The 576716-nt window shown below is 37.9% G+C and overlaps 5 protein-coding genes, 2 long non-coding RNA genes, 2 other non-coding genes and 2 pseudogenes across 19 annotated transcripts; 6 read left to right on the forward strand and 5 right to left on the reverse strand.

Annotated features, from left to right (window-relative positions):
- Positions 1–2387: 2387 nt before the first annotated feature.
- KCTD12 (potassium channel tetramerization domain containing 12) lies at positions 2388–4518 on the reverse strand. Its single transcript, XM_059995642.1, has one exon. The coding sequence runs from the start codon at positions 4315–4317 to the stop codon at positions 3337–3339; it is 981 nt and encodes a 326-aa protein (XP_059851625.1). The 5' UTR covers positions 4318–4518; the 3' UTR covers positions 2388–3336.
- An 11299-nt stretch (positions 4519–15817) lies between these two features.
- LOC132413989 (U6 spliceosomal RNA) lies at positions 15818–15922 on the forward strand. The gene has a single exon (XR_009516870.1). It is a non-coding gene; the product is annotated as a U6 spliceosomal RNA (small nuclear RNA).
- Positions 15923–39592: 23670 nt separating this feature from the next.
- ACOD1 (aconitate decarboxylase 1) lies at positions 39593–60051 on the forward strand. The gene is made up of 7 exons (XM_059995695.1): positions 39593–39730; positions 47704–47851; positions 54429–54637; positions 55539–55700; positions 56476–56565; positions 57986–58191; positions 59106–60051. Exons 1-7 carry the CDS (start codon positions 39593–39595, stop codon positions 60049–60051), a joined length of 1899 nt encoding a protein of 632 aa, XP_059851678.1.
- A 9019-nt stretch (positions 60052–69070) lies between these two features.
- Positions 69071–89786, reverse strand: LOC132413547 (uncharacterized). Its single transcript, XR_009516758.1, has 4 exons — positions 89673–89786; positions 73157–73267; positions 71815–71986; positions 69071–69176 (listed from the first exon to the last, which is right to left on the reverse strand). It is a non-coding gene; the product is annotated as an uncharacterized lncRNA (long non-coding RNA).
- A 1114-nt stretch (positions 89787–90900) lies between these two features.
- Positions 90901–99621, forward strand: CLN5 (CLN5 intracellular trafficking protein). Its single transcript, XM_059995643.1, has 4 exons — positions 90901–91088; positions 94296–94461; positions 95011–95236; positions 97506–99621. The coding sequence occupies exons 1-4, from the start codon at positions 90916–90918 to the stop codon at positions 98015–98017; spliced, it is 1077 nt and encodes a 358-aa protein (XP_059851626.1). The 5' UTR covers positions 90901–90915; the 3' UTR covers positions 98018–99621.
- A 2112-nt stretch (positions 99622–101733) lies between these two features.
- Positions 101734–121714, reverse strand: FBXL3 (F-box and leucine rich repeat protein 3). The gene is made up of 5 exons (XM_059995696.2): positions 121583–121714; positions 116856–117207; positions 113886–114008; positions 110500–110671; positions 101734–104278 (listed from the first exon to the last, which is right to left on the reverse strand). Exons 2-5 carry the CDS (start codon positions 117204–117206, stop codon positions 103635–103637), a joined length of 1290 nt encoding a protein of 429 aa, XP_059851679.2. The 5' UTR covers position 117207; positions 121583–121714; the 3' UTR covers positions 101734–103634.
- Positions 121715–133054: 11340 nt separating this feature from the next.
- On the reverse strand, positions 133055–405038 carry MYCBP2 (MYC binding protein 2). 10 transcript variants are annotated; one of them, XM_059995646.1, is made up of 85 exons: positions 404438–405038; positions 370333–370408; positions 361779–361994; positions 354319–354472; positions 351447–351643; positions 345036–345278; positions 344732–344803; positions 343226–343322; positions 339359–339432; positions 339081–339219; positions 337707–337783; positions 336640–336844; positions 334962–335126; positions 332486–332644; positions 327163–327367; positions 317075–317220; positions 316702–316803; positions 305499–305606; positions 299162–299281; positions 297509–297590; positions 289763–289880; positions 283981–284185; positions 283175–283328; positions 278955–279127; positions 277934–278059; positions 277719–277846; positions 274569–274660; positions 272439–272573; positions 270758–270841; positions 269239–269335; positions 265794–265986; positions 264993–265267; positions 263441–263662; positions 259843–260034; positions 257508–257714; positions 256509–256640; positions 254706–254884; positions 251928–252070; positions 250373–250473; positions 249459–249677; positions 243677–243902; positions 242600–242718; positions 241874–241961; positions 239533–239582; positions 232081–232253; positions 230507–230651; positions 226019–226234; positions 220924–220979; positions 217544–217659; positions 215421–215518; positions 214355–214471; positions 213482–213622; positions 204672–204746; positions 201812–202036; positions 200826–200958; positions 198408–198530; positions 195527–195682; positions 179051–180694; positions 177906–178075; positions 176663–176907; positions 174511–174678; positions 172297–172454; positions 170933–171132; positions 169935–170084; positions 168490–168650; positions 167279–167435; positions 166885–167109; positions 164746–164811; positions 163405–163644; positions 162997–163086; positions 153696–153776; positions 152373–152639; positions 151380–151663; positions 149178–149274; positions 147742–147861; positions 145906–146007; positions 144504–144632; positions 143984–144116; positions 142601–142704; positions 141623–141811; positions 140696–140803; positions 139371–139580; positions 136721–136828; positions 135909–136074; positions 133055–134016 (listed from the first exon to the last, which is right to left on the reverse strand). In XM_059995646.1, exons 1-85 carry the CDS (start codon positions 404737–404739, stop codon positions 133901–133903), a joined length of 14259 nt encoding a protein of 4752 aa, XP_059851629.1. In that variant the 5' UTR covers positions 404740–405038; the 3' UTR covers positions 133055–133900. The 10 variants fall into 10 exon arrangements, with proteins under 10 accessions (XP_059851629.1, XP_059851627.1, XP_059851630.1 ...); XM_059995644.1 differs by having other exon boundaries at positions 162988–163086; XM_059995647.1 differs by lacking the exon at positions 344732–344803 and having other exon boundaries at positions 162988–163086.
- TRNAG-GCC (transfer RNA glycine (anticodon GCC)) lies at positions 215083–215155 on the reverse strand. The gene has a single exon. It is a non-coding gene; the product is annotated as a tRNA-Gly (tRNA).
- LOC132413580 (chromosome transmission fidelity protein 8 homolog pseudogene) lies at positions 305937–308792 on the forward strand (annotated as a pseudogene).
- Positions 308789–310358, forward strand: LOC132413890 (decreased expression in renal and prostate cancer protein pseudogene; annotated as a pseudogene).
- A 134-nt stretch (positions 405039–405172) lies between the features above and the next one.
- On the forward strand, positions 405173–485026 carry LOC132413861 (uncharacterized). Of its 2 annotated transcripts, XR_009516836.1 has the most exons (4): positions 405173–405292; positions 463896–464034; positions 469104–469351; positions 484263–485026. It is a non-coding gene; the product is annotated as an uncharacterized lncRNA (long non-coding RNA). The 2 variants fall into 2 exon arrangements; XR_009516835.1 differs by lacking the exon at positions 405173–405292 and having other exon boundaries at positions 463731–464034.
- Positions 485027–576716: the final 91690 nt, after the last annotated feature.

The following is a 576716-nucleotide window of genomic DNA, read 5'->3' on the forward strand; positions in this document are numbered from 1 at the left end:
TTTTAAAAAACAGACAATATGTCAAACACTTGGTGCAAAAGCACTGAACATGGTACCTGTTTTTTAACCACCACTGTCAACCATTCTTTTTTAAAAAGTTAAATTTGTTATTAAAATCTAATGTCACTCAGTTGTATTTATGAACCAAATGGTAATTAGAGCCATTACATATGTAAATGCATGCTACACTGAGTCAGATTAATGCAGTCATAATTTCTGAATAATTTATGACACCCTCCCAGGTTACTGAATGTCTTTGGAGAGCTTACTCAAATGGACGCTCAATATCTCATCCAAGCTCACAGATGACAACCAACACTCCAGCCCACTTTGTAGACCACTAAGGGTCCTTCTGTGGCTCAGAACACATGGTGAATAAGGGACCCAAAAGTGCAGAGGCCAAGTCATCTTATCTCAGTTATAGTATCCACCCAATGTAAAAATGAGTTTCCTACCCAGCCTTTACTTTGGGCTAAGGTAGAATTTGTCACGTATCAACTTCCAACTTTAGAGGGGATAGTCATCATAGAAAAAAGGTTGGTTTACCATCTCTAACCATTCAATTCCCAGTCCTTGAGATAATGAAAGGGGTTAGGGAGTACTGCGGGGCAGCAAGGATGTGTGGAGGAGTGAGACGTGCATGCACAAAGCTGTGAAACAGTTCAACTCAAAGTTTTACAAGATAAAACTTTTAAGACTTGGGTGGCAGAGACAAAACTTGAGCAATTTCCCGTGACTCCTGGAGCTGAGCAGATTTAACAAGGCAAATCAGAAATCTCTGAGTCTTGCCATACGTCAGTGGCTTTGATCTGTCCCAAGATGTTCTCAATTATGTGCTTTTTGTTGCACAATCTAACAGAATACCACATAGGGTGCAGAAGTCTCCGTGACACTTACTTTTGGCCAGTGAGTGACATTCCCAAATCACTTCAGGCTTGAAACAGGGGTAAGTTCTGATGTGTTACCTAGCCCGAGAATACACCCAACACATAAGCAAGTGTGACTTCCTGAATGTTTCTGCTTCCCTTACAATTACAGTCTTTGTAATTGTAAAGCTAACTTTACTTTTCTAAACAGGCACCTCCAACAAAAGACCTCAAATCTTTCTCTTCCCCAATTAAAAAAAAAAAAAAAGAATTGGTGGATTAAAAATACAGGCACCGTGGTTTATGTAGACAATTAATCGACATATTAGTATACAACTAATATCCAAGCAAAAAGTATGGGGCAAACTCAGCTTTATGTATTTTTTTCCTAACCCAATTTCCCAATAGACAAGGATATAAGAAACTCATTGAAACATGTTGCTTTAGTATATACACCATCTGATGCAAGTTACTGGGGGTAAAGACAGGAACGTTTATAGCATTAGTAAATTAATTAAAAAACTAAGTGATTCATGTAAAATGTTTATATATGGTATATACAGATTGGATCACGTGAGTCTAATAATAAAACTGTTCCAATTCTTAACATCTGTTATGGACATATAGTAAGATACAGTACAAGATTCATTTTTAGAAAGAAGAAAAAATAGCGCTAATTTAAACACTGAAAACGACTCTTACAAAATCTTTTAAAAACCTACTTCAAGAGAATGATGCTGAAACAAATGAAAAAGGACAGGCTTCTCCATCATCACAGAATATCCAAAGGAGCCTCACAGCATGAGAGACAAGGATTCATTTCCCTTCACTTACAGTGTAGATACGATATACAGTGGGGATTTATTCCATGTTAGAGTAAAGATATAAGGCAACCAGGTCTCCTTCTGTTTCAGTTGCATTTACATGGAACACAATTTTATTGCTCAGCTCACTTTTAAGTACTTATTTGCCTTCATTTAAAAATATTCCACTTTACAGCTGTCTACAGATGGCAGCCCTTGGCGATTCTATTTTCTGCAGCTCTGTCATTCGAAAAGATTCCACCTTAACTTCAAACAACCTGCATCAAAGTGGCATTTTTCAGGTTTGCCCAGAAGTCAACATTGGCTGGGCTTGCAGACAGTTAGGATTTTTAATAAGAGAACTTAAGTCTAAGTAACCTAAATCAACATATTTTGTTCAAGGAAATAGATTTTAAAATCAGGACTTATAATCAACAAGAAAATAAAGTTCAAAAACTAAAACCCTACTGGGTAACTCTTTGGTTAGGTTATATAAGTATCAGCAAAACAGTTAGTTCAATAAACTGCCAGGTGAGAGTAGATCTGTGATTCACCTTTACAAAATGCTTTGCATGTTTTCGTGTGCTATTTTGCTAATGTGCATGTACTCAGACGGACGGTACAAACTTCCAACTTTCAAATAATAAATGAGTATATCCGCTCCTCCCTTCCCACCCCTCCTACCCTCCTTCCTCCCTCCCCACCCCACCCCCCAAGGCTTAAGAGCTAAGGTCCTACTGACAGTCACTGCAATAATACAGGTTTTCTTAATACCCACGACGTGCATTACTACCCCGCTCCGTTCACAGTCACAGCCAGGTGACCTCCCGCAATGCTCGGCGACCTGAGCTGTCATTCTCTCTTTCCCCCTCTTGCCAATAACGGGTGCCATGTCAAGCAGTCGAACCAAGGGCTTCTGGCGGTGAGCCCAGGAGAAAGGGTGCCTCTTCAGGCAGGAGGGGAACTTTCTACAAGTATAAACCACAGGCGAAGACCTTTAAATCTGCACAGAAACCAAACGCTCCTTCATTATGCCATCACCATATTCTTCTCCTACTTCTACCTGTAACTTTTCAAAACTTTGTTCATTTATAGTCCCTGAACGGCCTCCGCGGGATCCTAATTCCAGCTCTGGAGTCTTCCAATCAGCCTCCTAAAACTTCACCTTTAAAGAGGGTCAAAAGACTACGCAATAAATGACCTTTCAAAACTATTCCCACACACTGCTACCAACTCTCTCTCTTAAACCGCGAATGAGTCATCAGGGCTTGAGAAGATTTCAAGGAATCTTCTATACACTGGACAGGGTCCAGTTAGGTTCGGAACAATTCAGTCATTCCCAGGTACTAGGTGACTTTGTAGCCACACTGCCCCACTACATCCAGACTGAAGGACAATCCGGGGGAGGGGTGGTTTGAGGCCGGGGGCAGAGGAAGCATGGGGTGGAGAGGTACGTCTGGGCGCTCTCTTTTAGTGGGGTCCAGAGAAGACGAAGAAGCCGAGAGGATCTGTGGCTGCAGGTACTAAAGTGAGGGGTCAGTGGGTCTACCGCAGGTGGGGAACAGGGGAATGGGAGAACGTGGGGTGGGAGGGGAAATCTATAGCCCTTTCCCCGGCAAGAAGGAGAGGGAATGGGCGCGCTGGAGTCGCAAGAGGGTGTGGGGAGTTCACTCCCTGCAGAAGACGTACTCGGTGTAGCTGGTCCAGATCTTGTCCTCGTTCTGATCGGTGCTGCTGGCGAAGGCGCAGGTGCCCGTGGAACTGCACGCCACCATGTGGAAGCCCGACTCGGACAGCTTGTCGAAGGCCTGCTCCAGGAAGTTGAACTTGAGGTAATAGCGCGAGGTGTAGCGCTCCGGAGGCCGGTCGGGGTCCCGGCTCTCGTTCAGGGTATCCCCGAACACCTCCTTGGCCAGCGATGTCTTGCCGCACACGGTGATGCGCGCCACTCGCCGGAACTTGGCGTCCGCCTGCGCGTCCCGCCCGATGGTGTAGGAGCCGCGGTAGCCGATGGTGATGTAGCCCGAGCGTCGGCTGCCGTCCAACGACTGGGACGGCGTGAGCAGCGGGCCGGCCGCGCCCCCCGACGGGCTGCGGCTAGCCACCTCCAGGGTGGGCGACGGCGCCCCAGCCGAGGCGCCCTCCTGCTGCTCAGGCTCCGCGTAGCCGAGCGGCAGCAGCTCGTCGCCCAGCGAGCCCTCCTTCTGCACCCCGCGCCGCGAGTGCGGCGGCGGCGGCCCGGGGCCGGGCTGCTGGGGCTCCCCGAGGCGGCGCACGAGCTCCGGCAGCTCGAAGTACTCGGCCTCGCGCTGCAGCCGGCTGCGCTCGGGGAAGTAGTCAGGCAGCACGAGCTGCAAGTCCCGCAGGTAATCCAAGATGTAGCGGAAGAGGAAGCCGTCTCGGTCTAGAAAGAAGCGGCCTTTGCTGTCCCGGGCCAGCTCCTGCGGCTGCTGCTGCGTGAACATGCGCCAGAGCAACGAGTCGGGAACCGACACCACCGTGCAGCGCCGGGTCACATACACCTGGCCCCCCACGTTCAGCTCCACGATGTCGGGAAAGAGCGGCGGCTCAGCCGAAGACGACGAGGAGCCGCTGCCGCCGCCACCACCCCCGTTGGGTAGTCCACGAGTGCTGTCCGCCAGAGCCATGGCCAGGAGGTGGCCGGGCTAGGGCAGTGGCCGAGAGCCGGGCCGCGCGCCGGATCAGCCGCCGCCGCCTTTCTCGGACGCTCGTTCAGCCCTGCGCCCCGGCCCGCCGCTGCCACCGAGAGCCGCGCGGAGCCGAGCGCACGACGCGAGCGCGCCTCTGTGCGCCCCCGCGAGCGCCGCTGTACTCCTCCCGCCTCGCCCGCGCGCTTCAGGGGAGTGCCGGGTGGCGACCAGCGCGCTGCTTAAGTAGAGCCGGGCGCCGCGGCGCGCAGAAGGCGGGGGCGGCTGCGGAGCGGCGGAGCCTCGCTCCCAGGGCGGGAGGGGGTGGTGGGGCGGGGAATCGATCTGCATCTGAAACGCTGACGCCGCGGCCGGCTGCTGGCTCCACCCCGGCTCGCGCGCCACCGGGACACCCCGACTTCCCTACCGCCTCCTCGCCCGGTGCTCTAGCCCCTTCCCGCTCCTGCCCAACTTTCTTCCTCTTCCAAAGCGGACAGAACCTGGGCTTGGCCGCTTCGGAAGACGAACCTTCTTTGGAGGGGCAGTCACTGCGCCCCCTCTCCTCCTAACTGCAGCCGGAGACTGTGGAAGGAGCACGTGAACTTTCGGGCTCCCCCCACCCGGGGAGTGGAAGGGCCTGGCTGCCCCCGGAGACTAGCCGCTTTAAACACGCGGCTCGTCTCGTTGCTGAAAGTTCTAGAGAGAGCCCAAAAAATCTGGAGAGGCGGTGGGGCCGCCCCGGCCTGGAGGCAGCTAGATTTTGTTCGCGCGTACGAGTAGCCTCGTAAAAACCCTAGAAACAAAAAGCTAACCTCGGTATCCTGCTGTAGAACGCTCTCCCATAGTTTATTTTCTGGGTAAAAAGGCAAACTCATTAGTTGGGAGGCCTCAAAATTGGAGGAAATGGCAAAAGGGGAACTTGGGTGAGTTCAAGGAATGACTTCGGGGCGTGTTCCCCTCCCGGTGGCGGACGCGACCTTCCCCCACTCCCGCTTTTTGGCCAAGCTGAAGGGGCATGTACTGTGAGGCCTAAGGGAAAGCTACGTGTCCGCGGCCCTATCAGCCCCGGGTGAATCGCGCTATGGAACTCGGAGGGTTTGAAGATCAAATATAATTTAGAAAACCTACCTTTCAAACCCTGCGTCTTTATCCTCCCAAAGGTCCAGGCTCACCCGCGGGCCTGGGTCACTCTGTTCAGCCCTTTCCGAGTACCCTCTAGCCTAAGGGTCCTTGTACACTTGAAGGCCCGCTCTAGATCCCTTCCGGTCCTCTCCCTTCGCACTCGTATTCGCCCTTCACAATGCAGCACCCAGGTCTCCTCCGCCGCGAAAGCTTCCCTGACTTCTCGGGTGGGTGGGGCTTCGGATGGCCCCTTCCACGTGCCCTAACGCCCAACACATTCTGACATTACGCGTCTGTGAGTGATTATCTAATCTCTGACTTTGGTAAATAGCTTCCTGAGCACTGCAGAATGAGGACGGAAGAGAGGGTAGTGACGAATGTTTAGCAATCATCAAGTCAATGGTTATTTGTTGTGCACCAGCTATTCATTCGGCCGCGCCGGGTAGAAGAACAATGTAAGACGGAATAGGCTCCACAGAGCTTTCCGTGTAGCCTGGTAGGCAAGGGTCAGAAGTCTGAGCAGTTATCAGATCGGTTTGAAGTACAGACTGTCAATCAGTATAAATCAGGCGAGATCTTTGTTCTTGATAATAATGTTTCACCTTTTGTTTAACTACCCGATGAGCTTTACAGTCTCCTCATGGATGTGTGTCATTTTTACTTTGAAATGTTTATGTCTGCTGAACAGTTATCCATGTCAGTGTACTGAAATAAGATCAAGTAAGACCAGCTCACTTAACTGCAAGTACAGATTGTGATACTGAATATATTTGACCACTCTTTTTTTGTTTGTTCTTTGGTATAAATAATAGCTGACACAAAAGTTCCAAGTTCCAAAGCTTAATTTCTAGGCGGCTGGGCTACTACTTGTAATATCAGTGTCAAAGCCCTAAAGAAACCAGTCTCTTTTTTTGTAAATCCAAGAAAAGCCTTTTTCATATCAATTCCGTACATATTTTTGTATCATTACTTTGTTCATCATATCAGCAAATCCTGTCAGTTCTGCCTTCAGAATTCTTCCAGGCTATTAACATGTTTCACCACCTTCCTGCCATCACCTAGGACCAAGCCACCCATCACCTCTTGCACTGGCCTCCTAACTGCTTCCACCTTTACCTCCTACAGTCTTTTATCACCAGAACAAAAAGAGAGATCCTATTATAACCTAAGTCAGATCATGTCACTGTGTCCAAAGCCCCTCACTGGCTTCCCATCTCACCAAAAGTAAAAACCGAAGTACTTTCATTGCTTACAATACTCTACAAGATTGGAGCTGTCCCACCAGAACCTCTTAGACCCGTCCCCTGCCACTCTCCCAGGAGCTCCATGCTTTAACCACATTGCCCCCACCCCCTACTGTTTGCTCAGGGCCTTTGCACTCCCTGCTCCCTGTGCTAAAAGACTCACTTCCCCTCCCCCTCTTATGGTCCTCATCTTGTTCAGGTGTCTCCCTTCTCACCTTCAGGCCTCTGCAGCAAGACCTTCCCTTGATCACCCTATTGAATATAGCACAACTCCGCCCAAGCAGCATCCACTTCCCTGCTTTAGTTGTTTACTGTTTGTTTCCCTGCATTAGAATAGAAAGTCCAAGAGAGCATAGATTTGGGTTCGCTTGATTCATCACCACATCCCCAGTGCCTAGAACAGAACTGTCATATAATAGACATTGGATAAATATCTGTTTCCCACTTGTTTATTCCACCAATATTTATTAAAGGTCTACTACTATGTTCTAGGCAACATGTTAAAAAAAAAATAATCTCTGCTTTCTTGGAGCTTCCAGGCTTGTGAGGGAGACAGATAATAAATATACAGATGAGTAAGTCTACTTCAGGTAGAGATAAATGCCATGAAGAAAATAAAATTATGAAATGAGATAGAGGGACTGAGTACAGGGATACTAGTTTATATAGACTGGCTGGGAGCCTCTCCACGAAAGTGGCATTTGAGCTGAATAATAAGCAAGAAAGCCATGAGAAGTTCTGGAGGAAGAACATTCCAGGCAGAGGGCAAAGCAAGTGAAAGGAGTCTGGGTTAGGAATGATTTGGGTACATCTCACAGTAGAAGTCTGTCTATTGTACCATCTGCTTGTATCTCCAGAGTGCCCTTGAAGAGATCAGCACAAGCTCAAATGTGAGCCATACTGCAGGCCTAGACACTACCTTCATTCTCCATCACTTAACACATTCATCCTCCATAGGCTGGTCTACTGCAGGAAGCCATCAGGATTTCCTTACAGAAGTCTCAGTTGTGCATGAGAGGAATAATAATGAATGAAACAGGTGATGTGAGACTGAAGGAATAATTTTCTGGTTAATTTGTATGTTCTATTTCCTGCCTACTGGTTGGTGTCATGAAATTCAAGAGGAAATAAAATAGGGAACTTTAATGCTGGGAGTTAAAGGCCTGAGTGTTTATAGAGGAAGGGAGGGGCCATAACTCTTCAGCTTCTTCAATAGGTTAAATATGCTTAATTGTCAGAGGATAAGGGAGGATTTGGGAAGCCACTAGCTCTGTGTCTCATCTCAATCCAGCTTCTAGTGATGGATACGTTGATGGTCATTGTTTCTTTTCAAGTGACTGTGTACTTTCCTCCATAACAGACAGCTGTCCTTTTATCCTAAAGTGTAGGGTATTGGAAACATCTCTGGACCTACATTCTCATCTGATTTGTATCTCTTCCCCACCTATTGCCTTCCAATCAGCTTCCCACCCTACCTCCACTGCACGTAGTAAATATTCTGAACACGAAAGATTTAAGAAAAGAATGAGGAAGACCACAAGAAATATAAAGTTAAAAGGGGAGGAAGAACTGGGGTGAAATGAAGTGAGTGCCTCTGAGGACTGAATAAATTTAATGTATGTGAAAACGGTCTGTAAGCTGTAAAACACCATTCAAGTGTCAGAATCAGTATTTTCTACTGTCTATCATGCTTGACAAGTCTACTCAGTAAATACTGAATGAATAAATGAATGGCAGAAACATTCAAATGAATGCTGTGAGGAAAGGGGAGAAGAGACAGAATCAGAAATTGTCCCAAACAAGTGTTTAGCTCATTCATCTTCCTCCCAATATGTGTGAATCTTATCTGTATGCAGGCTTTAAAAAGCATTGACTTTTTGCATTCAGGGAGAGAAAAGAATTAGATACAGAGAGATTAAATAACATTAAGCTTAAATGAACCAGGGGGTAAAATGATCTTAATGAAGATCTGGTAAAAGATATGCCAATAACTAATCTTTAAAAAAGAGAGTGAAAATGTTATGTGAGGGACATTGCCGAAATACTAGGTCTACAAAGTAAATTCCAACATCACTATTATATGATTTTTATACCTAAGAGAACCAAAAATTAATAATGTTGGAAATTTTTAGTTCCATATCCTTATAAACAGTATCTGAAGCTTTTCCAGGAAACAGGTAATAATATGATAGCAAGCGTTTATATAGCACTTACTATGTGCCAGCCCAGTTAATAGAACTATACGAGTATTAGCACGTTTAATCTTCACAATAACTCCATGGGGTTGGTACTGTTATTACCTGATTTTTAGAAGAGCAAATGAGTGGTGGAGCTGGGATTTGAACCCAGGCGGTCTAACTTTAAAATTTGTGCTTTTAAATACTGTGTGTGTGTATGTAACTATGTATATAAAAACACTTCTATGAATGCTTTATATGTAGGAAAGAAATAGGTTCTATGATTTTCCCCACTTTACAGATGATGAGCCCAAGGCAAAGAGAGGTTAGGTAATGTGACCAAGATAATACAGCCATTTAGCCCTGCTAAGCACAAGAATGGTGTCCTAACGTCCATGGACTTCTGATCTACAGGATTGGTAACCAGAAACTCAAAGTAGCTACTGTGAAAGAATTAGGATTAGGAAGGAGTTAAATCCTTGGCTCTCATTTCTCCTTCCATCGATGGCACAATCCTGCCTCAAGTAAGAATCTCCAAGGACATACTAAGCCCACAGACAGAATGGACACGTTGTTGTCCTACACACAATTAATACATGATTTTACTTCTGGCTCTCTAAAATACCATGATGCTTTACAAAGCACCAGGTTTGTGGTATGTTTACTCAGTTTTATTCTGATCTCATTTACTGTGGACTAGGATAAAGTGAGTCCATGGAAACTGTTGAGACCTAGGTTCTAGTATTCAAAAGCAAGTAGTATCTACTCGTCTTCTGGAGCTTGTAAAATTGAACAAATGTATTCTACTGTGGCGTTAGATGTCACACTGAGCACAAAAATAACTGGCCCTCATGCACGTGGGTGATTCTGGAATTTCTGACAGAGGCTAATTATTAACATCACTGATGTTTCATGTGAATCTGAGGGTTTTGGTTTCAAATTGTGATATTAAACCTAGAGGTTAATTATAAATGAGTTATCACATGGTATTCTAGTGCTTCGCTGTTTTGAGGGCTTTCATATTGTCAGGTTCACTTGATGATCACAACTTTGGAGGATGTTATTCAACAGTGTCACAAATGAAGAAAGAATCTCAGAAAGGTTAGTGACTGACATTGCCTCTCAGGTAGCACCAGAATGCAAATGGTGCCTTTCAGGTAGCTGGGATGCAGTGCTGGGATGCAAATGGATGCTTCCTGACTCCTCATTCAGTGCTCTTCAAACTCCTTAGCAGCCCTATCAAATCTGCTCCATTAATACCCCCAATGAGGGCTGGCACTCAGAATAATCACCTTGGGGACTCTAGGCTTATTTGAGAGATGTCAGAATCACCCACCACTTTCGGCATATCTGTTTAGGAATTTTCTTCAGGGCTAGTTTACACAAGAATATTATTTCATTAATTTACACCTATGCCAAATTTTGGGTTGATCACTTTTTACAAGGCTGTAATACAGGGCACCACACTGCAGGACACACCCACATGCCTGAGAATAATTAGGACAAAGCCAGTTTTCATGAGTGTGAAACTAAAGTAATGATTATCAGACAGTCAGTAAAGACTAGACTATCACCTTTTGACATTGGGTTTTAAAGATCTCATCCCTGGAATTCCCTAATCAGCTGAATGGCATTGAGTTTAGGTTACTCAGAAAGAAGAAAGGCTGATTCAACTTCAAAGATTTTAATATGTGGTTCCAGAAAGTCTGCATATTTCACTGTGTGTATGTATGTAACTATGTACATAAACATTTTCACATAATGGGCAACTACTTGTGTAATTGTAAGATCATTTGTTTGATATAATTAAGGGGGGGAAAAACACCTTTCCCCAGTTTGCTTTCCAGAAATATGCATAATATTTCACAGTAGGGAAATGGCCTCAAACTATGCTAAACTTTAAATTTATATTACATAATAGGATTTGTTTTTAGAAGATAGGTTTCTTTTCCTACAGTAAAGTATAGATGAGAAAATCATACACATTGGAGTTGGATGAACCTACGTTCTTCTTCTGGCCTTAAAATCTAAGATACTGGGTGAAGTTATTTAAATATTCTGAACTTTAGATCTTTATCTTATAATGGAGCAAAAACACCTGTTTCATCAGACTCCTGTGAAGTTAAATGAGATGATATAAAGCATTTCATTTCACACTGTCCAGCACATAACGGACACATCATAAACATAAGTTTCTGCCTCTACCCTCCCACTCCCCCGTTTCCATTGACTTCTGTAACCCAAACAGTTTCTTGTTGAGTGTGCTTTCCTTGCTCTCCTCCTAGCTTTATTTCTTTTTCTTGGATGACATCTCTTCAGTAGTATCTATAGTGGACCAGGGTCAATAGCATTTCGTCTGCAGTTCTCACTCTTCCCAGGAGTCAGTCATTTCTCACAAATTTGCTCTTTGGTTGGAAGATGTAATCAAAATCTAGATAGCTTGGGACTCCCCATTTCAGAGCTTATTTCTCATCCTAGTCTTTGCATCTCAAGTGACAGTTACTAACATAGCTTAGTTTTATCTCTAACTAAAAACTCAGCGTGCCATTGGCAACACCTGGGAGAGAAAGTCTAGGTAGAAATGGGCAGAGGTGCTGTAAGGAGGGGCCTAAAAAACTCCAGATGTCCTCAGAATCCTGAGAGTGACTTCCTCCAGGAACTGATGAAGATCCAAGACTAAAGAGGGCGGAGCAGCAAGAATGCCATCCCCAAGGGCAACTGTGGTGGTTCCCCATATCTCCCAGGCTGTGATGAGGCACAGGAGGAAGACACAAATGCAGACTGCATCACTGTAGCAGATATTACTGGAAGGAATATCAACAGTGCAGGGGATGTTTAGCTCCTCCTTACGTTGTATTCAACATCCCTTCAAGTATTTACGAAGTGGCTGCTATGTGCCTGATCTTCCTGGAAGTCATGGATGGTCCATGATTTATAAGAAAGTATGAAATATCAAAGTGAGTGGCCAGTAATGGCAGGAGCCATCAGGAGTTCCACATGTCACATATGCAGATCATAGGGAGGGAAGTTACCTTCCTTGTCACTCAGTATTCTCTAAAGAAGCAGAACCGGGCCTCCCTGGTGGTGCAGTGGTTGGGAGTCCGCCTGCCAATGCAGGGGATGCAGGTTTGTGCCCCGGTCCAGGAGGGTCCTGCATGCCATGGAGCGGCTGGGCCCGTGAGCCATGGCCGCTGAGCCTGTGCGTCCGGAGCCTGTGCTCCGCAACAGGAGAGGCCACGACAGTGAGAGGCCCGCGTACCGCAAAAAAATAATAATAATAATAATAAAAAGAAACAGAACAAATAGGATAGATGTCTGTATATACAGTTGTATCTATATCTATGAAATGATAGATATACAGAGAGAGAGGTTGATTGATTTTAAAGAATTGTCTCACATAATTGTGGAGGCTGGTAAGTCTTATGTCTGTAGGGAAAACCAGTTGGCTGCAAATTCAGGCAAGAGTTGAAGTTGCAGTCTTAAGTCTAAAATCTGTAGGGCAGGCAGGGAAGATGGAAACTCAGGCAGGATTTCTATGCTACATTGACGTGGAATTCCTTCTTCTCTGAGAATCATCAGTTTTTTGTTCTTATGGCCTTCAGTTGACTGGATGAGGCCCACCTGCATTATCAAGGATAATCTACTTAAAGCTAACTAATTGTAAGTATTAATCATGTCTTCAAAATACCATTGCAGCAACATCTAGACTAGTGTTTGACCAGACAGCTGGGCACCATCATCTAGCTAAGCTGACACGTAACATTAACCATCATGATTTCCAAGCAGTGTTTTATTGGAAGTGAGACTGAGCTTCTTTTGAGGAAAGATGCCTATTCATCAGCAAGAAGCCACAGCTTCATAAGCTATAAAAAACTGATACTATACTCGTGTTTAGTGTAACAGCATCTGTGGTTTAGTCTTCTTAGTCCCCCTGTACTTATGATTAAGTTTCAGACAGACTTGTGGAGTCCAAGCTGTTTTTAACAGAGGAACTATAGTAGTTCCACTCTCAGCTTTATTAGTTTGGGAGTGGAGGAGACCCTCTACTGTATTTATAGTACCATGAGTAGACATAAACTAGGTGTTTTGGATACACTGCATAAGGTACATAAATGCTCAATCATTGATGAAGATATTCTCTATTATTTATTAATCTATTATGTATCATTTATTATGCCTCTATTCAAAAGGCATGAAGTGATCACAGAGGAAGGAAGCATTTTGTAACTAAACTGACAATGCCCAAATTCCCTCCGAAAATCACTTTTCCCACCCCCTACAGATCTTTCTATGTCTTCCATCTATATGAACAGCATGTCAAAGGGTTGACCTTTCCTACTCATGAATGAGACAATCAAATGTTCTGCTTTCCAAGAAGAGAGAAAAGATGGTTCCCAGAAAATAGAGACTAGAAAACCTAACATTCCTCCCCATAAAAATTCCATAATGGATGATTAAATAGACTGTTTTTGACCTTTTGAGAGAGAGGGAGAGAGAGAGAGAGAGGGAGAGAGAGAGAGAGAGAGAGAGAGAAAGAGAGAGAGCGAGAATTGCCTTCTGGAGACAATATGAGCTCACCCTGAGTAAGTCAGGTCAAACAAAATACTTTCCCTTCTTGGACAGCATTATTAATCTCATGAACTGTAGTAATACTGTAGACACAGTATATTATATTTTTGCAAGGATTTCCCAGCTCATTCATGATATCTTTTTGGACAATGAGAAATGTAAGCTAGATAATAGTTTCAATTAGATGGACACATTGTTGATAAGACAGGTCTATTCAAAGATTGTTGATGAATGGAACAATGGCAAACTGAAGAGAAAAGCTAGAAATAAGATTTTGTTTTAGCCCTTTTCTACTGAACTTTTAATTTATCAACAACTAAGTTAATCAAAACTAAATGAATCGGGCTTCCCTGGTGGCGCAGTGGTTGAGAGTCCACCTGCCGATGCAGGGGACGCGGGTTCGTGCCCCGGTCCGGGAAGATCCCACATGCCGCGGAGCAGCTGGGCCCATGGGCCATGGCTGCTGAGCCTGTGCGTCCGGAGCCTGTGCTCTGCAATGGGAGAGGCCGCAACAGTGAGAGGCCCGCATACCTCAAAACACAAACAAACAAACAAAAACTAAATGAATCAAAATAAAAAATTAAGTGCATATGTGGGAATCATGCTAAAAAATATTTATAGATGACATGGATCTTGGTGGGCTAACCAATCCAACAAATAGGGAACTGACATTCAAAATCATTCACATGGGTTTCAGTAACAAAGAGAAACAAACAAGAGAGGATATAATAAGGATAAATGTAAAGTTATGCAGCTGATTAAGATATAGCTTAGCAGAACTTCATGTGAAAAATTATCTGGGACTCTGCATCAGCTGCAAGTTCAAGAAGCCAATAAGATGGCATGGCTGTAACACACACATGCACACACACCCAAATACAATAGCTTTTAAAAGTTGGAAAGGACCTTAGAAATTATTCAAGTCAAATCTCCCATGTTTCAGAGAAAAGCTGAGCATGCAATAATAAAAACACAAGTGATAGTAAAACTACATCTGGTATTTATGTATGTTTTATTGTAGACATCGTACTCTTTAAAGTTACTTTATTGTGTTCTTGATTTGCATGTCTCTAATGATTAGTGATGTTGAGCACCTTTTCATATATTTCTTGTCCATCTGGATGTCTTCTTTGTAGAAATATCTATTCAATTCCTTTGCCCATTTTTTAGTTGGGTTACTTGTTTTTTTGCTCTTGAGGTAAAGGAGTTCCTCATATATTTTGGATATTAACCTCTTATCAGATATATGGTTTGCAAATATGCTCTCCATTTCTGTTGGTAGCCTTTTCTTTTTTGACTTTTTCCTTTGCTGTGCAGTAGTTTTTTACTTTGATGTAGTCCCATTTGTCTATTTTTGCTTTTATTGCCTAAATCTATTCATCGACAGATAAATAGATTAAGAAAAGGTGGTATATATACATACAATGGAATATTATTCGGCCTTAAAAAAAAAGAAGGAAATCATGCCATTTGGGGGACAACATGGATGAGTCTGGAGGACACTAGGCTATGCGAAATAATCCAGACACAGAAGGACAAATACTACATAATATCACTTATATAAGGAATCTAAAATAGTCAAACTCATAGAAGCAGAGAGCAGAATGTGGTTGCCAGGGGCTGGGAGAAGAGAGGAACAGGGAGGTACTAGTAAAATGACACAATATTTCAGTTGATAGAATGATGAAATGATGAATATGTCCTAGAGAAGTACAGCACATCATAGTGCCTATAGTTCACAACACTGTACTGTATAGTTAAAATTTTGCTACAACAGTAGGTCTTATGTTAAGTGTTCTTATCGCAAATGATAATAACAGTAAGTAAAGAAAAAGAGTTACTTTAATAGCCATGAAGGTATTTTCATAGAGTGTAAGGTTGTGAGGAACCTAAAAACCATATAACAAATATAAAATGTCAAGAGTTTTTTTGTGGTTTTTTTTTAGCCTAGAATATAGTAAAATAGCATAGAAGGGAGTACTATTAGAGGCAGCATGGCAGGTGTATTCTTTACAAAATGAAAGGGCGAAACTAGAGCCTACAGATAGAAGTTCTTAAAAGGAAAAGTTCAGGTTTAGCTTAAGGAAAGCTTTTTGAACAACTAGTGCCACCCATTGATGGGAAAGGCCACTTCAACAAGAGCTGGTTTCCTATTCCCACCGTAGATCTAAGCTATAGACCCACCAAAGACAGGCAACAGAGAAGGGATTCATGATTTGAGTTAAGAAGCTGTACTAAGTGATCTCTATTCCTTTCTATTTCTAAGATTCTACAATTTCAGAGCACAACAGGTGCTGTTTCTTTCTAACTTTGTCTCCCATTTTCAGGGACCTATACTTTCTATTCAATTTTTCTTTACACTTAAAATTTTCTAAGAAATAAATTCTAGGGCTCACTTCGGCAGCACATATACTAAAAATTAGAACACAGAGAAGATTAGCATGGCCCCTGAACAAAGATGACACGAAAATTTGTGAAGCATTCCATGTCTGAGGGGGATTAGCAGATACAGATTACTATATATAAAACAGATAAACAACAAGGTCCTGTTGTATAACACAGGGAACTATATTCAATATCCTGTAATGAACCATAATGGAAAAGAATATGAAAAAGAATATATGTGTGTGTGTGTGTGTGTGTGTGTATCTGAATCACTTTGCTGTCCACCAGAAACTAACACAACATTGTAAATCAACTACACTTCAATTTAAAAAAATGCATTCCCTTTACCCCAGCAATTTCACTTCCAGAAACCCAGCTTGAAGAAATATTGGCCCATGTGCAAAAGATATACATACAATGATAGTTGTTGTAGCTTGGTTTGTAATAGCAAAACCACAAGGGGTTGGGGAATTCATAAATGTACATCAATAGGAGAACGGCTAAATAAATTATGGAACAACAGAAAAAAAAGAAATAAAGTCTATTAATTTTTTTAAATGAATCAGTCAAAAGTTCATCCGCCCTCTGATTATTTACCCTTGGTCCATGCCCTAAAAGGGTCTACCACCCTGCATTCATAATTGTTTACAAATATCTCATCCATAGAGATACTAAAAATAGAAAGAAACAGCTTTCATTTATCTCAGGAACAGTTCCAATGAGTGACACTGTCATAATCTGGAATTTTAACTTAACCTTACCCAATTTAATATAAAACCAGGTGTCCTTAATATATATCCCAAGGACAGTGGGATAGTTTTTCCACGGTTAAGAATTTTATACATATTTGGATTATCTGATCCCTTTTCCTGAAACAGTCTTCATCACCCTTCTGACTCTTCTAGCCGTCTAAGTAGAAGTTACACTGACCCATCCTATGCCACCTAAGTACTCAGGGATGCTGTTTTGGGCAGTGGAAGTAGCTGTTGAGTGCCTATCACACATAAAGCACTGTGTTGAGTTCTGGGTCTACAGCTCTGTCTAAGGCAGGCAGAATTCCTATCCTCAGCAGCGAATTCAGACAGAGGACAAACTCATTTTACAATAAATAAACAACTCTATGTTTATTACATTCATAACGTGCACTCAATAAATATTGGTTGAATGAATGAATGAACTCAACTGATGAAGAAAATAACTTGGACTTAATTTAAATTTTCCTTTATACCACCTAGAGTTTACTAAGAAAAAAGAAATCAAATAATGTATGCATATTCAACCTCCTTAAAACTGAACATCTTTTAAAAACATTGGAATAACCACTTACTTGATAAGTTTCAAATAAGCTGTATTTTTTATTTAATATGTTTCCTGAGTTATACAGCAATTTTAACCAAACAAATGATTATCCCTGAATGCTTTGTCAGAGCACTTTAGGAAAGCTAAATATATACTAATATGTGTTAGGTATTTAAGTATTCTGATCAAACCTTCAGATACTCAATCCGAGAAGTAATGAGTAACTCTTTTTTTTTTTTCTGCCCTACCAGCAGGTTAAGGCAATAACAATGCACCCTGTACAGCACCATCAAAAGGCATATGTTTTCTTCCTCCAGCTACTCAGGTGAAGCTAAGAGTTGGATTTACCCAGGGAGAGAGTTGAAGGTGTAGTCAAGGGAGTGATTAAAATGATGGAATGAATCCAACCTGTGCAAGGAGGAAAATGAGGTCACGAGTAGGGCCTGCTAAAAATAGCACTAAAAGACACGGGATTACTCTTCAATATTCTTTTCTCCTCAAAGGAGGAGTTCAGGGAGCCACCATAGCATATAATGGGATTTCCAACCAAGAGGGGATAAAGGGAAGATGGTTCCCCACCTCTCGCCTTTGCAGTCTCTCATTATCTCTTTAGCCTCCTTTTTACACATCATGTGTCTGAAGCCCGCAGCTCGAGTCCGTGAGAGCAGAGCCTTTCCAGCTTCTCCTGGATTCATCAATATTTCCTTCACTTAAATTCTCTTTCGACCTTCAAATATAACCTTTGTTGGTGACTTGCACTCTTGCTTGTATGAAAGAGGTTGAATTGCTAGATTTGATCATTATGTTGTTTCTCTTTATTTGTCTGGCTGAAAACTTGATCCCATTACAGTCAATGGGAGTAGATCTCACCACTCCTGACCTTGGCACGTGCTGGTGGTGGCGGAGAGGAAGGCAGACAACACCTGGCAGCTCAGCTGTCCCAGAGGTGCCGTCCAACACTTTCACATCAATCTCTTTGGCCAAAACTTAGTCATGTGGCCTCATCCAGGGCAGTGACATAACAGGGGTGGGCAGGTGGGAGCACCTGCAGGACTGTCAGGCGATGGGACAGCAGGCCACCAGCAGGGCCAGCAACACATCTGTCCAGTCAGTGAAACATTTTCATCCACTTAGTCTCAAGATGTGTTAGAGTCACCAAAAGGCCCTTATATTCATATTTTGTTGTTATGCCCAAATAAAAGATGATCTCGTGAGCTGTCACTGTGCCACTTTTCTGTTTACAAATCTGACTCCTTCTCCTCCTTACCAGCCCCACTTCACCCTAATCTTTAAGCCTCCACAAAATAGAGGCCATTTTACTTCATTTTTGTACCTGAAATATATGAGCTCGCCCACTAAAAGTTTGTTCAATGAATAAATGAATGAATGAGACAGTGAATGAACAACTAAACCGGATGGGTGAATCTGAGGGAAGAAGTGACTAAATATGTTCCAAGTATCTAATTTGCCGGGTTGGCTCGTTCTAATTTAGTTTCTAATTATTTCAGTGTATTTAGCAGTGTATTTAGCTTCTAATTATTTCCTGCCTCATACTTTTTTATCCATTGGGGAGAGAAATTTTTAAAATTTCAATAGTTAGAATTGGTGGATTTAAAATCAGATGCCTTGGTAAAACGTATGACCCTTTTCTCGAAAGGGCCTAGTAGACATAAATATGAGGGTGGTTTATGTCCTCTTTATCTTCAAAAATGTTCACTGTGCATTCACAGGCAGAGGGTGGGAGAGATGCTTCCAAGAAAGTTAAACAAAAAGTTACCTTCCAGCTCAAAATATTTAGCAGGACACTATAAACAGATGCTATACATTTCCCTCTTTCATGGATGTACAGTGTATCAATAATAATACCTTTGGTTGATTAATAATACATAATTCATAGCTCAGAATTTTCTATTTTTAATCATCTCACATGTAAAATTGTTTAGATACTACAATATATCACCTTTTCAGGGAGAAGTCATGGGTAAGTCAGCTATCTTTTTAAACCCTGTAGCTTCCTTCCATTATTAACAGCAACTAGAGGTATTGATCGTCTTTAGTTTTCTGACACCTGGTGTGGGATGATACTACAGAAAGCAGAAATAAACTTCACTGTCTACGGTGCTGAGTGCTCAGATGGTTATGACGATAAGTAAGTATTCGAGGTAAAGCTGTATCTTGGGTTCAAACAGTAGCCAGGAGATAGAGAAGTTTGTTGCTTTTGGATGCACAACATTCTTTTGAGACTAGATTCATATGTGATGGAGGAAGAGTAGCACCTAGTGGTAAAAAGTATCAGCTGCACCCACCGGGGAGCTGACTGCAAGTCTTCCAGGAAGTATTTCAGCCACATTTTAAAAAAACACATTTCAGGCATCTTAAATGCTGGTATCTTTAATTCCCAAGATGGTGTTTGTCATGTATGTCAGTTACAGATTTGAGTCAACTTAATGTGTTTGAATATTTTCAAATAAACTGTATAGATGATCAATATATCCAAGAATTTAGAAAAAGACCCTAAACTTTTCACAGATACCCAAAGCATATATAGTAAAATGTACAGGTTAAAATAGTATATTTCTTAGATGATCTGAAAGTTTATTTAATTATTACTTATGTAAGTCTACTAACATATTTGAGCGAAAGAGTGCTGCTTTCTTAAGCAAGACGTTGTATTTCAGTGAGATTATTTCGAGAACTTGGAGGTACCTGTAAATAGCTACTCTGAAATTCTCTTTTCTTCCAGGGATGGATATTGTAAACATAATGCAGTATTTCACACACTTTGGACACACAATAAATTAATAATTGAACACTTAAAAACTTATATAGTGGAAACTAGTTTTAATTATATAGCTTATAGTTTGGTTGACAATGATAGTGGTAAGGAGAAATAATTGGAAAAATTATGAATAAGCATTTGTGCATACTTCAATTCCTAAATTAAATGGAAACTCAACTAAAATTTTATTCCCTTGGTGGGAGTGTAATCATATGAATGTGTCATCTGTCCTTGAGACCCTGACATAAAAACAAAGAATTGTGAAATTCAAATCACACCTATTTTTTTAAAGATGCTCACTCTGTATCTTTTCTTTTTTAAATTAATTAATTAATTTTTATTTTTGGCCGTGTTGGGTCTTCCTTGCTCCCACGGGCTTTCTCTAGTTGCAGCGAAGGGGGGCTACTCTTTGCTGCAGTGTGTGGGCGTCTCATTGTGGTGGCTTCTCTTGTTGTGGAGCACGTGGGCTTCAGTAGTTGCAGCACACAGGCTCAGTAGTTGTGGCACATGGGCTTAGTTGCTCCGCAGCACATGGGATCTTGCTGGACCAGGGTTCGAACCCGTGTCCCCTGCACTGGCAGGCAGATTCTTAACCACTGCGCCACTTGGGAAGTCCCACCTATTTTGTTTTTATTCCCCAAACTCCTTTTTCTAGTAGCAGACATCACACAGGCGTGCACACACACACAGGCCAGGCCAATCATCATACCCCACCCCTTGGCCTTTGGGAGTTATTCCAAGATTGTCCAATCAAAGTGCAGCTTCCAGAAGTGATGTCTTGAACCACAGCAGGCAGAGAGGTCCACTCCTTCCCTTTTAATGGGCAGCTGTAAGAGGTGATGCTCCAGCCATAAGAAACTTAGCAAAGCAGAGAATGAAGTCAAATAGAGAGGAGAGGAGAGGAGAAAGACCCCTTAGGACAGGAGTCTCTTGTTGTGGTTGCTGATGTCCGTGGTTCCTCTTTCCTGTTCCTGCTTCTCTCCCCCAGTTTCCCTTCCCATAAATGTCTTTGAGACAAAATTTACTTTGAGATAAGTTTCTGCAACATAAAGATAACTGACTTATACTGCATTTTAAAAATAAGGCACAGGGCTTCCCTGGTGGCGCAGTGGTTGAGAGTCCGCCTGCCGATGCAGGGGACACGGGTTCGTGCCCCAGTCCGGGAAGATCCCACATGCTGCGGAGCGGCTGGGCCCATGAGCCATAGCCGCTGAGCCTGTGCGTCCGGAGCCTGTGCTCCGCAACGGGAGAGAACACAGCAGTGAGAGGCCCGCGTACCGCAAAAATAAATAAATAAAAATAAGGCATAACTATGGAAAAGAGTATAGAGGCTCCTTTAAAAACTAAAAATAGAGGGGCTTTCCTGGTGGCGCAGTGGTTGGGAGTCCGCCTGCCGATGCAGGGGACGCGGCTTCATGCCCTGGTCCCGGAGGATCCCACATGCCGTGGAGCAGCTGGGCCCGTGAGCAATGGCCGCTGAGCCTGCGAGTCCGGAGCCTGTGCTCCACAACAGGAGAGGCCACGGCAGAAAGAGGTCCGCATACCACACACACACACACACACACACACAAAAAACTAAAAATAGAGTTACCATATGGTCCAGCAATCCTACTCCTGGGCATTTATCCAGAAAATACTAAAACTCTAATTCAAAACGATACATGCACCCCAGTGATCATTGTAGCACTATTTACAATAGCCAGAACATAGAAGCAAAATAAACAAAATCTCAAATAAACAACCTAACCTTATACCTAAAGCAATTAGAGAAAGAAGAAAGAAAAAAAACCCCAAAGTTAGCTGAAGGGAAGAAAACATAAAGATCAGATCAGAAATAAATGAAAAAGAAATGAAGGAAATGATAGCAAGGATCAATAAAACTAAAAGCTGGTTCTTCGAGAAGATAAACAAAATTGATAAAACATTAGCAAGACTCATCAAGAAAAAGAGGGAGAGGACTCAAATCAATAAAATTAGAAATGAAAAAGATGTTACAACGGACACCGCAGAAATACAAAGCATCATAAGAGACTACTACAAGCAACTCTATTCCAATAAAATGGACAACCTGGAAGAAATGGACACATTCTTAGAAAAGCACAACCTTCCGAGACTGAACCAGGAAGAAATAGAAAATATGAACAGACCAATCACAAGTAATGAAATTGCAACTGTGGTTAAAATCTTCCAACAAAGAAAAGTCCAGGGCCAGATGGCTTCAGAGGTGAATTCTATCAAACAGTTAGAGAAGAGCTAACACCCATCCTTCTCATACTCTTCCAAAAGATTGCAGAGGAAGGAACACTCCCAAATTCATTCTACAAGGCCACACTCACCCTGATACTATAACCAGACAAAGATACTACAAAAAAAGAAAATTACAGATCAATATCACTGATGAATATAGATGCAAAAATCCTCAACAAAATACTAGCAAACAGAATCCAGCAGCACATTAAAAGGATCATACACCATGATCAAGTGGGGTTTATCCCAGGAATGCAAGGATTCTTCAATATGCACAAATCAGTCAATGTGATTCACCATATTAACAAACTGAAGGATAAAAACCTTATGATAATCTCAATAGATGCAGAAAAAGCTTTCAACAAAACTGAACACCCATTTATGATAAAAAAATTTATGAGTGTAGGCATAGAGGGAACTTACCTTAACATAAGAAAGGCCATATATGACAAACCCACAGCCAACATCACTCTCAATGGTGAAAAACTGAAACCATTTCCACTAAGATTAGGAACAAGACAAGGTTGCCCACTCTCACCATTATTATTCAACATAGTTTTGGAAGTTTTAGCCACAGCAGTCAGAGAAGAAAAAGAAATAAAAGGAATCCAAATCGGAAAAGATGAAGTAAAATTGTCACTATTTGCAGACGACATGATACTACACATAGAGAATCCTAAAGATGTTACCAGAAAACTGCTAGAACTAATCAATGAATTTGGTAAAGTAGCAGGATAAAAAATAAATGCACAAAAAGCTCTTGCATTCCTATACACTAATGATGAAAAATCTGAAAGAGAAATTAAGGAAACACTCTCATTTACCATTGCAACAAAAAGAATAAAATACCTGGGAATAAATCTACCTAAGGAGACAAAAGACCTGTATGCAGAAAACTATAAGACACTGATGAAAGAAATTAAACATGATACAAACAGATGGAGAGATATGTACCATATGTACCATGTTCTTGGACTGGAAGAATCAACATTGTTAAAAGCACTGTACTACAGAAAGCAATCTACTGATTCAATGCAATCCCTATCAAATTACAATAGCATTTTTACAATAGCATATTTCACAGAACCAGAACAAAAAATTTCACAATTTGTATGGAAACACAAAAGACCCTGAATAGCCAAAGCAATCTTGAGAAAGAAAATCAGAGCTGGAGGAATCAGGCTCCCTGACTTCAGACTATACTACAAAGCTACAGTAATCAAGACAGTATGGTATTGGCACAAAAACAGGAATATAGATCAATGGAACAGTATAGAAATCCCAGAGATAAACCCACGCACATATGGTCACCTTATCTTTGATAAAGGGGGCAAGAATATACAATGGAGAAAAGACAGCCTCTTCAATAAGTGGTGTGGGGAATACTGGACAGCTATATGTAAAAGAATGAAATTAAAACACTCCTGAACACCATACACAAAAATTTATTCAAAATGGACTAAAGACCTAAATGTAAGGCCAGACAGTATCAAACTCTTAGAGGAAAACATAGGCAGAACACTCCATGACATAAATCACAGCAAGATCTTTTTTGACCCACCTCCTAGAGAAATGGAAATAAAAACAAAAATAAACAAATGGGACCTAATTAAACTTAAAAGCTTTTACACAGCAAAGGAAACCATAAACAAGACGAAAAGACACACCTCAGAATGAGAGAAAAATATTTGCAAACGAAGCAACTGACAAAGGATTAATCTCCAAAATACACAAGCAGCGCATGCAGCTCAATATCAAAAAAACAAACAATGCAATCCAAAAGTGGGCAGAAGACCTAAATAGACATTTCTCCAGAGAAGATATACAGATTGCCAACAAACACACAAAAGGATGCTCAACATCACTAATCATTAGAGAAATGCAAATCAAAACTACAATGAGTTATCACCTCACACCGCTCAGAATGGCCATCATCAGAAAATCTACAAACAATAAATCCTGGAGAGGGTGTGGAGAAAAGGGAAGCCTCTGGCACTGTTGGTGGGAATGTAAATTGATACAGCCACTATGGAGAATAGTATGGAGGTTCCTTAAAAACTAAAAATAGAACTACCATATGACCCAGCAATCCCACTATTGGGCATATACCCTGAGAAAACCATAATTCAAAAAGAGTCATGTACCACAATGTTCATTGCAGCACTATTTACAATAGTCAGGACATGGAAGCAACCTAAGTGTCCATCAACAGATGAATGGATAAAGAAGATGTGGCACATATATACAATGGAATATTACTCAACCATGAAAAGAAACAAAATTGATTTATTTGTAGTGAGGTGGATGGACCTAGAGTCTGTCATACAGAGTGAAGTAAGTCAGAAAGAGAAAAACAAATACCGTATGCTAACACATATATATGGAATCTAAAAAAAAAAAAAAAAGGTTCTGAAGAACCTAGGGGCAGGACAGGAATAAAGACACAGACGTAGAGAATGGACTTGAGGACAAGGGGAGGGGGAAGGGTAAGCTGGGACAAAGTGAGAGTGGCATTGACATATATACACTACCAAACGTAAAATAGATAGCTAGTGGGAAGCAGCCACATACCACAGGGAGATCAGCTCGGTGCTCTGTGACCACCTAGAAGGGTGGGATACGGAGGGTGGGAGGGAGATGCAAGAGGGAGGGGATATGGGGATATATGTATATGTATAGCTGATTCACTCTGTTATACAGCAGAAACTAACACAACAATGTAAAGCAATTATACTCCAATAAAGATGTTAAAAAAAAAAGAAGAGAACTGACTCATACTGCATTGTAAAAATAAGGCATAACTGTGGAGAACAGTATGGAGGTTCCTTTAAAAACAAAATATAGAGCTACCATATGATCCAGCAATCTCACTCCTGGGCATATATCCAGAAAGGACTAAAACTCTAATTCAAAAAGATACATGCACTCCAATGTTCATTGTAGCACTATTTACAATAGCCAGGACATGGAAGCAACGTAAATGTTCATCAACAGAGGAATGGATAAAGAAGATGTGGTAAATATATACAATGGAATATTACACAGCCATAAAAAAGAACAAAATTATGCCATTTGTAGCAACATGGATGGACCTAGAGATTATCACACTAAGTGAAGTAAGTCAGACAAAGACAGACAAATATCATATGATATCACTCATATGTGGAATCTAAATTTTAAAAATGATACAAATGATCTTATTAACAAAACAGAAACAGACTCACAGATTTCAGAAACAAAATTCTGGTTATCAAAGGGGAAACATGGGTGGGAAGGATAAATTAGGAGCTTAGGATTAACATACATACACTGCTATATATAAAATAGATAACCAACACAAGGACCTACTGTATAGCATAGGGAACTCTATTCAATATTCTATAATGATGTGTATGGGTAAAGAATCTGAAAAAGGATGAATATATGTATATGTATAACTGAATCACTTTGCTATACACCTGAAACTAACACAACATTGTAAACCAACTATACTCCAATAAAATTTTTAAATTAATTAATTAATTAATTGAAAAACAGTTGAATGGATAAAGAAGATATTATATATGTACATACACATATATACATACACATACATAGAGTGGAATATTACTCAGCTCCCATGTTTATATTACATTGTATGGCATATTGCTCAGACATAAAAGAGAATGAAATATTGCCATTTGAAGCAACATGGATAGGACTAGAGATTATCATACTAAGTGAAGTAAGTCAGACAGAGAAAGATAAATATCCTATGATATCACTTATATGTAGAATCTAAAAAAAACGATGCAAATGAACTTATTTACAAAACAGAAACAGAGTCACCAACATAGAAAATAAACTTAGAGTTACCAAAGGGGAAAGGGCAGGAAGTGGAAAAATTTGGAGTTTGTGATTAACAGATACACACTACTATATATAAAATAAATAAACAACAAGGATTTACTGTATAGTGCAGGGAACTATATTCACTATCTTGTAATAATCTATAATGAAGAGAATCTGAAAAAGAATATACGTACATATTTGTATAACTGAATCACTCTGCTGTACAACTGAAACTAACACAATGTTGTAAATAAACATACTTCTATTTTTAAAATAATAAATAAATAAATAAACAAATAATAAATAACTAAATGAAAATAAGTCATAGTTCTGATCATGTTACTACCTTGGTCAGAGAATCTCCATGTTCTCCAGTGCTTGAAAAATAATCCCCAAACCCATCTGGATTTGTGACTTGGCTCTAATCTACCTTTTTATCCTCACCTCACTCAATCTAGTGAAACTGAATTATTCTTTTTTTCTTCAAAATACCTACTACTCTACTTTATTCATTCTGTCCCATGAAAATGATTTTCTACGTCCAGCCACCCAGTTTCCACCTTCTAAAACTGTATTCATTTTTCAAGGTCAACCACAAATGATTGATCTTCCATAAGTCCTTCCTCATTGCTCAATGAATCAGTTAAATTTAGGTTAAGATGCCTAATGAAAATCTAAAATCACAATGGCTTAAAGAAGGAAGAAATTTAATTCTTGCTCATGTAAAACAAGCCTGGAGGTAGGCATCCCTGGGCTGTTACAGTAACAACATGGACATCGATGTATTAGTGTTCTATGCTGCATAAGAAATTAGCCCAAACTTAAAAGCTTTAAACAACACACATTGATTATCTCACAATTTCCATGGGTCAGGAGTCTGGTTATGTCTTAGTTGGGGCTGTTCTCACAAGACTGAAATCAAGGTGTTGGCTTGGCTGCATTCCCTTCTGAAAACAAGGGAAAAATCCCTTAGGTTTTTGGCAGAATTTATTGCCTTGTAGCTGTAAGATTCCTGGAGCATTACTTCTTCAAGGCCAGCAACAAAGGAAAAGTCTCTCTGCTGGTTGTGGTCTCTGAATGCAGGGAAGGCATAGGCCTTCTTTTAAAGGGCTCACATGATTAGGTCAGGCCTACCTGGAATAATCTCCCTTTTGACAAATTAAAAGACAACTGATGAGGGACCTTAATTACATGTGCAAAATTCCTTCACCCTTGCCATACAATGTAATATAAACATGGGAGCAATATCCCATCTCCCTTGCCATATTCAACTGATTAGAAGAAGCAAGTCCTGGGTTTCATCCTAACTCAATGAAAGGGCATTACACTTTCATTGAGGGTGTGACTCATTGGTGGTCACCTTAGTGTGTGTCCGCACAATCAAGGACCCAGGTCCTCTATTTTTCCTGGTCTACCCTATCACTAGCTTCCATCCTCAAATTCCCCTCATGGTTCAAAAAAGCATGCTAGATCTCTAATCACCACATTCACCTAACGCACTTTAGAGAGGAGGAAAGAAATAGAACAAGAAGGAGTATTCCTTCCTGCAGTCAGCTTGACTCCAGCAGAGAACAGGCCAGTGGGGCAAAAGTAGAGGAGGTGGAGCCTGGTGGCTCTGCCTCAAAACTCCTGTTCCTTCCAGGATTTCTCAAAATGGTCTTCTGTGGCTCATAAGATATTTGCCCTTCCAGACACCACCTAAAGCCTAAGTCAGTAAATGATTCTGGGACAGATGCTCCCAAGATTACAATTTGAGAAACTCTGACCTTTTAAACAAACTGAGCTTGAGATCGTTTTAATACTACAGAGTAAAACAATGCTTTAATGGTAGGATTTAGCTTATTGAATATATAAGACCAATGTTTTTTAACTTAACACAGAAATTAGCGGGAAAGGCAAGAAGAAAAAGCATCAGAGACAAACCAGTGAGGTTGGGTGGGGATGTTTGTGGGCTCCAGCAAAGTGCAGCCCTGAAAGGAAATACACGAGGTACAAACTAATGAGAATCTGAAGCCCCAAAATGCAGATTAAAAAGGTTTACTCCATGAGAAAAAGAATGCCCTGAGGTGGAAAAACCAATCTTGGAAAATTGTGAATAAGGCCTCATAAAACCAAATGCAAAGGAGACTCAAAGAATAAATTACAGCAAAAAAAGTTTTTTTAAGCACACAGAATTTTTTAATGTATTATTCAGCACCCCTACACACACACACACACACACACACACACACACACACACACACACACACACACACACGGTTTTCTACTTTGCAATAGTAACCTTCAGTGTCAGCAGAGATTTTTCTAAGCAGATGTTCTTTCTCCTTTAGGGGCCAAATTGTAAAATTGACATCCAACAGTTTGCCCTGGGCTGGGATGCTAAGTCTGCACCCCGTCCAGCTACTACCTTCCCAGCTTTTCTCCCTCGTTCCATCTTTCTCTTGCTACCCCTGCTGGTGATCCCCTGCCCTTGTGCCCCATTTGCTATTCTCTGTCTTCTGTAATCTCCGACATTCCTTCTCTACTGACTTCTTGTCTGGCCATAAATATATACCCTGTCTCCTTTCATAAAAGATACCCTCAAGTGCCCCTGTATCCCCCTCTATTTCGCTTCATAATGGAGCCCTACCAAACAATCATATGCAAACTGTCATCTCCACTCTTCCACTCCCACTCTCTTCACCACTGTACACTGTTCCTGCCCCCATTAATGCGCTGAAAATGACAAAGATCCCCAGAGGCCTCCTCATTGCCAAATCTAATTTCTTTTCAATCCTCAGCTTCCCGCAAACTCTCTGTGACACGTGATTCTCTTGATCACTCCATGTCTTTGAAACTTTTCCCTCCTTTGGGTTCTGACAAAACACTCTTAATTCTGCTGCCTTCCTTATATTCCTGCTCAGATTCTTCTCCTGGTTAAATGCTGGTATTGCCCATGGCTCTGCACTCATGCTTGTCCAAACTGCGGTGTCCAGACCAGCAACCAGAGTCCTTGCTAGAAATGCAAATCTAGTTGCCAGATAGAATACAGGACACCCAGACGAACTGGAATTTCAGATAAGCAATGAATAAATTTTATGATAAAAAAATTCAGGATAAGTATGTTCCGTGCAATATTTGGGATATACTTATCCTTTAAAAATTTGTTATTTACCTGAAATTCAAATTTAGTTGGGATATTGTATTTTTATTTGCTAAATCCTGCCATCCTGAATGCAAAATACTGGCCCCTCTTGCAGTCCTATTGAAATCCATGTTTTAACAAGCCCTCCAGGTGATTCTTTTTTTTTAACATCTTTATTGGAGTATAATTGCTTTACAATGTTGTGTTAGCTGCTGCTGTATAACAAAGTGAATCAGCTATACGTATACATACATCCCCATATCCCCTCCCTCTTGCGTCTGCCTCCCACCCTCCCTATCCCACCCCTCTAGGTGGTCACAAAGCACCGAGCTGATCTCCCTGTGCCATGCAGCTGCTCTTTAAAGTTAGAGGGGCCAGGCCCTACATCACACCCTCAAGTGACCTGATCTGCTCCCATGATGCTTCTCATAAGTGTGGGATGTTCTCAAACTGCTACCTGATGTGGGTTTTCCTGAAATGGATTTAACCGCTTGACCCACCCTTATATGGAGAACCAGGAGGAATGCAAGAAAAAATTTATCACATTCTTGACTTTAGAGCAATTTTGACCTGTATGGTGCGAGACAGAAAGATTTGGGGGTAGACATAATGAGGGAGCATTTGTTTTTTCTGCTACTACCTGCATAGAGTTACGAAAAAATATTTTTAAAAAAAGAAAAAGTATTTAGTCATTGGAAACAGGTTTCCTGTTTCCCACCTCTTCAGTCAAGGGAAGACGACAGAGGGCTCCATGTGAGTTTGGGGATCTGAGAGTAGAGGAGCCACTGCCCTGCGATCTACCTCTAAGCCACCACGGAGAGGGAGAGGAGAGATGGAAGTGTGGGAAACAATGGGAGATGGGCTTGGGCAGTGCCACAGTCCTCGTGAGCCCAGAAGGAAAGGGAGGTAGATGGGACCTTGAGAGCTGGTGGTCTCCAAAGGGTCCCATAGACATGACAAGGGGATTTAGCCCCAGACGGCAGTGTGGCCTATGCCACAGAGGCCAGGTGGATTAGGGACAGCTCAGCAGGTGCAGTCTGAAGGGGTGGCCATTCCCAAGAGCAGCTGAGTCTGCACATCAACGCGTGTCAGCACAAGACGGCCACAGACAAGATCCTGCTCTCACCACACTGCGGCTCTCGGCAGCTTCAGCTGCTAAAGGCAGTGTGTATGAGAAATCACTGACACGACTGAGCTGACCTGGAAGAGACTAGATTAAGTGCCCATTGGGCATTTAATATACATTAATATACATTGTGAAATGATTACCACAATCACGTTAATAACACATCTGTCACCTCACATAGTTATTTGTGTGTGTGTATGGTAAGAACACTTAAGATCTACTCTCTTAGCAAATTTCAAGTATACAATATGGTATTGTTAACGACAGTCACCTTGACGTACATTAGATCTCCAGAAATTATTCATCTTGGAACTGCAGGTTTGTATCATTTGATCAGCATCTCCCCATTTCTCCCACCCAATCCCCCACCCCTGGCATCCACCATTCTACTCTCTGCTTCTATAAGTAGTTTATAATATACAATGGGGTATGATTCAGTCATTAAAATAAGATGGAAATCCTGGTATTTGTGACAACATGGATGAATTTGGAGGACATTGTGCTAAGTGAATAAGCCAGACAGAGAAATACCATATGATCTCACTTATATGTGGAATCTAAAGAACTCTAACTCTTAGAACCAACTCATTTTAACAAATGAATGGAAATAGAAAAGAAGGGATGCCCTCAGGAACCTCTGATCTGCGGAAAGACTCAGACAGTGAATTGCGCTTCACAGTTGCCTGTTTTTCCCTCCAGAATAGGCTTTAAGGACTTTAAGGACCTCTGAAATTTTGGAGGAAAAAGTAGCCTTACATAGAAATAGCACCATGCAAACACTGGTAGATCGCAAGATCAAATTGACTGAAAGCAATGCTTTCTTGCTACTCACTGCAGCTTATCAAGCACCCCACGAGGTGCTTAGAACTGTGTCAGATACAATACAGCTTGTAACCATTTTAACTCTGGGCATTACTGATAAAACAAGGAATACTGAAAGAGCTGGATTCCAATTAACTTTACCAATAATTGTGGTATCATTCTTGGCGTGTCACTGTTTTACGGAAATAAAAATCTCAACAGTGAAAGAAGGTTACTAAAAGTAGGAGCAGTGATTATAAGCCTCCAATACTTACATAACTTTAGAATGAAAACATCAAGAAAGGGAAAGGGAAAATCACACAAGCAAATGAGATACGTTCCATAGAATAATGAAAGACAGGGACTTTTTTAAAATGCTGAATGCAAGAAAATGTCACAAGCAAGGTAATGCTTATCATCACGTGGTGAATGTGTTCTATACTTCACACACATGGCTTTTCTAGTCTACGAGAGGTTTTAACTTAAACTTGCGCTGTGCTGACCAGAAAATGAGTGACTTACTAGCTTCTGCCCAGGCACGGGGCTGGGAAAGCAATTTGCCACAATAGGGGCCACTGCCTCCCCGGGTTTCTCAGTCAGCGTCACGTGGCTGCCCCAGAGCTCTCCCCAGGGGGCCTTGTGATCCGTGGTCCTGCTGCAAGCTTCCTCCCAGCTCACCCGCTGCCACTCCCCTTGGGTCACCCTGGGCCCAGCCGTGCCAAAGTGCCCACCTCGCCCTGAAAGTCCCCTCTGCCAGCAATCCCCTTTTCCCTTTTGCTCTACTAGCAAGTGTCTCCTTATCCTTTTCCCTAAGGCCTTAATGAAATATCACCTTGCCTGTGATAGCTGCTTGGGTCTTCCAAGCCGAATCTGTAATCCCTACTTCAGTGGTTCCTCAGCGCTCTATCCATGCCCTCTGCTTTGCTGCACTAACACCCTACATTCATCCATTTATTTCTTCAACAAATATTTATTGAGCATCTGGCGCGGATCAGACATTGTTATCTATCCCTGGAAATGGAGAGATGAATGGTCCCCTGTCAAGAAGCTGGCAAACTAGACAGGGGACAGGAGCATACTTACAGGATGGTACACTGAGGCTGGACCAGGATTTGCAACAGTGGGAGAGGTGGCGTTAGGGAAACACAGGGGGGGCACAGTTATTGAGCCTGCAGTGGCATGCTTGGGGAAGTCAAGAGACTTCACAAGAGGAAAGGGTACCTGAGACGGGCAGTGGAGGAGCAACCAACAGCTTGAAGGAAGGAAAAGGCATCCTGGGCACAGGGGACACTGGGAAGTCCAGTGAGTGAGTTGTGTGTGCGTGGAGTTGGGTAGAACACATAAACTGCTGGGTATTTGGGGAAACTCTGAGAGACTGGTAAGAGAGAAGGTTGGAGAGAGGAATAGAGATCAGAACATTCACGTCCTTTTAGGGTGCTTAGATTTTATCCAGGTGGCAAACTAGGAATCACCCTGGTAGCATCATGAAAGTACACATCCCTACGCAGCCCCAGAGATGATGACATAGCAGGTCTGGGCAAGGGCCAGAAATCTTCCATTTTAACAAACTCTCACGTGGCTCTGATACATCTTACCCAAGAACCACATTTTTAAGAAACACTTCTGTAAATGATGGGAAGCCTTTGAGGGATTTCCACAAACAAATAACAAAGAGTTGTATTTTAGACAGAACACTCTTTGGGTTTAAAGGAGGATACATTGAAGAGGACGATACTGGAAGCAGAGAGACCACCTAGGAGGCCTTCTCAGCTGTCAAAGTAAGAACCGATAAGGGCTCCAACCAGAGCAACAGTCAAGGGGAAAATGAAAGTCCCCAAACTTGGTGATTATATAGACTGGAGGATGAGGGGGAAAGCCCAGGTGACTCCTGCTTCTCCAGCGTGGATGGGCCCACTGAGATCTGGAGCACACAGGAGAAGTCACTTAAGGGGGAAAGATGATGCATTAGGTGCCTAAGGACATCCAGGTGGAGGTAGCTGAGAGACAGCGGAACGTCTGAGCCTGAAGCTTGGGGTGGCAGAACAAGCCAAGGAGACAGATCAAGGAGTCAGGGCCCACGAGACCTACAGAGAGCCCCTGGCGAGAGAGCTCAGCATGAGAAGAAGGAAGCCAAGGCGGAGCTCAGACAGCACCAGGGGAAGTGGGCTGGCTGAGGAAGAGGAACCATGGGGGACACAGGGAAGCATGCTTAGAGGGGCTGGAGGAGAATCAGGACAGCCTGGTGTGATGGCGTCCAAAGGAAGGGTGTTTCAGGAGGGAGCACAGCGCTGGGATTAAGGGCATAGGTTCTGACTTTAGTCTGCCTCCGTGCTGGTCCCAGCTCCAGCACTTACTAATTGGGTGAGAGAGTAAATTATTTTTCACTCTCCGTGTCTCAGTTGCCTCAGTTGTAAAAATGGGCACACTGACGGGTACCCATCTCATAAGGTCTATTGTGATAGTGCAATAAGTTAACATAAAAAGCATTTAGACCACTACCTGCCACATATTATGTTCTTTTTTTAAACAGCTTTTTAAAAAGAGTCGTATATCAACTGAGGTACAGTTGACACACAAAAACCTGCACATATTTTATGTATGTAATTTGATGAGTTTGGACATATGCATACACACATGAAACGATCACCCCAATCAAGGTAACAGAAATACTCAGCACCTCCAAAAGTCTCCTTGTACCCTTTTGTATGTGTGTGTGAAGAACATCTGACAGGACATCTTTGCTCAACCAATTTTTAAGTGCACACTACAGTTTTGTTAACTAGAGACACGATGTTGTGCAGCACATCGCTAGGCTTAGGTGGGCCAGAGACCACAGGCCAGAAGGAGCAGGGGTGTCTCCACTGAAGCCAGTTTAGACAGATGATGACAACGCCGCCCCGACAGCTGACACCTGGTGTCTCCTACCCAATCCCTTGAGACAGCGCCACCCCACCTCCCCACACGGTACAGGAAGATGAGGGAGGGGGACATCCTGGCACCAACTGAGATTTAACTTCTGACATTCAGCAGAATAAAGATTCAGTGAGAAAAGATATTCAGTTATAGAAATTTTACAGAAGATATGCTCCTTAAACACCTGTGTTTATGGATGGAGATGCATGCCCGCCCCAGAAATCATGAGAAACTCTGACAAACGTCCTGCTGAAATCACACAGTACTGTGCTAGTGTCTATGGTGTCACCCTGGTTCACACAGGGTGACAGCTTTCCATGAAGGAAGTGACAGGACTATGTGGCAGGCCTTTTCCCAAACCCAGTGCTGATCTACACCAAATGCCCACCACCCTTCCATTTAATGAGCCAGGAATGGCCTGTCAGGTCCTTATCTGGCTGAAGCAGTCCATAATCAAAGGCTCTTAAAATGTTCAGACACAAATCATCTTTTACAGGATGTGTTTTATGATGCTAAATGCTGGTCTCTTAAATAGCTAATGAAGTATTTAAGGAAATTTAATGTTCCTTTTTGAAGAAAATATCGATCCTTCCCACAGTCCCATGGGACTGACAGATGACAGACGACAGAAATCAGGCTCTTGAACTTCTACAACACGTTGGCATTTCTGCCTCCTTACGGCCTCTAAATTGAATGGATAGATGGATTCTTCTTGCCAACAACACAGAACATAATTTAAGGTTAGGTTTGGGTTGAAAAATCCCAAACACCCACCACTTCGAAAACAACCCCTTCCATAGGCTCATGTGAGGCCGCTGATATGAGAGTTCCAAGGGTCATCTAACGACATACGCTTCCTTGTCCCTCTTCCAGCAGTGCCGTTCCCTCCCCCACCCACCCCTGCCATGGGTTAGACAGCACAAAGCAATCAATCTGGCTTATATTACCTAACTCCCTGCAGAAATGCCTTCCCTTAATTAAGATTTTTGTTTTCAGTTTTTATAGATAGTTTATACCAGGAATCTCCATTTAAACAATGTTCCCATGACTTCTGCAAGGCCAAATTTAGAGTTATTGCCTGTTAAGTTGTGAAATGCCTTTCATATGAAGACCCAGTTGATAAATTGCTTCTCTTTTTTTTTTTTTTTACTGGTACGCAGGCCTCTCATTGCTGTGGCCTCTCCCGTTGCGGAGCACAGGCTCCGGACGCGCAGGCTCAGCGGCCACGGCTCACGAGCCCAGCCGCTCCGCGGCATGTGGGATCTTCCCGGACTGGGGCACGAACCCGTGTCCCCTGCATCGGCAGGCGGACTCTCAACTACTGTGCCACCAGGGAAGCCCGATAAATTGCTTCTTGATTCAGGGCAGGAAAAAGTTCATTTCCTCAAAGATCTAGCCTGCATCCTGCTGTCAAACAATAAGAACTGTATTACCCAACTATCTCCCTTTTTGCCTTAGCTCCAGAAAGTAGAAATAATTATTGTGCCCTACTGCAGTAACTGGTTTATCTCACGGCCCTATGACATTGATTCCTCTGCCATATTAATGTGTCTCTTGTCTAAGTTCTACATTGTGTTTGATTTTGCAAACAGCTTCAGGCTTTTCTGGAAATAGGTGGGGTATCATTTTAAAGAAATGCATGTTAATTTTACCAAGAATTGGTTTCCTTCAAAACTTTCACTTTTACGTTTTCTGTTTGATTAATTTTTGTCACTTCCCTTAGAACCTAAGTTCCCTGAGGGGAAAGACCACACCTAATCAGCTCACTGTTGCATCTTCAGTGCCTGGCTTCGTGCCTGAGGACCGATGGTATCTGTGTCAGTCAAGATAGACCAAGTTGTGCTGCAGTAACAAACAGCCTGAAAACCCCAGTGGCTTAAAAGAACAAAGGGCTTTTTCTTGCTCAGGCTATATATCCATCATAGAGGTTGGCTATATATAGCCCAGTCTACCTCATATCTGCTAGAAGATTGCCATGGCAGAGAGAAAAGAGATATGACAAACCACAAATCACTCCCTAGCACTTCTGCTTCCCTAGCCAAACCCCAGTCACATGGCCTGGAAGCGGGTGTGTGGGGTGTGTACCCCTCCCAGGGAGGGGCACTACAAGGAGGGAACCGAATACTTGGTGACCCATAATACCATCTGTTTATAACACTACCCTAGGAGCTGAGTCACCTGGACTTACAAATTACATGTTCTTAAATTAGTTAGGTGCTCTTTTAATTACTTCTTCCCATGTATCTTTAATCCTTGGTACATTTGAAATTGTTTGTTTTATAATAACCTGACTTCAAAGTATGTCACCATACCACTGACTTGGTTATACTTTGGTCAAATATAATTTATCATGCATAACATCTCCCTCCTATTAATAGCTCAGAAAGCCTGGAGACTTTTAACAGCATGTTAACTTTCCCAACACCAATATAATATCAGAGAACTTAGTTGACTGTTTCAGAACCTATGTCCTAATTTCCATCTTCTGTGATAGGGCAGACCAGATAACCTGAAACCCTTTCACTTCAAAACATCTGAAAATCCTGGACAAAACGTAACAAACATTCTCTTCAAGGCATGCTTGGACTTGGAAGAAAATAAGACAACTCCAAGGGGCCGAAACTGAAACTGAAAACTGCAGCAGGAATCCAGAGAACCAAGAGTGCAGCCGTCAAGTGGGTTGACTCAACCCAGGGCTGAAGTTTCCAAGGCTTCATGGAAGCAGGAGACCCACCCCCATCATGTTGGGGAGTTACCACTGAGACCCTGTATAAAGCTAGACTTCCCAAAGGACCTCAGCTTCATAAAAGGTATACCCAGGGCGGCCAGATTTAGCAAGAAAATACAAGACATCCAGTTAAACTGGTGTTGTAGATGAACAACAACTAAACATTTAAAACAAGCATGTCCTGTGCAGTATTTGTGATACACTTATACTAGAAAATTATTTGTTGTTTACCTGAAATTCAGATTTAACTGGGAGCTCTATATTTCACCTGGTCACCCTAGGTACCCGAGAAAAATTACTCAGCAGTATAGGAAGTCAACAGGAATACATGTGCATCTCCATATGGGCTCTCAGTTGGGGGCAGTGGGGAGAGTATCCTCCCAAGAATTAAGTCATAGGCCTGCCCTTACGTGGATTTATGATTCAACTTTTTTTTTTTTTTTTTTGCGGTACGCAGGCCTCTCACTGTTGTGGCCTCTCCTGTTGTGGAGCACAGGCTCCGGACACGCAGGCTCAGTGGCCATGGCTCACGGGCCCAGCTGCTCCACGGCATGTGGGATCTTCGCGGACCGGGGCATGAACCCGTGTCCCCTGCATCGGCAGGTGGACTCTCAACCACTGCACCACCAGGGAAGCCCATGATTCACCTTTTTATCCTACCTTCATGACCCTCACCTACCAGGCCAGAAATTAGTATAAGAAATGTTCAGACCATGATACCCCAGGATTCCCAATACAAGCAAATACAAACCCACTCTGGGTGGGGAGGGGTCACACCCTCAACTCAGGCCACTGTAGAAGTTCACAGACTAAGCCTCACTAAAGATAAGCTCACAACCCCAAATTACAAAACACAGGTGGGAGTGGGAGTGCTTGTGTAGCAAGCAAGGTAGGCTTTTTCACTTGCCAGCTAGAAAAGTCCAAGGGCACAAAGTCTTGGAGACATATCCAGAGTGAGGGTCCTTCAAAGCTGAGTTCTTCCCTGTGTTCCCTTAGGTCGGGCAAATCACAGTATCTATGACTTCAGAATATGATTCTCATCTGGCCATCCATCACTACCCCTGAGAATAACAAAGCAAAACCAAAAAAAAGCCAGTTCTAGTGACAAGCAGGTTCAGCATTCTTTAATCCATTCAGCATAGACCTTCAGTGCTTTTAGTTCGCTTTTATCATAAGAACTGCTTGTTAACTAAAACTCGAGAAAAGTTCAAGCAATCTGCTTTTATAGGCTTGGCTCCAATGCTTCACTTCCCTGAAATCCCAATAGGCTGATCAACTGTCCCAATTTGCCTGAGACTTTCTGGTTTTAGCACTGGAAAAAAAAAACAAGACAGCTGGTCACAGGAAGCATTCTTCATCCTAATTAAAGGCAAATTAAGTAAATCTGTGAAGGTATTCCTCTTTATCCTCCTACCAGCAACATTCAGGCAACATAAGCTAATAATTATTTTTCGGGAGGTAGGTTATGCAGAGTGTAACTGCAGTGTACATGTATTAACATGCATACATACATACTCACTCTTAAGCCTCCTTGAGCTTCGGTTTCCTCATCTGTAAAATACAAATCACTGTAGAACCCAAAGGTTTTGGCAAGGATTAATGAGATCATGTAGAACATATAGATAAAGCACTTAGCTTAACTCCTGGCTCACAGTAAGCACCCAAGACAGACAGCTATTTTGAGTATTAAGTTTCAGACTGTTGTAGCACTTAGACTTTATACTTCAGAAACATTTCAAATGCTTCCATTTCCCACACTTTCTGGTTTGAAGCAGTAGCTTTGCTGATATTGCTTGTTGTTCTCACCCAGCTTGTCAGAATCTATTGACAGAGGCAAGTTATTTTCTCTTACTGTGTTGGAGACTTATCTGATTGTTCATCCTTTGACTTCCAAAATCCAAAAATCTTTATCAAGACAGGGAAAATAACAGTAATCTCAGTAACTATTTTCTTCATGTTTTAAAGAACTTGGACTTCCCTGGTGGCGCAGTGGTTAACAGTCCGCCTGCCAATGCAGGAGACACGGGTTTGAGCCCTGGTCCGGGAAGATCCCACATGCTGCAGAGCAACTAAGCTGGTGCACCACAACTACTGAGCCTGAGCTCTAGAGCCCGCGAGCCACAACTACTGAGCCCTCATGCCACAACTACTGAAGCCCTCGAGCCTAAAGCCCATGCTCCGCAACAAGAGAGGCCACTGCAATGAGAAGCCCGTGCACTGCAACGAAGAGTAGCCCCCGCTCGCCACAGCTAAAGCCCACGTGCAGCAATGTAGACCCAACGCAGCCAAAAATAATTAAATAAATGTATTTTTTAAAAAAAGAGCTCGATGTTTATTTTGTCTGCCTATCTATTTTTCCAAAATATAAAAGAAACAGTGAAAATAGCTTTCCCTTTTCCCCACCTCTTAACCTCAGTGACCCAAAATTAGCAGTTTTCATTTCTGACTGACGGATTTTCAAAGTATTCGAACTCTAAATAACCTTTAAATGGAGTGTATACTTTATGCCATTGTTTTACTGATAGAAAAGGAGCTAAAAATCTCTTTCCCCCACCCCCCAGCATTAGGCTGCATTGAGCATGTGCATATTAACAATCTTTTAAATTGCTATCACTTTGAACACATCATCCTGCCTCTGGTAGAAAGACATGACGCTGAGCCATTTGGAGCTTGGAACGACTTGTGATAGATTTGTCCCAAATCACCCATATAATCTTATTTGGTCTTTTTTGTGGCCAGAATATAGTTTAATGTGGTAACTATTTTGGATATTGCTGCCAAATAAGGTTTATCTTTGTTTGACATTAAAAGTCCCAGAAGGAATCAAGACAGGCGACCTAAAGCCGTGCCTCGTTCAGACTGTAATGTGCATACATAGCACATTTTGAGAAACTTGTTAAACACAGATGCTGAGTCTAGAGGTTTGAGCTATGGCCTGCAATTCTACGTTTCTAGTAAGCTCCCAGGTGATGCCGAGCTGTGGACCACACAGCAGCAGCCCGGGTCTAAGGCAGTGGCTCTCAGAGTGTGGTCATGGGACCAGCAGCATGGGCATCGCCTGGGAACTTGTCAGAAATGCCAATTCTCTGGTCCCATCCTAGACCAGAATAAGTCTGGGTTTGAGAAAGCCCTCCAGGTGACTCTGACACACAGAAAGTTTGAAAACCACTGCTCTAAACAAGTAATCTCCTTGCCTAAAGGGACCAGGTATTGCATTGTTTCCCGTAAGGAAGGGAACCGAGGCTGTCTAGGGGCTGAGACAACCAGGACAGACAAGCCAGTGCTCAGTTAGCTGCAGGAAAGGAGTTTGTAACGGATCTGCCTACGTTGGCGAGTGGGCTTTGGGGAGACAGGCCCTGCCAGGGACTGGCCGAAGCCTCATCAAGTGGGGGCATTCTCTGCATGCAAATATCCGGGGTTGGTGGGGGGCACTGACGCAAGCTTTCAACATCAGGGAAGCCTGACATGGGTTAACCGAGCAGCGGTGGATCATCTGACAGTAGGAATAGGCATGTGCTTAAGGTATCTGCTAAGCAGGGACACCAAAAGGATGAGAAAAATATTTTTGAAAGAATTTGACATTTCCAAAAAAAGAGCATCAAAGTAGACCCAATGGGAAAATCACATCATTCGCCTCCTTTAAGCTCATTTTACTGTTTGGCATGGCTTAGTGTAGTCTCTGGAGCCAGACTGTCTGTCAAAGTCCTGGCTGTACCGTGTACCAGCTGTGTTGTCCTGGGCTGGTTACTTGTCTCTCACTGCCTCAGTTGCCTCATCTATAAAATGGGGATAATGATGTTTTGTGGAAATTAAACATTGCTTTAATACAGCATAAGTAAAACTTTTAGAATAGTGCATGATATACAGGAAGTGCTTCATCAATATTAAATTTTTATTATAAGTTGGGGCAAGAGCAGAAGGGCCCTACATTGTTTTTTTCAATGCTTGGGGTCTTCAAAGAATTCATTTGTTCCCCACTGGAGCCTGACACAGCTTGTAAGAAATCAGACAAAAGTCAGAAATGCAAGGAGACAGAGACAGCATCTGGAGGGTTCTGTGGGTCCTGGGGAAAGACGCAGCAAAAGCAGGGTAGAATCAGAGGAACAGTGGGGCTCTGCACAAAGTCAGGCGCGTATCAGGAACAGAACAAGCCTGAAATCCTGGAGTATAAGCCAGGACATTTGTGAGTGCTGAGCACCCATGAGGGGGTAACAGCAGCAGTAAGCCCCAGAACTTTAGGCTGGACCACTACTGGCTCACACCTTGGCTGCAAACAGAATCACCTGGGAGCCTTCAAAATTACTGATGCGTGGGGCTCCCCCCAGGAGTCTGGTTCATTGGTCTGGGCATCAGATTTCTGAAATCTCCCTAAGTGAGTTTATTAAATAGCCAGGGTTGAGCATCTTACACTCCTTTACACTTGTCAGCACTGATCCTGGAAGTTGCGATGGGCCCAAACATAGGTAAATGAGAAACAAAATGGCTAGAAACACACAATCCCTGTGTATTTATCTCCTCCTTCTCTCCTTCATAGTTATGCTCTGGGCTTACCTCCTTCCCCAGCCACTGCTAGTCTATATAGTGTCTTTTGTGATTCAGAAAAATGTTTCCCTTCTTTAAGACACTGTGTTAATAATTGAGAAGGGTCTGAGGTGTCAGACCTACGTGAAAGCTAACATGTTAGCCAGCCAGTTTCATGTATGGTGGCAGAAGACCATCCATGAAACTCCTGGGCCAGAGACAAAGGACTTTATTACTCACAGAAATAGCTGTAGCCAGAGTATCTGCTTTTTCTTGCACCAATTCCCCAAGCTCCTTTTCTCACAACAATGCACAGAGGGCCAGGTGACATCTGCACATGCGTGGGTTTTGTTACAGGAGAAGACCCCTGAACTTAGGGAACCTAAATCTTTTATAATGACCAGTAAGCCTGCCTACCCTTTACTCCAGAGAGGTAATATTTCTACTTTCCATGGCTGTTTGCTCCATACATCCTTGAAAAGACAATCCAGAATAAACAGTCCGTGCCTCTGCTAGCAAAATGTGAAGATACATGTGAGACCCATGAGGAACTATCTCCCAGCACACTTGCACTGTCAGAAAAATTGTTACAATATACTGATTTTATTAGAATTAAAAAATGTTATGTCCTCTCTTCTGCAATTATAATAAATATGCAAAACTACAAATGCCTATGGTGTGAATGGAGCCCTCTTATGTATGGCATCATTGAACAGTTCACAACCTGCACAACTGTACCCTGGGGCATTGTATCTCAGCTCTTATTTTTTTATCTCACTCTCCTACTCTATCCTTATTGGTCCTTATGCAACCTTGCATTTAGACTTATTTTTTCAGTCATCTCATTCCTAATCATTTTCTTTCTTCCACCCCAACTTTCCACTAATTATTTACCTTAAGACTTTGAGACTTTCAGACATGATTAGTCTCATACACTCATGGGTCTAATCCTTATTATTAGCACATTGGAGCAATATAAGGTGCCCCCCAGACTGGGACTGATTCTACAGATTACCACTCGAAGTTACACTAGCAAAATCTGCATATAATGACTGAGTTCTACACAAATGACCTGTGCTAAGGAAGGGAGGAAAGGAGAGATTTCTAAGAGTTATGACAGGAACTCAGGACACGAGGATACTTCAGGGACACATGATTTTCCAAAGTAAGCTGCCAATTTCCCAGTTACGAGAACTCAGTTTTAACTCCTTATTAGAACTACACGGTGGCCAAACAATGTGCTGTCACGTGCTGTGTGTTGCAGCAACGGGAAGATGATCAATATGGAATTTCAAAAGAGGAACAGAGTAAAAAAAGCAAACAAAGGCAAGATCTTACATTTGGTGAAGACCAAAGAGAAGTATCCATCGTGTGGAACAGGGATGTCTAGATTTTCCAAAGTCCTGGTAAATGTCCCTCAAATTTCTGCCACTGCTTACTCCAGTTTCACACTCAGCAAGCAACATCCTATTACTCATCTGACGTCCCAGCCACAGTGCCATAGGGAAGGACCCTACACAGTGAATACATCCAGCCTTGCAATGTAAAGGAACATCCAAAGTGTAAAATGATACACTGGCCTACTGGTCCATGCCTCAGCCTCCTGTGAGGGGTGAGATCCCTCACCAGAGGAGCTCAGCACTCAGGGCTGGATCCAGCCCACTCACTCACGTAACCCCATGGAGATATTTTCCCAGAGGGACCTGCTGGAGTGGCCAGCTTGCCTCTCTAAACTCTCCCTCTTTACTCCCTGATGGTAACTGGTCCCACTGTCAGCTTTCATCCTTCCCCCAGGTGAGTTCCCGAACTGAAACTGGTCCCTGACATTCCAGAAGTCCATGGATGCAGAGCAATTCCAGAGCCTTTCAGGAAAGCCCCACTGTCCATTGTGGGATATACAGGTGGAATGTCACTCCCAGCACTAAAATGCGATTTCTCAGCTGGTCAAAAAACAGAACAAGGTAGGGACTTGGAACCACCATACTCACCTAGGGTCCAGATGTATGCACTCCCTCACACATTCATTCACACAGCACCCAGAATGGCGCAGAGACTGCTGATAGGTACTGGAGCCTAACTTTGGTGGGTGCCTTGCTCCAAACTGCAAAGCTACTTCCTTTCATGACAGATGAGAAGTGTGTTTTTCCTCTGGATAAAGTCAATTAGCCAACAGTCACCTCAATTACCAGGTAAATTTAGAATGAAGTATGTATGACAAAAGGTGCTATCAAGTCCTCTGACTTGAGGACTAGTTATTGTTTATCTCGAGAACATGTATGCAATGCATAGTGTCTGCTTGGCTATAGAAGGGGGTGAGATTCTTTTCTGTCTTTGCAGTCTCTTTGGGGATTGCCTGCGATGGGCATCACATTCTGGTTTAATGCTTATTCAATAATTAAAGTGTTTTCTTTAATAATTAAAGTGTTTTCTTTCCAATAATTTCTATTAATAATTTTCAATAATTTCAATAATTTCTAATAATTTCTATTAATAATTTTCAATAATTTCTATTAATAATTTCCAATAATTTCTATTCCAATAATTAAAGTGTTTTCTTTCTCTGTTACCTCTGTGGAGCAGATTTCAGAAACAGAAAAAAAGGATTATTTTTTTAAATTTTAAAGTAATTTTCTTCAGATTTCAGAGAAGATTTTGATTTTAATTACATCTTCCCACCATCTTATTATTCTGTTGCAGGAAAATGGGATGAGAGAGGATGGTCATGTCCCAGGTCTCGGGTGAGTCCCTGGGATGGGACCACCAAGTGAGGGTCCTTGGCTTTGTGCCATAGTAAAGTGAAAGCAAGTTTCTTCAGGTAGATACACACTACATAGACAGAGTTTGGGCCATCTCAGAAGGAGAGAGGCAGCCCCAAAACATGGGGTGGTTAGTTTTTATGGGCTGGGTAATTTCATAGGCTAACGAGTAGGTGGATTATTCCAGCTATTTTGGGGAAGGGGTGGTGATTTCCAGGAATTGGGCCACTGCCCACTTTTTGGCCTTTTATGCTCAGCCTTGGTACTGTCGTGGCACATGCTAATGTATCACAACGAGTGTATGATGAGGCTCAAGGTCTGCTGGAAGTCAAATCTTGGGCCATCTTGGGCCAAATCGGTTCTGACCAGTTTTTGTTTTATCCTCAGCAGTAATGGTTGTGCCCTGCCCCCTTCCCTCCTGTCTCACTTCCACATCCACAGTCCTTAGCGCAGTGTTCTCCCACATACAGAAGATTCTTGTTGATTTTGACCATTCCTTTTCCCATTTTTCACACATCTGAGACCAAGATAGATTTTTTTTTTTTTTTACTTGCTGGAAAAAAGAATAACACTGATTCAAGGAATGAAACCAGTCAGAAATTTTAAAAATCTTTGCAAACTACATTCTGTTATGTTTGTTAAACTGCAGAAAAAGAAGAATGTTCTCTGTGAGTTATAGAGGGAGGAAAGGAGCAGGGCTAAGTAGAAATTTCAGAAGGCAGAACCCAAGTAGTCATATAAAAAAAAAAAAAATCAGAAGACGCCACATTAATTTTAAGTGTTTTTCTAAAATTTTGAGGAAATACTAAGATGTTGAAATGCATGGCTAATTCTGTATACTTTGAATGAATCATGACAGACATTTCAACTGACAGGAATTTTTCTCTTATTGAAACATGACAACAGTGAGTTTTACCTATTAGTTTTCATGCTGTTGCTACCCAGAGACTGTGTTTTATTGTGTAGTAAATGAAGAGGGTATAGAGCTCACCCAGCATGTCAACAGACAAGGCTGATGTGTTTGGGGCGTAAGTTAGTACCATGTCTTCACAGAGCAAAGACTAAAAGGCTAACAACATAAAGGTAATTTATGGAGAGCAAAGTAAGAATCTGGCTAAATGTATCTAGCAGAGAATCTGGTGGACGCATGTGTCTGGGCACCAGGGAGGTGGGAGATTTCATGGGGCAAGGACAGCAGTTCTTCCACGGCCTAGACAGGCAGCTCTTAGCACCCGCTCCTCTGCTACTGACCAAGTGAACATTGCTAACTTAACTTCTTGGGGACCCTGATACAGAAAAGGGCTTAAATGGAAGACCCTATGGAATTCTGATCAATGTAAATTAACCAATTGGCATTCTGATTAACTCTCTGTTCTCAAATAATTTGGGTTAGTGTGAGTGAGCCCCCAAGACTCAAGTCAGTCATGGGTGCACTGATAAAAAAAAGACCTGCGAAACTGATAACCAGTCCTGTGAATGTGCTCACGTACCAAGGTGGGTCCATAGCTGATGTTTCCATGGGGCCCAGCCCCAGCTGTCACGTGACGTCTCTTTGTTCTCTCTCTTTCTCTCTGTCTCTCCCCCTGCTCTAATTTCATGAAGCAAGTTTTAGAACTCTAGTTTATCAACCATAAGGAAAATACGCAAATGGAGGACAAGGGGATAAAATCACTGAGACATCAGCAAAATATCCTGCTTAATGGCCTACGCTGAGCTGAATGGGGGCAGTCAAAGCCACATGTAAGGTAAGAAAAGAATATGAAAAGTAGACAATGACAATTATTGGAAGAAGATCATCACACCTGAGAAGACAAGCCAAATGTACGGCACACCCATGGTCCCCCTCTGATGACTAAGTGACCACACAGGTCCCACAAGACCCCAGCACCCCTGCCATGACTGACTGGCCAAGCAGCAGACACTGACCTACCTAGAGAAATCTAGAGACTACCAGTGGTCTGGTGGTGGTTTGATCCAAAATTTCTACCAAAGTGAGATGGCATTGAGTAAACGTGAAGTTCTCTCTGTAGGTTCTGTGGTCTGCAGATTTTTTTTTCTTTTTGTGAGTTAAAACTGTAATATGCAAGCATGGCTGACCATGTTAGCCCTCATATATATTTTTTGTTATTTTGCGGTACGCGGGCCTCTCACTGTTGCGGCGTCTCCCGTTGCGGAGCACAGGCTCCGGACGCGCAGGCTCAGCGGCCATGGCTCACGGGCCCAGCCACTCCGCGGCATGTGGGATCTTCCCGAACCGGGGCACGAACCCGTGTCCCCTGCATCGGCAAGCAGACTCTCAACCACTGCGCCACCAGGGAAGCCCAGCCCTCATATTTTTGTATCCTGACCAGTACCTCTCACCTTAGCTAAGTTTGAAAACTACCTTAAGATCTGGCCCCATGGTCTCCAAGCCCAGGAGTCATCATTCTAGATCGGGGGACTGAAGGGATGGAAGAGCATCCACCATAGACAGAGTGATGCTGCAGTCAAGAGTCACGTCCCAACACTGGTGAGCTGTCTGACTCATGTGGGACTCATCATGAATAAACAGGAGGAAAACCAACAGCCTGAAAGAGAGGTACCAGATGAAGAAGTATTGTGAGTGACCCCAGAAGAAACAGAAAAAAAGGATTATTTTTTTAAATTTTAAAGTAATTTTCTCAAGGAGATTAACTTACAGTAGCCAGAAAATGATGCTATGTAAAATGTTAGAGAACAATAAGAGTTCTTATAAAATAAAATTTAAAAAAATTATTGCCAAACTAAGAAACTCATTAAAAGAGCTGAATAGCAGAAGGGCACAAATGAAGACTAAATTAGTGATTGGAAGACCAGGCCATGCAGTCCTATCAGAACATTAGACAGAAGTGTAAAAATATGGAAATTACAAGAATCAAGTGGAGATATGTAGGATAAAGGCAAGAGAAACAGTATCTACCTAATACATATTCAGAAGGAGAACAGACAGGGAACTGAGTCAAGAAAACAACAGAAGAAAATTTCCTGGAGCTGAAGAAAGACTTGATCGTCTGAAAAAGAGTCTCCGGTGTGAAATGGGAATATCAAAAGGAAATAACTAGACTTTTGCTGCTGAAATGCTTAACCACATTTCTTTTGAGGTCCACAACAATTCTAGCTTCAAAAGTGGAGGAAGTACTTAGAATCTATTCTGCCTGGTAAATGTGCATACACAATTTCCGAAGGAATATTTTTTAAATGTCTGCCAGATTTCTTCAGATAAGGCATCCATCCATTTTATTCTTCTTTTTGCCAACATCTGATGCAGAGCAATACAGCCTGTGGATAATCATTCAGCATTTACGAGTTAACTAAGAAATATTAACAAGCTATTTTGTGCTTATGAGAAAAGCTACGAACAATACTTTTCTTTGAGGTAGAGTGCTTTAGAGGATAAATTATAACCACCCTCAGCTTCCACAAATGGAAAAATGTTTTCACAAAAACTTATGCTGAGTCAATTATATTGAAGTGATGATTTTACAGCCACACATTCCTTTGCTATTTTAAGGTCCTCACTTCATAGGAACCTAATTCCTTCCTGAGCACTTTCAAAATTCCATCCAAAATTTAATAAGTTGGTAAAAAGTTCACATACACACACAGAGAGAGAACATATAAAGAACATATACACAAGGTAACCATTGACTCTGTGAGACATTCTTTTAAATATTGCTTTAAAACATTCTCTCTTGATGTCTTACTGAAGTTTTCACGTTAAAATTTGGTTTTATCTTATTGTCTAGGGCCTGGGGAAAATGGAACCAGAACAATGGCAGATAGATAATGGTGTAAGGCTTGGAGATTTTGATGGCTGTTATCACTGTGTTGCTGTTTTAAGGAAATTAAATACACTTTACCCCAAAGTTTTCTCCTTTACAAAACGTTCTTATGGTAAGTATGTTTCAATATCCCAAAGGAACTAACAAAGAACTAATCAGGGGAAGGAACCCTGGTTGCTACCACTGTGCTCTCTGATAAAACATAAGCGTTCCCCAGAAATGAAACTTAGTAATTACAGTCTGGAGATTGACTCATCAGACTACACAGGAAGGGCAAGGCAGAAAAAGGAAAACCGAAATTCAAATATGCGAAATCAGCTATTCCGGGCAAAGTTGACTGTATTAAATGGTTTTTCCTTTTTAGAAATAGTCTAAATTCTCACATTTCTCATTTGTTGTTTCAAATATTCCTGATTTACTCTGATAGCTCATGTTCACAAGCCATCCCGAATAGGTGGACCTGCTGTTGTCAAGAGAAACAGAAAGATCTGTTCATTGTATTCTACTTGCTGGCAGACCAGCACTCCACAGTAGTATAAAACCACAGACATTAAAAAGAATACCTTCCTGACACATTTCCACTGGGAATAAAGAAGGATTAAATGTCATTCATGTGTTAGTATGATTGACTTACAGAAAGCATTGGGTTTCCATTAATTCATTCAACAAAAATTTATTGAGCACCTATTATGTGTGAGACTCTGGAGGTAGTGATCAATGGGGTATATCAGTTCCCTTCCTAAACAGAACTCCCCTATCTAATAAGGAATATAAAGAGGGGAACTTTGTGCCCTATAGGTACATGCAGGTGAGCGTGTTGACCTAAACTTGGCATGTTTTGGAGGCCTCCTAGATGTAACCTCTACACTTAGGTTGGGGTTTCTCAACTTCGATACCATTAACATTTTGGACCAATCAATTTGTTGTTGTAGGGGGCTGTTCTCCACATCGTAGGATGTTTAGCAGCATCCCTGGGCCCTACCCACTAGATGCCACAACTTGGTGAATGTCTCCAGACATTGCCAAATGTCCCTTGGGGGACAACTCACCTCCGGCTAAGAACCACTGACTTAGATGGAAGATGAGGAGAAGAAAGTTGTGGGGTGAGGGGAGAAGAAAGGAGTATGATGTGGGGAGAAGACACAGGAAGTAGGAGGGAATCACTGGTACAAAGGTCCCTAAGGCATGAAGATCTTTGCCCCTTGGGTGGCCCAATGTGAGAATGAAGAGAGAACTCAGGTCCGATCCTCAGGTCCCGTGTAAGGCATATTAACAGGTTGGAGTTTGTATTGTCTATTACTGTGTAACAAATTACCCCCAAGACTTTTCCCCTTAAAAGAACAAATCTTTATCATCTTAACAGTTTCCGAGGGTCAGGATTCCTAGAGCAGCTTACCTGGGAGGCATAGCTTTGGGTCTCTCAGGAGGTTGCAGTTAAGTTGCCAGCCAGGTCTCTGAAGACTGGGCTTGCTATGGAAAGATGCTCACCCAAACCCACCATTAGCAGGAGGTTTCAGTTCCGCCCCACGTGGGCCTTCATGGGGCTGCTCTCTACACTGTTTCCCCTCCAGACAGTGATGGAAGATCAAATTTGCTTTTAAAAATAATCTGGCTTCTACTTAGAGCTAGGAGCAAGGAGGCAACTGGAAGCCATCAATTGTTTTTGATTAGAGAGGTGTCGGTCAATCTACAATTTATCATTTAAGCCCCTAGATAGTTAGAAAGTGATTCTAATTACAGAGGGCTTTAGTCTTTAAATTGGTCACAGTTCCATAAAAGTACGAAGTATTTAAGCAAGCAAATAATTGAACTAAAGCGCCTTCGAATTCAATAGTGACAAAAAGTGAGAGCCCAGAGACGCTATGTGACAGCACTTCCATCAAAGCTCATCAGAGTTGATGAAGCTCATCATCACTTTATAAAGTTTTTCCATGGTGAGACGGTTGAAGCCAGCATAGCCCATTCTTCACTTTCATGTAGAAGTGGTCTTAGGAGTCTCTAAATATCTAAGTAAGCTGAAAACTCCAGAACTCCCAACTGAGATAATTCTTAGAGAGTTCTATTTTGAGTGTTTTTCAAACTAGATGTCTGTTTCCTTTCAACTCAATGAGATTACTCTTAACACCAATTTATGTAAACTATCCAGCAATAAATCACAAAATCTTATAGTACGATTGTTCTTACTTGCTGGAGTCTATCCAAATGGCCCCAAATACCCAACTTGCTCCCTATTCCCAAATATTCATTTTACTTTTGGATACAGAAATTCACCCGTCCACTGGAACCTGGGTTTGGAGTCCACTGATCTAAAACAGATTGTCTGAAACAGTATCCTGTTGCCCACAACCAATGTGGGTGCCAATACTGAGCCTGGCTCTGGGTTTCCCCAATCTGGACCATGGTTGGGAAGCCCGCCTCAGGCCACAGTCGGCTTAAGAAGAGAATCCAAACATCCCCCAGTGTCATCCTTTCAAGTCCCTCTTTCTTGTATCATTCAACTAGATACAATCAGACCCCCTTCTTTTGACTTTTCTACTACTTAGGATAACCAAAAAGTACCTCCACCCCCAGTCTGCTGCCGGTCACTTCTCCCTCTGACTGGTACCCCCAGCCTTCTTTATGCACAAACAACCGCCCTGCCATCACTCCCCAGAGCATGGCTGACACTAGGTTGTAGTATGTAACAAACTTTCCTGAGGATGACAAACAATTATTATATTGCAAAGAAAAAGTTCAAAGTAGATATTTGATTCCACTGCTCCTTAAATCTGTCTGCCTAAGTCCTTCCACATGGGGGTCCCCACTGACCACCTCCCCACCTCCAGCCTCACCCCTCACCTGTGTGTAGTTCTGACTTATAACCAGGGTATCACCCCCAACAATCCATGGGGATTCCCACTGACCCTACCCTTGACCCTGTCTCCAGAGCCCCAGACTCTTTCTTCACAGGCTCCAACCAAGAGAAGCAAACCATCTAACCTCTTCTCCTAGAGGTACTGTCTGACCACAAGAAAGACAGCCTTTTGCATGTTTATGCAGAGCCATTTAGTTTCTTTTTGTCTCAAACTCTCCCTGTAACAGGATGGGGGTAGAGCCACAAGGCTCCTGGAGACTTCCTCTAAAATTAAAATACAATCCCCCCTCAAAGAAGAATTCCGCCACTACACCTGGAACAACAAGCTCAAATTTTAAATAACCTGATTGTTGGTACCCACTGTAAGTACAAACCAGTTGGCCAGGACTAGACAGCCCAAGGGCAATCACAATTCCCTAGAGGACCAGAGCTGCATTCAGACTAGCCAACCCACAGTGACTGATTATAAACAAAAAGGCTTGGACAAGCTGTGTTGAAGCCCACTTGGGCAACAGCAGGGTGGCAGGCAATAGATCCCAGAAGCCCGGAGAGGACCAGCAACCACAGATCTGCATATACTGAAAAAATGCAGTTCAGGAACAAGTCAAGGAACACCTGAGAAGAAGTGTGATTAATGCCCAATGCCCTTCTAAGTTCTCAGTCGCAAGCTACCAGGAACTTCTGGTACTTTTGTCCCTTGACAAATGGTGACTAGCAGATGTGAAATGGAAGGGAAAAATGAGAGTGTACCTTAAATACCGCACATGCCGTATTTTACTCTACCAAGCCACTATTGGGGGGGCATTTGATTTTTTCCAATTTTTAATATTGTAAGTAAGTCTATGAATTTTATTTTATTTCATTTGCTAATTTTTCCCCATAAATCCATGTCCATTTCCTTAGGATAAATTTTTAGAAGTAGAATACCTAGATAAAAGAGTGTGAATATTTTTCTGATTTTGACATATGGCGTCTAGGCACAAGATGCAAGCCTAGTTTTTTTGTTTTTGTTTTTTAAATTTATTTATTTTATTTACTTTATTTTTGGCTTTGTTGGGTCTTTGTTGCTGCACGCCGGCTTTCTCTAGCTGCGGTGAGCGGGGGCTACTCTTCGTTGCGGTGTGCGGGCTTCTCATGGGGGTGGCTTCTCTTGTTGTGGAGCACAGGCTCTGGGTGCACAGGCTTCAGTAGTTGTGGCTCGCGGGTTCTAGAGCACAGGCTCAGTAGTTGTGGCGGTCGAGCTTAAGCTGCTCCACGTCATGTGGGAATCTTCCTGGACCAGGGCTTGAACCTATGTCCCCTGCATTGGCAGGCGGATTCTTAACCACTGCGCCACCAGGGAAGCCCACAAGATGCAAGCCTAGTTTTGCCATCAATGTACTTTTCTTATATCTGTGAGGAATCATATGATCATCGCTCCTGTGCTTCTTAGGTTTATTTATTTATTTATTTTTTTGCGGTACGCGGGCCTCTCACTGTTGTGGCCTCTCCCGTTGCGGAGCACAGGCTCCGGACGCACAGGCTCAGCGGCCATGGCTCACGGGCCCAGCCGCTCCGCGGCATGTGGGATCTTCCCGGACTGGGGCACAAACCTGTGTCCCCTGCATCGGCAGGCGGACCCCCAACCGCTGCGCCACCAGGGAAGCCCAGGTTTATTTATTTAGTTTACTGGTAAGTTAAACAACTCATGGAAGAGGAAGTTGAAGTAAGTTTAACTGGGAGGTGTTGAAATGGTGGAAATTTTCAAGTTAAAACAAAGTGAAAGAGTGAGTTTGAGGGAAGAGAGGAGTATAAAGACAGACAGCAACCAAATTTCTCCCCAGTTCACTCCTGAGACAGACCTCCTCTTTAGAACAACATGATGCTCAAGGTATTGTTTCCTTTTATGTGGCTTATTTAAATTGGTTTTTCTAGCTTTCCTTTTCTTCTCGATTTCCTCAGTTGCCCTCTCCTTTTAAGAGCTACCTGCTTCTACTTTAAAAATGTGATTTTAATATTTCTCATAGCCTCTGGGTGGTCTAATTAACTGCATCTTGTTTTTTATCAATGTTTTACCAAGAATAGACATAATTCTCTAGTATAAAATCAGGAAGAAAATGAATCATTATAAGTTCATAGGATTTTAACCTTCTCATTTGGCATGTATCCATTATGGCATTGTCAGATTGATTTTCTAATTATCTGTCTACTGTCCTTAGTCCCCTGGGGAAGATAAGCCTTTTGTGGTGGGAGCCATAACATCTGGTTTGGTATTCTAGAGTGCTTAGCACAGGGCAGACTCATAACAAGAACTCCTGAAATATTTATTAAATAACTGCATATTTCACCTTAATTTATACATTAATCATAGTATTTTACTAAGAACAGATGTAAATGCCAGGAGAAAATCAAGAAGACCAAAAAGATATTTTAGAAATAGATGGGCACAAGGCTAAAGACAGCGGAGCAGCTGCAGGCTTATTTCCTACTGTTCCCTTCCTCAGGGGCCAGAAGGAGGCTGTCTGCTCTTTGGCACATGGGGTGGTGTGCAGGACTTGTCAGGGGGTCCATTGGGGCCCTACTTTCAGAAGTCACTAGCACCGTGGGATCGTGTGGATGGATGCCCCAATCACCTCTCGCGCTCCATGGTGGCGCCCTGAAAATACATGCTCCCCAGGCATACACGTTGCCCCAGAAGGCACTCCCAGGTCAGATCTAACCCTGAAGAGATGAACAGTCCATCATTAATTGCCTCCACTGTGGGAACTGTGGGGATGGGAAGAGAGGTCAAAAACAGGTAGTTTTGCTTATAAGAAAGGACCCAACCAGTGCTTGAATCTCTAAGTTTTAGTTGGCAAATCATCAAGCCAGTTCTTTTCCCTCCTTCCCTTCTCTGTCCCTAAAATGTTTACCCAGATTTCTAGCCACATGAAAATCCAAGTTACTGTTATTCTCCACCCTAACCTGAAACTTGAATCCCACACCCCTTTCTCTGTTCCAGCCATCTCCTCTCCTGCTTCCTCCCATGTCAGCCCCCTCTCATTGTTCTAGCAAAGCTTCAGAGACATAAAAAGCAACCCATTGTTTCGCAAATGGCAAGGTTTCCCTGGCTTGACAGCCTAGGGGTTGAAAATATAGGACAAGTCGACAAGTCGGTGGCCAGGTTGAAGGACTTTCAGCTGGGAACTGGTTCTATCTTTGCACCTCTGCTCTTGCACTGAGCTTAGCGTCAGAGAGCCCCAGACACCCCAGATCCTCTATCCAACAAGCCCCCACCTCCATCCTATAGCTCACGCTTTAAAATTAGTTATCTGATGTTCACAGAGACAAAGAAGTTGTATAATGATGCAATAATCAGAGCAGGGAAGGGAAGCGACCTAACATTTACTAAGTGGTACCAAGTGCTAGGCATATAGTGAAACATGAAAGGGTGTTTTTAACTACGTAACAGACATGCTCTTTATCTGGTTTGTGGGTAGAAACATAAGGTCTTCTCGATTAGGATGACCACACGCACGTCACATTCAACAAGTTCACGATGAGCCCAGCATCGTTGCCCAGAAGTCTGCTCCTCTTTCTGTGTTACCTCTCACGGCAAATGGCACTGCCATTTCCCCATCCAGAACCTGTGGCGTCGGTCTCTTACCTGCCCTGTCTACCCCTCCCCATCCATTCTCTACATGAGTACCTACAGAGATCTTTGCAAAACACAGTTGTGATCACGCCTCTTCCTCTCTTAAGACAGCACTACTATGGCTCCCTGATGATGTCACAGTCTTTGGCATAATATCACTTTCACCATTGGGCCCTGGCCTGCAAATCCATTCTCCCTGTCATCTCTGCCCCTTGCGGGCAGCCCTGCGGCTGGAGTTTGCCCAGTTCACGGCACCGCCCCGCACCAACACCCCCAAGGCCCAGCCCATGCTGCTACCTCTGGCTTTAACCTCCATCTTCATTCTCAGCACCTTCGCCTGGCTGACTCCCAGAAGTTTTCATAAGCAGCTCAGGTATCTACTGCTCCAGCAAGTCTCCACCAACAGAAAGAGCAGGCAGTGGTTCTCGAGTGTAATTTTAAAGTTTCCAGTAGCCATATTGTAAAAAAGTAAGAAGAAACTGATGGGGCTTCCCTGGGGCTTCCCTGGTGGCGCAGTGGTTGAGAGTCCACCTGCCGATGCAGGGGACACGGGTTCGTGCCCCGGTCCGGGAAGATCCCACATGCCGCGGAGCGGCTGGGCCCGTGAGCCATGGCCGCTGAGCCTGTGCGTCCGGAGCCTGTGCTCCACAACGGGAGAGGCCGCAACAGTGAGAGGCCCGCGTACCGCAAAAAAAAAAAAAAAAGAAGAAACTGATGAAATGAATTTTAATCATATATTTTATTTAACCAATATACCCCAAATATTATCAATTTCAGCATGTAATTAATATTTTAAAATTATTAATGAAATGCTTTATATTCCTTTGTTTTCCTACTAAGTCTTCAAAACCCAGTGTTTATTCTCCTCTGATGACACGTCTCAGTTTGGACTAGTCACATGTAGCGCTCCATCACCAGATGTGGAGAGTAGCTACCACATTGGACATGACAGCACTACAGCTATCTTAGGAATCACTTAGGGATCACCTAGAGAGCTTAATGGAAACCTAGAACCCTGTACTAAGCTTCCAAATGTTCTGGTTCTGAGAAGGGTCTAATTCTGGAGGTGTGGGATGGAGAACCAGAAATGTTCATTCTCAGCAAGAAATCCAGGTTTCTGATGTATGTGTTCCTCAGGAAATGGGGGCTTAAGAGCTAGATGCATCGATTTTGGAGTTAGACCTACAGGGGTTTGTGTCCAGACTAAGTTACAGCTGTGTGACTTGGGGACTTCACCTTTCTGGGTCTTGGTCTCCTCACCTCCTCATGTAGAAAGGAAGTGTGTGAATACAGAGTGAGTGAAGCATTGTTCTAACACTCTTCCCTTTAAAGTCTGTCACAGAAAGCTTTGCCAAAGTGATCCATGGCTTGAAAGTGGGACACCTGACAGATCGCGTTATCCAGAGGAGCAAGAGGATGATTCTGGATACCCTGGGTGTTGGGTTCCTGGGAACCAGTACAGAAGTGTTCCAAAAAGCCAGGGAATACAGTAAAGTAAGAAGCTCAATGTCTACTTTGGAGCTAAAAACCAAGTGTGCACATGCGCCTTTTTGTGAGGTGTACCCAGAAGCGCGCCCAGGGACGTGCGTTTGTGTTCTACTGCCCTACTCTTCATTTTAGAGATAGTGCTTTGTGTATACAGCATCGTTGTATATAGTTTTATGCTTTTCTATGCTTTATTACCTGAGTCTTAATATTCACCCACATCCTTTACTAAGTCACTATCTTAAGACCAGTCTTAATCTTAAGGCTAGCAAAATCTCAAAGTTGATTACTAGTCTGACTGAAAGCACATTTTTACCTGAGAGTCTTAGCGGCCATAGCCCCAGCCCATTTGTTCATGCAAAGACTTCAAGACTCTCTGGAGAAAAGCCTGGGCCAGCACCCTGAGCAGAGAGTAGGTGATTACGTGAGAGATGTAGCATCCACTCTCCAAAGAATATGCCTGGTCTATAGACGATGAGTCCACCTTTCCTAGTATTTATCCTCAAGGAGTAAATCAGAGTAAATTCAGACTTCATTCCTTGGTGCACTTATGGATCACGGTCTGGGACTGAGCAACAGCTTCTCCTCTCCCTTCCACAGAAAAAGTTATATATTCTTCTACAAGGAAGAAAGAAATCCAATGACTAGGGCTTCAGTCTAGCACAAAGGGCTCAATAAGAAGTATTAAAGTAATGCTTCTAAACATGAAGAACAACTCTTGAAATAGTGACTTGGCATGTTGGGTTCACACTCTGTATCACTGACTGATACTCTTTTGTTTCAGATCTATAGTTCCAACGTATCCAGCACTGTTTGGGGCCAGCCAGACTTCAGGCTACCACCAACATATGCTGCTTTCGTTAACGGTGTGGCTGTAAGGAGATTTCCATGTCTTTGTAACTGTTCAACAATCAGAACAATTTCAGGGCCAGAAAATATCTCAGAAATTGCCCAGTTTCCACATCTTACTAATGAGATCACTGAAGTTCAGAGAAGTGAAGTGGCCTGCCCTCTCTCCTTGTAGTAATTTCAGTTTTCACGTTTTTACAGTGAATTGATGTTTTTCAAACAAATTGTGAAGTAGAGGAAATAAGATGGATGTATTTAGATAAAAATGCCCCTAAGGTATCTCAACTCTAAACTAAATATCCAGACTCAGTTCCTTGTCAGTTCTTTCTGTGGTGGGCAGTATCAGCTTCTATCCAGTAACCAGCCTTTCATTCATTCATTCATTCAACAGATACTTATTGAGAAAGAAACAATGGCCATAAGGTGTCTACATTTTCTGAACCGAAAATCAGCACTTCTCATCTGACAATTTTTATGCTTTTTCTGTGTGTCACGGGCAGTCTAAAAGATATAATTTGGACATGAATCTGTTGGGATTTCTGAGATACTTTTATGGTTTATGGGACAGTAGTTCAGAATATTGAAAGTCAAACCTAATGGTGCATCCCGAAGTAAGCATCCAGTAAGTAAGCGGTGGGAAAGGCACCAGCCACAACTAGTAGACAAAAATCTATCTTTAAATGAACTTCTGGTTATTACTATTTCGTATAAGGAAAACCCAAATGATTTTAAAATATAGCTTAATAGTTAAACTGGGTTCAAGAGTTCTTGCAACTTCTCCATAAGTTTGAAATTATTTATAATAAAAGGGTTCAAAAAATATGGCCTGATGTGGAATAAATGACATTAAACTTTTCATGTGACTTGTTTGAAAGGTGGAAGAGGGAGGGAGGGAGGAACAGCCACCTAATTCTACAGCTTTGTTTGTAAGGTAGATAAAGATCTTTCCAAGGGCTGTGGCACCTGAGTAAGAGCCAAGCTCCCTGCGGTTCACTAGCTGCTCCCAAGGTCGCACCTGATCTGGACAGAGGACAGCCTGTCTAGTGCCAAGTCATGTGATTAAGAATCGCAGCCAGGGCTTCCCTGGTGGTGCAGTGGTTGGGAGTCCGCCTGCCAATGCAGGGGATGCGGCTTTGTGCCCCAGTCCGGGAGGATCCCACATGCCGCGGAGCGGCTGGGCCCGTGAGCCGTGGCCGCTGAGCCTGCGTGTCCGGAGCCTGTGCTCCGCAACGGGAGAGGCCACAACAGTGAGAGGCCCGTGTACTGCAAAAAAAAAAAAAAAAGAATCGCTGCCAGTTCATAGATTTAATTTTCAGAGAATCAGATCTAAAAATCTCACATCAAACAAGGTTATTATTGAACTAAACCCTGACTGGTCCAAAAGTCATTGCATTTGGGGAAATACATTTAGGTTTTGGTTGTTGTTTATGTGTCTGTTCACATAGGTTCACTCAATGGATTTTGATGACACGTGGTACCCTGCCACCCACCCTTCTGGAGCTGTCCTTCCTGTCCTCATGGCTTTGTCAGAAGCCCTGCCTCCAAGTCCAAAGTGTTCTGGCCTTGACCTGCTGCTGGCTTTCAACGTTGGTATTGAAGTGCAAGGCCGATTAATGCATTTCTCCAAGGAAGCCAAGGACATACCAAAGAGGTATGGAGAAACTGTGCCTCATCGTGAGGCGGCCACATTCCCCTTCATCTGTTAGTCGTTATCTCTGTAGATCTTTCTGACATAGAGGTTGGCTCAGTTGAAGATGTTGACGTTAGTGCTGGCAGATAAGTCAACTCAACCAGTCACATATCAAACTGTACATCCATATACAAAGGTGTGACCTCAGAAGTACTAGTGAAAAGTCTCCTCTGGGTTTAGAGAGCCTATCAAGCAACGAGGACCATGCACTAAATTGGAGCCTCTCACCCCAGGATGATCATGTCATTCTGGCCTCTGTGGGTACTCTGAATATCCCTCATCTCATCTCAAAGCGGAGTCTACTTTGGTATTTGCTAGGGTCCTTCAGACTAATGGGAACATTCAGAATATCCTAAACCCGACTGCTCAATCCACAGATCAAAAATGGTCAAACGCTGACTGTATCATATGGTTCAATCGAATATTTATTTTGCCCCGTGGTCCAGCCTGCTGGGGGAGGAATAAATCGGAATACTGAGTGAACTTTCACGGTTTCTACAAGGCCCTCAATTGTTACAGTTATTTACATAGGCTTTCAGCACTCAACAACTTTTGCCTTTTGGCAATAATTGCAGAAGTACCATTTATAAATAATTTACTATGTCGGGCACTGTTGTAATCATGCGAATTCGTTCAAAACTCACAAAACCCTATGAAGTAGATACTATTATTATGACCATTTTATATAAGAGAAAACAGATACAGGGAAGTCGAATAACTTTTCCAAAACTCACACAGCTAATAAGAGGAAGAGCTGAGATTTGAACCTAGGCATTAGGGCTGCTCCATTAGCTAAGCTCCTGACCACTGTGCTATACTGCCCCCTGGGGGCTGAGGTTTGTAAGTCTCCAACTCTTGTGTTTTTTGTTTTTCAGATTCCATCCCCCCTCAGTGGTGGGAACTTTGGGTAGTGCTGCTGCGGCATCTAAGTTTTTGGGGCTCAGCATGACAGAGTGCCAAGAGGCCCTGGCTATTGCTGTTTCTCATGCTGGGGCACCCATGGCGAATGCCGCCACTCAGACCAAGCCTCTTCACGTCGGCAATGCCGCCAGGCATGGGCTAGAAGCTGCTTTTCTGGCAATGCTGGGTCTCCAGGGAAACAAACAGGTCTTGGACATGGAGTCAGGGTTTGGGGCCTTCTATGCCAACTATGCCCCCAAAATCCTTCCAGACGTAGATTCACACACTTGGCTGCTGGACCAGCAGGATGTGGCCTTCAAGCTTTTCCCTGCCCATCTGGCCACGCACTGGGTGGCAGACGCAGCTGCATCTGTGAGAAAACAGCTTGTAAGAGACAGAGGTCTGCTTCCCACTGACCACATGGAGAGAATTGTGCTTAGAATTCCAGATGTCCAGTATGTGAACAGGCCCTTCCCAGACTCGGAGCCTGAGGCCCGACACTCCTTCCAGTACGTGGCCTGTGCCATGCTGCTGGATGGTGCCATCACTGCCTCATCATTCCACAAACACCAGGTCAACAGGCCACGGGTAAGAGAGCTGCTCGGTAAGGTAGAGCTGGAGCACCCTCAGGACAACCTACCAAATTTCAACACCCTCTACTGCGAGATAAGTGTTGCCCTCAAGGATGGAGCCATCTTCACAGAGCGCTCTGATACCTTCTACGGTCACTGGAGGAAGCCTCTGAGCCAGAAAGACCTACAGGAAAAGTTCAGAGCCAATGCCTGCAGGATGCTGTCCTGCCACACTGTAGAAAGGCTTATAGAGATAGTAGAAAACCTAGAAGACCTGGAAGACTGCTCTGTGTTAACCGCACTTCTGAAAGAACCCTCTCCACCAGAGATAGTTTCAAAATCTCTCTAGCATTTAACAGTTCCATCATGCAACCTCTCCTGAGGCTTAACAACATCTAAATGACTTTATATTGGGGAAAATTCAATGCTTTGCTTTACAGAGCAAGGGTCTGTTCTTGGTCTGCCTGGGAATAAATGCAGCATGCTGAAGAGAGTCCAGACACAGAACTGGATATACATGGAAGAAGTCTTGTCCTGTAAATTTTGCAAGACAGTTCCAGTTACCTATAGCAAGATAATGGTGCAAGAAACACAGAGAAATTTATTTTATAAGCATTCATAAGGCTGAAATTCAGGTCACCTGTGATTTGCTTAATCTTTTCAGAGGAGTTATTTATGAACTTCAAGAGCCTCAAGGCTTGAGAGGGATTTGAACTTCTGCATACAACTTGCTGACAGAAGAAGGGCTCTGGTCTGTTGTGCCACCGATGGATTTCTTACACTATGGCTTATCAGAAGCCCTTCACAATGGAGGGGATGCCACTGGGTTTAAAATAAGGTCTTCATGGGTTCAAATCCTGCCTCTGCCATTGACTAGATGTGACCCTGGCCATGGTTCTGGATAACCCTCTACTTAAGTTTCTCTATCTTTAAAGCATAAATTAAAAACAGTCTAAAAAATAAAGCAGTTTGGCTCTAGAAGTCATGCTCTTAATCACTACAATAGATCACCTTTCATTACAAAAAAATTTTTGAGACAAATATCATGGATGTAGAGTCTGAGATGTAATAAAGAATGACAGCCAAAACATAGTATATATGTGGGTAGTCAGATATATATTAAACTGTATAAAGTAATAAAAATGTCTTGTGGGGTTAAAAACTGCAACATTAGCATTAAATATATATTTTATATATATATATATATATATATATATATATAAGCAGGGAGTTATTATAGTTAATGTATTCTAAATTCCTCATGTTGTTCAAGAAAAGGGCAACACTATTAACTCTAGACTTTGATTTGTAAGTATGTATGTTGACATTTCTAGGGTGACTTATAAAACAGCAGTGGAACGTATCACTTCAGGTTAATAGAGAGAGAAATATGGAATTAGGAAAAAAAATAATCCAAAGAAAGGTAAGAAAGGAGGGGGAAAAGAAATATAGAAAAGGCAGGACAGAAAGCACAATATAAAATGATAGGAGGGACTTCCCTGGTTGCTCAGTGGTTAAGAATCCACCTGCCAATGCAGGGGACATGGGTTCGATCCCTGGTCCGGGAATATCCCACATGCCGCAGAACAACTAAGCCCATGCACCACAGCTGCTGAGCCTGTGCTCTAGAGCCTGCGAGCCACGACTACTGAGCCTATGTGTCACAACTACTGAGGCCCACGTGCCTAGAGCCCGTGCTCCACAAGAGAAGCCACTGCAATGAGAAGCCTGCGCACTGCAATGAAGAGTGGGCCCCACTTGCCACAACTAGAGGGAGCCCGCACGCAGCAGCAAAGACCAAACACAGCCAAAAAATAATAAATTAATTAAATAAGTAAATTTATTTAAAAATAAATAAACTTTAAAAATGATAGGAAAAATCCAAATATATATATATAATTATGAAGAGAGTAAATGAACTAAATGCTCCAGTTAAAAAACACAAAGACTATGAACACATTTTTAAATGTTTGTTTTATTAACACCTACTGTACATATCATTAATTCATCCATTTTACATTTTATGAGTTTTAGTAAATGTATAGAGTTGTGCAAATATCACTGAAATCCAGTTTCAGAATACTTCTATCACTTCCAAACATTCCTCAGGCCTGTTTGCAATCAATTCCCAATCTCCAGCCCTCAGCAGCCAATGATCTGCTTTCTATCTCTATAGTTTTGTCTTTTCCAACATTTCATATAAATGGAATCATTCAATATATAGTCTTATGTGTCTGGCTCTTTCACTTAGCATAATAGTTTTAAGATTTTTCCACATATGTATCAGTACTTTATTCCCTTTCATTGCCAAGTAGCATTCCATTGTATGGATATACCACATTTGTTTACCCATTAATTAGTTAAAGAGCGGCTGGATTGTTTCCAGTTTGGGGCTATTACGAATAATGCTTCTATGAACACACACAAACATGTCCTTCCATGGACGTATCTTTCCCTTTCTCTCGGGTTGATTCCTAGGAATGGGAATGCTGAGTCATTTGGTAAGTACATGTTTAATTTTAGTAAAACCTGTTTTCTATAAAGTAGTTCTATCATGTTACATTTCCACCAGCAATGTACAATGGTTCCAGTTTCTCCTTATCCTCACCAACCTTTGGAATTATCAGTCTTTATAATTTTAGCCAGTCAAGTGTGTGTATAATGGTATCTCATTTTGGTTTTAATTTGCATTTCCCTAATGACTAACTCTTGCCCATTTTTGCCTATTATTATAATTAGGTTGTCTTCTTATTGAGTTGTATGAGTTCATTTTATATTCTGGCCATAAGTTCTTGAACAGATATCTCTTTTGCAAATATTTTCTCCTAGTCTGTGGCTTGTCTTACTGTGATTTTAATGGTCTCTCTCTCTCTCTTTTTTTTTTTTTTTTTTGCAGTACGCCGGCCTCTCACTGTCGTGGCCTCTCCCGTTGCGGAGCACAGGCTCCGGACGCGCAGGCTCAGCGGCCATGGCTCACGGGCCCAGCTGCTCCGCGGCATGTGGGATCTTCCCAGACCGGGGCACGAACCCGTGTCCCCTGCCTTGGCAGGTGGACTCTCAACCACTGCACCACCAGGGAAGCCCTAATGGTCTCTTTTGAAGAACAGAAGTTTTAAATTTTGTTCAAGTCCATTTTGCTATTTTTTAAAAAAAATTATTGTTCCTACTTCTGGTGTTATTAGAAGGATTTTTTTTTTTTGGTCGTGCCATGCAGCATGTGGGATATTAGTCTCCCAACCAGGGATTGAACCCGCACCTGCTGTATTGGAAGATTGGAGATTTAACCACTGGACAGCCAGGGAAGTCCCTAGAAGGCATTTTTAAAATCCAGTTATATACTTTATTCAAGACACACAAGGATGTAGAAAAGTTGAAAGTAAAAAATACAGGGGAAATGTGGATGGAATATTAACAAAAGAAAGCTAGAATAAATAAATGTTAATATTAAACAAAAAAGAATTATTAGAAAAGAGATAATAATTAAAAATTCAAGTCACTAGGTAACTAAAATAATTCTAAACTTCCATGCATCTAAATACTATTAAACTGCAAGGAGAAACAGATAAATCCAACACTATAGTGAGAGAATTTTAACATTTCTCTCTTAGTAATTTATATTTCAAGGAAACCAAAAATAAATAGACTATATAAGATTTAAACACAATCAACATGTCTTATCTAATGGACATATAGAGGACTCTGTACTCAAAAACTAGAGAATTCACAATAATTTAAAAATCTCACAGAACATTTACAAAAATTGACCATATACTTAGGCATAAAGCAAGTCTCAACTTTTCAAAGCACTGGATCATCCAGATCATTTTCTCTAATCACAATGTAATCAAGTTAAAAATCAAAATTAAAAAGACAATTAGAAAAGCCTGAAGTGCTCAGTAATAAACATTCCTCTAAATAACTCTTGGGTCACAAAAGAAATTACAGAGAAAATTATAAAACATTTAGAACTAACCAATAACAAAAATACCACATATCAAAATATATAGAATGTAGCAGAAGCACTACTTAGAAATGGGTAGAATTTTTTACTGCTGGCTCTGTATTACATGGATTATATTGTTCCATAGGACACATCATGGTAACACTTATAAATTTGAACAAGGTTGATAAAAGAGGAGATAGAAGAGGTGGTTTCTACCGTGACCTTGAGATTAAATTTAATTATCCTATCTTGATACATTTCAGAAGTTTCTAGGGTCAAGATCTGAGGGCCATTAATAATATCCTCAGATAACCCCTGTTATAAACAAGACAACAAATCCCAAATAGAGTTATGCTAAGCCCATATCCACCAAATCGAGATTAACTGAATTACACTTTTGGCTTTTCCAAAAATGGAATCTTGAACCAGCAAATCAGGAATCTCTGATCAGCACTAGTTAGGTAATCTGCCTGATAGACCCCTGCCATCCCCTAAGGAAAGGAACCTTGCAATAACCAATTTGTTGTTTGTTTGTTTCTTTGTTTTGCCTAGTGTAACTTCCTTGTTTCCACTCCCTTCTGCCTATAAAAGTCTTTCATTTTGCACAGCTCTTTAGATCCCCTTTCTACCTGCTAGATTGGGTACTGCATGATTCAAATTGATTTGTGCTCAACTAAACTCTTTAAAAAAAACCTTAAGCCTCAGTTTAACTTGTAACACCCCCAAAGCTTGCTTCGGACCAACAGCAGGTGTTGGGGAAGACAGTCTCTCCTGAGGGGGACAACAGCACTCAAGGTGACCTTGATATTGGCTATTATGCCCACTGAGTTAACTGAAGGCAGGAGAAAATATGGGGGGCTATGGGTCTGTAGAGAGAGCTCAAGGGTCCTCTTCACTGACAACCCTGCACACCACCCACCCCATCTTACCACATACAAATGATAGAGGAGAGAGAGAGAGAGAGAGATTGGCTCCCCACGTTCTTTTCTAGATGATTCCTTTCAAAAAGCTAGGGCCACAGTGCTGGTGGAGACTTTGGATGGAATGAGAGAGTTAAAGCTGAGCTAGCATCTCTTCCTTCCACGAGGCTGGGGAGCAAGGACAGCTTGTGAGCTATTCTATCCTGAGAAAGCCCAAGATGGGACTCCGGCAGCTCTGATCTGATGTCTAGGCATTGTGGCAAATGCTTGTTTCTTCCCTTCCTTTCCCTTGGGTACAACAATGAAGGATGCAGCTCAGCCCACTGTTAGTGTGATAGGCCCTGTGTGTAGGCAAATGAGTCCTCCACATGGATCAGGCCAGACGGCCAAGGAGAAGATCCACCATGAGACTCAGACAAAGGCTCTAGCTCACAGAGAGAGGTTTATTCCAGTTCCCTCTCTGTATTTCTGCATCCTCAGCACATACTCATGACCTTGAGCCAAAGTGCCTCAGTCTCCAGGAATACCTTTGCCCACTCTGGGGACCCCTGGTGCTCTAGCATATATCTGGGGGACCCCCAAGACCAGGCACATATTCGGGTGCATGCCAAAAGAACTCATGGGGCTCTGCATATAGCTGTGCTCATGGTTAAGATTTACTATAGTGAAAGGATACAGGATCCACAAGAGAATAAGATACAGGCAGAGTCTGGAGAAACTCCTGCATAGGCTTTCAACGCTCCCTCCCTCCAGGTTGAGGAGGGAGGTGAATGTGTTCCTTTCTCCAAGAGAGAAAAGTTCAGTAAAATGTGTTCAATGCAAACACAGGAGAGAATGCTCAACATCATAAATCATTAGAGAAATGCAAATCAAAACTACAATGAGATATCATCTCACACCAGTCAGAATGGCCATCATCGAAAAATCTAGAAACAATAAATGCTGGAGAGGGTGTGGAGAAAAGGGAACTCTCTTGCACTGCTGGTGAGAATGTGAATTGATACAGCCACTATGGAGAACAGTATGGAGGTTCCTTAAAAAACTACAAATAGAACTACCATATGACCCAGCAATCCCACTACTGGGCATATACCCTGAGAAAACCATAATTCAAAAAGAGTCATGTACCAAAATGTTCATTGCAGCTCTATTTACAATAGCCAGGAGATGGAAACTACCTAAGTGTCCATCATCAGATGAATGTTTAAAGAAGATGTGGCACATATATACAATGGAATATTACTCAGCCATAAAAAGAAACGAAATTGAGCTATTTGTAGTGAGGTGGATGGACCTAGAGTCTGTCATACAGAGTGAAGTAAGTCAGAAAGAGAAAGACAAATACCGTATGCTAACACATATATATGGAATTTAAGTAAAAAAGAAAAAATGTCATGAAGAACCTAGGGGTAAGACAGGAATAAAGGCACAGACCTACTAGAGGATGGACTTGAGGATATGGGGAGGGGGAAGGGTAAGCTGGGACGAAGTGAGAGAGTGGCATGGACATATATACACTACCAAACGTAAAACAGATAGCTAGTGGGAAGCAGCCGCATAGCACAGGGAGATCAGCTCGGTGCTTTGTGACCACCTAAAGGGGTAGGATAGGGAGGGTGGGAGGGAGGGAGACACAAGAGGGAAGAGATATGGGAACATATGTATGTGTATAACTGATTCACTTTGTTATAAAGCAGAAACTAACACACCATTGTAAAGCAATTATACTCCAATGAAGATGTTAAAAAAAAAAGAAAGTGTTCAATGTTCCTGCCCTGGGAAGAGACTTACCACCCAAGGTTTTTATAAGCAGCTGGTCAGGAAGGCACCCTCTGCCCAGCAACAATGATAATTCCAAACTCCAAGAAGGAAAGCAGGTGTTCAGCATAATTCACATTGTTTGCACCGTCTAGGCAAAGTGGATCATTTTTATCAGTTAGGGAGTGGGTCAAGTGCCAAGTTCCCAGATGCCAGCCAAGTACCACCCCTGTAAAGCGGTCCTAATTAAGATAGTAGCCTCCAGCCTGCTATGTTCTCTCTTGTCTGCACAACTTGTCCCATCCTGAAATGCCTTCCATTCCTGTTCGTGTGGCTTTGTAGGGTAGAATAATGATACAGAAAAACTGGACATTGCCTCCACTTGAAGAACTGTCTCTGCCCTGTAGCACTTGAGGTCTATAAACAGTGTGTTTTATCATTGCATTAACTAAAACTGATATCTCCAGTAGGCTTAGAGCTGCCACAGACCAAAGAGCTGTAATCATTTTAACCCAGGCATTTAAAATGAGAATGTGAGTTTAAAGGGAACTTTTATATGTTATAACAAATTTACTTTGAAGTCCTATCTAAAAAATATCTCAGACAGACAGATAAGTCCCGTATGAAAACTGGGCCCGCCTTAAGGTCTGTGATAGTTTATGTAGGGGAACCTCTTTGGGGATGTGAAGTGAATGGTGGGTGTCCATTCAATTCAACAAATGTGTACTGAAGGCTTAATATGTGCCAGAGGATGTTCTTGGCGCAGGTGATTAGAGCAGTGAACAAAATAGGCAAAAACCCCTTACAACCGTGAGCTTACAACCTAGAGTGAGTACAGAGACAAGCAACAGGACAAAGAAAGTGCTCTGTACCTCTTCTGGGCCAGCTGTGCTTCCTTCGTTCCTCCCCTGGTGGGAATGTGAGTTTCTGGAGCCTGAGTTGGGTTCAGGGACCAGGGAGTCCAATGCATGTGAGTGAATAGCCCCAGTTCTTCCTGGGAGAATATAGTCTGTGACAACAAAGGAACTGTAGGGGTGTATCTTCCTTGTCAATTCTGGTAGGACTGCCCTGCATGGAGCAAAGCTACAGGGAACTGAAGGAAGGAGGAAACATCACGACCAGATGCACTGTTTTCCTTCCAGGAGAGCTGCACACGTGTGTGCAGGCACCCACCATGGTGTGGGGTCTCTTCCCACCACTGAAATCTATCTGCAGCACTGCAGTTTTTATTATGCACTAGTGAAATTGCCCTATTATTCCTCTCTTCTCCTACCCTACATTTTAAAAAGTAGCTTAGTGATAGTTCACAGAAAGTGACCATTCAGAAGGCATCCAAAGCAGGTGTTTCAGAAGCCACTACTCTGGCTCCTGATGAAACCCTGCCCAGCAGTTGACAGCTGCACAGCACATTAAAAGAATGTATGATGCTTCAAGTGTCATGGCTTTATCTGAATCAGACAGAACAGAATAAATACCTTCACAGAAATAATGAAAATTTGTCTAGTCGCCAAGTTCAGTTGCTAATGCAGATATCTACACTCAGATATCGTTGTCTCACTTAAAAAATTCTCCCTGCTCTTTGTTGTAGTTAATTCTAAAAGCAAGTCAACCCACTCCAGTTACGGCTGGTGCCCATATAGAAGCCAACCTGGAGGTTCAGTAAAAAGCCTTTGCGATGGCCCAATGCCCAACTGTTTAAAACACAGCATGAAAGTATTGCTTCCGACTTTAACAAATGAAAAATAAAAATGACAAGGTGCTTGTCTAGAAACCACGGATATCTGGATAATTCAATGACAGTTATTTCATCATTGAGTCACGATCCCATTGAAAGCACCTATCATCAAGTGGTAAAATGTGTAATTCAATTCGTTGGAGCTCAACTATTTTTACTTGAACAATTTCTTCCAAAGACTGTGAAGTATCACTTTTCAAATACATTATAAAGCACTCCCCACATCATTTTCCCCATTCCATCACGATTTTCACGCGAGGGGCCATGCCACGAAGGCACATGTCTGCACCATCTCATTGGTAGTATCCTGGCAGGATTCCCTCACATCCCCATAGCTGTGTTTGCATCTAGGCTTCTGGGTGGCAGTGGCTGGGTCTGCATCAGCAAACCTATCAGAAGAGGAGCTCTAACTGAGGGGGAGAAAATGTTTCTTAGGCACCTGACAGCATGACTGTGAAGAGAGTTAAAATTATCAGCTCACACCAGCCTCTCAAACACTACAATATTTGGAACAAAAGCTCACAAGCACTGTGCACATAAGAAATCTGTTCCAACATGAGGCTTCATTGAAATACCCAGTTAGTAAGAGAAAGGAAGGCTATATGGACTAGGGTCAAGAGGAAATAATTCAAGTAAGCACAATTGGATCCATGTAGCTGAATGACATCATACAAGAGAACTGCTACATTGAAACTGTTTCCTTACAGACTAAGCCAGAGTATTTTGTAAGAATACATCTTCTCGATGGTTCAATGCCACCTGGTCTTATCACTTGAAACCACAGCCCCTTGCCATGGCCGCCCCGACCTTAAGGCCAATCACCAAATACTGCAGCCCCATCATGAAAGATACTTTGTTAAGCTATTAGAAAAGCAGTCACACATATTCATCTGGAAGGAGGGAAACAGGAGAGTGCTTACCTGACAGGAAGCTTTTCATCCTTTTCTTCTCTATCCACAATATTATCCTGACCCACTGTGACTTCACAAGCAGGAAGGTTTCAGCTGCCAGCACAGGGAAAGGCAGCACCAGCTTATGGGCTTCTTAGCGCAGCAGAAGGGTTGAAATGTCCTTTACAGAACTGTTGACAGTGCAGCTCTGGGTCACCCCAAAACCACCTGCAAAGACAGGGGGCCTGGGATTATTTGAGGCAGAACCTATGATCAATTAATTTTTAAGCAAAGAATTAAGGCATATAAGAGCAATAACACGTGAATCAAATGGCAGAAGAGCATTTCCTTAAAGTCTTCTGGAGTTGGTAATGACTTTGATTAATTCATTAACTTAGTTTTTAAAAAAATATTTATTTATGTATTTATTTGGCTGCACTGGGTCTCAGTTGCGGCATGCAGGATCTTCGTTGCAGCATGCAAACTCTTAGTTGTGGCATGTGGGATCTAGTTCCCTGACCAGGGATCGAAGCCGGGCCACCTGCATTGGGAGCCCAGAGTCTTAGCCACTGGACCACCAGGGGGGTCCCTCATTAACTTGGTTTTAAAGTCAGGATAGCAATCTATATTTGTCAAAGTGGCTCAGAGATGTTTTTGTAAAAGTTGGTGCAAAATGCTAGAACACAGACCTAATCATTATGGCTTCAGTGTAGCCCTTGTAGCAAGTGGACTTTATAGACAGACATAAAGGGTTTATATTAACCTAATAATAATAAAAATAATAAACATTTTGCATCAACAGTATGAAATTCTGAATCGCAAGCTGGAATACCCATCATGATGCTAATTTTTGCTAAATATTTCAAGTTTGGTACAAAGTAGAACTATATATATTTTTAAAGCATTTGAGATAATTTCATTTCTCCTAAAAACAAAAACCTCTTTTTATGTGCTAGAATAAAAGTGTTTTTTTAAAAATAGCAGTAATTTTTTTATTGATTTACAAGCAATACTGTCTTAGATATGAATATACTAATTTTAGCATCAGACCTGCCAGGCAGTAATCTTTATAAAGTTGTCTTAGGGCAAACCTATTTGCAATGGAAGAAAAGAATAAATTGTCAAAACACCAGCAGCTCAAATACGATAATTTCCCTCACCCTCCTTGGGGTTTTGTAAATAGATATTTAAATTTGTTTATACATAATAAACTTGGTGTACACATAATGTGTAGCAAGTCTCCAAAGATGGCGTCCCAGTATCCATGCCTCCCAATGTTCATGCCCTTTTATAGTCTCCCCTCCTTGAACCTGGTCTCACTTTTAATCAATAGAATGTAGCAGAAATGATGCTGAGGAACTCCTGTGGTTAGATAGTAAAAGGAAAGCCTGGTTCTCTTGGAACGTTTGTTCTGAGCGATGCCAGCTCTCACATGAGCAACTTAAGCACCTGAGGTCTATGGGTTATAAGGAAGCCCAAGACTGCCACGTGGCCACACGCCAGCCAATCCCAGCTCAGGCACCAGACATGGGAGTGAAGACACCATTGTGGTGTTTTGCAGCCCCAGCTACTACCCGACTGCAGCTGCGTGAGAGATCTTAAGCAAACCCAGCTAAGCCCAGTCAACCTACAGAAACAGGAAAGATGATAAATTACTGTTTAAGCCACTCAATTTTGGTGCTGCTTTTTACACAGCAATAGATATCTGGAATACTGTATATGTAAAGGAGCAGTAAGCAACCAATTTAGATAGATAAGTATCCACATATTAGGGTTAGGAGCAACACACTCCTAATCTAAAACAATGACCCCTAGTTCTCACTGTGGGACATCTCCAAATTGCCTCCCAAAATATCAAGAATATTGTGAACGTTTAAAATAATCTTAGGGGCTTCCCTGGTGGCGCAGTGGTTGAGAGTCTGCCTGCCGATGCAGGGGACGCGGGTTCGTGCCCCGGTCCGGGAAGATCCCACATGCCGCGGAGCAGCTGGGCCCGTGAGCCATGGCCGCTGAGCCTGCGCGTCCGGAGCCTGTGCTCCGCAACGAGAGAGGCCACAACGGTAAGAGGCCCGCGTATCGCAAAAAAAAAAAAAAAAAAAAAAAATCTTAAAACTGATTTTAGCTGTTGAGTTTGAAAAAGAAGTATATAACATATAGCTCCTTATGAAGGGGACTCAATTAAAAGAAATCAAAAATATCTAAGACAGTTATAGTTGTAAATCAATCTTTTATTTTAAAAGACGGAGTCACCTATTTATAAATGATTCCTGCACAGAAAAGGTCCAGAAACAGACAGTCCTCCACTGTGATTCCCAGAGCCCAACTGTCAGCCGCACTCCTCGTGCCACCTGTCACCTAGGAGCTGAATCAGAATTGCAGTGTACCAGGATCTCCAGGTGATTCGTATACTCATTAGGTCTAGATTGGTGGCTCCCAAACTTGCTTGCATATAAAAATCATCCAGGAATCTTAATTCCAAAATCCAGGCCCTAAGGCCACAGGCCTTGATGGTTTTGAAGCCCACCAGGTAAGTTCAGGTGCAGCCATGCCTGAGAACCACTGGCCCCTCTAGGTAGAGCACTGGTTCTCAAACTCAGCCACATAGTAGAATCACCTGGGGAGCATCAAAAACCACTAATGTCTGTTTCTACCCTCAGAGTCCTATGTAACTGGTCTCAGGTGTTACCTGGGCATTGGGAGGTTTTAAAAATTCTCCAAGTGTTTCTCATGTGCTGCAGACCCAGAGCCTGGAACAGAGGTTCAAAATGGTAGCTGAACGTGCACCACTCTTTCAGGCAGACGGTTTGGAAGTCAGGGAGCATTAATAAAAATGAACAGTTGGCCTCACAGTTTTCAGCTCACTCACCAGGTATCCTGACTGCATCAAGCTTGCTGAAGTTCAGGTCTGCCAAGTCTTGTACATCCCCATGGGCCCTCCTGGCACTTTCCTCTGGCATATTTCTCTGCTCTTCTGTTGGGCTCTCTTTCAAGTGATTAATAATGTGCATCTGCTCAACATTAGGAGCAAATATCTTCACCTTCAAAAATAGAAATAAAAACAAATGATGTCATTACCTCTATGAAAACAATCAAGCAAATCAATCTCAGATCCTAAACCAGAAAGGAAAGTCAGAAAACTACTAAGTAATTCTGTGTGTCTTCACGGCCAACACCAACTGCAAATATTACAGGCCAACTGCAAGGGAGAAATTGCAGGGGATTTCTAGAGGAAAAAAAAAATAGCGCTATAAATTAGCTTCCAGAAAGGAAGCCGAACAGAAAGAGGTTGGTTGCCTGTATTGTGTGTGAGTGTGTGTGTGTAGTTAAAGCATATATATATGCTTTTTTTAAAAATTAATTCATTTATTTTTGGCTGTGTTGGGTCTTCGTTTCTGTGCGAGGGCTTTCTCCAGTTGCGGCGAGCAGAGGCCACTCTTTATCACGGTGCGTGGGCCTCTCACTGTCACGGCCTCTCCCTTTGTGGAGCGCAGGCTCCAGACGCGCAGGCTCAGTAGTTGTGGCTCACGGGCTTAGTTGCTCCGCGGCATGTGGGATCCCACATCTTGAACCCGTGTCCCCTGCATTGGCAGGCAGACTCTCAACCACTGCGCCACCAGGGAAGCCCTACGTTTTTTAAACAGATGGATGAAAATATCCAATTTGACAGACAGGAACATATAGGGCTGCAAAACATGGGAGAATTGATTAAATCAGCCCTTGAAATATTTCCAAAGCAGTGATTCTAAACCCTGGTTGCATATTAGAATCCCCTGGGGTGTTTGAGGCCAAATAGACCATTTACATGGGAATCTTTGGGAGTAAAGCACTAGCCTGGGCAATGGTATGTCTTAAACCTCCCCAGGTGATTCCATCATTTGCCAGGTTGGCAATCCAGGATCTAAAGCAAGTGAGATATAAAACTCACAACCTCAGGGCTCTGAGTTAAAATCCCAGGGCTTTTAATACCAAGAGCCCAAAGCAGATTTGGAAGTTCTCACTTGCCCCACTTCTATCCATCTAGCCTCACCAAACTCTGGATTAACACCCACCCTGGCCTGCCATCAGAAACGCTTGGACGGGGAGGGAATCACTGCAGTTCCCTTGCCCCCAACCCTTAAGTCCTGCAGGGGCACTGATGTGGGGAGACATGAGAATTTGGAGGTTCAGGGCAGGCATCTGTATACTGGGGGACAGCCTTTGAGTCATACCTTCTTCACTGCCTTCTTCTCTACTCTCAAGCTTGAGGTCCAGTTCTTCTGGAGGTGGACAGGGCTGGTCTGAGTCAAATGTCCCCTGACTCTGAGAAGGCATCACTAGGGCTAGAAAGCATAAGGTCATGAGTCTCAGCCTTCTGTTACTAAACTTTGTATTTGATTAAAATTTATATTAATATTCTAAACATGCTCTCTGCTCCATAGTTTTGTTTTTACAAAATTGAGTAATATCTCCTACCTTTGATATATGTGAGAGAGATTCTAAACACATACATATCCCATTATTTGTGAAAAGACTTAGAACATTCTGAAGGGAAAGACAGATGCAAACAAACATGAAGTGGTTTTTAAACCAATAATCTGGAAACAGATTGGCCCGCAGTTGCTTCATGGAATTAATTGGATCCACCAGCCCAAGGTGGAGGTGAAGGTCAAACATACTTCTACCACTAGGGTGTCCCTTGGACCCTTTAACAACGTGTTGCATTGTAATCAAGAGTAAACAAGTCCCCAAAACCAAACAACCCAATCCAAAAATGGGAAGAAGACCTAAGTAGACATTTCTCCAAAGCAGACATACAGATGGCCAAATGGCACATGGAAAGATGTTTGACATCACTAATTATTAGAGAAATGCAAATCAAAACTACAAGGGGGTATCACCTCACACCAGTCAGAATGGCCATCATTAAAAAGTCTACAGAGAAAGCTTCAAAATGGAGGAGTATGACATGGAGACCACCTTCCTCCCCACAGCTACATCAAAAATACATCTAAATGTGGAACAGCTCCTACAGAACACCTACTGAACGCTGGCAGAAGACCTCAGACCTCCCAAAAGGCAAGAAACTCCCTCACGTACCTGCGTAGGGCAAAAGAAAAAAGGAAAAACAGAGACAAAAGAATAGGGACGGAACCTGCACCAGTGGGAGGGAGCTGTGAAGAAGGAAAGGTTTCCACACACTAGGAAGCCCCTTTGCGGGCGGAGACTGCGGGAGGCGGAGGGGGAAGCTTCGGAGCCACGGAGGACAGCACAACAATAGGGGTGTAGAGGGCAAAGCACAGAGATTCCCGCACAGAAGATCGGTGCCGACCAGCACTCACCAGCCCGAGAGGCTTGTTTGCTCACCCGCGGGGCCGGGCTGGGGGAGGGGGCGGTGCTGGGAGCTGAGGCTCGGGCTTCGGAGATCAGATCCCAGGGAGAGGACTGGCGGCGTGAACACAGCCTGAAGGGGGCTAGTACGCCACAGTTAGCCGGGAGGGAGTCCAGGAAAAAGTCTGGAACTGCCTAAGAGGCAAGAGACCATTGTTTTGGAGTGTGCAAAGAGAGGGGATTCAGAACACTGCCGCGAGCCATGGCTATCAGCGCAGACAACAGAGACGGGCATGAGACGCTAAGGCTGCTGCTGCAGCCACCAAGAAGCCTGTGTGAAACACAGGTCACTCTCTACACCTCCCCTCCCGGGAGCCTGTGCAGCCCGCCACTGCCAGGGTCCCATGATCCAGGAACAACTTCCCGGGAGAACACACGGCACGCCTCAGGCTGGTGCGACGTCATGCCGGCCTCTGCAGCTACAGGCTCGCCCCGCATTCCGTACCCCTCCCTCCCCCCGGCCTGAGTGCGCCAGAGCCCCCGAAGCAGCTGCTCCTTTAACTCCGTCCTGTATGCGTGAAAAACAGACGCCCTCAGGCGACCTACAAACAGACGCAGGGTCAAATACAAAGCTGAACCCCAGGAGCTGTAAGAACAAAGAAGAGAAAGAGGAATCTCTCCCAGCAGCCTCAGGAGCAGCGGATTAAATCTCCACAATCAACTTGATGTGCCTGCATCTGTGGAATACCTGAGTAGACAACAAATCATCCCAAAATTGAGGCAGTGGACTTTGGGAGCAACTGTAGACATGGGGTTTGCTTTCTGCCTCTAATGTTTTCCTGGTTTTATGTTTACCTTAGTATAGTAGTTAGAGCTTATTCACACTGGTAGATTTGTTTATTGATTTGGTTGCTCTCTTCCTTTTTTTTTATACGTATATATTTTTTTCTTTTTCTCCCTTTGTGTGTGTGTGTATGTGTATGCTTCCTTGTGTGATTTTGTCTGTATAGCTTTGCTTTTACCATTTGTCCTAGGGTTCTGTCTGTCCGTGTTTTTTGTTTGTTTTTAGTATAATTCTTAGAACTTTTTATCATTGGTGGATTTGTTTTGGTTTGGTTGCTGTCTTTCTTTTATTTCTTATTACTTTCTTATTGTTAATTATTTTCTTTTTTTTTAAATTATTTTATTTTTTTCTTTCTTTCTTTCTTTTTCCTCCCTTTTCTTCTGAGCCATGTGGCTGACACAGCCTTGGTGCTCCAGCTGGGTGTCAGGCCTGAGCCTCTGAGGTGGGAGAGCCGAGTTCAGGACATTGGTCCACCAGAGACCTCCCGGCTCCACATAATATCAAATGGTGAAAGCTCTCCCAGAGATCTCCATATCAACACTAAGACCCAGCTCCACTCAACAACAGCAAGCTACAGTGCTGGACACCCTATGGCAAACAACTAGCAAGACAGGAACACAACCCCACCCATTAGCAGAGACGCTGCCTAAGACAATAATAAGTTCACAGACACCCAAAAACACAGCACTAGACACGGTACTGCCCACCAAAAAGACAAGATTCAGCCTCATCCAGCAGAACACAGGCACCAGTCCCCTCCATCAGGAAGCCTACACAACCCACTGAACCAACCTTACCCACTGGGGGCAGATACCAAAAACAACGGCAACTATGAACCTGCAACCTGCAGAAAGGAGACTCCAAACACAGTAAGTTTAACAAAATGAGAAGACAGAGAAGTACACAGCAGATGAAGGAGCATGGTAAAAACCCACCAGACCAAATAAAGAAAGAGGAAACAGTGGGTCTACCTGAAAAAGAACTCAGAGTAATGATAGTAAAGATGACCCAACATCTTGGAAATAGAATGGAGAAAATACAAGAAATGTTTAACAAGGACCTAGAAGAACTAAAGAGCAAACAAACAATGATGAACAACACAATAAATGAAATTAAAAATTCTCTAGGGCTTCCCTGGTGGCACAGTGGTTGAGAGTCTGCCTGCCGATGCAGGGGACATGGGTTCATGACCCAGTCCGGGAGGATCCCACATGCTGTGGAGCGGCTAGGCCCATGAACCATGGCCGCTGAGCCTGTGCTCCACAACGGGAGAGGCCACAACAGTGAGAGGCCTGCATACCATAAAAAAAAAGAAAATTCTCTAGAAGGAATCAATAGCAGAATAACTGAGGCAGAGGAACGGATAAGTGACCTGGAAAATAAAATAGTGGAAATGACTACTACAGAGCAGAATAAAGAAAAAAGAATGAAAAGAATTGAGGACAGTCTCAGAGACCTCTGGGACAACATTAAACGCACCAACATTCGAATTATAGGGGTCTCAGAAGAAGAAGAGAAAAAGAAAGGGTCTGAGAAAATATTTGAAGAGATTATAGTTGAAAACTTCCCTAATATGGGAAAGGAAATTGTCAGTCAAGTCCAGGAAGCACAGAGAGTCCCATACAGGATAAATCCAAGGAAAAACACACCAAAACACATATTAATCAAACTATCAAAAATTAAATACAGAGAAAAAAAATTAAAAGCAGCAAGGGAAAAGCAACAAATAACATACAAGGGAATCTCCATAAGGTTAACAGCTGATCTTTCAGCAGAAACTCTGCAAGCCAGAAGGGAGTGGCAGGACATATTTAAAGTGATGAGAAAGAAAAACCTACAACCAAGATTACTCTAACCAGTAAGAATCTCATTCATATTTGATGGAGAACTTAAAACCTTTACAGACAAGCAAAACCTAAGAGAATTCAGCACCACCAAACCAGCTTTACAACAAATACTAAAGGAACATCTCTAGGCAGGAAACACAGGAGAAAGAAAAGACCTACAATAACAAACGCAAAACTAAGAAATTAAGAAAATGGTAATAGGAACACACATATCGATAATCACCTTATATGTAAATGGATTAAATGCTCTAACCAAAAGGCATAGACTGGCTGAATGGATACAAAAGGAAGACCCATATATATGCTGTCTACAAGAGACCCACTTCAGACCTAGGGACACATACAGACTGAAAGTGAGGGGATGGAAATAGATATTCCATGCAAATGGAAATCAAAAGAAAGCTGGCGTAGCAATTTTCATATCAGACAAAATAGACTTTAAAATAAAGACTATTACAAGACACAAAGAAGGACACTACATAATGATCAAGGGATCAATCCAAGAAGAAGATATAACAATTGCAAATATTTATGCACCCAACATAGAAGCACCTCAGTACTTAAGGCAAATGCTAACAGCCATAAAAGGGGAAATCGACAGTAACACAATCATAGTAGGGGACTTTAACATCCCACTTTCACCAATGGAAAGATCATCCAAAATGAAAATAAATAAGGAAACACAAGCTTTAAATGATACATTAAACACATGGACTTAATTGATATTTATAGGACATACAATCCAAAAACAACAGAATACACTTTCTTCTCAAGTGCTCATGGAACATTCTCCAGGATAGATCATATCTTGGGTCACAAATCAAGCCTTGGTAAATTTAAGAACATTGAAATTGTATCAAGTATCTTTTCCGACCACAACACTATGAGACTAGATATCAATTATAGGAGAAAATCTGTAAAAAATACAAACACATGGAGGCTAAACAATACACTACTAAATAACCAAGAGATCACTGAAGAAATCAAGGAGGAAATCAAAAAATACCTAGAAACAAATAATGAAAACAGGGTGACCCAAAACCTACGGGATGCAGCAAAAGCAGTTCTAGGAGGGAAGTTTATAGCAATACAATCCTACCTCAAGAAACAAGAAACATCTCAAATAACAACCTAACATAACACCGAAAGCAATTAGAGAAAGAAGAACAAAGAACACCCAAAGTGAGCAGAAAGAAAGAAATCAAAAAGATCAGATCAGAAATAAATGAAAAAGAAAGGAAGGAAATGAGAGCTAAAATCAATAAAACTAAAAGCTGGTTCTTTGAGAAGATAAACAGAATTGGTAAACCACTAGCCAGACTCATCAGGAAGAAAAGGGAGAAGACTCAAATCAGTAGAATTAGATATGAAAAAGTAGAAGTAACAACTGACACTGGAGAAATACAAAAGATCATGAGAGATTACCATATGATAATCTCAATAGATGCAGAAAAAGCTTTTGACAAAATTCAACACCCATTTATGATAAAAACTCTCCAGAAAGTAGGCATAGAGGGAACTTACCTCAACATAATAAAGGCCATATATGACAAACCCACAGCCAACATCATTCTCAATGGTGAAAAACTGAAACATTTCCTCTAAGATCAGGAAAAAGACAAGGTTGCCCACTCTCACCACTATTATTCAACAGAGTTTTGGAAGTTTTAGCCACAGCAATCAGAGAAGAAAAAGAAATAAAAGGAATCCAAATCGGAAAAGAAGAAGTAAAACTGTCACTGTTTCCAGATGACATGATACTATACATAGAGAATTCCAAAGATGCTACCAGGAAACTACTAGAGCTATGAATTTGGTAAAGTAGCAGGATACAAAGTTAATGCACACAAATCTCTTGCATTCCTATACACTAATGATGAAAAAGCTGAAAGAGAAATTAAGGAAACACTCCCATTTACCTCTGCAACAAAAAAAAATAAAATACGTAGGATTAAACCTACCAAAGGAGACAAAAGACCTGTATGCAGAAAACTATAAGACACTGATGAAAGAAATTAAACATGATACAAACAGATAGAGAGATATACCATGTTCTTCGATTGGAAGAATCAACATTGTGAAAATGACTATACTACCCAAAGCAATCCACAGATTCAATGCAATCCCTATCAAACTACCAATGGCATTTTCACAGAACTAGAACAAAAAAATTCACAATGTGTATGGAAACACAAAAGAACCCAAATAGCCAAAGCAATTGTGAGAAAAAAAAACGGAGCTGGCGGAATCAGGCTCCCTGACTTCAGACTCTACTACAAAGCTACAGTAATCAAGACAGTATGGTACTGGACAAAAACAGAAATATACATCAATGGAACAGGATAGAAAGCCCAGAGATAAACCCACACACATATGGTCACCGTATTTTTGATAAAGGAGGCAAGAATATACAATGGAGAAAAGACAGTCTCTTCAATAAGTGGTGCTGGGAAAACTGGAGAGCTACATGTAAAAGAATGAAATTAGAACACTCCCTAACTCCATACACAAAAATAAACTCGAAATGGATTAAAGACCTAAATGTAAGACCAGACACCATAAAACTCTTAGAGGAAAATATAGGCAGAACATTCTATGACATAAATCACAGCAAGATCCTTTTTGACCCACCTCCTAGAGAAATAGAAATAAAAACAAAAAGCAACAAATGGGACCTAATGCAACTTAGAAGCTTTTGCACAGCAAAGGAAACCATAAATAAGATGAAAAAACAACTTCAGGATGGGAGAAAATATTTGCAAATGAAGCAACTGACAAAGGATTAATCTCCAATATATACAAGCAGTGCATGCAGCTCAATATCAAAAAAACAAACAGCCTAATCCAAAATGGGCAGAAGACCTAAATAGACATTTCTCCAAAGAAGATACACAGATTGCCAACAAACACGTGAAAGGATGCTCAACATCACTAATTACTAGATAAATGCAAATCAAAACTACAATGAGGTATCACCTCACACCAGTCAGAATGGCCATCATCTAAAATCTACAAACAATAAATGCTGGAGATGGTGTAGAGAAGAGGGAACCCTCTTGAACTCTTGGTGGGAATGTAAATTGATACAGCCACTATGGAGAACAGTATGGAGGTTCCTTAAAAAACTAAAAATAGAACTGCCATATGACCCAGCAATCCCACTACTGGGCATATACCCTGAGAAAACCATAATTCAAAAAGAGTCATGTACCAAAATGTTCATTGCAGCTCTATTTACAATAGCCAGGACATGGAAGCAACCTAAGTGTCCATTGACAGATGAATGGATAAAGAAGATGTGGCACATATATACAATGGAATATACTCAGCCATAAAAAGAAACGAAGCTGAGTTATTTGTACTGAGGTGGATGGAACTAGAGACTGTCATACAGAGTGAAGTAAGTCAGAAAGAGAAAAAGAAATACCGTGTACTAACACATATATATGGAATCTAAAAAAAAAAAAAAAGGTTCTGAAGAACATAGGGGCAGGACAGGAATAAAGACGCAGACGTAGAAAATGGACTTGAGGACATGGGGAAGGGGAAGGGGAAGCCGGGATGAAGTGAGAGAATGGCATGGACATACATACACTACCAAATATAAAAAAGACAGCTACTGGGAAGCAGCCACATAGCACAGGGAGATCAACTCTGTGCTTTGTGTCCACCTAGAGGGGTGGAATAAGGAGGGTGGGAGGGAGACACAAAAGGGAGGGGATATGGGGATATATGTATACACATAGCTGATTCACTTTGTTATACAGCAGAAACTAACACACCATTGTAAAGCAATTATACTCCAATAAAGATGTTAAAAAAAAAAATGCCTACAAACAACATGCTAGAGAGGGTGTAGAGAAAAGGAACCCTCCTACACTGGTGGTGAGAATGTAAGTTGGTACAGCTACTGTGGAAAACAGTATGAAGCTTCCTCAGAAAACTAAAAATAGAATTACCATATGATCCAGCAACCCAGCAACCCACTCCTGGTCATATATCTGCACAAATCTATAATTCAAAAAGGTATATGCACCCCTATGTTTATAGCAGCACTATTCACAATAGCCAAACCATGGAAACAACCTAAATGTCCATCAATAGTTGAATGGATAAAGAAGATGTGGTACACACATGCAACGGAATACTACTCAGCTACAAAAAAGAACAAAATAATGCCATTTGTGGCAACATGGGTGCAACTAGAGATTATCATACTAAGTGAAGTCATAAAGAAAAAGACAAATTCCATATGATATCACTTATATGTGGAATCTAAAATGACACAAATGAACCTATCTATGAAGCAGAAACAGAATCATGGACATAGAAAACAGACTGGTGGTTGCCAAGGGGGGAGGCTTGGGGAAGGGATGGAGTGGGGGTTTGGTGTTAGCAGATGTGAGCTTTTATATATAGGATGGATAGACAACAAGGTTCTACTGTATAGCACAGAGAACTGTATGAAATATCCTATGATAAACCATATTGGAAAAGAATATTTTTTAAAAAGAATGTATATATATGTATAACAAAATCACTTTGCTGTACAGCAATAATTAACACAACACTGTAAATCAACTATACTTCAATAAAAAACGAGTAAACAAGTCCCTCTACTTCTGAGGAACTTCACCTCAAGGACAGACACCTGGCTTCATTAAACAACAGCAACAACCCAGAGCTGGTAGGACGTTGCCCTCCACCCTCTAGGAAGTCAATAACACCCTGTTGAACAAATGAATGAATAACAGCCACATAAATTTTAATACCCTTCAAGGTAAATAGGTGCTAGGTTTAAATGGTTTCTTTTCCTAAGTTTTAGAAGCAGGAGACCTGTTTTCTAAAAGGAGGAGCTTTGTCACTACCTAGTAATGACTTTAAGCAAGTCATTTTTCCTCCTGGGGAAACTCAGTGAGTTCCTCATGAATAGACATGTTCTCTGACTTCAAACTTCAAGTCTTGCAGTCAAAAAAATGAACGGGTAGCATATCTTAAACTATTATTTAAAAGAATGGTGTAGCCACTGTGGAAATCAGTATGGTGGTTCCTCAAAAAGTTAAACATAGGATTACCATATGATCCAATGATTCCACATATAGGTATGTACCCAAAAGAATTAAAAGAAGGTACTCAGCAGATACTTGTACACCAATGTTCATAGCAGCATTATTCACTATAGCCAAAAGATAAAAACAACCCAAATGTCTTGGACAGGTGAACAGATCAATTAATGTGATATATGCATACAGTGGAATATTATTCATCATTAAAAAGGAATGAAATTCTGATACACACTACAACCTGGATGAGCCTTGAAGACATTATGCTAAGTGAAATAAGCCAGCCACAAAAGGACAAATATCGTATGATTCCATTTACATGAGGTACCTAGAGTAGTCAAATCCATGGAGACAGAAAGTAGAGTAGAGGTTAGCAGAGGCTGGGAGAGGGGGTAATGGGGAATTATTGTTCAATGGTAAGATTCCACACCCAACTCCAGCCTGTCCAGGTTTTCTCCACCTGAACTGACAAGCAATTTTCATAACACCTGCTGGGTGTCCTACAATTCAACTCAATTCTGACACTATCTACCTGGAGATAGCTTCAGATCCCACAGGGTAAGGACTCACCCTACAACACTGCCCCAACTTCAGACACTAGTCTCAAGTCCAGGTTGTCACCTGTGCTTCTGACCAACCAGCTATAGATCAGAGACTCCAATGACCGCCCCCCACCCCCGGATTTGCTTAATGTGCTAGAGCAGCTCACAGAACTCGGAGAAACATTTTACTTCCTAGATGACCAGTTTATTATAAAAAGATATAACTCAGGAACAGCCAGACAGAAGAGAACGTAGGGCAAGGTATGGGAAAGGGTGTAGACTTTCCAAGCACTCTCTGAACCTTCCAGTCTTCCCAAATTGCCACGTGTTCACCAACCCAGAAGCTCTCCCAATTCTGTCCTTCTGGGTATTTAAGGAGGCGTCATTTATAGGGATGATTGATTAAATCACTGGTCGTTGACAATTGAGTCAACTTCCAGCCCTTCTCCTCTAACGTGGACATCAGGGGATGTGGGACAGGAAGTTCCAATCCTCTAATCATCTGGTTCGTTCCCCTGGCAACCAGTCCCCTTAGGTGCATCCAAAAGTCACCTTATAAACATAACAAAAGACAACTTTAAAGTTCATTTCACTTAGGAATTTTCTTGGGTTTTAGGTGCTTTGAGCCAGAAACCGGAGGATGACCATATGTATATTTATAAAAAACCACAATATCAAAAACGGGTACAGAGTTTCAGTTTGCCATGATGAAAATGTTCTGGAAATGGATAGCGGTATGGTGGTACAGCATTGTGGATGTACTTAATGGCACTGAATTGCACACTTAAAAATGCTTAAGATGGGGCTTCCCTGGTGGCGCAGAGGTTGAGAGTACACCTGCCGATGCAGGGGACACGGGTTCTTGCCCCGGTCCGGGAAGATCCCACATGCCGCGGAGCGGCTGGTCCCGTGAGCCACGGCCGCTGAGCCTGCGCGTCCGGAGCCTGTGCTCCGCAACGGGAGAGGCCACAACAGTGAGAGGCCCGCATACTGCCAAAAAAAAAAAAAAAAAAAAGCTTAAGATGATAAAATTTGTTATGTATTTTTTACTGCAAGAAAACCCAAACCAAACCAGAAACACGCTGTTGGCCATGGGCAACCACGTGGAGGTGCCTGTCAGGCTGCTGCAGATGAACGATAGGCCTCTTAGGCCGAAGCCCTGCCTTCACACTAGGATGGTTAACATTCCCAGGGGGCCCGCTTTTCTTTGTCTAAAGCGCAGTTCAGTAGCTGGCGACCGAGTGGAGGGGACAAAGGGGGAGAGTTGAATACAGTTCAAAATTAGAAAGAAGTAAACCGCACGAAAGGAAAAAGTCCTCGGATGCGTCTGCCCCGCAACTCCTCAGAGGGAAAGCGCGCCCTCCTCCTGCCCTCGGGCTGTCCTGACCTTGCCCTGGTGTCTCAGGTGCACCAGCCTCGCCAAAGTTTGATGGGTTGCCATAGAAACGGGCTGCCAGGGCTGCCATAGAAACGCCACATCCGCCAGGATGAAGGTGAGACAGCTGAGCCTTGCTGCGTGATGGGACTGAAGCGGGCTGCACTCGATCGCTGCCTGGCGGCGGATTGGTCTCGCGCACAGCCTGATGGAGAGGGTGTTGGCCAGGGGTCACCAGTCAGGCGGGAGAGAGAGCGCGCCTGATGAAACTGCACATCCGGACTAGGGGAAGCTGCAGCTATTGTCCTTTGTGCTGGCAAGGAAGAAAAGGTGTGCCAGGCAGCCGTAACCCAGATTTTATTAACCAGAATGTTTCATTTCAAAATTAAATTTAAGAGGGAAAAAAATACGTAATCTACCTTTACCTGGACTAAAGTAACTTCCATGCAATTTATTCCAAAAGAGAACATCAATATTTATATACGATAATTGTTTAATTAAAAAAATTTCAATAATACAAATGAATCTATATACAAAACAGAAATAGACTCACAGGCATAGAAAACAAACTTACGGTTACCAAAGTGGAAAACGGGGGAGAGGGATAAATTACGAGTATGGGCTTAACAGACACAAAGTACTATACATAAAATAGATAAGCAACAAGGTTTTACTGCATAGCACAGGGAACTATATGCAACATCTTGTAATAACCTATAGTGGAAAATAATCTGAAATACATATATATATATGTATAACTGAATCACTTTGCTCTACACCTGAAACTAATACAATATTGTAAGTCAACTATATTTCAATTGAAACAATTTTTTTCATCGTGTTCAATAGATTTTTTAACTGCTCAGCTCCAAAGGCAGAAGTTGAAGTGGTGTTTTTGACAGAAAAAAACTGAACAAGAAGTGCGACTGCATCCTTTCATCTGCATCAGAGCTGAAGGACAAATAATTTCTTAGGTCACTTAAAATGGAAAGGTTGATGACCAGATACAGTGTGGACTGTAACTGAGAGCGGTGAAAGGAGGCAGTCTTGGCTAGGATGCAGTGCTCCTCGTGATATTTTGCGTTTCACAAATGTAGCAAGCATTTAGAAAGTCCAGTAACCATATCTGTAACCTAGTTTTCTTCTACGATCACAGGAAAGAAACAGCGAAGAATGTGTTTACCTTGTTTAGCTAGTATGCCCCCCGAGTTTCTTTTGTATGACCTCATATATTGACCAGATATCTGAAAGAAATTTAGTCTTGTATTATTAAAGGGTGAAATCTACAATCTCCATCAATTACATCTCTACTTCCCCTGTTAGATCTTTAAATTACTAACCCTATCTTCCTCCAACAAAAATTTACTAAGCCCTTGTTATGTGCGGTGTTATAAATAAAGGACTACATCTACTTTCAAGAAGAAACCTACCTTTCTTGGCCTGGAGATAGATGCTGGTCATAAGTCATAGATGGAAGATTGCAAACCCATGAGGCTGATTCTAACTCTTGACCCAGAAGGACATTTTCATAGCCTAAGACTGTCAGTGATGCCTAAATTTAGAAAGAAGAAGTGTACATGGTACCGACATCAGGCAGGGGAAAGAGCAGCTGCCTATGAAAATGCATAGGCATCCGCCCACATCACTGAGGATACGGAGGAACAGGAGAAGAAGGAGGAGAAGATATTAGTCAACTCGAGAAGCAGGATAACCTGGTGGCCGGAGCAAGTTCCATGTCTGCCTGTTGGGGATCTACCTTGAGTGATGTTGCGAAAGTTACTAATATCTCTGTGTCAACACTTCCGCAATCTGCAAGAGGGAAGTAGCACCTTTTTCACAGGGCTGTTGGGAGGATTAAACATAGTAAATGTCAAGTGTGTCAAAACCTTAACAACGGGCTTCCCTGGTGGCGCAGTGGTTGAGAGTCCACCTGCCGATGCAGGGGACACGGGTTCGTGCCCTGGTCCGGGAAGATCCCACATACCGCGGCGGCTGGGCCCGTGAGCCATGGCCGCTGAGCCTGCGCGTCCGGAGCCTGTGCTCCGCAACGGGAGAGACCACAACAGTGAGAGGCCCGCGTACTGCCAAAAAAAAAAAAATTACAAAGAAAAAGAAAAAAAACAAAAAACCTTAATAATCATGTATTTCTGCTCACTGAATGGTAGGTACTGCTTCCTTTTGCTTGATATACATGAAAGCAAAGAGATATTTTTGTTCTGAAGCTGGCTTTCTTGACAATATTAGTAAACTGTTCACAACAAAAGTAAAAATATATGCAATAAATAACTAGAAGATTGTAAAGAATTGTTTAAAAGATTTAATGTAACAAGTAAAAGAGTATAAATCCAGAATTACTTGATTTAGGATTAGGGTAGAGGGTTAACTATAGCTCCACAGTCGTTTGTTTTAAAGTATCACATATTAAGTATGTGACACTAATTCCTTCATGTGGATATAATGTGTAACTTTATTAAATTCACACTAAATTATACTGTTAACTTATTTTTGACCTAAAATAAGTTATGCTGTAGGTAAGTGAAATGCCAATAAAAATCTGAAAATAGGGCCTATATATTGCTATATAGTTGATTGTATTTGTTTAAGCCAGTTAAGCACCTGTAAAACAGGTACGTGTACCCAAGTTTCATAGCTTTTGGGGGAGGGGGGCTGTTAATGAATTGATTAACATCAAGATACTATTAACCTCTTGCATTAAAATTAGTACAGCCCCAGCCCTAGGGCAAGGGCTCTTAACCTTTCTTCATGTTCCATGGATCTCTTTGGCAGCCTGGTTAAACCCCTTCTCAGACTAATGTTTTTTAGTAAGTAAAATAATATTAACACTGGATTTATAATATTGACAGTGCATTATAAGTGTCAATGAAGAAACTAATCAACAGTCTAAGAAAGAAATGGAAAATCTCATTCAAGTCAAACTGAGGATTATAACCCAGGAGACAGTCTCTCAGAGAGCTCTGAGAACTGTTCCAAAGAGTGAAGAGGGGAGGTCAGTATATATGTGATTCTGGGGAAGCCGGTGTGTGCAGTCAAGCACACAGCTTGGCAGAAGTTTGTTGCTAGTCACGAGGAACAGATATCTTAGTTAATGGGTTTTTTTTTTTTAAATGTTTTTCTAAGTATGGGAAGATGTAAGAATCCAGGTTCATAAAATTTTTTCTTCTGAACATATCTAACTCTCTGAAGGCCAGTTCTGTCAGTTTTCCCAGAGCACAGAGTGCCTTATCCTATCTTCACCCTTAATTCCTTTTAGGGTGTATTGTAGGTCAGGGACTGCAGTGGCTAATGAAATGATTCTTGTAGAACTGGATGGTGGGCAACATTCTTTGTTTTCCAATCCCTTCCCTTACAGTCTTAATTTCAGCCAAGGTCTGGGAGGCATTTCATGACCAGTTTGTCCCAAGGTGCTAGGAATGTGCATTCTCAGGTTAGGCAAGGATTTCCTTGGTAGGCCACTCAGTGCGTTGTCACTAAACTAGGCCCTGTTAACATAGGCGAAAGCTTCTGTACCACCTGTTTTATTAGTCTGTTATGGTCCAGGACATGGTCCCCTCTTGTTGCTTCTTCCCATATCTACAGTTACACTATTACAATCATTGATCTTACAGAACTGTATATTTGGCCAATCATTTCAAGTCGCATAATCATCATTAACTTTATCTGAGGCTCATCACACATTTGGTAATGCAAGAAACAATAATCTTGTAAAAGAGGCAGAATATTTACTAACATAGCCAGTAACATTAATAGGTCATACGTAAGTATTTAAGCTAAGAACTTCCATTAGGTGCGGCCCAGGATCTCCCTAGGTCCTCTGACCAGTCTGTTCTGTACCAATCCCTATCTTTAAGGGAAATGATATATTGGCATTGTACATAAAGTTCATTAAAGATGTCTGCCCATACAAGGCCAGTGGTGAGTCATCGTGACCTCTTACAGGACTGAGAAATGAATGATATCTTCTAAGGAGTTACAACATGGCTGGTGCCAGAAGGAGAAAAATTGATCTTTATGTTGAGTAGGTATTTCTCCCACTGGAGAGGTCTCGTTAACACATAATGCAGATGCACAGTGCACACTAGAGGGGAGCGAGGAAGCCCAGATGGAGAGAGAAAATATTTACATTTAAAATTTTCTTGTCTTGCCTTAAAATATGAATTTTTATTTCATCATAAGTGAGAAAGTAAAATTAGCTTGGACTGTAAAAATCTGCCTGCCATCCAGGAGCCTGGAATAAAAGGCTGATAAAATCAGTTGCAAAATTAACATAAAACAATATTTCTCCCCAAACAGAGCTGTAAAGTGTCATAACCACCTCCTGCTTTCTGACTCACTGAGAAAATTTGTTCTCTAAAGTTAGACTTAGAGAGTTTTTGCTGTTGGAAATTACATCAGTAAGAATGAAATATCTCACCTTTACCTGGAGATTCTCAGCCCCTTGACACAGATAAGCAGCTTCAATTTACAACCTTTACAACCCAGGTGCAGAGCTCGCAATAAGGGGTTTCTAGACACAAAAATTCCATCTCTATTTAAACTTCATAGTATCCAAGGAAATAGGACCCCAGGTCCACTTTGTCATCTAAGCTGCACATTGACTCTGTGTGTTGACACACAGCCTTGCTTTGAGCCTACCAAAATACTGCTCACTTAAATTTCACTTAAACTCCACCCTATCTCAGAATCCTATAACTCTATATTTTCCTTTGCTTGGGGAGATGCCACGCAGTTCCTCTGTGCGCAACCTCCCACGATGCAATGGTTAATAAACCTGATTTTACTAGACTACAGCATTGTTCCACTATTGTGGTCTTAGGCTAATTGGAAAAGCCTGCAAAATAAACCAATTGGATTAAAATTCAGTCTATTTGTTGGGTCCTCAAAGTTTAAAAACGTCGGACTAGAGAGAAGTAGCAAGTATGATGAGGGATCAGGCAACAAAAGTCTGGAAGCATTCTTAGCCCGGGGTGCTAGGGTCATAGCCAAGAAGAACAGAAGGCAGACCAGAGCAGAGCAGATGGGAGCTACCGAGAGACTGAGTCAGGGCTAATATGAGGAAACGCTTTGTTAACCGTGAGAGCTCCTTGCACACAGAGTGGAGAGACTGCACACCCAAGAGGGGAGATCCCCACCACTAACCAAGGTCGATCTGAAGCTTGGTTTTGTAGCTCTGGGAAATCCTGAGCAGGATAGAAAGTTCCACTGTGGCCCTCTAGCGTCTGGTCTCTTTATTTGTAAAATCTATAATGTTTCTTCCGAGAGCTGCTTCTTTTAGCTTTAAGCCATGCTCAAGTGCGGGCCCACTCAGAATCCTACAGGTGCCCTTCAGATCAAGCAGTACCCGTCTGCTGTCAACGCTAGGATGAGTTTCCCTCTCATCTTGGGTGGGTCTTTGGAGAAGCCAGCTTAGGTTTGGTGATTTTGAACTGGGTGGTGGTATACGGAGGAGGGCTAGGGTTGGAGCCATCTAAATGCTTAGGTAAGTGAGGGTTAAAATGAAGCCCTGCCTGAACCTCCCCAGAATCCCCAACCTGCTGTAGCAAGTGGGCAAAGGCGTGTGTGCATAGAGGGGAACAATTCCCATCGACCCTCAGAAGGCCTGGCAGGCGTGGGGAAGCCAATGACGCTCCCACCTCTCACCGTGCCCTCACCCCCGACCCCCCGCCCACCGGGTCACAACAGTCCCCTCTGGCCACTGCAGTCACCCTGCTCATTCCAACATACTTACAAATACTATGCTGGTTCACTCATGTTGTGGGTGACGTGAAAGCGTTGGAAAGCCCTGGTCTGAGTCCTGCAGGCCGCCCTCTTGTGAAACGAGTGACTGTAAGTGACCATAAGTGACTATAAATGATTATGTGTCTTTAATACACTATTTATTTATTTATTTTTGGCCGCATTGGGTCTTCGTTGCTGTGCGCGGGCTTTCTCTAGTTGCTGTGAGCGGGGGCTCCTCTTCCTTGCAGTGCTCGGGCTTCTCATTGCAGTGGCTTCTCTTGTTGTGGAGCACGGGCTCTAGGCGTGTGGGCTTCAGTAGTTGTGACACGCGGGCTCAGTAGTTGTGGCTCGCGGGTTCTAGAGTGCAGGCTCAGTAGTTGTGGCCCATGGGCTTAGCTGCTCTGCAGCATGTGGGATCTTCTCGGACCAGGGCTCGAACCCTTGTCCCCTGCATTGGCAGGCGGATTCTTAACTGCTGCGCCACCAGGGAAGTCCATAATGCACTATTTATAGACATACGTCAACCTCTGTCTATGAGAGCAGGGCAGGCCATGAATGCCTCATCAGAAGCAGGGCAGCTGATCCCATTGTTTTCTTCAGGTGGCTGAAGGGTCAAAGAAGAGTGTAATGCAGAATCTCCTTCGCAACTGAAGCGGTAGATCCAACAAGGATGAACATTGACGGGGGGAGGTGGGTGGATGTGAGCTACTTGTTAGTGTGGCCACTGTCATCACCGGCTTAGTCAGGTGAGGGCCAGTCACTCCCCCATCATTGTCTTCCTCAGTGCACTCACCTCCCCCGTATATTCTCCTTCACTCAAATGTCTGTTGTCTCCTAGTCTGGGCCCTGAGGGATGAGGTAAGAGTTCGGTGCTAGAGAATCCAAACGAGACCAAAGCTGGACTTTCTGTTTGCTTGCTTGTGGTGACTGTAGCTGGGGGAACGTCAGCAGAAGCTCCAAAGAAGTGGTGACCTTTAAACTGAGACGTGAGGCCGAAAGAACTCGTCATTAAGAGTCAGAGAAAAAGAAGGCCCACGGCCTGTTTGGGCTGCTCGGGGGAACTGGACCAAAGCGCCTTCCGGGTCGGCCTAGTCCAGAAGCCGCCCGCGCTCGGGACAGGCGCGCCGGACGCGCCAGACGCGCCGGACAGGGGGTGGAGCCGCCGTCGAGGGCGTGGCTCTGCGCATGCTCTGCTCGCTGGCCCTCCGCCGTCGCGGGGCGCGGGAGGCGCTGCAAGCAGCGGGAATCCCCTCATGGCGCAGGCGGGGAGAGTTGGTCCGGGGGCCTGGGGGCGGCGGTGCGTGGGCGGGGATGTGGCTCCGGTCTGCGCGCCTTGGCGCTGGGCCTCCGCGCTGCTCTGGCTGGCGGCGGCGGCAGCGGTGGCGGCGAGCGGCCCCTCCCGGCGCCAGTGGCCGGTGCCTTACAAGTGAGTGCGCTGGCGCGGCGGGGCGGGCGCTCGCGCGCGCGGCCGAAGTTCGCGGGTCAAAGGCGGGGGGGCGGGGAGGGGATTGTGTCCTGGTCGCGCAGTTGTGCGGGGGCGGCGCTCGGCGACCCTGAGGGCGCGGCGTTGAATGAAGTAAGAGAGCTGTTGAGTCGCGGCTGTTTGCTGCGCGCCGCCCTGGGGTCACCTCCTCCCGGGACCCTTGAGCCAGTTACGAGGTGACCTAGACTCAGGGCTGCCCCGAATCGTGGATGAAAAGGGAGTAATGTTATTTCGTCGCGTGACTGTCGGGTACAAGTCACTGACAGTTTGAATAGTTTGGGGAGACCTTTAATATCGCGTTTATTACCGTGCCATGCCCTGTCATTTAGTTATCTTGAGTGCATAACATTTGCACGTCAAGTGTCCAGTTTACCCAGCTTGCCTGGGTTTGCCTGGGACTTCCCGTTTTTAGCACTAGAAGTCCGGCGACCCGGGAATCCGCTCGGCCCCTCGGTTGGCGACCTCGTTTGTCCACAGTCTTCAGCCTGGAGGTAGGACGCTGGTCATAAGCTGAGGACACGGAGACTGCAGATATGCGAAGCATATTTGAGCCTTTGAACTAGAAGAGTATTTACATGGCCTAATTGTCAGAGATGGCTAAGCAGAGAGAAAGAAAGAAAACATGGTGTCAACATCAGGCAGGGGAAGGGCCAGCAGCTTTTGGAAATGCACAACTATTCTGGATGACGAAATGGTGAGTTGGGAGACAGGATAACCTAGAGGTCGCGAGTGAGTTCTGGGCTCCGACCACTGCGGATCAAGTCAGGCTCCACCATCACTAGCTGTGTGATCTTGGGAAAGTTGCTCAGTATCTCAGTGTCCACATGTCCTGAGTCAAAAAGTAGGAACAGTAGTTACTTCAGGTTTGTTGGGGGGATTAAATCTAGTAAATGCTAGCCAGCTATTTTCAAACCTGAATACAGTATTGGTGTATTCTGCTCACTAAATGGCTCGCAGTACTTCCTTGTTTTGCTTGATATACATGAAAAGAGAAATTTGAGTTTGAAGCTGGTTTTCTTGAAAGTGTTAATAAAATGTTCAAAAGAAGTAAAAATTTAATATTCAATAAAACAAGGAAGAGATTGGAAATCCAAAACTACTTGATTTAAGGACAAGATATTGACTATGACTTCTTATGTTTCTTTAAAAGTTTGAAGTGTTAAGTACATGCCTTCATCTAATCCCCATCATAAAATTTTAACTTTATTAAGTTCACACTTAAATCATACTTTTGAAATTACCTTTGACCTAAAATAGATTTTGCTGTGGGTCAGTGAAGCCTATATGTAGTTGCCCATTTGCTTAAACCAGGTAAGCACCTATAAAACAGTTAAGTATATCCAAGACTCGTAAGCTTTTAGGAGGGGTTGTCAATATTTTTGTCTAAATAAAGGTGTTTTTTTTTTGGCTGTACCGCAGGGCTTGCGGGAACTTAGTTCCCTGACCAGGGATTGAACCCAGGCCAAGGCAGTGCAAGAACCGAATCCTAACCACTAGACCACCAGGGAACTCCCTAAATCAAGATTTTAACTCTTTAAATTAGAATAGACATTTTTGTTGATGTGTTAGGATTGTAAAACAATAGATTGGGCTAGAACCTGAGGGAATCTAGGATTCTTAGAGGATAGAGGCAGCTACTTTCTCTTTCATCTTTCTCTCCAGTGAAAGGTGTGTAGTGAGTGTCTGCTGATTTGAAATCACCACAGTCCCTCCTCCCCAGTCCTACTGCCGTGGCCTTCTCAGGCTGCTTCCTTGCTTGTTGTATTATTGCTGTGACCTCCTCACTGCCCTCTCAGCCTTAATTTGGCCTTTCTCCCCACCCTTTTCTAATTCATAAAATGAGGCTTATTTAGAGCAAATTCAGTTATATCACATCTGCTACTTCAGATCCTTTAACTGATCTCCCTCCCGGGCTCAGCCCTCCCCAGCTGTGGCACTCGAGAGGGTGCCCTTCACATTGTCCAGACATACCTCTCGTTTTATTGCACTTCTCAGATACCGCATTTTTTACCAACTGAAGATTTGTGGCAACCTTGTGTGGTCAGATGGTAGTTAGCATTTTTTAGCAGTAAAGTATTTTTTAATTGAGGCACATACAATATGTTGGGGTTTTTAAGACATAATATTATTGCACGCTGAATAGACCACGGTATGATTTAAACATAACTTTTATATGCACTGGGAAACTAAAAAGCTCGGATGACTCCCTTCCCTTTACAGCATCATCCGACATATGTGGTGGTCTGGAAGTGACCCACGCTGTCTCCGAGGTGCACCTGAATTAGGGCGAAGTGACAGTCCCTGCCTCCCTCTCCTCTCACCGCTGCTGCCTTGAAGCCTGAACTCCAGTCTTCCTTACCCACTTGAGACTCTTCCAGCGTGTCATGCCTGTCTTAGAGTATTTAGTGTTTTGTTTCCTTTTCCGTACTGACTTCCTAAAGTATTTTAAAAACCTAGGCTAGGCCTTCATCTCTTCCTTTGCCTCCTTACCCCCAGGCATCCCGCAGCAGGTAAAAATGATTTCTCCCTCTTTTGCACCCTCAGGCCTTTGTGTATTTCTTTGTAAGCACTCACCGTGCTGCGCTTCATCACTTGTTTAATGTCTTACCAGCCCTCACCCACAGCTCCTTGAGGGGAGGAACAGCATTTTAACTTTTGTTTCCCTCCTTTCTAGTATAGTCGTAGATCCTCGATAATATTGGTTGAAGGGGATGTCGGCTAATCCTCAAGAAAATAGAAAATGTGTTCTATTTAATTATGATTATCTTTGAATAATCTTAACATATGGATTGTTTGGGAAGTTCAATATCATTTGAAAGCTATTCCTTTATTCAGTAAATATCTGTCTACTAAATAAGGTGTGGAGCTATAAACATTTTCACGTGTGGTCCGTCTTCAGCATTCTCACAATGGGAGCGGGGAACCAGGAAGCATGCAATTATCAGTTGCTTTCAATGTATCATTTGCTATTAAAGACATCATTGGAGTTTGTTCACAGGATAACATATAAAATGTATATGTATACACTATGGCTGAGCTTTGGGTGTTTTTTCTAAAAATGTGATTGACAGTGAAATTAAAATCTGGATTCTACGATGTGCGAGAACCAAATTCCTATTAGAATCTAAGTTGATGATTTTTTTTTGTTAGACGCTTTTCCTTCCGTCCGGAACCAGATCCTTACTGTCAAGCTAAATACACTTTCTGTCCCACTGGCTCCCCTGTCCCAGTGATGAAGGATGATGATGTCATTGAAGTCTTTCGTTTACAAGCCCCAGTGTGGGAATTTAAATATGGAGACCTCCTGGGACACTTGGTAAGGCTGCATCTTGATCTTGTGGCTGGTTAATTAAGTGATTTGATTAAGTGGATTTGAGGGAATAATCTCTATTCAGTCACTAGTTTTAGATTATGTTTATTGGTGTTCCTCTTAGCACATTTTAAATAAGTAGTCCAAAAAAATAATCAGGTTTTATGATCCTGACAATAATCAATGCAATTGCTTTAATCCATTTTAATATTATGGATCCAAATGCAATTCCTATACCCAGATCCTGGAAAGAAAGAAAGGAGGCGGCCCCGAGCAAGGGGCAAGGCAGGTGGGAATCACCTCTTCACATCCAGTTCCTACTGTGCACACTTTTCCTAGGTTAGCTCACCATTTGAGCCTCTCATCACCTGAGAGGTACACAGACTTCCTTCCTGTGTCTGGGGCATGGAGGCTGCTCAACGTGAGAATAGCAACAGGGAAGGGGAATAACTGGTCTACTCTATATGCAGCTGCGGTATCGCACTTTCTCCCATCTGGCTCCTGAACCAGCGGTTACTTCACAGATGCTTTGATACATGTATGATCTTTACACAGAAAATTATGCACGACGCCATTGGATTCAGGAGTACTTTAACTGAAAAGAACTACACAATGGAATGGTATGAACTTTTCCAGCTTGGAAACTGCACATTTCCCCATCTCCGACCTGAAATGAATGCCCCTTTCTGGTGTAATCAAGGAGCTGCCTGCTTTTTTGAAGGAATTGATGATATTCACTGGAAGGAAAATGGGACGTTAGTTCTAGTAGCAACCATATCAGGTAAGTTTCAAAACTATGGCAGCATTTGATGATTGCATCAATATCCAAAAATGACAGAAATTACTTTCATTGAGGCCTCTCAGTAACCGTCTGCTCTTCAGAGATCAACGTATAAAATACACTTCTGGAATCACTAACCTTTGATCCAAACTATTACTCATGCAAAACTTCACCTTATTTACAGATTATCTTTTCTATTTTCATAATAAAAATAAATGATATAAAGCTGTACAATTAAATTGGACTTTCTAAATAAAATAATAGAGGTAAATCTCTATTTTAGAGGTGACCACCAGTTTGTTCTCTGTATCTGTGGGTCTGTTTCTGTTTTCTTTTGTTTGTTCATTTGTTTTATTTTTTAGATTCTACATACCATATGAAATCATATGGTAATTTGCCTTTCTCTGTCTGACTTACTAAACATAATATCCTCTAGGTCCATCCATGTTGTCACAAATGGCAAGATTTCATTCCTTTTTACGGCTGAATAATATTCCATTGTATGTACATGCCACATTTTCCTTATTCATTCATCCCTCGATGGAAACTTGGGTCATTTCCATGTCTTGGCTATTGTAAATAATGCTGCAGGAAACTTAGGGGTGCTTATATCTTTTCAAGTTAGTGTTTTCTCTTCCTTTGGATAAATGCCCAGGAGTGGAATTGCTGGATCATATGGTAGTTCTATGTTTAATTTTTTGAGGAACCTCCATACTGTTCTCCATAGTGGCTGCACCAATTTACATTCCCATCAATAGTGCACGAGGGTTCCCTTTTCTCCACACCCTCACCAACACTTGTTATTTGGTGTCTTTTTGATGATGGCCATTCTGACAGGTGTGAGGTAATATCTCATTGGGGTTTTGATTTGCAGAATTGGTATCTTTTAAATGTAATCTGGGAATCTTTTAACTATTTATCATGCTGTTTTCTATATTTCTTCCTATTTTCTAATTGATGTGCCCCAAACCATCCAACAATATAAAAGTCCATTTCTCTTTTAGCAATGCTCATTGTGGTAAATAGCTATCCTTCTTTCATTCCAGGCCAGTTCACATCTCTCTTTTCTCCATTTCCACCTACCTCATTATCTACAAAATCTTCCTTCTGACATCAAAGTATGATCATATGAACAAGTGATCACTATTTTCTGTAGAAGAGTTTGCAATATGCTGGTACTTAAATCTTTTAAGTTATCCATCTGCCTTGTGATTAATCCTGTTCATTGACCTTTTTTCACATTACAGAATAGGGTTTTGAAGCATTCATATCTCTTCATTACAAGCAGTGGCTTTTCAAAGTTGAACACTATGAACAGTATCCCCAGCTCTAAGAAAACAGGATTTATATTATTTCACCATTTTAATACCATAAAATTGATAAAAGCAGCTACTCTGTTCATTCTGTAGGGCTTTAAATATTGATTTTATGGACTCAAGCTGGAGTAACCTAAGAAAGATTCACACACAGTGACAAAGTGAAATGTTGGGGCCATGCTGTTTTAGGCCCAGATGTGGTTGCAGCCATGCAGAGTATTTTGTTAACATTTGGAGAGATTCCTCTGGTCTGGTACAAGGTGGTAAGAGAGAGTGTTAGCCATCCTGGAGTCTGTATAATCCATGAACTTGGTCAAAAACATTTCCAGTTTAGTTGATTCACTGGAAGAATTTGTGTAGTGGGTAGAAAGGTTGTAAGCAGTAGCCACAAGTACAGGGAGCAAAGGGAGATACCAGATATTGAAGGTGAATGGGGCACGGTGCTTCCTTCTCAAGTCAAGTAGCTGTTCCTCAGGCAGCCATTCATACCTTGCTTTGCACAGAAAAGCTTCATGTTTCACCTTCCTCAGTTCTTCTTACACTGTCTTTGCCTCATTCACTTTTTCCTCTTCCACAATTTTTCCCTTGCTTCTTTTTTCTCTTTTGCCTCTGAATCCAAGATTTGTTGAGTGGAGTAGAGAAAGAGGGCTTTGGCACATGTACAATTTAGCTTTTGACTGTAGCTTAAATGATTACAGAATTTGTATGTAAGACTCCTCTTTATACACCTATTATATCTAATGTTTAGTTCAGAAATACCTTGTGCCTTGAAAAATGGAACAGTAATTGGCTGAGCTTGGATTCCTTTTGTGAGATGCAGGTTTGGAAATTCAAAAACTGTTGTTTAATCATGTAGTCATGGCCTTGATCTGGTTAGAGCATTTTACTTAAAACTAACATGATTAGCTTTGATGTTCACATAGTGTTGTGTTTTTTTGTTTGTTTTTAACTAGGAGACATATTTAACAAAATGGCAAAGTGGGTAAAACAGGACAATGAAACGGGGATTTATTATGAGACATGGACTGTCCAAGCCAGCCCAGAAAAAGGGGCAGAGACATGGTTTGAATCCTACGACTGTTCCAAATTTGTGTTAAGGACATATAAGAAGTTGGCTGAACTTGGAGCAGACTTCAAGAAGATAGAAACCAACTATACAAGAATATTTCTTTACAGTGGAGAACCTACTTACTTGGGAAATGAAATATCTGTTTTTGGGCCAACAGGAGACAAGACTCTTGCTTTAGCCATAAAAAGATTTTATTGTCCTTTCAAACCACATTTGTCAACTAAAGAGTTTCTTTTGAGTCTCTTGCAAATTTTTGATGCTGTGATTATACACAGACAGTTCTATTTGTTTTATAATTTTGAATATTGGTTTTTACCTATGAAATTCCCTTTTATTAAAATAACATATGAAGAAATCCCTTTACCTAACAGAAACAGAACACTCTCTGGTTTATAAAACCTTAATTCTACTGCTTTTTTTTCCTACTAGCTCATCAGTTTTTCAGGGAGTGGTTTTACATGTGTGGATTTCTTAGGCCTTTCTTCCTTGGGACAGAAAGGTAAAATACACATGGGCAGAATTGCTGCATAATAATATCTCGGGAATTTTTTTGGAAAGAAGCTGAAAACTCTTATTGTGTTGGCCAAAGTGAACCCATTAGGTGATCTTGATTTCAATCTCCAAGGCTTTGTTAATATGGAGAATTATATCATGTCATCAGATATACAGGATCTTTGGACTCAGAATGTGAAATTGTGGATATGGTGTGCCAAAACTAAGAATACTGTCAGTGACATTGTCATGGTGGGAGCTACTTTTTGCAGATATGGTAATTACACTTTCTCATTTAGGTACTTTCTGGTAGTTTTGACTGACTTTACAGCCTTTGTAACTTCTAGAGCCAGTCCTAGTAGTTTGATTTTGTTCTATTCACTTAACCTTAAAGAGTAATTGGGACACCACAGCTGGAGTGGTCATGCTTCCAGATGTGGTAAAATCAGTGATAAAGAGCATAAGTTTCTGGCTAGCATTTTAGAACTAGCCAGTAACTGGTATTTTGTGATTTAAGCAACTTATCATTTCCAAACCTTAGTTTCCTTATCTCGAAAATGATTCATCTGTCACGATTGTTGTAAAGACTGAAGCCATGTATAGTTTGGCCTAGTAAGGTCACAGTAAGTGGTAACTATGACGATTAATCAGAGAACAAACTGCCATCATTGATCTTGCCTAATGTGGTTTACAGGCCAGCCTTTCCTGGCTTTGTAATAATCACCCAGACTCTGAGCAGGCAGCATAGTGCTTCTGCGGTTCTTCACACATACGGAACATGGAAGTATCTGACTGCAGGTACATCTGGGTGAACGGGCACCCTTTAACTAACTCCTTCACTGCTTCACACAGTCCCTCCGCCGCCCACTAAAGCTGCCAGCAGTGGAAGAAGGTACACTTCCCAGAGAGAGGGCAGGTTTTTGTCAAGGATCGCCAAGTAGCCGTGCTTCCATTAGGGCCATCAAACAAGGTTTCAAGGTCCTTTAAGTGTCTGATAACTGAACACCTTGTTTCTATTCATGGAAAAAATACCTACCAGTCAGGAAAATGATGAGGCAGAGATCAGAGAAAACAGTCTGTATTTAATATGTAAATGTACCAATTCTATTCAGTTTCTGCCCACATTTGAGTGCTTCCTAAGAGGTTAGTACATTGAGTTCTCATAAAAAGCCTAAGCGTAGGTACTCTTCACGTGACTCAAATGAGGAAATTGAGACTTAGAAAGGTTACGTGACCTTTCCACAGCTACCCACCTAGTGGTAATGGAGCCTCATTTTGAACCAGGTTCTGCTGACTGAATGGGATGCACCAGCAAGCAGGTTTTTTGGCGCTGCTCAAAGTGTGGTCCTCAGACCAGTGCCTGGACCATAAGTTACTAACACCATATGTTCTGGTCTGTGAGGAGGAACTCTTAAAGCAACTTGTTGGACTAATTTTGTTTCTGTTGAATCCAATTAAAAAAAAAAAAAACGGGGGCTTGTACTTTGCTTTTATTTCGTCTAGGAATTTATCACTGTCTTCAAAACTATAGGCACTAAAACTCAGTCTAAAAATAAAAACCCAGTCCTTCAGCACAGATAGCATAAGAAGCACTGCATCATTATGATGCCTGCTGCACAGAGGATGTCTCACCCTCAAGCACAGGGAGAAGTGGCTTTCACTGCCTACAGTTTAGCCTTGTCTACTCATGTTAATAGCGCCAAACATTCCTGATTACTTTAACCTCTTTAACCTGCTAGTTGTCTTCAGAATATGTCACAAGAAAACTTGGATCTTTGCACTGGCACCATCTAGCGGCTAAAATCGGGCAATGTCAGCCTCTACGGATTCAGGAAAATTGCTCTGGAAAAAGTGTTTGGATTTCCAGACCTACATTGGGGTAACAAGCAGAAACTCCTATGCCAAGTTTGTATTAACTGTAAATCACAGAACTTGGTTCCATGGCAACAACAAATGAGGACATCCGTACATGGAACTTGAATATTAAAGCAAGAATCTACTAGTTACATTAAAAAGCGTTCATGATTTTCCACTGTTCCTAAGAATACTGATGTGAAGAAATTCTGAGAATTTGACATACAGACTCAGGATACTATAACAGAGTGTGTAGCATTCATATAAGTAAGTACTTCTTAAGAACTTATCAAGCCTATCAGCTATACTTACAAGTTGAAGTAGGGCTTTGAAGCAGACATGATTCAGGAAAAAGCTTTTAAAATGGTAGCTGGAAAACCAAGACACAAGCCAGGCAGGAATCTGCCAATTAAATTTTGCTGTCCTTTGAACTTCTGTATAACTAACTTAAATGTGATTTCTGTTTTTCTCGTTAAGTTGTAAATGTATAAAATTTCCTCTACAAGAAACCATTAGTTGAAGCCTTAAGTTATATTAGGGCTTTAGAATAATCTTATTAATAACTTATTAATTCTGGCTCCATATTAGGTAAGTATACCCACAGTGTGTCATCAGTTGTAGGTACAGGAAAATAGGCAAAAGGTGAAAATAAACTGTAAATATTTGGAACCCTCACTCAATATTGGCTCCTTATTAGAAATCAGAAAAATAAAATAAAAAATCTTAAGACATCTCATCCAGTTTTATAATCTGCTCTGGTGGCACTTAACAAATTCCCTAGGACTGTATTTCCTTTAAGATGACTTTTTTTTTTTAAAAGAAATTACTGGTATGTTAAAAAAACAGCAACGTTCCCAAACCCCACACACGCTTTTCCCCTCACAGCAAATGAGTTGGCCAAAGTTTGTTTCCAGCATCTTCCTCGTATTTACCCTTTGTTGTCCAAATAGCATCCTGCTTCTTAAACCTTCTACATTTTCTTTCCCCTATTTAAAACAAAACAGCATGGTAATCATATATTCTTTTACTGGACTGATTATTCTAAGGATAAGCTCTTAATTCACTTTGGAGTAAAAGGCTTTGTGTTCTTTTTTATATATCATATGATATGTCCTTTTTTTTAAAGGAAAATTGGGTATCAGCAAGTAGGTAAAATTTTTCTGGCTGCTTGGTAACATTTAAAAACCAGCCCCACAGATAAACTGAGCTGGAATCTGTGCAAAGATTGTGCCCAGCTGTGTATGGGGTAGAGATTACTTTACAGCTTATTAAAGGACCTAGTTCAGGCCTGAGCCTTCTTCATACCAACCCTTGCCTTCTATCCTAAGCTTTTCCATAAATATAAAGAATTCTCCTTTGATTGCAGTAAATTGACTTATCTTTAGTCATGCCTTTTTACTGATAATATTGTTAATAAAATAGCCCAGATTAAGATTACCAAGGTAAACCGAAGTTATTTTATGGAAGCTGGAGATGAAAATAATTTCAATAGTTTAAAAACTATTCTGATTGTATGGATTTATATAAAGGTGTTTCTCTCTAAAAATGCTAGCTGGTTTCAAGGATCCTGACTAAGATTTCTATTCCTGAACAATCTGTTTTTTAAATTCTTATTCTAAATGCCTAATCTTGTATCTCAAAAAAGCCACTCTACCATAAATATTTAATATTAAACATTACATCCATCAGATATGGATTTGAAACTAAAACTATAAATCTGTAAGCTTAACTTGTTTTAAAATCAAATAAGTACATTTGTTAGGGTAGTTTTAAAAAATAATACAACAGCATTAATAACTATCTTTATTCTAAAATTGATAAAAGCATTTAACATATACTTTACAGTATAAACAAGTGCTATGCATTTTGCTTAAGAAGTGACTTAAAGTTTTTCAAGCATTATATAATTCAATTTGTACAGAAAGTAAATTTCCAAATAAAGCTTTGGTTAGTAGAACTGATTACATACTGTCAAATCCATTTTCCAAAGCTGTTCAAAGAAAAAAGTTTCATCCACTAACACAGGTATTTCTTGTACAAAGTTTTTCACTGTTTAGTAAGAGGGAGGAATATTACAATAATTGCTTTTGATTTCCATGTCTGGACCAGCCTTTTTTCTTCTCATTTATATGCGCTCAGAATACCATCACTTTTGGAAGCATAAATTATGCAGAAAATCACCTTTTTACTTGATTCTTAGGAAGGTAATCTATTTTAAAAATAGATCCGTAAGACTGTTAGCTTCCATATCTACCAAGATGCCTTCTAAGTTTCAAGCACTAATACATCCCACTGGGGGTAAATCACTTCTAATTTCCCTTAGGAGGGTAATATCTACTAGCACTAGTGCTCAGAATCAAGTTTATGTAATATCTAAAAAAAACTAAATATAGCCCCAAACAATATTTTTACAGTTTCTACAATGTATGGATTACCTTTATTCATATGAAAGTAATAAAAATGCTGCCTAACTTAAATAATATAAAATATCAGTTTAACCAAATTAACTATCACAAAACTGCAGACATTTTTCTATTAAAATTTTCCAGTCCACTGAGCAATATTTACTCAAAAATATGATTATGAACTTAAATATATGCTCTTTTAAATTTACTGTTTATGCTGAACTGTACATTGGTGCTTTTATGATTTTTGAAAATTCTACTTACATAACTATATAATTCCAAAATGTAAAAATAAGCCATCACTAAAATTCACTGGAGACGAATATTCTTTCATGGAAACAATTTATAAACATTTTAAAGTTCTACCTTTAATTATTTCAATTTGGCTTTTTAAAATAAACTTCTCATTTCAATTATTGTGTAATACTTCAAAACTAAGTTTAAACAAAGATAAACCCAAGAAGAACTAGTAAAAGCATTCCTTACTTTACATATGATGCCCCAAGTGCCACATACATAGTAATGTATCACAGAAAAGAATTTATATAGTTTAGCAGATTACAGAGCAATCCTAAAAGTTTATACAAAGCTAAACACTGCCTCCCTTTTATTCCACTCATTTTCTTTTAATTTGATCTTGGCTCTATTTATTATTATCTTTCTACAGTAACCACTGTGTGACATTTATCAGTTTTTCTAAGTGTTCCAATTAATTGTATATACTTCTTTCAACAGCTTTGTAACATTTTAGAACATTCAACCAAACTTTTTCATTAGATACAATATATCCTACATTTTTCTCACAAAATGCTCACTTTCCTGAGCTATATTAAACACCTTATAACAGGTGTATGTATAACTGAAGACCCTAAAATGTCAAGTTTACATTTTTAAAAAATGCATAGAGAACAAAACATTTTGGAAAACCTATTAGTACTCACTTATTAGATATTACAATATATATGTTTTGTTTCCTTCAGACTGTAAAATGTTTAATCTTTACTACTTTCAGATCTGAATCACTTTTCTAATTTTTTGAGATTTAACTGCTATTAGGCTAAAGAAATAGATGAAGTTTTCTGACCAAAACTGGTCCATGAGTCTTCCAAAAAACAATCCTTATATACTCAATGAAGATATCAAATTTCTGTGCCACAAAATAGTAGAATTATATCAGACCTACAGGAAATAAACTTTTATTATAATACAATATGCTTAACATTAAGGTGCTATTATTCATCATGCCCTATGTCACCTGGTCTTTACCAAGTGGGCATCATGTCTGGAAACCACACTCTACCAAGATGCTTAGACACTTCCCAGTGAATCTGCTCCAAACTATACTTTTGGTCAGGAATTAATACTTCTTCCATAATGGATAATTGAGACAGGCGGCCACCACACATCTTCACAAACTCAACAAAGGCACTGCATGAGACTTCGCATTCCCCTAGTCCAATAGCCGACAGATTTTTGCAACGTTCTGCAATGCGAATTAACTCTTCATCAAGTGGCCGTAATCCATTAGCACACACTACTAGCTCAACTAGTCTAGGACATGTCATTCCGACACGGCCAAGCACATCTTTGCTTACTGATCTCCCAAAGTAAAGATGGGTGGCAGGTATTTCATACCGAAAGAACGGATCAAATTCCTCTTCATATAAAAAAAAATACATTACTAAGTTCACTTTGGGTGAATGTCTGATGAAAGCATCCCAGCTGCTCTTCTGAATAGCATGGAAGTGTGTCTGTCCAGGATTCTCACTGACCACGTCAATGCGCAAATGTTCTAATCGAACGTGTTTTTCAGAAGATAGAGCAAGCAGCAACTCATCGCTTAGCAAGTGGTAATTCAGGGCCAGTTCACGTAAGCCATGACACCGATCTGCCACACAAAGGACACCTTGGAAGAAAGAAGACCCAATTACTTATAAAGTTTTCTACAAGTCCACCATCTCCAAGAATTTGATCAAGTACATGGCCTACAATAAAGTTTTACCACATTTCGTTACCACAGAGCTATACAATTTACAATCTAGTTGTACTGACTGAACCAGCAGGAAGTCACACATACTTAAAAATCTATTACCAATTCTGTCCGTAAGAAAATGAGACCAATTCTAAATCTGATACCTTAAAAGAAATGAAGCTCACTTACCAACTCAGAAAAATCTTAAATTATTCACTATCATTTAAAAATATACCATGACTAAATAAGACTTATCCCAGTAATGCACAGTGTCATATTTTTTTTAAAAACTGATGACTAACACTAAGTTTATAGGTTAAGCAAGAAAAATCACATGATCATTGTGACAGGCTAAAAGACATTTTTTTGAAATTCAAAATCTAATCTTAATGAAAAAAATAAGGTAAAACCAGATAAAATGAGATTTATGTAACTAAATAAGACATTTGAAAAATTTTAAAAAAAGACTTCCATCAAATGAACAAGAAGTTTAACTGCTAAGAGTAACGTAACAAGCCTGTCAAATTTCTAAGAAAAAAATACCAAGATATCAACTAGATAGATGAATCAAAAGATAACTGCTCAATTCACATTAATGGAAATATACATCATGACTTTTAAAGCTCTAACGTTCTCAGAAAGCAACTCCTTATATGGTTCCTTATACTTCGGGCACTATGCTTCAAAAACTGCCCAAAACCCCTAGCACAGGAGCAGGTTTTACCAAAGGTCAGTATCTGATCTCTGAAGTGGTCTAGTGTAAGAACTCTGCCGCAAAGAGACACACCCTGATACTACTTGATAAATGACCCACTCAAACCATTTCTTTTCTGTGTTTAGAAACAAGGATAGGAACAACAAAACAGACAACATATTATCTACTATTTATTGTACAAGTATGATATGTTAGGTTCTAGATATGTTATCCCACAAATACTCAAAAAAAATCTAGAAAAATAAGTGTCTTTTTTAGTTTGAAGTTGAGTCAGCTAGCTAAAGATAGCAAAGCTGGAATTCAAACACAGACTGAGCGACTCTTAAGTGCATGTGTTCACCTCCTGCCTAAGAAGCAACAAGACGGAGGTCACCAATAAGCCAAAGCTTTATACAGCTGTGGGAGGAGAATACAGGCAACAGAGTCAATGACGTGATAAACTGAACCACCAGTATAAGAGAGTCACCAGAAGAGGGAGTAAAAGACATCTGTGCTTCACTATTCAGCCACTGCAAAACTTCTGTTCTCCACAAGGTATGGATATACTTTGAAATAAACCCTGATCATCCAAGGTAACCTGGACACATCTCTGTTCTCCGCAATCTCATAAAGCCTGATATAAAAAGAAATAAACACATGGGAAATGGTAACCAAAGACGCAAATAAAAGAAACTTTGAGGTATCATTTAATGACTACTAAAACATTTGTGGCAGGCATAATTCTAAAAGTTGTCCTCAAGATTCCATGCCCTAACCTCCAGAACCTGTGAATGTGGTAAGATGATCACTCCCATGATTTTTGTTATGCTATAGACAGCACAGTTAGCTTTAAAGTAAGATTAGCCAGGCGATCCTAATCTAATCACATGAGCCCTATAAACAGTTTTCTCTGGCTGGTTGCAGAAGAGGAAGTCAGATTCAGAGCTTCTCTAGCTAAACAGAGAAGCCTGCTGAGCCATGCCTCTAGCTCTGACCTACAGAACTGGGATGCTAATAAATGGGTGATGCTTAAAGCTGCTATATTTGCAGCTGTTGGTTATGCAGCAATAGAAAACACACAGTTACAAGTGCTTAAATACTTAACACGAAATAGTGACAAAGATAAAACTGGTAAACTATTACAACTCAATAATACAAAGACAAGTAACCTAACTGAAACATAGGCAAAGGATCTGAATAGACATCTCTCCAAGGAAGATATACACGTGATCAATAAGCACATGAAAAGACATCTGAGTCATCAAGAAAATACAAATCAAAACCACAAGATACCAGTTTACATTCACTAGGATGGCTATACTCAAAAAGACCAATAAGTGTTGATGAGGGTGTGAAAAAGTTGGAGCCCTCGTACACTGCTAGTGGAAATGTAAAATGATGCAGCTGCTTTGGAAAACAGTCTAGCAGTTCCTCAAATGGTTAAACAGAGTTACTACATGATTCAGCAATTCTAATTCTTGTTATACACCCAAGAGAAATTAAAGTGTCCACACAAAAACTTGCATATACATTTTCACAGCATTATTCATAATAGCCAAAAGGTAGAAACAACCCAAATATCCATCAACTGATCAACAGAAAAATGTGGTATTATCCATAAATGCAATATTATTTGGCAATAAGAAGAGAAATACTGATACATGCTACAACATGGATGAACCTTGAAAACATCACACTAAGTGAAAGAAGCCAGTCACAAAGGACCACATACGGTTCCATGTACATGAAATGTCCAAAACAGGTACATCTACAGAGACAGAAAGTAGATTAGTGATTGCGTAGGGCTGGTTGGAATGAGGGTTTTGGGGAGTGACAGCTAAGAGGTACTTTTGGGGATAGTAAAAGTTTTTTTAAAATTCACTGTAGTGATGGATGCACTACTCTGTCAATACACTAAAAGTCAATACATTGTAAACTGTACGATATATGAATTATATCTCAATAAAGCTGTTATAAAACTGGTACAGAAATCCATTGGTGGTGGTGTATAAACTTATACAACTCATGTTGGAAAAAAACACAGCAAGAAGCATTAAAAAAATCTAAACCCTTTGACCTAGCTCTTCCACTTCTAAATAATTTGTCCAAAAGAAGAAATTAAAAGAAGCAGACTATATGCTAAAACAGTTCATTTTTTAAATCACAGCAAATAGCAGAAACAAGTTAAGTGATCAACTGTAAAAGAACTATGAGGCAAATGTTGGCCTATCAACAAGACAGAAAACTAAGTAGCTAAATGTTCATTAGTTCAGCTGATAATTAATGAGTGTCTTATATGTTAACAACTGGTGCTAGGATGGTAAAGAGTCAACAGAAACAAGACATCCTTATCCTAACAGAAGCCAGCAGATAATTAAACAAGAATGCTCTGGGAGTCACAGCAAGGAAATCAGGGAAGAATTTCCGGAACTAACACAGACCTACAGAATTTAGAAGGATCAAGCTAGGGCAAAAGGCGAGTAAAGAAGGAAAGAGAATAGTATTTCTGTGCGAATACTCAGACATGGACGAAAACACAAGCACTGTAAGAAATGAAGGGAGCTCAACATACAGTATGTAAGTAAGAGAATATCTTAAAGGCCGAAATCCAATAGACAGGCAAGGACCAGATCATATGGGACCTTGTCAGCCTCAGTAAGGAGTTTGGAACTTACCTAAAGTATAGTGAGAAGTTTTGAAGGAAACTGGAGGGAAAAAAATCAGATGTATATATTAGAAAGATTACTCTGGCTATACCATGGAAATCAAATTAGAGAAGAGCAAGACTGCAAGTTAGGAAATCAGTTAAGAGGGTACTCACAAAGCTTACAGGGCTAGATTAGAGTGGACATGAAGAAAGGTAGAGTGTATTAGTTTCAGCTGCTTAACAGAACACCACAGACTGGGTGGCTTAAACAATAAACATTTATTTCTCACAGTTCTGGAGGCTGGAAGTCCAAGATCGGGTGCCAGCGAGGCTGGGTTCTGGTGAGGCCAGAACTCTTTCTGGCTTCTTGCTGTGTCTTCACATGGCAGAAAGAGAGATCAGATCATCTTTCCTATCCCTTCTTAGAAGGGCACTAATCCCATTTATGAGGATTTCTTCCTTATGACCTAAATACCTCCCAACCCACTTTCAAACACTGGGGAGTAGGGCTTCAACATGTGAACTGGGGCAGTGAGTGAGGGGTGGAGGAGAACACCACAAACATTCAGTAAATAGCATAGAGATTCAAAGCATATATCAGTGATGGAGTCACTAGACCTCAGTGACTAAAGGGATGTAGAAAGTAAGGGTAGAAGAAATCAAGGATATCTGTTCGGTCCCTGACAACCAAACAAGCAGTACCATTCACTGAGACAGTAAAAAGGGAGAAGCAAGAGATTTCAATAGGGGGAAAAGGAAGTTCATTAATCTGACGTACCAGTGAGACATTCTAGAGGCACTAGGCCATCAGCAGCTCAACACATAGCTCTGGAGTTCCAGAAACACTAAAAGTAGGAGGTGTTAACATACAGAACATAACTGAAGCCACTGATGAAGCTGACACAGCCCAGAGTTTACAGAATAAAACAATAAAGGGCCCAGTACGGAACACAGTGAAACACCAAAATTTAAGGAATGAAAAGAGAAACTAGCAAAGGAAACACAGTAGGAACTATCAGAGAGGAAGGAGGAAAATCAAGTCACTAGTGTCAAATGGTGCTTAGAGGTCCAGTAATAGACAATTATAAGGACTATATGAAATGGGAAATATTTTTTGATAAAAATTGAACTGAAAAACTGTTCAGTGAAGAAAAAGGCATAGAAAATTGCCCTTAATTACAACTTAGAGAAAGAAACTATCTAAATATACAAAATATGGATAGAAAAAAAATACATAAGTGTTAAATTTTATATTAAATCCTGTGTTTATACTCTTAAAGTATTACAGGTGCTCTTTCTCTCCCCTTCCCAACAACTAATCCAAATGCCATTAAAGCTCAGTAAGACCAAGCAAGCTTATACTATATTATGAGCACTGATCTGTATATTTAATAAAAATAAATGAGCATGAGATGTACCAGGATAAAGAGAATAATGAGCTCAGTTTCACAGAGAAACCAGAGACCCAAAGGTTCTCGTACAGTGTGGTAAGTGCTACAAGCTATGTTGAGAGTGCTATGGAAACAGCAAGTGGGGCTTCTAAACCAGACGGGAGGAGGAAGAAACTGGAACAGCTGAACTAAATTTTGAAGGCTGGACTGGAGTTAGCCAGGTGAAGAAGTAAAAAAAAATTTTTTTATAGAGGCATTCTCCAAGGTACAGTGTACTGGCCACACACACATACAAAGAACTGTTGTTACATAGGGCTCAAATAAAAGCTACACATGAGTAAAAAGCAAACAAGATTAAAGAGAGAGGTGGGGGTCAGGATACAAAGATCTTTGTACACTATGAAGTATGGACTGTACTCTCACAGGAACCTATATACGGTAGACAGTAAAATGTGACCATGGTCACATAAGGAGCTGCCAATGCCCGATCTTCTTAACTTCTATTTTATTTAGATTATCACCTTCAATGATAATCTAGAAGCGGCAGAAAAAGATAGGAAAACACTGCAATAGACCTCACCATTCCCATCACCACACCCTCCGTATGGGAGACATGGGAGGATAGAAAGTAATCTCCATCCAAGAGGGAATCATTTTCTTGGGGGAAGGCCAGGCTTTAGTTATGGCAAAAAGGTGGGAGGTGTTCTGTAAAGAGATCAAAACAGGTTTTCCAAAGTAACACAGCAAAATGGTTGGGAGAGATGTCAACAGTTGGAGGGTGAGTCAGGAATGAAGCATCAGACTAACACAAAGTGTAGGTTTATAACTGCTTTATAATACAAACCATTTGGAATTTAAATGCTCTCAAAGTGAATAATCTAGTAATGCTTAGTCTATACAAGAAAAGCTGGGAAGAGCATTAATAATGCTGCTCCTCCATTTGATGCACTCGGCTCTAAAACTCAACTTAGGAAAAGGACTATTTTGCAAAATGTAGGGTGATAACTTCAGCACAACTCCTCTCCCTCCACATAGTGAGACAAAAGCAACTGTGAGATTTCTATGACTCAAAACCTACCCTGTTAGCTCAACCACAATTAGAGAAAATTCTACTTTACCTAAAGGGCCATCTCAGGCTGACCTCGCAGTGTCCTTTCATTTTTTTAATTTATCCATTTTCTAGCACAGGTTGGACACAAATTGCCAAATAAAAAGATTAGAAAATAAGTTGAAAGTAAGTGGCTACACTAGGAATGCTACAGAATTTATGCTACTGTATTATAACAATAAAAATATTTTTATTCAATAGAGAGGAAATAATCATATGAACTCACCTTCAAGGTTAATGATCATAATTCTCCTTAATTTGATAAACACATCAATACATTTTACTAAAATATTATCTGGCAAAAGCCACACATACCTGCTGGAGAGACGTGAGGACAGCTGCTCATTTTTAGCAACTTGAGTGTATCACTGTTGTTGGCCACTAGTACTTTGAGGGAGGGATCATCTACTGGGGTGTCATCTATCTTAAGGGAGGACAAAGACTTGGAGTTTACAAACACAACCGTCAGTGCAGAGATAAAGTGAGACTGAAAAACAAAAAAATTGAAACACTGTTTCAATTTTTACAAATGAGAATTGAGGGGTTTTCATATAATACACACATAGTTCATCTGAACCCTAATGTATTTCACAACTGTTTTGGGGTAGCAGCCCCTCACTCTGTTGTGGGAATACGGTAAAAAAGAGAGGTGACTTCCCACCATCTTTGAGAACGACCTTTTTACGTGGGGGAAAAAAGATTTCAAACCTCAGGATGGGTGTCTCTGAATCACAACAGTCACTGGTAAGTAAAAAGAGGAACTCTGGAACCCAGAATGAGAATACCTCTCAGACACTTCACATCACCTTATCTGGAAATCCTACTCCAGTGTATTAACACTGAACTGCATTCTTTTTTGGTGATAGTAATGACCACTAAAATAGTTAATAACTATTAGCAAAATCATCAAAAATTAAAACAACAGTCAATCAACTTAGAAGCTATGAAAGACTTATTTGGAATATGGAAGCTCATACAAAATTTGATTCTAAAATAATAAAAATCATAACTAAATAAAATTCCAAACTTAAAACTCCTTTAGGGACTTCCCTGGTGGTCCAGTGGCTAAGACTATGTGTTCCCAATGCAGGGGGCCCAGGTTTGATCCCGGGTCAGGGAACTAGAGCCCACATGCCACAACTAAGAGTTTGCATGTCGCAGCTAAAGATCCTGTGTGCCGCAGCTAAGGGCTGGAGCACCCAAATAAATAAATATTAAAAAAAAAAAAAAACTCCTTTAAATTTGCTAAATTATCTACAATTATCTATATATGTAATATTCTGTTGGACACAGAATCTGACCTAAAGACCACTGTAGGAAACCATTTCCTAACCATTGTAGGAAATAGGAATTAAAGCACAAAGTATGGGACTCTGGATCAGAGCTAATAAGCCATAACCAATGGACTCACTACAGCAGTGAAAGGGAGGGATGAGGGCCAAGTAGTACAAGTAGTAGCCAAGAAAGTACAACGAAACATCTTCTTGGTCACATTCCCTAAATTACTTTTTTCCTACTGTGATTAAATAACTACTTAAATTTTGATTAAGTATCTGTTTAACAACTTAAATGTTAACATCTTTCTCCTAATATTTCCATATTAAATTCAACTATATATGTATTAGTATATGCATGACTCCATCACTGACTTTTTCCCATTTCCCTCAGAGTTAGCTCTGGTCAAATACAGTTGTTTCACGTTCTCTTCAGTTCTCCCAGGATTTCCAAGATATAGCAATATAGGCTTTCAATATTCTACGAAAGCCATAATAAGAAAAGAAAGAAAAACAGCATAAACATCCTAGGCCCATTTAATAAGGAAGGAAGAGTCCCAGATGCACCCATAGTTCCCAAAACCAAAATGACTGCATGTAAGTATAATACTAGTACTAGATATGCATAATGATCATCCTGAGTAATAAAAAAAGAAGGAAATTATGTTCAACATACTTTTTACTATGGTATCTTTTACATACTGTATGTGTACTTATATTTTAACTACAATATGTACACAGAAAAATCAATTCAAAATAATTCATTTCCCATATGAAGCTTGAACAAGGCATTACTATACCACATAACTCAGTGCTTCTTAGAGGGCCATGAACCATCTTAATCAGAACCACCTGGACTGCTCTTAGGAAAAGGAAATTTGGAAGGATACCCAAAACTTAGAAGTTCCTCAGATGATTGTTATGCATATTAAGTTTGAGAACCACAGTGATTGAACTCCTATACTTAGAACCTTAAAATGTTGACATGAACAGACTCTTGCTGATTTCCCTCATGTTACACATGAGGAAAACAATTTATCTCAAATGTACATATTCAATGAACCTTTTAAAAAATTAATTAAGACTTTGAAATCAACTGGTGATACATTTGTTACTGATATTCCATTGAACAGCCTGGGTTATAATATAAATTCAATTTAGTAATACAGACGTACCTCGGAGATAGGGCAGGAATTGGTTCCAGACTACCACAATAAAGCGACTGTTACAATAAAGCTAGTCACACAAGTTTTCTAGTTTCCCAGTTTATATAAAAGTAATGTTTACACTACACTGTAGTCTATTAAGTATGCAATAGCGTTATATTTAAAAACACAATGTATATACATTAAAAAATACTTTATTGCTAAAATATGCTAATCATCACCTGAGGCTTCAGCAAGCTGTCATCTTTTTGCAATAGTAACGTCAAAGATCACTGATCACAGATCACTATAACCAGTAAAACAATAATGAAAAAGTCTGAAATACTGCAAGAATTACCAAAATGTGACATAGAGACATGAAGTGAGCGAATGCTGTTGGAAAAATGGTGCCAAGTGACTTGCCTGCACGCCACAAACCTTCAATTTGTTAAAAATGCATTATTTGTGAAGTGCTGCAATAAAGTGAAGTGCAATAAAAGGAGGCATATTTCTTTCTGAATCATCCTAGTAAATTAAACGATTAGGTGTTTAAAGGGGTGTCTATATTTTAGTTTGTGGCGTATTCTGATAAAATCTTACAGATTACTGCTGGATACTAACCTAACTGAACATGAGCTAACTTACACAGGGATTTTATCAGTTGCCTTTCTAAAAATGCACACTTATTTTTCTATTTTAAGAGAATAGTTATTAAAGAGACTATCTCGAATTACATGCAGGACCATGTCAGAACATATATATGAATATAAAATTTATATAAATTTCGCCAAAAAAAAGTTTTCTTTAAGTAAAGTCTGTAAATTAATCTAAGCTGTACTTATACTAACTCTGCTCAAGAACAAATCTTTACACACTTACCAGAAGACTTCCTAGGCGAGCTCTACCTGCTCTTAATACTGGCACTGTCTACTTTTCTTTGATTATAATCTCACCAATCTGCTCTGAAAGTCCAAAAGGGAGCATCTGTATGTCTCTTTTTTTCTAATACGCTTATTTCTCAGTTTTACTTAGTCTCTTTCAGTGCTTCCTATAGAATACTCTGCAAATTCACTCACTCTTTAATATTACCCATAAGGAAACACAAAGTTTTTAAAAAAGGAAAAGTGCTCTAAAAAAAAATCTTAATACTTAACATTCTAAATAGTAACTGGTTTTCCATTTTACATACCACTTTTCTTACATTCTCATTATCAGTACAAGAAATGGGTAGGATTTCACTGGATTTCTCAGTAAAAGCTAATAAAACAAAACCAGCAGATACCTTTGGTAAATCCATAAAGCTTGGCCGAGCAGTTGAAATAAGTCCAAGTGTTTTTAAAGAGCAATTCACAAGTTGTGATAATATATCACAAGCTGCTTCAGCTGATTCTTTGCTGCTGTCCACCTGGGAAAAGAAAACATCCTTTACACATGAATATGGTCACATTTCTCCGTGCATATTTTAACTTTACAAAAGCAAGAAATACAGTTATTAGTTTATTGCATTATAATTTAAAGAATTAATATTTATCCTTTCAATCATCTACCCTCACATACAATGTCAAGCTTCTCTGAATCTCCCTGAAAAACTGTAAGGGCAACTGTCAAGGCTTAACTTTCACTATGATAAGATATCTATTTAATGTTAAAAAGACCTGGCTTTTAAGTTGACTTATTACAAACAGACTATATAACCTAATGGAAATATGAACTTACAATCTTTGAAAAATAATTATATATTTGGCAGTGGATCAGATCATACATGTAAATACAGTGGCTATGGTACAAATGCTTCAAAACAAACTGAATGAGTATTTACTCAGAAGGTTCCAGTGAATCACAACCTGGGATTTACCATTAATGTTATTAATTGAAAGATGAATGTGAAGTAAAATGAGGGTGTCCAACTAGTCAAGCATGAAAATCTGAACCAAACAAGAAGTGGCTGCTCCCATGCACTCTTTTGCATAGACATTTCCTGGGGGAAGGAAAATATGGCCAAAAAACTCCTTAAGGATATAAGAAGGAGCTCATCTATCAAAAAGGAAGCTGTTCCCTGGGCTAAAAAGCATCTCAGAGTAGTTAAAAGTAATATTCCTTTAATTTCCAGATTGACGTAAATTACCTTAACCCAAAAATGTCCTGAAGAGCTCGTTGTAAAACTGATATACCAATTTACATTACACAGTTTCAGAACTATTTTCAATCCCACCCTTTGGCTACGTTTCTCTACACCAGCGGTTCTTTTGAGAACTGCTCTGGTTCTGGACCAGCAGCAGCAGCTGGGGACTTGCTAGAAATGCACATTCTCACGCCCAATACAGACTATCCGAATCAGTAATGGAGCGCTGGAACCCAGCAAACTTTGTCTCAGTAAGCACTCCAGGCATTTCCGATGCACATCGAATCTGAGAACCACTGTTCTACATTAATAACTCTGACTATAAGACTCTGGCCTATGGTCAGTGAAGAATTAAACACAAATATTATCAGGAGAGCTCAGAAGAATCCTGGGATGTGGCTCTTTCTACAAATCAGAAATTTCCTCAGAAAAATAAACAATCCCTAATAAAAATGTTTAAGCTTATAGGACAAATGGTTTTGTCAAGGTTACACATGTTGGATACAGCTGAATTGTGTCACAGGATTGACCCAGCCAATCCACTGGATGGCACTGGTCTTTAGACCTAGGAGATTAATGTATTATACTCATCTTTTTATAGGATTTACTATTATAACACTTTTAGACAACTCAAAGATGACTGAAACCGAGGGGAAGGCTCTTCAGGTTTCCTCATGGGCAGGCGGAGAGGGACAACACATAAGGAGTTCCTGGATTTTTGTTTGTTCTATCCTCCCACTATTCCCCCACCCTTGTCCTCAGTTAGGATGCAACATAACATCCAGGACATCCAATTAAATAAGTATTAAGTATGTCCCAAATAATGCCAGGGATACTTACACTAAAAATTATCCGCTGATTATCTGAAATTCAAATTTAACTAGGCATCCCCTATTTTTATTTGCTAAATCTAGCAATCCTACACTTGGTGGCCTAAGTGCCTTTGTGCATTTTTCTGGAAAGACAGCCGTAATACACCCAACCATTCCCAACACCAGGTCTCTCTCCTCTTGTGACACATATGGGAGAATAAACAGGTAATCCCCATTTTAAAAGGAATGACAGGGCTTCACTGGTGGCGCAGTGGTTGAGAGTCCGCCTGCCGATGCAGGGGACACGGGTTCGTGCCCCGGTCCGGGAGGATCCCACATGCCACGGAGCGGCTGGGCCTGTGAGCCACGGCCACTGAGCCTGCGCGTCTGGAGCCTGTGCTCTGCAACGGGAGAGGCCACAGCAGTGAGAGGCCCGCGTACCACAGAAAAAAAAAAAAAAAAAAAAGGAATGACAGTCTTGGAAGCAGATAAGACTTTAGTTTTGGCAAGGGATCTCTGGGTTAAGAACCATTGCTATATATGGGTTAAAGTGACCTGTTTAACAACAGCTGCATATGGCAAATCAGGTATTCATGTGTTGCTTTTCAACAATAATTATCAGGTGTATTAAGGATTTAGTGAACGTACCCACATTTCATTACTCAACCCCAAAACAAAACACTACAAGCCTCTGTACTCATACAAACCACTATGATTCCTTAAACTATTCTGGACATCTCAAAAAGCCACCCCTCTTCATTTATCTCATCACTACCTAATTTCCAGTACGTCCCTGCTGGCAATGAAAAGAAACAAACAGTTCTGTCTGGCATTCTTCCATGTACCTTTGTCTATTTCTCTCTAAAATATACTCATCCAAACCTTTTACAGAGAGTTTCTGTATCTCTTTTTTCTTTAAAAACTCCATATCACAAAGCCATCAATAAGCAAAACTCAGTCCTATTAAATAAAAATAACAATTAAGTTTTAGTGAAAATTTCCACATCTTTTATTTATTTTACTGTATTATTTCTTTTGGTTCAAATTTGTTCACAATAATTCAATGTGACAGCTTTGGTATATGTTTATTTAATGGTTGCTTCCACTCTTTTAAGAAATTAGTAACATTTATAATAAAATGGAATAATTTAGCTCAATATAGTTATTTATGATAGCCTCTAAGGTACACGATTACTCTAAATCTTTCAGCACTTTCCCTAAAAAGGCAATAGTTTAAAGACATGAGAAGATGTATTGGTTTAGGACACAAAAGCCACTAAATATGCTTTATTTTTAAAAGAAGGATTTAAAGTATTACCTTGAAGCTGACATATTGTAGATGGTTTGAATGTCTTTTAATAATCTGTTTGATCAGCTCTGGATGTGTTGCTTTCAAATAAGATGTAGCTGGCTGATTCAGTTCAAATTCAAAACATCTCCACAGGTCAGGCATGTGAAATACCTGGTTCCAGTTGCGGCAAACTTGTGAAGCATGAGCCCGGTCAAGAAGAGGCAGATACTTAAACACTTGGAGAATAATGTCCTGAAGGAGATTACCCCAATCGCAAGTCTGAGAATGCTCATTTGTAGTCCTCAGTTTCTTGGATTTCTCTGCAGTACCTTCTTCTGATGAATTATGGTCACTATCTCTTCCTCCTCCTCGTTTCATCCTATTCAGAAAAAATGCATCATTTTTTTTTATACTTTTCAATAGAAATAAATCCAAAATTCATTCTTCTGTCACTGAGATGTGTGTACATGTGCTTACAAATACCAACAGAAACATGCAGGAAGAAGTGGATCAGGAATTCAAGGAGAAGAATGTCAAAACAAAATATAATGAAAAACGCCAGCAGAGACCAACTGTCGTTTTACAAACTTATGTCTTTGGTAGGTGCTTTTAAACATTTGTACTGTACTACCTGGGGGGAGAAGTTGATCATAATTTTGAAGCTAAACCAAGAATTTATATTTCAAAAGTTGCAGTCAACTAGAAGGAATATAAAAGAGAACCTACAGTGACACTTTCTCAAGATTTCTTAAAAGTCATCTAAGGGTACCTACTATATTTGAATTCCTGAATTCATGGCAGAGTCCCAGGAACCTCCAGAGAAGACCTGAATTAAGTAATCAACAGATCTCTCCACACTGGGTAGCCTGTGATATGTGTTACTGCCAGACCCAATCTCTGCTTAAAATGAGCAAACTCATCCCCACTGTGCGTATTTGGTCTGGAATGTGGCTGCTTCTTCCAACACATCACTTGCTGTTGCAATGTTTTATCCAAGTTGTATTTTTGAATGAGAGTTAAGTGTTTATTCTATCTGTTTGTATGACCTGCATTCCATTTGATTTTTTGACAGTAGTTTTGTTGTTGTTGTGTAAAACAGTAGTACGGTTAAAGAGAATGGGTTCTGGAATCAAGCTCCCTGGTTTAATTCCTGGCTCTGCCTCTCACTGGTTATGTGGCCTTGAACAAATTACTTGACTTGCCTGTGCTTCAGTTTGTGAAATGGGAATAACAGAAATACGCAGGGTTCTTGTTAGGAATTAAACAGTTATTAGGGCTTTTGAAAGGAGATATCGATGATTGCTGAACTCAGGTATAGGAAAGCAGTCTAGTATTAAGGACATTAAAGTGCAACACAAGAAACAGAGGTTACCAACCAGAGGGCAAAGAATGATCCTAGATTTGTTTTAAAATGAAGTGTGTATGAGAGAGAATGAGAACGCAAGCTTATGTATGAGAAAGATACACTGGAAGTAGATTACCACATTAATATAGTAACTATAATAGTGGGATCATATAATAATAGTGGGACAATAATAGTGGTGGGATTACAGGTGATTTTTTCTTTTGCCAGTATGCTTCCCTATATTTTACACGTTTCTTTTAATGTCAGTGAATTAAACTGTATCAGATAAAAGGTCTCGTTTTGATTTATTTGGAAAAATAAATATTGCAGGCTCTAACTAAATGGGGGTAACTGCAGACCACTCACTGGTATCCCTATTTAGTTTAGAGCCTGCAATACTTTTGTCTCTAGGGAGCAGTTCTGGCAGGGTATGGTTTGGATTTAGAGTCACAACTTTTTCACAAAGGATGGCTTGTAGCTCTAGCTCCCTTCGTCTGGCACATCAGTATGTAAGAATTCTGACTCCTGTGTGGGACAAATGTACACAAGCATGGCTCTTAACCAAATATGTCTCTGCAGACTCTCTCTCTAGTAGCTAGTTAAAATTGTGAAGGAGGATTAGGGCCTGGAGGAAAATGGCAGAGGACCCTGACTTTCATGCCATTAAAATCAGCCCAGGAGGTCTTAGTACATGTGCAGTAAACCACCTATTCCTCATTACTCCTACTTCCAACTCTAAGTTAAGTAAATTAAATTATGTATATAATATTGTGCAGGGGGAGAGGAAGGGAGAAAACAATGACAGAGGTGATAGCAAGAGGGTAGTTTTATAGAAGACTAAAACTTACATCTGAATCTAAGAATACATTTTTAAAATGTGTTGAGAGACAAGGCAGTATAATCTACAATGTCATATTTAATATTAAAAAAGGTCTCTCCTAGGAATAATTCTCACTAGAGGTTGAGATAACAGTGTCATTATGACCCATTTTTCTGCTTTAACTTATCCTGAAGGCTTACTTTAGTTTTAGCATATAAAATCTGGGTCAAAGAACAAAGAGTTTGCTACTCAGGGCTTATAATTTCTCTTCTGACTACCTAAAACTACTCAGAATTTTGAGAAACAGATTAAAAACATAATGAAGTTATCTTTATAATTTCTACTCCTTATTAAAGAATGCTGATCTATTTCTGGAGAAAAGTCTTCTAAAACCAGAACTATTCAACTTAAAGACAGAATGATTCAGGCTTCCCTAGTGGCGCAGTGGTTGAGAGTCTGCCTGCCGATGCATGGACACGGGTTCGTGCCCAGGTCCAGGAGGATCCCACATGCCGCAGAGCGGCTGGGCCCTTGAGCCATGGCCGCTGAGTCTGCGCATCCGGAGCCTGTGCTCCGCAATGGGAGAGATCACAACAGTGAGAGGCCCGTGTACCGCAAAAAAAAAAAAAGACAGAATGATTCATTTTACTTTAAAGTATATGGCCATATAAACAAAAATGACAGCCTTTTTTACACAGTTATCTTTGCTGATCCTAACAAATACCTTCTTTTGTCTGTTGCAGTCTTGTTTTTAAATAAAGTATATTTCAATACCTTTCCAAATTGAGGGGAGAAAAAAGTTGACATATCAAAAAAAAGTATGCAACATTGAGGAAAAGTATCTCTTGGTCTAGATATATAACACTATATGATCACCAAAGTATATTTTAAGCACTTACTAGTCTATGACTAGTCTGTAAATTATCAATATATGACGGTAATATGTCAGAATTACAGTATACTAAGCAATAGAAAAAATGTAAGACCAAATGCCAATATAAATGTCTCTGTATTATCCTCATGTATGCATAAAAATGTGAGCTCATAGTGGGCACCTAAGAAAAAATTTTAATGTCTAATTTTTTCCACGATGATCTCATTTATTCATGCAAAAATTTACATTGCTTTCAAAAGTATTTTATTAAATCTATTTACACACGAAGCTGTTATACAGAAAGTTAAACAATTTTGAGCATCCACCAGTCTGCAAAGAATTTACTTCAATGGATTATCTTATCTCCTACTTTTAGTCAAAGTGAAAATACCTCTCACACTTGAACAGGAGTGCAGAGGAGAAGCTGGATGATCAACATCTCTTAGATTTTGTAGAGCACCCGAACTAGGCCTCTTCATGCCTCCGGCAGTTCAGTTCAAACTGTAACTTTTCCAGGCCCCAAATAATCGATGCAACTTAGGCCCCTAAAAGCATCTGGTGAGGGACTTATACTGCTACGAAGCATCAAAAAGCAAACTAATGAGGAAAGACTCCAGCCTCGTTGAGCAGCACAGGGAATTATGCAATTTACTCTTCACATTTCCATACACTCTGAAAGAAGCAGTCCACTTGAACATCAGTTGAAGAGCAGCAGAGGAAAACACTTAGCCGCGTGCCCCTCGTTGTATTTTTAGTACATTGCACTGGTAGTAATTTTAAAAGCCCATTTGTAGTTAGCTCTAAAAAGCCTGTTTTGGGCAACACACTTCCTTTCCATTTATGTTCTTCTTTGACTAATACCACAATTAATATGCATTCTTTGGCTGGAACACAAGACTAAAACAGCGCAAAGAGCTTAACTCAGGACTAGATGGTATCAGAGAGTGTGGTGGTGCGATCATTTGTAGATACTAGAAGTTGATGGCGTGTTTATAAAGATTTCAGGAGTAGAAGGAAGACGACTCTAATTAAAAGATCTGGGCCGTTCCATTGGACATGATCAGCAACAAAATAGCTCATCTCTTAGCCTGGAAATACAGGCCAATCATTTAACAGGCTGTTTTCCCGATCCCTGCACGCAACCCCATCTGAAAGGGGTGCTCTTGCTCAAAGCAGGCGCGAAGCTGCTAATCACAAGTTGACCAACTTTTCCACGTGGCTACGAGCGGCCCGGGCGTCCCCTCCTCCCGCGCCACCTCCACGGATTGGCTTTCCCTGACATTTCTGCTGCGCCCTACCCCGGGCAGTCTGTTTTGACATCTTAATGCCCCTCATTTCTCAAGCTACAAGCACGGCCTTAGCCGACACCGGGAAGAGCCGGACAGAGCGCAAGCTCAACCGTGTCGGTCACCAGCCCCCGCCGAGGGTTAACAAAGCCGGGCGACAGGCTCGGAGGTGTCGCGGGGAGACTGCTGCAGGCCGCCGCCGCGCACGCACCACGCCTTGTTGACTTGTTTTGAAGCAGGCTCTGCGGGGAAATGCCCCGGGGCAGGGTCCGCTGTCGGGCCGCTGCGCCGCGCCCCGCCCCGCGCTCCCGAGGAGCCGCGCGAGCGCACCCGGGGCCCCGCGCCCCCCGGCCCGCCCAGCCGCCCTCCCACGTCGGCGACCCTCCCCGGCCCCGCCCACGCCCCGGGGCTCGGGCCCTCAGCAGTTACCTGCTGCCGGGGGCGGCTTCCCCCACACTCCACCCCGGGCTCCGCGGGCGGCTTGGCTCGCGACTCTCACATGAGGCCCCGCGCCTTGCGCTCCCGCTGCCGCGGCGCCCCGCGCTCCACCCGCATCCGAAGCGCTGCTCCCGGGGCGGGCGCCAACGCGGCTCCGCCTTTGCGGCTCTGGCTGCCCAGGGAGAAGCCGCCCTTCTCAGTCCCGCGCCGTCCGCGTCCTTCTCCCAGGTCTCTCGTCGCCGCGCGAGAGACGCCTTCAGCGAGCCGTAGCCACCATCACCGTGTAGGTCCTCTGCGCCGCGGGCCAGACACTGAGTCCAAAATGGCGCCCGCGTTCGCGGCCGCCCGCTTCCCCTGGCGCGTCTCCGCTGAGGGGGGCGGGCGCGTCTCCGCCGCGGCGCGTCCGCGGAGGGCGAGGCGGGGGGCGGGAGGAGGCCGCGCCCATTCGGGAGCGCGCCCCGCCCCGCGCGGCCGCGGGCCTCAGTCACCTGGTTCAGGCTGGAGTGTCTGCCGCTTTCCTCCCGGATACGTGACTGCGGCTTTTCGGGGTTTTTCGTCTTGAAACCGACGGTGGGAGGGCTGGAGCCAGCTAGATGCCTAAGAGACTCTCTGCGGTGGAAACTGTAAGTTTAGGGAGGTAGAGCAGCGAGAAGAAAGAAGGGCGAGTCTCTGGAACCGGCTGTAACCCAGCAGCTGGCTCGGGCCGAAGGATAAACGGTAGCTGCTGCAGCGGACACACCTCCGCGCGCGAGGCGGGAACTCCGATGGCCACACCTGCGCCGCGTAACCCGAGGGGGTAGAATACAGCTTGTAATAATACACACCATATAGACCATGACAGGTATAGCATAATAATATTCATCATGTATGCATAAGGTGTCTTTTAAAACTGCGGGGAATTAAAGCCGAATGGTGACAGTGTTAACTCTGGGATTACAGGTGATTTTTTAAAAATCGCCTTTATAAAGTAGACTCCTGAAATTTGTAAGTTGCTTTCTGAAACACAATGAGGAAAGTGTAAGGGAGTAGATGGCTATTTAAAAGAAAACTCTGGTGAAGCCTTTTGTAAGTGGAGGCATCTTTTTAACTGCTACCTGGTTAGCTTGTTTTAAAAGTTTGGATTTTGGGGATACTGGGTTTTCTTAAAGTTAGAACTGTCCTTAGGTGCAAAATCATAACTTGAATCATGCACCTTCCCTCCCTCAAAAATAAAAAGAAAGTAATTTTTCATCCAAACATAGATGTCTTTTCAAGGATCTGACCCATGTGTAAGAGACTAGAAGGCAGTGAAGCCCAGGCAGCCCTCCACAAAACTGAGCTAGGAAGCCGTGTGTAAGATGATAGCAAGATTCAACGCGGGAAGATGCCACTGTTCTTCGTTAGGGCCTGGCTCTCTGATCATCAGGTCACAAGGAACAAAGTCTCTAGCAACATAATAATGTGTACCTGCACTGCAACATTTTTTAGGTTCCTCCGTGACTGGCTGCTGAAGGACAATAGGAAGACAGCCTGTGATAATTATAAGAGGAAGAAGATAATTATAAGAGAGGACCTTGCTGAAGAGCAACAGCCCCCTTGACCTCTTTTTCCTTTATCACAGCACGTTATCACCTCCTAGCATATTACATATTGTATGTCTGTTATGTAATGTCCCAAGCCCATTTATTGAAAGCTAGGTTAACAATAAATGATCAGCAAAACACATTAAACCAAATCAGCAAACATAACTAGTATATATTACATCACACTAAAATTTTCACGCTCTAATTGTAGTCCCCTTTTAATTCCTCATTACAGTCTATCCTCTCCCTAAAGAAGGCAAGCATGGGATCTTGGCACACCTTGCCTATCTAACGCTTCCTTTTCTTTTCTGTTTTTGTTATTGAAAGATTTTATTTCACATTTTTGAAAAAAGAAACTTGTGCTTATTTTAAAATCATTCAATACCTATTTAAGTTTTCCCGTTGTGTTAGTCAATATCAGTCTGGAGGGAAGGGAGAGGGTGGCGGTGGAGTAGTGTGGTACAACAGCGAAGAATATTTTGTTACCAACCCTGTTGGACAGGGTTGCCAGAATTGCCAGTGCAGAGATTAAGAAAATTTTTGTTGTATGATAATGAAAATACCATATATATCAGTATTTGTGAAAAACATCTATGCTAACTCTTAGAGTGAAATTCATAATTTTAAATATAGTTACTCAGAAACAAGTACAATTCAACAGAAGCCAAATATTTAACTCAATAAATCACAAGAAAAAGCAACAGAAAAAATCCAAAGCATCAAGGATAGTATAATGTTGTTTACAACATGGCTACCACCTGTTCTTCCCTTGCGTATGGTCAAATGCTGCTTCTCACATTAAGAGATGAAGTCCAGGGAATTCCCTGGCGGTCCGGTGGTTAGGACTCTGCGCTTACACTGCAGAGGGTGTGGGTTCGATCCCTGGTTGGGGAACTAAGATCCTGCAAGCCACATGGCACGGCCAAAAAAAAAAAAAAAGGAGAGATGAAGTCCAGTTCCCTTGCCCTTGAACCTGGGCTTGCCCTGGTGATTTGTTTCACCAGTAGCATGAGGCAGAAGTGACATTTTAAAACTTGTGAGGCTAAGTCTTAAGAAACCTTACAGCTTTGATTTGGGTCTCTTGGGATGCTTACTCTTCAGACAGTGTGCCAGAAGAACCAGTCACCATACCAGAAGAAAACGAAGCAGCACAGTGCAATGCTCAGTGAACTCCAAGAGACAATGATAAATACCCGTTTCAGTCCAGTAAGGCATTAAGTGGTTTGTCACGCAGTCGTAGATAACTGGAAGAGAATTAAATAATAAAGACAAGGACAGGAATCAACAAAATAGGAAAAAAATAATAGGGAAGATTATCAAAAACAAAAGCTGGTTCAAATAAAAGTGAATAAGGTAGATACAGCTCTAGTCAGATTGATTAGGAAAAAGTTGCAAATTAACAAAATACAAAATTTTTTGAAGGGGGAACAAATATAGCCACCATAGGTATTTAAAACAATAAAAGTATGTTGTAAATAATTATTAGCTAATAAAATTGAAAGCGTAGATAAAACAAGTAAGTCCTAGAAAAATATAAAATGCCAAAATTGGCAGGAAGAAGTAGAGAATTTGAAGAGATCAATAAACATTGATGTAATTGCCAAAGCCCTTTCCTCCCATATAACCCTAGACCCGGAGGGAATTATAAGTGAGCCCTACCAGACTCCCAAGTAAGAGTTAATCCTTTCTTCTACAAGTTGTTTGAGAAAAAGGTTGAAGAAGAAAAGCTGCCCAGGTCATTTTATGAAGCTAGTATAATCATCGCTCCCAAACCAAATATGGAAAAGAAAGGAAAACCGAAGCCCCATTTCTCTTATGAAAATAGGTGCAAAAATTCAAAAAGAAATATTAGGTAATCAAATTCAACAATGTACTACCAAAACCAAAAAATAAACAAAACCAGGACAAAACAGTGACAATGACACTCCGGAGCCCCCTTGACCTCTTTTTCCTTTATCACAGCACGTTATCACCTCCTAGCATATTACATATTGTATGTCTGTTATGTAATGTCCCAACTCGGATATAATAAGCACCATGAAAACCTGAGTCTTAGTTTGGTTTGTTTGCAGATCCTAGGCTCCCGGAACAGTTCCTGGCTTGGTAAGTGTTTCTCTGAAGAGTGAAAGAACATGACAGGATGGGGCTTCTGTTTGTATTACATGGTGTAGTGTCCCGGATTTGAGCCACGTTGCAACTAAAATAAGTCCGTCGTGGGGAGTACATGGGCAGATAGATGTTGCGGGAGAGGGAGAATCCTAAAAGGTAAATGGGGATAAGCAAGTTTGATTATGGACCAGAGGCTCCAAATCGTACAAGGAACCCTGTGCTTTTGTGATTCACCAGTATCACAAGTCCCACAAGGAACGGGGAGCCCCCTCACAGAAAACAGGAAATCTGTTAATAGAACAGGAGAAAGAAACTCTAACTATCGTTGTCCTCCTTCCTCCTCCACTGTCTACAAGGTGCTTGGTGTAACAGAGGAGGAAAGGGACAAGGTCTGTGTCCTTCTATAGCTGTCTAAAGGGATAACATCCACCAATGAAACAGAAAACACTTGTACAGTGATGTATTAATAAGTTCCTAATAAGGTAGTATACAAGAGTGCTGAGGGCACGAGATGCAGAGTAGAATAGGGATAGATGGGCAGAGCTCATTCGTTGATCAAGGTCAGTTTTGAATCGAATCTCGAAGAAAATAATGGAATTAAAGAGAAGAGAGGCAGGCAGTCTATCCAACTGGCAAGGGAAGCACAAGGCCAGGATTTGGTAAGATTATAGAATCATAATTAGAAGGTCATTGTGTTCAACTACTGCCCAAGACTGAAATCTGTAGTGAACACTTAGTTGTCGCCTAGTAGCTCTTTTGGGGAGAAGCCCCTCCCCATCTGCTTGGTTTTAGTAGTGGTTTCCTGTAGCACGGGAACCTAGGCCCCGTCCACAGTTGATTGGTCCAGAAATGGACACGTCATTCAAGTTAAGACAGTCCTCCCCGCTGGGAATTTGGAATTAATACGGAAGGAAAGAGAGTATTCCCTTCCTTGGGTGTTTGGACTGGGAACATACAGACACAGGGGTTATAGGTGGTCACTTTCTACCACATGGTCTGGAAAGCAGACAGGCGTGGTCTGCAGTGAGAAGGAAGGAGAGCAAGATGGATGCAGAGAGAGGACCTAGAGGAGAGACGAAACCACGGCCCGAGCGCTGGTCCTACCCTGTTCTCAAGCCCCGGCGGTATCCCAGCGATTGCCTTTTTTCTGGCTTGCTGAAGATACTCTGCATTTGCTTTCTTTTGCTTGCAACCCAAACTCCTTACCAGTGCAAACTTGACCTGGAAAGGCTCCTCCTTAGTTCTTCAATGTTTCCTTTTAACTGAAGGGTGATCATGGAATTTGTTCCCGCTGTGTCCTGTGTCTGGGAGTGGGGCTAGGGGTGGCATCTCTCCATAGCTGCCGTTAACCAAGCATGAGTCTGCCGAGTAACACAGGGGTGGCGGCTGGGGGTACACTCCTCTCGGATGGAGTTCTAGGAAAATGAGCGGGCCTGACGACTGCCTCTTTTTGCAGGATTTCCTGCCTTCCATGTGGGCAGCTCAGCCACAGATCTTGTATGAGAAAGATGCATGGAGTTCTCTTCTGAGGTCAGGTAGCTCTCCGAGGAGCACTTGAGTTGGGGAGGGACAGAACCTTTAGCGTTAACGTAGTCATCCCTTTGAATCACACAAGGGACGGGCCTTGTAGATGTATGGTTTTATAAGGAGGATGCTCACAGGTTCTTTCCCACTCTTTGACCTCTTTTTCTCTTTCCCCAATTCCTCTCCTTTCTCTGAAGCTCTTTCCTTTCAGGTCCCCCAGTTTGGCATTTCCCCACAAGAGGAGGAACTCGCATCTCCTCAGGCCTTTCTGGGGTCCTGCAAACTTGAGAGCTGTAAGTCTCCACTGCTCAGTCGAAGCTGCTCCAGAGTGGGATGGAGAAGGTCTGGCACCTGGGTCGGGGGCTTAGGTTTTGATCCTTGTTCTGCCTTTACGGGATATGCAAGCGTGGACAAGTTACTGAATTTCTTTGTGCTTCAGTTTCCTCATCTGTAAAATGGAATAATAATAATAATAATGTTATTATTTTATATCTACCACAGAGTTGCCATTAGAATTGAATGAGTTAACGGTACGTGAAGCACGTCTGTCAGTCGCAGGCACATAGTCAATGCCCAGTGAGTGTTAGCTACATTGCTCTTATTATCACCACTCCAACTCCGCATATGAGGACACTCACGCCTCTGTGGCGTCTTACCTCAGCAACCCCACTTCTCTCCTCTGAGTTAAGCCAGCATACCTCTCCCTCTCAGGCATATTAGCCCAATGAAACTACTTCATTTTAGGCTGTCTCTTGGAATTTTAACTCTATCTAGGACTAGACTGTAGACACCTCAAAGGAAAGAAGTCTGTTTTAAGAACCTGTGACAAGAACCTTTATCAACTCTTCCTGAGACTTCTCCAAGGGCAGTGTCTTTCAGACCACCTAACCTGCTTCTTGCGTTACCTTCCTAAAGCCCCTGCCTTTTTCTCAAAAAAATCCAAAGATGCGTGATAAAATCCAAACAGTTGAGAAGGAGATTCTAGGCCAGGATAGTTCATTTAGAAATATATGCAAGCCATATACATATAACTTAAAATTTCTAGACTCCACATTTTAAAAAAGCTAAAAAGGAATAGGTGAAATTAATTTTAATATTAAATATTTTATTTAACTCAGTATATCCAAAATATCACCAGTTCAATATGTAAGCAATTTAAAAAATTACTGAGATATCTTAAATACTTTGTCTTTTGATACCAAGTCTTTACAAAGCCTTGGGCTAGTTATTTAACCTCTGTGAGACTGGAATTGCCCCATCTGCAAAGGGAAAATAAGAGTTAATAGGTTTGTGGGAAGATGAAAATGTCATAATGCATGTGAAGCCCATTGTGTTTGTTTCTTATTACCTCAGACTTAGTGGCTTGAAATAACACAACTTTATTATTGCACAGTTCAGGGGGTCAGAAGTCCAAATGGGCTCCAGTCAAGGTGATGGCAGAGCTGCATTCCTTCTGGAGGCTCTGCGTGAAAATGTTTCCTTGTCTTTTCCAGCTTCTAGAGGCTGCCTGCATTCCCTGGTTGCTGGCCCCTTCCTCCGTCTTCAAAGCCAACAGTGTAGGGTCTTCAAGTCTCTTTCTCTGAGCTCTGCTTCTGTCACCACATCTCCTTCCGTGACTTTGACCTTCTTGCCTCCTGTTTCCCATGTTAGGACTCTTGTGATCCCATCGGGCCCACCAGGTTAATCCAGGAAAATCTCCCCATCTCAAAGTCTGTACCCTTAATTACATCTGCAAAGTCCCTTTCACCATATAAGGTGACATAATTACACCCGCTGGGGATTAGGATGTGGCCATATTTGGGGGGCTGTTATTCTGCCTACCATACCCAGGCATTACACAGAGATCGGCCACTGTAAGCCCTCAACAAATGCTCTCTCTTATTTTTAGAAAACTTTGATTATAGTTCTTAATAACATTGTGTTACTTACATGGTTCTGTATTTGTGTTCTGTGGCCGTCTCATCCGTAGCACCTGGCCCAGTGCTGCATGTATTTACTAACTTGTACAGTTCACTTCTCAGGCAACTTCTGTGTGTAACTCATGGTTACTAAGCAAGTGGGAACACAGTTCCCATCCTTGTGAGCATGTACTGTCAAGTGGAAATAGAACAGGTGCTCAACTATTTATTAAATGAATTGATGAAGCAAAACAGCTTACTTCCACTTTGGAGGAACACACCAACACCTTAGTTTTCACCACACTCTCTCCCTGGAATGCCTTTTTCACTTGTGCCTCTCAAAACTTATCCGTCCTGCAAGACTGGGCTGAAATACCAGCTTTGTTCTTTTTGGGGAAATGGACATTGTAAGTCCTAACCGAACATGTTTCTTGTCCTGCTTTGTTAACTAACATATTGTGAAGTTGATGGCCTTCTCTCTAGAGACTATGTAAGACTGTGTAACCATAGTTTATACAGTCACTTACTGGATGCTCTCCTCCAACCTCGGCTTTGATTTTGTTTCATAATTTTTCTTCACTGTAACTCCCTCCAGTACTTTTATAGCCTATGCATTTTTTTTCTTAGCTCCCTTATGTCGCTTGTGAAATGAAGCAGCCGTTAAGTCAGTCATTTAAAACTTATTATCCTGTTTCACTCAGCCAAGTCCTCTATGCCAAGATAAAGTTAGAAGTGCAAGAAATCTGTTGGGAGTGGTGCCTCTGAAAGAGCCAGGTGTGAGGGGGCAGGAGTGGGCGAGGGGGCGTTCAGACTGCCACGCAGGTTTGGCATCTACCCCAGGACAGGGGGAAGGAGTGCTGGGCAGGAAAAGGCTCTGACTGCAGCACAGCTCCAAGGAACCTCTCTCGGCTGGGCTAGCCCGCGTCCTGGTGTACAGATGGCCCACAAAGGAGCGCTTCTTTGGGCAGACATGGCCAGGCCCTGGTACCCTGCCATGCTCTGTCACTGGCCAGGGCTGCAGGGGAAGAGTGTGGCTTTGGATCAAGTGCCGTGGCGGATTGCCTAGGTGGGGCGGGTGCAGGCTGGCAGCTGACCCCTTGCCCACACCCGCCATGAAGAAGGTGGGCGCCGGGTCCCTCTGGATCTACCCTGCACAGTCCTTGAGGCAAAGCCTGTCTTGTTCCCTTGGCAATCTTGCCCATATTACTGGTGTCCAGTTTCCATTTCATGAGTTACATCTTTTCATAGGACCAGTTGGTAATGTAATAGTAATAGCATGATGGGGTAGGAAGAACTTGGGTTTGAGACACAGAAAGATCTGGATTCACATCGCAGGTTTTTTCCAGCCAAATCTGTATTAGATCAGCTGGCATCTAATGCAAGTTCTTTTAACTTCTTTAAGCAGCTGAAATGAGATTAAAGTCATCTGCTGAAATGAGATTAATAACTGTTTTACCTACTGAGTTGTCTGCCTAGCAGCTCTTTTGGGGGAAGCAACAGAGTTGCTGGGAGGATTAAATAAAATGCTTATAATTCAGTGGCAGCTGTTGAGGAGGCGTTGAATACATGTTCTTCTCTTCTTTACTCTTCACTTTCAAATAATGCTTTACGTGAGATAAAGCACTTTTGTAAATGCTTCCTCAACTGATTTAGATTAGGTATTATTATTTCCAAGAAGTTGTGACCGAAAGGAATTAGTGGCTGACTCAAGGTCACACAGCCAAAACCGAGGCAGAATCAGGGCTTGAACCCAAGTCCCCAGGCGTCTGTTTCAGCACCGTTTATGTACTGTTGGCAGTTTTCAGGAAAACAAGAGGCGGTGTTCCATCTGTCAGAAACACGTGTGGCTAGGTACTGGTGGAATTCAGTGACAAAGTGGCCAGGGAGAAATGTTGGGCTGAAAAAGAAGGTGAATAAGTAATTGTTATATATGAGAAGTTAACAGTGAACTGTGTATATTTTTCAAATACGCTTACTGATGGAGTAAGGAGGTTTTAGACCTAAACACACTGTCCAGAAAACTGCTTAAGAAAAATGGCTTTTTCCAGGCCTGAAAATATAACAGGAAAAGAGTTTGTTTCCAGATTCCCCGACACCTGCTCTCATGATTTTGCTTTCTGTTTCCTGCCTGGTGTCCTGCACAGCATTTGAAACCTTCGTGCACAGTATGCTTGAGCCAGAAGTATGCCAAAGCCATCTGCCTTCTGTGCTTTGTCAGAACGTATTTATCCATAAAATGCTTTTCTGGTTTTGAGATGCTTGGAATATGACTAAAAATAGCTTCCTCATAAACGAAGATAAGCTGGAGTCATTGTGAGAATGTGTTAGGACTTTGTTTTTATCCCTATTACCAGCGTATTAATTTGAGACGGCTCATGGCTGTCAAGCAACCTCCATAGTTTCCCTTTCTTTTTCCTTCCCATTTACACACTGCAGCTTACATTTCTCAAGTGTCCATGACGCCTCCGATCTGCATGGCATTCTCAAGGTTAGTTTCATTACTGTGGCCGATGAATTTAAGTCAGATATGTTCACAATGGCCTCATCACATCTGGTTTTCTGGGGTAAACCTACGAACTGCTTCTGTCTCTGACCTACTTTGTGTTTTTGGGAAACACTGAAAGCCAATCCTGAATCTGTGCCCTCAGTGTTCTCCCACAGGCTTGGGCATGAAACGAGATTACGAGATTACTGTGAAAGGCAGAGCTTTGCGAGCAGGTGCTGAGAGGTAGAAGCTGGGGCTGAGGGGTTGTCTGGGAGCAGTGTCGCCATCCCTTCCTGATGCCTGTTGCCCAACATCCTCATGGTAGAATGATCGTTTTGAAGAAAACAACTGTGTTGCCCTGAAGGTTCTGGAACCTCTTTTGAACATGGGTAGAGGATCCCAGCTAGCCCTTTGTCAGAAAATGTGTGTGTGTTCGGGGGGCGGGGGGGAGGATATAAACACGCGAGTGCCTTTAGGACCCTTTTCTGTTTCTTCCCGAATCATAAATCCAAAGTATTCTGGAGGTTGAAATTGAACTAGCCCTGCCTGCAACCCTTTCAGCTTGACTTGGGACCACCCAGAAGTGCCCTCAGTAACAACAAATGACTCTCCTGGCTTTTGAATCCATTGGGCAGTTAAAAATTCCTTGTAATTCTGGGGCATTGTCACTAATAACGAAGGAAGTTTGCATAATGTCCTTCTCCTGAGAGATTTTAAAAGAAAAGTGTTATCATTACTTTTTCAGTGATCGTTCAGATGTATCTTATTTAGATGAAGAGGGACCTCTGTACTGTTTCAAAGTCCTTTCTTGCTCAGGAAGGCCCCGCGCCTGTACATACAGTGGATCCACAAATTATATCATGAAGACATCAGTCTTTGTGATCTTCAGATTTTTTTGTTTTTTTGCAGTAAGCTGTCCAACACAAGAAAAGTTGGACTATTCACACTGTTCTATCACATTCTAGAATTTTCTACACACATACCTTTTTCCTCCTGCCTTTCTCTACATCTCCACGCTTGAAATGCTACTTATTTTTCAAGGGGAAGCTTAAGGGGCCTCTTAGCTAACCGCCCCCCTCCCAACAACAATAACAAAAACAAAAAAAACACTAATAACCATCTTTCCTAAACCCTGAAGCATTTGGTGTGGACATTTTTATGCAATTTATTAGAAGATTCTGTAAATAGTTACCTGTGGTCAGGCTAGATCTTTTCTTTATATTTTAAGTTCCTTCAAGGCAAAGATTATTTTAAAATTCTCACAAATGCTTAACAAAGTCATTAAAATAATGGTTATTGGGGCTTCCCTGGTGGCGCAGTGGTTGAGAGTCCGCCTGCCGATGCAGGGGACACGGGTTCGTGCCCTGGTCCGGGAAGATCCCCCATGCCGCGGAGCGGCTGGGCTCGTGAGCCATGGCTGCTGAGCCTGCACGTCTGGAGCCTGTGCTCCGCAACGGGAGAGGCCACAACAGTGAGAGGCCCGCGTACCGAAAAAATAAATAAATAAATAATGGTTATTGACAAATGATCTATTTTCAACAGTGGGAATTTAGAACAAAACTGATCAGAACTTTTGATCAGTCTGCCTCATGAAATAAATATAATCTGATTTATGACTCATCATAAGTCAACAGTGCGTCAATTTCATGAGTTAACTGTAAAAAACATCTACTAAAACACACAGTCTATAATAGATAAAGAAAAGACTAGTGATTCTGTTGATTGTTATACACGTTGAGAAAGGAGCTGGTTAATAAGGTGGAGGTTGTTGAATTTCCTAAATATTTTCTTCTATCTTTCGCATATGTCTGTTTATGAATACCTATCTATCCATCTCTCCAGTGTTAAGATTCCAACATTGTACCTCATTACTACTCCTATTTTCCCTAACAAACAGTTTTGAAGGTTATGATTGTGCTATGTTAGTAAATTTCTTTCCAAGGAAAACTGGATGGAGTTTTAGACCTTAGGTATTTAAATTTTGTTTCTCAAGCCAACACCTTACACACTTGTTAGACTTTATCACTGTATAAAAATGTACAGTGGTTTATTGACATGTACATTCCAATATGTTTACAGCTGCAAGATAATGAGGCACACTCAGTATTGCACTTCATTAAAATTTCAGGCTCAAACTTAACCTAGAAGTTTAAATGAAACTGCATTTGTAATTTAGTAATTCTTATACAGGACAAACATTGATATGTTTATATACAGTGTGATACTTATTACATTTATATGCCGTCCTAACACATTTTTTTTTTTTTTAAATAACAGTCTAGGAAATAAACCAGAATATTCCTCTTTTTATCCCCACCCGTGATGCAATTGTACAGGATTACAAAAAGGCAGTATACAATAAACAATGATAATTTTTCTCTTTTGCTTGAAAGCCAGCATCATTCTTAGTCCATGGGCATGGCAATTCTTTGATATCAATTATCTATAAATGTCCAATGCTTCACAGGCCAATGACGATAATGGCCACATGCAAACACCTCACAAGTTTGATGTCTTGGTTCAAAAGAAGATAAACTGAAATAATAGGGAAACTTTCCATAGCAAGAATTATGTACATGGTATTTGGCATCCTTCTTGCACTGTGAATGGTTCATTTTCATGGATGTAAAAATGGTCCCGTCTTTATCCTGAGCAGAGTTTAAACTTCACCACATCCGCCTGGGGGGATGAAGGTAACTTTTCTCTCTGTAGACAAAGGAATCTGAGTGTTCTAAAAAGTGTGAGCATTTCTGCACACTCCACAACCCAGGGCAAACTCTTCTCCAGTGGGTGGATGCACAACATGGAGAGGACATTCAGTTCCTTCTAATTGTTTGCCTTTGGGACCTGTATAAATTTTGAAGGAGGCAAAAAACTATAATTAAAACACACACACACATACAAACCTAATGTAAATATTAATCACCTGTAAGTTACTTAGAGAAATAATGTGACTGTAGTTATGCAAATATAAAATTAAAAAATTATTTTCTTCTAACCACAAAAACAAAAACATTCACTATAAAAAATTCAACGTACCACATACATGCAGCAGGAAGGGATAGGGTCCCTATCCCGGGCCAGAAGGATTATCTCCTTCAGCTTCTTAATCTGGACTCTTGTCCTCATCCATACAACACCGCCCCCTTTTCGCTCCCTTCCTTCGCTGGCCTCCAGCTCACCACCCTCCTCCTGCTCGTCCTGGCTCACGCCTCTATTCTGGCCATCTTCCTAAACACTCTAGCCTCACGTTATTCTCATCTTGCTTCTTTAAAGCTTCTTGAAAAGTCCTAAAGTACTTCTACTGTAAAGGAAGTGGAGGAAGAATAGTATAACAAATTTTACTTGAGATGAGCAAATAGAAAAGAGTAGCCGTACTTAAAAAAAAAACCTATGCATCTTAGTATCCTTGTTTTTGAATAGATAATATACTTTACACGGTTTAAAAATCAAAATGTTAAAAAAAATTACATACAAAAAGAAGTCACCTTCCCCCCATTTTTATCCCATTTTTCCCTGTTTTCCCCAATAGTTAATCAGTTTTATTAGTTTCTTGTCAATCTCCCCAGTGGTTTTTTAAATGCATATGAGTATATATTCTCATTTCCCCCTTTCTTACAAAAGGTGGCATACTACACACACTGTTCAGTAACTTGATTTTTCATTTAACAGTATCTGCTATAGATCTTTCCATATTAGTACACAGAAACTCCATCCTCAGTCACCTTCCTTTTTAATAGTGTGTAGTACTGAGTGTTTAACCAAGCTCTTACTGGATGCTTGCATTGTTTACAAACTTGTATTATTATAAACAATGATGCAATGAATAACCTTCATATCTGCTCTTTTTTATTTTTCTCACATATGTGGGTATATCCCCGGAAGTGGGATCGTTGAAGGGTAGGTATATTGGCAATTTCGAGAGGCACCACAGGGTTCTGCCATTTGCACTCTGGTAAGCAATGGATGAGACTGTGTGTCTCCCAGCTTTAACAACGTTGTACACTGTGGTGTATGTGCTCTTGCGTGTATTTCCACTCGTTTCAGATCTGTCTCTTCTGTGGTCACATTTACCTCCCCTTCCACTCTTCTCACTTCTGTTAAGCCTGGTATGCCACCCCACGGTGATCACCAGCCTCCTGACCTCTTCCAGTTTTCTGTCTCTTTTTGGTTTCATATTCACTTTTTCTCAGCCTGACCTCCATAGACAATCATCTCTCCTGTATTCTCAGTGGCTTCTTTAATTCCCTTGGCTTTCTGATGCTCACTATGCCGCCCATTCCCAGCCATTCTAGATCAAATCACTTGTCCATTTTATGGTGCTGGTTCCAGGCTTCTTAAAAAATATCATAGCTGCTCACAATAAAGGCAGATGTGTGACCAAAAAAAAAAAATCACGAAATCCTTTTAAATGGTTCTATTATCAATTTATAATTTCAAACTTCTCAGGGCCCTTTAGTGCTGAGCAGCTATCCTTCTACTAATCCTTAGCTGACTTCCTTCTCAGTCCCCACACAATTGCTTCTTACAGCTTTGAGCCCCTCGTTCATGATGGTCATCTTACTTTTTACTCCACTCAGAAAGTCAGACGCTTACAAGGGCCGAGGAATTCCCTTTGTTTCTTTAGGATAGTTTGAACTGGGTTTCTGCCACTTGAAACAAAGTGTTCTCATGTGATCATTAAACAAAACGAGATACCATATACATTATAACCATATTTATGAATATTAAAAGCATACCTGCAGGACAGTGTGGTAGTTCTTCCTTAGGAATGCTAGTCATTCTCTGAAAATCATCATGACAAGCATTACAAAAATGTGTTGTTCCAAAACAGAAAAAGACTGCCACTGAACAGCAGTAGCGACATTTATATTCCAAAAAGTCTGTGCCATGTTTCGGACACATCTACAGCAAAAGAAAATAAATACAAGATTATGGCGAGTCTATTTCAACGATACCTAAGAAAACCATACACTTAACTCAGTGATTCATATTTTGAGAGTACACACAGCTCTCAAAACTGACTGAAAAACTGATGATACACACATTAAAATATTGAATAAATGTGTGGCTTGGCCCAAAAGGTTTGGACGAAGCCCCAAATTTAAATCCCAGCTCCATAATAACCAATATTATTTAATAAGCTAGCCATTTAATTTCCTTGTGAATGTTTCTTGGTCAGCCAAATTGAAAAATTAATAATATTTCTTCTATCTCTCAATCTCATAGATGTATTATTAAGATTTCACTGAAGACGGGAAAACCTAAAAGTGTGACTGCAGGTTTAAGAAAATGAAGTAAGTAAATTTATTACTTGTTGAAATATGGTGATTATCTTATGGGAGACAAAATTATAAAATGCAAATACCATCGAAAAGAAATAATATATACAAAATGATCTGGAAAATTATACACTGCCCTACAAACATCAGAAAGCACTGGGGAAAAAAACGTACTATACTATCCCCATCATATTCGTTATATTATTATTTTAAAAACACAGAAGCTTAACATTTCTAAACTGTCCTTTCTAATAAAATGTTCTGCCCACCTGAGCCCTGGACACATCAGAACAGGCACCGCAAATGAGCTCTCTGGGATCATAATCATCTCCCTGTCCAGCCTCAGCATCGCAACGAGCTTCACCACCGAAATATGCCTAAGGAGGGAATGCATTCAGATCACAGCAGGAAACAGAAAACTCTGCCATGGGAGGTTCAGTGTGGGTGCAATGGAAGTGAGATCGAGAGGTCTCAGGAAATACTATTGTCTATTGACATTCCCTTGTAATGCCAAGTGGATACCCATATTGCTGCCTGTAAGAAATAGATCAGGGTATGAAATAAAGCTACTTCAGTTCTGGAATGCATTCATACTTACAGTAGAAAGTTCAGACATTGTACTGTCAAAGCAAAATAACAAAAGAATGTATAATATTCCAAATAAATATCAAGAATAGGATATTAAGTAGTAAAGAGAAGCTATGATTTTCCAGGGCCAAGTTTGAATAGTTTTTCTCTTTTTGAAATATGAAATAACATATTCCCTTCTACTATTCTAAATAAATGCCTAAAATAAATATTAGTATAAAATTATAATCCTGAGGCTAATGGGAAAGAAAAAAAAATCAATTTTGATCATATAAAAATGTTTAAAAAGGAAAGGCAAATTTGGATATTCTGTTCAGGACATTGCTCATACTTACAGAGCTGCACTACATGTAGGAACTCAACAGTATCTAATACAGATACTTGAATATATGAAGTTATCATCATGGGTAATTCCTCTCTATTTGCTCTGGGCACAAAATAAATTAAACCAATTATAACTGGGGCATTCTGCATATATAACATGTCTCATGGACAAAAAAACTATATCCATAATTGGGTATAAATAAGATGAGTCAATAGAAATCTACTATTTGTACTGGAAAAACAAGATGAAAGACAGGCTTCACTGATAAAGAGGCTATAAATGGTCATCCAGCAGCTAAATCAGGCCTCAGAAGTATTTCATTTGTCCTGGGGGCCTATTCCAGCTGTCTTACTTTTCTAGATTCCCTGCGTGGCTTCCTGGACATCTGACTGTCATCTGTGTGGTAGCGCAGTATCATTTGTGAGGTTCAGTACATTAAACACACAGAAGAAATAGTATTTTATTATTTGTAACAATTCAAGTTTCACAAATGTACACCATTGGTCTTTCCTTGGGTGTGTGTATTTGTCTGCCTTTCTGGCTACCATCTATCTACTTAGCCTTCCATTCATTATCTGTATTTTCTGTCTGTTACTTCGGGAGACTATGCATCTTTCATATATTGATTCCTTCATTTATTCATTCTCCAATTAACTTAGTGTCTAATAAGTGCCAAGTACTAGAGATAGAGAACTTAAGAAACATAGTCTTCGTCCTCATGGAACTTATCAAGGGGGACAGAGACATGTGAACCAGTCACCGTTAATGCAGAATAATGAGCGCTTAGACGGACGTATGCGAGATGTCAAAATGGCGTGGCGGTGGTGGGGAGGTCGGGGCACGCTGCAGAGGAGGCGAAACTGGAGCCGAATCCGGAAGTGTGATTGCACAGATCTGGCCGTGCCTATGAGCGTGTGCGTGTGCGTGGGTGGCAAGTGAGAGTAAGATGCAGAGTAGGAGGCAGAGAAGAGCATTCCATGGACAGAAGAGCCTGGGCGATGGCGTGGAGGTGTGGGTGAGTGAGCCAACACGGCCCAGTTTGGGGCACTGCAAGTTGTTCCGTGTTCCGTTGCACGGGGCACAAGTGGTGGCATGCTGGGAGATGAGACTAGAGAGGTGGAGGGGCCACAGGATTAGAAGCTGAACAGTGACACGATCAGATCTGGGATCTAGAAATGTTCATCTGCTAGTGGAATTGTAAGTGTAAAGCACGGAATGGAGCGGTTAGGGGCTCCACACAAGAAGCCCAGTAAGAAGGCTACTAATAATTACCAAAGAAAACGATTAGGGTTGCTAAAGATATAATAATAGAAAGAAAAAAGAACTCAAGAGAGATCTGGAGATAGAATTGACTTTGTTCATTTGTTAATACAGACTGGAGATTGAGAGAGTCAGAAGTATCTGTGAGAAATCTAAATGTCTGGTAGACAGTTGGGTATTTGTATCCAAATCTCAAAAATTTTGGAGGGTCGGAACAATACAGGTGGTAGGCAAAGGCATGGGTATACAGGTCACCAAAGGTGAGGAGGTATGATCAGGCAAGAATGGAGGGCTGGGGAAACAAATATGTAAGGAGTAGATGAATAAAACGGAACTCTGTGAGGGGGGTAAAGACAAGTGACCAGAAAGGAAGGAAGATACCAAAGAGAGTCTTGTCCTGGGAGCCAAGGAGGTAAGAATTTTAAGAAGGGAATGGTCAAAAGAGTTAAGCAAAAGAAGTTTATTCCAGAGCCAACTGGATTTGGAAAACAAGAGGGGATTGCTGATAGGAAACAGCTTGTGTAGTGAAACACCTCATGTTTGTTTTGGAAATAGTCTGTATATGTTAAAAAAAAAAAGCGCCCCAAAACAAATTAAGGAAATAAATTCTACTTGAAGCACAGCACCAAACTTTCTCATTTTTAACTTTAGACTTAAAACGTAAGAATAATTAGACATCACTATACTATTCAACTTCTTAATCACACAGGTAATCTTAATAATTCGTAGTATGATTAACAGCATACCTTTCTGCATTTGTAGCAGACATAATATGCATATCTATTCATGGCATAGCCAGCGGGGTCATTATAAAATCTCACACCAGGGGTTGTGATAGCTTCGCTCTTATGCAGACCTTCATATTCCAATCTCATTAGGGCTTTTCTTCTGACATCCTCATAGAGCTCTTTTATAGGATCAAGCAGGTCTTTTAACACAATATGATTTATTTTGTTCTGCAATTTTGAAAAATGAACATTCTTTAACAGAATCATTTATTTATTAATTCAACAAACACTTAGCATTCACCTAAGTGCCAAGCACTGCGCTAGGACAGGAGATAACCAAACATTTCCTAAATAAAATGCCATTTAAAAATAATCCTGTAAAGTCCTCACAAGCCTATAGTTTCCCAAGAGCAGGGAAAGTGGCGGCAAGTGGGGCACAGAACACGAAAATTCCATTTGATTAGCTTCATATTCCTGAGTATGACATATATCTCCTGCTGCCTTAGCTGTTCTGGGAATAAAGGGTTACCCTGCTGCCACAAATATCCCTCTGTGTGTGTTTTTGGTTCCTTGGGGGTGGGGCAGAATGTTAGATAATAGAAATGAACAAGTAGTATTTTCTATATCACTCTCATCCATCATTTCCTGAATGTGACTTTTCTTTGTGGCAACAAATGAGAAGGGAGAGAAAATCCTATCATCTTTTTGGATATTGCTCAGTCTAAGCAATGACTGTGCTAAGTCCATGTTATACCCTAAACACCAGTCTGGCAGTACATTCTTAAACAAAAGTTTTTTGTTAAACATCATTAGCTTGCCAAAATAACCTGCTGCCTTGGTTCCTATCTTTGCAGGGACGTGTCAAAATGTCAAGAATTTTCTCCTTATTTTACCTGAGCTCTAAAGAATCTGTCCTAATAGCACTTTAAAAAGTTCAGGTTTCACTCTTTCACGGCAGGTATCAGTACCTACAAGCACCACAGGCTCATTCTTCTTTTTGGTAGTCACCCACTGACAAGTCACATGGACTGAACTCTCAGCGGGTCTGAAAGCAGTGATGCGTGCCCTTCAATGCACGATGATATCTAAATGAATTTTCTGATGCAACAGTTTAATTTAATCAGCTTTTAATGGACAATTAATGTCTTGAAATGTAGTATAATAGAAAGATCTTATTCTCAGGTACTACCTGGGTGAAGAGAGCAGAAACTGATGGGGGCTGGTGGTAAAAAGTAGACTAAGAAGGACACTGAGAGATGCTGCCATGTTTATTTTGAAAGATGAAAGATGAAGACAAAGATGAAAATTAATAGAAAGCAGATAATTTCCGATTCTTTCCATACCTTGCAAATGGGACAAGATATAAATCCAAATGTTATCCTTGGACCAAGCCATCTGTTTTCCAAAACTCGTCGACAGCACTGTAAGTGGAATATGTGACTACAATCCAGCTTAAATAAAGAAAAGAGAAGGATATAAGCAAATGTAGTAACAATAAACACGAGTAACTGGCAGATTAGTCAATGTAAGGTGCTACTTAGGGCAGGTAAGAGAAAAATCTAGAAATTCAGTACACTGAAACTTCGGCACTTCTCTATTATTCATGTGACATTATGAACGAGATCTTCAGCTTCTCCCAATTTTTACCATTCATGTATTAACGCCACCTTATAGAGAGTAAGCTGGGCTAGGGAGAAATGTGAAATTATTCAATTTTGTATCTCACAGGAAGAAGAGGAAACTACTGATTTAAAGATTTAAAATTTATTTTTGAGAATATTTATTGTCTTGGAATCACAAGAACTGGAAATATAAACAAACAGCCAGTAAATGTTAAAAAAAACTTATTTAGCAAATTGTAACTTCTATAATATTACTAACATTATAGATATATGTATATATATTATATAGAGAGGTATGTATCATGCATAGATTAATTACATAATGCTATAAAAGGCCATGCTGGATTCTGGAAATTAAGAAGAGAGAAGCTACTGGATAATCTAATTATTTTTTTTCTCCCTTATGAACATTTTATACTTTCAATTGATTATACAGGCTTACACAAATCACAGATTAAAGCTCACTGCACAAAATGGAGACAGAACATAAAGAGACAGCATTTGCTCTGTAATAAACTGGGGGATATTAGTGGGATATTTTCTCCCAATGGTATAAGAAAGATTCAGTCGTTTGTTTATTTGACATGTATATTTATATTTCCTATTGAAAAATCTAGGCACACTTAACACGTTAAAAGCGGAGACAACCTGAATGGCCGGTGCTGCGGAGAGCGCTTCTGTGAAACAGATCATGCACATGTCGTCAGCGTCCTGCTTCAGGGTTACGGCATTTTTATCACAGCCGTGTAGACAGGGCAGACAGCGCTCTTCGTTTTTAACACCTCCGCATGGATGGCCACAAGGATGCGTCTTGCTACAGGCTATCTTAGCATATTCCTGTTAAAGATGAATTACAACAGCACAGAAAATATCAAAAAAGGCACACATCCTGGTAATTACATCCATTATATTAATTTTCCAAGGTACTTTCCCCCGGGAAATAGATATAAGGCTAAGTAACCATAAAGTAGTTATTTTTATTCTTTGTTTGCATATAACTTAGGATTATTAACAAAGTCTAATGTGATTTAAAAAAATTTCACTCCACATTAAAGGGAATGCTGATTAAAAAGTGAGCTGCAATTTTCATCTATTTGTTATCATGCATAGCCATGAAGCAAAAAAAATTCCTGACATATAATCATCCAATCACCACCTACCTCTCACCAAAATGGGGATTAAAAAAAATACAGGTACCCTTCACTATCTGGACACTGTCCAAATTCTTGTTAACTAAATTGAGGAATCAAAAATATTTGGATAGCACGGAATGTGTACAGATGTTCATGCATAAACAACTTTAAGGAAACAAGTGAATAAAAAATGTGTAACAAGCAAAGGAAAGGCAGCCCACAGATTTTTATCTGCTTCTAGCACAGAAGTAAATGTTAAATATATATGATGGTGGTAGTTGGGAAACACACACAAGAGACTGATTTGGGTTTGAGAGCTTTAACTGATCCATTCTCCAGCTTTGATAAAGCATTTAACTCTTGACATGGGTAATACACTAATGTAGAAAACAAAAGTGATGCTGAGCTCAGAGTCCTATTTATATGAAGTGAAGCTGTCATGAGGGAACACGTGCTACTCCTTACATGATGGCCTAACTAACTATACACGCACCTGGCAATCTGCATCAGAACAAACACTGCCAACAGCAGACAACTCTGTTCCACTCCTGGAACCACAGAAACGGCATGCTTCCGAGCTACTTGTGGTGGGTTTACCTAGGTTCAGGCAGAAAAGGAAAGTCCTCCTTAAGTATATGCTTTCTACATATTTTAATATAACTAACGGAAGAAAACAAATCAAGCAAGCAGGGATATGTATCAGGTGCTATCACTGAGAAATCAGCCCGGCAGTTTTGCAGCTGAAGGGTTGTAAGCTGCCCTAAGTAGAAAGTAAATAATCACACACAAAAAAGGATAAGAGACTAAAGAGCTACCTGAAGCCAAATAAATTATTAACTGATTTATTTATACTTCTTCAGTACACAGAAACCGACTAGGCTTCTAGTCAAGACAGCAGGTCGAGCAGCTATGGTAAGCCCCCTCATTACAAAAGCACAATGCCAGACAAAATATAACAACAAAAATTAAATAAAGATACATAGAAGAAAGGGAAATCATTAGGTACCTTTCCCAATGACAACATTACAAGGTATGGGAGAAAACCTATCAGCAGAGAATATGAAACGTGAATAACAGAAGAATTCCCACCCAGGGAACTAAAGATAATAGAAACATTTGAAAAGGAATTTAAATATGTTTGAAATAGTTAAAGGAGGAATGGAATCAATAAAACAAAGAACAAAAGGAAAAAGAACAAGATTTGAAAAACACAGACCAAGCTCATTTTAAAACACAGGTACAAAATTCTAAATATGATAAGTGAACTTAGCAATATTTACAGAAAATGTTTTTTAAAAAGGATAGTTTAGGTCATAAATACAATGATGGTTCAAACACTAGAATATTCATTAATGTAATATGGTATGGAGGGAAAATAGGAGAAAAAAAAATCAGCTGTGAGAAAAGAAAAGACCATGCTCTTGCAGCATGAAAAGTTATTCATATTTAAATTTGTCAGATTTACATCTAACACCAAAATCAGAAATTTGTGTCAGATAAACGGCAGACTACAGAGGTGCTGAAAATTGAGAATCTGTAAGATTCAATGCACCTTTAAGCTGGGAATACACCAGACTTTAGGAAAAAAATCAAAATGAAAAATGCGTATTTTGGAGATAAAATGACTTGCCCAAGGTCACACAGCTAGTTCATGGCAAACCAACTTTCCCGACTTTTAATCTAATGTTCTACAATAGAACACTGAATACTGTCTAGTAAATATAAAAATACAGTGATCAATGATCTCATCATCACTTAATAGAAAACACTCAAAATTATTCACATTAAATAATTAAATTAAACATCTAGTTTAATCGTAATCAGTAGGATGGTTCAATCTATTTGTCAGGCACGGTTCACTCTTAAATCCTTTTACCTGTGTGTTCTCGGAATTCCACCATTGCCTTCATGGTTTTAGAATCTGCTAGTGCCATCAACCAAAACAATTTGGTTCTACCACAGCCTTCATGAAGGTCAACCTTTATAGCTTCTTCTTCTTCTTTGAAGACCTATTGTATCATTAAAGAAAAGGGGAAAATATATCACTCTGAAAGAAGTATACATTTTAATTATTCAATAATGAAAACAGCTTTTATTAAGCAGTCTAAGAAATTCCAGATATTTCTAGTCTTCTCTTTAATCTTCACAACAGCCCCATTTTTATAAATGTGGAAACCAAGTCTCAGAGGTTAAACAACATGCTTGATTTACACAGCTGGTAAATGAGACAGCTGGGAACTCCAGCTGGAGGAGTGGAGCTGGAACTCCACCCTTGGTCTTTGATTCCAAGGTTCATTTTTCTCCCATTACGCCAAGTCTCCTTCCCACATTCATTTCTTACCGAATATATTTTATGTTACAGATACTATTCTGCATGTAAATGCAGAAATTTTCACCTGTCTTTGATGAGTTTTGGTTCGCCGATGAAGATGAAGGAATCTGTCACAGTCAGTACATAAGTTTCCACATACGTTGCACAAAATGATTGCTGCAGTTTCACCGTCATCATGGTTATCACACATAGGCTAGAACAGGACATTTCCATACGTTACAAAAGGTTAACAAGAAAGTCTTAAATACTCATACAAATTTAATGTGATTTATTTACAACAGGAACAGACTGTTACTCTGAACTCAAATAAGAATTTAAAATCTGAACATTAAACAGAATTATGGCAAGTGTACTTAACTATAAAAGCCCTCGGGCTTCCCTGGTGGTGGCGCAGTGGTTAAGAGCCCGCCTGCCAATGCAGTGGACACGGGTTTGAGCCCTGGTCCGGGGAGATCCCGCATGCCACAGAGCAACTAAGCCCGTGTGCCACACAACTACTGAAGCCCACACACCTAGAGCCCGTGCTCCGCAACAAGAGAAGCCACCGCAGTGAGAAGCCTGCGCACCGCAACGAAGACCCAACGCAGCCAAAAATAAATAAAATAAAATAAATTTATATATATTTAAAAAAAGGCCTCAGAATCCCCAAATCAATGATTAAATGCGCTATGGGCACTCAATGATTAACAAAATAAACATGTATACTTTTCTTAGCGACTTACGAAAATTTCTTCCATTATATTCAAACATTCTGTTTGCTAAATTAATAAATAATGCATTTTTGAAACTTGGATGTTAAAAAGAAAATGCTGAAAGGGCCTGTATAAAGTTTTTCCTTCCAGTGAAGCGAGGGATACTTATCAAACCCACTTTAAGTACATCTGTGAATAAATGGTATATCATGTTGTTCTCTTACTACTTTATTTCCTTCTTATCATAAAACCGATTACATTTTAGTACAAAATCTAGATATAGAATCAGAGTCTGGCTAAAACCAAACTTTGATATGATGCAAACATGACTCAGAGAAGAAGGGAACAGTTTTTTAATGTAATTAAATCCCCTAATATACTATGAAGAGGGAACCCTAAGTGAAATAGACTTGTGAGATGAACTTGGGCAGTGTGACACAATTTTTCAAGAGTTCCACTAACTGTGTATTTTGACACGTGAAGTCCTTTTTTTTTTTGGCGGTACACGGGCCTCTCACTGTTGCAGCCTCTCCCGTTGCGGAGCACAGGCTCCGGACGCGCAGGCTCAGTGGCCATGGCTCACGGGCCCAGCCGCTCCGCAGCATGTGGGATCTTCCCGGACCGGGGCACGAACCCGCGTCCCCTGCAACAGCAGGCGGACTCTCAACCGCTGTGCCACCAGGGAAGCCCCTAGAGTCCTTTTTTTTAAAGCTAAGCCAAAGCTTACTGTAAAGAAAAACAAGCTAAATTTTTATAAAATAACTCTGATCTTACCATTTGTTTTTGTTGTCCATCCTTTCCCATCCATCTCCCTGAGGAGAGGCGATCCACGTGGTCCTGGTCGAGAACACACAACGACGCCAGAGCAAGCCAGAGCTGCCGAAGGGAAAGGCTGTTACACTACAGAGCGTGGGGTTACGCCTTACAGAGCACCCACCGCCACAGCTCAGTGAAGGCTAGCTGGACTTGAAAAGACGCAGATCCCCAGTGGCACTCAAGTCTTCCTGGTGTGGTACCAGGTAGCCACGCCCTCTACTGTGTGTGCCATGCACAGAGTAGGCACTCAAACACATACTGAGTAAATGACTGTTGCTCTGATGAACCATTCTGTTGTCTACCTGACATATAAAATTAACCTTTATTATTCTGATATGTAAACAACATATCAATACATAAATTTACATATTTAATAAACCAATGCCTTCTACACATTTTCCAACTAATATCTGCTTGAGGCATTAAATTCCAAGGAAATCTCTATGCCTCTAACAGTCTAGCACTATGCTGGGTACACTTTGTCAGAAATAAGTAAACGTCTTACAAGCGTTAGAAAATTGCCCTCAAAAATACTTTAAAACTTTCTGAGGCTTAAAGAGCAAGCTTCATTTTTACATAGAATAACGTATTTCTTCATTACTGAAAAACAGAAAATAATACTTAACTGTCTCAACTCTGAGAAGTGCATGTGAGCATCACTGGACATGAAGAGTAAGGGGGAAATAAAATAGGGAAAGAGAAGCCAGAAGAAAAAGTTATGCAAGGAGAAAGGGGAGAGCCGACTGAAGAACGAGTGCAGCGTATACGTGGTGGGAAAGGTGACTGTCAGAGCAGCTGCTTCAGAGGCACAGTCACTGGAAACATGGCATAAACTGGCTTTGTCTGCCCAAGGGAGATAAAATGTATCTTCTTTTTCAGACTTCTGAGGATTAACTTAAGCAATTTCTACCAGCTTTGACTTCTTCCTAACCCTGTCACAACTGCCCTGCTTCAAGGAAATCTCAAATCTCTTTTGGAAGTATATGGGACATAAAATTTGGTAGATTACAATTTACAATAGATTACATCTCATCTGAAGGATGCAATCTCACTTCCTAAGAGATTCTGCCCCATTGTGCCCTGGGCACACACTTTCTGCTTTTGAAAAGTAAGGCCTACACATTCAGTAAGTAGGCTACAGGACTCTATTTTAGGACAACTGAGTTATTACAGAAGGAGTAGGCAGGGGCCTTGTCTTTAAAGGACCTTCAGTCTATCACAACGTCATGCTGACACTAAAATTAACAGTAAACACATCATCAGAAAGGCAGTACACTGACATATAGGTAATTTAGCTTTTTTTTAATGAGTATATCCTTAGCTCCCTAAATAATAACAAAAACAAGTGATAAAGAACACGTAACAGTGAACATTAAAAATTACCAGGCTTAGCTTATAATTCAAAAAAGCCCTTCATACTTTTTCAATAAATACAATATTTGGTAAGAAAAAAGAGTGAGGTGGGTAGGGGAGGGATGGATTGGTAGTTTGAGATTAGCAGATACAAACTATTATACAGAGAACTGACAAACAACAAGGTCCTACCGTATAGCACAGGGAACTACATTCAATGTCCTGGGATGAACCATTATGGAAAAGAATGTATAGATAGATAGATAGATAACTGAATCACTTTGCTGTACAATAGGAATTAACACATTATAAATCAACTATACTTCAATAAAATAAATTTTTTAGAAAAGTAAATTAAGCTGGCTTATTGATTTAAATTTGTTCAAATCTGTTACTGAAAAAGAACATGCAGCAATATAGACCAAATGAAAGGAAACCTACCCTAGTTGTTGCAATACATCTCACTGGAGATCTAAATTCTTCCTCCATCTTGGTCAAGGCAATGATGGTTTCTGCAATGGCATTTTTTGTCACTCGGGACCACGCTTCTGACAAATGACCCTAATGAGCAGGACAGAATAATTTAATAAACAACCAGAGAGGTATAATCAAAGGAGCAGATTCTGTTCTCTGAACATCTTTCACCAAAAAGGAAAATTTATTTGCTAGTGGAATCTTAGATCAAGGGGCATACTTTAATATAAAAATCCTTCACAACTATATGAACAATTCAACTTCTACTTACTATTTTGATGATTCAAAAGAAAAGTAAATAAAAATTTAAGTTCTCAATACTCTTCTCTTACAGAGTTCAAGGGCATTTCATCTTACATGTAGATAAAAACATAACAAATACTAGGTTGTCTATGACTGAGAAATTCTGATCATGAAACCCTGTTATTTGACACGGAGCTCATACAGCTAAGCTAAGTGCTTTAGAAGAATATTACTGGAACCTGAGAGCATAAATGGGTTTAAATTACAACTACCTTAATTTGCTAATGTGATTTTTACTGAACACCAACATGTTACTCCTAGAGAGTTTCAGTGTTCCTAAACATCTTTCATAAATATTTTCATCCAATGAAAAGCCTATTTACTCAGAAAGCCTATTTGAGAATGGAAAAAATTCTCCATTTCTCTGATTGAGGAAATATCCAAACTGTTGGGAAAAGTGACAGAACTTCATATTTCCCCAGAATATCCTTACTCGTCTCATATCTACACACTATCAATCTTTAAAGGGACAGTTCACATTCCAATTCCTCCTCTTCCAAAATGCTTGCCGTCTACTCTACCTCTCAGGAACCTATCGTCCACAGTGTCCTGCCCTCCTCGGGCTGAACTCCTGGAAATACAATGGAATGTGAGGAAACTAACATGGAGCAACCAGTGAGAGCCAGGCACTCTGAGAAGTAATTCCCTTTCCTCCGCACTCCGGGATCTCCCTGCAAAAGCAACACCTAAAGACAGCAGTACAGGACGTTCATAAACTGTGAGAACTAAAAGACAGCGAGAAACCTTTGCTCTGAAAAGCCCTTTTTTTCCTTTAGGCTCTTGTGCTCAGGCTGTTTTTTTAGGGTTCAAAGAGTATACTTTTTTTTTTTTTAAGTTTTAAAGTCTTAGAAGACTTATGTGATAATTCTCAAGTAAATTAATTGGGAAGCTTGAAATGAACATAGTTTACACAAAGGGAAAATTTATCACCAGCTGGAAAGACAGATCGTGAGATAGTGAACCTACTAAATGGACCTTGTGAGTAAAGCAAAATAACATGAATGTTCTCTCAATTCAGCAGAATGATTATGCTACTCGTTTTGTTAATCAGGTTCCTACTGTACTTCACTGACATAATGATCAGGAGGATGGGAACTTACTGCCGCCATATCCTTAACGAGTTTAATGATGATCTCTGAGATCTGGGTAGGAGTTGAGCCCTTCATCCACCAGTGACTCTCACCTCGTCGGATATAACTACAAGAAAAGTCAGCGTTTGTAAACCAATCAGTGAGAGTTACAAATGAATAAGATGAAAACTGTTATTTCAGCATGCAGCATTTTAATTTTTAAAATGATTCAACCAGTCAGGACATTTTAAAAGAAAATTAATGACAACATTATTTGTAATCCACCTCTTCAACCCCAAGGGAGTAGCTATTCTGATATGTGTTCCCTTTCAAATATTTCACTGTTTACATATTATTTTTGTATGCATCTTTTAGAACAGTACTATTCAAACTATATCAATAGAACACAAACTATTTGTTACCAGTCCACATAAAGATAAGAGCTTGCACCAGAACATGTCAACTATATCACTGAGCATACAGCAAGTCCCCTACATACAAGCCTTCAAGTGACAAACTCTGAAAGATGCAAACGTGCATCTGGTTCCAGCAAGGAGCCAGAACCTGTGCCATCAGCATCAGGCGTGAGTGAAATTGCAGCTCGCCCTCCGTCTCCTGTTGCTGACGATCCTTCAGCTCTGCCACCTCCCACCTCCTCTCCCTCCTCCTGTCGGTAACTCTTCTTGTCTGTTCACTCGATGCCAGCCCCTGTAGGCCTGCCAGCTGTTGTACTATAGTACTGTACTTTTCAGGGTACTGTACCCAGTAAGATTAAAAATGTTTATTTTTTTGTGTTTGTTTTTTATGTATTATTTGTGTGAAAAGTATTGTAAACCTATTACAGTACAGTACTATATAGCCGCTTGTGTTAGTTGGGTACCTAGGCTAACTTTGTTGGACTTAATGAACAAACTGGACTTACAAACGCGCTCTTGGAATGGAACTCATTTGTATGTAGGGGACTTACTGTACTACTGTTTAGTTCAGTTCACATTTTTTTCCCCTAGGAAGACTATCCAGATGAAGGAAGCAATATACTTATTTACATTCTAGTGCTATTTGCTTAATGTTATGAATTGGCTCTTTGACTAGCATCTGGAATACCAGATGTAATACCAGATGACTAGCATCTGGAATACCAGATGTCTCTAATCTGCTGCTGTTACACACAATTCTATAACAAACAGCCCTGTATATATACCCTTCTGCACATGTATGAACATGTTTGAGAGAAACAGTTCTACAGAAGTAGAATTGGTAGGTCAAAGGATATACACATTTTAAATACAGTGATATGTTATCGAACTGGCATCCAAAAAGGTTATGGCAATTTACACTAGATGTCATAAAAACTGTCTATTTCTTCATAATTATGCCAATGCAAAGATATTTTACTATTGTTTTAATCTACATTTCTCTGAATACCAGTGAGGTATCTTTTCATTTACTTATTGGCATTTGTAACTTTTCTTCTCTGAAGTGACTACTCTTGGCATTTATTTTTGTATCAGTTGTTTGTCTTTTGTTTTCATTGATTTATAGACATTCTTCTAATATTATGACTAATAATTCATTGCCTACTATATAAGTGTTAAATATTTTTTTCCAAGTCAGTTGTTTGTATTTTAAAAGTATTGTCGATCAATTAAGTTTCACTTTTATGTAGCCAAATCTCTGAGTCTTTTCCCCTGTTACTTTTGGGTTCTGTGTTTTATTTAAGGACGTCTTCCCAAATTGAAGATTACAAAAATATTCTTCTATAATTTGTCCTACTAGAGTGTAAAAACAAAAATATACAAACCTTTAATTGATCTCAAGTTTATTTTGTAATGGTGTGAGGGCCTACAGTTTGGTTTTTTTTTCTTTTGTATTTGGGAAGTACTCTAACATCATATACTCAGCAGATTTTCCTTTCCCCACTAATTTTTTAAAAAATTTTTTGGCTGTGCTGCACAGCATGTGGGATCTTAGTTCTCAGACCAGAGATGGAACCCATGCCCCATGCATTGGAAGGCGGAGTCTTAAACCACTGGACCACCTGGGAAATCCCTCCTCCTTAATTTGAAAAGACACTTTTATTATACACAGCATTCTCTTTCATACATGGGCCAGTCATTTATGGCTTCTATTTCTGGTAAATAAGCAAATAAGAGGGAATTTGAAAGGTCTGGATTCTTCAAACAGTAGCTTACTCTGTTCTATTTTTGTACCAAAACATATGCAATGACCAACCTGGAATTGAAAATCATTGGAAGGGTAACTGTTGTAACTCCTTTGCCCACGGAGGTACCAGCTGTTCCTGTGATGGTGGTTCCTTTGGCTTTTAGCTGTACTGTGAGTGCTTTGGCAATGCATCCTAGAAACATGTCCAAGATACCTAGCTTATTCCAATCTCCTTTCTCTGTTGAATGAATAATATCACTGATATCTGCTGGGGGGAGGGATTTCACTCCTATAATGCTGGCCAGACGATTAGGGGTGACTTCAGGCAAAACTCGTCTTAGTAAGGAGGTCACCTGGTAAGAAAAATAAAAGAATCCTATTTAAAGATTTGGGATTGACATGTACACACTGATATATTTAAAACAGATAACCAACAAGAACCTACTGTACAGCACAGGGAACTCTCCTCAATATTCTATAATCATCTAAATGGGAAAAGAACTTGAAAAAGAATAGATAACGTATATATGTATAAGTGAATCACTTTGCTGTATACCTGAAACTAACACAACATTGTTAATCAACTATACACCAATATAAAATAAAAATTAAAAAAAAAAGATTGGTGTTTTAAAGTTTTCATCTTTTTTAATGAGTCTAGCTGCTGTTCTATGACTTCAAAAGCTTTGAGAAGGACAGAGAAATGATTTAAACATGATTTAATTTCTCAAGTGGTAACTACCACTCCAGAGCAGCAAGAAAAAAAAACGTCGCTTACTTGGTCATTATATACATTATATATCTCATGAATAACATATTCAGTAGCAGAATACTCTTTTATCACAATAACACATTACTAAAATGGAACATATTATGTTCTTCCATATTCTCATTACAATGAGTCAAAAACAAAAAACATGGGGTTAAAATACAATCCAAAAACCAAAACATAACAACAAAAAATAACCAAACAAAAACCCCTGATTCTCTTTGCTAGAGTAATTTTTTAACAATGTTTCAAGTAACAAAATAAGCCTACAGGTAAGTGGTGTGATCAGTCACCTGTCTCTGGACGCGTGGAGAGGCGGTGTGGAGCAGTGAAAAGAGGTCCTGGAGCAGAGTCAGCTGCTGGGCCAGATACTGCCGGCCCACGTTGGAGCCACTCAAGGCTAACACCATGGAGAGCAGCTCAAAGCAGTAGGCATCGGAGGAGGCATCTTCATCGTTGGGCTGCGAGTTGGCATTTTCTTTGCTTGATATGGCATGTTCCCATTCTTCACGAACTCTGGTGGCTTCCATGCGAATAGCCTGGACGATGTGAGCACACACCTATTTGAGGGCAACATAAAGAAAATGTAACAACATTATTTGTAAGGCCTAGTTAAAACCAAAACAAAACAAGAATACTAGTTGATAATTTAATACTCTTCCTCCCAGTTAATTCTCCATCATACCATTCTCTTAACTCATCTTAAAAACAATTAAGGAAAACTAGGCAAACCATGATTAAAAATCTGAGTATTTAAATCAACTAGTATAGAAACAAATTATATACTAGTTACCAATTCCCCTGCCTGTGGTTTAAGACATGAAATGAAAACAAATCACCATATTTAATCACTTCTAAGACACATTTCCCCCCACACGCTAACATTTCTATTCATAATGTGCTTTATAATTGATGCAATTCATAACTTAATTGGCTGCAAATTTTTTTAGCGATACATAAAATAACAGCACATTTTACAATTGGTAGCTTCTAAGATTCAATAAAATGCTGTTAAAAAGATAAAGCACACATAAATTTATGTGATTTATTTAAAAGATTTAATGGTGTTGAAAGTTAAAATAATGGCCAATTTAAAACCTAATTCAAAAGTCAATATTTTATTTGACTTCTGAAGGGCTAATTTTGTTATGTAGGCACCCCTAAACGAACCCCCATTATATGAATGATCTAGGCTACTCCCCCATCTCCTGAGAGTTAAAAATATTAACACTGGTTTAGTTAACATTATAATTGCTCAGCAAAATAATTAAAAAAAAAATCAACCAACAAACAAAAAAACAGGGGGGGAAAGGAACACAGGAAATGTAAATGAAATCTGATATAGCTGGGTACTTGACACCAAAATTTAACAAGCTACCTGAAAATGAGAAAAACAAAGAGCAGCAAGGTAAGAAAGTTAACATTCATAACAAAATCTTTAAAGTGATGCAGGTATGCTAATATGCTCCTTCCTCTCTAGAAAAAGGCAGACACATTCTGCAGGACCTAAGAAAGAGTCAGCATAGAATTGCCTCCATAAAGTTTGGAAAATGCTTTACACCCTAAAAACAAACAAACAAAAATTGATGAAGACAATGAAATGGCTGTTAACCAACCTGTTTTTGTAGGTTAGTCAGTTTACTCCTGCTGAATATGATTCCAACCATATGTTCTTTCAGGTCAGCATCTGAAGTTGCCTTTATACAGCAAAAAGGAAAAAAAGGAAGCGGGCTCTTTCAATAAAATATGTATATTTGACATTTTGAAGCATCTTGAGAAATAATTATGCAGGTATTTTTACAAGGTGGATTTATTTTAAATGGAGATCTGTAATACTAGGACAAAGGATAAAAAGCTTGAAGAAATCACTGTTGGCTAAGGTGGCTATAAAAAGGGCAAAATTTCTGAATTTAAGAAATCCAGAGAAGTATACTTCACGGATTTCTTTAATCTAGTCAATCTGTGTCAGTTTGATTGAATCTATTTCTCAACTCTGAACATTATTAGTTCATATCCTACATTTGGTTATGAGAAGAGCAACTCAGGAAAATGACATTTGGTTAAAAGGAAAGTGTCTTTAGAAAACTCTCTGACAATGGTGGCCTTAAACCAAGCTACTCCAACACCAACAGTAAACAAAGAAGCATATCATAAGAAGAAAAATGAAGGCTGACGTTTTATAGTGCTTAGCATGTGTATGGCACTCTCTCAAGTGGTGGATAAATATGAAACACATAAACACAAAATCTTATTTAATCCTCACAAAAACCCCATAAGGTAAGATCTGATGTTTTGCCTGTTTTACAGGTAAGAAAACTGAGGCAAACCACCCTTGTATTAGAATTAAAAATAACTCTTGGTTTCACTTTTCCGAGGATCGAGAAAGCCACAAGAGAATATCACTCCCACCTTAACAATGAGAAAAGCTGATAATCTACAAAACCATAACTTTTTGGGTGCCCATCAGAGAGCTGAGATGGGCAACCAGGTAAACTAAAATCTAAAAAGACAAATCCATATAGTCGGACACTTCAAAATTCTTTCTGTATCTGACAGAACAAGAAAATGAGCAAAGAAACAAAAATCGGCAAGGTTCTTACAGACCTGAACAAAACTATCAGCCAAATGAATAAATCAATATTTATAGAACCCTTCACAGAACAACAGCAGAGTTCATATTCTTTTCCAGTGTACATGGATATTCACTAAACTATACCATACTATGAGTCAGAATTCAGGTCTTAACAGTTTTAAAAGGGATGAAATTATACGAAATTTATATATATTTTTTACTGTGATAGAATTAAACTAGAAATCAGTAATACAAAGATATCAGGAAATCTCCCAAATATTTAGAAATTAATTACCCAGGGGTCAAGGAAGAAATCAAAATAGAAGTCAGAAAATATTTTAAATTTAATGAAATGAAAAAAACAATGCACCCAAATGTGTGACACTAAAGCAGTGCTTAGAAGAAGATTACAGCATTACTTATATGAGAAAAGAAAGGTCTCGAGTCATCATATTAGGACCTTAGGAAACCAGAAAAAGAACGAATCAAAGCCAGAGCAAACAGATGGAAAGATATAATAAAAGAAGATACATCACTATAGAGTCTAAGGATAATAAGAGTATATTATGAACAACTTATGCCAATAAATTCAGCAACTTAGATGAAATGGGCAAATTACTTGGAAGACACAACTACCAAAGCTCACTCAAAAAGAATGGGTAACTGCAATATCCCTGTATCTACTAAGGAGAGTAAATTTGTAGAATAATTTTTTTTTTTTTTGCTACTTAAAATACTAGTAGATTATACATTAACAAATGAATTCCTTTTAGATAGGATGGCCTTTTAACTTCTTTCATAATTCATTTTGCTTTTTTGACATACCATACTATTCATTCATTCAAAGTGTACAGTTCAATGGTTTATATATTATACATGCACAGATCAGTGCAACCATCACCACAGTCAATTTTAGAGCATTTTCATCACCCCAAAAAGAAACACTGTGTCACTCAGCTATCACGCCTCTAGTTCATCTTCTTTTTTATTAAAGAAAAATAAACTGCATATAAGCAAATACAGCATATCCATTAACAAACATAGCAATATATGGATTATTTTACTTAATAAAAGAAAATGAAAAAAGAAAAATACATAAGAAATCCATTCTGATAAAAATTCTCAGCAAACTAGAAACAGAAGGAACCTCCTCAAACTGATTAAGAGCAGTTACAAAAAATCTATGGTGAAAGACTGAATACTTTCTTTTTACGATCTAGAAAAGGAAGACTAATCTCACTACTTTTATTCGACATGGTAGTGAAGGTCTTAGCCAGTGCAGTAACATAAGATTGGAAAGGAAGAAGTAAAACTGACTTTCTTTGAAGATTACATGATTATCTATGAAGAAAATCCCAAAGATACTACAAAAAAGCTTCCAGAACCAATAAATGAATTTAAGGGGACCAGAGGATATAGGTTTAATACAAAAAGTCAACTGTATCTTTATACACTAGAAATGAATAACTGGAAAGTGAAATTAAAAATATCATTTACAATAGCATCAAAACCATGAAATGTTTAGGGATCAATTTAATAAAATGTGTAAGACAGGTACACAGAACTGAACTATAAAATACTGCTGGCAGAAATTAAAGAAGATCTAAATAAATGGACAGACGTAAATAAATATCATATTCATGGACAGGAAGACTCAATATTAAGATGTCAATTCTCCCCAAACCGACTCAGCACTTTGGTGCAATTCCAATCAATATTCCAGTAGGTTTCTTTTTATTTATTTATTTGTTGGGGAGGAAGAAATTGACAATCTGATTTTAAGCTTTCTATGGAAATGGAAAGGACCTGGAATAGGCAAAACAACTTTGAAAAAGACTTGGTTGGAATCTTATCTCATGATTCTCTATAAAGCTACAGTAATCAAGACAGCCTGATGCTGGTGTAAGAATATATGTGTAGATTAAAGAAACAGAATAGGGTTCAGAAAGAGACCTACATATTTACAGTGAACTGATTATTGATAAAAGATAGTCTTTTCATCAAATGGTAGTAGAAGAATTGAACATCTACATGCCAAAAAAATGAACCTCAACTGTATAGCTCATACTGTATAGAAAAACTTGAAATGTATATAGCTCTAAATAAAAGAACTAAAGTTCTAAGGTTTCTAGAAGAAAACAGGAGAAAATCTTTGTGACCTTAATTAGATAAGACACAAAAATCATGAGTCACTTAAAAAAATAGATAAATTGGACTTTACCAAAATTAAAAACTACCTCAGAACAGAATAAAGAAAAAAAATGAAGAGAATTGAGGACAGTCTCACAGACCTCTGGGACAACATTAAACACACAAACATTTGAATTATAGGGGTCCCAGAAGAAAACAAAAAGAAAGGGACTGAGAAAATCTCTGAAGAGATTATAGTTGAAAACTTCCCTAATATGGAAAAGGAAATCGTCAATCAAGCCCAGGAAGCGCAGACAGTCCCACACAGGATAAATCCAAGGAGAAATACGCCAAGACACATATTAATCAAACTATCAAAAATTAAATACAAAGAAAAAATAAAGAAAGCAGAAAGGGAAAAGCAACAAATAACATACAAGGGAATCCCCATAAGCTTAACATTTGATCTTTCAGCAGAAACTCTGCAAGCCAGAAGGAAGTGGCAGGACAGATTTAAAGTGATGAAAGGGAAAAACCTACAACCAAGATTATTCTCACCAGCAAGGATCTCATTCACATTCGATGGAGAAATTAAAACCTTTACAGACAAGCAAAAGCTAAGAGAATTCAGCACCACAAAACCAGCTTTACAACAAACGCTAAAGGAACTTCTCTAGGCAGGAAACACAAGAGAAGGAAAAGACCTACAATAACAAACACAAAACAATTAAGAAAATGGTAATAGGAACATACATATCGATAACTACCTTAAATGTAAATGGATTAAGTGCTCCAGCCAAAACATATAGACTGGCTGAATGGATACAAAAACAAGGCCCATATATATGCTGTCTACAAGAGACCCACTTCAGACCCAGGGACACATACAGACTGAAAGTGAGGGGATGGAAAAAGATATTCTCCATGCAAATGGAAATCAAAGGAAAGTTGGAGTAGCAATTCTCATATCAGACAAAATAGACTTTAAAATAAAGACTATTACAAGAGACAAAGAAGGACACTACACAACGATCAAGGGATCAATCCAAGAAGAAGATGTAGCAATTGTAAGTATTTAGGCATCCAACATAGGAGCACCTCAATACATAAGGCAAATGCTAACAGCCATAAAAGGGGAAATTGACAGTAACACAATCATAACATCCCACTTTCACCAACGGACACATCACCCAAAATGAAAATAAATAAGGAAACACAAGCTTTAAATGATACATTAAACAAGAAGGACTTAATTGATACTTATAGGATATTCCATCCGAAAACAACAGAATACACTTTCTTCTCAAGTGCTCATGGACACTCTCCAGGATAGATCATATCTTGGGTCGCAAATCAAGCCTTGGTAAATTTAAGAAAACTGAAATCGTATCAAGTATCTTTTCTGACCACAACACTATGAAACCAGATATCAATTACAGGAAAAAATCTGTAAAAATACAAACACATGGAGGCTACACAACACGCTACTAAATAACCAAAAGATCACTGAAGAAATCAAAAAATACCTAGAAACAAATGACAATGAAAACATGACAATCCAAAACCTGTGGGATGCAGCAAAAGCAGTTTAAGAGGGAAGTTTATAGCAATACAATCCTACCTCAAGAAACAAGAAACATCTCAAATAAACAACGTAACCTTATACCTAAAGCAATTAGAGAAAGAAGAACAAAAAAAACCCAAAATTAGCAGAAGGAAAGAAATCATAAAGATCAGATCAGAAATAAACGAAAAGGAAATGAAGGAAACGATTGCAAAGATCAATAAAACTAAAAGCTGGTTCTTTGAGAAGATAACCAAAACTGATAAACCATTAGCCAGACTCATCAAGAAAAAAAGGGAGAAAACTCAAATCAACAGAATTAGAAATGAAAAAGGAGAAGTTACGACAGACACCGCAGAAATACAAAGGATCATGAGAGATTACTCAAAGCAACTATATGCTAATAAAATGGACAACTTGGAAGAAATGGACAAATTCTTAGAAAAGTACAACCTTCCAAGACTGAACCAGGAAGAAATAGAAAATATAAACAGACCAATCACAAGCACTGAAATTGAAACTGTGATTAAAAGTCTTCCAACAAACAAAAGCCCAGGACCAGATGGCTTCTTCACAGGCGAATTCTATCAAACATGTAGAGAAGAGCTAACATCTACCCTTCTCAAACTCTTCCAAAATATAGCAGAGGGAGGAACACTCCCAAACTCATTCTACGCGGCCACCATCACCCTGATACCAAAACCGGACAAAGATGTCACAAAAAAAGAAAACTACAGGCCAATATCTCTGATGAACATAGATGCAAAAATCCTCAACAAAATACTAGCAAACAGAATCCAAAAGCATCTTAAAAGGATCACACATCATGACCAAGTGGGGTTCAGCCCAGGGATGCAAGGATTCTGCAATATATGCATATCAATCAATGTGATACACCATATCAACCAGCTGAAGGATAAAACCATATGATTATCTCAATAGATGCAGAGAAAGCTTTTGACAAAATTCAACACCCATTTATGATAAAAACTCTCCAGAAAGTAGGCATAGAGAATTTACCTCAACATAATAAAGGCCATATATGACAAACCCACAGCCAACATCGTTCTCAATGGTGAAAAACTAAAACCATTTCCACTAAGATCAGGAACAAGACAAGGTCACCCACTCTCACCACTATTATTCAACAGTGTTTTGGAAGTTTTAGCTACAGCAATCAGAGACAAAAAAGAAATAAAAGGAATCAAAATCGGAAAAGAAGTAAAACTGTCACTATTTGCAGATGACGTGATACTATACATAGAGAATCCTAAAGATGCCACCAGAAAACTACTAGAGCTAATCAATGCATTTGGTAAAGTAACAGGATACCAAATTAATGCACAGAATTCTCTCGCATTCCTATACACTAACGATGAAAAATCTGAAAGAGAAATTAAGGAAACACTCCCATTTACCACCGCAACAAAAAGAATGAAAATACCTAGGAATAAACCATCTAAGGAGACAAAAGACTTGTATGCAGAAAACTATAAGACACTGATGAAAGAAATTAAAGAGGACACCAACAGATGGAGAGATATACCATGTTCTTGGACTGGAAGAATCAACATTGTGAAAATGACTATACTACCCAAAGCAATCCACAGATTCAATGCAATCCCTATCAAACTACCAACGGAATTTTTCACAGAACTAGAACAAAAAAATTCACAATTTGTATGGAAACACAAAAGACCCCGAATAGCCAAAGCAATCTTGAGAAAGAAAAACAGAGCTGGACATCAGGCTCCCGGACTTCAGACTATACTACAAAGCTACTACAGTAATCAAGACAGTATGGTACTGGCACAAAAAACAGAAATCTAGATCAATGGAAGAGGACAGAAAGCCCAGAGGTAAACTCACGCACATATGGTCACCTTATCTTTGATAAAGGAGGCAAGAATATGAAATAGAGAAAAGACAGCCTGTTCAATAAGTGGTGCTGGGAAAACTGGACAGCTACAGATAAAAGAATGAAATTAGAACACTCCCTAACACCACACACAAAAATACACTCAAAATGGATTAAAGATGTAAATGTAAGGCCAGACACTATAAAAGTCTTTGAAGAAAACATAGGCAGAACAGTCTTAGGACATAACTCACAGCAAGATCCTTGTTGACCCACCTCCTAGAGAAATGGAAATAGAAACAAAAATAAACAAATGGGACCTAATGAAACTTAAAAGCTTTTGCACAGCAAAGGAAACCATAAACAAGATGAAAAGACGGCCCTCAGAATGGGAGAGAATATTTGCAAACAAAGCAACTGACAAAGGATTAATCTCCAAAATTTAAAAGCAGCTCATGCAGGTCAATATCAAAAAAAAAAAAAAAACAAAAAACAAACATCCCAGTCCAGAAGACCTAAATAGACATTTCTCCAAAGAAGATACAGATTGCCAGCAAACACATGAAATTGAGTTATTTGTAGTGAGGTGGATGGACCCAGAGACTGTCATACAGAGGGAAGTCAGTCATAAAGAGAAAAACAAATACTGTACGCTAACACATATATATATGGAATCTAAAAAAAAAAAAAAAGAGTTCTGAAGAACCTAGCGGCAGGACAGGAATAAAGACATAGACGTAGAGAATGGACTTGAGGACACAGGGAGGGGGAAGGGTAAGCTGGGACAAAGTGAGAGAGTGGCATGGACATATATACACTACCAAATGTAAAACAGATAGCTAGTGGGAAGCAGCTGCATAGCATAGGGAGATCAGCTCGGTGCTTTGTGACCACCTAGAGGGGTGAGATAGGGAGGGTGGGAGGGAGACGCAAGAGGGAGGAGATATGGGGATATATGTATACGTATAGCTGATTCACTTTGTTATAAAGCAGAAACTAACACACCATTGTAAAGCAATTATACTCCAATAAAGATGTTAAAAAAAAGACCATATTTAAAAAATAATAAAAAAATAAAAAGGCTACTTTCTACAGGGTTCCATTGAATAACACCTGGGAAAAGGCAACATTACAGGGGCAGAAAATATCTCAGTGGTTGCCAGGGGCTAGGAATGAGATGAGGGGATTGAATGCAAAGGAACAACGAGGAAATTCTGGGAGAGATGTGTTTTAAAACTTGCTTGTAATGATTTCACCACTGTATACATTGGTCAAAATTTGAAACGATGCAGTTTAAAAAGATGAATTTTTTGTATGTAAATTTTACTTCAAAAACCTGACTTATAAAATGATTCCCTTAAAAGTTATGTTATCTCACCACCATCGAACCACTAGCATAACCTTTCCTATTCAATCTTAATGTCTCAGCATACACTCTCCTAGAGTTAGGCCAGCCTCTTCAAGGCGCCCTTGCTCCCATCCTATTAATCTGACTTTCATCCATTCTCTTTCAGGTCTAACACTAAGTCTAATATCCCCCAAGAAGCCTTCTCTGACCACTCCAGGGCACAAACAATAACCTCAATGTACTCTGAAATCCTGATGTGCAACTGATGTGCAATTTTTCACACATTTAGTAAGCAGATTATATACTGTAGAGTATTCCTGTTGATCTGTTTTTGGGAGGGAGGGGATGGACTGTTCACATCTAAGAACAGAAGGTAAGCTTTTTGAGGGCTTGTAAGGTTATTTAGCAAAGAACTGACATTTGTTAAGATTCAGCTTATTTAATGAGTAGTTACTCAGTCTTGCAGTCGTGCAAATATCTCCTAAAGATGCTGAAAAAAATCACCAGAGTTTATGAAATCCCATTTTTTTTTTTTTTTTTACAGAACCCAAACAGAAAAATGTGGATGATTTAGATGCTACTGTATCAGAAGGCACAGGGTTAGCCTAGGTAAGTCCTTGAAATTATCTTTCAAAGGGCTGTCAAGTTGATTATTTACAGCATCTAAAGACACAAGGATATGAAGACTAGTCAGGGTTGACCTCTCTTTTTGAAAATGGATGAGGTTCTCCTCTTAGATCTAGTGCTTTAGTTTAGACCAAATAAGTTAGGCAAATGAATTTTAGAAGAAATTTCAAGAACAGTATAAAGAACAGGTTATTCCAATAAAAATTTACTGAACACATGTGTGTTTATGCCATGGTGGATATAAAGACAAACCAAACATGTACTCGGTCTTTAAGAAGGTATAATTAAGTAGAAGATATAAAACATGTATACAAATAAACCTAACAAGAGAGAAACCAAGAAGAGACACAGAAATTACTATGAAGCTTAGCAGAGGACATACTACTTTGTGTCTTCTCCGCGACCTTCTTTATGATTTCCCCTGAACAATCATAAAGGAGGCTCATGGAGAAGACAGTATTTTTGAGCTGAACCGTGAAGGACAGAGAAGATGGCGGAAGGCGCACAGCACAGTCAATGACGAAGCTGATTTTACAAGTGCCAACATTAAAACACAACAGCCCAAGGTTTAGAGCAAATTTTGTTGTTACTTAAAATACCAGCTAGATCATACATGAACAAAGAGTGAATATCTTCTGGTAGTTCCTTCATCTTCTTTCTAATTAAAGTAAAAACTATTAACTTTAGTTTTAGTTAAAGATACAGAAACTAGTATCCCATATACATTAAAATACACAGCAGTACATGGATTATTTCAGTGAACAAAAGTAACAAAGTGAAATAAATATTTTTAGAATATAAATAAATACATTGTATACTTTTTCTTCTCCTTCAGGTGATGACAATAGTGCTTTTTCCTCTTGTTCTGGTGTGGGTTCAGCATCTCCAGAGATGAGCTTTCCAAATACCTGGTGCAGAAGAGAAGGAGGTGAGAACAACTCAATGGCAGAATCTCCTCTGAGAAGGCTAGAGAGGAGTCAGTAGCTGGCTCTGTGGGCTTTATGCTACCAGGCTATTCCTACTGCACACCTCTACTCTTCAGGAGATGAATGCAAAGTGAATTACAAGAATTCAGGGCTATGAGAAGAAAAAAACGGGCCACGTTTGTAGCCAGCAATCTCTAACAAGCTTTCCAAAATACTTTTTTAACCTCTTGATATTCCTGTTGAAGTAGTATATTATTTCAATTTATCCTGTGCTAGAAAATGTGTAGTAAGGACACTCACCTGTGATGTAATAAGTCTGAACACTCGTAGAGTCTCAGCTTCACAGTTCCTTTGCTGGGCCACACTGGCTGAAATCTGGCCAGCAATTTTTGTGCTTTCGCCATCCTTCCAGCCCAGAACCTTAACTTGTCGAACTCTCAGTGTATTTTCTGGGCCCTTTAATTCAATTTTGATGATGTGATTATCCCCTCCTGGAAGTTCACTTGTTACCCAACCAATGTGCCTGGAATCCAGATCGACCTAGGAGAGCAGAAAAGGGACAGAAACCTGATACAGGTGTACTACTATTTTATCACTGTCCCAGACTTTGCAGTAATAACGGCAAGCTCAAATAACAAATAATTGTAGCCACAGAAAAGCTAATTAGATTATTTCACACTGATTATCTTATTTAAACCTTGTGAGGATAATACAATACTATAGTAGCTACAGATGAAGACAGTGAGGTTAATTGACACAGATGGCAGATGTCTAGTAAGTGATGGAGTTGAGAATTAAAATGCAGGTCTGCTTACCATATGGCTTCCGAGCACAAGTTACGTAAGTGAAACCACTGCAAACAATTTACATGACTGTACCTACACTGACTGTAAGCAGAAATACTCACATGATCAAGCAATGAAGTCCTGTTTTGTGCATCTTCACATGAAAGCACATTTAAAGCAAGGATTTTTGCTGTGCAGTTACTTAATATATTTTACTTTTGAAGAAAAATTATATAATATGTAAATTCACATTGGTCATTACTTATTTCAGTATATTTCATTGAGAATACAACTTTTTTTCAGGATTAAATTTCAGTGTACTGTAAAATGGTTTCTGACACTATTCACTCACAAGTAAGTGAGTTTATACAGAATCTCGGTCACATGCCCAAATAGAACTTAACTTGTTTCTAGAGTTGGTTTGTAAATTGATTTTCAACCTGGATATAGTCACAGTGTTGTAACTGAAAGATTTTCAAGCTACAAGACAACAACCTAAATTTCAACCTGAAGTGTGGGTGAATCAAGGTGACAGTTGTGAAGCGGATCTATGATGAATTTTAAGGCACCCTGAGTCTCCGCAGGGGAGCAGGAGTCAGGGTGGAGGGCTATAGCACGGTGTACCTGCTCGTCACTAGAGAGATTTAGGGAGATAATGGCTAAGATGTTTAGAACAGAGATGGTTGTAACTATTCCTATACATGGACCATTTGCCAATTGAGTGTTTTGTAAATAGACGATTTCCTATAATACTTGTACTTGGGTGGCATGCCAAAATTAGAACTCAACAGTGGATACTGAGAAGAAGAAATTTCTCCCTGGGCAGTAAAACATTTAATGACAAAGTTTTAATTACCTGCTTTATTCTGCACAAATCTTCTACTGCTTTGCCAGTTAAGAAGGTCATCGAGGTAACTTTATTCTAAAATAAACGATTCAAAATAGTTACTATGCCATGTTCCTGGCTCCAGAACTGACAGTGATTTCTTACAGCCTATCAATATAACATCAACTCTTCTGCCTGTCTTTTACGGTCCTTCCGAACTGACTTCATTCCATCTGTCCAACCAACGACAGTTCCTACAACTCCACTCTTTTCTTATTCTCACAAACTCCATCTTGAATCTCACATTTCAGCCCTTCTCTATGGGCTCTGAGAGAGGAGGTTGGCATTCCCTCTTTTCATCCAAAGTCTAATCATTTAAATTCTATCTTTATCATGAAGCCTTTCAGCAACTTGCCTTGCTACTCATGTGCCATTTTTATCACATTATTCTCATTGTTTCCGGCTGTAAAAAGGAGGAAGACAGGTAGCTTAGGCAACAAATACTTGTGAGTATCACGATGGACCCAGATGGCCTTAGGGACTTGGAGAAGGATATATGAGAGGGATGGGTTCTATCCCCTCGAGATCCTTGTCAAACTAGGGAAGGAACATTAACACACAAAGTAAAATATCAAAAGAAATTCAATACCTTTAAGTACTGAAAAGAGTCACACTGGTAACTAGAGCCAGAGACCTTAAGTTTGAGTAAGTTTTATGCCAAGCACATCAAGAAAGAGACAGACATACTAATTCCTTGGAGAGCTGCATACTTTAAGTGCTATAGGCTGATGCAATTCAAATCAACAAGTGCTGTGTTTATGGCAGTGTGGTGGGCAGGCTGCGGGGACACAGAGGTATGTAAGTCTTAATGATGCATATAAATTAGAGGAGGTTTCCTAAAAGAAAAGCTGATGTCAGCATACATACTGGGGCTTTAAAAATGAATATTATCATGATTATCTCTCATAAAAGACAAAAATGTCAAATTGAGTGCAACCATTGTTTTGAGGGAAAGTGTGTCCTAGCTTACAACATGCATCAAAGATAACACACTGCATTGAGCAGTGAGTTCCTGACAGAAAAATGTTTTGATTTGTTATATCTGACTTTCAAGTAAGATAAAGTAGTTGTACCAACTGGACTGTTGTGTCTCAAGAGGAGGTAAGCTAGTGATATATTAGCTAAGCCTTTATTCCTTATTGAATCTGAGCTGATGGACAGAAGTTGGGGTGACCGTGGATGGCAAGGAGTGCTCTGACTGCACACTGAACTTCTGTGGTTGGCGTTCTCCATACAGGAGACCCAAACCCATCACTTTGGCTGTCCCTGGGAAAGGAAATACACAAATGGGATCAGAGCAGCTTAGCAATGGCCCAAGGGGACTTATTAATACTATATCTGCTAGCAAGCCACTTCCATTCAGAGGGAAAAAAATCCCAAGAAGTATTCTTCCCCAGGAATGGGGTAAAAGCGTGGGAGTTTGGTAGTTGGTGCTACTTTTTTCTCGGCTCTGAACACTCAAGTAAATAGGATGCTTTTTCCTCTTCAGTGCTTTTTGTAGAAGAGTGCTCAATTCAGTGGAAACATGTAGACAAGCTAGAGCTAGGGAGAACATAAAGTATGATTACTTAGGTTAGTCCAGGAACTTCCCCCAATTCCCTCATGATGGCCGGGGGTGAGGATTAAAAACTGAAAGCTAATTACACTATCGGTCAAAGTGAATTAAGTGTCATCAGAGTAATATAAAAAAGAACCCAGAGGAGAGAAAGAGTAATTTTTATAGATGAGGTACTGGGAGAGGATGTGTCTATCGGGTCTTAGATTTGGGAAGGTTATGAAAAGCAGAGTTTAAGGAGAGGACTTCCAGGCCAAGGAAATAGCCTGAACAGGGGGCATGGAGGTAAAAAATCATGGAACGGATATTTATATTGCTTAGCTATAGCCATGGTATATTTGTAATCAGACCTTTTCTTAGAAGTGGTATTCCACAGTGCTCCCAGTCATATTCATCTGTTTTTAGACTTAAGATTTATTTTAGAACTATAAAAATATAGTTTGGTTGGTGAATTCCAGATGAAAATCTCTTTACTAAAACTCAGAAATGAGACTGCATGATAAATAAAGGTCTGAAAAGAACTAACGAACCACAAATTAAGTTTCCTTTCTTACCCCAAGATCTCGGGAATTGTCCACATGAACAGATACATAGCGGGCATTGATTCCTTTCACACAGTTGATGGTGACGTTCTTGGTTTTGTTTTTATCCTCATCTCCTGATTCCCAGAAGGTTTCTGTGGAACCATCTGTCAAACTGCCAATCATGGCAGGTCGGCTAGAAGTTTTTATGTCAACAATGCTGGTTAAGTCCTTTAAGCACATTACAATGCATAATTCCTACCAGAAACAAATATACATAATTATAACACTCAAATGGACATCTCCCATGATAATAAAACGAACTGACATGAGATAAGAAATAGCAGCAAGAATCAAATTATTTAGAAGTAATTTTCAGTTTCTCCTTCAATACATCGTTGAGTATTAACAATGCTGAATTACTGACCTGACTCATAGCCTCAAAGCCAGACTGTATGCTGATGCTGAAACTCTCTTCACTGTCTCCATCATCTGATTTTGACAAAATATTGTTAATGTGATGAAAGACATTGCTCTGATGGAGGAACTGGTGATCAGATTGCTTGAATTTCAGACTCCAGCATCTAAAAAGGCATAAGTAATACATTAAAAAATTCTTTTTCGGGAACCTCTAAGGGATTCCTGGAAAAAAGCACTCTGTAGCTAACATTTCAAGAAATCTTAATGCTCTAGGTACAAAAAATACAAATTTTAAAAATTCAAGAAATAAAATTATTTCTACTGGCTTTTATTCATTCCTTTTTTTTTTTTTTGAGAAATAAAGGTCATTTCTTTCGAACAATATAAATTCTAAGGGAAGTTCACCCATTTTCAAACTGGATACATGAAGGTCAAGGCTACAGAAGCAAAAAAGGTAACAAATCAGTTTTGTAGACAAGTGTTACCCCAACTATAAGAGCCTCTTAAATGTATTAGTCTTACAATTCCATACTAATCCCACATAGTATAACACACTTTGTACTTCAAAAATCTTGTGAGGAGGAAACAAAATCTCCTCTCTGCTGGTCTTATCGTTAGGCATGTGGGTAGCCAAAATCAGTCCTTCACCCTATTTCTTATAAAAATCAGTGGAGGATTTATTTATATGTGTAGTCTAGTACCTGGCTCTACTGACAAGGTCCACAATGTAAAAGTAATGTTGAATCTCAGCAGGTCTGGACTTAAAAGGAGGCGATGCTCTTCAATGTAGTTTTAGGATTGGCTGCATATGACTAGGCTCTATTTCTCTTGATATTCTTTTCAATTCAAAATCCTATTTTGATTTCTGTTTTTGAGATTTCATTCCCTCTCCCTTTTTGTGACATTTAAGACTGTACTGTTGAGTAGCACTGAGACACGTGACTTCGGGTAGAAGAGGGGAAAGTGAGGAAGACTGTTACAGACTATGATAATTTAGAGGACTAAGTAGTATATTATCCACATTTTACAGAGGGGCCAACAGGCACGAACTAAGAAGGACAATTCTAAATTATGAGAGTCATGAGGGGGGCACCATTCACATAATGCAGGTATTCTTTCTATCTTACTATTTAAAGAGGTCTTTCAAGCATTTTGTGCTTTGACTACTCCACAAAATCCCTCTTCCAGGGTACCAACAATACTTAGATATAAGATTACCTCAGGGCCATTTGCTGTAACGAACTGCCGCTGGGAAGAGACATCATAAGATCAGAGATCGTTTGAAGTAAGCGGTGAAATGTATGTGGTAAAGGATGAGCAGCTTCCCCTGCAATCACTATATCTGAGAGTGGATGTTCACATACTCTTGTATCTTTCTCCTAAGACAGAAATTGAAAGCAAGTTGATCCATTTGTCTGCTGGAAGGAATTTTCCCCCCATACAAAAAATGTATAATTTAAGGATATTCATGTAACAGAAATGTAAACAAAATCAAACCATACCCAAGGCATCCGTTAAGATTAACTAATTATGTTTGTATTATTTTAAAGGAAAAAATGATAGGGTCACCTATAAATAAAATCACCAAACAAATAAATGCCACATATGAGTATCAAGTCCAGTGTACTCACTAGTCTACTAGCAGAAACGAGCCGTTCCCTTCAGTTGAGCCTCACCCAAATTGCTGACCCACAGAGCTGTAAGCCAATAAGCAAGCGTTTTCATCCACTGGGTTTTGGGGCGGTTTGTTACACAGGAGTAGACAGCTCTCGTGAATGCGTGATAATCTCACATTGTAATTGTGGTTTTTTTCTGTTTTTACTTGCAGCTCTGTTGATTTTTACTTCTTTAAAGGCTATATTATTAACTACAAACCTACATTAACTACACAGAGCTACTCTTATCATTTTGTAGAAAGCCTCTTTATCCCTGCTAATAATTATGTCTTGAAGTCTGTATTTTTCTGATGTTCAACTAGCTAATTTTGGTTGATATTTACCCAGTATATCTTTTTCTACTTTTAATCTTCCTCTATCCTTATGTTTTAGATGTGATGCTTATAAACAGTATCTAGCTTTTGTTTTTTTCTGCCTATTCTGACAGTCTTTTAAATGGAGGATTTAGTCCTCTACTTTTTTATTCTAGAAATAGAAATGAGGCCCACAAGTCACAGCTACAGAGGTGGAAATGGGGCTAGAATCCAGGCTTCCAGGGTCCAAGTTCAATGCTTTTCCATGATACAGCCTGCCTCCTATAAAATACAAGTCCCTTCTAGCCAAAGGTTTTTGAATTTCATGTCCCTACACAGTATCATTTTCACTCTCTGTACTGTACAGTAATGTTGTAAAGTAGACTGATCTTCTCTGTAATAATGTTGCCCTGTTTATCTGTCTTATACTGCACTGTGACAGTGTTTATCTTGCAGTTGACTGCTTCGAGACAGTGATGGCTAGGGAGAAATCAGAATTGACTGACAGCGTTTTTGGAGACAGAAGACTTTCACTCAGCATAGTTAATATGTTGCTCATAGCACTGAAATTTTATTCCTGCCTTTAGGTTATATAATCTGTGAATGACCTCATGAAAATTACTGCACTATCTGAAAGTAGTTCTACTCTTCTATAAAAATATGGACAATTAAAAAAACCAAGAACCTCACTTACTTGTTCTGCATTTTCTTTGTTTGTTTTATTTTCCTCATCCTCTTCTTCTTCTGGTTCCACTGGAGCAGGAGTCAGTGATGCCACAAAATGCCACAGAATATCATGGAGAGAAGTTGTTTGGATGACATTACACAGAAGCCAGTTGAAAGCCTGAATAAATGATGGTTAAATAAGTCCAAGATAAAAAGAAAATATACGAGTGAACATAGCAGAACTTTTCTTGTTCGGAAACAAAGAAACTTCCTGGACTAAGTCTTTTAAGGAAAGATACTAGGAAGTCTGATCTTCATTTCACTGAAAGTACACTGAACTTACACAGTCAATAATTTTGGGCCTAATTAAAAAATTAATAATAATAGGGAAAATAATACCTATGAAATGCAATACCAAAATACTTTCCCAAAATACTTTTTATTTCAAAAATTTGTCTTCATATTAATTTACCCATGCACATTTTTTTTCCAACTTGCATTCAGGATCAACACAGAATGTTTCTTAAGTTCTACACAAGCTACCATTTACTTAAATATACTCATATTGCTCCCACTGATGAAATGGCAGGTTACCTCCTACCCATGATAAAGAAAAAAATTTATTATATACAAGTCTATGATATATAGTAGTCCATTTCCAGAGACTCAAATAAGTTATTACTGTTAAATTTACAACTCAAAAGCGCACTTTTCATCCCCTTTGCAGGATTATTCTAACTGAAAAGACTCTGTGATTACAAAAAGCTTTTTTAAAAAGATATTATCAGGATTCAAATAATGAAGCAATGCGGAAATAAAGTTTTTTAGAGCACTTAACTATGAAACTCTAAATTCATTTCTATTCATAAACTTGAGTTTAATTTTATTGTGAACATGGTATTTTCTATTCACTGAAGTCTCTTAACTTGTCACAATTTCTGTTTGGTAGAAAAGTACATCATTAAATAGAATTATCACATGAACTGTATGATGAATGAATCAATAATCCTATTAATGTATTCTTACCTCCATAGCAAAAACTCGACAAGCAGATTTCCTTAAGGCCTGTTTCATTGCTATTTCAAGACCTTCCAGATCATGATGCTGTATAACAAAGGCTAAAACTGGCCACTGGAAATTTCGTTCTCCTTTGGAAAGAGAGCTGTGGGCTGAGATTAGCCGGGAAAGCTCAGGAGATGGATGTCGCAAGAGGGAAGAACCAACTTCTATTTAAAGGAAAAAAAAAAGAAAATTATTAACTTTTATAGGTAATACATATGATAAACGTATTTAAGGTGATATTAATGAATAGTATCTAGCTTATTCACTTTAGAGTCTTTGCAGTTTTTTTGTTTTTATTTTTGCAGGTCTGAATCTAAAGTCCACACGAAGTGATTTATTTTCTCCCTAAATGGAATCTACATCTTATCCCCATCATTTTCTACAGGACTGCTTTATAACAAATGTTACTTCAATAAGAGCTCAAAAATACTTGTTGAATGAACCTATAAATCATTAATATTTGATTTAGCCTCAATAATATTTTCCTTGAAGATCTTCAATAAGATACATAATTATTTACCTATAAATGTTAGGTCAGATCTTCATTTAGTAAGTGGTCGGCCTGATAAATCATTAACACCTTATCCTTTTTTTCCTCTTTATTCTTGAGACAGAATCAATCAGCCCTAGTTTGAGGCTGTTGATACCAATTGGTCCAGATTATCTAACATTTTTACTGATTAAGAGCTAGCCATATCCCCAGTTTTTATTATCTATTGGAGTGGTAGTAGCTACAGGAGTTAAAAGCTTCTATTGCGAGTGGGAAGATCACTGTGAAAGTGTTAAGTCATTGAAACTGCTGGTTCACTGAAGCTTAGTGGAAGGGAGAATGGTAGCAATATTTGGCTTAGATATCTAACAAGTAATGTACTGTAAAGGTCAATTTATTCTTAAATAACACTGGATGATCTCTGGGTGTCTCTTCCAACTGAGATGTGAAATTTAGAGAGGCACATTTATGGCTAAGTCACATAAAAGGAATGTCTACCACAATTTAAAATTAATCCATTCCTCTGCCTTCAAAAATTAGATTTTAGGGCTTCCCTGGTGGCGCAGTGGTTGAGAGTCTGCCTGCTGATGCAGGGGACGCGGGTTCGTGCCCCGGTCCAGGAAGATCCCACATGCCGCAGAGCGGCTAGGCCTGTAAACCATGGCCGCTGAGCCTGCGCGTCCGGAGCCTGTGCTCCGCAACAGGAGAGGGCACAACAGTGAGAGGCCCGCGTACCACAAAAATAAATAAATAAAATAAATTAAAAAAAATAGATTTTAAAAAATATCTACAAATAAAACCATTTGGATCACTCAACCTTTTTTTATTTTATACTTACCAGTGTCTCCACTGTTAACTCTTCTTCTAGGAATGGCTTTAACTCGTGCAGGTAAAATGGAGTGTTGTTTATCATATTCAGAAGCAACAACTGAGTATGATCTTTGGAAGACAGTTCTCTTGGCAAGATCAGTATCAGTTATGGGACTGGTTTCCAAACTGCAGATAGAACAGATGACAGATAAAAACTCAAGAGAAAAAGTGAATGACGTGACAACTATATTTATTTAGTTTTTAACAGTGTAGTCAAATACGGGAACCCGTATTTCATGTGGAAGAATACAAATTCAAAGCCAACTTGATAATCCCTCTCTAAATCATAATTTGATCTTTCCAAATGTAGCCACATTTTGACTGATTTCAGAACTGCATCTTAAAACTTTTCGTTTTCTTAAATCTACTTTGCATTTCAAATGAAAAAGAAGAAAAGGCTTCAAATGTTCTAAGCTCCTTTCAGAATCAAAAGCACCGTGGTGGAAGACGTGTGTCATGATATTCAGGGAAATCAGGCAGATATATTCATAACAGCACTGAAGAGAAAGAAAATGGATATGTACATACAGAGACCTAATAAAATGGAAAGTGAAAGGACGCAATTTTCCTTTGGCGCTGAGTGTTCTATGAGGTTTCTCATTCTTTGGGGGTGCTGCCCAAAGCCCTATCCAGAGCACGGCTGCACCAAAGTGTACTGAGAGGTGACAAACTGAATTCCAGTGTCAGTTATATTATACTTACATCCATATGAGAACTCAATGGTTTTCATGTGGGCTTTAGGAAACCAACAATTTTCTATTTACTATAGCAGCATTAAAAAACACTTGAAAAAGTATTAAGATGGTTATATAATTTCCTTTATTGAGACATTTTATAAAAAAGAGAAATACCTTTCTTTACTTTCTAAGGCAAATTTATAAACTATTCTTTTCATGTATTCTTTTCTCTGTCACCTCATTCCATATTGGGCTATTTTCGCTCTCACCCTGAGTTCTAGAATTGTTTCTTTTCCATCATTCAAGCCAGGTTTAAAATCCTATGTCCCTCAGTAAAGCTTATATACTTTCTAGTAAGTGGCTAACGCCCTGGCCATTTTCTTTCCTCACTGCTGAAGTGTGTGCACATCTCGTTTGAACAGATGATAAATGTTGCACATAACTAACTGGGGTAAAGGTGCCTGGATGTCAGTTTCCGCTGTTTGGCTCCAGAATGACCAGAATATAGGGATATGTTAATTTAATTCACTTTCTATATGGTGTTACTATAAAGCACAAGACATCTTTTCTGCTTTTAGAGGAAGTTTTATCTATCAATGTAAAAAATTGTTGTACAACCTAAAAAATAATGACTTATTCTTATAAAATTTTTGATCAAGCTTGTGAAGAAACTGAAGCAACACAAGAAAACCCAAAGGTTTCCTTTCTACTGACATCATGTTCACAGTTACTCATGCCTGAACTCTTGATTCTATCCTAAACTGATCCTTTTCATTATCCAGTCACTCAACAAGTCACATTGATTTTTCCTCCAAAATATTTCCTTTACCCATCTGTCTTTAACAACCATTGCCAACACAATCGGGTTCCACACACACAGCTGAAATCTTTGATTGAAATGTTCAGCTTCTCAGTTGACAACTGTGAGACTATTTCTGCATTTGTACCATGTCTTTCCTCCTCTAAAAACTCTCAGTGGTACCCTGCTTCCTTCTGCATTTTATATATATATATATATATATATATATATATATATATATATATATGCTTCTCTTCAGTTTTCAAGAAGCCCTTTACTCTGATACTATAAGGGGGTAGGGTGGGGCCGGTGGGGGGAGCAGTGCAAGTAATAATCCAAGAAGCTCAAGATCTACTTTCAGTGCTACTTCTCCCATGAAACCTTCTCTAAGTACTGCCTCAAAGTGACCTTTCTCTAGTCTGATTTACTACAGCATTAAATGATATAATACACAATGGAAATGGAATCCTTTATTACTTCACTAGTTGATCTTTTCTCTCCAACCGGATCTGCCTCTGCTGTCAAGGACCTTACCTGATTCATGAATGCATGCTTTTTCTTACTGCTCTAACAGTTAGCAGAGTTGACACAACTTCCTTCCCGAGATGGAGGTATGTATGAAAGAACTTCTAGAGCATTCTCTTCTAGCTTACAGTCTTTCTTCCACCAAACACTGGACTCACCAGAAAGACAATGACTCAAATACCTGGGTGGCATGGACTTCATGTTGCTCTCTGGCTCTTCAAATACATTAGGACTCGCATCAGGAGTTACTGATATGTACGGGGCAGGTACAGATGTTGAACGCAGGTATCTCATCTCATCCTGGAATAGGTTGTCATCTTGATAACCCACAAAATTTTCATGATGATGCCTGCATTAAATTAAACCCAATAACTTAAAAAGTATGATGGCAATACAGATAACTTTCTATTTTTAATCTCCTTCATAAAAGTAAAAGCAACTCATTAAGTCTGTAACTGAGGATTAAAGTATTAAAAGAGTTGTAGATGTAAGCCAAAGGAGATAAAAGTCTGATAATTTCACACATAGATATTCCTGGTACCATAAACATTTCAAATCCAAAATTGAATTTATTTTCTTTGCTTTTTAGAACTTTTCCATCTTCTAGCTTTAGTGAGTGATCCCACCAGCTATCCAGGTGCCTTACACTGAAGTATCTCGGTGTCACAGCAGGCTCAGCCCTCGACCACGACCAGTTACTTAGGCCTGTGGATGCCAGGTTCCCTCTCACTATTCCCCTTCTTGTTCCCCATCATCACTGCCTTGCTTCAGGCGCATGACATTTCTTGCATGGACCACTAAAGCACAGGCGGTGACCGTTTTTTTTTTTTTTAAGAGTGAAATTTGAAAAAGATTAGATATATGAAATGTTCCATGGGTTAGAGGGATATCGATTCCCCATAGGGCTAAAAATATAAAATCCATAATTAGAGTATGCCAGCATTTTTTACATGCTTTACCATTTGATTCTATCCTTTTCAAACTGGAACAGAGAGGTACTAGCCTAAGTACAGTAAACAGGTGACTGAAGCTGAAGGCTTGCTGTACTCGGCATTCCTGATGATTTCCTCCGCAGTCCCAAATGTACTTAGTCTCACATTTTCATTTTTGTTTCCCACTCGTTTTACTGAATAATAAGTACAAAAACAAACAAACTACATAACTCTGCTTCTCAAAATGGAACTGTTGGTTAGTAAGCCACGGCAGCAGGCAATTTCTAGAAATCTTCATTTGTCAGCTGATGAAAAAAATCTGAATTTGGCCTATGAAAGGCTGTTTTAGAGTATCAGTGTACAATGCATGAACATATGGGTTGCACCAGCAAAGCCCAATATAGGAAAAACAGTACACTGTTAACAGGCTTTTCTCCATCTTCACTTATGCCCTTTGATCCAGTTTCCACATTAGCAGCAGAGTGATCTTCCAACTGCAAACCAGTTCACGCATTTCCTTGTTTAAAATTCTTCTTTATCCACTGTTTCCTCTGTGGGATAAAATCCAACCTTAGCATGGGCTACAGAGCCACGCATCACCTGGTCTTGGGAAACAACACTTCATATATTTCTCCTGGTAACCAATACTTTAATAAGCGTGTATTCCTTAAATGGGTAATGCTATTTCATTTGTGTCCTCACATATGTGGTTTATGTCAGGAATTGCTTTCCTCTCATTTCCTGCTTGATTGATTTCTAGTTATCCTTCAAGACTGCTAAAATGTCAGATCCTCTGGGAAACCTTTCCTTATTTCCTTGGCAAGATTCATGTACTCTCTACCTTTTATGCTATGACAGTATTCTATACACACTTCTATCATAAGTGCTCCTCACGTAACATTTTAAATGTTTCCTTTACATATCTGTCTCCACCAGAGTGTGAACACACGAAGTCAGGATTTTATTATATTCATCTTAGTGTAACACAAAGCTGGTACTCAGCTAACCAACATTTAAACGCTAACAGAATTAATAATTTGAAAAATGAAAGATTTTGGATAGCAAATATCGGTTTATTTCCATTTTAGCATTTCCCACTATTAACACACTGACGTCTGCCTACCAAAGAGTAAAAGATAGCTGAAGTCTTACTAAGACATACTGTGTATTAATAATAATACAAATCAACATAGTATTTACATATTTTTTCAAATACCTACTACTCTAAAGTTTATACCTCTACCAGTCATATTTCTGAGTTAAGGCAACTCAGAAAATAAATTCCTGGAGGTCACTTTACTGTATACAATATGTACTGTAGTGTGGAAATTCAGGGCATGATATTAAACAGTAGCTGTTAATCCAAAGTGATTTAAAAAAACAAGAGCCGAGTGATATTACCTAGCTAATGTCTGCAGGTAGAGACAAGGCATTTTAACCGGAAGATCCTCAGAAATGCCCTCTTTCACGCTGGGAAGTTGAGACTGGAATGGCTTTGTAGGATGGTAACACAGAATGCTTGGTTCGGCTGCGCTGCTCAGGGACAGCAGGAAGAGGGCGTTGGCTTTAATCACTTGGTGAGCTTCCATAGTGGGCAAGGCACGAGGCGTCTTGACTTGCATTGGCTTCCTCCTAGACTGTTTGACCTGGAAAGGAAATTTGTACGGATCTTTTCCTACGTATACTCAAATTTTAAATTTCTTAACCTAAATATTTCGAGTTTCCAATAAAAATTATTCAACACTGTAGAACTGCTTTAAAATCATAATAGTGATTCCCAAAAACAACATTCACTTCATGCTTCTCCTGAACTTATTAAAACTAATTTGTATCAAATGCAAACTACATTTTTCTCTTTCCTTGGGAAAGTTAAAAAACCCAAGTAGTAAAATCTAAATGTAGTTATCTAAATAAAAGAGTAAATAGGGGCTTCCCTGGTGGCACAGTGGTTGAGAGTACACCTGCCGATGCAGGGGACACGGGTTCGTGCCCCGGTCTGGGAAGATCCCACATGCCGCGGAGCAGCTGGGCCCATGAGCCATGGCCGCTGAGCCTGCGCGTCCAGAGCCTGTGCTCCGCAACGGGAGAGGGCACAGCAGTGAGAGGCCCGCATACCGCAAAAAAATAAAAATAAATAAAAATAAAGAGTAAATAATCTGTGTGTGCGTGCGTGTGTGTGTATATTTGGCAAATATTTTTAGCTAGGTGTGTCACTAGTGTGAATGATCCCGACTTTCCAGAGTCCTCAACGTAATTAAGGATTAAGAAAAAGAGAGAGGAGATAAAGAGTAGAAAAAGAAAAGGAAAAAGAGAAAGTTAAGAGAGATAAAGGTGAAGAGGGAAACCTATATACATGTGTAGAATAGCAGACAAATTAATAATACAAAATTACGCAGTAAACATCTGTCAATAAGGTATGTATGCTACAGGAGAGTTGTTTTTGTGTTATCCCAAGATATAATTTGTTTTTGTAATTAAAAACAGCTGACCTGGTACATAAATTAAATTTATATATTATTCCTGTTATGAAGGCTGATCTTTAATATCAATTATGTGGAGTTGTCTGATAATATGATCATAAAAAGAGACTTTTATAAGATTTATCCTTATCACTAACAGCACAGCCAGAACAAAATAAAAATACCTTCTCCCTTGCAGCAGCCTGTTTTTCACGGAGGTATTTTTCTCTACAGCGATCACACACCAGGTACCACGTGCTTCCCCCTATGCCACCATCACCACAGTTACCAGCCCATCCTCCACAAAAATGCCCAATGCTATTGTAACCTTGTCCACCAGCATACCGGCCACAACCTTGAAGTAAGAACATAAATAAAAATTTAACACTTTAAGTGTCCTTAATAGTTTGCTCCTTGTCACCTGTACATAAATGACGGCTTTTCCTTCTCAAAGTAAGCAAAATACTGAAGCAAATATCTAACCGCCACCTGGGCTGTTAATTATATCAGCAAAATTGCAGGTGTAACCAAAAGTAATCAAGTAAACGATGCCTAAAACACTGACGATACTCTATACAGGCAGATGAGAAGAACTGTTAAGATATGGGTACATTTAGATTTATTTAAGTATGCTAAAAAAACTGGAGAAGACAGGTATTAGGTATAAAACACTCTGTGAGAATAATATATTTTACAAATCATGCATTTTACAAAAGGCTGCAGTGTAATATGTAGGAAGAGAAAAACATTTACCCAAATCCATAATAAGTGAATTTTGGAATATTAATTGTTACAGAAATCGTTACATTTACCTAAAACATAAAACTGTCTTCTGATGAAACAGTTAATATCTCTTCCACAGGAAGCCCAAAGAAATCAGTATAATCTAATTGAATTTGCAATTCTGGACAGGAAAACAATACAATCAAAGGAGACCTAATGTTGCAATCTTTCCTGTGTGTATGGACATGTCCTTATTTCTATTGTGTGAATGGACACGTCCTTATTTCTACTGTGTGAGACACCTTAACAGCATCCCTTGGGTAACACATAAAATATTTAAAAAGTTAACAATATCTTAGAATGTGATACATTAAAATGAAATAGTACTAGACTGCCTTACCACCATACTATTAGATTTCTTTACCTATTTTTCATGAACCCTATACTGTATTGATAAAGCACTTTAAAAATTACATTGTAAGACACTATAAATTCTGGGCAAACGTTTCCCTGTACTTTAACATAATTCATGGAACCGCTTAAGTCAAAGTGACCTAATTTGTTTTTCTACACAAAGTACTTACATATATTCAATAACATCACTTACCTGGGTGAGCCTGTCTCATGTGGTATGTCACTGGGTATGGATGTGACTCTCCACAGAGCTCACAGATGGTGTCTTTCTCTGGTCCTCCTACCGCCAGCTGGGCCATTTCACCAAACAAATTACCTCTGGGCCGAACTTCTGTCTTTTCCTTTTTCTTTTTTTCTTTTTTGGCCTTTTTGTTCTCTTTCTCACACTCTTTCTTTTTAAGGACTGCACAAGAACCAGGACTTGGAAAAATCATATTCTGGGAAGCTGCTTTGATAGTAGCCAAAGAGATGTCTTCCCAAAAAGCCACTAAATGTTGCAGAGTCAGGGGAAGAGGAGACTTAGACTTCATTGGGTGATGCATGGACATTTCAAAAGTGGCCTCGGTTTTCCCGTCTTCACATTTTTCATGCAGAGGAGGTTCCTTAAGCATAGACAATACCTTATTTTTGTTGATACTACCCATTTTAGATATATCTGGTCCATGAGGTGCAATATTAAACATATTCAGTGCAGATGATATTTCTAATGAGTGTCTATTTTTTAATTTGGTTTCCTTTTCTTCTGAAGGCTGCTGGCTGCTTAAACTGCTTCTTATAGGAGCATGTTCTTTGGAAAGTTCAGGATTAAATTTTAAGAAAGAAGAACAAGCCATTGCATCGTGTACTATGCCTTCGTGCCACAGGAAAGAGGCAAAGACGGCTCTGGCACACTCAGCCACGGAAGGGGACATGGCTTGCTTGGCTGGCTCTAAAGGTTTGGATCCATCTCCTTTGAAGAGGAAGCTAGATTTTTCCTTCTTGGGCCTGGTGTGCCTATTAGCACATTTCCGACTTGTTTTGGGGGATGCTCTCGTTTCCTGTTCATCTTTCAGTGGTGCTTTTCCTATGCTGAAATGAACTTTATTCGGACCTTCATCCACACTCTTAAGCTCACTGCTTTCATCACAGGTGCTGTCTGTTAGGCTATTCGTTTTTAAAGTACTTGAAGTGCAGACTTCAACCACCTCACTGTGGAGGTTTTCTTGTACCACGTGGGGAGAAGGAGCTCTATTTTCGGATCCAGGGGAGTCTTTAGAATCCTTTGGTACTGGTTTTGGTTTCGGTGATGTTGATCGTCCCCTTAATGGCTCTGTGAGGGGCATTTTCTTCTTGCGGAGGGTATCTGGATCAAGGGTGTAAGAGTCCGATTTGGAACGTTCCCGAGGAGGATCCAGTCTCGTCTTAACAGGAGCAGCGCTTTTCTGAGGTAGACTTTTATCGTGAGGCGAGGAGGAACGTGTAGAGCTAGCACTGGATGCGCCAGACCTGCTGGCTGGGAGGGTCTTTGGCTTAGGAGATGATGACCGAGAACCTGGTCCTGGGGATTCGGCTCTGAAGCTAGAAGACATCTTCCCATCAGATTTTAGTGTCTGCAAGGTGTTATGGTTGGGGGATAATGACCTACTGTGAGAATCTGACCTCAACTTTGCAGCGTCGGATTTCAACATGAGAGATTCACTAGCCGACAGCCCTTCCGTACCCCTCTGCTTCTTCTGGTCAGCGGTAGTCCGGCTCATACGTCCATCGGGTTTCAGTGTTCTGCTGTGTTTGGAGGACAGTTCTGATTTTCCTGATGTACAGACGGGTCTAGAAGATGTTGAGATAGTCCCTCGGTCACCTGTATGGTCCATTTCATAGTGAAACTTGTTAATATAATTATAACTTACTGATGATTTACACTAAACAATGAAATTAAAAACATAGCTAAAAAAATTTGTATTGCTTGTCACAGACAAAAGTACTTCAAGAATAAAGAAAAAAGGGGGAATTCTCGTCAAATTTCGATCACATCATTTTATAATTCTAATATTCTAATGTTTGGATTAGAATAATTTATAATTAATGTATGAATGCCCTAAAGCTATTATTTAATTACAGGTAATGCAGGCAGTCTGTTATCTGTAAAGAGGTTATGTTCTAAAAGCTTAGTTCATAAGTTTAGCTGGTTAGAACTCAGAGCTTGAAGAAGAAAAATGGGGGGATCCTCAGAATTAGAATTACAAGTCTGAATTCCGGGGCCTTTCAACAAGGAGTCAGGAGAATAACAGAAACAAAAAGGATAAAAAGAAAAATAATCTCGCTCTTTCCTAGGCAAAGCATTAGATGTTCCTACATGAGCACCACTTGTTTTTGGCATCCTGGCCCTCATTCAGTGTCTCTCCTTCCTACTACTTCATGCTTTCCTTTGAGGCATTAGAGCCAGGTCGTCTTTGCTGTCAATCCGTGGTACAACCTTCAAGATTATCTTTCCTCCCTAAAATCAAAACTTCTACCCTCAGTGCAAGTGATACTAGTTCATTGGTTAGGAGGAAAGCAACCTGATTGAAGTGATTCAAGTGACATGAAAAACTGAAAATCCATAAACCTTGCTAGAAGCATTTATATTTTTTGAAAAAGGATACTTAGTAAATTGAGATGACTCTGGTTACACTGTAGTTCTTTCTTTTTCCTTTTTACAGGGATATGAACAAATGTGGATAAAGTAGAAACGTGTTTTGGGGCTTGCTTGCAATGTGTGTGTGGAGTCACAGCCTAGTTACCTACACGTCAAGAGAGCTTTGCCATGGCATCTGCCTCCTCACGGAAGGCCTGCAAGGGCTGGTATTTTTGCTCATTACTACACTCCACTGATGTCATGTCAAGAATGGGTCAGCATAGTAAATGTTTTTGTTAAATGAGCAAACAAATTCCTATTTTCTTAGTTTCCTTCCCTTCTGCTAGTCACAAATCTTCAGATTCTCTGAAAACTCACTTTTTACTTTTATGGCTCCCATGGCCACAGGGCAGAGGCGACAGTAGCCATTGTTGTGTGAGGGTCAGATTTTATAAACCAATGTACTGTATTTGGTAGAATCAAGCATCAGCTTAGTCCTGGCCACTAATTTGGAGTGACTGATGTCTGGAGCACTAGCTTTCGTTATTACTCTGACAGCTGGAAATGCCTTCATCATCACGTTTATTTCATGAGCTGAACCATACATAATGCTGAATCTAGACAAATAAGCAGTAAATCTTTAATATTTGGCACCCCTCTCTCTACAAGATTAATTCGTGAATTAAAAGAGGTTTGCTTTGTAATTAATGATGCACAATTCCTCATAAAGGAAATCTCCACTGTGACTGGCTAAACAATTGAATCTTCCAAATATCAGGTACACCACCTGTCATACGCTAGCAAAAATGTCTGTTATATAGAGAGGGCCAGAGAGTATGGGCAGCTGTATACCTTATCTCTAAGCTTCAAGTAATGGTGAATATTTTTTTAAGATCTGTAAGTGGTGACAGCTGAATACCTGTTGGAGTCTAGGCACATAAATAATGCAAAATTATTTCTTCCCAAGATGTCAGATTACAATTTAATCCTGCTGAAAAAATTTACTCTTCCAAAATATATTTCATATATTTGTAAAAAACAAATACGTCAAGTTAGTTAAGTGTGGTAAACCCACATACTAACTAACTGATGTTCATCTTCTTCATTTGGGTTTCAAAAGTTTTGAGGCGTGCAGTAAGTATTACTAAAAATGGTCATGTGGCTGCTTTAAGTATCAATAAATATCAACACAATTTGTTAAAAAGCTTTAGATCGTAAAAACTTTCACATTCATCACTTAATTTTGTTTAACGTTTATCATATGTAAGTTTAAGCAATAATGGACACTTTTTAATCTCAAAAGATTCTAAAGAAAAAATAATACAGGACAGGATAAAAATTTAGTACATTCAAACAGATTAGTAAAAATATTAAATATTAGGTATCATTAATAACCTGCATATTTTTATGCCAAAATTATAAATAAAAGGTTATATAATACCACCCTATAATATAATCATAATATAATACTCTACTGTAATATGATATGCCATAGTATATACTATATATCAGGTTACGCAAGACTATATACTACAGAGATCAGGTTCTATAATTATACTACAATATTATATAGTATCACTGTCAACTGTACAAAGGAGAAATGTAAAACTGTTTTACTCATTTCTTTTCTAGGAATACAAGATTTTAAAAGTTTAATTAAACATTACACTAAGACAAAAATATGTGACTAGGTATCTACAGTATTTTATAACACCAGAGCATATTTTAAAATCGTCTGGCATTTTATCAATTGTCAATAGTTTAAACATTTCTAAGTTTAAAGTATTAAAACTAAGCAGCTAAGAAAATACTACAAGGAAGACTCATGCCAGACAGGACAGCCCTGAAAAGGTAAGGTAAACTAAAGAATTTAATTATCAAACTGTTTCTCATAAAAAAACTAAAACAGGAAAATGATTTTTACATTACCTAACAGAAAAAATGAGTTGAAGACTAACCTGTCACATGAGATACTCTATTCTTACAGATCACAATGTGCTTTACGGCTTACACATGTACCACCTCGCTCTGGTAATAATGGTGTTACAATTCCCCAAAGGCATTTAGTTCTACATACTTATTTTATTTAATATCTCATATAGGTTTGAAATTAAGCAAGAGTTCTATTTAACCTACATATAGTAAACAGGCATATCAATTAGGATAATCAATACAATACTGAACAGATACATCACAAATTACCCCAAAATATCAAGTTTTAAATAAAACTATAAACTTTAATCTTAAATGGAATGAGATGAAAATGACTGAGGTGAACTAAAACTTCTTTCTTGAAACCTCCTAGGTTTATTAAGAATGGCCCATCCGTGAAGGCACGCATACCCACCCTTCAGTTTGTGAGACAGAGATGAGAGAGCAGAGGCAGGCCCAGCTACACCATAATTTTTGTAAATGCGCTCACGAGAAGCAAGGTTGCGAGATGGAGATTCTACGGTGGAAAACATTGGCAAAGAAGCAGCACAGATTCAATGGAAAAAAAATTTAGCAGAGAACACAAGCAGAAACAAAGCATTTCAAATGGTATGCGCGACTACTAACTTATTCAAAAGTTTATATTCTGCTAAATTTTCCAGCAAGTTTATTATTTCTCTAAAATTAAAAACTGAATACAAAGGTCAAATTAATTAATTTAGACTAATAACGACAGCGCCAAATGTGCTAGCCTAGAAGTTAAATAACATTCATAGCACTGATAAATCAAATTTGAGCATTTCTTTTCAGACTAATATTTCTTTAACTCAGTTTTCCTTAATTTGGTGCTCACTTACTTATAAATGAAAGTTTATAAGTAATTTTTTTTTTGTAAATAGTGGGAGATAAACAGATGTTACTTACAGTTTAACCTATTGTCACCTGTTTTTCTGTATGGACACATGACTATAATTTTTCCAGTATGTATCTCAGAATGGACCCAAGTTGACATTTATGGTCAACTACTTTTCTGAGTCCATCCTCAGTAAAAAATGTTAGTGCTAATCCCAATATTTGGTGTTTGTTTTGTCGATCTTATTACTGAGACATCAAATTCTGTTTATAAAAAGTCTCACAACACAAAGCAAAAAAGATTTACAAGTCACTGAAAATGTTAGACACATTAATGATTCACCATGCAGAAAATGAAGTACTTAAAATTAAAAAAAAATTATCTTTCTTCAAAAAATTAACAGAACCTTTAAAGTGGTCTTTCAAAAGCAGTATGCTAAAAAAAAAATCTCTGTCTAAATCTGAAAATAAATCCACTATTTAAAATTTTAACTCGTGGCAATGAAAATAAATGTAATCAAGTGAGCTGAAATAAATTCAGGTAATAAGGAGACAACTTTCTTAACATTACTGAAATTAAAAAAATGAATACAACACACAGTTTTCTCAAAACAGAAAAAGTAATAGTTGACTGATTCATTATTATGGCCAAGATTAAAGATGAACTATTCATAAAACCAAGAATCCTTCCATATAAGGTACTGAGTATGTATTATGTGTCAGACATTGTCCTAGGAATTGAGCATAAGATGATGAACAGAAATGAAGTCCCTACTCTTATGGAACTTATCTTCCAGTAAAAGGAGAGAGACAATGAACAAATACACCCTAGATGGAGCGGTGATAAACCTGAGAGTGATAAGCACGCAGATTTTGGGCAATACTCCATGCCTGGATAAGACAACTTAGGTAGCAAGGCCTAGAAGAGACCAAACCCCTGGGACAGTCCTAGGAATACAGAATAGAGGAGGATGTAGAAAAGAGATTGGACATGAAGAGCTGAGGTAGGAGATATCCAGCAGGCAAAGGAAGAAGGTGTTTCAAGGAAAAGAGAAAGATCAATCCTGTCAAACACTGCCAACAGAGCAAGTAAAATGAAATCTTAGAACTGACAGTTGAACTTAGCAAAACAAAAGTCAAAAACTGAATAGAGCAATTTCTGTGGATAAGGACAACTGCACACACCCCTGTAGTTGGTTCAAGAGAGAATGGTAGGAGTGGATGGAGGGATGGAGACACATGCCAACAAGTCACGTTCCTCTAAGTTAAAGAAATGTTAAAATTTTAATATTTTTGAGCATTCTTCTTTTTAAAGTGGGTAAAACTCAAAGGCACCAGGAACTGCAAAATGAGGTCTTATGCTATTTCAATCTCATATAATACTTACTCTGCAACTCTCACTGAAAATGTCAGTTAGGAGAGTGCCAGCTTTTGATTGGAATTCAAGGCCGATTCAAACTGCCAATGTAAGGATACAGTCTCGTAGCTTGGTCACTAATATCTGTGAAGACTGGGTTTAGCAGGAGGACACAGGAGCAGGAAATCAGATACTATCTTAGTTAAAAGCACCCGTAACATAAATGTACAAAACTACATGGACACTTATTAGATAAGACGTTAGAGGTTTAAGGACAAACTCCTGGAAAAAGTTTTGAAGCCAAATCATCCTTGAAGTCTTTCCAACATGTTACAAAACTTAAAGAGACTGGATTCCTAGGTATGATTCAAAGTGAATAAGATGAAAGAAACATCTTTTGACAGTCTACAAAAGGTTAATGTTAAATGCCTAAGTACAGTAAGCTGTGATTTCACACAACACTTGTTCTAGACATTTAATTTTCCCAAGCTCAAGTTTAAAATACTTTGAAATAGTTAACTTTTTAAAAGATTTATATCTTTCAATTTAAAAAGGGAAGTAATTCTTAAGAGATACTTTGCTATCTATGCACAGAAGAAAAAACCGATCAACTTTTAGACATCTGATGAAGATTAATCATGCTCCTTTTTACCTTGCTTTATAGATAAAACAATCATTAAATTAATGTCTGTAGAATTTTGATTTTTTTGTCATAGTATAGTTAACTAAGGAGAGTAATGTTTAAAACAATATAAAAAGCTGGATTTTTTCCTCCAGTGCTCATTTGAAGTCAACGTTGTTTGTTTGGTATAAAGTATCCCATTATTAACAATACGGTTCTTTATGTGTCATTTATTCTTTGTTTTCTTTGTTTTAAATCCCGAGTATCAAGTTCCCTGGGGTACTTCATTCATTCTCTGGTCATAGAAACTCTGAGCTCATTGTAAATTGTATTTAAAGAAATTGTTCCCTAGGCTAATGATAATAATAAAACAGTATAACTCTTCTTTTTAATAAGGAAAGCACTCTCATTTCAGTTGGACAAAGACAAATTGTGGTTTTGCTGTATTAGGACCTTGACCTTGTTATTGGGACAATACACTGGAAGAATCAAGGCACCTGTCACCATCTGGTGGCAGTACACAAAACTGCAGTTCTGAGATTTAGAAAGGAGCGTATACTCTTTCAGGTTTGAGTCAACAACGAAGTAATGATCTTCTTCATCCATTCACCTGTTGATGGCACTTAGGTTGCTTCCATACCTTGGCAATTATAAACAATGCTGCTATGAACACTGGAGTACGTGTATCTTTTCGAGTAAGTGTTTTCATTTTCTTCGGATTATACCCAGTGAATTTGCATTTAAAGCTGTCAGTCCAGGCAGCTGCTGGCTAGAGGACGTAATTATCATCACTATCATCTTATTCTAAATCCCCCAAAACATCAATAGACAGACGTGGGAATAATACTTACACTTAATTGTACTTATTCCTTATCTGCATGTTGTTTGGTTGCTCACATCTTTTGGCCAGGGTGAAGGTATAGTTTATATATTGTCTCCTCACTAACCAATAAACTAGTTTTTTATATTTTTAAAAATAAATAGTTTTAAAATAAGTAATTTCCAGAATATCTGAATTATAAGTTAAGCTTAACCACTTACTGCGTGTGTTAAGAGTCTCTTTGTCAAAATATCTGTAGTACTATTCAGAGAAGAATGCAAATGTACAATTACCAGGGTTTAAATTGAGTGAAGAAAGTCAGAAACACTGCTCCTGTCATTCTACTGTAAACTTGACAAAATGTTATTATCATTGTTAGTGAAGGATCTATAGAATTAGGTTTCTTTCTATATCTTAAAAAATATATACACACATAAATGTAGATATGTATAAGCACTAACAGAATGTGGAATCCTACCAAATGTATCAGAAGAAAAAGAGCTTAAGACACAGAATAGGAACTAAAATTTACTTATATAAATGTTAGTACACTAAATGAATTATAAAAGAATGACAGCTAGAACAAAATTTCCAACTTAAGGCTAAAATAGAAATAAGCTTTTCACTGGAATATAACATTCATCCATACGATACAAATGCAGAAAGGAAGATGGATGAAAATCTGTAATGATGTATTTTCAAACTGTCAGTCAACAATGTCATCTTCAGTTACACAAATGCTAAGTATGTTTCCCACATTCGAATTATATTACAGCTTACTGGAGGCTAAGTTACCCAACTGAACTCATTTTTTCTTAAAATCTGCTTTTTATTCTGTGTATTGGCATTAGGTAAGCATATAATCTTTCAAAACAAAGACAGAAAAATGGACGCCATTCTAGACTGGCTCCTTCAACTGTGATTAGCAAGTCCTGTACAATTTTACTGCCTACGTGTTTCTAAACTTGTCCCTTCTTCTATACGTCCACTGTAATTTACCTTAGTATAAGCCCTACTCAGCTCTTCTCTGGAATCCCTGCCTCTAACGCTCTCCCTTTCTCCAGAACCTTTTTCATAATATTTTTAGTTATCTTTCACAAATGTAAGACTGAGCATATCATTCTTTTTGTTTAAAATTCTGCAGAAGTATATATGCCTTCATCTGCTCCCTCCATTTTACTCACTTTACTCACAGGACAAAGTCTAAACTACTAAGAATGGCTTACAAGACCCTTCATGATGTGGCCCCACCCTCTCTAGTGTAAGAAACCGCCACTAGGACACTAACACTCTAAGCTACAAACGCATGAAGTTTCTCAAGTGAATCATGTTTCCTAACATAATCAAATGAGTTGATTCATTGGAAGTGGTTAAAATGGTGCCTGTTATGTGGTAAATGACTGCCATGTGTTAGCGATTACCATTTCATATCTTCTCTTTCCTCAAACCACCAACACTTTCTCCATGCTAACTCTGAGCTGATGATGGCTTCCTATTTTACTGAGAAAACAAACAAAACAAAACACAAATGGACAACATTCTCAAGCTGCTAACACTATACATTCTTTCCTCTCCTGTTATGATGGATCACCTATTTCTGCTCCTACTTGGCCAACCTTTCCCCTTTGCGCTACATCCCATCCCCTCTCCCACGGATGAATACTGTTCCAGCAATCCTCCCCTCTCTCCTGCACCAGCAATTTTTCTCTTTATTGGATCATTCTCATTAAAAAACAACCCTGATGTTACCTTTTCCCCATTAAAAACCAAACCAAACAAAAATCTCTCCAGATCTCACATCCTCTGCCCTGGTTTCACTTTATGTGTTTTCCTTCCCTTTACAGTAAAACTTGACAAATTTATCTATAATAACTGTCTCCAATTTCTCTTCCCCCTTTTCTCTTGAACCCACTCTAATGGAGCTTTGGCACTCATCCGACTAGAGTTGCTCTCATCAAGATCATCAGTGACCTCCACGTTGCTAAATCCAATGGTCCCTTCTCAATCCTCACTTTACCTGACCCATCAGCAACATCTGATACAGCTTGTCACTATTTCCTTGAAATACTTTCTTCACTTGGCTTCCAGAAACACCATAATGACTCGGTTTTCCTCCTATTTCTGTGGCCGCTTGTCAGTCTCTTTTGCTGATTTCTCCTCCTCTCTCCCATGTCTAAACCCTGAAGTGCCCCAGCGCTCAGTCGTTAGGCATCTTCTCTTTCCTCCCTATACCTACTTTCCTGCTGCTTTAATCCACCCTTAGGGCAACTCTCAAATTATTCTGCTATAAGCCAGTGAACTCCCAACTTATGTGTCCTGCCCAGACAGTTCCCATGAACTCCAGGGTCTTACATCGATCTCAACTTGATATCTCCACTGGACTTAAAAGGAACCTCAAACTTAACATATCTGATCATTTGCAAACACAGTGACAATTATTCCTATCCCTGTACCATGCCCCTTTGCAGCAACTCTAATCAAGAAGTGAAGTCTATTTCTCCATCCTTGAACATAAGTGTCCTGCTTTGACCAACAGAGTATGGCATATGTGATGCTGTGTCAGTGTCAAGCCTAAGCCTCAAAAGACCGTGCATGCTTTTGTTTTCGCAGAATCCTGCAATGTCCATGCAAACACACCCAGGTCAGTCCACTGAATGACAAGAGATATTTGGCCTAGTCACCCTTTTCATGCCAGCCTGGCTGACCTACAGATGCATGAAGGATCCCAGGCAAGATCACAACAACTACCCAGCTGAACCCAGCCTACTCTGCTAACCCACAGAACTGTGAGCAAAAGAGTGCTTGTTTTAAGTCATTACGTTTTGGGGTGGTTTGTTATGCAACAGTAGCTTACCAATATAATGTCCAAAATTAAGCCTTTGTTATTGCCCTCCAGACCCAGTTCTCCTACAGTCCCCATATTAAATGGAAATTACATTCTTCCAAATGCCTAGGCAAAAATCTTAGATTTGCCCTCCACTATTTTGGTATTCTCATTGCTTATTGAATCTTTAGGCAAATCCTGTCGATTCCCCTTCAAAATATATCCAATATTCCATGATTTAATACCATCTCTTAGGCTACTACTCTGGTAAAGCCACCATCGTATCTCACCTGGATTACTATGAAAGCCTCCCAAACTGGACTCTTTGCATGACCAGTACTTAGAAGAGTGTCTGACATGTAGATGGTGGTCAGTAAATATTTTTGAGTCAATGAATCCCCAAAACTTAGCTCATGCTATTCTTAGAGAGGAAAGACACCTGTAACCTCCTTCCCCACCCCCACTGCTGCCTGATAAATTCCTATGAGTCCTTCAACACTCTGATTAGGGGCCATCTCTTTATCTAATGCCTTCTCTAACCTTTCCTAGCTGAGTCAGCAGCTTCTTCTCCTATGTTTCCAATGCATTCTGTGAATATTGCTCCTGCAGACTTAAAATAATACCATCATGTTTTTCAACATGGCTGCCTTCCTCAGTATTCCAAAAGCCCTTCAAGATCAGTGATAATATTTTCTTTACGTTATTGCGCCCTATAGCCTAGCATAGACTAGATATTTAACAAACGCAGGTAAATAAATGATGGAAGAATAAATGACCCACCTGAAGAAAAATGGTAATAAAGGGTGGAATAAATTTAGTAGCCAGTAAGGAGATGGGAGCAAAGGGAGAGAGAGACAAAAGGTCAGATCTGGTCAGGAGAAAGCAAACAGATGAACTCAGGCACACTGTCTTATAAACAACAGCAGCATTCTCTGTGGTCTCAATTCCTAGGATGAAGTGAGGACTGATGAAGAGGGAAAGGAACATGGGTCGAAGCTTTCCTACCACAGAGAAGATGGAGACACTGAGTCAAGATAAATTCTGGCCCATGACTGAAATGACAAGGATTTGTAGGGATGCTAGAGATGTTAGAGCCCAAACTGAAATAAATATATTGGCCATTGGGACAGATGCTATCGGTTCAAGTATGAAAAGTTTTATTGCACTTGACTATTTGATTTTATGAAATCTTTGTTGATATCATCCTTTAATTTTCCTTAACAAAAATTATAAAGAGGAAAAGGGTACGAGAAATCAGCTTGGTGTCACAAAACTAACTGGAGGGAGGACAGAGACTAAAACACAGGTCTCCTTCCCAAGTCAAGGGCTCCATCCATGCCACAGCTCACACCAGGCAAGCAAATAAGTAGACAGATTCTGGGCTGGGATTATAATCCAGGATAAAAATGAAGTCTAAGTCTTAGAAAAAAACCTGGCTTTTACACTGATATTCATACTAACATCTGAATGTAGTGTTACCATAGGAAGAATTAATCTCAAAGCGAATAATGAAGTTAAGCTGTGAAAATGTACTGAGGAGTAGCTAGGAAACCTCATTTGTGCCTTTCCTGCAACTCACTCCACAGAGAATAGACTGCTCTCCCTGAGACTGTGATTTCCTCCACTTTTCCTTGGAGCATGAGAGATGTTAAATGTTTGCATCAAAAGGCAATATCAATATCAACAGATAACGTTTATTAGGCACCTCATTTTATGGATGAGGTAAAAAGGGCTCAGATGCATCAAGTAACTTAACTAAATAAGTGGCTGGAAAGGAAATCTGAGCTTAAGGCTTTCCATCACTACATCTTTATAAGCTAAGTAAGTAAACACAGTGCTTTAGTATATGTTAGTATTCCTGAACACAAACCAATATGCATGCAGATACTCAGGTGGACTCTTTTGTCACATTTAGCAAAAGTTTTGTCTCACTTGAGAATGTGATTATGGGTATAACAGAAAAACTCGTTGCAAAGTAACCTAAAGCTCTCATATCTGGGCTTGAAAGTACGACATACTTTGATATATATATTATATGTTTACCTATTTAAAATCTCTGGGAGAATCGTAAACTGTCTTAATGTTCTATTTACCATTTCTTTCTACAAAAAAAAATAAAAGCAAATTATTTAGCTCCTTGGACAGTAGCTAGAAAATGTTTATATTAAACAGAGTCATGTGAAATACAGTTTTTCAGCTGGAGGATCTTTTGTAAAATTCCATCAGTATAAACTCAGAATTACTAGATATCACATCATCACATTATAGTTAAATTTAATTACTACTGAAGTATTCTTCCTCTATTTTGAAGATGTACTCTGAGTAAGGACAGGAATATCAACCATAAGATAACAAGAAACACATGATCTTAAACCCATAGCTTACACTGAAGAAATGATCATCTTAGGCATTTCCAGTCAATAAATACTCCCTGAATGCTTATGATGTATAAGATATTGTCAGAGGATATGGGACAAATAAAATGATGCTTTCAAAAGAAATGAGGAAAGATAATGAAAATACAGAATGTAATATTCTTAAAAGAAAGCGGGCACCTATATCATTCCCCACCTCAGTCCACTACAAACTTACTGCCAAATTGCTTACCAATTCTAAAACCTACATAAATACTTTTGAAATAAAAAAGTAAATTATGGAACAGTAAAGGAAAAGTTTATATACACATCTCTCTTCTCTCTCATGCCTTTGCACACATATAAATATGGTAAGACAAGGAAACTGTGTGACTTTTATTTCTGTAATTATTCTATTTCACTAGAATAACAGGTGAAGTAATTTCTATGTATATATGTATGTGTGCATGTATAAAATAATTTTGCAACTTAAAAAAATTACCAAATGAATTTAATGTGCCAGATTATTTTCAATTCCAAAGATTAATTTAAAAAAAACCCTACGCTTCAGGGGAAAAAAAAACTAAAGAAATACTGATTAATAATGCTCATAAAGTTGACATGTGGAGCAGTTTATGTATGTCCCTACTTTATGTATGCCATCTACTTAGCTGGGAACTTGAGTTACAGTATTTAGGAAACCTTTTCCTTTTAAACCATGCTACATTCTTAAACTATGAAGGGGAAAATAACCAATCCAAACCAAGCTAATACTCTGGAGGCTAGAACCAAATGGAAACAGAAATGTAAAAACTATATATTAAAGAACAAATTTTTACATTATTTATTAGTAGGCAAAGCTAGATATTTAAAAATATGGCCTCCTTTGTAGTCAGGAGAACTGGGCTCATGTTCTGACTCTACCATTTACTATGTATATTTCTAGGGCATATCATTTATCCTCTTTAAGCTTCCGTCTCCTTAACTGTAAAATGGAGACAGTATCTCAAATGAGGATGTACTAAAGTGCTCCACAGTAGTAAGTACATAGTGGACTTATCAGAATAAGCAAGAACTAGTAAATACAGTCTTCTATACATAATATTTTATACAATATTTTAGAATCACAAAAGTGTAAGACAAAAATGATTCTCATTTTACTAAATAGTAAAGGGAAGTTCAGTATAAATAAGCCATCTTCTAAAGCAAGATGAAATGCTAGTGTGATGGACGGCAGTGAAATTCAGGAAAGAATATCTTACTCAGGTAGTTTTAACTCTGCCATATTTAATTTTCCTATGATGTACTTACTACAGTTCTAATATATCTATAAAACATTAAACTATTTTTAGATTCCATACTTGTTTTTAGTTGTGCTAAAGATTAAGCCTTCTGATTTCTGGAATTGGGTAGTCCAACTTCAGTGATATTCTGCTGAGAATAAGAAGTCTGTATCATTGGAGTACACGCAAGTAATGATTCAGAAAACTGGTAATTTTGAGACATTTCTAGGCCATGATTTCAAATTTGCTCCAAGATGGTGGTAAAGGAAGTGGTGGTACTGATAACACTTAGACACAATATGAGCAAAATTATATTGACACAATGTCAGTTAGAAACCTATTATCCTTTAAGAGAGGCAAATCTGATTTTCTTATGGTCTTTACATTTTGTGTTACAATATTTTATTAAGTAATTTGGTAAAGTAAAAACAGTAATTATACTTTTTTTTAGAGAAGTTTTCGAGAAGACTTGCAATAACCCTTTAGGTAGAACAAAACGGTTCTTATTCCTTAGTTCTCTTGTCTGCTGCCACTATGACATTATCAGGGTAATTTCTCCTTTATAATTTTATATTTAATATGAATTTTCTGCCTGGTTATGATGGTTTTTTCCCTTTTATTTCCTTGTCCTTACCTTTAAAACTTCCTGCAACCTGGGTACATCTAAATGTAAAGTGTCTGTCACTCCATTAAATGGGTAAACTAAGTCTTCACTTCTCTTTCATTCTTCTATAATGCTTATCAAGGAAGAAAAAAACTATTTCACACACATGACACTATTATGTTTCCTTGAAATTCTTCTTTTAAGAGACATTAAAGTGAATATTACACACAAATAGAGATGACTAGCTAGAAATTGATACTTATATTTACAAACTAATTTCATTAATTGAACCTGCCTAATGTATAGTGCAAACCTAAAAAGTATACTCTTGTATACTCTTTTCCGAAGACAGGTAATAATATCATAATGAATAACATCATTTGCTAACTACACACTACCCTGGTTCCTAATAAAAACTAAACCAGCTGGCATTCTCTTAAGTAATCCTAATAATAGCTATAAAAGTATTTTTGTAGAAAAATAACTTAGATCTAAGTGTGGATGTATTTTACTAAAGTAAAGCGAAGAGGTCATGCATTTGAATTCAAACAAATGGGTGTACAAGCTGAGACTTCCAAAAACTCTCTCAATTCAGTGAGTGTGTTTATACACTGTATAGCCAATATGTGAACTGAAGGCCAAGAAGAGCGTATTGTTGTCATACTAGGAGGTTTGAGAAGTTTATGGGGAAGCCTCAGGAGCTTATTAAGAAAAAAGAAGACTCAGGTAAATGTAATTTGTTTTGGGTCTGTTTTCCAGGTCAGTATGAATTACTATCATGGATAAAGGGCTAGAACAATCCTAGAAGGCAGAACTGGAATCAACTGATTGGTTTAACTTATTGAGAACAAGAACAAGAACAACAACAACAACAAAAAGCAAGAGAAGAAACAACACTGTGAGAACATTTGGAAACCTAAGTTGCTATACATTTCACAGACACCACATTCACTTAAAAGAAACAAACAAACCTGCCCAGTACAGCCTCTCCTCCACCCACTGGTATAGTGAAATAGGTTCATTCTCTTGGGGCATCTCTAAGTAACAAAAATTCGGTGTAAAACAATGAAAGTTATCCTTATAACTGACGCTTACCATAGTCGTGCATATTATAAAATTTTTTTTAAATCAATGTTTTCTTAATATATTTTATAGTATGATTTGCTTATTCTGGAATTAGAATAGAAAACATAAAAGTCATATTTTAATAACTACACTTAATAAAAAAATGTGATTAAAAACAAATGTCTTAGCTGCAGAATGTCGTAGGTCAGGATAGCTTAAGTACTTCAAAAATGTGGGAAGGGATAACGTCCTCATTAAATAAAACCAGTTAGGTGAGTTGATAAATAATTAGTAACTGATAAACAACTCAGAACAAAGCTTCAGAAATGGTTTGATGAGGCAGGTAAGGCTGACAAGACTTACTCTGAAGCTGAGGCTGCTGGAAGGAAAGGGGCTGTCCGAACACAAATGGGCTGTGGACTAGGGAAGAGGGAGGTTTTGCAGCTTGATCAAAGATGGAAGGAGCTGGGAGATTGGGCCGTGACTGAATGGAATTCAATATGGCACTCAGTTGGTCACCTGCAGTGGGCAAAACAGTCAAAACTACAACTTGTTATCAATTAACATCCAAAATGGCAAAGTAAATGGTGCTTTATGACATTCAGATAAAGTTAAACACTAAATAAAACAATGCCAATTCAGAACTGTTGTGGAAGTTGGTGACTGTTATTCTCAAATTAGGGACCGAATGTTGTATGTTGTTTTAATAATGGAAGCACCCCAACAAATTTTATATAATGGCCCACTTACAAAAACAAATCCATTTAAATTCATATACAACATCTAGCAGCAGCATGAGAGAATACAGAGTCTATGAGGTAAGTATGATAAGTTGATTCAATACCACACAAGTATAAAGGAAGATCTAAGTCGATGATGTCTTCTGTGCAGTACCTGACATTGACTATTATCACCCTGCCTCATACGCAGTACACTTCATGCAGAAAATATGCAAATAATATGAATAGTTCAATGTAGGACTGAAGGGAGGCAAATTATATGTTATTAATTTAGTAATACATTTATATTACAGTTATAAATTAATATTCTCTTTTTTAAAGTTGTTATTGCCAGAGAAATTATACATTTTTAAAAGCATGAACTATTTTGCTCAGATAGGCAATGTAAAAATTTATAAAAGACCTATAAGAAAAAAAGGAATATGAGGTACCTTATTTGAATAGTATCTCAGACATGAATTCTGATATTTTCTTCAAAATTAAATACAAAGGACATTAACAGAAAAATACTTTTAAAAATAAGAAATGATATATTGGATGGATGATAGCTCCTTATTTATGAGAATATAAATATTAAATAGTTTAAATGATGCTGAAGAAGAAGGGTTGGGGGGGAACCATATGCAGACTAGCTGATGCAGAAACTGGAAAACAGTACCTTTCCAGGAATATTTTCTAGATACAATAAAGTTTCATAAATAAAATTTTAAATGAAACACCAACAAGAAACAGATTAATATGGAAAAAAACTGTGCACATAAGCTACATCTCTTCACTTAAAAAAATTAATGCTGCAGATTAGAAAAGGATTTTAGAGGTGATGAAGAATTTTATAAAATTGTTTTAAGGAAAAAGAATTTTTGCAAAAAACAATTGCTTGATGTTGGATAGCATAAAGAGTTAAAGAAAATGGGAACTACAATTAAAGGTAAGATAATAAATAAAGGTTAGATATATTTAATCGGATGAAAGTTTCTTAATATTTCTTCACTTCATCTAAATATTTTAAAAGGCTATTAAGAAGTACATGCTATTTTTGAACTATATTAGCAATATCACTTTAAAAAAGTAATACATTATTTCTAATTAATAACAAATGTTCTCAGCAATGTTTGTCTCTATTGAAAGTTGGTTTTTATTCTTAAGATGTTTTAACAAATTCTGTTTTAAAGACTGATTTAATGTGACAGCCACCAGTACAATTTAGACATTTTAGAAACTGAAAGCATACAATTTGAATTAAACATGGCTTTAAAACAGATTACTATACAAGTATATAGTGGTAAGTAAACACTGAGATTTTAATTTAAGGACTGGGAGCGGCAGAAGGAAAGGGACATGAAGAAAACACCACAAAGCATTTACCCTACTTAAGCATGAAGGTCTAGTTTAAGTTAGTTGAAATCTGAGCTACCAGAAATGAGCAAGCAGATAGTACCCAAGCCTGTAGGATAGAGCAACCCGATGTAGGAGGAAGAGCCAAAAAGAAATCTTGTAGCTAAGGCTTCCTTCTTAATAAAAATACTTTGTGGAAAGTAATAAAGGTATCAAACAGAAAGTGGTTTTATTTTAAATTGAATATTTCCTCTATACTGATGTAATTCTGTATTTTGTTGACTATTTCATTATTTCACTTGCTCTGCAAGTCAGGTATTAAAACAACTGTATTTGTGTCTGGAAATCAAATCTCATGAATTAGTTTAAATAACATTTTAAAGTAAAAGTATTTCCATGTAGGCTATCTTCTCCTTCCTATCCATTGTCCAGCTATATGCTACCTTCTGACAATATCGTCGATTTTGAAGCTAAGAGTTAGGAGCAGGTTCATAAGAAAGCATGTCAATGTGTCCAAATTTACATACAAATGGAATTTTGGATGAAATTCGAGCATAAATTACTCCAAAATAATTATTATTTGGACTGTCCATGATGCTGGTCTCTTCTATTAATGCAACCGAAACAAGTTGTATACATTTTATATCCATATGGCTTAGGGGTTTTGTTTTTACAATTTTTTGGTTTCATTATACATACCAAACCCAAAGCTATCATTTCATGTCATTCGAAATTAACTAAGATAACTTGATTAGACATTGAAAACCACACATGCTTAATAAAGCTGATGTGCAATATTACTTAAAAATATTACTTAAAATATTTTGATTTTAAATGGATCATTTTGGAAAGTTCGTTTTTGCTCATTAACATTTAATAATAACTGGATGATAAAAGTTCTTCTACTGGATATAGTGACACAGAATCTTTATGATGTGAATTCAAAATGAGTGTCTACAAAATAAGAACAGGTAAGCAAGACCTATAAACTTAAGCTAAAATGGATAAAACCAATACTGTAAAAAGAACACTGTCGTAAACATTTTGATTGTTAGTTTTCTAGGAACAAACTTAAAGTTTTGTGTGTGAACAGTAATAAAAATGGTTATAAGAGAAGGTAATAAAAATATTACAGTTAGGTAAGTAAAAGACTCACTTAAAACACCTACCTTTATTATTTCCGAGTCCATAATCAAATCCTTGGGCACTGCAACTTGCCCCTTTATTAAAAGCTTGTACTGAGAAAGGGCTTGGAGGAGGAGTTTGAGAATTTTGATCCAGAAGAACTTGTTCTACAATAAAAAGAACATCTATAAAATTAGTTTCTTATGTGCTATTCTCCATTTATAAAGAGAGAAAATTGCAAGAAAGGTTTTTATGATGGTTAAATTTTAAAATAACCTCACATTTAGATGTGATAATAGATCTACCAATTAGGTCACTGACACCAACAAAGTAAAGTATATGACAAAATCTTTGTTTTCATCAATCAAAATCACTATAATATTTAGAAATGGGATATGCTCTTATGGAGTCAATTTGCTTTTATTGTGCTATTAACATTTGCTATTATTGTTTTTTGCTTTTATTGTGCCATATATATGTGGCAAAAAATCATTAAGTGATCACAGAGAAATTTAAACTTCTCTCACACCTATATCTTAGTAGAAACGATATCCTAATTTAAGAAGCATTTTATCTAAAAAGAACCTTCTACCTTCTAAGTATATGGGAATACAACTGCTAACCTTACCATCTGATAGCTTTGTTATTTCTTCACTTAGCTTTCATATAGAACTTATAAAGTATCTTCACTTTGTAAATGAGAAAACCAAGGCACAGAGATATTAGGTAATTTAGACAACTGAAAAGTTAAGAGCTGGCATTTGTACCCTGGCAGTCCAGTCCCAGAGCCTACTCTTACACATTATGCTCATTGCTAGTTAAAATGATTGCTAAGCTAGAAAGACCCTGACAGTCACTTAAACCATTCTCAGATTATTTAATTATGTCTTATATAAAGCTGATCTCGCTTTAGGTTATTATCATTTACATCTGAATATCCCTATATAATGAAAATGTTTAAGAATTTATGAATATGTAATAATTATATATGTAGTAAGTATACTGTAAATGGGAAAGTTGTTTTGTAAAATGTCTGATTTACATGAAATGAAGACTTTTGCTTTTCAAAACATAATGAAGAATAGTTCTACCATCTCAGGATATTATTTTATGATGACATCATCTTTGACTAAGAAAAACTGGTCTGTAAAACAAGGGAGGAAGTAGGTTCTCAAATTGGGTTCAGTGGATTACTGACGCAGTGTGGTGTAATGAGCACAGCATTTGAAATATGAATGAAGATTCTGGCTCAAGTCTTTCACCTGCCCTGTTTCCAGTGGTGTGACCATAGGCAAGTCATTTTAAATTCTATGAGCTTAGAAATGTAAAATGAAGATTATATAACTGATCTCAAAGGCTTGCTGTGGGGAAAAAGGGGAGAATGTTTAATGTACCATTTAATATATCTAAACGCACTCTGTCATTCACACAAATTCCAAACCTTTCTTGAATCTATTTATATACTATGGCCATATTACCTCTTGGATAATGGTTATTATAACTTTATACTCTTTTGGATAAAGACACATATTCATTTAATTGTCTGACCCTCTCCTATAAATTCTGGGATTTGGTAGAAAAGTCTACGTTTGGTTTATCCACTCATTGTGATGTCCTAACTAATACTTCTGTGACTCAACTTGTATAGTTAGAAAACTTAGTGAGCAACCAGTATGTGCAAAAACTGCTTTAGAACTAGGAATACAAAGATAAAAAACCTGTGCCTGTCCACAAGGGACTCACAATCTGGGTACGAAGAAATAAAAATTAACTTCAATATAATATCATTTTTGTTCTAGTGGTGAATTCAGTTCTTTAGGATGAGAGGTAACTCTTCACTCTGTGAGAATCAGTTAAAGCTTCACCTAAGTGATGACATGGTCTGAACAAGATTTCGCCACCAGGAGAATGAAGAGAAGAGGATAAAAAGGAAAATCTTTTATTAAAGGAGATCATTGTTGAAAAACGGTAAAATAAAGTTTAAAGCTGAAACTCTAAAAACAAAATAGGAAACCCCCAGAAGAAGCTAAGCATATATTCAATGCTCCTTTCCTGAGACAGAATTCAAACAGAATGAAATTGCCTGGGAGGAGTACTACAATCAGTGGTTTGAAAACTGAACTTCCATTTAGTGGTAGAAAGAGTAAAAGGTTTAGTCCCGAACTGGCACAGAAGAATTATCATTTAAATTCGTATTAATGAAATGAAAAGCATGTTTTACAAAGACCAATTCATATGTTTCACATTTCCTTCTAATTCTCTTCTTTTATGTGTATTCATTTAGTACCTATGTATTTTACATACGAATTTTAACAATTGCAAGATTTTTAAACCTTTAGTTTTGATTTTACTTAAAAAGTAAACACACAAAAAGCTCTTTACAACAAAAGAAATACAGTACAGTTTAAACTTCTGCACTGCAAAGGTAAATCGGAATAAATCACAAATTTAAGCCAACTTGCCATCTTCATGTCGGAGGTACTGGTTTCCGCCTCTGTCTCTAGCTAAGGACCATGCCTCTCCTTCATCACTCTCACAGAACTCTACCATGCTGTTCTTATCCAGCTGCACCCATGTACCTTCAGAATTGGTTACCTAGTACATAACAAAAAGCATGATTGATTGGCTTGATTCTTTCAGGGCATTCAGGCTGAAAAACAGCAAAAAGTTTAAGTGAGTAATTATTCCAATAAATCTCTATCATCAAATTAGTTTCTGAAATTAAGACCACAGCCTGAGGTAAGACAGAAATCAATAAACAGTCTTGTAAAATAATGCTCACTGATGACTTCAGTAAAAATATTTTTTAAGGCACAGGATAATCCCTTAATAATTTTAAATGCTACCCCAAAACACACGGCTCTTTGTTTGGCACCTGAAATGTCCTAACACAGCATAGTCTCTATTATTTAGGTTGGTAGTGCCTAAAATGCAACTTGAAAATAACCCTGACACTGAGAAATAGCATGACACACTACATCTTTAAGCTCATCAGCTGAGGCAAATGCCACAGTTGACTAAAGAGTAATGTTATTTGCTCAGGACTTCAGTGACACCCATATATGGGAACGAAGAAATGAAACCCTTTGAATATAACACATCTCCAAACTGATTCATAGCAAATATTTCAAAGTGCTGTTCATCCATGACAGTACAGTACACATTTGCAATAGTGAAAAGATATTTGCAAATACCGAACATTTATATATACAATACAAATCACTTTGTTATATAAATATTGTTTTCATAAGGATAATTATGAGAATAAAATTATTAAAAAAGAAGCAGAGAAAAATTGCATTAGTATTTTCAATACAGGTAAAGATAAAGAACATTAACATTTAAAGACCTGGGATGGAAATGGTAACCTTTGGAAGAAAGAGATGCTTTGGTTGTATTATATTAAAAACAAATATCTTAGAAGTCATGAAGCTACAAGAATCCATACCTCTCCCACTGCTTTGACTTTGTTTCCCAGAACTAACATTCCAATTGGGATACCTCTAAGGTTAGGGCAGCTTCTGATGTTGTGACCGGAAGGTCCCGTCTTCACTACCTTGTACATGCCTGGCCCTCCTCGCAAGAACGGCATATCCTGCTCTTGCATTGTTGCTTCCTGTGGGCAGCAGGAGTTTATGTCTTTGAAAAAGTCATCAGTACTAGTTTTAGGTTCCTGAAAATTTGAATAGGAAAAAAAAGTAAACAAAATACAATCTATTATCACTTTCAACATCCTTCTTAATTGCTTTTACAGCAAGTCCATAATGCATCAATTAAGAAAAAGAACACATATCCAAAGATAGCTCAAGGGTTGGTTAATACTACTATTAAAGAATCTTTCAGTTATTCACTTCTGAACAATATTTAAAATAGAGTTGAAGAGAAGAAAAGATAGCAGGAGAGGAACTGAACCTCTAGCTTCTGTCCACCATAATTTGAGAAACACAGTAGTACTTGATTTTACTTTTATCTTTTAGTGAAATATTTAACAGTAGGATAAACAAAAATAGTTTACTATATGAACCACAACTGAATAATTTTGAATCATTATTACTGCATTACTGCCTGTCGGTATGGGTTAAAAAGTCTAAATCTTCATTTCCTTGTACTTTTGTTTATAACTATTAATAGAGAAAATAGGTATGAGGATTCTGGAGACTCATCTATAAACAGAGATAACAATGATGAAAAAATGTGCATGAAATATAGCTACATGTTAATATTTACTAGTTATGAATGAAATAAGAATGCTTATAGAATTTTAACAACTCACACTTTCTTAATACAGTACAAATAAAAATGCCTTGTTAGATTTGCTAGACCATTGTTAAACAGTGATATACTAATGCTTTTAACAGAAAAAGATGATTATATTTTAGTAGAGCGGAGAGATTAACATTAAAGATGTGGTTTTATATAAATATAATACATTTGGATATAAAAGAGTCACTTCTAAAATGAAAGAAAGGAACATACCCTAAATTTCCTGTTGAATCTGAATGCTGTGATGAAATTACTTCCTACGTGAATGCAATAAAGAGAAATAATAACCTTCCCATATTTGCTCTTTTTCCCAATTAAATGTAAAGGAAAGTTCTACACTGGAAATTCTTCCACTGTCATTATTACTTCTTTAAAACAGACTTCAACTGCATTTTTAAATACAGCAATATAGACTCTACAAATTGCTTTATTCAAATACAGTAAAAGATCATAATGGGACACTTATTCAAACATTAGGTTAAAATTAAATTAATATTTAGTTATGTTATAAATAGGATAAAAATGAAAAAAACCCACTAACATATTATGCAAGATAAAATATTACTGAATAGCTCTATCCCTATGAGTAGTCTCATTCCAAAAGAAATGTCCATTACATAGTGGAAAATTAAAAATAAAGTCATAAGGTTAAAAAAATGTGGATTCAAGAATTCTCCGTACCTGTGACTTTAATATATGGTTGGTCAGAAAAAATTTTAAATCCATTATTAACCTTCACATAATATCTTGTAAATTTCATTGTGGTGATGAATAATCATCAATTTTTACTTACACAAGTACGTGCTACGGACAGTATTTATTTACATTTACTATAATTACTGTACCATATTTGTCCAACATTCCTTATTTATATATTGGCAATTTAATGGAAAGGAGAATTTTAAGTACTTGAAAAATTTAGATTTACAATCTAAAATAAAATATGCATTTTATATACCCATGCATGCATATTTGTAAAAATTTATGTATGTGTACAACTATATGAATACAAAGAAAGCACTCAAAATAAAAATGGAGAGTAAGGTCTAAACTTTAAATTGTGCTGTTTTACTCATGAGATTTTCAGTAAATATTTTAAAATGTCATTGTGAATGATCAATTTTAGCAAATACATGATGCTATTTCATAGATGGAAGAGTCAAATTAGTCATATGTACAAATGATCTTTTAAAAATTACATGGCATGATGTAAAAACGAAACAAATATTCACAGATTTAGTGAAAAAACAATTTCACTGGTTGAGATGATACATCTCGAGCATTTAATTAAGTTATAACAATATTTCCAATTTGACCACTCAGGGTAACAGTGAGAGAAAAGTCTTGGCAAACACTAATAATAATTATAATAATTGCAAGTTATTCACTGAAAGGCAATATAGGAGAACTGTCCTAAAATATTTAATATTTTATTGATTAGTTAAAGAAACTATATAAATTAATAAATGTACAGCAAAGTCTATCCTTTTTCTTAATACTAAACAGTATAAAAAGAACTGATAGACCTAAAATCACAGAACTGTGTCTGTTATTCTCAAGAAATCCTAAAATGCATGTTTTATTCTATACAGAAATTTAAGACCTGGGCACCAGCACATGAAATTGATGAACTGCAATGTTAATTTTTGCTCCCTGCAATCTCACCCCAACATTCAAAAGGCCACTGTGCAAGGCTAGGAAAAAAACAGAAGAGCCATAGGGTTGGAACTCTCCCACCTAAATAAGTAAGTTCTGAAAAAGCTAGACCTGTATATAATTGTTGGAGAAGCTAGTCATAAAGTTAGATATACCAAATTTGAAGTCAAGTAAAAGTTGAACTTACACTAGTAATACAGTCTTTGGCAGAATTAGAGGGGAAAGGTTTATGGGGAAACTCAATTGCAGAACTCTGTATAGATCGTTTTTGGTAAAAAGAAAATTTTTAAAATTAATCTTAAGTAAAGGCTTCAAAGATACAATGTAAAATTTGTTATACAAGCTGAAATACCTGAATAATGTATGACTGTTCCTTACAGTTAACTCACCTGGGGGAAAAAAGCTTTGGAAGTCCATGAAAATACGTCCAAATCCCTGACTCCTTGGCTAGCATTAAAGATATTCTGAGCAACAAAGTTTAAGAAAGAAAAATATCAACAAAGAAAGGGAACAGGATATCATCTGCAGAAGATGCGTTCACAGTAACAACAATGTTCTATACTCTAGCACCAGCACTGGAATATTATTTCACTAAAGGGAAACTGAAGCCACCTGAGTAAACCACACACAAAAGAAATTCCAATACATAAGTTTTTGTCAAAAGCTCTCCATGGATATAGTGTGTCATGCCATTTACTACAATTAAGAGCCAGACATTGATTTAAACCTTAAGACAGTCAGTGCAAGAAGGACACCTTCAAACTCCTTTAAATGATGACGTGTCTATTCCAGTACAAGCCAGATTTCTTTTATGACAGAAGACAGTCTGTTGTTTTATAAAGAAAATGTGACTAACACAGATTGTATAGAGCAAATATTATTATGAATAATAATGGCATGTAGTATATGTGAATTCGTTATCTCTGTTTAAAGTACAAAAAAAGTCAAAAAGAAAAAAAAATCGAAGTCATTTTTCAATTTTGCTCTCTTCTATAAATGAGAAAACAGTCACTTGGAAATGTTACTGAAAGCTGTTAGCAAATTTGTTAAGAAAAGCATAGAGAAAAAGCATACAATCTGAAATTTTATCAAAAGGCAGACCTAGTTTTCTGCATGTCAAAGTTTAGGAAATGCACAGAGCATTTAGGATCTCTACTTTAGAGTCTAAAAATATTTTGTTACAGAACAACCAATTCACAGCAACATGGTCCCAGAAAAATCAACATTTTCACAAAATGTTTTCATAAAAATTAAAATGATATACATTTACATAGACATATCATCCTATTGAACATATTTATTTGATCGGAAATTAAAATCCTTCCAGAAACCAGCAATTACACAATTTTACTGCTTATATGAATACAAAAAAGAGGACATTCAAAATGTTAATGAAAGTTGTCATTATCCAAGACTTCAGCACAAAAGAAACAACACAATTCCCAACCAACTGTAAGCCATTTTAGATAATGAGAATTTATTTAGTATTCTCCAGTTCTGTATTTTCCTCATGTATGTACATGTAGGGACAGATGTAGATACAGACCCATATACATACATATATGCTAATACAGAAATACAAAACATATAAAAGCCAGAAAAAAAATGAGCTTCTATTAGTGTGCCTACAGATAAATGCAAAACAAAAGAAAAAAACAAAAAACCAAAGCCCCCTTCACATTTAAAAATAGACAGCAGACAGGGCACTTCCTCTTTAGGTGAAGTGGAAACATGTTGCAAAGTATTTTGAAATGCTATTTTTGGGGGAAAAAGATGTCCTTACTGGTTCGTCCATGTATGTAAGAATTTGTGAAGTATTTGCTCAATGGTTTTTCTCCTTTGCAGAGAATAGCGGTGCAAACCTTTTGACATAAAACAATATTAATATTTTTTAGCATATTCTATTTTTTAGCATAAATTTTTCTAGCATCAAAAGCAATGTGAAAAGCGTTGTAAAAAGCAATGCAGATGAGTTAGGGATAAAGAAGCAATGTGGTGACTGACAACTTTAAAGCTTGTATCTCTCTTTTATTTTTATTTTTTTAAAATTTTTGCTGTGCTATGCAGCTTGTGGGATCTTAGTTCCCCGACCAGGGATTGAATCCACACCCTCGACAGTGAAAGCGCGGAGTCCTAACCACTGGACTGCCAAGGAATTCCCTCTCTTTTATTTCAATGTGCAAACTCAAGTGTTTCCTCAGTCTGAGGACATGAGTTAACATATACAATGATACCTTAAAGTGATGTAACTGCTAACCATGGTAACAAATTGCCAATAAAATCAATTTTGTACATGTTAATTATATGTGGATTCAAATTTGACTCTTTTTTGCTTTTGTTCTGCATTTGTAGAAAATTCTTTCTACACTGGTTTACTATAAGATTATTTTTAAAATGTGTTATCCTAATAAAATTGCATTTATCAAGTATCAAAAAAGCACCAGATAGAAAACTGGAGTTTAAAATTAAAATGTACTTGCATAGTTTTCTTTCAAAAATTTAGGAAAGTTTAGTCTAATGATACGAACATGCATGAAAATATTAATCTCTCCAAAGCCTCAATTTCTCACTATTAAAATATATAAATTAGCTTTCATATTGTATAATTTTATAGAATAATATGAGCACCACTATATATGTATGTAAAAGTGTGTGTATATATATACACACGTATACGAATACACACATATCTACAATAATCTAAATCATTTTATTCTCAAAGACTATTGTGAAGGCAAAAAAGTTCTGTCAAGAAAATTAGAAACTGAAGCATGCTAAAAACCTAAATAAATTGATGAGCACCAAATTGCAACTCTAAGACAATAATCTTTCAAGGCATAGAAGAGACCAAATAAGCGAATAATTTTAATGGAGAAATACATGACCAAACATGCCAAATGCGCACACAAAAGAAAAAAAAGAAAAAAAAAAGATAAAAAAGATAGTAATTGTTTCATTGTGCTGGATGATCACAGAGTTAAAAATTGCCAATTTTAAAGTGAAAAAGATAAAATATCTCAGAGAAATTAAACACAGCATATATACAAACAATTATAGTGTTATTTTAATAGAGGCTTAAATTAAGGCTTAAATGGAATTTAAGCCTTAATTCCATTCTGTTTAGGAAACTTAAACATCAAGCTAAAGTATGAAATGAAGCTTTTGATAACCATCTAAGGACAGCATATTTACTAATGGTGTATTAAGTAAATACTTAGTATTTAGTAGGACTGAAAAACAGGTTATGCATACATATACACACAAATTTTTTAACGAGACAAAATCAAGAAATTTGGGGTATATTAAAGCTGTGACTATCAGGCATCATTAGGTATCCCAAAAGAATGAAACTGACATAAAATGCAAGAAACATTTGCTAATTTTACCAATTACCCTGAGTAACGTTATAAGAGAGAATACCAAATGATATTTTTCCTTCATCTCTCCCCCAAATCTTCAGAGCCCCCAAATTCAGAAAAATCAGCCTACTTTCTATATGTGAACACCAATCAGCCTAAGTAGGTAGAAAGCGGTTTGTATAATTGCACAGCGTGTTCGTAGACTCAAGTTGCTTCTGCAAGAATTTGGATGATATGGGCATTATAAAGATATCTTTGAATACTTCTAATGAGGTATCATATACTTTCCTTGATATAAACTTTCTCTACCACTCAACCTCATTCACAATGTTAAAAGACCTCATTTTTGACAAAGAATCCAAAGAACTGGGCCTATAAGTTTCAGATCAGTAATACCTACTTTAGAAGCAAACTTGCTTTCCAAAAAATTTAGGCTCTATTATAGGCAGTCAAATGTCTCTCAGGTCATGTGCATAACTGATTTTCTCTCTCTTTTTAAACATATTTTCCTTGGTCTCTGAAACATTCTATTGGCTTACATTTGTAGTTTCCAAATCTTAAGAATTTTAATTTAAAATCAGCCTTCCCCAGGTATACCTTCAACATACATCACGATATTCATCCTCATTCAGCCATTAAGGTTATTAGTATTCATATTTATTTAATTGTGGAGTTCTAGCCAAAGTAATATGATTCTTATAGCTAGATTTACTTTATCCTTTTATAACTATTTATCCTTATGGCTCCACTAGATTAAGGTAGACTAAACATAAAAAAATAGGCTTTGGAATCACATCACCTGGAATTCCAGAGCTAGCTCCACTACTTACTACTTATGATCTTGGGAGAATAGCTCTCTTCTGTCACTGGAAAAATGAGAATGATAAAAACTTAACATCAAAGGGGCACAATGAAAATTAAATGAGAGAATTAAGGTATGGAGCGTAAGAGGGTCAGAAATTATTTTAAGCAGTATGATCCTGCCAAATGCCAAGAACTAAAATTTAGTATTTAACAAATGTTGAAAGCCCACCACGAGCAAAACGTAATATTTAACACTCTGGAAGAAAAAACATAAGAAGGGATTCTAAATGAGCCCTAACCCTTGAGGAGCTTAACAGAAATAAGAGGTATATAAATACAAATGGGCTAAAGGCCAAAAAAAATCCAAACTAAACATTATGGGTAGTTGGAGAAAGACATTTATAAGCCTCTTCTGCTTTTACAGACAAAGTGCTACCTGAGAAAGGAGAGAAAAAGCTAATTTCCCCAGTACTTATATGCTTTTCACCCTCAATTCTTGCTTCACCCGTATCGACCATTTTTTAGTTCCCATACATAGCATGCGTCCATAACTTTGGACATCTGACTCTCTAATGTGAAATTACTTTACTTTGTCCTGGCAATTTTTCTTTAAGATTTCCTCAAATGTCACCTCCTAAGTAAAGTCACTCTATAACTTAACACAATGCAACTTAATTATCTGAATATTGTATGTCTATCCCATTACATAGTGAGTACCCCAAGATCAAGGACTGCACTCTTACTTATTTTGTAACCCTCCCCTTTGCCTCTCCACCCAACACCTATTTCCTAGCTTAGTATCTGGTACATAATAAGGACTCAGTAAATATATGCTGAGTGAACAATTAATGAACTGATAACTACAGCATTATTGGGATGTACAGGGATGAGAAACGTTGACAGAAACTTTTGAGCCTGGCCAATTAGGAAAATATTAGAAAAGTCAGGAAAAAAAAAGGAAGCAAAAGCATTTTAGACAAATGAAACAATGTAAAGAAAGACTCTAAGATGTAAAATTAAACAGTGTGTTCTAAAAGGGGCAACAAGTTCTAAGAGACCGTGAGCACCTCACAAAAAAGAATCTGCACTCTTCATATTTATCCCTATTCTTCCCACTGATGTAAAAAATATTTTTTGATTTAAAAATATTCTAAAAAAGACACAGTCATAATATGGATGTCTAATGCTATTTAATCTCTAAACTAGAGCATTACTAAAGTACTAAAACACAGTTAAAGTCATATTTGAACTAAGTTAGGATGTGATTATTTCTTAGTAAAGTAATGATGTTTAAATAGAACTACTGCTAGGTAGGCCAAAATTTAGCTAAAGTACTTATCTACAATGAAAATGATAGTTCTACAGTATGAGTAAATAAATAAGACAGTGCAACAAAAATCATTTTAAAGCTCATTCTAAATATGACTATTTATGGTAATCTTTAAAAAAAATAGTTCATCAAATATTTAGTCAGCGTTCAATTTCCAATCCCTACCCCCATTCTCTCCAACAGTCTGTTTGAGTCAGGCTCCAAATAGGGTACACGCACTCATGTGAATACAAAATTGTTGTAACTAGAAAGGCTGAAGAGGTTGATGTAAGGGCTGCTCAAGGCAACTTTTTGGTACTTTTGCATCTAAGTTAGTGGCATTAGTCCTCGATAATTTCTAATTTTATTTCCAATCTCCTAGCTTTCTTTTTTTAATTGAGTAGTGTTTCACAATGTTTAGCCATAATTTATAGTTGATCTACTCACAAACGAACTGAAGTATAAAAAGGGAGAATAGGTGGCCAGCATTTTTCTAGTAGTAAATGAAGTAAGAGATGTAAAGGGAAGAAGCAGCAAGATGTGTTTGTTTAGCTCTATTAGTTCCTTGAGGAGATGAGATGGAATCATTATCCCCTCTATGTCCTATCATGCTCTGCCCTGTAGAGTAAGGTACTTATTAAAAACTTATTGACTGTATGAGAGGCCTGTCCTGGTCCTTAAAATCAAAACCTTGGAAAACTAGCCTGTTCTTGCCTATGCCAGGCTCTGACTCTGTGGGTCCTCATATAACACCCTCATTGAAGCAACTTTATACCAGATCTATTTGAAGCCCTAGGCCAGTTGTCACACATCCCCTCTGTCCTCTTTGGTCACCACATAAAATATAAACCCTTATGTCATCTACCTGTTCTCTTCTTATACCAAAACTACTCTAGGCTTCTTCCTGATCCAACATCTAATTATTCCCATTTGTCCCATGACTTTATATTGTATCTAATGGGACTTTTCTTCCAATCGTACACAAACTCTCTTTCAAACCTTGCAGGTCACAGTGTTGCCATCACTGGTATGTCTTCGTGTCGATGTGGATATCATCCAACTGCCTAGCCTTTTAGTTCTTAGACTTGGGCAGTTCCAATGACCTTTACTTCCAACATTCTTCAGCTGCCCTCTCACAGCCACATTAATGAGCCATTTCATTCAATAAAATGCTCTAAGTATGAAATCAAATTCAAATATGCTATGTTATCACAAAAATTGCCTATCTCCTTCCAGCTCTTCAAGTATAGCACACTCACTATATTGTTCTATTTTATTAAGTCCTCCAAGTCCCCTGGACCATCCATTTGTCCTTTCACATTTCCACCTTAGGCTGGATCCCACAGTTGGTGATCTCAATTGCTCTTTCATCAGCATCTGAAATTCCCTTTTGTCCCTATTTTCCTGTCATAGCAGCTCAGGAAATTCCAGCCAATGCTATCATCTGTTTTCCTGGCTCCTTTAATGCTGGATACTTAGGGCCATGGGAGAGGAAGGGTATCCAGAATGGATCTATCCAGTGGTCCCACTGGGTCCTTAGTGGCCCAATAATCCCCAAACAAGTAATTTTTTTGTCAGATCCTGCTCCTATTTCTCTCAAACATTACTCCAAATCTTTATGGCATTTCTAAACTCTCTAGCTTAACTCAATTGTTTCAATCTCAACAGATGACTTTTCTCCCTTCTATATGGAAATCACAGTCTCCTTCAACCTCTTCCCTTCCTCCCTCAACCCTAAAAACTTACCCACTGCCATACATACCCCCTCGTCCTTCACAGAAACAACTCTCCAATGTGCCCTCAATTCTATTTTCTCCTCCTCTTTCAGCCTTCAGATTTCTTATCTACATCTTTAATGTCTCCCTTTTCTACTGGCATCTTTCCTTTAATTTGTAAGGATCTCAAGTCACTACCATCCTTGAAATAAAGGAACCAGAAAAACCTCAGCCTTCTTAATGATACCAGATATTCTGAGTTACTTAACATTAAAAGAGAACTCATGTCATTCTTCAACATAAAGACAAGCTAGAAAATATCAAAAACTACTTCATTTTACTTTCTACCTCCAATATTCTTCATCTAGATTTTTCAAATACGTCAGTGATAATCTCCTCATTCACATACCAGTGAAAAGCCATCAATGAGTATTTGTACGGCTCACTCCATTTAGCGTTCCCTCTTGCCTTTATTATGTCCTCTCTCTCTGACCTCAAGACTGCCTACTAAAAACTGTCTCTTGGCTAGAGTTTAAAAGCATCAAATAACAGAACAGCAGTGGTCCAAAATGAAGCCATGGGATTCAGAACTTCAACACACAGCACACTTCTTGCTCTTCCTTTCTACCTTTGTGTATTCTCTTGCTCTATCTGTGTGAGTATATTCCTCTTCCAAAACCACCTCCTCAAATGAGCAAACAAAGGAATTAGGAAGAAAATTTTGAAGTGGGGAAGGTAGTAAAGATAATATAATCTAATATAATGCCTTATTAGGGCCTTAAAATACACAAAACTCTAAATTGGTCAAAATTTAAAAAATATGCTGTTAATGACATAAACAAAATGGCTATTATAATTATCTCATTTAAAATATCATTTTCGTAATCCTGAAGAACATTTGGTTACCATAATGAGAGATGGGTTCAAACCATTTAAGGCCAACTTTCGAGTCACAGATGAAAAAAATCAAAAAAGCAGTAGACCAACACTCTACAAACTTTCTTTATCACGCATCTATTTGTAAACAGTATATAGATAGATATATCTCTCCCCACTGTACTATTATAAAACATATACAAAGGAAGAGAGAAAAGAATGAAATCAATAAATTTAAATAGAAGTTCTGTTATTTTCTTTCCCAAAGAATCATCTTGTATACACCCCTTTGGAGAACATTACTCTGAACTATTAAGGAGAAAAACAAACAATATATTAAAATGATTTGATATAAAGAGCTAGTTTTATATACTGATTTTTAAGAAATTCAACTGTTTAAAATACTAAGGTTTTTTCAAAATAAAAATTTACCTGTTCTATTCATTAGCGGTGTCATAAGGAATACATTTGATGGAAATGAAAAAGAAAAAAATCATATATTTCTGTTTAAATTATAAAAAGAGCTGTGGGTTCCTATCATATTTAGTGATATAGAAAACTTTTGAACACTCTAAGTATTCTACTGCACTGTCAAAGAGGCTTAGTGAATTCTCTCAGACACTAAGATTTAACTTCAACTAGAACACTACAGCACCACAAGTCTAAAAATCCACCTTATTTTAACACAGCAGTATCACATGCCAAGAAAGAAAAGATTCAAACTTAAGCAACACAGAATTACAAAATGCCAACATAAAAAAAATACATTATACATATTTCTGAAATGGATAGTAACACTGAATTCTTAAATTTTAGTTTGGAATTCATTCCAAACAGTAGTGTGAATAAGAAAGGGGAAAAAAAAAATGTAACCGCTCTCATTCCCTACCTCTGTGTAAGGAATTCAGCAGGCCTAGTTTTAATTTACTACTTCCTGCTTGTGATGGACCATAGTAAGTAGTAAGGTCCTTAGCCTTGCCAAACTCCCTCTTTATTACACAGAAGCTCTCAGAATTCAAGCACTTAAAGTTATTTAGTTGTGGTTTACCTCAGAACTGAGAAGCCTTAATTAAAGAAAGCCCTGTAATGAGGACAGAGTATACCTAGAAAGCTTTTTAAAACCGCCTTTTACTTACGTCAACAGGGACCAGAAGACTCTTCCCAAGATGCTGATTAAAAGAGAGGCACCAGGCTTCAGTGTAACCATTCATGTTAGGAACATACTTCTTTATCGTCTCATCATTCAGCCTCAGCCACACACCATCATCATTGTGGATCTACGGAATACACGCAACACAAACAAGCCACGCCCTCCTGTAACTCCTATGATGGTAGCAAGGTCTGAACGGCTACAAAGCAGGCAAATAATGCTGGACATGGAGATTAAGCATCTACTTTTTGCAGAAGGTAAGAATGGGAGAACCTTTAAGGAAAAAACCAGCAAGGAATGCCAAGCTACATGATAATTCACATGGTGAGATTATAAAAAACAATGTCACTTAGGAGTAAAAAGCACACACAAAAAATCACACTTTAAGATAAATATTTCAAACATAAAATCAGATGTTTCCCAAAAGAACTTAAGACTTTCTTTCCCTCAATTTAGATTTTCATAATTGGAAGTTACTTGACTGTATTATTAGAAAAATGTACTGTCCAAAGTTAAGGCAATATAATAAACACATTCAAAAACAAACCACATTTTAAAAATTCAAGAAAAACTGTACTCATTTTCATTGAATCCTTGTACAGGCTCTGACTACCATGTTAACTGAATTCCTTTTATGCTAAAAATATAATTTTAGTTACTTTTTTATTGATAAAGAAAAATGAATGCAATGTTTGAAACTCAATGAACAGAATTTTGAAATTCTGTGAAATGATTTCCCAAACACTACCCAAACTGCTTAAAACACATTGTAACAAACAATTTAGTAAACTTACACCGTGCAAACAACGCAAAAACTTTCTGTCCAAAATTTATTACCAAGTGTTTCCTTACAAATTACCTCATCAATGAAAGTGATGGTTCCATTGACCTTCACTATGCCTATCTGCTCACTCTGAAGGGAAGGGTGGCTACGGATACGGAGCCCTGCACTGTCCTTGGCCACAAATCTTCGAACCTGAGAAAGGCAAAGACAGACAGGTGAGACAGGGGAAATCACAGAACAGAGACCTTATAAGTAAGTGGTAAGAGAGAAAATTAAACAGAATTGAAAGTATAATTCTCAGAAAGTTTCCAAAATTATTTGTAGCTGGTTTCCCTGTGCAAATAACAGTGGTTAATTTATAAAAACAACAAGAGAAAACATTTATAAAAACAACATTTAAAAAAAATGTTGTTTTTTCAAAATGTGTAAAAATGTAAATTATTGAAAAAAAAGAAAATTATTAATATACGTTTATAATTTCTTTTCTAAACTTTGAAGACATGATAAAAAGGAGAAAAGAGCCATTTTTTTCCTTTCAGGAAGGTATATAAATTCTATTATCCACATTTCATTTTTATACTCTTTAGATGTTAGGAAATGAATTTTTTCTTTTAACAGCACAGGATACGTTAACCTTGTCAACTTTATACACTCAATTTCGGTAGACGTTTTGTGAACTGTAAACTTTTTTTTTAAAAGGGTAGCTTTTATTTATTCATTTGGCTCCACCAAGTCTTAGTTGCGGCACGCGGGATCTTTCGTTGCGGCACGCGGGATCTTTCGTTGCAGCATGCAGGATCTAGGTCCCTGACCAGGGATCGAAACTGGGCCCCCTGCATTGGCAGTGCAGAGTCTTAACCACTGGACCACCAGGGAAGTCCCAATTGTAAACTTTCAATAACAGAAAGTACACAAGACCTATAAATTACTATAGCATTATACAAAGAAACCAAAAAGTACAGGTTCTACAATTGAGAAATGATTAGAATTACCATGAACTATTGTTCAAGTTCATTTAGGAATACTTAGAATTCGAATACTGAAATAAACTATGAGGTGTTTGATGGCTACCCTGAAGCATCAATGAAGAAAATTAATAAATCTCAGACCAGTTCATGCTCTGATTTCATTCTACCCTGACCTTGTTTGGTTGAGGCTCAGTCTTTGGTTTGACCAGCTGAGTTCCTGGCGGTATCATCCCTTTCGGTGGGTCTTTCACTTTTACTTCGAGGCCAGCATCTGTAAGAAAAGGAAAGGGAACTGTAACACTTGAGAACACAAGGGAGGACCCTTAAACCTAACTTAATATACATTCACAGGCTATTTTAAATTCACAATTAAAACAAATATCTGAATTCTGTCCTCTTAAGGTGATTGATATTTAATAGCTAAGAGAGAAATATCTGAAAAATGACCTTAAGATTCCAAAGGGGTGTCTCAGGGGTTCAAGGAAAAGAGGAGGGGCTATGGAATATGTAAAATAATACTGAAAAATTCAAAATAAAAAGAAACGCTTGTGTGATCAAACGTTATCTCATAACACCCAATCAGAACACTACTTATCATCTATACCAATCATCTCATGAGTAACAGGCAGCACAGCATGGTGTTTAAGAGCTGGGCTTCTCATGTTAGACTTGGCTGTTCCCACATCTGCCACCAACTGTTTGACGTTCTGTGCCTCATTTTTTTAATCTATAAAATAGGGATGAGAATAGCACCTATCTCACTGAGATGCTGTGAGAATGAAATGATTTTAAAAATAAAATATGTAAGGTGTGTATAAAACTTTTTAGATATATATTAAATGCTATTATCATCCTTCTTATTCTAATGAATTATTATCTGTCCTTGACTGCAGTCAAGCAAGATCCTAGTCTACTAACAGTTTGGTCACCTTTGGAGAAAGCTAAGAAGATGGGGAACAAAATGAATGATTCTAAGTAACTATGAATCTTTTTCTTCAGTGTCTTTCCAGAAAACAAATATAAGCGGATTTTTCTTATTTACTTTGTATCAGTTTCCTTTACCCGCTATTAGCCAAGAAGAAACCATTCTTGACTATCTCCACTTTTGAACTGCTGTAATGTGTGCCCCTTGCAGGTCACTACTTATATTCTACTTCATGTAATTTTGCTTGGCTGTTTTATCTTACAATCATCAGTAAGTTGTCAACACTTGCCAGGAACTGCCTTACCTAGAACAATGTTTTGCCCAGAACCAGTGAAAGTTTGCTGAACTAAAGGCTTTAAAGATATGCTGAAATAAAAGAGTGCAGCAAAGGCTGCCACTAAATGTCTCTAGGATGGTATAGATGAATCTAACATATCTGATCCTATAGTTACATTAATGTATATTCTATACATCTATGGTTACAACAATGTAAAGTACCTCTTTATCTTCACTGTAAAAACAAACTACTGAAAGTTTCCCAAAGGGTATTTTGGTGGAATGTTAATCAGTATTACTTTTATCTCTAACCTGTCTCCTCTTCCCTACATGTAAGGTTCTCAAGATAAGGATTAAACAAATTTAGAGAGGCTTCTTAATTTCAAGGTTTCTTAGAATCCCAAATATGATAATATGAATTGTATTAATGTCTAAGATGAGACTACAATATATTGGGCTTTCTAAATCTGCCTGATCATAGGAACCCTTTTGCTTGAGGAGCATTAGGAAAGACAGTGTTGTAAGGAATTCATATTGATAAACACTTATTAGAGCTTTGTTGTCCTACTATTGTCCTATTATATGGATAGTTTAAAAATAAAGAAAAGAGAAAGATTAATGCCCAAAGGAAAAGCAATATATTTTTCAAAGTTAGTGGTAGGTAAAAAAAATTCATATTTTCGGCAAGTATTTATTGAGCAGCCATCATACACCAGGCACTGAGCCAGACTGGGAGATCCAAAGATGAAAGAGGTGTCTGCTCACAGCCAGGAAGGAAAGACAGACCTACCACGGGGTAGGGAGATGAGGCATGAATATGGTTATAGCACAGCACGGAGGAGATCGAACCTGACCAGCCACATCAGGGAATGCAGGGAAGGAATCATGAGGGCTACAATGACCCATAAATTATTACAACATACCTTAACAATGCACGAATTAAGTACTCATTATAAAGGAGGATATGACGCCCCCTAAAAGTTATGAAATCTGTCCATGTCTGTGATACATGTTAAAGGGCAAACTAGAACAGAAAGAGGATTTTGATTCTAGTTCTTTGCACTAAGTAACTCACAACTTAAAAAAAAAAAATACCTATTTCAATGCCATCGATTGTAACATGAATGGTGTAGAGTCCAATAGCCCCCGGAGTCCAATTTGCACAGTAAGTGCCATCGTTATTGACCCGAATCAGCATATTCTCACTGGGTCTGAAAGGAAATAAGATAGGTACTGCAACATTTACTTTTGGTTAAACAGCTGACATCATCATTAACATGTATCAGCGAACATAAAATTTCTGATTGTATTATCACAATGAATAGCAATCCTACTGTCATAGCACGTTTTCCTACTCTCCATGATTGAATTTACTTTTTCCTCCTCACCTCAAACCTCTAGCACCACTCTTCCTCACTCTCAGCTGATCATGACCTCATCACTTTCTTCAGTGAAAAACAGAAGCAATCAGATACAACCTCAAAGGTGCAATCAGATTAAACCTATTTTTCTCTACCTCCTGTTACAATGGAAGGAGTGTCCTGGGTCTTGCCCAAAGCCAGCCACTCCATTTGTGCTGTGAATTTCATTCCGTCAGCACTTCTGTGATGCAATTGTCTCTCATTCATCGTCAATTTCTCCCACTTTTCCTGGATCATTCCTATTTCTTTTTCCTTTCTATACAAACAAACTCAGAATCTTCCATCTTAAACACCTCCCCTTGATATTACAGCCTTCCCTAATATGGTCTCATATCTTTTTTCCCATTTACAGCAAAACCTATCTAAAGGATTACCTACAATCACTCTCCATTCCCTCATTTCCAATTCTCTTCCAAAGCTTATTACCCTCACTAGGCTTTTGCTCCCAACACTTCATTGCAATTGATCATGTCACAGTCACCAATGACCACCACGTCCCCAAATCCAATCATTGCTTCTTCATCCTCAGCAATCTCTCAGTAGCATTTGATAACAACTGACAACTCCTCCTTTCTTGAAAAAACTTTTTTTTTGCTTCTGCAACATTTTTCTGGTTTTTCTTGTACCTCACCGGCCATTCTTTCTCAGTGTTTTGTTGGCTCTCCCTTTTCTGAGCACCCTTTAACTTATGGAATGCCCCAGGATTTGTGTCTAGATCTTCTTTTTTCTTTCAGTGTCATCTCTCTAGTTGACCAGTCATCCATTCCTCAGTTTTAAATACCATATGTATAAAGATGACTCAAACATTTATTTCTCCCCTGAATTTCGAACTGGTATTTCCCGCTGCCCTGGAAATATCCCCACTTGCATAACTAAGAGGCGTCTTGGCATCTCAATTTTAATATACCCAAAGAAGGATTATTATTCCTCCTAACCCCAGCACCCAGCAAAACAAAACACTCTTGCTCATTTCTCAGACTTTTTGATCCTCACAAAAATCATGATACCAGGGGTCAATAACATTTTCTGTAATGGTATTTTAGTCTACTGCGCCAAGCAGTCTTTGTCACAACTTTTTAACTCTGTCACTGTAGTGTAAAAACAGCCACAGACGATACATAGGCTCATGAGAAAGGCTGTGTTCCAATATGACTTTACAAAGACATGCCTGGTTGGGTCTGCCGGCCAATCTTGGCAAACCCCTCTTCTGCTGGATAATCTATCCTGCTGCTGAAGCTGAAGAAACTTACATTCACTCTTGGATCTTCTCTTTCCTTCACCTCCCATTTCATTGTAGCAGCAGGCTGTTGGCTTCACCTCCTAAGTATATCCCGAATCCATCCACCCCCTCTTCACTTCCACCGCTAAGGCCCTTCCACCGCTAGTCCAAGCCACCTTAGAGTCGCTAACTCATCTCTCTATTCCCACTCTTGCTCCCCTGAATTTCATTCTTCAGAGAGCAGCCACAATGATCTTTTTAAAACTATAAATCAGATTATATCACTCTCCTGCTAAGAGCCCTCCAAATAAATTTCTTACAAGAAAACTCAAACTTAACACAGCCTACCAGTCCCTATGTAATCGCCTGGTTCTCTGATCTCATCTTCCACCATTTTCTTTCCTGCTCACTATTCTCCAGCCCCACTTTCTGTTCCTCAAAGACATCAAGCTCCATCTACCCCAGATTTCCTCTTCCTAGATTGAACTTCCCCAAATCTTTACACAACCAACTACCATCTAGCTCTCCACTCAAGTAACGCCTCCTCAAACAGCCCTCCCCTGTCATCCAATACTTTGGTGACCTATCCCATCCCCATCACTCTCTATCAAATACCCTTATTTATTATTACTATGTAGTTTACTTATAGTTTGTTTCTCCACAGGAATGTATCTGCCATGAGAACCAGCACCTTCTCTATCTTGTTCATAGAAATATCCCAGTGCTTTCCACAGAGTAGATGCCTAATATTATTTGCTGAAATAATAAATGCATTCACTTTGACAAGAGACTTTTAAAATTGAGTTTAAAATGCCCAATGCATAGAAAAACCTATTTATTGGCAAATGGCTAATTTGTTCTTATTTAACATGCTATAAACCTACAGAGTCCATATTTAGTTTACAAAAGTCATATGCTTCCACTGAACGGACATTTTGTAATTAAAACTAAGCCAGAGACAAAATGCTACTTCCCTATTCCTAGACAAAGATACATTCTCAAAACTTCGCTATTTTGGCAGAACACTTTCTAGATTGTGCATTAAAACTCTACTTTGCATACGTACCAGAGTAAAGTCATAGTAACCTGTTAATTTCTAATAAGTCATTGACATATGATAAATACAAGTACTTATGCTGTTTCAGATTCACTTCAGAGCTTTTTCTAAATTCTATGGAGGTGGTCTGTCTAAAGTACAATCCATCTAATAAGTTTTTCCAAGCAACTGTTTTAAAAAGTATTTCTCCTAACAAGCAAATAAAATAGTAAGCCAAAAACTCTGTTTCAGAAAATCTGCTTCAATCTGGAGTTAAAAGAATTACCCAGGGGCTTAAAAATAAAGGACTTCATAACTGAAAATACAAATACAACATACACTGAAATCGCTCTGCCACTCATTAGGTGAAGGAGAGAGGGAAACAAAAAGAGAAAAAACAAACTAACCAATGTTTTACAAGCCAATTTATATACTTTTAGCTACTAGTTATTTCTTTATTACCTTAGTATTATGTAACATATTGGCAGTGCTATAGTTCAATATTAAGTACATTCTACCTGTGAATCTACACATTATAAAACCTGTTGTAAATCTCTACCAGGGGATATGGGGATATATGTATACATATAGCTGATTCACTTTGTTACAGAGCAGAAATTAACACAACATTGTAAAGCAATTACACTCCAATAAGGATGTTAAAAAAAAAAAAATCTCTACCAGGAATTTTTAAATCCTATATTTATTTATAGAAAATAAGGTTGGAACACAGGGTGATCTTAGTTATAAGCAGTTGGCAACACATGTTTTGGCTACGCTTTGAAAAAATGATCCTCACCTCTTAGGAGTCGGTGATGCAAAACGCAGTTCTTCAAATGAGTAATTTTCATAAACCTTTAAGAAAGAGATGAGCAAGAATCACAAAATCATTAGAAACATTCTTAACTAACGCACTGATAGAACATTCAATAAGTGGTGCTGAGGCTGAGACAACTGGTTATCCATACAGGAGAAAAAGAAAAAACTCAATTACCTACATCACACCATTTACAAAAATAAATTCTAGGTGTGTTAAAGACATAGATGTAACAAATAAAACATCAACAAATTCAGAACAAGAAAAAGATAGTATGTTTTGAGCACATTAAAATTTTAAATTTCTCCAAAACAATGACACTATAAAGAAATGGCAAAGTTAAGCCTTCACCTGGGAGAAGGGGATTCGTAATTCATTTAACCTTAACGGGATATGAATCCATAATATATACAGAACAAATCAATACAAAAGACAGAAACAACACAAAAGAAAAGTGAGTAAAGGCAAGTCACTGAAGAGGGAAATCTGAAAGGCCAATAGACATTTGAAAAGTTATTCAACTAGACTGCGGATCAAGAAAATGCAAATTAAAACGACAAGATGATCCTATCCCAGTCATCAAGTTGTGCTGGTAAGAAACAAATGCTGATGAGAACATGAAGTACCTAGCATTTTGATACATTGCTCATGGGCATATAAATTTTGGCAATATTTAATATAGCTGAAGACAGGTATGTCCTACTATCCAGCAGTTCCACTTCTAGATATATATCTTAGAAAAACTCTCGCTCATGTGCAAAAGGGGACATATACGAGGATGTTTATTTCAATACAATTTACAGTAGTGAAAAACACTAGAAACAACCTAAATGCCCATCAGTAGGGGAATGAACAAATTATGGAACAGTAATACACTGGAATACTTCAAAGCAGATAAACTGAATGCACTACAGCTACATGACTAAACCTTAAAAACAATGTTGGACAAACACTGGCAAAGTGATGGGTGCGTATGATACCATTTTTATAAACTTCTGAAAAATACACAAAATTCTAAATACTATATTCCTTATAGATTAATTTGTACTCAGTAAAATACAAAAAAATGTATCTGGGGAAGAAGAACCATTAATTACCTTCAGGACAGTGGTTACCTCTAGGGAAGGGATGGGAATGGGTCCAGGGAGAAGGGTTTACAGAGGGTTGCAATTGTACTGTTAACAGTCTGTTTCTTAACAGAAATAACAAAAAGATCTGAAAAAGTTTGGTGAAATGTAAAGATAAAAATGGGTTGTAGGTACATGAAACTTGTCGCATTATTTCCAATACTTTTATATTCCTGCAGCAATTCCAAATTAACCTTTCAAGGTTCAGGTAAAGTTCTCCAATTGCTCATTCATTTCTAACTACTACTATACTTGCAGCAAAGAGAAGCACACCCACACCACTCACAAGCCCCCTTCCTTCACCCCACCCTCGCTATTTTCATGAAAGTGATTTAGAAATGACCTAGCTTCTGTCACCTACTAAAAAGTTCCAAGTGAGGAAAATGCAATTTCAGGGTAAGTCTAACGAGATTACAACGGTGTTAACAGCAGGAAAACTCAAGTTTCCAGATTCACAGTACAATGGGTTTTCTACTCCAACAATTTCCCTCAAATACATATTATTCTATTTAACAATGAAAGGATAGATCATATCTCACTTTTACATCCTCCACCATATTTAGTTCACTACTGGGTAGCACACGGTATCTGTGAATGGTTGATATAAGAGAATCCCCTTTCCTGGAATGTGAATTAATATCTCAAAGAGACAGTTTGGAAATGGTATTCTGTTAACTGCCTTAACCTGGGCCTCTCAGAACATTCCTGAAATACTGAATTCAGTTCTGGTAACTAGATTTTCAAAAGAAATTACACAAACCTACGTATGTTCATAGGAAACTAAAAGAATAATTAGGGAGGTAAGGAGTCCAGAAACTAAATCTCTTAAAAAAAAGTTGAAATGAATGAGAATATTTAGCTTCAAATTCTTTAATCATGGACAACGCATCAAAACTCTAGCTTTTCAGTTCCTTTATTTCTTCAACCTCAATAATCTCAACTTCAACTTTGTTTCAGCCACTCGGACTAAAAGTCACAGACCTGTGATGTTACTCAGAACTGTTCAATCTCTGATACCAAAATAAAATGGCCTGCTCCATTCTCTGCCTCTATAACTCCTACCATATCTATTCTTAGATTTCTAGTCCTTCTCACCTCCTTAAATTTCTCTCTCTGAATCCACTTTTATTTTCCCTTCCAAACCAGCTGGGTTCCGCTGTCTTTTCTTTAACCACCATATGCTCAACTTCCTTCTCAGTCACTGCTCTTTTGTTGAACTATCTGGCACAAGGTCCATGCCGACTCAATCCAAATGATTATCTTATTCGCGTTCATAAGACTCATGCTGCACTGTTAATACAGGATCTTCAATTCAACTGATTCTCCAAGGATGTCTGATAAGTCTTTTCTGATCAGTTTCTCTCCGTTCTCTACAATGACTATTTCATTTTTTCCCTTTGTTTCAAAATCTTGACCCTAAGATTAATCACTCCAATCTCCAATCTAAAACATATAATTGCTATCATAAATAATTCTTTGCTGCACAACCTACAAATTTATTAGCAATTGTATTAATTCTTTTCTTCTCCCTCTCCTGGTACAGTGAAAGATGCAATACTCCTCCTATGTACAGCCAATCCCTCCACCTGAGCAACAGATACTATTATTATCTCTTGGAGTATCTACATTGTTCCCTTCTTCTCAATTGTCTCCTCTTCAGTATTAAAACATGTCTTTCTATATTCAGTCTCAGACTGTAAAGCCTTCACTCAATCCCATTTCCTCTGTTCCTTTTTATAACCAAACACCTTGAAAGACTTACCTACATTCGTTTTGTCTTTAGCTATCTTCACTTCTTCTTCATCTACAAATTAATCAACTGACTATGTCTCTAAAGCTGCTCCTGCCAAGATCACTGATCACTGCTAGATCCTTTCAAGACTTCACTCTGCAGCCTAACATTGTTAACCCGTCTTAAACAGCTTTCTGTGACTTTCAGGACATGGCATAAGGTAGTTGGGGGAAGTAGGAAAATCAAATCTGGAATCAGACTCTCTGTCATTGTGTGCCCTTGGGCAAGTTATTCAACCTCTCTGTGCTTCAGTTTCCACATGTGTAACATGGGAATAAGAAATAGTCATTTATAGGGTTGTTATGAGGATGAAAGGAGTTGCCATATGCAACATGGGGGGAAAAGTGGCAAAGGTAAGAGCTGGTGTCCTACTTTGTAGTAGCCCTTTGGCTAGTATTCTCGCCAATGTTGTTTCCATTTTCATTTCTTTTTTTTTTTTAATTTATCTGTCTTGTAAATCAATATTTCTCAAAGTATAGCTTTTGAACCTGAATCATTCTGCATATTTGTTTTATACGTGAATTTTGGAACCTCTTTTCAGACCTACTGAATCTAAATCTTTGGATGGTAGGAATATCTCCGTTTTAAATAAGTGCTCCACGGGGTTTCCCTGGCAGCGCAGTGGTTAAGAATCCGCCTGCCAATGCCGGGGACATGGGTTCGAGCCCTGGTGTGAGAAGACCCCACATGCCGTGGAGCAACTAAGCCCGTGCACCACAACTACTGAGCCTGTGCTCTAGAGCCCACGAGTCACAACTACCGAGCCCGCGTGCCACAACTACTGAAGCCTGCGTGCCTAGAGCTCGTGCTCCGCAACAAGAGAAGCCACTGTAATGAGAAGCCCACGCATCACAATGAAGAGTAGCCCTGGCTCGCCGCAACTAGAGAAAGCCCGTGCACAGCAATGAAGACCCAATGCAGACAAAAATAAATTTATTTTAAAAAGAAAAATAAATAAATAAGAGCTCCAGATGATTCTGATGTGGACAAATGTTTGAGAATCACTGATATTGATGTTCCTCAGGACCCGGTCCTGGAACTTCCCTCTCCTCTCACCACGTTAGATAGAGATCATCTGTTCCCATAATTTCATGAGTAATACAAGTACTGATGATTCTCCAATTCATTTCTTGAGGTAAGACTGATCACTTCAGGTTTGTAGTTCCAACTTCTTTTTATATATCCTCACATGGATATTTCAGAGATATCTAAAACTTATCACATCAAAAGCTGGACCTCTTATCTTCCTCAAGCAAAATCTGCCCCTTCTCCAACATTATCAATCTCACTACTCAAGCTCAAAGTGTGAACTCCATTTTTTATTTCCTACCTTTCTCTTTACCCCATATCCATTAGCCACTAAGTCTTAATCTATCCTAAATATCTCTTGAGTCTACCCTAATTGACAACTCTCTAGGCCAAGGGATCAGTATATCTCACCAGATTAAGTCAACAGTCTCCTAAAGAGACTTAAACCAAACCATGTCTCTTGATTATCCTCCCAACTACATTCTCCATATTCCACCATGATCTTTATAAAACACAAATCTAATCATGCCATTCCTCCAACTGAAAGCCTTCAATGGCTCACCACTGCTCTCTGAAAATAGCATAATTCCTAATTTCTATTTCAAGTAACAACCATCTTGATAATTTAGACTAACATTGCCTCTAAAGATAACTAAAAAAGCTGGTCAAAAAAAAAATTTTTTTTTTAAATCTGTCTAAAGGCACCAAAGAGGTAAAAAGCCTAAAGAAGTAAGAAACCCAAAGAGATGAGCCTGGCATTTGGAAGAACCCAAAGTTAAAGGGGACCTAGGTAAACTCTGAATCCCTGAAGGGCTATGTCCTAGGAGTACTGGTAAATTGAAAATAGACAAGTACGTTTGCAGGAAATGAAATCCAGTTTCCAAACATCTCAATCTCTGATTGAATTAACTTGATCTACAACTGGAAACCTCTCTAGACTTCTGCCAAGAACAAATGAAAATCCTCTTTGTAGGAAAATAACATTATCCTTAAAAACACATTGCAAGTTTGACATCTGTCAACAACTCTCTAGACCTGTGATTTGTATCTGAGTTTGAATCACTGAAATGTCTGTTAAATGAATGAATGGTGAAAAAATAAAATTTTTCTGATAAGTAAAACAAATTACCTTCATCATTGTTATGGCAATATATCGAGCCTCCTTCACTATCATTGGTTCATATGAAACATCCAGCTTTGGTGATGCCAGCCCACCAAAAGTCATGTCAGTATTAGAAGGTACAGTTGTTACTGCAGGACTGCCAGGAATTCTTTGAGGTTTCTTTACTTGCTCTTGTTGTAAAGATGTTTTTTTCTGAGAAACAGGAACGGCTTTCACTTCCACCTAACCATGATATTATAAAAACCAAATGTTATTATTATATAACTGTCCGTAACACATCAAAAGAAGCAATTTACACAATTATAAACTCACAATTCTATACATTTTGTTACCACTAGTCCCTCTTGGGCATTCCTTTCAAAGATTATTTAACATTGCCAGAATGATCAAGATGGTTCCACCTCAATAGGGATCCTGGACACAGTGTAAAAGAGAGGCCTTGTTTTTGGGAATAAATAATCAAAAATATCAAAACACAAAATAAAAACAAAGGCCGCCATTAATAAAGTCCAGGAAAGGATAGTCAAACGAATCTGCATTCTTGCAGGGACTAACATTAAATTATTTTATCCAGTAATTCAGGTATAAATACTTGCCAGCAATCTTCACATATTTTAAAGCACTGATCTCAATTTTAGCCATACCGTTTTGCAGAAGAAAAAGTACTCCATTGATAGGTATCTTAGAAATTAACAGCTAATAAAACAAATCTTATACCTAAAACTTAAAGATGTTTATTTACTCTGCAAAAAGAGTACTATTAGATAGTTTTGTCACCAACACAAACTACTAGAGCTAAGCAACCTATCGATAATTAAACTTTCCAACTCAGCTTCTTCAACAATAATATGGGGATATCTTTTATCTATACTTTACTGTAGAGATGCAAAGAACAGACTTCCTAAGGCATTTTAAAACACTGAAAGTATAAATTGTCTCATAAACAATATTCAGAAATACTTTCCAGGAATTATAACAAAACATTTTATTGTTATTTGTTTGTTTATGCATTGGCAAAATACACTCAATCCCTAGGCAACCACAAAGTTACAAACAATTTAAATACCACTTTAGCTCTTTATCATTCTGAGAGTCACCCAAAATTTCTTCTGTTCTTTTCAGACACTACTTTTGTGGTTGGCAAGAACAGCTAATTCAACATCAAGCTCTTCACAGAAATAGAAAGGTTTGCATAAAAGAAAGTGACAATATTACTTAAGTAATTGAGAGACACCCCAGAAATGTGGAATGTCTTTAACGTGTATTATTCTTATTAATGCCATTCTAGGGAGTCAGTAGTTTGAGACTCTTAGTGTCTATATATAAAGTTAAGTGTAGCTAGCAAATACATTCCATTAAATAACCACAATCTTTAGTTGGGGTTATGAGAAATCAGTATTTGGGTTGATATAATGCTCTGAAAATATTAAAAACTCATCTTACATTTAAAACACAGAAGTTTAAAGATACATGGTAAAATTCTTCAGCTCATATACATTGCCACCATTAAAAGTTTTAAACTTAAATGTAATAAAAAGGAAAAAAAAGCAAACACTTCCAAATTCTAAGACGTTTGATTTTAAATTATAGCCACTATTTTTATACGTACTACTTTGATTTAATCTTTCTTTAAACAACTATATTTACCCTAAGTAAATTAACAGCAGAAGTACATCTGCCTATGTTCTACGAACCTTGAAGTAAATCACTGAATAATTTCATACTCTAGGAGTACTGAGATATAAAATGATAACCATTCTGCTTTCTTTCATAAACTGTGCTTCTTTGTAAAATTTGTTATTCTTTTATTTCCTACACAAGTTTCTCTTTTCATTAAATAAGATTTCCTTGGAATAATCATTTTATAAGTTAAAAAAAAACCCAATAACACTTGCTGCTTTAAAAAGGATTCTGGATCTCACTGAAATATTACCTGCAAACCAACTTCTTTGTTCCAAATAATTGGTTATTACTACATAAGGATACTTCAACAATTTCTGAGAAGTCTAAAATGCTCCTAAAACTTCATGTGCTATCAGGCTGAAAACAAAACAGATTGAACTAATTTTGTTTTCAGCTAATATGATAATGTGATATAATAAATTAAACATCAAGAGGTATGCAAATCACTTTTCCTAAATAGTATTTACTGGAGTTTCCTAGATACGGTTTCTAAATTAGACATAAATCTGATATGAACTTGAGCATACTGAGTGAGAGATTTAGGGCTTCTCGCCCTCAAGAAGCAAAATACGTAGGAAAAAAGAAAAAAAAGAGGAAGTAAAGAAAGACAGATCATGTGGCTAAAACAAGAACCCAAAGGGCTTCCCTGGTGGTGCAGTGGTTGAGAGTCCGCCTGCCGATGCAGGGGACATGGGTTTGTGCCCCGGTCTGGGAGGATCCCACATGCCGCGGAGCGGCTGGGCCCGTGAGCCATGGCTGCTGAGCCTGCGCGTCTGGAGCCTGTGCTCCGCAATGGGAGAGGCCACAACAGTGAGAGGACTGCGTACCGCAAAAAAAAAGAACCCAAAGAGGAGAACAAAAGATAAAGCATAAAGTCTGACTCTGAAATGTAAGATGTAAACAACACAGGTACCAGAATGGAGTAAGAGACAACAAAGCAAGGTGGAAACACAGGAAAATACAGCTGAAGATACACTATAGGCATAACAGTATAAACATTAAAAAGAAATGAAATGTTATGCCTACCTGGAAAATGGTAACTACAACATAGTCACATGAATAAGGAACTTACTGTGGGCTCAAAGACTGGATTTAACAACTCACTACATACACTTAAGTGAGAAATTCATCAGTGAATACACAAACCCCTTAATATATTAATGTATACTGTATTGTGATCAAAACTCTGTCCTTGAGTGGAGTGATTTTTTGTATCACTTTCAGAATTACTTTTTTCTCTGTTCAATTTTTTTCTTATAATCTGTGATGCTTTTTGCATTCTAAAGAGTAATTCTTAGCGGGCCTGAAATCACTTTGATGGGGTGTGATCTTCCTTTAAAAAGTAAGATATAAGGGAAAATATAAGAGTGCAGCATACTGTATGAATGTGTATTATATATATTGTATGTAACTAAGAGTACATACTCTTCCACCCTATATATGTACGTTTGGGTCATAATGCAAATCCTTGCTGGGGGTCATGGCCAAAACTTTGAAAGCCACTGGTGAAGAGCCTGATTTTTGTTTAGTATCAGGGTCAAATACTTTTCCATACAGTTTTACTTACTGGTCTTAAGACATGTGAACTATATGTCTCGTGTCTTTTTTTACTATGAGTCAAGTTAGAGGCTCCAGTGGCACTGTGCTTCTTCATGGTATAAATCAAGTAGTTGAAATAGTTCTGGGACTTCCCTGGTGGTGCAGTGGTTAAGAATCTGCCTGCCAATGCAGGGGACATGGGTTCGAGCCCTGGCCTGGGAAGATCCCACATGCTGCAGAGCAACTAAGCCCGTGTGACACAACTACTGAAGCCCAAGCACTAGAGCCCATGCTCTGAAACAAGAGAAACCACTGTGATGAGAAGCTCGCACACTGCAGTGAAGAGTCGCCCCCGCTTGCTGCAACTAGAGAAAGCCCGCGTGCAACAACGAAGACCCAATGCAGCCATAAATAAATAAATTTATTTATTTTTAAAAAAAAAGAAGAAAAAAAGAAATGGTCCACATCAAAAAAGTCTTAAAAAAAAAAAGTAATATTGAGGTAAAATCAGCTGCTCTGTGAGTAAAAAAGATTTTGTGGCTTAATCAACTCTAAGTTCCAAACAACCAAATCACTTTGTAATACAACTTTGGGGGGCAGGGGCGGCTAGGGATTGCCTATACAAATTTTCGTTCAATATTGACTATTTTCAGAAATATAATAAAAGTTTAAAATAAGATATTTAATTAATAGATTATATCACAAACGACTTAATATCATGCATTACAATATGCTCTGAAATGTCATTATTAATTCATGTTTCAGGGAAAAGGTATCCAAAGAACTATATCCTTCAATATAGCACATGACTAGTTCCAATCCTCATTCTTTTACAATCCAAATTTATGTATAAGTATCAATATTGTATTTTAAAGCTTGTTTCAACAGTACCAAATGCAAAATGTATTTGAGTCTTTTAAAAGATAGGTACAAAATTTTAAAATGTATTCTTTCATTGATTTATTCAGTCACTTATGTATTAATGGCCTTCCCTCTGTGTGCTTAGCACTCTTTGTACGGACACTTTCTTATCCTTCCTTGGAATCACCACAGCACCTAGCAAAATGTAAAAAAACAAACCAAAAAATAGATACCTTGGAAAGCTGAGTACTGATTAATATAAACAAGCCATTTAAACAATTTTTTGGCTTCCTTCATTACGTATATCTAAAGAGGGTACTGCATGTGGACTCTAAGCACTGGCCATTTCTAAAATTTTATTAGTTACAACAGTCAGTACATAGTTGTCTAATACAATCCCAATATAATTACCTTCATGTTGGGAACGTGTACCACATCCCCATACTGGTCTTTTGTTTGAACAGTGATGGTGGTAGGCCAACCACAACGAATATCATCCTTATTCAGAATCAAAGATGTTTTCTGAGGATCAGCATAGGAATCTGGCTGAAGCCACCTAGCAGTAAATGAAAAAAACCAAACATTCATCAACATCTTCAATGATTAACATGAAACTAAGCCAAATGAATAAAACTTGTATCAAACAAAACGCTAAAATGGTATCTTCATTTCTGATTCAGTGATAATGACCACAAGTGTATCCCTTGGAAATAGTTATTGACAAATTCATTAAAAAATATGCTGAAGCATATAAGATTTCTGATGATTACAAATAAAATAGAAATAATTTTAAAATCAGGAAATTTGAAATTTTAACTATAGCTGATTTAAAATAAGCAAGAAAATGAATTTAAGTTGCATATACTTTGAAGTCCCAAATACACTCTTTAAGGGAGGCCTGCTGAATTTGCCAAACTGAAAGCCTGGAAAAGAGCAGGGTGTCTGTCAAAGCAGGGACAGAAGTGACATTCTGCTGGCTGGAGAGCAAGCAGGTTAAAGATATGTTGTCTATCTTCTCTCTTTTTTTTTTTAACATCTTTACTGGAGTATAACTGCTTTACAGTGGTGTGTTAGTTTCTGCTGTACAACAAAGTGAATCAGCTATACATATACATACATCCCCATATCCCCTCCCTCTTGTGTCTCCCTCCCACCCTCCCTATCCCACCCCTCTAGGTGGTCACAAAGCACCGAGCTGATCTCCCTGTGCTATGCGGCTGCTTCTCTTTACACAATTTCTTAACTACCTTCCCTTACTACCCTCTCTTCCATGTAAATTTGGCCTATTTTCTGTACTTTGTGATATCCATGCCTGAATTCATGATCATCATATCCATGATCTACATTCAAGTTGTCCTGTGAGATGAGTAATGAGTAATTCTGCCATGCATTACATAAAAAGTCCATAAAGATAGCACGGAGGCTGACTTAAAAGATTTTCTATTCTTCTCCAATCACCATTTTGGTTTTTAAAAACTAAAGAGTAATCTCTGTAGTTTTAAAATTAAAGCCAGAAAGAAGTCAGATTTCTATATTTACTAGTAAAATCACAAGTCAGCATATTTGTTTTCATCTTCACAAAAAAGCAGACAGCAACAAAATAAATGAGAACTCCATAACCTCAAATGATTTAATTTAAATTCTAAATTTATATTTGCATTAATTGTAGATTTGGAAAAAACTCATATTAAAATAAATATAGGGATAGACTTAGGAGTTTAGTACAGATATTAAATACTACCATCAAGTACACAGACTTCTCAATTTTACCTGGTGTTCTACATATTTTTAACAACTATTATATATTTTTAAAATACTTTGAAATATTAACTACCATTTTATACTTCGGCAAGTCCAAAACACATAAACTAGATTATCTTAGGCAGCACTGTAACATCCTAACGGCTCCCCTCTCATTTCTCTTCAGAAATGAAGCCTGAGGCAAGCCCTGAAAGGAAGTCATTGTAGTACTGAATATACATTACCTCGCAAGCCTTCCGCCACTTGATCCTGGGACACAAGCAATAAAATCATCCAGAAAGGACTGTTCATTGCTTTGGATTTGAAGTGGTAAGTTTCCTTCTAGTGCCTCCAATATAGTTGGTGAATGAGAAAGTGCTAAACCCTTTCCAAGAATACCAGAATGGGTTTTGCACACCTGTTGGATAAAAGAGAACATTTGTATAAACATTTTGTTTATTTTTTTAATTTATTTTATATATATATATATATATATATATATATATATTCTTGTATCATATAACAGACTTTTTTTCGAATTTTATTTTTTATACAGCAGGTTCTTACTAGTTATCTATTTTATACATGTTAGTGTATATACATCAATCCGAATCTCCCAATTCATACCACCACCACCTCCCCACAACCCCGCTTTCCTCGCTTGGTGTCCATACGTTTCTTCTGTGTCTCTAATTCTGCCTTGCAGGCTGGTTCATCTGTACCATTTTTCTAGATTCCACATATATGTGTTAATACACGATATTTGTTTTTCTCTTTCTGACTTACTTCACTCTGTATGACAGTCTCTAGGTCCATCCATGTCTCTACAAATGATCCAATTTCGTTCCTTTTTATGGCTAATACTCCACTGTATATAAGTACCACATTTTCTTTATCCATTCATCTGTCAATGGGCATTTAGGTTGCTTCCATGACCTGGTTATTGTAAATAGTGCTGCAATGAACATTGGGGTGCATGTGTCTTTTTGAATTATGGTTTTCTCTGCGTATATGCCCAGTAGTGGGATTGCTGGGTCATATGGTAATTCTATTTTTAGTTTTTTAAGGAACCTCCATACTGTTCTCCATAGTGGCTGTATCAATTTACATTCCCACCAACAGTGCAAGAGAGTTCCCTTTTCTCCATACCCGAGAGCATTTGCTGTTTGCAGATTGTCTGATGATGCCCACTCTAACCGGTGTGAGGTGATACCTCACTGTAGTTTTGATTTGCATTTCTCTAATAATTAGTGATGTTGAGCAGCTTTTCATGTGACTCTTGGTCATCTGTTTGTCTTCTTTGGAGAAATGTCTGTTTAGGTCTTCTGCCTGTTTTTGGATTGGCTTTTTTTTTTTTTTTTTTTAATATTGAGCTGCATGAGCTGTTTATATATTTTGGAGATTAATCCTTTGTTGATTCGTTTGCAAATATTTTCTCCCATTCTAAGGGTTGTCTTTTCGTCTTGTTTATAGTTTCCTTTGCTGTGAAAGAGCTTTTAAGTTTCATTAGGTCCCATTTGTTTATTTTTGTTTTTATTTCCATTACTCTAGGAGGTGGGTCTAAAGAGATCTTGCTGTGATTTATGGCAAAGAGTGTTCTTCCTATGGTCTTATATTTAATTCTTTAATCCATCTTTAGTTTATTTTTGTGTATGGTGTTAGGGAGTGTTCTAATTTCATTCTTTTACATGTAGCTGTCCAGTTTTCCCAGCACCACTTATTGAAGAGACTGTCTTTTCTCCATTGTATATCCTTGCCTCCTTTCTCAAGATTAGTTGGCCATAGGTGCGTGGGTTTATCTCTGGGCTTTCTATCCTGCTCCATTGATCTAGATTTCTGTTTTTTGTGCCAGTACCATACTGTCTTGATTACTGCAGCTTTGTAGTATAGTCTGAAGTCAGGGAGTCTGATTCCTACAGCTGAGTTTTTTTCCCTCAAGATTGCTTTGGCTATTCAGGGTATTTTGTGTCTCCATACAAATTTGAAGATTTTTTTGTTCTAGTTCTGTAAAAAATGCCATTGGTAATTTGACAGGGATTGCACTGAACCTGTAGATTGCTTTGGGTAGTATAGTCATTTTCACAATGTTGATTCTTCCAATCCAAGAACATGGTATATCTCTCCATCTGTTTGTGTCACCTTTGATTTCTTTCATCAGTATCTTGTAGTTTTCTGAGCACAGGTCTTTTACTTCCTTAGGTATGTTTATTCCTAGGTATTTAATTCTTTTTGTTGCAATGGTGAATGGCATTGTTTCCTTAATTTCCCTTTCTGATCTTTTGTTCTTAGTGTATAGGAATGCAAGAGAACTCTGTGCACTAATTTTGTATCCTGGAACTTTACCAAATTCATTGATTAGCTCTAGTAGTTTTCTGGTGGCATCTTTAGGATTCTCTACGTACAGTATCATGTCATCTGCAAACAGTGACAGTTTTACTTCTTTTATTCCAGTTTTTATTCCTTTCATTTATTTTTCTTCTCTGATTGCCATGGCTAGGACTTCCAAAACCATGTTGAATAATAGTGGCAACAGTGGACATCCTTGTCTTGTTCCTGATCTTAGAGGAAATGCTTTCAGTTTTTCACCATTGAGAATGATGGTTGCTGTGGGTTGGCTGTATATGGCCTTTATTATGTTGAGGTAGCTTCCCTCTATACCCACTTTCTGCAGAGTTTTCACCATAAATTGGTGTTGAATTTTGTCAAAAGATTTTTCTGCATCTATTGAGATGATCATATGGTTTTTATCCTTCAATTTGTGACTATGGTGTATCACATTGATTGATTTGTGCATATTGAAGAATTCTTGCATCGCTGGGATAAATCCCACTTGATCATGTTGTATGATCCTTTTAATGTGTTGTTGGATTCTATCTGCTAGTATTTTGTCGAGGTTTTTTGCATCTGTATTCATCAGTGATATTGGTCTGTTATTTTCTTTTTTTGAAGTACCTTTGTCTGGTTTTGTTATCAGGGTGATGGTAGAATGAGTTCGGGAGCACTCCTTCCTCTGAAATTTTTTGGAAGAGTTTGAGAAGGATGGCTGTTAGTTCTTCTCTAAATGTTTGATGGAATTCACCTGTGAAGCCACCTGGTCCTGGACTTTTGTTGGTAGTAAAATTTTTAATCCCAGTTTCAATTTCATTACTTGTGATTGGTCTGTTCATATTTTCTATTTCTTCCTGGTTCATTCTTGGAAATTTATACTTTTCTAAGAAATTGTCCATTTCTTCCAGGTTGTCCATTTTATTGGCATAGAGTTGCCTGTAGTAGTCTCTTATGATGCTTTGTATTCCTGTGGTGTCCGTTGTGACTTCTCCTTTTTCACTTCTAATTTTATTGATTTGAGTCCTCTCCCTCTTTTTCTTGATGAGTGTGGCTAAAGGTTTATCAGTTTTGTTTACCTTCTCAAAGAACCAGCTTTTAGTTTTACTGATCTTTGCTACTGTTTTCTTTGTTTCTATTTCATTTATTTCTGCTCTGATCTTTATGATTTCTTTCCTTCTACTAACTTTGGGTTTTGTTTGCTTTTCTTTCCCTAGTTCCTTTAGGTATAAGGTTAGATTGTTTATTTGAGATTTTTCTTGTTTCTTGAGGTAGAAGTGTATTGCGATAAACTTCCCTCTTAGACCTGCTTTTGCTGCATCCCATAGGTTTTGGATCATCATGTTTTCACTGTCATTTGATTTCTTCAGTGATCTCTTGGTTATTTAGTAATGTATTGTTTAGCCTCCATGTGTTTGTGTTTTTTACATTTTTTTCCCTGTAACTGATTTCTAATCTCATAGTGTTGTGGTCGGAAAAGATGGTTGATAGGATTTCAATTTTCTTAAATTTACCAAGGCTTGATTTGTGACCCAAGATGTAATCTGTCCTGGAGAATGTTCTGTGTGCCCTTGAGAAGGAATTGTAACCTGTTGTTTTTGGATGGAATGTCCTGTAAATATCAGTTAAATCTATCTGGTTTATTGGGTCATTTAAAGCTTGAGTTTTATTAATTTTCTGCCTGGATGATCTGTCCGTTGGTCTAAGTGCGCTGTTAGAGTCCCCACTATTACTGTGTTACTGTCGTTTTCCTCTTTTACAGCTGTTAGCATTTGCCTTATGTACTGAGGTGCTCCTATGTTGGGTGCATATGTATTTATAATTGTTATATCTTCTTCTTGGATTGATCCCTTGATCATTATGTAGTGTCCTTCCTTTTCTCTTGTAACATTCTTTATTTTAAAGTCTATTTTATCTGATATGAGCAGTGCTCCTTCAGCTTTCTTTTGATTTCCATTTGCATGGAATATCTTTTTCTATCCCCTCACTTTCAGTCTGTATGTGTCCCTAGGTCTGAGGAGGGTCTTTTGTAGACAGCATATAAATGGGTCTTGTTTTTGTATCCATTCAGCAAGCCTGTGTCTTTTGTTTAGAGCATTTAATCCACTCACATTTAAGGTAATTATTGATATGTATGTTCCTATGACCATTTTCTTAATTGTTTTGGGTTTTTTTTTGTAGTTCCTTTCCTTCTCTTGTGTTTCCCACTTAGAGAAGTTCCTGTAGCATTTGTTGTAGAGCTGGTTTCGTGGTGCTGAATTCTCTTAGCTTTTGCTCGTCTGTAAAGCTTTTGATTTCTCCATTGAATCTGAATGAGATCCTTGCTGGACAGAGTAATCTTGGTTGTGGGTTCTTCCCTTTCATCACTTTAAATGTATCGTGTCACTCCCTTCTGTCTTGTAGAGTTTCTGCTGAGAAATCAGCTGTTAACCTTATGGGTTAACCTTATGGGGAGTTCCCTTGTATGTTATTTGTTGTTTTTTTCTTATTGCTTTTAATAATTTTTCTTTGTCTTTAATATTTGTCAATTTGATTACTGTGTTTCTTGGCATGCTCCTCCTTGGGTTTATCCTACCTGGAACTCTCTGTGCTTCCTGGACTTGGGTGGCTATTTCCTTTACTATGTTAGGGAAGCTTTCAACTATAATCTCTTCAAATATTTCCTCAGGTCCTTTCTCTCTCCTCCTTCTGGGACCCCTATAATGCGAATGCTGGTGCATTTAATGTTGTCCCAGAGGTCTCTTAGGCTGTCTTCATTTCTTTTCATTCTTTTTTCTTTATTCTGTGCCGTGACAGTCAATTCCACCATTCCGTCTTCCAGGTCACTTATCTGTTTTTCTGACTCAGTTATTCTGCTACTGATTCCTTCTAGTGTAGTTTTCATTTCAGTTATTGTATTGTTCATCTCCATTTGTTTGTTCTTTAATTCTTCTGGGTCTTTGTTAAACATTTCTTGCATCTTTTCGATCTTTGCCTCCATTCTTTTTCCAAGGTGCTCGATCATCTTCACTATCGTTATTCTGAATTCTTTTTCTGGAAGGTTTCCTATCTCCACTTCATTTAGTTGTTTTTCTGGGGTTTCATCTTGTTCCTTCATCTGGTACATAGCCCTCTGCCTTTACATTTTGTCTATCTTTCTGTGAATGTGGTTTTCATTCCACAGGTGCAGGACTGTAGTTCTTCTTGATTCTGCTGTCTGCCCTCTGGTGGATAAGGCTATCTGACATTTGTATATTTTAAAATATAAAACTTTAATTTCATGAATTTTTTTGTATTTGCACCCAATTTTAGACAGGCCTTTTTGGGGAAATAATTTTCTTCCCATGCCCCAGTGCTCCTTTAGCCTATAAAGTAGAAAACTTTCAGGAGGGAAAAACTTGGGATACTATTTCCAGTGTCTTTCTTCCCTCAAAAAAGAAATGATTTATCAGAGATCTGCATGCTAGATGCAATGGTGCATCTCCTCCCATTCTAGCTTTCTACATGTGCCACGTCCCTCTTTGCCAGGGCCAGGGCTCCCTTTCGAAGACAGCTGTAAAGGTCTCCCTCTTTTTGTGTCTCCATTACTGGTAGCTATCCTGGGTACGTTGTGTTTGTTCTCTTGGGCAGGTGGGTACCAAGGTCTTGACTTTGGCAAAAAGTAGATGGAAGTCTGACTGTGGCTGCACATACACTGCATTAGCCTGTGTAAGCCTTATTAAAGTTAAGAAAAAAAGGCAGATAAAACTGAAATTTTAGTTCTCACCTATATGAGAAGCAAGCCTTATATTTTGGAAAGACTTGCTTTAAGGGCTAAAACTCTAGAAAAATTTTTAATGACCATATAATAAATTTCAAAACATAATAGTTTTCATAGAGAAGGATTATATTTCCATTTCTATCAATTTCTACCACAAGTAACTTGTGCATTCTATAAGCCATGCAATTTCAAAGTCGTAATCTTTAAAGTCAAACAGACTTGAGGTCAAATCCGGACTCTGGACAAGCTATTGCTGTGTGCTCTCGAGCTAACAAGTTACTGACCATTCCTGAATCAGTGAAATGTATAAACTGGTGATCAAATGATATCTCTTCCATGGTTATCATAAAATTTAAATTAAATAACACATTTAAATGCCCACCATCTGCCTAACAAGCAGTAGGTGTTAGACCATCACAGTGATGACCTTACATGCCAAAACGGTGGGTACTTTGGGAAATCACTTTTCTCTTTACAGGGGTACAATAAAGACCTCTTTATATCTGGCCTAAATGACATTCTATAAGCCGTAATAATCCCTGTAATGATAATATGAGGTACTTGATGGTTTTCCTTAGCTAGAATGTTATCTGACACATAGTATGTTTATTAAATATTTTTTAAATTAATTTTTATTTTTTGTATCTTAAGATACAGAGATTTAACTTTTTTAAAAGAAAAAAAAAAACAAAAGCTGGTGGGTTTTTAAGACACAGACGTTTCTTAACATTATTGAGGACACCATGACTCCCTATGATTAGAGCACAGTGATCAAGATCATGGACTTTGTCACCAAACTGCTAGAGGTCAAATTCTAGCCCAGCTGCTTACTAGCTGTGTGATTCTGGGCCACTTAAGTTCTCTGTGCCTCAGTTCCCTTACCTGTAAATACGAGTCTCTAATTCATAGGGTTGCTGTGAGGACTAAGTTAAAAATATGAAAAGTGTTTGGAATAGTGAGTGATAAAGTTAAGATCAAATAAATGTTTGTTTTTATTATTACTGCTGTGATCGATTCATTTCAGAAAATAAATAAAATGTAAACCACTAACTCTAAGTATTGATATTAGAAGACCTGGATATTAGACTTTATCTCCCAGTTAGCTGAATTCTTAGATAAATCACAAAACGTCTCTGAACTGAAGTTATTATAATTGTAAGATACAAGAGAAAATACTAACCTCAAAGTGTAATTGCAGAAATAGACAAATAACATCAAAGACATGGTAAACTATAACATGCTCTACAGATGTTATTTAAATTACTATTACTAACAGCTTTTTCCCCCTTTTTCTAACTGGTCAATAAAACTTCTTTCAAGATCCAATTTAAATGTCCAATGCTGGGCAAAGCCTTCCCCTGGACCCTTGGCACTTGGTAGCTCTTCTTCCTCCAGCAGGGCTTTCGCCTTACTCCAGAGTTAACACCCACCACACAGTACAACACGGGCTCATGTGGTGGGTCTCTCCAATCAAGGGGAGAAATTATGAGTTATTTATCTCTATAACTGCCAATTATGGAATGAAATACTTCATGAATGAGTGCTATGTTCAAGAAAAATAAGGTTGATCTGAGTGAAAATTCTGCTTAAAATTAATGTACAAAGTTTACCCTTACAATTATCAGGACAATACCTGTAATGCAGCCTCTTCAAGAATTTCAAGGTCTTCTTCTAATTCATTACCTGTTGTGTAAATGAAAAGGTTTACTAAAATATATTCATCCTTAGTTTATCTTTCTAGTCTTCTGCATTCATGACATCTTTCCCACAAATTTGATATTCCAAATTGAAGAGAACTATTATCATTCTGGATAAATCTCAGTGGTTTAAATTTTCAAATGCTGTTTTCAGTGTGAATATAAGCTGTAATTCTCAAGACAATACTCAAAAAGCAACCATCAAGGGATTTTCAAAAGATATATACTATGTTTATGTACACAAATGTGTATTTTTGACTTTAGCATATTTACTTTTAGAACAAAAAAAAAAAAAGAAAAATGAGGGAACTGAATTTTCAGAATCTGAGCCTTTCTAGTTTGGTTATATTGTAGAAGAGCTTTACCTTTAGTAAACAACAGTTACTTAGAGGAAAATGTAAGATAGTGACTGTATTCTCTAGCCATTTTCTCCTTTACTGCTTTATGTAGAATATATTTTAGTTATTGAATTTTCTTTGATAGTTTAATTAATTCATAAAATATTACTACTAAAGTAATACATATTCAAAGCGAAATATTCAAAGTATGCAGAAGTGTAGAATGAAAAATTCTGCTACCACTCCCTTCCAAAGATAAAGAGTGTCAACAGTTTCTTATGTATTGTTCTAGAAATTTTGTGTGCAAATAATATGTATGTACATATGTGTCAACGTACACACATGTGTACGTTGTGGGTACATACACATATATTTATATACTTACAATATAATGTTCACAAAAATGGGACCCTCTGCTGCAGCTTGCTATTCTTAATTAATATAACTTGGACATCTTCCTTGGCCAGGACATAGAGGTCTACTTTTTTGTTGCTGCTTTTTAACAGGCTGCATACATCCCAAATGACAGGCATTTTGGTTGCTTCTAGGTTTTATAATCACAAATACTGCTATATTAATCTATCTTACAACATACCTTTTTTGAGCATTTGTGCAAGTATGCATAAAAAATTGCTACATCAAAAGCTACATGCATGTAAAATTTGAATAGCTGTTGACACATCTCCTTCAAAGAGGCTGTGCCATTTTCCCTCATATGAATAGAACACAGATGTCTCATTTCCTCATCATGTGTCAACACGAAGCAGGAACAAGGGTACAGAGAAGGGTGGAAGGGAGCAGGAAGAGGAGAAGATTTAGATAGGGAAGAAAGGAGTAAAGAAAGAGAAGGGAGGAAAGAAAGAATAAAGTGGGAAGGGTAGCCCCAGAGGAAGGAGATACAGATGCACTTTTGGAGGTGAGAATTGGGGAAATACAATAATAATGCCTTTTATTCCCAACTACTGTAAAAATAAAATGTTTGACCATGGATAAACATCATGGAATTAGTAAATATTTTAAGCCTTACTTTCATCTTTACAATTCTGATAATAAATCAACTCATGTATCACACAATTCTGTATCCTAGAAATAGGTACTCTTTGGCCATTGCCTCACTTCTCTGTTGTGCATCACATGAAAACTCTTCTAAAGAGCCATCTACGTTCAACCTGACTCCCCCTCCTGACTTTCCATTCTCTCACCCCACTCTAAAAGTCCTTATACTTCTCTCCTTTTACTGATATATATGTATTTCTTCTTGAGTATATAAATAGCCAACAAGTTTAACCCAATGACAAATTTTAATTGCTTTCTCAGTTTCATTCAAAAATCCCACCAATATACACTCTCCTGAGGTTTTACATCTACCTCATTGGCTGCTGCTTCAGTCTTTCCTGCAGCCTCTTCCTCCTGTTCCATTGGTCTTTGAAATTTTGACAAGTCCCAGCTTTGACCCTTGGCTATATTCTCTTTCTCATTTGCATTCTCTTCCTAGCTCATCTTTCATATTGCTCTTTCATACGGTCTTTAAATGCCAACTACGTCCAAATGACATTTCTATTGACTTGTCCCCTAAGCTCCAGACAATGAGCATCCAATCGCCTATCTGATATGTCCACTAGGATTTCTGAGAGATATCTCAAGCTTTTGGTTTAATACTCTATTTCCAGTGCTTAACCCAGGGCCTGGCGCATAGCATGTATGTACATAAGAAAGTGCTTGTATGCATATATGTGTGTGAATAAAAAAACTAGAGATACTCTTCAGTCTCCATTTAAAAAACCCAAACAACCAGTATATTAAGCAGTTGCTCATGAATGTATGTGACTACTGAATTCATTTTGCTAATCTATTTTCAGAATGTTCTGTGATGAACATATTCTATTCTTAAAATTTTTTTAAAATCATAAACAAACACCGAGTACTTGACCACACTTACCAATAGGAAGTGCTAGATCCTTTTTCATCAAAGCTGCTGCACAAACCCCACCAAGATTGGCTAGTTCTTTTTCCAACTGAATGACTCCCTGGAGAATTGCAAAAACAAAATCAGATGTTTAAAAAATGTTTGCAAGATGAAATTTTTGAAAGATGATGTGGATTATCAAAAAAAAGTGACTTGCATTCAAGTGTAATGTTTGAAACTAAAAGGAAGCATATGTTAGGAGCTAATGGTTAATTAAGAGTGTAAGAGATTTAATATTATGTCTCATGCTGGTTGTAAGTTTCAGACCTACAGGTTCATTGCCCAAAGAATTTTTCATTCATTACTTTGAAGGAACATGATCACTCTTTCACCTTGACTTTTTTTTTATTGTATGATTTGAAACATTTAGAAGAGATACTAAGTTAGTCCCATGGTGAAATTAGGTTCTATAATTTACTTAGAAAGGTATAGCTACCAGAGCAGGTTTGGAACAGGCACAACTATACTAAGTCTTTAAAGGCTGGGTCATATTGCACAGACTCCATTCTCTTCACATATTAAAAGTAGCAAAACCAGATCACTGCACAAAATTAAACTACAGAGTATTTTAAATTATACACTCTAGCTTAAAATAAATTTCAGACTTCTTGAATACAGAGAGCAAACACAATTTAAGTCAACAGCAGCCCTTAGAAACACAATCTTCCTTAACAGAATGAGAAGATAATTCATCCTCACCTCATCAGGTCCAGGGCTAAACTCATATCCAATTGCAAAACATTTGAAACCATAGAAAGAAGCTTTGTCATCTTTCACATAATCTGATGCAGTCTCCAGTGAAAAAAGGGCCTCATTTCCTAAGAAAAAAGCTAACATTGAGTTCAAAATCTGAAACAACTTTATCAAAATTTCCTTACTTTTATCTATCTCAAGATAGGTAGCAATACAAATCAGGTACTAAAAGAACCAAGTCCTTTTTGGGGTCCCTATATCTACTTGAACAAAGCTGTGCTTAAAAACGACAGTATAAACAATAGAACCATGCCAGTTGTTTGTTTTCTTTATGATCTAATTCTCCTTAATCACATGTCTTAAGTTAAGTTACACACAAGTGATAATTGTCAATTATCCGTCAATTACTAAGGTGACCTAGGTTAGCCTCTTCTGTTTCAGAGTGAGCAATCCTCTCTAGGCTAAAATCTGGCTTTGTCTGATTTTTCCACAAACAAACAAGGCAGGTCAGACTAGAAGAAAGAAGTTTCTAAATTCAAATTGGCTATTAGTTTGAGAGATCACAAGAGTAGTTATGGTTAATTGGTTAAAAAAAACAACAGACTGTAATAGCAAAAGTGCCTCCACCCACCCGGCCACATACACCCTCAAGCTCGAAAACAATAACTTCACATAACTCAGTGGGTTCGGTGGTTCACCAGCTCTCTTGAAAGGAAGAAGTCCTTGGTAACTTCTCAAATTTTAGCACTTACTGGGAAAATAAAATACCTGATCCACTTTTTCTATAGTTTGGCCCCAACTATACAGACAGCCACTCCTCAGTATTAACTCTCTGCTTTTGTCAAGCTAATCTCTTCTCACAAGATCCTCAAAACATTCTCTTTCCTAAAACTTGGCCATGTTATGCCCCATGCCCAGAGAGTCTTCTTTACTACCCAACTGCAATCCAGATACAGAGCAGGTCTTGAAGAAATTCTTCTAAAAATTAAATAAACATTTTCAATGATGTATCCTTACTAAACATAATTATCATAAATGCATATAGTTTACTATATAAAACAAAAAAGAAAAAAAATAACTTACCTGGCAACACTAAAACCATGGTAGGCCACCCAGAGGATCCTGAAAATTTCTTTAATTCTATCCAGGAATTAAGATTTTCATGAACAGATGTCAATTTTGGTCCATATCCTGAATTCTGAACAGTTCTGACAGGAATCAACAAGCGGAGGACATCTTCTGACTGTGCAGTACCACACTGAGGGTCAAACTCGATTGTCATCCACCGTACACACTCTGGGAATGTCACCTGAGGTCAACAGGCAAAAAGTCACTCGCACAAGATGAATCAGATTTTAGCATTTTGTCTAGTTTAGAAACAGGACATCATACTGTAAAGATGATGCCTTCAACATACTGTAAAATAAGTTTTAAGTAAGGAATTAAATGATCAGAAATCAAGGTATTAGTGGTCAGTATCAATTGTCTCGACTCCTCACTTGAAATATCTATTGCTTTCTATCTAATATTTGCATTAATGTTTTTAAGTACACACTGATATCATTAGAAAAACAATTACAAAGCTGCTTAATTTCCATAAACATTCAGCTATCTGACCTTCCTGTGGAAGAGTTTATATAATAAATTTTCCACTTCAGTCAGTATGCATTTAAGGAATGTAAGTCGGTAACTCACAATATAATTTGATAGGTAAAATATAAAGATACATTGATGGAAATTAATAAATCATTAACACGTAAGGTTTTAGTCACTTTTAGGTTATCTACCATTCATAGTATCCATTACAAATGTTTCTTTTCATTAACAAAAAAAACTTTGTAACTTCATATATTATGAGAATAAATATAAATACACACACACTTATACACTTGATAAAAGCCTAGATTTTTATATTTTCCTAACCTGAAATTTTACTGTATATATGAGATTACGATGGCACATAATTATATATATTTTTAAGGCCACTTTTAAGCTTCTGTCACCATTATGGTAGAAGGAATGCTGTAATGGTAGTCAAATTACAGCTAAGTAGGACCATGTCAAGTAGTAAACTATGAACTGGTTGTAGGACATGATATAAACCTTAAGAAATTTCCTAAATATTATATTAATCTAAAAAAAAATTACCTCGGACGATGGCAAATATTTTTAGTAGAGGACTTTTTTCCAATCTCTATTTAAATAAAAAGCTCAACTATATTCATAATAACATAAACATAAATTAAAACTAAATTGAGACACCATTTTCCCACCATTCCTTCCATTATATTGGCAAAAGGCCCAAAATTTAACCACAAACTCTTTTGGGGAGGCTGAGAGAAAACAAGCATTCTCATACATTGTTGGTGGGACACAAAAAGACATAACTTCTGTGACTTCCCTGGTGGTGCAGTGTGTGGAACTCCACACTCCCAGTGCAGGGGGCCCAGGGTTCAAGCCCTGGTCAGGGAGCTGGATCCCGCATGCATGCTGCAACTAGGAGTTTGCATGCCACAACTAAGGAGCCTGCCTGCTGCAACTAGGACCCCGAGCAACCAAATAAATAAACAAAATACTAAAAAAAAAAAAAGAGAGGCATAACTTCTATGGAAGGGAACTGTCAACATCTAGCAAAGCTACATACGCATTCACCCCCTGAATCAGCAATCCCAGATCTATTGAGCACAAGGCTCCTCATTCTATATTTGTTTAACTCAGCCATCCCACTTCTAGGAGTTTACTTTGAAGAAATGCTTCTAACAATACGGAAACAAAAAAAACAAACAAAAAACTCTAAACACAGGCACAAAGTTATTCATTGCAAAAAAATGAAAACACCCCAGATGCTCACACACAGAAGATTGGCTGAATAAACTATGATAGGTCTTTACAGTGGAGAACTATGAGGCTGTAAAAAAGGAATGAGGATGGTCTCTTTAAATGGATATGGAGAGATTTCTATACACAGTGTTAAATTTAAAAAGCAAAGTACGAAGTAGTATACATAGTGTGCTACCTTTTAAAAATAAAGATGGAAAATAATACTACAACTAAATCAATCTATCTATCGTTCTGATTTTTTCCAAAAAAGAACGCAGGAAGGATACACCAGGACACTTACTGGAGTAAGTGAGAAGCAGAGAAGGAAAAAGACTTATAATTCTGAGTATGTTGTTTTGTATAATTTTATTTCTGGAGCCATATTAATATTTCACATATTTTAAAAGTAAAATTAAATCAACTAGGATAGGAAAAAGACTCATAAAAATTAAGTACAAATAAAAAAATAAGCCTAACTTTACATTAAACTGATCATATACCCACTTACACATATACATAAAATGAACTACCCCAAGCAACTTCTGAATGACTTTGATTATCCTAATGTCAGTGGGATTAACAAAAGACAAAATTTTTGCAAAGAAACTGTTAATTTTATATAGTATTCAATATTATTATTCTTCACAGTGGCATACGTAAATGAAAAGGGTATAAAGAAAAGACCTCAGTGGTGTTGACTAGAACTAAGAAGAAGTGCTCAAAATCTGATGAAAACACATTAAAAGGACACAGAATCCAGCTTGAACAGATTTTCCCTGGACAAATCAATTAAAATTTGAGCATCAAACTGAATGACAGCAAAGGATTATAACACTGAGAAAAAAGAGAATCTTTGAGTCCATATTGATATAAACACATAAAATAAATAAATAAATTTTTAAAGGGGAAGGGATGGGAAAATTCTCCTTTACAAAAGAACACCAGCTGGGAGGAATAACAGAATTAGAAAGCCACCATCTTTATAGTAATGAATGATTTGGGTAAGAATAACCAATGGATACTAAAATTTGTTGAAAGGCCGTATATATATATATATATATATATATATATATATATATATTTTTTTTTTTTCCGGTACGCGGGCCTCTCACTGTTGTGGCCTCTCCCGTTGCTCCGGACGCGCAGGCTCAGAGGCCATGGCTCACGGGCCCAGCCGCTCCGCGGCATGTGGGATCCTCCTGGACCGGGGCACGAACCCACGTCCCCTGCATCGGCAGGCGGACTCCCAACCACTGCGCCACCAGGGAAGCCCGAGGCAGTATTTTTTACACAGTCTCTAACCCATAGATATCTACCCATAGACACTTTCAAAGGGAAAAAAAGATTTTTTTTGGTGGAGCTATCACCTTAATCAAGTGACTAAGTACTTCCTGATGGGATGCACTGAGGAGAACAGGACATCGCTTATGTGGTGTTGCCACCCAAAACGCACAACGTGAATCTAATCATTAAAAAAAAATCAATTACATCCAAATAAAAAGGATATTTTTACAAAACCACTGATTGTGTTCTTCAAAAATGCCAATGTCATAAAAGACGAAGGAAGGCTGAGGAACTACTGCAGATTAAAAGAGATCAAAGAGGCCTGACAACTAAATGCAATGTTTGAACCTGATAGGATCCCGGTCTGGGTTTAAAAAGATTCCATGAACACCACTGTTGGGAAAAAAGGCAAAATGTTTAGCTTATAACATGATATACTACTACTCTTTATTGTGGTAATAACCTTGTTTCAATGTTAAATTTCCTAAATTCGATTGGTACAATAGGGTTATACAGAGAACTTCACTGTTCTTAGGAACAAGGTGAGGGGTCATGATGTTTGCAACCTGCTCTTAAATGGTCTGACAATAATAAATATAGATAAATAAAACAATCATGGCAAAATGTTAACTAACAAAGCCAAGTGAAGGGCATATGGGGGTGTTCACTGCACAAATCTTATTACCTTTTTATACAGGTTTGAAATTCTTCAAAATAAAAAGTTGAAAAACATGAGGAATGAATACACACACACATCTGCATCTGTATTTGTGTGTCTATGCTTACATTAAAAGAAATAATGGAAGGCTAAACTATAAAATTATAATAATATGAAATGTTACCTGAGAAGAAGACATGACAGGGAAGAAGGGAACAGAATGAGGGGACAGAGATAAAAGCTAGATTTCTTTGAATACACTTTGTTTTACAGATTTGACTTAGAACTATGTAACTGAACTATTATCAAACAAAACTTAAAAAGCAATTCCTAAAAATCTAGAATGAAATAAAATAAATGATGCCAAATGTACATCCAATTAGCGGCATAATCACAGAGAGAGGGATTATTCCAATTTACTTTAAAACACAGTAGTTGACCATACCCACTTACTTTGAAAACATGGTCATTTCTCTGTACTTCCTAGTTGGGAATATGCCCAAAAGACAAAACACACACACACACACACACACACACACACACACACACACACACACACACAAAGAGTGAATGAATAATTAAGTGATTTTCTAATTCTAACATTCCCAGTGCCATCGAGAACAGGAACTTCTGGTTTACGAGAAAGGAGATTCAGGTGTAACATCCTGTGGTCCTTATTTTGAATGAGTATCATCAGTACAAACTCATGAGGTATTTTATCTTTAAAAAAATACATATACACATAGATGTGTCTGTTCATAAATACACCCACATACATAAATATATATACAAATAATATATGCCTGTGTATATAAATACGTGTGTTTATGTGTGAGTGTATGTACTAGTTCTATACACTATAAATACCTAGTAACAATGACAACCCAGGAGAAATGAGCATTCCCAGGGCTATATTTTGGCTTTTAAAGACTCATTACCATTTAAAGGAATCATGGCACTTTGAAAAAATGGTGGGTTTCAGATTTGAGGCAGGAAATGTGTAAGCTCTTATAACATCTTATACCAGAGCCTGTAACATCTTATAACATCTTACACCAGTGAGTGAGGATGTTATGAATGACTACAAGGGGTGTGTCTAAAGGACTCAGGAGTCAAGCTGAAGAGGATCCTATCAAAAAAACACATGATCCAGTTTCTTAAATAAAATTCAAGGAAACAAAAAAGAGAGAGATGGAGGGGGATCAACAGATTAAAAGAGACTTAAGAGACATAACCAATCAAAATGTATGAATCTTATTTGGATTCTAATTCAAACAGCTTAAAATGTGCACATTTGATAACCTAAAGGAATTATTCGTTCTTTTAAGTGTGATAATAACATGGTTATTTTTTACAGGTCCTTACATTTTGAGATACATAATGAAAAATCCATGAATGTGAAAGGGACAAAGAGGGTGAGGAATAAATGATAGAGGTCTGACCAAGAGTTGATAACAGCTGAATCTGGGATGATGGAGAAAAGGGGTAAACTGTACTAGGCTGACCTTTCATATGTTTACCATATTCTACTATAAAAAGCTGAATATTTTACAAGCACATAAAACTTAAACTTATAATTAATTTAAGTGGACAAATTTTCTTGCTCTCCCTTAATTTAAGTGATACAATTTAGAAAGCAAGGAATAGGATTTTGGATACTCTATAATAACAACATTATACTTATAAATATTTTATAGGTACATTTTAACATTATGTATAGTATTTTAAATCCTACACTGGGTATGTAAATTTTTAGAGCTCAGGCTGTGGTACAAATAATATCAGCTCAAAAAAAGTGGTTTTTAAATTTTAATGCTGATATCCACTATTACAATATATAACTGGCAGTTGAGCACTACACATGCCCTGTACTTACAAAAAGGTATGAGAACAACTTTCCTAAACCCTATAAAACTATACTCTTTAACAGTAAAGACTGTCTTAAACCCTGGTGTGCAATTGACAGTGTCTAACCACCTGCTGATTCTCTTTATTTACATATAGAAGTTATACTTGAACAGAGACCAAGTATCCTTTGAGATATCAGTATAGAACATCAAATCAAGTTTTAAGTTTAAACTGTCCCTAGGAACTGGTGCCCACCTTGTAGTGCATCACACATGCAGGCTTATAAGGGTGCTCGCTCTCTATGACAGCATAGTGATTAGAGGTTGTACAGGCAGAGAGGCCTTGTTCAGGCTGGTTTCCTGTGGTGCTATCTGTTGACTGATTAGGATTGAATGCAGGGGGTGCATACTTCTGATTCAGAATGGCAACTGAAGGAAGCAACTGTTGGACAAGGCCAAAGACTTCTACAGCCACCTAGTATAAAAAAAAAATGATTAAATGAGATAAGTGTGAAAGTTGCTTTAAAAAGATTAATTACTATAATTGTTGGTTATACTTATTAATCGGAATTTCTATTTAGAGTTTCTTCTAGCTAAGTTTTCATTCAAAGAGAAATCTGTTCTATGGAAAGAAAAAAAAAAGACTTATCTTAAATTTACCTTAGATGTTACATATAGCCTAGTCCATATTTTTAAACCCTTCTGCCTTTTTGGGACCTGCAGTAAACTAGGTTTTACTCAAATTTAATTATGCCAAAGAATCAGTAGTTTATAATTTCTTCCACGTCTTGAATATTTCACAATTTTACAACACTCCTATCCTTTAACATTGTTATTTTTATTCGAAATGGAGATTTGGCATCGACATTATAACTTTTAAAGATCTCAGTGAATTTAAGCTTTCCTTACATATCATATTCTAAAATATATTTCCTATTCCCAAGTTCTTCAAATGTAAAGCCAATAAGTAAGCATGGTAATCCAGTAAACAATACTAAGATCAGAGAATTAGTTATTTAACTAATAACTTCTACCATTTACATGTCTACCTGCTTGTTACCTGTAACCCAGATGCCTCAAATATTGAAGTATTTTTAAAGGAAAGATATAAAGTCTAAATAAAATTATATTTACAAAAAAGATTCAAAGTTAGAGAATTAAATCACACACCTTGGGAATAGCAGCAGCTACTGGTCCTATGTAGGCTATAATAAGGGGAAGCAGCATGGAAAACAGACTGGAAGAGCTAAGCAGTTCTGGAATGTCATCAGCTAAAAAAGGCATTAAAACTATAGTTAGAAGGTAATTTCATTGTAATGTATATATGCTGTCCTAAGCCTGTATTCTAGTCTCTTGAGTAAAATTATAGTTGACATTGATTGAGTGCTTATAAAGGACCTGGCACTACTCTAAGGGCTTTACATACATTATCTCAATTAATCCTTACAATAAGGTACTTTTATTATCGCCCCTTTTAGAAGTGGAAACCAAGGCACACGGTGTTTAAGTATATTATCCAAAATCATACACCTGTAAAATGACAGAGCCAGAATTAGAACTTAGGGTAACAGTCATGATTTTAAACCACTAATCTTGGTGCAACACATAGCTATATTTCTGTCATTAGGCAAACTACGTAATCTTTGTGTGCAGGTTACTCATCTGTAAGACAGGATAACAATACTTCCCTCACTGGATGTTGTGATGATCCAGTGAGTTAACACATGTAAAATGCTTAGAACAATGCCTGCACATATTAAGTACTCCAAAAATGTTTGCTGTTATTAGCTATATTGCCTTCTATTTTTTCCAAGGAAAAAGCACTTTGCTGATGAACATTTTAATTATTTCTCCATGAACATGGTGCTGGGAAGATAAGTTGAATCTACGTTATGAAGACCTTTATATTGAAGGCCAATTATTTCCAAATACTTGTTTCTAGATCTGCTGTTGCATCAAAGTAGGCTGGGCAATAGTTTCTTAGTTCAGCCTAAACCCCTAGTTTGGATGGACCAAATATTCTTTATTTTCAGCAAGCTTCTCAGGTGATTCTGATGTGCAACTACATTTAGGAACAAATGTTATAGCTAACAGTAATGTTTTTGTAAATGTAACTCTGCTGCCAGTGTGGAAGATGACTAGATAACTAGATGGGGAGTGGGGGAAAGGTGGCAGGGAGATTATTAGGATGTTATCAACCCATGAAAAAGAGAACATGTGCTTGAACCATGGCAACTTGAACTGTGGGAGAACAGATAGAGAGGAGAATACAAACTGGAGAACTTCCAGTGGAAGAATTTACAGAACTCACATGAGACAAGTGAATCTGGGGAGATGTTTGGGATTACCCAGACCTTTGGATGAATGGTGATACTATTGCTAGAAATAGAACACAGAAAAAGAAAAACAGGCCTAAAGGAGAAAACAAAATGTTTTTTTGACTACTGAAAGAAGCAAAGACTCAGTTTAACCAAGAGTTTTTCTCTTAATGGGCTAAGTAAGAAAACTACAGTGTAAAATCATTACTTCTGAACATTCTAAAAAATTCTGCATTGGTGTATGGAGTATGGCTGATCCCCAATTAATGTACGTATATGTGTAGATCTATAATGAATAAAACCTTCTGGGATTCTACAAGATGGTTCTTCTTCAGTAGCTCTGTGCATAAGCTGGGGAATAAAGAATCTAAAATATGACTATTAAGGAAGTAAAAGAGAAGTCTTACCATCCACGGCAAGAGCTCTGTGCAAGAGGTCTTTTGCAGCTCGAACAACAGTGCTTACCACAGAGAGAGCTCTGCTACAGTTTTTATCTTCTTCATTGGCTTTACTCAGAAGTTGAGATTGTAAATCTCCATCGAATTCACTCCTATAACATAAGTAACACATGAGATCATTTTACATGGCGGGTAAAACAGACCTAACTCTAGGAATCATATCTGGATCACAGCTCATTTAAGTTAAAAAAGTTCCAGTTAAAAAAAGTAAATATAGAGCTATACAGTTTTAAGGAGTAATAGGGCTTCAAAGAAAAATAAAGCCAGATAAGGGCACAAAGTTATTTTAAATAAGATCATGATGGAACTGCTATTTAAACAAAGGCCTGAATTGTGTTAAAAAAGATCTGAGCTGAGAGAAGAGTATTCAGGCAAAAAGAACAGTAAGATAAAAGTTCAGACAGGAACAAGATGGGTGAGTTCCTTGAACTGGAATGAAAGGAGAAAGAGTGTGTGCGACTAGAATGAAAGGACAGAGAGTGAAGGGTGACAGGTGGGCAAGGTAAATAGGAGTCAGATCACATGAGGTTTAAACACCACAGTAAAGACTTTACATTTTATCCTGGAATGGGAAGGGGAAGCTATGAGGGGAATGTGAGCAAGGGCAGAACTTGATACAATTTACATTTCTCTAAGATCACTCTGGCTGTGCGGTGGAGGACAGACTGTAGGAGAGCAGCAGTGAAAGGAGGGAGACTTGTTTGAAGCTATTTCCTCTAAGATCCAGTTATCCAGGTAGCTACCCAGGTTGGCGTGATGGTTTGGGCTAGACTGTTAATTATGGGAGCGGTAGAAAAGGTCAGATGTAGGACATTTTAAAAGTACGGCTGCCAAGACTTACTGATGTAAAGTGTGAGGGAAAGAGGGATGTCAAGAATGCCCCCAAGGTGTTTGCTGTACCTGTACCTGTGGGTGGGGAGGAGGACTGTGGACTACTACCACTAAGACGTCTATTAGCCAACCGTAAAGAGGACGTGTGTGTGGTACAGTGGTTAAAGGTGGGTCATCAGGAGTCCAATTTCCTGCCTACAAACCCCAGGACCATAATTTACTATGAGTGAGACTTCAGGCAGGTTGTGGAGCCGCTCTAGGGCTCAGTTCCCTCATCTGTAAAGGAGGGATAGGAAACTGCCCACCTCACAGGGGTTCCTGTGAGGACTGACTGAGCTAAGACAAGGAATGCCCTCAGAGCACCGCGTGGCATAAAGGAAGTGCTCAGTACATAGGAACTCTCATCACCATCTCCATTACTGTCACTCAGATGAAGATATCAGAGGGACCTGGATATTCATTCCAGGGCTCAGAGGAGATGGAAGCTAGAGATATAAACTTGGGAGCCATCAGAGTAGCATGGTTTTAATGGTCAAGTGATTTTAATCTTTTAAAACTTAATTAATTAAAATTTAAAGCTGGGCTTCCCTGGTGGCGCAGTGGTTGAGAGTCCGCCTACCGATGCAGGGGACACGGGTTCGTGCTCCGGTCTGGGAAGATCCCACATGCCGCGGGGCGGCTGGGCCCGTGAGCCATGACCACTGAGCCCGCGCGTCCAGAGCCTGTGCTCCGCAACGGCAGAGGCCACAACAGTGAGAGGCCTGCGTACCGCAAAAAAAAAAAAAAAAAAAAAAAAAATTAAAGCTGAAGATATTTAAACCTTGGTGGAAAATATCAAAATATCAAAAACACTGTATTTTGTGTAAGATATAAAGTCTGGACAGCAGATGTTTTTAAGGGGCTCTCCAGCTTTTTGAAACATATAACTCTTCTTTTGTGTCTGATATGGCTTCCAATCTACTTTTTGAGAAAGCGAATAATGTGCTGTTTACTGTGCGGCTGTGTAACAGAAAAGGTTTTTCATTAGGGTAAAAAGATTAGAAAGCTTTTGTATCTCAGCAGCAACATGCCACTATGTAGCTATTTAATGCCTACTATTTCTATTCTATTTTACATGGAGAAAGAAAGCAGATCATCTACATCTAGGGAAAAACATTTTGTGCCTAGGCAGTGTCCTCTTGACTGTTTACGAAGGAAACAGAGGAAGCAGTAAGCCTCTGAAAGTGATATGCAACTTCAGTGATTTGATGTCAAGTCAGGTTGAGGACCAATGTGGTGAATGGAACTCACTACTACCTACGATTCCAGCCAAGTTGCTAAAAGAAAAATTCAGACTCAGTGAGAAATGTATATTTAAAAGTGTTTTTTTTAACTCAAAATTGTTGTTAATTCTTTGTTTTCCACTGTTTACCTAAGGAATGGCTTTAGTTAAAAATATTAGAAATACATCATTATATATTCTAGGGCGCCAAGGACTAGATTCACAGACACCAAAATGTTTTGCAGACTGGATAACTGGTTCAAGGTAACAACAGTACTTTGGTAGAGATGATTTGATCATTAACTTTTGGTATTTAAAAAAAAATGAATAAATTCCATTAAAATTAGAAAATGCAGACCACAAAACTATAAGAGTGACAACAAACACATATGCCAAGCACATATGCCCAGTATATAAACATTTCAAAGAGATTAAAGAAATGACAAAGAACATTTTAAAGTAAACACTGAATTTACATATGAAAATGAGATCTTTTTATACAAATTAGCAAGTGCAATGAAGATACGCTGTATAATTCAATTATCACTGCCCATTTAGCGTTTTGTACCTTGGTAGTAAATTGCACATGTTCTACCACTGTAGAATAGCTCCCTGATCTCTATACACACACCTACCTGTAGTAGAGGATCTGTGGAATCTGTCCTCTGGTTTGATTTGTGCCATTACTACTCAAGCTGCACGTGCTGAATGTAAACGTCACGCCATCAGGGCACTGAACCGTGGTCATTCCTCCATCTCCGTTTGCTGTGCGGCTTCCATAGTTCCTCAAGCGCACAGCATATTTAACATTTTCCTTCATGATAAAGATGTAAGGCATGTTTATATTTATTCATAATGTACAGAGGATATATAAAACGAGCTCTAGCAGCAAACTGGGCAAATACAGTTGAGCCTTGAGCATCAGAGGTTTCAACTGCCTGGGTTTACTTACACGGGATTTTTTCCAACAGTAGATATTACGGTACTACCCGACCCGAGGTTGGATGAATCCACACATGCGGAACCCATATAGGGAGGTATAAAAAGGGCTGACTATAAGTTATACTTGGATTTTCCACTGTGAGGAGGGTCAGCACCCCTAAACCCCACGTTGTTCCGGGGTCAACTGTATAATGAATCTGTTATATTTATAGACAATTTGGTTAAATGAATTTTTTTAACGAATCAAACAGGGTGATGACTAACACTTATTGATGTTTATTATTTAACAGAAACTGTCCTGAGTACTTTCTGTAATTTACTTTAATTAAATTAATCCTTAAAATGACCTCATAAGGTAAGTGCCATTATTACCCCTATTTTACAGATGAGGACTCTGCAGCACAGAGAAGTTAAGTAACTTGCCCAAAGTCACACAGCTAGTAAGTGATGAAAGTAGGATTTAAATACAGGCAGTGGGGCTCTAGCTCTTGCCTCTAGTTTTTAATCACACTGTAAAAAATATTACCCATAATAAAAGATTTTAAATACATGAATTAATATTTTCCTTTGATGAGTTTAAGTTTTGAAACAGTTTTAAATATGGGAAATAATAATGGTGAATCCATTATATTTTTATTTTAAGAGAGACATTCAGAGACAGAAATAGACAGGCAGACAGACATGGAAAAAAAATATCCATATGAAAAAGTTCTCCAAAACAAGATTCACTGTATATAGAAAATGTGAGACATAGATACTGGCACCTAATGATCCGTGACATAAACTTCATAATGATGGGTTTCTTTTTGGTTTTTTTTGGTATCATTTATGCTTTTGATGAAGTAACTGATGAATTTACCTCATCCAAAGTTCTGCTGTCTAATAAAAATTATTATAGTTGGATTCAGAATTACTCTATTATTACTTTAATGTTAAGTAAAATTTGTTTTGCTAAATAGTTATTTTCTGCGAGACAGTCAAGTTATATAAAATAATAATAACCTTAGTAGTTATTTAATACGATCTGTTAAGACCACTGGCTCTTTACATGAGTTTTGGCACAACAGGAGAAGAAAAACAGGAACTAATATTTATTGAGTTTCTAATATATTGTGCTAGACATTGAGGCAAGTACCTTATTCCATTCCTTAGTTTAATCTGAGCAACACTACAATGGAGGTATTATCCTTCCCAATGTACAAATCAGCCTCAGAGTGGGCAAATGATGACATATCCAATGTCTTAGAGCTAATATTTGGAAGAGCAGGTATCTGAAGCTGGGTTTGTTTGACTCCAGAACCTATGGATACTTTCCTCTATACCAGACTTGAAGAGATCTTTTGCAAAAATAGAATATAATACAGTACAGTATCAGGAATACAGTTGGTACTCTAGAAACATTTAAAGGACCACATATAGGAATACTTTTCACTATTTTTTAAGTAAACTCATAATAATACATCCTATTTACAAAAGAAACATACTGTTAAAATTACCTTTAAAGGAACAACTTTGTCAAGTCTGATTTCAGCTATATCACTGGGTGAATCATCTGTTGTATAAGTTCCTTTGACTAATTCTAGAGATGTCCATCTGTGAGAATGAGTTGAATCCCCTGCATGTTCACTCTAATTAAAACAAAACAAAACCCACATGCTCTTAATTTCATTAAATGAACAATTTTGACTTATCAATGGCTGTTTTTAAGAGTTTATTTCCTTGCATATAAAATTATCCATTAGCATTTATCCATACGTACTAAAGAAAACATTTTTGGTCCTCTAGAACTATTCATTTTTATCCGATTTCCTGAGACATCTACAAATTATATCATATAAATAGGCTTTTTCATCTGTCTTAAAATTATTCCCCCTTCTTCATAAGGATGCTATATCTAATTATAGAGCCTAGTGAAGTAAGGAAATAATTCAAATTAATTGCTCAAAAGAAGCAAAATACAGATATAATGTTATTTACCAGCAAATGATTTATATGCTACCTGTCTCACTTTAATAAAACTTTGTAAAACTCAGGTACTTAAAAAAATTTATAGTGGATACAGCAAGATACTGCTAACTCAGTCAGCACCGCTATCTTTACTAAGAATCATCCACTGGCACTCTGACAAAATTGCTTAATCACTGATACGGGTAATAATACCAGTCTGAATATTGTTCTTGTTTTCTGAAATACTACAACAGCAAAAAAAAATTACTCAAGATTTACAGTCAGAGGCTTAGCTATATAATTTCTAGTTTTTTCATTTAAAATCCTCCCAGGAAGTGCAAAAAACATGAGGCAGGAGAGATCCAAAATGGCACATGAGCAATCATGTAGAATCGCTCCCTTTCAATTTCTCTAACGTTGTCCATCTATGACTAATCTGCTAAGCCCTCGAGGATGTGGACCACTGTACTGTACTGTACATTATAATGATGATATGTCCTGACACACAACCCACACAGCAAGAGGAACACTGTAAGAGTGGTACTCACATCATCAACCAACACCTCTAATTCATATTCATGAATTCCACCTCCTCCATAGACAGAAAAACCAACCACAACTATTCCAGGTTTGTCTACTGAAAAACAGATTGCATCTGGGGACCCATTCCCAGTGTTCCAACTTCTCCCCTGACTTGTCTTTGTGAATCGGTTAGCACTGGCTTTAACGGAGTGGAGAGAATTAAGCCCATCAACCTGTGAACAACAAAAGCAACTACATCAGTAGTCTGGACCTGAGCGTTACTAATATACCTTTAACAAAACTATCCAAAGGTTTCTAGGAAGTTCAGTGAAATAACCTACCTTTAACAAGAGGTTTTAAACCTTCCTAAAGGTACATTCCAATAAGAGATTAACGAAGAATAAAATCAGATTTTATTACTCTACATTCACAAATCAGTATCATGTAACAGTATATTTTTTTAGTCATATTAAACTATACTTTTCACTTAATTTATGTCAGAACTATAAACTTGTAAGTTATCACAGTCATAACATATGCATGAATTATCATTCACTTTGCAAAGAGATACCAAAAATTTCATCAATATTTTATAGACCAATAGTTTTCAAACTATGCTACACATAGAACACTAGGAATCCTGGACAGATGGATATTCAAGGCAGGCAGACTCAAGGTTCCCCTCTTCAGTCAGACCACCCTTCCTCTTATTTGTGAGTTTTCAAGCTAAGACGTCATTGCAGAAAATGTTCTGTGCCTTAAGTCTGAATATCGCTAATGTATACTATGATACCTTGGCAGTCAATATGTGAAAATACACACACACACACACACACAGACACACACACACACACACACCTGTACAACATCATTAATTACAGACTTTGATTAGAGAGGATCAGAGCACTTATTTTGGTTTGAAACTATCTTTTTAATTATAGAGCCTGCTTCTTATCTAAGTTGGCTGCAGAAGTCTGAAAGACCTACAAGGGTTAAAAATTGAAGTTTATGATTCTAGCAAGAATGACAAACTCCTCTGAGAAAAAAAAAATGTGGATATCTAAGACAGGACCTTTAGAAACTCCCAAGGTTGTATATTAGGCACTTGCAATTTTGGGCATTCCTTTTCATTAGAAAAGTAAGTTCACAGGGTATTACTACATAGCAAATTTCTGACGGGGACTGAGGCCTTATAAACTTTCTCCTCCACGGCCTAGTACAAGAGGGAAGCATATTATAGACTGAATGAATAAGTGAAAAAGAAAATTAAAATGTTCTGACCAGGGCTTCACCTCCTAGGCCAGGGTGAGATACTAAAATCTGTTCAGGTATGTGTAATCATTTCGGAATCCTAAAGGCTAAACTCTCACTATGAATCAGTAATGAGTGTAGACTGAATGGATTAATTGAGAATAGATTCTGAAATAAATCTGTTTAAGTAAGTAAAAGCAAAGACTAGGAATTATAGAAGTAAAATAGACGTTCCTTTGCAAGAAACGAGAGACCTGGGGTCAATCAGTACATCCTGGTTATTAAACATTCATTTGAATGATATAAGATATTTCACATTATGACATGATTTTCAAAACCAATCCACCATCTACTTTTTCAGGAAAAAAATAGAAACATTCACCAAATTCAGTCAAAACATTTAGATAAATTATAAAACAGAGTGAGCAGGGCAGTGAACTGGTGAAAAATAATTACTTTACAAAAATGTAAAGGCACTTTAAAATGTTTCAAAGTGGTTTCCTCAAACATATTAATATTTGATCCTTTTAAAACTCTGTAATAACGGCTGTACAACAATGTGGATGTACTTGATGCCACTGAATTATACACGTAAACATGATTAGAATGATAAATTTTTTGTTACCTAATTTACTACAATTAAAGAAAAACCTTTGTGATATAAGTGAGATAAAAATTATTATTCCCATTTTACATATGTGTTTGTCTAGGGTCAATCAAGTTGGCAGAGCTAAGGTTTGAACCTCTTTACCTTTTCCATACCGCATATTCATTAGTAGTCCTACTTCTACTTCTCATTACCCAGCAGTGAAAACTAGTTTTGCTTTTATTGGGGCATGGTGGTGGGTTGTGCAATGGGTCAGTTGAGGGGAAAATGTATGCTTTGTATTACTGCAACATCCTGGGTAAACTGGTGAGAGAGAGGAAGCAAAGAAGAGCAGAGAAGAGTATAAGGAAGGGAGAGAAAAAAACAAACCCCCCAAAACAGCCTAGCTTCAATGTTTTTTCTTAACAAAAATTAGTTTCTACAAAGCCAAAATATATGAAAAAAGAAACAATGTGGAGAGTTTAAACATGTGCTCATTATCCAATAACAAAATATAACATTACTTCAGATCCCAGGGCTGATGCTGTCAGTTCGCTGACAATACTGGCCAGTAATCCACAAGTGTTAGAGACCAGGTGGGAGGAGAAGAGCTCGTTTTCTCTCCTCAGGCTGTTCCTGACTGGGAGCACGACAATAACCAGCATTTTCTCCAGAACTTCACGGAAGCTTGTCATCCCTGAGATATTCTCTTCATTCTATGATACATGAAAATAAAACGTTCTAAGATATTGCTTTATTTTCCTTCACGTGAGTACTCAATTGTAAAATCTTGTCTTTCTAGATGACACCTTTAAAATTCAGACTTGAGTCTATGTCTATGTATCTATCCAGTTGTATGTGGAGTCACTGTATCTACTTTTCCCATAGAAGTTCTTTTTTAAGTTGTCAGTCCCTGGGCATCATCAAAGTACCACACATTTACAAGGTATCTGTGTTTTTATTAACTTAGGGTCATTTTCACCTACCTTCTTATTTAACTTTTCAGTAAGAATCATATATGACAGAAAAAAACTCTTCCTATTTAAAAAGCTATTTCTATAGGACAAAATTCCAAACTGAGACAATTATTTCTGGTATGAAATAATTTAATGATTTCTGATTTAAAGACAAAGCAACTGAGAAATAGTCTATACAAATCTGTTTTCTAATAAAATTCTTTCTGTACATGCATGTAACAAAAATATGGAGTTGTTCAATAAATACTTCTGTGCAGCTTTACAATTCCTATTGAAGTGAAGATAAGAAATTCCAACCTCTACCAATGAAAAACTTTCAAAATAAGAAATTACAGAGTCCCATTAAAGACCAGTGGGAAAATACTTTTTTTCCCAGAAAAAAAAGGGGAAAAGATGAATAATTTAATTGATATCCAGCATGAACACTCTTTATCTCTTTTACCATCCTCAATATCTTTTAGCTCACTGTGAACAGAGAACAAGATGCATTCAGTTTCATCAGAGGGCCAGTCGTGACCAATGACCCTTTCAGCTGTCCTGTGGACTAGGGAATCAAACAATTTGAGATCTAGTTCCAGTTTTTTCATAGTGCCTCAACCTCATCTGTAAATTCCAGCTTTTTCATAGTGCCTCAACCTCATCTGTAAAATCGGGGAACCATTTGCTATGAGTACGTTATCAAAAAACACTTTGTTGCCCCGAGCAAGCAAGTTCTTCCATAATACTTACATTCCATATTGCATTACAAGATATCGCAGGTTCAACAGATTTCATAAAGTCATAAAAATCTCGAGGTGGAAAACGGTCTTAAATCATTCTCCCCGAGACAAACCAAATATATAAATGAGTGTACTTTCAATCCATTAGAAAAAATTAAGTAACTTTTCAGTTAAAATCATCATGAGCGTTATTATGAATCACTCTCAACAATGTGTACAATTTCTCATATTTTCTTAATGTCCAATCTTAGGCTGAAAATACAAAGTTACTTAGAGATAATCTTCAATTTTTAAGTTATTTCTACTACCTTTGAATAAAATTTCCATAACATTTAGGTCAGTATCCTATGTAATTCGTCTTCCTGGCTTTAAAATAATCAATTCTTGATTCTGTTAAAATTACAATTCTTCTATCCTTTGCATCACTTTCATTCTCCAAAAACTTTACTTTTTGGAACATCTCAGAAAATTAGCTTTGGATGAAACTTAATCCCCAAGTGTACTCTATAATCAGTAATCTAGAAGGGCTTTCTTTGGGGGGTGGGGCATAGGGGTGTGTGTGGAGTGCATTTATCCAGTTACGTCCACTTAAGTTTCTAACTAGTAATTAAAAGATTAATACGAGAAGCTTCCCATAAAATCTTAAACATGAAATCAAGAGTGCCAATATGTTTTAGTTAAAAGGCCAAAAAAATATATATATTAGCACATTACTGCCACTAAAATTTTAGCAAAAGGAACTCTTATTCACTAGTGGTGGGGAATGCAAGCTGACATTAGCTTTCTGCAGGGCATTTTGGCAATTTTAGTGAAGTCTTAACGTGTTTTCCTTTGACTTAAGAATTTTCCACTCCTGAAGATTTATTCTGGGAAAATCACTTTGTATACACATAAAAATATGGTCAATGATATTTTCAGCTGCATTGTTTAAAATACTGAAATATTGGGAAAATCTAAAAATATTTAGAGAGAAAGGATTGGTTGACTATATTATGCTACATCCAAATGGTAGAATTCTATATTATCCACTAAAAAGAGGGCAGAAGAATATATAATAACCAGCATATATCTTCACAGAATATTAATACAGACATGCAAATATGCAATTATTAATTTTAATAATTACCAAATGTTAGCAGTTCTCAAAAAAATTTTTTTTAATATTTTGAACTTTTACTATATTTTTAAGGAAAACACTGCAACACTAAAGGGAATTTAAAAAGAAAAACAGATTATCCATAGCTTTATCACCTAAATATTATTTTTACTTCCAGTATTCTCTTTCAAAATATGCAGGTTTTTGCATACATATTTTACATAGTTTGCCATCATAGTGTGTATATATATATATATACTTTGGTTTCTGACTTTTTATTTTAAAAACTTAAAAACATCTGCTCTGATATTAAATGTAAATGTAGTTATTTTTCATGGCTGATAGAACCATATTCTATCAAGTTGATATATCCAAATTCAACTATTTCACTTAAACAAGGTTAGTAGGTTGCCTCACAGTCTCACCAGCACAGGAGCTTTGTAAGAGAAAAAATTTATTTCTCCTAATTTTTTACAAATATATTGATACCTTGATAGAACTTTCACCCACATTTAATTACTAGTAAGGCTGAAAATTTTCCCATGCTGCCTTACTCTCTAAATTCCCTCATATTTACTTTTATTATTTCTACTGGGATACTAAAAAGGTATTATATTAACTGCAAATTTTCTTCCCATTCTGCTATTGTCCTGTTTTGTTTCTGTATGTCATTGAAATTTTTCTCATAATTTTTCTGTTTCTTCAGTCAACAGAAAATTGCTACTGTACACTAATTGGGATAACTGTTCTATTTTCTACTCTTTTTTTTTTTTGCTTTAATTTTAAAGATTACTTCTCATCAAACTTGTTAGTAATTATATATGGTTTTCATGTATATTTAATTTTTCTCCACTATGCTTTCTAATAAACAAGAAGCACTTATTAAACAATGTTTCCTATGACTACTGTTTTATAATACTTATCTTAACATACCAAAATGTTATAGAAAAAAATGTTTTTAAAATTATTTATTTCCCTAAAATTCTATCTTGGCAATCTAAAATACTATATTAGAATATAAAAGTTTGCTTATAGTATCTGCAATTTTTTAAATGGTTCAGCAAAAAACAAACATACAGGAATTTATCTCATAACTCTATCAAGTTCTTTATGGGTTAGGGATCATTTAAAATGAAAAATTAGAGAAAAAAGATTGCTCATTTACAGGTAAACAGAGAAAATTTTTTTCTTAATTTTAACTCTTCTCGTAAAACTCATAATTATTTGGTAAATATACATACTGATACAGAAGAATAAGCACCAAGCTAGGTATGTCTCCATTTACAGCTTTATTGCTTCCACATAAAAGATATTTCAGAAAAAGGCCTACCTGGCTGAGTTTTTCCATGTGTGCTACCAGAAGGGGAAAACGGTGAACCAGTGTTGAGTCATTCTCTGTGCTAACTTGTTTAACAATTGATCGTAGCAGTACTTCTCCATCATATGCAATAGGGAAGATAGAAGTCAGCTTAACAGAAGTGTGACACAGAGCTGACATCACAGCTGCAAGGAGCCGGCTACTTGATGTCTTGAAGTTTGCCTCTTGAATATCCTTTTAGAAACAAAAATATACACCCCACTAAAGAAATACTGCATCAATATAATCCAAGTTTTTTGATATATAAAAGATAAACAACCTTTTAGTGATCTTTCCTATTTCATTCCTGATAATGGTATTTTGTGTTTTTTCCTTCTCTCTTATCTCTCAATCAGACTTCCTAGGAGTTTTAAAATTTTTGTTTTATTTTCAAAGAACCAACTTTTGACTTTGCTAATATTCTCTATTTTCTATTTCATTGATTTTGACTCTTGATTATTTTGATCCTTTCCTTATTACTTTCTTCTTACATTGGGTTTGATTTGCTCTTCTTCTGGCTTCTTAAGGTAGAAATTTAGATCACTGATTTTAAACTTTTCTTCTTTGCTAGTAGTATAAGCATTAAAAAAAATTTTTTTTTCTCTAAGCAACACATTGGCTACTTCTCATAAATTCCGATATATTTTTATCTTCAGTGTGAAAAATTTCTAATTTCCTTTGGAATTCTTCTTTGATTCACTGGTTACTCAGAAGTATTGTCTATTTTCCAAATATTTGGTGTTTTCCTTGATATATTTTGCATTTAATTCTTAATTTACTTCTATTGTGGTCTGAAAACACTTTCTTTAAGATTTTAATCTTATGAAATTTACTAAGACTTATTTTATGACCTGGCATGTAATACACCTTTGTGAACATAATATGTATACTTGAAACAAAAATGTATACTCAACTTGCACATTCTTTTCCATAAATGTCAGTTAGGCCAAAGTGGTGGATAGTGTTGTTCAAATCTTCTGTATTCCAACTGATATTTTTTGTCTAGTTGTTCTATTAATTACTGAAAGAGTTCTACGTTCTATTAATTACTGATAGTCACCAACTATCAACGTGAATTTGTCTACTTCTCCCTTTAGTTCTGCCAGTATTTCGCTCAGGGTTTTGGAAACTGATTTGGGACATACCCATTCATGAGGGTTGCAGTTTCCTCATAAGTAAATGAATGATGTTAGCATGCAAATTCATTTGCAGCTCTCTCTCCTGACTGTTTTGGAGATATGGGAGTGGCGGGGGCTACCATGAACTGTCCTTGCTCTCACTTATAGATTCAAAGAACAACCCAGCAGCTATACAATGTGCCTGCCAATTTTATAATTAAGAAATGATAAAGCAAACAGAAAAACAGTTTTTTTAACTTTAATTATTTAAATCACATATACCAAACTGATTTCTTAATTTACCTTTTATACAAGTTAAGAAGACTGAGGTAACTGAAATATATTTTCTTGAAAAGTATTAAGTAGCATAACATATTTTCAACTGACATTTTACAAACTTAAATTACCTGATCCAAACAATTCAGTAGATCACAAAGGCAAGCCCACTGTAAGGCAGGAGTTGGGTAGAAAGAATGAAAACAGGCAGTAAAGGTATTATGACACTCCTGAAGGACAGCTTCTAGGAGACTCAAGGGTTGACTGAGATATCCTTGGGGATCATTATCCAACTTCACCATGCAGTGATCAACTCCTTCTGACAAAATTTTTCTTAGCAAAGTTCTGGTTTTTCCAATACATTCTGCTAATTTGCTAGTTTCTTCTACAACAGCTTTTCCTGCAGCTTTAAGAGAACAAAGCAGATTGCTAATTAAACAGAATAATAAATATGTATGAAAACATTCAATACAATTCAAGTAATTTCCTATATGGCTAAAAATCATAAGTATTAATAACCTAGAAATGAAACAATATAGAGATTATGTGTGGTCCAAAATTATTTCTTTTTAAATAGGACTCTTAAATGGGGAAAAAAACAAAAAAACCCTGCACAGGTTTCAGCATTTAAGTCCAAATCAGTCATTCAAAATATTTATATCTGACAGAATCTGTTTATAACAACAACTTATTAGAGTATTTAACTTTAGTCTAACATGACTTTTTGTTATCATAATGACATGTAATCTATTATATTCTTTATAAGTAAATATATAAGCATCACAGCAAGCGAAGTTTCTCCCCTCAATTCAGGAGCGAGCAGGATAAATAAAGGCAGCTGGGGATCTTAAACTTTTGGTAATCCCTATATAAACCTTCTCAATGTCTCAAAACATTTTCTCCTCAAAAGTCATTTAAAAAATGTATCATACCTGACACTGGGTAAATTTCACAGGTATAGACACGCAATAACCTCAGACAACAGGTACCCACAAAGCGTAGTCTTTCTAAATCTAGAAGTGTGGCTGTAAACTGGAATCCTTTTAATCCTCTTAGTTCTTCAACTCCTAAGACTAAGGTGGTCCAGCTCCAGTGAAGAATACTCAACAATGACTCAAAACATTCCTAATCCAGAATATGAAAAAATAGATAACAATTAGTTCAAATGGTATCACAGGTTGACTCAAATGGAAAGATGACATTCAACTTGAAAAGTTTACCTTGAAGTTTGTACTGAGTTTTGGTAGCCCAAATAATAGACATTCTATTAGTTCATTCATTACATTACCATTAGGAATATCTTTGACAAAAAAGGTGAAGTAGTTAGGCATCTACAAAAACAACATTCTTCAATATTTACCTATTTAAAAATACATTTTTAAGTTAAAGAAGTTAAAAAACTTTTTAAGTTTTAAGTTGCTACCAACCTATCTAGTTTATCATTATAAATAAAGAAAAACACTTATAAACATGTTTACTTGAAAGAAAAATTAAACTCTATATTGTCAATGTAGTATTATGTATATAAACTAAAAGTATTTTAAGCATTTTAATAATCTTTGAATATAATAAAGTATTCCAGTATTAGATATCAGTGACAATATCAAATAAGTTATTTTTTGTCTACATATTAAATTTTACAATACAAACTACAGCCAAATCTTGATAAACAAGATAACAGAAGTTTAAAATTGACTAGAAAATACAAAAACACACTTATTTGGATCTTTAAAAATTCTAGAATATGAGTTTAGGGTGGTGAGCATCCCTTGCTATTCTAGTTGGCCTGTGGGTTTTATCATGCTTATGATGACAGATACTTGATGAATCTCAAAGTAAAGCACTTATTCCCTCATCTCCACCAAATTTCAGTCCTCTGGTATGGCAAAACCAAGAATAAAGGTTTGTACTTTAACATTGTAAAGAAATGATTGAGTAAGTTTCTTATACAAAGATTACAATTACCTAATGACCACAAAATCACTTAGACATAAATATAAAAGAATTACTACACACAGATAAAAGAGATCACTGAAAAAGACATAACAGAGGTAAAGATACTTATTTGGATCAAAAGATACCAAACTGATCTTAATACTAAAAGGATGCCAAGGTACGAAGGAGCCAAAGCTCTTAAGAGCCTCTTATTCAAAGCACACCCTCTGTTGGAAGATGAATTTGACATGATATATCAAAATTTAAATGAGCCCACCTCCAGTAGAAATATTCACAGAAGTACGCAAGTATCAAAGACACATATGTACAGATATGGATATACAGTCGGTCCTCTGTATTCACAGGTTTTGCATCTGCAGATTCAACCAACCAGGGATCGAAAATATTCAGAAAAGAAAAAGTTCCAGAAAGTTCCAAAAAGCAAAACTTGAATCACTGCCAGCTATTTACATAGCATTTACATTGTATTAGGTATTATATGTAAGCTGGAGATGATTTAAAGTACACAGGAGGATGAGTGTAGGTTATATGCAAGCACTGTGCTATTTTATATAATGGACTTGAGCATCCAGGAATTTTGGTATCTGTGGGGGGGGGGGTACTGGAACCAATTCCCCCTCAAATACCAAAGCACAACTGTAATAGTGAAAAATGAGAAACAAACAGTCCTCTGGTAGGAATAGAACTGGATAAATTAGAGTACACCATTCTACGGAATACTAAGCAAACATTAAAAAAATTCAGATAGAGCCAAATGTATTAACATGGAATATATCCGTAGCGTATTTGATGAAATTTTTATCATTAATCCAGAGAAAACCATAATTCGAAAAGATATATGTACCCCAATGTTCACAGCAGCCCTAGTGCTGCTATTACAGATGAACGGATAAAGAAGGAATGTAATAGAATGGAATTGAATGGAGTATTACTCAGCCATAAAAAAGAATGAAATAATGACATTTGCAGCAACATGGATGGACCTAGAGATTACATACTAACTGAAGTAAGTCAGACAGAGAAAGACAAATATCACATGATATTGCTTATATGTGGAATCTAAAAAAAAAAAAATGATACAAATGAACTTATATACAAAACAGAAACAGACCCATAGACATAGAAAACAAACTTATGGTTACCAAAAGGGAAAAGGGGAGAGGGATAAATTAGGAGTTTGGGATTAGCATATACACACTACTATACATAAAACAGATAACCAACAAAGACCTACTGTGTAGCACAGGGAATATACTCAATATTTTGTAATAACCTATAAGGGAAAAGAATCTAAAAAAAAAAAAAATATATATATATATATATATATATATAAAACTGAATCACTTTGCTCCACATCTGAAACTAACACAGCATTGTAAATCAACTACAATTGAATAAAAAAATAAATAAAAGAAAAATCATGTCATTTGTGAAGTGTTTTACTACCACGTTTTAAAAAAAAGAAATTTTTAAAAAGTAATAGGCAGAACTTTAAGTATGATCAAAAACAAACAAGAAGACTATATAGCATACAGTAAACAGAGACTAATAAATTTGTTTATGTACAAAAAATAGTCTGGAAGAATATACATCCGAATGGAAACAGCAGTTATATATGGTGATAAAAGGGTGATGGGAAAAGAACTTCAATATAATTTTAGTATAGGTTTAACCCTATTCCCACCAGGGACATGTATTAATTTTGTGGTTTAAAAAAAAAAAAACTAAGAAAGAAAGGGAAAAAAGCCTTCTCCCTATGCATTTTACTAACATGACAGACTATCAGCTACATTAATAAATCATATTCATATAGGGCCTTACAAATTAAATAGAATTTTTATATCCCTTAACTCAGAAATTCATAATGATGCTATGATATAGTTGAGATAACCTTCCTAAGAGTCCTCAACTAACAAATGAAAGAGCAAGAACTCAGACTTCCTGAGCTGAAACACCACGGTGTTTCAATTACATCTTATTGGCTTTCCATTCTACACTGGTAACCCCAATGGCATCATGTCTTTAAATGTACGAAGGGGATGGTCAGGTAATTCAACAAAGTCCTTAGTTAGATATATGACCCTTCTACTTAATTCTTTAGCATTAAAGTAACATTCTTGGTTAATATCACTCAACTTTTCCTTCACTTTCTAACTTCTTCAGCATATGTGTTCATACATAATTTATAAGAAAATTCACCATGTATTTCAGAAATAGCAAGGTATGTTAAAATCCGTCAACATCTTTATTTTCCATTATTTAATGTGACTATTCTTTGGCCTGGGATGTCAAAGCTAATATAAACAAATCTGAATTATAAAGCTATGCTAAGATAAACTCTTAGAAAAGTGGCTAAATGCTAAACATCAAAACAAAACTCAGCACTGGACAGAAAAGCTGAAATTCTTAAAAATGGCTTACCACTGAGACAGTTCTCGCAAAAGATCTCTTTAAAATATGTACAGGTTCACTGGTTTGCTGTTTGCCTTTTGAAGCACTGCCGTCACTGGTGGGAAGTCTGAAGGTAGCATACATACATAAATTTATGTTGGGAAGTCCACCGACATTTTTATTCTCAAATATACATTTTTGCAATGGCAAAACAAATTAAACAGTTAAGCATTTTTGTTAGGCAAAATCCCAATATGGGGCTTTTTACAAACATTTTCCAATGCTAAGCAAAATTTTTAGCACATAAGTACCTCATCTTCTAAATCTCACCTTTGTAAGACTGGGTAGTAGAAACTCTCTTCTCTTACTAGACAACATTATGTAACTTATGTTCTCTAGTAATGTTACTATTAAATGCTACCATTAAAGAGTTACTCAACCACTGTACCCACGAGTAGTCCAAGCAACTTGCTATGTTCGTAATGCTACATATTACAAATACTGACTACAGCAGATTGCATAAAAACAAACAAAAATGTCCTCTTGGAAAAAGTGAGGTTATACCACCTAGATTCTTAAAGATATTAGTATAAAAGATATAGAAGACAGAGAATCACTGTTCTAAAGGTACTGCCTTTGATTTTTACTATTTAAAGTAAGAATGCCAGTTTTTAGTGAGGGTTTATATCTATTTAAATTCTTTAATCTAAAAATTATCGCAGTAGGGCTTCCCTGGTGGCGCAGTGGTTGGGAGCCCGCCTGCCAATGCAGGGGACACAGGTTCGTGCCCCAGTCCGGGAAGATCCCACATGCCGCAGAGCGGCTGGGCCCGTGAGCCACGGCCGCTGAGCCTGCGCGTCCGGAGCCTGTGCTCCGCAGCGGGAGAGGCCACAGCAGTGGCAGGCCCGCATACCGCAAAAAAAATAATAAAATTAAAAAAAATAAAAATTACTGCAGTAATCACCTAGATATAGATGGGCACACACATAGGCATTGTTCCCATATATGTCTCAATTACCATGAAGTAATTAAAATTCTTAAATAATGTTAAAATATAATAGTATTATCATATGAGCAAGCTGTTGTTTGATATTTTAATTAAAGGTGGAAATTTTCCAGCAGCAAGGGATTTTCCAATTCATTCCATCACAAGATGAACAAGAAATATAAAACTGTAGAACCAATCAACCAGGCCTACATCTAAAATCCCCACCTAACACTCAGATTTCATTTCTCTAAGATAAATTTTATTATTTTAAAGTTTAAAACATTCTGAAATTGGTAAGAAAATCAATAGGTTTAAAAAATAAGTTATTAAAATACTGTTATAGGCATAATACAGATAATCTGAGTCATCAGAGATATTTTATTAAAATTAACTTGAGGTAAAGAAGTGTTTAAAAATATACAAAACATAAATTAAATGTTTGTATTAAATGTAGCTAAATGCTTCGAATAATTTCTCCCTTATTGTGCCACATATTTTACAGTGATTCTAGCTCATTATATTAAAAGAATAAACCATGTTGATTATAAATACGCTAAATACCTGTATAATAATTGAGGTATCTGACCAGCGTTAACATCTGTACCATTATTTGATTTCTTTGAACTCTTAAATTGGAAAACAACCCTAAGAAGAGAAAAAATAACAATATAACCAAAGACAACACTATTCAAGATTCATGGAAGGAAATGAAAAGTTTAACAATCATGCTTTCAAATCTTACATTACTGAAGAGAGATTCATTCTTTAAGGCCAAAAATACACTTAAAAAGACACTTCTGATTTTAATTCTAGCTCTGAATGCCTTAATGGGTTAAATGAAAGAGTTGAACCTGATTGGGAGCTCCTAGGTGAGTAGCTGCTCCGCTCCCTCCCTCCTGGTTAAAGCTCAACTTTAACTAGAACAATAAGCTTTTAACAAAATATTTCAACTTACAGTTTAAAATCTGCTTAAATAGATATAACATAAACTTTATCTTCAAAATGCTATGATATTCCAAGGTTGAATGAACTGTATATGGGAATCACACAGTCCTGGACCAAAGCACTCTCTCCAGTTCTACCATACAATCTTAGAGTAAGCTGAAAAGGGTATGTTACAATAGACTTAATTTATCTTCAGCATTCTACTTGAACATTCAGGAACACAGAATTCACCTCCTAAATTAGCCTGCTCTTTTTCTGGTCAGCTCTCTTATGAGCTGAATGAAACTATATGAAATACATGATTATATAACTTCTACCCATTTCGAACAGTTTATGCTCAAGAATAATAAAGAATAAATTGAATTTCTCTTATAAATGATGGTCCTTTCACATGAATCAGAGTACAGAGTATAGAGACGGCTGGACTTTGGGTCAAGAAACTCCAGGTCCAGATTTGGTTCTGCCACACAGTAGCCATACAGTTTGACGCAAATCATTTCACCTTTTGTCTCTCTATTCCCGAGTGTAAAAACGGGGCTAATAACCACTTCACAAAGTTACTGAGGGCATCAAACAAGATAATATAAATGAAAGTATTTTATAAACTGGGAAGTGCTCTATACCTGAACTTTAAACGGTAAATTTCCCTTTACATTTTATTAAAACTGTAGCATCTCATATCATTAAGGCTTTACAATTTATAAAGTATTTTCATAAGCACTGTCAAATTTTATGGCATGTATATATTTCTTTTTCATGGTTTCCAAACTCCCTATCCTTGTCATTTTCCTCTGTATAATTTCTAATTTTGCAAACAAGCTTTTAAACAAGGTAACATCCAGAAATACACACAAATGCCAACTGACAAGAGCAAAGAATAGCAGTTCTATTATCTCCACATTCTGACTTACCTTAATTTGGCATGCAATTATACGAATTTAATTTTTAGCAGGTCATATTATGCTCTAGACCTACAAAGATTTTTTACTCTACTAAAAGACCTCTGAGGGCTTCCCTGGTGGTGCAGTGGTTGAGCGTACGCCTGCCGATGCAGGGAACACGGGTTCGTGCCCCTGTCCGGGAAGATCCCACATGCCGTGGAGCGGCTGGGCCCATAAGCCATGGCCACTGAGCCTGCGCGTCCAGAGCCTGTGCTCCACAACGGGAGAGGCCGCAACAGTGAGAGGCCCGCGTACCGCAAAAAAATTAAAAAATAAAAAGACCTCTGAGCTTTCAAAACAATATTGCACTAACAAAAAAGGGAGTTGCTTAAGGAAAACTTAAACATTCTGCTTACCCATCATCTGTGGTAATAGAAGCTTGTCCATGAGATCCACAGTCACTGCTGGGTCCTGACACTCGAGCCCAGGCTACATACCACCAGCCAGCTTGCAGGAGGACTGGTTCATCAAACATCATTGCATATTTTTCTCTAAGAGGAAAATTTATGTGTCAAAGACAATGCCTTTGTACTTCTCTGTTACATACATTTATTTTTTAAAATCCTTTATAAACAAAACATGAAATACACTGTATTATTATAAGATTCTTGTCAAACAACATTAAAAACCCTCCATTTTAAAAAGTCTGGACAAGAACACAAATAATGGTTACTGGTGCTACAGTGATGGCATTATATTTCTTCCTCCTCATCCTGAGTTCTAAAACTTGCTTAAATATTATAAAGTTTTCATACTAAAATAAGATAATTTTTTTTAACTGTTGTTAAAAAAAACATGCCAGCTTTGCTGGAAAACTTTGAACTTTAAGGTTCATGTATTCAGTTAAAGTCTTTCGAGAGCTCTGGAGTCAGATGGTCTGAGTTCAAGGCCTGACTTTGTAACTCGCTAGCTGGGTGACCTTGGGGAAGTTACTACTACATCTTCTTTGTGACTTAAGTTTCGTCATCTGAAAATAGGGATAAAAACAATATCTAACTCATAGGATAGGACTGTTCTGGGAATTGAGTTTAGACAAATTGTTTGGAACTGAGCCTGTCACACAGTAACTACACAAAAAGTTTATTAAATTAGCAGGAGAGAAAACACATGTATACAAATAAGGGCATCTGATAAAGATATACCCAAGTTACAAAGTTCTAGGTAATAGCGTGGAAGGAGTGCATATTGGTTGTAGCTGGGACAGAGAGAAGAATAAAGATATTGAGGAAGGGGAAGACTGTCATGAACAGATCGGCAGGGGTCTGAGAGTACAAAACGGGGTCTGGAAGTGGCAAGGTGTCCAGTTAGGCTAAAGCACTGAGACAGATATAGAAAAGTAGTAGGTGGAAAGTTTAAAAGGACGCTGTGAAAGATTGTGGAAGGCCTTTAACACCAGCCTTAGGAATCTGGGCTTCGTTAGGAGGCAAATGAAGAATATCTAGATGATTCTCTATACATAAAACCATACACTGTATTTTTTACTCACAATCATATGCTCAAAAAAGTGATAACAATGGCATCTTAAGTCTTTGTTAAAAATTAATTAATCAATTAACTTTCCTGAGATTTCCCTAATCTTCATTTGTGTGTAACATTAAGAAGTTACTGAAATAGTATCTCCTGATATTGGTTAATGCCTAAAGTGAAGAAACAGTCAAAATTTTCTTTAGGTTTACTATTTTGTTCTCAAAAAGTATCTGTCTGTTAAAAGTAAACTCAATGCCTTACTACCATCTTCAGAAAATATACATTTTCATTAACAAAAAGCTTATGAATGCCACAGAAGCTTTTCTTAATGTAGTTATTTGTCATTGGGAAAGACAGTATACTACCATTATCATGAAGTCCAAATCCGTTCTTTTTCTCATCATAATATTCCCTGATTCAAATCACTAACTTGTCATAACAGTCTTGAGATAATTCTTAAGTTTACACAGAGAAGACTGAAAAAATCTAAGTCTCTTTATTATTTAATGAACCTTCATAAATAAACATCCTGATTCTGGTTACCTCCTGAGAGGTTTCAGTAAAGCTGGCCACCTCTCCAAGCGTGTTATAATCAAGCAAATACTATAGGCTTGGTGTCAGAGCATACAGGTGATTTGAAGTACGACCCACTATGACTATTTGACACAGTATACATAACGCTACCGGTAGTAAATAATTGTACTACATCACTAGAACACTAGCATATTTGGTGTTCTCTAAGTGATGCATGAAAATATGTGTGCAAAATATGTGTATATTTCCATCTTCAATGTAGAAACAGTCAATTTATCTTGTGAAATACAAATATGAAGGATACTATTAGTTTTAATGTAGCATTATTAAAAGCAACAGTTATATTACCTAGTACATAATTTAGTTTCTTAAGCATTTGATCACAGATTATTTAAAACCTTCTCTTTAAGTTGCGTTATTCACTTATAATAAATATGTCATGTTAAGTATGCAAGGATTACACTGAATACTGAAGAAATCTTTACCTAGCAGCACAGTCATAAGCCAACACATCAGTCTCTGCAAGAAGGTCTCCATCAGTTTCATGATCTCCTCCATCAGGACCTAACTCAAACAGCTGGGGAGAGGAGAAAAACATATTGTGCCCAGTCACTCAGTCATGCAGACCTGCTGAATAATATGTTTATAATTTCGTGTCTCCAGTAGATGCTGGACACTACAGAATGTAAAAGAGTACCTGCTTTTAAAAAAATGTTATTCAGTGAAATGTACAAATCTATATATCGAAACTAAGAAACACATGTCTTATGGTCTGTACTAACCTCAGTTTTCCTTATTTTATATATTTGCCTACTTAGAGCAAATGCTCCAAAAATGTTCTGTACCAGATATAAACATCTGAAGGTGAGAGAGCTCTAAGTTCTAAGTGAGCTTCCAAATGTAGTAGAATTTTGCTTCAACACGTAACTAGCTGTGAGATCCTAGGACCCAGTTTCCTCATCCATTAAAGGGAGATGGACACTAGCAGCGCCTACTTCATTGTAATTGTGAGAATTAAGTGAAACGATGCTTGTGGAACACTTAGAAAAATACCCAGCGGAAAAAAAAAAAAAAAGGCTAGAAAAATATTAGCTGAGGAATAATAGAAGGAAAGGATCCTTAAGAAAACAGGTAACAAAAAATAGCTCAAATGGCATGGGAAAAGGAGATAGAAAGAGTGAGGGGGAAAAAAACAGTTATAAAAAAGGGGGAGGACTGCAGAGTACAGGAAAAGAATAAAAGAGAAGATATCAAATAGGAAAAGTTATGAAATTAAGTGAAAATAAATGAAAATTATGAGGAAGGGATCTTTTTTTAAAAAAATGGACTAATACATATTTTTAAAACCCTTATTTCTCTTGATGATTATAGTAGGTGAACTACAAGAAAGGTGAGTAAAAGACTAAGAAGGAAGAGACGGGGATATTAAAACTTACTGGACAATTACTCTGTTAGAGGTCTCCATTTTTCAACTATATATGTTAATAGTTTAAAAATCTGTCTCCACCTCAGATCCTAGTCTGCGCCTGGGATTCCCCGGGGCAGCTGGATCTCACCAGTTGTAAAGTGACTCACCTCTCCTCCCTCCTGCCTCCCCTGCTCTGATTAATGGCACTATCATTCACCTACTCACTCAGATTAAAAAACCTGGGATAATCCTTTTTTCCAAATCTCTCCACCAGCACTGCATCTCTCCTATTGCTGGTACCAAAGCTTGTCAGTGCAACCAGTGTTAGCAGTGTTACTAGCTAGAAGAGTTCAATATGAACTAATTAGTTCTTCTCTCCATTCTCTCCTTGCTCTAACCCATATTCCACAAAGTTAAGGGTTTTTGCTTTTCTTGAATAACCCACAGCAGTCTTTTTAAAATGAGTATCTGATTAGAATACTTCCTTAATCTAAAAGTCTTCAATGGTTTCTCTTCTCCTTCTTTGTAGCATGATATAAAGGTCTTAAATGATTTGCCCCTAACTTGGCGCCCCTGTTTATGTTCAACAAATAATTTTGAACACATACTGTGTGCCAGGCAGGGTTCTAAGAACCGGGCATACAGGGGTGAACAATGCAAACAAAAATAAGGGGTGGGGGGGCTACTGGAAGTAAGTCTGTGGTAAGGGAGAGGATTTACAGTTTTAAATAGGCTCACCAAGGAGTCACGATCTTTAGGTAAAGAGGAAGTGAGCCTTGCAGGTACCGGAGTGAAGAGCTGCCGTCAGAGGGAGTAAGTAGCAAGTGTTAAGGTCCTGAGGTCTGACTATGCCTGGTATGTCTGAGGAACAAGGGCCGGTCAGTATGGCTAGGTTAGAGTGAAGCAGCTAGTATAACATAAGGTCAGAGTCAGAGTGGTGATGCAAGTCAGTTCTGATGTTGTTTTTCAGGCCCTTGTAAGCCCTCTGGTTTTTATTCTAATACTATTGGAATCACTCTGCTATGTTGAGAACAGACCGAAGGGAGCAAGGACAGAAGCAGATACAAATTGGGAGGTTACTGTAATGCTCCAAGCAGCTGTGGTTTGGACCAACTTGGTACCAGGGGCAGTTTTTAGAAGTGGTTAGATCCTGGATTTATTTTCAAAGTGTAGCCAACAATATTTGCTGTGAGAGTGGATGTGGGGTGTGAAAGAAAGAGGGAAGAAGGCAAGGATGACTCCAAGATTTTTGGCCTAAGCAACTGGAAGAATGAAGTTAACTCTATTCTGAGTCAGTTAACTGGGATGGGGAAGGACAAGAGAACAGCAGGTTTAGAGAGATGGTCAGAAGCCTAGTTTTGAGTATGTTACATCCCAAATACCTGTTAGCTATCCACCTGTTAGCTATCCATATGGAGATGCAGAGTAGGCAGCTGTATATATATCTTTGGAGGTCTATTAAGTGTGAGAGCGATAAGAGAAAAAACACTTAAAGCCGTAAGGCTGGATCACCGAGGGGGTGAGTAGACTTTAAAAAGATGTCCAAGACTGAGTTCCGGCACTGCAGCGTTTAGAGGTCAGGAAGATGATGAGTGGCCAGCAGGAGACTAAGAAGAGCGGCCAGGGAGATGGGAGGAAAATGAAGTGTGGTGTCCTGGGAGCCACATGAAGAAACCATATCGAAGAAGAGCTCGACTGGATTAAATTCTGTAGACTGGTTAAGGAAGATAAGGACTGAGACTACAGTAGTACTTAACAGAGAATTTTTTAAGAAGCCTGCTATTGAAATTAAGGCATAAACTCTAGTCACCTCTCTCACTTTAAGAGCAAAATCGGATAATGTGACAACAGAAAATTCAAGCTATTAGTAAATTTTCAAAGACTGAGCACAGCCTTTGCTTAGTATAACTGTTGCCCTTTCTGAGATGAATAGTGCAGTAAACTTAGGACTTTTGATTGTTTTTTGACTCTCTACCAGATGGAATCCATCCCCTTACTCACTTCATCCCTGGTCCCCACGCCTGTGGTGATGATGTCTGTTTACACAGTATTTGGCAGTAAAAATGCTAAAAACTTTTTAAAGCTACATCCAAATGCCCCTGCATCTTATCATTAAAACGGCTACAGGAAAGTAGGCACATGCAAAGGTGCCTTCTATAAAATAATAAACTAAGTCAAAATACTTATCTTCAAACACAAAAGGCAACAGTGAGAATGAACTGCTTACCTTAATTTTAGCGGTATATTCTCCTCTACCTCCAAACAGACCAAGACCACCAAGTAAAATGTCTGTGTCAGCACTAAAACGTATAGCTTCTACCGAGTGAGCAGAGTAACCCCAGCCCCCTCCATGACCTAAAAGATGCAAATGATAACTTATGCTTTAAAATATCCATGTATTTCATTTATAAGACAATATTTCCTAAACATAAATATACATACTTTCAAACCTGTTTACTACACTATAATCTTCTTTGGAATAAACCTTCATTACTGCTTGAGTCTCCTCCTCTGTACTGGCAACACCCATCTTTAAATCTTGCATAGTTGCCAAGGTATCAAGACAACCTAAAAGCAAACAAACAAAAATTCAACTCCTTGAAATTAAAACTTCCCCGAGTACTTATAGTATGAGATGCTGGAGGGGATAAATTAAAACAATAAATTCTGAATTGTGCTCAACAAATTTATTCCAAGCTTTAACATTTCATGGAAGATACTTTTACAACCAATAAAAATTACCCTCTGCCTGGGTAATTATCATATTTAAACATAAGCTATATGACAATGTTTCACACAAAACTATCTCTCTGAAAAGTTGGAATCGCTTAATCTTTGAGTCCCTACAAGGTTCTTCCTTTTATCAAACTCTCTGAATCACTTTAGATTGATTCTTAAAGTACTATTTGAGGAAGACACAGTAGCCTGAGATAACCTTAATCAGTGCTAGTTTTGGATGTTTACAATGGCTACCAGATGTTGTAAAAGTGCTATATCTCAAATTAATTAATTAGAAGTGAAGTTGATGTGCTGTGGAAAACTATTATGTAAGAAGAAACAAGTGGTAACTATAAAATTCATATCATATTTTATAGAATTTATTTTAAATAATGTATAAAATTTAAATATTATAATTATACATTTGAATATTTAACCTACATCACTAAAGTTTATATATTCAAGTTAAGCAAAAACATTACTTTACAAGACACATATTAGGAAAATTATATTCAGGGCTGCTTTATATTTGGGCATATATGAATCGTTCAGGGTGTTGGTGTAAGTCTGATGTACTGTTTTCTGTAGGGTAAACCTCTTAAAGTTAGATGATTTAACTTATTTTGCACCTAGAGCATTACCGTTTAACAAACATGACAGAATGATATACAAATTTAAATACTCTTAAAAAAAATCCTCAGCACACATTAATGAAAATTAGCTGATCATCAAATACCAACCCTACCTAGAATGTGCAAAGCTGCATGAGACCGGGTGGTGAGAGCCCTTGATCCCGTTGGTAAGGCAAGTTCAGGACTTAGAATACTACATCGGGACTGCATGTCTGCTGCAGAGGGAAGTCGGGCATCAGCAACCACTGCATTGTAACACCATAGTTCTCTAGTGTTTGGTCGAAACCTTTCAAGAAAGAATAATTACAGTATAATAAAACCTGTGAAGTATAATTGACAATAAAAAGAGAGGAATACGGCCAGCTTAAACAGGACAAAACGTAGCTCATGACTTTCCATATCTGAGCTAAAGATATAAATAAAGTGATTATGTCACTATAAATGAAATAATTTGAACAAAACAGTAATATAGATCACATTTCATGAATAACAGAGCAACAGTATACTTAAAAGTATAATGTGTACTTACAAATGTAAAGCTTTTGTACAGCAAAAACTCCATAAAAAAGTGTATAGACAAAAGATAAGTCAAAAGAAAATACATGAAACAAACATATGAGACAAAACTGCAATATCCATAACGTAGAAGAGCTCCCGCAAGCCAGTAAGAGATCATCAATCCCATATCGGAAGTGGGCAAAGCACATGGAATGCTGTTCTTAGGAAGGAAGCACAAACAGAATGTATGAAGATGCTGAATCTTACTAATAAACAGTAAAGCAGTCACAAAAACCGTGAGGGACCCACAATGCCCTCCTGCCATTATCTCATTCCTTTTATCTCTTTCATAACAAAATTCTCAAAAAGCAGTTTCCACTTCTTTACCTCTTTTATTCTATAAATTCTTTTTGGAAGAGTTGTTTTTATCAACTATCGAGTACACACAAAAGAAAAGTAACAAAATATTTTCAAAATAAAGTATGAAGAATAATGACCCAATATACACTAGTAAAAAGAACACTACCATTATCTATTAAGTACTCTGTGTCTCCCTCCCAACTCAATTCCTTTCCTTTTCCTTTCAAAGGTAACGATTATCTTGAATTTCAAAAGTTTATTATTTTCTTGCTTTTCTTTATGATTTTTCAAATGTTTGTATCAAAATAGTATATTATTTAAGTCTGGTCTTCTCAATCAATGGCACTTGATGATCCAAATTTACTAAATATAAAAGCACTTATATCCAGCAATCCCACTTTGGGTACATATCCAAAAGAACTGAAAGCAGGATCTTGAAGAGATAGTTGCACACCCATGTTCATAGCAGCATTATCCACAACAGCCAAGAGGTGGAAGCAACCCAAACACCCTTCGATGGATGAAGGGATAAAGAAAATGTGGTAGAAACATACAATGAAATACCATTCAGCTAAAAAAAAAAAAAAAAAAAGAATGAACCTTGAAGACATTATGCTAAGTGAAACAAGCTAGTCACAAAATGACAAACTATGTATGATTTCACTTATATATATATCTAAAGTAGGCAAATGCAAAGGAACAGAAAGTAGAACGGTGGTTGCCAGGAGTGAGAGGGAGGGAGAAATGAGCTGTTCTTTGCATAAGTTTAAGTTTTACAAAATGAAAATGTTCTGGAGAGATGCTGTTCAACAATGTGACTATATTTAATGCTACGGAATTGTACACTTAAAAATGGTTAAGATGTTAAATTTTATGTTATTTCTACCACAATTAAAAAAATTTAAATTATTTTTAAAAAACACTTAAAAATAATACTTCACACAGAATAAATTCTATTTAATAGCTGCTATAATTAGTAGCATTAATATTATTGGTTTATTGCTTTTTAATTTAATCTATCAATCTAAGTGATACTTGTAGTCTTATTTATATAAAAAACAAAATACATGCATTTTAAAAGGTATCAAACAGGGCTTCCCTGGTGGCACAGTGGTTGAGAGTCCGCCTGCCAATGCAGGGGACACGGGTTCGTGCCCCGTCCGGGAAGATCCCACATGCCGCGGAGTGGCTAGGCCCGTGAGCCATGGCCGCTGAGCCTGCGCGTCCGGAGCCTGTGCTCCGCAACGGGGGAGAGGCCACAACAGTGAGAGGCCCACGTACGGCAAAAAAAAAAAAAAAAGGTATCAAACAATATAAACCAAACCTAATACTTGTGAGCCATAGCGAAGGTTAGTGGGATTTGGTATGGGGGAAGAAAAAGATTTGGAGAAGGACCACATCATTTTTCCTGTTTGTATTTTTGCTTTGCTTTTTAAAAAATAACACAGATTCATGTGTTAGTTTTGTAAATTTTGACATGGGAAATAAAATTGCTATTAACATTTATCTGCTCTTTTCAAATGTTAAAAGTTTCTAATTGTTCAGGAGAAGTTATTGTTAAGAATACAAAAGGAGGCAGACTCAGGCCGGAAGGAAAGTCAAAGTAAGCTGATACTGAATCTGCAATGTCTGTGATAGCTGTAAAATGCACATACCCTACTGAAAAACACAAAGGACACAAAGCAGCCAGAAGTCAGGATAAAGGAACAAACTCTCCACCTTCCAGCTGTTTTACTCAAACACAGGAGGAGACTGTCCTTCATCTTTTAATCTCTGTTTTAGAATAAAGGGTAAATGATCAAGGACCTGGCAAGCATTTGAGATCATCTGTCCCCACTGCTACCACATGTGAAAAAGGCAAGGTTCAAGTAATCGGATACCGCACTTTGGAGTTCTGTTAAGACCCCCAGGGAAATGATTCTAATGTTAGAATCTACTTCTACTGTTCTCTCTAATTTAGAGAATGCATTTCTAATTTAGTAAATGTATCCAGAAACTAATTCCATACTGTCAGTTTTTACTTTATTTTGTTAATGCAAATTTACTTCATTTAAAAATAAAACATGTAAGGATCATAGAAAATCAAACATCAATTTAAACCTAGGTCCAAACCAGAGCTTGCTCTTTGGTAACTAAGTCTCTTGTACATTGACTTCCAATCAGTAAATAGTTGAGGATAATTCTATTTTTACATCATTTGTTTCTCTATCCCCTCCGTTCCACTGTGACCACTCTAATTCTGGTTCTCAGTATCTCATGTCTTCATAAGAATCACTATAAGACTACTCACCTCTAGTCTCTTGTTATCTAATCTACCCTGTATATTGCTGCTACAGAGATCTAAAAGCACTACTCAACTCAATTCTGGTCTCCAAGTCTTCCCACAAAATGCCCAAGTGAGATAGCAAGCTTGTGAGCAACCTGGGAAGCACTATAATTCCTTCACTAGGAATTAGGCCTCAGGACTGATAGAAAACATGGCCTTTTAAGACTTGGATGGCTGGTAGAAATGAAAGCAGGAATGGGCAGAATAAAGAAGACAGAGGAAGTCTTCCCCCTCCTCACTCATGCCACTTCAACCTTTCAACTTACCTGGATTCCTACTAAGGCTGGCCAAATAAACAACGCAAGGGGGAAAAAATGGTTAAATCCTGTGATGAGCCACTCTGGTAAGGGCAGTATACACCCCCTATTAGCATTCAAAGCTACAAATCTGAGGATAACTCTTTCCTTTACTCATTATGTATATAAAGCACCATAATAAATTTTAAACAAGTTACAATATAATTTCTTGAATTGCCTGTGTACCTGTATCCATCTCTATATTTTTATAATTTCCAGAGTTTGATAACCCTGTATATTTCTCTACCAATATGGGGATTTTGTTGCATACATTCCTAAAGGGCAAGCTCATTGATCATATTTATTCTGTATTGTCTTTGGCATAATTTCTTCTACATAGCTGGTAATGATATTTACGGGACCTGGAAATAGAGTGAATTCTATACAATACAGACAAGAATGCTGACAGACTAAAAATAATTAACAAGAGAACTCTTGAGAGTAAAATTTCTTATTATAATGAGAGTAGCAAAGCCTTCTACAGCACCTACTATGTGCCTCTACCCTAAGTTCTCATAACAGCCTATAAGGTACCATTATTATACCTATTTTATAAATGACAAAAGTAAGGCACACAGAGTCAAAGTAACTTGTCCACAGCGACACAGAAAGCAACGTGTGCAGCTGGGATAAACCTAGGCAGTCTGGCTCAGAATTCATGCTTTGAACCACTACACTAAAGGTAGCAAGAGTGAAGGTCCCCAAGAGTCACTGTGATAGAAGTGTAGTTAACAGTTAAATAGGAGAGTTCTCATCTATGAAAAGTCTGCCTATACATGACTTTTATATTCCACAAAAGTACAATTTGATCCAAACTTATTTATTACTCTATTTTATAAACAGAGAAGCTTACCTCCAAATGACATCATACACAGGATCAAGACACACACCAAATCCTTGCAGATCCTCTTGTTCAGAGTCATTAAACGTTTTACAACTCCCATCCACTTTATTTATCAGAAGACACTTAAATGGAGGAGGTTCTGATATAGAAGCAGGTACCAAGCCTTAGGAAAAAGTATTTATATATTTTAAAGATGCATTACCTTTTTATATTCCCCCAACTTATAAGATAAGCATTTCTTATAAGGTAAGTATTATTACTATCTCCATTTTACAGAAGAAGACACTGAGACTGAGGGATTTAAGTAACTAAAAACCTTTAAGTAGCAGAATTTGGACTAAAACCTCAGGCTGTCTAAGTCCACAACACATGCCCTTAATTTCTACACAATACTACTCTATTATATAATTATTCATGATATCATGGACACAAGTATAAATTGACACCTTGGTCTCGATGAAACGTCAAAGTTTGACTTATGTAACCTTCCATAAAACTAATTTCCATCATTTACTTGACAAGAACCAACACAGAAAAATTCCTCTTTCCAATACACTGTATAGGATTTATACCACTACAATTTAGCTCATATTTCCATCACTCTCTAGCTTTTAAGTACTTTGGTTTCTACTTTCCTAATTATTTCATTCTTCCAGCACATAGATATATATAAACATAGACACTTAGAAGCTTCTTTTAAACTACTTCAAACAGAAGAAAACAAAAAGCTACAGGACTACATCTCATAACAGGGAAAGATGACCGTTTACTATCAAGGCTATTTTGGAGGGACATTTGCTTGTTTGGGGTATTACCTATGATGTGTTTACTGGCAAAAATTTCTGATGTAGCGAGCACATGAGAATTAATAAGTGCTTCATCAATTCGTAAGAAAGTCTGGTCCCCACTTGCACCTATCCAGGTAGCTTTTCTTCCATATTTTGATCCAATGTTAGGCATGGGAGCTGGTTTTGCATTCCAATATGGCACATCCAAAATTGGTCTACCCAGTTGTCCTTTCTAAAAGATTAAATAAATCGTATTAACAATAATACTGGATAAACAATTTATAATATTTTATAAAGTTAAGGAAACAGTAGACAAAAATAGCTCTGTGAGACGTTATTCTTCATCAGTTGTTAGCTATATTTTTTAATAAATGAAATTCATATGAAATTTGGACCAAACATTTACAAAGGAGTAAAATAATTTCTGTTATTCTTAGGAATTCTCCCCCTAATAAACCACATAGTACATGATTAAAAAAATAATAATACAGTTGAAATATTTCTCCATGTAAGAAATCTCCCTGAAATTCTGTGATTGTCTTTACCAACATTTAAATGAAAAGTATAATAAATACACAATATGTTAAAAAATTGGTAATACAAATTGTTCATTTAAAAAATCACTTTGCTACTTTAAGTTGACGGTACCATAAAATGTCACTCTGGAACTCACAGAGTCTAAAAATATTTGGGTAAAAGGCCAAAATAATGAATACTGCCACTGTGAATACAATTAGGAAATTACATATTTTTCACATGATCATGTGTTAGTAAGTTATTTCACTTATTTTTCAAGATAGACAGCAGAATCATTATGATGTCTTAAGTAAGTAACTGTGAACTCACTTAAAAAGTATGGCTGTCTCTAGGTACCTGTTTGGTAAGAGTAATAGGAAGTTTCTCACTACTAAGCGAGTAGCTGTAAAAGAATGTTAATGTTGGATTGGGAAATATTCACCCACCCGTGGCTCAGGAGCTCTCTCTCTCTCCTAGCATTCCCCTTCCACAACCCCCTGGAAGGCAGACAATGCTGCACCACGGCAGCCAGGGTTCACTACAAGTAACGGGAACGGGAAATCACGGCAAAACACCCAGAGCATAAGGGAGCCAGGAACACTGCAAACAAACACAGCCACAAACTGACTGCAAAAGCAACAGAACATCAATCCCTGGGTTGAACCAATGGAGGGAAAAGTGGCAAGCACAGGATTAGAGAAGCAGCCAAGAAATTTCAATGTTTATCTCAGCTTCTTTCAAGATCCTTATGTTTTGACAAAACAACAACAACAGCATAAAGATGTGTACGTCATATTGAGGGGTATTATTATGCTTTTGGAGGAAAAGAAACTAATTATATTTTTCATTGACTACTGAAATAAATATCTATTCCCCTATCAACCAACTAATGTGAAGAAAAGCAGTCTAAAAATATGATAGCTGCCTGGACAGGCCCCATGGGATTCAGAACGTGGTTATAAATAAGCCACATTTAAATACACAGAGGTTCACAGCTACAGCTTCTGGGACTAGAGGACAATGATGATTGTCTGATTCTAAACATTACCATTCACATTCCCTCCAAAACAACAAAATTCACACAGAGCGGGCTTCTCTGGTAGCGCAGTGGTTAAGAATCTGCCTGCCAATGCAGGGGATGTGGGTTCGAGCCCTGGTCCGGGAAGATCCCACATGCCACGGAGCAACTAAGCCCATGCGCCACAACTACTGAGCCTGCGCTCTAGAGCCCGCAAGCCACAACTACTGAGCCCACGTGCCACAACTACTGAAGCCCACATGCCTAGAGCCCATGCTCCATGACGAGAAGCCACCGCAATGAGAAGCCCGCGCACCGCAACAAAGAGCAGCCCCCGCTCGCCGCAGCTAGAGAAAACCCCTGCGCAGCACTGAAGACCCAACTCAGCCAAAATTAAATAAATAAATAAATAAATAAATAAAAAATCCACACAGAGCAAAGAAAACCACACATGACTCAAGCCTTCAGCAGTATCAGGAAATAATGGACCTCAGGACTTTTAAGGTGCCTGAAACCAGAGGGTGGAGGTAAGGTGCCGGGCACAGAAGGGGAGGCTCAAGAAGGGAACAGAGGGAAGAACTGGTGAAATCATCCCCCAAGGGAAAACCTGAACCTCTGCGTGAAAATGCCAGATAACAGGCAAGGGCTCGAAGGTTCACAGTGCCAGCCACAGGAAAAAGGCTTCAAAGTACGCAGGACGATTGCTCACCCATCAGGCTGACACAAATTAAAAGGTATGAGGGACAACACATGCTGCTGGCAAGGCTGTGGAGAAACAGGCACTCTCGGACACTGCTGGTGAGATGCAAAATAGAGGGGAACCGTTACTATCTCACGAAACTACACAGGCATTAGCCTTCGACCCAGCAACCTTACTTCGAAAAATTTACCTCAAAGGCACACCTCTAACAATATTCATTGTTATTGTTGCAAAATATTAGAAAATACTTCTTATTCCAAGCACAAGAAATTGATTTAATAAACTACAAGATATATACACAATTGTACTATGCAGATGTAAAATACGAATTGGGAAGATCTCTATGAACTGATGAGGAATGATTTCTAGGAGATACAGTAAAGTGTAAAGACAAAGTACCGAAGAGCATATATAAAATGCTACATTTTGAAAAACAAAGATGGGGAAATAATTATATATATGTATATATATACATACCATATTTATACCTATATCAATGCAGATATAGATAGATGGTGTGTGTGGTTATTTACGTATTAATCTTTAAAAAAATAAACACAGGAAGGAGAAACTGGAAAACAATGAACTTCATAACCTACAAGCACGGCGTGAAGGGGTGGGAAGTAGGGATGCCAGAGATGGGGGAGGGAACGACACTTGGGTGAGTATACCATTTTTGTGTAACTTAACTTTTGGAAACATGTTAAGGTTCTACACATTCAAAAAATAAAACTCCATCTAAGGATGTGGGAGGAGGGACCCTTAAACTTAAAAGCAAACTGAAACAGCGCACTGGACCACAAACCACTCTCCTTGGAGGTCTGAGAGCTCCAAGTCGGCAGGACATGGTAGGGGACAGCAGTTAAACCAATGTCTTCCTACAAAGGGCCAGGAAGACTGTTACAAGAGGGAAAAGAGGAACCCCACTCAGTGACAGTCCTTTAATTCGTCCCCTTTCTGCCCTACCTTTGGCATTCCTCTGGAGCCTCATTCACTGTTCAAGGCCAAAGTTATCTCCATGCTGAAAGGTCATCCCTCTTTCTCCCCCACCCGAGATCAGATCTTACTCACTTTACGGAGATGAACCCCTGTCCCAGGACAGGGTGAGACAAAGTGTAACCGGTAAAAGGGCCCGTTTTCAGGAACAAGGGAAGGAAGGTGATCCTTGGCTGTTGTCACCCTTTACAAAGAATCTGCTAGTTCTACCTATTTTTATCCATATTAAATAAAATTTAAAGAAAAAGAAAACTAAAACAAATGAACCCAACTCTATTCCAAAGGAATAACATAATCCCACTGAAAGGGGGTGGGAAGAAAGAATCCAAGTAACTTATGAACACAGCATCTGAATCTATACCTTCGGTCTTGGGGTAGGACACAGGCGAGAGGGGGCGAGAGCGGGGGAGAGGAGGGCAGAAACAAGAGTGATAAACAAATCCTGAACTCTTTTTAGGGAGTTTGTTTTTACAGTAGTGTGGGCAAAGCAAATATAAAACTATTTCAGACATAGTTTAGGACTGAGTGAATGAGAAATAAATGTATTGATATTGTTGGGATCCAGGATTCTTACTGTGGAAGAAGGGACATAAACATGGAATGAGACAAGGTAAGAAAGAACCCTATGGGAATGGGCTGGAATTAAGAGGTATCAGTGCAGACTTATTATTTCTAAAATATACGTATGTATGTATATATGCACACAGATGTGTACTGGGGATGCAATGAATACACCTAGTGCTCAGCTGGTGTCTAGTACTATTCCCCACTAAAAACAACCTAGGTTTTTTAGAGAAATAGCTGATTCTAGGACTCATACAGATAAGCCTGGAACAACTTGTTATGCCAGGAAGTAAGGAAGTACTCAAAAAAACAAAGAGGCATGTCACCAGAACACAGAAGTCAGCATGAAGGGACTCCCACTGGCGAAATCTGAGACAATATAAGCACCCAAATAATTAAGTACAGTAATGACGAAAAAAGAGAAATGTGTCTACACCAATAATAAGTAGACAGGTAAACAAACAAATATTAAATGGGCTCTTGCTTAGAGTAAAACGCAAAGGGCTGACAGGTAAATGTGAGGAGGTGCCGGGGTTGGAAAAATCATCATTTTTGCAGCCATTATAGTAAAAACTGGCTCAGGCAAGAACAATCAACAGACGCGAAATCTAGAAATTCTGAAGAGAAGCAGGTATCTTAAAACTTAACAGTGTCAACCCAAAGACTGCTTATTAGTTTCAAGTGAAAAAATTCTAACTCTGCGGTAGTGAAATCAAACAAAATTTTACAGGTGATCAAAATTTACATCACCAGTGAAGGGCAGGTGGGCATTTTGTGCCTCCAAATGTGATTCCCTGAGAAGGACACGATGTCACTTACATGGTATTTTAGTCTGGAACGCACAACCTGAATCTAAACATGAGGAAATATTAGAGAAACAAAAATAAGGAAACTTTTGTTAAAAAAAAGAAGTACCATATTCTTCAAAAATGTCAATGTCATAATAAACAAAGAAAAGGAGCGAAAATGTTACAGATTAAAGGAGACTAAAGAGACATAAGAAATAAATACAATGCCTGATCCTAGACTGGAGGGGAAAAATGCCAGAAAAGAATTACCGGATCAACTGACAAAACACAAACTATTTAAGGAGTAAAGGATCATAATGTGTGCAAGTTATTCTTAAAGGACAAGAAAAAAAAAGTTTTATACACACATGCATACAGAGTACATGAGAGAATGAAAGCATGAATATACAAATGATAAAGCAAACGGATCAAAATGTTACCAATAGGTGAATCTGATTCAAGAATATATGGGCGCTCTATGTACTATTCTTATTTTTGGGAAACTTTCTGTAAGCTTAAAATCATTTCCAAGTAAGAGATTTTTTTTAAGTTCACATTTACATTTAAAAAAAATCAAGAGTTGCAAATTACATCCCAGAGACTTAGGTTAGAGGGTTCTGAATAGTTACCCACATCACAGATGGTACAGGTTTATTAGCACAGTCTTATTAAGCTTTTCCTTGAGCTCTACTATGCCCAAACTATACAAAATTCTCAGAGCATCTTCACTCTTTTCAAGCTTTGGCAAAAAAGAGAAAGAGCAAAACAGACAGGCAAACAGACAGAGAGAGACACAGAGAGGGAGAGGAAAAACTAAACTATAACTCTAAACAAATCTACCAAGAGAACCAGGCCTTTAAAAAGTTCTAAAATAAAAATAATTCTACATGTTAAGAAAAATGATTCTTTACAAACTGTTGGGAAATAAGTTTTCAGTGACAGAATTAGCTCTACTGAATGCTTAACAGATTCTGACCTGGAATAAACATGTCCAGTATTCTAACACAGCTGTTAAATTTAATAAATTCTAATGCTACACTACAAAAGAAAATCATTTCAAAGCAAAGTCTGTTAGGTTTCGTGTATGTTGGATGTGGAGACAGGAAATATGCATATGCAATAATTATAATACAAGAATTTCACTGAAACCAGAAAAAATAGCTAACGTAGACAAATTGCAAGGCAACGGTACAATGCAATATTATTAATGCTTAAAAAATTTCTTACAGAAAAACTTCCAAATGTGAAGACCTGTCCATCCATTAAAAGTACTGCCGTGTGGTTGCTGCCTGCAGTAACTTGTGTGCTAGGGCCTGGCAATGCTTGAACAAGAGTGGGACATCCCCTAGGTTAAAAAAAAAAAAAAAAAATTAAGTCAATTTCTTACAAGACCCAACTGAAATAAAAAACAATAAACAATGCAATAAAAAATAGAAGAGATAAAAGGCACTAATAAGAATATTCAGCAAACACTTACTTAGGTACTATATGCCTGTCTCTATCCTATGCGTTAGGTACACAAAGATGAAAAAGACATAATCACTGACTTTAAGGAGATTATTAAAAAGATTTCTTGAGTTTACTACCCTAACTATGGACACACAATTTTTATTTTTTCTGAAAGACTGGTGCTACCTTTGTTTTAAAAGAAAAAAAAATGTTACCTTATATAGTGAATGGCAAGTTAGAGAGCTCTATAAATATTTGTCAGATGAAATAAAAATCATGAGCTGATTTAGCAGGAATTCAATCTAAGAACCATACAAAACAATTAAATTTATGTCTTATTTTCTACTTTTTTCCACTGAACTGTCAATTATTTTTATGTCTTCTTTTCTACCATTTTTTCACTGAATGGTAATTTTAGATTTTAACATATACAGTAGTTAATGAATTAGAATACAGTATCATGAGAGGCACCGCAGCAGTGGCTACAAGCTCAGGCTCTAGATGTAGACTGCCTGCATGTGAATCCTGGCTCCACCACGCAGTAGCAATGTACCATGACTTTGAACAAGTTACTCGTCCTTTTTGTATTTCAGTTTTCTCTTCTATTACATGGAGATAATATTAAACAGTATTTACCCCATAGGGTTCCTATGAACAATAAAGAAGCTCACATATGTCAAGGGCTTGGATCAGTGTCTGGTACACAGTTAACAATTAATAAATGGTAACTATTATGATAAATGGTATCCCCATATTCATCGTATCTATCCTTGTAACCATCCCTATATCACTTTATTTACCACTTTCAGTAATCATCATCTATAATGAGAATAATCACACTACAGAAAGAGTCCACACATAATAGGAGAGCTCTGTTTCTGAGACAATGTAATTATAATACTTTAAATTTTTTTAAATTACATATGTTTTTAAATGATTATTCAGGCTGCAATGAAAAATGAACTGGGAAGAGGCAAGACTAGCAGCTGGAAACCTAGTTAAGAAGATGTCACAATAATCTGGGTGAGTTATGGTGGAGGCCTGAAATAGGAACAGTGTGGACTGAAAGGAATGAATGGATTTGACAGCTCTGTAAGGAACAGAACTGACTAGACTCCGGCAATGACTGACATGGGGCAATGAAGGTTTTCTGCTTAAGTAACAAGGTAGATGGTGGTAACATTCACTTAAGCTATGAGAATGAATGACAGCTAGGAAGACGAAGAGAGAAAAGATAGTTTTCATTGTAAGTCTCTCTAACATTTAGGTATGGACAGAGGAAGAAGAAGAGCTCATAAAATCTAGGACATAACAAAGAATGAACTCTGGAAAAATGTGGTATGTAGACAGTCATTTCAAGAATAGGGAAATAATGTACATGCTGAATGCTCTAGAGACAGATACAAATGACCACCTGATTTTGCAAGAAGGAAGTCTCTTTGGTGGAGTAGGCACAACACTATGTAGCAAAGGAAGAGTTAACAGTGGGGTCAGAGACTAATGCAAAATCCCTTCAAAAACCTCAGCACAAAAGGGAAAAAGGAGAACCAACAGCTAGAGGGAAAATGGAGCTGAAGGGGAAGCTCTGTCCTTTTTAAGAATTTGCAGAAGTTTAAAAGAGTAAAGATAAGGACATATGGTTCAGAGGGGAGACAAGAAACAGAACTGGATCCCTATGGAAAAGGCAGAGGTTTCACAGCATAGACAAGAACAGGCCCCTCTTTCAGTGTAACATGAAGAAGGAGGAAAGAAGTAGTAATGGACGCAGGCAGGTTGGCAGAGTTGCTGGACTGAAGAATTTCCCACCTAATGTTTTTATTTTTGCTGTGATGTGAACAGAGGTCATGTGCTGAGAGGAAGAGGAAATGGGTGAGGAGAGAATTTAAAGATTACGGAAAGGGTACGGTGGTGAATGGAAAAAATAAAAACCTAGACCAGAAGTTTTTAACCCAGATCCAAATGACTTCTAGGAAGTCTGAAAGTGAACTTCAGGAGATCTGTGAATCTTCTAAATCTGGAAGCCAACTTCTAAGTGTATATTCTTATGTCTGTTTTCTGAAGAGACAGCCTATGTCTTTCATCACATTCTCAAAAGGTCTTAAATCAAACAGTTCAAAACTACAAACCAGGAGGATCACTGCCTATTGTAGAAGGATTGGTCCAATCTACAAATCATAACAATCTGTATAAGTATGGTGATTTATTTTCTTCCGGAAGCCTAAGTTAGACATAGAAAATATAGGTGGACCGATTCACGCCTGAAGTTTTGCCATGCCTTAGCATCAAGACCCAAGAGGGTAAGAAAACTGAGGATAATGGTAAGAGTACAGGTGAAGAGAATGAATGACAGTCTCTAACGTGGGTCGGAAAAAAACTGAAACAGGCGATAGACACTAAGAAAGTAGGGGGCTCTAGAGAATGAAGTACTGATAAAGTCAAAGACCAAGTAAAGTAATGCTAAGTAACAGAAGAAGAAATTGTCATCAGATCATGGGTTGTTTAAACTTAAAAATTCAGAGTTGGAGCTATGCTAGATTCATAATGGGTCCTGGGAATGACCACCATGAATGTGGAAGTAAAGTTCACTAGATCTAACTCACGGTGTCAAGGTAACTGTATTGCATGGGACCATTCATGAGTGTGTGACAAGACTCAGATTGGGAAAACACTGTGAGCCAGATACTAAATTTTCAGTGAATGAAAGGCAGTGACTAAAACACAGGTAGGTAGTAACCAAAGGGGAGGAGAGCAGAATGGCCCTGCCTCAAAAGAGTAGTTTGTACTTGAGGATACAATAATATGGCTAGGAACAGCAGTGAAAGTTAAGCGGTTCTCAAATCTGAGGTACTGGGAGCTTTGGCAATAAACAATTACCAGGTCAAAGGGCTGTATGGCAAACTAATGTCCTCACAGAAATGTCCAGTTCGATTCAAACAAAGGATTCAAACAAAGGATTAAACTGCAGACAAGTAAACAGTGCCTAAAACTGTTTACTTGTCTGCAGTTTACAAAGCATTTTCAAATAAAATGTACCACTGGTTATCAAAATAACTCTATGGGTAGATCTGAAGCCCTTTAAAAAGAATTCTCCCAGAGTTAGTGGCAATTCTTCTAATAAACTCTTTTCATGATACTAGAGCCCATTTATTAAATTATTTGGTAAACACAGGAAGAACAGAAAACAAAAATTATATGTGTATGTATATGCATGCCAGGCATTTTACAGACACTATATTAATTCTTTAACAATGCTATGGGACATTTAAACTAAGGCTTAGTAAATTAGTCACATAGCTGGTAAGAGATGAATCAAAGATATGAACCTTGTCTAAATGGTTCCAGACACCATGACTGTGTAGCATATTAATGCAGAAGGAGGATACAGCAAGAAAAAGATGAAACTCAGAAACATTATAAGAATTATCCAAATTCTACTGAAAAAAGGAGAATAAAAGCATCTAAACACTATAGTCCCTTTCCCAACATCCAGGTTTAAGTTTACTGAAAAGAGTAAAAGAATTTGGAATTCAGGGATTTAAGAGCATACTGAAGAAAATAAACGAAAAAGAGGGTTGGTAGACTCATGTCATGAGTGAATGTATTACAGCCCTCAAAAGCTTTTTGACATTCACTTTTAAAAGCAGCAACAGTAACAGCCAACATTTACTGAGCATTCACTACAGGCTAGGCCCTGTGCTAAGTACACAACACCTATCATCTCACTGAACAACCACCTTCTGAGAGAAAGATACTTATTCCCATTCAAAAGGAAGAAACTGAGACACAGGAAAGTTAAGTAATGTGGTCAAGGTCACATGGGCACCAAGTGATATAATCAGACTCAGTCATCCTGGCAAGACACCGCATTAAATAAAGAGAATACCAATAACACGTTTCTACCTTTAGCACATGCACATTACAATATTTATCTTACATTAATCACACATTATTAATGTGTGCTATACAATAAATTTCAGTTAAAGTGCTTGATTACTAGAAACTTAAAAAAAAAGTACCTTCCAACTTTATTTCAACTAAATATCTATAAATGTTTTGCTTCGTGGTAGTTAGTTAATATGTATGCTATTGAGGCTTTGTTCCTCCGGGGACTGTTCCTCCATACACATGGTCAATTCCTTTTGGAATTCATAACAGTTCCTGACTCCTGCCTTCCAAGTCCCAGACAGATCCAGACAAACAGGGTACCCGGAGTGTTCACGGCACAGACGGTTCTGGCTGGTTTCCGTTTAATCCACTAGGCACAGTGTGTAGGCGTTATTTCACTGCATTACCCAGCCTGGAGCTCCCCACCACCATGGAATCAGCCTTCCAGTTACAACTCAATCAATGGAACCAGGAGTGAAAATTCACATGCTGGAAAAGAACAACTTTGGGCGGTTCAAAGAAATCCCACCAGAGTTTAATCTCCTTAAAAAACCCTAATTATTTAATTTTCAACATTAGAAGCTATCCCACTTCATGAAGATATATTCGAAACTATTAAAAATACTTAGCATATTGCCATGATACTGTCACCTGAGCGAGTCACTGCAAGTCAAGGTATGATGCCCCCTGGCTGACCATCAGGACCAGGAGGCAATGCTTTTAGGTAATAGCAGCCTCTTCACTTAAAAGCTGCCTTGAGATCCTTCCCGTTCTTCAGCCGTTACACCTCAACGTGGGGTGGCAGGACTTGTGCTTACGCTGTTCGTTCTTCACACTGTGCAGGCACCTTAGGGCTGTGATTTGATTATAGATATGATTTCCACTATTTCCCTCCCACTCAGTCAAGACCAGGAAGCACATATATTTGCTAAATCTTTTCTGTGGAGTGATATACAAGTACAGAGTCTGATTTGTGAGAAAGTGGCCCCCTTGCGGCACACGTGACTGATGCTCCATCATGTCTAACTGTAATGCACCTTTCCCAGGTTATGTCATGACTCACAAAATAATCTCCAGCTAAATAACAGCAGCAATAATGGTGATGATGATGATAATAATAAATTCTCTTCTGTGTCACGAGTCTTCCATGAGAAACAGAACAAAAAGTTTCCAAATTCTTCTCCATGCATATTACAAGCCCTGTCTCAGTCTCTGCATATGAGTGATGTTGTTCAATTGCGACGCAAAGTACCTGCTGCCTTCTAATACCTGTGACAGTAATCACCCAACCCTGCAAAGTACCTGCTGCCTTCTAATACCTGTGACAGTAATTGCTCAACCCTGCAAAGCCACTGATATTCTGAAATTCCCAATGTCCGACATACAAATGGCATACCTGGGTGACATCTGATACAGTAATCTGTCAAAGACCTTTTGCTCTCTTTCCAAGCACAATAGTTGTCCTTAAGATTGTGATAGTTTTATAAACATGTTAACAAGTGTCAAACGTATGTTGCACTTGTGTTTTTAGTGAGAAGTTCAACTCAATGGTGTCTCAAATCATCTCTTTTCATCAATAACAACGGTCATCGAAGTAACTAAGGACATTCCTTTCACCTTCATTTTCTGTGCACTGCAAATGGACCTGACCCTGCCTTTTAGGGATGGATGGTGTTTCTTAATCCCGGATGCACAGTAGACTGTGGAGAGCTTTTAGGAAAGAACTGATGCTGGCATCCTATCCAACCCTTGCTGCCTCCATCTCCCATCCCCAACGCCCATCTCCCAACACACACCTCGTAAAAAGTCTAGATTTAGGGTCCAGGCATGGCATTTTTCAAGTTCCCCAAGTAATTCTACTGTGCAGGCAGGATTAAGAATCACTGGTCTTTACCATGTAAATGGCATCATCCCTGCCACAGTAATGAAGTGATTTCAGAATAAAGTGAAAATTATGGATTTTATTTAATGACTAGAGTGATTCACTGTATGTGAATGAGAAACCATATAGTTCCAATTGCTTCTGGCAGGTATCTTGTGACTATAGGAAGAATCAGGCAAGAATAGAGAGACAAAAAGAAAGGAGGTTCTGAGGTAAACTGAATTGGTGCGTCAAGTCTAGCCTGAAGCTGCCCTATATATCCCCAGACTTATAAATAAACCTGGTTTCAGTGGTGGGGCAGCCACACACGTAGACCACTCAGATCTTGAAGACCACCTGCTGCAGGGAACATAAATGACTAACAGTCTCAGATGCTGTTCCTTTGGGTCCACGAGGCCATTCTTCCCCTGGGAAGCTACCAGCCTGGGACTGAGCACTGTGAAGGTATGCGTGCTGGCCCATCCTGCCCAATTTGGGACTCTGCCAAAGGCAACCTTGGCTTGAGGACACCCACTGGCCTGGCTAAAACTCAATCAGAACTGCACTGTAACCTAACTCTTCCTACCCCATTCTTCCTCCTTCTTTCCTTTCACAGGGGTCAGATCTACATAGGGCCTATTCCTACTCTTTTCCCTTTTATCTTTCACAGCAGTTTTCTACCAATAGACCCTTTGCACATCTAATCGTATCTTAGCATCTTCTGCTTGGAAGACCTGAGCTAACAAAGATGGATTTTTCTATACTTTTGACCAAAAGCCCTCTCACTGTATTAAGCAGAAATGGAATCAGCTGCTGTAACGAAAGCCAAGTAACAGGGAATTAAAGAAGACAGAAGTTTATTTCTCTTTCAGCTAAGCACCCAATTATAAGGAGCTGATGTGGCACTTCCATGGTGTCGGGGACCCAGACTATTTCTATCTTGTGGCTCTGCCATTCTCAATACATAGTTTCCAACTTATGATCGCTATGATGACTTTTCCAGCTCCTGCCGCCAGGCATGGACTCCAGGCAGCAAGCTGGGAGGGAAGAGGGAGAAATGGAAGGGTATCCCCCTCCCCTTTAACAGCATGATCCCAAAGCTGCACATCTCACTTTAGTTTACTCGGCCATATCTTGCTGCAATGGAGGCGGGAAAATGAAGTCTCTGGCTTCATGGTCATGTCACCAACTAAAACTCTATTACCAAATGAAGTAGGGAAGAATGGATATTAAAAATGTCTAGTAGTCTCTACCACAATTAGTTCTTCACTATTCTGGATAAGTCAAAACATTTTCTCTCAGTGACCATTAGATTTTGTTTGAAAATTATGAAAAAGCTTCAATGACTTCATGTTACTATTAGACCAAAATTTAAAAACGATAACATCAAGGAATATGAATAAATCTATTGCTGATCTGTTAAAATGCCATTTGGGGATAGTCACTGTCTTATCCATTGCCATGAACAGCCTTTAAAAAGATATTAATTCTTAAGAATGCAGTAAGATTTCATGATAATCATAATCACTCTTACATTTTAAATGTATAAAATGTAAATCAATTTTTCTCCCGAAACTACAAAATCATCTATCCCCACAAAAGCACTCAACCACAAAATCAAGAATAACCAATCATTTATGGGCCACAGTTTGCAAAACAGTGGTATAAATACTTTTTCAAGTGTAGAAATATATATTTAGAAAGAAAAAAGGAAAGAAAGGAAAGAAGAAAGAGAAAAAAAAACACACTCAGCATCTTCACACAAAAAGTTAAAGTACCTGGAATTGACATCTCCATGTCCGAGCTGCCCATGCTGCCCGTACCCAAATGTGTAGACATCGCCATTCTCCATTAAAACCACTGAAACCAAAATCCAGAGCTTTATTTTTTCATTGTATGCATTTCATATTTCCATCACAACTATACTGAAGGCAGTGCAATTTTCACTGTTTAAAATTAGTAGAGCCATTAAAACTAGGCAAGTGAAGCATCGACAAATTTATATTTAATGAGAAATAAATACAATTTCAGTTCTGTAAAATATTTTTGTAGGTTATAAAAATGTATAATGTTTTCATAATATACACTTTAAAATTCTTATAAATGCCATTTAATAACATTAATATTTAATAAAACATTGGTTTGGGTCAACTGTAAAGTCTTTTTATAATGAGTAACTACATACAAAATATTCACTCATATCTAGGATAATTATATAGGTAGATGGGTTTGAGCTCTGCACAGATATGTACAACATCAATGTGTCTGTCAGAACTTTAGTATTTGTCAATGTCTTATCAAATAAGGAAATATATTGAGTATCAAAAGAAAGAATGTAACATTTTTTATGTTTAGGTTGAAGAGTACAACCTAAGCTATAAATCCAAATGTTAATTATTTACTAGGAATTGAAATTTCTACTTTTTAAAAAAATATAGAAATTTGTTGATGCACATCTCTCACTGAACAGTAACAAAGTTTGTGACCAGATTATAAAAATCACAGAATTGTAGAGTTCAAAGGGACTTCAGGGATTATTTTACCTTCAGGAATTTCATGAACTGAATTATAAAATAAGTCCATCAGAAGACAGATTAGAAGTCAGATCTCTACATGTACCACAATGTTCATTGTAGCACTATTTACAATAGCCAGGACATGGAAGCAACCTAAGTGTCCATCGACAGATGAACGGATAAAGAAGATGTAGCACATGTATACAATGGAATATTACTCAGCCATAAAAAGAAACAAAATTGAACTATTTGTAGTGAGGTGGATGGACCTAGAGTCTGTCATCCAGAGTGAAGTACGTCAGAAAGGGAAAAACAAATACTGTATGCTAACACATATATATGGAATCTAAAAAAAAAAAGAATGGTTCTGATGAACCTAGGGGCAGGACAGGAATAAAGCTGCAGATGTAGAGAATGGACTTGAGGACACAGGGTGGGAAGGGTAAGCTGGGACGAAGTGAGAGAGTAGCACTGACATATATACACTACCAAATGTAAAACAGATGGCTAGTGGGAAGCAGCCACATAGCACAGGGAGATCAGCTCGGTGCTTTGTGACCACCTAAAGGGGTGGAATAGGGAGGGTGAGAGGGAGACACAAGAGGGAGGGGATATGGGGATATATGTATACATATAGCTGATTCACTTTGCTATCCAGCAGAAACTAACATAACATTGTAAAGCTATTATACTCCAATAAAGATGTTAAAAAAAAAAAGAGAAGTCAGATCATTAGACAATCATTTTATAGCTTAAAAGAGATTCTGTAATAAATATGCTTTCATAGATTTGAGAGATACTGTCACACTATAGCTTTTAAACACAGTTAACAGACTACATGTGTCAAAACTAAACAAATAGGTTATTTAGCACGATTGTAAAAATGCAGTTATACCCTAAAGTTCCAGCCGCTACCTGAATGGTGAAATCCACAGCTGACTTGTACTGCCCGGAGCTCACAGTCAAATCGCACAGAGCCTGGAGGATATGTTGTGATTTTACTTGCATCCTTTTCTCCTCGTTCTCCACTTCCATCTGTAAGTGTTATAATTTGTAATTAAGCCATTATTCATCTTCAAAATAAAATTTAAAATCAGTTTACTATGGAAAAACAAGAGAAAATGTTAAAAGGAACAAGCAAGAAGAATCTGTAGCTGTTAGAAGTGATAGATCAAGAATCTACCTGCAAAGAAGCAATTTTGAAAAGATATACTATATACTTCTGTTTGCAAATATCACTAAATCAGTAAAAACACAGATAAGGTCTGGTTACAGATAAAGCCTATTAATCTAATCAGTTATGTAACGTAAATGGGTCATTAAGTTATAGAAATAACAAAATTCTAAATGTAATAGTTTATATGGGAAAATTTAGTTTACATAAAAATAACTGCATGCAAAGTCATTTAACAATTGTTTTAAACTTAGTGATATTGTTAGTGCTAGCCATTTAAAAAAAATTTCTAGCTGACTCGCAAATGACTTAGATTTCCCAAACACATCTAGAAAGGCTACTCTGTCCGCCAGTATTGCTAAAACTCAATTGAACTTTAAAAAATTTCTAAAGACCAAATAGCTTTACCCAATGTATTGCAGTTCAATGGTTTCCTGTCGTTCATTTTGTCTGTCCCACCTTGACCCTCAGCCAGTCTGCTCTGCGGTCTTCTTCTGGCCCCCAAACACAACTCTGAACCAAACCCTCTGCTTTTATTCCTTCTTTCCTCCTCCCTTCTTTTCATAATTTCCTACCATAAGCTTGCTTTAAGGCCCTCCCTCCAACCCTGGTTTCTACATTTGACTTTGAATATTCTGGCATTTTAACCATAAAATTTTAAAAACACATTCCAGAATTTAACAACTTTACTTTGGAATGTGTAAATAAGAAAGGCAACTTACTTTTCCTAGTCTAATACTATACATCAACTAAAATACGACCTCTATGTCATCAAGATTCAAATTCCTTACACATGAAATAAATGTAAATCTGGATGGAATTTCAGGTCAGCTAGTCTAAGCTGCTTTGTGATATAGTAAATCTAAACAAGTGTGTATAATATGCAGATACACATGTGGATCTACACACATTTTTTTAAAATTCTGTATTTTCATTACCCATTTTAGAACACTAAGCAGAATAACATCAAATCATTTCATGTTCACATTATCCTTTCTTTTTCTATCTAATGTTTCTAACCTTTAGTACTATCCAGGTAAGACAAAATTGGCCTAAATTATGAGTTCCATTTCTATAACTAAATGACTCTAGCATTTCAAAAAGTTTTAAACTCTTTACAACATTAGGACAGTAAAACCTCACTAATTCGGAATAACACAGAATGGGTTGGCCTATATTACTTACTGAAAAGGTCTTAATTATAGAATGTTTAAGTAAAAGTTCAGTTTTATTACCTTCAAGCAGTACAGATTATAGATTAAACTAAATGCTATTGATACAATAAATAAAATGTGGTTACCTACATTATAATTCAAAATAGGCCTATATTACATAAAAAATGTACCATAAACATAAAAGTCCTTTAACATACAAGAAATAATTGCTGGACCCAGAGGCTGAAGGCACGTTGAAGGAATCCTTCATTTCTTGAGCCCTTGGTTTGAAAAGCTAGTGATTTTAGACAGGTTTCCCCTTATAAGTATGACCCTGAAAATTCAGAGGAAGAAGTTATTTTGAATTTTTTACTCAAAAAAGATCACAAATACTGTATCTGAAGTACCATAAATTTTGAATTAGTGAGAGGTTTTACTATAAAAGGAAAAAGAATATGATTCTTCTTTTGCTAAATTATCTAATGTGGGTTTGCCAAATTAAATCTGCAAGAATGGATGGGCTAAAAAAAAAAAAAATCACAACATTTAGTTTTACTCCATCCAAAATGCAATATACTCTTAGTTCAAAGACTCCTCATCTTGGAAAGGCAGTGAAATGGTTAAGTATAAACAAGGGCCTACCCATAAAGGAATAAGTATCTTCCAAAGACTATTTAAATAAGATGACAGATATATAAAAATTTTACAGCTTTATCTCAATTGGTAAAAATATCTAATTATTAAAACCAAATCTGATTTAATATAGAAAACAAATTGTGTTCATTTGATTGTGCCAGACCTAACTAAATTCAATGCTACACCTTAATTTCAGTTTATATAAATGTATTGATGCCTAGTTAAAGCTTTTACCTTTGAATCTGGCATTCTGCCCTCTCCCTCGAATCAGAGATTAAATATAGATACAAAGCCCACAATAGAGACAAAGCATCAGGGAAGGAGGAAAAAAAAGCCTAGTAATTTACTGATTAAAATCATAGTGATTAAAAGAGTACTAGCTATTATTTAGAGGTAAAAAATAATACTAGAAACATTTTGTTCAAGTGCATCTAAACAAACCTTTATCTATATAAAATAATTTTTCAATTATTATAGATGGTGAAAATATTGTTATTATAAGAAAAAAAGAGGGATAAGGTTCTTGATCACTAGTAGCAGCAGTGACAGAATTTTTTAAATATACATCTGTATCTGGAATTTTATGTCAGTTCAAAAAATTAAGTACAATTCTAGTAATCTAGAAATTTACAAAAGTTTATCAAAGAAAAAAGATACCTAATAAATAGTCAAGAATCTAGTGTAAATTCAAGAACTAGCAAGTGAAATTCAGCAAGATAAATTCTCCTCAAGCTCATTACTCAGTAAAATGTCAATGAGCAGCAATAAAATTAATCTCACATTTTTAGGAAAGTTAGGCTTAAATATTCTTATAATTGGCCATTTAGGTATATCTGTATTTTTCCCTAATATGAGTATGTTCATACATGTATCATATGATATTGAAACTGTGATAGCTATAAAGTTTTGACAGATACGTAACTAAAGTATTATATGTATATATACATTATTTATGCATATTTGTGTACACACACAGAGAAAAGAGGATTCAGTAACTAAAGGACTCTAACTTTTAATTTTTATTTAAATCTATACTTTTTGGGTAATCTTATAAGCATGCATATCACTGAATGTATCACAGAACACAGTGAGTACTTTGAACGAAATCACGAAAATAAAACAGCAAAGCAGTAGTAATTCCAATTTGCTAAACACCTCTGTGCTAAACACTGAAAATTTAAATAGCACAGTGGATAGTACTTTTGGGCACTGGAGCCTAAGAGACTTGGATTGGAATCCTGGCTCTACTATTTGCTAGTTTTACGATAACTGGACACTGGATCTTTTTGAGTTTTAGTTTTTTCCCATCTATAAGATAGGAATAATGGTATATTACCTCAAAAGATACTTATGAGAACTAAGTGCAATAATGTATGAAAAGTGTTCAGTCAATATTCACTATTGTTGCTCTCCTTAATCAATACAATAATCCGATGATAAGCCTATTGTTATTCCATTTTGCAGTTGGGGAAACCAAGGCTTTAGAGGGGTTAAGTAGCCAGCCCAAAGTAATAAATGGTAGAGCAGTTTTAGAAATTGATCAAAAATAAGGCTCACACATTTTACCACCACCAAATGGCTGACATCTTAAATTTTTTTAAAAAATAAATAAATTACACATTTAACAAATCTCAAATTTTGTACCTTTAAGATAATTCTAAAAGAGGATGCAAGGAATTCAATTCAAAGAATTCAAGCTAGTATTCATGGAGAATTTTTATTTGCAAAGTATATACATACACACACACACACACGTCTTAATTTAATCTTCATATCAACATATTCAGTTAGGAATTATCATTCCTATTTTTAAAAGAAGGAAACTGAAACCAAAGAGATTAAGAAATTTATGAACGGCCACACAGTTCTAGTAAATGAAAAATAGGGTTAAAACTGAGGCCTAATTCCAAAGGCTGTATTTCCATTACACCACAGTTTCTTTACAGAAAGCAGGTGTAAAATACACACAGATGTTTTTGACTGCGCTTTCAGATTTTCACATCAGTCACTTTAAGACTATCTCCAGAATAATTCAAATGTTCCTAACTAAGAGTAGTACATTAAAATCTTTTTTTTCTATGTAAGGCACTGAATAGTTCAAACAAATGTTAATTCAGATAACTGTTTAAAATACAGTCTACATTAAATTCTTTAAATACTATATGTTATATGGATTATATGTTATACATAATTGATTCCATCTTATACACTATTTTGCCTCTGGTCAAAATTTGCCTGTATAGGATAGATTCCGTGACCTTCTCTGAATTCTTTCCAATCAGCCAGAAGCTTTCCAACTTTCCATTTTAGAACTCACTCCTGTTAGCAATAAATCCACAGTTCTTACCCTCCACACACCCCTACAAAAACGTCATAGTCTAGAAAATTTAAATCATTACTATCCTACAATGTGTACCACCAGCATAATTAAATGTAAGATAGAACACAGCAATTAATACAGTGAATTTGTCAGTGCAAGATAAACACGGTAATACAAAAGAGAAAAAAATGTACGTCGGAAAAATAATTTATTAAAAGACTATGACTATATGCAGCAGGAGTAAAAGCAGTGACTGGCAAGGGGATTAAATGACAGGAACAGCGAATGCAAAGGGAGTCACGCAAAGTGAATCTGTGGATGTACAGTGAGTGGTAAGTTAATACTCTAGATAAGATGGGACACCATCTGATAAAGTATTACTTACACTTTAAATTCATTTTGGTGGTAAAGAGATGAAACTATTCCACTCTATAAAACCATACAATCTGATGATTAAAAGAAAAATGGCCTTATACTGTAACACTACAAAGTAAGTCCTTCCAAAGAGGTTACCCTGTGGCAGACAAGATGGAAGTAAGGCTCGCTATTGTTGAGTAATTTCTAGAGCTAATCAGTGTGACATCGTAAAAAGTCTGTTTTAAATTTGGAACCTTGGTTTTCTTTAGCATTTCATTTTAAAATTCTGGAAAAAAACAAAGATGACTGTCTATAAGATACTAACATGGAGCTGAAAAAGTTTTAAAACTGTTTATTGAAATGTGAATAGTTAACCTCCGGTAAAGTATTGGAAGAACTCCACTTTCAAATAATTGGCAAGAAAAAGACACTTGATAAAATCTGTTCTAATACTGGCATAGTAGAAAATGTGAGATCAGAGATTCTAGCAATAATGAAAATAATTTACATAGCACACCCCAAATATTATTTCTTAGATTTAAATATTAATGGCATTGTTAGAGCACCCAGTAAATAAAGCAATCACAAATTTTACTATGGTTAATCACATTAGACTTAAAATATTCTCAATTTTTATTTCTGCAGAATATAACTTGAGTAGTGCTCTATTTGTGTTTTTACTAAAAACAGGGGGTTTTGTCTGTTTTGTTTTGCATTTTTGCTTTGAGTGACAAACTGATAGATTGAAACAGGCAAAGAAAAATAAAGTTGATTATAATATATGGCATATGAAAGTTTAAAAATAAAATTAATCTATAACAGTTTTGCAGCCCCAAAAAAAGATAAAACATTAGTAAGATTAATTTGCATGGAATATGTGATTTTAAAATCTTCTATTTTGCAGGTTTTATTTCAGGCATTTAAGAAAATAGTAAGTCTCAGTTGTATTACTCAAAGAGTGCTTGGTTCCCATGCCAGGATTCAAGGCAGAATTTATACATAAATTTATAAGTTCTCTGCATTAAATTCTTTCCTGATCTTAGTTGACCCATAATCTGTGGTTTAAGGAAAAATAATCTTACTTTAGGAATATATCAAATATCAAATAAATCATGTGTATTGTGAATATAAACTTTTATATTAAAACAGTGGAAGCACGGTAGCAGTCAACTCATTATTACTTTATACACTGAATTTAGCAATTCTGTTAATTCTAAAGCAAATAAACAGAACTAAAAAAAGAGAAAAGGACTGCAAAATGCCAGATGGCAGTGATCTAAGAGCAGATAATAAAGTATATAAAATAGAGAGCAATAATTATTTTTTCCACCTTCCCTTAACTTTAGGAAATTTGAAAAGAAATGGAAAAGAAAAAGATATACTGTAAAATGTCTTCTTTTTATTAAAGTTAACCAAAAAAATACAATAAAATAAGATTGACACTTATTGACAAACAGTACACTTTCAGCATGTTCTTTCTCCTCAGGCTATATAATAATGATAGAAGCAAAGTAGAAGAATTAGGTTTGTGCATTTTCCCAGAGACAAAATTCAAATAAGTGGAAGAAATTGGGAAAGTATCCCACCTAGTTGATAAGGAAGACCAAATACCTTTGTGCTTGTCCCGTTTATGCTTTAGCTGTGCTGGATGGGATCTGAGTCTGGCTAGAGCCTGTTCTCGATGGTTCATAAAAATAGGACCAGCAAATACAAGGGGGCCTGAGGAGAAACATTTTGTATGTGCATAGAAAAGCTCACAAAATGAAAACACTACAATGAACAAAAATAATTCAAACTAAAAAGCATGGAAATTAAAGTTTTGGACATGATACTTTTCTCCCAAATCCCCCCCGTTAACCTCCCACTCCCAACCACAACCTACTCACCATTCTACACACAAGTTTTATTATCTTAAATATAGTTAATAAAATAAAAATTCCGATCTTTTATACTTATAAAATTATTAGGTAGTTACTAATAGTCTCAAATAGATAATCAGAGAGTTCAAATAGAATAAATCAAATTATCTTACAAATCTTTTAATATCATATATATTCAAACTTGGTAAACCACACATCCATTAAAACAAATATCTTTCCTTTTAAAATACCAAACACCAACAAAGTTTTAAATTAATGATTAGATTTTAACAAGGTCTTCAAGATTTAATATCCACATCAATCTTGATACAAAACCAAGATGTTACTGACAACTACATTCTGTCATAGAGGTAAGAAAACAAGGTGGTCAAAAACAAAAAATTCCTATGATCTGAGATATACATATTTATATACATACACATTTATATACACACATATACATACATACATACATACAACATAAACACACATATACATGTATATATATATAAAATCACTGCTTTATAAAGACAGAATTGTATAAGCTATATTTGATTTGATTTACTAAAAAAGATAAATCTAACTTTATGATTTTAACCACATACACAAAATCAGACACAAGGATAAGCTGAATTTCATACTGATGATGAAGAGGGGACTCTAAACCCAGTAACATTTTTAGAACATTAACGGTTCTCTCATAAAACAATTTCTTGCTGAAGCTCCTCTATGTATGTATACATATATACATAAATATACACTGACACAGATTACAGTCATTTCTACTTATACAGTATTTAAGAAAAAAATCTGTAGCCAAATTAATTTCAATAAAATTTAAAAACTGTTTTCCCCATTACTGTTTAGCTTGAAAAGAAAACTTTAAATTATGCCTTAAAATTTTAGTTCTTTTCTTATAGAACAGCACCACAGCTTCCTTGAGTTTTAGCAATATCAAAAATGCTTACAAATTTCAAAACACTAAATTTGACAGTTAAGTTACAGTATTTGAAAAGGAAATTGACAGTATATATGCATTGAACATTTTTAATTAAATTTCTGTGATTCTCTATAGATCTTCAGCTTAACTAATTTTTCTAACAATGCGACAAAATGAAACTACCGCTCTGTAATAAAATTTGACAAATGTCATATTAAATACCAAAGTACCCTGCATTAAACATTAAAAAATGGGTAGAAAAAAATATATTTAAATTATGTCTCTAGATATAGAAAAAAACACAAGCAGCATCAATTCTATGAAAAACCAACAATAACATATTCTATGATTACTACAGGTAGAAACATGCTAATTTAATGTTAATAGAAGAATTAAATATTATTTTCCAGTAACGCAGTATCAATCATTTTCAAACTAAGATTATATAAACTAAGCTTCATCTTTAAAATATAATAAAATGAGATACATTTCAAATACGAACACATGTCATTTCTTCAACATGCCCTATTTTTCAATTGATTTACTAAAGCAGATAACATAAATCACTCTAAAAAGCGTAAGACACTTTCCAACTATACAAAAGAATTGTAAATATTAAAATAACAATAATATTAAGCTGTATTACCATTTTCTAATTTCTGTGGTCTGCCTGAGATATTATGTCTTTCCATAAAAATATTATACCCATAATATTCAGAGTAATTTAGCTTCTCATAAATTCAATCTTTTCAGAGTCATTTCTATACATAAATACAGAAGGCCCACTGGCAATCACACATAGAAAGTACATCACTCGAGCTCAACTTAAGTTACCATTTATAATATCAAGTTACCAGGTTCTAAAATACTCTTGTATCCCATGGACTAAAATAATTTTTCTTACATAGTTAAGTCACTCATTTATTCACCAAACATTTTTGATTATCTTTAATGTAACAGATGCTAGGTATCATAGATATAATGACAAAGACACAGATCTCATTCAAATTCAGTCTACCAGGGAAGACAGAATAAAAACAAAGAATTGCAATATGTTCTAATAAATACTATAAAGTAAATCTATACACATCATATCCTGAAGGATGAAAAGTGATCAAATCAACTTGAGTGAATCAAAGAGGTTTCAAAGAGGGACTTCCCTGGTGGTGCAGTGGTTAAGAATCTGCCTGCCAATACAGGGGACACGGGTTCGAGCCCGGGTCCAGGAAGATGCCACATGCCGTGGAGCAACTAAGCCCGTGCACCACAACTATGGAGCCTGTGCTCTGAAGCCTGCGAGCCACAACTGCTGAGCCCGCAGGCCAGAATTACTGAAGCCTGTGCGCCTAGAGCCTGTCCTCTGCAACGAGAAGCCAGCGCAATGCACCACAATGAAGAGTAGCCCCCGCTCGCCACAACTAGCGAAAGCCTGCGCACAGCAACGAAGACCCAACGTAGCCAAAAAAAAAAAGACAGATTTCAAAAAATGAGAAAAAGTTTGCCAAGAGAGAAAGAAGAGAAGAGAGGGCATTCCAGGTAAAAGGAATAGGATTTATAAAAGCATGAAGACATAAACATTACTGTATGGTCATTAAAAACACACACGAGTGCTCACGGCGATGATGGCAACAGCCGCAGAAGGATTGGTTGTCACCGGTTGGCTGTGCGGCGCTGCGCTCGGCGGCGGCCATCGCAGCTTATTTTCAGTTGCTTTCTAAAGACGCAAAGCTCATGGTGCAGATAGTTACTTCCAGTGCTGGGGCTGGAGGCCTGGCAGAATGGGTGCTGATGGAGCTACAGGGGGAGATCGAGGCTCGCTACAGCACTGGGTTAGCTGGAAACCTCCTGGGAGACCTGCACCACTGAGGGAATCCCTGTGCTGATCGTGGGGCATCATATCCTGTATGGGAAAATCATCCACCTGGACAAACCCTTTGCCGTCCTTGTTAAACACACTCCTGGAGGGGAGCAAGACTGTGATGATCTTGGCTGCGAGAATGGCACCCCATACCTGGTGACAGCACTCATCAAAAACAAGATCCTTTTCAAAACTCGCCCCAAGCCCATTATCACCAACGTCCCCAAGAAAGTATGAAAGAACCCCAGATTTTCCTAGAGAGCAGCCAACTCCTTGGACTCATGCTCGAGGACAGATGGATAGTTCCCTGGGATCACGAGGGGGTCCTGTTTTAAACACAGGCCACCCACTGGGTATGAACTCAGATCCCTTCCTTATGGCAACAGGTTCTCTTGGTGGAAATTTGGCCCCATTTCCAAGGAACCCACCTCCTTTTCCAACTTCATCAGGTTCACTGGCACCTTTCCCTGCTGGTGCTCGTGACCCAAGCATGGCGTCTTCTCCAAGAGGGATGAATCCCACTGGCACAGGTGCAGTTTCCTTCCCAAGGCCGGGTGGTCTCTTGGGCCCAAGCCCAGGGTCAGCTCTAAATCCTAGAGCAGGGGCTCTTCCAGGCCCAGGGCCTGTCTAACCCAAGGTTAGGGAGTCTCCCAGGGCCAGGTCCTATGCCCAACCCAAGGCCAGATGGTCTTCTGGGAACAGGTCCTGACTCCAGAAGTGGTGGCCCCATGGGCCCTGGATTTGGACCCAACCTGAGAGCAGGTATCCTGTTGACGTCTGGGAATGGTCCTCCCAATCCTAGACATGTTGGCCTGGGCCCCGGACCAAGTCCCAATCTGAGATCAGGCTTTGTAGGTACAAACCCTGCCCCAAGGTACGTTTCCAGGCCCTGGCCTTGGGCCCAACCCAAGATCAAGTGGCCTGGGTCCAGGCCTTGGGCCTAATCCAAGGGCAGGTGGCCTGGGCCCAAGCCCTAATTTGGACACCAGAGCGGGTGGCCTCTTGGGCACAGGATCTGGTCTTAAGAATGGTTGGATCTCAAAGCCCAGATCTTGCCCCCATTCTAAGAGCAGCTGGTCTTTTAGGAGCAAATTCAGCTTCTTTCTCATAAGCTTCTGGAAACGTGGGCACAAGCCCATCTTCCATGGCCAGCACACCTGGCCCCACAGGCCCAAACTCGGGTCCTGGCGCTTGGGGAACTGGCCTTCCAGGGCCAATTCCATCCCCCATGTCGAGGGCTCCTGGCCCCATTGGCCCTAATTCAGCTCATTTTTCAAGGCCCGCTGGCCCCATGGGAGTAAATGCTAATCCTTTTCCAAGGGGGACAGGTTCACGGGGATTGAACCCAGCTGCTTTCTCTCAGTCTTCTAACACATTGGCTTCAAACCCAGTTAACTTCCAGAGGTCTGCTGGCCTCCAGGGCTCAAGTCCGGCAATTTTCCCAAGAGCCTCTGGGCCACTAGGCTCCAACCCAGCTAACTTCCCAGGGGCCAATGGTTTACAGGATCCAAGCCCAGCTACCTTCCCAAGGTCTACTGGCCCATTAGGCCCTGGTCAGATTAATTCCCCCAGGTCAGCTCCCTAGGCTCTTCACCAGCAGGCCCTGCGGGTATCAACCCAGCTCCTTTCGCAAAGTCAACTGGGACCCTGGGTCTAAACCCAGCTTCCTTTCCAAGGATGAATGGCCCTGCAAGCAAGACTTTGGCCCCATTTCCTAGAGTGGGGAGTGCCTCCCTGGAACAAACCCAGCTGCTTTCCCCAGACTAGGGGCTCCAATGGCTGCAATGTACCCAAATGGAATGTTACCCCCTTAGGCACCATTTCCTCTCCAGGACCACCTTGGTTTCCAGACACTGTGGTTCTGAGCAGGGGCTGTGTTTTGGGTGAAAGCGTAGATATGGAGCTACAGTCTGAAGTATACAGCTGGGGTTCAAGTTCAAATGAGCCTTTTCCCCCCCTCTGTGTCTTTCTTGACTGAAGGTAAAATGTTACCTGTGGGACATGGACTTTGGCAGGTGGGAATGATCCCCAGCCTTCCAGAAGCCTGCTGTGCTTCTGTCCCACAGCTTTCTGCCCCTTGTTTCTTACTAGTTCCTTGAATTTTCTTGTGGACTTTTCCTCAGGGATACATTGGCCTGCAGGTCCCAATTCATATGCGGTCCCCTGCTCACCACTGGAGAATCAGCTCACTGCTCTCTAGAAATGTTGCGTTGGTGAGTGGACCACGCTTCAGCAGCACTGACCTGGCCACCCTCTACTGCCATACCTTCCCCTGGGGGCTGGAACACAGAACAGGGAAGTGCAACCACTTCAGAGAGCCACCAAATACAATTTCTGCTTGCCTGACTGGGCCTGCAGCCCCCTTCTCCTGGGACTTACTTAGAGGAAGCCAGGATCAAGGCTCCACTGCTCACCCCACTCCCTCTCCACTGGTACTCCCAATCAAAGAACCTCAAAATTAAACTGATGTGGATGGGGTTATGTGAATTGGGGTGGGGGTGGGGGGAATGAAGGGGAGAAATCACTGTGCTTCGTTCAGCCTGATGTGAAAGGACAGTTGGTGTTTTCCTGCAGTGTATCTTTTCTTACTGTTTCTTTAACAAATGGGATGAGAGGGAAAAAAAAAACACACACACACACATAGCTGAAATGGATGGAGTATAAGGTTATGAGGCAGAAAGTAGTGGGAAATGAGTTTGGAGATGAATATACAAAAGAGATAATTAATGTCTTTTGATACCATTACACTTCACTGTAGAGGCGATGAGAAGTCCATGAAATGTTTTCAGTTAGTCACCAGGCACATATTAACTACTGACCAATTTCAGGCACCATGCAAGGTTCTAGGAACACTTGGATAAACAAGACCCCATCTCTGATTCAAGAAGCTCACAGTCTAATGGTTGAGGGAAAGTTTACATAAAACTCAAGAAGAAATTATGACGGTGTGCTATGACAAAACTTAGCACACTGGAGGGGCAGCTGGCAAAACTTGAGGGTGGGAAAGTATGGAGTTACTTTCAGAAAGTTACTGGTGATACATTTCAAGAACCTAAAAATTATTATTATCCTTTGGCCCAGTAATTATGCAAACAGAAATCTGTCCTAAGGAAAACTGAAATATTTTTTAAAAGATTTCAGCTCAAAGGTGTTATTATAACCTTATTAATTGTAATGAAAAATTAAAACAATCCAAAAAGAAGAACAGTTAATAAAAAACTATGGTATATTTTCTCACTGGAATAATATTCAGCCATTAAAACAAGATTTATAAAGAAAAAGTACTTCTGTGCTATTTAAATTAGCAAGCACATAACATCGCTCACCGTTTTGCAAAAATTAAAAATAATACCTAATAAAGGTGGTGCTACAGGAAAACACCACTCTCATACGTTAGTCTTAGGAAGATAAATTCCTATAACATGTTTTAAAAATTTGAAATATCTGTTAAAATTTAAAACATACACACTCTCTGGCCCAAATATGCTATTTCTGGGAAGCTCTATTATATAAACAAAAATTCCACTACATATGGCTACAAGTTTAAGAATATATTATTATAGCAAAATCCACAAAACCCTGAAAATAACCTTAATGACCATCAACAAAATAATGGCTGAAAAAACTGTGGTACAGACATATTATGAAATGTTATGTAGCTATTAAATAGAATGTGATAAATCCATATTCACTAGTATGTGTTCATGTTGTACTGTAAAATGGGAAAAAGGTGTTGCAAACAACTGTATATTTAATACAATATCCCTTCTGTAAATAAACATATGCCTACACGCTCACATATGTATAGATATCTGCACATGATTATATTTTAATGGAGTAAGATACAGAAATATACCTGTTAGACTAAACCTCATTTGCTTGGTAAAAGAGAATGGAAGGGCAAGGAAAAAACTGCTAGAAAAATTTTAAAAACGTACATAACATTAAGCAAATATATGAAATATAAGATTCAGTCAGTGAGGGACTTCCTAGTGGAGCAGTGGTTAAGTATCCGACTGCCAATACGGGGACATCGGTTTGAGCCCTGGTCCAAGAAGATCCCACATGCCGCGGAGCAACTAAGCCCGTGCACCACAACTACTGAGCCTGTGCTCTAGAGCCCGCGAGTCACAACTACTGAAGCCGCGTGCCTAGAGGCCGTGCTCCAAACAAGAGAAGCGAAGTCACCACAATGAGAAGCCTACACACTGCAACAAAGAATAGCTCCCACTCGCCGCAACTAGCGAAAGCCTGCATGCAGCAATGAAGACCCAACACAGCCAATAAATAAATAAATAAATAAACTTATATATTAAAAAAAAGATTCAGTCAGTGATATAACTGGAAATGTATAAAACTCAATTAGAAGATACCGATGAAATAAATAAAAGTAATAATTTAATTAAAGGATAGGCTTGTGGAAAACACCTTTAACCTAAATTCCTGTATTAGTTCAATATGGTATTGCAATAAGGCACAAAAAACTTACGATATAATTATTAAGGGGAAAAAACAGTACACCGATATATATCACAGTATGAAATGATGTAAAATGTCTAAACAAAAAAGTATGCATGGAAAACCTTTAAGAAAGTATACCAAAATTCTATAGTGGTTATCTTTGGATGAGAATTACATTGATATTTTTTCTTACTTATGTTTTCCATGTGCTTCATATAATATTTTAATTTAAAAGGAGACTTTAAGGTAGTATTGGAAGATCAGCTACTACTGGATTTGACATGTCAAATCAAGAAAATGGTTTCCGAGGCTTAAAAATCAATCACTTTGAAACTGGAGAGACTATAATAAACTTGTTTTTACATTCTAATTTGTGACTATGGGAAACTGATTTGTTTCTATCAAAATAGAATCATTTTATTCTACAGAAGATGTAGGGGGTTTTATTAATAATAATCAAAATTTTGTGATGAGCATCCCAATGTTGCGAGAAAAGCAATCAAGTAGAGGCCAGAGCTGGAAAAGAATCAAATCCAAAGAGAAGAGAAGTTTACTAAACAGCCCACCGCCACGCCACCACTAGCATCCTCATCATCACCATCGCCATCATCACCATTTACCCAGGGCTTAGTATAGGTCGGGCATTTGCATGCAAGTCACTTAATCCTCATCCCTACTTAACGTAGGTACAGTTGTAATCTTCATTTTAAAGGTAGGGAAACTGAGGTTCAGAGTGGTTATGCTCCAAGTAAAACTTAAGAAGCCAGGATATGAACAAAAGTCTAACTTCAGAACCCACATATTCAACCACCACGCTATATAGCTATGCTAACTATATAACTTATTATCCAAATGAGACTCTCTACCGAGAGCAAAAGAGGGCACTGTGAGAAATACGTCCGAACAGTAGGCATAAAATGGGACTGTCCCAGGCAAACCAGGACGTAACTCACCCCATCGACAGCTCACAATCATGGAATTTTGATTTGACATTTAGGGGAAAAAGAAAGAAGGAAAAATAGGCAACATTATTTGAGCTTAGTTTTCCTTAAAACAGAGCGCTGAGAAGGAATATAAAGATAAGAACATTGATACAATCACAGAAGGAATATAAAGATAAGAACACTGATACAATCACCCAGGAGTTCTGATGACTTAAAGAGTTCTACTTAAAAATCCCACTGAACAAGCACTCCACTTGTAAAGTTAATACAAGTCTCAGAGAACTTATATATCAATCAACTGTCTAATCTAAAAAACAAACTAAATATGATCACAAACACCACTGAAATAAAATCTGTAAATGAATACTATTGGTACCTAAGAATATATATGTAAGAAAAGTATTATCTGGAAGACTAATAACATAAAAAAATTAAAGTTCCGACTTTATCAAAAAGTAGTAACCACACTACTTTCAGGGGTTTCAACAGCAACAGAAGAATTTGTGTCATAAACAGCAGCTGAACTATATCAATAGGCCTGAGGTTGATGAGCAAGGCTTTTGCTACACGAGCTAGGTCCTAAAATTTTGATCAACTTTAAAACAAATAACACAAACTTGGTAAATAGGATGATAGATAAATCAAGTAAAATAATTTAACTTAATCTAATACTGAAAGGCTGAAATTTCAACACAGGTAAAGTCAATTACCAATAAGCATAATTACCAACAGAGTGCTAACAGTTATCTAAAAAACACCAAGCAGAAGCCAAGGGGGGTGGGGGGGGTGTGTGGAGAAAAGACAAGTATGTATGTGTGGCAGTTGGAACACTAAAAATTTGACATTCCTGTTCCTCATGAGGACAAAACGAGACTAACAATCCTCGCTAGCATGGTGCCAAACAAGAGCCCTAGAACACTGTGCATGTGACTCAAATCTGTATCGAGGACCCTCAGGCAGAAATGCTGAAGCACGAGGCCCAGGTGACTCTGATGTAGAAGGCCCATGTAACAAACTTAGAACATCACTGCCCTAGAGCAGCGGTTCTCACACTTCAGCACCCTCAGAATCGCTGGGAAAGCTTGTTAAAGCACAGATACAATAATAATTTCCATAAATATTTAAATAATGGAGTTTTTTAAACTCTTAAAGGGTTAGAGTTTATGTTTTAAAGGTCTATGATACATTTTAAAATAAAAGCCAAAAGAATATTCTGCTATCACAAAGTTTTGTTGAATAACCAGTGCATCATCAATGTTCTTTTACTTCTGATATACAGAAATATATACTATACCTAGAGAAGAATAGCTTTTTATAGAGGGGGAGAAAAAAATAAGATACATAGCGTTAGGCAAGTAATTAAATGTCATCACAAGGATTTGCTATACTTTGGTTGAAACGTAGGAAATTGCTGTTTTTTGTAGGTCATTTCATATGATTCAACCTAGTATTTCAAAAAAAAAAAAAACAGGTAGTAAAAGTATCACTAGTAATTAACCTTAAGCAAATCATACTATTAATACAAAAGGAATTATCACTTAATTACCATGTGTCATAAAGACCCAGAACTTAAATTTTACCCTATTCTCTACATAACATTTAATATGCAATTTTCTCATACATTTATACAATATAAATAAGAGTAGATACATTAATCTCATTACAATATCATTTAAAGGCAATGATTTTATGTAAACAAAGCCAAACTAACAGCAAATATTCACTGTATCAATTCCTCAACATTGCTTATTAGACACTATAAAGAACAATCTTCAAGCTCTAAGCAGATGTCTTATGACCTAAGTTTAATAAAAACAGAATTACCATGTGTGCTATATATTTTATATTCAATACTTACTCCATTTTATATTAAAAAAAGGAATGCCTAAAAAGGTCTGTAATGATGGTTAAATGAGTAATAGGTTTTATCTCCTGTATCAAATACCACGCCATTTTAATAAGTATTAAAATATACAATATCACTAAATATTTTGAATCAAAATTTTGCCTAGCAGAGGAATAAAATTACAGACCTTTGTAACGATCTGTCTTAATCTACAAAGAAAAGATTCTATTGGGCAAGAATAACTTTAGTAATACTTATATTTATCTCTGCTTGTTGGATATATACTAAAAGACTTACTATAATCACTGTTAAATGTAGTTTTTAGGCTGAGAAATGGTCATAAACAATGAGGAAAAGATAGATAATAAATCTATCTTTGCAATTAAAACCTGCAGACCCTCCAATTTACCCTTCTTGTACATAACCAGAATAAGCTTTTTCCGGAAAGATACATAAAAGCATAATTATGCACTAAATTGGAAGGAAGAGCAGTGAGACTATGCCCAAATGATAATAATTGTAAATGAGTAAGAAATCAGAACTTAAAATACTAAACTAATTTGGTGTTCAGAGTTAAGTAGATGAGTCAAAATATGGGTGAAGGACAGTTCTTCGAATTTGTATTTTTTTAAAGATTGCCATTGCTAATAGTTTTTGATGCTTGGCATATGGTGCAATTCTTAATATGGTTGACCTATGCCATAAACACACTACCGAATTAAATGTATGTTATTATTAGCACAATTGTAATACCCTGAATATTTTCATAATACTTTCATGAGTTACTAGAATGTTACTAATTTTAATTTCTTACCAAATCAGCCTATTCTGTAAACTTTTAACTGGTCTCAGTATAGGGTAAGAAAATGTATTTTCATATACATTTTCTCTGCAGCTACATCTTACCTCTTCCTTCATCTAATCTGTGTCTCCTGATTACACGCTGCCGTTTTTCTTCTTGTCGTAACTGAAGGTGTTCTTCAATGTTAACCCCGGGTACTGGGACAGCTAGATGATTGACAGTCAGTCAGTCAATTAGTTTTATAATAGATATGACAGAACTATATGAAATTCAAGAAAGTAAAAGCTAGCAAAAATACTGTCTAAAACACAAATGATTTTTACCACAAGGATCTTAGCAAAAAAGAGAAAAAGCATCTCATCCCTTAATCAATGACACACTGTCAGTTACCAAACACAGAGTACTGCATAATCAACTATTATCTTAATTTTATAACACATATCTAAAAGGAGTTATTTAGACTATCAGAAATACTACCTAACAGAAGGTCTAAAGGTATCATCTCCTTCACTGCATCAAGAATCCCTCTTTGTCTTGCCTCTTGACCATCCAATTCTCTTGCACAAGCCTTGCAACATCCACATACAGCACAGCCAGATTCTCCAGAACCACAACCACAGATCCTAAAAATAAACAAATAAATTATTAACTGAAATCCTTCTCTTTCCTTAAAACTCCGTAACATCTTTTCCGCACTTTTAAGATTAACTTAAATGAATCAGCAATGAAATCACCCCTTCAGATCAGGATTTGTCAATTTTAAAGAAAAGGTATGAAGAGATGAATAATTAAAAGGTATGAAGAGATATTACACACTCCTGATAGGTATAATTGGTATATTTCTACAGAAAAGACAAATGGATTCTGCTATCTTCAAAGCCATTATTAATAACGTCTTTAAAAAGGTTTCACAATTAGCGAGGCACCAGCAGCTTTAGTATTAAGAGGTTAGCAAACAAACAACATGGCTATCTCCCAGATAAGGGAGATGTGGGCAGCCTTCAATGAGTGAGCCCAGCTTGCCAGCTTCATGAATTCTGTCTCCTTACCCCTCCCTCTCCTTTACACGCCATCATCTCCCATTCTCTTTCACTGCATCCAATTACTTGTTATTTTTCCTCTTCTTTGTCCTTTTCCTATCATTTGTGAACTAAGCATATGGCCTTTGATTATAACATAAAAGAAAACAAGAACACTCCCAGAAGCTGGCTAAAGGGTCGGTGAACACTAATTTCTTAGTCACATATCCTGCCGAAGTCCCAGCTTTAAAGTTATTTGGTTGGATCAGTCCTGAAAAACTTGTGACAGCCTCACTGAGCCTCTCCCTGGTTATCCAGATTTGTGGAGACACAAGAGAAAGGATCTACCTGGCAACAGTTTTGAAACACATAGCTAGGTGCCCTGTGAAACTCCTGGCTTTCAAAAGCCAGTATTAGTGACAATTTGGAAGATCACTTACTACAACAGTAACAAACTGATAAAAATAATAGGCCCTACTAACTTGGCCATGGGCACTATTTTAAAAATAATGTTTAATTCTAAATTTATTCTAAGATATGTAGTCACAGTTTTATGATATTTAAGTCATCTGTAATAGTGCTTAGTGTCCTCCATATTTATTCCTAAGTTGACTTTATTTGTGTGTTTATTTCTGCTTCACTAAAGAAATTACTGAAGAAATTACTGTACTTGGTTAGATTCTATCCATTTAAATCTGTAAATAATTATTGGAAACTGATAGTATATCTCAGGGGAAAAAAGAAGAAGAAAAATTAACTTCAGAAAGGACCAAAGACTTTAGAAATTCACTCATGACATTTATCAATGGCTTAGGTTCAGAGATTGGGAACACTTAATTTTAAATGGAAATAGCTTGGGAAAGATCCAAAAAGATAAATTTCAACTCCAATGTTGTTTTTAAAAAAAATCACAGAATCTTTCTTTAATCCAAATTAAACTTTAAAATAAACAAGTTAGGGGCTTAAATACACTAAACAGAGCCAAATATATAGCTTTCTAGAAGAAATACTATCCTTTGATAAAGAGAGCCAAAATATTTTTTAAGACTAAAAATGCAAAGAAAATTTATTGTTAAAAAATCATAATATTCCACAGCCTAAAAGAAAAGGCCTATTATATATGATCTATTTAACTATGTTAGGTCAAGTATAAACCCAGAAATATACTCATAGGAAATCCAGACATTATTTGGGAAGAAGCACCTGAATACTAACGAGGTGTCAAATAGGGAAGCCAGAGAGGAGGAGGTGGCTGTTCTCACTCAGGCTTTTTTTCACAATATTCCCCCTACTTCCCAAAGTCGGCTAATTATCATAAATAATCTGATCTTACAAAGATCAGATCTATCATAATACAAAGATGTATGATAATTAATTTGATCTCCCAAAGGTTACCCCATTATATTATATTAGCTATAAACGGCAACACAAAAATAGGACTTGAAATTCTCTAAATTTAGGGGAAAACCTGCATTCTGATTCTGCCAAACTCACATATTAACTTTAAAATGATAACAACATAGAACCCTGGGGGAAAAAAAGTAGTCCAACAAGAATGAAAATGGTAATTATAACAGGAATAACGCAACTTTAGAAGTGACAGCTCCTCAAACTCCTAAAATTGCGAATAATTTATCAATTCAAAAGAAAATTATATACCCCTAATTGAGTATTCTATATGATTTTGATAATTCCACACCGAAAAAACTCATGTTCAACACAAATAAACAGATCTTTGGCATTAAAGCAGTCTTACGAAAAGACTACAAATGAAGGCACAGACCCAAGCATTAAGGAAATTTATGACCTGTTTTAAAATAATGGCTTAAGTCAGACAGAGACAAATATCATATGATATCGCTTATATGTAGAATCTAAAAAAAGGCTACAAATGATTTTATCTACAAAATAACAATAAAAATAGAGTTAAGATGTAGAAACTAAACTTATGGATACCGGGGGGTAACAAGGGGAGGAGGGATAAATTGGAAGATTGGGATTGACACACACACACTACTGTATATAAAACAGATAACTAATAAGGACCTACTGTATAGCACAGGGAACTCTACTCAATAGTCTGTAATGGCCTATATGGGAAAAGAATCTAAAAAAGAGTGGATATATGTGTATGTATAACTGACTCACTTTGTTATTACCTGAAACTAACACAACATTGTAAATCAACTATATCCCAACAAAATTCAAAACAAAAACAGAATCTGAATAAATGGAAAGACACATCCTGTTACTGAGTGGGAATATTTAATACCATAAAAATCAATTCTTCTAAAACTAACAGATAAATTAAATGCAATTTCAATTTATGTTTTTTTAATTAAATACTAAGAATAGTCCCCCAAACAACTAAAAAAGACAGACACTGAGAGTAGCTAACCTTACTAAATGTTAAAATACCATACAAGGGCTTCCTTGGTGGCGCAGTGGTTGGGAGTCTGCCTGCTAATGCAGGGGACACGGGTTCGAGCCCTGGTCTGGGAGGATCCCACATGCTGCGGAGCGGCTAGGCCCGTGAGCCACAACTACTGAGCCTGCGTGTCTGGAGCTTGTGCTCCGCAACAAGAGAGGCCACGATAGTGAGAGGCCCACGCGCTGCAATGAAGAGTGGCCCCCGCTTGCCACAACTAGAGAAAGCCCTTGCACTGAAACAAAGACCCAACACAGCAAAAATAAATAAATAAATTACTAAAACTCCTACCCCCAACAAAAAAAAATAAAAAAAAAAAAATACCATACAAAACATAAACCACATAATATTAGCATAAGACTAGATCACTAGGTCAGGGAAATAATGGAAGGCCCAGAAAATAGATTCTGATATATAAGGGAATATAATAAATGATAAACCTGGTAGCCATTTCACACGTAATGACTGTACAACTGGCTACTGGTAAGAAAATACAGTTAGATGTCTAGCCCACATCAGAACAATAATCATCCATTGGCTTTAAAATTTATTAATGTAAAAAGAAATAAAACAGTCTTTTTGAAGAATATTTAAGATATCATATAATCATCTAGAAACTGAGACCTTTCTAGTCTAGATAGAAAATTCAAAAATTTCAAAGAAATACGTATTTGCTTCTTAAAAATGTTAAGTGCTTTTGCGTAACAGAATATAACCTAATTTAGTTATATGATCATAAGTAAATTGGGAAACACTATTTGTAGAGAAGACAGAAAACAGTTAATATGAAGAATATTCAGAGAACATCTTTCAATTTTTAAGGATAAAAACAATACAGGCAAAGGTTTTTAAGAGAAAACTCACAGAAGAGTATATTTAAATATCCAGGAAAAATGTGAGTCATGGAAATATATATGAAAATAATGATGAGATATCACTTCACATTCACTGAATTGACAGAAATTAAAGAATTATATGATCTGCTGCTGGAAGTATTTCAAAAGAAACTGCCTTTTACTGCTGTTAGTGAAAACAGAAACCCTTCATTTTTTAAAAACATTAACCACCATAAACAAAACAAACAAAAACAAAACCCAATAGTTTTTAAACAAGCAGTAACAGTCCTGGAAATACACTCCATAGAAATAGATTCACCAATACATAAAAACACAATATATGTACAAGTACATTTTTTTGTGAAATAAAAATTTAAGTAATAAAATGAACTGAGGAACTTGAGGAAAAAATTTAAAATAAGAGAGAACTTCAAGATGTCAGAGGAGTAAGACATGGAGATCACCTTCCTCCCCACAAAAACATCAGAAATACATCTACATGTGGAACAACTCCTACACAACACCTACTGAATGCTGGCAGAAGACCTCAAACCTCCCAAAAGGCAAGAAACCCCCCGCGTACCTGGATAGGGCAAAAGAAAAAGAAAAAACAGAGACAAAAGAATAGGGATGGGACCTGCACCAGTGGGAGGGAGCTGTGAAGGAGGAAAGGTTCCCACACACTAGGAAGCCCCTTCGTGGGCAGAGACTGCGGGTGGCGGAGGGGGGAAGCTTCGGAGCCGTGGAGGGGGGTAAGCTTCGGAGCCACGGAGCAGAGCACAGTAACAGGGGTGTGGAGGGCAAAGCGGAGAGATTCCCGCACAGAGGATCGGTGTCAAGCAGCACTCACCAAGAGGCTTGTCTGCTCACCCGGGCGTGGGCTGGGAGCTGAGGCTCGGACTTCGGAGGTTGGATCCCAGGGAGAGGACTGGGGTTGGCAGCGTGAACACAGCCTGAAGGGGGGTTAGTGCACCACGGCTAGCCGGGAGGGAGCCCGGGAAAAAGTCTGGAGCTGCCGAAGAGGCAAGAAACCATTGTTTTGGGGTGCGCGAGGAGAGGGCATTCAGAGAACCACCTAAACAAGCTCCAGAGATGGGTGCGAGGCGCGGCTATCAGCGCGGACACCACAGACAGGCATGAAAAGCTAAGGCTGCTGCTGCAGCCACCAAGAAACCTGTGTGTGAGCACAGGTCAATGTCCACACCTCTCCTCCAGGGAGACTGTGCAGCCCGCCACTGCCAGGGTCCCGTGATCCAGGAACAACTTCCCCGGGAGAACGCACAGCGCGCCTCAGGCTGGTGAAACTTCACGCCAGCCTCTGCCACTGCAGGCTCGCCCCACATCCGTACCCCTCCCTCCCTCCGGCCTGAGTGAGCCAGAGCCCCCTAATCAGCTGCTCCTTTAACGCTGTCCTGTCTGAGCAAAGAACAGTGGCCCTCAGGCGACCTACACGCAGAGGCGGGGCCAAATCCAAAGCTGAAACCCTGGAGCTGCAGGAACAAGGAAGAGAAAGGGAACTCTCTCCCAACAGCCTCAGGAGCAGCGGATGAAATCTCCACAATCAACTTGACATATGTACCCTGCCATCTGTGGAATACCTGAATAGACAATGAATCATTCCAAAACTGAGGCAGTGGACTTTGGGAGAAACGATATATATATATTTTTTCCTTTTTCTCTTTTTGTGAGTGTGTATCCTTAGGCTTCTTTGTGTGACTTTGTGCATATAGCTTTGCTTTTACCATTTGTCCTAGGGTTCTGTCTGTCCTGTTTCTTTGTTTTTAGTATAGTTTTTAGCACTTGTTATCATTGGTGGATTTGTTTTTCAGTTTGGCTGCTCTCTTCTTTTTCTTTTTGATTTTTTTATTACTTTTTAATTTTTTTTTAATAATTATTTTTTTATTTTTTATTTTAACAACTTTATTTTACTTTATTATCATTATCTTTTCTTTCTTTCTTTCTTTTCTTCTCCCTTTTCTTCTGAGCCATATGGCTAACAGGGCCTTGGTGCTCTGCCCGGGTCTTAGGCCTGTGCATCTCAGTTGGGAGAGCCGAGTTCAGAACACTGGTCCACCAGAGACCGCCCAGCTCCACATAATATCATTCAGCCAAAGCTCTCCCAGAGATCTCCGTCTCAACGCTAAACCCAGCTCCACTCAACGGCCAGCAAGCTACAGTGCTGGACACCCTATGCCAAACAACTAGCAAGACTGAAACACAAACCCACCCATTACTACACAGGCTGCCTAAAATCATAATAACGTCACAGACATCCCAAAACACATGACCAGACGTGGCCCTGCCTACCAGAAAGACAAGATCCAGCCTCATCCGCCAGAACACAGGCACTAGTCCCTTCCACCAGGAAGCCTACAAAACCCACTTAACCAACCTTACCCACCGGGGGCAGACACCAAAAACAACGGGAACTACGAACGTGCAGCCTGAGAAAAGGAGACCCCAAACACAGTAAGTTAAGCAAAGTGAGAAGACACAGAAACACAAAGCAGATGAAGAAGCAAGGTAAAAACCCACCAGACCTAACAAATGAAGAGGAAATAGGCAGGCTTCCTGAAAAAGAATTCTGAGTAATGAGAGTAGAGATGATCCAAAATCTTGGAAATAGAATGGAGAAAACAGAAGAAACGTTTAACAAGGACCTAGAAGAACTAAAGTGCAAACAAACAATGATGAATAACACAATAAATGAAACTAAAAGTTCTCTAGAATGAATCAATAGCAGAATAACTGAGGCAGAAGAACGGATAAGTGATCCGGAAGATAAAATAGTGGAAATAACAACTGCAGAGCAGAGTAAAGAAAAAAGATTGAAAAGAATTGAGGACAGTCTTAGAGACCTCTGGGACAACATTAAACCCACCAACATTTGAATTATGGGGGGTCTCAGAATAAGAAGAGAAAAAGAGAGGGACTGAGAAAATATTTGAAGAGATTATAGTTGAAAACTTCCCTAATATGGAAAAGGAAATAGTTACTCAAGTCCAGGAAGCACAGAGAGTCCCATACAGGATAAATCCATGGAGAAACACATCAAGACACACATTAATCAAACTATCAAAAAGTAAATACAAAGAAAAAGTATTAAAAGCAGCAAGGGAAAAACAACAAATAACATACAAGGGAATCCCCATAAAGTTAACAGCTGATCTTTCAGTAGAAACTCTGCAAGCCAGAAAGGAGTGGCAGGACATATTTAAAGTGACAAAAGGGAAAAACCTATAACCAAGATTACTCTTCTCAGCTAGGATCTCATTCAGATTCAACAGAGAAATTAACATCTTTACAGACAAGCAAAAGCTAAGAGAATTCAGCACCACCAAACCAGCTTTACAACAAATGCTAACGGAACTTCTCTAGGCATGAAACACAAGAGAAGGAAAAGACCTACAATAACAAACCCAAAACAATTAAGAAAATCGTAATAGGAACATACATATTGACAATAACCTTAAATGTAAATGGATTAAATGCCCCAACGAGAAGACATAGACTGGATGAATGGATACAAAAACAAGACTCATATATATGCTGTCTACAAGAGACCCACTTCAGACCTAGGGACATATACAGACTGAAAGTGAGAGGATGGAAAAAGATACTCTCCATGCAAATGGAAACCAAAAGAAAGCTGGAGTAGCAATTCTCATATCAGACAAAATAGACTTTAAAATAAAGACTACTATAAGAGACAAAGAAGGACACTACAGAATGATCAAGGGATCAATCGTAAATATTTATGCACCCAACACAGGAGCACCTCAATACATAAGTCAAATGCTAACAGCCATAAAAGGAGAAATCGACAGTAACACATTCATAGGAGGGGACTTTAACACCCCCCTTTCACCAATGGAGAGATCATCCAAAATAAAAATAAATAAGGCAACACAACCTTTAAATGATACATTAAACAAGAAGGACTTAATATATATTTATAGGACATTCCATCCAAAAACAACAGAATACACTTTCTTCTCAAGTGCTCATGGAACATTCTCCAGGATAGATCATAGCGTGGGTCACAAATCAAGCCTTGGTAAATTTAAGAAAATTGAAATCGTATCAACTATCTTTTCTGAACACAACGTTATGAGACTAGATATCAATCACAGGAAAAAATCTGAAATAATACCAACACATGGAGGCTAAACAATACACTACTTAATAACCAAGAGATTACTGAAGAAATCAAAAAATACCTAGAAATAAATGACAATGAAAACACAACGACCCAAGACCTATGGGATGCAGCAAAAGCAGTTCTAAGAGGGAAGCTTATAGCAATACAATCCTACCTCAAGAAACAAGAAACATCCCACATAAACAACCTAACCTTACACCTAAAGCAATTAGAGAAAGAAGAACAAAAAAACCCCCAAAGTTAGCAGAAGGAAAGAAATCTTAAAGATCAGATTAGAAATGAAGGAAACGATAGCAAAGATCAAAAAAACTAATAGTTGGTTCTTTGAGAAGATAAACAAAATTGATACATCATTAGCCAGACTCATCAACAAAAAAAGGGAGAAGACTCAAATCAATAGAATTAGAAATGAAAAAGGAGAAGTAACAACTGACACTGCAGAAATACAAAAGATCATGAGAGATTACTACAAGCACCTTTATGTCAATAAAATGGACAACTTGGAAGAAATGGACAAATTCTTAGAAAAACACAATATTCTGAGACTGAACCAGGAAGAAATAGAAAACACAAACAGACAATCACAAGCACTGAAATTGAGACTCTGATTAAAAATCTTCCAACAAACAAAAGCCCAGGACCAGATGGCTTCACAGACGGATTCTATCAAACATTTAGAGAAGAGCTAACAGCTATCCTTCTCAAGCTCTTCCAAAATATAGCAGAGGGAGGAACACTCCCAAACTCATTCTGCAAGGCCACCATCACCCTGATACCAAAACCAAAGATGTCACAAAGGAAGAAAACTACAGCCCCATATCACTGATGAACATAGATGCAAAAATCCTCAGCAAAATACTAGCAAACAGAATCCAACAGCACATTAAAAGCATCACACACCATGATCAAGTGGGGTTTACGCCAGGAATGCAAGGATTCTTCAATATACGCAAATCAATCAATGTGATACACCATATATAACAAATTGAAGGATAAAAACCATATGATCATTTCAATAGATGCAGAAAAAGCTTTTGACAAAATTCAACACCTGTTTATGATAAAAACCCTCCAGAAAGTAGGCATAGAAGGAACTTACCGCAACATAATAAAGGCCATATATGACAAACCCACAGCCAACATCATTCTCAATGGTGAAAAACTGAGACCATTTCCACTAAGATCAGGAACAAGACAAGGTTGCCCACTCTCACCACTCTTATTCAACATAGTTTTGGAAGTTTTAGCCACAGCAATCAGAGAAGAAAAAGAAATAAAAGGAATCCAAAATGGAAAAGAAGAAGTAAAGCCGTCACTGTTTGCAGATGACATGACACTATTCATAGAGAATCCTAAAGACGCTACCAGAAAACTACTAGAGCTAATCAATGAATTTGATAAAGTAGCAGGATATGAGTTATTTTCAGTGAGGTGGATGGACCTAGAGTCTGTCATACAGAGTGAAGTAAGTCAGAAAGAGAAAAACAAATACAATATGCTAACACATATATATGGAATCTAAAAAAAAAAAAAAAAATGGTTCTAATGAACCTAGGGGCAGGACAGGAATAATGCTGCAGATGTAGAGAATGGACTTGAGGATATGGGGAGGGGGAAGGGTAAGCTGGGACAAAGTGAGAGAGTAGCACTGACATATATATACTACCAAACGTAAAATAGTGGGAAGCAGCCGCATAGGACAGGGAGATCAGCTTGGTGCTTTGTGACCACCTAGAGGGGTGGGATGGGGGGTTGGGATAGGGAGGGTGGGAGGCAGACATAAGAGGGAGGAGATATGGGGATTTATGTATATGTATAGCTGATTCACTTTGTTATAAAGCAGAAACTAATACATGATTTTAAAGCAATTATACTCCAATAAAGATGTTAAAAAATAAATAAAGTAAAATAAAGTAAAAGGTTTAAAGAAATCAAATGAAAGAAAAGCACAATAAAATAACACTGAAGTAAATTATAGTAGAATTATAAGAATTATAATTACATGCCAGTGTGCCTTTAAGAACAACACAACAGAATGAACTCTAGAATAACTTTGAAAAGGAATGTGTTTTGCGTAATTTCTACTATTATTTTATCCTGAGTCTTAATCATTCTCTTACCCTCCAGGGACTCTGTCCGGACGTCCACTGCTGACACAGCTGGCTCCATAACCGGTACAGTCTCCACACACGGTGCACACCATGCACTGCTCCAGCTTCCACTTATGCATGCCTGGAGGACACATCATGGACTTCTCGTCTTTATCATCTAGCTCTTCTTCCAGGTCCTCATCCATTGCTGTTGCCATATTTTCAACTCCAAACCCTATTTGAAAGATCAGTTTATAATTTTCATCTAGATTATTCCCATGTCTAAAAAACTGGTAATTTTATTTCCCAATTTAAAAAATGTAGAACACATACTAATCCCAATGGATATACACAGGAATGATAAAATATTAGAGGAACAAAAATAAAATTTAATTTAGGGACCACTAATAAATGCTCTCTCCATTTCCTTTCTGCCAAAAGATATATCTAGGGCTTCCCTGGTGGCGCAGTGGTTGAGAGTCCACCTGCCGATGCAGGGGATGCGGGTTCGTGCCCCGGTCCGGGAAGATCCCACATGCCGCGGAGCGGCTGGGCCCGTGAGCCATGGCTGCTGAGCCTACGCGTCCGGAGCCTGTGCTCCACAACGGGAGAGGCCACAACAGTGAGAGGCCCGCGTACCGCAAAAAAAAAAAAAAAAAAAAAAAAAGAGGCAGTGATGGCAGGAGTATCTCGTAGCTGTTACTTTCCGTCACTCGTACGTCTAATTTTTTCTGATTTTAGTCCCTACTTTCCATCCTCACCGCAAATACTTTTGTTCAACAGACCAAAGAAAGTCTCCTAACCACATTCTAAAAGCCAAGAGTTCGTCCACTCTAGAACATCCTCTCATTGTTGGAAATTAGCTTTTTTTTTTAATAAATTTATTTAATTTATTATTTATTTTTGGCTGCGTTGGGTCTTCATTGCTGCATGCAGGATTTCTCTAGTTGCGGTGAGCAGAGGCTACTCTTTGTGGCAGTGTGCGGGCTTCTCATTGTGGTGGCTTCTCTTGTTGCAGAGCACAGGCTCTAGAGCGCAGGCTCAGTAGTTGTGCGCACAGGCTTAGTTGCTCCGTGGAATGTGGGAGCTTCCTGGACCAGCACTTGAACCCATGCCCCCTGCATTGGCAGCTGGATTCTTAACCACTGCGCCACCAGGGAAGCCCGGAAATCAGCTTCTTAAAATATGTATTTGATCCTATGACTTCACAATTTACAAACCTCCCATGACTTTCAAAGGTCTTCAAAAGAACAAAACTTCTTAGCAAGATACAGTCAGTCACAACATGGCTCCCGATTTTCTCCAACCTCATTTCCTCCATGCAAACTGTATTCCAGCTGAACCTAAATTCCCTCTGCTTTATAAACATCCTGTGTCCTTTCACATGCTCAGGGCCTTTGCTCATTCCTGCTCCACCTGTATCTCTCTGCCTCATTCATCGGATGCCTCTTCCTATCTCATCTACCAGAGAAACTCCTTTTCAGCCTTCAAAAACTCAACTTGGAGGTCATTTCCTATGAAAGCACTTACAGTTTTTTCCAGGGTAAGTGATTATCTCTTCAAAGCCTGTTTATACCTCAATTACAACTTATTTAATTGTGTTATAATTCACTCAACTATTTTTTTTTGATTGAACACCAACTATGCCCCAGGCATTCCTTCATGTCAGAGTCAGCAAACTTTTTTGTAAAGGGCTAGATTGTAAATAATTTAGGCTTTGGGGGCCACATAAGTCTATGTCACATTTTTAAAAAAGTAACCCTTTATAAATATAATATACATTCTTAGCTTAAAGGGCCATAAAGAAACAGGCCACAGAGAAGATAAGGCATCAGATTATGGTTTGCAGATCTCTGCTCTAGGCACTGAGGACTATGATAATGAGCAATTATAAAGCTTGCAAGCTAGTAAGAAAAATTGACATTAATCAAATAACCATACTGCAAGGTATAAACATACAACTGTGACAGAATTATGAAGAACATATAGTGCTACAAGTCCATGAAATGAAAAAGCAAATCTGTGGGAATCAAGTAATTATTTTTTATGTTTGTCTTTCATAGCAGACCTAGATCCTCAAAGACAAGGTTCTATCTTACTCACTTCATCACTTATTCTTAGTCAACCTTATTCTCTGACCACTTACACTTATAACAGACTCAGTACAAATGAACTCATAGGAGACATAATCTTTTTTATTTTTGCCAATTCTAATCTGTGGACAGGTTGAGAAATTAGATGACCAAGTATTGGATAATTATGTCAAGAGTTAGAATAAAGAAATCCTTAAGAAGGCATAAGTCATATTTTTAACAACAACAATAGCTAAACTACATCGAGCATTTACTTGTAACTGGCTCTATATGTATTACTCATTTAATCATCCCAACAGTACTATAACTATCATGCTAAATTAATCTCTAAATTCAAAGCAATCCCAATCACAGTGACAAGTAAAAAAACTGATTCTAATTCACATGGAAAATAAAGGCCCCAACCTGACTACATAAAGCAAAAATTTGTAAGGAAAGACAATGAAGAACTTGTCAAAATTTTTAAATTATATATAACAAATGAAACCATAAATAAATGTAAAAGATAAGCCACAGGTTGGTCAAAGATATTTGCAAGGCATACAACACAATATACAAAAAATTCCTACAAATCAATAGGAAAAAAGGCAAGCAAACAAGAAAAGTTTGAAGAGAATCTAACTCACTATTAATAGTTGAGGGAATGCAAATTACAAGAGAGACTCAGTAATTCTACTCCTAGTTAAATACCCCAAAAAAGGGCACTCATATTTTCACCAACATTTACTAGAATGTTCAGAGCAACACTAACACAAGCCAAACTAGAAACTACCCCAATGTCCATAATACTAGAAAAGATTTTAAAACTGTGGTATATTCACACAATTTAATACTATACAACGATGAGAATGAACAATATATAACTAGCTGGCAACAATACGGATCAATCTCATAAAGCTGAATGAAAAGAAACTAGACACGAAAGAACTCATACTACATGATTCCATTTACATAAAGTACAAATGTATGCAAAACTAATTTATAGTGTTAAGTGGAGAGGTAGATAGTAACTGGAGAGGCACATAAGTGGGGGCTTCCTGGGATGCTGGTAATATTCCTGATCTTGGTGCTGATTACATGAATGTGTTGTTCATTTTGTGACAATTCATCAAGGTGTGCAATTACGCTATGTGTACTTTTCTGCATGTATGTTATACTTCAATATAACAAAAAATTACAATGAAAAACCATGTCATAGCCATCAAAATGACAAAAATCAGTCTGTCAATACTATTAGTGTGATATGGAAAATCAGACTTTCCTTCTAAGAATATCCATTGGCACAACCTCTTTCAAGAAAAATCTAGCAAAGCTGAAATCTACAACACTAGAGAAAAGTCTCACACACTTCTGCCAGGAAACATGAATAAAGGAGGTTTTAAAATTATTTATAATAGTGAAAAACTGGAAATAACTCATCTATCAGCAGGAGAATGGATAAACTGTGATATGTTAGTCGCACGGTTTATTACACAGCAGTTAACATGAGTCATCTAGATTTATATGTACCAGTGTCACTATATTTCAAACACAATGGTGAGATTAAAAAAAAGTTTACAGAAAAATATAAGTAGATTAGCACTTATAAAAATCATCTTTTATGTGTAAAGTATGAGCATATAATATACAAAATATATAAAAACAAGTACAAATACAGGAACATGACCGAAAGGATATTAATCAAAATCATGATCATGACTAATTCTGGAGCGAGATGGAGTACAATAATAAGTCTTAGAAGGGGAACGTGGGCCACTTGAATCTTATCTATATATTTTTTTACTGAAAAATGGTAAGACATAGTGGTAGATACACAATTTTTTTACACTGCAATATTATTTTCTGTACTTTTCCTGTTTTCTTTTTAAAAACATCTTTTAAAAAATCCTTTATTTCTTTGCAACTCTGCAATCTGTATTCATTATGTGTCTTACGGCTACCAGTTTGCTTTCTAACGCATTACTTACTAACAGAGTGGGTGTGATTTATAAGTAAAAACAACTTTTAACAATTTCATTTTGGTTATTACAAAATTTACCTTAAGAATCCAGAAATAGGTGTAAACATAGTTTCAGGATAATAAAGAACAGTTTTATTCAGTTCAGAACTCTTATAAAATATAATTTAATCTATATTTATACTATATATAGAAAACTAAGCTGCTTCTCTCCTTTATGCCTAGTAGGTGTTATCCAAATCCATGGCTCATGAGTTCAGCAAGAAGAAAAAAAATTTCCATTTTGGAGTGATTCATTTCATTTTGTTCTTCCCTCTTCTTTAAAATCAATATGCTCTAATAGACTTGCTCTTTTAAAAATTAAAGTATTTTAAATACACACAAATATAAATAAGGTGAAGAAAAAAATAGAGGGCTCCTGATATCTAGATGAGCCTGCCATCAAGAAGTCCCCCAAAAGACTAAACTTGTTTTTGTTAATTTATACAAATATTAATCCTCAAACCCATTCATGCTTTAAACACAGTTTAGTGCTTAATTCTAGTAATATGTCTCTATTTCCTATTCTCCAGCCATACAAAATTAAAAAGAGAAAACCTGAAACTGGAGTGAAGGGTATAGGACAACACTGATAGCAGCTAGAAGTAAAACCTGAGAGTAAGAATGAGGTAGACACAACTATAACCAAAAAACAAACAAACAAACAAAAAACCCACAACAAACATGGCAAAGGATTAACCCCTCTCATCCTTCTTCAACAGCCTGAGTGTTGGGGCAAAGGATACAGTATATAAGGTGCATCTACAATTTCACTCTTGATAAAAGGTCAAGTATTCTTACAGATCACTCTTAGCTGTCAAGAACTGATTAAATTACAGGTAGTACATGCTGTTAAACAGGAAGATAATATTTGCAGATAGACTGCTGCCAAAAATTGTTATAACTGAAACATGGGGTATAAAAGGACCGAATAACAAAGAGTTTCAAAAATGCACTTTTCTGAGATAATTCAACCACTAAAGATGCTAAATCAAAGAAGTGCTATTACATTTCATATAAAATTAAGAAAAAAATACAAGTAAGCAAGCTCATTTGCTCAGAAATTAGAAGTCTAAAGTATACTGATTATTCCAGTGAGTGACAGACTGACAAATAAATAAGAAATTTAGTAGTTTTCATAATTTTTAAGTATGAAATCAAAAAGCCACTTGTTTTTTAAAGAGTAAGATTCTTCACCATGGTGTTCTGAAAAACTATTGAAAAAAACAACACAAAATTTAATACCCACACATTAAACACCTACCTTTCCCACCTTGGTTCATGGCACCAGTGTCTCGTCCACATTGTCCTTTATTATTCACACCAAATGTCCAAACTTCTCCATTCTTCATTAAAACACAAGTATGAGCTTTGCCCATAGCTACCTGAGTTACAAAATGGCCCTTCAAATCTGTTACCAAACCTACAGGAAAGATACAAACTTGGTAAGAAACAACAAAAGAAGCCTTTCTGGGCCTACTAAATCATCAGTAACGTAAAAGGACCACGTCAACGCAGAACTTTTCATTTCTGGGATAAAATAATCCACCAAAATGGGAAATAGTAGCCAAAAGATGGGCAGGGTATCAGTAAATTAATTTTATAATTTTTTAATAAAGCTTCAAAATCTTAAAATGTTATCATCTAGACTTGGGACAAATCTTTACTCTGGCATTTAGCTCAAGCCTGCTTCTCCTGAACGCTTGCTCTAAGTGGCAGCACCTCTCAACAATTCTCAGAAGGGTCACTAGATTTCAAACTTTCCTGACCCAAGAACAAAGGAACCTTTGAATCATGTACTTTACTTGCTTTGACCTGCCTCAGCAAAACAGAGTAAAATACTCACCAGAGTATTCTGAAATAACATTGTTTTTGTAGAAACCTGCGAGATTTTCCAAAGCAGTATTTTTCGATCATTTTTAATCTACAATGCTTTCTTCCACAATCCAACGTACAGGTAGTTCCTAAATTTCACTTATTCACATATTGCATTCATTATAGTTGCCATATCCAAGTGCCACTCATATTATCTTAATATTTTTTGCGTCAATTTTAAATTTGACTAAAGCATTTTAACTTATTCAGTAGTAATAACAGTAAAAATCAAAGATTGTTGAGTATTTATAACATACACTAAAATATAAACATTTTTAAAAAGTTGAAGTATTTGTTTTATTTAAATCACAAATAATATAATTCTCATACCACACTTTGGCAAAACTATTCTATATTACTAGTTCAGATACCACTTCCTTAAGGTGACCTTCCCTTTCACCCTATACTAACTTAAGTCTTTTGGTTAAGCATACCTCAAAAACTCCCATTGTTAGTATTTAGCATACTTGAAAAAGATATGTATATACAGAAATAGTATTTACTATTATTAACAGTATTAGCTGACATGTCTTGAGCCCTTACATGTGCCAGGCTCTGTTCTAAGCATTTCATAAGCATTATCTCCTATAACCTTGTAAGAACCATAGGAAGCAGGTATTATCATTAGCTCCCTTTTACGGGTGGAAAAAAAAATGAAAAGTTAAGAAAAGCTCTGAAAAGTTACGTAATTTAAGCTAGTTAGCCAAATAAAAAGTGGCCATGCCAGGGTCTGAGTCTATATCCATAACCATTAGACCACAGATCTCTAACACTTAAGTTCTGTAATGTCCAACTGTCTCTCAGAGCCTCAAAGGGAAAGGGATCATGTCTAGTCTGGTCCACCAATCCCTGACATATTGTTAGTTCTCAATAACTATATGCTGAATAAATGCACAAGTTTCCATAAGCCTTAGCCAAGAGGATTTTAGCAAGCAATAGTTACATTGAATATTATTTTTAAACTATACATGAGCCCACCTCCAAATTTTGATTCACTCTGACAGGTGAGGCCAATTGAGACTCTAGATATTACCACATTAAACCATCTCATGAGTCACCTGAGCACAGTTCAAATTAATAATGGACAGTTATAAACGTTTGATATATGTCATTTCCCCCGCATGAGACAATCACCTAAGCCTCTAATCAGAAACTTCGTTAATTCTGAATTCCTTTTTACAGAGAAATTTATAGGCTTTTACATATTTACTTCATACAAAATCCTTCCAAGTGCGTTGCCACAATCATTATACTCATTTCTAAATGCTAGAAAGAAAATATAACAACCAAATATGACAAGTTTTTGAGATTACAGTTTATAAATATAAAACCCTTTATTTGGCTAGTTCTATCCCTCATATCCACTACTTGTAGTTATCAGTCACTCAGTCACTTAACAAGTAATTCCTGAGACCCGACCATGCACCAGACACTGTGCTGGGCACTGGGGATATAATAGTAAATAAGACAGAGAGAGCTTTTCTCTAACTACCTAACAATAGGAGGAGATAAACAATCCATCAGTTATAAATTCGCTAGTTATGAAAATCATGTCCCCAGGGTACCACCAGGAACATGTCACAGGAGCGTCTAACCGAGCCTAGGGAGAGCTTTCCAGAGAAAGTAACAGCTAAGGTAGAGCTGCCCTAGTCAAGCCCCATGATTAGCTCTGCAGGAAGCCAGTGACACTGTTCCCAGCAATAAGGCAGGAAGGAAGAACAAAACACTGTACTTAGAAAGGAATGTGAAAAATGTAGAGAAAGCGTGCTACAAATGTTAATTTTCTAGATATATCTTTGTAATACATAAAGTCTAGTATAGGACTTTCTGTGCATAAAAGTGAAACGGTGTTTAAATTAACTTACTTGAACTATCAGAGTAAATGGCATCTTTTCCAAACATGTATAGCTCTCCATCTTTAGAAATAACAGAACTACTTCCATTATTGCAGGCTGTATACACCACAATCTTCCCTTCCATCTTAATTATCTTTTTAGGTTTATAAGGTTTTGATTGCCGTCTGCTCTTAGCTTAAAAAAAAATAATAATTTAAGGCATCTATGTACAAATAAAAATAATGATTTGTATATAAAGCCCAAGGAAAAACATATCATCTTCACTTATCATACACTTTATTTATTTATTTTCACAAAGGCCTGGGCTTCCCAACATGTCAATTAAATGAGTCAATCTGAAAGCCTCATCTCATTAAGTGTCTATTAGGCTGTTGCTATCAGATCCTCTTCTTTGTAGTACACTGAAATTCCCAATAAGAAACACCAATTTTCTACCAAACTTCTGGGGAGCCCAATCTCTAGATTAGCACTTATATTATCAATACCATTCCATTATCTCATATATATATATATTATATTTATATAAAATATAAATATATATATAATAAATATATATATAATTTTTTTAAATCCCTTTACTCTCAAACTCTATTGCACATGTATTCCTCCAATAGATCCTGGAAAGAAAAATCAGTTCCTCATTCATTCAACACATATTTATTAAGCAGCTACACCTAGTCAGAGATTGAAAGGAAATATGCATATGGAGGGAGAGCAAACAAATTTAAACGTAGATGATTTAAGCAGCCTCTGCTCTCAAAAACTAAATCCCTGAATTGAGCAAAAGATGGGAAATGCCAATCTTTTGTTCCCTTAGTCAATCCCAGTTTCTGCATGCCCTTCTGATTAAAAACATATTGCTGTGTTGGGTACAATTCTGGGATTAAAATACCACTATAACTTTTCTTATAACATGATCTATATACTTATATACAACAACTAAGTCATCTGGTGCTTAAGCAAAGGAAGAATGATGTCCTCCAAACGCTAGAAGGAAAAACTGGCTGGGCTGAAGTTTCTGAGGTATGGTAATACACTTCATGGTTATTTGAAGGGATTTTTTTCAGGATAACATTTATTTACACATGATTTCTACATTAGATGTTGACTTCAAACCTAATCCTCATAAGATGCTACCCCAACTACTACAATGTATAATGTACAAGAGAAGTTACAAAAACAGAAAAATGACCCTTTGAGGAAAACTGAACAGAAGCATAGGAAAGCTAAGAGATAAACAATAAAAATCCTTTAATTTTTCATTGCTTAGGAATTTTATCACAATGAAATAACACCAAGAACAGTGTTTCATAACTGACACTATTATACAATTTACATAAGGTTTACCTCACTGTGAAATATATACTCTTTGCAAAATTTCCAATATATTACTTCTAAAATATTCTTTCTAAAATAATATATTGGAATAAATTTTTAAAAATAACACCAATTGACAAAACAGATAAATAGCCATGTATGTAATGCATAAGGCATATAAAAATTCATGAATATGAACTCTAGTATGAAATCAGCAATCATAGTTCTTTAATGAACAGTACACCACAACCATTAACTGAATATTCCTCAATATAAAATCTTCTATTAACTTGGGAAGGTTAGTGCTGTTGAAATTGATATATCTTATGTTAATAAATTCCACAGTATTTTTACTGAATAGTCCACTCACTTGACTCTCCATCTTCTCCTTTACTAGCAGATCCTGTAAAGAATATGCTTCCATCTTCTGCAACTAACAGGGCATGAGAGCCATCATGTCCAACTGAGAAGTGCACAATCTTTGGGGATTTCGTAATTGGTAGCTCAACCCATTTTCCTGCTGAAGGACCCCCTTGTTTGATTCCGAGACTCTGGTATTTGCCAGTGTAATATATCTTAACACATTAAAAAAAAAAAAAAGGAATTATAGTGCCTTTTGAAGTAGTGCACCAGGTTTCACATGAGAGAAAAAAACCTCCATACTTTATTGAAAATAAAAATAACAAGAACTCAAACTCTTTCTTTACTACTATTCAACTTCTGAGAGCTGAACAGGAGAGAAATAGGCATATTTTTCCAAAAATATACCGTTCACAATAGTTTTTTCATATCTACTCAGGATACTTATCATCTTTCATAAGTATCCTGAATAGGTATGAATAAATACATGCCATAAATATACTCCAAACGTACAACAGAAGGAAATTCATAAAACTGTCAATTCATTTCCCAAAAATGGCTTACATACAAACATACTGTATATGCCTCATAATTTTAATTTTCAGCATTCTTTTAATTACCTTACTTTATCCTCACACCCACCAGATAAGAAAAAAATCTTCCATCTCTATAAATAGATGTCTACAATCTATAACTTAATTGTACGTGCTCCTACTTCCCCACCTCGTAGTCTATATGTGTCTGCACATTTACAAAAATTGGCAAGGGATGACCTATTCAAAATAAACCCGAATGTGAATTCACCCCAGCTCAAGAAATTACACAAAGAGCTCCATAATTAAAGTAAATATCTGTAAAAAGGTTAAATTTTATAAAGTTTATGAAGTTTTATACTCAAATGTTACAATTTTCTTTTATATTATTTCAACATAAAATTTTACTATATAAAAAAATTTTAATCAAACTTTAAAATACGATTATGTTTAAACATGTGAACTATGTAAGCTAATCAACTGATTATACCAACTATCTCTTAAAGCAGATAATGTAATTTTTAATCCTAAAAGAATAATTTACCTTTCCATTTGCTGTTTTCATTAGTGCAAACTCTCGTCCTGCACCAAGAATTGCTGACTCCTCATCAAATCCAGTACCTGATAATACAACAAGACTTAATAAATACTGTTACATTTTTAATATGAATAATTTCAAGCAAAAAATAAATAAATAAAAATAATTTCAAGCACAACTTGTGTTAGTTTGAGTGATGAAAAAGTCAATTCAATTAGTATCACTCAAAAACAAGGATGACAGGGTATGTCATATGCCTCAATTTAAAAAAATATTAACAGTAGCCACACTACTCCAAGGAAAGATAAAGTTACCATAAGCTCCTTAATTTGTTTCAAATTAGTGCCAAATTATTTTTTTAATGTTAAAAAATTGTTTAAATCAATGTCAGCCATATTTCTTGAATTAATGAATGAACTAATTTTCATTGGGCATCTATTAGCTATCAGGCATTATAGAATGCATGAGCCTTTTCCTATTTGATCCTCACAACTATACTGCTTGGCTTACAAATGAGCAAATATATAAAGCTTGGTGAAGTAAGTCCTGACATGAAGCGTCTGGGCTTGAACAATGCCATTCAGATATCTGAATTAAGGTATTTCAGATTCCCTCTTCCAAGCTTTTTTCTATAGGAGAACATTTCATGTAGCTAATCCATGAATTTGAATACATATGTGTGCACATACACACAAAAACCCTTATGCACATTTTCAAATTGTGAAACTATGAGTAAATAATCATATATAGCACATTTTATGAGTTTGTCCAATTATACAAACTACTAATGAGCTTATGGGATTGTGAAACCCAAAAACTATGAGTTCAATACAATATTTTTCTATGGAAAAACAAAAATACTACACAAATGCAAAGTAAATCACTAATGAAGTTTAATAAATTTAATAACAGTCAAAAAAGTTGGGTCTTGCAAGGAATCCCACAAGTTAATAAATGGAATTATTAAACCAGGAACAGTACGGCATACCAAAATTGAGACCCTCATGGAAACTAGTAATCCTAACTACTACTATGACACTGCAAGAGTAAGTATACTAAGTCCAAGAAATATTCTGTGGACGTCTGCATTTCTGTATCCAAATGAAAGATTCTTAAATCAAACGTTAGGCCAATTACCATTTTCACAATCCACGGGACCATTCTATGACTATCCTGAAAGCCTGTTCAAATAAAGATCAAAGGCTTCAAGTTACTCCTAGTTATTTGTACATATTAATTCGTTAAGTGTGCTTCATAGTAACAGACAGCAAAACAGCTACCTAATACAAGCTACAATGTTGAAAACACAATGTTAGTTTTCTAAAGAATAAAGAATCTGATAATTAAAATGTAGGAGAAAGGTTTTTTTGACCATCTTACTTATAATATGCAAGTCCTTTTCCAGATCAAATAGTGAGATACCACAGGCATGCAAGCATTTTCTGGCCAGCTTAAGTTGTAATTCTTGTTGTAGCACAGGCTCAGTGCTTGTGGCAAATATTCTGACAACAAAGCCATCCTAAGAGAAATAAAACATCCACGGTATTTTGTTACATGAATTGATCTTCTAAGGCTCTACTTTCCATCTAATAAAAATCAAATAATTTACGAGAAAAAGATTCCATTTATACCAGCTTCTCATGACTCAGAATACTTACATCTCTGGAAGCAGCTATCTGATTAATATATTCTCCATCAGTGAATAAAATATTTTGACTTTCAGTGTGGCAATCTGTGCAAGAGGAAGAAACAGCAATTACATTACAATATAAATAAACACCTCACAAAATGACTTTACTCCTCTGTTGAAGTCAGAATGAGAGTTCTCCACACAATAAAGGTAATTTAAACTCAAAGGGAGACTGTGCTTTTTAATAAAGAGTTACAAATTAGCAGAAACTAAACAATCCAACTAATAATACGCATTACATTTTGTGCTTACATTTATAAATCTTCCATAATCAAGGACCTGAGAGCCCACCTAATTTCAAAATGAACTAGTATTAGATACAGTCTGATAATAAACATGCACCACAATGAACAAACTATAATGTGGTTATAATCAATTCAATACAATCCATGCGAGGTAGGCAACACTCTACCTTCAGACATACATCACAGTCATTAGTGTCACAGAAAAATACAGATAGACCTAAAACTTCTGCATTTGAGGTCTATGGTGTCCAACTACAGATATCCCTTGCTTTATAATATAGAACTGGCTGTACCGTTTCCACTTAGGTTTAACGCTTATTCCCAGTATTTATTAGCATTTAGCATGCTATACACTTTTTAAATGTTCATCCTTCACAGAACAAATCTATGGTTATGTGTTTCTTTTTGTCTGAAAGTTTTCATATATTTTGGCTGAAATGCCATATTTCATCAATACTGTATATATCTCTGTGGAACAGTGCACTATATACTTTGATCAAAATAATGCACAAGTGTAATTGCAACAAGGGATACCAGTATTACAGAAGGACCGGTGGGACAGTGTGTTAGTGATTGCTACTAAATAACATGAAACTACAAGCAACTCAATATCTAAGTATAAACTGTATCCTTTTGGAAAAACAAATGTTCAGCAAGCAAGTCTAAAAGCACACGCATTTCCCAAAATAACTGCAGAGAACTAGGATGAATCTCTCCATTAATTACAATACCAAAAAATAATATTTCATTTCTATTTGCACCTGAATCAGCAAAACATAAAATTCTGGTTTTGGAATGCAGGAATGGAGCCCACCCAAATAAGCTGAGTTACTCTATATCTTTGCCCAGGAGCTTCATACTAGCATACTTCCTTATCATAAATACGCAAAACACAGGCAGACCCTTACCAAATAGAGAATTCAGTGATCACAAACTGGAAATAGAAACTGGGAGACAAGGCCCACTGGTAGCCCAAGAGACTTGGTAATCAAAGAGAGGAGAAATCGAAAGAAAGAGTTCCTAGTCCACTGTACAGAATACAAAGAGGCGCAAGAAAGATGCTTCTCAAGCTCTAAGCTGTAAGATTTTAAACTAAAAAGCAAAGAAGAAAAACTCATTATAATTTCAGATAAACGCAGGGGTGAGGAGTGAAGCGGCGCAAGAAGAGTAGCAAAAACCCTCATGATCTGAGGCAACCTGTCACCAGACACGAAGAGTAAACGACACAGGGATACAATATAAAAGGTATGCCAACATATCAAGGCTAAATGACAACAGGGGAAAAAAAGTATGTTTTCAGCTCATCAGTGCTGGGTTGAAAATAACTTATTTATAAACTAGTCTATAAGACAAGTTGGAACATGAAGCTCAAGGAATTACCAGATTTCTGTCAATCGTAAACGTGGTATTCATTACCATCTATAAACCTGACAGTTCACTTCTGCTCCTTCTTGATGGGAAAGCTAGAGAGCAGAGTTGCCCCTAGCTAGGGAAAAAAGGACTATTAAAGAAACTGCCTCCCAGGTCAAAGAAAAGGAAAAATGACAACAGGCTTCTTCAGGCTTGAAGGCAAGTCTTCCTGCTGCGTGACTTCAAAAAGATTTTTCTCTTTATCCTTTCTGTATCCTTCATGTAACGTTATAAGACAGCATCTTCGGGAAAATATCAAGATACACAACGTGGGACTATCTCCCCCAGTCTGGTTCCTTCTTCACCATGAATATGGTACAAATTTGTGAAACACAGAAAGCCACATTTGTATTGTTAAAAGGTGCATTTCATATGTTAAATGAAGTAGAGGGATTTAAACTGAAACATTAACAAGTCATTTTTTACCATGATGGAATAAATAAAAGGGCTGTAAGTAGACCATTTTCAAATGGTCTTTCTCAGTCACAATCTCTGTTGAATGATCAGGGTTTTTCAGAAGTAAACCCTTTACATTAGTATTCATCTGTTGGGCAGGGAGTCACGGAAGGATTAACAATTTTTCTTCCAAGACATCCTAAAATGACTTGCACAAAGACAGGGCGATAGGGATGCCCATTGCAGTGAAATTTATTATACATTGCAAAAAATTAGATGGGACCTCCATTTCAAACATTAATCAATGGAATATATTTTATAACATTAAAATGATGTTACAGAAGACTAGTTAATGGCCTGGAAATATATTCAGAATATTAAGTGAAAGGGGTAGCTTAAAAAAGCAATATGTAGCATACAATCACTTTTGTACAAGTATGTACATAACATACACAGGAAAAAGACAGGAAGGATATTCACTGATATGTTGGTAGTGTTTATAGATAGGAAGTGGGGTTACAATTAATTTTTATTTTGTTTTGCTTATATAATAGTTGTACAATAAATATGATTACTTTTAATATATGGGGGTACATGTTAATATTTCAAAATATTTTTATTATTATTATTGTTATTATCATAATCATCAGCATCATCGTTAGGACCAGAGACATGGCCTGGGACTTGTGATGATTAAAAAACAAATAAACAAACAAACAAATAAAACCCTGTAGACATATCTGAAAACAGTTATTTACAAAATGGCTTTAATAAGTTATCTGTTTTCCAAAGTAGCTTTATTTATGAAACACACATGAAATGTGACATTTACCTTAACATGGCATCAGGTACACTAATTTAGATATATGTAGACAAAGTAATATTCAAATAAATGTTTGATGAAGTTATAAAAATATCTTAAAAATTAACAAGCAGCCAGGGAGCAATTATCCTTTTCAATGTGTTCTTCAGAAGTTCTCAGTCATTTTCAGATGGCTATGCGCCTTGAAGTAATATTGCTGCTTACCATGAAATTGTTGGTAGACACATTAAACATTCAAGATTTTAGTATAAACAAGCTCCTTTAGAATGTATTAAAGATATAAGCAAATTCAAATACCTTACAATGGAGAATATACTATGCATTTGCCCGGTGTTCCATAAAATTTAAGATTCACTGCCTAAGAAGTTAGACAGCACAGTGATCTGAAGGATAAATACATATGTACAACCTCAAAATTAAAGCAAAATGAATTCTGTCCAAAATGGCTTATCAGGGTATTATTAAAAAGTATAAATGATAGAATTTTTAAAATCCCTGACCCACCCTAAAATCTGTCTCTGAAAACACTTTAAAATAAAGAGGAAAACCCAAAGTACACTGTTGGTAAAGTCAAAATAAACAGAAGGTTCTTTACATCAAGGTTATTTGAGAGCCAGAGTCGTGGATTTATTAAGAGCAACAAAGCAACATCTCCCCACTAATTGAGGAGTTGAAGCAGTCATGGTGGGGTAAGGGTGGGGGGGCAGTCAGGCTACAGAATTTGGGCAAGAATTTGAAAACAAGTATTAAAACACTTCATACTATATTTATGGTATCTGTTTTTCTCAGATGCATTAATTTTATATAGACTATAAAATGCTTTGCATGTCAAGATTTCTTTAACCCATTTGTAAGCAAGCACTATTCCTTGCTAACCATTCTTTATATGTCTCAGTGGCCTAACATGCACATCTCTTAAAATCACCTGTGAAGAAAACAGATGACTAGTTGAGTAACATACCTGGTAACATTACAGTACCATCCTGTTCCAGTGTTTCAGGGCTTATTCTTATGGCTGTCATGCTGTGGTTATTCATATCTCTATACAATAAATAACCCTGATAACAACAAAAAATTTTGCTATGTTATATGTTAAAATATTTTTTCATTAACCACTTAGTAGAAAAAGTAGCCATAGAGGTCTGTATTACCGTTTTTTGAGGTACAATAATACATCAATATTGATGTCTAAAATACACTAAAGATTTAAAACAGAAGAACCTGAGTATATTGATACTTTAATAAGAGGAGGTATTATACACCACTGAGTATCAATTTAACCTATTAATTCTCACACCACACAAGACAGTAAAAACATTTTGGTTATTTTGGTCAAAATTATCATATCACTTGCCAAGTAAATAATAGAAATGACTGCTGTTTCCTTCACAAATATTTAGGTTAATATTTAAAAATCAGTAGTGGTTTTAGATAGAAAGATATGTCACTGAACATATTTCTGTAAATGTATTTCCCGTGTTATTATTTGTTAGACAAAATACAGCAGTGGCAAATAAAAATTTGATATTTTAAACCAGGTTATGTTTTAACAGACAATTACTGAGTAATTAATTTGATATTTAAAATTTAATTTCAAAATCTCCCCAAAAGTTGAGTAAGATTATTTTTCATGTAACAATAATTTTTTTAATTTTCAGAATGCTTTCAAATATCTTTTTTCATCTGATGCTGACAACAAACTTTGAGCTAGGCAAGACAGGAGTGCAGGGACATCTTTATTCTATATGCTGCCACAAGGAAACTTGGGCTTCACTTCTCAGGAAAGGATAGTATAGAAATAAACACTTCTGGCCCTCTGACCATCATTCATTTGCTTCATCATTCGTTTGCTTCATGCATCCAACTGCTGACACGCATTTGGCCACGTCAGTCAGGTGATGAGATCACGCATTAAGAGAGCAATATGGGCCTAGCTCTTTTCTCTCATTGGTGATACTCTGCATGATCCTCCATGCAGGCAGCTATCTACTGGGCAGGCCACACACTGTTCCCTGGAGTGGACTGATCTAGACTTAGAATGAAGGAATTTGTGGTAAAAAGCTCTAATTTGGCTTTGGGTCACAGTTACATTCCTAATTCAGATTTGTAAATGATAAAGGTGGTCTCTGATTCTTAACTAGAGGCTCTCTTAAACAAGAACTCCAACAGAAGACATACTTGTTCCCATTTTACAGCTAAATCACACAGGATCAAATAAATTAGCTGAGTTGTCCACAGTTGTCCACACAGCTAGTAAGAAGCAGGGCCAGACCTAAAAGTAAATCTCTCATAAATTCTAAGTCAATGTTCTTTATACTATACCATACCATTGTTATAGTCATATTATTAAAAAATATGCTCTATCTGTTTAAATAGAAGTGATATTATTTATTGATTAAACAAATATGGACCACATATTTTAAAAGATAAGAAAGAAAAGTTTGGTTTATTGTGGATATTCTCCTACCTGAGCATACCCTAACCAAGACTTTTTTTCTTTTCTGTTTCTGATGCGAGATGTAGAATTATATATATGGCCCTGTGAAACAACAAAAGTTAGTTCTATCAACAATTTTGTAATTAATAATCAGTGAAAAATAACATAAATGGATGAATGACATTTAATATGTATGTTCCATTTTGATTTTCAAAGAAATAATATTACATCAAAATTAGATGGTGCTCTAAAAATAAAGCAAGAAGCAAACAGAACACAATTCAGTATTAGACATAACTTCCACTATGATTAAGAGCTGTAAGGAATCACCTACCCTAACTGTTCCACTGTATCCAGAGCCTATTTTGTATAATCCGTCTTTGCATAACAGATAAAGAAAAAATCCATCATTCTGAAGTAGACATTGATCATCTTCATCAACAGATATTTCTTTTAATGGCCACTTGTGCATTAAAGCTGCTTTCTTAATGCCATTGCTAAACCAGTCCTGAATTTGAATTTTTCCCACCAACACTGCCTGTACACTTCTCTGTAGTGAATTTAGTATCATTGGCACCTAGTCAAGAGAAGAAAAACACAAAAAGACATTTTTAAATGTCTCAAACACAAAACAGACAAGATAAAGATACTTTATTAATATATCATCATTTATAAGAAAAAACTTATTCAGAATGATCATGTTTAGCTTGTCAGCAAAAAGTACCAACTAGAAAATCTATAAGAAACAATTCTCAAGCAAGACAAAATAAAAATGTAAATCCAAAGAATATTAATTTGTATTTGTGACCAAAAACACTGAAATATGCATCTTTCTCCAAAACACCAGGCAACCAGTACTACGTATGATTTTAAGTTTCATAAAATAAAACATACTAGATTAGTAAAAAGTATGAATACTGACATACATTTTTTGTATTAGACTGCACTCAAGCCAAAATGATATCTTTGGTATGATAATGTATATCCATTAATATACTTCATGATAATGAAGTGCAAAATTAAGCATAAGAGAAATACGGCTGCTTCTACAGATGAAACAAAATTTCCAGTATTTCTCTTCTACTTTGCTTCTTTATTACATCTAATACCCATTAACATCAACAATTTTCCATGATACAAAAATTTAACTGTATGAATTGTGTATTCATTCAACATTCATTTAACCAATATTTATCAAATATCTATTGTTTGTTGTAAATGAGTCCTCAAAAGTTACCAGCATGGGACCACTACTCGGCCACCAGAGAAAACTCCCTGGCTCCTCATTTTTTGCCTCTCTTTCACTGCCCAAGGATGGCTGCCACACATCTGACTACAGGGCAAGACCCTGGGGCACTGTACTAGCCCCAGTTCTCCAGCTGCACTGTCCAATATGGCAGCCACTAGCCACATGTGACTACTGAGCTCCTGAAATGGGGTTGGTGTGACTTAAGATGTGCTGGAAATATAAAATACACACTGGATTTTGAAAACTTAGTATTAAAAACAAGAGTATAAATTTTCTTAATAATTTTATATTGATTACATGTTGAAATTATTTTCTGGATATATTGAGAAAAATCCATTATTAAAATTAACTTCATCTGTTTCTATCTTTTTAATATGGCTAATAGAAACACTTAAATTACATACGTGGGTTACATTATATTACTATTGGACAGTACTGTTCTAGAGGGTAGAGATTTCAGAGGGATAACTAACCCACTGTTCACAGGTATGTTCTCTTCCCCTTCGAGTTCTAAGGCCTCTGACCCAATCAAAATATGGAACTCTTACTTTTATAAAACTTTTATTTATGTATATGGTTGGATACTACAAATTCTCTCCCTAGAAGAAACTACGTTAAACTTAAAACTATTTTATCTAGAATCAATATCCTTATATAATATGTCAAAGCTTCACTTTCAGTTTTTTTGTTTTTGTTTCAGATACTTTCTATTGGGTCTATTATGAAAGATGATGCTCCTCCTCTCTTCCCAAATCCTCAGAATTGAGCTGTACAATAATTTCTGGTTAAACCAGTAGTCAGAGGTCATTTCACTATGTCTGTGTGATCATGGTTCAGAACTGAGCCAATTGTATTACATACTACATTTCCCTTATATAATTTTTCTTTTTCTTCATCGAGTCAACAATTGCCCTATTTTTGCGTTTGCTAAGTTTTTTCTATACCTACCCCTAAGTGCTCCTCATACTCCTCTCAATAGAGTCAAACACATCATTTCTACTTTTTCCCCTTGGCAACATCCCTCAAGAGGCCCTGCTCCAGTCTAGACTAAGGACAAGGGCAGGCACAGAGGTTAAAAATGTTCCATGCCTTGCATGTTCAAAAGCATCTTTATCTTCCCTCAAACATGACTGACAATTGAGCTAGATATAGTGACATCATTTTCGCTCAGAACTTTGAAGGCACTGTTTGTTATTTTCTATGCCAATGTTGCTTTTGAGCAGTCCAATGGCATTCTGCCTAATCTTTGGTATATAACCTGTCCTTGCACTCTGGAACATTATTTTCCCTTTATTGTCTGTTATGATTTTGCAACGTTATACCTGGTGTGAGTCTTTTGCCGTTCATAGTGTTGGGCACTGAGGGTGTGTTCTGTCAATCTGAAAATGAGTATCTTTGGTGGATGGGAATTTTCCTTATAAAGCTTAGGTAATTTCCTCCTCTCTGCTTGAATACCTATTAGATATTGGATTTTCTGGAAGGATGCGCTAATTTTACTTTATGTCACCTATTTTCTTTCTCTCTCTTTTTTCTATTGTCTGGGGACCTCTTTAATCTGAACTTCTAACGCTTCTACTGATTTTCATGCTGCTATCTTATTTTTTTTATCTTGTAAAAACTCTTTGTTCTGAGGATTTTTTTAAATACTGCTGTTTAATGTAAATAATCATTTTCTCATCCCTCTTCAAAATACTAATTACAGTTTTCTTAGAGCTTTTCTGTTCCCTATACTCTTTTCATCAACGTTTCTTTTATTATTACTATTTTTACTGATTTGGGGGATTCTGTCTTTCATGTTAGTCTAGTGATACTTGGCTGTGCACTTATTTTTAAAGAGTAAGCGACTAAAAATCTGATAGGAAGCTGCTATGAATGGATAGGGTGTGAAAGATAGTGCGCTCACCTCAAAATGATCATACTAAGTTTAGCAGTTTCATTGGAGGATCTCCCAGACACCCCCCTGCCCCCGCCAAATGTCCACATCTATACGTCTTTTCTCACTTTTTCTCCAAAGAAGGATCTGCCAGTCTTTTTCCTAGAAGCTATAAGCCTCACCCCCAGTGTACTGGGAACTCAGTGAGGATTAAGAAATTTCATCATCGGGCATTCCCTGGTGGCGCAGTGGTTGAGAGTCCGCCTGCCGATGCAGGGGACACGGGTTCATGCCCCAGTCCGGGAAGATCCCACATGCCATGGAGCGGCTAGGCCCATGAGCCATGGCCACTGAGCCTGCACGTCCGGAGCCTGTGCTCCACAATGGGAGAGGCCACAACAGTGAGAGGCCCGCGTACCACAAAAAAAAAAAAAAAAAAAGAAAAGAAATTTCATCATCAATATGGAGACTTTCACTTAATCTCCATCTTCAGCCTGGCTCCTCAATTTCACTCTCAACTGTGCCTGGTTTCCCCTGGCCTCTCTGGCTCAATTTCTTTAGACAGCAAACCTAACTCTTAGGGGTATGAGAGAAGGACAGCTGACTGGCTGGGAAGCGTAGAGGAAGGGCTTTGGGGTTCTCGAGCTTTCATTACACAGACTTCCAATCAATTTTTAGCTCTTCCCCTCACCACCACTTTCCAGGTATTTATTACTTCCAATTCTAAATCCTATCTATAGTTTTATGTGAAAATCAACTTTCTATGGGCACTAGCCTCTTGAGAAGCTTAAGTTTAAGCTCTCCCCAATATTTGTCTTCTAAAAATGTGTCCCATTCTTAAAAGTTTATACTTTAAAAAAATCCTTTATTATAATCTTAGTATAAACTGCAGGGATGGAGGGGAGAGCAGAAACTAAAGTGTCTTCAACATGGCTCTGTTTCTCTCATGCTTTCTAACAGGGTATTAAAGTTTTAAGAAAACCCAGTGCTACAATCAGAAGTCTCAGATATACCCCTTTTCCTATCCTATTGATTTTCTCTCACCGACACTGTGGCAGGACCTAGAGAATTTATTCTGATAAACCAGACTTCCTTAAACTGAGGATACCAAGTCATTCACCAATTCTGGAAAATCTTAGCCATTATTTCAAATACTGCCTCTCCACAAATCTACCACTGCCTTGTGGAACTCAGGTTGTACTGATACTTTAGACTTTCTCATTCTCTATCCATGTTTCTTATTTTTCATATTTTGTCTCTCTGTGCCACATTCTGAATAATTTTTTCCTCTTTATCTTTCAGTTCACTGCTCCTATCTTCAACTGTATTATCCACTGGTTAACTCATCCTTTAAGTTTCTAATTGTAAGTATTTGGTTTTTCATTTCCAGGAGTTCTATTTGGTTCATTTTCTGACCTGATTACTTTTTATATCCTTATTCCTTAATAATACTTTTGATACTTAATAATAATACTTTAACTATATTGAATATGTATACACATATATTTTCTACTCTATATCAAATAATTTCAATATATATAGACTTGGCAAGATTGATTCCGCTATATTTCTTTCTACTAACTCTCAATGACGGTGCCTTTTTTCTATGTCCTTTTTGTTTGTGAGTTCAGATACAGCAGAGTTGTGTTTGTGGGAGGCCTCTGAAGTAGGGGGTTCATCCCTCCAGAACGGATTTTAGTCTCCTTCAATAAGGCACCTTACAGTACTACTACCAGCCCTACCTTACTTTAAACTCTCAGCTTAAGCTTGTTGGAACAAGATAAGTAATATGCATTTGGATCCCAGAATAATTTGAGATGTTACAGTTATACATTTTCAGACTTTTCTCCCCCGAGTCATAGCCTGGCCAAGAGAGTTTTGTGAAATGAAGTAGGTAGGTGGAATGGGGCCAAATCATGAAGAACACTATGTGCCATGTTAAGATAACAGGTTTTAATATGACGTTTGGCCTGGAGTTGGGTATGTAGCGACGGGGCAGGTCTACAGAGAACCTCGGCTGTTGGTTGAGGGGATCAAGAGTTTTGTGCAGCGTAGTGCTTGAGCATAATATTGCAGTCAGACAGATACGCGTTCAAGCCCTGTCTCTGCCATCTGGCAGCTCGCTACGCTATAACTACACTAAACTTCTTCCAGCCTTCAGTATTCTACTCTTACTCTTATTTTCATGCTTTAGCACATGGATACCAAGAACATTCTCTCTCTTCACCACCAATACCAACACCTCCTCCCTCTGCACTGGCTAGTCTCAACTCACTGTTTAGATCTCATGTCACAGCCTCTGGAATAAATCTACATAAAAATAAATCACTGGAGGGCTTCCCTGGTGGCGCAGTGGTTGAGAGTCCGCCTGCCGATGCAGGGGACACAGGTTCGTGCCCCGGTCCGGGAAGATCCCACATGTCGTGGAGCAGCTGGGCCCGTGAGCCACGGCCGCTGAGCCTGCGCTTCCAGAGCCTGTGCTCCGCAACGGGAGAGGCCACAACAGTGAGAGGCCCGCGTACCGCAAAAAAAACAAAACAAAACAAAACAAAAAAAAAATAAATCACTGGATTCTAATAGGTACATGTGTTTATGGTCACTATACTTTTAAAATTTGGCATTGATATTTGAATGTTTGTGTTTATTCTATTAAAATTTTGTAAGTATTTTTATATTTTAAGCATATATTTAAACTAAAATTTTGCTGAACTCTCAAAGCACAGCTGCAGAATAATTCGGAAATCACTGAATTAGAGGGACTTCAAAATAAGTAAGGACCATAAAAACGGACAAGAGGACTTCAGGCAGGACAAAAAGAGGGAAAAGAATAAGAATAGAAACCTAGAGTAAGGAGACTGCTCGTATTTGACAAGGAAAGTTCAAAATCACTGAGTAAGTCACAGAAAATAGCCCATTTACCCCTTTTGCTATCTTTGGCCCACTAATACCGGGACTGAGGCATCCCTTCCATGTGTTCTGGAGGTCATCCAAGGGGCCAGAGAAAAGCACATAACAGAGACTTAAAACTGTAACTTCTTACTCAATTTCCAGAACAGTCCAAAAGAATTAAATCAAGTTCGCTTATAAGTAGGGTTATATTTCCACTACTGACAAGGATGAGGAGCTTATCCCACAACTGCATATTAAAAGTTCAAAATGCTATACGTGAAGCTGAGTAGTTCAGAAACAAATCAATTCATGAAAAACTATAATCAACCAATCAAAAATACAGTAAAAATGATATATCCTTTTCTTTCAATACAGAAAAGATATTTAGAAACTATGAAGGAATTCCATACTTGAAAATTCAGGGCAAGATGGGAGGCGGAGGAAGGCAGAGAGCAAGGCAATGCAATGAAAACGGAGGCTGTAATGCTGACACAAAGACCAGGTTAAAGATTTAAGCTTTTGCCAAATTTCACTTTATTACCTTTAATGTTACAGAGTTAAACACATGTAACGTGTAACGTAGCTCAAATAGCTTAGATTATTTATATATCAACCTTGAACACATCAAACCACTATACTGAGTGAGAAAAAGCAGACACTGCTTTGACAGAAACTAAGGTGAAATTGCAACTTGGCATCCTATCAATTTCTAAGCAGCTAGAGATATGAAATACCTGAATAGTTTGGCAAGCATGGCTGCCATTGTTGGTGAGGATAGCAGAGATGGCCTGAAGTGTCCTTCCTGTTTCTCCCCAAGAAGCCACCAGACTAAAGAGACAAGCACAGGAAAGTGCTGTCAGAGACTGTCCTGTGCTGTCATTCATTCCAGTACTTCGAACAGTGATTTCCAAAAGGAGCTGGAAGAGAGACTCTGTGGATAAAATAGAACTCAATTATATTCATTTAACACACAGAACATTATATGGTATCTGTTTGTCTGTTTATACCTTGCCTCATTATAAAAAAATATTTAAGGCAGTTACAATACTTACTTTGCATTAGTTCCTTTCCGGTTACCCTTTCCCCCCAAAAGTTAGAATATTTATATAAAAATGACCTTGGAGAATATTTAGTGAACTCCTTATTTTTGTAAATGAAAAAATGGAATCTATCCAAAATCATTTATAATCATTACATTTGTAATCATACATGTGTCCAACTGTCTGATGCTAAATTCCATAATAACAGCAACAATGTTTATATTGATCACCCCTATATTATACACTCTTAGCACAGAACATAGAAGGCGCTTTACATTTAAGTGAATAATTGAGAACATATATTCTAATCTTAAACTGAACAGAAAGATAGATATAAGGGAAGGATTGTTTTAAAAACACTGGACAATTTGTAAATCAAATCCATCTGCAAAGAGAAGTCTGATGGGGCTTCCCTGGTGGCGCAGTGGTTGAGAGTCCGCCTGCCGATGCAGGGGACACGGGTTCGTGCCCCAGTCTGGGAAGATCCCACATGCCGCGGAGCGGCTGGGCCCGTGAGCCATGGCCGCTGAGTCTGCGCATCTGGAGCCTGTGCTCCGCAACGGGAGATGCCACAATAGTGAGAGGCCCGCGTACCGTGGGAAAAAAAAAAAAAAAAAAAAAAAAGAGAAGTCTGATGTATAATAATCATCAAGCTATCCCAACAATAAAAGAGATACAAATATACATATATTTCTATGAGTAACATGAAAAAAAGCAATGTGGAAAAAGTGTAACTAATGTGCCTATGATATTAAATCAAAGGAAAAAAGAGACAGATTTCAATACAAATTTCGATTTAAAGAACCAAATTACTACTTACACCTTTGTGCCAATTAAACAAAATAGAAAGTATGAAGTGCTGATAAACGCCTGAACAGAAAAGTAGGTCAAAGCAGTGAAGAGATCAGAAAGGTAAGCATTGGAAGGATAGAAGAGAGACCAAAGACAGTATAGCAGCATTTGAAACTGTTAGTAAGAAAGTAAAAACAAATTAATCAGGAGACCTAAGTTCTGACAGAAAGAAGACGATTAAGCTAAAGCACATATTATAATTTTAAAACCCAGTATTAAGAAGAAGATCTATTTTGAAAAGAATAAAGGAGAGGGAGTATTTATGTATAAACTGAATATAAGAGAAAGTATACAACAAATGATAGCAGACAACAAAATGGCAGAAGATCTAGGAGGAAAGCAAGGATTAGCATGTTGTTCAAAGTAAGATATAGGATATACTGTTTTAGTGGATATTTTAAATACTTCAATTATTTGCTAATTTACAAACCAGAGCTAAGGTTAACTAGCAAAATATTCTTAAATAAAATTAATTAAATCTTCAATAAAATGCCATGAAGTCAAGTAGTACATCATAATAGTAATCGATCACTGGTGCTACAGTGACAATAAATAAGGTGCCTGCTTTGTAACATATGCAGCTTTATTTGGTAGTAGTATTTCATAACATGGTGAATTGGGGGGCTGTTGTTGTTTTTAAAAATCCTCAGCTTATTTTCATGGCCAGTACTCCCCCCACCTCTAAAACAAAGCAGTAACAAAACAAATGGAACACAAAAACTAATCACAATACATGACCAAAAAAATAACAATCTGACATGTAAATTAAAACCATGTAATTAGGTTCTTACATGTGGGTCTAACATAATCCAAATAGCCAAGTAGAGAAAAAGGACCAAACTCTAATCCAGACCAGCAGTGTGGTCCCCAGACCAGCAGCATGAGCATCAGCATTACCCAGAAACTTACTCCAAATGCAAATTCTCAGGTCCCATCCCAAATCTACTGAATCAGATGCTCCACACTTAGGGCCCACATATATGACTCAAACAAGCTAATGCTTGAGATTTAGAAAACTCTAGACTCTTTGAAGGCCCACAGTTAGCATCAGAGAAAAGCAATTAGCCTTCAAAATTTAGCTTCCATCTGTATTTCTCTTCCTTAAGAGTCCCCGTCCTGCTTACAGGATTATGTGTTGAGCCTAGGTCACGGGCATGAAAGGCAGGCATTCATAAAATTCAAATGCACTTTACAAAAAGCAAACATTTTTACTTAATGGAAGTTGCTACTAATTCAAAAGCTTTATCTTTAACAAAAATAAATTTTTATTTATCATGAACGCAAAAGAAATGTCCTCTCTGTTTAGAAACTAATTGTGTTGTTTTGGGTTGGTAGTATTTGTTCCCTCTTTTCCTACTTTTTTAACTCTCCAAAGTAACATGTAAAGTTAGACAAAGTCAATGTTAGCTATTTTGGCCAAAGGTTTATTAAGAATGATTTAAGTTCATAGTGACTATAAGGCTTGAGGATTATTTTTGGGTTCCAAAAATGTATATTTTGCTTTTCCCCATCATAATAATCAGGAAATGACTGTGCATGAACTATAACTCTTAAATCATAACTCCAGGGGAACACAGCAAAGTTACTTAAAATTTATACCCCTGCTGTTTCAGCACCATAAGCGAACAGAGATTGAATTACAGGCTGCCGTATGTGCTCCATAAGAGAAGCTCTTTACATTTAAAGGCTTCATTCAATGTGCCTAAGCTCTTACCTAGGACCTCGGGTGGCTCTGACTGGAGGCCTTCTGGCTGCTGACCCTGAAGCACGTTAAGCAGGGCTTGGAGACTCCTGAGGCACAGGGATGGATGAGAAAATCGCGTCTCCTTGATCAATTCAAAAACTTCACAGAGTCCAACCTCAATGATCTATTTAAGATGAAAATAAAAATTATACTTTATAGCATGTGAGCTAATAACACTTCTCAGGCAGTAAAATCGGTACAGCTTACTTCCACAGCAAATGAGTAATGGTACAATATTTTAAAGGCAAAAAAGTCATCGCATAAAAAAGAGTAAAACCCAGTGTGTTTAATTTCAAGATTTAGAAAATCATCTGGTAACAAAGAAGGTTAAAAAATAGTGGCACTCCCAACACAGCCATAAATAAATAAATAAAAGGAAACTGTTGAACTGTTAAAATATATATATATGTAGTGGCACTACTTAAAAAGTAGTTTCAGGATAATGAAGTCATAATAAAACATCATGAAAATGGTTTAACAGTGAACTAGGTACTAGACTGCATTCACTCAGAAAAAAATAAACTATTAATTTACAAAGTTCATTTGGTTGTTCTCATGTCAAAATTGGCACTCTTTTGTTACGTTAATTGTTACTTATGACCAGAAAAGAAGGCAATATAGTACATATGGTGAAAAGATTAAAAAAGGAACTTTTCATCTTAGCCTTTCCTATATGGTACAATCACCATATTATTATTTGTAGATGGTGTCCCTTATTCTTGTAGGATTACTTTAATTATCTTATTCCTCATCAGGACCAAGAAAAATATAACTCAGTATCTAGCAAAAGATAGATAAATCTGTAACTAAAGACTGAGACAGCAAATGTGATGAACTGGTATAAGGAAATACTTTCAGAGGGCTGACAGAACAATAGACAATGCAATTCCATTTCTCAGTCAATGTCAACATTTTGAAAAGGAAATGTGTAAGATCTTCTCAAGAAGTGTTAAATTATTTGGAGAAGAAGTAACAGAAAAAGTTAAAACTAGATTAATTAGTAGAAATGCATCAAAGCATTATTAATTCTATTGAGCAAAACAGAAGATATTCTCTCTGCTGAGATCTGTACATTAATTCATATATTACATAAACATTTTAAGTACTTATTTCGTACAACTTGCTACAGGAGATACGAGATATATTATACTAGACCTTGTTCTCTAAGAGTTTATAATCTAACAAAGTAAATGAATCTTATATATAATGCTTATCCAGTCCAGACCTCTTTTATAGCACTTATTGTGTTATAGTGTGACTATTTTTGTTTCCATTTTGCCAACTAAACTGGGATCTCCTTGTGGACACAGAGTATATCTTAACTAATATCTCCCATGACTATCCCACTGCCTGCACATGATAGGCAGACAACAAATATTTATTTACTCTCTCAGCTGTGCGCTAAAAACCACTGCAACTTGTCCGACAAGGGTTAAATCAACTGCAGGCAAGTCAGTTGCAGTTCTGATTACTATCTGCAAGGTTTCTGAAGAATACAGATATGACTGAGAAGTCAAAATAACTAATAGGACTGTCTTTAGAGAAGTTATCTAAAATCCTAGAATACCTGATTATAGCTAAGATTACAGAAGTGCTTGTATAGAGTTTCAATTAATTAAATGGAAATGAAAACTTGCCATTTCATATAGTTTATTTTCCTGAAACAGACTAGAAAATAAAAACATACTGTCCAAGATTTCCATCTGTTTATGTCCGTACAGGAAACAAATCTGAAGTCAAAGATCTCCTGAGTACAATACAAAAGTAGGGCTCTATTCTCAGGCCAGCAGGAGACTACTCTATCCATCAGTCTTGAAGATTGCTTACTCTACCACTACCAATCATGACTTTTCATAATTCAAAGAATTCTTCACGGATGACATTTTTGGCTAGGGTTTCTTTTTGTAAGTAGATTCCTATAGCAACAGAGAAAGTATTGAACCTTTGCAAAAACACTAAGGCTACTTACTGAACATATTCCCAAGCTGTCTCTCTAATAAGTTTAAGGTATGATAACAAATGTATGACAACAGGTAACTCAGGTGGGCTGCCCAGGAGCAGAGCACTAGATGGCTTTCGTGAAAAACACTCATAAAACGTTAGTCAAAACGATCAAGACAAGGAATTACCCGTCTGTCTAGGTTAACCACTGTGATTCTCGCTTATCATCTGTATCTTAGTTCGGTGTGGATTTTTTTTTTAATAAGGGGGAAAACTAATTCATTTCCAGAACTGTGATATGTATTCAATATACAACAAAATAAAAATCAACCTCAAGTTTTCCAATCATATTTAGCTTTGAATCATTGAGCAAAGGAGCACAACACGTTGTGAATTAAGACTTTTTTCTGAGGTTTGGCTGAGAGTATTTTACTATATGTACAAACTTTGAAACTGCACTTTACACTTTGAAGCCTGTCTTATAGTCACTAGAACACACTATATGTCCTCCCTCAATATTAGGAAGGAAGAGTATAAGGACAAAAAAATATATAGTACTGCAAATACAATATGATTTCATTTGTGCAGAAATAAATATATTTTTAATGTGCATATACAAAAATGTTTACAGTGGGTATTTTTGGTTAATAGGATTTTAGAAATAACTTCTAATTAAAATTTTCTTTTCCTTTTTATAAAAATGTTCTCCATTTTTTCAAATTATCTACATTGATTATGCACTGCCTTTATAAATAGCAAAATAAATGATTAATAAGTTTGACTGCTAAATAGAATAGTTCATTATAATAAGATAACACACTAAGCACTCAATACGTGCCACGATAAACTATAACTAACCACCAAACACACGGTCTTCCACTTCTCTTCATAAAATAGTCTTTTGTAAATTTACTTAATGTTATCTTTACTGTTGCTTTCAAACAATTAAATCCTGAAAGCTCTCTGTTATACTTGAAGGAACACAAAACCCAAATAATTAACTGGTACAGCTAGTCCAATGTCACTGTTGAGAAAAGTGAGGCAAAAACATATTTGGCCAAAAAAAAGAAAAAAAAGTCTTCTGAGGTTTTATTTTTCTCTCCTCAAATCACATATTTCCAAAGGTGGCATTATTATTTCACTAACAAACAATAACATAAGCGTTTAGATACATCATATTTAGATTTAATATTAATAAACTCTTTGCCATTAGAAATTATATCTTCTATTAAAAACTCCTAGAATCAGTTCTAAGACTTACAGAAAACATTTGAACAAGCTCAAAAGGAAACCAAAAGTAGATTTACATATTACTACAGAGTGAAGTATACTGTCTTTAAAATTTTCTTCTCTAAAGTAAATATTTGGTAGAGACATCATTTACAAATAATAAAAATTAAAAATCTAGAGAGGAGTGAGAGAAGGGAGGAAGAAGAGGCAACAGCAACAGACGCAGTAGAGGAGGAAGGCATGGGGGCAGGAAGAGGAGAAGAATTCTGCTCCTCAGAAGATCCAGGTGTGAAATGTCTAACCTCCTAGCCTCTAACGCACCTAACCTCCTAGCCTCTAAATTTATATACGACTTCTACCACCTTCTTCCCTTCTCTTCACACCCAGAGGAAAAAGTGCTCTTACAACTTTTCAAAGCTAATTTAGTTTTTAAACAATGTTCTTGATCCCACCTACTGCTCCATCTCTAACAATTTTGTGTCAATTTCTGTCACCACACTAAGTCCCAAAACTGTATGCCTAGCTGGGACCTTTCTTTTGAACTTCAGTCTTACATAGTGAGCAACGGACATCTCACAGCTCCTTCACACTCAGTATGGCCAGAACTAAACTTAATCATCGTTCCAACAAAGCACTGTTTCTCCTCCAGTTCTTTCTCTTTAAGTAAATGGCATCACCACCTAGAAACTTCAGAAATATTTTTACATTCTACCTTCTCTTTCAGCCTTCATAACCAACTAATTAACAATTCCTGACAATTCTACTTCCTTAATATTTCTTTTATGCCAAACACTGCTACTACCCTAGTTGCATCCCCCATGAACACTTCAGACGACTGCAATAACTGGCTCACTGGTCCCTCTGCTCTAGTCTCCCCAGCCTCTAGTGGATCTGCCTTTCCAGCACCCGAGTAACTTTAATAAAATACAAGTCTGATCATAGTCTTTTGCTAAAAATCTTTCATGTTTCCAAGTTACCAGACAAAATCTGAAAATGGCTGCATGACATTTAAGGCCCATGATCCCATTCTCTACTCTTGCCCTATTCAGCCAGTCCACTCTAGCCAAAGCTGACCACTTGTGCTTTTGTAACAATGCCATTCTCCCTGCCTGCGGGTGCATCTTCAGTCAGTGCTACGTCCTTACTCCACCGGCCTCCACTATACCTTGCACACCCCTATCAATCCTTAGGGCACTGGACATGCCTGCTAGACATAACTTTCTTTACGGTGGGGATTGTTTCTCATCATTTTGTTCTCAGGGCCTAATAGAATGCCTGCTACAAACTGAATTTACTGAATTAAGAAGTATATAAATGAATCTGTGTACATCTACATCTTTTAACAAAATATGAGGCATGACTAGCCTCAAATAAGTTTGGATGGGAAATATGAATCCTAATATTCATATTAGGATTTTAATATTACTATTAAAAAATTATGCAGCTATGAAATTTGGAGCGCTTTAGAAGATCTGGAAATCAGATCGTGAAAGACAGTTTGAGCTGGGTAAAAACTGTTTTTGGTAAGAAAGGTATACTTTTAAGCGGGTGGGGGTACGAAAGTACTATTTTAAATGATTACTGACCTGCAAAAAACAAAAAGCAAAAAAATCTGACAAGCAAGGTCTACATCAGAGTCAAAAACAATTTAACTAACTTTTAAAAGTCAAGAAGGGAAAACACAGAATTGTATCAAAATGATACCTTGACAACAAATAAAAACTGTCTTCATTATGTGAAATAAAAAAGAAGCAGGAGACAAAGAAACATCCGCAAGAAAAAGGAAAGCGACAGCCACACATTCAGGAGGAGCAAGAGAGAAACAACAAAGAAAAGGGAGGAACTGACATGAAAGAGCATCTGGAGCAGAGGCACAGAAATGGTCAAAAGGAAAAGAAAAAGTCCACATTTCTCACCTGCTCTCACACTCCCATCACCTCAAACCCTAAAGGCTTCATCTCTTCTGTGCCCTGCAAACTGCTGCCTAAGACCTGAAAGTTTCACTCCCTGCCCTGCCCCCACCCATGGCATTCTGACTACCTCTGCATAAAGGCATCCCATTGTTCCTTCTTCTCTGATCTCACTGATTGTCTAGAGGTTTCATTTCCTTGGATATGAAGTATTTCTTAATAAACTGATGAGTTCCCTGAAAACTAATGAAATTCATTTGGACCTACACATTTTCCTGTTTGCACCTGATACTTACAACTACAGCTACCATTTATTGAGCACACGTGCATTTATTAACTCTTTGAATCCTCACTACTACCTATGAGATAGGCATTATCCCCATTTCACAGATGACAAAACTGAGGCAGAGAGCGGTCAAACAACTTTCGCAGCATCACACAGCTAGTATTTTTAATGGCAAGTTTGAACTCAGGCAGTTTGACTCTACTTCCCATATTCATCACTATACCCTGTTTCCTGACAGATCAGTACTTGATGGAAAACTCAATATTAATTACTTGAGCTATTTGCTTTTCTTCTACTTTTCTTGTAAAGATCCCTTTTTGACTCTGCATCTTTTAACTCTGTTAATCATGCTAAAAATTCACTGTCTTAAGAATGCCTGATATTTTATTTCTTTAATACTCATTCATCCTGATGTTTTAAAACAGCCTAAGAATCAGTTGTTCTTGATTGTGCAGTACCTTTTAAATTGACTATAGTTTATTATTCAAAATCTGCATACCTGTGTGAAAGGTTTCTCTGGGTCTTTATTTTCCTTCCTAATGTTGAACCTAAGCTGAGTGATTACTATAGTACAGTGGGACTCACCCACACACAGAATGGAATTCTTATAACAAAAGTATACTTGATTCCTTCATATCCCCATATCCTAACTTAACAATGTATTTTTGCTCAACCTCCCCTAATTAAGCATAAGAAATCAGAATTAGAGACCATGCTCTTTACCTGGAGAAACTTATATGGAAAAGATGAGCCTGTTTGTTTTAAGTTGAAGAAAGAAGCTAGTAGAGAAGGTACAGTTAAGGACACTGGAGAGAAAACGAGTAAGGGGAAAAGGGTCCCAAGAGGAGATAAGGACATTTGAAGGTTGCTGATTAAGAGGCTGAGGAACTTCACAAAACCTCTACTACTCTATGAAACAGGAAGCAAGTCAACTGCTGAGAATAGGTGAGAAGAACCGACAGTAATGATAAAGGACAGTGGTGAACTTATGAAGAGCCACCATGAAATGTACAAAATTAACAGATCAGGAACACAGCCTCTATCTGGCTTCTATTTCCAAGTAGTAAAGTAAGTATTTACATGATATCTTATGTATGCATATAAAGAAGTTTTCAAGGCACAATTTTAAGGTATCCATTTAGTAAAAAGACAATATACACGAATCATTTATGATAAAGGAAATCATTTCAAAATGTCTGTATTTAGAAAAAAAACAAATGCATAAATCATTTATAATAAAGGTAACATTTTAAAATATGTTTATATTTTTACCCATTCTTTTGTTAGAAATACTAACTACACATACTATATAGAAAAATATATATATAAAGTAACATTATAGTCTTAAAATATACCAATGCTTAAATAGAACAGAGTACCTTAAGAACAGTTTGTTCTACTTCAATACATGTTTCTATAACACCAATTAGATTATATGCCTCTGGTAAATATGGGAGTGATATCAGAACAATGCAGAATTGGTTCATATGTAATTTTTTTCCTAGGCAAAAGGAGCCAGGATAGCAAGAGTACAATTAACCTTATGCAGAAAAGGCAAAAGCTCTCAGCTCAGCTGCTGCACAACCAGGAGCACTTCTAGCTCTATTTCAAGAAAAATTACCCAGAGGGAGGGATGTGTCCCCAGCTTTTCGTGGCTCTTGGCTTGTAGTAATTTGCACTTCCTCTTGTGCCCACCTTAATAGCAGCTCACTGGCTCAGAGTCCCACTTCCATCTGCAATGGCTCAGTGCCCACAAGCCACCATTTCCCCTGTACTGCTTTTGTACATTTTTAACAGCCCCTGTAACAGACTCCAAGCCACTGAACTCCCTTCCTATGCTTTCCAAGTACTCCCCACTGAGGTACCAATTGTTGACTTTGTTAGCACTCCAATTATAAAGTTGCATAAAGTTTTCCTGATCTAGCTCAAACCTATTTTTACCCATAGGCTCTGTTATTTTCAGTGTGCAATTTTATTAAAAGCAAGGCATTTTAGCAATGCAAACATATGTATTAAAGCCCAAATATGTAGGTTATGCATCAAAGTGGATCTTAGTGACTTACCTTTGGAAGCTTGATAGGGGGCTCTTTAGATTCCTCCTCTTCATCACTATCTGATTCTCCACTCTGCACAGAGTTCTTAGATGCAGCTGCCAACGATGTTTCCTTTTTCTGCCATTCCAGAACGCAATGGCGTACATTGCAATAAATATTAAATGCCGAAGGATTGCTATGTAGTTTGATATCTGGTATGATTACTGTATTCTCCAAGTTTTCAGACTGAAATACAGGATATAATATTTCAATTTTATATTCCTTTCCATCATCATCATTTCTCATTTTTTTAAAAAAATTAAATATTAGACAGGCTAGATGATTTGTAGAAGTCACATAGGTGATACAGCAATAACCAACCTGATAAGGGCTGGAAAGACACCAGCAAAAAACTCATCAGGACTACCCTTTTACCCCACAATAGGAAAAGAGCCAACAAAGCTCAACTGCTGGATTCAAAGGATATTCATTTGTTGCTTTTCTGAGGGACACCAGATGTACTGCAGATTCTCAAAGGCCTACTACAAATGTTGAATTACATTTTGATTTCTTTCAAAAGTAGATATAGGGCCTTAAACAGAAATTAAGGCTAAAAAAAAAAACTAATCCCTTAACTTTAGTCAATTCTAATTTCATTCTCATTCAAATAATGGTAATGCTAAGAAAACTACAGATTATGGGCATATGCTTTCTGAAAGCTCTCTCTTAGCTATCTGTCTTAATAAGTACTACAAATCACATGTTTGGTACTTTAATTGTTAAAATTAAATGCTCGGGAATTCCCTGGTGGCGCAGTGGTTAAGAATCCGCCTGCCAAGGCAGAGGAAACGGGTTCAATCCCTGGTCCGGGAAGATCCCACATGCCGCAGAGCAATTAAGCCCGTGAACCACAACTACTGAAGCCCACGTGCTGCAACTACTGAAGCCCGCACGCCTAGAGCCCATGCTCCACAATGAGAAGCCACCGCAATGAGAAGCTGTGCACTGCAAAGAAGAGTAGCTCCCACTCACCGCAGCTAGAGAAAGCCCGTGCACAGCAACGAAGACCCAACACAGCCAAACAAACAAACAAACAAAAACAACTAAATACTCAATTTGTATTTTGGTCCAGCATTTTATTCATCAGACTCCAACCACATTTTTGAGATCAACATTTACATCATAAATATACAGAACTAGTTTAAGATAGTCTACAAATGCAAATTCCAACAATTAGAGTATGTCCAACAAGTATCCAAGGTAAATAAAATGACACTTTGAGTACCAAGAACATTTAGTCTCAAAATTCTACCCTTCTTCCATAAATAATTAGGAAAAAAATGGAGTACTTCTTGTTAAATCAAAGTATACTAAAGTTAACTGACATATAACATGTAAATAGGTCTTCCAGAGATATTAAAAACAAATATTAATAATTCAAATCCAACAATACTCTTAAAAAGATGATACATCATGATCAACTCAAACAAGGATGTACAACACTGGAAAAGCAATCCAAAATCCATACCAACAAAAGTAAGAGAAAAAAAAAATAAGACACTGTAAATAAACATGGAAGAAGCATTTGACAAAAATCAAATACCCATTCATGACAAAAGCCTAAGTAAATTAGGAACAGAAGAGAATTCCAAAACTGGATTAAGGGTATGTATGAAAAACACACAGCTAACATAGTAAAAGACTGAATGCCTTCACCCTAGATTGCAAACAAGGGAAAGATATCTACTCTCAGCAATCAGACTCAACAATGTGCTAGATATGCTATCCAGTGCAGTAACCCAAGAAAAAGAAATAAAAGGTATAGTTAGAAAGAAGAAATTATCTCCTAGAAATCAAATGTGTTTATTTGTAGGAGACATAAAAAAGAATCTTAAGTCTGCAAAAAAAAGTCACTAGTAATAATGTGTGGATTTAGCAAAGTCACAGGGTACCAAATAAATCTATAAAAATGAATAATATATCTATATCCTAGGAGTAAACAATTAAAATATGTAGTTTTAAAACTAGTAGCAGTAAAGTTACAGACTGGGAGAAAATGTTTGCAAACCACGTATCTGACAAACGACTAGCATCCAGCATATATAAAGAATTCTCAAAACTCAGAGAGTAGAAAACAAACAAGCAAACAGCCCAATTAGAAAATGGGCAAAAGACATGAACAGACATGTCACTGAAGAAGATATACAGAAGGCAGATAAGCACATGAAAAAAAGTTCAATATCATAAGCCATTAGGGAAATACAAATTAAAATAAAATGAGATTAGTACACACCTATCAGAAAGGCTAGAGTAAAAAATAGTGACATCAACAAATACTGGTGAAGATGTGGAGAAACTGGATCTCTCATACATTGCTGATGAGAATGTAAAATGATACAGAGACTAGAAAAAGTACAGCTTTTTCTTAGAAAATTAAACATGTATTTACAGTATAATCCAGCAGTTGCACTCTTAGGCATTTATACCAGAGGAATGAAAATTTATGTTTATAAAAACACCAGCACATGAATGTTCATAGAAGCTTTATTCAAAATAATCAAAACTGGAAACAACTCAGATGTTATTTAATGAATGAAGGGTTAAGCAAACTGTGGTATATCCATGCCATGGAACGCTTACTCAGCAATAAAAGGTGCAAGCTTGGTATATGCAACAACTTGGATGAATCTCAAGGAAATTATGCTAAGTGGAAAAGAACCAATCCCAAAAGGTTACATACTGCATGAGTCCATTTACATAACATTCTTGAAATGACAAATTACAGAGATGGAGAACAGATTTGTGGTTTGCAGAGGCTAGGGACAGGGTGAGGTTTGGAGGTGTCTTTGTTTATACAAAAGTAGTACAACGGTTCCTTATGATGAAACTGTTCTACACCTTCACTGTAGTAATGGTCACAAACACCCACACATGATAAAACTGCCTAAAACTAAATACACACAAACAAATAAGTGCATGTAAAACTGGTGAAATCTAAATAAGATCTGTAGGTTCTATCAATGTTAATTTCCTAGTAGTGATATTTACTATAGTTATGCTATACCTTACCAATGGGAGAAAATGGGTAAAGGGTACACAGGATCTCTCTATATTATTTCCTACAACTGTGTTCACATTACAATCTCAAAATTAAAACAAAATTTTTAAATAATAGCATTTACAATAACATCGAAAATATATAATTATTAGTTAAATTTAATAAAATTATGTACAATCTCTGTTCACTGAAAACCAAAATAATGTTGCTGAGAGAAATTAAAGAAGATAAATAAATGGAGAGAGAGACCATGTTCATCAATGAGAAGATTCCATTTCATTAAAATGGCAATTCTTCCCGAAACCTATATTCAGTGAAATCCCAATAAAAATTCCAGAGGCTTTCTAAAAATGGAAATTTACAAGTTGATTCTAAAATTTATATATAGAAACGTAAAGAACCTAAATTAACTATAGCAATTTTTTTTAAAAAGACCACAGTTAAAAACATATGACCTATTTCAAAACTACTATAATGAAGACAGTACAGTACTAGCATAAAGGTAAACATATAGATTAATTAAACACAATAAATTCCAGAAATAGGCTTAAACAAATACAGTCACCTGGTTTTTTACAAAGGTGCCAGGATGATTCAATGGGAAAAGATGTCTTTTTAAGAAATGATACTGGATCGACTGAATACCAACATGTGGAAAAATGAACATCAACCTTTATCTCATACCATACACAAAAATTAACTTGAAATGGATCACAGACCTACATGTAACAGCTAAAACTATAAAATCTGTAGAAGAAAATATAGAAGAAAATCTATGCGACCTTGGGGTAGACAAAGACTTAGAACATGTGAATCATAAAAAAAAATCAATTCGTTAAATTTATAAAACTTAAAAACCTTTGCTCTTATAAAGCACTCTACAAAAACAAAAAAGGCAAACCATAGAAGAGGAGAAATTATTTGCAACACAGCTGACAAAGGACTTTGATCTAAAATGTATAAAGTACCCTCAGAATTCAATAAGAAGACAGTTATAAAAAGGGGAGACGAGTTGAAGAGATTTCACAATAAAAAGACATAATTGGTGAAAGGCACATCACATGATGATTATGATACTCACAACATTAGTCATGAGAGAAAAGCACAGTAAAACACCAGTGAGATACCCCTATATACTTATCAGAATGACTAAAATTTCGTGTAACACTCTTATAGAGTGAAAAACAGTGATATCTTTTCAGGAGTATTTTTTTTTCCTAGCATACAAACTTTGACCATAATTATTCCCTAGGAAATAATTTTAACTGCTTTAAAATCATTCATTTTCATCTATGATTCTAAATGCCCCTTTATTTTACAAAAGAATAAAATTAATGTATTAAAAAAATGACTAAAATTTGAAAAGCTAACAAGATCATGTGTTTGCAAAGATGTGAAGCAACTGGACTTCTCATACACTACTGGTGGAACAGTAAAATGGAATAATCACTTTGGAAACAGTTTTCAGTTTCTCAAAAAGCTAAACATTCATCTACTACGCCACCTGCGAAGAAGAGTTAACACTGAGTTAACACTGCTTACTCCTTGTATTTCTCCAAGGGAACCATCACTGCCCCCTCGCCAGTACTTAGGAATGTGGTCTTTAGAGTTTCCTTTATATTAGGTATTGATGATTTTGTTACATACTCCTAGAGCAACCATACCCACTGGCTTGTCCGACTGCTTTGCAGAAATATCATGACTGATGATGTGAACCCAAGTTTCACTTGCTATGGCTGGCTGCATATCAGGATGTGTCTATGTGACCAGGTCCCCATAAAAGTCTCAGATCCTAAGACTCAAACGGGCTTCCCTGGACAGAAATGTTCCACACATATTCCTGCAGTTCACCACCAGAGAGAAATCATGTCCTGTGTGCTCACACAAGGAAGGACCAGGAGGCCCAGGCCATTACTCCCTAACCACCAACACATTTATTTTTCCTGCTGTTTACTCTGTACTTTTTGTTGTAATAAATCTTAGCCATTAGTATAAATTGCTTTCGAGTCTTATGAGTCCTTCTGGCAAATCATCGAAGAAAACATCACTTAATCATCCCACTCCTAGGTATTCACCCTCCCCAAAAAACAAAAACTTATACCCACACAAAGACTAATACACAAATTGTTCATAGCAGTTTTATTTGCAAGGGACAGAAACTGGAAACAACACTAAAACGTCCATCAACAGATGAACAGATTAACAAATTGGGATATATCCAAACAATGGGATACTAATCAGAAAAAAAAAAGGAAAGACTATTAATATATACAACTACATCAACACAACTCAAAATCATTATGCTGAGGGAAAGAAGCCAGATGCAAGACTATACCCAGTATGATCTCATTTATATGAAATTCTAGAAAATGAAAAATAATCTATAATGACAGAAAATATACCTGTGGTTGTGTACAGCTAGGGCTGTAAGGAGGGATGGAATGCAGCAGAGGATGAGGAAAGCCTTGGGGATGATGGAAAATTTCTAAACCTTGATTGTATCTTTCAAAACTCACTGAATTGTACACTTTATATCCCTGTCTCAGGTTCTACTATTAAGGAACCTGATCTAAGGCAGATACATTTGGTAGCAGGATGCTGAGGAAGTTTCCTGTGTAATGGATTTGACTTCTCTTATAAGGCAGTGAAGTCATTTGCTGGAGAGCAGAATTTATCAGAAGTTTGAGGAGAGTGGCAAAGGTCTGAAATAGCCACAGGAAAATTGGAAGAACTATCTGACCAGAAAAAACAAGAAGAGAGTCTGGCTATGGATGGTCCATTTGATACTGGTAATCATGAAACTGTACTGGTATCAATAAATTCTTGTTTAACTCCTTTTAGCAGTACATGGTACTCACCTGCAGGGAAAGAGGGAAAGATGGCTGGATTTGTACAGGACTGAGTTTTGTCAGATAAATCCAACAAATGTACATGAGAGAAAGGAAGATGTGGTAGGCAGAATAATGGCCTCCAAAAATATATACCCCCTAATCCCTAGAACCTGAGAATATGTCATCTTACATGGCAAAAGGGAGCCGGCAGATATGACTAAATTAAGAATTTTGAGATGGGGGATTATTATGGATTATCTAGGTAGGCCCAAAGTAATCCCAAGGGTCCTTATAAATGGGAGAGGGTGGCAAGATGGAAGGAAGCACAACCCAAAGAATGCAGGCAGGCTCTAGAGGCCAGACAAGGCAAGGCAATGAATTCTCTTCTAGAGCCTCCAGGAAGAATATAGCCTTGCTGACACTCTGATTTTAGCCCAGTGAGATCCATTTTAGACTTCAGACTTCCAGAACCATAAGATAATTTATATTGTTTTAAGCGATAAAGTTTGTGTAATTTGTTACAGCAGCCATAAAGAACTAATACAGGAGATTAAGCAAGAATTTTTCTAAAAATACTGTAGCATCTATACTGGATAAGAAGGAAAGTAAATGAAGGAGATGGCTAATGGAGAAACAGAGGGGTCAATGACAGCAATAAAGAAGGAGATGAAGAAGTATAGCTAAATGGCATTTTAAAAATAACTTTTATAAAAAGAGAGTGGATAAAAAATACTCCAAAAACAGTAATAGAGGGCAAAGAGACTAACACCACCATTTTATGAGCAGTAAATGTTTCTTACTCATCTTTGCATCCCAAATACCAAGCACAAGGCCTGCACAGAGTCAGTGTGCAATTAAAGTCTGAGGTGTAAATGAAGTTTTTTTATATCAGTCTTATCACAAGCTGCTCCTAAAAAAGCAGATATAAAACCTGAAGGCCAACAGAAGAAAGATGAATTATGAAGGGAGCAAAGCTAGTTAGAGACAGAACTGAAGTGGAAGAAAGAGCTTGACGTCCCATATCTTCCTGGATATCACATGCCACCACTTTTAGGAAAATCAACAAATGAAACCTTAAAAAGGGCTTTAAAAGATTTTCAATATTCCCATATTCCAACTCTGCACACAGCAACAAAAAGTGGAAAAGGGTTAGAAGTAGTAAATCTGAATGACTATTTACTTGTTAAAGGTTTTCACATACTAAGTATAGTAAGAATGCTTTCCACTTCCCTCTTCTGTCCCCAAAGCAGTAGTACGACATGATATAGTGAACATATATTATTCATCTGCCCACCCAGCAACATTTCCCTTAGGGCAACCACTCCTCCCATTCCACATAGCCTGCTAATCAGGGTGCTCACCTATAGTCCATCACAAGGTTACAAACATAACTCAGTCTAACCAATCAAAGTACCCCATCTTCCAGGTCAAAGTGAATGATGCAGGTCAATCAAAAACCCTATCCAAGATTTTCTGCCACAACTAGTAGAAGAAATCGCCTTTTGCTTAAAGAAAATAAAGCTGGAGCTGCCAGCAGCCTTAGTCCTCAGCCACAGGCAATAAACCCACACTCAGAGGAAAAGAGAAGCAAGAGGATTTGATGATATTATTATAATCTCTGGGTCCAACTGATCAGTTCCATCCCTTATCCTTCTATTTTTGGTTCACTACTTTAAAGGAGATTTCTCTCAGTTATAAGAGCAAAAATACTCATTAAAAAGTGCAGGAAACAACTGTCTCTAGAGCTTAAATATGATATACAACCCAAGCTAAGTGATTGTTTCTATAACCAAAAGTAGAGCTCTTCAGAAATCACAAGTATGATTGCTTTCTTCCTCCTGTCTAAGCTTCTTGCTACTGTTCATTAGAAAAGAGATTCTTTTACAAAAAGCTGTATCTAGTCCCTGAAAATGTTTAAGAAAAAACTAGATGGATTTTATAGAGAAGATATCTGCACTGGGTAGAAGAACAGATCCTTGATCTCTAAGGTACCACCTAATTCAAATATTCTCTATTGCCTTTTTTTTGTACAGCCACCAACAATCTAAAGAAGCTCAGAACAGTCAAAAGTCTATAGATGCACCAAGATACTCTCTAATTCATAATGTATGCATAGGTATGAGACAAACCAAATCCAAGTCCCAACTCACAAGCCAATTTTACTCAGTTTCCAGTACATGTAGTCAGAGTGAAAAAAGAGAAGAGAAATATATATCTTCCCCCAAAGGACTGATCAAAGAAAACAAGAATAAATAATAAATAATTTTCAGCACCCAGATAATAACTTCCAGGCTGCTGGTCAAAAAGATGCCAAAAAGATGAAACTAAACAGTGTGACCAAATAATAAGGGGTTTTTAAAAATTATTTTAGCACACAGAAATAAAATGGTTTGCTAATTACACTCATACCTTATTTTTTTTATTGAGGTATAGTTGATGTACAATATTATACAAGTTTCAGGTGTACAACACAGTGATTCACAATTTTTAAAGGTTATATTCCGCTTATAGTTATTATAAAATATTGGCTATATTCCCTATATTGTACTATATATCTTTGCAGCTTGTTTATTTTATACATAGTAGTTTGTACCTCTTACCTCTTACCAAAATTAAAATTACCTTTTTAATTTTGGCATTTTTATTCAAATTAATAAAAAAGTCCTTACTCCCTATAAATTGCTAACAGTTTTACCTTGCTTCTTGTCTTCACTTTTGATTTGCTCTTCTGTTTTCTTTTCAACTTCTTCTTATTTAAAATTTTCTTATTCCTAAAAATGTAAAAAAAAAATTGAAGAATTATGGAAGTTCATATTTTAGAACATATAAAGCTATTAAAAATAGGTACTTCCAAAACAGATGAATAATTCTTGTATAAACTTTCTATGAAACAATATACTCTAGATGTACATATAAGATACTAACATACAATATGAGCTATTGACATGACAGCAAAATACTGGATAGCTAAGAAATACACATTAAATTATTTTTTAAACGTGAATTCTGCAAATACTTTTATAAAATTTAAAAATTGTAAAAAGCCATCAAATGAAATTTTTAAAACTTTATTCAAAAGTGGGGCTGCTAATAAATACCAGTTATGTTCCCTTCCCAGAAAAATCTGCTCTTTGTAGTAGTCAGGGCTACAGTGCAAAAAGGGTCAGGAGCCCATTTTTACTAAATTACTACAGGAAAACTCCAACTCATACACTTCTCATATCCAGCAGCCAGTTTTTCATAACATCACAGCCCTAAGACCAAATTATTCTTTAAGAAAAAGGAAGCCCCTGAATGACTTTGAGAAAAGTTTTTAATGTGGCTAAGAATTAATGGAAGAAACCCAAATTGAGGAAAATGTATTTTCATCTCATTTAATATTTTTTTACATCTACCATGCTGAAGTGTACACTGCTAGGTACGTAAGACATAAGATGGAAAGGACAGTTCTTTTGCTCAAGGAGCTCAGAGACCTGGATGAAAAGCATAGTTTAAGGATCCAGCAAAAGGATGCTACTGCTATAACAAAGACAAAAGGTGAAGCGGAGGAGGAGGAGGAAGAGGAAAAGGGAAGAATTTGCGGAGGAGGAGAAGGGAGAGACTCCAGATGCTACAGAGGTCAGGTCCTTAACACTTGGTAACTAATGTAGTGGAAGCTGTGACCAAATAAAAAAGTCGTAAGGCTAGGTCACTTGGAGATAGGGATGTCATTCACAAAACAGGGAAGTCAAGGGGAAGAATTAGTTTGCAGAAGGAAAAAATGAGTTTGATTTTGAAAATGTTTGACCTCAAGACACTAAAACGTCAACAAAATACACATGAACAAGCATATGAAAAATTTATCCTTGACACTATCTTCAGCTTCATACTTTAAACTAAAAAAAATCACAAAATCCTATCAATTATATCTTGTAAGCAGTTCTTGAATCTATCTACATCACCTCTACTGCTGATATGCTAATAATGTAAGTAACCTCTACCTCCTGCCTGGACCACTGCGAAAGCTTCATAAAAAAGCTTCATTTCTGCACATCCACGTCTGCCCCTCTTCAATCCATTTTTCATATAAGCACTCAAGTCAACTTTTTAAAAAACAAACGAATAGGTAATTCTCCCACTATAAACTCTACTAATATATTCTCAGTTCTCTTAGATAAAGACCAAAAGCACTGACGTGGTTTAAAAGATCCTCTACTAACATCTGACTTCCACCAGTCTCTCCCACCTCGTTTTGCATCCTTCTCCAACTTGTTCATCACATTCCAGCCACAAGGACTATTTATTCCGTTGTTCGAACCTGCTAATAAGCTCCTTAGCAGCTTTTTCTTAGGGGCTTTTTCTCCCTCTTCCGGGAATTCTATCCCACATCTCTTGCTAACCCCTATTCATCTTTGAGGTCCCAGTATAAGTGTCACTTACTCAGGAGTGTCCCAGACTAGGCTAGTTTCCCTAACATCCGTTCTCATTTCATCTTATACTTGTGTCTCATTGTGTAACCTACAACCTGTATGTTTGGAATTATTTGTTTCATGCATCACTCTCACCAAGCTGTAAGCTCCAAGAGTGCAGAGGCCAAATCGTTCTTGTTCACTGCTCCAGCCTCTGTGCTCAGAAAAGTACCTGAAACAAAGTACTCAACAGTACTTTGAGAGACAGAGAAAGTGGGAGGAAGGAGAGAGGACAGGGAGAAGAGAAGGAAGTTCAGAGCTATAGCTACCAGCCTTACTTACAGAGAAAAATAAGCAGAGGGCCAAGGATGGATCCATAGATACATGAATACATTTAAAGGATATCTAGGGGTTGGCGGCGTGAACACAGCCTGCAGGGGGTTAGCGCACAACGGCTAGCCGGGAGGGAGTCCGGGGAAAAGTCTGGACCTGCCGAAGAGGCAAGAGACTTTTTCTTCCCTCTTTGTTTCCTGGTGCGTGAAGAGAGGGGATTAAGAGCGCTGCTTAAAGGAGATCCAGAGACAGGCGTGAGCCGCGGCTAAAAGCACGGACCCCAGAGACGGGCATGAGACGCTAAGGCTGCTGCTGCCCCCACCAAGAAGCCTGTGTGCGAGCACAGGTCACTATCCACACCCTCCTTCCGGGAGCCTGTGCAGCCCACCACTGCCAGGGTCCCGGGGTCCAGGGACAACTTCCCCGGGAGAACGTACGGCGCGCCTCAGGCTGGTGCAACGTCACTGCGGCCTCTGCCGCCGCAGGCCCGCCCCACTGCGTACCCATCCCTCACCCCCGGCCTGAGTGAGCCAGAGCCCCCGAATCAGCGGCTCCTTTAACCCCGTCCTGTCTGAGCGAAGAACAGATGCCCTCCGGCGACCTACACGTAGAGGCGGGGACAAATCCAAAGCTGAACCCCTGGGAGCTGTGAGAACAAAGAAGAGAAAGGGAAATCTCTCCCAGCAGCCTCAGAAGCAGCGGATTAAAGCTCCACAAGCAACTTGATGTACCCTGCATCTGTGGAATACCTGAATAGACAACCAATCATCCCAAATTAAGGAAGTGGACTTTAGGAGCAAGATCTATGATATTTTTCCCCTTTTCCTCTTTTTGTGAGTGTGTATGTGTATACTTCTGTGTGAGATTTTGTCTGTATAGCTTTGCTTCCACCATTTGTTCTAGGGTTCTATCCGTCCGTTTTTTTTTTTTTTCCTTAAAAAACTTTATTTTCTTAATAATTATTTTTTATTTTAATAACTTTATTTTCTTATTTTATTTTCCTTCTTTCTTTCTTTCCTTCCTTCCCTCCTCTCTCCTTCCCTCCTTTCTTTCTTTCTTTCTTTTTCTTTCTTTCTCTCTCTTTCTTTCTATTTTTTCTCCCTTTTATTCTGAGCCGTGTGGATGAAAGGCTCTGGGTGCTCCAGCCAGGAGTCAATGCTGTGCCTCTGAGGTGGGAGAGCCAACTTCAGGACACTGGTCCACAAAAGACCTCCCAGATCCACATCATATCAAAAGGCAAAAATCTCCCAGAGATCTCCATCTCACTACCAACACCCAGCTTCACTCAATGACCAGCAAGCTACAGTGCTGGACACCTTATGCCAAACAACTAGCAAGACAGGAGCACAACCCCAGCCATTAGCAGAAAGGCTGCCTAAAATCATAATAAGTCCACAGACACCCCAAAAACACCACCAGACGTGGACCTGCCCACCAGAAAGACAAGATCCAGCCTCATCCATCAGAACACAGGCACGAGTCCCCTCCACCAGGAAGCTTACACAACCAACTGAACAAACTTTAGCCACTGGGGACAGACACCAAAAACGACGGGAACTACGAACCTGCAGCCTGCAAAAAGGAAACCCCAAACACAGTAAGATAAGCAAAATGAGAAGACAGAAAAACCCACAGCAGATAAAGGAGCAAGATAAAAACCCACCAGACCTAACAAATGAAGAGGAAACAGGCAGTCTACCTGAAAAAGATATCAGAATAATGATAGTAAAGCTGATCCAAAATCTTGGAAATAGAATAGACAAAATGCAAGAAACATTTAACAAGGACCTAGAAGAACTAAAGATGAAACAAACAATGATGAACAACACAATAAATGAAATTGAAAATACTCTAGATGGGATCAATAGCAGAATAACTGAGGCAGAAGAACGGATAAGTGACCTGGAAGATAAAATAGTGGAAATGACTACTACAGAGCATAATAAAAAAAAATGAATGAAAAGAATTGAGGACAGTCTCAGAGACCTGTGGGACAACATTAAACGCACCAACATTCGAATTATAGGTGTTACAGAAGAAGAAGAGAAAAAGAAAGGGACTGAGAAAATATTTGAAGAGATTATAGTTGAAACCTTCCCTAATATAGGAAAGGAAATAGTTAATCAAGTCCAGGAAGCACAGAGAGCCCCATACAGGATAAATCCAAGGAGAAATACGCCAAGACACATATTAATCAAACTGTCAAAAATTAAATACAAAGGAAACATATTAAAAGCAGCAAGGGAAAAACAACAAACAACACACAAGGGAATCCCCATAAGGTTAACAGCTGATCTTAAAGCAGAAACTCTGCAAGCCAGAAAGGACTGGCAGGACATATTTAAAGTGATGAAGGAGAAAAACCTGCAACCAAGATTACTCTACCCAGCAAGCATCTCATTCAGATTTGATGGAGAAATTAAAACATTTATAGACAAGCAAAAGCTAAGAGAATTCAGCACCACCAAACCAGCTTTACAACAAATGCTAAAGGAACTTCTCTAGGCAGGAAACACAAGAGAAGGAAAAGACCTACAATAACAAACCCAAAACAATTAAGAAAATGGGAATAGGAACATACATATCGATAATTACCTTAAATGTAAATGGATTAAATGCTCCCACCAAACGACACAGACTGGCTGAATGGATACAAAAACAGTACCCATACATATGCTGTCTACAAGAGACCCACTTCAGACCTAGAGACACATACAGACTGAAAGTAAGGGAATGGAAAAAGATATTCCATGCAAATGGAAACCAAAAGAAAGCTGGAGTAGCAATTCTCATATCAGACAAAATAGACTTTAAAATAAAGACTATTAGAAGAGACAAAGAAGAACACTACATAATGATCAAGGGATCGATCCAAGAAGAAGATATAACAATTGTAAATATTTATGCACCCAACATAGGAGCACCTCAGTACATAAGGCAAATACTAACAGCCATAAAAGGGGAAATCGACAGTAACACATTCATAGTAGGGGACTTTAACACCCCACTTTCACCAATGGACAGATCATCCAAAATGAAAATAAATAAGGAAACACAAGCTTTAAATGATACATTAAACAAGATGGACTTAATTGATATTTACAGGACACTCCATCCAAAAACAACAGAATACACATTTTTCTCAAGTGCTCATGGAACATTCTCCAGGATAGATCATATCTTGGGTCACAAATCAAGCCTTGGCAAATTTAAGAAAATTGAAATTGTATCAAGTATCTTTTCCGACCACAACGCTATGACACTAGATTATCAATTACAGAAAAAGATTTGTAAAAAATACAAACACAGGAGGCTAAACAATACACTACTTAATAACGAAGTGATCACTGAAGAAATCAAAGAGGAAATCAAAAAATAGCTAGAAACAAATGACAATGGAGACACGATGACCCAAAACCTATGGGATGCAGCAAAAGCAGTTCTACGAGGGAAGTTTATAGCAATACAATCCTACCTTAAGAAACAGGAAACATCTCGAATAAAACAACCTAACCTTGCACCTAAAGCAATTAGAGAAAGAAAAACAAAAAAACCTCAAAGTTAGCAGAAGGAAAGAAATCATAAAAATCAGGTCAGAAATAAATGAAAAAGAAATGAAGGAAACGATAGCAAAGATCAATGAAACTAAAAGCTGGTTCTTTGAGAAGATAAACAAAATTGATAAACCATTAGCCAGACTCAACAAGAAAAAAACGGAGAAGACTCAAATCAACAGAATTAGAAATGAAAAAGGAGAAGTAACAACTGACACTGCAGAAATACAAAAGATCATGAGAGAATACTACAAGCAACTTTGTGCCAATAAAATGGACAAACTGGAAGAAATGGACAAATTCTTAGAAATGCACAACCTGCCAAGACTGAATCAGGAAGAAATAGAAAATATGAACAGACCAATCACAAGCACTGAAATTGAAACTGTGATTAAAAATCTTCCAACAAACAAAAGCCCAGGACCAGATGGCTTCACAGGCGAATTCTATCAAACATTTAGAGAAGAGATAACACCTATCCTTCTCAAACTCTTCCAAAATATAGCAGAGGAAGGAACACTCCCAAACTCATTCTACGAGGCCACCATCACCTTGATACCAAAACCAGACAAGGTTGTCACAAAGAAAGAAAACTACAGGCCAATTATCACTGATGAACATAGATGCAAAAATCCTCAACAAAATACTAGCAAACAGAATCCAAAAGCACATTAAAAGGATCATACACCATGATCAAGTGGGGTTTATTCCAGGAATGCAAGGATCCTTCAATAAATGCAGATCAATCAACATGATACACCATATTAACAAACTGAAGGAGAAAAACCATATGATCATCTCAATAGATGCAGAGAAAGCTTTCGACAAAATTCAACACCCATTTATGATAAAAACCCTGCAGAAAGTAGGCACAGAGGAAACTTTCCTCAACATAATAAAGGCCATATATGACAAACCCACAGCCAACATCGTCCTCAATGGTGAAAAACTGCAACCATTTCCACTAAGATCAGGAACAAGACAAGGTTGCCCACTCTCACCACTCTTATTCAACATAGTTTTGGAAGTTTTAGCCACAGCAATCAGAGAAGAAAAGGAAATAAAAGGAATCCAAATCGGAAAAGAAGGAGTAAAGCTGTCACTGTTTGCAGATGACATGATAGTATACATAGAGAATCCTAAAGATGCTACCAGAAAACTACTAGAGCTAATCAATGAATTTGGTAAAGTAGCAGGATACAAAATTAATGCACAGAAATCTCTGGCATTCCTATACACTAATGATGAAAAATTTGAAAGTGAAATCAAGAAAACACTCCTATTTACCACTGCAACAAAAAGAAAACAAATCTAGGAATAAACCTACCTAAGGAGACAAAAGACCTGTATGCAGAAAATTATAAGACACTGATGAAAGAAATTAAAGATGATACAAATAGATGGAGAGACATACCATGTTCTTGGATTGGAAGAATCAACATTGTGAAAATGACTCTACTCCCCAAAGCAATGTACAGATTCAATGCAATCCCTATCAAACTACCACTGGCATTTTTCACAGAACTAGAACAAAAAATTTCACAATTTGTATGGAAACATAAAAGATCCAGAATAGTCAAAGCAATCTTGGGAATGAAAAACGGAGATGGAGGAATCAGGCTCCCTTACTTCAGACTATACTACAAAGCTAAAGTAAGCAAGACAGTATGGTACTGGCACAAAAACAGAGAGATAGATCAATGGAACAGGATAGAAAGCCCAGAGATAAACCCATGCACATAGGGTCACCTTATCTTTGATAAAGGAGGCAAGAGTATATAATGGAGAAAAGACAGCCTCTTCAATAAGTGGTGCTGGAAAAACTGGACAGGTGCATGTAAAAGTATGAGATTAGATCACTCCCTAACAGCATACACAACAATAAGCTCAAAATGGATTAAAGACCTAAATGTAAGGCCAGAAACTATCAAACTCTTAGAGGAAAACACAGGCAGAACACTCTATGACATAAATCACAGCAAGATCCTTTTTGACCCACCTCCTAGAGAAATGGAAATAAAAACAAAAATAAACAAATGGTACCTAATGAAACTTGAAAGCTTTTGCACAGCGAAGGAAACCATAAACAAGACCAAAAGACAACCCTCAGAATGGGAGAAAATATTTGCAAATGAAGCAACTGACAAAGGATTAATCTCCAAAATTTACAAGCAGCTCATGCAGCTCAAGAACAAAAAAAACAAACAACCCAATGCAAAAATGGCCAGAAGACCTAAACAGACATTTCTCCAAAGAAGATATACAGACTGCCAACAAACACATGAAAGGATGCTCAACATCATTAATCATTCGAGAAGTGCAAATCAAAACTACAATGAGATGTCATCTCACACCAGTCAGAATGGCCATCATCAAAAAATCTAGAAACAATAAATGCTGGAGAGGGTGTGGAGAAAAGGGAACACTCTTGCACTGCTGGTGGGAATGTGAATTGGTACAGCCACTATGGAGAACAGTATGGAAGTTCCTTAAAAAACTACAAATAGAACTACCATATGACCCAGCAATCCCACTACTGGGCATATACCCTGTGAAAACCATAACTCAAAAAGAGTCATGTACCAAAATGTTCACTGCAGCTCTATTTACAATAGCCTGGAGATGGAAACAACCTAATTGTCCATCATCGGATGAATGGATAAAGAAGATGTGGCACATATATACAATGGAATATTACTCAGCCATAAAAAGAAACGAAATTGAGCTATTTGTAATGAGGTGGATGGACCTAGAGTCTGTTATACAGAGTGAAGTTAGTCAGAAAGAGAAAGACAAATACCGTATGCTAACACATATATATGGAATTTAAGAAAAAAAATGTCATGAAGAACCTAGGGGTAAGACAGGAATAAAGACACAGACCTGCTAGAGAATGGACTTGAGGATATGGGAAGGGGGAAGGGTAAGCTGTGACAAAGTGAGAGAGTGGCATGGACATGTATACACTACCAAATGTAAAATAGATAGCTAGTGGGAAGCAGCCGCATAGCACAGGGATTTCAGCTCGGTGACCACCTAGAGGGGTGGTATAGGGAGGCTGGGAGGGAGGAAGACACAAGAGGGAAGAGATATGGGAACATATGTATATGTATAAATGATTCACTTTGTTATAAAGCAGAAACTAACACACCATTGTAAAGCAATTATTCTTCAATAAAGATGTAAAATAAATAAATAAATAAATAAATAAAATTAAATAAAATAAAGGATATCTAGCAGAAATGTCCATTAAGGAATTATCCATGGGAGTATTTTACTCAGATTTTGGTGCAAAGGAGGTAATGAAAATCATGTATATAGATGGGATTTCCCCAAGATAGCATGCTACAAAAGAAAAGAGAAAGAGAGTAATAGTATCAAATGCTACACATGAACAGATGTACCTCCTCACATAATATATTCAACTATGAGCAAAAAATATTTATTTCAACATTTTCCCTTTCAGCACCTGCATCAGTGCCTGACACATCATGGATGTTCAAGAAATATCAGGTGAATAAACAAGTTGATGAAAAGCAATGAGTATTTTTCATGTGTGGTTTAGGAAACCAACTTTCCTTTATACTCAATGTTTACTTAAGTGAAATCAGTTATTTGAGCAAAAGGAATATGTAAATGCTAAAAGGTTAGCCCTTTCTATACAATTTAGAAAAGCACGAAGGTTCATTCAAAACCAGTCTTCCGAGAAACAGAATTTATAAATATAAATTAAGATGAATTTCCTGAAGCCTACTTATCACGGACTTAAATTTTCCAAAGCATATAACAATACTTTTGTCTGTTTTGTTTAACAGACCTTCTTAAAGTTCAAATGACTTTATACATATTCCTAAAATATTTCTTTTTATGCATTTGGCATTTAATTAGTTTAATTAAAATTAATTTAATTTGGCACAATTTTAATGAATCTGGACCCACCAAATCCTGCATACAAATCAGCTGAAAAATCAGCTTTCCCCAAATCCCCACAAATTGATTTTACTGTGTTTTTTGTTGATTTGGCTGTTTTAGAAGTAGACAGTTATCCAAAAGAGCTAGTAATAAGCTAAAAATTATATGTAGGAAATCTGTATTCAACATTAGAAAATAAAAATGCTATTTTTTAGTAATATAACATCCCACTATATGACTGCATTTCAGAACTAAGCTTAAATAAACTTTTCATGGTATCTGAGGATGGAGAGATAAAAGAAAAACTCTAGAAACAAGTCTTACACATTAAAATTTCACTGTGGAATTTCTGATGATTTAGGACTTTAAATCCTAAATCAATAGGAGCTTAATGAAGAATGTCTGGAATTGGTCCCATAAGATTTTTAGTCTTCTCATAAAAAAAAACCTCATACCCATGAGATTTGAAAGAATTACGGGTGGTAATGAAAGGCAAAGGTTATTAACATGCTCTAAATATTTATTTTAAAATATTTACTTTAAAAATTCCAAAGAAGAAATTCTCTTAATAGCTACCACTGTTTAGTAAAACCAAATACTTCTGTAATAAGAACAAATGAATTTTGCAAGTTGTTCTATGATATAGATCATTAGTTTCTATAACAACTTATTACTGAGTCTATTTTCTAACAAAACAAAAATTAGCCATAATTTAATTTAAAACTTCTCTGACTCTAAATCTGTTTCTTCATTTGCAAAATAAAGAGATAAAAGAGATTATCTCTGAGGTCCCTTCCAACTCTAAAATGCTAGTATTTAAATAACTCAAAACTCAAAGAACTTATGGAATAAGAGGGTTTCAGTCTTTTGTTCAATTTCCCTTAAAAATGAGAAATGAAAAATTCCTGAGTCTATGATCTAAGACAGGAATAGGCAAATTTATTTCTATAAAGGGACAGATAATAGATATTTTATACTTTGTGGGCCATAAGATCTCTGTTGCAATTACTCATCTGTTAGCATGAAAGCAGCCATAGACAACACAAAAATAGATGAATGTGGCTGTATTACAATCCGATTGTAATTTCTGGATATTGAAATTTGAATTTCATACAATTTTCATGTGTCACAAAATATTTGTCTCCTTTTATTTTTTTATTTATATAGCTATTTATGTACGTATGTATTTTAAAAATGTAAGAACCATTCTTAGTTCACAGGCCATACAAAAAAAGGAACTGAGTCGGATTTGGTCTGTGGACCATAGTTTGTTGACCCTTGACCTAGAGTATATTTTGATAAACAGGCTCATATCAGAAGGAAAAAAAATTAGTATGCAACACAGATAAAAATATTCAGAATATCACTATGCTTATATCAATAAGCACCCTTACAATTATCTGCCTTTCTTTCTGCAAAGATAAACTCCCGACTTTCACTTTTCTTTTACTAAAGTAAGATACCAGATAGAAGCAACCATTGTTTTTCCTTCAAAAACTAGACTAATATAGAAAGATCTGGAAGCAACTGAGGATTGGATGAAGTAAAAATCCAGAGATGGAAGAGCACTTCCAAGTTGAGCAGAGATTGCTGGCATTTTCTTGCATGAAGGCATTTGCAGAGTTTGGGTACAAGTGAGGATTGAGCTCACTAAAGGAAACCAAAAACTCGGGTGCTTTATAGATGTCTGCATGGGCTGGAATGACAGACTGGAATCTAGAAAAGCTCCGAATATGTGGCCAGGACATCTAAGAGTACATCTGCTTAGTGGTGGGGCACTGAAGAAAGATAGGGAGGCTGGGCCAAAAGGGCAGGGTCGATTTCCCATAATTGCCCAGTTTTAGAAGACAGAATCTCAGCAGATGGAGGAATCGACTTTATCTCTGATTTGGACTGAGGTAGCCAACACCTCACGCTATCTGTCTAGCACAATAAAGAACAAACCTTTCTGGAAGAAAATATCACCTGAAATAAATTAACTGTTCTTTTACACATAATGTTAGGCATAAAGTAAACATATTAAGAGACATCCAAAGAAGCAAAATAATGTGATAGACAGATAATCAAGAGAAAACCAGACAATCAGACAGACTCAAGATAACCCAGACTGACATTAGGAGGCAAGGACCTGACATAGATGCAAAGTTGAACAAAATGGATGAAATGATGTAATTTTCAACAAAAAAAATTTTTTTAAAAAGCCAAGTGTATTTCCTGGAACAGAAAAATCAATATCTGAAATTAAGAACTTGTTAAAAGACTCTAATAAGCAGAATAGACCAGAGGAAAACAGAATCCACTGACTTGCAGACAGGCCAAGAAAAAATATCCAAACTCCCCCAAAGAGAAAATAATGTGATGAACAAAAAAGAGAGTATGAAACATGCAGGACACAGTCAAATCGTCTCATATTCACGTAATTGTAATCTCAGAAAGAGAGAGAAAATGAGAATGGAACAAAAGCAACAGGTGAGGAAATAATTGATGATAATTTTACAAAAGTAAGGAAAGAAATCAACCCAGAGATTCAAGAAATTCAGGGAACTCTCAAGCAGGAAAATGCAAAGAAAACCACACCTAGGCACACCAGATGCTTGGCACAGTCAAATTGCTGAAACAAAGGATAGAAAGAAAATTTTAAAAGCAGCCAGAGAAGAAAAGATACATTTGAAGAAACAATAAGATTGATACCTTCTATTCTTTGTGTTGAAAGTGCTGAGGGGTGGAGAATAGGGGGGATTAGCAACCTAGAATTATATATATCTATCAAATATATCCTTTAAAAATGAAGACAGGGCCTTCCCTGGCGGTCCAGTGGTTAAGACTTTGCCTTCCAATGCAGGGGGTGAGGGTTTGATACCTGGTCGGGGAGCTAAGATCCCACATGCCTCGCAGCCAAAAAACCAAAACATAAAAACAGAAGCAATATTGTAACAAATTCAATAAAGACTTTAAAAATGGTCCACATGAAAAAAAAATTTTTTTTAATGAAGACAAAAATAGAGATAATTTTAGATCCACAAAAGTTGACACAATTCCTTGTTAATATACCAACACTACAAGATATACCAAAGAAAGGTCTTCCTTTAAAAATTGCTATGTCAAAATTTTAAATGAAAGGACACAGACTAAAAGTAAAAGGACTGCAGAAGATATATCTTGTACACACTCACCGGCCTCCCAAAAAAAGCTGGTGTGGCTATATTAATATTTGACAAAGTAATTTTTAAGGCTAGAAGTGTTATTAGAGATAAGCAGAACATTTCATAATGCTGAAAGGGTCAATTCAATAGGAAGACACAAAAATCCTAAATGCGAATGAATCTAATAACAACAGCATAGCTTCAACATATATAAAGCAAAACTGAGAGACGTAAAAAAAGAAAAGACAAATCCACAGTCAAAAAAATCAGATTTTAACATACTTCTATCTAACTGATACAACAAGTAGAGGACAAAACAGCATGGGTGCAGGAAAATGTAAAAACATGATTAATCAACTTGACCTAACTGACATACATAGAAAACCACATCCAACAACTGCAGAATACACATTCTTTTTTAAGGCAGATAGAATATTTACCAAAATAGATGATATGCTGGACAACAGACCAAGGCTCAACATGTTTCCAAGGACGATGATCACAGAAAAATTAAACTATAAACCAACAGCAGAAAGAAAATTAAGAAATTCTCAAATGTTTGAAAAATCTAAAAAAACAGATTTCTAAATAACCTATGGGTCAAAGAGCTATAATAGAGACTTACAATGGAAATTAGAAAATATTTTCAATGGAATAAAAATTAAATATGACATATCAAAACTTGTGGCATGTCACTGAAGCAGTACTTTGGGGAAATATATAGCTTTCCGCATACAAATGCATACAATGAAAAAAGAAAGCTTGAAAGTAAATGATGTAGGCTTACAACTTAAGCTAGAAAGAAGAGAGCAAATTCAATGTAAAGAATGTAGAAGGAGATGGGACTTCCCTGATGGTCCAGTGGCTAAGACTCCATGCTCCCAATGCAGGGGCCCAGGTTCAATCCCTGGTCAGGGAACTAGATCTCACATGCCGCAACTAAGAGTTTGCATGCCGCAAGTAGAGTCCACATGCTGCAACTAAAGATCCTGCATGCCGCAACTAAGGATCCCACATGCCACAACTAAGACCCGGCACAGCCAAATAAATAAATAAATTTTAAAAATAAAAGTAGAAAGTAGAAGGAGAGAAATAAAAATAAGGGCAGATATCAATGAAACAGGAAGCACCCATTCAATAGAGGAAATCAAGGAGTCAAAACGGATTCTCTGAAAAGATTAATAAATCTAATAAACCTCTAGAAAGATTGGTCAGGAAAAAATAAAACCACAAGTTACCCATATGAGAAATAAATTAGAAAGGGGACATAATTACAGACACTGCCCATAAATTTCACAACTTAAATAAAAGGACAAATTCCTTGTAAAAATATAACTTCTTGACACTAAACAAGGAAAAAACACAATATCTGAGTAGTCATATCTGTTAAAGAAATTGAATCCCTAGTCAAAACCTTCTCACAAAAAAAAAAACCTCTAGACTCAGATGGCTTTACCAGAGAATTCCTTCAAACACTTAAAAGAATTCACTGGTACAGTCTTTCAAACAATATCAGTCTTAGACTAACTCTTCCAGAGACTATAAAAAGAAGAAACATTTCCCAACTCATTTTGTGAGGTTAGCATAATTCTGATACCAAAGTCTGAAAAGGATATTTCAAAATAAGAAAATTTCAGGCCAGTATCTCCCATGAACATAGAAACAAAAATACTACATAGGCAAAAAGTAGAAACAACTGAAATGTTCATGAACTGATGAATGGATTAAACAACGTGTGGCACATCCATATAATAGAATATTATTCAGCCATAAAAAAGAATGCAGTAGACACATGCTATGATATGGATAAACCTTGAAAACATTATGCTAAGCGAAAGAAGCAAAGTCCACAAAAGATCACAGATGGTATGATTCCATTTATATAAATGTCCAGATAGGCAAATCCATAGAAACAGGAAGCTGATTACTGGTTGCTAGGGGCTGACGGAAAGGAGACAGAGAGTGACTACAAGAGGATATGGGATTTATTTGGGGAGTGAATAAAAATGTTCTGGTTGCACAAAGTTATGAATATATTAAAAATAATTGAATGATATACTTTGAAAAGGTCTATTTTATGGTATGTGAATTTCATATCTCAATACAAAAATTATGAGGAAAAAAAGCCATTGACCTAAAAATAATTTCAGTGTCCATCAACATATAAAAAGGATAATAAATAAAATGCAAAATTTATTTTTTAAATGTTTCCCCTTATTCTGAATAAGAGGAATAAGCAGAAAAATATTATTATTTCAACAGAAGCAGAAATGTTATTTTATAAAACTCAACAATCATTTGTGATGAAATGCCTCATTAAGTAGGAAAAGAAGGAAAGCTACTTAATCTAATTAAGATTATCAACAAAAACCCTACAGCTAACATTATACTTAATTATATTCGATGATGAAAAATTAAATACTTCCACTAAGAATGGGAAAAAACACAAGAACTTACATTGTCACCATTTCTATTTAATACTGCACAGGAAGTCAGTAAGTCAAGCAAAAGAAATAAAAGTCATAATGGTTGAAAAGGAAAAAGTAAAGCATTTTTATTTGTAGACAACATAACCATGTTTATAGGAAATGCAAAATAATCCACAAATAAAGAATTAATAAATAAATTATCAAGGTCAGTAAATAGAAGACCAATTTTAAAAAATCAACTAATTTATAAAACACCATATGTAAACTGAAGTTTTTCTATAGAAGCCAGACATTTCTCCTGTGTAATTAATGTAATGATACTCACTGTGTTCATGCAACACTGAATAAATTAGGGAGGGATAGTAGTCTGATTACTAAGTAGAAAACTTTTATTTACTTAACCTAGGCTTATAATTAGTAATAAGAACAGAGATTTTAACAGTTCAAGTTGATCTAGGAGAGAGAGGCAAACAATTTCCTATATATCTTCAGTCCCTTCATTTTATTTGGAAGTCTTTAGGTTGGGGATAGGAATGGGAGGGTGTGGGAGTGGTAAGGACTATAAATAAAGTTACCTTGGCAGTGGGCAGAGCAGCATAAGAAAAAGAGAGTGGGGGAGAGACTGGTAGTAGAGAGTGAGGGGAGGAAAAGACTCTGAAAAGTTATGACTTTATTAGACCATGCCTCATGCAGATTTATAATCTAGGTACACAGAGCCTAGGTGGCCAAGCAAAACTCAAGCCATGGAGCAACTATAAAACTTTCTGAAGACAGTCCACTTATCCTAGGACTAAGAGAGCCACCAGAAGGGTAATGAGAGTTAGCAGTCAAACAACCAGGCACACAAAGATATAAGGCACCATGAGTGAGAACTAGCAGAAAAAGAAAACAGAAGGACAAACAGACTCCAGATAAAAGCTTTGGACACAACTATGCTTACCAACTTTACAGAAAAAAAAAAAAAAAAAGATTAGCTTTAAAATATCTGCAGGGTATGGGGAATATAGCACATCTGAAAAAGAATCAAATCCCACTTCTAGACATGAAAACTATAACTGCAACTAAAGACTCAGTAGGTGACTTTACAGCATTAGACACGGTGAAGAGAGAATTTGAAGAGATCAGAAAAAATTACTAGAATTCAGAGAGAAAGATAAAAAGGGTGAAAATATGCCCCTGAGACCTCTTCCAAAACTTAAATCTCCTCCTTCAAGTCCCTCCATCCCAAAAGAGACAGCACTTACCGTATCCAAGTATACCCTTCCTACCATACACTGGACCCCAACTCATTCACCATCCTTGGGATTTTGCTCAACCACTTACACCCTTTCTTTGTTCACTCTTTAATCTCTGTCTTCTATGGCTTCTAACCCTAGAGGCCCACTGGCCTCCTCCAATTTAAAAAAATAGTTTAAATGATTCTCTATCCCTCTGCCCTCTTCATCACTAAACTTCTTGAGGAACAACTGTCTCAAACTTTTTCAATTCCCTACCATCAAGCTCCTACAAGTGTATGAGACTTCTCAACATCACAAACTTTCTTGTTGCCTACTGAATTCCTTACCTTCAGTCTTCATCCTTTATATTCTTCTACATATGAGTACTATCAAACAGTCTACTTCTTTAAATACTCCCCACCCTCAGCTTCTAGAAGAACCTCTATTTTAGTGTTCCATCTCCCTTGATGATGATTCTTTCTCAGTCTTCATTAGCTCCTTTTTCTTCCTTTTCCTGTCGCTTAAATCTTTAGCACATATATTACTTCTCATGAGAGTTATCTGTTCATAATTTATATTCATTTCTATATTGGTAACTTACATTGTTTTCAATAAGCTATAACAACCTTAATAATAGCTACTGGGAGTTCACAAGCATCATCAGAATGCTGGTCTACAGCCAGTTATGTTCTCTGACAATAAAGGTACATCCACCATGAAAATCTACCACCTTTCAAGTCACTTCAAAATCCCACCACTACCCATTTAGCTCAGAGCACATAATCTAACCCTCTACTTAATTGTTGAAAGGGACATCATTTAGAATGTACTACTTCCTTTACCTTCCTTTCACCCACCTCAAAATAATCTCCATGAGGGCCTTACTCCATTAATTGTCCTCACTCTCTCTTTTTCGCTCATTATTCCTGCTCTTCTCCCTTAGCCTACCAGCTTACGAGGACAGAATTTAGAGACATACAGCATAGGTTCAAATGCAGGCTCTGTCATTTATTAGCTCTGTGATCTTGGGAAGGTTAATCAACTGCTCTGTGCCTCAGTCGGCTCATCTGTAAAATAGGACTTATCCCATTAGATTATGAGGCACTTACAGTTATGCTTACTATTAATAAGTGCTAAACAAATTTTATTTCTTTTTATTACCATGCTAAAGTGTCTACTGTGGTTTGGGTTTCCCCAAAAGCAGACATGATTTAAGGATTCAAGAACAAGTAGTTGTTTGAGAGATGATCCAGGAAAAACACTGATAGGGGAAATCAGAAGTGAAATAGGGAAGGGAAGGCAGTCAAGAAAGAGTGTATTATTAAGCCAGTTACCCTGATGGGCAACCAGAGTGTGATCCTACTGGAGAACTCTAATGGATGGTATAGAACACAGCTCAGTTATCCCAAAGAAGAGATGTGAAAACGAGGTATTTATCCACCATATCCCCATCCATCAGTGGCTGAAAGCCTTTCTGACAGCATTAACTCCCTGGCATTTCTGGCTTGCCCTGCACACAGGCCAAGCATGTCTCTATGGCCAGTAAGAAAGTTCTCAGGCAGAAATTCATAAATGTAAGTAGACAATATCGAGATGAAAGCCAAAGAAATATGGCTAGGACACTAAGAACATCTGCTACAGTGTCTCTTATCCAAAAGACAGATTAATTCTTTGTCCCCTTCCTCAAGCTACCATCTTCCTTCTTTCCCTCTAAACACTAATTTCTAAATGCTGTACTCCCTTCTCCGTCTAACCTCAATTCACTTTCCCACTGAATGTGACTTTCTTAGCCTTCTGAAAAAAGGAGGTGGGGGTGAGTGAGTGTTAGGTCATTATCATCTCTTAATGCCAACTTCAAGATGATGTCTCAGACTTCTGTTTAGCTGACCTATAGGAAAAGAGTCAGTATGTAAGTGACAGTATGCTCATGAGGAGCCTCTGAATATACTGTACATAATATATTTGAGACAGGATTGAGAGACTCCTAGCAGGAGACTTTTCAAAATACAGGTCTAGAGACCAAGAGAAAGGTTTTAGCTACAAACCACAGACCAAGAAGTCCAAAACAATTAGGTAATTACTGAAATCAGAGGACTGACTGAAGTAACCCACAAAGAAAATGTAGAGAGAAAGGTGTCAAAAATGGCCTCCTGAGAAACTAGTTCTTCCTCCCTCCCTTAATACCTACAGGAAAGGCATTATTATTTCTGTATTTGACATCTAGTCACTTGCTATACCTGTCATTCTTTCATCATCTTTCTAACACCAAAATGTCTCTCAGATCTGTTCTATTTCATCTATTCCCATTGCCTTCTCTCAGGTTTTATTATCACTTGTCAGAACTACTACAATTGCTTCTTTAAAGGAACCCCTGCTTTGGGGATCTATGTCTTTTCATCCCTTATAGCACTGCTATAGACATTTTTATAAATTGAGAGTTTAACTCTATCACTTCTGTCCTCAAATAAAGCAATTCAGGAACATAGTAATCCAGTCCTAACATATCTTTCAGTCTCTTCTCCTACAGCCTTATTCTAATTTGTCCACTTCACCCACATTTTAGTTATTGCCAATATCTGTGTTTTACACTTCTTTGATTTTACCTCTATATTCACAACGTAGCTCCAGCAACTATTACTGTCTACACCTCTGGAGTCAGCAAACTATGGCCTGCAGTCCAAATCTAGCCTGCCACCTATTTTTGTAATACAATTATACTAGAACACGGTCATGCTCATTTGTTTAAATATTACCTATGGCTGCTTTCAAGCTGTAACAACAGAGTTGCAATAATTGCACGGGAGACTAGAGAGCCTGCAAAGCATAAAGTATTTACTATCTGGCCCGTTACAGAACAAGTTTGCTGACCCTTCAAACACGGGACAACATCAAGCAGCCTCATGTGTGTATAAGTGGATTCCCAGAAGGAAATGAGAGAAACTAGGTTTGAAATAATATTGGAGGAAGTAAAGGCATAATGTGTGAAATTAAACAAAAATTATATCACACATATCTAAGGAGTTCAATGAACACCAAACACATGATAAACACACACTAAGAAAAAACATATTTAGGAAGAGCATGGTCAAATTGCTAAAACTCAAAAATAAAGAGAAAAATCTTAAAAGCAACCAGAGAAGGAATTTTGATTCCAGTATGGTGGCATAAACCAAATACAGTCTATCTTTCACACTGTTTACAACTATAAACTTTGGGCAAAATACAAAAAAAAAAAAAAAAAAGAAAGAAAGAAAGAAAGAAAGAAATTATTTGAGGACTCTGAAAAGGAAACAAAAGCATATTGTGGAGGGGAGTCAAACTTGGAAAAATGACCCACAGGATAGTGAGCTTCCCAGCTCTGCTATTTTCTTCTCCTTTCTCTAACAGCTTTGCTCTAAGGCCAGGAAGCAATCACTGCATACAGAGAGCAGCAACACAGAAGTTAAAACTCCAAGAGAAACCCTATCTTTCTGGCCACAGGAATTGGGGAAAGGGGCTCCTGCATGCTGGAGAATGTGGAGAAAATCCTGGAAGGGAGAAAGATTGGAGAAAGGGATTCTCTTATCCTGCCTATAAGCCCACGTAAGTCTTAGGCTTGCTCTGGAGCTGCACAGGTATGAGACAAACCCATACCAACATAGCAAAGTCTCTGAGAATTAAAAACCACCACCCACAAAAGGCAAGACCAAATTTGCAATCTGAAGCTAAAGGGGTTGAGAGTCGGCTAAAAGAAACAAAGATCAACACTCCAGAGAATTATGGTAAGACCCAGAGTTTTCAAAACAAACACTCATAATGTATAAGATACAATCCAAAATGTTCGCAATGCAAAAAGAAAATGTGATAAATTTCAAGGGAAGAAACAATTAACAGATGCCAACCCTGAAATGATCCACATGTTATAATTATCCAACAGTACCTTTAAAGCAACTATTATAAATATGCTCCATGAAGTAAAGGCAAACACAGTTGAACTGAACAGGAAAAAATTCTCAGAAGACAAAGAGAAATTATTTAAAAAATGAGCCAAATGTAAATTTAAAAACTGAACAATGCAGTATGTGAAATAAAATAAATGAATGAAGGTGAGAGAGAAAAGAGTCTGTGAACTTGAAAATGGATCAATAAAAATTATCCAATCTGAAGAACAAAGAGGAAACAAATTGACAATGGAAAAAATAGTCAGAGACTTGTGGGACAATCTCAAAAGTTTTGTTTGGAATCTTAGCAGGGAAAAAGACAGAAACTCGAGCAGAATATTTTAAGAAACAATGGCAGAAAGCATCCCAAATTTGGTAAAAGACAAATTTATAGATTCAAGAAGCTGAGCATTTTCCAAAGAGGAGAAACTCAAAGAAAATAAAGACCAGATACAACAAATCTAACTGCTGAAGAACAAAAACAAAAAAATTCTTGAAAGCAGATAAAGAAAAATGACATACTACATAAAGGGAAATAAAATTTGAATTACCAAAGGTTTGTCATCAGAAATCATAATGGTGAAAAGACAGTGGAACAACATCATGAAAATGCTAAAAGGAAATAAGGTTTTACTCAGAAGTCTATGTTCCCCTAAAACATTCTTTAAAAATAAAAGCAAAATAAAGACACTCTCAGAGGAAGGAAAAAAAAGAGAGTTTATCCCCAGTAGACTAGTTTATAAGAAATGCTAAAGTAAGTCCTTTAAGCTGAAAGGAAATGTAGCATCTTCAGGAATGAAGGAAGAGTAACAGAAATAATAAATATATAGGTAAACATAAAATACTTTTTTCCTTTAATTTCTTTAAAATATGTATGACTGTTGACAGCAAAAATTATAATACTGCATAATGAGGTTTTCAAAGTGTGCAGCCATAACATACATAAGAGCTGTAACATAAAGGAGGGAGTGGGATGTAGCAGAGGGGAAAAAAAATCATCTGTATGTTTGTAAGGTTTCTCTATTTTAAGTGAAGCAGTACAATAGTAACTCTAAGTAGGTTGTGAAAGGGTAGGTTATCTATATTGTAATCCCTAGGGCATTAAAAATTAATACAAAAAGATAGAGCCAAAAAGTCCAATAGCTACATTAAAATGGAATACTAAAGAATAATCTAAGAGAAGGCAGAAAAGGAGTAAGAGAGGAATGAAGAACAAAGAGGGAAAGAGAAGACAATAAAATGGTAGACCTAAAGTCAACCATATCAATAATTAATCACATTAAATATTAATGGTCTAAACTCTCCAAATAAAAGGCAAAGATTGACAGAATGGATTAAAAAAAAAAAAAAAAAAAAAAAGGCAAAATCCTATGTGTACTGCCCAAAGGAGAGAAACTTTAAATATAAAAACATAGATAGGGCTTCCTTGGTGGCGCAGTGGTTGAGAGTCCGCCTGCCAATGCAGGGGACACAGGTTTGTGCCCCGGTCCGGGAAGATCCCACATGCCGCGGAGCAGCTGGGCCCGTGAGCTATGGCCGCTGAGCCTGCGCATCCGGAGCCTGTGCTCCACAATGGGAGAGACCACAACAGTGAGAGGTCCGCCTACCGCAAAAAAAAAAAAAAAAAAAAAACATAGATAGATCAAAAGTAAATGGACAGAAATAAATTCACCAGGCACACAGTAAGCCTAAGAAATCTGAACAGGCTATTTTAATATCAGATAAAGTAATTTCAAGACAAAGAGTCTTACTGGAGATAAAGAAACATGTATCATAATGAAATAAAAGAATAATTTATCAGGAGGTTTTAACAGTTATACAAATACATGTACATAATAGCAAAGCCCCAAATATATGAAGCTAAAACTGACAAAATTACAGGGACAAAGACAAATCCACAGTTACAATGGGATATTTTTAATACCCCTTTTCAGCAACTGACAGAACTAGACAAAAAATGAGTGTAGACATAAAAGAGCCAAACAACACTATCTACCAACTTTAACTACATGACATTAATAGAACTCTACATGCAAAAATGGCAGAACACATATTCTTTTCAAGTGCACGTGGTCTAATCACGAAGGTAGACCATATCCTGGGAGATAATGTGTATCTCAATAAATTTTAAAAGACTGAAATTATATAAAACGTCCATTGGAAAGTAATAATAATATACATTAAAAAATCAAATATATGAGGGTTAAATAAAATAATTCTAAGCAAGGCATGAATCAAAGATGAAATTACAAAGAAAATTAGAAAATATTTTAAGCTAAATGACAAAGAATATACTGAATATAAAAATTTGTGGGATGCAACTAAAGAAGTGCTTAGATGAAAATCCATCACTTTAAATACCTATATTAGAAGACAAGAAAAATCTAAAATCAATGACCTAAGATTCCATCTTAAAAAACTAAAAAAGAAAAAACAGAGCAAAGTAAAAAAGAAGTAAATTATAATAAGAGGAAAGTCAATGAAATAGAAAATAAACCAATATTAGAGAAAATCAATAATGCCAAAAGTTGATTCTTTGAACTTATAAACAAAAATGACAAACTTCTAGCTAATCAAGGAAAAAAGAGAAAACACAAACATGAAGAATGAAAAAAGGATTATCCCCACAGACCCCCACAGACATTAGAGGATAATAAAAAGAATGCTATGAACAACTTTATGCCAAAAATTTCAACAATTTAAATGAAAGGACAAATTTCTCAAAAAAAAAAGTTACTGAAATTCACATGAGAAATAACCAAAAAATCTGAATATCCCTGTATCTATTAAAGAAAATGAATCTGTCAAAAGCCTCCCTCAAAGAAAATTCTAGGACCAGATGGTACCCCTAGTGAGTTCTGTCAAATATTCAAGAAGAAATAAGACCAATCTCATGCAAACTTTTTAAAAATACAGACAAGATTACTAAACAACTGGTTTTCTGAAACAAGGACAACTATAATACCAAAACCTGACAAAGACATTACCAAAAAAAAGATTATAGACCAATGTCCTTCGTGAATATAAACCCCAAAATTCTTAACAAATAAAAGCAAATCAAAGTCAACAATACATCACATATGAGGTTTTATCCCAGGAATGCAAGGTTGACTTACCATTCAAAATTAATTAATTTAATTTTTCCTTTTATTCTCTTAATATATGATCATATTGATAAATGCAGAAAAAGCATTTGACAAAATTCAATACACATTTATGATAAAAACCATAAGCAAAATAGGAAAAGTAAAGAACTTCCTCAAATTGGCAAAGGCCATCAAAATATCTACAGCTAATAGTGAAAGACAAAGAGACTACTTTGTCATTGTTTCTCCCTCACATTAGGAACAAGGAAGGATGCAACTTTCACCACTTCTATTCAACACTGAACAGAAGTAGAAAGGTTCTTGTCATTGGAATAAAGGTTGGGGGAGCACAGGGGTATCTGGAGATCAGAAAGAATGATGATATGATTTTACAGAACATCCCAGAGAATCTATAAAACAGTTAAAATTAATCCACAGCATTCACTACTGGTCACCTATTATACTACTAGCATGCACTTGCTTCAAATAAATTCTGGACAATGTTCCTGCAGAATTCTGGTTAGTCTCATTTCCTGGAGAAACTTTCCAGAGGAAGTAAAGTAGGACAAACTACAGCCTCCACCACTGGTTTCAGATGGTTTCAAGGCCAAAACTTATAGTCACAACCTCTTCTCTGCTAGTCATTCTGGATTCCCTTCATCTTTGGCTAGAATTTCCTGGTCCAGTTGGCTGATCCTGTGAGGTGGCCATCAGGCCTTTCTCATGTCCATTTACCATTCAAGTTGGAAAAGAAAGTACCAATAGACACCCAGTAGATCACCTGTGTGCCAAACTCCATGCTCCATTGCATAACGGCAGCCTCCTTCAGATGATCAGGTACATTAGCCCTGTCAAAATGGTGACTCCTTATCCTGGAAAAGAAGCACCAAATCCCACCGGTAGCAGTCTCTTAAAGTATAACAGGACTCTTACAGTGTCTCTGTTGAAAATGTTTCCCTTCGGAGAACCAGGACCTTTTAACCCCCAGTGCTCAGAGCTACAGAGATGGGAAGCATAAAGTCCCCAGTGGATCACTGACAGTGATGCTAAGTGGAGGCATCCCAATTTCCATGTGTTCTTCCTACTAGGAACACTGAAGGATAGGACCTTACGCTCATCATCAGTTGTGCCCTCAGAAGACTGTCTTACGGGGGCTTCCCTGGTGGCACAGTGGTTGAGAGTCTGCCTGCCGATGCAGGGGACACGTGTCCCGGTCCGGGAGGATCCCACATGCCGCGGAGCGGCTGGGCCTGTGAGCCATGGCTGCTGAGCCTGCGCTCCGCAACGGGAGAGGCCACGACAGTGAGAGGCCCGCGTACCGCAAAAAAAAAAAAGACTGTCTTACTATCTATCGGGTCAGCAGCTTCTGGGCAGTTATGGTGCACAACAGGACAAATGTATCTGTGGGATTCATTTGCTATAAAGTGGGTCCCTTACTCTGAAATGATGTTATGTGGCACCCTGTGCTGATGGATCACTCTGTAAGCCCTCAAATATGGGCACTGATTGAGCCCCGGCAAGTTGCAAAGGGAAACTCATAACACAGAATATGCATCAAATCCAGTCAAAATGAATCACGGTCCTTTCCAAGGCACATGGACTGGTGGGTATCCTTGAAGGAAAGTTAGTCTCTGCTATTGTCAGGCTGGACATTCATCAGTTCAGTTGCTAGATCAGCACTGATGAACATAAATCCATTACTGGGCCCTTGCATAGCCATCATCAGTAATTTTTCCATAACCCTTGTAGGCCAAATGGAATAACCTAACAGTAGAGCTTATTATGTAATGAGATCCAAATAATTAATAAGAATTTACATTCTAACAACTTAGTAGCCATTTGAAAAATTAATACACATAAACTTAAAAAAAAATTTATATCTCACCTTAAATAACCACGATTACTTAATAATAGGACACTGCACATTCTAAGTACTGCACAACTTCTCAAACTTGTGCAGATTAAACATGTCACCCTCCTCTTCCACACTGATTTCTGTGCAGTGCTTTGTTGTATCACAGCAACAACCAAAAATTCAACTTTAAAAAGATATGACATCATCATGGGCTTCCCTGGCGGCGCAGTGGTTGAGAGTCTGCCTGCCGATGCAGGGGACACGGGTTCGTGACCCGGTCCGGGAAGATCCCACATGCCGCGGAGTGGCTGGGCCCGTGCGCCATGGCCGCTGAGCCTGCGCGTCCAGAGCCTGTGCTCCGCAAAGGGAGAGGCCACAACAGTGAGAGGCCCACGTACGGCAAAAAAAAAAAAAAGATATGACATCATCAAAAGGAGTGCAACAGGATCTAATGTAGAAACCGTGAACTACCTCAAGTTAGTAGTTTGTGACAGACATTTCTGTGTTTCCTTTAAAATTCTGAAATATCCCATGGTATTCTTGTGTGTCTGCTGGGGTGTTTGGGGGTGCCTCAGTGCAGTCTGGGAATCAATCTGTGTGTGCGTGCGTGCGTGTGTATATCGGCACCGCAGTCTCTCTCCTCCCTCAGCAGACTCAGCACGTCTCAGTAGGCTTTGTTGTGACTTAACTCTAGTTAGTTATTGGTTTGGTGATAGACATCAGGGGAGAGGAGAATAGATGGGGTAGCAGGGGCAGCATAATCTTCAAGTAACTACCCTCTAGCCAGGAGAAGAAGGTCACTTCTGTAGGCTCAGAGGGTTCAGAGGAATTTGGGGTTTCAAGGTTTTCCAGTGCATCAACTCAGACGTCCCATCTTAAAAGCCAGGGTCTCATTCCTTCCTAACCAGAGGACAGACGCTGGCTTAGCAGACCTGCTGAGAAATCAACCTGCCCTGGAGCTCTGCTACCCTTGAAATTAAATCTTGGGCCTAATCCTTAGCTTTTTCTTTCCTCCTACTGCAGAAGATGAGTTTCTTTACATGATACCAAAGAAAGAAATTACCTAACTTTCTCATTTTGCCCCCAATTACCTTCAGCCTTTCATTGTCTTTCTCCAACCTATGTCACTCACCAAACAGCCATCTGATTACACCGTCTGTATAATTAATAACTTCCCTAAATGTCTCAAAAGCCTAAGATACTGTACCCACAAATACTTTCTCTTCTACAGGAATGCCATTCCAATTTGCCACCACTGAAAGTTTTAACAGGTGCACAGCTACAGTGCATACAAAGGGTTATCAGTATCAGTGCTCCATCTACACCAGTAGCGGGGTTCTTACTGCTAGCCAGCCAGCAGATAATCTAGCTCCAAAATTCCATTTTGAAGACTACTTCCTCAGACCACTGCTGATACCACAACTGTCTTGGAAGAAAAAAGACTCTGAAATGAAGATCTGCACAACCGAAGTACTGGGGAATGCCCTCCAAATCAACGCCTGTGGGAGAGTAAAGGAAGTGAGACTAAACAGAGGAAGGAGTTGAATTGAAATGCAGTCACAGGAAGGCCTCAGCCAATCCATGGGGAGCTCTGGAGTTGCGATGGATCTTCAAAGTTGTCCTACCTTAGGACAAAAGGGCCAGGCATTCACACCCCCACACAGAATAGGCATTGGATGCAGGCTGATCCTGAAGAAAACGCAAGACTTTGAGGAAAGCAGGTCTGTTGGCTCACAGCAATGCCTGGAGAGACTCAGTTGCAATCAGTTTTAGCTGCCAAGATTCTCAATGGCTGGGGGAACTTGTAACTGAACAGAGGGACATGGGTGATGAACTAGAGAAACCACCACACCACTGCTAGACTATTATACCAAATGGGCTAATGAGAGGAGAAAATGAATCATTTACCCTGCTTTCTTAGGAGGAACTAAGTTTACCACCAGTTGATAAGGGAAAACTCTTCTTTGCAGAAGAGCATCAGCTACTAAATTCTATTTTAACAGAAATATAAAAATCATCATTTTGAAGCCCCTAATGAAATTACTGACTCAGTCAAGGATTATCAAAAGATGCTAAAACCGTTAGGTGAAAGATATTCACAGTGTGCCAAAGTTATTACCCATGATTACCTGCCTAATGCAAATGGAAGAAGCGTACATTTACAGAAAAGAGACCTAGTGGGTACCATCTCATCCAAGTAATTCAAGTAACTAGACTGAGCATTATTAAACAATGAGACAACCTGAAAACCTCTGGATGGGATGCAATGTGCAGTACTCAGCATTATATACAAAATATTCTTGCCAAAAAATGTTTAACCGAAACCTATTGAAGCTTTAAAGCCTAACTTCCATTTATAGGAAATATGGGGATAGATGACATAAAGGGGAACAGTATCTGGGGTCCTGTCCTTAAGGAGCTAGTTTTATAAGACATTCTAGAAAAGGTAAAATATTAGTGACAGAAAACTGGTCTGTGGTGGCCAGTGGCTAGGGGTAGGAAAAGGGTGTTAACTAAAGAAACTTTTTAGAATGATGGAAATATTCTATACTTGACTGTGATGGTTCGGAGACTCTTCAAATGGACACTTAAAAAGGGTGAATTTTATTATATGTAAATTAAACCTTGATTAACCTGTCCCCTCCCCCCAAAACCTGAATATTTAATCTATTCTTGAATGAAAAAGTGAGACTATTCTGACGATTTTTTAAAATAAATACCTTAAAATGCAAAACTATTTTTAAATTAACATTTTTATTTTCTTTTTAAGCCCAAAGGCAAGATCTTCTTTTATCTTGATCTAGGAAATGAATTCATTTCATATTTCTACCTGCTAATATGCCAACAGAGCAATTTTTGCCTTAAAATGTGTTTATATAGGACTCCATAGATGTAACAGCTATATGAAGCAAATTACTACCTATCCACAAATATACTGATTCGATCCTATATCACTTACTAAAACACTCCTACAATAATGTCTCTTCATAGCTCAAAACTGTCAGTGTCTCCTGAATAAAATCTAACTCTTACCCGGCAGTTCAAGCTGCCATACCCTCTGACCAAAGCCTCCACTTCCAGAATGAATTCCCATTGTTCTCCCTCATAACACCTACATTCTAGCTCTAACAGAATTCTTACCATTACCTACACACAAACTGTGCTTTCTCACCTCTTGCTCATGCTTTTGTACCAGCTCAGAATGCCATCCCTTGGTCACAATAGGCTATGCTTTCTTAGTCATTTCATTTAACACTTTTGTAAGTACCTGCCTTTGCACCTTTCACACCCATCCAGACAATAAACTCAACTAGAAACTGTCTTACAAATCTTTATAATGCCAATGGTTAGCACCAAGTATTAATCCCGGAATCTTTGATGGATTAACCTCTTCTAACCGAAATTCCATGCATCTGAAGGATGGGCTCAAATAGCATTTCTAACAAGAAAGAGATAAAGAAGCTGAAGGAAGTAAGTGGGTTTAGCTTGGAGAAGAAAAGCCATTTCCCATTTTAACCACAGTCCCCTCTATTGTTTCCACTAACACTGTTCTTCTACCACTTCAGCCCAGATACCCTGACTGTCTTTATCTCCCAGTCTATCAGTTCCCTCCTGGCATCACTTTCCTTTTTACCGTATGTTCAATCTTTGTCACCAAAAACCTTCACTTTCTTTTTTTCTTAGACCTCCAGGCACACTTCAACCTTGAATCAACTAGCAGTTTTTTTCATTTCTCTTCTGAGTGGAAAAGCTTACAACATCATGCTGACTGGAATTTTAAATATGTGATTTTAATAATAATAACAGTAGTAGTAGTAGTAGTAGTAATACGACGACCACCAACAACAGCAGCTAACATTTAATGAGCACTTAACAATGTTCAGGCACAATGTCCTTTCAATAGCCCTAAAAGGATACAAGTAAAGAAACAGACATGGAAATGCTAATTAACTTACCCATTTTAAGGCAGAAAAAAGCAGAACTGAAATACTAAGACGGTCTGACTCCAGAGCAGATTTAGCCACCATGCTATGGTTCTTCCCAAATGCAATCAATGCTGTACTACCATTCCCACTAAGAACTGATCAAACATTCTTTTATTCATTTCCTAACAATCCCTTTCCTCAAGCAAATGTTCCAACTTTGATTCATTCCTACAAAAATATATTTATTCAGTCACTGAATAAATGAAATAGTTATTCCCACATTCAACACAGTCATTGAGACCAAAACATAAAAGAATAAGACATGATCTCTGCCTTCTCTTTAAGTCCCCAAACTCCATCTGCCCCTTCACTCTCAGCAGAAATCATTAATTAATATTTATTAGCACTTAATGTGCCAAGCACTTTACATATACAGATTCATTCAATCTACAATACGATCCTCATTATTATTATTCCCATTCTACATAGAAGAAAACTGAGGCATAAAGAAAAGCAAAACAAAACAAGTGGGACTACATCAAACTAAAAAGCTTCTGCACAGCAAAGGAAAGCAACAAAAATGAAATGGCAACCTACCAAATGGGAGAAAATACTCGCAAACCATATACTACTGGTAAGGAGTCAGTATCTAAAATTAAGAACTCACACACCACAATATCAAAAAACAACAAAAAACAAACAAAAGAACACAAACAATCCAATTCAGAAAATGGAAACAGGCTCTGAATAAACATTTTTCCAAAAAAAGATACATGAATGGCCAACAGGTACATGAAAAGATGCTCAACATCACTAATCACTAGGAAAATGCAAATCAAAACAATGAAATATCACTTTACACTGTTAGAATGACTATTATCAAAAAGACAAGAAATAAAAAGTACTGGCAAGGATATGGAGAAAAGGGAACTCTTATGGACTGTTGGTGGGGATGTAAATTGATGCAGCCACTACGGAAAACAATAGGGAGGATCTTCAAAAAATTAAAAATAGAACTACCATATGATCCAGAAATTTCACTTCTGAGAATATACTCAAAGGAAACGAAAACACTAACTTGAAAAGATATCTGCACCCCTATGCTCACTGCAGCATTATTTACAATACCCAAGAAGCCACCTAAATGTCCACTGATGGATGAATAAAGAAGGTATGATATATATAATAAATGGGATATTATTCAGCCATAAAAAAGAGGGAAATCTTGCCATTTGCAACACCAAGAATTGATCTTGAGGGCATTATGGTAAGTGAAATAAGTCAGACAGAGAAAGACAAATATACCATATGATCTCACTTATAAGTGAAATCTAAAAAAAAAAAAAAACACACAAAACTGAACTCATAGATACAGAGGAGAGATTCATGTTTGCCAGATGCAGGGGGTGGGAGATGGGCAAAATGGGCAAAGGGAGTTGAAAGGTACAAAGAAAAACTTCCAGTTATAAAATAAATAAGTCATGGGGATGTAATGTACAGCATGGTGACTATAGTTAATAATACTAGACTGTATATTTGAAAGTTGCTAAGAGAGTAGATCTTAAAAGCTCTCACCTCAAGAAAAAAAAACTTTCAACTATGTGTGATGATGGATGTTAACTTGACTTTATGTGGTAGTCATTTCTCAAAATATGGAATGGTTATGTTGTACACCTACAACTGATAGAATGGTATATGCCAATTATATCTCAAAAATATTTTTTTAAGCAAAAAACTGAGGTATAGGAGTTATGTAATGCACCCAAGGTCACACAGCTAAAAAGTGGCAAAGCCAGGATCTAAAACCAGTCCAGCTTCAGAATCCAAGCATTCACTGCAAGGCCATCAAAGTCACTGATACCATTAGGCTGCCATCCCTTAACTTCTCTACCTACACCTAAAACATAATCCACAGTAATTAATTTATTCAACACTGACTGATAACTCACTCGCCTTGTTTTCATTCCTTGAACACAACCTTGTTTCTGCGTCAGAAACATTCTAGAACACCATTCCTCTAGTTCTGCCTTCCAATCATTATGACTCAACTTAAATGCCAACTCACAAAGAGACCCATCCTGACCACCCTACCTAAAATACACCCCCAGCCCCCGCCAACTACAAATCATCTATCACGTGCAACTGGGTTCATTCCCTTCATGGTTACTTATCACTACCTGAAATGATCAGTTGCTTATTTCTCCCCATTGGAGTGGAAGTTCCAAACAGAGTAGAGACCTAGTCTATCCTGCTCACTGTTACAGCTTCAGCACCTAAAACAGTGCCTGGCACACAGTAGGCACTGGTTATTTACAGAACAGATGCCAAAAATTGTGCTAGACACTGGGATTACCAAACCGAATAGGATACAGTTCTTAATAAACTCCTAGTCTTTAGATTTATCCTCCCCTTCTATATTAAAGGATGACTAGCTCCTAACGTTTTTTTTAGTGGCTAACCTCTCCAACTGTCATGTTAAACCTGTCCCCGAGATCTCCCTTAGACTTCTCACCATCATTTAGCCCCTCTCTAACTTCTTTAATTTCTCCTTCTCCACTTACTGAATGTTTCCCACCCACCCTCCCATACTCAAATATCCTTCCCTCAACCATCTCCCCATTACCCCAAAATATCCCATTGACTCCGCAGCCACATCTCTCTTCCACAGAATCTTGACCACTTCCTCAAAAGTCATCAGCGACCTGGAAAGTGTTCTCACTTTCTTCAACATTTATCCCTGTCGAGGACTTTCAATCCACTTTCTTAGGACCGGAGGTGCCACTGTCCCACAGTTCTCTTAATTTTTTAAATCCTTTTTCAGCTTCCTTCACTGTCTCCTTTCTCTCACAGCTTTAAACTTGATTCTCACTAGAATTTCACCCTCTATTCTTGCTCCATTCTCTGTCTCTGAAACATTTCATCTTCTCCTCTAACTCAACTACAAATAATTACATACAAATAATTACATCATTCATTCAGAACCGAAATCCCAGCTCCAATTTCCCCATTCATAGTTAATAAGAAATGTGACTGAATTCTTAAGCAAACCCTTAATAAAGAATAGCTGCAGGCCAAGACTTAGAAAAAATAATGTGAAGTATAATAAACAATCATGTTCTGAACGAGCACTAGAAGGCAATATCACACAACTTAAGGCTCGTTTCCATTAGTACTTCTTGAAATACAGTACTTGAATTAATTCTTCACTAATTTTAATTGACAGCTTGTACAAAAATTGACCAAAGACTAAAAATCATTCATAGACTTTATATATGTGGTTAATCTATATTAATTTTGTCTAAAACTGTTTATACAGTTCTAAATACACAGAAACTGTATTATTACACAAGTATAGTAGTACAGAGTTAAAACAGCGAACATACCAGTCACAAATTATTGCATAAGTCTGGAAACAACATACAAAATAAATTCAAATTCTTTGAGAGGAGTTTGTAAAGATGTACCTATGGTGCCATAATATACAGACTCACAGCTCTAAATGATACCTAATCATTAGAGCAAACTGTCTATTGAGATTTTTGTGCTATTTTCAAAAGCATCAGCAAGAAACAGACGTGCCATTGTGGCCTTCAGTTTACATAGCAAAGGGTAGTTAGTTACACACATTTTTATCAGTATGATAAAACTACTCAAGTTCCAATCCTGTAAACAATTATACACACGAGAAGAGTGGTTTACCCAGAAAACGTGTGAAGAAAGCTCCATCTTTACAACTCTCTGCAGTGGATAAGAGCCACAGTACATACTGGTCAACCACAAACACCTGACTCACAGCCTAGCCCCTCTCACAATGAGAGAAAATGGCATCTGGTTATTACCGAACAAACTACATATTCAATAAATACAGTAAACTGTAACTTATTTGACAAAATCCTACTATGCTTTCCCTATGTATTGCAAGAAGGTGTGAGAAAAAAAAAGATGAAGCCAACTCCCAATTACCACTGCCAAAGGTAAGCTGGTGAAACAAGTCAGTCACCATCCTTCAAGGTATGTGGCATGTAAGAGCATGGAAAGGAAAACAACAGGAGAGCCTTAAGCAAAAAGACACCCACATTTTAAGAAAATGAAAGTGGTTTAACATCTCCTCCATCGCGGGAGCTGAAGGTGCACCAAGCCTAGGAAGAGATCTAGGAGCCACTCAAATTTTCCAGTTGGTGTCAGTTGATCACTACACCAGCTGTCATATTTTGAAGTTCTTCAGGTTTCCCCTTTTCCCCATAAACCACCCTCCTGCACTCTAAAGCCGAAAAGTGGCAGAGGGAATAGAACAGAAGATGAAGGGAAATGGCCGATGGGACAACAGAACACAAGCACTGCTGCAACCACATCTATAGAGGACCAAAAGGTCCACTTATCAAAGTACAGCTCTAAAGATTTGTATCAGACAGCTTTCACAGCCACCTAAACCTCCAACTGCATCCCTTTCGCATAAATCTCTTAAATTGAAACCCCATGCCTTATCCTACAGGCTGATTATCTAAAACTCATCCTATATATATGACATTATCCTTAACCGATACCATCACCCCCCTCAGTGAAAGGCAGATTTTTTTTTTAAGGGAGGCGGAGAGGTGAGGATGGAATGGCATGAAGGGGTGGGGGGAGGGGTTATGAGAAATACGTGCAAATACCATTGCGGCAGAGACACTGGGAACAACACTTCCCTCATCGCTCTTGCAAATTCTCTTGGTGCATTACCCTCTGCTCATCCCTCCTCCTTCTTCAACAATACACATACACGTGTCATAACCGACCCGCACCACCACCATTTCTAGCATTACAAGCTCCCCTCCCACCCTCTCTCGCCCCCTACAAAGACAGTTACACACACTTAGAACAGAAACTGCCGCCACCGCACCCTCCTATCTCAATAAGCGATTCTACCACCTAGCATCAAGCGCTTGCTGAAAGACAGCTCAGTAAGTACGTATGTAGACAGACACACACACACACACACACACACACGGGCGCACATGCAGCATGTGGCGCAACGAAGGGCACCCGGAGACGCACCTGGAGGCCGGGTGTCCAGCGCTGCTACCCCCCTGGTCCCTGTCACTGAGCGCAGCTGTGTAAATCCTCCGGTAGCGGTCGGCCAGGGCCCGGCCTGACAGCAGCAGCTGGTAGTGACCCCGGGAGTCCGCGGCCGGCAGCCCGAGCCCCAGCCCCGTGGCCGCCAAGGAGCCCTCGGAAACCGGCATGAACAGCGCCCCCGGCGCCGGGGAAGAAGAGATGGTGGCGGCAGGGAAGAATCCGTCCCCGCCAGCCCCCGAAGAGGCGGCGGCGGGAGTGGCTGTCGCTGCGCACATCATCATCCTCGCAGCCGCCGCCGCCTCGTCCCCGCGGGACGGGCAGGCAGACACGCGCGCGCACACACAGCCCTTTTCCAACGACGACGGCTCCGGCGGCGGCCTCTCGCTCCGCAGCAGGGAGACTACAAAGACAGAGACCTCCTCCTCCTCCTTCTTCTCCTCCTCCCCCCCGCGCTGCCCTCACCACTACTGGGGCCGCTCATCTAACCTCGCCACCCCGGGAGTATGAGGAGGAGGCGGTGCCGCCGCTGCTGCTGCTGCTGCTGCCGCTGCCGCCGCCGCCGCCGCCACCGCTGCCACCGCCTGAGCCACCCGCAATGGGAAGCTGCCGGCCGCACTGGGCATGCGCCCCTCCTCGCACATGCTCAGTCACTTCGGCCCCGCTCCCTCCCCACCCCCTCTCCGCTACCACTCCCTCTGCCTCAGGCCTCTGGGCGTGAGGCCTGAGAGTCGGGCCGGATCTGAAAGAAGGCCGCTTCTCCGGGTTTTACTAGCAACTTGAGGAAGAGTGAGGAAAGTGCTGGGGAGGCTGTCAGCTACAACCAGTCGGCTTCAGGTACTGGGTTCCCTCCAGGTGGGAGAACTGGGACCTGAAAGATAGAGGCCCCCGTGCCCACCGCCAGAGGTTGACGGTACGCACTCCTGCTACCGTTCCCCAAAGTGTGTGCTGCCCGCGGAAGATGTACTGTGAATGGCGCTGGTTGAACTCAGAATTCTAGGCAGAGGAGCCCCGGCGAATTAGAAGTCCCTTTGGCGATCTTAGTTTGGAATTTTTATCATTAGGATTTAAGTCTGTTTAAAATAGTTTTTCCTTACGAAAGACAGGGAGTAATTTAGCGCATTCTTTTTTTTTTTTTTTCTGTGAAAGTAGAATTCCCAGGTATGAGAGTATTCACAAGTCAGAGGCATTCCAAAATTCTTGTTTGTAACGTTTATGTCAGCGATAAATCTTAATGCAACAGTACTTTTCTTAAATATTCTTTTTTTTTTTTGACTCCACGCTCACCCTAAGACAGTGGTCTTAGGGTGACCTTGACAGTGGTTTGCTGAGTCCCCTGTTCCAAGCTATTCTTCCAGCTCCTTCTAAGTAAATGCCATAGAAGTGTATGCGCCAGTGCACCCTGATTCCTATTAAGTTTTATCCTTTTCATTCTGAATTTGAAGAGTTTGCCCAATAGTCCTGGCAAAATCATTTTTAAGTCCTATCATCCCAGTGCTATATCCTTTATATACTTACTGGCTCTTAAGCCTCTTTAAATGTCCTGCTTTAGGGGAAAAAAAAAAAATCAAGCCCTGTTTACTGTTTAGAAAAGTACAAACAAGGAGTGGGGAAGTAAATTAAACTAATTCTAGTTTTTGCGGGGAGAGAGTGCTGAAGGAGTGCATTTATCTGGGGCTTTGAATAATAAATGGATGTCATTTTTATTTTAAAAAGTTGTCTTTTTTAAAGACAAGGAAACTTGTTTCCCCAACTATCTTATAAGCTCCTTCAGAGCTTGTTGTTTATCTTGGTGTCTTCCTCAGCCCCTTTCTAGAACCTCCTGTATGGTAGATAGCCAGTAAGTATTTGGTGGGCGGAATTCCTATCCTCATGCTTCAGCACAGTTACACACCTGTGTCGAAGAGAAACCGCCCCGCCCCCGCTCCCCCTCCCACCTCCCCCAACTCCGGGAGGAGAGCCAATACACAGGTATGGAGGCCGCTAAAGGATGGTGGAGTTAAAGGCCCGAACTCTTAGCAGCTCTAAGGGCTGTAGCTGTTGCAGGAGCCAGAGAGGCCCCCAAAAGGAGGAGGGGTTTGGATCCTGACTCTGATACTTGTGTGTCTTTGGGCAAGTTTCATCCTCTGAAAAATGGTCAGAATAATACTTCTGTGGACTGTGGACTGTGGGAGGGCTTCAAGCGTCTAGGACAGCCACCTTGTCACACGGCTTTTCACAGATGGTTACACACAAAGCAAAACATGAGGACTGGAATGATGCTTGTGTCTGTTCCCCCATCACGTTCCCAACTCCTAGCACAGACTCTTGCCCTAAGCAGGAGGGAAGTAGATACTGGTTGAATGAATGAATATGTCAATGAATAAATGTTGCCGGCACAGAGAAACATTTCCAGCTCAGGCTTAGGTGGTGGCATGTGCAGTCATTGCCCGTTTAGAGTTTCTAGTGGACACTGACCTGGAGCACTTGTCTCCCCAAGTCCCCCCTTACCCAGTCCTGAATTCCCCTTTGGTCCTTTCGATACCCTTCAGTCCCAGAGAGGCCCCTTCCCGAGTCTCCTGGGTACACACAAAACCCGGTAGCTGGATAAATTTCTAAGGAACCCGTTGTCATTGAGGGGCGCAACTAGGCGTGCGCAGAGTCGCACACATGCTCACTTAGGTATCCGAGGGTGGCGTTTCTGTTGCGGTTGGCAGCGTTTCCTTCCACGGCAGCGGTAGCGGCCGCTTTACTCTAAATTGTAGCCAATGCAGCGTTTTTCTCCTCCTCCTCCTCTTCCTGCCTCCGCACTGTGCGCTCCCGGGTCACTGCGACTGCTACTCCTCTGCTTTGGCAGCTGGGCACCTTGGAAGGCTCCGTGGGGTGGCAGGGCATGGGGCGCAAGCCGGGAAGGAGAGGGCGCTTGGACTCACCCTTGATGCCACTGTCCAGGCGACTTGAAGGGGAGGGTGGTCCCCAAGGCAAGTCGCGAGGGTCACCTGAACCACCGCTGCAAACGGGAGAAGTGGATTTCTCGAAATGTGCAAAAGCAAGCGTCCCCTGCCGCCAATACTGCGCGCACTACTGCAGAATGCCTTGTGTTGGGCAGGGGGGCAGGGGGCTCTTATTATTCAGAGAAATGTGCAGAATGAAGAAATATATAGAGGCCTTTGCTTTTGTTTTTCCGGCCACACTGAGCGCGGCTCCAGTACTTTCCGCGCTGCCATCTTAGCTTTATCTTCTGGCCGGGCTGGGTGTGTGTGCGCGTTCGTGTTGGGAGGGAGGGCAGTTGGCGTGGAGGAGAGTGGCGGGAGCATTGGGCGGGTTGGGTGTCAGAATTGGCTAGACAGGAGTTGAGGACACAGTCACCCTCAAATAATAACATTGAACTACGGCAAATCCTGACTTGGCCCATTTTATTAGTGAAACACATGCATAGCATTTTTTAGTCTTTGTGGTTGATATCACGCTCATTTCTCAAAAGCATCTCTCTTATCTATGACCATATAAGACCATGGCTTCATCTTTTATCCCTATGATCACAGATTTTGCCGCTCTTCTCCACTTGAAATTGCAAACCTGGGACTACAATTTTCTGAACTCTTATCAGATTTACATTTTTTCTACTCTATCTTTAGTTTTTTTTTTTAAAGGAAGCCATCAGCACTGGTGTAGCAAATAACAGGCAGAAACCATAAAGTGTTTGTAAGAGGACAATGATTGATATTGTTAGTTTCATTTAAAAGGTTAATATTGTACTAATGCTACACAAGACTACAAACACAGGAAGCATGTACATTATCAGAAACATCAAGACTGCTGAAAATGTGATCAAAGTCAAGAGTCTGAGTTTGTTTCCCGGATTTGTACAATAATGCATGTAAAAAACAAAATTCGTGGCCAAGAGCATCTTAAAACAAGCTTGGTCGCTGAGAACAATTTGGAAGGAAAAAAATGCTCCAGCTTCACTCTTCAGTAGCCACTTTCTAAGGACCACAGGGTTCTGCTTTCTTGACAAATGTGATGTATTGCACTTTAAAATGAAATATATTTCATATATTTAATACTGCAAACTGAACAGAAAGTATCAACATGGCAATTTAAATTCTTTTAAACAAAAATTACGTATAGGATCACCTAGATACCTTGACCTCTTCCTTTAAACAACTATTTTCAGAGCCTTGGAAGAGTCAGTAACTTGTAGGCATGAAGAGTTAATGATTTTTCCTTTTTATTCATATTAGTTTTAAAAGATACAAATTTTATGTGCAAATTTTCCTACAAATAAAAATTTCAGATTCTAGGGGCCCTGAGTTAAATTTTTCTCCCTGAAAAATTATTCTAAAATATCTGTTAATGAGAATATTCTTTGAAGTATGAAAATTCAATAACATATACTTGAATGCAAATCACAGTTTTAAAAATCTCATTGTTGTGATGTGTTTTAGCCCAGAAGAAGCTTTCACAACTGATACAGAAAGTCATATAAAGTATAACTCTGGGTGCTTTGCGACCGCCTGGAGGGGTGGGATAGGGAGGTTGGGAGGGAGGGAGACGCAAGAGGGAAGAGATATGGGAACATATGTATATGTATAACTGATTCACTTTGTTATAAAGCAGGAACTAACACACCATTGTAAAGCAATTATACCCCAATAAAGATGTTAAAAAAAAAAAAAGTATAACTCTGAAAGAGAGAAATGTTAAGAACCACAGAATTTTAATCTTGAAAACTTCAATATAGTTTATACGTTATTAGGTTGGTCTTTATTACTAAGGTTAAATAGTTTAATAATTAAATCATATTTCCTCAAACCCTAAAGGACTATTGAAATTTTTATATAGAATAGCAATTTTACAATGTCTAAGTTTCCTTGAAATATATTATTTTTAATAGGGTTCTTGGCTCATCCAGCTATCAGGATATATCTAAATGGCTCTAAACTGATTATACTAGGCATGCTCTTATTTTTAAGACATTTAGCCTCCCTCAGGCTAAGTTTTCTCATCAGTAAAATGAAGGTAATAATAGCACCTACTTCATTAGATTCTTTGAGAATTAAGTTAAATAATATGTATGAAGGACTTGCTTAGCACATTTTCTGGCAGGCAATAATTATTATTATTATGTGTGGTGCTTTATTTGAGGTGTGTCCCAATCTTATGCTAGAGGAAGTAACAAAATAGTTATACAGTTTGAGTTTTATACACTTGGATTTAGAAGTTTGTTTTTTTACAGAGTTCTCTCCACAAATACAGATTTACTATATCTTGATATGACAAGAAGAATAGAATCTTAAGGCTATTCATTTCCCTAAAATACCCTTGGATGATTTGTTACTTCAACAGAACATATTGCTTACTTTCATAAATTCAGTGAGTTTTTGGAATTTTAACTGATGGCTATATTTTTGACACGTAATAGTCAAAACATTATAGTTTCTTCTCAAGTGGCTGGTGGCACTGGTACACTTCTAGGGTCAAATATTATAAATCATCCATGGCTCACATTCTCTGTTAATTTATCTGTAATTAACATCAAAATCTTAGTCCCACCTAGTTCAACTTCCTGTTTTGATCAGTATTTTTACTTTTATATTTTGAAAGTAAAAAGGAATTGATTTGCTAGTTCTTCATAAATCATTCTCTTAAAAATATTTTGCTCCTTCCTTATCATGTCAGGTTTTTTTTATATCTTTATTGGAGTATAATTGCTTTACAATGTTGCATTAGTTCCTGCGGTACAACAAAGCTATATGGATACATATATCGCCATATCCCCTCCCTCTTGAGCCTATCATGTCAGGTTTGTTCTCAGACTGGGCCAGAAGCTGTCTAAAAGTTTTTAGAACATGTATTTCATGAAAAATAGTTCATGCTTTTCCTAAATTAATTTGTGGTGAGTAACGCTATTTTCTTAGTTCAGATTGAATAATCTTATCTGTATGATGTCAGATGTTGGGAACTATATTATTTATGTGGTGGAGCAAAGACAACACTGCTTCCTGAGAAAAGCTGTGGCTTCCCTGCAGGTACTCCTAAAGTCCATCTCCACATGCCTGTGGGATGGCATGGCAGTAATTTGCTTGTTTGCTCTTGAGTCCATTCCTTTCCATTTCCCTGTCCTGCTCTGTACAACAAGGGAATGAGCCCCGCAAACTTCATTTTCCAGGCTCTGTTGCCAGCTAGCCTGTGCGATGAGATGGGTGATTGGAAAGTCGGAAGGAGGAGAAACTGTGCCTCTCCCATCCCCCACCCCCCCTGCTCTATTTTGGGCAGCATCTCCTGTGTGATTCCAGCTTCTCCTGTACAGCTTCTCCTTCCATGATCCAGCTCCAGCCAGGTACCCGCTGTTGCAGAAACTGTTCTCACTGGGCAGCCCCAGATCCTGGAATCTTGTAACAGTATCTCCTCCTTCGGGATCTCCAACCCTAGGGATTAAGAGTAGCTTCCTGCTGATATTAATCCTTGAGATATCTCCGTCCCTTCTTTGGCTTTTCAGCTCCTTCAGTACCCTTGCATTTAGTTCCCCATATTCAGTCCCCTCTCTTAAAGACCTGGCATGCACTTGTTTGTTTTCCTGATTGGACTTGGAGTGAGGCAGATAGTCTCCCATCCACATAATAGACCTGAATTGGCTCCTCAGCAAAATGATGGCATGCCATCATCTTTCATTTGGTCTTTAAAGCTTGTAGATCTGACCTCAATTAGCAAAACAGAAACCTACTTTGAAAACAGTATTGACTGACTCACTGCACCCATTCCAAATCCCCTTCGTCCATGCCTGCCTCTGCTCTAGAGACAGGAAATAATGAAGTATTCTCTCTGTGAGACTCCTACATCTTAGGTTGGCTTTGGGACACAATTCAGGCCAGCAGGATGAAGGGAAATCTTCTGGTACTGCTCTCTTGTCTTTCTCTCTTTCCACCTCAAAGGTGGTCAGAATGGCTGATGTTTGTAGCCGTGAGATGAGAGGTATGAGATAAATGCCAAGGGCATCACTGACATCATCCTTGGCATTGTGGAACCATTGAACAAAGTTTCAAACTTATTTTTATGGTGGGGGGGAACCCTTCCTTGCTTTTCAAGTCAAACATCAAAAAGTTCACTGAATTGTATTTTATGTCATTCCTTTTGCGTTTATTAATGATATCTACAGGTATGCCTCTCAGGTATCCTCCAGGTCTGAGGCACTTATTCCACCCAGCTGCTGGAAGTATTGACTGCTAGCTGATCACAGCTAAGCCCCTTCTCATAAGTTACTCTTGACCTCTTGACCTTAGGGAGCTGTCCAAGATTCCAAGGTTCCAGCCCCTCCCCAGGGGGATCCCGCATCTGTTAATTGCTCAATGTGGTATACAAAGACCTGGCCTTCTGACCATACTTCAGGATGACTCTGAGGAGCCATGCTAGCTCAGAACTCTGCATTAGCTAAGGCCTTTGTTCCAACTGCATTGCATCAATTTCTCTTTCTCACCTGCTTTCCTCCCTCATTCATAGGCAGTATTGTTGAAAGGACTTATCGATAAACTTTCTTCACACAAGTGTCCATCTCTGAGTCTGTTTCCTAGGAAGCCTACCTGTCAGTTGGTATGGATAGTGGTCCGAAGAAGCAAACTCTAAAATGGGATTTCGGAGGTGGATCATCCGCTGGTTGGGTGGCAATGAGGACCCCATCTGTGGTGGACAGTTTCTAAGGTGACCCCATGATCTCTGTCTCCTAATATCCCTGCCCTTGTATAAATCTCTCCCCTTGTGTGTGTGTAGGACCTGAAAATTCCTTTCAACCAATAGAATATGGCACAGTGACAGGATGTACATGATTACATGTGTGTGACTAAGTTACATAATATTACAACTCCCATCTTGCTGAGACCCTCTCATTTTTGCTGACTTTGAAGACTCAAGCTACCATGTTGTGAGCCACTGTATGGAGAGGTCCACATGGCAGGGGGCTGATGGTAGACTCTGGCCAACAGCCAGCAAGGACTGAGTCTTTCAGTCCAGCAGCCTATAAGGAGCCTAATTCTGCCAAAAACTGAATGTGGGAGTGGTTCCTTTCCCAGCTGAGTCTTAGATGAGACTGTAGCCCTAGCTGACACCTTGATTACAGCCTTGCAGAGGACAGAGCTAAGCCGTGATAATAATGTGTGCCATTTAAGCCCCTAAGTTTGTGGTAATACAGCACTGTAGAAAGACAATGAAATGCTGAGTTAGGGGCCCAGTGGGCTGAGGCATGCCAGATACCTCCTACAAAGTAAAGGGTAGGTTATCACATCTTGCACTTGCTACACAAGGGAGGGACAACACCTGCTAGGCTTCTCTGAGTTCTGCAGGTAAAATGTTTACTTGAGAATATTTAATGACACATTTCCTGAATGACACATATGGCTGCCAGTTTTAAGTGGTGCCCAGAGCAGAAAAGAGTTCTGCATCATCTCTTAAGTGTGGGGCAAGCACTTGGAACATACAGCATGACAGAGTGTACGATATTAATGTATTAGTGGTGGGGAAAGATGCTGTGGAATGAATGGAAAGTTTCAATGGGAAAATCACAAAGAGAAATCCAAGGGTTCTGGAGCAAGGCCACGTATGTGATCTTTAGAATAAAAAAATCATAAACTATTGAAAAATAGCTCTTGGCACCCTATTTGGGCCAGGATAATGACAGAGCACCTCGCCATGAGATGTCAGGTGGCTAGAACTGCCCAACAGGAGCTAGGTTTTGTCAGATCCACCAACTTATAAGGTCCAGTGGGCCCAGCAAAAACCTATGGTAAGATGGAGGTGATATACCCAGGACTGGGCATGAACAGGGCCAGAGAACAAGTAAGCTGCATGAGTGTGTGGCCAGATGTCATCAACCATTATTGCACTGGTACCTGCCTCTAAGCTCAGACATATGGCTGCATGGGACCGAGGGGTCCCTTATGATTGATGTAGAAGAGGAAAAAGGCTGAGCTTGGTTCAAGCATAAGATGACTTGGTAAGTAAGTGCAAGTTGACATGAACTGCTGCTATACTATGATCTGATACATAATGATGAGGCAAAATCCTCCCAGTGGTTCAAACTTCATGCATTGCACATAGTCATCCATTTTGCATATAAGGAGAAGTGGCCTGAAGTAAGAATATGTAAGACTAATGGGTAGAATAGCCATGGTGCAGAGATGGAGGCTATGTGTAGTGGCAAGGATGGAGGTTACGCAAGGAACTTACAGGGAGGGCTCTCCCTTAACAATGCTGATCTAGCTGCTGCAGAATGTGCAATCTGCCAGCAAGATTAAGCACAATATTTCAAGGAAACCAACCAGCCACTTGCTGGATAGTTGATTACATTCCACCCTGGAAGGGTCAGTGATTCAACTTGCCTGGGACTGATGCATATTTTGGTATGGATTTACGCTCCCTGCCCACACTGGCCAGTGCCATTATCTGAAGGCTTGCAGAGTTCTGTTTCACAGATATGGGATCCTGAAAAGATTGTCTCACACCAAGGTGCCCACTTTATAGTAAATGGTATATGTCTGTGTTAGACTGAATAATGATGCCCCTCCAAAATTGTCCACCTTATAATCCTCAAAACCTGTGAATACGTTACAGTACAACGGGGTGTTGCAGATGTGATTAAATTAAGGATCTTCAGATGAGAAGAGCATTCTGGATTATCCAGGTGGGACTAATAGAATCACAAGAGCTCCTATAAGGGGGAAGCAAGAGAGTCCCAGTGAGAGAAGGAAATGTGTCAGTGGCAGCAGAGTCAGAGAAGAGGTGATGGCAAAAGCGGAGAAGAGAGAGAAAAAGAAATTTGAAGATGCTATGCTGCTGGCTTTGATGGTGGAAGGAGGGCTGTGAGCCAAGAAATGCATATGACCTCTAGAAGCTGGAAAAGGAAAGGAAACAAATCCTTCCGCAGAGCCTCAAGAAGAAATAGAGCCCAGCTGACACCTTGATTTTTAGGACTTCTGTCCACCAAAAGTATAAGATAATAAATTTGGTTTGTTTTAACCCAGTACATTTGTTACAGCAGCAAAAGGAAACCAATACACTATCCATTGGATCCACTTATCCTATCATATAAAATGCCACCCAGAACCTGCTGTTAATATCAATAGAATGATGGTGTGGTCTTTCGAAGGTGAAGTTGGGGCATAAGCTGCACATAATGTACTTTAACAGCTATTGCATGGTGCTGTGTCCCCAGCAGATAGAATCTATGAGTTCAGGAACCCAGAGCAGAAGCAGTCGTGGCCCTACTCCCAGTAACCCCTTAGGGAATATATGCTTTCTGTCCTGCTTGGGCTCTGTAGCTCTAGAGTACCTGGTTCCCAAAGATGTAATACTTCCACGAGAAGGCTCAGTAAGAGCCCCGTTGGACTTGGGTTGCTCTTAGTCATTTCAGGCTCCTTGGTCCAGGAGACTAGCAGACCAAGAAAGGAGTCCCTATGCTGGCAGGAGTAACTGACCCCTGTCATCAGGAATAGATAGGGCTGCTGTTACACATGGGAGCAGGGAAGAGTATGTATAGGTGAGCCATGGGTGTGTCTCATGGTACTCCTAACAAAGTTTTGATGTTAAATGATCAAGTACAGTCCCCATGGCCCAAGAAGGGCATGGTGACTAGGACCTCAGGGATGAGTATGTGGGTGGTCCTACCAGGTGGTCCACCTAGACTAGCAGAGATTCTAGCTGAAGTTAAGGCAGTCTTGGACAGATGTGGAGGGTCATTATGAATTTCAGTTGTAGCACTGAGACCAGCAGTAACAAGGTCTGTGGCTCACCCACTTATCTTCCAGTTTTAGGTTTCCACAGGAAAAAAAAAGACTATCCAGAATTCTGGATATGGGGTGAACTCTCTAGAGAAGCAAGTGACTCTGAGCAATGCTGCAGGTGTACTGTCTTAGATACTATAAGGTTCTTGCCCAGATGCATTGCCCCTTCGGGATTGAGTCACTTATTTCCCAGTGGTCAGAAGTGTTGGCGGCTGACAACTCACAGCTGTGCTCTTCTCTGAGAATTGGGCTCAGAAGTCAGCGGAGGGTTGCTGCCTGGACCATGGTTATGTTATGTCCCCTCCCTAAGGTGCAGTTTGCATCAAATGACTTAACATTGTGGTGGTACAAGGGTCTATCCCAATTGCCTTAATTTGGGTACAACGCTAAGGGCATCTCAATTTCAGAGTTCTTTGTAGGTTTGGCTGAAGCATCTCTTTTTAACTGATCTCTGTTCAACTTCTCCCTTTACCGAATCCTGCTTCCCTCATTTCTTTACAGGTTTTGTTTCTTAGTGTACTCCATAATAAACTTCTGCATGCAAGCTTTTATTTCAGAGCTGGTTTCCTGGGAAACTTAAACCAAGAAAATTACTATATTAGAAGACATAAAATGTGTCCTTGTATTTGCTTGAAATATTGATGACATTATTCATGACATCATGCCATGTTCCAAATCTGATTTTACAATTAAGTACTCATAAAAACAGGTTTTACTGTTCTTTTCCTTTTTATTAATAAAAGTTGCATAATTGATCACAATTCCCCTTACATTCGGCTACTGCAAAACAGTAAACATAGTATTTGCTCCAGTCCTTTCTCTCAAGTTCTGAAAAAAAAGCTGTAAAAAAGGTTTGTAGCAAATGGAAGCAAAAATTCATCTTTATTATAATAATGGCTAAGTGAGAGGACAGACCTCAATGTAAAGCCAAAGAAGCTCTGTTCTCTCAACCCCAGATGTTAACAGTTTTAGCCACACACTCCCTTTAAAACTGGCAGGGCAGTCCTCATTATGCTGTTGGGAAGAGAGCGCGTGCTCCCTGAAGGCACCTAACTCCCAATTGGATGAAAAGAGGAAGGGGCCAAGCTATAAACACCTATGTATTTCTGCTTCCTAACTCAACAGTGAGATAAGGCACTGCACCTCCCCCATTCATCGTTCATCCATCTTCTGTCATGGTTGCTCCTCCTGGTGATAGATGTAGCTGGGCACCAGCAACAAAGGATATTAGGCAGTTGTTGTAGTTCAGCATGACCCGCTGAGGGCCTCAACTAAGGCAGTCAGCACGGAGGGGAGAGGATCATTCAAGACGTAAGACCCATAGGAAAATAGTGATCTAACGTGAAGGGCGAGGGAAATGGAGGATCCTAATGTCGCTCCCAAATTCTGTGTAGACAGTGGTGTCATTCATTGAAATGGAATCCAGGGAAAGAAGGCTGTTTCAGGATGGGAGATGAAAAGTGCTGTTTACCTTCTCTGTTTCTGGCTCTGAAGATAATTTGAGAGAATGTTTTTAGAGAGTGCGATCACTCCCCAACTTATACACATTCCTCTGCCATTGATTTTTGGCTTACCCCGACCTATTCTCTACACAGCTGTCATCTTTGAAAATTGTATCATATGCAATGAGATATTATCGTGCAATAGAAAGGAATACATGCTACCACATGAATGAACCTTGAAAATACTATGCTAAACGAAAGAAGCCAGACAAAAAAGGCCACGTATTGTGTGGTTCCATTTATGTGTAGCATTCAGAATATGCAAAGCCATTGAAACAGAAAGTAGATTTGTGTTTGCCAGTGGCTGGGGAAGTCAAGGATGGAGAGGGACTGCTGGTGGGTATGGGATTTTTTCTGGGGGGGCTGGGGAATGTGATGAAATTGTTCTAGAATTAGATAGTATAGATGATTGCACAACTTTGAATATACTAAAAACTATTGAATTTTATACTTTAAAAGGTGGAATTTTATGGAATGTAAATTATTTTTTAATGAAACTTATTTTTTAAATCTGCTGAAAATCCGTCAGTGATTTTGTATTAGAGTAATTAAAGCTAGCTGCCCCAACAGGCAAACCTCATGAACTGCTTGTTCTTTCTACCCCCAGAGCCATTCTCCTCCCTTCACTGACCTGCTTTTGCGCCTGGAGGCTAGGACCTGGGCTCCCTTGAGGCTGCATTCTGATTGGGCTTGGCCAGTGGGGATACCCTCTCAGGAGACTGAAGCACAGGAGAAGAGGAGGCCAGGATAGCTTTTTCCCCCCGGCTCTCCCCCTTCTTCTGGCAGTGGCTGTATCGCGTCATGACTAGTGTTCCTGCTGGGCTCCTCCTCCTTGGCGCCAGCTCCCAGGGCTCTGATAACTCTTTTCCTCTCTGCCCCTTCAGTTCTAGGAATGAAACAGCTTCCTGCCTCCCGTGTTTCTTCCCTGGCCCTGCCCACACCTCTGAAAGGATTTCCTTCATTAAAGTCTCTTCATTTGAACCATCTGGGGTGATTTGTTTTCTGACAGAATTCTGATCGATACTCCCCAAAACTTGATGGATTAGGACAGTAAAAGCTTACTCCTCACACACTTGATACAAGTCAGATAGCCCTCTTTCATCTTGGAGCTTTGCCATCTGGACCATGTGGCCTCCAGCACAAGGCAGGAAAAGAATGAATTGGAAGATCGTAGGGGCTGCTATCAAGGGCCAGCCCTGGAAGTGGCTTACATCCATTCCACCCACATTCTTTGCTGAGAACAAGTCACAGGGCCACAAGCTAACTGTGAGGGAGGCTGGGATTAGTGGTGTGGTGAACATGTGACATTATCTCTGGATAGAATTACAAAATCGCCTTCGGGTTTAAATGGACTCTTTAGCAGGACATAAAAAATACACCACCATCAGGGCCCAGCCCATCTTACTACCTTTATGGCTGCTAGTGCCCCACGCTGTGCTTTGCACAAGCTGTTTCCTCTGCTTGAGTTTCTATTCTCCCTCTTCTCTACCTGGCTGCACTTCAAAACTCGGCTCAATAATTAACTCCTTCAGGAAACTTACCCTGACCCTTCCTAAGGCTGATTTAACTACCAGGTCTCTGTACTACCACAGTGCCAGGAAAACAACTCCATCATAATGTTCATCATTTTGTGTTATTTCATTCATTTCTTGTCAGTTGAACTGTGACTGTCTTGAAGGCATGGATTGTATTTCATTTCTACCTTTTCCAGTATCTATCATGTAGTCACTATACAAATAATTATTTTAGTTAGTTGTTCTTAGCAGAGTCAGCATTTAGAGAGCATTTTGAAAATTTGTAGAAGTGTCTTTGGTTGTCATAATAACCAGGACACTACTGACATTTCGGGCAGAGGCTAGAGATAATGAACATCCTGCATTATACAGGACAGTCCCTCATAATAAAGAACCATTCTCTTTCCTGCAACATTTTCAAATGTCCCACTAGATTTTCAAATAGATGAAAAATCTATTCATAGCAACCTAAGCCTAGAACCTCATTCAGCTTTATATATAAATGCTGTTTTAGTTACCTACTGCTGTATAGTAAACAACCCAAAACTTACAGGCTTAAAACAATAGAAGTTTATTATTTCCTGAGATCCTATGGATGACTGCCTCAACCAGGCAGTTCTGTTCCAGGTGATGTTGACTCTTGCTGCAGTCAGCTGGGCTCACCTGAGCTTGAACATCCAAGACGGCTCACGCACACTGCTGGTCCATGGGTGGGAGTTGATCTGGAGCTGTCAGTTGGAGCACCTCGGACCTCTTTCATGTGGCCTCTTCACATGGCTTGGGCTCTCATAACATAGTAACTGGGTTCCAAAAGGCAGTAAGTGAAAGCTGCTGTTGCTCTTCAGGTTTGGGCTTAGAAGTCCCAGAACAGCACTTGGGCTGCTTTCTATTGGGAAAGACACGTCGAGACTTAAGGTGAGGACAAAGAAACTCTGCCTTTTGTGAGAAGCAGCTTGCCCATACAGGGAGGAGAAGAGCATTGAGGGCCATCTCTAGAGAGTAGCTACCTCAGACACTAAGTGACTGTTGTCTAGTTCTAAGAATTTTCCGGAAATATAGCAAAGGTATAAACCAAGGGAAATTTAACCTTTCTTATGTTTGGAATTTTATTCATTATATTTGAGTCACCAATATAACATACCTGCATCAGTCTGTCTTTGTAGTTATCCCATTCATGGTGAGTCAACATTTAGATTCACGTGTCTGATTGCTTCTTTATATCTTCTAGTGAAATCTTACCAAAGTATTTATAAATATGTAGTACATACGTGTATATATGTACTACATAGATGTAAACATATGTACATGTATTTCATTTTAGTTTAAGCATATTTATATATTCAAGTATATTAAAATAATTATAAAATAGAAAGTATATTTAAATATATTTATATGTGCATTTTATTTTTATATATATATAAAACACCAAAATATTGATAGGATAGATAAATTAAAAATTTCATTTTAGTTTTCCTTTATATAAAGGCATATTTTTTTTAGTACATATGAAGATGAGTTATATTATTAATTTAATATCAGGATAGTAAAGTAGTTGTTACACAATATTTACTATAAGGAAGATGTTTGGTAATTGAGTTGAAAAATCACTGGTCTGTGTAAACTGAACTGATACTCTGGCATTTCCTTTTGGTTTCCATATTTGTCTTCTCCTTGATCTTAATTTTCTACTTTGATTTACATTTTGTTAACTGAAAATATGTATTCTAGACACAGATCAGCTCAAATCTCTGAGCAATAATATGGGGAATATAAATAAGTGAATGACTAAATAGCTAGTTCTGTGTTTTCTCCAATTATTAAAATGTATAATTCTTATAGAATATATAGCACTTATCTTTAAAAATGACTTTCTCCCACAGAGATAATTCCGTTATTTTCTAGTTTGAACCAGGTTAGTAAGAATGTCTAGATATGTGTTATAGTAACACTCATATTTTACTGATGTACCTTACTATGAAAATTTTTTTAATTTATCTACTACATAATCGTGTTTTGGGAATAAAACTGAAATTTTATATAACTATTTTAAATTTGACATTGCAAAGTGCTTCACCTCATATTATGATCTCAAGAAAAAAAAAATCATTAGACCTTTTAGTGAAGCCAGCCTATGCACAAATGTATTTATCCCATAGCTTTCCTTAAAATACTGTACTTAGAATATATTCACCATTTGAAACTAAATTCTATAGAGCTGTAAGTACTGATAATCTGTTCCTGTGACCTCTTACTGCTTATACAAGTGTAGTAATTCATTACTCTGCACTCAAGAGTTTGTTTTCTAATATTTTTACGTTTATACCAAAGTATATAAATGGGTTTTTGATTATTAAATCATCAGCATTTCCCATAATATGATTTTCAAAACAAGTAAACAAATTAAAAACCAGATAAATTCAGTTAAGCTCTGAAAATGCTACTCTCCTGGTCTGGTTGGCAGAGGCTACCCTCCTGGCTCTTGGATAGACAAAACTTCGGGTTCTAGTAGACAAATACCATCCTCTTGATCTAGTAGGCAGCTCATACCCTCCTGATCTGGTAGATGCTACTCTCCTGGACCGGTCAACACATGCTACTTTCTTATTTAATAGACAGATGCTACTTTGCTGGTCTAGTAGACAGATGTTGCCCTTCTGGTCTGGTAAGGCAGCAGAGAAACAAGGTCTCAAAACAGTCCTATAAATCATCATTCATCTTCTGCTCAGGAAACAGTAAATGATTCTCTGTTCATTACCACTGGTGTAAGGTACGAATGGCCCCTGAGAAGTATATCACGGAAAGGATGTAAGAGACATAATTACTTAACTACTGTTGCTACAGTAGGCTCAGGTGAACACTATCATTTTCCTTCTTTATTTTAAGGAGGAACAAGAGAAATCTAGCTTCACATCAAGCTCTATCTACATGCTTTATAAAACTAAAGACTTGTGTGGGAACCCCATGAATATTTGACCACAGAGAGAAAATCCCCACTCTAAGCCAACCACTGTGTCTACTTCAGTTTTGATTTGGGGAACTAGGTCAGCCTCAATTCTAAAGTGGCAAGAGAAAAATGAGTATGACTCCTAAGTGCAAACAGTGACTGATTTAACGGTTAATTTTTTTAAAAACTGGCAACATATACAGCATTAAAAGGTATTACAAATTTTTTTTTGACATACTCATCTTCTTTGTCACCCTGTTTTCTTCCAACACAAATCATAGAGTCTTTCTTCAGTGGGTGAAAAGTTAACTTTACTTAATCTTTGCACCAAGGAAAGTATAACAAGAATACCACATAATAGTAAATTTTAGAAGTCAACCCACCACTATTGTTTATAATACAGGTGCACAGTCTATTTGGGTTAATATTATCGCTTACATTCTTTAATTTACTCTCATTTCAAAGTAATATAAGGTTCTAAAAGTGAACATAGGCCTGTCCTAAGGATGTTTACAGAATGCAAGAGAAAGTTATTTCTGTTGACAAGCAGAAGCATTGCCTCAAAGTGTGTGTGTGTGTGTGTGTGTGTGTGTGTGTGTGTGCACGCCCCGTATCTTGCCCCATGATTCCATTTTCTAGCCACAAGCACAGAACTGAGCACAACCCCTAAATTTCTTTCTTTACTAGGACATCAAAGCATAAAATAGTACAAAGGAAAGAACAACTTCTTATTCTGCCCAAGAAAACTGCATCCCCCAATTCAAAGTGTACCATGAGACACATTTAAAAATAATAAACACATTAGTTAGTAGTAGTAGTATTACAATTGCAGTGTTCAAAATAATAGGGTTATTTTATGAAATTTTCACTTATTATAGTTATTACTTTTTCAGAGTTGTACAAATCTGATAACTATTGAATAAACTATTGTAAACTCTGTAAACCCCACTGCTCCGATTCCATACTTTATATAATCAGTGATAGGACATAACAGTTGTAGAATACCACAGTAACGGTTTGTCTTATATGAAATGAATTTATACCACGTGGGATCATAGTGTAACTCTATTAATAAATTTTAAAAGCCAGAATACTTCTGGGGCCATTGTACTGTTTATTTGACTACTTTAATATGGCTAACATTCATAAGGAAAACAGCCCTAGTTCCTAAAGTGAAATAATTGGATTGGAAAGATAAAATGTGAGAGGATGGGGCATAAAGATAACTAGAGGGTTAGCAGGATTTTGTAGAATCAGTGAGAACTTTCCATTCTTGTTCTTCCTCTTCCATTCTGCACAAAAATCATAACAATGTCATCCTATCCTTTATGAATATGATAAATTATTTCTGAAAAGGAGCCTCAATAAGCTGATTCATTGTTACTGTTCCCTTCCCAAGAGAGTGAACTTGGAAGGCTGTGACATTTAAACTCTTATAACCAGCTCTGACGAAATGCATATTTACTTACAAATCTTCATGTATACACACATGCATGCATGCATGCATAAATACATAGCTTAGGAAGAATGAAAATAATCAGCTAAAATAAATTTTAAGTTGATATTTGGCTTTATTTATTGCATGCCTCCAAATTTAGGATTTTCTAAATTGTACTTTATAGCTATCCTATTTTTTTAAATTCCACTTTTGTAGCACATGAGTGAATATTAATTTCTCATATTTGTATTAAACACAATTTCCAAAATATAATTTAAATAATAAAGCACCATAATATGATGGTAACGAGAACCATAGCATACTATGTGTTTGATCTTTTGTGTTTGTTTTTTATGTATTATTTGTGTGAAAAGTATTATAACCCTATTACAGTATAGTACTATATAGCTGATTGGTTAGTTGGGTACCTAGGCTAACTTTGTTGGACTTATGAACAAATTGGACTTACAAATGTGCTCTCTGAATGGAACTCGTTCGTATGTAGGGGACTTTTACTCTATATTTTAAATATTAATCCTTCATTCGTTGCAATAAAGGACTAATTGGTTGCAGTATTGCAAATATTCATGACTTGCCTATTAACTTTGAGATGTCATTGACAAAAAGAATATGTGTCATTTGCTGAATCCACTTGTAAGTCTTCTTTGCCTCAGAGGTTGCATAATATTATGTGGAATCTGGTACATTCTCAAAAGAACTTCTCCATCTAAGATTGTTGTGAGACTTGTTCATATGGCATCTGCTGCCAAGTTCCAGTAATACACATCTAGGCTGCACATAGATATTTGTGTGGCTGTGAAACGTTATCACATTTCTGCTGCCAGCTTGCATTATTTCCTAGGAAATACTGATTGAGCATACAGCTCAACTGAGTGTCCACACGCTGAGCAATACGGTTCATTTGTAACAGAATGGGGACTTTTCTTGTTGCCTGAGAATTAGGCTCAAGATTGCATAGCAGCCACAGAACTGGCTCTGAAATAACTGATGCCTGACATCCTTTCTCAGTCTACATAATAAGTCTGAGAGTCAAGATAATGAAAGGCAGTTGGGAATTGTCAGCCTGGTGGACGTGGTGGGGAGGACAGGGACCAAGAGAAACTCTTCTAAAAATGGGGAATAACTGGCTAGAAGAAGAGACTGCAGTCTCTTTCCTGGTAGACATCTGTCTCTGTTGGAAGAAATTCTTCCCATTCTTCATGAGTCTCTCACATATCTGCTTGTCTCACAAGTGAAGCATGGACTACACTTTGTTCTGCCCTATCTTTTCAAGAATGTTTATATAGCACACAGCCTTAGAAGTCAGGGATAATGTTTCCCTCCGGAGCAAAGGGCAAGAATGCTTGCTGTCTAATATAATGAAGATGTCTCCTTATGGAGCAAACGTCAGGCTCAACAAGTACCTGTCTTAAGAGATTTGGGTTCCCTAAACTCGAAATTCCTCTCCTGAAATACAACCCATTTCATATGCAGGTATCATCTGGCCCTCTTCATCACTACCTGTGGGAATTGAGGCTTGGGGAAGAAGCACAAAATTAATGATACTGTGGCTACACTCTTGCTGTGAGTCATAACTCTCCTCTGATGCAAGGGTCTTGTGTTTTCTACCAGCATCCTTGAAACTGGCAGGCTAAGTTGTTAGCTTGCAAGCAAGGTAAAGTCTCAGACTCTTCACTGTTCTTGACAATCTGCTTAGGCAGTGGATGTATATTGCTCTTCCCTTGTGCTTATTTGAGCATAGGAAAAGGAAATCAGAGAAAGATGGCAAGACTGAAGAAAGAAATTTAATAGACCAGCTTCAGCATAACCACCACTGAATGGAGTATACAAGTTATCTCTTGCCAAATAATGTTATACAACAAACAACAATGAAATTTTATTTAACAAATATTTATTTCACTCAAAAGTTTAAGATATTCAGCTGATTTGGGCAGAGTTCACTAATTTTCTGGGGGTTGATGATTCTTGAATAACCTAGGATGGCTTCAGCTAGGATGGCTTTGGCATTTCTGATCCTGGAATCAGTTGGTTGACACAAACATGGACTTCTCATGGTGAAGGCAACATGCAAGAGCATGGAAAGCCCAATTGTACCAATACTTTTCAAGTTCCTCCTTGTGCCACGTTTGCTAATTACCCATTGGCCAGAGAACAACCCAGAAACAACATTGATTAAAGAAAATAAAATAATTTTGACACAAAGAAATCCCAAGGCAAGTCCCAATTCAAGGAATAAAGAAATAGACTCTATGACTTTAGGGAAAGAATATGCAAGTTTATGTTAAAGGGCAAGGATAAAAGGAGGGTAAATAACTGGGGCTCTGAGAAACCAGTGGATCAAAGAAGTTAAAAGGGAAATTTTAAAGTTTCTTGAGACAAACAAAAATGGAAACACAACTTACCAGAACTTAAGGGATGCAGCAAAAGCAGTTCTAAGAGAGACGTTTAAAGCAGTAAAGACCTACATTAAGAAGCAAGAAAGATCCCAAATAAACAGCCTAACTCTATGCATTAAGGAACTAGAAAAAGAACAGACTAAGCCCAAAGTTAGCAGAAGGAAGAAAATAATAAAGATTAGAGCAGAAATAAATGAAATAAAGAACAGAAAAACAGTAGAAAAGATGAACCAAACTAAGAGTTGGTTCTTTGAAAAGATAAAATTGACAAACCATTAGCTGGACTAACCAAGGAAAGAAGAGAGAGGACCCGGGTTCAATCCCTGGTCAGGGAACTGAGATCCCGCAAGCAGTGCAGTACAGACAGAAAAAAAAAAAGAAAACTAACCCATAATCATAAAACCTGGAAATAATACCTGTTAGTATTTTGGTATATTTTCATTTAATATTTCTTCTCTATGTGTGCATATACTTCTAAAGATATTTTAAGATTATACTGTATATCCAGCATTCTATCTTACGTTTTTGCTCAGAATTATGTTGTAGTAATTTTTGTATTATTAATAATTGAGAAATTCATTTTAATGACTACATACTAAGCAACATAGGAAAGTACCATGCATTATTTAATAATTCCCTTTTTGTTATTCAGTCGTTTCCATTCTTTCACCCTTATAAATAATGTTGAGTTGTACATCATTCTGTACAAAAATTTGTGATTATCACCATTTTTTTTTCTGTTGGGCTAGATTTCTAGAAGCAGACATATCAGATGAACAGGTTTTCTTTTTAAAACTTTTACATACATCGTAAAAGACTGACAGGTAATGTCAGTCTTAACTCCAAGAACAATTGTATTAGACCTGTGTCATAGTACTCTTGCTAGCATTAAAATAAAGTTACCAAGCTGATAGGCAAAATAAATGTATGACTGTTTTCGTCATTTGTGCTTACTAGAGTTCTATTTTTTTAAGTGCATGTGTATATATATATATATACACATACATATTTAAAGTGTTTATGTGTGTGTGTATATATATATATATATATATATATATATACACACACACATATAAATTTTTTTGTACTTTATCTTCTGGGAACTGTTTGTTCTTTCCTTTCCTAACCACCACTGGCAATGCTTAAAAGTTTATTAAGTTCTAGTTTTCAGATTTGATTAAATAGTAATCAAGTTGTCTAATTGTATACGTGTTAACAGTTCAGAAATCCCATGTCTTCTGAAGGTAGGCTTCACGTATGAACCCCTATTTAGGCCGTTGAGGTGGTTTAGCCTAGCAAATGAAAAGCATTAAGTTGGAGCCAGGGAAACAAAACTTACTTTTATCATTTAGTAGTTCTGTGATCTGTATCCATACTTAACTTCTCCGAGCCTCAGTTAACTCAGTTATAAAATGGAAAGGATGATTCTAGTCTTCTGAGGTTACTGTGAGAATTAGAAGATACATGAGATAATCCAGCACTTAACAGGTGTACAACATTCTATCATCGTTTAAAATCAGACCACGAGAGAGCATCTAGATACACAATGGAGAACTTATTAATGGGAAAGTATAATTACCTTATGCTTTAACAGTTTCATCCCATAATGTATTAGCTTTTCTGTTCTTGTTTTTTTTTTTAATGGTGGCTCTTTTATTTCCCGCCATTATAGGTAAAACTCCAGTTAATATATAAAAACCCTCACTCTATAAACCACTTCCTTTTCTTATTTCCTCTTTAACAGTACTATAAACTTTGACTCAAATCTTTCTTCTCTTTTCTTTTTTTCTTGTTTTTTTTAAAAAAGCTTCTTGTTCTTAATCATTCAGTGTTCTGCTAGGTTCACTCCATTTAGTAACTAAAATACTTTCTTCATCCTTGAGTGTTAGCTACTTTATTTATTTATTTATTTTTAATTATTTATTTATTTATTTTTGGCTGTGCTGGGTCTTTGTGCTGTGTATGGGCTTTCTCTAGTTGCGGCGAACAGGGGCTACTCTTCATTGCGATGTGCGGCCTTCTCGTTGCAGTGGCTTCTCTTGTTGCAGAGCACGGGCTCTAGGTGCACGGGCTTCAGTAGTTGTGGCACACGGGTTCAGGAGTTGTGGCTCACGGGCTCTAGAGTACAGGCTCAGTAGTTGTGGCGCACGGGCTTAGTTGCTCCGAGGCATGTGGGATCTTCCCAGACCAGGGCTCAAACCCATGTCCCCTACATTGGCAGGCGAATTCTTAACCACTGCACCACCAGCGAAGTCCTGAGTATTAGCTACTTTAATTATCAAATTCAAAGACTGTTAGTCTTCTGATTGGTATACGTGCTTTCCATTCAACTGGTCCTCAGGACAGAGAACTAAGTTTCATTTCTGTTTTACCAGCTCATTTCACAATAGCAATGAATTAAACTGAATGAAGTAGCAGAACAGATTCTTCAAGGTGATGCTAGTTATAAAAGATATTTTGTATTTCATATTAAAAATCTATTTGGTTTTGTACAGAAAGAAATATTATATCCAAAATAATGCTGTATTTTAGAACTGGTCCCAACTGAAATAAGAGTGTATCCTCAGAAAGGTTAAGAATTGCATTAAGGATTTCTCCTTCTGATATTATATTGGTTTAATATCTCTGAAAGTATCTTCCTTTACAGAATTTTAAACTTCTGGACAGTATACACCTTAGAGGTGTTTCTGTTTTTGCAAATGGTAATGGAATTCTCTAAGGATAAACCACTAAAATATGAAAACAAAACTGCAAATCTGGGGCTAGAGCTTTTGTGTATACTTGAATATTTCCATAATGAATCTTAAAAATATCAAGATAGTTGGGGAGGAGTTTGGAAGATAGGATGAAGAAGAAGAGCATATATGTAGATTTATTGATATTGCTAGTGTTCTAGATCTTGGGTGGTATATTTATGGGTATTTATTATATTATGTTTTATAACATATCTTTACTCAATATATTATTTAGAATTATTTATTTTTTTATGAAACAACATTTAATCTGCCTTTCTGACAACTTTTTATTTTAAAGTATCAGATATGCAAAAATGGTGAAAGGATGATACAAAAAAGCATTCATATATCCCCAGTAAGTTCAACAATTTTTTTTTTTTTTGCGGTATGCGGGCCTCTCACTGTGTGGCCTCTCCCGTTGCGGAGCACAGGCTCCGGACGCGCAGGCTCAGCGGCCATGGCTCACGGGCCCAGCCGCTCCACGGCATGTGGGATCTTCCCGGACCAGGGCACGAACCCGTGTCCCCTGCATCGGCAGGCAGACTCTCAACCACTGCGTCACCAGGGAAGCCCCAAGCTCAACAATTTTTAACGTTACCAAATTTTTAAATATTTGTCTATATACATGTGTACATTTATTTTCTTATGGAAATATTTGAAAGTCATTTGCAGACATATGAAACTTCCCTCCTTAATATACTTCATCATACAGCTTCCAAGAATGTTCTGCTTTATCCCAATGCCATTATTACATGCAAGAAAATTTTTGATAATTTCATAACGTTATTTAATATCCATTCCATATTCAAATTCTTCCGATTGTCTCCAGATACTATATATATATATATATATATATATATATATATATATATATATATATATATATTGAATGTATTGAATTTGACATATTGAACTTGATGGTTGTCTCTTTTCTTTTCTTTTTTTATTATTATTTTTTTTTTTGCAGTACGCGGGCCTCTCACTGTTGTGGCCTCTCCCGTTGCGGAGCACAGGCTCCGGATGCGCAGGCTCAGTGGTCATGGCTCACGGGCCCAGCCGCTCCACGGCATGTGGGATCTTCCCGGACCGGGGCACGAACCCGTGTCTCCTGCATCGGCAGGTGGACTCTCAACCACTGTGCCACCAGGGAAGACCGATGGTTGTCTCTTTTAAACTAGAACAATTTTGACCATTTTTTTATGACATTGACTTTTTGAAGAGTCTAGGCCAATTGTCTTATATAGTTTATTCTATACCCTGATTGTTTCTCATGATGTTATTTAACCTGTTCCCCTATTCACTTTATTTTATGTAGACTGAAGTTTAGATCTGGATTTGATTAAAATCAGATTAAGCATATTTGTGAAGAATACTTCATTCACAACACAGTAATGTTGTGACTTCACATCTAACTAGGAGATATATAATGTCAGGTTGTCCCACTACTAGTGATGCTAAGTGTCATCATTAAATTCAGATTGTAACTGCCAGATCTTTATGTTGGAGAATTAATAAGTAATCTGAAAAGTGATACTTGGGCACTGTGGGGTTATCCTATTCTCCCAGCATTCTTCTACTCAGTGGTTTTAGCAGTCATTTATTTCAGAATCTTATTTTCTAATACTGTCATACTAATAGGAAATTTTTTCAGTACCTCCCCTTTTTTTTTTAAAGAATTGCATCAGGGTGCTAGATCTTTAGCCAATATAAATGGATTAAATTTAACATAATTATCATTTATTAGAACCACTCTATAGTTAGACTGACTTTGAAAGATTATTCTTTATTATAGTAGTATGGACTGAATTGTGTCACCCCAAAATTCGTATGTTGAAACCCTAACCGCCAAATGTGATGGTATTTGGAGATGGAGCCTTTGAAGATAATTAGGTGTAGATGAGGTCATGAAGGTGGGGACCCCATAATGGGATTAGTGCTTTTATGAAAAGAGATACCAGAGACCCTGTCTCTCTCTTTCCCCATCATGTTGAGGTCTCAGAATGAAGATAGCCATCTGTAAGCCAGGAAGAGAACCCTTACTAGACACTGACCATACTGGCACCCTGATCTCAAATGTCCAGCCTCCAGGACTGTAAGAAAATAAATTTCTGTTGTTTAAGCCACCCAGTCTATGACATTTTGCTATGGCGGCTTGAGAAGACTAATACATAGTTTTCTAAGTATTATAGAACCCTTTGTTTGTCCCACCCTGAGTCCTACCAAATTTCTCACATATTGCCAGACATTTTCTTAGGAAAAATGACCCTCTGCTCTGAATTACACAAGCTGAAAAACATTGATTAGCATATTTATTGCTGTTTCTTGTGTACTCATTACAGTGCAGACAAAGGTGATCTTAGCAAAGGATTCTCATGGTTGCCTTCCCCATGGAAGACTAATGGGGCCAACTTTTCACTATTATAAATAGTGAATATCGTTGACTGTATATCTTTCTCCTTAAGGTAGGTTCTCCCCCCACCCTGGACCTTTATTGAGATATAATTGACATATTAATTTAAGGTAGTCAACAATGTTTATTTTATACGCTTACACATTGCAAAGTGACTATAGCCATAGCACTAGCTAACATTTGCAACACATCACATAATAACCATTTCCTTTTTATGGTGAGAACATTTAAAATCTAGTCTCTTAGCAACTTTCAAGTGTGTAATACAATCACTGTGTTGTACCTTACATCCCCAGAACTTATTCATCTTTAACTGGAAGTTTATACTCTTTGACCAACATCTCTCCTTTCCCCCACCCTCCAGCCCCTGGTAACTACCATCTAGACTCTGTTTCTATGAGTTTGGCTTTTATAGATTCCACATATAAGTGAGATCATGTAGTAGTTGTCTGTCTTTGTCTGACTTATTTCACTTAGCATAATGCCCTCAAGGTCCATCTATATTATCACAAAGAGCAAGATGTCCTTCTTTCTCATGACTGAATGATATTCCATTGTATGTATGTTCTTTGTCCCTTCATCCACTGATGGGCACTTAGGTTGTTCCCATATCTTGGGTATTGTGAATAATACTGTAATGAACATGGGGGTGCAGATATCTCTTTGAAATCCTGTTTTCATTTCTTTTAGATGTATACCCCAAAGTAAGATTGCTGGATCACATGGTAGTTCCATTTTTAATTTCTTGAGGAACCTCATCAGTTATACTTTGCTTTATTTTGCAGTTACTTTTATATTTGGCTAAATCTGCTCACCCTCCTTTCAGTATTGTAACTCTCAAGAGGGCAGAGATATGTCTTCCTATATCACTCCATCCCTGCAAAGAATCTTGATGTGAATTTAAGTCATCCTGTTTTGTTTGTGTTAAAATTACTTGAAAATAACTATCAACTCTACCCTGTTTAAAAAAAATAAAACTCTATAATCCTGTGACAATATATACCCACATTTCATAATCCTTAGAGCTCTTCTAATTTCTAGTTTAAGTCCTCCCTGCTGTAATTTCCATCTGCCACATGGGACTGAGAGTAATTGTTTTCTATCTTTTATGTAGGAAACCTTTTCGTACTCAAAAATGAGGGTCAGTCTCCCTTAAACGTTCTAACCTTCAGGTCACATAAAATTCAACTTGTTAACTCACACTCCTCACTACCGAACTTTGAATTATATCTGTCCTTTGTAGCGGAATTTCTCAAAATTGCCACAGAGAACTTTACCAAAGTTCTGACTAATACATTGTTGTTTGCACAGTGTGAAATCATTTGTATGCTTGTGGCATCCAGAGGTCAAGGGAATCATGAAAACAATAGCAAACTTAGGACATGAAAGAAATTAGTGAAGACCAGATAACCACCCCTATCAGCCCTCTGGAAAAAGAATCAAGTACCAGAAGTTTTGTTTAATGTGGTATCTTTTCTGTTATTCATCCTGTGAGCCTAATAGAGGGAAATGTTTCTTCTTCCCTCCTAGTGTACTGATATAAGTAGCTAGGTAGTAACTGCCAATTCAAATTCCATGAAATAAATTGAGATTTTCTACCAGATTAGATTTGAGGGACAGAATTAGTCAATGGACTCTAGTTTGTATATGTGAAGACACTGAAACTGATACACTGAACTGTGTGTTTAGAGTTTGATCTTAATATTGAAGTTGACACAAATATTGTCATTTCCTGGGACTATAGTATGATCACTTTCCACCTCTGTCTTCTATCCAATGGTGTGTGACCAAAAAACACAGAATAGCTGATTTACCTTTATGGCCTGTGAAATAGTGACCATGATTTCATTAGTTCAAGCTCTACTACCCCAAAATAACTGACCAAAGAAAAGTCTGTTCTACACTCTTCCAATATTTTCTCTCTCACATGGCAAAAGTGAATAAAAATTTACTTTGAGCATGTTGATTTTGCTACTTGACTTTCCTGTGCAGCAGCAAACCCTGTTTCCTCTTAGTCATGACCAGTCACTGTACCAAGTTCACCCAGGGGATATGAAGAGCTGGGCTCCACAGCTTCCAGCTCCAATGCCAATGACACTGCTAGGTATTCCCAGGTGCTGCTGTGGCCACTGAATACTGGTTGCTACCCCAGCTCCCCATGTGGCTCTTTGTCCTGCCCCTGACACTGCCAGATGAATCTACCACCTCCCTAGAACTTTATGTCACTAGCTCCAGATTCAAAATCCTGAAGAGTCTGATCCTGATAATTGGCTGAGCCTTGCTCACGTGCCATGTTCTAACTACCACACTTCCTGGGAAAGCAAGGATCCATCCTTTTCAGCCTCTTTACTGAGAGGTAGACTCTGCCATCTATGAAGATGCAAAAGGTGGGGAAGTTCCCCAAATGTGAAAAAGGGATTCAGACAAATACACTACAAGTTGGGAAATGATATGTATGTTCTGAGGTTGGAAAGCATGGAGAAAAAGTGGGGGAAAAACTCTGGAAGTTGGACCCAGAACAAGGGGAACCCTGGAAATCAAATGAAGGTATTTAGACTTTATTTGTTAGACAGAAAAAGTCACTGGAAATGCCTGCACAAAGGGATCAAAGTGGGCTTTAGGAATATTAATCTGCAGCAGTTAGCACAGAAGAACATTTGGAGAGAGGAGATTTTGGAGACAGAAACCAATGAGCAGTCCAGGGAGTTATCTGTATATAAAGCGATACATGCCTGATCTTGGATAGTGTCTGTAGCAATGCAAGTGAAAGAATAGGTGAGAGGATTGTAGAGATAAAATTCTAGAGCTCCCTAAAAGAACCCACTTCTTTCCAATTTTCTCAACAGCATAAATACCAACATCTTATTCAGAAGTATTCTATTCCAGGGACTTCCATGGCAGTCCAGTGGTTAAGACTCCACACTTCCACTGCAGGGGGCACAGTTTCGATCCCTGATCAGGGAACTAAGATCCCACATGCTGCACTGGGTGGCCAAAAAAAAAAAAAAAGTATTCCAATGTGAACTAAGTAGTTTGCCTAGGGTAGTAGTCCTCAGGGTATGGACAGCTCTGGTTCCTGAGGCCCTTGCAGCAGTTCTGCAAGGTTAAAACTATTTTCATAGTAATACTAAGGTGTTATTTGCCTCTTCCAGTATGGTAACATTTGCACTGATGGTACAAGAGAAATAGTGGCTAAAATGGCTCCTTAACAGGAATCAAGGCAGTGGCACTGAACTGTATCGGTAGTATATAGTCATCATTGTATCTGCATATTTGTGTCAAGCAAAAAAATAGTCATTCTCACTTAAGAATATCTTTGATAATGCAGTAAAATGTATTAATTTTATTAAATCTTGATTCTTAAGTACACAGTTTTTAATAATCAGTGTGATGAAATGGGAAGTACCTATAAAACACTTCTACATATCAAAATGCCTAGTTCTTCCAAGGAAAAAGTTTGCATGATTCCTTGAATTACAAGCCAAACTAGCCCATCACACCCCCACTGCCCTGTAGCACATCATTTTTACTTGAAAGAACAATTGACAGACAAACTATGGTTTTGGGGGGCCTTAGCTATTTGGCAGATATTTTCTTGAAAGTGAATGAAATGAGTCTGTCACTTCAGGAAAAAATAGGGTTTTTTTTGCCAGTGATAAAATTAGTATTTTGTAAAAGTTGTATCTGCCACCATGAACTTGACAGCTTCCTAACATCTAAAGATTTTTCTAATGAGATTGTTGGTTAAATTAATGGATGTGATTTTTAAAAATATTATGTCATGAACTGAGTCAACATTTGGAAGATCTGTATAACTCAGTGAGCCAACAAGTGCCAAATGGCCAATGCAGGATGTTACAAAATCATGGGAAAGAAATCTTTTCGAAGTGCAAGATAGACCAATAGATTTTAATGTAACAGAGAATAAAAAATTCACTGGTATGGTTTTAAATTCCATATTGCATCTAACCTCTTAAAAACGACCACTGCCCAGTTATCAATTGAACAATATCTGTAATTATCTGAAAAGGCTATTAAAATACTCCTCCCTTTTCCAATCACATAGTTAAAACTGGATTTTCTTCATCTACTTCAACCACAACATATCATAGCCGATTAAATGTAGAAGCAGACATGAGAATCCAGCTCTTTTCTATTTTAAGCCAGATATTAAGCAGATTTGCCAAAATGTGAAACAATACGACTCTTCTCATTTTCCAGTTTTGGAAAATATGTTATTTATGTTAACATACAAAGCATTTACTATTGCTATTTTTTCATAGAAATAACACTTTCCTAATTTTTATTATTATTTTAAGTGACATCATTAGTCACCAGAGAATACAAATCAAAACCACTTCATATGTACTAGAATAACTATAATAATAATTTTTAAAAAGTAAGAAGTGTCAGTGAGAATGTAAAGAAATAGTGCCCCTCATACGTTGCTGGTAGGAATGTAAAATGGTGTAGCCACTTTGGGAAACAGTTTGATAATCCTCAGAAAGTTAACTGTAGAGCTACCACATGACCCAGCAATTCCATTCCTAGGTATATACCTAATGGAATTGAAAACATATGTTCACAGAAAAGCTTGTACACAACTGTTCATAGCAAAATTGTTCATAATTCCAAAAAGTAGAAACAATCCAGGTGTCTATCAACTGATGAATGGATAAGCAGAATGTGGTATAGCCCCACAATGAAATATTATTCAGCCATAAAAAGGAATAAAGTACTGATTCATGCTGTTGATACATTATGGATGAACCTTGAAAACATTATGCTAAGGGAAAGAAGTTAGACACAAAAGGTCATATATTGTATGATTCCATTTATATGAAATGTCCAGAATAGGCAAATCCATAGATACAGAAAGTAGACTAGTGGTTGCCAGAGGCTAGGAGGAGGAGGGACTGGAGAGTGACAGGTAAGGAATAGTGGTGATATTGCACAACCTTGTAAACATACCAAGAAAAAAGTATAATGTTAGTGATTAAAGTTATCCCCATTGCAAAAATGTTTTGAGTAGTAGCCACAGAGACTAGAATGATATTGTTGAGCATAAGGAAAATCTCATTTTAGGGGTTAGAGATTCCCAAAATTTGTCCTGAGTACCAAGCTTAGTTTCTAGAGCTAACTCTAGATCCAATCAGCTAGGATTTTTTTTTTTTAATCCAAGCCTTGCATTTCAGCTTGGGAGTAATTTCTAAAAGTGTTAAATGCTTATTCATCTTGCATGTGGACTTTTGTTTGCTTTTTGTACAAGTTTTAACCAATAATGGGATATTTATTATTACTGAAAGACAAAAATTACTAAATTACTGAATATTACTGAATGACAAATAAAATAACAATACAAATTCTGAGACAACTGTCTATTGACAACATAGAAAATGGGGTCACTGAAAAGTGTTAATTATAGAAAAAACACTTTGCAATTTTTTTTGTTTCATTGTATCGTTTAAAATTGGTTTAATTTCCATTTTTGAAGATAAAAACTTTTCTCCTCCTCTTTCACTGAGAACAAACTGTAATTAACAGAAACACAACAGCTATTAGCATAACAATAACTTCCTTGGCATTAGAGAAGCTTGTTATTTGGTTTTCTTTAAGTGTGTCTCTGTAGGACACATCAATATTTTTATCTTAATATTTTGTGATCTTTCCATTATTTTCTGAAATCTGAATTTGAGTACATAATATGCCATCATGTTTCTTGCCAGCATACCTATGAAAATCTCTCTTAAATTTTTACAGTTTGACCTCACCTCACTTTCCATTTGTACCAGCTGCCACTTCCTCCTATGCTTTAGCTAGAGATTGGTCTTCTCCACAGTACCCAAATTAGCTATGGTCTTTAATGTTTGTCAAAAGTGAGTGCCACTCTTCTTCCTTTCCCTGGAATTCCCTTCACCTTCTTAGCCTGCCCAATTCTGTTCTTTGTGCTTTTCTTTGTGAAGACAGACCTGGCTCCACCGCAAAGAATCCATCATTCCTAGCTTGTGTTCCCACCACACTCTACTGCCAACCTCAGGCCTGGTGTCCAGCAGTAGTTTTTCACACTGCATACACTCTAAGGTGCTTATGCAGAGGTGCCTCAAAATTCTCCTCATGTGCCTGAAGATTTACCTCTCATTGTGGAGAGAAAAGAAAATAAACTCTGGAGTCAGACAGATCTTAGTTGGCATTTAAACCCCACCCCTCATTAGCAGGGTAACCTTGGTGACTCATTGAGTCTCCATGGCTTTAGTTTCCGATTTGTAAAATTGGTTGAATAATACCAAGCTCATAGGGACATTGTGAAGATTAAATCAGACTCTGTATACATTATGCCTGGCCCATTAATAAATGTTAACTCCTGACTTCCCCTTTCAGCATGTAACATGTATAATTTTAACAATATGTTTACATTGCCCACTATGTTATACTAGCAGAGAGACAGACACAGACAGACAGCACAGTGTCCGGCCTAGACCAGGCACTCAATAAATCTTTGATGAATGAATGAATAGCTGTGATTTCTTTCCAGTTTTTTTTGGAAGTTGTGGCTTTGTGCCTGCCTTAAGTGAACGGTTCTGTATTCATCAGACATGTGTCCGATTCAAATGGAAAATTGGATGAGGTTGCAGCTATTTCACCTTCTCCATCATCTCCAACTTGTTTTGGATTCCAAATGGTCATATATTTTAGAATCCTTAAAAGAAATTTAAAATTAAAGATACTGCTTCTGAAACTAACAGAACATTGAAAGCAATTATACTCCAATAAAGATGTTAAAAAAAAAAAAAAAAAAAAAGAAGAATCCGCCTGCCATTGCAGGGGACACAGGTTTGAGCCCTGGTCCCGGATGATCCCACATGCTGCAGAGCCACAAAGCCCTTGTGCCACAACTACTGAGCCTGTGCTCTAGAGCCCGCGAGCCACAACTACTTAGCCCATGCGCCACAATGACTGAAGCCCACGCTTCTAGAGCTTGTGCTCCACAACAAGAGAAGACACTGCAGTGAGAAGCCCGCACATCACAACGAACAGTAGCTCCAACTCACCGCAACTAGAGAAAGCCAGTGCACAGCAGTGAAGACCCAACACAGCCAAAAATAAATAAATAAATAAGTAAATTTATAAAAAAAAATAAAGTCTACATTATCAGGAAGAGCAGTTAAGGTAATGATATACAAAAAAACGATGTATGCAAAAGTGGAAAACTGTGGTGTCAGATGTTCCTTTATTATAAAATTTTATAAATTGAAAAAAAAAGATACTGCTTCTCATGTTTGTACCCCTTTTATTTAGCTTTTCATTCCATTTAGATTATATTGTTCCATGAAGTTCCAGAGCAGACTTTCCTCAGTTTCATTGTTAGTTTTCAAATAACTTTTCAAATAAAAAGGTATCTATTGAACATCTATAAGTACTTCTGTTTTCTCTCTTAAAATTAGCCAGGCTCAACGATGGCTTATTGAGTCATTCGATCTCATAGGTATGCTTAGAGAACAAAAAAAATGACAATCTTAATTATTGCTATGAAAAATCCATAAAAGATAAATGGTTGGTGGTTGGATAATAGCTTTTTATTCAACAAAGGATGAGATATTTAATGGGAAAAAAGGGTTTTCCTTTCAATGCTGTATTAAAAGTTTTCATACATTCAAGTTTAGAGTTATTGTCTTAGAAGTTACAATAGTTATTGCAAGTGCTTTTCTTTTAGTAAATTTTATTAACCATGAAAAGATCTCTCTGGGCAATGCTTTTGATCCTGAACAAAACTAGCCATATGTGTCTTTTATGAAATTTTTATACTGGAATGAAGTAGTAAAAGCAAATATTAGGTAACTTCTTCAAAAGAAATTATACGAACCAGGATACTATTGAAAAGTAACTGATTTTAGAGGTTAAAGTTCAGAGAAGGGTCTGGCTTTGCCTAGAATACTCAGAAAATGCTAAGCAGAGTCCATGTTTGAGTGGAGTCTTGAAGAATTAACAGGAGTTTGCACGACGAGGAAGTGAGGAAAACATTTTAGGCAGAGGGACTAGTCTTCACCAGTTGATGTTGGGTTTGGTTTTTATGCAACAGCCGTACAAATGTTGAAAACAGCTATTATGAGAACTGTCAGTCTTTGCTCTTTAGAGAAATGTACATGTTAAGAGGATGAAAAGAATAGGCAATTTCTCTTTCTTTAGCCTCCTTTTCTCTCCTGGAACAGGTTGCCTAGCAAAATAGGCTGAGTAAAGTTCCAGGTTGCTACCAGAGTGTTTCTAAGGATGTTAGGTTACTGTCATTCCCCCCAAAAACATCTGTACTCTTCAACTTTCTTTTCCTACATTGTTTATAAAAATTATAAAAACTGCAACTCACACATACAACCTGCCTTAGAGGAGGTAACTGGTCTTTCCTGAAGCCAAATCTTTAATATTTTCTATGATCTACAACTTGTTGTCTATATTATCTTGTTCCCATTTATTCCAGTCTTTATCTTGGGGGAAGAATCCGTGTCTTGAACTTCTTTATATATATATATTTTTTTTTTCTAGTTATTAGGCTTCTTTTTTTTTAATTGGGGTATAGTTGTTTTACAATGTTGTGTTAGTTTCTACTGGACAGTGAAGTGGATTTCCCTGCGCTATACAGCAGGTTCTCATTAGTTATCTAATTTTATACATATTAATGTATATATGTCAGTCCCAATCTCCCAATTCATCCCACCCCTCTATGTTTTTCTATAAGACTTTAATATAGTGCTAGAATCTAGAGAGATCTATCTAGAAAGTTTGAGTTTCCTGAATACCTATTAGATTGCTTCTTGACTTGCCCATCGTGGGGATGAGAGAAACTGCTGAAAAATATGTAAGGCTAATGAAACTGGAATTACCGTGGTAGAAGGGAATGTGTGTTGGATATTTCCCAATGCCCTTCTAGACCCACTCTCTACCTACTCTGGCTGGTCTTTATGGATTGTATTAATTTTCTCCCTTGCCCTCTGTCTTCTACTGGGTTCAGACAATACGAGGCACTGGAAGGAAATCTGAAGGGCAGAAGGAGTGAAGTTAGGGTATTTATTCCCCCAGTTCCCTCTCTGCGGGGCCTCATAGCTGCTTTCTTCTCCCTGAGTCTACAGCTTCTTCTGAGCATCCTTCTCCTGCACATACAGCTCCAACCTTCTTCAGGTTCCAGTAATTGCCTACTCCTTCGGATCTAGGGATGGTCATGACTCCCAATTATTTAGCCTTGGAGTGCTTCACTTTCACTTGTTGATTTCCTTAACCCTGCCCATTCCTTCAAAGATCTCTCCATTAAACCCTCTCCTTACTAGTCTATATCCTGCTGGGATTGTTACTGATACAGGTGGTGGCATAACTTTCTGACTCACTCTGGAAATCACAATTTGCATTTAATTTGTTTTTATAGAGTGAAATGTTTTCCAGTTCAATGTGAATATTTATTTCTTAGAAACAAAAACAAAAACCCCCCAAAACACAGACATATAACCTTCTGAGATAGATGTTTGAGGAGACTGCATATAATTTTAAGCTATAACCTTCAGTGATTTGTGGAGCAAACCAGATTTCTTACTCAACACTGCACTTTTATAAGCTTGTTTATGTAACAAAGATGTTTCCTGCACAACGATTCAGTGATCCCTTATGAACCAGCCTTGTTCATTCTAATGCATTGTTTTGGGAGCTTAATTGACTCAGTCCTCCCATACAAGGTAAAATTGCTCAGGAACCCCTTTGACTATTAGGGTAGTTATGTAGATGACAGTGAATTAAATGTTTGTGTGAATAACAAATAATATTTACACTGACTCTACTTTTTATCCCCAATAGTGAGCGAGTAATAGAAAAAGATCACAATATTATTAGAAATGACAGAAATATTGACCTTTAGGTAATTCTTTTTTAAAAAATAAATTTATTTATTTATTTATTTATTTATTTATGCCTTGTTGGGTCTTCGTTGCTGTGCGTGGGCTTTCTCTAGTTGCAGCGAATGGGAGCTACTCTTCATTGTGGCACACGGCTTCTCATTGTGATGGCTTCTCTTGTTGCAGAGCACAGGCTCTAGGTCTGCAGGCTTCAGTAGTTGTGGCACATGGACTCAGTTGTTGTGGCTCATGGGCTCTAGAGCGCAGGCTCAGTAGTTGTGGTGCACAGGCTTAGTTGCTCCATGGCATGTGGGATCCTCCCAGACCAGGGATTGAACCCATGTCCCCTGCATTGGCAGAAGGACTCCCAACCACTGCGCCACCAGGGAAGTCCCTAGGTAATTCTTGATTTATGGAAGAATAAGGTAATTCTAAAATATTACTGCTGTTAAGGTTTTTTTCTTTTGAAGAAGAAACTTTCTCTTTCAGTTAAGGTCATTCATTCATTAGCTATTTTATATTACGTTCTATGACTTTTACACTCATGCTTCTGCAAATAAGAGAAATATTTAGTTGATAGAAATGTTACTCTGACAATAATCTTAATTCCTTTTTAAGGTTGTTTTGTAATTAGTACTAGGAAGTGTATACTTTTTGAAGCATATTGAAAAATAATTTCTCTAGAATCTTCTTTCTTCATTTTTCTCTTGGAGCCAATTTTTACCTGAGTTAATGAAGAAGTCCCTCAACATGGCTGGAAGCTATCATAGCATGAGCTCTAAAAAATAAAAGGTAAATGAATGAATGAGATTTTTCTATATAACTTTAAAAATAGTTTAATGAAGCAATATATAATTTATGCATTCATCTGTTCTTTCAGAATATATTTGAATGCCTTCTCTGTTTCAGACACTGGACTAGGCACTAAGGATACTCTGGGTAAAAGCCAGCGTCATGGCAATATTTCTTGTAATCAGGGGTTATGTTCAAATATTTAACAACTCACACATCACAGTCCCATACAATCAGAAGCAAAGCCAGCAGTAAACAACAGATTCTGCTGGATCAGCAGTAAACACACTGCATCCCAGCTGAGTGTCTCCAAGACCTAACTCTTCTTGGTTTCATGCCTTGTAGCCTCTGGACCATTCACTGGGGATTTTCACTTGCTTCTCAGTTGAGACCAGGACAGCTGGGTCTCCCTTCCTTGCTCCGTGTCCTCTGTTCCTGTGATTCTGGACTGTACCAGGCCCTTTGACCTTCCACTGCTCCTTCAAGAACTTCGGCCTGTCAGTCCCAGGTGCCGATTTGAATTTTGAGTCTTGACTTTCTCAGCTTCTGGTGATCCCCTTGATTTTTTTGTTACACACATGTTTCTGGGTTCCTGATTGTATTCTAATATATATTCTACTTTTTCCGTCTCCACCGTCGTCTCCCTCCTTGGACCATCCACATGGCACTTCATCTCTGTTTTTCTTATGTTGTTTGTTTCTCTTGCTTATTTAAGTAAAGGTCTTAACACCCCTTCTAGATTTAAACTCTTTGATATAAAGGACCAAGTCTTATAGAAATGGAAATATACCAACCAGTGTCATCTAATATCAAGGAATTATTGTTACTTTCTTCAGTATGATAATGATATTATGATTATGGTTTTAAAATTCCTTACCTAATACAGATATACAGTGATATATTTATAAGGTGAAATATGATACCTGGCATTTATTTAGAAATACCCCAGGAAACAAGCTTTGGGGTATGGAGAAGATAAAATAAGGATAATTAAAAATTGGTAATTATTAAAGTTGGGTGATGGGAACATTGAGGGGTCATTGTATTTTATCTCTACTTTTATGTGTTTGAAAATAAATATAGATAATATAAATTATATATAACTATAAATATAAAGAAATGTAAAAATACACAATAAATATAATTAAAAGTCTATATGAAAATATTTCTTTGTTAACAGAATTGACCCTGAAATTGCCCCTTCCCCTGCTCTAACATGATTGCTGGACAATGTAAACATCTTCCCTAAAGGGGTTGTCACCTGGGGTGGCCACTTTGCTCAAAATAGTTTCCTTTTTTCTGGGAATGGATCAAAACACAGAAGCAGGCCTCTAGTGACCATGCTTGTACTGTGTGACACTGCCACTCCAGTCAAAGTTGATCGATCCAGGTGTAGGAGGCCAGTTGACACAAGTTGGGCCAATTGTACCCTCTCTTCAGACAGTTTGAAACTTATAGGAGAGAAGCACAGACTGGTCTGATTGGAGGCCTGCTCTATTAATGGCAGTGCCCAGAGATAAGGCCTCTTAACTCCTGCTCTGAGGTTTCCTACCTTGTTACCTTCGCACCTGCCTTCCTGTGGTTTTGTTGTCCACTCTTCCACTGATCTTGTGAAATGCCTCAGTATTCATCCAGTAAATCCCCCTCCCCATTTTTTAAATTTGTTATCCAGAGTTTGTTTGTTACTTAGAATTTAAAAAGTTTATCTCATATACCATTTGAATGAGATGAGCTCATTCACGTTACAAGGAATAGAATGTCTGAATGCAATGCCGTTCTACACATGAAATATTATCATATATTACTATGCAGAGGATTTCCTGTCTTCTGTCTTACTTTCTCACCTCAACAAATAATTATTAAGTAATTATAATTACTTAATAATAATTAAGTACCTACTATGTGCCTACACTGTGACAAGTGCTGACTATTCAATGAGAAGAAAACAGAGTCCCTGCACTCAAGGAGTTTACAATTTTATGGGGGAGACAGATATCTTCAAATAATGATACTAGCAGTTGTATTATTATAGAGATGAGTATCCAAAATGAAAGGAATGTGTCTCTAAAAAGGTGGAGAACAAGAGAACCTGATTAAGCATGGATGATGCGGGGTGGGGAGTGAACTTGAGTTGAGGGCTTATTGAGCAATTTATCATTATATGAGAGACTAGTGGAATAGATATGGGAGTGTAAAATCATTCCTGAAACAATGACCTCCAGAATTCAGTCTAATCAACAAAACAGAAGGAAACAGAATCCCTACATTCAAAAAGATGTTTGTAACTGTCTGATTAATAATTAACACTAAATTGCAATCGGTTTAATTTTCACCATTAGGGCAGTATTTAAACTAACCAGTACAGTCACTTTATTATAAGTGCAAAAGCTCCCTCAGGTTTATTGGTCTGAATTGTGCCACATGTATGTCCTTCCTAAGCCAGCTAACAGTAAGAGCCATGGTGGTAGGGTGGGTGACTTAGAGAATAATCATGATTCCTGACCCTCAGGCTAGAGAAAGGCCCAAGTCCCCTAAAGCACATGGCTATTTTTTGAGCAATGAAGTTGGTAGAAAGAAATGGCTATTGCCTGAACAACTAACAATATGTGAGGCAGATAGGTCAGGTAACCTGGACAGGAAGGATTCTACAGAAGCTGTGGGGAGGAAATCTGATTGGACAGCGTTCAAGAGAGAATGGAAAGAGAACAATTAAAGCAGTAGATATCAACAGCTCGCTTGAAAAGTTTTGCTATAAAAGCTAGAAGAGAAACAAGGTAGTCGCTGGAGAGGGATATAGGGGCCAAGAGAGGTTTGTATGATTAGATGTAAGTATGTATGTATTTAAGATTGGAGAAATTACTGCATGTTTAATGTTGATGGGTATGAGCCTATGAAAAGGCAAAAATTGTGATGCAGAGGAGAGAGGAGAGAGTTGGAATGATATTGTTGGTTAAGAGAGAGGTGGAAGGCATGAATGAATGCACAGGTGGAAGGGTTGGTCTCAGGAGGAATATAATTCATCCACAGTAATAGCAGGCAAGGAAGAGTTCGTGGGCCCAGATGCGGGTAGGTGTAGAGGGTGTGGGAGGCTTGTGTAGATTCTCTTCTGACTGCTTATGTAAAATCCCGGTATATAACGCAGATTAAAGAAATGAATAGGGGACTTCCCTGGTGGCAGAGTGGTTAAGAATCACTGGCCAACGCGGTGGACACGGGTTCAAGCCTGGGAGTCTTCCCAGGCCAATGCGGGGGACACAGGTTCAAGCCTGGGAGGATCCCACATGCTGCGGAGCAACTAAGCCTGTGCACCACAACTACTGAACCTGTGCTCTAGGGCCTGCCGCATCAGCCCAATTAGAGTCTCTGAAAAATTTTGCAGTTTATAGCTTACCAAACTTACTTGCCTAAGTAAGTTTTTTAGGTAGCAGAATATTTATTAACATCATAAAGGGCACTTGTGTTCCCCAGAATACAGTTTGCAAAATGCTGCTTAACCATCATAATGCTTGGAATTCCTTGAATGCTGCTCATGCCATTTATGACCGGAATAACAGTTTGTTTAGAAAAAGCCCCATCATCACAAAGATATACCAAGGCATTTATAAGAAGGAAGCCACAGAAGATAGGGATGACTTGTGAACTATTTCTGTGACTTAAATTTCTGCCCTCCAAGGCCTGTGATCTACTGTGTAATGAAGTTAGAAGCACAGTCTTTATACACAGTTTTCTTTATTTCTTTATTTTGACTAATTTCAGTCTCAAAATTCTGTGTCATTTGCATTTTTGTCTTTGGGATAAAGATTTTTAGAATCAAGAGATATGTACAATAGTTCACGTGTGAAGTGATGCAATGATATTTGAAAGAACCTGGTTCCATCAAGTAGACAGCATTTGGTAAGTTTAAGAGTGTCATGGGCTTCCCTGGTGGTGCAGTGGTTGAGAGTCAGCCTGCCAATGCAGGGGACGCAGGTTCGTGCCCTGGTCCAGGAGGATCCCACATGCCGCGGAGCGGCTGGGCCCGTGAGCCATGGCCGCTGAGCCTGCGCGTCCGGAGCCTGTGCTCCGCAACGGGAGGGGCCACAACAGTGAGAGGCCCGCGTACTGCAAAAAAAAAAAAAAGTGTCACTTGTTAAGTTTTGTAGGATTTATTCAAAGGAGTGCCAATTATTTGAAAGAGCGACATACATTTAAATTAAGAAAATGAGAATCTTCCTTGGTGAGCAGAAATGATCTTTGCTGACACATGCTTGTGTGCTTATCTAGAGTAGAGAATTGATGAACTATTTGTATCAAATACTCGTTACTTTGCCTCTTTCTCTAAGATGTCCATAAATTGTGTCATTCATTCATTTATTCACTGACTTTTTCAGCTTCCTGTTAAGAGACAATTTTTCACGTGTTTCTCGTGTTTCTGAACATCTTGTGAGCAAAGGTACTGAGATAGTCTTTAGTTCTGGATGATCTTTTCAAAGATGTTTGATAGTGAATAGAAGATAGAGATGGTATCTCCCTCTGGAGCAGAGGGCAAGTTCTTTTGCTGTCCAGTATAATAAAAATAATGTCTCTGTCTGAAGTAACTTTAGACAGGTTTTCTTGTCCATTTTTTATGATAAAAGATCGGGGTTTCTTAAGCCCAGAGTTTTTCAGCTGTGATGCAAACGCATTGCATGAGCAGCATCTACCTAGGCTGCTACATGTAACTCCCGTGGGACTTAAGAGGTAAGGAAGAACCTTACCTGATGGAGAACATTGGCTGAGCCCTGAGACCTTCCTTTTTTTAGGGTGTGTTTTTTAGGGTGTGTTGGTTCCTGGTGTCTGTTGTCTAAGCTCTCTCCAAGACGGTTTTCTGCTCCTGGGACCAGTCTCTCTTGAGGGCTAGGTAGAAATATGGCACTTTGGGCCGTAAGAGATCACTCTGGACAAACAAAACCCAAGTTGATAGTGGCTTAAATAGTAACAAATTTCCAAGCGATGTGTCATTCAGTTTTCTCAGTATAAACAGTTATGGTTCCCTCAGGAATTTGGAACTGTTGGCTGTGCTCTTTCTAGAGGCAAATGTGGTTAAAATAGCCACAGTCAGTCCAAGCTGGCAAGCCAGAGAAGTGGTGGCTAAGCCTCTTTGTACTCATAAATAGACTTATAAAAGTGGATATGCCATAAAATGCAATGGACATGGTGTGATCACATGAAAGTTTATGGAGACTAGTTCTTTCAGATTCTTAACTTTGACGCAATTTATAGTGCCCTTCTAAATGGTTGATCAGCTATTCTCTCGAAGTTATTGGCAGGATCTACAAAACATAAAAATTTTTATTACCTTAAGGGAAACACTTATGAGCAGTTTAAGTAATTTAGAAGTGTTTAATGTCCTATGTTGCCCTTCAGCTTGATTATCCTTATCTTCAGTGGGGAATATGCTTCTGGATGTTGAACTTGGAATAAAAAAGGCAAACACAAGTGAGAAAAATCCCAAGCAAAGTACAGGTCCCAGAACAGAACCAGATTCAAAAGGAGGGGTGGAAAATGAAGGGCCAAGTTGCAGGGCAATCCAAGAGAAGCTGGTAGAAAGCGACGGCATCAGGAACTCTGGGCCACATTGGATTTCAGGAACATCTTGTTAAGAGGGAAGACCACCTGATTGGAAGTGCAGGAAAGCAAAAGAGAAGTTCAGCTTGATGACAGAGAGACTGGGAAAAGTGAATATGGATTATTCAAGCATATTGGCATCTCAGGGTAGGTCATATAACTATATAGCAAAACAAAGCACCAGACCATGAGTGTCTGACCAGACTATTTTAACAAAGCAAACTAGATGGAAAGGGAGCTACTAATAACCTGCTAAACTATCATCCAGTTGTTCTGGATTTGGATGGAACTATGCCTGATAAAGGCTGTGATGTAGGAGCAACTAGAATAAGAATGGGGCCATTTGTATCTCTTTCCTTTGGCTGGGGAACAAAGTTTCCCTGACTGGGAGAATCCTACCAGGCTTGTTTTGGTCAAGAGTCTCTCAACTAAATCCCGGGTGAGATTTAGTTAGTAGGGGTAGAACCAAAGCTAGATGAAGGCATTCAGAGAGGAGACTTGTACACACTACCAAACTGATGGGCCAGACGGCATCAGAAGTTCTGGGACAGGGTCAGGGATAAGCAGTCCTCCTTTCCTTCATTCATTCAGTGTGCCAGGCTCTATGATAGATTTGGGGAATACAAAGATGAAAAGGTATAATTTAGAGTCTTGTAGGTGAACTAGGCAAGCTGATTACAATCAAGTGTGGTCAGAACCACAAATAAAGATGAGCACAGGACTCTCCAGGAGCATACAAGGCAGTGGTACGGAGTGCAGATTGTGAAAGATGGCTTTCTGGAGGAGGTGATGATTGAGCTGTGTCAAAAAAGGCAAGTAGACCATAGGTAGGTAAAGGTGAGGATTGTTTTCAACTGAGGTTTGTGCAAATCCTGTAAATTGAAAGACAGCATGATGCCTTCAGGAACCTTCAATATTTCAGGGTAGCTGAGGCTGGAAAGCCAGAAAGAGCACCTTGTGCATCATGATTTCTCTACAGAAGTGGAGGAACTCTAACATTCACTTTTAGGTCTCTCAGACCAGCTCCAATCATGGATGACAGTGTTCTCTTAATTATCTTTGAGTCCTTCTCTAGGCAAGTACAACCTTGCTGGGATTCCCTCTCATTAGAGAATAGAGTCTAACTTCTCTCTTCAAAGGCTGGGGGGCGGGGTGGAGAGGGAGAGAAGAAATGGCCTCTTCATTGCACATAGACCCACATGCTGAGATTCTAGTACTCTTCCCCCTTAAATCTTTGGAATGAAGTTATAGACCAGCATACCCAGGTCAGCCCAGGGTGACTTCTTCCATAAACTCTCCCTCTAGCAGAGGGATATGGACCCATGCCGATCCAAACAAATAGCCGACTCTGGGGCATGCGCTTATGACAATCTTTGGGCCTTTTTTCCTGGGAGGAATTTTTTCCTTTAGGTCCTACAGTCCTTGGGATGAATTCATATTTAGCGTCTTCCTTTCTGTTTTAATGTTACAGAAAATGAAAATGTCATGTTTGTTTAGATATTATCTATGGTGATAGATTGTTGCTATGAATATTTGAGTTGCTATGAATGCTTGAAGAGGCAGAGTGTGTGTGTTAAAGTGAAAGTACTAGAATGCTGTATTAGCCACAAGATTCTGATGGTTCCAGTGCTAGACTGCAAGTAATGAGTCTTGCCTTGTCCACCTCATGTGGTTATTTGAAAGATTAAATCACAGAAGGTATGTGAAAATGAAGTGTCACTAGGATGCTATACAAACATAAGATGTTAGTAATTGACTTGCTCCTTGTCTAGCTTTCTGAAAAAAAAGCATTTACTGGTTATCTCATAACCAGAAATGAGTGACCATGGTATTAAAGACACTTTAATGAAATGTGGACAAATACATTTTTAAGAACTGATAAAATGTCATTTAGGACTGTGTTGTTTAATTAATTTTTCTGAGTATAGTTGATTTACAATGTTGTGTTAGTCTCTGCTGTGAATCAGTTATACAAGACTGTTTTTTCATAGCATCTCAATGCATTGAATAACATTTAGGGCTCTGCTAGCAAACTGGCAGATATTTGATTCCGTAATTCAACATATTTTGCTGTAGGAACACTGAAATACGTGGCAATTTTTGGAAAGATAATTGCTTTAAAAGAGAGGTTTAGCTTTGACTGAGAGAAAAGTATTGGTAATTTCCAAGGGTGCATTAAAAATGGGTGCGCAGAATTCAGACAGGAAGCAGTCCAGATCAGTAGGAGTGAGCAGAATGCCTGTTCTAATAGTTTAAATGTGCAAAGGGAGATGAGACATGAGGAAACACATGGAGGTGGAGAAAGATCTGCAAGATGCTCATTATCTTTCAACAAAGGGTGGTGCTCAATATACAAGTATTGCAGAAAGGGTACAGATCTTCCCTTTGGCAGCCATCCATGTCTAGGATTAAACATCTGCCCCAAGCTCCTCCTATCCAGTCATCCTCCCTGCTTGCCAGGGGCACATCTCCCTCTGTCACAAACCTCTGGAGGGAATCCCCTGGGTGTTTTTGTGGGCAGAAGGAGTATCACTCACAGTCACTCGCAAGGCAGTGGGCATTGACTCGGGGCTTGGAAACCTCCCAAGAAGAAATGGCAGAGACTTATTCTTTTTTTTCTTCTTCTTTTTTCTGATTTTCCTGCCCTGATCAGAGAAGGAGTCATATTAGTGGCTGCAGAGGCAACCTGCTGCCACAGGAACTAGGTGCAGGGCAGGGTGTGGTTGCTTTGTCCTTCTGTGCTCAAGGAAGTACATTACTTACACTCAATGAAGAGGATTGACCTCAGATTTATCGAGTGTCATTTCTCATAATATTTCTATAAGTAGGAGACCACAAAATAAAATTAATCATTTCATTTACCAAAACTATATAAATGGACCAGTGTCACACTAGTGTTTGAGAAGGAAACAAGGAAATTTTAAAGCCCTTGAATATTTAGCGTGGCCGGGAATTATATCATATTGATAATATGTTAATCTGATGTTTTCAATGAAGTCTTTCAAATTAGTGCTCACAAATCATCTAATTCTATTTATGGGGGGAATAACTTTGAATACCTTTACAATATATACACATCCACGCCCAAAATACTTTTTCAAATGAAAATTCATAAGTACATTATGAAAACTCTCTTTCAGTACATTAGTTATTAAGCTCTAGAACTAAAATACTAAGTTCATTGTTTTCTCAAAACAATATTAAGTTTCATGAATAAGGGACAGGAATCATGTCAATTGCAATAGATTATAGTAATGAAATGTCTGCTGCTTAATAATTTAGCAAGTGCAATGAATGAGTTTTAACTTTGTATTTTATGATGTTATGAAAGGAGGTCAGAAACTTTTTGAAAATACTGCCTGTGTAATTTTGTACTTAGCAAATCCTGTTTTAAGGCTAGTGTGATAAACACATATGTGGAACAGATAGTTCTTGCTGAATGGGTGTGGTAAATCCTGCAGAGTAACTGGTTTTTTCTGTCCGCCCAGGGGCTTGTGTCTGCCTGTTATTGGAAGGGTGAGTCTGAACCACAGCATGTTTGCGTATTCTTTTCTGCTGCAGAGTGGTTCTAAAGAGGCTAATCTGACATTAGAGCATATGCAAAATGGAAAAGAAAAAAACCTCACCAAAAAACCTGTCAAAACCCTGGGAGATTAGGGTATGCATAGGATTTTAAATACATGCTCAGTAGGGGCTAGAGCAGACTGGCTTATGAAGCACATTCACAGACTTTGAGATCCACTGAGTACTTGTAGAATCAGAATATGGACCTTGTGAAGTTTCTTTTTCTTAAAAAAAGATTTTAAGTAAACTTTTAAAAATTGAAGTAGAACATTCATACTGAAAACTGCTCAGATCAAAAGTATATATTTATTGAGATGGATACTTAGATCAGTGAACTGTAGCCCTATGTTTCCTTAATGTCAGCATTTAAAGCTCTAAATTTCACCCTAGGCACAGTTTTAGTTGCATCTTACACATTTGATATTTCACATTTTCTGTTATAATTCAAAGTTTTTATTGTGAACTATTCTTTGACCAATAGGTTTTTTTTTTAGAAGTGAATGGCTTTTCCCCCCAAACATTTGGACTTCTTCTAGTTACTTTTAATAGTTGATTTCCAGCCTCATTTCATAAGATTAATGATTTAAATTCTTTGAAATTTGTTGAGACTTGATTTATGGTCCAGCACGTGGTTAATTTTGGCAAATGGTTTATGCACACTTGAAAAAAACATGTATGCTGTTGTACATACCAAATGAGGCTCATTAATCATGTTTGTTAAAATCTTCTAAATCCTATGATTATTTTTTTTGCTTGTTCTTTGCTGAGAGTCATGCATTCAAGTCTTGAAATCTAATCGTGATTCATCCATTTTTCCTTTGGTTCTGTCAAATTTTGCTTCTTTTGAGGCTCTGTTAGAAGTACACACATTTATAATCATTAAGTCAATTTAGTAGATTGACCCTTTTATCTTGATCACGTATTTGCTACCTCTAGTAATGCCTTTCCCCCCCCCTGATATTAGTACAGCTCTAGCAACTTTTTTTTGTTATTACATTGTATACATTTCTCCAATATTTTGTTTTTAATGCCTCCATGTCCTTATGTTTAAGGGGCGTCTCTTTTAAGGGTATATAATTGAGTTTAACTTTAAAGTCTAGTCTGATGGTCTCTCTCTCTCTTTTTTTAAATAAATTTATTTATTTTTGGCTGTGTTAGGTCCTTTTTTTTTTTTTTTTTTTTTTTTAAACTTCTCACTGTTGTGGCCTCTCCCGTTGCGGAGCACAGGCTCCGGACACGCAGGCTCAGCGGCCATGGCTCACGGGCCCAGCCGCTCCGCGGCATGTGGGATCTTCCCGGACCGCAGCACGAACCCGTGTGCCCTGCATCGGCAGGTGGACTCTCAACCACTGCGCCACCAGGGAAGCCCGGTCTTGCCCCTTTAAGTGTTGCTCTTGAGTGCCTTCAAATAGCTGATTTCTTTTGTAGGATTTGACCCAGCTTCTTGGTGAGAGTGTTGGTCTGATACATAGTTGGGGGTGGATGTCCTCTAGATTCCTTTAAGTCAGGTTAAAGCTAGAATATGCAGATTCTCTTACCTGGAAATTCAGTCTGATCAGAACTCGTAGGTGGTTGTTCATCTCCCTAGAATGCGCCATTACTAAGTTTTATTTCAGTGGGAAAATGGGTAAAGGACGCTCATTAATATAAAAGTTAATATAAAAGAAATAATATAAAAGTGGCCAGGAAATCTATAAACAAATGTTCAACCTCAACAAATATTAAGAAAATGGAAATTGAAACAATGAGATGATTTTCCTTCATCAGATTAAAAAAAATTATTTTCTTGCTGTTGGTGGGAATGTATATCAACCCAATCTACATTAACAGTAATGATAACTGACATTTATTGAGAACTTCCTATGTGTGTCATGAGCTGTTTTATAGGAAGGAAAAAACTCTCTACACCAACTGAAGAAAAACTATTTTTTCCTACTCACTGCATTCACACAGATTACTTCTATGACCTGCTGTGTGGACTTTTTCCCACACTAACCAATTCTCTGACACCAGCTAGGTGTCCTACAATTCAGTTAGTTCTGACACTATTAACCTGAAGTTAGCCTTGGATGCTACAGGTTAAAGGCTCAGTCCCACAAGACTGCCCCCACTTCAGACATCAATAGCAAGTCCCAGGTTCTCACCTCTAGTTCTGACCAATTGGCTATAAACTGGAGGTTCCCATGACCCCCTCCTTGGGTTTGATAGTTTCTAGAATGGCTCACAGAACTCAGGGAAATACTTATTTACATTTACCAGTGTATAATGAAAGATGTAATAAAGGATACAGATGAACACCCAGATAAAGGAATACATAGGTGAGTTCCGGATAGATCTCAAGTACAGGAGCTTCTGTCCCCATGGAGTTGGGGTGTACAACCCTTCCCACACAAGATGTGTTCATCAGCCCGGAAGCTCTTCAGGCCCTGTGCTTTAGGGATTTTTATGGAGGTTTCATTATGTAGACATGATGGATAATACACTCAGTTTTCAGCTCCTGTCCCCTTTCCAGAGAATGGAGAGTAGGACTAAAATTTCCAACTTTCTAATCATGTTGTGGCCCCATCCAGGAGCCCAACAGGAGTCACCTCATGAGAACAAAAGAAGCTTCTATTACCCAGGAAATTCCAGAGGATTTAGGAGCTCTGTGTCAGCCACTCCTTTCACTCAGGAAATTACAAGGAGTGTAGGAGCTCTGTGTCAGGAAATGGGGTCAAACACCAAATATAAGTATATAAGTAGCAGGAACCAGGGACAGAGACCAATATATATATTTCTTATTATTTCACAGCTATTTTAAATACTTTATATGTTATTTATTCTCACAATAATGTTATCAAGTGAGTATGATTATTATTAATCCTATTTTCAGAAGACAAACTGACATTCTGAGTGCCCAAGATCACTCAGATTGTCAGTGACAGCACTGAAATTAGGACCCAAGGATCCTGACTGCAGTGTGCACACCCTTGCCCACTAATTTAGACTGCCTCTCAACCCTACTCCTAAAACTTTATTCTACTGACATGGTCACACAAATGTACAAAGAGACATGTACAAAAAGTTCCCTGTAATTTTGATTGTAATAGTTAAAAACTGGGAACAAATGAAATACTCATCTATCTGGGATTGTAGAAATAAAGTCATCCATGCAAAATATCCAAGCAATGGAATTATCTTAGTAAGAATAAGGTAGGTCTAAACTTACTGACATGGAAAAGTGTCCAAGATACAGTTTTAATGAAGAAAAGGTTAAAAAGTATTTTGGTAAAAAAAATTAAATATGTATATATATAGGTATATATGTAGATAGAAATGTCCATATTGGTATACACACCAAATTGTTAATAGTGGTTTCCTCTGTGAGTAAGATTTATGGGCGGTGGTGAGGGAGGACTTCTGCATTTTAAATTATACATGTCATATTATTTGTACTTTTACATATTGAATATGTGTTACTTTTTTATTTGTTAAAATATTTTTATTTTAAAAGATTTAAACATATACAGAAGTAGAAGATAGAATAATGAATCTCCATATATGTATACCATCTAGTACAGCCAACAATTATCAGGGTTTTTACCTTACTTACTGCATGTATTCCTCACCTCTCTTTACTTTGCTAAAATGCCTTACAGCAAATCTCAGACAGCATACCATTTCACTCCTAACTCAGTATGCGTCAATAAGAATTATAGAAATTTTATTTCACAACCACAGCGCCATTATCATACCTCACAAATTGAAAACAATTCCTTGGTATCATGTAACACCCAGGCCATAATCAAATTGTCCCAATTGTCTCAAAAATGTCTTTTTACAGTTGGTTTGTTTAAAACAGGATCCAAATTAGGTTCTCACATTCTATTTAATTATTACATTGTTTTTGACTCTTTTAACTTGGAACACTGTCCCTCACTTATTTTTTTCACACCATTGACTTGTAATTTAGTAATTTTAAAAGAATTCGAACAGGGATTCCCACAGCTACTTAAATCAGGTGGCAACCCATGTCACACATTAAATCCTATGGAAATAAGACATTTTAATCCTATTTGTATTTCTTCCTCCCATCGTCCATCAATATTGTACTTCTCAGTTAACCAGTATTTGCTGAATGTCTAAGATGTCAAGCAAAAGACATTTTGAGAGAATAACAGTAGAGGAGAGGAGAAATACAAAAGGAAAAAAGACAAAGTCATCAAATTTTTAAGCTCATTAAACATAACAACTGGACTAATTTTAAAGTTCTGATAGTTTTGCTTTATATTAGAAATTGGGTTAGTCAATATCATAGTTAAAATGGCCATAAATGTACTTTGTGTTAAATTTCACTTTAATGTTCTTTGGTAAATCACACTTTTTTCTTCTCTCTCTTCCTCTCTCTTCTTCTCAGTCTCTGTCTCTCTCCTCTCTGTCTCTGTCTTTCTTCTCTAGATATAATCAGAAGTCATGGGTGTGGGTGCTGACGTTTTCTTTAATATTCTAGTGAATTTTAAATACCTTGCCTTTGAAAAGATCAGAAAGTTTGAGAACTTTCAAAGAAGGCCAAGTCAGCATAATTACAATCTCAGGCAGAATTATTCAGGACAATTTAAAAGTATTCAATGCATAATAAATAAAACTGTGCCTCATTGTCAACAGCATTTGAGAGAGAATGCCAAGATGGAACAGTATTATTCTCCCTGATCCAAGGGGATCTAATTAGCACTAAGGTGGGGAAAATAGCAAATGAGAGCAGGAGCTCAATATTATTTCAGGGAAAATAACCTAATGGGCAGATTGATCAGTTAATGGAAAATTCCCAAGAGAAATAATGCAATTGAAATACATAATTAAGAGGGCAGAGAACAGTGGAGGAGAAATAAATGTGCTGTTTGTAGTTCTCTATGCAACCCTGCACAGATCAGTTCCTGTTTGGAACATTTTGTCTTTATTTTGGAAAGAGAAAAACTAGCATTGCTGTATTCTTAGTGAAGGAATATCTAGAAGGGAACAGAATCATGAAAACTAGGTTTTGTTTTCATGTTTCTTATTGATGTTAGAGTATGCCTTCTAGAAATTCCCAGAGGAGGCTCACACATTGTTATTCACTCACTTCAATACCATAAAATTTGCTTAATTATAATATTACTGTGATATTACAAAAATGCATTGAGCAGCACCATGCATTCAGTTTATAAGCCAGTTGAAAATAGTATACCATGTATTCAGTGCATTAGCAAGTTGAAAACAGTTGGAAAACTGAAGTCAAGTTGATGTCTGTTTATATTAAGAATATACTCCAGAAAGTTAAATCAGCATGTACTGATTTAACTTTGTTTCTTGATGGTAGAAATAAGTTTTTACAGCATCACTGTGCTTGCTGTAATTGATGTTGCCTAAGGAGAATGAGAAAAGTGAAACAAATTCTTTAAGAACTTTTTAGGAGTATGATCATCTAGGCTAGCCCAACGAATCTTAGTCTCAAAATAATAGGTTATTTTGTATTACTAAATTCAGAATATAATTTTACTATTGTACTTTCTTTTTATATTATTTGGTGGAAAATCTGAAATTGTGGAATGAGACTGAGACTCCTCAACAACTTCACCAAAGCCCTTTTAATTAAGCTTGGGCATGTTAACCAGAGCTACAGTACATAATAATGCATAATTCTTTCCCGTTAGTATTAACTGAATCAAATATTTTACTTTTAGTGAAAGAGACAGATTTAGAACTAAATAGTGATTTTGCTTTCCTAGGTTAGCAATATAGATGGGAATTATTCGATCTACTGTATCCAGCTTAACTTCCCTAGATCTTCATTTTACTTTCTGTTGTGTAGATATAGGTAGAGCATATTAGAATTTAAATCAAGTTCCAGACAGGGTTAAGTGCATAAAAAATAATAGCATATTAATAAGAGTGAGGGTTATTGTGAAAGGTTACAAACTAATGATAGGGAAGTGCCTACCTAATTATAGTGACTATACTTGTACTACACCCACTCTCTGCATTTGTTTATTTAAACTTGCTAACCACAATCTAGGACACATCTAAGTGAATGATGCAAAACAATTTCTTATTTGAGAAATGATCACACAGGCAGTTAATCTTGATTCTGGAATTTGCCAAAAAAAAAAAAAAAAAGCCTGAAAATAGAATTTGAAGTCTATCACCAAGGTAATGAATCAACCTGAAACAGCCTACAGATGTCAAAAGAAAGTCTAGGGCTTCCCTGGTGGCGCAGTGGTTGAGAGTCCGCCTGCCGATGCAGGGGACACAGGTTTGTGCCCTGGACTGGGAAGATCCCACATGCCGCAGAGTGGCTGGGCCCATGAGCCATGGCCATTGAGCCTGCGCTCCGCAACGGGAGAGGCCACAACAGTGAGAGGCCCACATACCAAAAAAAAAAAAAAAAGTCTATAAGGAAACAGCAGCCTTCATATTTGACAAGAATAAATTCAAATTAAAGATAATTTAGGCCTAGTGAACAGATAATTTGCTACACGGTGTTATATTTTCCCTCTTTCTTTGTACCCAGACATGCACTGTGCTTGATCTCTTTTGTGTCAGTGTCTGGTTCATAGGGTGTTCACAAATCACAACCATAATGCAGTACTCTTTATTATTCCATGGGCTTAAAGCCATGTTCCCTATAAATTCAGTGTAATTATTTCTGCAATTAGAGAGTTACATCTTATTCTTTAGCAATACTATGGTAAATTACGTTCATGATGCAATAGTAATGCTTGTTGGTATCAAGATAATACTAAACTATGAGTCCCTTAAGACCTTATAATTGCTCTTGTATGCCTGGTATACATAGAAAGCCTGGCACATAGTACAGTGAACAGCCTATAATATAGATTTGATAAAAGTGTTATCATCCTACTAAGTCAACAGATGTCTTTACCCACTGAATGGCTAGAATGCTAGGTACCTAATGGTGGTTTAACACCTCCAGAGGTTGCAGTTACTAGCAGGGCCCGCTGAAATATACTGTGTTCCATGCGTTTAAGCTAAAACTTCAGGGAAAGTGGACTCCTACTCCAGGATCCCTACATATAGTCCTTCTCAAATCAATTCAAGTCTTTCACGTTAAAGAGTACTAATTTAACATTTCCCTGCTTCAAAAAGAGGAGTGATTTAACTTTTAACTGTGTCACTGTGGTGCAAAATAAGACTATTAGTGACTTAAAGTATTGTAATTCCAAATATCCATTTATTTCAGACTTTTGGTGAATGTTCATTTATTTGCAGACTGTTTAGAAGGTAGGAAGTTGATACAAATGTTAGTAATTCTTACTGTTGGTGCCAAGTTTGAAGCTTCAAGTGATATTTCCCATTCGATAATCTGGGGAAAATATTTTTCGTGTGTTCTGTTTTTTACGAGCATTATTGAGGTATAATTGTCATACAATAAATTGCATGCATTTAAAGAGTAAAATGTGATGTTTTAGCTTATTTATACACCTCGGAAAATGTCACCACAATCATGATAGCAAACACACGCATCATACCCAGAAGGTTACTTGTGCCCCTCATAATACCTATCCTCTCTCCCCTTTCTCCTCAAGAAACCACTGATTTCTTTTCTGTCACTCTAGATTAGTTTGGATGTCTTAGAATTTAATGTAAAAGGAATTGTGTAGTATGTACTCTTTTTTTGTCTATCCTCTTTCACTCAGCGTAATTATTTTGAATTCACCTATGTTGTGTGTATCAATAGTTCATTCATTGTTATACTGAGTAATATACCATTATACGGATTTACTTCTTTATTCATTAACCTGTTGATGGACATTTGAGTTGTTTCCAGTTTGGGCTATTACAGTAAAGCCACTGTGAACATTTTTATATAAATCTTTGTATGGACATGTACTTTTATTCCTCTAGGTAAATATTTAGGAGTGGAATGGTAGGATCATATGGTAAGTCTTTGTTCAGCTTTTCAAAACTTGCCAAACTGTTTTCCAATCCATTTTACATTCCTAATTACAGTTGTATAGGAGGTGTAGGTGTCCTGCCATCATTTGGGATGGTCACTCTTTTTTTTTTTTTAACTTCTTTATTGGAGTATAGTTGCTTTACAATGTTATGATAGTTTCTGCTGTATAACAAAGTGAATTAGCTATATGTATACATATATCCCCATATCCCCTCCCTCTTGTGTTTCCCTCCTACCCTCCTTATCCCACCCCTCTAGGTGGTCACAAAGCACTGAATTGATCTTCCTGTGCTATGCAGCTGCTTCCCACTAGCTATCTATTTTACATTTGGTAGTGTATATATGTCAATGCTACGCTCTCACTTCGTCCCAGCTTACCCTTCCCCCTCCCGCTGTCCTTAAGTGCATTTTCACATCTGCATCTTTATTCCTGTGATGCCCCTAGGTTTATCAGAACCATTTTTTTTTAATTCCATATATATGTGTTAGCATACAGTATTTGTTTTTCTCTTTCTGACTTACTTCACTCTGTATGACACACTCTAGGTCCATCCACCTCACTACAGATAACTCAATTTCATTTCTTCATATGGCTGAGTAAAATTCCATTGTATATATGTGCCACATCTTCTTTATCCATTCATCTGTTGATGGACACTTAGGTTGCTTCCATGTCCTGACTATTGTAAATAGTGCTGCAATGAACATTGAGGTACATGTCTCTGAATTATGGTTTTCTCAGGGTATATGCCCAGTAATGGGTTTGCTTGGTCATATGGTAGTTCTATTTTTAGTGTTTTAAGGAACCTCCATACTGTTCTCCACAGTGGCTGTATTTACACTCCCACCAACAGTGCAAGAGGGTTCCCTTTTCTTCACACCCTCTCCAGCATTTATTGTTTGTAGATTTTTTGATGATGGCCATTCTGACCAGTGTGAGGTGATACGTCATTGTAGTTTTGATTTGCATTTCTCTAATGATTAGTGACGTTGAGCATCCTTTCATGTACTTATTGGCCATCTGTATATCTCTTTGGAGAAATGTCTATTTAGGTCTTCTGCCCATTTTTGGACTGGGTTGTTTTTTGATATTGAGCTTCATGAGCTGCTTATATATTCTGGAGATTAATCCTTTGTCAGTTGCTTCGTTTGCAAAAATTTTCTCCCATTCTGAGGGTTGTCTTTTCAGCTTGTTTATGGTGTCCTTTGCTGTGCAAAAGCTTTTAAGTTTCATTACGTCCCATTTGTTTATTTTTGTTTTTATTTCCATTTCTCTAGGAGGTGGGTCAAAACGCATCTTGCTGTGATTTATGTCATAGAGTGTTCTGCCTGTGTCTTCCTCTGAGAGTTTTATAGTGTCTGGCCTTACAATTAGGTCTTTAATCCATTTTGAGTTAATTTTTGTGTATGGTGTTAGGGAGTGTTCTAATTTCATTCTTTTCACGTCACTGTCCAGTTTTCCCAGCACCACTTATTGAAGAGGCTGTCTTTTCTCCATTGTATAATCTTGCCTACTTTATCAAAGATAAGGTGACCATATGTGCATGGGTTTATCTCTGGACTTTCTATCCTGTTGCATTGATCTATATTTCTGTTTTTGTGCCAGTACCATACTGTCTTCATTACTGTAGCTTTGTAGTATAGCTGAAGTCCAGGAGCCTGATTCCTCCAGCTCCATTTTTCTTTCTCAAGATTGCTTTGGCTATTCCAGGTCTTTTGTGTTTCCATGCACATTGTGAAATTTTTTGTTCTAGTTCTGTGAAAAATACCATTGGTAGTTTGAATCTGTAGATTGCTTTGGGTAGTATTGTCATTTTCACAAAGTTGATTCTTCCAATCCAAGATCATGTATATCTCTCCATCTGTTTGTATCATCTTTAATTTATTTCATTAGTGTCTTATAGTTTTCCGCATACAGCTATTTTGTCTCCTTAGGTGGTTTTATTCCTAGGTATTTTATTCTTTTTGTTGCCATGTTAAATGGGAATGTTTCCTTAATTTCTCTTTCAGATTTTTTGTCGTTAGTGTATAGGAATGCAAGAGATTCTGTGCATTCATTTTGTATCCTGCTACTTTATTCATTGATTAGCTCTAGTAGTTTTCTTGTAGCATCTTTACGATTCTCTATGTATAGTATCATGTCATCTGCAAACAGTGACAGCTTTACTTCTTTTCTGATATGGATTCTTTTTATTTCTTTTTCTTCTCTGATTGCCGTGGCTAGGACTTCCAAAACTATGTGGAATAACAGTGGTGAGAGTGGGCAACCTTGTCTTGTTCCTCATCTTAGTGGAAATGGTTTCAGTTTTTCACCATTGAGAATGATGTTGGCTGTGGGTTTGTCATATATGGCCTTTATTATGTTGAGGTAGGTTCCCTCTATACCTACGTTCTGCAAGGGTTTTATCATAAATGGGTGTTGAATATTGTCGAAAGCTTTTTCTGCATCTATTGAGATGATCATATGTTTTTATCTTTCAGTTTGTTTATGTGGTGTATCACATTGATTGATTTGCATATATTGAAGAATTCTTACATTCCTGGGATAAACCCCACTTGTTCATGGTGTCTGATCCTTTTAATGTGCTGTTGGATTCTGTTTGCTAGTACTTTGTTGAGGATTTTTGCATCTATGTTCATCAGTGATATTCGCCTGTAGTTTTCTTTCTTTGTGACAGCTTTGTCTGGTTTTGGAATCAGGGTGAATGGAGGCCTCATAGAATTGGGAGTGTTCCTCCCTCTGCTATATTTTGGAAAGGTTTGAGAAGGATAGGTGTTAGCTCTTTTCTACATGTTTGATAGAATTCATCTGTGAAGACATCTGGTCCTTTGTTTGTTGGAAGATTTTTAGTCAATGTTTCAATTTCAGTGCTTGTGATGGTCTGTCTATATTTTCTGTTTCTTCCTGAATCAGTCTTGGAAGGTTGTGCTTTTCTAAGAATTTGTCCATTTCTTCCAGGTTGTCCATTTTATTGGCATATAGTTGCTTGTAGTAATCTCTCATGATCCTTTATATTTCTGCAGTGTCAGTTTTTACTTCTCCTTTTTCATTTCTAATTCCGTTGATTTGAGTCTTCTCCCTTTTTTTCTTGATGAGTCTGGCTAATGGTTTATCAATTTTATTTATCTTCTCAAATAACTAAGTTTTAGTTTTATTGATCTTAGCTATTGTTTCCTTCATTTCTTTTTCATTTATTTCTGATCTGATCTTTATGATTTCTTTCCTTCTGCTAAATTTGGGGTTTTTTGGTCTTCTTTATCTAATTGCTTTAGGTGTAAGTTTAAGTTTATTTGAGATTTTTCTTGTTTTTTGAGGTAGGATTGTATTGCTATAAACTTCCCTCCTCTTAGAACGGCTTTTGCTGCATCCCATAGCATTTGGGGTCATCGTGTTTTCATTGTCATTTGTTTCTAGGTATTTTTTGATTTCCTCTTTGATTTCTTCAGTGATCTCTTGGCTATTTAGTAGCATATTGTTTAGCCTCCATGTGTTTGTATTTTTTACAGGTATTTTCCTGTATTTGATATCTAGCCTCATAGTGTTGTGTTCAGAAAAGATACTTGACACAATTTCAATTTTCTTAAATTTACCAAGGTTTGAATTGTGACCCAATGTATGATCTATCCTGGAGAATGTTCCATGAGCACTTGAGGAGAAAGTGAATTCTGTTGTTTTTGGATGGAATATCCTAAAAATATCAATTAAGTCCAATTAAGTCCATCTTGTCTAATGTGTCATTTAAAACTTGTGTTTCCTTATTTATTTTCATTTTGGATGATCTGTACATTGTTGAAAATGGGATGTTAAAGTCCCCTACTATGATTGTGTTACTGTCGATTTCCCTTTTTATGGCTGTTAGCATTTGCCTTATGTATTGAGGTGCTCCTATGTTGTGTGCATAGATATTTATAATTGTTATATCTTCTTCTTGGATTGATCCTTCGATCATTATGTAGTTTCCTTCTTTGTCTCTTGTAATAGTCTTTATTTTAAAGTCTATTTTGTCTGATATGAGCATTGCTACTCCAGCTTTCTTTTGATTTCTATTTGCATAGAATATATTTTTGCATCCCATGAGTTTCAGTCTATACGTGTCCCTAGGTCTGAAGTGGGTCTCTTGTAGACAGCATATATATGGGTCTTGTTTTTGTATCCATTCAGCCAGTCTATGGGTTTGGGTTGGAGCATTTAAGCTGTTTACATTTAAGGTTATTATCGATTTGTATGTTCCTATTACCACTTTCTTAATTGTTTGGGGTTTGTTATTGTAGGTCTTTTCCTTCTCTTGTGTTTCCTGTCTAGAGAAGTTCCTTTAGCATTTGTTGTAAAGCTGGTTTGGTGGTGCTGAATTCTCTTAGCTTTTGCTTGTCTGTAAAGGTTTTAATTTTTCCATCGAATCTGAATGAGATCCTTGCTGGGGAGAGTAATCTTGGTTGTAGGTTTTTCCCTTTCATGACTTTAAGTATATCATGCCACTTCCTTCTAGCTTGCAGAGTTTCTGCTGAAAGATCAGCTGTTAACCTTATGGAGATTCCCTTGTATGTTATTTGTTGCTTTTCCCTTGCTGCTTTTAGTATTTTTTCTTTGTATTTAATTTTTGGTAGTTTGATTTATATGTGTCTTGGTATGTTTCTCCTTGGATTTATCCTGTATGGGACTCTCTGCACTTCCTGGACTTGACTGACTATTTCCTTTCCTATATTAGGGAAGTTTTCAACTATAATCTTTTCAAATATTTTCTCAGACCCTTTGTTTTTCTCTTCTTCTTTTGGTACCCCTATAATTCAAATGTTGGTGCGTTTATTATTGTCCCCAACGTCTCTGAGACTGTCCTCAATTCTTTTCATTCTTTATTCGGCTCTGCAGTAATTATTTCCAGTATTTTATATTCCAGGTCACTTTTCCGTTCTTCTGCCTCAGTTATTCTGCTATTGATTCCTTCTAGAGAATTTTAAATGTCATTTATTGTGTTGTTCATCATTGTTTGTTTGCCCTTTAGTTCTTCTAGGTCCTTGTTAAACGTTTCTTGTATTTTCTCCATTCTATTTCCAAGATTTTGGATCATCTTTACTATCATTACTCTGAATTATTTTTCAGGTAGACTGCCTATTTCCTCTTCATTTGTTTGCTCTGGTGGGTTTTTACCTTGCTCCTTCGTCTGCTGTGTATTTCTCTGTCTTCTCATTTTGTTTAACTTACTTTGTTTCAGCCTTCCTTTTTGTAGCCTGCAGATTCATACTTCCCATTGCTTTTGGTGTCTATCCGCAATGAGTGAGGTTGGTTCAGCAGCTTGTGTAGGCTTCCCGGTGGAGGGGACTGGCGCCTGTGTTCTGGTTTGTGGGGCTGTATCTTGCCTTTCTGGTGGGGAGGGCCGCATCTGGCAGTGTGTTTTCGTGTGTCTGCGAACTTAGTATGATTTTTGGCAGCCTCTCTGCTAATGGGTGGGCTTGTGTTCCTGTCTTCCTAGTTGTTTGGCATGGGGCATCCAGCACTGGAGCTGCTGGCCGTTGGGTGGACCTGGGTCTTAACATTGTGACAGAGATCTCTGGGAGAGCTCTCGCCAATTGATATTACATGGTGTCGGGAGGTCTCTGGTGGTCCAATGTCCTGCACTCGGCTCTCCCACCTCAGAGGCTCAGGCCTGACACCAGGCTGGGGCACCAAGACCCTGTCAGCCACAAGGCAAGCTTCCACTTCCAGCTGGACCCAGTGCTGGTCCTTTTCCCACAGCTGAGTCGGTGAAGCAAAACTGGTCAGGAGGTGCTGTTTTCAGTCCAACTTTTCAGCTGTAGATGTATTTTTGATGTATTTGTGGGGAGGAAGGTGATCCCTATATCTTACTCATCCGCCATCTTGAAGGTTGCCCTGCAATAGGAGACTCCACTAAAGACGCCAACCTCTGCAAGAGCTAGAGGTGCAGAGACATTTTTTTCAGAGGATTTACAGCTTGCTTTTTTTTTTCTTTTCCTTTGTGCTTCGTCTAGTTTCTCTTGTTCACAGGGTACTTCGTGCAGAGGCCTCGCACCTGGCACTTCAGATCAGAGTGCTTAGTGAGAAATGGCTGCATTGACACCTCAGCTTGGTGGGCCGGGCTGTGTGTGGAAGTGCTTCCCCTGACACTCGGTGAGTCTTTTTCATGTTAGCCACTCTAATAGTTGTGTAGTAGCATCTCGTTGTAGTTTTAATTTGCATTTTCCTAATGACTAAAATTGTTGACTATTTTTTATATACTTATTTGCCATCCACGTATCTTCTTTGGTGAGGTGTCTCCTCAAATATTCTGACCATTTTAAAATAATTATATTAATTTTTATTACTGTTGAATTTTGAAAGTTTGGATTTTAATATTTTTTCCTAGTAGGTTTTTTTTTCACTTAACCATGTCTTTTTAAGAGCAGAAGTTTTAAAATTTGACAAAGCCAATTTATCTTTTTTTGTTGTTGTCATTGATTGTGTTTTTAGTGACATAGCTAAGAAATCTTTGCCTAACCAAAGGTCACAAATAGTTTCTCCTATGTCTTTGCCTAGAAGTTCTATAGTTTTAGATTTTACATTTAGACCTTTGGTGCATTTTAAATTAATTTGTATATATGGTTTGAGATATGGATTGAAGTTCAATTTTTTTGTATATTAACATCCATTTATTTCAGAACCATTTATTAAAAGACTGTCCTTTCTTATTGAATTGCCTGTGCACATCTGTTAAAAAAATCAGCTGTCGATATATGTATGGATCTACTTTTGGAATCTCTATTCTGCCCTATTAATCTATTTATCTACCTTGTACTAATATCACTGTCTTAATTGTAGATTTATCGTAAGTATTAAAATCAGGTAGTGTTAGTCCTCCAAGTTTGCTTTTCTTTTTCAAAGTTGTTTTGACTATTCTAAAGTCCTTTGCATTTCCATATAAATTTTAGAATCTTGTCAATTTCTATACAAAACCTCCTATTTTTGATTGGAACTGATTTGAATCTATAGATCAATCAGGAAAACAGACATCTTAACAACATTGACGTTTTCAACCTATGAACATGGTCTACTTCTCAATTTATTTAGGTCTTTCTTAATTTCTCTGAGCTATGTTTGATAGTTTTCAACATATCATGCATATCTTTTGTCAGAATTATCCCTAAGTATTTCACTTTTTTACACAATTGTAAATGGTATTCTCATTTCAATTTTAATTTCTGATTGTTGCTGGTATATAGAAATAAGATAGATTTTTCTATGTCAATCTTGTATCTCACAACCTTGTGAAACTCACCTATTAGTTTTAGAAGCATTTTTTTTGTAGATTCCATGGGATTTTCTACATAAATAATTATGTATGTCTTCTCTGAATAAAGACAGATTTTCTTTTCCAGTATTGAGAAGTTCACTTGTTTTTCTTGCCCTTCTGCACTGGCTAGAATCCCTAGTTTAGTGTTGAATAAAGTCCTGAATGTAGACACCCTTGCCTTGATCATGATCTTAGGGAGAAGGTGTTTGGTCTTTCATCACTAAGTATTATGTTAGCTTTAGGGGTTTTTTTGCATTATATATAACAATCATCTTGTGAGTCCATCTTTTAAGAGCATATTTATAAATAGATAAATATTCCTTGTGCTGATGTTCTAAATAATAGAGGCAAAGGGATTTTCCTAAATGATTGTGAAAAACTCACTTTACCTTCTACATTCTCAATTCAGCAGACCATTGTTAGCCTTTTATCTCACGCTGGGTATATAACAATAATTGAGGATGGCTGCCAACTTTTACAGTTCTTCCTGAGCACACTGGGAGCACCACTAGAGTGTAAGCGGTATTTTCCTCCTAGGATTCAAGCATGTCTGGCTGTCTGGTTGAGTGGGCCTGCAAGAGATCTATTTACATGAATACATGAAGCTTCCTGGGAAAGGACTCATGCTTAAGAAGGAAAAGTCAGGCAGGGAAGACTTGGCATAACAAATGCCTCAGGCATCAAAGGGAGCCTTGATTTTATGTGTAGCACCTTGTCAGACTCTCAGCCAGTGTCCCTGGTCCAGCTCCACAGAGGTCTTACAGAAAATAGGAGTTGAATATACAAGTGTCCACAACCTCACTCTAAGGCATGAGGACACTAAGCATCTCTAATTTGGTCTCTAGACACAAAGTCAAAAAGTAAGAGGTGCATTTTCCTTTCTATGGAGGGAACACAGCATGGCTTTGGCACATATAATTTTCTAGAGAGCGTGCCACATTTAGCATCATGAGGGCTGGGTCCTGCAGATGCCGAGTCTCCATGCAGGTAGTAGAGGCAGAATGGATCTGCTCCTGGGGACTCCCAGGTAAAACTGGAGGGATTTTGAGTGAGTCTGGACATCCCAAAATTGTGGTTAGGGGACAAAGTCAGAAGAAATATAGGTTGTTGGTATCAGTGCACCTTAATTCTGTTCTCTAGGTGGGTGTTATATGGTGAAATATGGGCAACATATCTTGATTAGGTTAATTTAAAATACTTTTATTTTAATTTTGAGTCCAGTTTAATGAGATAAAAGAAAGAAAAAAGATGATAAAATCAACTACTAATCAACATATCTTTATAAAAAAGGCCTCTTGTTTGGCACAATAATTATTTTCCTGCTATTCTTGACTATTTTTAAACGATGAAAACTTTGCTGTGATTTCTAAGTGCTAATTAATTCTAAAACTCTCTCAGGTAGGTAAATGATAAAGAGTGCAGGGGACGTGATTTAGAAAGATATTGTCTACTTTAAGTTCTGTTGCTGTATAATGGATTATTTTTCTACTGCTATGCCTTTGTCATTTGTTTTTGAGAAATAAGACATAGCCAGTGACTTGAAAATGGTAAACTAAAGAGATTTTGTATCAGAACATACTATTAAGGGTGGTAACCTGTAAATGCTATTATCCATTTCTTTGTGAACAGATGCAATCTAATTGTCATAAACAGTGCTGGCGGTGCTCCAAGCATGTGCCACCTGGGGCAGGCATTGATTTAGTGACACAGAACTCGACTTGCACAAATCTTCATTCTGGAGACTTTCACAGTGGCCTTTAGTGCCCAGAGCCAGTGAGAGTAACTAAAGAGGAAAATGGTGTATTAGATATATTTGGGTTGGCTAAGAGGGTACTCGCTCTGGACTCCACGATCCCATACAAAATAAGATTTTGCATTGTTTGAGGACAAGAATATTTCTAAAATGGGTATAGTATTATATCAAAATACTAATAACAATAAGTGTGTCATAGTCATACCTTCTTAGAACTTTCAGATACTGTTTTCCCTAGGTGACTCTATTATTTTGATATCAACTGCCATTTCCTTAAAACAGGTTTTTTAAAAAAAAATTCCTGATTTTTCAAACAGTCTTAAGATTTTTAAAATTTCTACTGGCATCTTAATTTTCACTGTTAAAAAAGAAAAATATCTCTCTTTCCTTCTAAGCTATTATTTTTCCTCTTATCATTTCTCTGTCATTCTCTTGAAAATATACTTTTTTTGCTTGTGTTGTGGAAAAGAAATGGAAGGGACCTAGTCTGGAATTGGGACAATATGAAGATTCTGGCAAGTAGATAAGGGTCTAGGGAAGTATTTAGCAACTAAAATCCTTGGAATTGCATCTAAGAAAAGTAACACGCTGCAATATTAAGAAAAAAAAAACTTTCTAGCTCTTTTTAGCTTAATCGTAGGCTATACTAAACTATTAGATTACTCTTTCAGAAAGAGTTATCAAGAACTACGAAAGGCCCAAACTTTTACCCTTTCTGTCAGCTAACAAGCAAGCCTGCCACAGTTTGATGGAGTCTGGTAGAAAACACGGAAATCCTGGGCCTGAGAGTAACAAAAATACAGCACAGCAAATAGTCTGAGCATCAGCACATACTTGTCTTTGTTCCCTTTGCCTCCAAGTTCCATGTAGGCAACACAGATAGGCTCAGATGAATGCCTTCACGGAAGTGACTTGAGTTACAGGAGAGGAACCCTAAGCTTAGGGAACCTGAATTTTTTTTTATAATGGGCAACAAGCATGCCTATAACCTTCAAGGCTCTTTGCTGTACTAAATCCTTGAAGACATAGTTCAGAATGAATGACAGTGCCTTGTTTCACAAGAGGTGTAGAATCATGAGAGACTCATGGAGAATTGTCTCCCAACAAGGTTATATATAGGACCTAGCTCTTTCCCAAAGCCAGGAGTTGACCAGAATTTGTGTCTTTCTGAAAGCGAAACTGAGACCAATACTCACTGGTGTGCTGACAGATGTTTAACAACTGGTTCTCTGAAAAGAAAAAAAGCCCTAATCTGTAGCATTTGCTGATTTCCATGGTGCAAACATTCCTACCATGGCTGATTTTAAACTACCAATAGGACCACTGAACATGGAGTTAGGAAGAGATGTACAGTAGCACGCATTTGCATAGTATTTCTACCATACACGTGTAATAGACGTAAATAATCGCAAGAGACTGGATAACACTAAAATTTAGTAAAATAATTAGGAAGTGATCAGTTTTGAGTATTTACCAACTTTCAATTTAGTATAATATGTTTAATTGTAAGTTTATATAATTAATTTTTAATAATAACCATCTTTAACAACTGGCCTGCAAAATTCCTGAAAATTGAACAATTGGCTCTTGCAAGCCAGTCTTAGCCGGCTCAAGCACCCCTCTGTCAGGACTCCTCCCTGTCTAATTAATCAAGTTCCATTGGACAGTCTTCAAAACCTAGTCTCTTCTGTGTTTGTTCTACTAGCTTATTTAAAAATCCTTTTTCTCGTTTTATTTAAAGCTAAAATGATACTCATATAACCTGTTTATTTTTCAACACCATCTGGTTAACATAAATAAATCTGATCTACTGTATCTGAATTTAGAATATGTTAGAAATAACACAAATTATATAACTTTGGGGGTTCTCTTTCGGTTGTTTTCATTACTATGGAGTGAGTATGAGTAGAAAACCTATTTGACTTTTTCTTGGAATTTGATATTTTTAAACCATCTTTTTTCTGAGGATTATATAATGAGAATTACTTCTGTAAAGTCTATCATGAATTCTTAGGAAATTTCATAGGCTTTAAGCTGGACCAAAAGCAGTGCTCTTGCAGATGGCTAAATCAGACTCATGCAAAAAACAGTAACTGAACACTTATGTGCCACATACCAGGCTAACTGAATTATTTCACATATTTTTTTTTCATTTAGTAATTTAAAAAAACTATGTGGCTTCCCTGGTGGCGCAGTGATTGAGAATCTGCCTGCCGATGCAGGGGACGCGGGTTCGTGCCCCGGTCCGGGAAGATCCCACATGCCGTGGAGCGGCTGGGCCTGTGAGCCATGGCTGCTGGGCCTGCGTGTCCGGAGCCTGTGCTGCGCAACGGGAGAGGCCACAGCAGTGAGAGGCCCGAGTACCGCACAAAAACCCAAAAAACAACAACAACAAAAACTATGAAGTAGGTATTCATTTCATTTTATGGATGGGGATGCTGAGGTTAGTCTTGGGTTCTTTATTTATATTTTGAGAAGGGAATGTGATTATCATGCACCCCTCTCTTCTCATGATCAGTATATAGTCATTAATTATCAAACATTTCGTGGCATTTTTAAGTAGTGAACCTTGACAAGACTTCCCTAAGGGCTCCAAGAGTGGAAAGAATATCTACATTCTGTTTGAATTGGTTATATATTTTTGACCATAGTGATAATCCAGAATGAAACTGTGGGTCACACATTACTAAGATATGCAAGAACATTTCAAATGAAAGTAATCAAATAGTATGTTCATCAAACAGTAACTATAACTCAGTTTCAGGAAAAGTCACTGTCAATATCATTAAAAATGGTGCATGGAGCTATATAAATACACTGACGAACTTTTTTTCAGGTGGTTTAAGCTCAGACTAACAAAAAATATCGAAGTTTTCATAGGTGATCATTTTATCTCAGTGAAATATCTTCTCTTTCAAGAAAGAGGAAAAGACCATAGCCAACTAATAAAGACTTTGGGTTAAGTACAGCTTCAGCGAGTTTTTCAAGAGAGAAAAATATTCTGACCACTTCATTTGATAAATCTAAAACAAATGAAAAAATCAGAGTTATTCACATCACTTGGTTTGTTGTACTACTATCACTTACCTTACCGAGGAGAAAATAAATTGCTCTCTTTCCACAAGTAATAAAAATACTGCAATTGTATACCATAATTGCATAATATGAGTCTGGGTATAGCTTAGCAAGCTTTTGTTTAACTTGTGAGTGTGTAGAAATCACCGTTTCTGTGGATTTATTTTGTGTCCATTTCATAACCACCATTTCAGTGGGTATATTTTTAATGATTAATTGTCATCTGGGGATAGCAATTTAAAAACTGTAGAAGACATTTAGTATCTCATGTACACAATTTAAATTCTCAAGATAGAGCCTGTTGCTTAGCTTATTTTGTTGGTCTATATTTATTGCTGGACAATCTGTTCCTTTGGGGAGATATCTACCTGAAGCTGGGGTGATGCGCTGGTATGGTAAGTTTCATAAGGTAGAGGGTGTGGATAGGGTAATTTCATTTAGAATGACCTAGGCAGATAGGCAGCATAAAGTAATTTTACCAAGGAAAGATTAGGCACCAGAAAATTATAAATGGTTTGAAAAATATGTATTTTTCTTTCTGTGTTTCTCTATTTTCTAATTTTTCTTTAATGATTATGTATGATTTGGGAAATAAGGAAATAATATCACTACAATGTGATTTTTACTTTTTCCTCTGTAGTTTTATAGTTTTGGTCTAATTCCATTTAGCAGAGAAATTTCAAATTCTAGCAATATGATGTTGCTTTAGAAAAGATAAAATATACTGGCAAAAAAAAAAAAAGAAAAGAAAGAAAGAGAGAGAGAGGAAGAGAAAGAGAGAGAAAATTTAAAATGTATTTGTTTTTTAACCAATCAGAGCTGGTACCAAGTACCATTTTGAGTTGTTTAGGTTTATAACAAGGCATATGCTGGGGCTGTTAGGGCTGGAGAGATACAGAGATGTATACTGTAAGACAAGGCCTCTGACTTCAAGTTCAGTTCTGTAAATCTTTATTGAGCATTTTAATGTAGAATAGGGATCCACAGGTGACAAGATACAATCACTGCCTTCTCAAAGAGCTAGCAATCCAGTTAATTATAGGAACAGGAAAATAAAATTAATAATGCAGGAAATATATATGAAGGTTCCAGTGAATGACCTGAGAGTTCAGAGTAGTGGGAAATCAATTCAATGTGGGATAAATGAAAAAGACCTCATGAGAGGTGTGGGATTTGAATTGGTCTTATTAGATGAAGAAAGCTTGGGTAAATGAGGGTATGATAGAGGGCTTTGTTTGATTGGGGGAATCGCTGCAAAAGGTATATAGGTAGGAAAGCACAAGGCATGTTCGGGAGTCATGAATAAATCTGTTTTGTGGGCTCATGGTGGAGAGTAGTGGCAGATAAGATTGGTTAAGTACGGATAAGATTTCACTGAAAGCTTTTCTAATATGCTTTCATAAAATGCTTTGGATGTACCTTTTTTTTTTTTTTTTTTAAGCTTCAAGTTCATTTACTATTTAGACTACTTTGGGGCTGACTAGCTAGCCGGTGTCTGATAAGGAGAATAATGTGTTGTCCTGCATCTGCTTCTCAGCCATGTCTTGCCTATGAACCCAAAGCCTTAGAATTCTCTGTAATGAATGAGAGCCCAAAGACCGTCTTAATTTAACTATGACTTTATTATGTTGTCCTGGCCTTCTGATGTGGAATCGTTATTGGGAGTTTCACTGTAAGCTAATAAATTAGCTTACAGAAAATTAATTTCCTAGAATAGGCCCCAAGGGAAGTGTTATACTGACATCCATTTCATACACTTGTTTATAAAGTTGATGCACATTGTATTATGGTAGTAATTAAAAAACATAAAGCCAGTTTTACAGGTATTTTTAAACATTTTCCTATTTCCACCTATTCTCCTTGTTAATCCTCATCAACTTCTACCATTTTCAAAAGATGATTGTGGTGTTGTTAACAATAATTATTCAAAACAAATATTTTAAAAGCAGCATAACTGTGTTTGAACTTGTTCACACAACACTAAATTATCCTAAGGAGATGGTCACTGGGTATGAGTGGGGTAGTGGAGAGAGAACACGGCCCATTAATGAAGCTAATGCTTTGGTCCGTTTCTGCCTATCCCAGTCCCATTCAGCTACAGATATAGAGGACCTTCCCTACGCCAGGCTCCTCTCCTGCCCAGATTTTGAACTCATCCTGTCCAAGGCAACAATATATCACTGGAATCATACATACCTGATGATGGGATCTGGAGTGAATATAAATTGAGTAGCACATTCCTGTGAACCACCCCCTCAGCCTCTGTCCTCCTCTCCCTCCACTGTGTTCAACACAGTCTTAAGAAAAACTTCTTACCATGACTTCCTTTTCTGTACTCCAGTATCACTTTCAGAATGGCTGTTACACTTCTAACTTCAGCCTCTTGTCTGTGACCCTATATTCTTCCTAAGCCTTGTCAACCCCTTTCCTCGGAATTCTTGCTAGAACCCTGAGAAGGGCATAAGACTGGGTCAGAACCACAAAGCTGATATGGCTGTGGCTCTAAGGAGGGCCACCTGAGTTTCCATATCAGATTAATTGACCTGGAGTTTGTTACCTTTCTTTGAGGTGTTTGAAATGTTACTTCCTTCTTAATTCTGAGGGGTGTATAAGGAAATATACATAAGAACACATCTAGTGTAGTAACCGTTTATTAAATTCTTACTGTGTAGACTAACAGGCAAGTATATGTTTAAGGAGTTAGATGTGCATTTCCTTCTTTTGGTTTGTAACACAAGAGCTGTTATTAATCTGAAAGCATCTAAGACCTAACTAATTCACCATTTATATCTGAAAACTGTATGTCTTTCTTTATAGTGGTTTTTAAATATCTGATAACTATATCTTTAAACCTTAGAGTGACTATTATATTTTCAAATGAGTACTAACTTTTTATATAAATCAGATTGGACCAGGTGCCCACCTAGATCATACTATTCTAGAGAATATTTGATGCTTCATGTAGTTCACCCACTAAGTCTACTGAACACCTACTATGTGCAAGTCAATATGCTATAAGGGATATAAAAATGAGTAAAGCATAGTCCTGGCCCTAGTGTGGAAGGATTAAGACAATGGCACATAGACATGGGCACAGAACAGGGTAGCCAATACAGCCTTTAAAGGACAAGAAAGCAGTTTTAATAATAATTACATGATCTTAGTTTTTTATCCTTGGCTAAGATAAAGAATAATTATATATTCAAGATGCAAATTATTCCTGGCTTAATTATCTCTATCAGTTTGAAGGAATAGACACTCAGGTGTGCAGACAGATGCCATACTCCGTTGGGAGCACTTAATCTATGTCTTTTTATTGGGGCGGAGGTAGGGAGGATTCACTGATTTAAAATGATGTTACATTCTTTAAGAACAAGGTAGCAGAAGACCTTTTCTTAAACTGTATTTCACTATGCATGACCTTTGCCTGAACATTCTTCGTAGCTACAAAGACAGCCTAGCTGATGGCAAAATCCACATTTTCATGTCAACCTAATTTAGGGAACATTTCATCACTTAGCTTCACAGTGTGAAGAACATTAATAATTCAGTGGTTTGTATATATTTCCATTCATTCTCCTTGAGAAGATGTTTACACTGCAAAACAATGGTGCAGGGATGGCGGAGTTGGGAAGACCTGCCTCTTGGGTTGGAGACATGCTCTTGTGGTGTCTTTTTGCCACCCTGTCCCCATGCTTCCCCACAACCCCCAGCTCTCTTAGAATATCTGTGGCTTCAGCAACAGTGAACATTCAGTGGAGCTGAAGAAGTGATAGGGTTTATTAGTACCTTATGCCTTTAGCAACCCCTCATTGATACCCTTCATGCCATGTCTGTCTAGGTTGTTAAATAACTTTTTTAAAGTTTCTTTTCTATACTTTTCTATACTAAATTGTTTATCCTGGGTCAAAACAAAGATTTTTTAAAAATGTAGACTTTAAGGGAAGATTCCAGAGACTTGGTCCCTTGGGAATTACCCCTCAGTGAAAAAATTCTATTTCTTTTGGACTAGAGACCTGGCAATGGCAAAATGGACTGCCACTGTGAACCATTTATTCTGTCTCACTGGACAGAATAAATGGTTTCCTAATTGAAGCTATGTCATGACATGAACTGTAAAATGTGGTGGCAATAATTTACTCTCAGCTTAAAGAAAATTGTCTGCTCTTTTTTAAAGCTTTTTTTCCCCAACTAGACTGTGAGATAATGTTTAAAAAAGGAATACTCTTTGCAGTACTATTTACACATTAATTTAAGCTACATATTTTGCAATATTTTAAAAGAACTAATTAAAAAGCATTGTGTGTGCGCTTTTGAATAGCATCATTTTTATAAGTACATCAGAGTTTCTTAAGCATAATTTCATTTATTGTGAATTGTAAATTCATTTCTTATATCCTGTAGACCATAGACATTATATTAAAACGTGTATATATGTAACAACTACACACACACACACACTTTGTTTATATTAACCACGAAAACATATGGAAAGTTAGTATAATAATAATTGTGGGATTTTAGAAATAATGGGCAAAATAATTATTCCAAATGATGTTAAGATATTTGGTAATCTAGTTAGATCTCTATACCACACCTTTCACAAAAATACATTCCAAATAATTAAAGGTATAGACACTAAAAAATACCTCAAACTAGAAGAATGCTAGAAGAAAAGGAATGAAATATAGGTTTATAATTGTGGGATAAGGAAGGGCTATCTCAGCATGTTGTAAACCTAGAAACCGTAAAGAAAATCAACATAATAAAACATTTATTTGAAAAGATAAAAGTAAATGTAAAAGATAAGTGAGAGGTTGGGAGAAAAATATATGCAATGTATGTAAAGATAAAAGATTAATATCCAGATTATCTTCTAACATTCTACTAATAAATATGAAAAAGACAATCAGCCAAATAGAAAATTGACAAAGAACTCAAACAGAGTTCCTTTAATGAAAGAAGGGGTAGAAGTGTCCAAAAACGTATGAAAAAATGACCCATTTCAATAATTATTAAATAAATGAAAATTAAACAATAACAAGATATCTTATTCACCCACTTGATTGGCAACATTTCAACAGATTTATAACATGTGCCTTTAGTGAGGGAAAATGGACCTCTCATAATTGTATTGATGGAAGTGAATATAGGTATAGCTTTTTTTTTTTAAAACATCTTTATTGGAGTATAATTGCTTTACAATGGTGTGTTAGTTTCTGCTTTATAACAAAGTAAATCACTTTTACATGTACATATGTCCCCATATCTCTTCCCTTTTGCATCTCCCTCCGTCCCACCCTCCCTATCCCACCCCTCTAGGTGGTCACAAAGCATCAAGCTGATCTCCTTGTGCTATGCAGCTGCTTCCCACTAGCTATCTATTTTACATTTGGTAGTGTATGTATGTCCATGCCATTTGCTCACTTTGTCCCAGCTTACCCTTCCCCCTCCCCATATCCTCAAGTCCATTCTCTACTAGGTCTGCATCTTTATTCCTGTTTTGCCCCTAGTTTCTTCATGACCATTTTTTTTTTTAGATTCCATATGTACGTGGTAGCATATGGTATTTGTTTTTCGCTTTCTGACTTACTTCACTCTGAATGACAGTCTCTACGTCCATCCACCTCACTACAAATAACTCAGTTTCATTCCTTTTAATGGCTGAGTAATATTCCATTGTATATATGTACCACATCTTCTTTATCCATTCATCTGTTGATGGACTCTTAGGTGGCTTCCATGTACTGGCTATTATAAATAGAGCTGCAATGGACATTTTGATACATGACTCTTTTTGAATTATGGTTTTCTAAGGGTATATGCCCAGTAGTGGGATTCCTACATCATATGGTAGTTTTATTTTAAGTTTTTTAAGGAACCTCCATACTGTTGTCCATAGTGGCTGTATCAATTTACATTCCCAGCAACAGTGCAAGAGGGTTCCCTTTTCTCCACACCCTCTCCAGGATTTATTGTTTCTAGATTTTTTGATGATGGCCATTGTGACTGGTGTGAGATGATACCTCATTGTAGTTTTGATTTGCATTTCTCTAATGATTAATGATGTTGAGAAATCTTTCATGTGTTTATTGGCAAACTATATCTTCTTTGGAGAAATGGCTATTTAGGTCTTCTGCCCATTTTTGGACTGGGTTGTTTTTTTGATATTGAGCTGTATGAGCTGCTTGTGAATTTTGGAGATTAATCCTTTGTCAGTTGCTTCATTTGCAAATATTTTCTCCCATTCTGAGGGTTGTCTTTTGGTCTTGTTTATGGTTTCCTTTGCTGTGCAAAAGCTTTGAAGTTTCATTAGGTCACATTTGCTTTTTTTTGTTTTTATTTCCATTACTCTAGGAGGTGGGTCAACAAGGATCTTGATGTGATTTATGTCATAGAGTGTTCTGCCTATGTTTTCCTCTAAGAGGTTGATGGTGTCTGGGCTTACATTTAGGTCTTTGATCCATTTTGAGTTTATTTTTGTGTATGGTGTTAGGGAGAATTCTAATTTCATTCTTTTACATGTAGCTGTCCAGTTTTCCCAGCACCACTTATTGAAGAGGCTGCCTTTTCTCCACTGTATATTCTTTCCTCCTTTATCAAAGATAAGGTGACCATATGTGCGTGGGTTTATCTCTGGGCTTTCTATCCTGTTCCATTGATCTATATTTCTGTGTTTGTGCCAGTACAATACTGTCTTCATTACTGTAGCTTTGCAATGTAGTCTGAAGTCAGAGACCTGATTAGTCCAGCTGCATTTTTCTTTCTCAAGATTGCTTTGGCTATTCGGGGTCTTTTGAGTTTCCATACAAATTGTGAAATTTTTTGTTCTAGTTCTGTGAAAAATGCCAGTGGTAGTTTGATAGGGATTGCATTGAATCTGTACATTGCTTTGGGTAATAGAGTCATTTTCACAACGTTGATTCTTCCAATCCAAGAACATGGTATATCTCTCCATCAATTTATATCATCTTTGATTTCTTTCATAAGTGTCTTATAATTTTCTGCATACATCATTGTCTCCTTAGGTACGTTATTCCTAGGTACTTTATTCCTTTTGTTGCAATGGTAAATGGGAGTGTTTTCTTAATTTCTCTTTCAGATTTTTCATCATTAGTGTATAGGAATGCAAGAGATTTGTGTGCATTAATTTTGTATCCTGCTACTTTACCAAATTCATTGATTAGCTCTAGTAGTTTTCTGGTAGCATCTTTAGGATTCTCTACATATAGTACCATGTCATCTGCAACAGTGACAGCTTTACTCCTTCTTTTCCAATTTGTATTCCTTTTATTTCTTTTTCTTCTCTGATTGCTATGGCTAAAACTTCCAAAACTATGTTGAATAATAGTGGTTAGAGTGGGCAACCTTGTCTTGTTCTTGATCTTAGTGGAAATGGTTTCAGTTTTTCACCATTGAGGATGATGTTGGCTGTGGGTTTGTCATATATGGCCTTTATTATGTTGAGGAGAGTTCCCTCTATGCCTACTTTCTGCAGGGTTTTTATCATAAATGGGTGTTGAATTTTGTCGATAGCTTTCTCTGCATCTATTCAGATGATCATCTGGTTTTTCTCCTTCAATTTGTTAATATGGTATATCACATTGATTGATTTGTGTATATTAAAGAATCCTTGCATTCCTGGGATAAACCCTGCTTGATCATAGTGTATGATCCTTTTAATGTGCTGTTGGATTCTGTTTGCTAGTACTTTGTTGAGGATTTTTGCATCTATGTTCATCAGTGATATTGGCCTGTAGTTTTCTTTCTTTGTGACTTCTTTGTCTGGTTTTGGTATCAGGGTGATGGTGGCCTCGTAGAATGAGTTTGGGAGTGTTCCTCCCTCTGCTATATTTTGGAAGAGCTTGAGAAGGATAGGTGTTAGCTCTTCTCTAAATGTTTGATAGAATTCGCCTGTGAAGCCATCTGGTCCTGGGCTTTTGTTTTTGGAAGATTTTTAATCACAGTGTCAATTTCAGTGCTTGTGTTTGGCCTGTTCATATTTTCTATTTCTTCCTGGTTCAGTCTTGGAAGTTTGTGCATTTCAAAGAATTTGTCCATTTATTCCAGGTTGTCCATTTTATTGGCATACAGTTGTTGTAGTAATCTCTCATGATCCTTTGTATTTCTGCAGTGTCAGTTGTTACTTCTCCTTTTTCATTTCTAATTCTATTGATTTGAGTCTTCTCCCTTTTTTTCTTGATAAGTCTGGATAATGGACTATCAATTTTGTTTATCTTCTCAAATAACAAGCTTTTAGTTTTATTGATCTTTGCTATCGTTTCTGTCATTTCTTTTTCATTTATTTCTGACCTGATCTTTATGATTTATTTCCTTCTGCTAAGTTTGGGGTATTTTTGTTCTTCTTTCTCTAATTACTTTAGGTGTAAGGTTAGGTTGTTTATTTGAGATGTTTCTTGTTTCTCAAGGTAGGATTGTATTGCTATAAACTTCCCTCTTAGAACTGCTTTTGCTGCATCCCATAGGTTTTGGGTCATTGTGTTTTCATTGTCATTTGTTTCTAGGTATTTTTTGATTTCCTCTTTGATTTCTTCAGCAATCTCTTGGTTATTAAGTAGTGTGTTGTTTAGCCTCCATGTGTTTGTATTTCTTACAGATTTTTTACTGTAATTGATATCTAGGCTCATAGTGTTGTGGTCACAAAAGACACTTGATATGTTTTCAATTTTCTTAAATTTACCAAGGCTTGATTTGTGACCCAAGATATGATCTATCCTGGATAATGTTCCATGAGCACTTCAGAAGAATGTGTATTCTGTTGTTTTTGGATGGAATGTCCTATAAATATCAGTTAAGTCTCTCTTGTTTAATGTATCATTTAAAGCTTGTGTTTCCTTATTTATTTTCATTTCAGATGATCTGTCCATTGGTGAAAGGGGTATGTTAAAGTCCCCTACTATGATTGTGTTACTGTTGATTTCCCCTTTTATGGCTTTTAGTATTTACCTTATGTATTCAGGTGCTCATATGTTGGGTGCATAAATATTTACAATTGTTATATCTTCTTGGACTGATCCCTTGATCATTATGTAGTGGCCTTCTTTGTCTCTTGTAATAGTCTTTGTTTTAAAATCTATTTTGTCTGATATGAGAATTGCTACTCCAGCTTTCTTTTGATTTCCATTTGCATGGAATATCTTTTTCCATTCCCTCAGTTTCAGTCTGTATGTGTCCCTAGGTCTGAAGTGGGTCTCTTACAGACAGCATATACACGGGTGTTTTTTTTGTATCCATTCAGCCGATCTATGTCTTTTGGTTGGAGCATTTAATCCATTTACATTTAAGATAATTATCGATATGTATGTTCCTATAAACATTTTCTTAATTCTTTTGAGTTTATTATTGTAGGTCTTTTCCTTCTCTTGTGTTTCTTGCCTAGAAAAGTTCCTTTAGCATTTGTTGTAAAGCTGGTTTGGTGGTGCTGAACTCTCTCAGCTTTTGCTTGTCTGTAAATGTTTTAATTTCTCCATCGAATCTCAATGAGATCCTTGCTGGGTAGAGTAATCTTGGTTGTAGATTTTTGTCCTTTATCACTTTAAATAGGTCCTGCCACTCCCTTCTGGCTTGCAGAGTTTCTGCTGAAAGATCAGCGGTTAACCTTATGAGGATTCCCTTGTGTGTTATTTGTTGTTTTTCCCTTGCTACTTTTATTTGTTCTTTGTATTTAATTTTTGATAGTTTGATTAATATGTGTCTTGGCGTGTTTCTCCTTGGATTTATCGTGTATGGGTCTCCCTGTGCTTCCTGGACTTGATTAACTATTTCCTTTCCCATATTAGGGAAGTTTTCAACTATAATCTCTTCAAATATTTTCTCAGTCCCTTTCTTTTTCTCTTTTTCTTCTGGGACCTCTATAATTCGAATGTTGGTGGGTTTAATGTTGTCTCAGAGGTCTCTGAGACTGTCCTCAATTCTTTTCATTCTTTTCTCTTTATTCTGCTCTGCAGTAGATATGTCCACTATTTTATCTTCCAGGTCACTTATCCGTTCTTCTGCCTCAGTTATTCTGCTATTGATTTCTTCTAGAGAATTTTAAATTTCATTTATTGTGTTGTTCATCAGTGTTCGTTTGCTCTTTAGTTCTTGTAGGTCCTTGTTAAATGTTCCTTGTATTTTCTCCATTCTATTTCCAAGATTTTGGATCATCTTTACTATCATTATTCTGAATTCTTTTTCAGGTAGACTGCCTATTTCCTCTTCATTTGTTAGGTCTGGTGGGTTTTTACCTTGCTCTTTCATCTGCTATGTGTTTCTCTGTCTTCTCATTTTGCTTACCTTACTGTGTTTGGGGTCTCCTTTTCCCAGGCTGCAGGTTTGTAGTTCCCTTTGTTTTTGGTGTCTGTCCCCAGTGGCTAAGGTTGGTTCAGTGGGTTGTGTAGGCTTCCTGGTGGAGGGGACTAGTGCCTGTGTTCTGGTGGATGAGGCTGGATCTTGTCTTTCTGGTACGCAGTTCCACGTCTGGTGGTGTGTTTTGGGGTGTCTGTGGCCTTATTATGATTTTAGGTAGCCTCTGTGCTACTGGGTGGGGTTGTGTTCCTGTCTTGCTAGTTGTTTGGCATAGGGTGTCCTGCACTGTAGCTTGCTGGTCATTGAGTGGAGGTGGGTCGTGGCATTGAGAGGGAGGTCTCTGGGAGATTTTTGCCATTTGATAATATGTGGATAATGGAGGTCTCTTGTGGACCAGTGTCCTGAACTTGGCTCTCCCACCTCAGTGGCACAGCCCTGACACCTCGCTGGAGCACCAAGAGACTGTCCTCCACACGGCTCAGAATAAAAGGGAGAAAAAAGAAAGAAAGAAAGAAAGAAGATAAAATAAAATAAAATAAAGTAAAATAAAATAAATTTTTTTAAAAAAATTATTAAGAAAAAACTTTTTAAGTAATAAAAAAAAAAAATGGACAGACAGAACCCTAGGACAAATGGTAAAAGCAAAGCTATACAGACAAAATCACACACAGAAGCATGCACACTCACAAAAAGACAAAAAGGTTAAAAAAATATATATATATCATTGTTCCCAAAGTCCACCTTCTCAGTTTTGGGATGATTCGTTGTCTATTCAGGTATTCCACAGATGCAGGGTACATCAAGTTGATTGTGGAGATTTAATCCGCTGCTCCTGAGGCTGCTGGGAGAGATTTCCCTTTCTCTTCTTTGTTCGCTCAGCTCCCGGGGTTCAGCTTTGGATTTGGACTCGTCACTGCGTGTAGGTCGCCTGAGGGCCTCTGTTCTTCGCTCAGACAGGACGAGGTTAGAGGAGCAGCTGATTCGGGGGCTCTGGCTCACTCAGGCCGGGGAGCGGGAGGGGTAAGGATGCGGGGCGAGCCTGCGGCGGCAGAGGCCAGCCTGACGTTGAACCAGCCTGAGGCGCGCCGTGCGTTTTCCCCGGGAAGTTGTCCCTGGATCCCGGGACTCTGGCAGTGGCGGGCTGCACAGGCTCCCGGGAGGGCAGGTGTGGATAGTGACCTGTGCTCGCACACAGAATTCTTGGTGGTGGCAACAGCAGCCTTAGCGTCTCATGCCCGTCTCCGGGGTCCGCGCTTTTAGCCGCGGCTCGCGCCCGTCTCTGGAGCTCCTTTAAGCGGCGCTCTTAATCCCCTCTCCTCGCGCACCAGGAAACAAAGAGGCAAGAAAAAATCTCTCAACTCTTCGGCAGCTCCAGACTTTTCCCCAGACTCCCTCCCAGCTAGCCGTGGCGCACAAGCCCCCTTCAGGCTGTGTTCACGCTGCCAACCCCAGTCCTTTCCCTGGAATCCGACCTCCGAAGCCCGGGCCTCAGCTCCCAGCCCCATCCGCCCCTGCGGGTGAGCAGACAAGCCTCTCGGGCTGGTGAGTGCCGGTCGGCACCGATCCTCTGTGCGGGAATCTCTCCGCTTTGCCCTCCACACCCCTGTTGCTGCGCTCTCCTCCGTGGCTCCGAAGCTCCCCCCCCGCCTCCGCCACCCGCAGTCTCCGCCCGCGAAGGGGCTTCCTAGTGTGTAGAAACCTTTCCTCCTTCACAGCTCCCTCCCAGATGTGTAGGTCCCGTCCCTATTCTTTTGTCTCTGTTTTTTCTTTTGCCCTACCCAGGTACGTGAGGGAGTTTCTTGCCTTTTGGGAGGTCTGAGGTCTTCTGCCAGCATTCAGTAGGTGTTCTGTAGGAGTTGTTCCACATGTAGATGTATTTCTGATGTATTTGCGGGGAGGAAGGTGATCTCCACGTGTTACTCTTCTGCCATCTTGAAGCTCCTCCATCAGATGTAGCTTTTTGTAAGGCAAATTAACATTAGCTATCAAAAGTAAAATATGCATGACATTTGACCTAGACATTTCACTAGAAATTCTACTTCTAGGGGTCTATCCTACAGAAGTACTAGCTTAATTATACACAAAATAAATGTCCATGGATGCTCATTCATTGCAGTGTTGTTTATTAGCCAAAAACAAGCAGAATTCTCAATTAATAGGAAAATGTTTAAATCAATATAGAATATTCATTAAAGGAAATTCATATAGCAATTAAAAAGAAAGTTGTAGATTCATATGTATGGACTTGCAAATATATTCACTATAAGTAAAACAAAAAGCACATTGCAAAACCATATTCATAACCTGATTCTATTTTCCTTTGGGGAAAAAAATCAACAAAAATATATATTCATATAAGCATAGAATAAAATCTGGAAGAATATAAAATGATCTCTTGATGGTGACTACAGAGCTGCATGCTAAAGAGAAAGGAGAGAAGGAAGGAGTTTCACTTATTTCACATACATTAAAAGATAACAGTGGGATTATGAGTGATTTTCTTTTTTTATATTTAACATCTCTTCTATTACAGACATGTATTACATGTCTTACTTTTGTATTCAAAAACCAAATGTAACCTTGAAAAGATAATTCTTGAAGGATGGAATGAAAAGATGAGAGACCAGAGACAGGAAGATAATTTAGGAGACCTTGAATGACCTTGGGAAGGACATGAGCAACTGGCCCAGTGCCGAGACAAAGGGGTTGAGAATGAAGGGCTGATGTGAGACTCTGGGAGATGGAACTTGAGTGGAGAGGTGGGGTCTGGCTCACAGGTGAGTTATTATATATCTCGAACTCCCAGTCTGGAGCTCTTTCCTGGAGCCATGAAAGGTCCCATTAACCACCACACTGGCGCCACACTGAGACCTTCAAGGACCAGAACATGGGCATGGGCACACCCAGAGCACACTTACAGCAGGTAAAATACCCAGGTTGTCTTGTTCCTAAGTAGCCAACCATTTCAGTTCTGATTTCCCTCTTACATGTTTCCACATGAGACCAGATGAAAGCAGCACCATCTTTGCCAAGGGCCCCTTGGGCTGTTCTCTGCAGCTCAGTGACCTGAAGGTTATACATCATTACATCAGCCTCCCCTTCAGGGACTGGCAAGCAGCTCTCAGGCTGTCTCCAGGGAAGCCAGCTTTCCTTCCTTCACTCTGCTTGATCCTGACGTTCATTGTGTGTAGTCTGCTCAGCCTGTAGTAAAATCTTCTGGTTCCTTTTTACTAAGTCATGCTCATAAACATGAGACTTAACCCACCTGCAGTCTGCTCTGACCCCAGCATTGTCAGTTGCCCTACATAGTCATCGTGAACATTGTCTGTGGCCAAAGCATGTCTCACCTTTGAGTTATTTCAGGCCTCTGGCCATACCTTCCAATATGCATAAGTGACTGCTCAGCACAGAGTAAGCAATGTCACATGATGGAAACTAATTTCATGTGGGGAACCTCTCTGAAAGGCCTGCTCACTTGTTGTTTGTTTACTCAGAAGCAGATGTTTAAACATCTGCTTAAATATTGTGAAATCTTTTCACCAATTGGACCTTTGGTTCTTGCAGCATAACGGGGAAAGCTCATGTTACAAGAGTAGAGGCAAATTGTATGTTGAAAAGGGGAATTTGGTAGAAAAGCTTTTCTAGCATTTCTATGAAAACAAGTACAATGTTAACAAAAGCTTTCATGTATTTGAATAGAAGATACCTTTGGTTTCTTTAAAGCTCGTTAGTACACTATTACCTTGAATCTTTATTTATTTTATGGATATATTATATGGAGTGCTACATATAAAAATTTTACAGAAAATTTTAAATAAAATTTAAAATATATCTAAGAACTGAACCAGTATTGTAGAGAAAAAGCATTGTCCTTTTTTCTTCTCCAGTAAAAGGTTGGATAATCTTTCTGATTTTAAATTATTATATTTCCAGATCAACATCTCCAAGGAACTGCATACTGACCTACGAAGATGCAACAGCAGTCCTGCTGCTTTGCTTCTCTAATGCAATAGACAAACATCTAATCTGGTTACTGCACAGAGCTAATGTCTTATTTTGAATTTGAGTGATTTCTGTCTGATGTCACATGGAAGAAAATGTAATTTTTGCCCGTCTTTTAGCAGCAGATAATTTGTTGATTTTGTTGCTCAATGGCTTATCTTTAGAAGGAATTTTGAAATTGCACCTTGAGACGTACCATTTTGCATATGAGATAGTTGAGACTATTTACTGGTAGCTTTTTTAGGCAGAAGCATATAACTAGATGAAAATTAAATCAGTTGTTTGTCCTCCCTGATCTCAATCACTGGTTTTAACGGAAGTATCTAGTTGCTTAGGCATCTTGGAGAGCAGTTTGGGAATGAAGAAATTATTTCTAATTCAGTCTCTCTGTTACCTTTCTGGACTCAGTTTTTCCGGTACACACACATGCATACACACACACGCAAAATGAAATAACAGGGAAATTTCAATCCATTTTAAAGAAAAATAAAAAGCAAGGATGAAATATTATTAAAACTCTCTCTTTTTCTGTTTGAATAATATGCTACATCGAGGGTGAAGCTTAACTGGTAGCTTGAAGGTGGGTGACCTCCAATATGACAGTGCTTTATTGCAGGGGTCCCCAGCCCCCGGGCCATGGACCGGTACCTGTCTTTGGCCTGTTAGGAACTGGGACACACAGCAAGAGGTGAGTAGTGGGTGAGTGAGTGAAGCTTCATCTGAATTTACAGCCGCTCCCCATCGCTCACAGTACCGCCTGAGCTCTGCCTCTTGTCAGATCAGTGGTGGCATTAGATTCTCCTAAGAGCTCAAACTGTACTGTGAACTGGCGTGCAAGGGATCTAGGCTGTGCGCTTCTTATGAGAATCTAATGCCTGATGATCTGAGGTGGAGCTGAGGCGGTGATGCTAGCGCTGGGGAGTGGCTGCAAATACAGATTATCATTAGCAGAGAGGTTTGACTGCACAGAGACCATAATAAATCAATTGCTTGCAGACTCACATCAAAACCCTATCAGTGAGTGGCAAGTGACAATTAAGCTGCGTCTGGTGGCAGGCTTTACAGTGGCCAGTAAGTTGATGTATTTCAATTGTACAGCTGCATCTGGTGGCAGGCTTTAAGTCAGAATCCCACACTTATTTTAGTCCACGTGTGACCCGCGCATTATTTTATTTACCACTCCCGTCCGCACCTCTTTCCCACACTGCACACTTGTCTCAGTCACAGTTTTGGTAATCCCACAAGCTAACCCTAGCGAAGATGAGTGTCTGCACTGAGAGCATCATTCTTAGTGGCTAACCACATTGCTAAAGCTAAGAAGCACTTTACTATTGGTGAAGAGTTGATCCTGCCTGCTGCTAAGGACATTGGTTGTGAACTTTCAGGAGAGTCTGCAGTTCAAAAGGTGGCACATGTTCCTCTTTCACATAGCACCATAACTAGACAAGTTGATGAAATAGCAGAGGATATTGAGGCACAATTATTAGAGAGGATTAATGTGTCACTGTGGTATGCAATCCAGGTTGACGAGTCTACCGATGTTGACAACAAGGCAACAATGCTTGTTTTTGTGTGATATAATTTTCAGGAGTATGTGCATGAGGCTATGTTACGTGCACTTTTGTCGCCAACCAACACCACAGCTACAGAACTATTCAAGTCTTTGAATGATTCCATATCAGGAAAACCGAACTGGTCATTTTGTGCCGGTATATGCACAGATGGAGCGGCTACCGTGACTGGATGGCTTTCTGATTTCACTGCTCGGGTCAAAGAGGTCGCTTCTGAATGTGAGTCTACGCACTGTGTCATCCATAGAGAAATGCTGGCTAGCCGAAAAATGACACCTGAACTTAACAGTGTTTTGCAGGATGTGATTAAAATTATCAACCACATTAAAGTACATGCCCTTAACTCACATCTGTTTGTGCAGCTCTGTGAGGAGATGGACACAGATCATACATGTCTTCTCTTATACACAGAAGTGAGATGGCTTTCTAAAGGCAGATCACTGGCCAGAGTTTTTGAGTTACGAGAGTTGCTCCAAAGATTTATTTTAGAAAAAGTCACCACCGGCAGCACATTTCAATGACACAGAATGGGTTGCAAAACTTGCTTACTTGGACTTCCCTGGTGGTGCGGTGGTTAAGAATCTGCCTGCCAATCCAGGCGACACAGGTTCGATCCTTGGTCCAGGAAGATCCCACATATCACAGAGCAACTAAGCCCGTATGCCACAACTACTGAGCTTGCACTCTAGAGCCCTCAAACCACAACTACTGAGCCCGCAAGCCACAACTACTAAAGCCCTCGTGCCTAGAGCCTGTGCTCTGCAACAAGAGAAGCCATAGCAATGAGAAACCCGCAGACCACAATGAAGGGTAGCCCCCGCTCGCCGCAACTAGAGAAAGCCTGCGTGCAGCAACCAAGACCTAATGCAGCCGAAAAAATTAAAATTAAAAAAATAAAAATAAAAAACGTGCTTACTTGTGTGACCTATTCAACTGGCCCAATGAACTAGCTGCATTCAAAGCCAAACTGGAATTATGGGGGCGACGAGTGAACACTGGGATGTTTGACATTTCAAACATTTGCAGAGATTTTGAAAGGGACTGAGCCAGGGCCTTCTTTCTCCTAGCTGGTGCATGATCACCTGTCTCAGCTTTCAAAGGAGTTTGAGGATTACTTCCCAACCGCAAAAGACCCCGGAACTGGGAAGGAATGGATCTGCAATCCATTTCTGAATAAGCCAGGTGAAGCAACTTTGTCCGTGCTAGAAGAGGCACCTGCTTGAGATCACAAATGATGGTGGCCTTAAAAGTATGTGTGAGACAACTTCAAATCTCCATGTGTTCTGGATTAAAGTCAAGGTGGAATATCCTGAGATTGCCACAAAAGCACTGAAAAGCCTGCTTGCATTTCCAACATCTGTCTTTGTGAAGCAGGGTTTTCTGCAGTGACAGCAACCAGAACAAGATTACGGAGTAGACTGGACCTAAGCAACACACTTCGGGTGTCACTGTCTCCCATCACCCCTAGATGGGACCATCTAGTTGCAGGAAAACAAGCTCAGGGCTCTCACTGATTCTGCATTATGGTGAGTTGTATAATTATTTCATTATATATTATAATATATAATGTATATTACAATGTATTATTATATATTATGAGTATTATTATTATAGCAGAAATAAAGTGCACAATAAATGTAATGCTCTTGAATCATCCCAAAACCATCTCCCCACCACTGGTCCTTGGAAAAATTGTCTTCCACGAAACCAGTTCCTGGTGCCCAAAAGTTTGGGGACCTAGGCTTTATTGTTCCTTCATCAGATATCTGGTGGCCTTGAGTCCTAGGTCAGCTCTTCAGCACTCATAGAAGATCATCACTAGTTTCAGTTGATTTGAAAGCCTATTGATCTGCCCTTAGTTAGAAACATAACCCAGCCATACTCAGGTTTCTACTATAAAATGTTTAACCTTGAAGACCCTGCTTCTCAATCATTTTCAAAAACTGCATTCAGAAGAACAAAATTAATAATGTGAATATCTAATATTTAAAACTAAGGGAATGATATCCACAGATATATGAATATCTAATATTCATAGGTATGCAATTGCCTGCAGGATATGCCATTTATCTCTCTTCATGGACACTGTAAGCCTCACCACTGGGGCAAGCCAGGCCATGAGAGAGTTGGATCTTGCCCCTCGTGAGTGCCTCACACTTGGGTGTTGGGATATCAGCCTACCTTTTGAGACCTAAAGTTCTATGATACTGCAAAGCTGCAAAAGTGTTTGGGCAACTTGGACTTCTGCCTGTATCTCTCAGCTTGCCTTAAGCAGATTCTGAGCAACTATGTTCAGGACTGATTGCCTATGTTCTTTTGGTTTTATGTTCTCTAGCTTCCCTTGTAATTGGCATACCAGGTCTCAGGAAGAATATCTATCCATTAGTAAATGTGCCACACTTGTCCCTGAGGTCAGTGATGAGGTGATGAGTAACAAGTCAGAAAAATGAATGAATGACATTTTCTTATTTGGAGCTCACTAGAGAATGTGGTTTTTCCTGAAAAACTGTAGACTTCCTACCATGTGATAATGGAAATTACCTAGATTTTCCACATTATATACCTGATTTAGAGAGGAAAAAAGCAAATATTTGTGGTCTAAGCAGCTCAGATGATGCCTTTGGTAAAAATAATTAGGTAATAGCTTAAATTTTGCATTTGTTTTGTCTATAAAACAATGGTCTTCATCATGGGTCAAACTTTGGTTAGTGGTCAGGGGATGTTGTTTTTAATAGGCTTTTAGTAGCATCCGTGGCCAAATTTGTTTTATTTTAGACATTCTTGAGTGAAATAAAGATGCCTTACCTCACCCTAATTCCCAGACACCCAGTTCATTAACTATGAAATCTAATGAAAGTCATTCTCAGTTGGTTATAGAAAACGGTAGATATGCTGTAGATATGTTTACTGGCTTTTTGTAATTAAGAGGACTAAAGGATATAGCTTCCAGTTATGCATGTGAAAGGGGAAATTGGTGATGTTTTTGCTTTGTCTGAATAGAGTGATTCCTTCAGCTCATTTTCTAAACCCTTCTGCCAGAACAAGCTGGTTCTTCTGGGAAGACAGAACTGCCTACGGGCACATGCACCCATCTGTTCTTCTCTGCAAACATGCTTTGGTCTTTTCAACACACAGCCAGTGGGTGCTAGGGGTACCCAGTGCAGGTGGCCAAGCCAGGCATGTCTCAGCCAGGTAAGGGAGCATTTATAGTTAAATATGTAATTATAAGAAAACAATTACAAAAAAGAGTTTGCCATAACAAAATTTCTCTGCCTCTGCTAATGGCTCACAGTCTTCTGTGGGCTCTATACTCTCAATGCTTCTTCTTATTTTTTTTTAAGTTTTAAATTTTTGGCTGCATCGGGTCTTCGTTGCTGCACACAGCCTTTCTCTAGTTGCGGCGAGCGAGGGCTACTCTTCATTGTGGTGCATGGGCTTCTCATTGTGGTGGCTTCTTTTGTTGCAGAACACGGGCTCTAGGCGCACGGGCTTCAGTAGTTGCGGCACTTGGGCTCAGTAGCTGTGGCGCATGGGCCTAGTTGCTCCACAGCACGTGGGATTCTCCTGGACCAGGGATCGAACCCACGTCCCCTGCACTAGCAGGCGGGTTCCCAACCACTGTACTACCAGGGAAGTCCCTGAATGCTTTTCTTGGTCTTTGTCAGACATGGTCAAAATAGCTTGTTTGTGTGCTGTTTGCATTGTAAAACTAATATCATGCTCATATGTAGTTCTCGAATTCTTTTGTCAAAAATGTCAACTAACAACCATTCTTCCATTTTGCTTTCTTGCCTCACTTATATTTCAACTCTAACTGGGAAAATATGCTTGAATTCCCAGAGTGCCCACTACACAGACAGCATCCAGGAGCTTGTAAGAAGACAGATTGGGACAGAAGGAAATTGATGTTCCTTCCTTTTTAATAAAGGGCTCCAAGACTTTCTTTTCCCTTAATAATCTCTCTCTTTTGGCTGTTTAGTCTCTAGGTTCTATAGGAACAATATGTGAATTCTAGTATTGAATTCTCATCTAACATTTTATTTTGACTAAAAATTGTAAAGCTTATATGAAATTCACCACAGTGGGATTTTACTATGTGGGTAATGAGGACACACAGACTTAAAATCATAGAACTCAAGAGTCAGAGTGATTGAAGCAATCCCCTAATTCAATCCCTTCATTTTTCAGAGGAGGAAACTAAGGCTTAGAGCAGTTATATGAGCTGTTTATGGTTATTCATCTATTAAAGAGTTAAAACTGGGAAAAAAGGAACTTCCCTGACGGTCCAGTAGTTAAGACTTCACCTTCCAATGCAGGGGGTGCAGGTTTGATCCCTGGTCAGGGAGCTAAGATCCCACATGCCTCACGGCCAAAAAACCAAAACATAAAATAAAACAGAAGTGATATTATAACAAATTTAATAAAGACTTTTAAAAAAACTGGGAAAAGAACTCCTATTTGCTACTCTACCCAGTGATATAGAATATTGAATTTTGTCTATTTATTCATATATATGTGTGTATATATATATAATAGAGACTGTTTTAAAAAGTTCTGGTGATGTTTGGTATACATGTTATACTTTAAGGGTTTCAAAGTTATTCAGATGCCCACTTTTTAGTAGGTTTAACATTCTCTAGGTCATAAGTATATGATTTAATTTTATATTTAATAAGAAACTTAAAACTCTATAGTTGGTAAATAAATACTGGTAAAAAGATCAAAGAGATTCATAAAGTATGTTCACTTCCTATGGCTATAAGGTGGGACTTATGAGGAAGAGAATGGATCGGGGAAATTGTAACAAAACAAAACAAAGCAACAACAAAAAACCCAAATTCACCATTTTTTTCCAAAACCAATATTGCTTTGGTTTTTACTTATTTGTATTTGTTTTGTATTTGCATAACATCCCACCTAGAATACCTAATTGATCATGGTCTCTGAATTAATTATTAAACTTTATGCTTCCTACAAAGATACAATTATTATATAAAGATCTCTGAAATTTAATGGTGTCATTTCTCAACAGCTCTATTAAAAGTGATAAAGCTACATCAAATAGTGTTTTAAAAATGATATCTCTGTACAGTTAAATGCTTTTTAGGACATTGACCTGGAATGATTGCCAGAATTCATGGTCCGAATGGAATTAATTTTCAAATTTAGCAGACACATACTTTCCACGTCTCCATCCCACTAAATAAATTAAAAGTTAATTTACTGTGATAGAGAGCCTGATGGAAACTGAGAGTAATCTTTACTTCCATATGGTTAGATCACACCTGAGCTTGACATGTCTTTTTACACACGGGCCCTCAGCCTGCCCAGCTGTCTTTCCTGGTACTCACTTCATAGTAAGTTCCCTTCTCCCTTTCCTTTTCTGTGCAGTCCCTGAGGCTGTCTTGGCCTCTTCACTTACCTCTATTACAGCATTACTAGCCCCAGAGCCTGCCCAAGTTTGTGGCAGGCTGACTATTGGTCCTCCAAAGATGTACACGCATAATTCCTAGGACCTATGAATATGTTACCTTACATGATAAAAGAAACATAGCAGATATGATTAAATTAAAGATTTTGAGCTGGAGAGATTATAATGGTTTATCTGGGTGGGCCCAATGTAATCACAAGAATTTTTATAAGAGGGAGGTAGGAGGACCAAAATCAGAAAAAGGAGATGTGATGACAGAACCAGAGGTCAGAGAGATGCCCTTTGCACATGGAGGAAGGAGCCAGAAGCCTAAGAATGCAGACGGCAAAGGGAAGAAAACAGACCCTCTCCTAAAGCCTCCATAAAGAACCGGTCCTGCCAACACCTTGATTTTAGACTTCTGCTTCTTGAACTGTAAGAGAATAAATTCATGTTGTTTTAAGCCACTATTTTGTTACAGCAATAGGAAACTAATATAATAATCACATATATTAAATCCCTCTCAAGATCATAACATGATAATAGGTATTATTCATTGCAAAAGATAATAATACCATTAAATCCTTTTCCTTAGTACTGTATTTAAATAAATGTCTTTTTAAACGTGTATTTCTAAGCTTGTTTCAAAATATTTTTGTAGAGAAATCTCATACCATTTCCATATTTTATAATTAATTAATAAATGTATTCACTGAGTTTATATTTATTAAATATGTACTGTCTGCAAAGGAGTGCATTGTAGAGGACATGAATATTTATGACATGGACTTTGATTCCAAAAAATTCATAAGGTTAATATCTAGGAGCTAGTATATATGCATAAATAACTGTTGCCCAAGGTGGCATACTATATTTGTTTTCCAGGGCTGCCATAACAAAATACCATAGACTGGGCAGCTTAAGCAAAGAAATTATTTTTTTACAGTTCTGAAGGCTAAAAGTCTGAGCTCAAGGTGTTGACAGAGTTTGTTTCTTCTGAGGCCTCTTTCCTTGGCTTACAGATGGCAGCCTTCTACCTGTGTCTTCACATGGCCTTCCTTCTCTGCATGCCTGCATCCTAATCTGTTCTAATAGGGATTCCAGTCATATTGAATTAAGGCCCACCCTAATGACTGCATTTTACCTTAATTAGCTCTTTAAAGACGCTGTCTCCAAATACAGCCATAATTTGAGGTGCTAGAGATTTGGACTTCAACATATGAATTTTTTTTATTGACGTATAATTTACAATGTTGTATTAGTTTTCAAGTGTACAGCAAAGTGATTCTGCTTTATATGTATATATATATATATATTATTTTCCAGATTCTTTTCCATTGTAGGTTATTGCAAGGTATTGAGTATAGTTCCCTGTGCTCTACAGTAAGTCCTTGTTGATTATCTATTTTATATATAGTAGTGTGCATTTGTTAATCCCAAACTCCTAACTTACCCCACATACACACTGTTATCCCCTTTGGTAACCATAAGTTTGTTTTCTATATCCGTGAGTCTATTTTTGTTTTGTAAATAAATTCATTTGTATCATTTTCTTAGAAGTTCATTTGTATCATTTTCTTAGATTTCCCATATAGGTGATATCATATGATATTTGTCTTTCTGTGTCTGACTTACTTGACTTAATATGATAATCTCTAGGTTCATCCATGTTGCTGCAAATGGCATTATTTCATTCTTTTTTAATGGCTGAGTAATATTCCATTATATATATATACACACACACACACACATACATACACCATATCTTCTTTATCCATTAATCTGTTGATGGATATTTAGGTTGTTTCCATGTCTTGGCTATTGTAAATAATGCTGCTGTGAACATTGGGGTGCAAGTATCTTTTCAAATTAGAGTTTTCTCCAAATATATGCCCAGGAGTGAAATTGCTGGATCAAATGGTAACTCTATTTTTAGTGTTTTAAGGAACCTCCATACTGTTCTCAGTAGTGGCTGCACCAATTTACATTCCCACCAATAGTGTAGGAGTGTTCCCTTTTCTCCACACCCTCTCCAAAATTTATTGTTTGTAGACTTTTTGATGATGGCTATTGTGAGCAGTGTGAGGTGATACCTCATTGTAGTTTTGATTTGCATTTCTCTAATAATTAGGGATATTGAGCATCTTTTCATGTGCCTATTGGCTATCTGCATCAACATGAATTTTGAGGGAACATAATTCAGCCCACAACACATACTAAAGGTCATAAAAGAGATGCAAATAAATTGCTCTGGGAAAATTCAGAGCAGAGTGAGATAGTCCAGATACTGCAAATGAAATTCACTTAAAAATCAAATGATTAGCAAAGATCTCCTTGCCATGTATGATTACTTTTAAGACTGAGCCATCCCTCCCAGAGCACACAGAGGCAAATGGAGCAATCCTGATGAATATGGAAATGGTAAATAAAATTATAGAACATGTATGTGTCCTTTCATGAAAACACTCATAATTGTGCAGTTCCTGAATTCCATTCCCAGGCAACAAACAAAGCCAGCAGCTAGCAATGATGAATCGGCCCTTTAGAAGTAAACAAATTCTGTTGTGCTCTTAGGAACTATCGTGCCTAGGCTTACACATACGAATGCATCTTCGCTGAGGCAAAAACAAGCCAACAAACAAAAACAAAAAATCCACAACAAAACATTTTGAAAAGCTTATTGTTCTCATAAGAGAACATGTTCCAGCAAAAAGAGGATGACATATTAACATGTTAGGTGAGTAAAGCACGCTATGTTCCTTGGAGTCCTAACTGATATGTTCCAAAGAAAAGGCCCACCCCAAAGTTAAGGTATAGTCAGCTGCAGCCAAGATGTAATCCTGTTATGAAAGCAGACAATGTTCATAGCAATATTTTCATTGCCTTATCAGCAGAGCAAAAATGCTCAGGAACTCACTGGAGCTGGTGATTTAATCAACCTAATTTGACCCATCATTATTCTAGTGCTGCATATGGAAAAATGTGGACACGGGACAGGGAAGGTCCCTGGTAAGGGAGATAAGATGCACACACAAGATAACTCACTCATTAGAAGGTCATAATACATGATAAAACACTATGTAGAGAGTCTGAAGGAAAAATAGATATAAGCACCTTTGAATTTCTGGGCATAGAAAAAAAAAATGAAGAAATTCCACTTTTAGGTTATTCATTTGCATAAATATTTGCTAATTTTGTACCTTAAACTTTTCTGTACCTTATACATCACTGTACTCTATTATTTCAGACAAACTGTGTACTAGAAATTTCGAAAACAATTTAGTTCTCAAATCCCAAATAATAGTAAGAGTGGGCAAAATGAATGCAAAGAAATAAAGTGGGAGAATGGGAGGATGCTTAGTAATGACAGTTAAAATGCTGTTTTTTCTAATATAGTTCTGTTTCCGTTGTAAAGTACCTAAATTCAGTTGTCTAAAGAGTGTTTGCTAGCAGCACATGAATTGATTTAATGATAGTGTACAATTTTTAGTAGGAGTTACTGGAAGTTTTCTAAGGATGTTGATTCATCTCAAATCATATTGTTTTCCAGATGGAGTCTGTTGGGTTTTAACAAAAACCCCATGGCTAATTGCAGGTAGGAAATAGCTATATGCGATAACTATTTCATTGATGGTGTTGGGTATTTTTTGTGGTTTTTTTTTTTTTTTGGTACGCGGGCCTCTCACTGTTGTGGCCTCTCCCATTGCGGAGCACAGGCTCCGGACACGCAGGCTCAGCGGCCATGGCTCACGGGCCCAGCCGCTCCGTGGCATATGGGATCTTCCCGGACCGGGTCACGAACCCGTGTCCCCTGCATCGGCAGGTGGACTCTCAACCACTGCGCCACCAGGAAAGCCCTGTAGTGTTGGTTTTTGTCTTAGATCCAGTACAGCAATGTGCTTCTTAGCAACACACTTCCTGTAGTCAGGGAGACGTTGTCACACACTTAGAGGAAGAGATGGAAATGGATATCTAGGGCTATCCTGCAGGTAATGAGAGGATACTTGCCTAGAAGTAACTGTTCTCTATTTTAATTAAATTCAAAGCAATTTAAATCACAACTTAAATGATTGAGATTGGAAAACAAAATTTTTTTACAGTAAAGATACCTAAACTTGGTTAGAGATATTATAGTTGGAGAATGATTCACCTGAGTCTTAAGGCCCAAATTATTGTTTTTAAGGGGTTAGAGTCAATTCTAAGACTCTATGCCAGAGAGGTGGGGAAGCTTTCTGAAGGAGGTCTTAAGGAAAGTCGAAAAATGTGAAAAAAAAGTAAAGAAAAGCCTGAAGGGCAAATTTTCTTGTTGCCTTACCCATATATCTCAGTAATCACATAAAAGTACCCAGCCAATGTTTGTGGATTTGCCCTGCTCTGCCCCAAGCCAACAGAAGAGCATGTAAAACAGCAACAAAATGACCTTGTGCTTTCACCTAATTGCAGAGAAGCTTCAAGGAAGGTACTGAGCTTTTTCATACTGCAGTGCAGGGGTTGGCAAAATACAGCCTGTGAGCCAAGTCTGGCCTGCTGCCTGTTTCTGTATGGCCTGCGAGATAAGAACGTTTTCTATAGACAAACATTTGCGATTTATTTGATGACAGGCACACTAATTTTGACCCCCAACTCAGCAGTCATTATATAGATATATCTATCTATATAATCTATATATAGATAGTCATATATAGTCATATATAGTCATATATAATTATATATATAATATATATATAATTATATATAATATATACATATTATATTATATATAATATATATTATATAACATATAACATAATTATATATAATATATATTATATATATTATATATAATATATATAATATAATTATATATATAATATATATTATATATAATATATAATATATTATAATTATATATAATAATATATATAAAATATATATATAATATATAAAAATATATAATATATATAATATATAATAATATATATATAATCTATATATAATCTATATATAGATAGTCATATATAGATATATCTATCTATATAATCTATATATAGATAGTCATATATAGATATATAGATATATTTTTTGGTCACTCCACACGGCTCACAGCACCTTAGATCCCTCGACCAGGGACTGAACCTTGGGCCCTCGGCAGTGGAAGCGCAGTCCTAACCGCTGGACCGCCAGGGACTTCCCATACTTTGAATTCTGAATAAAAATTTTTATAAGTTTGTTTTCTCACTTATGTAATTTATATATAATATCCTTTGTGGCCTCTTGACTCACAAAGTCTAAACTATTTACTGTCTGAGACTTTGCACAAAATGTTTGCCAACTCCTGTTCTAGTGAAGGAAATAGATGAACTGTGTAATTGTAGCAGTTTCTGACATCTCAGATCTTCCATAGCTAGTCAGAAAATAATTGGTAACATTTGTCACCCCATACTATTTAAATACAAGATGTACTTGACTTTTCATCAATTGCTATATTTTTAGTGAACATAGCCCTGAGAAATTCTTTTTTTTCATATGATATTGAAGGAGGTAACTTTGAGGTATTCAGCTGGTGGATGGCTTCTCTCACATGTATCTTCTTGGTGGGGATGGCTGGAAGGCTGGGCTCATTTGGGAGAATTCACCACAGCACGCACCTATGTCCTCTACAGCATGGTAGTCTCAGGATAGTTGACTTTAGATAGATGGCAAGGTTCAGAAAAGCTTGGGTGGAAGTTTCAAGTCTTCTTATGATCAATCCTAGAAGTCCCAGAATGTCACTTCTATCATCTTCTATTGGTCAAGAAAGTCACAAAGACAAGCCCAGATTCAAGACAAAGAGATGTCTTCTATTTTTGGCTTGTTAAATTTTTTTAAATTACTGTTTATTTAAATCACCAATGGGTACTGAAAATTATCAACTTTTTTTCTGAATCTACTATAACATTCTTTTTCTTCTTTGGTCTGTAATACAGTAAATTACATTTATTGGTTTTCAAATGTGAAACCACCTTTGAATTCCTAGGGAAAAAACCCATCTTGGTCATGATGTACATTACTTTTTATATATTGGTTACTATTTTATAATACCTTATTTAAACTTTTACATATGTGTTTCTGAGAGAGATTCACCTGTAATTTTCTTTCTTACAACGTCCTTGTCAGGTTTTTGCATAAAAGTTATGATGGCTTCATAGATGAGTTGCTACTTGTTCCCCCTTTTATTGATTCCCTGGAATAGTCTGAATAAGCTTGGTGCTATTTCTTTCTTAACTTCACTTGTTAGGCTGTTTGAACCTGGAGGTGTTTTTCTCTTTTGTTTTCTTGGAAGGGTTCTTAATTTTGGGTTCAATTTCTTTAATACATATAGGACTGTATTCTATTTCTTCTTGAATCAGTTTTGGTATATTGTGTTTTTGTAGGATTTGACCACTTCATGTAAATTTTCAAATTCATTGACAAAAGTTCTTAGTAATATCCTCTTATTATCTTATTAATGACTCTAGTATTTGTACTGATGTCCCCATTTTCATTCCTGTAGTGATTATTTGTGACTTTTTTTCTCATTTTCTTAATTAGCTGTGCTAGAGGTTCACAAATTTTATTTTTTTCAAAGAACTGCTTGACTTTAAAAAAATTTTTATTAACCTCTGTCTTTAAAATATTTTCCCTTTTTATTTGTTTATTTTTTGTTATTTTTCTAAATTCTTGATATTGATATAGGTATCATTGATTTTAGTCTTTTTTTCTAAATATGTATTTAAGGCTATAAAATTTCCTCTAATAATTGCTTTAATGCATTTCACATATTTTTGATACATTTCATTTTAATTATCATGTAGTTTAAAATATTATCTAATACTTACTGTGATTTCTTCTTTGACCCACTAGTTATTTAGAAGTTTTAGAGATAATAAATAGTTTAGGGTTTCATAGTTTTTATTTTTTTATTCATTTCTTGCTTAATTCCACTGTAGTCAGAGAACATTACTGTGGTTTGCTATATGGCCCAGCATAGCGTCAATTTTGCATGTTCGATGTGCACATCAAAAACATGTATATTTTTATTTGTTGAATCCAATGCTTTAAATATGTCAATTAGGTCAAATTTATTGTGTTGTTCAAATCTCCTCTGTCTCTATTAATACTTTCCCACAATTATTCTATTAGTAACTAAGAGAGTTGTGTTTAAGTATCATACTCTGTGGATTTGTTTTATTCTCCTTTTAGTTCTGAAAATTTTTGTTTCTATATTTTGAAGCTATGTTATTTGATACATACAAATTTAGCTTTTTTATATATTTCTTGTCAGTCGTCACTTTTAACAGTAGGAGCACTCTATCTCTAGGAATGCTTCTTGCCTTGAGGCCTATTTGTCTAATTATCATAGCTATTACAGTTTTTCTTTTATTGTTTTGTTTGTGATAACTTTCCCATTCTTTTAGTTTCAATATTTTTATGTCCTTATACTTAAGTTATAGCTCTTATTTGAAAAAATCCACTCTGTCCTTTAATTAGAATATTTAGTCAATTTAACTCTAATGCAAATAGTGGCATATTTGAGCTTAAATTTACTACATTAGTGTTGTTTTCTCATTTTCTCCCTGATCTAGCTTCCTTTTCCTCTCTCTCTTTTTTTTTTTTTTTGTTGACAAGAAATTACAATTCATTCACTCTTTTATTCATTCATTAATCAGCTTTCTGTTCTCCCTCAGCTATTAGCTGTGTGCACGTTCTTTTTCATTCTTTTCATAGTTACTCTAGAGGTTATAACATGCATCCTTGATATATTAGAGCCTAATTTTTTTTTTTTGGCAAATGCTGTTATGTATTTAGGCCCCAGAAAATATTTTTAAATTATTCAATATTAACTTAGATTTATCAACAAATTTCCCCATTTTATGACTTTTTATTCTTCCCTAAATTTTCATACTTTTAATCTGGGATTATTTTTCTTATGCCTGAAGAACTTCCTTCAGTACTTCTTTTAGTGTGGTTTACTGGAAATTAAATCTTTAATTTTTTGTTTGTCTGAAAATGAATTTTGGGGTAACTTATAAAGAACATTTTCCTTGAAAAACAGAATTTTCTTTCAGTACTTTAAAGATGTCATTTGTGATGATTAATTTTATATGTCAATTTGCCTGGGCCATGAGATGCCCAGACATGGTCAAACATTATTTTGAGTGTGTATTGGGAGGATGATTCTGCAGGTCATTTGTTCTTGGGTAGACTTCCCTTCTTATCTTCAGAACATTGGCATCTTCTTGTACTCTCTTCCCAGTACCATGGAAAACAACTTGCTTTGCTTCCAGTGGAAGGGTCCTTGTTTCAGGCACTGCTCTTTTTGTTTCTAATGGAATTAATCCCTTTATTTTCAGAATGAATTGATAGGTCTGGATCTTTTTTTTTTTAAAGTAGAGTAAAACTGCTTTAATGTGTGTATAGGACGTTTTAATAATTTTGATAATTGCCATTATATTTTTTGAAAATGAAACTTTGTTCTTGAATAGAATCAAACTTGGCCAGATTTTCTTAACAATTTGGCTGCAATATTATGCTACTGGCATATGTATTTTGCCACTAGCTTTCACAAGAAAAGAGTAGGTATAGATTTAAAGCAAATCTATATTTTATTTCAATAATCTGAAAAATTCATATATTATTCTGTGAAATGCTTGAGACATTGTAAGTCTTACCTGACTAATGTCTAAGTAGCTAAGCAGTTGGAAGACCAAATTATATAATAGTAAATAAAATGTAAACCATTTATCACTAAACAATATCACTGAGCAGGTCAAATTTGTCTTTTGTAATTCAGAATATTCTGGTTAATTAAAAAATTTTAAATTAAATAAATGTATTTAGTATTATGCAGGTCTTTGGGAGAAAGTGGGTCATGCCTGCATTACTTTACAGCATAAAGAAAGCATAAATATATCTTATTGGGAAGTCAGGACTTACTTGAAAATGTTTTGAACATTGTTGGTCTTTTAGACTAAAAAAGTCTCTGTCGGCGTAACAAAGACTCACAAAGACTAAGAACTGTCTTAGCAGCAGATAACTCCTTAATAGTTGGCCACATTTTAGCCATAAGAATGAAGATATCTTTGTCAAAATCATATATTAATTTGTCAACAGTGCCTATCTTCATAAAGCCTAGGTGGAAATTGTTCTTTCAAGATTTATCATGTTTTCCAATTCAAAAACCTCCCATAGCCAAAATGGCACTGAGATCTGAAATATCAAATTCTTGCCTTCACTGCTTTGTCTGATTTGCCAATTGCTCCCTGAACCCTGGCAAATTTCAACAAGTCAAGTTGATGACTTCCTTAAATTTCTGATTCCAGTCCCATTAATTTACATGGATGAAAAGTGCATTGTGAAGATGAAAAATTTATTTTCACTAGACTTATGGAAATCATTACCAGTTATTGCTCTGTATAATTTTATTAAAAGTAAAATTGAAAAAAAATTAAGAATTTTGTGGGGTAACTGTAAATTATGTGAGTGCTAGTTTTTCCTAAAATTGCCCTTTACTAATTTTATTTTTGACAATTTCCATCACCAAATCTATAGTACAACATTCTTTTCCTACATTTCAAAACAAATTAAAAAAAATAAGGAATACTATGGAAAAATAATGGTTAACAATCTATTATTATTTAGCATAGGAAGTCAAATGGTTGAAAAAAATTGAAGGTTTAAAACGATGATTTTGTAAATGGCAAGTCATGATTAAAGTCTCCAAAATTTGTTTTAAAATTTATACTTTAAGTTGACATAAAATTGTATATTTATCAATGAAGTTCTTTTTGGTTTCAAAGTAACTTTTGGTTTTCTAGTATAAATTTTTTATTGTACATATTTTGGTTTTCTAGTGTGTAGCTTCTCTTTTCCTTTCTGATAAAATTCACTTACATTTTTCACTTTAAGATTAATTTTTTTTCACACCACATTTCTCTTCCATGTTGTCTAATACCAGCCACACCTATTATTATCCTTTTCATTTCATTCGTGACTCCTTCTTTTATTCCCTCTAACCCTCTGTCGTGGAGCTTCTGTTGTGTATTTATCTGTGATTGCAGCAGGCTTTTTGCAATAATAATCAGGCCTTCCAGGGATTCACCCAAGATTTATTGAGCATCTAGTATGTGCCAATCAGTGTGCTATATTTTGGAGATAAGATAAAGATAGTCCCTCTGAGCTCTTTAAGGTTAGGGTTTATGTCTTTTTCATCCTGTATCCCTAGTGCTTGACACATGCCTGACCCATAGCAGCCTTCCATAAAATTGTTATTGAAAGTAACCCCAAAGCCCATCTGCTCTGTGAAGTATTCCATCTATATTAACTGTTTCCTCTTAGTTCCAATAATGTTTGTTCAAATTTTGGGGACAATTCCATGTAGCAATCAGTAAAATATGCGGGAGCAAATATTGTTCTTAGGTTTCCAAATACATTCACTACTATGGCAATAATTGCCTGAGTACCAGGAACACACACTGTGCAGACGTTGCTTCAAGTACTTCATTGCTGCGTTGAGCCGGGTTGTAATGCACATTTGGGTGAGTTGCTGGCTTTCTGGTTAGATGTCTGCTATAGATAAAGCAATCTGTGCAGTGCTAACTTCATGAGGCTGCACCTTAACTATACATTCTGTTTTGTGACCCAGAGACCAAAAAGTTGACGAATGTAGAATGTAAGATGAAATTAGGTTGTGTATTTTAAAAATGTACAGTATAATTATTTGTATTCATTACTGCAAATGAAGAGAATAACAAGTAGTAAGACATGTAAAATCAAGACATTTGTGAAATCAATTGGACTTTTATTTCTGAATAAAATAACACAAAAATATTTTTAAACTTCAGAAATGCATTCCAGAAAAATCTTAATCGCTATTTCCTGATCCTTCTTCTGTGGGTAATCAAAATGACATATTCACATTCAATCATTCAATTATTCACTGCCTGACCTTGCAGACTTGGCTTAATATAATTTCTTTTCAGCTAGACTAGTTCCTAGAACTGTGAAACTACTGGATTTATGATTGAAAGAGTCAGTTTGTGTATTGTATGGCATTGGGTCAACATGTCCTTCTGAAATCTCATTCTTTGTTTTGCCCAGTTTTCTTGTGAAAAGTGAATTGCTGACTAATTTTAACACCCCCCCGCCTTTTTTTCCAGATAATATGTGAGTTAGTCTTCATGCTTTGCAGAATTTTGCCTTTTTCAAGATCAGACTTGTTCAATGCCATTTCCTTCCTTCCTTCCATTTGTTTCCTTTGTGAAGAAATTACCCCTTTCAGGAGCAAAGGAGTTGATAAAAGATAACTCTCACAATCAAGTCTGTTTTAGGTTTACCAAAAGAGGGTATGAAAGGAGTCCATCTCCAAGGGGAGGCTTAAGTCACTGAGAAGAGAAAGGAAGAAAAAATAAATCTAACAACCCAAAGAACAAAGATGTGGAATTTGAAATAAAAAATATACTTACCTATACATTCCTGACATATTTAATCATAATTTTGACCAAAGTTCACTGTCCATAAGATTTCATGTAAGTTCAATATATTGTTCAGTTAATTTTGACTTTCATCGAAACTAAATTTTGTCAATCATCTTTTGTTAAAATGTTTTAGAACCAAACCCACAACACAATTAAGTCTCCAGAAATGCCGTTACATTTTCTAAAGGAACATCAATCTACTTAGAAGTGTGAGATCCATATTGTTAAGCTTGTGTTACATAGATGCTCTTTTTCTGCAGGCAGCATGATGTAGTGGAAAGAATACGAGATTCTGGAATTAGAAAAACTGGGCATGAGTCCCAGACTCTGCACTATCAGCTGTGTGACCTTGGGTAAGTCATTTAATCCATCTGAGGCTTGTTTTTCTTGCCTATCAAATTAAAAATAAAAGATACCAACCTTTTAGGTTGGCTGTGCAGATCAAATGTGTGAAAGTGCTTTATAAGTCATAAAGCATAATGCAAAGGCTAGTTATTTTATTTCGGATTAATTCAAATATTGCTCTAAATTGGTATGTCCCCTAACAAAACCAATGACTGCTAATGCCCGTTGTATCCCCGGTTCTATCTTAAATTTTTTTTTTCTTTGGAGAAAATTTTTAATTAGCAAATTGTCCATGGGTTTAAAAATCTTTTTTAAAAGAATTATTATATACTTGAATCATTCAATTAGAAAAAATATATAAGCCTCCTTTAAGAGAACCCCCCTGAGACTGAATCATTTTACCCTTACCTCAAGTTTGGTTCTATCCCCACATTCTGAAACCAAACCTATCTTCCTTCAGAGAAGCCCCTTTAGGCTGTGGATTATATAAGTGAGAAAAATGTTTAAATGAGAGCACAGACACACAGGGACAGCTTACTCATTAGACAAAGTGGGCATGGTGCCAAGGGTCCACTCTACTTTTAAAGGTCAATGAAAATGTTTTACTCTCTTTTGAAACTGGCAGAAAGAAAAATAAACTTTTAGGTCAAAGAAAATGTTTTACTATACAATATTAATATATTCATCTTTATACCAATGAGTCAAATATAACTTTTAACATTTGTTGTAGCCCTGGGTAACCTCAGATGAATTCTTCGAGGAGTCCAGGTATCTGTAGTTCAAGGCACACCAGGGCACTGCTCCAACCAAGGTGACGTTGCCAGGAATCACAGATGTGGAGCGATTAGTTCTATCTTGGGAAATAGGGAAGGCTTCACAGAGCTGATATTTAAATCAGCCTTTTGAAGATAAATATGTTCTCTACAGGTGAAGACGATAGGAAGGGCATTTCTAGGAGAAAAAGTAACATGAACCAAGGGCTGTGGAGAGAGAGTGTTGGAACTTAGCAGTAGTCAGTAACCAATGATAGCTTCTTCAATATAAAATCATGGGGAAAAAGCCTGTTACTTATACTGCTAAATCTTACTCAAGTTGTTCTTGTCCAGTATCTTGCATCAAAATATTTTAGAGCTAAACCACAAATTACATGAACATCTGTAGAAATACCTAATGAGTAAGCAGTTGGTTGTTCAAAGAGCTAATGAGCTTAGAAAGAATTACTAGGGATATTGTGTCAGAAATAAGGCAAAGTATTTTATGTAGCAGTTATTCTTTGATTGCAAGCAATAGCAACTGATGCTATCTAATTCAAACAGAACAAAAACAAAAGGAGGAAGGAGGAAAGGTTCCTGCTCCTACAAACACATATGATATTCATTTTGAAGTCTGAGTGGTTTTCTCCTTTCCCCACAGCTGAACCGAGTAATCTCCACCTGCAGGTTCTATTTAACCCCAGAGACCACTGGACGAATCCCATCCTTTGTCAGTACCTCTAGGTCAATACTTGGGTTATCCAGCACCAAATATGCAAGTATCTGATCTGTGCTCAGCCTTTTTAGTAACACTTGTGCCTTGCTACAAGACTGATATGGGTTATGAGGTTAGCAAACTGTGCTCTATCCTATTCCTCAAAACAAGTCCTCACATTAGAGCCTGTTCTGTGGTCCTCTTTCCTCTTTGATCTCTCTCTACTCCTCACCTCCAAGGACCTGTGAGCAGGGCTGTTATTTATGCCCTACACAATGCATTTGACTTGTAATTTATACTGGTGTCTGTTCTTACCTATTGAGGCATCCTTCTGCTGGGTCATGATGTCTGTCCTGACTAGTTTGTACTTATATGTACCAGTGGTTAGATATGTTCATGTCATTCCTACCCATAATCTACATTTAATTTGACATCTGATAGCATCATTGGAATCGCATTATGAAGATAGTAAATGTAGATATTTTGTGTGGTAAAACATTACCTCTCCTCTTCCTTTAAGGATCAGTCTAGAATTATTTGTCCACCAGAAAATGTTATTTTCAGAATTGGACTGTTTCTGTTACTTAAAAGGTCAGTCATGCATGACTCTAATCAGAACTGTTGACTGATTAGACTTTCAATATATGTTTGCCAAATATGTTCAGAGGCCAGATAATAGGGACAAAGGGATGAATTGGCCATGGACTGTGTCTGCAAGGAACTCACTATGTAGGGCTTCTATTCATGAATCTGCCACTTATTACTTTATTCAGAACCATTCAGCTTATATTTGTTAAATTTAAAATTATGGTAGATTTCTTATTGACTTTTTAAAATGTATATGATTAATTCGATTTAGAAATATGTTTGAGAATATCACAATTCACTTGAAAGGTAATTGGATAGACCCTTGGAAAAATCCATTCAAGTAATCTCTCAAATGCTCATTTATCCATCCATCCATCCATCCATCCAGTCATCTGACAGCTTGTTGGATTCATCTATCTTCCAGGAAATGTGCTTACAAATACAAAACAATTCCCAAGAAGCTTACAGACTAGTGCAGAAATAGATACACAAATAAACAATTACAATGCCATTGTGAGGATAATTTCACATGTGGATGATCTCATACAAGTTCCAGGCAGTGTAGTGAAAATGATCCTAGATTCTAGAGGGACTGTAGATTGGGGTTTGAATTCTGGCTCTGCTCTTGTTTGTTTGTTTGTTTTTTGAATTTTATTTCATTTATTTTTTATACAGCAGGTTCTTATTAGTCATCAGTTTTATACACATCAGTGTATACATGTCAGTCCCAATCTCCCAATTCATCATACCACCACCACCACCACCCCGCCACTTTCCCCCCTTGGTGTCCATATGTTTGTGTGTAACCTAGAAAAATGGTACAGATGAACCAGTTTGCAGGGCAGAAATAGAGACACAGATGTAGGGAAACAAAAACAAAAGTATGGCTCTGCTCTTGTTAAAGCTATGGCTTTGAGTTACTTAATTAACATCTTTATGTCTCAGCCTCCTCATCTATTATATATGCATAATGTCATTTGTCTGACACACAATGGGTGCCCACCATGTTAGTTACCTTCTATCTCCCCCTCTTTCCTGTCATTCATCTCTAAACTTTGATTTCTTTATCTCAAAAAGGAGAGGGTTTATGATTTAGGAATGATCCCCTAAATCTTGAAAGAAGTGTGTTCATTACTTATGGTCAAATACGCAGCATGTTGTAGATACAGTAAAGCTTTATGAATAGCACTGATTAGTGTCTAGCACACCCTGCTCTTTCTCACCTTCAGGACCTGGTACCTCCTGTACCTGCAGATCTCTTTCTCCTCTGTGCTTACCCAGCTAACTCCTGCTCATCCTTCAGGTCTCAGCCTAGAAGTCATTTCCTCCAAAATGATTTCCACAGGTGATCTCCAGGATGCTGATCTGTGAATTTCTCTGGACTCTACTCATCCTGTCAAAATAGCCATGACAATACAGCAATCCCCTACTCACACATAAATGCCAAAATTTGAGATCTCTAATCGTCTAATGTGTTTCCCTTAAAAAAGTCAGTGATAATGACTCTTCCAGTAGACCCTTCTGGGAGCAACTTTATGGTTTACTGCAGAGAAAGAGAATCTATTTATATTTCATCCTCTCAATGCAAAATGTGGATACAAATTATTAATGGCTAACATGTATAAATCATTCAGTACGTGCCAGGCACAATGCCAGGCACCCTATATGCATTATTTTATTTATTTCTCATATTGACTTTAAGGAACAGGTTCATGAGTAAAATAGGTTTACAGATGAAGAAACAGTGACTTAAGGAAGTTAAACAAATTGCTTACCATTACACAAATTACTATTTCCTAAATGTTAAGACACTATAGGTTGTAAAAATAAAACAAAGCAAGGCCAAGAAAGCCCCAAACACCAAAACTCAAAACAAAAGCCAAAACACTATTGGTTTAACAATAGCTTTTCAGGGAGAGAAGGAAATATGGCCTTATATACACACAGTAATTCTAAGATAATCCTAATGTCAGATGCAGTCGAATTGAGGAGTGTCAGAGGCAAGTTTGAACTCAGAACTGTATGGCTTCAGAACCAATACTTTTACTATTATTCTTTGCTCTTACAATTCAGAAAATCAGTCCTCAACTACCAAGATACTTGAGAAAGCCTCATGAGGTAAATAAAAATTTTATTGAAAATTGTGAAAATAGGAAAAATATAAAACCAAAGGAAAATATAAAAAATCTCTCCCATCCACAATTTACAAAGAGCTCATGGGTCTTAATATCATCAAAACAAACAACCCAATCAAAAAATGGGCAGAAGACCTAAATTTCTCCAAAGGAGATAAATAGATGGCCAAGAGGCACATGAAAAGATATTCAACATTGCTAATTATTAGAGAAATACAAATCAAAACTACAATGAGATATCATCTCACACAAGTCAAAATAGCTATCATCAAAAAATCCACAAACAACAAAGGCTGGAGAGGGTGTGGAGAGAAGGGAACCCTCCTACACTGTTGGTGGGAATGTAAATTGGTATAGCCGCTATGGAGAACAGTATGGAGGTTCCTTAAAAAACTAAAAATAGAGCTACCATGTGATCCTGCAATCCCACTCCTGGGCACATATCTGGAGAAAAACATGGTCCAAAAGTATATATGCACCCCAATGTTCATTGCAGCACTGTTTACAGTAACCAAGACATAGGAACAACCTAAATGTCTATCGACAGAGGAATGTATAAAGAAGATGTGGTACATATATACAATGGAATATTACTCAGCCATTAAAAAGAATGAAATAATGCCATTTGCATCAACATGGATGGACCTAGAGATTGTGATACTGAGTGAAGTAAGTCAGACAGAGAAAGAGAAATATCATATGGTATTTCTTATATGCAGGATCTAAAAAGAAATGATACAAATGAAATTATTTACAAAACAGAAACAGACTACTGGTGAGGGGAAGGGATAGTTAGGGAGTTCGGGATTGACATGTACACACTGCTATATTTAAAATGGATAACCAACAAGGGCCTACTGTATAACACAGGGAACTCTGCTCAATATTATGTAACAACCTAAATGGGAAAATAATTTGAAAAAGAATAGATACATGTATATGTATAACTGAATCACTTTGCTGTACACCTGAAACTATCACAACATTGTTAATCAACTATACTCCAATACAGAATAAAAAGTAAAAAAAAAAAAAAATCCCTCCCAAACTCAAAACAAAATACCACCCATTAAATTCAAACTTGCCAGCAACATTAGATTTATAAACTTTAAAATAAATGCATAAAATATAGAATCCAGTCACTTTATATGATTTATCTCATTTAATCTTCTTAACAATTCTATATTATTATAATCTATACTTAACAAGTGAGGAACTGAGGCACAGAACATGCCCAGTTCATACACTAATAAAGGATGGAGTTTGTATTGGACCTAGAGAGTCCACAGATTGTGAACTGGTAGGAAATTCTATAGTTTCCCAGATCACAAGGATGCAGTAATTTTTTCTGAATAATTGGAGAAAATTAGTCAAGAGAAATGTTTGCTGTTGAAGCAAGGTTTTTAACATGGGGGAATCTGGTTTGCTGTGGAAATGAGCTATTCCCTTCCATATTCCCTGTTTTCTGCCACATGTTATTTTGCCAGCTTCAGTTTTGATAGTCATGGTAATTTTAGGAACATAATCCCACAAAAGCGTAAAAGGAACTATGCATTGTAATCTTTGGGTACTTGTCTCCATGTACCTAGACTAAAAGCTCCTTGTGGTCAGGTGCTATGGTTTGTTCCTCGGTATATCAGTGTCTGAAACAGCTAAGGGACTGTTGAATGAATGAACCACATACGAAATTGCACATAGCAATTTTAGAGTTAAAGAAAATGCGTATCATGAAGAATGTGGTCTTTCCACCAGATGACAACCAGGCTCTACAGGGCCTTTTACAAATTAGGAAGAGTGCTCCCTCTGGCTGGGTAAATTAGAAAAAGGCATCCACTGGGTAGATGTGTTCTTTCTGACTTGCCACCCCCCATCCCCCTCACAGAGAACCGCCCCTGGAGAGCCATGGAGTCCAGCTAGGCAAACAGAGCTTAGATTTCCAAACTCATTTGCCCCCACCTTGGTCATGTGTGTTTAAGCAGTGCACAAAATATACAACTGTATGGGATGCTCTAGTTTATCTCATCTTCTCTTTGATTTTTTTTGGGGGGAAGGGCAAGCGTCCTTTTGTATTTCTTAATTGAGAAAAGACTAGTCTGCCTAGTTTGAAAAGATGTAAAATGATTACATTCTATTGATTTATACCTTATTAAACATCCACGTCATTATTTTTCAAGGAAAGTGCATTAGGTAGATTAGTTCCTTCCCTTCTAATATTGTAATCTATAAATAGTTTTAATAAGATATTTTGAGATTTTGAAAACCAAAAACATTGAGCCCTGAACCTGGATATTTTAGTAATGGAACATTCAATGAATTTCTGCTTTTCTTGTGCATTCTTCTTATTTTGTGTTAGGTGAGCCACTAGAAAAAAGAAAAATTAGCTAAAGCCAGAGTCTAAAAATCTTAAAATCATTTTTTTTTCTCTTCCAGACACATACACACAGATTTTCTGTGCTAGGTAGGATTTAGGGGCAACCTGAGTCATAGCAAGAAAAACAGGAATTCTGCTGGAATTAGTGGCTCTCTAAACAGCTCCAGTTAATTGCAAGTGATCATCATGGTGATAGTTCCTCAAGAGGAATTTATTAAAGCCGAAGTCTTAAAACTCCATTTCATCTCACTTAGACATACGCACACTCCGAAAATTAAGGAATTACAACCAACATTCCTTTCTTGACCAAAGGAGAGGCCAATTAAAGCCCTTTTGGCCTTGATTATAGCTCTGCTATAGCATGCCTTTTAAGAGTGATATTTGTATTTACTTTTAATAAGGACTACAGAATCATTCTTCAGTTTTAGACATTGTGAGGGGAAGAAAATGTTTCAATTCAGTTTGCAAGTCTTCAGGTTAGAATATTGATTTCCTGTCCCCAAATACATTTAGAAATGTGATCTTTGTGGATGGATCTTAGTATCAATTGTTGTCCTTTTAATCATCATTTTCTCCTTTAAGTTTCTCATTCATTAAGCTGAAGCAACAAAGTGGGAAAAATCTTGATAATGATGAAGAGAACTTCACCACCTCTGAGGGTGATTCACTCTTGTGCGGGTGGTGTCTGGATAGAAGTAGGCTCTGCTTTCCGCATTGGTAAGCAGGGCAGAGCCAACTCTGTCAGGAGAACCCTTGTGAGCATTAGGGAAAAACATAGATAAGTGTTTGGAAGAAAAGCTAATCCTGGTGTTAGGATTGCTACATTTAAAATGTAGCGCATTTAAAATGATGTTTTAAATGTTTCCTGATGTCAAAGCACTTTCTTTTCTGGTTCATGTTGGTTTTACCATTGGCTTTACCACTAAGAAAGTGCACACCCTAGAGTGGCCTCTAAGTGAGCCAGCAGGCCTGGAAAACAGAGGGTTTGGATTAGCTGGAACACAGTTTTGAATGGTAAAGAGCAAGGATTTTAGAGACATGACTTTGAATCCCATCTTGCATCTTACTGAATGAGCTTGGGCAAAGTGTTTAACCTCTAAAAGGCTTTGTTTCCTTCCTTTGCAATGGCCACTACCTTCAACGATTCTTGTAGGACTAAGTTAGATAATACAGGTAAAGAAAGCACTTAGCACAGTACCTGGCACTTAGTTCTTAGTAAGTGACAGCTTTTCCTGCAGTTGATGTATGATCCTGGAGAATCTCTTTGGGTCTGAAATTTCCTTCTCAGAGGTTGAATTATAAGTCCTAGGAATAGCTAAAATAAAATAAAATTTTGGAGACTTTTGAATTTGTGCAAAATAAAATATATTGCCAAGAGTAGCTACCAAATTAGTGGTAATATGCCTTAAATTGTTTCCAATGAACTTGACTACATATATACTATAAATAAAAATAATAATGATAAAGCTCATAAAGATAATAACATTAAAGATTTCTATTTGTTCAATGCAAACTTTATTTTCCAGGGACTTTAAATATACAATTTTAAGTACTTATAACAATGGCACAAATTAAGTATCATTTTTCATATTTTATAGATAAATCAGAGGCTCAGAGAGATTAAAGAATATCTCAAAGGCTGCACAACTAGTAAACAGAAGACCTGGGATTCAAAACCAGGTTTGTTTTACTCCAGAGCCTTTGTTCTTTCTACTACACCTGCTGTATGCTCAGAGAATATGCCAAAAGGTCTGGGAAATTTGTCCTTCCAATTACAGGGAGCGATAATCAGAAGGTGGTTTTGTCTCCTTAGTGAATACTAAATATTTTGCTGCCAATTTCACAATCTCTGAGGGAAATCTACATTATCTTCTTTGCTAGAATCCAGAATCCCTTTAGCTGATTAAATTATTTCCATTGATGTGGATTTCAATTCAGTCTAATAGCAACAAGGTCCCCTTTTGACAAAGGATGTGCTGTTGTTATGGGTTTTTCTGAGATGCAATTCTTTCATAATGTTTTCAGTCAGATGAATCTGAGGACAGCATTATTCATATCTGTCCAGTCCATGGCGGATAAAAATTCTATTGTAGGGAATAGTTTTGCTTCTAGTGGATCTTATCATGAGATTTGAAAAATGATGTAAAAGAAAGAAGAATCAATACAGAGAGAACAGATCACAGTGTTAGGAGGACAGATTGAAGATGAATAAGACATAGACTGCTTATAAGGAAGAGACAGAGCTAACAATAAGATTAAACGTACCAGGAGAGAGAAATATGTGCAATATAGTAGGGGCAACAAGGAGGGTAATGGTCCCACTTATGGAATTCAGGAAATTCTTCAAAGAGTTAAAAAGCACTTAACTGAGTATTGAACAGTGAATGTGTGCTTCCAAATGATGGAGGAGAAGAAAGGAGTGTGCAGACGAGTTAAAGCTCATATGTCAAAGTAAAGTGTCAGGCATCTTGGAAATAGATCAATAGAAATCATCCAAGAGGGACAAAAAACAGAAAATAAACAAAATGTAGACCTACGTCCAACCGTATCAGCAATTACTTTAAATGTTAATGAACTAAACGTGTGCTGTTTAATATGGCTGCCACTGCCATATGTGGCTATTTAATCTTAAATTAATTAAATTAAATTAAATATAATTAAAAATTCAGTTTCTCAGTGTATTAGCCAGATCTTAAGTGCTCAATAGCTACACGTGGATAGTGGCTACCATATTATATACTACAGAGGTAGAGCATTTCCAGAAAGTTCTACCAGACAGTGTTGGAAACAGAGAAGGTCAAAATGAATTTTAAAAAATTACATTTTGGGCTTCCCTGGTGGTGCAGTAGTTGGGAGTCCGTCTGCCGATGCAGGGGACGCGGGTTCATGCCCCGGTCCGGGAGGAGCCCACGTGCCGCGGAGCGGCTGGTCCCGTGAGCCATGGCCACTGAGCCTGCGCATCCGGAGCCTGTGCTCCTCAGCGGGAGAGGCCACAACAGTGAGAGGCCCGCGTACCAAAAAAAAAAAAAAAAAAAAAAAAAAAAATTACATCTTGTCTACAAGAGATACTATTCATTTATTTATTTATATTGAAATATAGTTGATTTACAATGCAGCATTAATTTCTGCTGTACAGCAAAATGATTCAAAACATTCTTTTATATATGTATATATTCTTTTATATATATATAAATTCTTTTATATATATAAATATTCGTTTCCATTACGGTTTATCACAGGATATTGAATATAGTTCCCTGTGCTATACAGTAGGACCTTGTTGTTTATCCATTCTGTATATACTAGTTTGCATCTGCTAAATCCAGACTGTCACTCCATCCCTCCGCCTTGGCAGCCACAAGTCTGTTTTCTATGTCTGTGAGCCTGTTTCTGTTTCATGGTTAAGTTCATTTGTATCAGATTGTAGATTCCACCTGTAAATGATATCATATATTTGTCTTTCTCTTTCTGACTTACTTCACTTAATCTGATAATCTCTAGGTCCATTCATGTTGCTGCAAATGGCATTATTTCATTCTTTTTATATGGCTGAGTAGTATTCCATTGTATATATGTACCACATCTTCTTTATCCATTCATCTGTCATTGGATATTTAGGTTGTTTACATGTCTTGGCTATTGTGAATAGTGCTGCTATGAACATAGGGGTGCATGTATCTTTCTGAATTATAGTTTTGTCTGGATATATGCCCAGGAGTGGGATTGCTGGATCATATGGCAACTCTCTTTTTAGTTTTTTGAAGAACCTCCATACTGTTTTCCATAGTGGCTGCACCAGCTTATATTGCCACCAACAGTGTAGGAGGGTTCCCTTTTCTTCACACCCTCTCCAGCATTTGTTATTTGTAGACTTTTTAATGATGGTCATTCCAACCAGTGTGAGGCGGTATCTCATTGTAGTTATGATTTGCATTTTACAAGATACAAAAATATATACTAAATGTAAAGATACAAAAATATATACTACACAAATGTCGGATAAACATCCTTCAAGATGAAGAGTTTTATTAGAGACACATGGGAATATTTCATAATGATAAAGGGATCAATTCATCAGGAAACCATAACAGTCATAAATATTTATATGCCTATGTGTTTTTTCTCTTGAAACCAACTTATTCTCTTATTCTCTGACACCAACTATGTGTCCTACAGTTCAATTCAATCGTTTCAGTTCTGATGCTAACTACTCAGACTTGGTCCAAACCATACAAGTTAAGGGCTGAATCCTAGAAGACTGCCCCCACTTTAGACACCAGCCACAAATGGAGTTCCCAGGAGACTTATACTTCTGCCAGACTGATCACAAATTTAAAGGTTCTCATGACCCTCCCTCAGAATCAATAATTTGCTAAAATGAATCACAGAACTCAGGAAAGCACTTTACTTACAATTACTGGTTTATTATAAAGACTACAACTCAGAACAGGCAAATGGAAGACATGTATACGGCAAGGTATAGGGGGAAGGGGTGCAGAGCATCCCTGTTCATTCTGAGTACATCACCCTCTGAGCACATTAGTGCGTTCACCAGCCCAGGAGCTCCCCAAACCTGGTCTTTTAGTTGTTTTTTTTTTTTAATGAAAGTTTTATTATGTAGATACTATTCATTAAATCGCTGGTTTATTGATGACTGAACTCAATCTCCAGTTGTCTCCTCTCCCTGAGGTCTAATTCCTCTAATCATTTGGTTTTTGTGGTGGTGCACCCCCATCCTAAAACTACATAGGGCCCTCCCATGAGTTATCTCATTAGCATACAAAAGACAGTAAATTCCAGGGGTTCTAGGAGCTCTGAGCTAGGAACCAGGGACAAAACCCAAATATTTCTTTTTTATTTTACCACAATGGTTAATAACTGTGTCTGCAAATACATGAAGCAAAATTAACAGAATTAATGGGAGAAATTGACAATTCCCATCATATTTTGAGTTTTAAATATTCCTTTCTCATTAATTCATAGACAAGACAAAGGAATCAGTAGGGACATAGATAAAATAAGCAACACTGTCAACCATCATAATCTAACTGATATTTATAGGACGCTACACACAACACCTGCAAAATACATAGTCTTTAAAAATGTATATGATACTTACACTATGCTAGGCAATGAAATGAGCCTCAATAAATTTGAAAGGATTAAAATTGTTGACCTAAAAAAAATAGACTGCCAGTTATTTCTACAGCAAAAATGGGTTTCCTTGGGATCGATAAAGAATGTCACTTCAGGGTCTGCAATCATGGTGAGCCATGGTGCAATTCCCCAAACAGCAAGGGAAGGAGACATCTTTTATAGAGGGGAAAAGGAAGTTATGAGAGGGCTACAGTAAACAAAGAGTCCGTTGGAGGAACTGAGAGTTCAAAGCAAAGTGGCTTTTCACTGGCTAAATTGTGACAGTCTCTCATTGGCTGAGCTCCTGCCAGGTAAGAAGAGGAATCCTTCCTTCTTCCTGTTGGGGTTTGCTGTCATCATAGGGTGTGAGGGCTCCCCCTTCTGGCCTCACGACTGTATTTTAATTGAGGTTTCTGTTTATTAATTTTAACAAAAAGAGTATGATTTCGAACCACGACAATTAAATTAGGAATCAATAATGAAATGTCAAGGAAAATCCCAGATTTTTGGTATTTTGGACTTCTAAATAACTTACGGACCAAAAAAGTAATAAGAGAAATTAGGAAATATTTCAAACTGAATGATAACCAAATGACAACGTATCAAAATGTGTGGAATGCAGCTAAGGCAGCACTTAACAGAGAAATTTAAATTTTCTTTGAGGATATTTATTGGCACATTATTTATAATAACAAAAAATAGCAGTCATCACTAATAGTCCACTAACAGTTGGTGGTTAATAAATTATAGTAGATCCATACAGAGAAATACTGTGAAGTGAAATGAGTAAAGCTCTGTAAATATGAATATGGCAAGATCTTCAAGAAACATCATAAAAGTAGAGTGCAGAAGAGTATTTAGAGTTTTTCTTTTAGTTATGGAGTAGGAATGGATTTTTTTGTTCGTTTGTTGGTTTTTTACATCTTTATTGGAGTATAATTGCTTTACAATGCTGTTAGTTTCTGCTGAATAACAAAGTGAATCAGCTCTATGTATACATATATCCCCATATCTCCTCCCTCTTGCGTCTCCCTCCCACCCTCCCTATCCCACCCCTCTAGGTGGTCACAAAGCATCGAGCTGATCTCCCTGTGCTATGCAGCTGCTTCCCACTCATTATCTATTTTACGTTTGGCAGTGTATATATGTCAATGCTACTCTCTCACTTCGTCCCAGCTTCCCCCTGCTGTGTCCTCAAGTCCATTCTCTACATCTGCGTCTTTATTCCCGTCCTGCCCCTAGGTTCATCAGAACCATTATTTTTTTTTGATTCTATATATATGTATTAGCATACAGTATTTGTTTTTCTCTTCCTGACTTACTTCACTCTGTATGACAGACTCTAGGTCCATCCACCTCACTACAAATAACTCAATTTCATTTCTTTTTATGGCTGAGTAATATTCCATTGTACATATGTGCCACATCTTTATCCATTCATCTGTCGATGGACACTTAAGTTGCTTCCATGTCCTGGCTATTGTAAATAGTGCTGCAATGAACATTGTGGTACATGTTTCTTTTTGAATTATGGTTTTCTCAGGGTATATGCTCAGTAGTGGGATTGCTGGGTCATATGGTAGTGCTATTTTTAGTTTTTTAAGGAACCTCTATACTGTTCTCCATAGTGGCTGTATCAATTTACATTCCCACCAACAGTGCAAGAGGGGTCCCTTTTCTCCACACCCTCTCCAGCATTTATTGTTTGTAGATTTTTTGATGATGACTATTCTGACCAGTGTGAGGTGATACCTCATTGTAATTTTGATTTGCATTTCTCTAATGATTAGTGATGTTGAGCATCCTTTCATGTGTTTGTTGGCAATCTGTGTATCTTCTTTGGAGAAATGTCTATTTAGGTCTTCTGCCAATTTTTGGATTGGATTGTTTGCTTTTTTGATATTGAGCTACATGAGCTGCTTGCATATTTTGGAGATTAATCCTTTGTCAGTTGCTTCGTTTGCAAATATTTTCTCCCATTCTGAGGGTTGTCTTTTTGTCTTGTTTATGGTTTCCTTTGCTGTGCAAAAGCTTTTAAGTCTCATTAGGTCCCATTTGTTTATTTTTGTTTTTATTTCCATTACTCTAGGAGGTAGGTCAGAAAGGATCTTGCTGTGATTTATGTCATAGAGTGTTGAGAAATTTAAGTTTTTAAATGTTTATTTTAGAGAAGAAGAAAGGTCTAAAATCAATGATCTAAAGTTCCATCTTAAGAAGGTTGGAAATGGAAAGCAAAGCAATGTAAAGTGAAAATACATAGAAGGAAAGAAATAGCAAAGATAAGAGCAGAAATCAATGAAATTGTAAAAGAAAAACAGTATTGAAATTTAACAAAGGCAAAGTTCAGAGGGAAAGAAGGTAAGTGGTCTGGGGATGCCAACTGTGAGGATGAGGGGTCTGAGAGGGGAGATTGCCCCACAGTGTTATCAAGTCTTCGTAGAATCACCCGGTCCTGTGAGGGGTCTTGCTGACACCGTCGTTTTGCCTGAGTACAAATTGTGTTGGGAAGCAGATATTATTTTTAACAGCATTTTGAAATTTAAAATATTAGCATCATCTTATGTTCAAAATGAAGGCAGTACCTGCCACTTTCCTGTGCTTCCAGTTTCTGCCATTCAGCACGGTTGCCAAGAACCTCTTTATTTCTCACACCATTGCCTTTGCTTTTTGGAAGCAATATACAAACCTATGGAGATTTCATTCAAGACACAGTGCCTGTAGGGCTGGGTCTCCAGGAGAGCAACCTCTGGAAGAGAGAGCTACCTGTTCTTGCTTCAGTTTAACAGGTTGTTGAAATTTGCAAATGCTATGTGCATTTGTAAGAATGTAAGTTACAATTTAGTTTATAGGAAATGGTCATTCAATCGATAAATTTTTACTGTTAATTTCCATTTGAATTTGGATTTTTTGTTTACTTTTGTTTCTTAAATGACATTCATAAAGCAATAAAAGTTTCAATAGGTTATGCATAAGCAATAGCATTTTATTCTTATGCTATTTGACCGTAACATTCTTTTGCTCCATTGTGCCTTTCCTTTCTTTCTTTTTTTTTCTCCATGCAAGTAGAATAAGAAAAAAAATACATAGTTTAAATGAGAGGTGTGGCCTCTAATGAAAACTAGAAAATAGAGGAGAACTTTGTCATAGAGCAATTTGTGTTGTATACAGATTTGGCCACACCACAGGTCAAATATTATCCTCTGAAAATAACTATATTCAATTAGAAATTCTAATCTAAGATGGTATTTATTCAATCCATGAATACCAACATTATCTAAAGACTTCACTTTGTAGGAGGTGGGAAGGTAAAGCAGAAAGAACATGCATTTGAGTTAGACAAACCTGATTTCAAGTACTAGCTGTGCCACCTAGTATTTCTGTAATCTTGATTATGTCCCTTAACGGGTTTGAATGTCAGTATTCTTACTTCACAACGTTGCAGTGTGCTTTCGAGGAGGTAATGTATGGAAAGTGCCTGGAACACAGGGGGTCCTCTGTTTTCTTACCTCTTTGACCCACATTACATACCTGTACTGCTAAGAAATCGTAGCTTTCTGCATTTTCAGAGAGCAAGTATAGCAGAGTGGAACGAGCAGGGCCTTTGAAGTTGCACAAAAGCATCCTTATTCTCCTTTGTCACTCCTTGACCACAAGCGACTTTAAGCAAATTATTTAACCTCGTTGAGTTTCTGTTTCCCCATGTATTAAAAGAAAAAGAAGACTGCATCTGCAGACACATGAAAATTAAATGAGTTAGGATCTGTAAACATCTAGCATTGTGCTTGGCATAGTAAATGCTCAATTAAGAGTAGCTTCAGCTATATTATTTTTGTGCTATTAAGATTTTTTATTGCTTCTTTTTTAAGGCACTTTCTATTTTAAAGATCAAAGCCCTTAGGATTACAATCAGCAATGCTAGAGCTCAGATCAATTTCTGGGTCAGATACTGGTTATTTAAGGTGCTCTCTGCCTCTGTTTATGGGGACTAGAGAAGAAATCTCATTGTTCCACATGCCGCAGAGTAGAAAGATGCTCATGGGCTCAGTGGAGGTTATTTTTTATGGCTCCAAGAACCGAATCTTTATGATTGATGCTTGCTGTTTTTAAGATTTTTTTTAAAGTTCCCTCCAAAAAATTCATCTCTCAGATTATTGATTTCTACTGAACTTGCCTACTTTTCAGGGCAACATAGTATATGATCAGGGAGGTAAAGAGCAGTATTTATTTGATTAAAATTTCTTCAGCTTGATTTTCTTGTTGCTAGTGGCAACCAACAAAAGAATAGATCTAAAATGACAGGCAACAACCACAATGATTAGAGTCTGTGTTTTTATCTTTCCCCAGCTGTAATTTTATAGTAGCCTCTCTAGTGCTTGTGGTCATAAAAATGATTACTATATACACCACTTTAGACATATTGACAAACCACCCACCTAAACAACCCTGTTTCAGTAATGAACATTTTCCCAGGGCTTGGAGAATCAACTTCAGGCCACATGTGCTCTTGCTACCCTAACAGCTATAAGGAAGATGGTACTGTGTATTTTACAGAAATTATTTTCCAAAGTGAATTTTCTGTTAACTGGTATATCTTAGATCAGCATAACATTATGTGTAGCAGCAGAATTTATACAGTTTATATCTTTTTGAAAACAGTATCACTTCCTAAACACACACACACACACACATACACACACACACACACAAACTGTATGTAATCTATTTACGAATTTGATGGTTCTGGTATAGATATATACTAAAGCCTCTAAAGGAAACTAAAAATACACCCTTGGCCGAGCTGTTCATTGTCGTGGTCCTTTGCCCTTGAAGCACCATTGTCCTTGGAGCACCACATTCATAATACAGTTAAATTCTATTAGATTACTTTCCAAGGACAAAAGAACATCGTTGTAAGAAGGAAAATAATTTTACAGAAGCATGACCCACCTTTGGGATGTTTGTTGGATATTCCAAAATTGAACCTGATATACAGGAACACACTACAACTGCATGTGACGTAGTAATAAGGTTCACTCTCTTCCTCTCTCATCTTGTTCATTTGCCAGCCAATTGAACCTTTTAGTGCAGGGTTTGATCTCTGCATGCTGTGATGCTATTTGTCTGACTCCTGGAGTGTTATATTCACATGGACAGGACTTCCTGAGGGGTGGCCATTATCAAACTTACAATAAGACTTCAGCTGGATGAGAAGCCTTTTTGATGAATATCATGTGTGCTAAGCTGCATTTCTTGAGGCCAAGGAAATGTTTCCATACACCCCATGTTAAAGGGTAGGATTTCTTAGGAGGAATACCTTAGGCTGCTAACAGCACAGTTGGGGATGGAGCTGGGGAGCAAAATATTTTGTAGTCAGCTGGGAAGTAATGGAGCCAGTACTCCCAATGAGGGAAGGCCCTTAGCAGCCAGATTTGATAGTGGAAGCCAGTGCAGGGAGAGCGTCTCTCAGCTGAGCAAGGTGAGAGGGCAGGGAAACCAAGGCGAGGCTTAAGAGGATCAAACATATTTTGTCCACTTCATAAAACTTCTTTGGGCTGGCACGCAAACCATCTTCTAATTAAAAAAAAAAAGTGCTGTTAAAAAGTTTAGTCTAGCCAAAGTCACAAGATTCAAGAAGAAGTTCCCCATTTACTTTTCTTCAAATCTGTACAACACTGCAACTTTCCGCTCATCTCCTTGCTTAAAATTGCCACAGGCCTGAAGGCCTGACCTTCCCGGCTCTGAGTTGGAGTTGGCTCTGAGTGAGCGTTGCCAGGTCCCAGGTTGGTAAACTAAAGAAGAAATGACTAAACTGTTAACCAAATGCTTAACTCTGCTAGTCTTCTCCATCAGCATTCAAACTGGAAATGGATTAGAGCACTCCTATTCTCTAGGGCTCCCAGTGGATATATTATTTATTAAACCAGAAGACAGGTTTGTCCCTGGGAAGAAGAATTTGGCTCCAGCCCCGACCATCAGGCATTCATTCATTTATTAAGCATGTACACTCTGTAGCACTCTCCATTGCACTGGGGTATCCTGTGAATGTAGCAAACCAGCTGCACTGAGGGCATGTGAGAATATGTTCTCTAAATTGAGTCATTCCCATCCATGATGTTCAATAAAATTCATTCACTTTTCTTACATTCTTTTAAAATACTTTCCATTTTCTTTGTGCTTGGAGCATCCATTCTCACTGTATTGCCTGGGTTTTCTCAACTTGTTTCAACCCCTTGGGGGTGATGGAAACTCTAGAGCTAAAGGCAGAGGATTCCCTTGAGGACTTGGTAGACTGTGGAACTTGATCCATTTTTTTTTCTTTTAAATAGAGTATGAAAAATGCTCTTTAAAATAACTTGGTTCCATTGGCACAAGCTGGGAAGTAAGTAAATCCTGGCTTCAAATAATTCAGATTCTTGAGAATATAAAAACCTGACAAAATGAAATAGTAATTTATGAAATTAAAGCTGTATCTTCCTGGGAAACTGATGTCACAGATACTTAAAGGTTGGAGGGTATTTGTAGGCCGAGGAATTTTTGAAGCTCTATGTCAGCAGGGACTGTATTTTTCTTATTACTCTTTCACATGGCACAAAATTGGCGCTGAACAAATATGTTGAATGAATGAATGAATGGATTTTTATTTTGTATTGCTCTCTCTCTTTCTCTCTAGATCCTACTTCTCTAGAGCCTATATTTATTTACGAAGCAAATACTTATTAAGAGCCAGCTTCACTTTATAAGTGCCACTGGCACTTATTAAGTGCCGGTGTTAGGTACTATGGTAGGGTAAGAGTATAGAAAAATGAATAAAACTTGAGGCATGTCCCCAAAGAGATCTCAGTCCACTATTGCAATGCTTAGATCTATTGAGTAATGCCGTTTATCTGTACCCCTTTTTCATCTCATTCCTGTTAAATTTTAAAAAAATTAATTTGTTTTATTTTTTATTGGAGTATACTTGATTTACAATGTTGTGTTAGTTTCAGGTATATAGCAAAGTGATTCAATTATACCTATACATATATCCATTCTTTTTCAGATTCTTTTCCCCTATAGGTTATTACAGACTATTGAGTAGAGTACCCTCTGCTATACAATAGGTCCTTGTTGATTATCTATTTTATTTATAGCAGTGTATATGTGTTAATCCCAAACTCCTAATTTATCCCTCCCCTCAACCTTTCTCCTTTGGTAACCATAACTTTGTTTTCAAAGTCTGTGAGTCTGTTTTGTAAATAAGTTCAATTTTTAGATCCCACAAATTTTTTTTTAACTTTTTTTTCAGTTTTAAAAATTTTAATTACTTACTGGGCTTCCTAACATTTCTCCTCTCAGTAGCCCATTTCTTCAAAATGCCATAGGCTTTGAATTTTGAGCAACCCTAATGTTTTTGTGAACTTGCTAACTTAGATTTACTTCTTTCCTTCCTTCCCTCCCTCCCTTCCTTCCTTCCTCCCTTCCTTCCTTCCACATTGATTTCCTCTAGGTATAACTTGTGCACTAATTCTTCCAACATTTTTATTATGGTGTGATTATCAAGTGTTTGGGCGAGAGTTTTGAGGGCTTAATGACCTTGTATTAGGTTCTTACTGTTGCTGTAACAAATGACCACAAATTTAGTGACTTAAAACTATATAATTTTATTATTTACATTTCTGGAGGTGAGAAGTATGGAATGGGCCTCTTGGGGCTAAAATCAAGGTCTCATCAGGGCTGTGTTCCTTTTAGAAACTCTGGGAGCGAACTCTTCCTTTTGCCTTTTCCTGCTTCTAGAAGCTGCCTGCATTCCTTCAATGGTGGCTCTTCCATCTTCAAAGCCAACGATGGCCAATCAAGTCTTTCTCATGCTCATCACTCTGACTTTGTTTCCCTCACCATATCTCCTTCTCTGACTCTTAAACTCTTGCTTCCCTCTTTCACTTATAAGCACACTTGTGATTACATTGGACTCGCCTGGATAATCCAGGATTATCTCCCCAGCTCAAGATCCTTAATTTAATCACATTTTCTAAATCTCTTTTGCCATGTAAGACAATATATTCACCGACCCCAGTATGAAGACATGGATATAATTGAAGGGGTCATTCTTCTGCTTACCACACATCTAATGGGCTCTTTAAAAATAAGGTTCTTTATCCTTTTTGGTTGAAAGCATAGCTGCATCTAACCCAGATTCTGACTCTAAGTCTTGGCCCAAGTGCTTGGCATATCTTCTCTGCCTTAAGTCCAGTAGAAGAACACCTGATGTAATACTTTTGTGGACGAGTATATGACATTATAGACCAGAATTAATTCTTTATATGTGTATGTAGGTAGGTAATGTACACTTTAGGGTGCTAAAAATGAGCTTGACTCTGGAAAAAGTCACTTTATATTTTGGCACTTTTGTACTTGTTTCACACAACTGTATGATTTTAGTAATGATGTATGAGTGCTATTTTGTGTACTGTAATACTTTCCAACTTTTGTCCCTATGTCTTTGTACCTCTTTTTCTTTTTCCCAGGGAAAGTAGAGGAACATTTTACAATATTCTCTTTGGAATAGAAGATATGGATTTTAATCACTGAGATGATGTAATCACCATTATTCTGTTGAATTTTAGACCAGAATGGTTTATAAGCTATAGTAAATCATCAGTAAACATCATTTAGTCTGCCAGTCCCTGTGTGTTCATAGGAATAAAATGTTACTTCTGTCCTTGAGGAAACCATAGTTTACAAGAAAGAGAGCACACACAGAAGAGAGACTTAGCAATCTATGAGGTCAAGACTCCCATCAGAAAATTAAATAAGGGTGACCCAAGTTTTGTTAGCAGATGACATTCAGACTTTAAACATGCAAGCAAAGATATTTCCTCAGGAGCTGGAGGTAAATGTCACTTGCTTAAATTCATATTTGGAACAGAGGAGGTTGACAATTATAATACATGTCAAAATAAAATTTCTAATTTGAAAGAAGTTTTAATTGCTTACATATTTCTTCTTAATGTCATATTAAATTGGTGCTATTAATGAATGGAACATTAAAACTGTATTTAATGAGGTATTTCAGAGATTAGAAAAGAAGTAAAAACAATTGAAATATGTTTTTTTGACTTGGGGGATTTTTGTTTATAAAATAAATACCTTTGAGTGTTTATATCCCAAAAGAGTGTGGAAGACATAGGTCAGCGGGGAAAGAAAAAAATCAATGGAAGACATAGGTCAGTGGGGAAAGAAAAAGATCAAAGTTCTCACTCTTGATGAAGAGAGATGACAGGCAGGTCCATAACAATTAATCATGGTATGAAAATAATGTAAGTGATTAAATCTCAGAGATACATAGACAGTTACCTATAGTTGTAAGGTGCTAATTACATTAAGACTTAGTTATTGGGGAAAAGGGAAGAGCAAGAGACTTAAGAGTGCTTCTTGAGTGACTGCTAAGAAATTCCCATTTTAACAAAAATTCTCCTTTAAACATATGTTGTAATCATGAACAATTTTGTTGGAGTTGACTCAGGTAGCTTTAGTCTGGTCCTTTAGTAGAAGATATAATTAGATTTGTGACAAGGCTTTGTGATCATCTCTTGCTTTTGTCTACCCCACACAAGTTGACTTAGATTGTAGCTATGGGAAAAATCTTATCATTCGATCAATATAGAATTGCTATTTCTTCACCTCAGAGGATTAAAAATTACTCTGTGTGTATGTGACTGAGGTTGGGTTGGGATTCTAATGGCTGGAGCCAGGGCAGAATTGAGGATATTTGAGAACCACTACCTTGGGTCATGAGACCTGCATCCACTTGCTGCTCTTAACCAAGCCATGCTTTATTCCACTTGAAAGTGTGCATGGTGGTTTTGGGTGGACAATAAAATGTAATTACGGTAATTCCAATCTTGTCGGGAGATGGTCAGCCTTTAAAATTGTATCCATATGACACCAAAATAACTGCCTATTTGCTTTTTACTCGCCTGGATTTGCTATTTTGGCTACATAAAGTCTCGGTAGTCAAATCCATGTTGAAAATTAGCCAACATTAAAGGCTGAAAAGAACTTTAAGGAAAATTTAAGCCAAACTTTTCATCTTGGAAATGACTATTGTGATGAACTGAAGAGACCATGGAATACTGTTCTGTGTCTGCAAGTCCTGCTGGAGCCCTGTAGTGACAAACAGAAGCAGGAAGACTGATTGGCTGGCATAACTAAATCTTTGATTTGCTTAAGACATGAATGTCTGAACTACATGAACCCAGTAATACCAAATACCATTCTTTAGGAAAAGCAGTAGGCTAAGTCTTTTGAAATTTGGATAACAGACTATTGCTTGGACAAGCTAAGTCAAAAGTTTTATCCTTAAAAGAAAATTGGGGGGTTAATGTGATTTCCAAGCAAGAAACAATTTTTTGCTTTTAAAAATAACCTCAAAAAAATAGCCTCATTTGTTAAGTTAATCTTTTTTCATTCCAGAAACTTATTTCTAAGGCAATGTCTTATGTTTACTATTATATGTGTCTCAAAGAATTAAAGGCCATGAAGGACAGTAAGACTGAGAACATATGGCTGACATGAAGAGGGCAGCTGAGGCAGTACAGAAGTCCTACTTGCAAGAAAGTTGTTTTGGCCTAAATTTTCCAAATTAGTTACTAGATTATTGTTCATGTTCCTCTTTGTTTTGACTGGGTTCACTCACAGGATGGTAGAACTGGAGAGGCTAAAACTCTGACCAGTGATTTATTGAGGCCAGTCTATAAACTCAATGAATGGCAGGAGCCTGGGACTATTAGTACCTATGCCAGGCAAGGTGAACTTTGTCTTTGCTGTAGCTAAATCCTATGAACTCTGGTCGTATCTCATTATACCTGTTAATATACAGCCACACTTAGACATCAGATTTTCATTGGAAGTGATTGTATAATCATAGATTCTTAATTAAATTGGAGCTTTTATGTGTATGGTGCCAAAATTTAGTGCATAATACTATCCATTGTTCAGAGAAAATTGACATGTTAGAAAGCAAAAGCGAATGCTAAATTAGCAATGTTGTTGTAAATTTAAAACATGCTGTTTTAAGTGTCATAAGGAGTTAGTGCAAGAGTTTTGTATAAGTGTTTTGTTTTTGCTTTTTAAGAGGGACCTGGGGTAATTGATTTGCTTCAGTAACCTGTGTTTAACCTGTGTTTTTCCGTGTACTTATCTCCCCCTCTGCTTAGTTCTGCATCCTTTCAGTACTTCTGCACTTCAGGTGGGCTTGTTGATATACTACTTCTTACGTGTTTCTATGTTAGCAGTAATTAGATTGGAGCTGGGGTTTTGCAAGATATTTATTTTCTCCTTTTCATTTAATTTTTTTTGAAAATTAGGATAATAATATTTGCCTTGCAGATTTATTAATGATGTGCATAAATGTATGTAAAGTTTCTACTGCTCAATAAGTCCTCAGGAAACTAAGTAGAATGTATGTTCATCCAGGGAAATGTCTGTGGTTTCTCTTTGTTTCGCTTTAGGGTGGATATTCAAGAAATGTTGCCAAATAAGAACTACTCAGATGCAAACACAAGAGCAAATGCTGAAACTGGCTTATAAATGCAAGCCAGCTGGCTGCTCTAGACAAAGTCTTAGGAAGAAAGCTTTCTTCATCTAATTCATAAACGGAATTGCCAGGCTTAACTGGCTTTTTTAAAAAAAATTTGTTTGAACTCTGCATTGCTGTATAACTGTGACAACATTAAGAAGAGCGTGTAAGAGTAAAATAAGGGGGTGACAGTTCACAAAGCAGTGTTATAACCATCTCTGTGGAAGAGCCTAGAGATGGTTCCATGTAGGAAGCCATCTGTCTGGATGGTGTGACCTCAGGCTAGCACAGTTGATAAGCGAGAAAGGGAAACCCTTTACCTGAGGTAGGAGATAGCTGGTGTCTGCTAGTGGAGTAAAATTGAAGCTTTGTTTTCTCCCAGACACTCCAAGGACAAAGCTAGTGGCAGAAGCTGAGCTCTGCTGGAATAAAGAGATAAGATGACCACTCCTGAGGTCAAGGAAACTTCCCCGACTTCACAGAATGACTCTTTGGAAGTCAAAGCGGGAGGGTGCCACCCCATAATAGGTGATGCCAAGACCCCCACAGGCCTCCGCGGTGGAATCCATTTTAGCAAAAAGTTGCGCGCGCATGTTGGAGAGGTTCCTAGGGCAGGTCAGTTGTGAAAAAAGAAGATTAATTGGCCAAAGGTAATCAAAGACCTGGAAGAATTGTCCTATATAAGTGATTTAAATCACTTCCTTACTGCACTCCTCCTCATTAGGGGGGACGTCCACATCCTTTCTCTCCGGGTGTGTATCTCTGCCTTGCTTCAGTCTCAAATAAACAAGCTGTTTCTCTGTGTGCTCTTGCACTTGTTGTGCTGTGTCTCTAATAATAATAAACTTCGTACCTGTTTTTACAGGTTTTGCCTCCTAGAAATATTTCTTGCTTTCAAACGGGGGCAAGAGCCAGGGCCATTTTGCTTCTAGCCTCTAGCCCCTGGTGGTCTAGCGGCTAGGATTCCTGGTTTTCATCCAGGCTACCCAGGTCCGATTCCTGGGCAGGGAACTAAGATCTCTCTTCAGGACTGCTCACTGCTGTGTCTCCGAGATGATACATACCCAACTTGGCAGATGTATGTGTGTGTGTGTGATGAATATATTCTATATTATGACTCTCTCCCTCCAATATATATATACACATAAATTCAGCATTTATTTCCACGCTTTTATGCTCTCCCTTGTATCACAGGACTGGAAGCCTGAGAATATTATTTCCCAGACTCCTTTGCTTTTGCTGTTGTGGGTGTAATTTATATTGTCAATGAAATGAACTCATGCAAGATTTCAAAGGCTGAATCGAGGCTTAGTGAGTCCATATATGAAAAACATAAAACTTCCTTTGTGATATAAATAATAATTTCCCTAATTTATTGATTTTATAAATTTGGAAGTATGAAAAGTTGCTTTCCGCCCCCATGCCCCGACTTAAAACAAAAAATACCTGTTTGTTCAGCATTTGCTGCAAAGATTGAATCCTTTGTTAGACAAAAAAGTACGACTTTTCTTTCCCTTTAGCTTGCTTTTTATGTGACATTGTTTGAGAGACAGAGCACAGTATTTTTAAACAGATGACAAAATGTCAGCTTTGAGTGGCACAAATTTAGAAGCAACAGTAGAGTGTTGTATTACGATTTCTTTGTAGTATGAAAAAACTCCAGAGTTATTTCTCTGTGCCTTCGTGATAAAATCACACTGAGAGGCAACATTAGGACACTGATTGGGAGGAAGGGCGAGCGTGAGGAGGGCAGGACCGTAATTTTCATCTAAGGAAACAGCACTAGACTTGCGAGAAGGGAATTGCATGTATTACTGAGCAGTGTGATGGTTCTCCCAGATGAATAGTTCATCTCCAAGAAGCATTTGATCAGGTGAGCTATCAACAAGATCTGGCCTTTGATAAACACATCCACTTTAATAGCAGTTCCTGAGATGAAAGGTTTGGATACCTTCAACTTCATGGCACTCAATCTCTGCAGCCTGAAAATATGAAATGATAACTTTTTAGTGTGCTGCCTTGAAAACCATCAAAGTATGCTAGAATCATCCTTTTAGACATAAAAGGAGACATAGGTTGTTACTAATTAACTCATCTCCCTTGTTATTCCTAAAATGATTTAAGGCAACAGGCTATATGATATAATGGGAAAATACTCCCTCTTGGCCTGATGTAAAATGACAAATTGTCCAAGATAATCTCTAGGTGTCTTCCATATTACACCTTTTATGAGAAAATTTGGGGAGTCATTCATTTAAAACTTCATTGCAAGGGACCATATTAAAGTGAAGTCTTAATAATAAACCTCCCAATGTGGGGTTTAGGATAGACCTAAATTCATCCTATAATCTACTTGGTTTTTGGACTGTTTTGATTCTGAAGCTTACATGTATCCACAGAGTTGATGTCAACCCAATTCCCTGGAAAATTGGAAGACAAGGATTTTTTCCTCTGTTCTTGTTACTATCTTGGTGAATTTGGCAAATGATTGTCTTTTCAGTGGCACAAATTTAGTAACAATAGGATGTTTTATTACAATCTCTATTTCACATGAATTCTAAAACTGTTGGTGATCTGGAGGGAAGTTGGTTAAGAGGATAGTATACTTTTCATCTAATGAAACAACCCTTAACTTGAGGGAAGGTGATTGTAGGATTACTGAATAACTGAATAGGTTTGCACTTGAAGCATAGAGTGTCAGTTTTCTCTTGTTGAGAAATTTTTCTAGCCAATATTTTACAAGAAATGTTTCCTTTTACAAGACATGTTTTTAAAAAAGTGTTTAAACAGCATAATTCACAATAGCCAAAAAATGGAAGCAACCCAAGTGCCCATAGACGGATAAATGGTTGAAGGAAATGTGGTATGTACATACAGTGGACTATTAGTCAGCCTTAGAAAGGAACGGAATTCTGACACATGCTATGACATAGATGAATGTTGAGAGTATTATGCTAGGTGGAATAAGCCAGTCACAAAAGGACAAATATTGTATGATTCCACTTGTATGAGGTACCTAGAATAGTTCAGTTCACAGAGATGTAAAGTAGAATAGTGATTGCTAGGGGCTGGGGGAGTGGGGGATGGGAGTTAGTGTTTAATGGGTATAGAGTTTCAGTTTGGGAAGATAAAAAAGTTCTGGGGATGGATAAAGGTGATGGTTGCATAACAACATGAATGTACTTTAAAGTCACAGAACTATGCACTTAAAAATAGTTAAAATGGCAACTTTTATGTTATGTATATTTTATCACAATTTAAGAAATAAATTTAAAAAGAAAAAAGTTTGAAATAACTCTAGCTGCATCTCCATGTTTATCCTTTTTCCTAGTTTAAGAGGGGTGTAAGTTACACTTCTCTAAAGTTCTCTGTCTCTACTGATTTAAGGCTGAATAAAATGTCACCAGCAGTTCTTTTGCCTCTTTTAATATGTACCTCTTGGTAGGCCACCAGCTCTGAGACGTATCTATGTGGCTCTGACTTCAGGTAAAATAAAGTTGCATCTAGCATTTATTTTACAATTACAAATATGGAAGGAAAATTAAGAAAAATAATGTTGTTGTCTTAGAAAATTGCTTTTTTGGAGATAGCGTACATGACGGTTAACATTAAAGATGTGATATTATCATGTCTTTTTACTATTGAACATATTTAAAATGTACATTTGGGCATCAAGTTAAAGATATTTATAAAATACTTTCTTATTTGCGAAAGTGAACCCCACCTATTGCTGATATTCTTCTTGTTCCCTTATGAATATTTGACTGAATCTTACAGTTCTTTTATTTTTTTTTGAAGTAGGCTAATAGAAGGCTTTTTAAAAGTAGGCTAATAGGCTAAAGTAGCCTACTTACTTAAAGTAGGCTAGTGATGCCTTCAAAGGTTGTTTATTTTCTGACATAATAACTATATGGTATAACTATCAAAAATACCTTTATGTGTCAAAGATTCATGCCAGTAACACTATAGTGAGAATGATTTTTCCATTTTTTAAAGTAGAGACAGTAATTTATCAGGTGTTTTAAAATCCAGATTTTCATCCAAAAACTTGCCTGAGATTTATTTTAGAAGAGTTGTTTTCCCTCACAGGATGGTGGTAAAAGGCAAGAAGATGTGACTCTAAGAACCTAGACATATTTTGACAGACTATGAAGCATCTTGAATTTCCCCCTTTAATTAGTCCATTTTTATTATGAGTCTATTGTTAAGTGTTTTTTTTTTTTGGTTTCTTGTGGGGTTTTTTTGCGGTACGCGGGCCTCTCACTGCTGTGGCCTCTCCCGTTGTGGAGCACAGGCTCCAGACGCGCAGGCTCAGTGGCCATGGCTCACGGGCCCAGCCGCTCCGCGGCATGTGGGACCTTCCCGGACCGGGGCATGAACCCGTGTCCCCTGCATCGGCAGGCGGACTCTCAACCACTGCGCCACCAGGGAAGCCCTATTGTTAACTTTTGACAGAAAAAATTCATAAATACTTAATTATTTTATGGATAAAGTAATTTAAAATAAAACAGTCATTACAAAGAATAATCAATAACGTGTAGCATTGTGTTGAATTTAAAGGTGAAAGCATTTATAATGCAAGCACAAACACACTTGGAAGTTTCAGGAAAGTTATTAGCATAGAAGGCGAATAAGCCATGAGCGGGGGCAAGGGCAGGGATGGATGAGGCAGGACTTTTATTGTTTTTTTAATTAAAAAATTTTTTTATTTGTTTTTTAAATTTTTATTGGAGTATAGTTGATTTACAATGTTGTGTTAATTTCAGGTGTACAGCCATTTCTCAGCCATAAAAAAAGAACGAAATAACGCCATTTGCAGCAACATGGATGGACCTGGAGATTATCATACTGAGTGAAGAAGGTCAGACAGAGAGAGACAAATAGTGTATGATATCACTTATATGTGGAATCTAAAAAAGGGGAACAAATGAACTTACTTACAAAACAGAAATAGAGTTACAGATGTAGAAAATAAATTTATGGTTACCAGGGGGTAAAGGGAGGGAGGGATAAATTGGGAGATTGGGATTGACATATATACACTACTATATATAAAATAGATAACTAGTAAGGACCTACTGCATAGCACAGGGAACTCTACTCAGTACTCTGTAATGGCCTATATGAGAAAAGAATCTAAAAAAGAATGGTTATATGTATATGCAGAACTTTTATTGTTAAATGCTTCTCAGGCCGCATTGATCCTGGCTTTGGACAGATTCCTTAATTATTTTTTCCTCCCAAATCATCTGTTGCAAAATGGAGAGTTTCAAGTGCTCCCAGGAGGTGGTTAGTTCAGTGAGAGTGAATTTCATGGTGAAAAGTCCATGTAACTGGAGTCCACTGAGAGTCAGTTATTCCCTTGTGCATGGTTTAAATTTATTTTGGGTCGGTCTGAGTAAATGTCAAGTGTTTTATCACATGGGTAAAGTGAGCTTTTCTGTGGCATCTCTTATGAAAGCCAGAAATCATGGCAGGGATGGGGCAACTCCTCAGTCCTTTATGGGCAATTCACAAATCCAAACTCTTCTGAAAACTCAAAGACTTTGTTTTCATAGCTTCACTGGTGATAAATTTGGACCTGACTTGATGTGGGGCTATTTGTAGTTTTAACTGGTTCTACTTATTATAAATATTTGTACATTTAGCTGTGGAAATATTAGTGTTTGATTACAGTTGCTACCCCAGATCCTGCCGGGATTCTTCCATAATGTAGTATGTGTACCATGTTACTCCAAAAATCAGAACATTTCTGAATTCCCAGACACTTCTGGTTCAAAGGCTTTAAAAAAAGGGATTTAGTTCTATACTACTATAAACATTTTTATTACTACTACTAAGTAATGATAATCTTTTATGAAAAAAAGATTTATTGTATGCACAGTATGTTCCAAGCACTGTGCTAAGTGCAGGATATATAATAGCAAGGAAAACATATATAGTCCCTGATGTCTAGTTGAGGAGACAATCACATGTACAGCCATATAATTACAGATACATATATATGTATGTGTATATTTATATATAATTATATCAGATATATAATTACATATATGTAAGTTTACATATATAAAAATATAAATAAATATATAATTACATATAATATTGTATATATTAATATTAAATATATTTATATTATAGATAATTATAGGTAACTATTATAGATAATCACATGTACAGCTAAATAATTACCAATTGTGCTAAATAGAGTTCAGGAAAAACTGGGAGAAGTTATAGTTTAGATTGGTGAATCAAGAAAATATTTGAATGGAAATCTGCATGGTTACTCAGAGGAGGCAGGTAAAGGGGATGGGAAAAACATTCTATCCAAAAGAAACAGGTTGTGCAAAGTTGCAGGAGTAGGAAACATCTTGGCCAATGTAAAGGGTGGAAGAATACCATGTACTTGGTGCATGGCAAGGGATGAGAAACTGAGATGAGATGAAGCTTTAGAAGTAGGCAGAGGCTGGATTATTTGAATGGGCCATGGAAAAGACAAATTTTATTCTATTTGCTGGTGAGTGATACGATCAAATTTAATTTTAAAATGATCATTCTAGGATATCATAGGAATTCTCAGAATGAATTGAAGATGCACAAAATTTTAAGGAAAAAAAATTCAGATGACAGATGTTGGAGGTAAGACCAGTATAAAGGAAGTAGAGGTGAAGAGAAAAAGAGTCAAAATTTCATTTGGAGAGAAGATTGGCAGGGCTTAGTAATGAATTGGCCATTACTTGGTTGAGGAAGAGACTTGCTCTTTTCTGAGTGAATGGAGGTCTCATTTGCCAAGATGGAGAAGACCGGAAGAGGAGTGTGTTGGCTATGACTGCAGTGAGGGGAGGGCAAGAGTTCTGTTTTGGACATGTTAAGTTCGTGATGTCTGGAGGATATCCAAGTGGACATGTCAAGGGGACATTTGGCTACACAGATCTGGAGCTGAGCTCTGTATTTGGAGGCTATTCGTTTGGAAGTTGGAATATAGATAGATGTAAAACATACGAATGGATACAAATATTTAAAGAATGAAGATAGAGAAGAAGGTCAAAGGCTGATCTTCTGCACTGTTGAGGAATTTCCACATTTAAAAATCAGGTAGAAGAGGAAAAGCGAGCAATGGGGAGTGAAAAGGAGCGGCCTCACCATTGGGAGAGGAGCTTGGTGAGTGTGACGTCAAAAAAGCTGGGAGAAAAGAGGTTTCAAGAAGAAAGCGCTTAAGAATTGTGAATGCTGCAAAGCGGTAGTAGGGAAGGGTCTAAACAAACTCCTTGTTTGTGACAGCAAGGGGTTATTGGTGGTCTCAGCAAGAGCGCTTATGTAACTGGATTGTGGTGGGCCAACCAGTGATGGGGTAGGGAGTTCTTTTCAGAAACAGAAACAAAATGACAGAGATAGAGGCAGGAACAGAGATGATTTAGAAGATGGAGCTATGGGAGCTTGAGATGGTAGATCTTAATCGGGAATTTATGATGACCACTTAAGCAAATAGTAATAAAGGGTTTGGCTTGAGCTGGAGAGTCTGGAGATGGTGATGGCTTCAGGCATAGAATGACCTGCATCAGGGGTCGGCAAACTCTGGCCCTCAGGACAAATCTGTTCTTGTAAATGCACGTTACTGGAACACAACCACAGACATTAAAAAAAAAAGAAGAAGATGGAGCTATGAGTGCATGTTTGAAGAAGTAAAGCAGGTGCAGAATATGCCTGGGAGAGGAGAAATCCAAGGAATTGAGGCTACTACTTATTCTGTATAAGGGTACTAAGTGTTTTATACACTTCAATCCATTTTAATTCTCACAACACCACTAGGAATAAGTATCACAATTGTAACAACTTGTTACATTCCTAATGGCTAGAAAGTCTAATAAGAATGGTCTCAGGCTACATTCCAAATGGCTAGGAAGTCTAATAAGAATGGTCCCAGACTTAGTCATATCTATTAGAAATATCCTCGAGTACAAAGTAAAGTGAGATGCTCCTCTGCTGCTCCCTTTGCTTGCCTTCCAGTCACTGCCAAGTTTGCTCTCAGCAGGGCTCACACAGTCTCATCCTCATTTCCACCTGGTCCTCTGCCCTGTCCCTCAGTCCTGACTTTATGTCACTGTGCTACTTTACTTACCTTAGTTAAGTTCTCTTTGTATTGTATTTTCCCATTCTTGGGAAGCACCCATAAGACCAACAAAAGCTAATATTGATCACTTTTCACAGCACATCTTGGATTTATTCACTTAATTATTAAGTGACTACTGTGTGCTAGGTACTATACTATTGATATATAGTGGTGAACAAGCAGACATGGAGATTATGTTCTAATATATATGTATGGATGGGGGGCGCAAATGGCTGGCAAGTGAACCAATACCTTAAAAAAAAGATAATTTTGGGTAATGATGAATTCTATGAAAAAATAAATCAGGGCATTGTAATAGAGAACTGAATGTTTCCTTTAGATTGGAAAGTCAGGAAAGTTCTCAATATTATTCTAAAAGACCGCTCTCTACTGAAGGTGGGGATGGAAGCAAAGAGAGCCTGCCTTGCCCCACGGGATGAAATGAGAAGAGTCTAAGTGAAACGGTGCACCTCAGACTGGAACTTGAACCTACGTGCGGGGACTCAACCCAGCTAAACCCCAGATTGGGACTTGAACCCAGGGTCTTTTAATTAGAATCATTCACCTGGTGTCTGGATTACTGAGGTTCAGATTCTTTGTGTCTCAGCACAGAAGGAATTCAGCGAGAGGCAAAATGGTAGGCAAGAAGTAGATTTATTAATATAGAACGCTTGTGAGGAATACAAGCGGGCAGGTGAGGGGCCTCTGTCCTGAGAACTAGCGGGCTCTGTTCTTATAATCAGAGGAAAGTGGGGAGGGGGGAAAAGACCACCTTCTTCCTCATTCTTTGAGTAGACATCAGGCTTATATCACTAGCTCCTCCTTCGCATCGTGCAGGAGAGTGTTTGACCCTACGGAGTCAAACTAAGACTGTCATGATGCTTATTCAAATCAGCAGAAGGGTGGTAACATATACTAAGATATGTTAAATCATCTCAGGTTTCAGTATAATGAGGATCTCCTACTTTGGAATGTTACCTTTCCCTTATGTTCCTGTCCTTGGTTCTAAGGATCATTATCTTGCTGGACTTGACCAGCAGGATGCAGGCCTCATTTTTTTCACTTCATGACCTGGGGCATATCTCATGCTTTTATTGATGGCTTTATAGTTAAGTAAGCCTGCTTCCTTCCATGTTGTTCCAATAGCTTTCTTGAGCGATCATTAACTTACAGTGGTCTCCGCAAGTTCCCTAAGTTTCCTTCTCTATCTATAATACCCTAGTGGGACTTCTGAAACCACCTATGCAGCTATCCTACTCTATTCCTAGCCAAAGGAGTGAAGGGGAAGGGAACCTGGTCCAGGTCCTACCCCCATTTCAGAGATAAAGATCCAGAGGGCAGAGTTACCTAGGCTACTCAAGCACATTTGACTCAAAAGGGATGACATTAAGATTCCAGCCTCTTGCTAGTTATTCTTTGAACAAAAGCACTAGTTCTAGGCCTACAGTAGTCTCTTGGAAGCCTTGGACAAAGTAATCTACCTGGCTCTGCAAATGAGGCTATTACTAGCCCTATTATCTTAGAACTAAGTGATGTATGTACAAAGGTGCTGTGAATGGTTTGAAGACAGTGGGCGATATCAAATCAAAATTTTCATGACCCTACCATGTCATCATTGTGAAATGTCATTTTTTTAGATAGTTGGGTTTAAAAGCCTGCCAAAGTTCACGTAGTCCCTCCCTTCTTTTCAAGGAAGGAATGTGCCTAAATTTTCCCAGGAAGATGGGAACTCCCTTCAGAGAAATAGATTGCTCAACCTTGTTTGGTGGCAGCCAACTCCAGAGAATCACAAAAATTAGGGCAGGATTTTTTTTTCATGTCTTACCAAAAGTGCTGCATAGAAATTCAAGGCTCTGCACAATGGTCTGTGCTTCACTGTGGCAGAAAAGGATCCAGAAATTGCTATTGCTTGATTGGTGTGACAGTCCCCTCAAGATTCTGACAAGATACCTGGGGTGTACCTTGACCTGTAACTATGGAGCGTGGCTTGGGAAAGTATGGGGAGGTACTTCTCCTGATTAGTCTTTCAGCTTGTATCCAGTTTAGGGGACTATAATTGACAAAACCAGGAAATAGACTATCTATTTTAAAGGAAAGCTAAGGGAACGAAATGACAATTAAATGGTTAAAAATAAGATTTATGAGGGAAAATTGAAGAAGATGGGGAGTGATGATGAGAAGGCTGAAGGGATCAGATCCAAGACTGGTGCTTGTTCCTATTTTCTCCTCATTCCTGAGCAGGACCTCAAGGTCCCTTTGAAAATCCTCTGGAATGTCTCAAGGAATCTCTCCAAGCCCTGCTTCCTACTCCCATCCTGAACCTCCTTCTTCTCGTCTTCCTCCTCCGTTTCTCCCCCATTTCTTCAAACCTGGTTTGTTTCTCCCTACCCAAGCCTTTTGTTAATTGTTTTATTAAGCTGTGCAGTTTCTGGGTCTCCACCCTTTTTGTTAAGAACTATTTATCACTCCCATCTAGTGATTAACCAAAGGAAGACTTCCTGTTGGTTTCTGGCACATAGCTTTGCTTACCAAATGTTTTTTTGAATTGAGTATTCACAGTAGCTTTGCCAGGGCTATCTTAAGTTAGTCTGGAACTTTGTGAATGAGTGACAGAAAAAGGGAGAAAACAGTAGGTCTCTGTATTCACACCAGTTGCTAGCAGCTTGGTATCCCATTTCAGCTCACGCTGATGAAGATCTATAGAAGAACATTAACTTTCTCAGACTGGTGTATTAGTTGGGACAGGCCAACTGCTCTGATACAGAACTTTAAAGTTTCAAATATGGATTAGAAATCCAAAATAAAGTTTACTTGTCACACATATTACAGCCTTCACCTGGTTGGCTGGCTCTACTGGGCAGCTTTACTCCAAGCAGCAGTGTAGGCTCTGGATCCTTTTCTTTATTCTTAGACTTCTCCATTCAATGGGTGCAAGGGGGGGAAAGAGAGAATATTGTGTGTGTGAGCCCTGGAATACATATATATTACTACCCATACACTGTTCATTCTATTCATATTACATTCACCAACACCCAGTCACAGGGCTACATCCAGTGGCGAAGCCGGCTATGACATGTTGCCCAAAAGTGTGCTTGGGAAGAAAGAAAAATTCATTTGGTGAACAACTAACTAGTTGTTGGCACAGATGCTGTGAGTGATTCTGTTTCTATTAATTACAAACAGCTCTAACTAAAAGCTAAGAAAAAATACTGCAGCCTCAAAGGGTATATACAAAGTCCTCAAAGATTCTTTCAGTTGGGAAACCATTATACTTTGACATATTGAGTTATGGAAATGGAGTTAAATATATGAAAGTATATTGAAGGTTGTAATATACATGGTTGACATAACAGAATTGTAACTCTGCCAATATATTCCATTTTCCCATGGCAAAACAATGATCAGTATTTTAGTGTACACTGAAGACAGTTCAGTCACACTTTGCCATGTTTGCAGGGTGTTTGACCCCTTCCCATTTGTCTCATTTTTCATATTTTTAAAAGACGAAAAGCTCCTGTGTTATATCTGCTTACATGTGTGATCATGAAAGAACGAATGAACAAATGAAAGAGCGAGGAAGAGGGAAGAGAGAATTTTCCTTGTATACTAAACGGGAAAATCAGGCTTAGTGTATAAACATCCTTGCACTTATTTCATATGACCATTTCCTGTGCCATTTTGTTAAACAATTGATCCCATTAAATTTTGAGGTTTTTCTGCCAACTCTGAAAAACAGGCAGAATTTTATTTCAGTGTTTGTTTTCGCACTGGTTTAATAATTTTTCTTTTCTTTTAGTTACACCAGATTATCCCTACGTCTATCAGCCTTCAGTCCCAATACAAGAGTGCTATGAGCTTCTGGGTAGAGTACATATTAAAAACAATGAAAGTGCAAGCAATTTCACAAACACAATAACCTGGAGGAGGTTTGGAAAGAAAAGCAGAGCCTGGAGAGAATAAGTAGAAATATAGCTACAAACCAGATAAAAGATCAAAGAGTCCAACTTTTTCCTAAAACATCCAACTTTATAAAACTATCCTCATGGGAGCTACATGGCCCATTCCAGTGGCATTACTGAGTGTGAAGGTGGAAGAGACAGGAAGGGCTTCAGAGTAGAACAACAAGTGGTCTGCACTAGCTCCGGCAGATTAGGTTTTGAAAATTCTGTATATATTCAAGAAACTAGAGCTTACTGTCTTTCCATATAGTCATTCTTTCCTTTCTTCCTCTTGTAGAGAGTATCTCCAATATGAGAGATGCTGTGCTAGACATGACCCGGGCCATACATCCTATGGAGGAGTATCACTTAATATTGTCCAGCAGCTCAAGAACCAGGAGGTTGACTATCATTGGTGCAGAGGTTGAATAAGTCATGCTTCAAGACGCCATAGCCTGAGGCAGCACCAATACCTGTGAACAAGGTGGAGACCATCTCTGGAAGCTCTGGGTCTTGCCTCTGGATGGAGGTTTACATTGCACTAGAAGCGAAGTGCCCAGGGAATTGTGTTGGGTGAGTCCCATCCCTTGCTTACCTTCTGTCTTTGCAGTCTCATTCATCGGGTCAACATTCATTGAATTTACAAATGTGCAAGACAGTCTGGACAATTGAGCAGTGCGTGAGACGCCACTTGGCGTTTTAAGACTTTACAGTAGCTATAAGATGCACAGGGCCATCTGAAAGATACAGTTAGAAACTACAGGGTTGTATATCTCTCCTGATGAGATTAAAGAAGCTTCAGAGAGGAATCTCTAGAATCTATTCCACTGCATTTTAACTGGGTGCCCCAAGTCTCAAACTTGCAGGCACTTTGGGATCCGAACTTTCACCCTTACATATGACTAATTTATTTTACAGCCTGCCCTGAAATTTACATAGTGTAGGCTATATTCTTTGCCTGTAGTAGAACCTGCTATACAAAACCGCTTTGGTGCTCAGAACCCTTGTAGCTTATGAAGGCCTCTTCAGTAATCTTAGGAATCACTACTCCAGATTCCCCTGTCTCTTACAGTAAGTAGAATGACTCCAGTGATTCCAAGTGGCCACATATTTAAGGCATGCCTGATTCTACTGCTCCCTTGCAAATCTGCTCTGCAGAAGGAAAAGGAAAGGCAAACCCAAGGTCACATAGATAGAGAGGAGTTTAGAATAAAATATGGTCAGAAGAACCATTGTAAGATGGTTTACATTAGACCAAATGATTTACTTTTCTTTGCATTCATATGAAAAATACATATTTCCTGACAAAAATATAAGTAAATATGTTCAATATATGAATTGCAGCTATGTTTTAGACAAATGGTTAGAGAAACTGTCTTAGACCTAACTATCACATTTATTCCTTTTTACTGCCAACAAGTTAGGATTAGTCATCTCACCCTGAAGGAACAAGGATAAGGTTATTTCCCATTGTCTCAGCTTGAAGTGCCTTTTTCCCCCAAGGAGCCAGGGTGCTGTTCAGGGAAGTCCCAACGACGGCTGGCTGAGCTCTGCTTGAGGAAATCAAATGTATTCTGTCCTTATTCATTACATTCATGCCTAGAATCCCTAAAGATAGTTTAGTTAGTTTTAACCTTTGCAAACTATATTTTATAACCACAGTTCCATGGTCAATTGAACACAAGCTGATTTGGGAAAAGCCTCTTGCATGAGATATCACGGTATACAGATTTTGTTTTCTACTTTAAAATGGCTAAGAGAAAAATTATAGACTGGAAATAAAGGAAAATATTCTATGCTGAGGAACTTAAAATACTTTTTATCTGTAACGTCTAGGATTCTACATAACGCTTAGAATTAATTCCTGTTCATACCCTCCCCACTCCTAGCCCAATTCTCCTTTTGGAAAGATTTTTAAAGAATAAGAACTGAGTGCTTCAGTGTCTGTCACCATTTTATCTGCATTTTCACAAGCATTTTAGCAATTTTGTGAGTCATTTTGTCCTCACCTCCCACAAATAGTGTGGGCTAAATGGAGCTATAGGATTTTTTTTTTAAAGTAATAATTCTGACTTCGGAATCTAAAAAGACATCGCTTACATTAAAAACACACGTAGATAGCAAGTGATCCACCAGTACAGCTGCCTCTGATTGTTCCATAAGGCTGATGCCAGTGACTTCTGTTTTGGTGTGTTATCCTTGATCTCTTGCTGTTTTGGAAGCAGTGTTAAATCAGAGCGTGTTGGGGGACTGACCTCATTGCATCGTATGTGCTGATTCACTGTCCTACAACTGTTGTCCCTAAGGCACAGGGCAGACTTCGAACTGTCGTCACACTGCCATGGAAATGTGCGCCAGTAAAAATCCTTGCAGGCTTGTGTGATATTTTTACTGCTTTTTCCCATTAATGTTACATTAATGCAATCAAGGAGACGCTTTGTTCTCTCCCCCACCCCTGCTAAACAATCAAATGCTTTTAAAATCCTGCAAAACAGCTTTCATTTTAAGGTTCTGATCCAGGGACTTGCCTTGCTACATTACCCAGTGTTTTTACTGTCCCCTAGTGGCTGTTTTGAATATCTTTCAAAAAGAGAATTTGTCTTGCTTCTTTACAGCGTCTCAGATAAAAACCTGTGGGCTGGGAGCTGTCCTTGAAAAATGCGACGCTTTCCTCTTTGAAAAGAACAAAAGAATAAAGGATGAATTTTAATCTCTATTTTGCCTTACCTTTGCTGCAGTTTGAAAACCCCAAACCTCTGAAGTGTTAAGTAAATTAACCCATGTCTGTGCAGCTTCCATCAGTGAATGCGATAGTTTAAGAATAGTCATTCTTTGGCGAACAAACTGCTTTTGTCTGTGCCACTCAGTTTAAGGGAGAACTACTTTTGGACTCCTATCCAAGCTCTTCATACTCTAAATGATTTCTGCTGTCCCTCTAATTATCAGCCAGGATGCTTATGTGTAATCACCAGCTTTCAGTAATTTAAATAGGTAGTTTTTCAGCCAACTATTTTTATTCAAAATGGGACAAAAGCTAAAATTGCATGTTGAATTTTATCCAGAAGCTGTCTTCTTTTAGTTCATGCCAACTGATGCAGAGCAATTGTTCATTTTCTTATGACATGTCAGAAGCACATTTTTACTTTATGAATCTAACCAACAATCCAATGCGAAGTCTACAATTTATGTCTCAGTTCAGTTGCTTACCAGAACCAGCAGGCAGGGCATTTTAAGATTTAATTCAGCGTACCGAATCGTCAAACGTAACCACACCCAAGCTCTGTTATTTTTCAGAGACTTTAAATGTTAGCTTTTCACTGTCCATTTGAATTTCAACGAGGATCATCTTGGTAGTTACATTTTTCACCAGTTATAATAAAGATCATTTTGAATAATTTGTCAACATGAATAACATTACTACTTACTATTTCTGTAAGGACCCTAAAAGTCTTTGGTCTAAACTTTCTTTTATACTTTTGGGTACAAAGTGGACTCATTTCTTAATCTCGAAAGGAACTGAATCAGACAGAATCCAGATGCCTTAAGAAAAAAAAAGTCTCTTGTTTCAAACTTTCTTTTTTGGTCCAATAATGTTTGCCCTCTGGGGCCAGCAAAAGAGGTCATTCTGAAAAGTCCCGAAGCAATTGCAAAATTGAGAAGCGAGGTTAAAGGTCTTCTGTTCTGTGAAATTTGCTATATTTTGCCAAGTCCCTGGTTTTGTATCGAAAAAGTTTCAGAGAAAGCTGTGTTTTCCTTTGTCTGGGTCCTTGTTCAGAACACGTCTATGAAGTGGGTAATTGCTATTAGCAAATGCAAATAGAAACAGTTGCCCCAATGCAGTTCAGTGGTCCTTTTGCCAGTTCCCAGGAGACCCCTCTACCCACTTCCCTACTGTGGTTTTTCCAAGTCTTCATTCCTCTCTTCAAATCCTCCCCCGAACTCCCTACTCACCATCAGCAGGTTACCTTGGCTGTTACCTCACAGAGGAAATAAACTCTATTTACAGTAACTCCTTCATGTCCCTTCCACTGAACAAAGACGCCTACCTCTGCAGTCTCAGGAGTGAGGCTGGGGAGAAGGGCAAGGAGACTCCCCTGGTTTTCCAAGACCCATCCCTCCACCTCGCTCCTGTCTCCTCGGGGATCTTGCTCTGTCCTGGTCTCTTCTCTCTCATGTATCTTCACTCTCCGACTCGTCACTGACTCGATTCTCTCAGCATATAAACCTGACACGATCTCTCCCAGAGTATTTACTTAGGGTCCATGAGAGTCCAAGCGACAGCTCCCAGCTCCCTCCTGAACACAGAGGCCACAGGTGGCTCCTGTGACAGAAGCTGCCATGCCTTCAGTTCTGTGGCCCTGCCACCCTGGCCTCAGGGGACTGCATTATGATGGGGGCTATAGCCAAAGGCAGCTCTGATGTGAGAGCCAAAACTACATGGTGTCTGTGTCCTGTTTGAATTCCTGTTTGCAAGCAATAGAAAATGATTCTGCCTAATTTAACCTCAGCAGGATGCTCACTGGAAGGATGTCCATGACTCACATATCTATAGGGGCCTAGAGGACCTGGGTTAGAAAAGAGGCAAAAGCCAAGGTGCTCTGAAGAGCTCTGCTGTGAGGAGGACAGCAAGTTACCCAGGAAGAGCAGTGTGTTCACTCAGCAGCTTCTGCTGCTGCTCCTTTGCGGGGGTGGTCTGCAGCTGTGCCTACATTTTTCTGACTGGTTTAGGCTGAGGACAGGCTTGCTCCTGCCCTAACTGTGCTGGGTGGGGAGAGGGTGCATTGGCTCATTGGCTACCGTTTGGGAAGTGGGTTCCATCCCTACAGCTACATGCGGTAGGAGATTTCCCCCAAAAGGAGATTGGATTGCTCCCAGGAGTCTGGTGCTGGACAGCCAAAACCAACAACTGGGGACTATAGATGGTTCTCCAACACAGTTGTTACCGAGTCCAAGCTTGAACTGCTCACTGCATAACAGGCCAATAAACTGAGAGACGACGTCGTTGAGGCAAAAGGACTAGGACTTTATTCGGAAAATAAAGACTGAGAAGATGGTGGACTGGTGTCCCAAAGAACCGTCTTACTCGAGTTGGGATTCAGGCTTCTTTTATACTAAAAGGGGTGGGAGTGTGGCTGTTTGCTACAAACTTCTTGGTGCTGGAATCCTTTGTTCTTGCAGCTGTCCACATAGGTCTGGTCACAGTGTTTCTGTAAACCTCCAACAAGACAAATGCTATTCTCTGTTCTGCGATTTTTTTCTCTCTCTATGAAGGAAAAGTGTTATACCTTTAAGGGTCAGAGCCCTGAAAATGGGCTATGCTGTATATTTCAGGCTAGAGGCAACATTCTTTTACAAAGGTGCAGAGCCACCTAAGCACAGGCAACAGAGCACAGAGGTTACAGCTAAAGGAATGGATCCAATATGGAGTCACGTTTGTTCTTTTCTGTTACACAATGACATGCTCTCCTGAAGAGCATGAATAGGAGACGCACATAACAGAGAAGCAGAAAGCAGTAGAAAGAGAGAAGCAATAGCAGAGAGAAGCAAAGATGAGATAGAGTCGAAGAGCTGGTGGGGCATAGAGAAGCCGTATCATGAAAATGGTAGACTCACGAGAGTAGATGGGATAGATTGGTGTCCACTCTCAGGAGGTGGTGAGACAACTGGTGACCATAGGTCCTGGGTTGCTTGGGACACTGGAACTGGCTTGATTCTGGAAAAGCATGTCGTGTTTCCTAGCTCTTAGGCTTTGGAGTCAGAGAATCATGGGTGTCCCTGAGATTCAAATCCCAGCTTCACCACTGGGTGACCTTGGACATGTTTTTTAACCACTGTATCCTCACTTTCCTCATTGGTAAAAATTGTACCTACGTCATCTAGTTGAAATAACAATAAAATGACAATTCATATAATGACAATGCATAGGCTTAGCATAGTTCATGGTACATTATATGTTAGCTGTTGTTATTACTATTTTATATCTCCCATGATTTTTCAAATGCAATTCTATTCCTATATCTTCATAGGAAATTCCAACTTACCTTTCAAGATCCAGCTCAGATGTTACCTTCTCTGCAAATCCATCCATGAATTTTCCCCTTGCCCCACGTGGAACTAATAATTCAGGTCAACACTTACTGTATGACTTCTATATGCAAGATATAGTATTTTTCTAGATGCTAGAAATATCAAAGATGCCAAAGACATAGTCTGGTTGCTCAACATCCTATAATCTAAAGGGAGAAACAAAGAAGTAAACACACAATTTTAATATTGATATATTCCAGTAAAAACCATGATAGCACTTTGCTTTGCATTTTCTTCCACCTAAATCATATGTCTATTGCAGCAATTTTGCCATTGTAATCTAGTTATTTGCATGTCTACCTCTCTTAGTAGGCTATGTACTTTTTAAGCTCAAGAATATATCTTTTTCATCTTTTTATCCCTAGAATATTAGGCACTCAATATGTTTGTTGAATAAAGTATGATTCCATTATGTTTTCACCAAAAAACTTAATTATTGATTTTCAGAGATGTCATTCCCAATGCGTAATTACTATTTAAGAGTAAAAGTTTTATTCTGAAATTCCACAAGTTACTTCCTTACCAAAAATGAAAGTTCAGTTACTGTTCAATGTATCACTTCTAATCTGGTTGAAATTTGAATGAGGGGAGGGAAATGTGTCTGGGGATTACTAGGTTGAAGCTTGGGATAAAGCACACATTCCAAGATGAAGCTCCGGGTTCGGGGAGCCATGAGGGGGAGAAGTAGGGCCAGAGGAGCAGGTGAGACAGAGATGGAGCTGCAGAGACATATGATGGGTGGGAGTAGTCCAGGGAGGAGGAGGGGGGACGAGGAGGACACTCGGAGGCGTCCACCATGTGTGAGGGGGAAGAGAGTCCAGTGTGACTGGAGCAGAACAAGGGACAGAGCAGAGGCTAGAAAGGCAATGAGGAAGAGGGAGAAAGATTTTGATAATTTATTTATTTGGGGAGTCTTGTGAAACATTGGTACATCTAACAAATGCTTGGCGAAGGTTGGATGAATTATGTAATTGTAACAAGGAGGGATGAATGGGAGTGTCAGAATAGTGGTCGCTGGTGTCAGGTGGGAGAGTCATCATCCCAGCTCCAGGTGAGGCAGGATGAGTGGAATAGACAAGGGACAAGGACCCAAGAAGTAGGGCTCGATCTGAATTGTGTCATCCCTTGCCTATGTGAGACCCATACCAAAAATACGTGTGGCTCCTCCAGTCACTCATGGGATCATTCATTCACCCATTTAAAATGTCACTTTCTCTGCTTTTGACTAGTTGGATCCATTTTGTCAATGACAATTTCTTTCATCTCTGGGTCTCTGGGTCTTTTTAAGTACAATTTGTGTTCATGGCCAAACACTGTTTGAAAACATAATAAAGCATTATGAGAATGCCAAATAACCAGATTATTTTTTGCTTATGTGACTTAGACTTGGCAATTTTACAATTTTGTTTTATCATCTTTGGCTGATTACCTTGATTAATCAAGCCAAACAGAAACAGAGCCCATTTTAGGTGGGAGCAGAACATGAGTGAGTGGACTTTGCCAAGGAGAGCTGACAATCTTTTAGAGCTGGAAATAACATTGCTCAATTTCATCATTTTGCAAATGTGGAAACTGAACTTAAAGAGGCCAAATGACTTGCCAAGGCCATGATGTAGGAATAGCAATAGGAGGCCATATTTCCTCCCCTTAGTTAAATCATTATAGAATCATTGATATCTGGTAGAGACAGTTGAAAAACTCTAGCACTGGGTAAGTGGAGGAGGAAGTTTTTAAAACTTTAAATCAGATTTTATTTACCTGTTCTTCATGTATAATCTCCATTCCAAGCAATGTAGGGCCTATTTTGAGGATCAGTGAGTAATTTGAGGAGGACAATGAAATGATCAGATTTATACTTTAGGAAGTTATTCTAGCAGGAGTATTCTTCAGTACTATAAGTGACTTAAAACACTGTATCTATAAAAACCTTTTCACTGTTTTTTTTTTAAATTAATTCAAGCCAGTTCTTTTGGCATGATTCACATTTTGGATGTGTACCAGAAATATATTACCTTTTCTACTATCATATTATTTCCAGATATGGCCATATGTTTCTCCTTGAGTTGACTTGATTTAGATAGTTGAAACTTTTGAGTTGCTTATAATAGTGATGACCTGTTTGGTATAATTCGTGCTCAGTGCTCTTTTAGAGCCCTATATAATATGTACTAATTAATGTACCTGTCACTTTGTAGTCATCAGAGGAGGCTCTCTAGGAATCTCCTTCAAAGTTAGAGTGTGAAATACCCTGTACTTACATAGTCTTTGACTTACTGCTATAGAATGAAACATTGCTATTTTGATTTATGAGGTCTGGGATATTAGTTTATTTATTAACTGTGTATGTGTGGGTAAAGCTGTGGGAATAACAGTGGGACAGTGGAATAACAGTGTGGGACAGTTTGATAGCAAAAAATCACAAGCTCAAAGTTCTTAATTCTCAGCTCAAGGCACCACTGAAAACCAGTCACTTTCTAAAGTAGCGCTAAATGAATAATCTCTGTCAGCCACAGTTGAAATGTGCACTCAAAGATTTAGCCTCCAAGTTGTTTACATCAATCTTATAACCTTCCCTTGTCTCTTATGTAGAAATTCCACCTTCAACTAATATAGGAGACTAAGCAGAGGTCCCAGCATTGGGTGGAGACCTGGGAGAGGAGCTGGGTTGCTCAGCATTCAAACCGTTAATGCCACTGCAAATCCATTCTGACCCCACCAGTGTGAGCACGCCCCAGGGGCTTTTGCAAGGACAACCTAAAAGAATTGCAAGATTTTATTCACTTATATTTGCAAAAAACTGGCTGATACACATAGGACTGAATTCAGAGGACTGTTAACCAAGGATGGAGGCACGCGATTTCGATGAAGCAGAATGTTTCACAGTTTGTGCATGCACCTACGTGCAATTCTATATTCAGCTGGCAGTGATTAAAGTTACTTTAGTTTAGTGATAAAATTTGGGCTCAAAGGTAGCCTAGACATTCCTGGTATAATATAAATAAGAAGAAATTAAGACTTAGAGATGGGAGTGAGTTTCCTGTGCGCAATCCATTCCCATAACTCCCAACTGTGGCCCCAAGTCCTTTCCACGGAGCCATGCGTTGAGAAATTCATCCAAGCCTTTAAGAAAATCGCTATAGAGGCTGTTCTTTGTGGACCTAGAATGCAGTGAGAGGAGACACAGTTGAAATGAGCTCTCTGATTTTACTTTGATACCAGAATCCCAGAGTGGCAGAAGCCATGTAGCAGCCATTGAGGCAGCTGGGGTTTGGATAGCTGGGGGAGGAAGGAGAGGCTGAGTCAATGTGGTAATCAGGGTGGTCCTATCCCTAGAGACCTCGTATTTGCTAAATACTCATGGGCATTCTAAAAATGAACTATACGTACAGCACACCGAGAGAGTATTTGATTTGTAAAATAATACCTATATCAACTAAATCCCCAACACTCTAGCTAGGTACAGTAATCAGAGGTCCAACTTGAACTACCACATAAGAAAGTGTTGGCCTTTTTACCCAATTTCCAAACTTAAATTCTCGGTACTGAAAGGAAGGCTACGTAGTCTTGAAAAACAATTCACTTTTTCAAGTGTGTATCTCTTCCAGCGTCTTCTGCAAAGGGACCTTCAGCTATTGGGATGACTGGACTTTGGGAAAGGGAAATGCCTAGACCTTTCAGGTTTAGTACAACAGTTGCTCTGAGCAACTAGTTCCTGAGGGTCCAGAGCCCTGCTGTGACCTATCGGTCAGTGTGAGGGTTTATGGGGATCAGGTAATAAACGGAGTTTTGAGCTGAATCTACATCAGTAGAACCTGGACTCATCTCTGTTACTTAGCTCTGTTCCTGATTTTATGATTGGAATGAAAACCCTCAGCAACTACAAAATCCCTTTGTTGACCCTGACACATGGAAAAAAGGTTATAATGATAAAAAGAGGCCAGTGGAAGCCCCTAGAATTCTTCCTAATGGTTTTCAAAAAATACTTAATTCACCCATTAAACAATTTGTACTGATTGCCTACTCTATGTCAGACACTATGCAGTGGTCATTTATTAGTGAACAAAACAAACAAAAATTTCTGCCTTGATGCAGTAAAAGTCCTGGAGGAAGAACACAAATTAATAAGTGAAATACGTGGTATGTCAGGTAGTGCCATGGAAAAAATAAATTGGGTTTGGGGTCGGAGGAGGGATTGCTTCATTTCTCACACAGCCAGTTAGGGTTAGAATTGAGGGATTGGGGGCTATTGTGGAGGTCCTGGACCTCCTGAGGTGACCAGTGTAAACAAAGATTGAGAGAATAATGAAATAATACATGATACAAAATGCAAAAAATAATAAATAAAAAAACCAATTTCATATGGTGGAAGGAATCACAAAATCACCAGCAGGGACTTGAAAGATGCAAGGGTGATGATTCCCTATCCCATGTCCATGTTAAATGTGTCATTGTGGCAGATGCAGGTGGCAGATTGGTGTTGGAGGAAAAAGTATGTTTCTCTAACAGGATTTAAGCTAAGAATGCAACATAGCGAATCGAGCTCATCGTGGGTGGTCAGTCAATACCATGTTATATCTTTGAGTTATCATCCTACTTGATACTGTGAACGTTTGCATTGATACATTTGATATTAATCTTTTTTTAACATCTTTTATTGGAGTATAATTGCTTTACAGTGGTGTGTTAGTTTCTGCTTTATAAGAGTTAAAGTGTTTGGCAGCTCAGCTGGTCTCCATGGAGTGGTGCTAGAGAGTCAAGTATAATATTTGACAGTGTTTGAATACTATCAGCCATAGCTTGATTGATTGTTATATTGTTTCATGAATGGCTTCCTTTTCCACTGTTTTATCATCATTAATCAGTGGGGTAACCTGCTGGGTGTTGCTGTCTAAACTGAAATTAAAATCTGTTTGTTCAGGATGGTTTCATGGAAGCTTAGTACAGTAAGAGAAGAATGATTTATGCAGAGGCTTATCTTTCAGCACATTCGTTTTCAGAACCCACTCAGTTTGATTATATAGAGTGAAGCTTTTGTCCTTGAGCTGGGTAACTTTGGAGTTGATTCCAAACATTAAAGTACAAAGAGAAGATTTCCTCCTCTTTAAGTAGTTCTTTAAGTAGTTCTTTGCTAACAACATTAAGAAAAATAATGTCAGTTCACTTTTCTGCAGAGTATGACTTGCCTGACTTAAATTATCTATGCTAGTTTTATTTTTGTTATAAAAAGTTTTTTCTTCTGTTATAAAATAAATATATTTATTATAAAAAATCTGGAAAATTCAGAAAAGTGGGAAGGAAATGTACTCATTTTCTATCGAAAATTTAATTGCATGACAATTTACCACAGGCTTAGTAGCTTGAAACAACATACATTTATTATCTCACAGTTTCTGTGGGTCAGGAGTCTGGGCACAGCTCAGCTGGGTCCTCTGCTCAGAGGCTGCCTTCATGGTGTCACTAGGGACTGTAGTCTCATCTGAGGTTTATGGTATGATTCCAAACCCAAGTGGTTGTTGGCCAAAATTCATTTCCTGCAGCTGTAGAACTCATTATAGCTTACTTCTTTAAGCCCCAGGAGTTCCTCCTTTCAGGGAAGATCTGGGCCAGCTTTCAAAGGACTAACCTGATTAGGCCAGGCCCACCCAGGCTTATCTTCCTTTTGATGAACTCAACTCACTGGTAAGGGGCTTTGATTATCACTGCAAAATCTCTTCACCTTTGCCATATGATGTAACTTAATCATGAGTGAGGTATCCCATCATATTCACAGGTCCAGCTAACACTCAAGGGGAGACGACTAAAATCACGGGTCATCTTAGAATTCTGCCAACCACAGCAAAAATATTCAAACAATCTATAATTACAAACTCAAAATTTTAAGGTATTTCTTTCCTGTGTTTGTGTGTGTGTGTGTGTGTGTGTGTGTGTGTGTGTGTGTGTGTGTGTGTAGAATGTTCTTTACATAAGTGATATTAAATTTTGCATAACATTTTTCTAAGCTTTACATTATTGAAAGTTTCAAATACACACAAAAGTATAATAAAACGAAGACTAAATTCCTATGAACCCATCACCCAGCTTCAACATTATCATCATTCTGCAGTGCATAACATTTTGAAGCTTACTCCTTTATCATTAGTATTATCGTTATAGCAATTTTCTCGATTTAGTGAAAAATCTTCAAAACATCATTCATCTATCTATGGAGTTAGCATATTTATGGAGTTAGAATCATTCATCATTCATCTATTTATGGAGTTAGCATAGCATCTATTTATGGATTATATACTAGGGTAGACTACTAAACAAAAAAGATAAGGCCCTGCCTTCAAAGAGCTTATTGTCAAAAAGTATCTTGCCGGGAAAAAGGCAATTTCAATATAGTATGATGTGTATAACTTGTAGTATGAACTGAGATTGCTAAGGGAGGGATAGATACCAAACCCAGTATCGAAGAGTCATAGGAGGTTTCCTAAAGGAGAAATATATGGCATATCATATGCCGTATATATTACTCTAAAATTTTTTTGTTGGTTGTTTCCTTATCTGGAACTTAAGCTTCATGTATCCATGGATTTTTGTCTGTTTCTTTTTTTTTTTTTTTTTTTGCTGCTGTACATGCAGTGTCTAGATGGTTGTCTGGCACATGGTAGGCAATCAAAAAATATTTGAAGGATAAGTAAGAAACACAGTAATTAGACAAAGGAGAGGAAGCCATAGGGACAGGGGACTGGAGTGCCAGAGATGGTGTTTTCTGAAAAGTACAGAGTATGAGCAAAATTCTAGAGAGAGGAGAATAGAGCTATTATTATTATTATTAACATTAGCATTTTTCCTCCGTACAGAATGAATGTCCTATGATTAATTAGTCCCCAGTGTTGATTATTTAGTTTAAAATTTCTATTATACAACTATGCATACTTTTGCTTATAAATCTTATACTTCTTAAGTATTATTTAAATAGACTGGAGTCCAGAATTGGAATGATTGGGACAATAATATGAACATTTTAGAGACTTTTGATGAGTGTATCTGAACCAGGGTTCAGTCAGAGAACAGAACCACAGAGAATAGTAAAAATGATTTATAATAAGAAATTATAAGACTTACAGAATTTGCGGGGAGAGTCTACGTTGAGCTTCCAGGAATAATTCTCAATTCCACACTCAGAACCAGGCTAGCAAGGGGACTGATTCCTCTTCTAGGAATGGCCAGGAAGCTACCACAGTTGCCATATGCAAAACCACACTGCATCAGCTGAAACCCAAGCCAGCAAATGGATGCCCCATATTTGACATCCGTAAAAGAAGTGAAGGAACACTAGCAATTCTCTTCATGCTGTCACTGTAAACCCAAATGCCTCCACATCTATGCTTGCCAAAAGAAATGCGGAAGCAACCTAAATGTCCATTGAAAGATGAATGGATAAAGAAGATGTGGTGCATATATACAATGGAATATTACTCAGCCATAAAAAAGCATGAAATAACACCATCTACAGCAACATGGATGGACCTCGTGATTATCATACCAAGCAAAAGAAAGACAAATACCATATGCTATCACTAGTACATGGAATCTAAAAAAAAAAAAAAAATACAAAAGAACTTATTTACAAAAGAGAAATAGACCCACAGACATAGAAAACAAACTTATGGTTACCAAAGAGAAAGCAGGGGGAGGGATAACCCAGGAGGTTGGGATTAACATATACACACTGCTATATACAAAATAGCTAACCAACAAGGACCTACTGTATAGCATAAGGAATTATACTCAATATTTTGTAATAACCTATAAGGGAAAAGAATCTGAAAAAGAATATATATATATATGTATAACTGAATCACTGTGCTGTACACCTGAAACTAACGCAACATTGTAAGTCAATTATACTTAAATCAAAAAAACAAAAATGCCAAAGCAGCCAAGGATGGCCACTGCCTCATGTCTGCTTTCCAAATCTTACCAAGGGCGTAGACTTGTACCAACTTAAATCATACTAGAATCACACCTACAAGGGAATATGGACAATGAATTTTCAGTTTTCCGGCTTTGGCAGTTTAGCAGGTTACGAAGCCATTTTAGTGAAGGAGGTAGGAGTGGCTGCTGAGCACCAATCCACCACACCCACCAAAGTACAGGTCGCCAAATTGCTTCTAAAAGAATTATACAGGTCGTGGTCCTGTCAGGAAGGGACCCGATATGGGAAAGTGCTGGTTTCATAGCACCGTACCCATAGTTGTGTATGGTTTCCTAAAAGCCTCTGTACGAGGTAAAGTTTTGGATGAACTATAGTAGTTCCATACTGCTTTTGGCATCGTTTGATTACTCATGAGGTTGATCACTTTCCCAAATATTTGATAACGAGTACTGTTTTGTTTTTTGAAATGCCTAGTCATCTCTTTGCCATGAATCTATTAGGTTCTCAAAATACTTTTCCTAGTGAATTTGCATATGTACAGGCATACCTCAGAGATATTGTGGGTTTGGTTCTAGACCATTATTGCTTTATTTGTTCACAATAAAGTGAATATCACAATAAAGCAAATCACATGTATTTTGGGGTTTCCCAGCACATATAAAAGTTATAAAAGTCTACACTCTACTGTAGTCTATTAAGTGTGCAATATCGTTGTCTAAAGAAACTCATGTGTATACCTTAATTTAAAGATACTTTATTGCTAAAAAAATACTGAACATCGTCTGAGCCTTCAGCAAGTTGTAATCTTTTTGCTGGTAGAGGATCTTGCCTCGATGCTGATGGCTGCAGATGGTCAGGGTGGTGGTTACTGAAGATTGGGGTGTCTGCGGCAATTTCTTGAAATAAGACAGCAATGAACTATACACATCGATTGACTCTTTCATGAACAATCTCTCTGTCACATGCAATGCTGTTTGATAGCAGTTTACCCACAGTAGAACTTTTTTCAATATTGGAGTCAATCCTCTCAAACCCTGCCACTGCTTTATCAACTAAGTTTATGTAATATTCTAAATCCTTTGTTGTCATTTCAACAGTCTTCACAGCATCTTCACAAGAAGTAGATTTCATCACAAGAAACCACTTTCTTTGCTCATCCATAGGAAGTTCTCCTCAGCCATTAAAGTTTTATCCGCGAATAAGATCATCTATACACATTTTTTCAGATTCCATATATATGTGTTAATAGTGACCTAAATGGGAAGGAAATCCAAAAAAGAGGGGATATATGTATACGTATGGCTGATTCACTTTGCTGTACAGTAGAAACTAACACAACATTGTAAAGCAACTATACTCAAATTTTAAAAAAATTTTTTAAGTAAAAGGAAATTAAAAAAAAGTTTTATCAGCGATGGCAGCAATTTAGTCGCATCTTCAGGCTCCACTTCTAATTCTAGTTCCTTGCTATTTCCACCACATCTGCAGTTACTTCCTCCACTGAAGTCTTGAGCCCCTCAAAGTCATCCATGAGGGTTGGACTCAACTTCTTCCAAACTCCCGTAAATGTGGGTATTTTGATCTCTTTCCATGAATCATGAAATGTTCTTCATGGCATCTAGAATGGTGAATCCTTTCCAGGAGCTTTTCAATTTATTTTGCCTAGATCCATCAGAGAAATCACTATATATTGCAGCCGTAGCCTTATGAAATGTATTACTTAAATAATAAGACTTGAAAGTAAAAATTACTCCTTGATCCTTGGGCTACAGAATGGATGTTGTGTTAGCAGACATGAAAACAACATTAATCTCATTGTACATCTCCATCAGAGCTCTTGGGTGACCAGGTGCCTTGTCAGTGAGCAGTAGTATTTTGAAAGGAATCTTTTCTTCTGAGTAGTCGTTCTCAACAGTGGGCTTAAAATATTCAATAAACCATGTTGAAAACAGACGTGCTGTCATCCAGACTTTATTGTTCCATTTATAGAGCACAAGCAGAGTAGATTTAGCATAAATCTAAGGGCCCTAGGATTTTTGGAATGGGAAATGAGCATTGGCTTCAACTTCAAGTCATCAGCTGCATTAGTCCCTAACAAGAGAGTCAGCCTGTCCTTGGAAGCTTTGAAGCCAGGTACTGACTTCTCCCCTCTAGCTGTGAAAGTCCTAGATGGCATATTCTTCCGATAGAAGAGTATTTCATCTACATTGAAAATCAGTCATTAATTATCTTCATTAATTATCTTCATTAGTTATCTTAGCTAGCACTTCTGGATAACTCGCTGCAGCTTCTACACCAGCCCTTGCTGCTTCATCTTGCAATTTGATGTTATGAAGATGACTTCTTTCCTTAAACCTCATGAACCAACCTTTGCTGACTTCAAATTTCCTCCTGCAGCTTCCTCATCTCTCTCAGTCTACATAGATCTGAACACTTAGGGCCTTGCGCTGGATTAGGCTTTGGCTTAAGGGAATGTTGTGGCTGGTTTGACCTTCTACCCAGGCCATTAAAACTCTCTCTGTATCAGCAATAGGCTGTTTCTTATCATTTGTGTGTTCACTGGAGTAGCACATTTAATTTCCTTCAAGAACTTTTCCTTTGCTTTCACAACTTGGCTAACTGACATAAAAGGCCTAGCTTTTGTCCTATTTTGGCTTCTGACATGCCTTCCTCACTAAGCTTAATCATCTAGCTTTTTTTCTTTTTAATTTTTTAAAAATAAATTTGTTTATTTACTTTTGGCTGCCTTGGGTCTTTGTTGCTGCACGCAGCCCTTCTCTAGTTGCAGCGAGCGGGGGCTACTCTTTGTTGTGGTGCGTGGGCTTCTCATTGCAGTGGCTTCTCTTGTTGCAGAGCACGGGCTGTAGGCTCACGGGCTTTGGTAGTTGCGGCATGAGGGCTCAGTAGTTGTGGCTCGCAGGCTCAGTAGTTGTGGCACAAGGACTTAGTTGCTCCACAGCATGTGGGATCTTCCCGGACCAGGACTCGAACCCATGTCCCCTGCATTGGCAGGTGGATTCTTAACCACCGTGCCACTAGGGAAGCCCAATCATCTAGCTTTTGATTTAAAGTGAGTGACATGCAACTCTTCCTTTCACTTGAACACTTAAAGGCCACGGTAGGGTAATCAATTGCCCTCATTTCAATGTTGTTTTGTCTCAGGGAATAGGGATGCCTGAGGAGAGGGAGAGAGATGGGGAATGGCTGGTCGATGGAGCAGTCAGAACACACATTTATCGATTAAGTTTGCCGTCTTATATGGGTGCAGTTCGTGGTGCCCTCCAAACAGTTAGAATGGTAACATCAAAGATCACTGATCACAGATCACCACACAACTATAATAATAATAAAAAAGTTTGAAATATTGCAAGAATTACCAAAGAGTGAGCAAATGCTGTTGGAAAAATGGCACCAATATACTTGCTTTACACAGGTTCTCTTTACCTCAAACAAGAAATACACAGTAGTATAAATTTTAGTACCTTTAGGTACTTATTTACAAAGTACTGAAATGAGTCCTATTATTTTATTTAGGAACGTCTCATTTACAAGGAACAGATGCACTAAGCTGTCCTATGTAAGGACATAATCAGGGATTTCATGGGAATCTGAGAAGAGGAGTAAAATATAGCTGGGAGCTGGATGCCTCTTGTGCATCACAGGCTCTCTCTCCACCCCTGTTTCCAAGTCTTTGTCTCTTGTGACTTTCTGCTTCTCTTTGCACGTGTGTTGCCATTTATTATCTTCTCTATGTCTGTACACTAAGCTGCCTTTATATGAAATCAAATTTGGCTGCAAGGCCACATGGCCTGGGTTTCAGTCTTGCTCTCCCAGCTAGTCTCACTAGTATGTGATCTTGGACAAGTTTCTTAATTCCTGTGAGCCCTGGTATTCTCATCAGTAAAATGGTGGTGCTGGGGAATTGTTAACCACAGTAATAACTTCATAGGGTAAATAAACTAAGAGTATGCAGCACATAGTTAGTACCATATAAATGGTGGCTCTTATTATTTATTCATTTGATTTTCATTTCCTCAGAACTTCAGCTTGCCAGTGAACCGTCATGGCTGTCCTGATGCTTTCTACAAGATAGCTCTGACCCTGCTGCTAACTCAGCCCCACATTCTCAAGGGAGGAATCTCTTTGGCTCGGTTCATCTTTTTAAGTGGGGCCACATTGGCATTGGTTCCTAGCAGGCCAGTGGATTGGCTGCCTTTCAGACAAATGCCTTGCTCTGGTCCAATCCCATGTACAGGGGATGGGGGTGGAATCCATGAACACAATATGGCTGCTGTCTCTCACCAGGTATGGTCAATCAGTTTTCCAGTTTCCAACAGAAGAGAGGGTGGGCAATGGACACCATAAAACTTGCATTGGCCAAAGATGTAAGTGAATGTGTTTATGGAAATATTGCTTGAATTTTTAGTGAGTTTTTAGAAATTGAATCATGATTTTCATTGACTCTATAATCTTAAAGATATAACTCATGGACTTCATCTTACCATTATAACATAGACCCTTTAATTCTAGTAAAGGCATGACACCACAGTGTTACAGAAGGAGCACAAAATTTGGAGTCAGGAGATCTGAATGAGTTCTGGTTCCTGCCCTCACCCACTGGTTAGTCCTGGGAAATGCATGATATCTCCCTGAGCATCACTTTCTTCATCTGCAAACAGGGACCAAAAAATCTACATCACAGAATGTAAAATATCAATTATTGTTATAAATATACCACTTTACAAGGAGTAGCTTCTGTTGATAATGCCTTTCTGAAATACTCAGCATCAGAACTCAGAAATATAAAGTATGTCATGATCACAATAGACAAAAAATCTTTTTTAATGTCTGTATTTTTCAGATTCAAAAGGCTAGAAGCACAGAGAAAAAAAATCAGTGGTAGAGTGAAGAAAATAATGAAATGTAAATGATATGGAAGAATAGCAGCTCAATACTAAGCAGGAAATAATAAAATTCCAGAAGTTTCCTTAGATCAAAAACTTGGGCCTCATAAAAGAGAAAAGGAAACCACTTCAAAAGTTTTGAATATATTATTGGCTCGGGTATAGCAGGGCTCTCTCTTACCAATCTCATTTTTTAAATTGCAAAATTAACTTACTTTCTCATGTTCATATTGTATGTTAGTAGCTCAAGCATAGTCACACATAGGATTCTGATAGAAGACCAGCTTGTACGAACTGGTTGAGTGTCCAAAGAGAGTGATTTGGGTGATACAAATAGCCTCCTTCCCAAAATACTCTTCCAATAGACTGATCAGTTCTGTATTATTGATTTTCCTTGAGAAGACACATTTTAGCTAGGCTAAGGAGTGGCGTTTTGTGGAAGATGTAATTATCTGAGAAATGCCAACAATTTTCATTTCACAAATATTCCTGAGGAAATGGGATATATTTGTAGAACAAATTCACATTGAGCCAGACTGCCTGTGTTGGGATTCCAGCTCCAAAATTTACTAGGTCAGCAACCCACACTTTCATCTTTAAAGTGGGGATAATAAGGGTACCTTGTAACCACGTACTTCATAGGTTTGAATGAGCAAATATATAAAAAACTGTAAAAGTATCAACTCCTATTATGTTAATGAGATGAGAGAAAAGGTATGGAAAATGGAATCATATCTTAGTAAGGATGTGTGTGTGTGTGTGTGTGTGTGTGTGTGTGTGTGTGTGTGTAGGGAGCACCCAAAAGACATCATTAGAACATTGCACTGAAAACGGTGCAAGGGTTAGAAAATAATATGAAGAGACCACCCAGAAGGGTGCTGGGTGTCAATTATTAATTTTCCTTCTCTCACAGCTTCTCAGAGAATCATCCAGTCACTGATAAAACACCTTTACCACTGTGGCTGCCAAAGAGAGATTAGTATAAACTTTCTCTCTTGTATAAACTTTCTCTCTCATCTTATGGTCCAGTAACGCTTTTGTTTGTCAGTAGGGGAGTTTTCTGGTCCCCAGTTATTTTCTTCTTTCAGTTCCACTAACGTAACAAAACTTTTTGCACTAAGCAATAGGAGTATGCAGGTTGTTCAATGTCTATCTTATGTCTATGTAAGAAAATCTGGTGACTGTGGAAGTTTCGCAGAGAAATAGTGAGGGAAGTAATCTGGAAATGTTAATTTCACCACTCAACTTGTATATTCCGTGAGGCAGAATGTTAAATGGCTGAAACAGATCATCTGACAACTGATTTCCCACAGGTTTCCCCTCATTTCTACCATTTTATATGTTGATAGTCACTGTAACAGCTTAGCATTAGTACTTTTTTCTTGATGTGACTTTTACAGAGATGGCAGCAACAAAGCGAATTACTTAGAGTTGGGTTTGGTTTCTACTGTCAATCAAACTCAAGTGCTTTAATAAAGAAAGTTCATTTCTCTCTCTCATTAATGCCTGGATGTAGGCATTCCATGGCTGTGATGGCAGGCTCTCTGCTTCTTGAGGTGGTCAAGGACCCAGGCTTCTATCTTGGTGTTCCTCCATCCAGGGTCTCCATTTCTCAAGTCATGCCACCATGTCCCCACCCAGACACTGGGGGTGAGGAATTGGAGAAGGGCATGTTCCCATCATTTAAGGACACTTCCTGGTGTTTCATAAAGTATTCTACTCACATCCCATTGGCCAGACTTAGTCACAGGGCTACGCTTATCTGTAAGGGAAACTGAACTACACACTTTATTCTGTACAGTGATGTGCCCAGGAAGAAGGGAGACCAGTTATTTTGGGACAAATAGCAGCCTTTGCCATCCTTAGTCTAGGCTGACTATGAGTCAACCTGTAAAATAAGATACAATGTAACATGCACTTAAATGTTCATCTGAGTATTTCAGAGACATCTCCAATTGCTCAGTTTCTTAAAATATAGTATTTAATTAATTATCGTGAAAGAAGCTCTTCTATTTCAATCAGTGAATTAGAAATTCAAGCAAAGAAGATATAATTTTAATGATCTGCTTGGTTTCCTGAACCCATATTTGTTAAATTCCCATAGTGGATTCCCCACAGGATCAGGTGTGTGCCTGATTGAGGATTAATTTCATTCTGAGTTAGAAGAAAATTAGGGAAGAAAATTAGGGAAATGGCATGGACGCTCAGTATCAGGTCACATGCTGTGACTTTCCCTCTTAGACCTTTACTTGATTCTAAACTTTGACTTTTTTTAAAAAGAAACAAGCCCTTGCCTTGAACTTCACTAAGTGGGTCCTGTAGGGCCAAAATTCTCATCATTCCTTTGGCGGGCAGTTGCCCTAAGCCTTTCTCCGAGGTCATATCAGCATCTGTCCTCAGTGTCAACCACATCCAGCTCTGTGTTCACTAGAGTTCCCAGTACTGTGGGCCTGGTGCTGAGACACTCACTGCTGAACCATTATGCCACTCTGGGCTTCTGGGCACTGCCCAGAGCTTTCTGGACTGCTTTTCCCAGTGGAGTGTCTTTATCCTATAGGTTTCTGCTTCCTTATTCTAGCCCCTTCTAGAAAGCCTATGTCTTCATATGCCTAATGATCCAAGTGGAAAGTGAAAGGCTTCATGACTCGTTCTAAAGTCCTATTTGCATGACGTAAAAACAAAACAAAACTAAGTACTTATATACTTGTCATTGTAGAGACACAGGCCAAGATGGAAGAGTTAGCAGTGAGAGGACACTGCTTAGGGTAGCTACAGCTACACATTAAATTTGGAGCTGAGAGATGCACAGTGTAAAAGAATTCCCCACAGGAGCAAACATGCACACTGCCAGAATCCACCATCATGTAAATGAAAATCAGGTACACTTAAGATTATTGGTGATCCAGACCAGGACAAGCAGCATCACTTCCCCCAGCAAGCCAGAAATGCATTCTTGGCTTGACAATGGCTTATGAAAAGAATCCTCTAACTTGCTCTTTACAAGTTAGCTCCATTCTTTCAGAAAACGATTTCTCAGGGCATAGTGAATAAGAGCTTGGCTTTGCATTCTGGCAGATCTCAGGGAATCCTGACTCTCTCAGTAGCCAGCTATGTTACTTTGGGAAACCTGCATTATCTCCTCAAACCTCAGTTTTCTCACCTCTAAAATGGGTATAATAGTAGTACTTATGCAATTATTGTGTAGAGAAAGGAAATAATTCATTTAAATATTTAGTATACTATCTAGCCATTGTATGCCCTTAATAAATATCAGATTAAAAAAACAGGAAAGATCCCACTGTAACTTCATCGCTGTCTTTAAAATGAGCAGGTGGGGAACCACACATTAAATTTTAAAAAATAGTATGATCCTTCATCGCACTCTAAGATGACATGGAAAATCATAATTCTCCCCCACCCAAGTTTTATCGAGATATAATTGACATACACCTCTGTATAAGTTTAAAGTGTACAGCATAATGATTTGACTTATATATATCATGAAACCATTACCACAATAAGTTTAACATCCATAATCTCATATAGATACAAAGAAATAAAAGAAAAAAATTTTTTTTCTTGTGATGAGAACTCTTAGGATCTACTCTCTTAACTTTCATATGTAACGTTAAGGAGTGTTAACTATAGTTATCATGTTGTACATGACATCCCTGGTACTAATTTATCTTGTAACTGGAACTTCGTACATTTTGACCACCTTCTTCCAGTTCCTTCCTCCAATTCCTCCAATTCCTTCTCCTCTGAACCCCTACCTCTGATAACAACAAATCTGATCCCTTGGAAATACCATGATTCTAAGCATGTTCTACCATTATACTGTACTAAACTCCAATACTGTGGTGTTTATATTCTAGTTTTATGAGTGGTGAGAAGTTGAGGGAATACACCAGGTTCAATAAAGAAACTGGAAGGAGGTGTTCTGGACTAGTTGCATAATTATTATTCCATCTAAACCCCAATTCTAATCTCCAAAATCTTGCTTTAAGCCTGTTGTGATTGCTTTGATTTCTGGTACAATTGGCTATTACCATACCTGTTTCAAGCTGGTGAAACCTGAAAAGGTCTTGCTTCATTTGACAAAGCAGAGAGATATAGTTCTTACCTGGTATTTCAAACAGGTATCAGGTAAAGCTTTGCCATGCACAGAGCAGTCTGTGGACCCATAGATCTGCATCCTCCAAGACTTTAGAAATGCTGAGTCTTCAACCCCACCCCAAACCAGCTGACGTAGAATCTGCTTTCTTTCTTTTTTTAAATTGAAGTATAGTTGATTCACAGTATTGTGTTAGTTTCAGGTATACAGCAAAGTGATTCAGTTATATATATATATTTTTTCAGACTATTTTCCATTGCAGGTTATTACAAGATACTGAATGCAATTCCCTGTTCTATATAGTAAATCCTTGTTGCTTATCTATTTTATGTATAGTAGTTTGTATTTGTTAATCCAATAGTCCTAACTTATCCCTCTCCCCTGTTTTCCCCTTTGGTAACCATAATTTTGTCTTCTATGTCTGTGAGTTTGTTTCTGTTTTGTATATAGATTCATTGTATTATTTTTTAGATTCCACACATAAATGATATATAATATTTTTCTTTCTCTATCTGACTTACTTCACTTAGTATGATATTCTCTAGGTCCACCCATGCTGCTGCAAAATCCCCAGAGGCATTGTGGTGAAGAATATTTATCATCATGCATTTCATTTACATTTTAGAAATAGTTATACCAGAGTGATGCACTTCACTATCTGTTTCAACCAATTTGTTAAAAATTGTGTGTTCCCTAATTCTGCCTTCTCTCCCATTCATCAGTCATGACCTCTTGTCTTGGCTTTAGTGAGAAAGTAAAATCACTGTTTAAATTACTATTCCCCATACTTTGCCCCTCATCTTGGCTTGAGCTGGAATAGAAGTAAAGCCTACAAACCTTGGGTTCAGAGAGTTGGAGATTAAGTTCCGTCTCCACCAACTTGCCTCTGAGTAAATCAGTTTTCTCATCTATAATGAGCATAATATTAAATGGTTATTTCATCTGTCAATGACTGTCACAGCTTTGGTGTCAGATGCAAGGCTCTGTGTGATCAGTACATTTCCTAAGGAACCTGAGCGGCTAGCTCAGGTTAGCCTATACGTGAGTCAGAATATTTAGAATTTATGCAATTTAAACTCTCCTGTTGATTTCAGTTTTTAAGATGACAAAATTTTCAATTTTCATTGCTCAAACCCAAGTTGTATTGATTCAACCAAGACTGAGTGCCCTGCATGTACTCAGCACTGCCCTAGTGACCAGGGACACCATACTGGCAAGGCAATGGCAGTCACTACTCTCATGGAGCTTACATTCTAGAAATAACGGCAAACTGTAAATGTGTTTGCAAGATTTTATTATGACATTCACTTTCCCTTTCTGTTTCAGGCAAATTTCCATAACGCATGGCTCCCTGCATTTCTACAACTTTTATCTGAGCATCACAAAACACTAAACTTGAAGATAAAAAGATTAAAAAATGCTGCCATTGTTATTATTATTATTATCATCATCATCCATAGGATTTATGAGAGCTGTTAAGTTTTGAAACTCAGGGATAAATAAAACACAAGTGTAATACTACTTTTTCAAGGTCATTCTATTACTATATGGAACAATTTAGAGGCATCAAACACATTGAACTTATACTCCTCCAGATTTTAAGGACCCAGAAAAGACTGACTAACTTTATACTCATTCAGCCCTGCAAATAAAAACAAAATGTGCACCAGCACTTAAAGTACACATATTTGGTTTTCACAAAGATTATTCAAATACATAAAAAAATTGGCATTTATCACTTTGTTTTTTCTATTCTAACAATGGCTGGCTCTTAACTACAATACACACACATTACATGTATACATTTAAAAATCAAGTATTACTTCACCAATTACTTTGAGTAAATTTACTGGTACCCAATGTTTAAAGTTTGTTTGGAAGAGGCCAGTTACAAGTTCAAGCTCAAACATTATCATTATATCTCAATATCAAACTAATTCTAAAATTATTCCATATGTAAAACATGATTATAACTGATCACTGGGGTAACACTTAGAAGATGAGCCTTCCTTCACCTGAAATTTTGCTCCATTTGAAGATGGAGGTGGACAACAGATGGAAGGGTTCAAGCCTGGGAACTCCCCAAAGGGCTTAATGACACTTGTTATTATCAACAGTGAAAATCCCAGACACATTTTCTTTATGGGAAGATGGTGATGAAGTGTATGCACTAAATTGTAATACTTCTTTCTCTTTTGTTTCTGAAAGCCTTGACCTTCCTATTGGTGTACTTGAAAGCCAAAGTCAGAAATGGGTTGTTCCCTCCTGTTCCTAATAACAGTGGAAAATGTGCTACTACATGTAATTTGGGAAGTAATTTCCTGAAAAGAATTTAAGTAGGTCTTTAATAATAAGCTTGTTATTCTCAAACCTTCTCGAACCTGACTTACAGCTTCACTTTTTTTTCTGTCTTCATGGGAGTTAATGGATCTTCTGAGGTTCAGCTGTAGATTTATTCCTGAGAAGTAGGATTGAAATATTGTGAAATAAAATCCAAACCAGTATACTTTGAAGCTAGGCCACTATATGCAAACTTTTTTTTTCTCCTAAAGTAGCAGAAGAATGCATGAATAAAATGAAGTGTTTTTAATTGCTTAATTAGACCTCATAATTTTTCTTACTTTGTCTCTCTCTAGTGCCCAAAGTGAAAAGTGCAGGGGGATTTTTCTAGGAAGATATCCAACTTAAAGGAATTTGTTCAATTAAAAAGGAATTGGTACAGGACTGGGGGAAATAGAGACTCCACTCTTGGAGGGAACACACAAAGTGGTGTGTGCATCAGAACCCAGGGGAAGGAGCAGTGACCCCAGGGGAGACTGAACCAGACCTACCTGCTAGTGTTAGAGGGTCTCCTGCAGAGGCGGACAGTGGCTGTGGCTCACTGTGGGGACAAGGACACTGGCAGCAGAAGTTCTGGGAAGTACTCCTTGGCGTGAGCCCTCCCAGAGTCTGCCATTAGCCCCACCAAAGAGCGCAGGTAGGCTGCAGTGTTGGGTTCCCTCAGGCCAAACAAACAACAGGGAGGGAACCCAGCCCCACGCATCAGCACTCAAGTGGATTAAAATTTTACTGAACTCTGCCCACCAGAGCAACTGTCAGCTCTACCCATCAGCTGTCCCTCCCATTAGGGAACTTGCACAAGCCTCTTAGATAGCCTCATCCACCAGAAGGCAGACAGCAGAAGCAAGAACTACAATCCTGCAGCCTGTGGAACAAAAACCACATTCACAGAAAGATAGACAAGATGAAAAGGCAGAGGGCTATGTACCAGATGAAGGAACAAAATAAAACCCCAGAAAAACAACTAAATGAAGTGGAGATAGGGAACCTTCCAGAAAAAGAATTCAGAATAATGATAGTGAAGATGATCCAGGACCTCGGAAAAAGAATGGAGGCAAAGATGGAGAAGATGCATGAAATGTTTAACAAAGACCTAGAAGAATTAAAGAACAAGCAAACAGAGATGGATAACACAATAACTGAAATGAAAACTACACCAGAAGGAATCAAAAACTACACCAGAAGAATAACTGAGACAGAAGAACGGATAAGTGACCTGGAAGACAGAATGGTGGAATTCACTGCTGTGGAACAGAATAAAGAAAAAAGAATGAAAAGAAATGAAGACAGTCTAAGAGACCTCTGGGACAACATTAAATGCAACAACATTCGCATTATAGGTGTCCCAGAGGGAGAAGAGAGAGAGAAAGGATCCAAGAAAATATTTGAAGAGATTATAGTCGAAAACTAACCTAACATGGGAAAGGAGATAGCCACCCAAGTCCAGGAAGCACAGAGAGTCCCATACAGGATAAACCGAAGGAGAAACACGCCAAGACACATAGTAATCAAATTGGCCAAAATTAAAGACAAAGAAAAATTATTGAAAGCAGCAAGGGAAAAACGACAAATAACACACAAGAGAACTCCCATAAGGTTAACAGCTGATTTCTCAGCAGAAACTCTACAAGCCAGAAGGGAGTGGCATGATATACCTAAAATGATGACAGGGAAGAACCTACAATCAAGATTAATCTACCTGGCAGGGATCTCATTCAGATTCGATGGAGAAATCAAAAGCTTTACAGACAAGCAAAAGCTAAGAGAATTCAGCACCACCAAACCAGCTCTACAACAAATGCTAAAGGAAGTTTTCTAAGTGGGAAACACAAGAGAAGAAAAGGACCTACAAAAAAAAACCCACTTTTGCACAGCAAAGGAAACCATAAACAAGACCAAAAGACAACCCTCAGAATGGGAGAAAATATTTGCAAATGAAGCAACTGACAAAGGATTAATCTCCAAAATTTACAAGCAGCTCATGCAGCTTAATAACAAAAAAACAAACAACCCAATCCAAAAATGGGCAGAAGACCTAAATAGACATTTCTCCAAAGAAGATATACAGATTGCCAACAAACACATGAAAGAATGCTCAACATCACTAATCATTAGAGAAATGCAAATCAAAACGACAATGAGATATCATCTCACACCAGTCAGAATGGCCATCATCAAAAAATCTAGAAACAACAAATGCTGGAGAGGGTGTGGAGAAAAGGGAACCCTCTTACACTGTTGGTGGGAATGTAAATTGATACAGCCACTGTGGAGAACAGTATGGAGGTTCCTTAAAAAGCTACAAATAGAACTACCATATGACCCAGCAATCCCACTACTGGGCATATACCCTGAGAAAACCATAATTCAAAAAGAGTCATGTACCAAAATGTTCATTGCAGCTCTATTTACAATAGCCCAGAGATGGAAACAACCTAAGTGTCCATCATCGGATGAATGGATAAAGAAGATGTGGCACATATATACAATGGAATATTACTCAGCCATAAAAAGAGATGAAATTGAGCTATTTGTAATGAGGTGGATAGACCTAGAGTCTGTCATACAGAGTGAAGTAAGTCAGAAAGAGAGAGACAAATACCGTATGCTAACACATATATATGGAATTTAAGAAGAAAAAAGTGTCATGAAAAACCTAGGGGTGAAACAGGAATAAAGACACAGACTTACTAGAGAATGGACTTGAGGCTATGGGGAGGGGGAAGGGTAAACGGTGACAAAGCGATAAAGAGGCATGGACATATATACACTACTAAACGTAAGGTAGATAGCTAGTGGGAAGCAGCCGCATAGCACAGGGAGATCAGCTCGGTGCTTTGTGACCGCCTGGAGGGGTGGGATAGGGAGGGTGGGAGGGAGGGAGACGCAAGCGGGAAGAGATATGGGAACATATGTGTATATATAACTGATTCATTTTGTTGTGAAGCTGAAACTAACATACCATTGTAAAGCAATTATACTCCAATAAAGATGTTTAAAAAAAAAAATAGAAAAAAAAAAATAAGCCAAATGATGGGCATGGGTTTCTAACCAAAGTCAGTAAGTGACTATGTGGGATGAGGTAGCAGGGATTATGCTATCCTCTTATCTACTTTTTTGTATGTTTGAAATTTACCATAAAATACATGATTAAAAATTCCTCCGGCTACAAAAAAAAAAAAAAAAACCCAAAACAATTAAGAAAATGGTCATAGGAACACACATATTGGTAATTATGCTAAACGTGAATGGATTAAATGCTCCAACCAAAAGACACAGGCTTGCTGAATGGATACAAAAATAAGACAAATCTATATGCTGTCTACAAGAGACCTACTTCAGACCTAGGGACACATACAGACTGAAAGTGAGGGGATGAAAAAAGATATTCTGTGCAAATGGAAATCAAAAGAAAGCTGGAGTAGCAATACTCATATCAGATAAAATAGACTTTAAAAAAAAGAATGTTACAAGAGACAAGGAAGAACACTACATAATGATCAAGGGATCAATCCAAGAAGAAGATATAACAAAGAAGATATATATAAATATATATGCATCCAACATAGGAGCACCTCAATACATAAGGCTACTGCTAACAGCTATAAAAGGGGAAATCAACAGTAACACAGTAATAGTGGAGGACTTTAACACCTCACTTACACCAATGGACAGATCATCCAAAATGAAAATAAATAAGGAAACAGAAGCTTCAAATGACACAATAGACCAGATAGATTTAATTGATATTTATAGGACATTCCATCCAGAAAAAGCAGATTACACTTTCTTCTCAAGTGTGCATGGAACATTCTCCAGGATACATCACATCTTGGGTCACAAATCAAGCCACAGTAACTTTAAGAAAATTAAAATCATATCAAGCATCTTTTCTGACCACAACGGTATGAGATTAGAAATGAATTACAGGGAAAAAAACGTAAAAAGCACAAACACATGGAGGCTAAACAATATGTTACTAAATAACCAAGAGATCACTGAAGAAATCAAAGAGGAAATCAGAAAATACCCAAGACAAATGACAATGAAAACACGACAATCTAAAACCTATGGGATGCAGCAAAAGCAGTTCTAAGAGGGAAGTTTATAGCTATACAAGCCTACCTCAAGAAACAAGAAAAATCTCAAATAAACAGCCTAAACTTACACCTAAAGGAACTAGAGAAATAAGAACAAACAAAACCCAAAGTTAGCAGAAGAAATCTTAAAAATTAGAGCAGAAATAAATGAAATAGAAACACAGAAAACAATAGCAAGGATCAATAAAATTAAAAGCTGGTTCTTTGACAAGATAAACAAAGTAGATAAACCATTAGCCAGACTCATCAAGAAAAAGAGGGAGAGGACTCAAATAAATAAAATTAGAAATGAAAAAGGAGAAGTTACAACAGACACCGCAGAAATACAAAGCATCCTAAGAGACTACTACAAGCAACTCTATGCCAACAAAATGGACAACCTGGAAGAAACGGACAAATTCTTAGAAAGGCATAACCTTCCAAGACTGAACCAGGAAGAAATAAAAAATACACACAGACCAATCACAAGTAATGACATTGAAACTGTGATTAAAAATCTTCCAACAAACAAAAGTCCAGGACCGGATGGCTTCACAGGTGAATTCTATCAAATATTTAGAGAAGAACTAACACCCATCCTTCTGAAACTCTTCCAAAATATTGCAGAGGAAGGAACAATCCCAAACTCATTCTATGAGGCCACCGTCATCCTCATGCGAAAACCAAACAAAGATACTACAAAAAAAGAAAATTACAGACCAATGTCACTAATGAATATAGATGCAAAAATCCTCTACAAAATACTAGCAAACAGAATCCAACAACACACTAAAAGGATCATACACCATGATCAAGTGGGATTTATCACAGGGATGCAAGGATTCTTCAATATATGTAAATCAAACAATGTGATAAACCATATTAACAAATTGAAAAATAAAAACCATATGATCATCTCAATAGATGCAGAAATAGCTTCTGACAAAATTCAACACCAATTTATGATAAAAACTCTCCAGAAAGTGGGCATAGGGGGAACATACCTCAACATAATAAAGGCCATATACAACAAACCCACAGCAAACATCATTCTCAATGGTGAAAAATTGAAAGCATTTCCTCTAAGATCAGGAACAAGACAAGGATGTCCACTCTCACCACTATTATTCAACATAGTTTTGGAAGTCCTAGCCACGGCAATCAGAGAAGAAAAAGAAATAAAAGGAATATGAATTCGAAAAGAAGAAGTAAAACTGTCACTGTTTGCAGATGACATGATACTATACACAGAGAATCCTAAAAATGCCACCAGAAAACTACTAGAGCTAATCAATGAATTTGGTAAACTTGCAGGATACAAAATTAATGCACAGAAATCTCTTGCATTCCTATACACTAATGATGAAAAATCTGAAAGAGAAATTAAGGAAACACTCCCATTTACCACTGCAACAAAAAGAATGAAATACCTAGGAATAAACCTACCTAGGGAGACAAAACACCTGTATGCAGAAAATTATAAGACACTGATGAAAGAAATTAAAGATGATACCAACAGATGGAGAGAGATACCATGTTCTTGGATTGGAAGAATCAATATTGTGAAAATGACTATACCACCCAAAGTAATCTACAGATTCAATGCAATCCCTATCAAATTACCAATGGCATTTTTTACGGAACTAGAACAAAAAATCTTAAAATTTGCTTGGAGACACAAAAGACCCAAATAGCCAAAGCAGTCTTGAGGGAAAAAAACAGCAGGAGGAATCAGACTCCCTGACTTCAGACTATACTACAAAGCTACAGTTATCAAGACGGTATGGTACTGGCACAAAAACAGAAACACAGATCAATGGAACAAGATAGAAAGCCCAGAGATAAACTGACGCACCTATGGTCAACTAATCTATGGCAAAGGAGGCAAGGATATACAATGGAGAAAAGACAGCCTCTTCAATAAATGGTGCTGGGAAAACTGGACAGCTACATGTAAAAGAATGAAATTAGAACACTCCCTAACACTGTACACAAAAATAAACTCAAAATGGATTAAAGACCTAAATGTAACACCAGACACTATCAAACTCTTAGAGGAAAACATAGGCAGAACACTCTATGCCATAAATCACAGCAAGGTTCCTTTTGACCCACCTCCTAAAGTAATGGAAATAAAAACAAAAATAAACCAATGGGACCTAATGAAACTTCAAAGCTTTTGTACAGCAAAGGAAACCATAAACCAGACAAAAAGACAACCCTCAGAATGGGCGAAAATATTTGCAAACAAATCAACGGACAAAGGATTAATCTCCAAAATATATGAACCACTCATGCAGTTCAATATTAAAAAAACAACAACCCAATCCAAAAATGGGCAGAAGACCTAAATAGACATTTCTCCAAAGAAGTTATACAGGTGGCCAACAAACAATTGAAAGAATGCTCAACATCACTAATTATTAGAGAAATGCAAAACTACAATGAGATATCACCTCACACCGGTCAGAATGGCCATTATCAAAAAATCTACAAACAATAAATGCTGGAGAGGGTGTGTAGAAAAGGGACCCCTCTTGCACTGTTGGTGGGAATGTAAATTGATACAGCTACTATGGAGAAGAGTATGGAGGTTCCTTAGAAAACTAAAAATAGAACTACCATACGACCCAGCAATCCCACTACTGGGCATATACCCTGAGAAAACCATAATTCAAAAAGATTCATGTACCACAATGTTCATTGCAGCTCTATTTACAATAGCCCAGAGATGGAAACAACCTAAGTGTCCATCATCGGATGAATGGATAAAGAAGATGTGGCACATATATACAATGGAATATTACTCAGCCATAAAAAAAGAAATGAAATTGAGTTATTTCTAGTGAGGTGGATGGGCATAGAGTCTGTCATACAGAGTGAAGTAAGTCAGAAAGAGAAAAACAAATACCATATGCTAACACATATATATGGAATCTAAAAAAAAAAAAAAAAAGTCATGAAGAACCTAGGGGCAAGATGGGAATAAAGATGCAGACCTAATAAGAGAATGGACTTGAGGACATGGGGAGGGGGAAGGATAAGCTGGGACAAAGTGAGAGAGTGGCATGGACGTATATACACTTCCAAATGTAAAATAGATGGCTAGTGGGAAGCAGCCACATAGCACAGGGAGATCAGCTTGGTGCTTTGTGACCACCTAGAGGAATGGGATAGGGAGGTTGGGAGGGAGGGAGACACAAGAGGGAAGAGATATGGGGATATATGTATATGTATAACTGATTCACTTTGTTATAAAACAGAAACTAACACACCATTGTAAAGCAATTATACTCCAATAAGGATATTAAAAAAAAAAAAAAAGGAATTGGGAAGATGGACTTCCATGGTTTCTTTTAAAAGTTAGGTGCTATTGCCACTTTTTGGTTGATGTGTGGACCATAGTCTTTGTTTTTGAAAGTTACTTTTTTTCTCCTGTTGGTATTTTATTTATTTAATTATTTTTAAATTTAATTTTAGTTTTGGCTGTGTTAGGTCTTTGTTGTTGCGCATGGGCTTTCTCTAGTTGTGGCGAGCAGAGTACTCTTTGTTGCAGTGCATGGGCTTCTCATTGCGGTGGTCTGTCTTGTTGTGGAGCACGGGCTCTAGGTGCGCAGGCTTCAGTAGTTGCAGCACAAGAGCTCAGTAGTTGCAGTGTGCTGGCTAGGGTGTGCAGGCTTCAGTAGTTGTGGTGTGCGGGCTCAGTAGTTGTGGCTCACAGGCCTAGTTGCTCCGCGGCATGTGGGATCTTCCCAGATGTGTGACTGAGCCCCTCTCCCCTGCATTGTCAGGCAGATTCTTAACCACTACGCCACCAGGGAAGTCCCTGGACCATAGTCTTGAATTCCCTCTATTTCCCTAACTCACCAACTACTGAACACCTGTTTTCCTGCTAATACTCACGTTTCAAGAGATCAAACATAGGATTATGTTTGTTTCTACATCTTCTACCTGGTGCTGGTATTTTGTCTGAAACTGGTAATGCTACAAATTATAATGATGTGCAGATATTAAGCTCAAGTTGGAACAATTTTTATCTTATAGGTTAATAAAATCAAATTACTTTATAGCCTTAATACAGTCAAATTTTCACTTTATAATGCTATAACTTTATAGTAATTTTTTAAAAGGGGAATTGGATTAATATTTGGATTCCAGACATCAAGTACTCCATTTTTGACCCAAAGACAACTATCTTTGTCTTATTTCTGATCATTCTTGAGCAACTGAGGTAATAGATGTCTGTCTTTCCCCCTGTCTTAAAAAAAGAGAAAAATGATCAGTACCATAGCAAGAGCTAGTACTTTGTGGGGAGAATTACTAACTTGTTGGTATTCTAAATGAGGAAGACTATGCTTTGTGGTTACTCTGGGCTGGTGCTCTGTAACTGTGATTCAGAGCCACTTAATATTCCTTTTGGCAGGAGGCCAAATGATATTTTTGTAGTTTTCCTAGGGTTTGATGATTTCACAGTTTAGACTGGACAACTTCCCACAATGACAGGTCCATCAATCAGATAATCTAGGCATGACAACCAGTCAGGGATACATTTGTCCTCTTCTCAGTAAGGAAGGTTCTGGACAGGCCAGCAGGGAAACACGCAGACACACTGCGAGCTTGTCAAACCCTCACCTTTTGTGGTCTCACATATATGGCCAGATGCCTCAACTTCATTCTCCTTGCCCCTTCTCCAGCAGATGATAAAATCAGGTGAAACAATAAAATGGCATCCCTCAGATTTCAGCCAGTCAGTCCAGTAATATGTTTTTAAAGGTCAAGGTAGAACTGTGGTGCTGTAAGCAGCATCCCGGGTATTTAGAATTAGAACAGGGAAGATTAAGATGAAGTAAACCTGGATGAGAAGTTTTCATTGGCCTTATCTTAAAGACACTTGGCAATAATCTTCAGGGAGGGTGTGTGTTTATCTGTTTTGGCATGGCTTTTGTTCTAGTTCTTCTGGAGCCCCACCTTTTGCTCTGGGTAATATTTAATCTGATATCCCTGAAAGCTATGCTGAGGCTGCTCACAGTTCCAAATTATCTTGGCAATTTAGGGAAAAAATTGGGTAACTTGAATTTTTGGCATCAGTTAGAAAAATAATATCCAAATTATTGCCTTGCCATGAAAAATGTTGGTTGTTATGTTGAGACAACCATAAAACAATCTGAACACTGCAAAATTTTGGTTAACTCATTTGTGCAGAACTCAGTGAAGTGAGACTTTAAAAATAAAATCAAATAACAATAAATATTTTATTTTACATAAATATATTTCAATTCTCTTACCCATTACCACCACCTTCACTTTTTACATGAAAGGACAAGTATGAAAGGCAATAATTTAGTATCTTCAACTATCACTTGAGTATAAACCCAAAATTGAAGATGGAAGTATTCAAGATAAGCTAATTCTTAATGTAAAAATATAGCAGCCAAGTGCATGAGGTTGTTTTTTTTTAATATTTAGTTGTTTATTTGGCTGCGCAGGGTCTTAGTTGTGGCACGCGGGATCTTTTAGTTGCAGTCCAGTGGCTGAGTCCACACTCCCAATACAGGGGGTCCCGGTTCGATCCCTGGTCAGGGAACTAGATCACACATGCTGCAACTAAGAGTTTGCATGCCACAACTAAAGATCCCACATGCTTCAACTAAAGACCCCGCATGCCATGACTAAGGTGCATGAGTTTTGGAAGTACACAAGACTGAAGCTGAAATTCTCTACCACTTACTAGCTGAGAGAACTCTCTGAGGCTAAAGACTATGAAATTAAGTTTTTCTTTCTTTCATGCCATTCTGCCTTTCATGTCTAGCAAATGGCCTGACACATAGTAAAAGTTCAAATATACTTTGTGACTACTTGGGTGTTAAGGTTTTTAAATGTTTTTTCTGTGCATGAAAATTCTTTCCAACTTACTGGCCCTTTGCTCTTTTCTGAAGATCAGTTGGGTTCTGCAGTGTATTGTATGCTTGAGAAGATGAAGCATCACTCAGAAATCCGACATCCCTTCCTTCCTGTTTCCTGTGCTCATGCTCATTGTTGAATGTGCCAATGAAATTGCTTCTGAACCTACTTTCTTACTGATTGGTTAAACGAGGTCAGAAATATATCTAATATTAAAAGTTCTATAACATTTAATAAATGAAGGCAGTCTCAGCATTCAGAGCCTATAAAGGGAAGAGTCACCGAAGCTAAGGACCGGTGTGTGTGTGTGTGTGTGTGTGTGTGTGTGTGAGGGAGAGAGAGAGAGAGAATTATTGGCAAAGCACTAGTATTTCTTTTAAAATTGACTGTGTTCTCTTTATTCTTTTCATTTTTTCACCACCCCATAAAGAAAAATAGGCAGTTGCACCTTAAATGCATATTGTTAAGTGAAAGAAGCCAGTTTGAAAAGGTTATATACTATGATTCCAGCTATATGCCACTCTGAAAGAGGCAAAACTGTAGGGAAAGTAAAAAAATCAATGGTTGCCAGGGGTTTGGCCAGGAGAGGGAGAGTAAAGAGGTGGTGCACAGGGGATTTTCAGGAGAGTGAAACTATTCTTTCTGATGTGTAATGGTAGATGTAAGACATTATGCATTTGTCCAAATCCACAGAGTGGTACAACACAAAGAGTGTACCCTAATGTAAACTATGGACTTTAGTTAATAATAATCAATACTAGCTCGTCAACTGTAGCAAATGTACCACACTAATGCAAGAGGTTAGTGATAGAGGAGACCCGGGAGGAGGAAAGGGGGGTATATAGGAACACTGTATTTTTTGCCTAATTTTTCTGTAAAACTAAAACCTCTCTAAAAAATAAAGTCTATTAATTAAAAAATAGCAAGTTTCAAATCTAGAAAAACTCCACTAAAGAAACAGAGAGCCTATATTATTGTGAGCTTTAAAACACACCCAGCACAGTCAATTAATTTATCACCCAAGAAGCTGACCTAAATATTGGCAAAGGTTTTTTGTTGTTTTTGATCATTTGTTTTTGTTTTTTAGGAGTTGTAATAAATTTGGAGATCTTTAAAGGTAGAAATTATATTTTATTTTGGCTTTCAATGAGTCATCTTTTTGCGGTACGCGGGCCTCTCACTGCCGTTGCAGAGCACAGGCTCCGGACGCGCAGGCTCACTGGCCATGGCTCACAGGCCCAGCTGCTCCGCAGCATGTGGAATCCTCCCGTACCAGGGCACGAACCCATGTCCCCTGCATCGGCAGGCGGACTCTCAACCACTGCGCCACCAGGGAAGCCCTCAATGAGTGATCTTTGAGCCAACTTTAAAATAAACTCTCATAGTTGTGCTAAGGCAGACTCTATTGGAATTACCTAGTTTCCTTCTGCATTGTGCACCCCCCTGGCAGTTACAAGGCTGAGAAGATTTTCTGGACTGTTCTCAGTGGCCAGCCCATTGAAACTGAGTTCTGTCTAGCCAGCTCCTAAGTTGTGCTTTCATGGTGGAAACTGCTCTACCTGAGCCTCCTGGTTTTCTAACTGTGGAGTAGCGGCCATGCTCCTGGGCCTGACAACTGGAAAGACACAGAAAATACTGCTCAGGGAGCAAACTTGTGTTGCTCTGACACGTGGATCATGTTTTCTATCAGGGCAAAGGATTCACTTTCTCTGCCTCTTTAGGACATTGATCTTGATCCCCTACATTAAGTTGAAGTCCATTTGCTCTAAGGTCCTCAGCCAAATTCTTGTGCCAGTTACTCATTACTTGGAGAGTGACCTGTCTCATTCTGAGTACAGCCGTACAGCTGTGCTCTGGGGCTGCCTGTCCCTTTTGCTTAGCTGCCTCGATGTTCTGCTCTTAGTTTCTCTCAGCTTTGAATGGAAGAGAGTAGCAGCCTAGATGGACTGGCTTTGATGGGAAGGATGGTTTCCAGGTTGGTCCTCTTGTAGTCCTATGATTCACAGCATTTCCCTGGCAACCATTTCTGGTAACAGCAGCATAACCTTTTCATGTTGGCCACTTTATAGATTTCATGAACCTAAAGGAATATTAGTTAGCTAATAATAATGGCAGGCATGTGGAATGTTGTCAATAAAATAAACGCTAATATGTGATAATCCCCCAAAAGAGCAAAACGCAGGATTGAGTCACACATTTGTGGCAATCATGTGACACTTAATCTTGAATCATAAGATCAGAAGAGTATTTGCTGAGAGAGTTTAGAATTCAGTAGTGTTTATCAGTTTTCTTTTTTCTGTAATGATGCCAAAGTAGCTACACGGAAGTCATTCTGCTGAAGGTGCTAGCGTGTTTTGGGCTGTGCTGTGCTCTCATGCAAACCTGGAAATATGAAGGAGAGGGGCGAAGTAGAGAGTCTGGTCTGGAGACTGTATTAGTTAGCTGGACTGCCATAAAAAAGGACCGCAGATTGGGTGACTTAATACATACAACTCTGTTGTACATCAAAGTTAAACATTTGTGTGGGTTTCCTTCTTTGGTATTTGTCCAGTTAATCAATTAATCAATTTATCTATTCCTATACAACCCTGGATTAATCACTTCAGCTCTATAACAAGTTCTTATATCTGGTGAGACAAGTTCTGCACCCCACCACAGCCTTCTTTTTCAGAAAGTTCTTGGGTAGTCTCCTTCATCTATGTATTGGTAAGCTCTACAATCAACTCACTGACTTCCATGGAGAGCTCTGTTGACGTTTTGATTGGAACTACATTAAATCTATAGCCTATTTGGGGGTGAATTACTGTCTTTATAATATTAAATCTTCCTACCCGAGAACACAAGATCTGTCTCCATTTTATTTAGGTATTATTTAGCATCCTTTCAGAAAGTTTCATAATTTTCTGCATATCATAATTTTCTTGCATATCACAA

The sequence above is a fragment of the Delphinus delphis genome, chromosome 18 (assembly GCF_949987515.2).
Source record: "Delphinus delphis chromosome 18, mDelDel1.2, whole genome shotgun sequence".
Lineage (NCBI taxonomy): Eukaryota > Metazoa > Chordata > Mammalia > Artiodactyla > Delphinidae > Delphinus > Delphinus delphis.

Bases quoted from the DNA above. Each gene is read 5' to 3' on its own strand.
- KCTD12 (XM_059995642.1), bottom strand. From the start codon at position 4,317: ATGGCTCTGGCGGACAGCACTCGTGGACTACCCAACGGGGGTGGTGGC.
- ACOD1 (XM_059995695.1), top strand. From the start codon at position 39,593: ATGGCCTGCAATTCTACGTTTCTAGTAAGCTCCCAGGTGATGCCGAGC. The intron at 39,731-47,703 runs GTCAGAAATGCC...CTTATTGTCTAG, and splicing joins TGGGCATCGCCTGGGAACTT to GGCCTGGGGAAAATGGAACC. The intron at 54,638-55,538 runs GTAATTTTAAAG...TTCCCTTTAAAG, and splicing joins GCAGGCAGTGGTTCTCGAGT to TCTGTCACAGAAAGCTTTGC.
- CLN5 (XM_059995643.1), top strand. From the start codon at position 90,916: ATGGCGCAGGCGGGGAGAGTTGGTCCGGGGGCCTGGGGGCGGCGGTGC. The intron at 91,089-94,295 runs GTGAGTGCGCTG...TTTTTTTGTTAG, and splicing joins CAGTGGCCGGTGCCTTACAA to ACGCTTTTCCTTCCGTCCGG. The intron at 94,462-95,010 runs GTAAGGCTGCAT...ATCTTTACACAG, and splicing joins GAGACCTCCTGGGACACTTG to AAAATTATGCACGACGCCAT.
- FBXL3 (XM_059995696.2), bottom strand. From the start codon at position 117,206: ATGAAACGAGGAGGAGGAAGAGATAGTGACCATAATTCATCAGAAGAA. The intron at 114,009-116,855 runs GTAATACTTTAA...TTCTTTTCCCAG, and splicing joins TACAATATGTCAGCTTCAAG to GTGGACAGCAGCAAAGAATC. The intron at 110,672-113,885 runs GTATCTGCTGGT...TTTGTTTTTCAG, and splicing joins GCTTTATGGATTTACCAAAG to TCTCACTTTATCTCTGCACT.
- MYCBP2 (XM_059995644.1), bottom strand. From the start codon at position 404,739: ATGATGATGTGCGCAGCGACAGCCACTCCCGCCGCCGCCTCTTCGGGG. The intron at 335,127-336,639 runs GTGAGTGGACTA...TTTTTTTTTAAG, and splicing joins AGGAGAAGATGGAGAGTCAA to CTAAGAGCAGACGGCAATCA. The intron at 214,472-215,420 runs GTCAGGGTAGAA...TGCCTTTCTCAG, and splicing joins CTGAGCCTCAACCAAACAAG to GTTCGAAGATTTGTGGCCAA.